The 456,000-nt window shown below is 40.7% G+C and overlaps 7 protein-coding genes across 13 annotated transcripts; 2 read left to right on the top strand and 5 right to left on the bottom strand.

Moving 5' to 3' along the window:
* Positions 1-16,044: 16,044 nt before the first annotated feature.
* Positions 16,045-61,423, bottom strand: LOC127574856 (gamma-aminobutyric acid receptor subunit rho-2-like). Its single transcript, XM_052024306.1, has 9 exons — positions 61,293-61,423; positions 56,121-56,227; positions 31,825-31,892; positions 28,670-28,893; positions 27,174-27,256; positions 24,755-24,895; positions 22,754-22,906; positions 19,301-19,497; positions 16,045-16,356 (listed from the first exon to the last, which is right to left on the bottom strand). The coding sequence occupies exons 1-9, from the start codon at positions 61,406-61,408 to the stop codon at positions 16,045-16,047; spliced, it is 1,401 nt and encodes a 466-aa protein (XP_051880266.1). The 5' UTR covers positions 61,409-61,423.
* Positions 61,424-67,291: 5,868 nt separating this feature from the next.
* On the bottom strand, positions 67,292-94,748 carry ube2j1 (ubiquitin-conjugating enzyme E2, J1). Its single transcript, XM_052024619.1, has 8 exons — positions 94,611-94,748; positions 84,428-84,501; positions 82,896-83,027; positions 81,661-81,745; positions 81,127-81,232; positions 76,808-76,937; positions 74,497-74,631; positions 67,292-69,320 (listed from the first exon to the last, which is right to left on the bottom strand). Exons 1-8 carry the CDS (start codon positions 94,639-94,641, stop codon positions 69,054-69,056), a joined length of 960 nt encoding a protein of 319 aa, XP_051880579.1. The 5' UTR covers positions 94,642-94,748; the 3' UTR covers positions 67,292-69,053.
* A 2,450-nt stretch (positions 94,749-97,198) lies between these two features.
* LOC127575140 (ras-related GTP-binding protein D-like) lies at positions 97,199-116,489 on the bottom strand. Its single transcript, XM_052024825.1, has 7 exons — positions 116,210-116,489; positions 109,315-109,610; positions 106,806-107,005; positions 104,819-104,933; positions 100,625-100,767; positions 98,578-98,726; positions 97,199-97,740 (listed from the first exon to the last, which is right to left on the bottom strand). The coding sequence occupies exons 1-7, from the start codon at positions 116,337-116,339 to the stop codon at positions 97,589-97,591; spliced, it is 1,185 nt and encodes a 394-aa protein (XP_051880785.1). The 5' UTR covers positions 116,340-116,489; the 3' UTR covers positions 97,199-97,588.
* A 131-nt stretch (positions 116,490-116,620) lies between these two features.
* On the top strand, positions 116,621-259,290 carry ankrd6b (ankyrin repeat domain 6b). 6 transcript variants are annotated; one of them, XM_052025069.1, is made up of 17 exons: positions 116,621-116,730; positions 189,120-189,262; positions 213,212-213,596; positions 223,596-223,694; positions 229,428-229,526; positions 230,264-230,362; positions 232,908-233,006; positions 233,156-233,254; positions 234,183-234,281; positions 238,322-238,399; positions 239,029-239,133; positions 239,983-240,117; positions 243,006-243,194; positions 246,227-246,379; positions 248,166-248,279; positions 250,390-250,717; positions 253,752-259,290. In XM_052025069.1, the coding sequence occupies exons 3-17, from the start codon at positions 213,477-213,479 to the stop codon at positions 254,306-254,308; spliced, it is 2,373 nt and encodes a 790-aa protein (XP_051881029.1). In that variant the 5' UTR covers positions 116,621-116,730; positions 189,120-189,262; positions 213,212-213,476; the 3' UTR covers positions 254,309-259,290. The 6 variants fall into 6 exon arrangements, with proteins under 6 accessions (XP_051881029.1, XP_051881034.1, XP_051881033.1 ...); XM_052025074.1 differs by having other exon boundaries at positions 250,390-250,492; XM_052025071.1 differs by lacking the exon at positions 116,621-116,730 and adding an exon at positions 118,821-118,849.
* Positions 259,291-260,408: 1,118 nt separating this feature from the next.
* On the bottom strand, positions 260,409-267,371 carry lyrm2 (LYR motif containing 2). 2 transcript variants are annotated; one of them, XM_052024930.1, is made up of 4 exons: positions 267,292-267,371; positions 264,874-265,014; positions 264,659-264,762; positions 260,409-262,217 (listed from the first exon to the last, which is right to left on the bottom strand). In XM_052024930.1, the coding sequence occupies exons 1-4, from the start codon at positions 267,334-267,336 to the stop codon at positions 262,202-262,204; spliced, it is 306 nt and encodes a 101-aa protein (XP_051880890.1). In that variant the 5' UTR covers positions 267,337-267,371; the 3' UTR covers positions 260,409-262,201. The 2 variants fall into 2 exon arrangements, with proteins under 2 accessions (XP_051880890.1, XP_051880891.1); XM_052024931.1 differs by lacking the exon at positions 264,659-264,762.
* A 2,412-nt stretch (positions 267,372-269,783) lies between these two features.
* mdn1 (midasin AAA ATPase 1) lies at positions 269,784-418,517 on the bottom strand. Its single transcript, XM_052024495.1, is given in 112 exon segments — positions 269,784-270,333; positions 270,960-271,102; positions 272,613-272,676; positions 273,169-273,283; positions 275,815-275,888; positions 277,467-277,641; positions 280,217-280,332; positions 281,286-281,375; positions 284,120-284,280; positions 284,876-285,043; positions 285,200-285,401; positions 290,416-290,517; positions 293,314-293,463; positions 294,824-295,134; positions 295,812-295,950; positions 296,507-296,650; positions 298,695-298,873; positions 299,631-299,769; positions 300,906-301,043; positions 301,593-301,754; positions 302,789-302,973; positions 303,424-303,555; positions 303,655-303,869; positions 304,379-304,864; positions 305,059-305,174; positions 305,830-305,935; positions 306,385-306,511; positions 309,923-310,069; positions 311,219-311,378; positions 312,914-313,094; positions 315,533-315,606; positions 316,395-316,504; positions 317,322-317,471; positions 318,108-318,232; positions 320,457-320,551; positions 320,670-320,765; positions 321,917-322,152; positions 326,246-326,522; positions 326,763-326,918; positions 328,610-329,324; positions 329,854-329,963; positions 331,394-331,784; positions 332,766-332,977; positions 333,772-333,942; positions 334,528-334,654; positions 336,056-336,281; positions 338,824-339,034; positions 342,955-343,075; positions 343,949-344,103; positions 344,714-344,847; positions 345,536-345,657; positions 346,603-346,735; positions 347,160-347,273; positions 349,799-350,019; positions 350,308-350,510; positions 350,815-350,957; positions 351,191-351,399; positions 352,683-352,799; positions 353,083-353,242; positions 353,784-354,051; positions 356,095-356,358; positions 356,480-356,578; positions 357,504-357,692; positions 357,785-357,892; positions 358,862-359,059; positions 362,829-362,951; positions 364,791-364,835; positions 364,837-365,003; positions 366,636-366,833; positions 367,331-367,567; positions 368,955-368,994; positions 368,996-369,049; positions 369,051-369,087; positions 370,090-370,227; positions 370,345-370,475; positions 374,313-374,417; positions 374,419-374,452; positions 376,749-376,864; positions 377,234-377,421; positions 377,816-377,957; positions 378,223-378,334; positions 378,336-378,367; positions 378,815-379,023; positions 379,210-379,388; positions 379,983-380,134; positions 380,959-381,069; positions 383,220-383,367; positions 384,522-384,635; positions 389,372-389,402; positions 389,405-389,467; positions 390,156-390,198; positions 390,200-390,299; positions 390,489-390,597; positions 391,164-391,373; positions 392,337-392,399; positions 396,039-396,075; positions 396,077-396,103; positions 396,105-396,189; positions 399,842-399,954; positions 401,404-401,499; positions 402,197-402,278; positions 404,017-404,213; positions 407,689-407,803; positions 408,454-408,557; positions 410,219-410,350; positions 410,953-411,162; positions 412,477-412,672; positions 414,915-415,022; positions 415,714-415,938; positions 416,827-416,999; positions 417,001-417,051; positions 418,358-418,517. Coding segments are annotated over 112 exon segments (16,731 nt in total). The 5' UTR covers positions 418,454-418,517; the 3' UTR covers positions 269,784-270,147.
* Positions 418,518-421,762: 3,245 nt separating this feature from the next.
* On the top strand, positions 421,763-447,136 carry casp8ap2 (caspase 8 associated protein 2). The gene is given in 11 exon segments (XM_052024880.1): positions 421,763-421,921; positions 427,191-427,282; positions 430,727-430,816; positions 432,264-432,364; positions 433,331-433,405; positions 434,479-434,530; positions 434,533-434,593; positions 435,796-438,179; positions 439,427-442,088; positions 443,885-443,984; positions 446,088-447,136. Coding segments are annotated over 10 exon segments (5,658 nt in total). The 5' UTR covers positions 421,763-421,921; positions 427,191-427,212; the 3' UTR covers positions 446,151-447,136.
* Positions 447,137-456,000: the final 8,864 nt, after the last annotated feature.

The raw sequence follows: 456,000 nt of genomic DNA on the forward strand, positions 1-456,000 counted from the left end.
ATCATTGTGCATCCCATGTGCCTTAACCTTCTGGATCAGCCAACTATGAAGAATCTTGTCAAATGCTTTGCAAAGATCCATGTAGACAACATCCACTGCCCTACCCTCATCAATCATCAATCACCTCAAAAAAAACTCAATTCGATTCATAAGATTTGACCTCCTCTGCACAAAGCCATGTTGACTATCCCTAATAAGTCCATGCTTTTCCAAATGCAAGTAAGAATCTTCCCTAAGAATCTTCTTCAATAATTTCCCGACCATGATGTAAGGCTCGCCGACCTATAATTTTCTGATTAACCCTACTGCCCTTAAACAAACGAACAACATTGGCTATTCTACTGTCCTCTGGACCTCACCTGTGGCTAAAGAGGATACAAAGATCTCTGTCAAGGCCCCATCAATCTCCTCTCTTGCCTCCCTCAAGAACCTGGGATAGATCCCAAGAAGCCCTGGGACATCCACCATAATATTCTTCAAGAGACCTACCATCTCCTTCTTGATATCAACATGCCCTAGAATATCAGCATACCCTCCCTGATCTCACTTACCTCCATGTCATTCGTCTTCGTGAATATTAATTTAGTATCTCGCCCACTTCCTCGGGCTCCTGCCATAAATTCTCGAGTGGTCCTACTCTTTCCCTAGCTACCTTCTTGTGTTCAACGTATGTATAAGATTCCCTTGGAATTTTCTTTAATCCTACTTGCCAGGGACATTTCATGGCCCCTTATAGCCCTCCTGGTTCCCTGTTTCTCTCCTGTTTCCTTTATATTTCTCAAGGGCCCTGTCTGATTTCAGCTCTCTAAACCTTACATATGCTTCCTTTTCCTGTTTGACTAAATGTACAACATCTCTTGTCATCCAAAGTTCCCAAACCTTCCCATCCTTGCCTTTCTTCCTCACAGGAACATGTTGGTCCTGAATTCTGACCAACTGGCCTTTAAGCAACTCCCACATGTCGGATGTGGACTTACCCAATAACAGCCACTCCTAATCTACTCTCTCCACTTCCAACCTAATACTCTTTATCCTTCGCCCTAACTTAGCATTTTCCTCTGAGGTCCATTCTTAACCTTATCCATAACTATCTGAAAACCTACGGAGTTGTGAGACAATATGCAGTTAATAAGCTGAACAACCTGTTTCTGTGCCATACATAAATGTGCTTTCCAAATGCACGAGTCTACTTTGGACCAGATCTGTGCCATACCTGCAGTAAGAACTTTGACATGCCTAACCAGATTGGACCAAGAAATGGCCTTTGACAGAATATCATACACTTACACAATGGTATTCCATAAATAGATGCAGTTACTGAGAAAGGGCCTGAAAATTATCCTCAAGTTCCATCTCCTATTGTGTTCTACTAAAATCACACACTACTCCATTCAGCAGGGCCCCACCACACAACTATCAGCAACTTCTATCAGCACTCTGATCTAACATTCAAGAGTGCCACAGGATTACCTCTCCCAGCCTCACACCCACATCTCACAACTTTTATATTCTGCCTGCTGTTCCACCATGGCAAGCAGTCCACTCAGATTCACTGCAAGTAACTCACAAACATTCCTCCCTCTCTCACTCTGGGGAAGGCACCTGATAACAAGTGCCAGCTGCAGCAGACAAGTGAGGGACAAGCACAGCATCAACGACTCATCGTCCTGCAGGACAGGGTGTCGTCCATTGTTGGAGTATCTGTCACTGAACCTGCAAAGGCACAGCGTCCATTAGGATGACAGGATGCTCAAACCTCGTCCTACTTTTCCCATGACCCTTCCCCCACATCCCAAATTCCTTCTGATTTATTAGCTGGTCACCTTACAAGCCCACCTGCTCACCCCAACACTGCAGATAAGACTGGAGTCATCGAAGAGAAAACTGGGTTGGGAGGATCATATGTCCAAGGGGATAGTGTACTGAATGGTGTTCCTCGTCCGTATTTATCTTTAGATCTCAGTTGCCTAAGAATGCGTCATCACTGAGAACCACATAGGAGCAGCTTACACATGCATCTTAGTGCATTGAGATGGGGCTGTATTGGAGGCGTTCTTGGTGCTGTCTGTTTGCTTGGCTTTTTTGGGAGAAGTTGGATGAGATATAGAAAGGTCAGAACCCTGGATGTTGTAAGGCCCTGTGAAGGATCTAGAAGTGGCCCAGAAAGCCACTGAGTTGTGTGAAACTACCTTTCTGGGACCATTAAGGTGGGAAATATATATGTCACATCCTCAGATTTATTCCTTTTACTTAAGAACAAGTGCATGCACACGTATGCACACTCACACATGTAGCGCGCACAGACACACACACACACACACACACACACAAACACGCGACACACACACATGCGCACAGTGCGCACAGACACACACACATGTGCGGTGCGCACAGACACACACAGAGCATGCACAGACACAGAAACATACACACTCACACACACCACGCACACACACACACACACACACACACACACACTCACACACACACACACACACACACACACACAGAAGCTGAGGTGCCCTTGTCCACTATCTCCTCATTTCCCCCATTCATCCTCTCCTTGACCTTTCCCACCTTCAGTTCCTCCCACCCGTCCTCCAATCTCTTCCCCAGTGATCCCGGCCCCCAGCCTCCTCCCACTCTCCATCACACTCCTCTCCTAGTAGTAAAGCTAGTGCCATGTGCTCTGTGACTGTTTCTTTGTTTTAAATTTTTCCAATAAAACTTTGAGAAGCATCAAGTTATTTTCAACTCATTCTTGGACTCCCGAAAGAACCTGCGGATTTGAAAATAACCGGATCCGACACGACCCACCCTTCCTGTCAAGCACCTCCAGAGACTGGGTCCTACATTGGTCTCATCAGCCGTTCCAGACCCACAGAACTGGTGTGGAAACAAATCAACCTCAAGCCCGAGGAAATGCATGGGAAGAAGTTAGCCTATGTGTACTTGGGAATTTAAATTTACCAGAAATTTGCTAACTATGGAGATTAAACCACTGCTTATGCCTTTAGATTTTAAGAAAAATTGCTCATTGTGAAAAGTCACTTTTCTCTTGCTCTCTGTAATTTTTCAGCTCCTCAAATTGCTGGACCTGAGGTCACTGTTGCACTGCTTATTTATGTTATTCCGATGGATACTATTCATACATCTGAAGGGAAGGACAGAAGCTGGCCTACATTTAGCTACATTAAACAGTGATAATGAGCTTCTGAGATTAAAAGATTTAGGGCATTTCTGCACATACTGTATCCGCAGGGAACACGAGAAATGGAACTGCCAACACAATGAATTGTTCCTGTTTGTAATTATCGATTCTTAGCATTCTGTGCAAAAGAAAGTCGGGGTCAAAGATGTTTAGTTACTAAATCAGTCCTGTTAATCTGTATTCATAGGTGGAAGAATTTTCACCAGCTGCACAAGATGTCTGCATATCAAGGTGAAACCTCGAGGGCTATTGTGACCTTCCTGTACTGGGTACAAGTCATGTCTCGGAACAAGACCTGCACTCAAAAAGGCTTACTTTTATTTTCTCAACTCCTATAGATGGCAAGGTCACACTGAGATGAAAAAGTAATCAGAGACTGCGATGAATGCATTAGAGAGGATTGCCCTATGTGAGAGAGGATTGTCCAGCATTTTCTGTTTTTATTTCAGATTTCCATCATTTGCAGTTTTTTATTTCTCAAGAATTGTACATTTGGCACAGGTTCTTTCACATAATTAAATGAAGTGTTATGTACTGAGCAGGGAACACTGCTCAACGTGTACATAGGAGACACAGGAGACTGAAGAAGCTGGAATCTGGTGCAAATACAAACAAACTGCTAGAGGAACTCAGTGGGTTGAGCAGCATCTGTGGGGAGAAAAGAATTGTCGACATTTCTGGTTGAGACCCTGCAGGTTTGCTGAATGGGAAAAAGACATGGGATAAGCAATCTATGTTCTGAGGAAAGATCTTCAACCTGAAAGGTTAACTGGTTTCTCTTTCCGCAGATGCTGCCACTTGACTGGGCTGAGTTCTTCCGTCATTTTCTGTTTTTCTTTCAGATTCCAGAATCAGAGGTTGTTTTACTGGGATAACTAATACCTGAGGGAAGTAGCATGGACACCCCAGTAGAACAGGAGCTGCAGAAAGGCCTTTGGGGGAAAACAACTGTTTAGGGCTGCCAGAATCAGTATGAGAAATACTTGACATGTTTTTTAAAATCTAAAGCATATGGAATTGATTGTTTAGTGAACTATTGCAGAAGTTGTTGAATATTTTAGCAGTCTTTGTACTGCCCAGGTTAACGCTGGGTACTGAGGATGAAGAGACGGCCTTGGTATTGGTATTGGTATTGGTTTATTGTTGTCACTTGTACCAAGGTACAGTGAAAAATTTGTCTTGCATACCGAGTGTACAGGTCAATTCATTACACAGTGCAGTTACATTGGGTTAGTACAGAGTGCATTGATGTCGTACAGGTAAAAACAATAACTGTACAGAGTAAAGTGTCACAGCTACAGAGGAAGTGCAGTGCAATAAAGTGCAAGGTCACAACAAGGTAGATCATGAGGTCAGAGCCCATGTCCAGACCGCATAAAACAGAGGACATTTATCGGATGCACTTTATTACATTGCACCTAATCATAGAAGATCGGGAGTATTGCAGTTTTTAAATCACTGTCAACAAAGTATTATGCAGACAGTCTCCCAATTGAATCTGACTAAGTTATGTCCAAAACCTGAACAGAAAACAACAAGAACTATGCTTACAATGAGACCTGTGATTTTGTGATTTTGTCCCTTTGTCCCTAAGCTGCATTCACCTCTTCTAAACAAGGACCGTTGGAGGATGGTTTATTCTTGTTCTATTGTTCTACATTATTGGGTTGTAATCAGCAGAGAAATGTTGTTGTCCGATTGCATCAGGTCGCAGCACCTTAGGGTATGTTTTGGACCTGGAATTACAAGTAAGTGATGGTGTGGGTGGGAAGCTGACAGAAACTCCCAGAGCCCATTATGTATGAGTTTCTGATACAAGGGGGTTTCCAAGAACAGAAATATAAAGAAAAACTAGATTACCAATAGCAAACTAACAATCTAATAACCTGCTAAAATAAGAAAAGGGGAAGCCAGAAAACAAAAAGGTCTAGATAAAAATAAAAATAAGGAGGGAGGACTTTGGTCATATGCACAAAAATATAAGCCAAGCCATGTGTGTTGGAAATAGCCTCCATTCTCTCACCACCTGCTCTTTTCATCGTATCATACCAAATCTCCTCAAACTCCTAATGAATTAGAGCCACTGGTGTGCATTCTTCATGATTGCATCAATGTGTTGAGCCCAGGATAGCTCCTCTGAGATGTTGATGTCCAGGAGCTTGAAGCTGCTCACCCTTTCCACCGCTGACCCCTCAATGAAGACTGGTGTGTGTTCTCCCGACTTCCCCCTCCTGAAGTCTATGATCAGTTCCTTGGCCTTGTTGGCATTGAGTGCGAGGTTGTTGTTGCGACACCTCTCAACCAGCTGATCTATCTCACTCCGGCACACTGTTCTTAATTCCTCATTAAACTAGAATTAGTCCCCTCGCTTGATGGTACTGTTGCTGGACTATGAAAACACAGAATGTGATCAATACAACTCCATTACTATTGATGACCAGAGTGCTTTATGGATTCTCAGATTTAAACTGTGAGATCTGCCTTGAGTCTACCCCAGTTAGAAAAATAGTGCCACACAATACAAATTAAGATGGGATTTTCTCTCTCTAAGAAATGTGTGGTGGCAGTCTTATTATTTGTACCAGTAGATTGGTGAGGACAAGGCCAAGTAGGTTTACCCTTCATGCTGGGATACATGGGATAATTGGTATTAAAGTTGTTGAAAAGCGTTCATGAATAGCCATGAGATGTAGGCTTAATTAGTCTACTTTTTCTGTGTTGATGTGAATGTAATATCAAACAGAACATTGGGAAGGCAACAGGTTGTATTTATTCAATAGTTCCACAGGATTTACCTGAAGACATAGACACTGCCTCAAGTTAAAGCCTCATTAGAGAGACACCACCTCCTCTACATGCTCAAGTCACAAAATATCATCGTGACCTTCAAGCAACGGTACTAAATATGTGAGTGTGAAGGTACTAAACAGAATCAAGTGAATATCTGAGGTGTAAATAATTTCCCTAGTATTCATTTAGTCTGATAAATTTCATACTTCTAGTCTGTATAAGGAAAGTATCACTGGTAAGATTTAGTATCATTGTTTAAATTGGAAAAGAAAAAAAAAATCAGAGATTGCTTGTTGTACAAGTTCAGCCCCCACAGATCCTGTTCCTTTCTGAAACAGCACATCTCTTGGTGGAGTATTCACATGATTACATCCAACATGTGGAATGAAAACCAACATGTTTTATATTCATTCTCAGGCTATGGGTATTCCTGGCAATGTTGGCATTTAAATTGCAGAGAGTTGTGGACACTGCTCGGCACATCACGGAAACCAGACTCCCCTCCATGGACTCTGTCTACACTTCTCGCTACCTTGGTAAAGCAGCCAACATAATCAAAGACCCCATCCACCCCGGACGTTCTCTTACCATCTCCCTCCCATCAGGCTGAAGATTCAAAAGCCTGAAAGCACGTGCCACCAGGCTCAAGGACAGCTTCTATCCCACTTTTATAAGACTATTGAACGGTCCCCTAGTATGATAAATTGGACTCTTGACCTCACAATCTACCTCGTTATGGCCTTGCACCTTATTGTCTGCCTGCACTGCACTTTCTCTGTAGCGGTAACACTTTATTCTGCATTCTGTTTTTGTTTTCACTTGTACTACCTTAATGCACTGATATGATGAAATGATCTGTGTGGATAGCATGCAAAACAAAGTTTTTCACTGTACCTTGGTACATGTGACAGTAATAAACCAATCTACCAATTTATTGCCCATCCATATTTGCTCTGAGAAGATGGCATCGAGGCTTGTGGGATAGGTAGAGCCCTGATGCAGGGTCTCAGCCCAGAATGTCAACCTTGCCTTTGCCTCCTGCTCAACCCACTGAATTCTTCCAGCATTTTATCTCTTGCTCCAGGTTCCAGCATCTGCAGCCTCTTGTGTCTCCACCTTTACAAGGTAGATGCTTTGAGGGTGTTTCCATTGGTGTGGGAATCTAGAAACAGGGGACGTTGTCTCAGCATAAAGAGTTACGCACTTAAGACAGAGATGAGGAAAAAAAAGAAACTGCCTGCCATCCTTTTGTTGCTCTCTGTGTATAGTCTGGCCTGCCGGGCATTTCCCTGTATGCCAGAACCACATCGACAAAAATTGTACAGACAGAGTAGCCTAACCTTGTCCCACCTGCCACATATCTTCACTCTATCCGAGAAATTCCCATGGTTTCACAAACATTTTGCTGCTCCTAGACTAACATTTCCCTCTTTCTCAGGTCTGATGAAGGGTGCCTTGAGTGAAACATTAACTCTCTTTTTCCACAAATGTTGCCTGACCTGTTTGATTTTTCCAGCAATTTCCATGTTCTATTGTTATATTATGTTGGGTCAGTTTCACTTATCCTACCTGCATAAATCTAGCTACTGGGCAGGTCCCACCACCTTACCATTAACAGCTCATTACACAGACCTAGAAGCTCAATGAGTTGACCACTTCTGCCATTAAATCATTTTGATTTGCCCTATCACAGCCACTTCCTTTGTTCTACACATCCACCTTCTCTCTTACTGATTACTAACTTGATGCTGCCTGCCTGAATTTTTCCAGCATTTTCTGTTTTTGCTTCAGATTTCCAGCACCTGCAAAATATTTTTGATCATCATTAATAGTGATGACCCCAAAACTACCAGGTTACTGTTAAAAGCCTTCTAATTTGCTACTTTTCTTCAGGAAAGGATATCTACCATCTTTACTCAGCCTGTCCTTCATGTGACTCCAGATCCACCAATGTGGTGGACTCTCTAATGCCCTCTGAAATTATTTAGCAAAGTCACTCAGTTCAGGGCAATTAAGATGGGCAATTAGTGCTGGCCTTGCAAATGATGCCAAAATCACAATAGATTACAGAACAAAATACCATGGACCACTTGATGACAGAACTGTTGTTTACAAAAAACTGATAATGTCAGAAAAAATGTTTAAACTTAGTAATCTTAATACTATGCCCCACCTTACCCCCATTCTGTGATACAGCTTTGTTAAAATACCATTTTCGTCACCTCTGCTCTCACCCCCACCCCTCCCAGACCAAACAGAGATAGGGTCCCCCTTGTCTTCACATTTCATCCCACCAGCCTACGTATCCAACACGTCATTCTCCGCCATCTCCAACGGGACCCCACCACCAAGCATATCTTCCCCTCCCCACCCCTTTCTGCCTTTTGTAGGGACCGCTCTCTCCGCGACTCCCTAGTTCACCTCCCCCCGCCCCCAACCATCCTGCTCCCCACCCCGGGGACTTTCCACTGCCCCTGCCATAGGTGCAACAACTGCCCCTACACCACCTCCATCACCTCCATCCAGGGACCCAAACAGACCTTTCAGATGAGACAGAGATTTACCTGCACCTCCCCTAATATAATCTACTGTATTCAATGCTCCAAGTGTGGCCTCCTCTAAATTGACGAGATCAAATGCAGACTAGGTGACCGTTTCACAGAACACCTGCACTCTGCCCGTAATGGTGATCTGCATCTCCCCATTGCCGGTCACTTCAACTCCCCTCCCACTCTATCACAGATATGTCAGTCCTCAGCCTCCTCTACTGCCAGAAGAAGTCCAAGCGCAAACTGGAGGAACAGCACCTCATTTTCCATCCTGGAACCTTGCAGCCTAACGGCACAAACATTGAATTCGCCCACTTTAAGTAATCCCCACGACATCCCACCCCTGCCCACACACAGCCCCAACCATGCCTCTTCTTTTCTTCCCTTTCCTAGCCTATCTCTTAGGCAGGCACGGTAGTGGGCAGGCATGGTAGTGTAGCGGTTAGCATAACGCTATTACAGCCCCAGCAACCCGGGTTCAATTCTGGCCACTGTCTTTAAGGAGATTGTATGTTCTCCCCATGTCTGTGCGGGTTTCCTCCGGGTGCTCTGGTTTCCTCTCACATTCCAAAGACGTACGGGTTAGGAAGTTGTGGGCATGCTATGTTGGCACTGGAAGTGTGGCGACACTTGCAGGCTGCCCCCAGAACACTCTGTGCAAAAGATGCATTTCACTGTGTGTTTTGAAATCTTATCTTATCTTTTTTCTACCTCCTTTCTTCCTCCTTACCTTTGACCCATCCCCCAGTGGACCTGCTCTCCCCTTCTCCCCCGCACCTGCCTATCACTATCTCTTACCTGCATCTACCTATCACTACCCTGTGCCCAACCCGCCTCCCCTCTTTGTCCACCTATCACTTCTCTGCTTTTCCCTCCTATATATTGGGCTTCCCCTTTTCCTGCCTTCAGTCCTGAAGAAGGGTCCTGACCCAAAACGTTGACTGCCTGCTTTTCTTCACGGATGCTGCCTGGCCTGCTGAGTTCCTCCAGCATCATTGTGTTTTTCATTAAAATACCAAGACTTGGCCTTATGCTGCACCCAGCAATGCATGCCATGTGTGGTAAGTGCAAACCTACAATATTTAATTTATACCTGACAGGAAGTATGTACACAGGCTTACACTGCTAATATTTAATAAAAGAAGGAAACGTCAGAGTCATATCATCCCATGCCTTCAGTGTAGAGTTCCCAGTTCACTTATACATTATAGTGTCATAGAGTTATACAGCACAGGCCCATCTTGACCATGTGAACCAAGTTGCCTACCTGAGCTAGTCCCATTTGGCCCAAATACCTCTCACCTTTACTATCCATGCCCCTGTCTATACATCTTTTAAACTTTGTAATTGTTCCTGCCTCTACCACTTTCTTTAGCAATTCATTCCATCTACCCACCACCCTCTGAGTGAAAAAGTTGTCCCTCAGGTTCCCTTTAAATCTTTCCCCTATCACCTTAAATCTATGCCCTCTAGTTTTAGACTCCCCTATCCTGGGAAAAAGACTGCTGCCTTACCTCTGCCCCTTAGCCTCCTGTGTTCCAAAGAAAAAATTTCCCAGCCTATCCAATCTCTCCTTATAACTCGTGTCCTCCAGTCCTGGTAATATCCTTGTAAATCTCCCCTGCACCCCTTCCAGTTTAATGACGTCCTTCCTATAGCAAGGTGACCAGAACTGCACAATACTCCAAGTGTGGTCTCACCAACATCTTGTACAGCTGTAACATGACATCCCAACTCTTGTACTCAGTGCCCTGACCAATAAATCAAATGCGCCAAACACCTTCTTCACCACCCTGTTTAGCTGTGTCGCCGCTTTCATGGAACTATATACCTGCATAGTTTTCTCTGTTCTACAACACTCTCCAAGGCACTGCCGTTAACTGTGTAAGTCCTGTTTGTCTTAACTTACTGTGGTAAGATGAAAAACAATCAATGATTTCCCTGTTGCAACAGCTACCAATGGCTGGATGTAACTAAAGGGTTAAAAGAAGCATCTTTCTCTGTTAGGACTATTTGTTTTTCCCAGGAGTTACTGAAACCCTGTGAAATAGCAAGACATCAATGTGGAAGATAACCCCAAGCATTAATCAGGTGCAGTTAAACAGGCAGCTTTGCAAAACAATCAGGGTCTGCTTCAGCTAAGCGAGACAATGGGGAATGTTAATTTGCCCCATCATATAAGAACCCAGGGCTTTATTTTTCATTACAAACCTTTCTTGGCTACACACTCATGGAGCCACCCGCCCTCTAGAAGATCGGAATTTTTATCTGTTCATTAACAGTGGAATTTTTCTGCGCCGATGACTGATGAGACTCTTGAAAACAATAGGAAGGTTTAGCAAAGGTGTGGAATCCTTTGTTATGCTGGGACCAAATGGGGCACAAAGTCCTCCTTGGCTATAAAGATCACGGGTTAGTATGTGGCCAATGCCTGGAGAATGTCAAACCCCTTCACATCTTGCTGAAGTACCCCAGGGCTCCCCTTCAGCGATAGGCTGAGTGGCAGAGAGCACAACGTTGCTGAAGTACTGGTTGCCGATAAGTATTACTGAGAACTGCATGCAAACATGAACTCGATTTTACCAGGGAAGTGTTAAGTGAGAGAGTTTGGGTTTTTGGTCTTGCTTCTTTTAATTTGGGTTAGATTAGATTTGTGGTTAAAGCTGTAGTTTCCTTTGTGTTTAGTTGTTTTTAGTTGTGTTAAATAAAGTTACTCAAACTTTTTGTGAAATTGAGGTGTCTTTCATTACTGAATCTGTTGTTCAAAAGAAACCCAAAAGAAACTGAGTCCTGTTTTAATACACTTACCAAGCTGCAACACTTCACACTTGTCTGAGTTAAATTCCACTTATGGTATTGGTACTGGTATTGGTTTATTATTGTCACTTGTACCGAGGTACAGTGAAAAGCTTGTCTTACAAACCGATCGTACAGGTCAATTCATTACACAGTGCAGTTACACTGAGTTAGTACATTGATGTAGTACAGGTAAAAACAGTAACAGTACAGAGTAAAGTGTCTCAGCTACAGAGAAAGTACAGTGCAATAAGGTGCAAGGTCACAACAAGGTAGAATCGTGAGGTCATAGTCCATCATCATTGTATAAGGGAACCATTCAATAGTCTTATCACAGTGGGGTAGAAGCTGTCCTTAAGCCTGATGATACGTGCCCTCAGGCACCTGTATCTTCTAGCCGATGGAAGAGGGAGAGAAGAGAGAAATGTCCCAGATGGGTGGGGTCTTTGATTATGCTGGCTGCTACACCAAGACAACGAGAGGTAAAGACAGATATTCTGTGTTGCCATTGATTTCCTAATGTCTTTTGCCATTTATGCAAAAAGCCCAACCTCCACAGAGCTCAAGTGGAAGAGTCATGAATAAGGGGACATAACTGCAAAGTAAGGGGTTGGTCATTTAAAACTGAGGTGGGCAGAAATTTCTCAGAGGGTAGTGAATCTCTGGAATTTTCTGCCCCCAAGGGTGGTGGAGGCCAGATATATGTAAGGGGGAGATAGATAAATATTTGAAAGATCAAGGAATTGAGGGTTATGGGGAACTGGTTCAGGAGTTGAGGCCAACATAGATCAGCCATGGTCATATCGAAGGGGAGGGCAGTCCGAGAAGCCTACTCCTGCTACTTGGTTGTGTTCTTGTGTTCTCTGGATTATCTGGGAGCTGTGTGAACAGAGCAAGCAACTGCATGTTTTCTTGTTAGAAGGGTTGAAGAATCATGCAGTATCTGGACCAGGAAATCACAGTCAGTCTGAATACAAAGTCAGGAATGTGAAGTCAGGAATTGAAAGGACAGGTGGGATTAAGAGACAGACAGAAAAATGACAGAAAAAAACGCCAAAACAATTATCACACTTTAAAAAAATCTGGAATAATTACGACCTTAAAGAATAAAAGTTTACATTTTTAAAACTTGTGCATTTACACTCGGGATTTGGCTCTTACACTCTGTATCAGATTAGATCTGGTGTAGGATTTACAGCTCCATTGATTTCAAGGAGATTTTAGGATTCTGGATAAGAAAAGGGGAAGTAAATTTAATGCTTTTAATTATTTATGGCCTTTTTAGCTGATTTTAAAAAAACATGTAAATATTTATTTCATTTTTAATCATTTATAATTGTTTTTAAATGTCAGAGATTGTTACCAACCCTTACGTCTTTGACAGCTGGCAAAGCCAGGAGCCATGTCTCACTGGCTGTCAAAGCTTTCTAGCATTTTTCAGAGGCAGAGCTTCTTCTGTGCTGCTTCAGTGGACCTGCCACAACTCAGGCACAGTACTAGAGTCCAGGACTCTTCAGACCAGCAAGACTGTGTTATACACTCATGACTGTGTGGCCAGATTCTGCTCTAACTCCATCTACAAGTTTGCAGATGATACCACTGTTGTAGGCCGTATCTCAAACAGCGATGAGTCGGAGTACAGGAAGGAGATAGAGAGCTTAGTGGAATGGTGTCATGACAACAACCTTTCCCTCAATGTCAACAAAACAAAAGAGCTGGTCATTGACTTCAGGAAAGGGGGCAGTGCACATGCACCTGTCTACGTCAATGGTGCTGAGGTCGAGAGGGTTGAGAGCTTCAAGTTCTTGGGAGTGAACATCACCAACAGCCTGTCCTGGTCAAATTACGTAGATGCCACAGCCAAGAAAGCTCACCAGTGCCTCTACTTCCTCAGGAGGCTAAAGAAATTCAGTTTGTCCCCTTTGGCACTCACCAACTTTTATCGATGCTCTGTAGAAAGCATCCTATCTCGATGCATCATGGCTTGGTATGGCAACTGCTCTGCCCAGGACCGCAAGAAACTGCAGGGAGTTGTGGACACAGCCCAGCGCATCACGGACACCAGCCTCCCCTCCGTGGACACTGTCTTTACCTCTCACTGTCTTGGTGAAGCAACCAGCATAATCAAAGACCCCACCTACCCAGGTCATTCTCTCTTTTCTCCTCATCCATCAGGTAGAAGATACAGGAGCCTGAGGGCACACACCACCAGACTTATGGACTGCTTCTACCTTACTGTGATAAGACTATCGAACGGCTCCCTTATATGATGAGATGGACTATGACCTCACAATCTCCCTTGTTGTGACCTTGCACCTTATAGCACTACACTTTCTCTGTAGCTGTGACACTTTACTCTGTACTGTTATTGTTTTTACCTGTGCTACATCAATGCACTCTGTACTAACTCAATGTAACTGCACTGTGTAATGAATTGACCTGTACGATCAGTGTGCAAGACAAGTTTTTCACTGTACCTCGGTACAAGTGACAATAGTAAACCAATACCAATACCAATCATTGAGATCAGGCAAGTATTCAGGGATGGTGGGGATAGGGGCAGTGGGGAGAAAGAGGTAGAAAATCTTTAGTGAGCTGATTACTTCAGGTCTGCGATTATTTCCAACCCTTTTACATGCCAAGCATTCAGAATTAAATAGCTCAATGCACAATGTAATCTTATCTTTATTTACCTCACCTGCATTCCACTACTTTTAGCTACAGTTCAACATTCAATTGGCTTTGTTAGTTGCTGCTCTGCATTTGTTCAATTCCAGGTGTACTTTCAGCTTAGATATTGGCTATTTCAAAACTATCAATGGACTATATAAATTACAATTTTCCCCTTTCTACAACTAGTTGCTTACACTTCTCTGCATTAACTCTTGTCTGCTATTGCTCTGTCACCGCCTCAAAATATTCACCAGCTCTTCTCCTTTTCACCTGGCCATTTGTGTTTCACTATCCCTCCATTAAACCATCTTCACCACATGGTCCTAATAGCTGGAGTTTTGTTCTCATATGACGACTACTTCTTTCGCCTATTCTAAAAGGTTTTAAGGATAAAATGTATCCTTTTTGATCTTGTCTTTATTCAGCTCCCTTTCCCTCAAGCCAACAATGAGGCCCTAATAGTACTTAGTTGGCTCCATTAAGCAGACCATGTTGTTCGCAAACCCAATACCAAAACTCTTGAAACAGACATCCTATTCCAAGCTCTATCACAGAAAAAGACTACCAGCTGGACAGAGCAAAAAGATTCAGGGATGTGCCCAAAGCCTCCTTGAAAAGCACAACGTCCGCATTGACTCTTGGGAATCCCTGGCCCACGACCATTCAAAATGAAGGGGCAGCATTCAGGGTGGTTTTGATCATTGGGAACACACTGAAGCCCTCCACAAATGGCAGAAAGAGTGCTCCACGTCACAAACTATGCCCCTCACTCACCTGGCCCTTCTGACATGCCCTGCCCCATCTGTGGAAGTAGCTGAGTTCTACATTGGCCTCATCAGTCACCTCAGAACCCACAGAACTCAAGTGGAAGCAAGTCATCCTCAACTCCATGGGGCTGTCCAAGAAGAAGGATGCCTCTCACAAAATGTCTGACATTGTTTACTTTTTAAAAGATCTTGGGATATTTTTCTTCATTAAAGGACAATCTACATGATTTAGTTATTTTATATATGAGTGTGTTGCAACTGATGAAATAAAATGACTGGAATAGTTCTGCAGATTCAGTGCAAACATCACCATTTTAACTTAGACACAGGAGATTGAAGAAGAAACTCAATTTTATTATTATTATAATACATAAAAGATTTTCTTGCAATTCATCTCCATTTCTCTGATTTGCTCTATTTGTTATATGTATGAAAGGTCTTATACAGTGATAAATATATTTTAATGTAGTTTTACAGGGTCCATTCCTTATAGCTAAACCACTGCATTTTGCCACCTGTGCTATACTGTATAATGGACTGAATTTAATGATAATATAAAAATTTCAAAAATTACTATTTTAATTATTACGTATTTTCATATTGTTCAGTCTTGAAATTACATCACAGGGTTCCAGTGGTTAAAATTCATCTTTCCACTGTGTTTGCATTATCATACATTTTGAACTGCTGAATGCCTCTACCGGAGCAATATTAAATGCACACTAATATCTACTCTGATCCCACAATGGTCCTCACTCCTTCACACTCAGAAGAGCACCTGTTGCTGCAGATGTCCGATATTTTTCCACTTCTTCCAGCAACCATCTTGAGGTCTCCCAACCACACCAAATTAGGGAGTGTTTATGTTGCCTAAACCCACGTGGAACAGGATTACCCAGGTCACTTCACATAGGATCATGACCACCAAGCAGACAGAGGAAACTTTCATCAGGTCATTCTGGGTTAAGTTGATCCCAAGTTCCAGAGCTGAAAGGTCACTGAGCAATCCAATTCCCCTTAACATTAAATTTAAACAGATTTTATTTTGCAGAAAAATAAATATTTATGTTCAGGCTGTTCGACGTCAAGGCAGAGTTTCAAAAGCAAGGTAAGAGCCACAACAAATTCCTTAATAAATGCATTAATATTTCACACATTCATTTTCTTTTCCTTTGCGCATGTGTTCTTCATACTGTACAAATGCTGCATCATACTTGTTTTGGTTTTAAAGGAGGAATAAGCTCATTCAAAGTAGTATCTATAGATATACAGACCAATACACTAAGTTGAAAAATATATAAGATGCTGGAAATACCATTCTGGAATATTTATCAATTGAGTGGGTATTCTTGATGATTCGCTTGCCAACAAATTCCCTAAGACGTCTCTTTTTTTGTAGATTGGATCCTCCATCAATGGACAAGTGAACCACCATCCTGTCCTGCTTGACTCTATTCTGAGTTATTATCGGAGTTCCAGAATATCCAGCCAGACTGTTGACATCAGCATCACTATAGGTACCATCTAACATCATAGCCTTAGCGCTGGTAATTCCACACGTGCAGGGGAACTGGAGAAAGAGAAAAGAAAATTCTCATGTCTAAAAGATAAAACAGGAATTCTGGAATTACATTCATGACATGAACTGTTTCGAACTGATTTGTTTTTCATCTTAATAATCATTATGAGGTGAGATTTTTTTTCTCTCAGAGGATTGTGAGGCTTTGGAACTCTCTTCCTCAAAGGACAGTGGAATTAGAATCTTTGAAATGTTTTAAGGTACAGCAGAGTTAGATATATTCTTGATAAGCAAGGGACTGAAACATTACTGGGGTGACTGGAAATGTAGAGTTGAGATCACATTTACCTCATCCATGATGTTAATGAATGGTGAAGCAGAATTGAGTGGCCAAGTGACCTAATCCTCCTCCTAATTCATATGTTCAAATATCTGAGAGTTGTTCATGAGGTCCAAGATTACATTCCAGAGAAATGTAGATTTTTACAATTTTTGCTCTGATCACAATCCTTTGTTCTGATCACAATCTTTCACACTGCATTCAAATAGAAATTGTACAAGAGGGCTGAAAATATCACCTCTGTTCAAAGGCATAAAGGGAATAAACCAGACAGCCATGGCCCAGTCAGCCAAACACTGAGGTTAACTCCTGAACACCATAATGCAGAATAACTTGGAAAGACATAGATCAAATAAGGACAGTCATCAAGGATTTGTAATAAACAAGATGTGTCTCATAAAGTTATTGTAGCGCTTTGATAAACCTACGGAGAAATGTATTAAATCCATTCATACATCAGCCTTGTGCTCAAGATCCGACAACTGTGAGAGATCTGAAAACACAGGTGGCTGTGCCTTCGGCCACTTCCAGCTAGTCTGCATTACAACAGTGATAAGACTTCACAAGTATTTCATCGGTAATAAAGCACTTTGGGATGTCCAGAAGGTTCTAGAAAGATGCTTTACAAATGCAAATCTTTCCTTTCATTTTAGACTCAAAGCTCTGGAATTTCTACCCTTAAATTTTCCTCCACAACTTATTCTTTGTCATTCCTTTAAACCCAACTTGTAGATTCAAAAGGTCCCTTTGTGCTGCTGTTCATTTAGGCAAGTAGCTCCAATGGAGCTCTTCAATTAAAGGCAGTCATCACTCAACTAACAGCAGGGGCTGGTACAAGAAAGTATCAAAAGACATAACGCACAGTACATATACAGTTCTTCAAGTTACACTCATATTCGTATGTACTGCACTGCTTCCCCTTAAAAAAAGTAATAAACCTATGTAAATCATTGACTATCTAAATAAATTATCTAGCAGTTAGTTATTTACATATGAGAAATTATGCAATTAACTAATTATTTACAGAAGTATGTAAAAACAAAATTCTTAGATTTAACCAAACATAAATTGATTAATTTCTCTAGTCTTCTGGACTACAAATGCCACTCCATAATCTAAACGTAACTTCTCTATTGTAAACATTCCAAGTTACAGATAATTCCCATAAGTCACTTCTCCAAACAGGTTTCATGTATGATATATCTCACATTCTGTCCTAGAATTGTTAACTCAACTAGGCCTAACCATAAATATATTTTCTAAATGTCAGTTGAAATATAGACATAACATTTATTAATTACTACAGTGGCTACAATTGTACATTGCTTTCAGTTTACTACCAATACTCAGTAACTCAACCATCATTTTCTGCTCTGACTCCTTCCTAAGGCTCCCTTCTTCTTGCCTCTTCTCTGCCTTGAATCTTGACTTCCTGCAGACACTGAACCTTTGCTTTCGCCTGCTATTACTACTGATGTTGGACAGCCATCCCCTCTGGCCTTCCCTCTCTGGATTGCTCCCGAAACCCACACTTTGCTCACAATTGTCTTCAGCTTCTTTTAGCAACACTGTATTGAGCCCAGCCTGGGGTAACTTCATGGATTCTGTGCAGTTCTTGAATAGCCTCCAAATCACAATACAACATTCTCTCAAGGCATCCTGCTCAATCTGTTTCAACCCATTCTGTACTTCTATCAACAACGGATGTTCTGTAGATATCAAGACTCAGACAGTCTCGTGCACTGCAATAGCATCATCTGACTGACTTAAATGGAATCAGTTATAAAAATCTATGCTGAGTTCTTTGCCTTCTGCTTTTCCATGGATCCTTCCAATAGCTGTCATCCTGACACTCAGATGAACCAAACCATTGACTAAATAAATTATCGAGCAGTTAGTTATTTACATATGAGAAATTATGCAATTAACTAATTATTTACAGAAGTATGTAAAAACAAAATTCTTAGATTTAACCAAACATAAATTGATTAAATTCTCTAGTCTTCTGGACTACAAATGCCACTCCATAATCTAAATGTAACTTCTCTATTGTAAACATTCCAAGTTACAAAAAATTCCCATAAGTCATTTCTCCAAACAGGCTTCATGTTCTGTCACATGTATCTCACATTCTGTCCTATAATTGTTGACTCAACTAGGCCTACCCATAAATACATTTTCTAAATTGTTCCAATTTCTAAATTAAATCCAGACTGGAATTCAACACAGGCTCAGAAAAGTGACAGGAAAATCTACTCCTCACTGTAACTCCGTATTGTCCTTCAGAATTTTTGCTCTGAACTGTCTATCGGTCATAGATCACCAGACCATGACAATAATAGAAATAAACTTGGATAAAGTGTGGACAAGCTGCGACGGGAGATTTGTAAGTATTGATGTGGATTTTCAATTCAGTTACCCAAAGGATATAGAGCTGGTGATAATTAGTGAAAGTGGCAGTGATGGGTTAGTGGATCCTACTCCAGGACATGATGCAGGCAGTGGAGAACACACTGACATGGGAAATAACAAAAAGATCTTTGAACAGTGAAGGTGAACAATACCAGTTGGCATTGACATTGATAAGATGGGGCAATTGGCCTCCTGTTATGATGCTAATTCCCATGATGGGAAGATTGTGTTGCTTGGTCTCACCTTTTGGTGGAGTTTTCTCTCTTTCCTCTCTTGCACTGTAGTCAGGTAATTCACAGCTGCGTACTCCAGCACTGAGAGAAAGACAAACACAAAACTAATCCACAGGTAGATGTCCACAGCTTTAATATACGACACCCTTGGCATGGAAGCATTTACGCCCGTGATAATGGTAGACATGGTCAGAACTGTTGTTATACCTGGAAATAGAGAAAATATGAAAAATATTGTGTCATTCAGCTTAAAATAATCTTAAAACCATTTTTAGCTTAATTTTTAAAGGGGCTTTTAAAAGAATGTAAGCTACAGACGCTCTGTCCATCAATTACAATCTTCCCTAACAACTCCCACACTTGAGGTGCGAGGATGAATATATTGGGGGTTAGTCCACTCCAGTGTAGATATAAGATAAGATATCTTTATTAGTCACAAATACATCGAAGCACACAGTGAAATGCAACTTTTGCATAGAGTGTTCTGGGGGCAGCCCGCAAGTGTCGCAACGCTTCCGACACCAATGTAGCATGCCCACACCTTCCTAACCTGTACATTTTTGGAATGTGGGAGGAAACCGGAGCACCCGGAGGAAACCCATGTAGACATGGGGAGAACGTACAAACTTCTTACAGTGGCGGGAATTGAACCCAGGTTACTGGCGCTGTAATAGCATTATGCTAACCAGGTAGGGATGCAGTTTCTTGGATTTGACTTTAAACAAAGGCTCTGTTAATGCTCTCAGATGGATGTAAAGGGTTCCACAGCACTATTTTGAAAAGTAGGGCAAACATCCCTAGTGCTTTGGCCAATATTTGTTGCTCAGTCATCATTGATAAAACTGATTACTTGGTCATCATCACATTGTTATTTCAACATAAGAAAATAGGAGAACAGGTAGGCCACAGCCTTTCAAGCCTGCCCCACAATTCAACATCATCATGGCTGAACTAGTCCAGGCCTCACCTCCTGTTTTCCATAACACTGATCTTTCTAAAATGTATCTACTTCCTCATAAATATCCCTAACTATCTAGCCTCCACAACACTCTGGTTGGAAAATTCCAGAGATTCACCACCATCTGTGAGAAGACGCTCCTATACAACTCAGTTTTAAATGACCACTTTCTGATCTTGTAACTATCTCCCCTTGTTTGAGATTCTCCCACCAGTGAAAACAGCTCCCCGTCATGTCCCCTTAGGATCTTATATGGTTCAATGGGATCACCTCTCACTCTCCTAAACTACAAAGAATACCTCATTTCTTTAGCAGTTGGTGATAGGACAACTCTCTCATCCCAGGAATTCTCCTCGTGAATCTCTTTGGAACTGCCTACAATGCCAGTATATCCATTCTTTAATAAGGGGACCAACATTGTGCACAGTACTCAAGATGTGGCCTCACCAATCCCCTGTACAATTGTAACAATACTTCTCTATTTCTAAACCCCAACTCCCTTGCAATAAAGGCCAATGTGCCATTTGCCCTCTGAACCACTTGCTGCACCTGGCTGCTGGTGTTTTGCAATTCATGCACAAGTACACCTAGACCCCTCTGTACTTCACTCGTGTAATCTTTTCCCATGTAGACAATAGTCTACCTTCAGATTTCTCTTACCAAAGTACATAACCTCACACTTTCCTACATTAAACTCCATTTGCCAAGGGTTTGGCCATTCACTCAACCTATCTATATCCAATTGCAGAGTCCCAATTTACTCACAACAACATGACCTCTCATCTACTTTCATGTTATCGGCAAACTTTGGGGGAGCTATGTGCAAACTGGCTGTCACATTTCTTGCATTAACACAGTGACTGCATTTTAAAAACTATTTCATAGCCTGTGAAAGGCTTTGGGATGCCCTGAGGTTATGAAAGCCACCAGGTAAATGTACATCTTTGTATCTTCCTTGTCATTTGTGTCCATCAGCAAAGCCCTATTTCTTTCTAGTGACCAACACATTTCAGTGGTTTCATGTTGTCCCCAGTAATGTCTTTTATCATATGGGGCAGTTATTGAACAATAGGTAAACCAAAAGGTTTTGCTTGGATTGCCTCTCACCAGTCACAGGTCTTGTGTCTGGTCAAGTACCTTCATTTTACCATTTTGGTCTTGACCTGATGACTTGGTTGTGGAGGCAGTTTTGAGCCTTTGAGGTGGTTAAAGCCTTCTTCACCCAGCCATCTTTTTTTTGTGTTTCTTACTAATGTACTTCTACCCTTTTTTAAAACAAGGAAATATATGGATTTGGGAGTAAATTTTTATCAATGTCTTCAATGAAGGAAGTTTTAGGATATCAAGAACCAATTGTCTTTAAAATTTGGTAAGATTTTGACTTTTTAGGGTGGGAGATGTTTTAAAACTTCCACACTGCAACTGAACTATAGGGTTTGTTTCAGCATATTTTCTGCAAAATTTTGTAGTGGCTAAAATTGCTTCTAAGTCAACTGAACCACCTCTCTAAGGAGATGCAGGAGATGGAACACCTGTCCTTTTACCACTTCACTTCCCTTGTACTTCACATACTTCTTCCAATTTAATGAACGGCATACTCATGATGTGGTCTCTTCTATGTTAGAAAAGAACAAACACATACTGGATGGCTGCTTTAGTTCAGCCTGCAAGGACGACTCTGAAAATCCAGTTGTCTGTCACTTCAATTCTCCATCCCAACCTCAAGTTAGCCTCTTACACTGTTTCAATGAAGCCCACATTAGCTTAAGGAACAATAGGACTCAGCAATGAGTTCAACAACATCAGATTTCAAGTAACTGGCCAGTTCTGATTAGAGGTCAACAACTTGTGAGATTAACTCTGTTTTTCTCTCTCCACAGATGCTGCTTGACCTGCTGAGTATTTCTCTCTTTTGTTTCAGATTTCCAGCAATTTTTGTGCTTTGTATCTCAAAGTTACAACAATTTTTTTCTCTTGCCTCTGCCCTCATTCATGCCCTTCAATTTTCATCAACTCCAGACAAATCAACTGTGATGAATAATTCTTCACCAAACTTGGAAATAGTCCTGAGGCAGGGTCTCGACCCGAAACATTGACAATTCCTTTCCTCCCACAGATTCTGCTCGACCCGCTGAGTTCCTCCAGCAGATCGTTTGTCCCTTCACCAAACCTTCTCAGCTGGCACCATCATCAGCTGCATCAGTAGGTTCCCCCTTCATCTTCAGCCCGTCACGGACATTCCCTGGGTTCTCTTCACCTCTCCCCCTTCTCTGCAACTTAAGACATGTTTGTTTCCTAATGTTTCCCAGTTCTGATGTAGGGCCAACTTGAAATATTAACTTTGTTTCTCTCTCCACAGGTGCTGCTCGACCTGCAGAGTAGCTCCAATATTTTCTCTTTTTATTTCATCTCTCCAAGGCTCCTTTTACATTCCCCCCCCCATATTATAATTGAGCCCACAAGTTAATGAGTGATATCTTTATTAAAAATGACATACTTGCTTACCTAACGAAACTCTGGCTGGCACAGCTCGCCGGTCGATCCAGAATGACACCCAGGATAACATGACCATCAGAGTCGCTGGGAAGTAGGTTTGCAGCAAAAAGAAGAATATATGCCTGCGCAAGGTGAAGTTAATATACAGACGATTGTACCAACCTATTTGTGAAAACAGATGTTCATCAGTATGCGATCATACACGCTTAGTTGTATTGTTGGGCTTGAAAAGAATAGTAAGTTTAATACAGAAGCTATGCTGGTCCAATCATATCCTACCATTTTAAACCAATCTACAATGCTACTCCTGTGTCACTATACCATTTAATTCTACTCTAAGCAGTATACCTACAAATAGCAACTGGGCTGGGATAATACATTTTTAAGAAAATTTTGCCATATGGTGGCTGACCTCCTGACAGTTTTATTTTTGGCATTCTAAAGGACATCCAGTTTTGCTCTTAGTGAATGCTCAGTGAAAATAGGATTTGCATTCTCCGCTCACCACCTCATCTCAGTGTAGAACTTTTGACGCGACTGTAACAATTTTTTTTATGATCCTTGTATTTGGAAATGTATTTCGGTGGCAGGAATGGAGTTACTGCATCTGTCCAAAACTACTTCTTAGCTTCCACTTTTGCAAAGATATTCTTACTTTACCATAGAAGTCAGTTTTATTGTGAAGCTGTTTATGGATACCAAAGGCATACTTTTCTTAGCGAGGATTCCTACCAGCACTGATGGTAGGATATTCTGGACTCTTTCTTTTCAAAATGTACATTAATTTTCTGGGACAAGACATATCTTATTGTTTTGTTTTGTTTCTTATGACAAACTGAACCATCAAGGTCAGTCATGGGTATGTGATTTCCCAGATTTTGTTTGGATATTCACCTCCATTTACAAGGCTTCTTAAATTCCAAAACCAAACAAATAAAGCTGATCATTCCAAGTTTTCACCCTTGAATCTGAAATGTGAAGGATTAGATGGAATCATGGAGAGCACAGAAGGAGGCTGTTCAGCCCACGGTATTTGTGCAATCTCTTTGAAAGAGCAATTCAATTATCCTGATATTTTGCCTTGGTAGTCTCCAACCTGACAGACTCAACGTTGATTTCTCTAACTTCTGGTAACCCCTCCCCTCTTCTCCACCCCCCCTCCCTTTTTTTTCTCCTTTGTCTTCCCTCATTCCTGTGGCCCCCTCCCCCTTCTCTTTCCCCTATCCCCGCCCTCATGACCTGCCCATCTATTCCCCACCTTCCCTTTATTCCATGGTCCACTGCCCTCTCCTACCGGATTCCTTCTTCTTCAGCCTTTTGCCTCTTCTACCTATCACCTCTCAGCTTATTACATCTTCCCCCCTCCCCCACCCACCTACCTTCCCCCTCTCACCTGGACTCACCTATCATCTGAACTCACCTATCACCTGCCTGCATGTGCTCCTTCCCCTCCCCAACCTTCCTATTCCGGTTTCTCCCCTCTTCCTTTCCAGTCCTGATGAAGGGCCTCGACCCGAAATGTTGATTGTTTATTTCTCTGTATAGATTCTGCCTGACCTGCTGAATTCCTCCAGCATTTTGTGTGTGGTCATTTGGTTGTTCTCTTGATGGAATATATTTGTATGCTTGTCATGAATTGATCTTTCTAGTTTTCTCATTCTACTTTATCTACTTTTTGCCAATGGGGTCTCACGTTCAGCTGGATTTTTGGCTACATGCTGTGTGAATTGTATTTCTTTTAATGACATGGTCTCCAGCAGAGTAAGGCAGTACAGTATCAAATGCACTACATTGTGACAAGTTAAGACTTAGGTTTTCATCTATGTTTCCCCTTCTAGCGGGTTACAGATCTCAGGAGGTCATCAAGTAGAAGCATGAGTGAAAGTTAGTTAAAACTGGAGAATGAGCATACCAGGACTGGTCAGTTGTTCAGCTATATTTCAATTCCTCTGCAGGAACACCAAATAAACTAGATGAAATTAAGTTTATGTCTCACACAAGACTACACACCTGTACTACTATAGAAAGCTAGTTTGGAGGTAGTGTGAAATTTCTGTATGAGAAATTGAGACAAGGAGACTTTCTCATCTGTTTTCAATGCTTCTTCTCCATTCTTCCAATACAGCATAAGGTCATCTTCAGTGTAAGCATCTACCGGGAGAGAGAAGGCATCACAGCATTTAATTATGATAGATTGAAACTAGAGAGCAGGAACTCAAGATTCTTACAGGTAATGTTCTAACATAACCTTAAGTTATAAAATCCTTCACTATTCTCTGTTCAACATCTAATGCAATACAACAATTGTGCTGAAACATATTCACCGTCCAACAGACTACTTTCATTTCAGGTTCAAAACATCCAATCAAAAAATGGTCTTCCAGTCTGGATAAAGTTTTGTAATTAGTCTTTTCACACAAACTCCTCTGGGTAACAGTGTGCAGCCAGGTTGGCATCAGTGTGTTTATAATGGGGTCAATTTTAACCCACCTCACCTGCTAAGGATGGGATGAGGCAAACTTTAGAATCAATCAATTCTACCTAATGTACTGTTCCCTTCGTAAACACACTGACCCCATTTTAACTGCAGACCTCTTTGTGAGATTGAGGCACATGCTGGAATTGCTTGGATACCATGCACATTTGTATCTTATGAAGTTATTTGGACCTCGAAGCCCAGCAGCCAGTCAACTGGTTAAAAGCTCACAGGTCATTGACTGGATGGGTTGAAAAGGCTGTTCTGTGCAATGAATGAATATAAAGCAATGAATGTTATTGTTTATTGCTAGGTGAATTGGTAGCATAGCGGTTAGCACAATGCTATTACAGCGCCAGCGATCGGGGTTCAATTCCCGTCGCTGTCTGTAAGGAGTTTGTACGTTCTCCCGTGTCTGCGCGGGTTTCCTCCGGGTGCTCCGGTTTCCTCCCGCATTCCAAAGACGTATGGGTAGGTTAATTTGGGTTTAAAATGGGCAGCGCGGACTCGTTGGGCCAGAAGGGCCTGTTACCACGCTGGAAATAAAATTTTTTAAAAAATTTTTAAAAAGTAGGGTGGTTATTCTTCAGTTATACTGTATATGGGATTGGTGAGCCATTAATGTGCTGGAAGCAGCTCAAGGTAGGTGTACTGGACCAATATCTGGAATAAAGAGTGGGGTTTGGTGTCTTATGAGGAAAGGCTGGGGGGTTCTAGATTTGTTTAGATGTGGCTTGATTGAAACGCAAGAACCTGGGAGGCCATGACAGAGTAACGTGGAGAAGAATTCCTCTTGTGGAAGAATATAGAACTAGGGATAATGGTTTAAAAATAAGGACTTGCCAATTTAACACTGGTGTGGCAATTTTCTCTCAAAAGGTTGTGAGTCATTGGATGGTGGAAGCCAAGTCTGAATATTTTTAAGAAAGAGGTAGATAGATACTTGAGAAGTAATGAGGGTGAACCCTACCATTAGGAGACAGGAATGCAAAATTGAGGTTTCCATCGGAGCAGCCATAATCTTATAAAATGGAAGAGCTGGCTTAAGGGCCAGGTAGTAGTTTACTACTGCTCCTAATTCACATATACATATGTGTGTATATATGTAACATAATCACACACAATAGATCTGTGAAAAGTCAGCATGGAAGATGCTTCTTTTAGATGGCCTCACCTAGCCACCGGGGTCTATAGATTAAGAGTTGAAGCAGACAAAGTCTTCCCAACACTGGAAGCCAGCACACAGTTTTGTACTCATTGGGCTCTCAAAGTACAGTCCATAATAAAGGAACTCAGCAAGTTCATCCAGCATCATAGTGTTTTTCATCTAGATTCCAGCATCTGCAGTCCTTTGTTTCTCTAGTCCATAATAAAGCCCAGACACAAAAGAGGAAACTACTTTTAAATATAATGAAATCTGAACACTTCAGCCCTTAGCTTCTTCCTTAAACCACCCCCATACTTCTCCTTTCCCCTTCCTTTGCCTGCAGTCTTGTACCTGGCTCACACTCTTGACAATGAGGAGCGGCTAACTGAGCTACATTGGCAGTTGGAGCTCAAGTTGGATACACTCCAAAACAGTAGGAAACACACTCTGAACAATCAACACAGTAAGTGAGCAGCTTTTGTGTTGATGCAATGAACCAGTGAGATGGTAATGTTATAGGTGTCAATATATTTTCTTGCTGCAAGTAGAAAATCAGATTTCTAATGGAAATCTTGGTTTGAATTATTCCATACAAGATCCATCAGTTTTTATACTTAAAGCTGTAGGTGATTATGATATAGAATGACACCAAGACATTTTCCAGATACGTACTTAAGTTTATCACATATATTTCACCTGCAACCTAGAAAATTTGAATCAGGAAGGTTTTAAGTATTTTCTCAGTGAAGTCCAGATAAGAACAAAATGACAGATTGCTGGACAAATACAAGGTGCACATGACTTACAGCTCTCTATCTCCAGGGAGCAGGTCTGTGTGTCAAGTGGGAAGCGGCTGAAATCCATGTTACACATCGCCGTCACTGTAACCCTACAAATCAGATAGATTGTTTATAATGTTGCTTAATAGCTGCAGCTTGACAATGTTGCTCAGTGAACACAGACACTGTTATGAACATGGTTTTATGATCACCTCACACCTACCCATTGGAATTGATTGGATTGTTTCATAGAATTCTGCTGCCATGATTGCCAACAAATTCCTGGTGATCACCATTCCCCTAAAAGCTAATTAACTGCCTTCTTAAAAAAATGGAAAACAGCCCAAGGTAAAATATCTTGGTTTCCATGGCTGGGTGTCTGGGTAAAGCAAATACAGGAAATCTGGGTGGGTTTCCATCAGTGTGTGTACGTCAGCTTGATCCATCGGGCACCTCAGGATGCCAATTCACGTAAAGGGGTCTCACCAAGAACCAGCCAGACGACTGCTTCTTATCATGAATAAAACACACATATTAACCTAGTCCCCAAATTAAACCAAATGGAATTTGATGACAGATTCCTGAAGGGTTGCTCCATTAGCTCTCCTATTATGTTGGAAATTTCCCACCCAGTGCATTGAGGAATATAAACGCTACACTGCAATAAGTACAAATGACAGAAATCATCACAGACATAATACTTTGCTCTTTCTGGGTTAGAGGCCTTCAACCTGAAACTAACTTTTTCTCTCCTCACAGATTCTGCCTAACCTGCTACCTTGTCATTTCTGTTTTAGTTCCCTTTTCTATGCAGTTTTTTTTTGTTTCTTTTAAGAGATGTCCGTTCATCCAAACAAACAGTTATGATGCCAGTGGAGGAAATTAAAAGCTAAAGAGTCGAGAAGCTGGAGCATCAATTACAAGGTAATTAAAAGCAAATAATAAAGTTCCCCTTTAAATTTATTTCTTTTTTAATTGGTCAGACTGCAGAGAAGCTGCAGGCACTCCACATTCAGGCAGACACAAGTGCTCTGTCACAATTGTTCATCATCACTCTCCCCCAGGTGAACTCACCTGAGTGATGGAGGACCAGACCCTGATGCACCAATGGTGTCAGAGTGGCCAGTGAAACCCCTTCCCAACTGAGGATTATGCAGTAACACAAAAACCAGATCACCAAGTTTCACAAAGAAATCTTCACAAACTGAACAAGGGAAATAAACCAGGAAATGTTTTGTTGGGAATCGTTAAGTGTACGAGGCAATGCCTTTCCTCAGCAGATCTAACTGATGAACAGCTGTGCATTGAAAATCCCCTATGCTCACTGCAAGAGAGCTAAAGGGTTTTGTTTCATCTCAACCCAGGCTGCAGCATAAAGCTGCCTATAATTGAGAATGCATTGCCAATCCCACTCAAAGAAGCTGATAGCATGGGTGGCTTTGGAAACAGAATAGGTCCTGCTGATGCACAGAGGTTGGTGTTGTATGGTGGGAACCCCAGTAAGATTCAGAAGCTCTCCTTACCTTATGCTGTATAGCACATTTCCATCAGGAAAGATGCGCAGCATCACATTATCTGTGGTTGTGTCATGGATGAATGACCGTTTAGAGTGAACAAAGAACACATCAGGGGCCCAGATCCGTTTGACTAGCCTGCCATCGAAGGTCATGCTTCTGTTGGTGGTGCTGCGGAATGAAAGCCGCTCATCTTTCCAGTAATTGCGCAAATACAAGGTCATCGTGAAATCCTGCAGACAGCAATAATATTTATCAGGAACTGACAATAATTAGTTGGTGGTGGGAGGGTAGTGCAGACAATGTTAGGATATATAACTAATGTTGTGGGTATTACAGCAAGGGTAACAATCAGATGGAAGGCACAGCCCTTTGTGCTACAACATTTAGATGAATTTATTGCCACAACCTACAGGCATTTACAAACCAAGATTAGCATCATCACCAGTTCTTGTATTTTTTCCCCTTGGGCTTGCTCAATTTGATATTTGTGCTCTCCTATCACGATGGTTTTAACAGTTCATCTGGATTTCTCACTTTGAAACAAACACTTGACTCTTTTGTCATTAAAAAAATATTTTTGAGAACTACAGTACTCCAGATGTGTTGCATAAGAAATAAAAATGGCAGAAATGAGAAGAGTATGCAACCATTTGATAATGCTCCATTCTGTCCATGTATAATTATTCCATCATACAGCCCTCTCACTCCCCTTAATATTTAAGATCCTTCCCTACTTCTTGTAAAGGAAATCAAAAATAGCTATTACCTTCTCTACAACCCTTGATCCCATGTATCTATATAATTCAGTATTCTAAATTAGTCGCCCTTTGTAATTTCCTTTATAAATCGAGTTCTTGTTCTGCAGACTCTTGTGTCTCTGACCATTTCTGAAAAAATGAAACACTGCATCCAACCTCCTGAAATTCAGTCTTTGAACTAAGTTTTGCTAGGAATGAAAATTAACACCTTTAGATTTTTGAATTAGAATTGGTGCCTTGAGCCCCACAAGGTTGTTCTGTATTTCTTTGGAAATATGAAGTAAAATTATAGGTTGGTTTGTACCTTTCAGACATTAGAACTTAATAGATTTCAAATTTCAGGACTGAAAGATTCTTTCTCTTTTGGCCATATGGTGTGAAATCTTGGGTTGGTGCCAGATGATGCCAGACATTTTGGCAGATTAAGCAGAGAAAGATGCAGTTTGCATCTAGTCTATGTTGTGGTTGGTTTAGGAAAGTTTGATGACATCAATTGGTTCCTCGGCATTAATATTTCATTGAACACTATTAAATGGAAGCCTGATATGCAACTAAAAACAACTACAGTGTCATGACTTTAATCATGATAATGAATATACCCTTCTGTCCACAGAGGAAAACATCTTTGTGTTTCCAAAATTTTCCATTTGATGACTGAAGAACTTTTGCTGGACCTAGATCCTCCTTTTCACTCTTTGGAAGGTAATAGTGATGACATGTGTTATACAGGAGCAGCCTCTTACAAAAAGCTCTCAAAAGAAATAATAGAATACATGCAGGTGCAAGTTTGTTGAGCAGTTTATTTCCCTGAGTAAACCTGTCCTCAATTATGACTAAAGAATTAACTATAAGGGAATTATATTTTAGAAAAGACCACTCAGTACATTTACACTTTTCAGATTGACTCTTCATACTGTATTAAATGGTTGGGAGTTCAAACTCTACTCCAGAACATGGGCCTCTATTCTAGTACCAAGTGCAGTACTGAGGGTATATTTCAGCATAAAAAGTGCTGACCTATACGAAGGTTCTATTGTCTGTTTCAGTGCTTAAGGTACATCTCAAGTGTCCCATAGCTCTTTGAGAACAGCAGGGAGCTTCTCCCCCAGTGTCGAGGCCAATACTCGTCATCCAACCACAGTCATAAAAATATATATTTGATGGCCATTCATCTTCATGTTTTATGGGATTTTCTCATCTGAAGAGAGTAGCCATGCTTTATTCCAAACAACACTCATTGCATCTCATGGCATGTTCTTTCAGATGAAACACTTAGAGATGTTTCTGAGTGGTCTAATAGGGGGTGCTATATTATCATTTTCATTCCCTTTTTAAAATGTGTTTCAAAAATCCAAAATTCTCAAGTTAGGTTCCTGGTTTGTGTGAAATTAGCTGACTTCAACCAGAGAGCTGATGAAAATATCATTGTTAAATTTCACAACTGCTGTCTTTTATTCTAATTATTGAAAAGATAATGCATACAAAATCAGCATTACTATATCAAAATAAAGTGAGGGTTTAAAACAGAAGTTAAAAACTTCAAACCACTGGCTGTTTCGGTGTTTGTAATATAGCGAACCATACTTACCGCAGTCATTACCACAGATTGTTGCTAGTACATAATTGGGAATTTACATCACTTTGGGAATTCATAGTTTACAATCCGCAGGTCCATCAAGTACAAGGACCCACAGAATTGACAGAGCAAAGCCAGCTTCAGTCCTCCCATTTTCTTAGTTACATTACTGTTTTTCCCCTGAATTTGGGCACAGGTTTAAGATGAGAGGGGAGAAATTTAAAGGAGATCTGAAGAGTAAGTGGGTTGTAGTTACCTAGAATGAGCTGCCAGAGGAGACAGATACAGTTACAATGTTTAAAAGGCATTTGGACAGATACTTAGATAGGAAAGGCTTGAGGGATATGGGCCTAATGCAAGCAAATGGGATTAGTGTGGACAGGCAACACAGTCAGCATGGATGAGGTGGGCCGAAAGGGCCCATTTCTGTGTTGCATATTTCTATGATCCAACAATTTGAAGGACCAGAAAAATCAGAGGAAAATTCATCACTCTCTCAAATCTCTGACCAATTGGCAGTGAACTGGCAGCAGTTCGCCACTATGTTCTTCTGGATTCAAGTCATGCATTGTCTTGGCAGGCCGAAGGACATAAACATAGGGAAGATAAGTTAGATGACAGCATCATCAAAAATGCATACACAGATGAAAGTACAGTTCTGCTTGTTGGCTTGACCTAAAGGCTCATGTGGGAGCACAAGCACTGTGCTTAAAGGCATAGGCATGTAAGTGGTAACAATGTGGTCTGTGTCTGATATGTTTATATTCAAATAAAATTTCATTCATTGCTGAATTCATATGGTGTTATAACTCAGTATGTCCTCTTACCATATCCACCTCAGAGATACTGTCCAGGCTTTCCACCATCACATCAACACCAACAGGTATTGCTGGGCCTGAGAGAACAAAACAGTGTCAATATCTGCACATGGACATGGCACGTAATGTAATAAATTAAACCTCTTGTGAAATGAATGTGTTGAACTCATCCACCGCTGCAGATGTGGATAAAAAAAAATCACCCGCTCACTTTCTCCATGCATTGATCGAGTTTATTTACTGTGGTTTATATTAATAAGGCACAGAATCTTCAGTCTATCTGCAGGGCACATGCCCACTCTGTCTATCTACTGCTGATCATGGCACTAACACTAACATTGTAGAAGGATAGTATTTGAAGAAATTGAGATGAAAATCTTTGTTTGTTTCCAACATGCAGAACTCTTATTCCACTATTCACAGAGGCATGATGTGTCAAAACACTTCAGCAACTCCACAGAACAGTTCTTCAATAGGGCACTAAAGAAATTGAAAATATGAGAGTGCAAACACACTGGGGCTGGTTTTAATATTTGTGATGCAGGGAATTGGGAAGTGAGAGTCACGCCCACCTTCTTGTTGTCACTGGGCTTCATATGGAAGCTTGCCAACATTGACAGGCATGGCTGGGAAATCAGGAAACTTCATTGTTAAGCCAGGAAGCAACAGAGTGAGAGGAAGATAAAGCAGGGAGGTGAGAAACCAAATAAACTGGAAACAAGCCAAAATTAATGTGGGTCCGAACGTAGAACTCCTGCTCCTTGTTGTCCCACTGATAGGTTCTCTACACAGCCGATCCAAGAAGGTGATAATTAGAGAAACAGTGTTAAGAAGGTGGTAACTGACCCAAGGTCACCTTGTTGACACCAGATGCAGGGACCTAAAACTTGCCTCAATGTGTGGTAAGGAATAGAACCATTCTGACCAAGATGTTCACAAGATTAATCTTGAGTTTACAATGAACTGCGAGGGTGCCTGTTAGTAAAGATGCCCAGACTAACTAAAGACGACAGTAAACTACTGGGTTTAGCATCACACTTCTAACCCTTCTGATAACTGGGGATTTCAGGAAATATTTCCCAGACCTTTAAAATATGGGAATGCCCACAAGGAGAGAGAGAGAGAAAGAGAGATGAGAGAGAGAGAGAGAGAGAGAGAGAGAGAGAATAGAAACAAGCCCTTCAACCCACCAAGTCCATGTCAACCATTTTCACAAATTTCCAATCCTAACCCACTTAGTTCTTCCCACATTTCCATCACCCCACCTTCAGCACTTAACTACATACCAGAGTGAACTTACAATGGCCAAATAACTCATCAGTCTGCGCATTTTTGGGATGTGGGTGCAATCCGGAGAACCCGGAGGGAACCCGCGTGGTCACAGGAAGAACATGGAAACTCCACACAGCAGCACATTAGGTCAGAATTGAATCCGGGTCTTCTGCACTGTGAGGCAGCAGCTCTACCATCTGTGCCACTGTGCTGTCTATATCCCGTGAGCCAGCATTTTAACAACACTTGGTGCAGAATGAGATGCTGACAATAGGCCTAAGCCCAATAGGAACTGGATCAAGGCAGTTTTTCATTAATTCAAGTTGAGAAGACATAATCGGTCATCCCTGGGCTCCCGGGCAGTATGCCATCTTTTCTAGCTGATCCCTTCAATCTGAATAGTGGAGACGAGGCCGAGCCCATCAGCAAGTTAAATCTCTTTCCACAGTGCAATAATGCAAACGTGGTCACTGCTTGATGCATGATGTGGTTTGCTGTATGTTATGTAATATGTGGGTAATTCACAGGTTGGAGGATAATATAATCTGTTTACTTAAAAAGAGTAAAGCTCACCGGCTATAAAGAAAATGACTGCAGAAGCAATGTTTGTTGGTAAGCAGAGTTTTTGAGAGTAGAGGAAGTAATGGAAAGATTGTTTTCTTTGGAGCAGAGGAGGCTAAAGGGAGACTTAACCGATGCGTATAATATGTGGGGACTAGGAACTTGAAAGGGTATATTCTGTAAGCAAAGGAGGTGAGGGATTGGAAGCTATGGGGCAGGCATAGTCAACTACTTGGAATAATAATCAGAGGGTAATTGAGAAAATATTTTTTTTCATTCAGAGAGTGAAAGGGTATGAAAGGGTGAGAGAGGCAGCAACCCACAGCACACTTAAAAGTAGTTGGATGTATACTTGAAGAGCTGTGATCGCCAGGCTATGGAGCAATACCGGAAGAGAGGATTAGGAGAGCTTTTTTCCAACCAGCACAAACATGATGGGCCAAATGGCCTCCTTTGGGATCATGAATATTCTATCATTCAATGACACACTCAGAGAAGGTAGAGCACTGTCAACATTTCTCTTCTATCTTGCAATTAATAAATTTGTTTAGAAATCACAGTATGGTACATTTATTCAATGTAACACACAAAGGGAAACGTGCCCCTGGACAAAGTGTGGTGCAGGTTAACCGGAATGTTACCAAATCTCCTGGGGTTCCATGAAGGGGGGAGTTCACATTCATGGGGTGTGTACTCCCAGCAGCACAAATGGGCAGTGCGAAGCAAGGATTAATCTGGGAGCACAAATCCACAGTGGGTCTTTTGGGAGCTCTCCCTTAATTAGGAACTTCACTCAGCAGCAACATCTGAAATGCCTTCACTTGCCAGGGGAAGCCATGCCACTTGCTGCAGCCACAGCTCACATTGGGGAATGAACTACAGTGCCTTGGTTATCAAGAAATAACAGTCTTCCTGCAAATAACATTATCAACATCTTGTGGCGGCCCGCACACGCGGGACTCGAACCGCCATCGGGAGCTGCGGGCAGACACGCGGTAGCACGTTTGGAACTACCCTCTCGGGGCGGACCCTCTGGGGACGTCGGATGTCACATCCGCCCCGCGGGTCGCAGGGGCCCATGGGATGGGAGATTTAAGCGCGCGATTTTGAATCAGTAAAGGGCTTTTGAGTTCAGCACTCTCTGTCTGCGTGTGTTCCTTTGGTAGCGCATTGCGTGCAGCTACATTGGTGACCCCGATGTTCCAGACGGCATCTGGAGCCGGCGACTCAGCGACCAGCCATGAGTTCGAGCGACTCGCACAGCGCGGTCTCTCTGAAGCTCCCGACTTTCTGGGCCACTCAACCCCACGTTTGGTTCGAGCAGGCTGAAGCCCAGTTCAATATCAGAGACATTACAGCCGACGCCACACGGTACTACTGCATGGTCAGCACGCTCGACCAGGACACGGCAGGCTGGATCATCGACTTCCTACGCCAGCCACCAACGGAGGACAGGTACACTAAGCTTAAGGCACTCCTGATCTGTACCTATGGACTCTCCTGCCGCGAACGGGCCGTGAGGCTCCTACACATGGACGGTCTGGGCAACCGCATGCCATCCGAGCTCATGAATGATATGCTGGCGCTTATGGACAGCCATAAGCTGTACCTTTTATTTGAACAGTTGTTCCTCGAGCAAATGCCAGAGGATATTCGCCTCCTCCTCGCGAGTGAGGATTTCAGCGACCCACATAGGGTCGTAGCTAAAGCAGACGTCCTTTGGCAGAGTAAGCAACATGGAGCAGCCTCCATTGGCCTAGCCACGAGCGTGCACCCCAAAGCCCAGGCCCCGCAACCAAAGCCGTCGAGACCCATGGGGGAAAAAGACGAAAGTTCAGAACAATGGTGTTTCTATCACCAAAGATGGGGTTCAGGCGCGCGCCGCTGCCATCCACCATGTGCTTTTCCAGGAAACGCTGGGGCCAGCCATCGCTAATGGCTACAACTGCTGGCCACCGAGACAGCCTCCTGTACCTCTGGGACCGACACTCCAGGCGGCGCTTCCTGGTAGACACCAGGGCCGAAGTCAGCATACTTCCCCTCTCAAACATGGACACTCGTAACGCGGTCCCAGGCCCCGAACTCACTGCTGCAAATGGCACCAGTATTCGGACGTATGGCCCATGAACTATCTCACTGCGTTTCAGGTCCAGCCGTTTCACTTGGACTTTCACGTTGGCAGCGGTGTCACAGCCACTACTAGGGGCAGATTTCCTACGAGCCAACTGCCTCCTGGTCGACCTAAAAGGCCGGCGTTTGGTCCACGCCGAGACGTTCCAGACTTTCCAGCTCAGAGAAGCCAAGCTACCGGCCCTCCACCTGGATTCAGTGACCCTCTCGGGTAACGAATTCGCCAGGGTGTTGGCGGAATTCCCCTCCATAGTCACCCCGCAGTTCTCCACGGCCGACCCCAAGCATGGTATGCAGCACCACATCCTCACGCAAAGGCCGCCGCTGCACGCCCGAGCTCGCAGGCTCCCACCCGACAAGCTCCACCTTGCCAAGGAGGAGTTCCGTAAGATGGAAGAGATGGGAATCGTACGTCGCTCAGACAGCCCGTGGGCATCCCCGCTGCACATGGTGCCCAAGTCCGCAGGAGGATGGAGGCCCTGCGGAGACTACAGGAGGCTCAACGACGCCACAACCGCCGACAGATACCTGGTACCCCACATCCAGGACCTCACGGCGAACCTGCACGGAACGACCATCTTCTCGAAAATCGACCTGGTCAGGGGATACCATCAGATCCCAGTGCACCCCAATGACGTGCCCAAGACAGCCCCCATCACCCCGTTCGGCTTGTTCAAATTCCTGAGGGTGCCTTTCAGTCTCAAGAATGCAGCCTAAACTTTCCAAAGGCTCATAGACTCAGTGGGACGCGGCCTGGATTTCGTTTTCATTTACTTGGACGATATCCTGGTGGCCAGCAGTTCGTACCAAGAGCATGTGGCACATTTGCGCCAGCTCTGCCAATGCCTGAGCGACCGCGGACTGGCAATCAATCCGGTGAAGTGCCAGTTTGGGCTGACGGAGATCGACTTCTTGGGCCACAGAGTCAACCGACATGGTGCAGTTCCCCTACTGGACAAGGTCCAGGCCATCTGCCAGTTCCCCAAGCCCAGCATGGTCAAGGGCCTGCAGGAGTTCGTAGGGATGGTCAACACTTATCATCAGTTCGTGAATCATCATCATCGGTATCATCATGAAACCCTTGTTCAGCCTGATGGCCGGCAAAGCCAAAAAGTGGCATGGGACGCGGAGTCCACGGAGGCATTGGAGCAGGCCAAGGAGGTGCTGGCAAAGGCAGCCCTCCTAGTGCACCCGAGAGTCGATGTACCCACAGCACTCACAGTTGATGCTTCCGACACGGCGGTCGGCAGAGTCCTGGAGCAGCTCGTCGAGGGCCAGTGGCGACTACTCGCTTTCCTCAGCCGGCACCTACGGCCACCAGAGGTGAAGTACAGCGCTTTTGACAGAGAGTTGTTAGCGCTCTACCTGGCTGTCTGGCATTTCTGGTATTTCCTCGAGGGAAGGGAGTTCACCGTGTATACGGACCACAAGCCCCTCACCTTCGCACTGGCCAAGGTATTGGACCCATGGTTGGCTCGGCAGCAGAGGCACCTGTCCTTTATTTCAGAATTCACTACGGATGTCCACCACATCGCAGGGAAGAACAACGTCGTCGCCGACACACTGTCTCGCCCCTGCCTCCACTCAGCGGGCATATCGTCCTCAGGAAGAGACTACGCAGCACTGGCGGTAGCACAACAGTCGGACACCGAGATCCCGGCTTACCGCACCGCCATTTTGGGGCTCCAATTGGAGGGCATCCCCATCGGCCTGGCAGCGGATCGACTCCTGTGCGACGTGTCTACCAGCAAACACCGACCTGTGGTACCAGCAGCACGGAGGCACTGGGTGTTCGACACGCTGCACGACCTGGCCCACCCATCCATCTGGGCTTCCATCAAGCTGGTGGCGGACAGATTTGTCTGGCACGGTTTGCGCAAACAGGTCAGACACTGGGCCAGGACCTGCGTACACTGCCAGACCGCCAAAGTCCAGCGACACATGAAGGCTCCCCTCCAGCAGTTCCAGCCAACGCACAGGAGGTTCCAACACATCCACATGGACATCGTCGGCCCCCTGCCAGTCTCCCGGGGCATCAGGTATATCTTTACCATGGTAGACAGGTTCAGCCATACCGCTCGCAGACACGTCCACTGAGTCCTGCGCCAGGACGCTCATTGCAAACTGGATCACCAGGTTCGGCCTCCCAACGGACATCACCTCCGACAGAGGGGCGCAGTTCAAGTCTGGTTTGTGGACAGCACTGGCGCAGCTCCTGGGCACCCAGCTGCATCACACCACAGCGTACCATCCCCAGTCCAACGGTTTGGTCGAGTAATTCCACCGGCATCTCAAGTCGGCCTTGATGGCACGCCTCAGGGGCCCCAACTGGACAGATGAGCTTCCCTGGTTCCTACTGGGCACCCGCACAGCCTCCAAAGAGGACCTGGGCACCTCCTCGGCGGAATTGGTCTATGGCACACCCCTGATGGTCCCGGGTGAGTTCATTCCAGAGGTCCAAGGTTCGAAAGAAACTCCAGCAGCAGTGCTAACGAGGCTGCGGGACAAGGTAAGGACCCTGGCACCAGTCTCGACCTCCGGGCATGGTCCCACGCCATCTTTCACCCCTAAAGACCTCTGAGTCTGTGAGTACATTTTGATTCGCAGGGGCATGCAGAGGTCACCTCTACAGTGGCCGTACGAGGGACCCTTCAAGATGATCCGGCACAATGGATTCACGTGTGTCGTGGAAGTGGGTGGCTGGGAAGAGACTTTTTACAGTGGACCGCCTCAAACCAGCGCACTTGGACATTGAGCAACCAGTGAGGGTACCCACACCGCGCTGGCAAGGCCAGCCACCCAGGCAAGCCACACAGACTGGGGGCTTCACTCCCCCGATGGACGTTTCTTGGGGGGGTGATGTGGCGGCCCGCACACGCAGGACTCGAACCGCCATCGGGAGCCACGGGCAGACACACGGTAGCACGTTTGGAACTACCCGCTCGGGGCGGACCCTCTGGGGACAGTCGGACGTCACATCCGCCCTGCGGGTTGCAGGGGCCAATGGGATGGGAGATTTAAGCGCACGATTTTGAATCAGTAAAGGGTTTTTGAGTTCAGCACTCTCTGCCTCCGTGTGTTCCTTTAGTAGCGCGTTGCGTGCAGCTACAATCTTACATATAAGGGAGATGTAGTCCTCTGCCATATAGTCCATCACCATATAAGGGAGGTCACTGAGTCTTTTCAGGCCACTGAGAACAGTACATCTTTTGCCCAATGTACAGAGTAAAGCAGGATGAGAGAACATGAGGTTTTTGCCTACAAGACAAGCTTTCTGTCATTCATAGATTGCACACACGTCATTTTGCATATTCCTCATCGTCAGCCAGGCACCTTTCTCAGTAGGAAACAGAAAACTGGACACCTGGGACATCTTTGTCAGCACGGACCAGTTGGGCCGAGGGGCCTGTTTCTGTGCTGTATGACTCCATGAATCTATCTCTCTCAACTGGAATCTGAGGTCAGCCACAGAGCTGGCCTACAATGATAGCCTTACTTCCAGAAGAAAATCAATACAGTAGCTGCCTGGATTATTTGGGAGGACCTTTGCATTATAAACTGAGCAGTCATTCAGATCTCTTCTTTGGTGGCCCTATGGGATCAAGGATCTTTCTTCTATTCATTCTATGGGTTCTGAGATGCATCCGCACACTCTGTCAAAGGTGAGCAGATGGTGCTTACTGTGCAGGCAGGTGGGTAGGTTGGGAGGGGATGAGCTCCTTCCATCATTTACACTGGGCTGTTGTGTGCTCCCAACATATCAACATATCTGTCCCAAATGCTTCTTCTCCTCTTTAAGGAATCATGGGTCAGGGATTCTGACAAGCTGGTGAGATTTACGTTCCTGAATTGTTTCCTCTCTCCACCTGGTAAGAACATAAGAAATAGGATCAAGAGTAGGTCACCTGGCCCAATGAGCCTGCTCCGCCATTCATTAAGATCATGGCTGATCTGGCCGTGGACTCAGATCCACCTATCTGCCTTTTCCCCATAACCCTTAATTCCCCTACTATGCAAAATCTATCTAGCTGTGTCTTAAATATATTTAATGAGGGAGCCTCTACTGTCTCCCTGGACAGAGAATTCCACAGATTCACTACTCTTTGGGAAAAGCAGTTTCTCCTCATCTCCATCCTAAATCCATTCTCCTGATTCTTGAGGATATGTCCCCTAGTTCTAGTCTCACCTACCAGTGGAAACAACCTTTCTGCCTCTATCTTATCTATCCCTTTCATAATTTTATATGTTTCTCTAAGATCCCCTCTCAATCTTCTGAATTCCAGCGAGTATAGTCCCAGGTGATTCAATCTCTCCTCATAGGCTAACCCCCTCATCTCCGGAATCAACCTGATGAACCCCCTCTGCACTGCCTGCAAAGCCAGTATATCTTTCCTCAAGTAAGGAGATCAGAACTGCACGCAGTACTCCAGGTGCGGCCTCACTGGTACACTGTGCAGTTGCAACATTACCTCCCTGCTCTTAAATTCAATCCCTCTAGCAATGAAGGCCAACATTCCATTTGCCTTCTTGATAACCTGTTGCAACTGCAAACCAACCTTTTGCGATTCATGCACAAGCGCTCCCAAGTCCCTCTGCACAACAGCATGCTGCAATCTTTCACCATTTAGATAATAATCTGATCTTCTATTTTTCCTTCCAAAGTGGATGACCTCGCATTTACCAACATTGTACTCCATCTGCCAGACCCTTGCCCACTCTCTTACCCTATATCTATATCTGTCTGCAGACTCTCCGCATCCTCTGCACAGTTTGCTTCTCCACTCAACTTAGTGTCATCAGCAAACTTAGTTACGCTACACTTGATCCCCTCTTCCAAATTGTTAATGTATATCATGAACAGTTGCAGGCCCAGCACCGACCCCTGCAGCACCCCGCTCACCACTGATTGCCAACCACAGAAACATCCATATAGCCCAACTCTCTGCCTTCTATTGGTTAACCAAACCTCTATCCATGCAAATATATTACCCCCAACTCCATGCATCCTTATCTTATGGATAAGTCTTTTATGTGGCATCTTCTCGAATACCTTCTGGAAATCCAAGTGTACAACATCCACCTGTTCCCCTCTATCCACTGCGCTCATTATATCCTCAAAGAACTCCGGTATGTTTGTCAAACAGGACCTGCCCTTCCTGAATCCATGCTGTGTCTGCCTGATGGAACCACTTCTATCCAGATGTCTCACTATTTCTTCCTTAAAGATAGCTTCAAGCATTTTCCCGACTACAGGCGTTAAGCTAACTGGCCTATAGTTACCTGCCTTTTGCCTACATCCTTTTTTAAACAGTGGCGTGACATTCGCTGTTTTCCAATCAGCTGGGACCTGCCCAGAGCCCAGATAATTTTGGTAAATTATCACAAACGCCTCTACTATAACTTCCGCCATTTCTTTCAATACTCTGGGATGCATCCCATCAGGACCAGGTTACTTGTCTACCTTTAGACCCACTAATTTGCTCATTACTACCTCTTTAGTGACAGTGATTGTATCGAGGACCTCAACTCCCATCGCATCCATAACATCTCACTTTGGTATGTTATACGTGTCCTCCACCGTGAAGACCAACACAAAATATTTGTTCAAGGCCTCAGCCATTTCCACATTACCCAACATTAATTCTCCCTTCTCATCTTCACTTTAGCCACCCTTTTCCACTTTTATTATCTGGTTTTGCATTTTGTGCTAGTTTACTTTCACAAGATCACAAGACAAAGAAGCAGAAGTAGGCCATTCGGACCATTGAGTCTGCTCCATGAGCTAAACTAATACTATTCCTATCTAGCCCCAATTTCCGGCCTTATCCCATATCCCTTGATACCTTGACTAATTAGATACCTATCAATCTCCTCCTTAAACGCCCCAAATGATTGGGCCTCCACAGCTGTACGTGGCAAAGAATTCCATAATCTCACTACCCTCTGGCTAAAAAAATGTCTCCTCATTTCTGTTTTAAACTGGTACCCTCTAATTCTAAGATTGTGCCCTCTAGTCCTGGACTCACCCACCAGGGAAAACAGCTTAACCACATCTACCTTCCCTTTCCTTATTGCTTGCTTGGTGGTTCTTTGTTGCTTTTTAAAGTTTTTCCAACCTTCCAGTTTCCCACTACTCTTGGTGACCTTGTATGCATGAGCTTTTAGTTTGTTGCCTTCTTTTGTTTCCTTAGGCTCTCCCCACCCTTACTGTCCTTGCTTTTAACTGGAATATACTTTTGTTGAGCACCGCAAAGAATCCCTTTGAAAGTCTTCCACTGTTCCTCAACTGTCCCACCATATAAGTCTGTGTTTCCAGTCTATGCTAGCCAAATCCTCTCTCATTCCGTTGTAGTCTCCTTTGTTTAGGCATAATACACTGGTTTTAGATCGAACTATTGCACCCTCCATTTGTATGAGAAATTCAGTCATACTATGATCACTCTTTCCAAGAGGATCCCTAACTACAAGATTGTTAATTTTACCTGTCTCATTGCACAGGACCACGTCTAAGATAGCATTTTCCCTTGTGTGTTCACTATCATGCTGTTCAAGAAAGCTATCATGGATGCATTCTATGAAGTCCTCCTCAAGACTGCCTCGACCAACTTGATTCACCCAATCTATGTGCAAGTTAAAGTCCCCCATGACAACTGCCATTCTATTCTTACATACATCAAATATTTCTTGGTTTATTGCCTGTGCCACTGTAATGTTATTATTTGGTAGCCTAAAGACAACTCCCACCAGCGATTTTTTTCCCTTTACTTTTCCTAATCTCTATGGACTCAACATTCTGCTCCTTGGATCCTTTATCAGTTCTCACTATCGCCCTGATCTCATCCTTAATTAAGAGCGCTACCCCACCTCCCTTACCTCCCTGCTTATCCTTCTGTATTACTTGATACCCTTGGATATTTAATTCCTACTCATCTCCACCCTGTGTCACAAACCAGCAACAAAAGAAACACACTGAGCATGATTCAGTGTTAAAAACTATTTTATTAATCACTACTTATGATAATACTTAAAATAAAAGTAAAAATGTTAGTATGTTAGAATTCAAAAATGTTAAACCTTGAACGTTAACCCCAAAACTAAACTCTTCGTGTGTGTGTGACAAAGTCCAAAACTCCCAGTTCCTGAATGGTTCTTAAAGTTCAGTTCCGCAAGCCATAAGGTGAAACATGAGCAAGGGCTTCTTCAACAACCACCGTTGTCTGAAGATAAGATGTAGATGTAGAAAAACATAGAGAGAGTACATATGAAATCCAAATGTTCCATGATGGAACCCAAACGACACTTCAGTGTTTACTCGGTAAGGACTTCCTCACCCCGAAAAGCATCCGAACCGTGGTCGTCCACACACAAATACCTGTTTCCTTCTACAGGTCAGCAACAAAGTGAACTCCACCGGATTACTTCCAACTTCCATACATGGATTTCAGTGGCAAACACAGTTATTGTTTCTCATCCATCGATAGAGAAAACAAGCAGGCTGGTGTCTCTCTCCCTTCTCTCTCTCCTCCTTCTTCTTCTTCTGACTTCTTCAACAACGTCATTACGTCCTTTATCTTCTATTGACGTAAGCACGCCCCACACACACATACACACACACTCTCTATCTTAAAGGGACTTTCACTGAGTCCGTAACACCTCCCACCTAAAAAAAATTTTCCCCAAGAAAAATTTAACCGCGCATACAGTTAGTAATGTTAATGATTATCATGCTCCACAACTACAGACTATCAGATTAGTACAGATCCATGTTTCCCATTTAACATCGAGAAAGACAATCAGCAATCACATTATCTTTGCCTTTAATGTGAGTTATCATGAGATCAAACTCTTGCAAAATTAAACTCCAGTTTAACAGCCTTCTGTTCTTGTTTTTGACTCGGCTCAGAAACACCAATGGGTTATGATCTGTATACACAGTCAATGGTTTCTGAGCGGTGCAAACATATACACTGAAATGTTGCAAGGCTAAAACAAGTGACAGTAATTCTTTCTCTATGGTGGAATAATTCTTTTGATGCTCATTAAATTTCTTTGAAAAGTAAGCTACAGGATGGTCAATATCATCAAGGTCACCCTTCTGCAACAACACAGCTCCTGCAGCTTCATCACTGGCATCTACTGCTAATGAAAATGGCCTTTCAAAGTCAGGTGTTTTGAGCACAGGATGGTAGCATAAAATGGCTTTCAGCTTCTCAAATGCTTCTTGACAAGAATCTGTCCAAACAAACTTTACTCCCTTCTTCAGAAGATTAGTTAGGGGAAGAGCAATATCAGCAAAATTTTTACAAAATTTTCGATAATATCCAACCATTCCCAAAAATCTTCTAACAGTCCTCGTACCTGTGGGAATAGGGAACTCAGATATTGCTTGAACTTTTGCCTGAACAGGAGCTTGCTTGCCTTGACCTACAACATAACCAAGATATGTCACAGTGGCATGGCCAAATTCACTTTTAGCCAAGTTAACTGTAAGGTTAGCCTTGGAAAGTCTTTCAAACAACCTTTCTAACGCAGAGATGTGATCCTCCCATGTATCATTCCCAGTCACTAAGTCGTCAATGTAGGCATCTGTATGTTTTAACCCATGAATCACTGAATTAATCATTCTTTGAAATGTTGCCGGAGCATTTTTCATTCCAAATGGCAAAACATTGTATTCATACAATCCAGAAGAGGTTACAAAGGCTGAAATTTCCCTTCCTCTATCTGTTAATGGAACACACCAGTACCCTTTTAATAGGTCAATCTTTGTAAGAAATTTTGCCTTTCCCACTCTGTCTATGCAATCATCCACCCTAGGAATAGGGTAAGCATCTGACTTTGTTACAGCATTCACTTTCCTGTAATCTGTGCAAAATCTAACAGTTCCATCAGGTTTAGGTACAATAACACAGGGCGAACTCCAATTTGAACTAGAATATCTAATAATATCATTTTCCAACATGTATTTTATTTCCTGATCAACAAGTTTACTTTTTCCCACATTCATTCGATATGGGTGTTGTTTGATTGGTTTTGCATCCCCAACATCAACATCATGGGTAATTATCGATGTTCTGTTTGGAACATCTGGGAACAGATTTTTAAATTTTAAAATTAATTCTCTCATCTGTTGTCTTTGTGAAACTTGTAAATGGTCCAACTTCATTTCAAGGTTCTCCAGGATATTTTGGTTTTTTAGTTTTGATGGAACAATATTTGGTCTAAATTGGCCTTCCTCAACATCAACATCAGGCATTCTAGAAACAACCTTTACATCATCCACCAAGGCCACAACTGAATCCCTCTCATAATAAGGTTTTAGCATGTTTACATGACAGAGTTGTGTTTTCTTGCGTCTATCTGGTGTTTTGATTATATATGTTAGATCAGTCACTCGAGATTCAATAGCATAGGGTCCAGAAAAACGAGATTGCAAGGGATTATTTTGGCTAGGGAAAAATACCAACACCTTTTGCCCCACTGCGAATGTCCTAGGCCGAGCACGTCTATCAAAACATGTCTTCATTCTTATCTGGCTTGTTTTCAGATTCTCTCTCGCTAGCTGGCAGACTCTCTCCAACCGAGTTTTAAATTTTTGGACATGGGGAGATCTCCACTTCCTCATTAACACTCCGTTTTTGACATAATATCCAATTGGTACTTTTTCAATCTCCTCACATGAAGGTGCTTTTTCTTTCAATTCTGTCAACTCAGGGTCCTTTGTCTGTTCCACCATAAAATCCTTCCTCGACAAAGACAAATCTTTAAATTCAGGTTCACTATAAGGATGTTGATCCTCCAGTGAAGACAGAAAAGTCTCAGATAAGGCATCATAATTTTCTTCCTGTTTAGGACTGTCACAAGGAACCACATCAGACTGCACCGGACTGTCTGTCTTGGCTAATTCTCTAGCTCTAGCTCGAGTCACTGCACATGATGGGTAAACATCTGGATCATTCTCAGACTCATCAATCCTTGGTTTGGTTGTTAACCGTACCACAGGATCACTTTCTCCATTTGCAACGTCATTTCCCAATAACAAAGAAACTCCTTCCACTGGCAAACTAGGTCTTATCCCTATCTCGACTGGTCCTTCTACGAACTTTGACTTTAAAATCACCCTGTGAAAAGGGAAAAACATGGTCTCACCTGTAACGCCTCGTACTAGATTTACTTCACCAGTGTCACTTTCTTCACCAAAATTTAAAACACTGTCCAGCAAGAGAGATTGACTAGCCCCAGTATCTCTAAGAATTTTCACTGGCACCTGGGGTGACTCATCATTCAGTGAAACAAAACCCTCTGATACATACGAACGGAATTCTTTCTCACCTCCTCCAACTTTTCCGCTTTTCCCTCTTGCAAGGACTGATCTTTAACAGCATCTCCTAAACCTTTTTGATTTTTAATTGCCTGAAAGCAAGCATTGGGCACAGCTTCCTTCCTTTTCTTCAAAAGGGCACAATTAGATATCACGTGGCCGGGTTTCCTACAGTAATAACAAGTACGCTCAACAGGTTTCTCCAGCCCTGGCTTCTTTTCATCTTTTCCTTTTTGATTACCTCCCAATTTAATCTCTGGTTTACCTGGATTGTCTTTGTAACTCTTTTGAAAGGTTTTAGGTTGTCCCCATTTGGATTTATGGGTTAAAGCATAATCATCTGCCAACCTAGCAGTTTCTTGTAAAGTTTCCACTGCCTTTTCATTTAAATATGTTGTTAATTCAGCTGGAACACATCTTTTAAAGTCTTCCACTAGTATCAATTCTGTCAATTTATCATAATCCCCATCTACATTTTTAGCCAGGCACCATCGTTCAAAATATATTCTCTTTCCATTGGCAAATTCCATATAAGTCTGATCTGCAGATTTCCTCAAGTCTCTGAATTTTTGTCTATAAGCCTCAGGGACCAATTCATAGGCCTTCAAAATAGCTTGTTTTACCTTGGTATAATCAGCTGCATCCTCAACAGACAAAGCAGAATAAGCTTTTTGAGCTTTACCTTTAATCACACTCTGTACTATAAGAGCCCATCCTTTCCTTGGCCAGTTTGAACTCACAGCAACCTTTTCAAAATGTTGGAAATACTGATCAACCTGATCTTCCTCAAACGGAGGGACTAATCGAACCTCCCTGCTGGCTGAAAAACCATCTTCAGAATCAGATTCCAAACTCCTACGCTTCATTTGTAACTCATGCTGCCTCTGTTTCTCCTTCTCCTCACTATCCAGCTCCATCCTCTTCAATTCCATCTGCTTCATTGCTAGATCAGCCTCTATCTTCATCTGAGTTAGCTTTTGTTCGGCCTCTATCTTTAACTGGGTCTGTTCTCGTTCAGCCTCTATCTTTGCCAGCTGCACCTGTGCCTCAGAAATTGCTATTTCACTGCCAGGAAACTGTTTTAACACTTCCTTCTCAAACACCTTCTTTTCCACATAATGGCCAGCTATCAGTCTCTGAATATCTGCCTTTCTCATAGACTGCTTTACTTCTGTAAGGTTTAGCCTTGTAGCAATCTTTATCAAATCATCTTTTTTCGCCACCTCCAATCCCTTTTGGGTTGGTGACTCCAAAAATGCCTTAATATCCATTGCTGCTGGTTTCCACACACACAAGCCAATTAAAAAGAATTTATCAGACCTCCCTCAAAAATCTTTGGATTGAATCCCGAACAAATCTCGTCAATCTGGGGAACGATCCCGGACGACACTCGTTAATCTTTGGATTGGATCCCAGACGAATCTCGTTAACCTTGGGAACTATCCCGGACGAGCCCCCAATTTTGTCACAAACCAGCAACAAAAGAAACACACTGAGCATGATTCAGTGTTAAAAACTATTTTATTAATCACTACTTATGATAATACGTAAAATAAAAGTAAAAATGTTAGTATGTTAGAATTCAAAAATGTTAAACCTTGAACGTTAACCCCAAAACTAAACTCTTCGTGTGTGTGTGACAAAGTCCAAAACTCCCAGTTCCTGAATGGTTCTTAAAGTTCAGTTCCGCAAGCCATAAGGTGAAACATGAGCAAGGGCTTCTTCAACAACCACCGTTGTCTGAAGATAAGATGTAGATGTAGAAAAACATAGAGAGAGTACATACGAAATCCAAATGTTCCATGATGGAACCCAAACGACACTTCAGTGTTTACTCGGTAGTGACTTCCTCACCCCGAAAAGTATCCGAACCGTGGTCGTCCACACACAAATACCTGTTTCCTTCTACAGGTCAGCAACAAAGTGAACTCCACCGGATTACTTCCAACTTCCATACATGGATTTCAGTGGCAAACACAGTTATTGTTTCTCATCCATCGATAGAGAAAACAAGCAGGCTGGTGTCTCTCTCCCTTCTCTCTCTCCTCCTTCTTCTTCTTCTGACTTCTTCAACAACGTCATTACGTCCTTTATCTTCTATTGACGTAAGCACGCCCCACACACACATACACACACACTCTCTATCTTAAAGGGACTTTCACTGAGTCCGTAACACCTGCAACCACATTTCTGTAATTGCCACTAAATCATACCCCTTTGTACTGGTTTGTGCCACAAGTTCACTGACCTTGTTTCGAATACTATGGGCATTCAGATAATGTGCCCTTACACTCATTGTCCCTTTAGAATATAGTAGCTTTTGTGTCCTTTGCGTTTGACTTTTCTGTACTCCACTCTTACTTTTCTCTTCTCTAACTTTTGCTCTGGTCTCTGCTTAGCTTCCCTCTGTCTTTCTGCATGGATTCCCATCCCTCTACCATATTGGTCGAAACCCTCCCCAACAGCACTAGCAAACAATCCCCCTAGGATATTGATCCCAGACCTGCCCAGGTGTAGACCATCTGGTTTGTACTGGTCCCACCTCCCCCAGAACCGGTTTCAATACCCCAGGAATCTGAAACCCTCCCTCCTGCACCACTGCTCAAGCCAAATATTCATCCTAACTATGTTGCTATTCCTACTCTGACAAGCACATGGCACAGGTGGCGATCCTGAGATTATTACCTTTGAGGTCCTACTTTTTAATCTATCTCCTAGCTCCCTAAATTCAGCTTGTAGGAACTCATCCTGCTTTTTTCCTATATTGTTGGTACCTACATGCACCACAACAACTGGCTGTTCACCCTCCCCCTCCAGAAAGCCCTACAGCCGCTCCGAGACATCCCTGGCCCTTGCACCTGGGAGGCAACACACCAACTGGCCACAGAAGCTCCTGTCTATCTCCCTTACCATGGAATCCCCTACCACTATAGCTCTGCCACTCTTTCTCCTGCCCTCCTGTGCAGCAGAGCCACTCACGGTGCCATGATCCTGGCTACTGCTGCCTTCCCCTGAAGGCCATCTCCCCCAACAGTATCCAAAGCAGTACATCTGTTTTGGAGGGAGATGGCCGCAGGAGACTCCTGCACTACCTTCTTGCTACTGATCTGCCTGTTGGTCACCCATTCCCTATCTTTCCCTAGGCTCTTATAGTGCGATGTGACCAACTCACTTAACGTGCTATCCACAACATTCTCAGCATCGCAGATGCTCCAAAGTGAATCCATGCGCATAATCTCTTCCCGTTGCAGAGCTCTGAATAGTGCACCTCTTTCAGGAGTCTAGTGTCAGGCATGCAAATGATGTGGCCTGTTCATCAGAGCTGACCAAGTGTAATTAGGGTGTCAATATTGGGTATGTTGGTCTGGGAGAAGACACTGACCTTTGTTTGTTTATCCTGTCAATGGATTTGGTGGATTTTGCAAAAGCAAAGCTGGTGTTACCTTTCCAGCGCTGTTGATCGTCCATGTCTTGGAAGTATAGAGCATAGCAGGGATAATTACTGCTGGGCAGACCATAAATTTTGTGGCAAGTTTCTGAGCTTGATCTTTAAACACTATTTTCCTTAGATGGCCAAAGACTGTGCTGGAGCACTGAAGGCGACAGTGAATTTCATCACTGATATCTGCCTTTATTGAGAGTTGGCTCCCAAGATGTGGGAAGTGGTCCACGCTTTTCAGAATCTTTATAAACCTTTATTGTCAAAAGGGACTGTTGAACATCAGGAACAGGTTGTGAGAGGACCTTTGTTTTGCAGGTGTTAACTATGTTACTAACTGCCTTATATGTCTCAGTGAAAGAGCTTGGTCTCCAAATGTGCATGTATACAAATGTCCTCTGCTTACTGTAACTTGATGACTGAAGTTGGGGTGCTCTTGGTTCTGGTATCGAAGGTGTAGGTTGAACTATTATGCATTTGTCTGGTACATTAACTTCACTCCAGCAGGAAGTTTGTTGAAGATAAGATTCAGCATTGGTAAAAAGAGACTGAAAGAATGTTGGAGCAATGACACTGCCTAGTTTGACACCATTTTTGCACTGACACCATTGGTTAAGATCACGGATTGCATGCTATGATGAAGCAAATGTAAGAAGGAGACTTGTGTCAAGAATGACCTCTCTTGAGCAACCTCCACACCAGGGGTGGGAAAAGAACCAACCCTCTAGCAAGAGGTGATCGGCAAGATGGGAAGATTGGAAGCTAATTCCATTGCAGCCCTCCTCCTGACAAAATGTTTGAAGCACAGACTTGTCATATCTGACCCCTTAATTTTCCAAAGAGACAAGCACAAGGTCTCATGGCAAAAGACCCAAACCAGGCACTGGCACTTGTTAGATTATATTATTGTCCAAGCAGGAAGCTGCAAGGTTGTGCATATCACCCACAGGACAACAGATAATGATGACTGTTGGACTAACCACTTCCTAATCCTTTCTGTTATCCATCAGTCTGGCCCCAAAACAATGGTTGCAACAGAAACATTGCTGAAAAGAAATCAGTCCTGAAGGACTCAGACCACACAAAGACCGATCTTAAATAGTACCTCACAGACAATTTGACCACCCCCAAGCAACAGGAGCCATGAGGTATCTTTAGCATCTGGACTGCCCTGAAATACACCATAATCGGCACTTGTGAAGAGACTCTTGGCTTCTCTATCAGAAAACAACAGGATTGGGTTGAAGAGAATGATCTATTATCATCTGGTGAACATTTTAACTTTGCCAGGAGTAGCAGCAAGATGCCCTCCACAATCTAACTTGACAAAGATTTCAAAGGGAGTTTCAACCAAAACAATTAATGTGAACCAGACTTCCCATGCCCAATGCACCAACATCACCACAACCCTTATCATCATGAGTAAGTAGTTTAATGACAACTCCAGGACAGACTGAGGTCATGAAACAGGCTTTATTAATGTGTTCTTCTTCTGTGAGCTAGGATAATGGAATTACCCTGTTAATACATCTAAAAAATATAAATAATTGAACATAAGGAACTACCATCTGACCTAGGGAGAAAAATATTGAATAACTCATTCACAAGAAACACTTATTAAGAAAAATTAAAATGTTGTGTTGCCATAAAATTGTAAGGAGGGTAAATTTTCTCTCCCATAATGTATCTGTCCTCATTCACTCAAACTTACATTCAAACAGGCCTGCTGACAAATTTTCTTTTGAGTGCTTCCATGTAGACCAGTGAGCTTTATTTTCTATAACCAAACTGATTACATCTTCTCCCAGATATTACATCATTTATCACAAAAACAACTTCACAAATACATGGAGTTTATTTGTTCTGTAAGTCACCATGAAATCACAAAACTCTAAAATAATCATATAATTGTAAAAGTAAAGTTTTGTTTTTGTTACACTTTTTATTTTCAGAATTTGAGCAGTTTGTATTTCCCAAAGGAGGAGGAATTGTTTGTTAGCTGGGTATCACATTTATGTATATACCCTGTCTTTTCAATGTAGGTCGATAGAGAGTTGTTACGTAGACAGCATACACATACATACAGCATAAATTGCTGGTTCCTCTAATCCACATGGTCAACAGTGAGCTAGTTAATCCTCACTTGTACATTCACTGAGCTTCCAGATGGTTAGTCAAGTTCCACAGCCAATGGGGTTTGCACTAAGCAGGAAAGATACAAAATCCAGAAAAGCGATTTGCAGTGTTAATTCCAAATGCATGTGTCTGCGCACTGTGTGGGAGGAGTAGTGAGCTTTGAAGCTACAGTAACCTCAAAGGAAAAGCAATTTGCATTTCAGGATAATGAACTACTGCTCCTACCCTAAAGAAGAATGCTTTGAATAAAAGAGGACACTGTTCTTAAGAGCTAGCATTATAGTCCACAGTTCTATGAAGGGGATGGAAAAGATCTTCAAAAATCTTTTAATTAGAAAGCCATTTCTTATATGTGCTGGTAACAGAGTCAATATATTTCAAAATTCTGTCTTCAAACTTTTGCAATAATAACTTTTGCAACAATGACTTTTTCAGCTTTTTCTGGCTTGTAACCAATTATCCCTCATGTTAAAATCAATACAAACGGCACTTTTCAAAGGCACTCAATATTGTAATGGAGTGCACAATATCCAACATTTAAAAATACTTACAAAATTGGGACTTAGAGTAATTATGATATGGATCAATCCAAATCCGCAGCGGAACAGATTTTGCGAGATACGCCTTGCACCCTATTTTGTACAAGTTACAGCCATAACCAGGTCAAAAATTATGTGGCTTGTTGCACACTTGGAAATCAACTGCAGGTTATTGTGCAGCAGTTTTACACAATTCTATGGCAACCTGTCTTGTGATGCACAGGCACCAAAGAAAAGATACTACTATGTTAAGCTGAAGTATAGACCTTGGGGCAGCAATACATGTGACTATAACACAACCATTTATCAAGTCATACAGCACAGAAGCAGGCCTTTCAGCCCACCATGTCCATGCCGATATCAGGTACTCATCTATATTAATCCCATTTTCTGGCTTTGGACAGCCTTCTATGCCTTGGTGATTCAAGTGCCTGTCGAGATACTTCTTAAATATTATGAAAGTATCTGCCTCCACCACCCTCTCAGGCACTGTGTTCCACACTCAACCATCCTCTGAGTGATAAAATTCTTACTCAGATCCCCTCTAAATACCCTTTGACTTAAACCTATGCCCTTTGATTTGGACACTTCTGCTATGGACAAAAGTTTCTTGCTAGCTAGCCAATACATGACCTTCTTATTTTTGTACACATCAATCAAGTCCCCAAAACTCTCCTTTGTTTCAAGGAAAATAAACCCTGCCTATCCACTCTCTGCTTATAACTGAAATGCTCCATTCCAGGCAAGATCCTGGTGAATCTCCTCTGCACCCTCTTCAGTGCAATCACGTCCTTCCTAAGGTGTGATTGCACTGAAGAGGGCGCAGAGGAGATTCACTGCTGCTGTTATATTCTATGCCCTGGCTAATGAAGGCATGTATCCCATATGCCTTCTTCACCACCACATTTAGCTGTGCTGCTGTCTTCAGGGGTCATTGACTTAGACACAAAGGTCTCGCTGTTCCTCAATACTCCTTAGGGCCCTACCATTCATTATATATGTCCTAGCCATATAGCCCTCCCAAAATGCCTCATCACATTTATCAAGATTAAATTCAATTTGCCATTGTTCTGCCCATCTTATCAAACCATTAATATTGTCCTTGAGCCTATGATGACTCTCCTCACTATCAACTTCACTACCTAATTTTCATGTCATGTGCAAACTTACTAATCATATCTTATATATTCATATCCAAATCATTTATGTACATAATAAACAGCAAGGATCTCTGCGGTACACCACAGGCTATTGACTTCCCATCATAAAGACAACCCTTCACCATCACCCTCTGCCTCCTATTACCAAACCAGTTTTGGATCCAATTTGCCAGCTAGTCCTGGATCCCATGTGTTCTAACCTTTTGGACCAGTCTTCCATGTGGGACCTTGTCAAAGGCTTTACTGAAGCCCATGTGGACTACATCAACTACAGTGTCCTTATCAATACACTTAGTTACCTTTTAAGTCCGTTAGCTCCATTTTGGAGGATGATAAGAACCTTCCTTGCCCATTTCTTTGTGAGACAACCATGAAAACAGTTCTCCACAGTTGTTTTCAGGGAAGTATGATGGTGGAAGATAAAATCAATCAAACTTTGCTAGTCGACTCAAGAGCACCCTGGCAAATATATTCCTGCCATCACTGTTTTTTCATGGAGTGTTGAATTCCCTGGTTCATAATCATTCACACTGATCCATCAGCATCCAGTCTAAGGAAAATTATGGCCATTAGCCATTCATGTTTGACACTGGCATCTGTGTATTAGCACTTGTTATGAAAAGAAAATAGCTGAGATGAGATGAGTTTACTGTGCAAAGGTAAATCTTAGGGATTATCTACCTCTGAGGCTTGTGGATGCTCAGTCCACGTTGAGCATATTCAAAATTGAGTTTATTGTCATATACGCAAGTACAGGTGCAACGAAAAACTTACTTGCAGCAATGAAAATCCTAGCTCAAGATGGAGAGTGATAGATTTTTGAACACAAAGCAAATCTGAAGGGGTGGACTGAGCGCAAGATCGAATATGATCATATTGAATGGTGGAGCAGACTCAGGTACCCAAGTAGTTGACGTATGCTCCAATTTCTTATGTTCTTATGAAACTGGAAGGGTGGGCTACACAATGGTGCTGACTCTTGAAGGTGAGCGATAAGTACTCAGGAGGAGTTAGCAAGTTGTGCTAAATGCATGAAGAACTACCTCCAAACTTCTTTAACTGCAAGGGCTCCATTTTGGAGATGGGATCAACAATGGAACTTGCTTGGGCCACATTTCAGAGCAACACAGAGAAAAACAATGGTCCAGGTGAGGTGGCTATAAAAGTACTGTGAAAGGAACCTGGTGAGACAGTAAAGGTACTGGCATCAAAGACACCTGGGACAAAGCTACACGTTGAATCATTTAGTATCACACATTAGCCTGTTAAAAAAGTGAAGTGCCTATCCCTTATTTGCCGCATCTCATAATCCTGAGGAGTATCAACCATCAGAGATTAATCAGATGGGGTAAACACTAGTGTCACAGTAATAGGCAAAACATCCCACAAGGATGAGAATCCCTGCAGTAACATGTCAACAATTCAACATTACTTCCAGCCTGACCATTTGCATTCTCCAAAACTGTCACTACTTCTGAGGCCCACATTAAACCTCAAGAAAACCAAATACTTTAGAACTTAATTAACTTCCCTCTCTACAATACAGAAAGAAAAAATAAAGAGGCAAAGAGTAAATCAAAATGTTCTTAGAAACAGAATCCTGGATACTGTCTTCTAAAAGAGCACTGGGAACTACTGAGATTTGACCTTCCAAAGTTGTGACATAAACCTTTCTCAGACAATAGTCACACCCTACTCCTGAAATTCCACTAGACCAACTCTGACAGCACTTCCCAAACCTGGGACCTCTACCATCTAGAAGGCCAAATGCAGCAGGGACATGAGAATACCACCAACTACAGGTCCTCCTCAAAGTTGCACATCATCCTGATTTGGAAACACATTCCTTATCCTTCATCATCACTGGGTCTAAATCTTTGAACTCTCTGCCCAAAAGCAATGTTGGAGTCAGGAGAACTGGAGTGGCTCAAGAAAGCAGTTCAGCACCATCATCTTAAGGGCATTTAGGGATGAGCAATAAATTCTGGTTTTGTTGTTGATGTTCAGTTCCCAAAAATGATTAAAAGCTGAAGGAAAATTACATTGCAATCAATTCAACTGGAAATGCCATTGTAAAACTTCAATCCACTGTCTTAGAAAGTGTAATGTTAAGCTACTAGTGACAGAAAAGACACCAGCTGATGTGCTTCCATCATTAAAATCATTCCGTTATGTTTGTTTATTTTATTTTGGTTATTAAGTATCACCAGTAAGGACAGAATTTATTCTGAATTCCTAATTGCCCTTGCATTGAGTGGCTTGCTAGGCCATTTCAAGAGTCAACCATGTTGCTGTTCTGGAGTCAGGTGCAGGTTAGATCAGTTGAGGATTGCAGATTTCTTTCCCTGAAGGACAAAACTACTGGATTGTTTTAACAACAATCCAGTTGTTTTGTAGTAATTGATAATGATGTTTCTTTTTAAATTAAAACCAGATTATTAACTAACATGGTATTCTGATTCCAGTGCTACTGCCACTTCTAGTTGAGTTCCAGAACTAGTGTTCCATTAGTATGATTCCTAAGTAGTTAGAAGTTACTTGAGATGTGGCTGCATAATCTGTTCAAGAATTCAACTTAATTGCCATTCTCCATTTTTACCGTAAGTACCAGAAAACTTACTACACCAAGTGTATTACTAAAATATCAAAACCTTTCTTTGAATTAGGGAACTAAACATCCTTAGCAAAGCTGTCAAAAACACACATATTAGAAGTCTAATTATCGAATAAATAAAACAAGTTCCTACCACCAAATGCGGGTCTCATTGTGAAATCATGATCATCCACTCTGAGAAGGTGTTCTGACTTTGACGGTCGAGTTTTGGTTGAATCTGGAATTCTCTTTAATATGGGACTGCAAGGAGTAAAACATCCAGTTAGTTTTACTGGCAGAAATGTATCATTACCAGTACAACAATGTGACTGATAGCAAGTACTCAATTGGAGCATGACAATCTATTGATAATCAGCTCACAATTTCTTTGAACCCAGAATATCCCTTTGGTCCAATTATTTTCTCTTTCAACCTCAGCTTCATTTCAATCCTGACCAAGAGAACAGATGCTCCTTGCCATTCCAAAGGAGATCAATAAAAAGATCTCTAGTGATGATCCTCTTCTCCAAGACAGCAACACCAGAATCACCAAACCCTTAGCTGTGGCCTGGGATTAGTGGCAAGAGAATTAGCAACCATGAATCAGAGACCTACCAGTCTGTGATGCCTTCGGGCTTCAAGTACCCTGTGTCATGGCACGTCATTATATGGGCTTTTACCTTCCAGTTTTGAACAATGATATGATAATTAATGACAAGGACAGCAACAAAAGGTTATTACTGTTAATTTGGAATGCGATAACAATTGCAACCTTTTGACCAATGCTGTTTATTCTAGTTTGTGTTAAGATTAAAGAACTACGAGTCATTTGAAAGCACAATATAGGTTTGAGTGAAATATTTTTTAACATTGTGGCTGCTGGAATATTTGAATCTTATCAAATGGATGTTTTCAATTTTATTTTAAATCGATTGTTATATGATGTTATATTGTGAGGTCTTATCCTTTTTCTTTGAATGTAGTTACCCTTCATTTCACCTGCACATTGCTCCCAAGCTGTACCAATTAGACAGTACACAAAGCTTCCTTAAAACTCCTACAAAAAATAATATCCTTAAGGTATCCCTGAGACCTCAGAGGATTAATTTCCATGGAATCCCAGTCAACAAACTGCTGGCCAAGGTTCCTGGATGATTCCTGCTGGAAGAACTAGAGAATATTATAACTGGACTTTCTCTCTCCTGACCCAGAAGACAAAACAATGGGCTGCTGGTGAGATAAATTGCAAATATCTTCACAGGGGTTGCCTGCAGTTGTCTATAGCTCAGTAAGCTTTTTTCCCGCACTGAATTTCTAAAGCTTTTAGGTATAATTGTGTTTAAACTCTGGCCTTTTAAAACTGTTGGTTCAACTTACTGTCACTGGTAATCCCTTCTCTTTATTTCCTGCAGGATAGCTTGGTTTTAAAATCTCCTCGTCTGAAGCTATCAGATTTCAATCATTTTAAAGAAGCTAACAGTTTCAGTTTGAGTTTGCAGAAAGCAGTCCATGCCACGTCCACCACTATGGAGAGTTGAAAAAGTAAAAATAATGTTGGAAGGACAGGTAGCATCCTTCCACCTCCCCTGGTCAATTCCTGATGGTTGGTAATGGAGGCCAGCTTGGAGAGTTGTAGGCATTTTAAGGGTGAGTTTCTTTCTACTTTTCAGAAACTCCCTTGGTGATAACATTGATAAAGCTTATTCACTGGAAGTCAACGGAACTGATTCTTGAGGTCAGAGTTTGATGTGCTGCTGGTACCGGGTAGCACATTTAGTACTATTGACCAGGGAGCTTTTCTCATTAGTAAAATGTTCAAGGACCGGGGGAGAACAGATTTAAATTTTTGGGCAGAAGTTACAGGGAGGTGTAAGGAAAATTTTATTTACATGGAGGTTGATCTGCAGGCTGTGACCCAGAACTCATTTCCTGGAGATCTGGTGAAAATAAAGTTAATCGGGATTCTTGAAAGGCAATTGAATGGGCCATTGAGAGAGAGAAATTTGAAGAGGTATGAGTGAAGAGTGGGGGAATGACATTGATGGGTTTGTTCTTCCAGCAGCCAACACAGACTCAATTGAGTGAATGGTCTCATCCTGCGTCATAACAATTCTATCATTCTACTCTGTGATTAATTTCTAGGCAGACTCTTTTGACCTGAGATGTTGAACTGGGATTCTGTCCAAGTGGATGTGATATATCCCATGATACCATTTAAAAAGAAAAGCTGGAAAAAGCACATGGCCAAAGCTTATCCCTCAACCAAAACCTTGGATTAAACAAATTAAATAATCATGAAAATAATTTATTTTGAGCCTTGCTGTGTACAAATTGACAGCTGATTTGATATACATAACAATAGTGGCTGGACTTCGGACATGATTTATCAGCAAATAACCATTTCGGGGTGTCCTGTGGACATATAAATCCATGTTTTATTTTCTTGCTGTCCTGCTTGAGTCAAACTGTGTTAACTGTTTCTAGAAAATTGCTAGCAGTTTGCATAATGCTATTACAACGCCAGCAACCCAGGTTCAATTCCTGCCGCTGTCTGTAAGGAATTTGTACATTCTCCCCGTGACTGCATGGGTTTTCTCCAGGTGCTCTGGTTTCCTCCCACATTCCAAAGACGTATGGGTTAGGAAGTTGTGGGCATGCTGTGTTGGCACCGGAAGTGTGGCAACACTTGTGGGCTGCTCCCAGAACGCTCTATGCAAAGATGCATTTCACTGCGTGTTTCAATGTACATGTAACTAATAAAGATATCTTATCTCTTATCTTATCTTATCATGGTCATGATGATGCTAAATAAAGGACATAAGATACTCATTTGAAGTATTGATGTACTATAGAAAAAAAAATTCAGATGGATCTAGCCAAAAAACAGTTCTTAAAGAGAAGCCTTTGTGATTTCCAAGTTGGCTTGTTTTCTGAACCTGCTGCAGATGGAAATGCAAGTTTAAGAATTTTGTTCTCTCATTACAAAATATTTTTACGTATGTGGTACCTTTCTGAAATAAATCAAAATGAGTTTCACAATTTGTTTATCTGGAAACACTTGTGAAATTGCTTCAGATTTCAATCACATGACAAAGAATACCTTGATACAAGAAATTCTGCAGATGCTGGAATCTGGAGCAATACACAAGAAGTGCTGGAGGAACTCAGCAGGTCAGGCAGCATCCATGGAGGGAAATAAACAGTCGACGTTTCAGGCCAAGACACTTCATCGGGACTGGAAAGGAAGAGGGCAGAAGCCAGAATAAGAAGGTGGGGGAGGGGGAGGAGCACACACAGGCAGGTGATAGGTGAGTCCAGGTGAGAGGGGGAAGATGCAACAAGCTGAGAGGTGATGGGTAGAAGAGGAAAAGGGCTGAAGAAGAAGGAATCCGGTCAGAGAGGGCAGTGGACCATGGAATAAAGGATGGGGGAGGGGAGGAGAGGAGATGGGCAGGTCATCAAGGTGGGGGAAGGGAGCTACAGGGATAAGATAAGACACCCCATCCCTTCTTTTACTTCCCCCCACTCCTTTGTCTTCCCTTATTCCTATGGCTCCCTTCCCCCACCTTGATGACCTGCCCATCTCCTCTCCTCCCCTCCTCCATCCTTTATTCCATGGTCCACTGCCCTCTCCGACCAGATTCCTTCTTCCTCAGCCCTTTGCCTCTTCTACCTATCATCTCAGTTTATTACATCTTCCCCCCTCCCCCACCCACCTACCTTCCCCCTCTCACCTGGACTCACCTATCACCTGAACTCACCTATCACCTGCCTTGCATGTTCTCCTCCCCTTCCCCCCACCTTCTTATTCTGTCTTCTGCCCTCTTCCTTTCCAGTCTTGATGAAGGGTCTCAGCTCGAAACGTTGACTATTTATTTCCCTCCATAGATGCTGCCTGACTTGCTGAGTTCCTCCGGCACATTTTGTGTATTGACAAAGAATGTCTTAGCAGAAACTTTGGAAAAGAATGGTGTGCTTTAGGAATATCAGCAATTCAAATTAATTCCGGTAAAAATGCTTTATTCAAAAAAATTCTTGATAGAAACTTCATACTTCTCTGCACTAGGGATTAATTGATACTGTTCCAGCTTTGCTGGTTTTAAGACTTTGTAAGGTAATTCATGATATTCTCATGTGTTTTTAAGCATGTTGCTACTTCAGGTTATTAGATACTCCAAAATCTTGGTGCAGAAATTGACATTGAATTACGAGCAATAGACTATATCCTCAAAATTGTTCAAAAAGGTCAGAAATTTGACAATAATTAAGAATGAGATTTCCCAACTAGAGTAAAGTTAACCATATCTCTAGCATTTCTTTTCCACAACAATGTACCCCCAATTCTGAAGTCTCTATTCACAAATTAACTAAAGGTTCATTTAGTTGACGATACTTAGGATAAAAAAACAAAATTATTCTTGAATCTCAATTTTCACATACATTGTGTTGACATTACAAGGCATCTTGTCCACTTCAACAGAAGTATTTAGCCAGACCCATCCGACTCTGACACTTCAGTACTTTGACTGAATACCTTCGATCCTTTCTCTGCTATTCCTGGTTATGGTTGCATGCACGTTGATGCATTTTGGCTAGAGAGAAGGCTTCTTCTCGATATAAAACGTCTTTTTCTGTCTGATCCAGCCACAGAAAGAATCGAAAGACATTTCAAACATAATCCTGCTTCAGTGCACTTTCTATCGTCCTAGTTCACAATTATTTTAGTCTATATGCTAAACTGTGAAAAAAAATAGATTAAAAAAGTCAACATCCTTTGTCCTGCTAATTCATTGCACCAACCAGTTCCAATTACGTATCTGCTTCAATCCACTTCTCTCTGGGGGAAAATATTGAGACTGCTTTTTAGTGAATATTTTGAGATGACTTATTGGCAACCACTTAAGGAACCGGAAAACAAGTTTAAAGAATGGACGCAATAATCATTCATGAACTATTATTTTTTCCCTGATGAAATAGGCTTCAAGCAGACTTTTCAGAAGTTGGCATCAACCTTTTCCTCCAAAACGAGCCAATCTCTATACAATTAAATCGACATTTAGATCTTCCCGTCCTGAAGAAACCAAATTAGCAAGACTCACGAGACAGATCCGAGGTGCTTCATAGAGATCCTTCCTACAGCGTTAAAGTTCGTATTTAAAACAATCGAAATGTTTCCAAATTTCAATCCCCAGCAGCGAAGAACTAATTCAATACGTTTCCTCCAATTCCAAAGGAACGGATTTAACTAAATCATAATGTTACTTTGACAGCACTAATTGTCTGGTGTTGTCACACGGGTGTTACCAACCCCTTCAAGACTCCTTACCTGCCCTGTTTCGGGTGTTCAACCTGAGCTGTCCATCTTTTCTTCCTGTGTTTTCTGCTTTCAGCAGCTATTGTCAGGCAGCAGATTATTAAAATTGTTTTAAAAAAATAAGGCATGCTTTGCAAAATGGAAACAGTCCCAGCAATAGTCCTGTGCAACCCTGCAGTGCGATTCACTTCTGGTTTAAACATTGAATCGGTTTTTTTACTCTAGCACCACACGCCGGTTGATGCCGCGGCTGTGGCTTCCCCAAGGTGTAGGTCAATGTTTGGAGTGATCCCGGGCTGTCACGCTTCCGACTTACTTGTGCTCCAACCGGCAGCAGCAACTTCAGTGTCTGCACGGCTTTGTGATTGACAACTAATCCTTCTCCATACAGCCTGCAATCCCAGCCAGGCGCGTCACCGGGAGAGCAGACACCTTCGCTGGAGGTCAAATCCCGAAACAAATGACAGAAACCCCTTCCTCACCACGCTTCCAACATGAGATTAGGAACAAATGTTCGTCCTATTATATTGCACAATCCTGTGAGGGAAAACTTTGAACATCTTATGAAAAACAAACCGCGAATATTTACGGAAATGCAGTCCGTTTCAGCTTTATGTATAAATGCTAAATAAAAACAGTAATTTATGCTCGAAGAATGTTTGAGTTTTGTATTTTCGGTGCCATATTAAACCCAATTTGAGTCTGCTGTTTGGGATTTGTACTTAGTTTATCATTGAAAATATCTTTCAGGATGTAAGATATAGATGAGCACAGGCGGTTAAGGCTCGCATTATTTTTCCTGGATGGTATTTTATCTGCATCTGGTCCCGATTGGAAAATTTACCGTGAGAGAGATTGAAATTGGATTTAATGTGGAATTCCACTTGATCCTTAACTGACAGGCTTCACCGAGTAAAGGTGGGTGTTACTAACCATAAAGAAGGGAGATTTTCCGAACGTAGAGTCATGGAGTAATACGGCACGGAAACGGGTCCTCTGGTCCAACTCCTCCATGCCGACCAAGTTGTCCATCTAAGCTTGTCCCATTTGGCCCTCATCCTTCTAAACCTTTCCTATCATGTACCTGTCCAGATGAATTTTAAATGTTGTTATTGTTGATCATTCTTGACGTCCTGGAGGGATGGTCAACTGAGTCAGTGTGGGTGGAAGTCAGAAACAGGAAGGGAGTGATAACTCTATTGGGAGTGTTCTATATACCCCCCCCCCCCCCAAAGCAGCAGAGATACTGAGGAACAGATTGGGAGGCAGATTTTGAAAAGGTGCAAAAATAACAGGGCTGTTGTCATGGGTGATTTCAACTCCCCTAATATTGATTGGCACCTCCTTAGTGTAAAGGGGATATATGGGGCAGCGTTTGTTAGGTGTGTTCAGGAGGGATTCCTGACACAGTATGTGGACAGGCCAACTGCAGGAGAGGCCATTCTGGACCTGGTACTAGGCAATGAGCTTTATCAGGTTTCAGATCTCTTGGTGGGAGAGCATTTTGGAGACAGTGACCATAACTCCTTGACTTTTACCATAGCCTTGGAGAGGGATAGGAGCAGACGATATGGGAATTTAATTGGGGGAAGGGGAATTATGATGCTATTAGGCACGAACTTGGGAGCACAAATTGGGAACAGATATTCTTGGGGAAGTGCACAGCGGAAATGTGGAGGTTGTTTGGGAAGTACTTGCATGGGCTTCTGAATAGGTTTGTCCCATTGAAGCAGGGTAAGGATGGTAGAGTGAGGGAATTGTGGTTGACAAGAGACATAGAATATCTTGTCAAGAGGAAGAAAGAAGCTTACCTAAGGTTTGAAAAACATGGATCAGACAGGGCTCTGGAGAGTTATAAGGTAGCCAGGAGGGAGCTTAAGAATGATCTCAGAAGAGCTAGAAGGGGCCATGAGAAAGCCTTGTCGAATAGGATTAAGGAAAACCCCAAGGTGTTCTACACGTATGTGAAGAATAGGAGGATGAATAGAGTGAGGGTAGGACCGATCAGGGATAAAAGAGGAAACGTGCCTGGAGTCGGAAGAGGTCCTTAATAAATAATTTGCTTCAGTATTCACCAGTGAAAGAGACCTCGATGTTTGTGAGGATGGTGCACAACATACTGATAGGCTGGGGCATGTCAACGTGAGGAAAGAGGATGTGCTGGAACTTTTGAAAAACATTAGGACAGATAAGTCACCGGAGCCAGATGGGATATATCCAAGGTTATTAAGGGAAGCAAGGGAAGAGATTGCTGAGACTTTGGCAATGATCTTTGCATCCTCACTGGCCACAGGAGTAGTGCCAGATGATTGGAGGGTGGCAAATATTGTTCCTTTGTTTAAGAAAGGGAGTAGGGATAATCCTGGGAATTAGAGGCCAGTGAGTTTTACTTCAGTGGTGGGCAAATTACTGGAGAAAATTCTTAGAGACAGGATTCATGGGCATTTGGAGAAGCATTGGCTGATTAGGGACAGTCAGCATGGCTTTGCGAGGGGCAGGTCGTGCCTCACAAGCCTGATTGAATTCTTTGAGGATGTGACAAAGCACATTGATGAAGGTAGAGCAGTGGATGTGGTGTACATGGATTTCAGTAAGGCGTTTGATAAGGTTCCTCATGGAAGGCTCGTTCAGAAAGTTAGGAGGCATGGGATCCCGGGAAACTTGGCTGTGTGGATTCAGAATTGGCTCGCGCATAGAAGCATGGTGGTACATGGAGCGTATTCTGTCTGGAGATCGGTGACCAGTGGTGTTCCGCAGGGACCTGTTCTGGGACCCCTGCTCTTTGTGATTTTTATAAATGACTTGGATGAGGATGTGGAAGGGTGGGTTAGTAAGTTTGCAGATGACACAAAGGTTGGTGGTCTTGTGGATAGTGTAGAAGATTACTGTAGGTTATAACAGGACATTGATAGGATGCAGAGCTGGGCTGAGGAGTGGCAGATGGAGTTCAACCCAGAAAAGTGTGAAGTGATGCACTTTGGAAGATCAAATTTGAAGGCAGAATACAAGGTTAATGGCAGGACTCTTAGCAGTGTGGAGGAACAGGGGGATCTTGGGGTCCACGTCCATAGATCCCTCGAGGTTGCCGCTCAGGTCGATAGGTTTGTTAAGAAGGCGAATGGTGTGTTGGCCTTCTTTAATCAGGGTATTGAGTTCAAGAACCACAAGGTAATGTTGCAGCTCTATAGAACTCTGGTTACATCACACTTGGAGTATTGTGTTCAGTTCTGGTTGCCTCATTATAGGAATGTGGAAGCTTTAGAGAGGGTGCAGAGATTTACCAGGATGCTGCCTGGATTGGAGAGCATGTTTTATAAGGATAAGTTGAGTGAGCTAGGGCTTTTCTCTTTGGAGAGGAGGAGGAGGATGAGAGGTGACTTGATAGAGGTGTACAAGATGATAAGAGGCATAGATCGAGTGGACAGTCAGAGACCTTTTTCCCCAAGGCGAAAATGGATAACACGAAGGGGCATAATTTTAAGGTGATTGGAGGAAGGTATAAGGGGGATGTCAGAGGTAAGTTTTTTTTTTACACAGAGAGTGGTGGGTGCATGGAACGCACTGCCAGCAGAGGTGGTGGAGGTAGACACATTAAGGACATTTAAGAGACTCTTAGATAGCCACAAAATGGAGGGCTATGTTGGAGGGAAGGGTTAGATAGATCTTCGAGCAGGATAAAATGTCAGCACAATATCGTGGGCTGAAGGACCTGTACTGTACTGTAAAGTTCTATGTCTTATGTAATAATAAGAAATAATAATAATAAATCTTTGATCATATTAAGGATTTCTCATTCATTTATAAACATTGCATTTGTGGCTCCAGAAATATTCTTATAGATATAGCAGTTACTCTGGTGATAAACTGCCCCATCACTGAAGACATCACTGAAGACTCACTCAAGGCATTTCCAACCCTTGGAATAAAACATTTGTTGTCCTTAAACATAAGAAAAATGTAATTTTGGATCAGTGCTAACAACGTGAGTAAAATCCAACAAATCTGGTATTTCATAACATTATTTACTTCAATCCTATATGATGTACTATGCACATTGAACAAGCTTGGTTTTCATTACCAATCAAAAACGAAAGCACAAATCCAGATGCTGCAGACTCCAGTCATCATTGCAGGACTCAAACAGCTCTGAATGACTCCTGCCCTCTGAACCTTCATTCAACTCAACACAATGAGGAAGTGGTGGTGGTGGTGGGTACAATTATAATCTTTGAAAGACTTTTGGCCAGATCCAAGGATAGAAAAGGTTTAGACGGATATGGGCCAAACCCAGTAAATGGGACTAGCTCAGATAGACATTTTGGTCAGCATGGGTGATTTGGCCTGAAGAGCTTGTTTCCATGCTCTATAACTCTTTGACAACCCATTTATTGTCTAAATGCAGATTAAGTTAATTGTTTATAGTCTGATGTAGAAAGTAATCCAGGGTGACTCAGAGTCTTAATCAAGAGTCAAAAAGAATGCTAGGAGGAATGTGTATAAAAGCCTGAGCAAAGACAAGTTTTAACAAAGGACGCTGAACTTTGGAGGTTGATGGCACAGCTTCTGTTGAAGTATTTGGACATGAACATACACAAGAATTTTTCACTAAATTGTTAAATCCATTTGTAGTGTGGGAGTGTGGGCTTTGTATGCAAAATCAGCTTTTGTTGCCATCCCTACTTGTACTCAATGATTTTTTTACCTGGGCTATAACAAAAGACATTAAGAATCAACCTCAGTACTGCATGAACAGAATGAGCAGGACTTAGTACAAATGGAATGAGACAAGCAGGATTTTGGATGAAGTGAAAAATACAGAAAATGCAGTAAACATGGAATTTTATTCCAGATTCCCAGCATCTGCAGTATTTAATTTTCAGTGAGCTCACTTTGGGGACAGAGATCAGTGGAAGAGTAGAATCTGAAAAGGTGATAAAGTGATATGATGGAAGACTATTTTGGCGATGACCACATAGTGGCGGATACAAAAGTAAGCTGGTCTGGTTCAATCGAAGAATCTGGTCAGATAGAATGAAAGAAAGAATTTGTGGAAGCTGCAGAAAGCTGGTCTTCAAGAGCTTGCACAGGTGTTCAGCATTACCAATGGCTATGCCTATAATGGGATGGTGCTAGAAATGTGACAATGTTTCCCACTGTCACATTATTGACATTCCAGCAGATGACTTTTGAACTTCCTCTTAGATCTGGTCTAATGATGCTCCAATACCATCATGATTTCAAAGAGTAATCAAGAAATCAGCTTTAAAATTTGAATAACAACTGTAGCTTTCATTGACAGAAAGCATCAGAAGATTATGAAAAATATCTTCCACAAGTGGCTACTACATAAAATGATTTTCTTCTTTTAAAAACCTACAACATCCACTACATTCTATTACGCACATGAACTGTTAACTATAATTTAAAAGTAAATACAGTTTTATTACTAAAACATAAAACTTTATCCTTTGGAAAGTAGATAAACAGACCCCTATGAATAAAATGACATGTCAATACAAAAGTAAAAACATACATACTGGAAAAGTAATAAAATGCCAGGAACATACTGGCATATTAACCAGATTGACTATAATGGGACTGTCACTTAAATGCAACTGTTTATTTCTATCATGTTATCTTTTAGTTATGCAAATAAAATGAGCTAATGCAACACAAATATAAAAGGGAATTAAATCTGAAGAAGGGAGGAATGATTGATCTATGCAGAATCAGGTCACTTAGTCCACTGTCTGATTATTCCTACGTTACAGTAAAGTAGTACACAAAGTACTTTAATATTATGTACAAAATAGCTTTCAGTGGTTACATAAATACTCTTCCCTTTAATCTATTAAAGATATTTGGTAGTGCCACTAAAATGCAGTTTATGCATTTCTAGCTGCGACTGTTTTCATTTAGATAAGACATGACTGTAAGCAGTTTTAACATTCAATGTGCTAATTACTAGATCAATGACAGGAAATAAAATAAAGGAGAAAAAGCACAAACAATAAATGTGGAATTATATTTATTCAATACTATGATTAGCTGTTGTAGCAGCACTGTTTTAGTGACCTTCTGATTTGTGCTTGCAGCAGAAGTGTTACCAATGAACTTTGATACAAAACTCTCCAAAGAAACTTCTGGAATGGATGACAGGCAAAGCTACCAAACAGGCATGCTCATTTTTTATTCCAAACCCAAAAAGAGTTTTTTTTAAAAAAAGCTTTTTCTCAAACATCTACCTTGAGCCTGGTAACAATGATGCATATGAAAAATAGAAGTAACCACATTGTTCCCTTAACTGTAAAGTGCTGTGATGATGGTTGTATAAAGTATTCAGGTCCCACAAAAACCAATTCTGTAGTAGGAAATACAGTGTTAAACATTTACATCTGTACGAGATTGCTTTAAAATAGACAACTTAACATCAGCAAAAATCATTGTTCAAAAGATTTCCAGCAATTGAGAAACAAGCTCCCTCTGTTGACTTGTAAACAATATTTACTAAAAATGGCAAATCATAAATTAAAAACCTGCATAGCATTGCATTCAAGAAAATTGTATTTTAACTTTCAACACAAAGTTCAATATACACATATTACAATTTCCAACTCTGACATGCCACTGCATTCATACCTCAAGGAAAGAAATCATCATAACTGAGAAAAGGTATCCTTTTTAATCACTTGCTGGAAAATGCAATATTTTTTGTTTACTTTGGCTGAATCGGGATAGGGGAAGAGGTTTCCACAAATAACTTATCCAAGCACTATTCCCAAATCCTATATCTCTTATGCCTATTGGTAGTTACAAATATTTTTATGTGCTGTCAAGGTAACATAATTACTGTTAGCATTCCTTCATGTTTCTCCACATTAAAATAGGCTACTTAAATAAAAGGTATGCCAGACCTGCTTCCTGGACAAGGGCCAAATTATTTTCCTTTTCACTACCTATTCTGTGGGATCTTATATCATTAGAAATCTTTTAAAATCCATACTATCTGCTGCTCCTAAAAAATAATTTCTGTTAAATGTATCTACCAGATCACAAATTGAGGAGGAGAAGATATACATTTGATGCCCATTGATTTTAGATTCACTTTTGTAGGTTTTATATCATGTTTCTGATGGATCCTTGCAAGGAGATATATTAGATAGCTTGTTTTTCTGTTAACCCGTGTCATGAAACTAGTATTACACTTCAGCCAGTAACTACTTCACTGAGCAATGTTAAGAATTCAATAGGGATTTTAAATTTGCTAAGTACTAAACCTCCCGATAAGGTGCTTAAATTCACTTAGGAACTGGAAATTCACACTCTAACTGACAGGGTTACAATATTAGATGACAGAAAGAAACAGGTTTCACTTCAAAAAGGGAAAATTGCATATAACTTGACTTGTACCAGGGTTAACAGCCAAAGAACTTTCCAGTTAAAAAGTTCAGCAACACATTCAGAACAATACATTTTTGAACAGCATAGCCTCAATGAAAACAACTTAATTCTACTAAAACTAAAATGATTTGAACAAGATATGATCAAAAATATTCTTGAATGAGTTTCCCTGCAGTGTAAAATTTTGGAAAATGCCTTTTTATTATCTCCAAGGATAATTATGCACAACTTTTGCATACTGTAACTTCTAATATCCTCTTTGCATAGGTCATACAATGCCCTGCAAATATTATTTAATATGGTGACTGAGCATGCTGGAATACACAAGATTAGTAGTAAACCCAGTCTATGGCTATACAAAACAACTGATCATTACAATTCATAGTCAAATCTGTATTCATTAGCCATGTAAATCCTTCGGAAAATAAGGGCAGCCAGTGCTAATGTCAAAACAACAATTAGGATAGTGGATCCTATTTGATTCGCATTAGCTGGCTGCCGGACTTGAGAGTATGATGAAGTTGGACGTCTTGCCTGCTGTTGCTGCTGAGCACGCCGCTGTCGAGGGCTGAGGGATGTCGTATTAGGCACGCTTTGTGTATTTTCCTGATTCTCAACCCGAGTGTCATCTCCAATAATCTGAATAAAAGAAAAACAAAATCTTGAAGGTTTTGTGGCCTCCATCAAAAAGAATCAGGTCATTTTGGAAAATGGAAATCACTATTAAAAAAAGGCAAGCCAACACCTTTTTTTTGGAAACAGATTCTTTCTCCTCTTCTTCAAAATTTAAAAGCTCTACAGAGGACACATCATTGCCAAATTCCAACCACTGTGGTAAGTTGCATCTCAGTTTCTCAAAGGTGACAGCAAGGAAGATGGTCATTTAGCTAATCAAGTTCATGCTAGCTCTGGGCAAGAACCTTCTAGCTGTTCCTATTTCTCTACCTTCTCCCTATACTCCTACAAATTTCTTCAAATACTTATCCAACTCCCTTTAGAATGCCATGGTTATACCTGCCTCCACCACTATTCCTGGCAGTATATTTGAAAGCCAAATTACTAAGTAGAAATGTTTTACCCCATGATATTTGTCATTGGTTTTGCCATGCCATTGGTAAATGGCATGTTGGCTATTGTTATTATTAGAGGATTTGAAAACAGGAATAAAGACATCACTGTAATTATTTGGAGCCTTGGCTAGATCACACCTGGAGTACTATCCATGGTTTCTGGTCTTACACAAAAGGATATATTTGTAATAGAGGGAGTGCAATGAAGAATCACCTGACTAGTTCCTGGCACAAGTCTGTTGTATGAGAGATCAAGTACATTAGGCCTGTATTCTTCAGGATTTAAAAGAATGAGAAGAGAACATACAAAATTCTTGCAGCAGTCACCAGATAAATGCAGCGAATTCACTGGCTCAGGACTCTAGAACCAGGGTCACTATTTCAGAATAAGGATTATGCAATTTAAGACCAAGAGGAGGATAAATTTCTTCAGAAGAGGATGGCAAATCTTTGGAATTCTCTATATTTGGAAGGTCATGGAGGCTTAGTCATTGAGTTCATTGAATCATAGACTCAGAGCTATATAGCACAGAAACAGGTCCTTGGGCCCAACTCGTCCGTGTTGACCAAGTTGCCTAACTGAGCAAGTCCCATATACAGTGGCATGCAAACGTTTGGGCACCCCGGTCAAAATTTCTGTTAATGTGAATAGCTGAGTAAAATATGACCTGATTTCCAAAAGGCATAAAGTTAAAGATGACACATTTCTTTAATATTTTAAGATTACTTTTTTTATTTCCATCTTTTACAGTTTCAAAATAATAAAAAAGGAAAAGTGCCCGAAGCAGAAGTTTGGGCACCCTGCATGGTCAGTACTTAGTAACACCCCCTTTGGCAAGTATCACAGCTTGTAGATGCTTTCTGTAGTCAGCTAACAGTCTTCCAATTCTTGTTTGGGGGAATTTTCACCCATCCTTCCTTGCAAGAGGCTTCCAGTTCTGTGAAATTCTTGGGCTGCCTTGCATGCACTGCTCTTTTGAGGTCTAGCCACAGATTTTCGATGATGTTTAGGTCAGTGGACTGTGAGGGCCATGGCAAAACCTTCAGCTTGTGCCTCTTGAGGTAGTACATTGAGAATTTTGAGGTGTGTTTAGGATTGCTATCCTGTTGTAGAAGCCATCCTCCAAACAAGAATTGAAAGACTCTTAGCTGGCTACAGAAAGCGTTTACAAGCTGTGAAACTTGCCAAAGGGGGTGCTACTAAGTACTGACCATGCAGGATGCCTAAACTTTTGCTTCGGGCCCTTTTCCTTTTTTGTTATTTTGAAACTGTAAAAGATGGAAATAAAAAAGTAAAATATTAAAGAAATGCGTCATCTTTAACTTTATGTCTTTTGGAAATCAGGTCATCTTTCACTCACTTAGCTATTCACAGTAACAGAAATTTTGACCAGGGTGCCCAAACTTTTGCATGCCACTGTATCTGCATTTGGCCCATATCCCTCTACACCGTTCCTATCATGGAACTGTCAAATGTCTTAAATGTCGTAATTGTATCCGCCTCCACCACTTCCTCTGGCAGCTCATTCCATATACGGACCACCCTCTGTGCGGAAAAAGTTGCTCCTCGGGTCCATTTTAAACCTTTCCCCTCTCACTTTAAACCTACGCCCTCTAGTTTTAGACTCCCCTACCCTGGGAAAAAGACTGTGACTTTAATAGACTGTGAATTTAAGAGAATAATGGGATAAAGGGAACAACGCAAGAAAATGGAGCAGAGGTAAAAGATCAGTTGTAATCTGGATGAGTGGCACCGCAGGATCAAAGAGCTGGACGGCCCACTTTTGCTCTTAATTCTTATATTTAGATTCATAGAATTATACAGCATGGAAACAGGTCCTTTGGCTCAACTCATCCATGCCTAACAAGCTGCGATGTATGCTAATCCCATTTGTTTGCTTTTGGCCCATATCCCTCTAAAACTTTCCTATCTATGTACCTGTCCAAATGTCTTCTAAACACTGTAATTGTACCTGCCCCTACCATCTCCTTTGGCAGCTCATTCCACACACCCACTCTGAAGAAAAACTTATCCCTCCAACCCCCTTTAAAATCATTCCCCTCTGACAAACTTATGCCCTCCAGTTTTAGACTCCCCTGGGAAAAAGACTGTGACTATCTACCCTATCTATCCCCCTCACAAGGTCATCCCTCAGCATTTTTCGCTCCAGGGAAAACAGTTCTCTGCTTTCACCTCTCCCCCCACCCCACCCCTCCACAAGAAGTGCAATGCTTAGAAATGTATATAGTGCCTCATTTGTGCTAGAACAAGGTGTCTTTATAATGTTCATTGTGACTTCCTTGCTCTTACTTTGTCTCCATTTATAAAGCCTGGCATTCTATACACTCTTTCTTAAAAAAAACCCTACCGCTTTGCACATATACCCTCAGATCTTTGCTCTTGTACCCCTTTTAGAATGGTGTCTGCTAGTTTACATTGTTTCTCTCCAGTTTTCCTGCTGAAATGCAACACCTTACAGCCTTCTGTAATACAATTTATCTGCAATAAGTCTACCCATTCTACCATCTGTCTGCATCGCCTTGAAATCTGTTACTGTCTTCTTCATGGTTTGTTATGCTTCCAGGTTTTTCTGTGGTCTGGCCATTTACAAATTGTCCCCTGCATATCAAAATTTAAATCATTAGAAGACATTAAAGATAGAGAATAAGTACAAAATACTGTGGAAGACCACTATACACTGCCCTCCACCCTGAAAAATAACCATTTGCTGCTACTCAGTTTCTTGTCTTCAACTGGCTTTTTAAAAATTCTATAGACATTTTATTAAGCACCACTTGAATGTCCATACAGATCGCATCAATAGGATTTTGCTCATCCACCCAGTCACCATAAAAATATCTGACAAATTAAACATAATTTTCCTTTAACAAATCTATGTGAGCTTTCCCTAATCAATCCACACTTAGGTGACTGTTACCTCTATCCATAATTATTCTTTATTAAAAAAAAAGGTATCCCACAACTGAGGTTAATCTGACTGGCCTTCAGCAAAGTAAGATGCACGCCACCTAGACCAGGTCATTCATTCACAGCTAGCCTTTCTACTGTTTCCTCTCTCTACTTTTTAGCTCATTCAGTAATCACAACTACATCTGCCTTTCCTGACTCCAGTAACACTCTCTTGCTCTTCATCCCGAATAGAAATTCTTGTTAGTCCCTGATTGCCAACCCCAACTCCTCCCTTACTCTCGCTTCACATGCCTATCTTCCAGCATCACATTACTCCATCTCACATTAAAGGCGGCAAACTGACTGCTAAACAATATATAGCTAATCATCATGATGGACAGAATGAATCCATCAGGAACAACTTAATTGAGTCTCACAAACAAAAAGTGGTGGGAGGAAGAATATAATGCATTTCACGGACACTGACGATTAGTATCATTATTAAAATGCATCTTTTAGGAATAAGATATCCTTCATAAACTTTAATTACAACTACTATTGACTGCAGCACCCCCAACAATATCATGAAATTATTTTTTGTTGATGTAGGTGACCCAATTTTAAATGCAAAATAGATCAAACTAATTAATCAGATGTTAAGTAAAATATGCAGACAGAATTTCCCGATTTAAGTTGTTGATTCATTTTAGCTTTTCTATCTTTTTCACTGAACACGAGCAGATGGATCAACGTCATTAGATTTGCTTTTACTAAAACAATCTCCAGTCTTCGTCATTCCTGAACAACAGCTTATCCTGGATTTTGACTACAATTTATCTGCAAATTCAAGCTGAAGCTCCCTTCCACCCCCCCCAGACCATCTTGGCTGCATTCCAGGCTACAGCATTTCATAACAGATGAGTGTTACATAAATGCTCAATCCACATGAAATAATTACAGCAGAGCATCATAATAACTAGGAAATTTGTTGGAGATTCTCAAACTAATTTGAATGAGTTTCATCTGTTAAATCCCAAAAAGCATTCAAGTTCTTTCAGGGATTTAAATTGATCAAATCGGAACAATAAACAAGGAAAATTCAATGGGATCTTTGATGGTGGTTAAGATCCAGGATTTCATTTAAATTACAGTTGATATGACTGTCAGTTTTGCTAACTGAACTGCAAACAAGCCTTGTGGCAATTTCAAATTAATGGATGTATTAAGGATTGCTTCCAGACCAAATAGTTCAAAAGTTCAAAGAGTCAAACTGTCATGAAGGTTTTATTGAACAGGTCTGCTGTTGAATTTAAAGGTGATAGCTGAAAATTGCTTAATAAAGATAACTTTGTAACAGCAGAAATCAGCATCGGTTTGTACAGAGCAAAATTTTCAGATTCTGATAAATAACACTGGCACCATAAAGACAGTCAATGCAGCAAAAACGTGATTCTGAGTAGCATTAGAACAAAAGTACCACATAAAACAAAACAAGGGCACAGGGACAATCCTTATCTTGACAATCCTTACCTTGACAATAATATTAAGGGGAATATTCATGTAAATGATCAAAAGATGAACACTGCAGCTGGTGAGAACATCGTCAAATTTACAGATAATAACACTGGCTTTGTTTAAATTATGAAACCCCTTGAAATATTCATTGACCAAGGGCCAGATCAGGATTGAGTTAATAAAAAAAATTCTGTTTGCCCTTTCCCACAGATTACTTAAATAGAAACATGTCATAAGAATTGTTGGACTCCATAAGTACATACCTGCAGTAAACCTGTGTAGTACAGGCTAAAGATATAGAACAAATTGGTTTACATACCTCTGTTGTAACTTCTGATTCCAGACTGGTGCCAGTGGATAGAGGTTGCTGCGAAACTTGACTATCTTGGTTTTCATTTATTATTGGTGCAGGAGCAGATTCAGCTGCAGCATTGGTGGGGATATTTGTCTCTGCCTGTTGAAAGGTAAATAGCACATTTACAAACTTTACACAATTAGCTTAGCTTGGCTGATAGTCTTGTATTCAAATATGATTTAGGGATTGCTGTTTCATTTGCATTAGAGGACTTCCACTTACAATCTGGGCCAAGATTTTAGCGCTGGCACCTCATATGTACATACAAGTTGGGAGGAGGAATAGGTCACTCAAGCGTGCTCTGCCATAAGATCATGCTAATCTCACTATAACTTCAACTGTTCCCTTACCCTCGGGAACACTTCATTTCCTTGTTTAAACAAGAATCTACTTCTACCTAAAAAAAAGTATTCAGAGAGTCTGGAATTCTCTTCCTTAAAAGGTGGTGGAAGCAAAGACTCATGCGCCCTGGCTTTACTTTCCACTATTTGCCCCGTCAACAATTTTGCAGTGGTAGCTTGGCTCTCATTACTGGTATTATACCTCAGTCTCACTCTTCTATGCTGAGATTTACCTTGCTTTGAGCATCTCTCCTTGTTCTACCTCATTTTAAGTTCTCTACAGATCATTTTAGCACTATAAAAGGTTTCCCACCAAGATACCTCCACTGATTGCCTCTGCACCAATTAATTTTTCAGAAGATCTCAATTCATTGTTTTTTTTCCTCTCTCTCAAAGTAGGATAGCAAGTTGTGTACTCAGTTTCCTTCCATACATGATCCCCCATATTCAAGGTCAGCTCTTTGACCTTGCCACCTCACGTGGGACTGCTACCACCATTGACTGGACCTTCCCGTACCGTGCATCTCTTCCCCCTCAAAATGTGACCCCCCCCCCCCATTCCCAATGCAACTTCCTTCTGTATCCACCCCAGAAAATCCTCTGCCCCATTCATTTGCATGATCAAAATATCACTGCCTTGTGTTTGGCTCTCCACTTCCATAAGTATTTCTACAGCTAATGATCTGCCAAACTACACCCGTGATACCCTCCAGAACACTCCCTCATTCTAACTGCTCCCCCTCCCATGACCTTCACTGCCATGGCCTATAGGAACCAACACGAACAGATGATGGAAAATAGCTTACAGATTTACTGCAAGATCTGACACTTGCATAAATTGCTGATTTCTTGCCAAACTACTCACTATATCAAGAATATCCTAGAATACAAAGGCAGCCCCTGCCATGTGCTTCACTTCAACCTGAAGCATTGCTTCCAATACGTCAGAACACCTTATGGATTTTCATCATCAAGATTTGGACCAGGAGTTGTTTCTACCACTTTCCTCATTTCATTTGGTCCACTATGCTAAACATCCTCCAAAACACCCAACAGACAGCCTTGAACTCACATTTTACTTTAAGTCTCCTTTGGCTCTCCTCATGCCCTTATCCACAAGGCCCACCATCGGTTCCCTTGACCATATTCACCCAAAATAGCACGATTACCTTTTGCAATGAAGGATAAATCCTTGATTTTCTCCCTTTTCTTATATCCCAACCGTTGGCAACGTTACCCAAATTAAACAGTCAATTTCAGTAGGTATGCTGATACACTGTTTTACCTGGCATCTCTGAACTTCTCCATTCTTAGTCATCAGATATTCGGTACAGAATATGTAGAAATTTCACATATAAATAATAGGAAGCCCAAAGCCATGACCTTCAGATGCAACATTGAACTACCAATTTCAACTTTCGCCTTGGTACTTTACAGGACTAATAAAAACCCGCTTTCATTGTTAGTGTGATATTTAAACCAGTTGTGAATCACTAACCCTGCAGCCTCACCAAAACCATTTATTTCCATCTCCAATTCCAACTGCTGCTGAAATCTTCAACTATACTTTTGCTTAGCTTTAGTGCCTTTCCAACTTTGTGTTCTTGAACATTTCCAATTTTAATAGCCCCACCACTGGCTACAGAACCTTAAGCTAGCAAGGCCTTAAGCTCTGGAACTATCTCCTAAATTTCTCCTAACCTCAATGGTCCATTGAGGCACTACTTAGAAGCTGCCTCCAACTTGTGTAGCTCTGGTTCCTGCAAAGTTGTTTGTCTTAATGCATTAAAGTGCTGGCACACAATATACAGCATCACAGTGCAGATGTTAATCAAACTGACTTTTCTGACTTAATTTTGCTCGATTTGCTTGCAGGATGCATGCATTGCGGGTAACTACAACATTCATTGTCCAATTTATAAAATGCAACATACCTTGAAATTAATTTGTTTTGCTAATTCTTTGGCCTCCACATCAGCTAGACTTGGAACGCTACTTTCTGTGCAAGCAAGCAGGGCTGTCCTCATGTGAGAACCACAGATTTCACAGTTGAAGTCCTGTGACCTAAAATCATATTAAGTATTGCCTTTTAGCAGTATTTTTATTTTAGGAAAACTTATGACTCCTTGCAATCTGTTCATTACAACAGTAGTGACAATTAATCTAAATATTCTTAAACAAGTGGTCCCTTAGTAGACTTCTTCTATCAAAGCAGCACCTTAGGTTAGGCAAAGGTTATAGAACTTAAAACATCCTGGTTGTTCACGCATTTTTGAGCGCAATTTGGTACAGTGTTATCACAATATTAAATGCAGTGAGCACTACAATGAGAAATCTAGTTGCATTTCATAACCCACGCGCACCACCACCAAATGACCTAGCAAAATTTTAATAGTGAAAAATTTTACTGGACTGGCATTTAATGTTCCAGGGTACAGGTACTTTAGGCAGGATAGAGGCAGAGGAAAGAGAGGAGGGAGAGTTGCATTTCTGACTAAGCGGAATGTCACAGCAGTAGTCAGAGATGAAATTACTGAAGGATCATCCAGTGAGAATTTATGGGTGGTACAGAGAAATAAGTTGGGAATGATCATCTTGTTGGGATTGTACTATAGGCCTCCAAATAGTCAATGGAAATTAGAAGAACAAGTATGCAGGGATTTTGTGGAGAGTCGTAAGAATAAAAGAATAAGAATAAAAGAATAAACATAGACTGGGACTGCCATACTGTTAAGGGCTTAGATAGGATAGAATTTGTTAAGTGCGTTCAGGAAAGTTTCCTTGAGCAATATATATATATCTATATCTATAGAGTGTCCTACTAGGGAGAGGGCAAAGCACAATCTACCCTTGGGTAACAGGGCAGGGCAAGTGGCTGAGGTGAAAGTGGAGGTGCACTTCAGGACCAGTGACCATAGTTCAATTAGTTTTAAACTAGCGATGGAAAGGGACAGAACTGATCCACAGGTTCAAGTTGTAAATTGGGGAAGGCAAATTTTGACGGCACGAGACAGGAGCTTGCAAAGGTTGATTGGAGTAGATTGTTTGCAGGCAAAGGGACGACAGGCAAGTGGGAGGCTTTTAAAGGTGAGATAGTGAGAGCTCAAAGTCTGCATGTTCCTGTTAGTGAAGGGCAAGGCTGATAGGAGTAGGGAACCCTGATGATGAGGGATATTGAGGCCCTGGCTAGGAATAGGGAGGCGGCATGGGTCAGGTACAGGCAGCTGGGATCATGTGAATCCTTGGAGGAGTACAAAGGATGCAGGAGTGTACTCAAGAAGGAAATCAGGAGAGCAAAAAGAAGGTACAAGATAGCTTTGGCAGAGAAGATCAAGGAAAATCCCAAGAAATGTTATGTATATTAAGTGACAGAGAGAGAATAGGGCCCCTCAAAGACCAAAAATGGCACCCTTGTGTGGAGATGCAGGAGATGGGCAAGGTCCTTAATGACTATTTCTCTGTTTTAACCATGGAGAAAGACATGAAGACTTCAGAATTAGGAAAAGTAAGTGGGGAGGTCTTGGGGATTGTCCGCATTATAGTAGAGGAAATGCTGGATGACTTAAAAGGTACAAAGGTAGACAAATCTCCAGGGCTTAACTACGTATATCCAAGAACACGAGAGGCGAGAGAAGAAACTGCAGGAGCTTTGGCTGAAATACTTGCATCATCATTAGCCACAGGTGAGGGGCCAGTAGACTGGAGGGCAGCGAATGTTGTGCCTTTATTTAAGAAGGGTGGCAAAGAAAAACCTGGGAACTATAGACCAGCAAGACTAACATCTGTGGTAGGTATGTTACTAAAGAGGATTCTGAGGGAGAAGATATGCATGCATCTGGAAAGACGGGTTGATTAGGGGTAGACAGCATGACTGTGTGTGGAAGATCAAGTCTCACAAACTTGATTGAGTTTTTTTTGATGATGTGATCAGGAAAGTCGATGAAGGCAGCACGGCAGAAGTGGTTTAAATGGACTTCAGTAGGCCTTTCATAAGGTTCCACATGGTAGGCTGCTCTGGAAGTTTAGATAGCATGGAATCGAGGGAGAGCTGGCTAATTGGATTTACAAATGGCTTGATGGTAGAAAGTGGAGGGTGATGGTGGAAGATTGTTTCTCAGAGTGGAGGCCAGGGACTAGTGGTGTGCCTCAGGGGTTGGTGCTGGGCCCATTGTTGTTTGTCATTTATATCAATGACTTGGATAAGGATGTACATGGTTAATAAGTTTGCAGATGACACTAAAATAGGTGGTATAGTCCACAATGAAGGTCATCATCAAAAATTACAGAGGGATCTTGATCAGCTGAGTAAGTGGGCTGAGGAATGGCAAATGGAATTTAATTCAGTTAAGTGCGAGGTATTGCATTTTGGAAAGTCAAAACCAGGGAGGATTTTCACAGTGAATGGTAGGGCCCTGGGGAGTGTTGCAGAACAGAGGGATCTTCAAGTACAAAGTCCTGAAAGTGGAGTCACAGTTAGACAGGATTGTGAGGAAGGCTTTTGGCATGCTGGCCTTCATCAGTCAGGGCATTGAGTATGGAAGTAGGGAGGTCATGGTGCAGTTGTACAAGACACTGGTGAGGCCACACTTGGGAGTATTGTGTTCAGTTTTGGTCACCCTGCTGTAGGAAAGATGTTATTAAACTGGAAAGAGTGCAGAAAAGATTTACAAGGATATTGCAAGGACTTAAGGGACTGAGCTATTGGGAAAGGTTGGACAGTCTAGGACTTTATTCCTTGGAGTGTAGGAGACTGGGAGGTGGATTTACAAGGATATTGCAAGGACTTAAGGGACTGAGCTATTGGGAAAGGTTGGACAGTCTAGGACTTTATTCCTTGGAGTGTAGGAGACTGAGAGGTGTATAAAATCATGAGGGTCGTAGATAGGGTGAATGAAGTCAGTCTTTTTCACAGGGTTGGGGAATCAAGAACTAGAGGGCATGGGTTTAAGGTGAGAGGGGAAAGATTTAACAGGAACTTGAGAGGCAGCTTTTTTTTTTAAAAACACAAAGGGTGGTATGTATGTGGAATGAGCTGCCAGAGGAACTGGTTGAGGCAGGTACAATAACAACTTTTAAAAGACAGTTGGACAGGTACACGGATTGGAAAGGATTAGAAGGTTTTGGGCCAAACGCTGGCAAATGGGACTAGCTTGGATGGGGCATCTTGGTCAGCATGGACCAGTTGGGCTGAAGGGCTTGTTTCCGTGCTGTATAACACTATGAACTCTATATTAGAACATTTTGCACTTGGGAAAATGAAAGCAGATTGCATCTATATTGCACCAATAATATAACAAAGAGCAAAAGCCTTTCAGAGATGCAACCAAAATTAAAATGAGGAAAGCTTTAAATCTGCAAAACATTAGAAGACTATGATTCAATACAAATCAGCAAGGATGTGGAGGTGGTTGTCAAGACTTTACAATAAGCACAGCAGAATTTATATGGGTTGGAGTTTACGCAAGGCAGAGAATGCAAGGCTGCTAAGAGTGCTTTGGAATAGAAGACCTAAAGCAAAACAATGCAGATGTTGGATATCTGAAATTTAACAACACAGAAAATGCAGGAAATGCCAAAGAGCTGAGTACTTCCCACATTTTATGTTTTAATCAGAAAAGTTGAGTTTGGAAACAGCAAAGCTGAGGAGAAAGAAGCTATAAAGGACAATTCTTTACAGAGGAGGTCTGACTGCTGCAAACTCTGTCCAGGAGATTGCATACAGTCTAATAGTCTAGGAAAGTGGTCTTGTTAAGCCACTTCATAATTTCAACATTAAATGCAGCAGGCCACAATGAATGCAAATACATGATATCCTGGCATACGTAACTACTAGCACCCAAGTAGATTTAAATTGTAAATTGATAATGTAGCCAATTCCTTATTTTCATCATTAAGATTGAAGATAACAAGAACAAATTAATGCACTGGTGTTTGAAACCATCATCCACAGTTCTGGGATATTACTTCTTCAATTTATTCAATATTCCAGTGCTATGCTACAGTTCTTCAATTTGCCTTAGTTACCTTGAAATGCAATTTAAAATAATTTGATAGAGGACTCTCAAATCCAGTACATTTTGCATATAATGGAGTTTTTTAGTATAAAAGTTAAAGGTTTTAAAAACAAATGTACATTTTCTTCCTAGAACATTTTTGATTTTGGTCAGGGGATAGATTGGGGTGACTACAACAATTTGCCTCAAATTACAAGAAATTCTCTTAGAAGTTGAATGTACATAAAACAAAATCTTACTTTTTGGCTAGAGCTTTTCTCTCGTCAGGAGTGTAATCCAGAGAACCAATAGCTCCTTCCCCTTTTGTTGGCATGAAACCAATAATAGCCAACAATGCTGTCCGTACTAGGAAAAAATATGACACGTTTAAAGCAGTTATTTTAATTAAATTTTTTAAAAAGTAAATAGTTTCCTTTTCCTTCAAAGTCTAAATCATAAACGATATGGCTACAAGTTAAGCAATTAAGTGGTTGAAAGGTCCATTAAGATACAGACAAACTCAAGTTTAGATTGGCCTCATTTCTTGTAGCCAACAATTCAGAGTCTTGAAAGGAGAAACAGCCTGGTATCTCAAATATCCCAATGCTGCATGACTGAAATAGGAAACTTCGGATAAAAAAACGTATGTAATTCTGTATACAAAGCTTTAATTATATTGTGCCAGAATTAAAGCTGTACTACAATTCAATAAAACACAATACTAGTGACCTATGGTACAAGCGCTTTGGAAGTGATGATTCACATTTATGACCTGGATTTGAGGTGATACTCACTACTCCAGGACGGTTGCCAAGTTTCAGGATGATGTCCAGAAATGCTCAGACAAATCTTCTTTCCTACTTCAAACCTTCCATTAGGCTGAAAAAAAAGGACCTGGTCAAGTAGCAGTACCAAATAATTAATACACCATGATGGCTATTTGTGAAATTTCTGATCATTTCCTGTTGTTCTTAACACTTCCAAAACAATCAAGGCAAAATATCAGAATACTTTGAATTGCCTTTAGAAAACTCTACTGAATAAATTGTTCATTCCCATTTTCCAGAAAGCCCAGTCAACCCCAACTCTGAGAAGGGAAATAAAGAGAATTTTGTCACATTTATTAACATAGCTTTGATTAGGAACCAATTTTAGGCTTGGTTAGTGCTCTGATATTGTCAGAAAATATATGGAAGTGCTACAAAAGACAGATTTCCTTGACTCTTAAATAACAGGGCAAAAAGGTAAAAACCAAAATGCAAGTGTGTTAACAAGCATGAGTGTTGATCAACTGTTGCTTGTCTGCCAATAAACCCTCAAGTTAAATGTAAAACATGGTTATATAACCAGCAGCACAGGGGTTTACAAGTTTACATAGATTACAATTGCAGACTAAACCATGACACACAATGCAAATGAATGCCTGCTGACTAAATTCAATACTAGCTCTGTGATACACTAGGTCATGAACTATATTGATTAGCTTAGAATACGTGCAAACATAATATACTATAAATTCAACATCTTCCAATGAAAACCGAATGTTTTTACTATTCAACAATTTTGTAACTCATCATTTTTCATCTATTTTGCAAGTAGAAAAAAATTCAACCTTTTCTATCTGCATTCTCCCAAAATGGTTATATTTTGATAAAAAAACAATTAGTTTGGTTCAGTTGGCATCTCAACATCCACATCAGTGGCACAGGGAATCAAGCCTAATGTAGGAGCTTGTGTATACAATCCAGTTCAACATTTCACCATAATATCAATGTTTCTATAGGGTGGCATACTTTGGATGAGGCATTAAAGAAAGAATCAGCCTGTCTGTCTAGGTGCATGCAAAGGATCCCATTATATTACTTAGTGGAAAGGGAGTTTACTAAATGTACCAATCAACATCGACCCTACAACCAACTGGAATCAAAACTGCTACACCTGATTAAAACTAGGCAATAGTCCAAGGGTTCACTTGCTTTAAATACAAGTATACTAACTGGACTTTTTAAGAAACTTAAAATGACCTTACTGTTAGAAGAATAATGCTGGGTGGTTTCATGGGATATTCTGGTGGAAGCACAATTCGGCCATGGTATACACCACCATCAAAGTCAGAATCTGGAGGACCTCTGACAGTGAAATGCCATTCAAATAGATTATCCTAAAAATGAAAAAGAAAACAATGAGTTTACAAATGGCAACTGGAGCATTTTTTATTTGTTAAGTCACAAGAGGCAAAAGGCAAGTCACAAAAGGTATAAATATGCTTGGCATTTATCTATAGCATGTAAGCATTCGTCCATCTGGAGAGATGAGCAACATCCACCCCAACTTATACAAACCATTATGCTGGACTTTTTGAAGATACCAAGCTCTCCACAGAGCTTAGTGTCCCAGTAGACTTCCCAGACCTTGCTTTGCAAAAGGCCTCTGCTACAGTTGATCCAGGCAGCACCAACTTAAGTTACCGAAAATTTATTAGCTCCAAAGGACCTAAGCTTCTGACTCTCTCTCTCTGGTCCCTGTGCACTCAATGTCCTTTCCCAGCCTCTGGGTTAGAAAGAGTGATCCTTTGTCTGGACTAACTCCAGATATCCAGTTCTCCCAACACGTTTTACCACCAAAATCCAGTTCATCACCAAAGACCAGAGCCAGAGGCCAGAAATTAGGAGCAGAATCCTTGGCTGCTTATTCCTCTTTTTAACTCAAGAACTGAGGCCACTGATGTCCCCGTGGCAGTACATCGTTTCTTCCAGTGTGCTCCCAGGCACAATGTACTCCTAATGATGTGTAACCAGTGGACTAGGATAGCTCACCAGTCTCTGGAAGAACCAGCTATATCTATGGCTCGTACTTTTTGCCAGTGGCAAAGGACAGCTTCTGACAGCAGCTTCTGTGGTTCACTTCACAAGCTTGTCAGCAGAGACTTCCACTAATTTAATAGTGTTTCCAGCATGATGTCCTCTAACCAAGCTTAGTTAACAGTGTTTGGATTGATTCCTGTAATCCATAACAGCTCTGAAAACTCAGGCTCGACATTCACTTTTAACAAATTCCACCACAATATACTGTTACGATTAAAATAAAACCTAAATTGCACCTTAAGTGAAATTACAAATCATAATACACTGAGTTGTGACTACAGATAAAGCAACCTTGTTGAACAACTACCTCATGGAACCACTGAGGAAAAAAAAATACAGGTATGCTGCAACTGAAACAAAAAAAGACTTGCTTATGATCCAGATTAAAAATAAACCTCCAGGAAAGACAATACCTGTAATTCAGCCATTCATTACAGTTTGCTCAAACCAACCAACGAAAATTTAAAAAGTTTTAAAATTACAAAATAAAAATCCAGATGTACTTTCATGGCAAGTGGAGAAAAAGGAGTAAGGATAGACATTTAAAAGCCTCTTAACCTTAAGCAGCACCCAGAAAATGAAAAGGTTCACTTATTGGATCACTCGGGAATGGTATGTTAGGAGAGAAAATCCAATTTCCCAATATCATGGGCAAAATCACACTTCAAATCATTCTTTTGAGTTTTAAAAGTCTCACCTCCAAAGGCTGGGCATGGTACTGTTCTGTGGGGTCTTTTAGTTCTTGTGCTTCTTTCATTAAACGTTTGACAGCTTTGAAATAAAAAAAATGATAATTCAGCATCAAATAAGAAATCTAAATAATGGTTGCAAATAAGCAACTGTGAGTTTGTTTAGTTCACTAAAATACTCAATCATATTTTGAAGACTATGTTCTGCATCATTTTTAAAATGGCATGATTTGGATCTGGAGCAAATGGATATGTTTATAACTTAATCACTTTACTCGAATGCAGTAAACAATTAAAGCAATTAAAATGATGTGATTACAAAGGACGAGCTGGATAGCACACTGCCATTTTCATCTCTAAACTTAGGTTGAAACCCAACAAGAGAATTTCAGGAGTCAACCAATTTCATCAATATAAGCAAAATGATTTGAGCTCCTACCATGGCAGCTGATGTGGATAAATTGACACCCTGAAAATATTCTCAAAGAACTAGAGGTCTTCTTTTTTGCTTGTTTGGCCTGTAACTTTCACCTAATCCACTGCTGAAACCTTTGTTCACGTACTTTTCACCTCCTGATTATCCTGTTGCCATCCTGGGCGTCTTCCCACCTAACCCATTCTTGCGCTCATCCAAAGTACTGCAGCCTGCATCTTATCTCACACGAGGTCCCAGCATACATCCAAGCTGGTCTATACTGGATCCCAGTCAGAAAACATCTGTTTCAAAATTCTTATTGTTCTTTCAAATTCCCTGCCCAACTATGACTCCCTCCAGCCCCACAAGCTCCAAATTATCTGTACTGCTCTACCTCTGGTATTCTGTTTATCCCCAATTTTATTTCATCTCACATCTAAACCTCTCCAGCTCTCTTTCTTCTATTAATCTTTATACCCTACCTCTTCAATTAAAATTTTAGTCATATTTTTATAAACTCCTTTTGTGGCTTGGCATCAGAATTACTTTGATTAAGCACCTTAGGATACCTTGCTAGCTTAAAGGAATGCAAGCCGCTGCTTCCACTGCAGGTATCAATCAACAATGTTTGCATTCACGTAATATATCTACAAAGCCTCCAGCTTAACCATCAGGTGGTTGCTCAGCCTTCCTAGCTTCACATACCACAAGTGGACAGCCTAAGAGTTGAAAAACACGATGATGCTGGAGGAACTCAGCAGGCCAGGCAGCATCCGTGGATAAAAGCAGGTGGTCAATGTTTTGGGTCAGGACCCTTCTTCAGGACTGAAGATAGGAAAAGGGGAAGCCCAATGTATAGGAGGGAAAAGCAGAGCAGTGATAGGTGGACAAAAGATGGGAAGCAGGATGGGCACAGGTCAGTGATAGGTAGATGCAGGTAGGAGATAGTGATAGGCAAGTGCGGGGGAGGAGGGGAGAGCAGATCCACTGGGGGATGGGTCAAACATAAGGAGGGAGAGGGTTAAAAAGTAGAAAAAAGAGGCTAGGAAAGGGAAAAAGAGAAGAAGCATGCTGGGGGTGATTGTGGGGAAGGGTTGTGGGGATTACCTAAAGTGGGAGAATTCAATATTCATGCCATTAAGCTAGAGGTGTCAGAGGTAGTCCAAGTGAATTGGAGAGCTGGGTGAAAATTAGTGGCGAAATTCATGAAACTGTCGAGTTCTGCATGGGTACAAGAGGTGGCATGAATGCAGTCGTCAATATAGTAGAGAAACAGCCGAGGAATGGGGCCGGAGTAGGCTTGGAACAGAGACCATTCAACGTAGCCAACAAAGTGGCAGGCATAGTTAGGGCCCACGCCCTTGGTCTGTAGAAAGTGAGACGAATCGAAAGTGAAATTGTTAAGGGTGAGGACATGTTCAGCCAGGCAGAGGAGACTGTTAGTGGAAGGGAACTGGTTCCTTCCCTGATCAAGAAAGAAGCAGAGGTTGGTGAGGCCATCATGATGGGGAATGGAGGTATATAGAGACTGGACATCCATGGTAAAGATGAGGTTGTGCAGGCCGGAAAACTTAAAGCTATGGAAAAGTTGGAGAGCGTGTGATGTGTCATGGACGTAGGTGGGAAGGGAATGGACCAGAGGGGACCGGATAGTGTCCAGGTATGAGGATAAGAGGTGTTGGAGATAGTCCCAAGTGAATTGGTCGTAGATAGTCCAAGTGAATTGTCTAATCCTAAGAGTTCAAGGTCCACGTCCATGACTTATGGCCAGCATGGATGTGAACTTCTCAAGCAAATTAATCTGACGTATCTTAAACACCTGCAACTCAAGGAACTATGTGGTACAGTCATAGCAATTGCAACAAGGAGAAAAATTACTTGGACATTTTGACCTCCATTAGGTAGTGCTTTAGATTTAGATTTGATCAGAAAGACACAAAAACACAGGTACAAGTCACACAAGTACGGAAATCTCAAAGGTGGAGGAGCTTCAGCATGTGCAGGCACAAAGGAACTTGCTGCCTGTCTGGATGAAACCAAAGACTTTAAGAAAGATGATTACAGTGTTGAAAAGTAAAGATAAAAACTAGAATGCAAAAGGAATCACATTTATTCATTTTATATCCCATGCCTTCTAAGACAGGTTGAAATCTGTGATAACCCAAAAGTGCTTGGTGCAAATTACAAACTGGCCAAGTATGCATTTCCGAGAAACTTCCTAACAGAAGCTTAAAAAGGCATCTCCTCCAGCAAGCTGCCCAGGAAGGGACATGCTACTGCGTCAGGCATCCATTGCACTGCTTTCAGAACTGTTGCCCAACAGCATTGTGGGAACAGCACCATCAGACAGACTGCAATAGCTTGAGAAAGCAGCCCACTATCACCTTCTCAATGACAATTAGGCATGGTCAATAAACAATGGCAACAGTCAAATACCTGGAATCAATTTTAAAAATCCAGAACTTAGTTGTTTCTGCATGTTACCAAGTTTGAAGCAATCAACCACAACAAAAAGGAGCAATCACAGTATATAAAAACAGGCAAGGAGAAGTGTGAAGTTAAAAAACAAACTGCTGGAGGAACTCAGTGAGTCATGCCTCTGAAACAAATATGACTACATTGTAGCTCTAAATACCATCTTCGCACCATATCAAATGCAACCATATACATTTTCATACAAATACAAGCCTGGATACAATAAATTAATGCAAGAGAAAAAACAGAAAATTTTGATTAAATTATATTTAATTAGAAAAAAATACAAAAAAATACTGGCAGTCCAAAATAAACAGAAAAATGCTGGAAATACTCAGCAGGTGAGGCAGCATCTTGAGGGAGAGTTAATATTTCAGATTGATGACCTTTCATTGGAACTAGGAAAGGTAAGAAAAATAAACATTTTATGTTGCAGTGGGGAGGTAGAGAGAACAAAGGGTCTTCATCCTATCACAACATTCCAAGAGAAGCTGGATGACACAGTCTTATTGATGCAGACTGAGAGAGGGATCTGTTCAGTGTCACTAATTTGTCTGGAGGAGGTGTAAATAGAGGAAGATAAATAAAAACTTGAGAGCAAAAAACATTACTGAAACTATGAGATGTGGAACACAGCAGGCTGATGGAAATCTAAAAAGAGAAGGCTGCAAATGCCCTGCAGGTCAAGCGGTATCTTTGGAGAGAGAATATTGAATCAATACAACAGGTTGAAGACCATCACACTGCAAGTGTGACCCACAGAGGCAAGTGGGTTGAGAACTGCCAAATTAGGCATTTGTGTCAGTCTAAATATTTTAAAATCACAAACTATAGCTCCACAAGTACTTTAATCTAATTTTCCATTGTTCCAAATCCATTGAAACAAAAACTTTTAAAATTATAATTAGAAGTATGGCGCAAAGTGAACTTATTTAGCTTTGAATGTATTATTTGCCAAGTATTTGTGCAGTACCAAATTTCTATACTTGAAGTAGCCAAATGTTTTCCTACATTATCTTTTATGTATGTCTTGAAAATTTTATTTGGTGACACAGCATATCATAGCATTATTACTGAAGGTTTATCAACTGCACGCTACAATTAAAAGCTTAGAAACAAAATTTTAGCCAGCACAAGTTTCCCTACTTTTTTTGATACAATTAACTTTAGATTAGTAAATTAATAAACAGATTACCAGTCATGCTTAATTGCTTTAATTTTTTAAAGCATGGTCACATTTTCCAGCATAATATGATAATTTAAAATAAAATTAATGATTTTCATCTTAATCAAATATCTGCACTAAATCCAAATCAGTCCTGAGAGGATTTGACCAACATTGTAAAATTAGAACAAAAATTTCCATCTACAATTTATGATCATAGAATGTTTTGCCAGATAATTTGTTTTAGCATTAACTACAAATTTCTTGTAACATATTTTCTATTATATTTTTATTAATTATATTTCATAAACTCCTGTGGGTACAGATCTGTTTTAAGCAAAACAGCAGAAAATAGGTACTTATGGAATAGCCTCATGGAAGGCTCATTCAGAAGGTCAGGAGATATGGGATCCAGGGAAACTTGGCTGTGTGGATTCACAATTGGCTCGATCATAGAAGACAGAGGGTGGTGGTAGATGGACCGTATTCTGCCTGGAGGTTGGTGACCAGTGGTCTTCTGCAGGGATCTGTTCTGGGACCCCCGCTCTTAGTGATTTTTATAAATGACTTGGATGAGGATGTGGAAGTGTGGGTTAGTAAGTTTGTTGATAATACAAAGATCGGTGGTGTTGTGGATAGTGTAGAAGGTTGCTGTAGATTACAACAGGATATTGATAGAATGCAGACCTGGGCTGAGAAGTGGTAGATGGAGTTCAACCCGGATAAGTGTGAAGTGTATCACTTCAGGAGATCGAATTTGAAGGCAGAGTACAAGGTTAATGGCAGGACGTTTAGCGGTGTGGAGGAACAGATGGATCTTGGGGGTCCACATCCATAGATCCCTCAAGGTTGCCGCGCAGGTCAATAGGGTTGTTAAGAAGGCGTATAGTGCATTAGCCTTCATTAGTCGGGGTATTGAGTTCAAGAGCCACAAGGTAATGTTACAGCTCTACAGAACTCTGGTTAGACCACACCTGGAGTATTGTGTTCAGTTCTGGTCACCTCATTATAGGAAGGATGTGGAAGCTTTAGAGAGAGTGCAGAGGAGATTTACTAGGATGCTGACTGGATTGGAGAGCATGTCTTATGAGGATAGGTTGAGTAAGCTAGGGCTTTTCTCTTTGGAGAGGAGGAGGATGAGAGGTGACTTGAGAGGTGTACACAATGATAAGAGGCATAGATCGAGTGGACAGTCAGAGACTTTTTCCCAGGGTAACAATGGCTAACATGAGGGGGCATAATTTTAAGGTGATTGGAGGAAGATATAAGGGGGAAGTCAGGGGTTATTTTTATTTAAAAAAACACAGAGTGGTGGGTGCGTAGAACACACTGCTGGCAGAGGTTGTGGGGGCAGCTACGTTAGGGACATTTAAGAGACTCTTAGACACATGAACGATTAGAGAAATGGAGGGCTATGTGGGAGGGAAGGGTTAGATAGATCTTAGAGCAGGATAAAATGTCGGCACAACAAGGTGGGCTGAACGGCCTGTACTGTAATGTTCTATGTTCTTAACAAGTTGCACAGTATGAATCCACGAGTGTGGATCATCTAATGTTCCTCATCTGTGGAGTACACCTGCAGAAGAGTTTGTTTTAAAAAACTGAGAAATCATTACCCCCAACCACTGCAAAACACCATCAAAGCAATTTGAATGTTGACCAGCAAACAATGAGCTGGAGGAGCTCAGTGGGTCACGCAGCATCTGTGGGAGGAAAGAAATTGTCGATGTTTCGGGTTGAAACCCTGCATCAGGAATGTTGACCAATATGGGTAAAGGAGTAAACAGACATCACAAACAAGCTGCTCAGTGCACTGTAAATTGTTTTCAAGAAAATATTCAAGAAATAAACCAGTGCTGAGAAGCCACATGATTAGTGAGCTACAAAGAAACACTTCAACACAGTTTGAGAGAAACATTCTCCTAGATCTTCCACAGAAATTCCAACAGTTATGCAAAACCACTGGCCAGACATTTACATTTGTATGCGTGGAAGTTTGGGACATCTGGGTAAAACTGAAAGTGTAACTTCCTCAAAGTTGATTACCAGGAAATACCAATTGCCTTCTACCGAGAGTGGATGGTGAATTTCCAGACACAAACTTCAACAGTTATCCTTAACAGCTGCTGAAATTCCACCAGATATGATAAGATCTTTATTAGTCACATGTACATCAAGACACACAGTGAAATGCAATTTTTTTGCGTAGTGTTCTGGGGGGCAGCCAGCAAGTGTCACCACGCTTCCGGTGCCAACATAGCATGCCCACAACTTCCTAACCCGTACATCTTTGGAAGGTGGGAAGAAACCGGAGCACCTGGAGGAAACCCATGCAGACACGCATAGATCGGCATCCTTGTCGGCACAGGTGAGGTGGGTCGAAAAGGCTCGATTCTGTGCCTTACCATTCTATGATGATGGTACAGGTTTAAGGCATTCATAGGAATGAAGAATGTAAAGGAGAAGGGAATGTACAATTTCTATTTGCAACTTTTAAAAACAAAACTTAGCAATTTAAATGCACATATTTGAGTGTTTAAGTGTATCATTTTAATGTTTAATAGTTTTTGGCTGCTCGCGACTGAGGCATTCACAGACATTTCTCTCTAAAGTTTCTGAAAGCTGGGATAGCTGGGGGCGTGGAATAACTGGTAGTTGAGGCAATTTTGAGTGTAGTGAGGACTTACCACATACAAATGGCAAAGCTGTGCTCTGTTCAAGAGTTAACCAAACAACTAAGAATTAGCTGCAGATAAGAACTGCCTTAAGGAGCTGGTGAAAGGCAAACCTGGTCAGCTTGCTGCTCAATACCAGATCTGAGTCTGTTGTTTGTCAGTTTTCAAAAAAAAAGGTGGAGTGTCTAATTTGTGAGACTGGAACATTTACAATTCTAAAGTGCTATTAATACAAGAGAAAAAAGTTATAGTTATGAAAGAGAATTTTAAGAATAATGTAAAAGATTCTTCATTTAAAAAGATGTGAACATAATCAGCCCAGAAAAATGTTTTCAATGGAACAGCAGAGCTTCATAATGGATATTGAGGAAATACAGATTCTCTTGAAGTGGATGCACAGAAATTGCCTTTCTTTGTATCCATCTTGCAATCAAATGTAGTTGTGTAACTCTAAAGCAAAATCATCCATTACTATTTTTAAGATGTTCAACACCAATGAAACTAGGGGGAAAAAAAAACTTTACAAAAAAAGCTATTACTTAGATAAAAATAGCCTTGGTTCGATATAGATTTTATTATGCTGCCTAGCTCCAGGTGTAGATGACCACAGACTTCTCAAACTCATCATGTTCTCAAACCAGTCACAACACCTGGGACTCTTTTGGATCTAGTACACATCACCATTATTAAAGCTCACATTAGCCTTAAATTGGTGGCAGATGCAGAGAATTGTTGAGTATGTGGGCAATTTTAATATCCTGAACTATGGCACTGAATCAAATAACAAAAATCATTTAGTACTATTTATCGATTTATCTTAAAATAAGCACTTCAACTATCCCATCAGCAGCCCTTGCAATGATTAGACAATTATTTGAGCTGCAGTCAAATAGGTAAGGTTTCTTCTTTAAAACTCTGCTAAAACATTCCAGATTATCATAATTAGTAAAGGAGTGCCAAATTACAAGAAGGACACAGACAAAAATTCTATGATGTTTGGATGATGCATTCTAATGATTCCCAGGGTTTTTTGTTTCTTAGCAATGATATGTGTTGCGAATCCATTCCCAAATTCACACTTGCTTTAATTCAAGTTCCAATTGAGAAGTGGACCACAAAATCAGACAAAAGAAATGCAACAAGATAAAAACATACATTGCTAAAAAGCAATAATTCTTTTGTCAGATTTGTAGATTATAAATCTCATTATACGTTATTGTTCAAAAGCAATATATTGCAAATGCTGGAAATAGTAGAAATGCTGATTTCTGATAAAAGGTCATCAACTCAAAATGTTAAATACCTTTTACAGAAGTGCCCTAATCTGCTGAGTATTTCCAGCAACTGTTTTTTATGATAAATGCTCAACTTATTTAATAAACCAACACAGTGGCAATTTGAATGTTTCTCCAATTTGTGCAACATCTTACAGACTTGGGAAGTAATTTCTAATTGGATATAGATATGTCCATAACCCTCAGGCTTCACATTATTTATTAATTTAATTTCATTAAGTGAGCAGTAATCAACTGAAAAGAAAGAAATGACCATGATGCATTGGATGCAATGCACAGATCTCTAAAGTCTCCAATATAATGCAAGCTGCCAACGTATTTCCCTTTAATATTTATATTATCAAATTTATTCTAAATAGGCAAATTTACAATCATGAATGACTCGCAGCTAGGATTTCATCAGCATCTGTAACAATTAGAAGTTGAAACAAAAAATAAAACCTCTGCATAAATACAGCAAAGTTTATTTTAAACAATGTTTTTATATAATTTATCCTTTCAAGCTGCATTGTTAGTTTAGTAACTTGAAGGAACTACTGATTATTAGTAGTCTCACCATGAAACCTCATGACTGATAATATGAATTTCAGACAGCCATTTGGCAAGGTTCAAGAGGGAAATGTGAAAATAGCAGGAAGGGTATGTTGTGCTGAGCACACTGTGATTCTGCAATGGGATAGAGATACATTGAGTGATTGGGTGAAAATCTAGCAAGTGGAGTTTAATGTGAGGAAGTGAGAGGTCATGCACTTTGGTGAGAGGAAGCAAAAGGTGTATTATTATATGGAGAATGCAAATGAGTGAAGCTCAGAGGGATCTAATTATTCTGGTGCTTGACTCAAAAAAAAATTAGTAGACAGGCTAAGAAGCTAAATGACATTTTAGTCTTTATCAAGAAGTGGTTGGAATTTAAGAATAGGGAGCTTTTGTTGATGAAGTCCTGATGAAGGGTCTCGACCTGAAACATTGACTACTTATTTCCCTCCACAGATGCTGCCTGACCTGCTCAGTTCCTCCAGCATTTTATGTGTATTTCTCCAGATTCCAGCATCTACAGAATTTCTTGTGTCTCTGTCAAGGTTTTGTTACTATTGTACACAGTCAGCAGGCCACTGTCCAAAGAAGATTCACCAGCTTAATGCTTGAGGTGAGAGGATCATCCTATCAAGCGTCACTATACTGTTTGGCTCAGTATTCCTGGGGCTTTAGAAGAATGAGGGATGACCTTATTCAATCATATAGGATCATAAGGGGACTTGACAGACTAGATGTTGAGATATTTTCACAAGTGAGAGAATTAAGAACAAGGGGAGATAACTACAACATAAGGGTTAAGTCACTTAAACTGAGATGCATAGAAATTTCTTTTCTCAGAAGGTAGTGAATCTTTGGAGCTCTCTGTCCCCTGTAGGTGGTGGATATACTTAAGACGGCGATAGGTAAATATTTGAAAGATCGAGAAATTAAGGTTTCTGGGGAACTGGCACAGAAGAGGACTTGGGACCAGCACAGATCAGCCATGATCATATTGAACAGCAGAGCAGGGCAAGGTGGCTGCTCCTGCTCCTTTTATCTTGTGCTCTTGGAAGACAAATATTGATAAGATTTTTCAAATTGTAACACAAACTAAACTAACGGATGAATTGAATACACCATGGACGGAAGGAAGAGGGTGTGGGAGGACTTTGCAATTCTACGGACGTAGAAAAAGGTGATTTTCCGATCAAGGATATAGGACCAGAATTTCACCTTGCGGACTGTGAACTATTTACTCCAACCAGTGATTGGGAGATGGCAAGTGGCTGCAAGGAATCAAAAAGATTTGGCCTCATTGGTGTTTAACTGAAAGAACCCGGAGCTCATCCAACTAATCTGTCAACATCGAAGGACTCGAACGGCTCTAGCGACAGCGTTGAGGTTCAGCCCGAGGCCGTGTGTGGAAGTGGACCGCCGGTGACACAGAGGAGGGCCAGCGGCCTCTCCCCGAGCCGGCCTGGGGAAGGAGTGGCTGGACGTCCACCCCTGCCGGTCGGAGGCAGCCCGGCCTGTCCACTGAGTCAAGGACAGGCAGGCACTCGGTGGCCGAGTAGCCTCCGCCCGGAATGGGCCCTCTCGGGAACACGGTAACCAAACGCTGGGCGACTTCACCGCGTCGGCGTCACTCACCCGGGTTCCTCAGGTTGTACTGAACCTCCATGTTGATGCTGCTGATGTCGGCAGCTCGGCCGCCGGCTCTCGCGAGACGGTGCCGCGCTACAGTCTAGCCCCGCCCACGGTCAGGCGCGGCCGCCCGCGCAGCCCAATCCGCTGCGCCGCTCCGGATGACGTAACATTAGAAGCCCCTCCCCCCCCGGCCCCGCATATCCCCGCGCAGAGACAAAGCGGCCGCCGGAACGCGCAACGGCGTCTGGTGAAGAGACCCGAGCCTCCGGGAGGGGCGGGGCTTGGCCTATTGTGACGTGGCCTAGGATGAGGCCGAGGCCACGCCCCCTTCCTCCAGCTTCAATGAAGGGCGAGCAGAAAGAGAAGCTGACACGTACGGGCTGTCAGCTGGGTGTGGGGTTTCGATGCAGCTGAGCGTATCGTTGCGGTCTACGACCTCATCAGCTGGCACCTTATAAACCCAATATTAATGGCTGTCAGTCATAATGAGTGACTCTTGCAGCCGTGCTGGTATGACTTTTTAGACGTAATACTTCCTCTCCCCCCCCCCCCGCAAAAAATTTGCAACATATTACTGTACTTCGTTTTACCACACAAGCTTTTCAGATGACGAGGCATTAGAAATGTAACTTAAAAGGAGATTTAGATTGGACATGCCCAAAAGCCCTTTTGGAACCATCCTACCCAAAAGATGGTTGGTCACTGTAGAATTAGATTTGGTTTTCCTAAGCTGGCAAGGGATAACAAGTGCGATAGGTTTCATGAATATGTTTTTAAAAACTTAATTTTTTGTCGTTTTATGCTATTCCTTAAATGCTATAGGCTTAACCTAACGTGCTTTACCCAAGGATAATCTTTTGGTTTATCATCTTTTGCGAGCCTGTTTATGAGAAGGTATTTGTTTTACTTTATCGAAGGGGGAAGGAGGTAAAATTAACAAAAGTATGACCAATCAGCTTCTATGATTTTATTTATTTTACGTTTTATGTACTTGCCTTGCAATAATGGCTTCAAGCAAATTTTGCATTTCCACCTTGAAAGAATTAAACTCTGTGGCATCTTTCCTGGAAGTGTCGATCTGGTACATGGAATTTATATGGTAAGTGTTCCATGGCTGTATATTTAGAATGTTTTCAACTTATCAAAATTTGCAAACCACCTTTCTCGTAATGATGTCAATAAATTTAAACCATTAGTATTCTAGCACATTCTGTCATGACATTTTATCTACATATATTTATCAAAAACAATATAAAACATTATTTTGGTTACCGGTGTTCTAGATGTCAGCCTCAATGAAATATAATCCTACACTTTCAAATATCTCATGTCCAATCTAACAGTGACAACCTAGATAGTCAGGAAAGCAACTGCCACCATTTAAATTGAACCAATTTTCTCTGCTCTATTTTCAGTTCAAAGACTTGCATGGTAAAAACCAGTGCTTGTGGAGTGTGGGAGTTGAAAAAAGTGCAAGAATCACTTGAGCACAACTGATACATGTATGTGAGAAATTAGGAATATAAATGAAAGTCAGCAGGAAAAAAAGGAACATAGAGATAAGAGATGGTCAATTAGCACTTCGAACCTGTTCTGCCACTCAATGACATCTTGGCTGCCCTGTGATCTTATTCCATACCTCTATCTTTGGTTCATATCCCTAAATAGCTTTAATTAATGTAAATATCACAAATTCAGATTTAAAATGAATACTTCGTAGTTTGTGGGAGATAATTCCAAATTTCTATCAATAAGTTCTCTATAAATGACAAAATGAAGCAAGGAAGAGAAGAATAATGCAATGAAGAATTTCAGGAGAGAAACATTAGGTCATGGCAGAATGTAAACTAGTAAAGGGCAGGAGCAAACTTGAAAGCCTGAAAAGCAACTTTAGGACTGAGACACAACAAGAACCAAGTGTGAAGCAGAGATCAGCACTGATGTAGATAGCAAATAAAATTGGAGAGAGATAAAAGGGGAGTGAAACCAAAATGGTAGAGGAAGAAACGTGATGGGAAGTAGACTTCAGAATGCAGGGAAACAAAGAATAAAGTATCAAAAAATAAAACAAGTCTTTTGTTTTACATTTTTCCACCAACAAAATTCTTAGCTAGAGGAATGGGGAGGCTGAGACTTTTGAAGACTACTGAATCAATCTGAATTGTACGACTTCTTTGGCAAGTGTGAAGCTGGGCACGAGCATGTATATAGGAAAGGAATATGGAAGAGAGATCTTGCAAATGTGATTCTAATCGTTCTATGTATAGGACATGCATGTTGGCAGACCAGTTTCCTTATTGTTTTATGAGTTGTTGCATCAATGCAAAATACTATGCAAAATATTTTTCTTCTGTCCTGATGTGATAATGCAATCAACACTATTCTGTTATGCTTATATAAACTAATGTTGATTGGTTGAGATGTCGTATCTTCTAGGATGGTGCCCTATAATGGGTGACAACAGAATTAAATTTTAGGAGAGTTCATTAAAAAAATGTTTTTATTGCGAGAGCCCATATAAGTTTGATGTACCAGAGAGTTACTTTAGGAAAGAAACAGAAAAGTGGAAAGGAAAACAAAGAACAGTGAACCTTAGAGCAGAAATCTAAGAGTAGGAAATCAAACTTCATATTATGTGAAACTATCAACCCAAAGTTTGTTAACAAGGAAAGCTGAGTATATTAAACTGGATTTAATTCTTTTTCCAATAAGTTGCTACAATTTCGGCAGTTCAGCAAAAAAAAATAGCCATTTCATTTGTTCGCTGTTAGAAATGTATTTGTAATATACATGGTTAAATATGATAAATACTGATTTTAGCATGTGCTAAAGAAAAATATACCTTTTACAAAGTGCTTGCATTCTCTATTGGAGTTAATATCCTGAGCATTATCTTCATTCATGTCAGTGCATTGGCATCACAGTTTAGATACTTAGAATCACTGAACGTGCTACTAGAAATGTTGTGTACATGGCAGTCGTTATGACAAAAGCCTGGGTGTGCCATTGGGGGTTACCAATTTGTTTCTCTGCAGTCCTCTATGCTGCTTGCGACACCTCAGCATGGTCGTGCGTACTTCAAAAATCTCATGAATAGCTTTGCGGAAACAATGAAAGTTGTAGTCAATCAAACCTGCAGTGTAGAAAAAAAAGGTAATCTAGTAAATGCCAAAAAGGTAATATTCACAAACATTCAAACTGTTTGACAGCAGGATTACATCAGCTGCACAAGTACTTCTGGGTTCAGAAATGTTAACTCTGTTTCTATCTCCATTGATGATGCCTGATGAACCAGAGTATTTCCAGCACTCTGTTCTTACTAACGTATTTCTGGGATGAGGGCTCATTCAGACTGCGCCAAATGATGTCATTTATGATTGGAATTCGCCCACCACATTAAAGCTGGCTTCATAGAAGAAGTTGATATTTGAACATCTGCCCAAGGCACGTGCAGATCTAGTGAGTTGGGAATCAATTAAGTCCAGGCAGCTCATTGCTCTCAAAAGATTCTGGGTCTGCTTATCCCTCCACAGAAGCTGCCTGACCTGCCAAATATTAACAGCATTTCGTGTTTATAGTTCTGACTTCCAGCATCCACAGTATTTTCCTTTAGCTACAGAATCAGCATCTGTCTTTTTAAAAAAAAGTATTATTTTTAATGGTTATCTTAAACCAAAGGATTGCATTACCACGGTACTACAGGAATGTCATATGCAAATGAAGAGCCCATGCTGATCCTGAATTTGCCATTAGGAAGACTGAGCTAACATTTCTTCTGATTTGTAATGAAAAGGAATTCAGAGATTAAGTTACTTAGGAATGTCCTATATTATGGGACCAGTGGTCAAGAAACACCTGTCTACATGGTGTTCATGGACAGGAATTCTGTTACATAAATTTTTCACAAGTAATTTGCCAGGTAAGCATATGTTGGTGAGTCATTTTTATGATGAAAATGGGCAATAGTTACCTTTGCGTTCAAAACTTTCTTCCCTAAGAAAACAAACCAGACCAAGGAATTTTGTCACTTCTTTGAGATACAAAACAGTCGTGTTGTTCAGCTTTATGATTGCCACGGATTCTTTGTCATATGTACTTCCTCCACCGAATTCTCGAAGCCTGGAAAAGTAGAGCGTAAAGAATGATCCCCTTGGGATTACTAGCAGTATGGTGCTACCTTGCATAAATGGCCACTCCTTAATTGTATTCAGATTTCTGGTATTGACAAGAGCTTTTGATTGGAAAACTGGGGGTGAAGTGGGAGTGTTCTAAACACAGTCGAGTTAAAAATAAATCTGTTGGTCCTCAAGCCAACGTATCTTTACTTAAAATTTTCATCAGTAGGAATTTCCACAGAAGGGGGAGATAGGAAGAGGACCTCCTATCAAAGAAGCATTATGGCACAGGACGGAAATTGGCACGGTGAGTATATGAGAATGGAGTGCAGATAGGTTTAAAAAAAGATCTTCTCTAAGCATGTGAACAGAAAGCAAGAAGTAAGAGAGAGGATGGACCAATTTGGGACTCAGAAGGGAGGTCCAAGATGAGTCTGCACAATGCAGGAAAAAACGTAATTGCACAGACAAATTGCATGTTGATCAATTTTTGGGAGAATTAGCACCTGTCATTAATATTAAATAATCCCTTTGGTGTGGGATTTTCTGGTATCCTGGTGCTGTTTATGTGATTTCCATTTCACCCAAATGAAATTAACAGTAGTGCATTGCCCAAAAATCACCTCCAGTGAAACGTTCACACATTGTCCAAACAACAATTGCTGCTGTCCACTCACAGAAGAACCAGGATTTATTTGTGCTGAAGGCTCTATGGTAACATTATTCAAAGGGCCAGACGTTTTTCTCCTGTGGTCATAGGCAGACTGTTGCACAGTTCTCTGCAAAACAAATATCAAGTAAACTGACCCACAGTGGGATCCCACTATGCTCCTCTCAAAATTTTGCAGCTAAATCTGTCAGAAGAAATCCTGCAAATAAAGAAGCTCCATGTTCACCAGATGAAAATGAGTTACTACAGGAATTAGACATCCAACAAGAGCATAATTGTCAGCAGAGACATCGCGGGCTGAAGGGCCTGTTCCTGTGCTGTACTGATCTATGTTAAAAGCAGTAGCACCCAAAGCCTTATCCTCAAAGGCTTCACTATGAATATTTATTGCTACCTTTCCACAAGGTGGTCCTCAATCACACCTGTCACCTCAGAAGATTTCAAGTACAAGCTCACACAGGTGCCTGTACTGCTTCCAAATTCAAAGTCATCTCATTTTTAGAAACCTAGCCTGAAGATCCTTCTAGGCTGTCTCTCCTGATTTATGCCATACATAAAACTATGCTACTCGCTGCTACATTACAAAAGTGAAAAACAAAATCACTTATCATGGTGGAGAACCTTAATTTTTTGGTTAATGTAACTTTAGCATCAGAACTGGTAGAGGTCTTTGGATGCAGTGCAAAGCTCCCAAAATTCCATGCATTCAAATATGGTATTTGTGTCCTTATAAGCATCTTCCTGCCATAATAGCCCTCATAACCTAGATGCCTCCTTCCTGGATGCATTGTTCCTCAGAGGCCTGTGCAGGTTCCTCTTTTGCTGTGGGATGCCTCTCCCAACCCTGTCCCGTCATTTAGCCCTTGTCCACGCTCCCAGTAGCTGGAAGGACGATACTTGTCTAATGATGCACCCCACTTGAAGCTGCCTCCTGAGGTTAGAGCTTTGGGGTATATGCTAGTTATATATCTACAGATGTTTTGCTTAAGTGCTCAGAGTGATGATAAAGTTGGCACGTATCCATCAAAAAAAATAAACTATTTTCCATAGCCTAAATGTTATTGTTTTGCTTTTTAATCTTTTAAATGTACCATTGTATAAAATACCCAAGTTACACATCAGTGGCATCCAGGTATGCCTGTTTAGCTTGCTGAAGGTAGCCTCAGAGATTAGGAAACAATGTTACAGCTTTTTTTGCATTCCTTTTGCAACAAGTTCAACCAAGTACTAACCCATATATGCAGGAAATGTCAATAACAACATCTATCATGTCACAGCAGAGTTCATAAGTTTGCATGTCTACTGGCATACTGTCTGTTGCAATGTAGATTTTGCTGACTACATCAAAAAGGAAGGCCTTTTCAATTCCTGAATTCTGAAATAAACAAAACACAATTAAATGTAAAAACAGATAAGGCAAATATATGATGGTGTTTTATAAATGGTGCACAACCAAGTACTTTTGAAATCAAAAATGTGCATAATCAGTGCATCTAAGAGTGCACAATATGAGCATAAAACTGAAAATGACTCAAGCAAATTAATAATACATTTTGAGTCTTCTATTACTTTTGGTGTCATTATAGTAGTGTCCAGCATGGTTAAATTACTGGATTAGTATTCTGAAGACCTGCACTATTGATCTGGAGACACAAGTTCAAATGCCACTATGGCACCTTTGGATCTTTAAATTAGGCTGACTAAATAAATTAATACTGGAAAGAAAAGGTAGTAGCAGTTAATTTCTTTTGTTAAAACATACAGGTTGTGCATTTCCTTTTAGCAAAGAATGCCTGCCATTCTTACCCAGTTTGGGCTGCATATGAAGATCCATGGTAAGATGGTTGACTCTTAACTTCCCAATGCAATGGCCTGGCAAACCACTCAGTTCCAGAACAATTATGAGCAGTATTAAAGGCTGATCTTACCAGTGATGCCCGTGTCTCAAGAATAAATAAAAAAACACAGAAATTTCTAATATTCCTTCAATCATGGGGCTAACCATAACTTTCAATGTTTGTGTCAAAAGTAAACCCCAAAGATTTTGGCATAATCCAGCAATACCAAAAAGAATCAAGGAGGGCATTTTGCTGTATAGATGAGAGATAGATGAGATATCTTTATTAGTCACATGTACATCGAAACACACAGTGAAATACATCTTTTGCATTGAGTATTCTGGGGGCAGCCCACAAGTGTTGCCACACTTCTGGCACCAGCATAGCATGCCCACAACTTCTGAAGCCAAATCCTTTACACTTATTGACAACATTTATATTGCTTCAGAGTAGACCCATTAAATTCAATAACCTCCTAAATGATGCTGATTGAATTTACTTTCATAGTATTTTCTGCTTCTGTTTCAGAGTTTGCAGTTTTTATATTTATTGGTACAAAGGCACGCTTTAACATTTTTAACTGGAAGTATACCAGTTTTACTGCAACAATTAAGAGAATTTTGCAAGTGGTTCAGTTAGTAGGTATAATTCTGTTGATGACAATAATTTTATCTTCTTTGTAATCAGCCAAGATTGACACTACATACCGCTAACCTGTGAGCCCTGATAGAAAACAAGCACATGATCAAGACAGCAGGTTATAGCTTGCCAAATTCATTAAAAAGCAAGAAACTGCTGATGCTGAGTTCTGAAGAAAGGTCATTGACTCAAAACATTAATTCTGTTTCTCTTGCTGCTGGTGCTACCTGAACTGCTAGATTTTTCTAGCACTTTCTGTCCTTATGCTGAGATTTATTGTTTTACATATGCAAACTTGGATGAGGCACCAGAAAACACAAAAGAGAACCACTATCTTCAAATTAGAAGGACAATAGGGAGGTAATTACATGAAAAACTCCTGGCACTTCATCATAAATCAAAGTTTCTGCACACACATTGTGCTCTAAAATCCACAATTATGTGAGTGCACAGTATAATCTTTCTGTATTTAGGGCAATTATTGACTATCCTGAATTGCCCGTTAACTAAATGGTTTGCTGGTTCATTTAAGGGGACAATTAAGAATTAACAACGTTTGTTTGGGTTTTTCAATGTTAACTAGGTTCTAGTATCACAAAAACCTTAGTGAATTAAATGTTTGTATCAATAAGCTAATAGTTTCATGGTATTAGCTAGTAGTTTCATGATAATAGTTTCATGGTATTCTGATAATAGCATTTTACTTTTTAATTAAGCAAACTTAAATTTCCCAGCTGCTATGATGGGATTTGAATTGATTTCTATGGATTATCAGTCAAAGCCTTGAGTTTGCTAGTGCTGTAACATCACCAATATGCTATCAAACCTTTTTAACTAAAAACAAATTTGTCATGTTAGGGCACTATCACACTATATCAGTTCTAATAGGATAAACTGAGACTATAAACTCATTTTATGATTTGTGCTGTCCTTAATTATCCAGTTTTCCTTTCATATACAGTGAGCCCTAGGACCTGGACATATTATTCATTCTCACTCAATGCAATACAGAGTATTTATGATGAAGTGAAAAGGCTTGAATTAATAGGCTTTATAATATGGGTGAGACAGAACTAATATGTTCATTCCAACAATGAAAACATGAGGTGACCATAGTTTAAATTGATGAAGATCCCTGCAAATTTTTTAAAGATGTTAAGTAACAAATAAAAACCCTGAACTTGATCGATTTAGATCATTTACTATATGCTCTTATTATACAGGGCTCATGAAAAGGACAGATTAGACTAACCTCCCAGACATCATGCCCAGAAAATCAGCCAGGTATTATCTGTCTTGTAAGGAAGGCAAATTTCATTTTATAAATGGATAATTATTTCAGTAAAATAATCAAACTCAGCAGCAGAATCATGTCCCAACTTTGAAACCAAACATTCAAAAAGAATGCTTATTTGCATCAAATCAGCTTATGACAGATCTTTTTACAGTACACCATTGCTTTCAATGGTGCAACAAGGTGGATGGGGTGGAGTTGCTTTGTGCGTTATGGATATCCTCAGTCCTCATATCCTCATTAACAACACTTTGTCAAGGAATGATTTGGAGGTAGAGTGGGTAGAACATGTGACTGAACTTGCACTGAATGGTTAATTGCACAGCAAGCAAAGTGAATCTACTCTGAAAGCTGAGTCTAGTTTAAGACCATAGGAAACAAACTACAGCAACTTCTCCCAATGAGCGTTAAATTTCTCCAGGATAGATTTGAATGGAGAATAGTTGCATATAAATTATGTGCATTAAATCAATCGCATTCACTGTATGGTTATATTCCAGGTTGGTAATTTCCTAAGCAGTCATCTTTGGACTGGCTGGGTAAAGTGTAATCATCACATAGCTTCCTGTTGCCTGGCACTTTAATTCTCCATCCCACACCCATGTTGATCTATTGGACTGTGGCCTCCTGCACTGTTATATTGAGGCCCCGCACAAGCTTGAGGAACTGCATTTGATCTTTGTTAAGGCACATTGCAGCCCTCTGGACTCAATATTGAATTCTGCAATTCAGGTAATTAGATTCTTCTGTTTGTATCAGCTGTCCATCTGTGATATTGTCTTAGCTTGTCTTTTTTTCTCTGAAAGTGGAGGACATGCCCAGCCTGACCTGCTAAGCATGCCTTCGTGCTCTGCATTTCACAACACCTAGTCTATATTATTTTTTTCTGTTTGCACTTTACAACTACTCCCATTCACTCATTGACCAGATAACCTTGTCACAACTTATCCCCATGGTCAGGCCAGTTTTACTCTAACAGAGACATCCACCCTCCCTTGCTACCTAGGGGCAGGCACGGTAATGTAGCGGTTAGTGTAACGCTATTACAGCGCCAGCAACCTGGGTTCAATTCCAGCCACTGTCTGTAAGGAGTTTGTACGTTCTCCCCATGTCTGTGTGGGTTTCCTCTGGGTGCTCCGGTTTCCTCCCACACTCCAAAAGACATATGGGTTAGGAAGTTGTGGGCATGCTATGTTGGCACCGGAAGTGTGGCAACACTTGCGAGCTGCCCCCAGAACAGTCTACGCAAAAGATGCATTTCACTGTGTGTTTTAATGTACATGTGACTCATAAAGATATCTTACCTTATCTTATCTTACTTAATGAGCTTCTTTCTCTCCTTCCCAATTCTGACAATGGGTCTTCAATATGAACATTAATTCTGTTTCTCTTCCCACAGGTGCAACCCCACCTGCTGTGTAGTTCCAGCATTTTCTGTTTTTACTTTAGATTTTCAGCATCTGCAGTTTTTTTTTGATTTTCATATCATCAGCACATGTAGCCACTCTCAAAGTGTGGGAAGTTTTCGACAAGATAATTGCAGGTTGTACTATTAACTTAAACGTAAAAGAATGTTCTAAAATAAATTACCTTAAAAATATACCAAAGTGCCCTTACTGGCATAATAGCCACAATAGTTGAGAAATAGAACTTACTGAGATAAAGATGTTTAATAGATTCTCTAAAGTTGGAAGCTGAGGAATCAGTTTCTGCACCACTTTGCTAAATGCTTCAAATATTGAATGGTCATAAATACTTGTCAAATAGAAGCTGTGGGGGGAAAAAACTATTTTTAATGACCAGATATCTTTAATCTCTGTAAAAAAAAATATAAATTACAGAGTGCAGAGAGAAAAAAAAATCAACACTATTATGAACAGAAGGAACCCAATGAGAATCTTACAGTTTATCACAGGAATACCAAGATAATTCCTTCCACTGCACTTAAACTCTTAAGACATTCTTCACAGTCCATTGTCAATCAGCAACAGTATCATCATTGTAATCTTCTTAACTCCAGAAACCATAACAGGATCAAAGCAAATGGTTTCTTACACAAGGCTGTTTGAGATATACTCCAAAGATTTCTATATTTCCCTCACTTCATTACCTGGTTGTAATGTTAGATCTGGCAATTGAGGATTATGGAGAACATGTTAGTATCCTAATCTTAATTTACAAATTCTTTCTCTATATTTTCCATTTAAGGTAGACAGGATAGAGTAGATGTACTGTGCAGCATCAGGTGGAAATTTCAATGGTCTCATTTCCCTTTTCCTATCTTTTAAAATTTTATTGAAATACATCTTCCAGTTTTATTTTGGTTCTTGCTTCACATCATAAATGATGATTTAGAATCAGAATTATTATCAGGTTTATTATCACTGACATATGTGGTGAATTTGTTGTTTTGTGGCAGCAGTACAGTGCAAGACATAAAAATTACTATCAGTTACAAAAATAAACAAATAGTGCAAAAGAGGAATAATGAGGTAGTGTTCATGGACCATTCAGAAATATGATGGCGGAGGGGAAGAAGCTGTTCCTAAGATGTTGAGTGTGAGTCTTCAGATTCCTGTACCACTTCCTCGATGGTAGTAACATGAAGAGGGCATGCATTTATGTGCATGCAGGCCTTAATTATCTATATGTGGTTTTGTTGCACCTGTTGCAAGGTGGAATTCTCATTTAACCCTGGCTCTAGTGGATCTTACAGGTTCAGGGTCACAGGAATATTTGGTGAGTTGGTATTCCCACTATGAATAGATCATATGCTTCTGCTGGGAGAGGGATGGAAAACAGCTGTGTTGTCTCCTGGCCTGATCTGCTACTGCAAACCAAAGGTTAAAATTTTTAAGTCCTGTCGACCCCTTAAAGAGCTCCTCTTATATACAATGAACTGGTTTACCTTATAATGTTAGCAGTGTTATCCTTCTATTTGGGACTTTTATTTACAGGAGCAAGAATGGCATTTAATGTATTTTAAGCCTCTGATATTTCAACATGACACAAATGTCAGTAAATTCCAAGCCTTCACTCAGAACCAGGAAGCCCTCTTCTCAAATCAAGAAACAATAGGTTCTCATTGCCTGCCTAACATGATTCAACTATGGTGAGGCCTAAGCTCCAAATCTATGCAGTAAACCTCTGCCTTCTCTGATGAACCAGAAGTGTGCATGCTGTTTTGGTGAGATAGAGAGAAGTTCCAGTTACTTTTAATTCCAAGGACTTCATTCCGTTCATTCCCAAATGGATCTCTCCTCCTGTCATGGCTAATGAATTTTGTTGAGATCAGAATAATTGTTTCCTGGGTTTTGCTAACAAATGCAGTACAAAAGCAATAAGTTCCTCTTATTAGAGCACTACAATAGCTATAAAAAGTGTTTGACATCTAAAATACTTATCCTTCTATTTTACACATACCTGAATAAACACCCACATTTAATCACTGAATGTTTGGCAATGGGAAACTGATTGACAACACCAGTTTCAGGGTTTGAAATGGTGCAATACATATGTGATACAGTACCAGATTAATCAGCATCGTTGCCTGAGATGTATCTCACATTACCAAAGCTTCATTGCAGGAATATAGGCATTCAGTTTTGTTTACTAGGAATTATATTTTCAACAGAGTCTCACCTGAGATGAATTTTTTCCAAACCAGCATCTGCAAGGTCATCGTTTGCTCGTTGATGGATATCCCTTTGTGTTTCTATCTTGTGGTCATCAGATAAACCATCTACTTTATGAATGAAAACTTCAAAATTGATCTCTTTGTTTACTTTGTATGCCCTGGACACAGTGAGATGCAATCTTGCCAAGGCCTCCATATAATCATCCTAAATTTCATCAAAGAAAATGTTTTATTTCACAATATGTACTTAAGCATAAAACAATTACTATTGTGAGCCAATTTTCTCTTCACCTGGATATTTGTATATCCTTTTCCATTTTTCTCTTGTTTGTAAATTGTATTGATTGACCACAGAGCAGAAAATCAGTCTGGGAATAAGGGATGCTGGTGAAGGGGGGAGTAACAATTGAAACAATGCAATTACCAAAGGTCTACTTGGGTTAAATTGGACATTAATTTCATCTGTTACCTGTGGCCAAGTGCTTCTCTATCCCAGTTGCCTCAGTTATTAGTGTTAATGAACAAAAATGTTCAAACATTTTAGTTCCTCCAAAGAAAGTTTACCTATTGTTCTTAATAACAATGTAATTATTTTCTATTCCAATTTCCAGCTATCCCTCTTCTCTACATCTTTGATTCCTTGAGGAGACAGATTATCCCGAGAGTATATCAAAGTGGCTAATAGTGTGGTTCTGTCTGACACTACAAATATATACCCGGGGTAACACACCTTAAGTCCAGAATATTGATTTTGCTGGAGAGATGAGATATTTATTGGAAAGTTTGCAATTTATTTGATTGTTGGTGCTAATTACATGGTTTATCTCAGATGTATGTAAAGTGATGGCTGAAGAATTCTCATGGTGGTTATATCGCAAATATTTTCACTTTGGTGATAATAATGATTTGGGCACTGGACACAGAAAATATTTTCAGTGAAGGAAGGTTTTATGGAATGTAAAATTAGTCAGTAACCTATTAGAAAGGTATAAAACATAACATCTTAAGCAATTAGCAACAAGATTAATAGACATTCAAAGGAAAAAAAAATGGTGACTACAAGTGGTAAACAGTATGAACACATTTGTCAATTGATCACAGATAATCAAAAGGATACAGATATGAGGTATACTCTCTCATTTTTCCATAGAAAGCCCCTCATCACAGCTCAAAATTGCCTTTCAAGATTCTAATCTGATTTAGAAACTGGTAACTATGACTACTGAAGGCACCTACTGAAATTCTCCATAGTAGTTAAGATGTTGGACAAAATGCATCACTGCCCAGAAATTAGATGAGATAGTATGATGTACTTGCACATTTTGTAATCCAATTTCAATGAAAATTAAAGCCCCAATGAGTATTTGGAAAATACCATATAGAACACAGACTATTCTGGATCTTCCATGTGCATGACCTATAATGCATAGTTTACTGGACATGTGCTGTGGCGTGCAACTGACACCCCTCCCAGGAGTTTCAATGGCCCAGACAGTCCACAAGCCATTCGTGCAAAAGCAAGTTTCCAACATGCCTGTGAAGTTGCTTCCGAGTAACTTAAAGGGAAACTCACTGAACAGATCCCAGGCCAGGACTGGGAAATTGACTCAGGTATGTAATTTACTTACCCTCAAAACATCCCTCACATTTCCCCCACCAATAGTAGAAACAACCACCTCACCAGCTCTAAGTTTTTGACTCTCCCTCAATCCCTTCCACCCATTAATTTCTTGAATTGACATTCTCCAAAACACACTGATCTCCCATGGTATGGTACGGTAGCATAGCGGTTAGCGTAATGCTATTACGGCGCCAGAGACCTGGGTTCAATTCCGGCCACTGTCTGTAAGGAGTTTGTATGTTCTCCCCGTATCTACATGGGTTTCCTCCGGGTGCTCCGGTTTCCTCCCTGCTATGTTGGCGCCGGAAGCGTGGCGACACTGGCAGGCTGCCCCCAGGACACTACGCAAAAAGATACATTTCACTGTGTGTTTCAATGTACATGTGACTAATAAAGGTATCTTATCTTAAACCATCAGATTCCAAACCATCAATCCCAATATCTCAAAGCAGTTCTGGCCACTGATGTTCCACCCTCCCAAACACCAATTGCAGCACTTTGACAAGTGATCACAGGACTCCCTACCCTTGTCTACCAAACGACCTGACTAAACCCACCACTGACTGACAATCATCCCTCTCCTGCAACCCCAGCAGCTGATCTTCATCCCGCCATATCCTCAACCCATCCCTTCCCCATGACCTCCCCAATTCCAGGCATCCCTGGCAGAACCACAAAGGAAAGGTCTTAGCTCATTTGAATTTCCCAGCATCTGACACACAGAGGTTTGCAGCACCATTGCACTGCAACTATTAAATGTGCCTTTTTGACCCTGACAAAAAGGGTCACAAATGTTTAAGTGTCACAAATTTGTGCCTCTCAGCACAAATGTTTAAATTAGCACAAAATCATATATCATATAATATTTAAATATGAAGTTCAGGTTACTTTACCTGCGAGTCAATCACAAATATCAAAGCTCCTGTCCCTCGGAAGATCATCTCATAATCAAACGTTGGGTCGAAAAAGTCAATCTGCCCAGGGAAATCCCAGATTTGAAAATTGACAAAAGAGCTATTGGAGATATCGTCACGGCAGATTTTGTTGGTACTTTCTAAAAAGAGCGTCTCATTAGGTGACATTTTGTGAAAGACCACTTTCTGAATGGAAGATTTGCCACTTCTTCTCAATCCCATTAGCAGGATCCTGGGTTTGACCTCTGTGCAGCAGTCATCACTGAAGTGCATAACTGAAAACAGAAAGGCAAAGTATCATTTCATCCATGGAGGCAGGGGAGACTAAGCAACCAAAAGCACTTTTATCCCTGTGTTCCTTGTACTCACACTTTCTCCTGGACTTACGCTAACTTCTACAGGGGATCTGAAACTTTGTGAACGTGAAAAGCAGGCAAAAGAACCTTTACAAAGGCACTCACCATGTTTAGTGTGTATCTCACGGTTAAGTGCTGCAGTTTGATGCATTTCCATTCATAGGAATATGTATTTTCTCACAAAATTTCTGTCCTACGAAGATTCTGGAAGAACACAGCAAACTGAATTGCAACCTCCTCTCTGTTATTATCTCTGAGCACCAAAAACTTAGTGTGTGCTAATAGCCTCAGTTATTCTCAAAGCAAAAACATGGTCATGTGAAGATATTGAATATGTTGGGCTCTACTGTGGTCCCCATGTTAAAGTACTCTGCTCATACTGATTATTTAAACTCAACTATTTAGTATGACCACTTGGGAGAGGTTTCAGAAAGTATTCATTAGTTGTGTAATCACACAGCAGGTTATTTCAGCATCTTTTCAAGATGAAGGGTGAAAAACTCTGGAATATTAATAAACTTTCCTTCTAATATGTCAGTCTTTTATAATGTAAAACAATACATTGGTGTTTTTTGTTAAGAATCTTTTTCGTGAAATATTACCAATGGATCAAAAATGTGTTTAGCAATTAGAACTACTTAGAACCTTTTAGTCCTTTGCAAAAGACCAAAAAGGCAGAGTGAATATACTCAAAGCTTCCAATCAATAACTGGGTTTGCTTCTAATAACTACACATCTCGAGAGCTGAAATGATAATGACAATAGGCTTGTCTTGAAAGTTTTGTTTTTTCTAAGAGTTACAATGGAACTTCAGTTGGAACTAGAGAAATTTTCATTAGAAATGGAAGATTTGTGAGGAGTTTCTGTTCTGGCATAATTGATGTTGATAATGATTCTAGAATTAGCAGAAGGGATTTTGTTTTACAAATCCCAGTTCAGTAGAATTAGTTACAATCTTTTATCCCAGCAGCATCATCACTTACTTTTCTATTTGACACTGCTGAAGGCTGTGATTTCTACAACTTCACTCAGGCACCCCTTTATCTTCTGCAAGGCTGGACAATTTTACCAAGAACTGAAACTGTTTAAATATTTCAAAGGTTTCTTGGCTAGCCTACAACCTCCATAAACTTGTAATCATCCAAGATTTTGCTACCTTAATCCTAAACTGGACCACACCCCTTCACTCATTGTTTTGTTGCATATTCACCTGGTAGTCCCAATCTAAAATAATTTTTTTTGTTTAAAATCCCTCCACTGCTTCAGCTTTCTACATCACTGGAACCTCCTCTAGCCCCACAACCCTCCCCTACCCATCAAGATACCTGTGCTCATCCAACTTCTGGCTCTGTGTGTGCCTACATTTAATTACTCCATTAACAACCATGCTTTCAGCTAACTAGACCCTAAGCTGTGGAATTCCCTCCCTAAAACTTCCCCAGCTTGCCTTTCCATCAGTTAATGCTTCTGTCTCACAAACTTCAAACTTTCCTTCCAGCTGTTGGGATTCTTTCTCCCAAATGCATATTTAACCTCGGGCTAAACTTGGCCAAACATTCCAAAGGTCAGTGTGGACATTCCAGTACATGAGTGTGGCATTGAGTGAGGGTAATCATGGCCAAATCCATCCTTAGCCCATGTTCACAGACATATTTCATTTGTTCAAGAGCAATAACTTGTATGAATTCCCATTACCTGCCTTGGAAACATGGAGTCAATGGTAGAGCCCACCAAATGCTGCAGTCAAGGTTAACTGAGCCTGCACAGACCAGGGACCTGGTTTGTCCTGATATTCTGTTGGTAAATGCACTGTGGTTTAGTTGTATAGATCAGGAATGGTTGAGGTTTGATTCATGATCGGTGCTCAGCTAGCTGATCTCAGTTGGAGTGGAGATGGAGCTCTGTAGTTGACCCCAATGTCTCTGAGCTAGGGAGGGAAAGATTAGCTGGGGTGTCTGCTCTTGACTGCCATCTTATGACCAAGTGCTCGTGTGAAATTAACATGTGTAAAACATCTGGCTCTCTGTCAGACTTTGATTTCACTCCTGTGAAGTGTTTGGGCCTTTTCATTATGTTAAAGGTGCCACATACACTCATATTAGTTGCTCTGCTCACATGAAATTAATGCAGATGTACTTTGCAAAATGCCAGGAGCTGGTTGATATTTCTCTTCTCAGGAGCATGTATTCTCTGTTGATTTGTAATGTCCAACAAGGCCCATCTGTAGAGTGTGTAGACAAATATACACAAGACACAAGCAGCACAAACAAGGAGTTTCTTCTTTATTCAGTGGCCCCTTTCTGGAACTTTCTGTGAAACATTGTTATAATCCAGAGAGCAGTTAGTCACATGAAGCAATCCTGAAGGAAGTAACAGCCTTAAAGCAACAATTATCATTCACAACTAATCCAAGATGTTCCACAGCTTAACAACATTGCGGCTGATTCTAGTGCAGCTATCACTAAGCAGCGATCAGCTTGCTAAGGAGCAACCCTCATTCAAACTCAGCGGTTCCTGATCTCTTCAACTGAGCCACAGTGCTCTTACTCAAAAAAATGTGGCATGAAGAGAGATAAGTGCTGGGCCCTCAACTATTTACAGTCTATATTAATGACTTGGATGAGGTGACCCATAGCAAATTAATGTTGCAGTAGAAAGGGACCTGGAGTTCCTAGTATGTGAAATACAAAAAGTTAGCATGCAACAATATCACATAATTAGGGAGCTAATGGAATGGTGGCCTTTACTGAAAGGGGTACAGAATATAAGTGTTGATGCAGCTTCACACAGCACTAACGAGATCACATCCAAAGTACGATGTACAATTTTTGTCTCTGCATTTAAGGAAGGATCCTTTTTTTGTTAGGCGGTCCCTTGGAATTAAGGACGACTCGCTTCCACTTTGGCTTGTTGGTTCTCAGATGACCGATGCAACCAATGCTGAAAATGCCAACTCATTCAGGGATAGGGCAGAAAAGGGCTGTGAGCTGTTCCTGAGGTGTGCACTCCTTCTACTGCTTACATAGGGCCTCTGTGTATTCTTGATGCATGGCTTTGATGTTCTCAATAGCATCCTGCCAGCTCCTTCTGTACGTCAAGTGGTCATGGCCCAAGGATTAAGAAAAATTGGTGGGGATGTTGCAATTTTTCTGAGGAGGCTTTGTGCACATCCTTGAATCTTTTCTTCTGTCCAGATGGCAACCTGTTCCCACGACAAAGTTTGGAATGCTGTATCTATTATGGGAGTCTGATGTTGGGCATATGAATGAGCCCAAAGGGGCTACCTGAGTATAACTAGGAATATTTGTCTGGAAGAGGACACTGATGTTGGTTCACTTATTCATCCAGTTTAATTTGGAAGACTTTGCAGAGAGAGGATTGATGGTATCTTTCCAGTGCCTTGAGGTACCTGCTGTAGGTAGTCTAGGCCTACAGAAGGACAGGGATTACTGCTGCCTAATACAACATGAGACTTCTGTCAAATTTGAACTCTTGGTCTTCAAGCATCCTTTTTCTTGATCAACCAAAAGACACGCTGGCATGTTGAAGACAATAGTGAATTTCATCTTGACTGAGAGATGGCTCTTGAGATATGGGAAATGCTTCATGTTTTACAGGGTCTCACTATGAACCTTTATTGTCAAGAGACAGCATTGAACAGCAAGAGGCAGATTGGTGGAAGACTTGTTTTGTGGATGTTGAGTGTATGGCCCATCCCCTAGTATGCTTCGGTAGTTTGGAGCTCAACCTGTGGCAAACACAAGTGTCTTCTTCATACTGCACCTCAGCTGCTGGGGTTTAGGTGACCTTGGCTCTAACTAGGATGGACCCTTTCCCATTAGTTCTGCAGATTAGCTAATTCCACAGGAGGTTTGTTGAAGGGAAGATATAGCATTGCAATGAGTAAGATTGAAAAAAAGTATGATGCAGCTTTTTGGACATCGGTCTTCCTTATATGCCATTAAGAAGCAAATGTAAGACAGGGACACATTTCTGTGGGCTGCCAAACTTGAGGAGTGTTCCTTTGTCCCTCCCACTTGATGGAGCCAAATGCTTTATTGAGGTTGAAGAAGGCAATGTATAGTGACTGGTGCTGCTCCCTGCATTTTTATTGGAGCTGTCATGAAGTGAAGATCATATCAATGGTGCCTCTAAATAGATGGAATCGAAACTGCAAGTTAAGGAGAATCTCTTCAGTCATTGAGAGGAGGCTGTTCAGAAAGACCCTGTTATGACTTTCCCCATGGCAGACATTAGAGAGATCCCTCTGTAGTTACCACAATTGGACTTCCTTGATGATGGTCACGATTACGGCATCTCTGCATTCCCTAGTATATCTTCCTCTTCTTAGATGTGGCTGATGAGATTGTGGATTCATGACTGAAGTTTCTCACCACTCAGTTTTAGGATTTCAGCAGGGAAACCATCTGCTCCTGCTTTAGTTGGGGTATATCATCAGTCAGGAGTGGTGGTAAGTGGGACTAAATAGACTGAACATAAGAAATAGGAGCAGGAGTAGGCCATCTGGCCCGTCTAATAAGATCATGGCTGATCTGGCTGTGGAGTCAGCTGCCTTTTCCCCATAACCTTTAATTCCCCTACTATGCAAAAATATATCTAACTGTGTCTTAAATATCTTTAATGAGGTAGCCTCTACTCCTTCCCTGGGAAAGAATTCCACAGATTCAATACTCTCTGGGAAAAGTAGGTCCTCATCATCTCCATCCTAAATCTACTCCCCCAAATCTTGAGGCTATGTCCCCTAGTTCTAGTACTGCTGTGGGATGGGAAGTACAGAGAAAGTACATCAAGTACGGAGTTGCAACTGAGGAGGTTTTCAAAGTGCTCCTTCCTGTGGGCAGTGACTGCCTCTCTGTCCTTGACATGTTCACCTCTTCTTTTGGCTCTCAGTGGAGCAGGGGCTTGGGTGTTGTGCAATTGGTGTGCCATAGCTACCCCATGTTAAAAGAAACCAATCACAGGCAAATTCCACCCCACAATATAAAGTTCATGACCTGGAACATCAGGATTGTCATGAACAGTTCCAGTGACAGTGATAGACCTGACGGCTGCCCTTCCATCATTGCTCAGGAATGCAGATACTTTGACAATGAATCACTGCCCTCAGTGAGACACAACAGGCAGGAGATGGCCTGCTTAAAGAGTACAGTGATGGGTACTCCTCTTTCTGGAGGGCAACTCAGAATTGTGCACTTTGCCGTCAGGAATAAGCCAATTATTGATCCCTCCTGTGGAATTGGTGAATGCCTGGGACTCACAGAACCAACATGCTATAGTCATCAGTGCATACACCTCAATGCTGGAAACTTTGAACAGGCCAAGAAGGACTCTACTCTGACCTTGAGAAAATTCCAGGCCGCATCCCAGAGAGGGACAAACCGACCCTCTGGATGGCTTCAACACCAGGGAGGAAAAAGGACGCAACCCTCTGAGAAATTGTGATTGGCAAAGTGGGTGTTGGGAAAGCCAATACCATCAGGGTCTTCTCCTGGCAAATGCTCGGAGTGTGGTCGTAACCAACATCTTCTTACAAGACACACTTTCATTAGAGGTGGTGCAGACAAGTTTCACTGGGTTGATTCCTGCAGTGAAGAAGTTGACATATGAAGAAAGAATAAGCTGGCTGGGCCTATACCCAGGAGTCTGGAAAAAAGAGAGGTGATCTTGTTGAAATGTATAACATTTTGAGGGGGATTGACAGGGACAATGAGCGGAAGTTTCCCCTAATGTGGGTATCTGAATTCAGAACAAGGGGTAGCCCATTTAAGACAAAGATGAAGAGGAAATTTTCCTCTCAGAGCAGTGTGAATCTTTGGAATTCTCTACCGCAGTGAGCAGTGGAGACAGGGTCACATTGAAGGCACAGATTGACAAACATTTAAACTGCAGGCGAGTCAAGGGGTATGGGGAGAGCACGGGAATGTGTTTTGAGGCTAAGATTAGACCAGTCACGATCTAATTGAATGGTGGAGCAGACTCAAGGGGTCAGTCGCCCTACTCCTGCTTCTTAGGTTCTTGCGTTTCTTGTTTCAACAGGAGAAACCAAACAGCAAAGAAAAGTCTCCAGACCCTGTGGGCTCATTTAATTTTAGCTACAAACACTACAACCAGATTCCATATCTCCATGGTCGGGAATACATTTTGGTGGGGGCAAGTTTCCATTCCTAGCCTTCTTAAAAGTGAACGGGGGTGTGAATCCATGTCACATTTGGCACTGTCATGATCAGTAAAGTCTGGCCACACATATCCTGGCTCAGGCAGAAACAATGGTCGTTCGGGAGAAAAGGATCCAGTGATGGGAAAGCAGCTTAAAGAGTGAAAATGTTTATACCAGCAGGACGGACACAGAGTAACGATCCGCATGGTGGACATGAACCGTATTAAATGAAATGTACTCATGTGACAATGATGATGAAGCGAGTGAGTGTATTAGATGCGTTTGCTGTCCCAGATGGGTCCCACACAATCGGTCAGCTGGGCGATTGCTTTCTTCGTACCTTCATCGGGCGAGGTTCCGTTCTCCAGAGCTCCCTCCCCGCCGCCGCACTCGGCGTCCCCTCCGTAGGCGAACTCGAGTCCGATGGAGCCACATTCGCTGTCCTCCGCCTCCCCGGCACACTCGTTCATCTTACCCGCAGCCCTGGCAGCGGCGGCTGGATCAGCAGACTGCTTCAGTGTTGTTCACCGTCACCTGATAGTGGGAAACCATGACGAACTTTCAACTCGCCCCCAGAAAACATCCGGTGACAGACGAGGAGACGGAGAGTGAGTTGAGAGCGGACACTGCAGGCGGGGCCTTAGCAGTGCGGCAGCTGAATTGAACACCGTCAGTCGCTCACACTGCTTGTATAACTATTTTGGGATTCATTCGATTTAAAAGACAAATTGCACAACTTCAGAACACCAACTTTTTTTGACAACTTGTTCTTTGAATGTGTGCAATCTGTTTGCATCGTTGATGTTGCTGTTGTCTGAGTTTTTTTGCGGCTGGAACTGAAGATTTGTTTTGCATTTGGAGGTGGGTGACGCTTAAGTATTTCAGAAAATAGAGACAGGCGGAGGCCACTATGTCCTTCAAGCCTGCCCCGCAATTCAATGTGATCATGGCTAACTAGGTTAGCTTGTTATCATATACACCACGGTGCAATGAAATTCCTTGATCGCATGAAACTCACAGAGTAAACAGTAAACATGGTAATAATAAATACGACAATGAGTGCAAAACAACAGAATGGTGCAAAGATTGTAGTGCAAACTGAAGTAGTGCAAAAAGAACTACTAAAGTGACAATAGCGGAATAAGATCTCTTTATTAGTCACATGTACATCGAAACACACAGTGAATGCACCTTTTGCGTCTAGTGTTCTGGGGGCAGCCCGCAAGGTGTCATCACGCTTCCGGCACCACATAGCATGCCCATAACCTCCTAACCTGTAACACCTTTGGAATGTGGGAGGTAACCGGAGCACCCGGAGGAAACCCACGCAGACACGGGGAGAAAGTACAAGCTCCTTACAGACTGCAGCCGGAACTGAACCCGGGTCGCTGGCACTGTAAAGCGTTACACTAACCGCTACACTACCGTGCTTGCCCAAGAGAGGTGGATTGAAGAGTAGGAGAAGGTGGCAGGGGTGTGGAAGAGGTGATTGGTTTAGGAGTCTGCCCCAGGCCTCATCTCCTCAGCTGTGCCAGATCCCCATAGCCTTCAATTCCCTGATCTTTCAAAAATATTATGTACTTCTTTAACTACCTCCAATGATTGACCCTCCACAAACCTCTGGGATGGACAATTCCAGAACTTCACCATCCTATGCTTGCTGTTAAAGGTACTAAATGATAGAGTGTTTCTTCCTGGTGCAACTAAGATTTTTGAGAATTGGCTGTGGCCTTTCCAGCCTTAGAGTTGCCTAATCGCCGGGTGTAACAACCATACTGAGGCTGCCAGGTGGGGAAAAATATTCACACCACAAATTCCTCTTTCATCCATGGGGAGGGATGCTACTCTCAAAATGCTGCAGACCCCATAATGACATTGAGGTGAGAAATTCTAGACTTTTGTCTGGACTATGAAGAAGTGATCATCGAAGATGTTCTTCTCAGAGCAATGAAGGCTGAGAGGAGAATCTTATAGAGATCTGAGTTTAGATCGAGTAAATGGAGAGAAACTATTCCCATTAACAGATGATTCAGGAACAAGAGGACACTGATTTAAAACTTAGGACAAAAAATATAAAGGGGATGTGTAAGAAAATGTTTACATCTCATTAGAATTGTTATAATCTGGCATTCACTTTTCTATAAGGCCGGTGGAAAGTAGAATCAATCAATGCTTTCAATTGCTGAATTGGATATACATTTGAAAGAAAGTAACTATGTTGAGTATAATGCATGTTCATGAGGCTGAGCTCCAAGCCAACATGAATGCTTTTCACCAAAGCATACAAAGTCCCTAACACTCACCATTCATGAGACAACCCTCCTCCATAAACCTACACGCTGCCCTCAACAGATTCATAATGAGATCCTGGAAAACATGGATACAGGAGCCTGAGGGCACATACCACCAGGCTCAAGGACAACTTCTATCCCACTGTGATGAGACTATTGAACGGTTTTCCTATACGTTGAGATGGACTCTAGACCTCACAATCTACCTTGTTGTGACCTTGCACCTTATTGTCTACCTGCAATGCACTTCCTTGTAGCCCTGATACTTTGTACTCTGTTAGTGTTTTTTTAACTGTACTACCTCAATTCACTCTGTACTAACTCAATGTATCTGCACTATGTAATCGATGTGTACGAACGGTATGCAAGACAAGTTTTTCACTGTACCTCGGTACAAGTGACAGTAATACACCAATACCAACTCAGGATCCATTTCTCAGCGAAGGCAGACTCAGTGATGAAATTCATCACTGCCTTCAATACACAAATACAGCCTTTTGCCGATTGAGGAAAAGAAGATTTGAAGATTAAGACCTCAGACCCGGACAAACCACCTGGTCTACTGGGCAGCAGTGATCCTCCCTCCTAAATGCTTTTGGGACTTGGACTACCTACAACAGGTATCTCAAGTCACTGGAAAAATACCACCAATGATGTGTCCATGAAAATCCTTCAGATTGACTAAAAGGGTAAGTAAACCAACATCGGTGTCCTCTCCCAGGCCAAAATCCCCAGCATTAAGGCCATAGTTACAATTAGTCGGCTAAGTTGGGCTGCCCACATTATCTATATGCCCAACACCAGATTCTTGAAACAGACACTCCATTCTGAGTTCTGTCATGAGAAGTGATTACCAGGTGGGCAGAGGAAAAGATTCAAGGATGTGCTGAAAGTCTCCTCATAAAAATTGCGACATCCCCACAGACTCTTCGTAATCCCTGACCTGTGACCACTCAAAGTGGTGAGGGGTAATATTGAGAACATCAAGGTCATACATTAAGAGCACACAGAGGTGATGCATAACTGGCTGAAGCACACTACCTCACAAACTACCCACCGACCCATCACTTGGGTCATCACCCACCCCATCTATGGAAGAGTCTGTTGTTCACATATTGGTCCCATTACCCACCAGTGAACCTACAAAAACAGAGGGGAAGCAAGTCATCCTCAATCCCATGGGATTGCCTAAGAAGAAGAATTTGTCAGGCTATGGAGTAAAAGCATTAGAATGAGAATGATGATGTTTCTCTACTTGAAGCCAGCATACTTACAATGGGCTCAATAGCCTCCTTCTGTGCATTATTGATTCTGGTAAATGGGATGTGAGGATACTGTTGACTAGGAATTATAGTGCACCCCTGAAGTGTTTGCTGGAAATAGTATGAATGTAATGCAAAATTGACCGTTTTAGATTCTGACTACTCGATTAAAATTACTTCCAATCAAGGCATGAAGGCAAGGCAAGACATTTCCTTTTGTACTCCCTCGATGTACAATGATCTGTCAGGATGGCATGCAAGCAAAAGCCTTTCACTGTATCTTGGTACACGTGACAATAGTATACCAATTACCAAGCTTTGATCACAAGTTACTGGGCAGCTTATTACTCATTTTTTTGATTGAAAATGTTCCCCTTCATCAACTCCACCATCTCACCCCCACCCTTAGCACTTGTACTCCTGACGTAAAACAGACAAACTCATCAATCGCTTGATTTGGTGGGTGAGTGGTTGTTGGTGTTCAGGGTCCTTGGGTTGTCCTGCTTATTGGACTTTGTGATTGGTATTGGTTTATTATTCTCACTTGTATCAAGGTACAGTGAAAAACTTGTCTTGCATACCATTCATACAGATCAATTCATTACACAGTGCGTTGAGGTAGTACATAGTAAAAACAATAATGGAATACAGAATAAAGTGTCACAGCTACAGAGGAAGTGCAGTGCAAGTAGACAATAAGATGCAAGGTCATAACAAGGTAGATTGTGAGGTCAAGAGTCCACCTCATTGTATAAGGGAACCATTCAATAGTCTTATAACAGTGGGATAGAAGCTGTCCTTGAGCCTGGTGGTATGTGCCCTCAGGCTCCTGTATCTTCTGCCTGATGGGAGAGGGGAGAAGAGAGAATGACCTGGGTGGGTGGGGTCTTTGATTATGCTGGCTGCTTCACCAAGGCAGCGAGAGGTATAGACAGAGTCCGTGGAGTGGTGGCTGGTTTCCGTGATATGCTGGGCTTTGTCCACAACTCTCTGCAGTTTCTTGTGGTCGCAGGCAGAGCAGTTACCATACCAAGCTATGATACATCCGGATAGGATGTTTTCTATGGTGTATCAATAAAAGTTGGTGAGTGTCAAAGGGGACATGCCAAATTTCTTTAGCCTCCTGAGGAAACAGAGGCGCTGGTGAGCTTGTCCATGGCATCTATGTGGTTGGGCCAGGACAGGCTATTGGTGATGTTCACTCCTAGCAACTTGATGCCAGGTCCCATCTTCCTGTGTTTTGGGTCAGGAAGGAGTGCAGATGCAGTACTGTTGTTGGAAAAGGGAGAAGGGATTGGAGATAGTGCTGGTGTTTGGGGAGGAAAAGGGTGGAGAGGGGCCCAGAGACACTGTCGTTTAAGGAAAGGGAGTGGTGTAGAGGGAAGGGATCAAAGACATTTGTGCTTCGGGAGATCAGGCTGGATTTTGGGAGGCTGTTGGGAGAGGGAGGCTGAATGCAGATCAAGCCTGCCTATTCTGTTAGAGGAATCAGGAGAGGGGCATGGATCCAGATCTAGAGTGGGGGTAGTGACAGCAAAGTTAAGGGGTAGGATTGGAAATTACAGGGTCAGAAATTACCACAGCTCAAGGGTTCAGGGATGGGCTGGAGAAACTGGAATGGTGGTGTTTTTTTGCGAGTGTTGTTTCAGTGCCAGGGTTAGGTGGCCTGGGGAATTTGGTGAATGTTGTACTTTAATTGCAGCACACCACATTCTCCTGGGAGTGCCAAGTGACAGGCAGCCCTGGACAATGTGGTCCAAGTTTCCCCTCAGTGCTCCAAAGGTAGCATTGTTTAATGGCATCTTGTCTCAGAATCAGGTTTATTATCACTGTCTTAGATGACGTGAAATTTGCTGTTTTGCGGCAGTACAGTACAAAGACCTAAAATTAGTATAAATTACAAAATAAATAAATAGTGCAAAAGGGGAATAACGAAGTTGTGTTCATGGGTTATGGACTGTTCAGAAATCTGATGGTGGAGGGGAAGAAGCTGTTCCTGAATCATTGAGTGTGGGTCTTTAGGCTCCTGTACCTCCTCCCCAATGGTAGTAACAAGAAGGGGGCATGTCCCGCATGGGGAGGGTCCTTAGTGTCGGATGTCGCCTTCTTGAGACACCACCTCTTGAAGATGTCCTCGATGGTGGGGAGGGTTGTGCCCGTGATGGAGCTGACTGAGTCTACAACCCTCTGCAGCCTCTTGCGTACTAGGCTGTGATGCAGCCAGTCAGAATGCTCTCCACCATAGATCTATAGAAATTTGCAAGACTCTTTGGTGACATATCAAATCTCCTCAAACTCCTAATGAACTAGAGCTGCTGGCGTGCCTTCTTCATGATTGCATCAATGTGTTGGGCCCAGGACAGACCTGAGATGTTGATACCCAGAAACTTAAAGCTGCTCACCCTTTCCACCACTGACTCCTCAATGAGAACTGGTGTGTGTTCAATGAAAAACACTATGATGCTGGAGGAACTCAGCAGGGCAGGCAGCATCCGTGGAGAAAAGCAGGCGGTCAACTTTTCGGGTCAGGACCCTTCTTCAGGACTGAAGATAGGGAAAGGGGAAGCCGAAAATATGGGAGGGAAAAGCAGAGCCGTGATACCTATCCACCTATTTTGTCCACCTATCACTGCTCTGTTTTTCCCTCTAATATATTGGGCTTCCCCTTTTCCTATCTTCAGTCCTGGTCCTGACCTGAAACTTTGACTGCCTGCTTTTCTCCATGGATGCTGCCTGGCCTGCTGAGTTCCTCCAACATCACAGTGTTTTTCATCTAGATTCCAGTATCTGCGGTCCTTTGTTTCACTGGTGCGTGTTCTCCCGACTTCCCCTTCCTGATACTATCCCTAATACTGAAATCATATTGGGGTTACAAAGGTGACATGCACTCTGAAATATCAGGTCAAACTTCACGAGTGGCATGATTTGATCTAAGTGTGATTTACTCTGACTTCTAATCAATCTTCGATCACAGAGGGCTGAAGAGAAACAGCACTATGCAAAAGAATTTCTAGGCACATGTATGATGGTATTTTCATCATGATCTCATAGCTCATGAATGTTTTGGAAGTTATGAAGACTATATATGGCCTACACACCCAAGGACTCATCCCACTGAGAACCAGAAATGGAGAAGAGCTTATTAATGATAGAGAGGCAGTGTACACTGGAAAGAATACTTGAAAGGACCCTTCAACTGAAACTCTATCTTTACTGTCAATAAACTGGTTTTCATCCCAAAGCAAACTATCTGCAACAACTTTGATGCTATTCTGGTCCAGTAGGAGTTTAAAATTTATTTAGAATTGGGCAAAATCCCTGCTGACGTATTAAAACATAGTATTTCTCGGTGGAAGTTATGACTCCATCTCCCTCATCTGGGATGTGAAAAATATGCTGGGAAATCCCAGAGACACTTTAGTTGTGACCATCTTTAAGAAAGGGTACATTTGATCACAGCATATATAGAGGGGACTCTGCATGATTCAGCCTTGCAGAGAGAAGGAAAGTATATTATTTCTTCCAAGATGAAGGCAAATGTACAGCACAATCTCAGTCAATGCTCTCATTTTTCAGGATTACATTCCATCTGCTTTTGCTCTGCCCATTTTACTAATACCATACCATCAATTTTCATGTCAGCTGTGAACTTCTAATCAGTCCTCCTATATTCACATCCATATTGTTCATATAAATAACAAACACAAGCACCAATCCCTGTGGTACTCCAATGGTTACAGGCTTCCAACTGCAAATAAAAATCCTCATCAATCACCCTCTGCCTCCCATCACTGAGCCAATTTCAGATCCAGTTTGCCAAATAGCCCTAGATTCCATGGACTCTTACCTTTTGGACCTGTTTCCCCAGTGGGACCTCTTCAAAGATCTGACTGAGGCAATGTAGAACTACACCAACAGCTCTACCTGCATTTACACACATAGTCAACTCCTTGAATAATTCAGTCAAATTAGTCAGACATGACCTCTCCTTAACAAAGCTATGCTGATTATTTGTAATCAATCCTGCCTCTCCAAGTGCAGATTTATCTTCAGTTTTTTTCCAATAATTACAACTGTGTAGACCAACCAATCTATAATTCCTTTTTCGGTCTCCTTCAGTCATATGAAAATTTCTTTCAGCTTGTGTACCCCATGAGTTACCCTGAAACAGTGACACTGTCTTGCAGTGTCTGCCTGTGTCCCCCAGGGGTTCTGGATAAGTGGCACTGTGTTGCAGTGTATGCCTCTGTCCCCCAGGGGTTGATCTGGGACAGTGCACCAAGTTGCAGTGTATGCTTTTGTTCCCCCAAAGTTTGCTCTGGGTCAATGGCACTATGTTGCAGTGTAAGCCTCTGTCCCTCAGGGGTTACTCTGGGACAGTGCACTGTGTTGCAGTGTTTGCCTTTGTTCCTCCAGTGGATACTCTGGGACAGTGCATGGTGTTGCGGTGTATGCCTTTGTTCCTCCAGTGGTTACTCTGGGACAGAGTACTGTGTTGCAGTGTATGCCTTTGTTCCTCCAGTGGTTACTCTGGGACAATGCACTGTATTGCAGTGCATGCCTTTGTTCCCCCCAGTGACTGCTCTGGGACAGTGGCACTGTGCTGCAGTATCCGCCAGCAGCCCCCAGGCGTCGCTCTGGGGCAGTGGCGCTGTGCTGCAGTGTCAGCCAGCGTTCCCCAGGGGTCGCGTCGGGCAGGCACCGCGGGGGGTTGAAGTGATCATTGTGCAAGCTGAGGGGTTTAATCTGCGTAGTTGCAACTGAGACAGTGAGAGTAGAAAACTGGACCTTCTTTCAGACCTGTGGACATTCGTTGGCCGTGCAAAAAAAAGAACACCGTCCATTTGAAAGGTAAATTGTCCCTTTGCTTATTTTGCCAGAACCTTTGTATCTCAGCGGGTTGGGTGAAGTCGTTGTTTTCCAGGTGTGTTAGTGTTTGTGCTTCACATCGGCTGATTGGCCCTTACTGCTGTTTTTTTTGTTGTTGTCGAGAGCTTCTGTTCCGTGAAGGTTTGTGCGCTGAGGGACGGGGGGGGGGGGGAAGAGTGGGGGAACCGAGACCGGTCTCGGTGACACTTTCGTCGAGAGATCCTTAACGATTCAGGTTAAAGAAAGCGACTGGACTGAGCCCGGGTGGACTGCGCAGCAGGTAGAGAGCTCCGGGGTTCGCTCGTCCTCTGGGGGTTTGCGCCACTGATCTCTTGGACACGACCCAGATGGTGAGTGGTAATTGGCAGGGTGCAGACGGTGAGCTGCCCTGTCATTAGAGGGCCTCTGCTCTCTGGTACAGTGTTCCAAGATTTCGGATTTTTTGCTCTTGATTTATGCCAGCCTCGAAATTCATTAGTTTTGCAATATTCCTTAGGTGGTGGTGTTTTGGTTTATCTGAAGCAATCAACAAACAAAAACATTTGCTTTCTTGCAACAGTGTTGGCAACTTTGTTTTTTGTCTGACTTTAACATCAAAATAACATTGTTAAATAAAGGTAAAATGAAAATAATGTTTTGTTTTGACCTTAATATAATTATCGGTATGAATTGAAATGTAACAGTATAAACATGGTTACTTGACCTCATTTATCCAAAGAGAGTCATAGAGCAAAACGGCACAGATACAGGCCCTTCAACCCAACCAGTCCAGGCTAACCATGTTGTCCACCCAGCTAGTCCCAATTTCCTGCATTTGGCCCATATCCCCCCCGAGCCCCACCCGTCCATGTACCTATCCAAATGCCTCTTAAATGATACTATTGTACCTGCCCCAACTACTTCTTCTGGCAGCTCGTTCCATATACTCACCTCCCTCTGCGTGAAAAAGTTGCTCCTCAGGTCCCTTTTAAATCTTTCCCCTCTCACCCTAAATCTTTGTCCCCTAGTTTTGGACTCTCCTACCCTGGGGAAAAGACTGTTACCATCCACTTTATCTATGCCTCTCATAATCTTAAACACTTCTATAAACCCCTCATTCTCCTACGTTCCAAGGAATAAAGACCTAACCTCTCCCAATAACTCAGGCCCTCTAGTCCTGGCCACATCCAGGAACCTGAGGGCACATACCACCAGGCTTAAGGACAGTTTCTATCCCACTGTGATAAGACTATTGAACGGTTCCCTTATACGATGAGATGGACTTTGACCTCACGATCTACCTTGTTGTGACCTTGCACCTTGTTGCACTGCACTTCTCTGTAGCTGTGACACTTTACTCTGTACTGTTATTGTTTTTACCTGTACTACCTCAATGCACTCTGTACTAACTCAATGTAATTGCACTGTGTAATGAACTGACCTGTATGAATAGTATGCAAGACAAGCTTTTCACTGTACCTCAGTACAAGTGACAATAATAAACCAATACCAATCCTCGTAAATCTTTTCTGCACTCTTTCCAGTTTAGCCACATCTTTCCTATAACAGTGACTAAAACCGTACACCATACTCCAAATGCAGCCTCACCAGTGACTTGTACAAGATATATTTTCAATGATTATTAAGTGATATTTCTAAGTGTTAGGCTATCAAGAGTAATTTGGAATTGTTTGGCAGTACAAATTGGGTTCGAACTATACCTTAATATTTAATTAAAGCTTCTAGAGAGTAATCAGTTTATTTATATACACCAATACCATATTCCTGTTCACAGCAGACCCACATCTAGATTTTGGCATCACTCTTTTGTGTGGGTTAAATACAGTGAATTGTTTTGGGGGTTGGTATAAGTGGTGCTGAGTCAAGTTATGTAAGTTTTATTAATTATAATGTATATAGGGATGGACTTGAACCATCAGGACCTTGGACCTATATGGAGCATTTTAATATGGAATTTAATTCTGTGTTAAAGGAGAGATTGGGAAGTGTGTTATTTAAATGATTGCTTAAAGGACGTGAGAGGAAGGCAGGAGAATTTATGGAAGGAATCCTAGGAACTTGGAATAGCCTCTGGTGAGTTAGTGCAGATAAGCTAGAATTGTTTAGAGGTGGCTGGAAGCTGGGAAAAGTCTATGATGCAGCCTTGTGTCAAGTAATATTATTCAATGTGTATATTTCAGCAACAAAGTTGTCAGGATGTCTGCTGATTTTTAGCTGAAGTTGTGCTAGGTGATCTGGAGAAGCCCTGTGGAAATAATTTCTGTACATCAGATCATCTTTTGGTTTGCAGGAAGTAGGAAGGTGTGTGAAACTTCTTGTCTGTGATTGGCATGAGAACAGTGTTCTGGAATATCTAAATTGAATATTTTGTGAGGGGGGGAAGGGGTGTGTCTTGGATTTCTTTTATTTTATTAAATCTGTTCTAGGCTAGCTCTGGAAGGCCCTGAGGGTGGCCTTCTGTCTAAATAATGCAGCCCTTGTCGTGGCCTTGTGTGAAGTAATGAGGTAGATGGATAATCCCAGATTCCAGCTCAGAATCAGTGATGTAATTTGAAGTCAGGTGGGTGTGGGAATATGTAGAAAATCATGATGGTGGCATTCTCATAACTGCTGTGGTTAATCTACAGTGAAAGGAAGACCTGAGAACCTATTGAAAATCATGGCATAGTAAAAGAGGGAAAATTTGATACGTTAAGCACCCATGATGTTTTAATTTTTTATTTCAAAAATAGTTTGTTTATAAAATGTGTGTGTGTGTGTATATGTGTGTGTATATATATGTATGTGTGTGTGTATACACGCGCGCGCGCACACAGTACAAAGTGCATGGCTTTCTTCACATTCTGTCATTCAGTCTATGCATTTAATGCTATCGGTTCTACACATTTCGATTGTTAGCACTTTCTGTGTATAGAGCACCATTGCCACTTGTGGCCTCCTGGGATGTTACAAACTTCAAGTGTTTAAGAGGTTTGTACGCTGGGTTAAGTCCCTCAATGTATAATGGCAGAAGGCCCTTAGGGTGCAGTCCTTGATGTTTTGATTAGGCTTGTATGACAAGGGAAAGCCATTGGACAGAGAAAGCATGTAAAGAATTTACAGTAATATTTGTATTTCTCCAAAGCACATTTTATTGCAGATGGTTTTCACCTGGGAAAATTCTTAAGCACTTTATTACTGTTAAATTCTTTTCCATTACATAGTGTATTTTGACGTGAAAATTCCTTTTGGCTGTAACTTTGGTCCTGTGACAATGTTCATTATTACGATGTTTATTGTAGTACAGACGACAGTACATTTTCTGCAGTTTGGGTAAAGGAAATTCGTGCTTAGGGAATTGACAAATTACTACCAGAAAATCTGAGAAATGGAATAAAAATCTGCTCTTGCAGAACTTGTGTGTCAATTTTATTTTATTTTCAGCTCGCATTTTTTGATGAATGTGCAGATGATGTGGCTTTGTGTCACAGAAAATTACAATACAAATGGTCTTCCAGGAATGCAACCCCCTTGTAATGTGGGAGTCACCTGTACTGTTTTTTAACATACAGGTAGTCTAGTCAGCTGTGCATTTATGGCCTTTGTATGTCTCTGGATGTTCTACACTAGCTAAGAAAAATAAGATTTCATAAAGAATGAGGTGATTAAGGCTTAGTTACATTCTGCAATGCTCTTTTTTTAAAATCTTTAAACCATCAATTTGGGACTCTTATTTTCCTCTCTACCTTAACTCTTCATTTTGCATCTGTGAATGGGGAAAGGTTGAGAAGCACTGATGGGATACAAATTTGGGACAATACAGTAGAATGTTGATATAGTGGATAAAGAATTTTTTGTCTCAATTTGATTCATTCTGGCTGCAGAGATTTTGGAGGGTTCCATTGGATCAGGATCTTGCCTACTGAAAGTGAAGAAAAGTGACCTAGGCCAAAATATCTATCCATCTCTGCCCTGTTCTTGCATGCCACTTAATGATCAGGGAGAAAGGTCTAGAAGCCAGATTTCTTGCTAAGATTTTTGTTGCTGAAGTGAAGGATATTTGGGCAAGCTCTATCCTGGAGCATTTCAAAATCCCACTGATCTCCACAGCTCTATATCATGCCCTTGAAATCTTTATCCAATTTATCCTTAAAAGATAGAGTAACTTAAGGCTTAATTCCTCTTGCAAATCCTTCCATATTTTAGTATAAAGACAATTTTGATAATCTTCCTTTTTTTTGTTTAGTAAAGGATTACATGGTATGAAACCAGGAGGTCTGAGAAGGATTGCAGATGTAGGCAGTTTAAAAAAAGATGTTGCACTAATTTAGAGCCAGATTCTCTTCTGAAATTAGAGAGTGTATTGAAAGCTTGGTCTCTCCCTCTGGCTATATGTTACCTGATGTGGGAGTGGTTGATGCTGTCAGTGGTTACCTGAAACTTGAAGGTCTCTATTCTCAGCATTGACAACCTTTATCCTGTTGAGCTCAAAAAAAACTATTGGTTAACTGCAACAAATTATTTAATTCAAGAAACTGGATCAAAAGTTGTATTACTTTCATAATATTCTAGCAATATATAAATATTGTATTTTCAGTGGTGCAGCTCCTGCCCTATCTCCAACCTCTCCCTCTCCTCCAAATTTCATGAACATGTTGTGGCCTCATGATCATCTTTCCCGGAGCTCTTTGCTTGCTCGACACCACAGCAGTATGAAAGCAGCTCTGGCAAAGTTCATGAATGACGATCTGATTGTAACTGGCCTGCACCCTTTGTTGTGGATGACTGTATCTACCACCTCAGGTGGCTCTCCAGCTGTGTCTAGCTAAAGGGGACTGCACTCACCTGGTTCTATTCTTGACTCTCCCTAGTCATAACGAGAGAATTGCCAGTAAAGGCTTCTCTTTTGCCTCTCCATCATTACCTGTGGAGTCTGTTGAATTTATCCTGTTTGTCATCCTGCTCATCAATGTCATCTGAAAACATGGAATCAGTTTTTCAAAATAACTTGATAACACTTAGCTTTACCTCACCATCACCTTTGACGACTCCACTGACTCTAAACCATCAGCAAGTTTGAGATCCTGCCCCAGATGAACAAAATGTTCTTTTAACTAATAACTGGAAAGATTAAAACCATCGTTGTCATTCCCTGTCCCAAATTCTGTTCTCCTGCTTGTGACACCATCTTCATTAAGGCAGCTGTCTGAATCAAACAGTTTGCAAGCTTGGCATTGTATTGACTCTTGAGCTGACTTTTTGACCACCGAAGTGTTTCCACTTCCAAGCATACCAGCCTACCTTGTCTTCCCTCCACCTGTTTCATGAATTGGTACAGGAGGAGGCTATTTCACCCATCATAATGGTTCTTTTTGGGGCAATCCAGTCAGTCCCTTTTTCCCTGTGGTCATGTAAAATTATTTTCCCCCTAATTGCCAATGAAATTCCTTTTTGACTGTGCTTCCTGCACCTTTACAGGGTAGGTGTTCCAGATCACCACTGTCCTCCCCATCCATTGCATGATTATTGATTTTTAAATCTGTCGTCCTGATCCTTGGAACAGCTTATCGTTGACGCTTTCTAAACCTGTGGTTATCTTCTACACCCCTGCCCACTCTTATTTTACATGGGTTCTTGCTGCCAGATGAGATGTTCACTGCATTGGATTGCATTCAATCCAAGGTTTTCGAACTGAAAGAATAGTGGGCTGTCCCGTCGCATCTGCTGTGTTCTTAACATAAAATGTTCAACAAGCAGGGCTGGTTCACTTTTGGGATTTTTTATTTCTAGCAAGGTTTGTGTTAAAGTTTAGGATTGTGATACCAATACTTAACCTTCATTGAAATCCATATGAGATGGGGCCTGGCTTTCCAGTTCCAGTTTTGCCTGCTTTCTCTGTTCATGTTAACTGGAGGAAAGTCAAGATTCTGATGATTCAGAACAATTGAAAGATCCGGCTATGAAGTATCTTGTGCATCAAGGCAGCAGTTGTCCTTTTCTGGGGTTGACCAGTAAATCTGGCCTTGCCAGCGATGTCCTCGTTCCATGTGCAATGGTTGCACAGCACTAGTTTGCGATGGAATTTTTGAGCAAAGTTTACTTCAGCAGGTTGAGTATGAAAAAACAAGTTGGAATTAAAAAAAGACTAATTGGCTGACATATAGTAATGGGATCTATTTTCCTTTTCTGTCATCTATCTTCTACCTCTATGGCCAGTTTCTTTATCTCCTGTGTGAGGAGAGGATCGATATTTCCTTGCTGTATATTCTGTTATTTTTCCACAAACTATTGCAGGTGTCCAGGCAGCATAAGTTAAGGTTAGCTTCAGGTGGCACCTTGGTAACACCATGAAAAGGGAGAACTGACTGATGAATATTGAGGATTGAGCTACCCCTTATCTACCAACCTGCTTGTTTCCTCGTAGACTGTGATGTTTACCCTCTGCTGGTGCAGGGTGCTGGTAATGCTGAAGCTTCCGATCTGGCTCCTGCCAGGTAGAATTGTATCAGTCAGGAGTGCATTGTTCCACCTGCTGATATGTTCTTTGTACTGTTTCTTTAAAATATGAAACATTCATTTGGGTCCTGTTAACACAACTAATTTGTTTCTGTTCAAACAGCTGAACTTTTATTTTTAGCTTGGGGTAACATGCATCACTGCATAATATCAGTATTGTATTTCATGTTATTCTTTTCAGACATCAGCTTTTTGTTTCAATTTCTATTACATTTGAGTAAACAAAGAAGGGCAGCCAGTTAGTTATTTGCAGGAAAAGCAATTATGGATGAATTATTTTCCCCTTACATGATTATAGTATTGTCGGCAGAAAAGACAGATGACTCATTCGTAGATTGTTCACCACCGATACGATATGGATCATTATGCTTCAAATAGAACATCCTGTATTAATTCAAAATGGTGGCTACCTTCTGTTCCATATTAAATGATCTTTTCTCTCTAAAATAAATATCCAGCCATTATCTGGGCATAGCCAGGGACCCAAGTTCAATCCTGACCTCGAGTGCTATCTATGTTGAGTTTGCACATTCTCTCTGTGACCACATGGGTTTCTCCCAGGTGCTCCAGTTTTCTCCCACATCCCAAGGACATGCAGGTTGGTACAGTAATTGGCCACTGTAAATTGGCCATAGTGTATAGGTGAGTGGTAAAATTTGGATGAAGCTGATGATTGGGTAGAGCTATGTTAGACTATTGTTTATTGACTACAGCACCACCTTCAATACTATAATCCCAAGCAAACTCATCACCAAACTCTGTGACCTGGGACTCAACACCTCCCTCTGCAACTAGATCCTTGACTTTCTGACCAGTAGACCGCAATCAGTGAGGATAGTCAGCAACACCTCCAGCACGATTATTCTCAACACTGGTGCTCCATAAGGCTGTGTCCTCTACTCCCTATACACTCGTGACTGCGTGGCCAGATTCTGCTCTAACTCCATCTACAAGTTTGCAGATGATACCACTGTAGTAGGCTGTATCTCAAATATTGATGAGTCAGAGTACAGGAAGGACATAGAGAGCTTAGTGGAATGGTGTCATGACATCAACCTTTCCCTCAATGTCAGCAAAACAAAAGACCTGGTCATTGACTTCAGGAAAGGGGGCTGTGTACGTGCACCTTTCTACATCAATGGTGCCAAGGTTGAGAGAGTTGAGGGCTTCAAGTTCCTCGGAGTGAATGTCGCCAATAGCCTGTCCTGGTCCAACCACGTAGATGCAACGGCCAAGAAAGCTTACCGGCACCTCTACTTCCTCAGGAGGCTAAAGAAATTTGGAACTCCCTAACTTTTGCCGATGCACCATAAAAAGCATCCTATCTGGATGCATCACAGCTCGGTACGGCAACTGCTCTACCTGGGACTGCAAGAATCTGCAGAGAGTTGTGGACACAGCCCAGCACATCACGGAACCCAGCCTCCCCTCTGTGGACTCTGTCTATACCTCTCACTGCCTTGGTGAAGCAGCCAGCATAATCAAAGACCTCACCCACCTGGGTCATTCTCTCTTCTCTCTTCTTCCATCAGGTAGAAGATACAGGAGCCTGAGGGCACACACCACCAGGCTCAAGGACAGCTTCTATCCCATGGTGATAAGAATATTGAACAGTTCCCTTATATGATAAGATGGACTCTTGATCTCACAATCTACCTTGTTTGACCTTGCACCTTTACTGTCTACCTGCAATGCACTTTCTGTCGCTGTACTCTTTATGCTGGACACTTTACTCTGTATTCCGTTATTGTTTTTACCCTGTACTCCCTCAATGCACTGTGTAATGAATTGATCTGAATGCACGGTATGCAAGACAAGTTTTTCACTGTACCTTAGTACAAGTGACAGTAATATGCCAATACCAAAATGTAGGGAGAATTAAAATGGGATTAATCTATAACTTTAATTTGCCACTTTAATTCTCGGTCCCACTCCCCTTCTGACTTGTCTGTCTGTGGCCGCCTCCATTGCTTCAGAGAGACCCAATTTAAATGAGAAAACGACATACTCTGTGTCCTGATGAAGGGTCTTAACCCAAAATGTTGACTGTTATTTCCCTCCATAGATGCTGCCTGACCTGCTGAGTTCCTCCAGCACTTTGTGTGTGTGTTGCTCCATCTTATCTTCTGTCCAGACATTTTGCAGCCAACTGGATTGAACGTTGAATTTTCCAATTTAGGGTAAACTGTTCTCTCATCATTGTCATGCTTATGACCCTTTCTCACCTCAGGTTCTTTAAAGTACGTTGCTAATAGTAATTTGTCATGCTCCTTAACACCTGATCTGCCTTAATCAATCTCCATTTAGTCTTTTGTTGTACACTTTGCTCCTCCCTCAAAGCTCTACATTGAAAATGGTAAACTCTCTAATCTGTCCCCAGTTCTGAGAAAGGGTCATTGACCTGAAACATTAACTGGTTTCTCTTTCCATGGATGCTGCTTGACAGGCTGAGTTTTTACGGTATATTTTGTTTTTCAAATTCCAACATCAGTTTTATTTGTTTTCGATTGGGATTAATGCAGACTTGGTGTAAATTGGTATTGGTTTATTATTGTCACTTGTACCGAGGTACAGTGAAAAGCTTGTCTTACAAACCGATCATACAGGTCAATTCATTACACAGTGCAGTTACAGTGAGTTAGTACAGAGTGCATTGATGTAGTACAGGTAAAAACAGTAACAGTACTGAGTAAAGTGTCACAGCTACGGAGAAAGTGCAGTGCAATAAGGTGCAAGGTCACAACAAGGTAGATCGTGAGGTTATAGTCCTTCTCATTGTATAAGGGAACCGTTCGATAGTCTTATCACAGTGGGGTAGAAGCGGTCCTTAAGTCTGGTGGTACGTGCCCTCAGGCACCTGTATCTTCTACCCGATGGAAGAGAAGAGAAAATGTCCCAGGTGGGTGGGGTCTTTGATTATGCTGGCTGCTACACCAAGACAACGAGAGGTAAAGACAGAGTCCAAGGAGGGGAGGCTGGTGTCCGTGATGCACTGGGCTGTATCCACAACTCTGCAGCTTCTCTCGGTCCTGGGCAGAGCAGTTGCCGTACCAAGCCGTGATACATCCAGATAGGATGCTTTCTATGGTGCATCGGTAAAAGTTGGTGAGAATCAAAGGGGACAAACCAAATTTCTTTAGCCTCTTGAGGAAGTAGAGGCGCTAGTGAGCTTTCTTGGCCATGGCATCTACGTGATTTGACCAGGACAGGCTGTTGGTGATGTTCACACCCAGGAACTTGAAGCTCTCAACCTCAGCACCATTAATGTAGACAGGTGCATATACATCGCCCCCTTTCCTGAAGTCAGTGACCAGCTCTTTTGTTTTGTTGACATTGAGGGAAAGGTTGTTGTCATGACACCATTCCACTAAGCTCTCTATCTCCTTCCTGTACTCTGTGACTCTTTGCTGTTTGAGATATGGCCTACAACGGTGGTATCATCTGCAAACTTGTAGATGGAGTTAGAGCAGAATCTGGCCACACAGTCATGAGTGTATAGGGAGTAGAGTAGAGGGCTGAGGACGCAGCCTTGTGGGGCACCAGTATTGAGAATAATCGTGCGGGAGGTATTGCTGCCTATCCTCACTGATTGCGGTCTGTTTGTTAGAAAGTCAAGGATCCAGTTACAGAGGGAGGTGTTGAATCCTAGGTCTCGGAGTTTGGTAACAAACTTGCTTGGAATTATTGAGTAAATGAGTAGTGATGGTCAGCACAGACTCTGGGCTGAATGGCCTGTTTCTTTGCTTTACCTCTCTGACTTTGACTTTATGACAATGTATAGCTGCTGCGCTGTGATGGCAGAAGTGTCCATATACTTGGGATCCTTGCACTTAAACCCATAGAACACCACAGCACAGAAAACAGGACATTCGGCCCTTCTAGTCTGTGCCGAAACTTTATTCTGCTAGTCCCATTGACCTGCACCCAGTCCATAACCCTCCAGGCCTCTCCCATCCATGTCTCTATTCAATTTATTCTTAAAACTTAAGAGGGAGCCTGCATTTACCAAGTCAGATGGCAGCTCGTTCCACACTCCCACCACTCTGAGTGAAGAAGTTCCCCCTAAACCTTTCCCCTTTCACCCTAAAGCCATGCTCCCTCATACTTATCTCTCCTAATCTAGGTGGAAAGAGCCTACTCGCATTTACTCTGTCTATACCCCTCATAATTTTGTAAACCTCTATCAAATCTCCCCTCATTCTTCTATGCTCCATGGAATAAAGTCCTAACCTGTTCGATCTTTCCCTGTAACTCAACTCCTGAAGACCCGGCAACATTCTAGTAAATCTTCTCTGCACTCTTTCAATCTTACTGATATCCTTCCTATAGTTAGGTGACCAGAACTGCATACAATACTCCAAATTTGTCCTCACCAATGTCTTATACAACTTCACTATAACATCCCAACTCCTATACTCAATACTTTGATTTATGAATGCCAGGATGCCAAAAGCTTTCTTTATAACCCTATCTACCTGTGACTTGTATAGCATCCTTTTTCATTTCAAAATATCCCATAAGGGCTTGAAGTGTAATCACTTTTGTTGTGTAGTGTATAACTCTGTAACCATCCTGTTTGGAGAGGCAACCATGCAAGATGCAAGAATAATGTGAGGGAAGAATGTAGTTTGTCTGATTGATGACCGTCTGATCTTAGATCACCTGTTCATTTTATCACTGTTGCATAGCAGAAGTTGAGTCTAGTGGAGGGGAGCAATAGAAATGGTCCTTCCCTCCAGTGTGTTGCCACTACCATGCTAAGTAACTAAGTGGCAGCTTAGGCCTGGATATCATTGGACAGTATTCCACAACGATCTGCAACCATATTGTCCAGCATATCCCTCTGGATAGCCCATAGTGGCAGGTGGAGGAGTAGACTGATGGGAACAAACAGGGGTGGCCAGAGTGGGTGGGAGCAGCTTCTTCTAGGGAGTAAATGCTTGGCCAGCAGCTGAAGGGAGGAGATTGTGTGGGGTGGTGCTGGTGGAACAGGAGAGTGAAAGAGGAGTTGGAGTAAGAGAGGGGGAAGAGAGAGTAGAGGTGTTGGAGTGAGAAGCAGCAGGGCAGGTAAGAGATGGAGAATTGAATGAGGGAAGGAGGGTGTTATGACTGAGGAAGAGGATAAGGGCAAGAGTGTATCTGCATGTGGTTAGAGTGTGAGTAAGTATTTGTGTGTTTCCACATATCTGTGCAAGGCCTTGCAGCAGAGGCTGGTGTCCAATCACTTTGGATCTTCTTGCCATTGAACTTTGACCTTTTGCTGCCAAGACTGTGGTAGCTGGTGTGTGTCAATCAAGCTGCATTGAAAGAAGTCAAGTGCAGGTAACTTCTACACCTCAATATAAAGTTTGGGAACTGGAATGTTCTCGCATTCAACCTAATAGTGACAGAGCAGAATATTGCTCCAATATCATATCCCAGGAACTCGAGATGCTTTGCCATCAATATCGCCACTCTCCCTGAGACAATGGGTAGAAGAGGGCCAGCTCAACGAACAATGCCATGTATATACCAGCTTCTGAAAGGGCAAACCAGACGAGGAATGCAATCTTCGTGAGGTTGACTTTGCTCTCAAGAATGAGCAAATTTGATTTCTTAATGATTACCCTGTGGAATAAATGAATTTCTTGTGACCCTTCAGCTCACTCAATCATGGAACCAGCTCACTATGATCATCAGTGCATACACCACAAACTTGAAAGCAGTGGAAGAGGTCAAAGAGGAATCCTCTTCTAACCCTGAGCAACCTCTGGCCTGAGTTCCAACAGGAGATGAGCTGATTCTCCTTGGCAATTTCAGTGACCTATTTGTAAAGGATATTAATCTCTGGAAAGGTGTGATTGTCCAGGAAGGAAAGCTTATTCCAATATTGCCGGCATCCTGACAAAATGCTCAATGTGCAAATGTAAAACCTCATGGCAATGCTCACGATCTGGTCATTGGCACTACTGACTGTGTCATCATTGCAGTAAAGAGACAACAAGGGTGTCCACACTATGACGAGTAGTTGACAGCCAGACCAACTACTGTCTAATCTAGTCTTTAATCTTCATCAGTCTGACTCCGAAACGGTGATGGTGACAAAAAGGTTGCTGGAAGCAAATCTATATTGGAGGACTTAAAGAATCTGCTTAGAAGGCTTTTCTCAATTAACATCTCACGGTCAACATGAAGCTGATGATTTGGGAATGATCAGGAGATCCAGGAGTTAATAAATTGTAAATTCAGGATTGGAAACTGTCATATCTCAAGCCTAAACAAGTACATATTGCAGGCATATGAAGTCCGAAGTCCAAAGTCCATCAAAAAATACTCAGGACCTAAAGAACTGATGATAGGTGGAAAGAGAACTGGAGATCCAGCAGCTGGCCAACACCTCAACATGTGTGAATTCTTCAGTTTGTCAAGACCACATCGGGCCCAAACACCCATGGACCAACGTCCAGGAACAGAGGAGAGTTTATCAAAGACAACAATGCTGTTGGCACTCACTGCAAGAAATATCCGCAAGGTCTCAACTGAGACTCTGATGTGATTATCCTTGACTCCTTCCAACAGCACACTTTTCGCCACAATCTCTACCCTGCCCAGGCAAGAGCTGGAAAAGGCCATCCAACAGCTGAGAAACAGCAAGGCCTTTGAAACAGTTAAAATCCTCGCAGATTAGGGGATTGCAGAAATACCATAATCGTGACTTTCTTCAATAAATGAGACAAGCCCAATTGCAGAGGAATCTCTCTGCTGTCTGTCTCAGGAAAGGTCAAACTGCCTCCACCCAGTGACCAAAGAACTCCTTCCAGAGTCTCAGTGCTGATCTGTGCCACATGGACGTCACCTTCATTGTGTGACAATCCAAGAAAATGTGGAGAGTGGCGGCATCCACTACATGGCCCTTTTGACCTTGGGAAAAGTTTTTGACTCTGTCAACTGAGAGGGATTTTAGAGGGCTCTCCTCAAATTTTTGCCTTCATCTGCTATAGGGGGCATGCAAGCTGTGAAACTAATCACTGGTGCACTTTGGACTCAATCCCAGTCCAGACTGGGATCAGGCAAGGCTATGTCATTGCACCAACTTCTTCTCAATCTTTCTCACTGTCATCTTTCTCAAAAACCAAGATATCAAACTCCTTGTCTACTGATTGGCAGTGACCCCTGTCCACCTATGTATGCTGGGGACGTGGACCAACAATGCACACCTCGTAGCACTGCAAAATCCTCCATATCCATTGGCAGGATAGGTGAACTGATGTTAGTATCCTTTCCCAGGCCAACACCCCAGCATTGTATTTCTGATTGCTCACAACCAGCTCTTAACTTTCCAATATTATTCATGCCTGGGTATGGCAGGACTGGAGAGCTTTGACTTAATCTATTGGTTGGAACTGCTAGGAGAAAACTTCATGTACGTTCCCATCCTCAACAACTACACGAAAGATGTAGCAGAAGCATTTGTAATCATCTTTAGCCAGAAGTGTTTACTGGATTATCCTTTTTCTTGTCGAGATCCTCACCATCACAGAGCCTGCATTCAGCTAGTTTGATTCGCTCCATGTGGTATCAAGAAATGGATGAGTGTGATGGATACAGCAAAGGCTACGAGACCTGACAGCATCTTAACTGTATTCTAGAGATGTACATTCCAGGACATTGCACCTCTAGCCATGTTGACAGAGCATAGCTACAACACCGGTATCCACTCAACTAAGTGGAAAATTCCCTAGTTTGTCCCTCACAGAAAAAGCCAGAGAAATCCAGTTTTTCCAGTTGTTACCTTTCGGTCTGTTTTTAATTATCAGCTAAATGATGGAAGCTGCTGTTGACAAAACTGTCGAAGGCCATTATTTCACCAAAGTTCAGTTTTTGCCAGGACCATCTGCAGACCTCATTATAGCTGTGGGCCGAGTACGAACAAAAGAAATGGATTCCAGATGAAAGGTGTGAATGACAGACCTTAACACCGTGACAGCTCTTAACACCAAGACAGCATTTGACTGAGTGTGGCTTCAAAGAGTCCTGTTAAAAGTGAAGTTAGTGGGAATCAAGGGGTAACATACCATTAGCTCATTAATTGGAGTTGTGTTTTGCATAAGGAAGCTGATTGTCGACGTTGGAGATCGTTCATCGCGACTTCAAGATATCATTTCAGGCGTTCCTTGTGGCCATATCCTAGACCCTAACATCTTTAGCTACTTCATCAATGACCTTCCTTCCACCTCAAGGTCTGAAGTGGCATTATTCATTAATGATTGCACAGCATTCAAATTCATTTGCAACTCTGCAGACAACTAAACAATAACTAGTTTATTTCAGGCTGGGAATAAGTGGCAAGTGTCATTCACATCACACAAGGGCCAGGCAATGGCTAACTCCGACAAAATGGAGAGGAACCACCACCTCTTCATATACTGTCATATTTATTGTTGAATAACTACCTCTTGGGAGTGGTCTCTTGATCTGAATCTGAACTGGACCAGCCATTTTTTAAACTGTGGCTGTGAGATTAGGTCAGAGGTTTAGTTTACTGAGATGATTGATTCACCTCTGCTCTGGAGTTGTTTTTATCAAATACATGGCATGGTCAAAACTATGATATACTCACTACTTCCATGGATAATTGCAGCTCCAATAACAATTGAGCTTGATGCTATCTGAACAAAGCAGCCAACTTGAAGGTTAGCCCATGCACCACCATTGCATTCATTCTCATTCTCTCCTCTCTCGCCCCATGCAACATTATTTCCCAAACAAATAACCACTGCCACAGGAGGGTGAGGATAGAAGAGGAATGGGGACACCACCACTTTCAAGTTCTTTGCTTAGATCTGGGGTTAAAGTACTAGTCAAATCCTTCCCAGGGCCAAAATCCTAACGCAACTGTGGGAGTATTTTCACCATATAAACTGCAGTGATTCATAAAGAATGTCAGACTGTGGACCCTGGGGTTCACTCGGATGACTGAGAGAAATGTGAGGCAGAGTAGGGAGATGTTTTACAGTGTCAGGACCCCTCATGTTGTCCTAACCACTCCTCGCTCCACTTCATTCCATCCCTGATGGCCTGAACTCTTAAGATCGATGCTTTATTCTGGGGGCACCAGATCTTATCTTAGACGCACATAGCTATATGGTTATATCTTGGGTTAAGGCACTTGTCAGATCACAATTGAAGTAATGTCCAGTTTTGTTCACCACTCCACAAAATGAATCATAAAAAATGGAGGAAAGAACAACAAAGAAGATGAGGTATGTGAAAAGAATAAGAACTGCTTTTATTTTCTGGGGAAGAAAGATGGAGTTCGTTGATGTACAGAAAATTTTACATGTCACAACTCCAAGTGAGATGGAGAACAAATGGGAATGTGTGTGAATTTTATAATAATTACAAATTTTTAAAAGAAATAAGATTAATTTTTTTGTACATTGCTTTGAATTTTTTTTGGACCTACAATCACCTGAGAGTTTCTCCTGATAGACAAGAAGACAAAATCTGTTGACTGTTGTACATCTTATTTGAAGCCTTCAGTCTTGCTGCAAAGAGTAACATGAAGTTTATTTTAGCCAATTCCACTGCTTTTCTTCATGGATAGTACACGGGTCATTGGTATATGCTCCTGATGACCATAGTGCCTTCATTCACCTATTGAATATTGTGTTAAGGAATGGGATACAAGAGTAGAAAAGTAAAGTATTGCAGATGCTGAAGATCAAAAACAAATGTTGCAAATATTTTTCAGGTCAAGTCACATCTGTGGAAAGTGAAATAGAGGAGAGGAAAATACTTTTAGATTTGTGTGTTTATCAGCTGCCAGCTATACTACCTCTTCACACTCCATTCTAACAACTTCACTGAAACACATACATTTACTATTCACAACCAAGGACAAATTTCTCACCATGGTTTCCATTCTGACAAAATTGTCACCCAGTTGTCTGAGAGGAATTACATCTGGTCCATTACATTGCTGGGTTTTGCCAGTAGTACGGTCTCAACTGGACAAGCTATAGAAACACACCCGTGTTCTGTACTGATGGGTTGTGTAACTTTGCAAGTAAAGCCCGTGGTACTACTATTTGCACTTGGAGTCATGGGGTGGAAATTCATCCCTTGGTTCTTCTGTTAAATGGGCAGGGTGATGGTGAATGAGCACTGTATTCTGATCCTGAAATTAATTTCCATTGACTTCAACTTGGCCTGAGTAGCATCTATTTGGATCCACTTAAGAGTTTGTTCAGTAAGTAAGTATATGTGGATAGTGCAAATCCAAAGCAAGAACAGGAAAAAAGTTGAAAATGTTCTTTGTTCTTCACTGGAAATGTTAACTTGTCTTGCAGTCCATTTAAAGCTTTTTTTAAAATTTCTTGGAAACCTTCCACAAAAAACAGTTATTAACTGGATAAGCAGGATCCCACAACAATAGAAAGGTTGTCAACTTACTGCCTGAAGCAACACTCATCTCTCTGTAAACCACAGAAACATTTGGTATCAGAATGTAATAATGATCTTTGCTACCACAAAGAAACTATAATCACATCTGATGACACTAAATATCATTTCCAAATACACTAGTTTCCTTTTGAATGATAAGAAATGACTAGTGCTCATGCATGCTGATGACATCACTTCCTTTGTTTTGACATGGAAATCTTTAGTGACATCTCTTGGTTGTGGCCTCTTGAGGTGGGGGAATAGCCTCATACTCGGCCCCATGCGAGCAAAAGACACAATGGGGAAATGTCACCAGGATTTCCATGTCAGCTATCTGGGAGGAAGCCTGAGTATAAAATATTGGCAAAATATTTTTTAAAATGTAGGGACTAGCTTCTGCCTTCATTTAACTGTTGATCCAATATACCTCTGGCTTGTTGGTTTGTATTTTGTGCAAACAAGTATATAACCACCAAATTCACTCCCCTATCCCAGCAGTTGCAGAATCCTGGAATCTCACTCGACTACAGGCCTTCCATCACCAATCATCCAGCTTCACTAGAAAATCTTGATGTAGCCTGGGTCACTGAAAGGGGTGGCCTGTCCACTGACGTGAAGGATGGAGGTTCCACCTCCCGGGGTGTGTGGATGGGCTGGCCTTGACAAGCAGATGGATGGAAGGGCCAGTTCAACATTCCACTCTGCTAATCTGTCCATCTTCCAACTACACATGAATTTTAGTCTTGACAGTTAGTCCAATTAGTTAGATGATCTGGTCTCTAATGTCTCATCTGTGCTTCCCCTAATGACTGTAGGGGTGGCATGTTGATAACTATCGGAGTGGGGAAAGTTTTCATTGAAGACTGATTTTGCAGGGTCCTTGTGATTAGCATCTCTCTTTCAGGGAGTGTCTTTGTAGTGTGTGCTAACAATGCCTGCTCAGCTATGAGATAAGGCTGTGGATGGTGAGCAAGAACATTGGCCCACGGTGTACATGGCAATCATCGAGCACCCATCTGTGTAACTCAAGTGCTCTTCTAAATCGTACTTACATGTACCTGCCTTCACCATCTTCTCATGCACTGCATTCCAGATTTCAGCTTTCCTCTGGGTGGAAAAAGTTCTGCCTTGGGTCTCTTCTAAATTTCCTAAACTCATCTTAAACCAGTGCCCTTTGGTCTTGGATACCTTTGGTAAGGGGAAAGGGTATTCGCTATCTACCCTTTACATGCCTCTCATAATTTTGTATCCCTCATTTAGACACCCTTCAGCTTTTCTTCAACCTTGGAAACAAACCAGCCTTTCCAGAGTCTCTTCCCAGCTGAAATGTTCCATTCCAGGCAACATCTTGGTAAATCTCTGTACCTCTCCAGTACAATCACGTATTTCTTATAATGTGGTAACTGCTCACATTATTCCAGCAATGCCATAACTAATGTTTTATAAAATTGAACCATAATCTCCTTGTTATTCAATGGCCTAGTAATGAAGGTTTTTAAGCTCATTATCTACCTGTGCTGCTGCCTTCACAGATCCTTGGACTTGGTGTACCAAGGTACTTGCTTCTCAGTACTTCCAAGGATCCAGTAACTTCTTGCATATATCCTAGCCTTATTAGTTCTCCGAAAATGCTTCACTTTGCATTTTTCAGGATTAAATTCCATCTGCCATTGTCCTGCTTTATGGTATAGCTCACTTTATGTCCGTGTGGATGGCAAGGGGCATTGTGCAAATACGCCCCTCATTAGATGATAGCTTTCAGATTTTTGCTTTGGGATTATCATTTCAAATTATGCTTAGGAAGAGTAAGCAACTATATCTAATCTCCCATAAGAAAAACAGTAAATGCTGGAAATACACATCAGGTCAGGCAGCATCTGTGGAAACGGCTTTACTGTTTCAGGGCAAGACCTTTTCATCAGATTAGTATTGGTTTACTATTGTCACTTGTACTGAGGTACAGTGAAAAGCTTGTCTTACAAACCAATCGAACAGGTCAATTCATTACACAATGCAGATACATTGAGTTAGTACAGAGTGCATTGATGTAGTACAGGCAAAAACAATAACAGTAGAGTAAAATGTCACAGTTACAGAGAAAGTACAGTCCAATGAGGTGCAAGGTCACAACAAGATAGATCGTGAGGTCATAGTCCTTCTCATTGTATAAGGGAACCGTTCAATAGTCTTATCACAGTGGGGTAGAAGCTGTCCTTAAGTCTGGTGGTTTGTGCCCTCAGGCTCCTGTATCTTCTACCCGATGGAAGAGGAGAGAAGAGAGAATGTCCCGTGTGGGTAGGGTCTTTGATTATGCTGGCTGCTTCACCAAGACAACGAGAGGTAAAGGCAGAATCCAAGGAGGGGAGGCTGGTGTCCATGATGCACTGGGCTATATCCACAACTCTCTGCAGTTTCTTGCAGTCCTGGGCAAAGCAGTTGCTGTACCAAGCCATGATACATCCAGATAGGATGCTTTCTGTGGTGCATCAGTAAAAGTTGGTGAGAGTCAAAGGGGACAAACCAAATTTCTTTAGCCTCTTGAGGAAGTAGAGGCGCTGGTGAGCTTTCTTGGCCGTGGCATCTATGTGATTTGACCAGGACAGGCTGTTGGTGATGTTCACTCTCAGGAACTTGAAGCTCTCAACCCTCTCAACCTCGGCACCATTGATGTAGACAGGTGCATGTAGACCGCCCCCTTTCCTGAAGTCAGTGACCAGCTCTTTTGTTTTGTTGACATTGAGGGAAAGGTTGATGTCATGACACCATTCCACTAAGCTCTCTATCTCCTTCCTGTGCTCCGACTCATCGCTGTTTGAGATACGGCCTACAATGGTAGTATCATCTGCAAACTCGTAGATGGAGATAGAGCAGTATCTGGCCACACAGTCATGAGTGTATAGGAAGTAGAGTAGAGGGCTGAGGACGCAGCCTTGTGGGGCACCAGTGATGAGAATAATCGTGCAGGAGGTATTGCTGCCTATCCTCACTGATTGCGGTCTGTTTGTTAGAAAGTCAAGGATCCAGTTACAGAGGGAGGTGTTGAGTCCTAGGTCTCGGAGTTTGGTGACAAGCTTGCTTGGGATTATTGTATTGAAGGCAGAGCTGTAGTCATTAAACAATAGACTAATGTAGGTGTCTTTACTGTCCAGATGCTCCAGAGCTGAGTGTAGGGCCAGGGAGATGACATCCACTGTAGACCTGTTTCGGCGATAGGTGAATTGCAATGGGTCCAGGTTGTCTGGTAGGCTGGAGTTGATGCGTGCCATGACCAACCTCTCAAAGCACTTCATGATGGTGGATGTTGGAGCCATTGGTCGGTAGTCATTGAGGCATGTTACCTTGCTTTTCTTCGGTACCGGGATGATCGTGGTCTTCTTAAAACAGGTGGGAACCTGAGATTGAAGCAGGGAAAGGTTGAATATGTCTGCAAATACCTCTGCCAGCTGATCTGCACAAGATCTGAGAACACGGCCAGGGACACCATCTGGGCCAGGTGCTTTCCTTGTGTTCACTCTCCGGAAGACTGATCGTACATCCTCCACTTTGATCACAAGTTCAGCTACATTGGAGGCTGTCAGGGTGGATGGTGACAATCCACTTCCCTTCTGTTCAAAACGTGCATAGAATGCATTACGTTCATCAGGAAGGGATGCGCTGTTGTTAACTATGCAGCCCGTCTTCGTCTTGTAGCCTGTTATGGCATGTAAGCCCTGCCATAACTGACGGCTGGTCAGGGACTCTATTTTGAGTCGGTACTGCCTCTTGGCATCCTTGATAGCTTTCTGAAGTTCATACCTCAATTTCTTGTACAGATCAGGATCACCAGATTTGTGTGCAGCAGTCCTCTCCTTCACTAGGGAGTGGATCTCCCGGTTCATCCATGGTTTCCTGTTTGGGAACACCCGGATTGTCCTCTTTGGTACACAGTCCTCCACACACTTGCTGATAAAGTCTGTGATGGTGGTGGCATACTCATCAAGGCTGGCAGCTGAGTCTTTGAACACAGACCAGTCCGCTGTCTCAAAGCAGTCACGTAGGAGCTCATCTGCTTCCTCAGACCAGCACTGCACGACTCTCCGTACCGGATCCTCCTGTTTCAGTTTCTGTTTGTATGAAGGGAGAAGTAGATCTGGGAATAGTTATAGAAAATAACCTTTAAGCTGTAACTGGAGTTTTCTTTTGTGTCTTGGATAAAAAACATTTTCGTTTCCTATTTTAAAATGCATAATCCTTAATTTATTAGTCACCCTACCAAGGAGACTCTGGTCACAGAATGCCAGTGTCCTGGTTTAATTACTTCTGTCACATTCCAGTTGAAATTTTGGTACAAGTATACTGGGCCATAGAATTTTCAACAGGACCACCACAGAAAAATATAGTAAAGAGGTGTTGTTAGGTTAACAATCACTCCAAGGTATTGTAAATGGATTGGTCAAGGTAAAAGTGGTTTTATAGAAATTTTAAAGGTGATGGAGGGGATATTCATTATTCTGATCTTGGCTGCTATTTTCAGAATGCAACACCATTGCTGTGGCAGCAGACGCAACAAGATAAATGACACCTGCCGGAAAGTTTCCATTCATTCAAATGCTTCCTTCCTCTTATTGATATTATTTTCTACCAATAAGAAAGCACGGCTCCATTCCAAAAAGTTCGGCTGAGATTGATAGTTGCTGCATGTCAAATCTTGGCAAAAAAAAATCCACGTTCTAAGCTCCATTTTAAACCTCTGTCCATGAAAATCACTTTTTCCTATTTTACGTGCAGATGAAACAACAATAGGATCCTCAGGAGATTGTACCCAATGATCTCACAACAACTGAACTTTTTTTTATACTGGAATGTGTGCTTGGGAGTGAGGGGGCAGTGAGGTTGGAGTGGTGGAACTTTGGGGAGAGTGGTGGAAATGTGCAAAGAAAATTTTTGTAGAACTTTTAATTTAAAAACCATTCTCTGCAGGTTTACAACTTGTCATAAAATGTGAAACAACTTGCATACCATGCACTGTCTTATTGTTTAGTTTGGGGCATTGGGCATTGTTGACAAGCCAGCAGTTATTTCCCCCTAAACAGCTGGCAGTGAGCCACTGTTATCCTCTGGTATTACTACAGTGCTGTTGGCTAGGGAGTCCCAGGCTTTAGATGTCATATCAAAGAAGGAATGATAATGTATTTCCAAGTCAGGAAAGTGTGCGACTTGGAAGGGAATCTGCAGGTGGGTTTCACGTGCATCCGCTGCCCTTATTCAGCTTGGTGCTGGAGGTCACTCATTATTGATGCCACCTTGGGAAGTAACTGAAGGGCTTTTTGTATTTATGCCATCAGCAGCAGAAAGATTCTATATGTGTGCAGTCTGTAACCTCATTGGTGGCCATATTCCTCAGCCCACATTACACTTGAGGCAGTGGACCAAATGTAGTTCAGATGCATAACTCTGAAGACTTAAGAGTTCTGTTGAACGTGAGTAGTATAATAAATGTGAGAGTCTTTAATCCACACACAGGCTGGACAAATCTAGTTAGTACTGACAGTGTGGAAGATGAATCCTTGGAATGTATTTATGATGGATGTCTGGATCTGTATGACTGGGGAATAGGCTTTTTTTTTAACATCTAGATGGAATACAACTAAGAAAAATGTGACTATATTTATCCACCGATAGGGGGAAAAAAAACAAATCATGAGAGACTGGGAAATGTTGATGTTCAAAAGGACCTGTATGTTCTTGTATATAAGTCACTAAAAGCTAACATGCCACTGCAGCAGGCAGTTAGGAAGATGAATGGTATTTGGCCTTCGTAGCAAGAGGATTTGAGTGCAAAAGTGAAGATGTCTTACAATTATAAAGGGCCTTGGTGAGACCACACCTGGACTATTGTGTTTGATTTCTCGGCCTGAAAAAGGATAAACTTGTTCTAAAGGGAGTGCAATGAAGATTTACCAGGTCAATTCCTGACATATTAGGAATGATAAAGCAGGCTAGGCCTCTGATCTCTAGGTGTAGAAGAATGAGAATTGAAACATACAAAATCCATAGAGAGTTTAACAAGATGTATATCCCTTTGCAGACAATTTAGGACTGGAATGAGGAGAAATTTCTTCACTCAATAGGTGAATAAATTTGTGTCTCAATATCACTTTGATAAAGCTCCACAGTAATAGTTTTTTCCCCATTTGTTACGCTGCCTGATAGACTTGTACTTTAACATAACTTTAAATGTCTTACCACTTTTATATAATGTGTGACATTGAAGCATAGAACACTTCTATGAATCTGGCAAAAAAATTAAGAATAACCAATCAATCTGTATGTTTGATAGTGTATTTAACAGGAGGGATGCTGTCCACACCACTAGGAAAACACTCTGCTCTCTTAAATTAAGTTCCATGGGACCTTCAGTGCTTATTGGAATGAGTAGATGGGATTTTCTGAAATTCTGTCCTGAAGTTTTCTGGAGGCTTGGTTGCATTCAAAACTGAAGTAGATAGATTTCTGGTTTGGAGAAATCCAGAGAAATGGGGATAGGACAGGAAAATGGCATTGATGTAGTAGTTCAGCCATGATCCTCTTGAATGGTGGAATAGGCTCAAGTGGCCCAATGGCCTGTTCCTGCTCCTATTTCATATAATTTTATATCTGGCACAAACCAGCCAGATTGTAGTTGTTGGCTTACTATTCCTTCCTCAGAGCAGGAATTTTGTGAACCAAATGGGTTATTACAGAATATTGGAGTTAACTGGATGGCACGGTAGTATAGCGGTTAGCAATTGGGGTTCAATTCCCGCCGCTGTCTGTAAGGAGCTCGTACGTTCTCCCCGTGATTGCATGGGTTTCCTCCCACATTCCAAAGATGTATGAGTTAGTAGGTTAACATGGGTGTAATTGGGCGGTGCAGACTTGTTGGGCTGGAAGGGCCTGTTACCGTGATGTATAAATAAAGTTTAAATTGTTAACATTATAGTTGCTGTCCTAGAAATTCTTTTATTCTGGGCAGAGTGCCTGAAATAGGTGATACACACTGAGCCAGTGCATGATTTGTGTGAAGGACCACTGTTTCTAAATGCTTTTGAACACAAGGATAAAGAACTCCCTTCTCTGCTTGTTCAGTCACTGCAGAGATGGAATCCCAGTAGCAGAGGCCTGGACATTGGGAGGGTGAAGATGGGTCAGAGGGAGAGGTTGCAGTTCATGACTGCATATGGGGAGGGGATGGTGTTGTCTTTGCAATCAGGACTTGGTGGTTCAGGCTGAGCAATTGGTTTATCCAATTAAGATTACACCACATAGCAAATATAACCATGGCACCACACTGTAACACTTCTGAGCCCCTATCTATTTACTCTAAATTTACTTAATTGAGTTTATAGTCTATAGCTGCTGACGCTGGATTTAACCTTGTGCCTCAATATCATTAGGCTAGGCCTTCATGATAATAATTTTCTCCACCTGCAATCTAACATTACTCTAAATATTTTACCATTTATATATAATGTGTGACATTGAAGCATAGCAAATTTCTGTGAATCTGGCAAAAAACTAAAGAGTGACCAATTAGTCTGTACTATCTGTAGTGTTGTCGCAGGAAGAATGTTGTCCATACCACTGGGAAAGCATGTCACTCTCATAGTTTTAGTTCCATGAGAACTTCAGTGTTTATCAGAACGAGCAAATGGGATTTTGCTTTAACATTTCGTCTACAAAAAAGCACCTAATCTCACCCTTGTTAATTGGAGTTATGAAGGGTGAAATGAACAGGGTAGAAATTTCCATCTTCAGTGCGTGCTGAGATAGCTGGGCAAAACTGAGCAACATCTTCAATGTATCCAGGCTAGAAAGAAGTAAACTGGCCAGAACTTTAACTGCTGTTTGCCATGCAACTTTTCCAAATGGAAATATAAATGCATGTGAAGCAAATGAAGACCTATTCAACTCTGCAGTGATGGTTTCTGATGTTGATAAGTCCATTGACACTTGCTTCCATATTTAATACATGAAGAGCAGTCACTCAGGCAGGAGTTAGGAAGGTGATGAGTCTAGGAAGCCATATTACTTGAAAGGAAAGCAGAGAAGAAGAAAACTCCCAAGTTAAAGAGCTGAAAGGAAAACAAACTAGATATTTTTATGTAAGGTAGAAAAGTTGATTGAAAGAAATATTGTGACTTTACTGTGAAATGTATGGTTAAAGGACTGGACTCGGACTAAATGAAAATGGTTACCAATTAATGAAGAGCAATGAGAGCTAGTTATTGTAAAAGTGTTTTATTCAAATATTTACAATTGAATTATAACTTGAATGATTTATGCAATTTACTTTGGGTTTAATGAAAAACATAATTCATTGTTTTCTTGCTTTAATGCTGGTGCAATTAAAGGTTTGAAGAATCTGAGCTGTTGTAGCCATTCAGTCATGAATTGTGCTGTTTTTAACCAAAACAAACCTGCATTTTGATAAACGGTTAATGAGGGGTGGGTTAGAAGGTCAGTGCAGTCTGCGAAAAGCATTTCCATACTCGGTACAATGGAAATTTATTACAAGATGTGTTCAAGCTGACAGACAGCTTAATGATGGCTGCCTTGATCTTGTAACTCAAAAATCAGCATATAGCTGAGAAACTAGATGCCTGTGACCAAGATTGTTGCTTCTAGGTTTTCTTTTATATCTTAGTAAAAATGCTTTCTTTTATATCTTAGTAAAAATCTTAAAGACCAACTTTTCAGATGTATTCTTTAATAAACCACACGGGTTGGTCCAGAAAGTTGGGGCACAAGGATCCAAAGTGTTTTAGCAAGCTGGATCCAAAATTGGCCTGGTGATAGGAGGCAGAGGGTAGTGGTGGAGAGTTGTTTTTCTGACTGGAAGTCGATAACCAGTGATTACTGCAGGGATCAGTGCTGGGACCTTTGCTGTTTGTTGTATATCTAAATGAGTTGGATGGGAATGTCTGTGGTCTGGTAAATAAGTTTGCTGATGACACAAAGATTGGTGGAGTTGTAGAAAGCGAGGATGATTGCCTAGGGATACAAAGGGACATTGATCAGCTGGAAATTTGGGCAAAGCACTGGCCAAAAGAATTTATTCCAGACAAGTGAGGTAATGGATTTTGGGGTGTTTGATACTGGCCAGACAAATAGAGTGAATGGCAGGGACCTAAGAAGTCCCTGGCGGCACGGTAGCGTAGCGGTTAGCGCAACGCTATTACAGAGCCAGCGATCGGGGTTTGATTCCCGTCGCTGTCTGTAAGGAGTTTGTACGTTCTTCCGTGTCTGCGTGGGTTTCCTCCGGGTGCTCCAGTTTCCTCCCACATTGCAAAAACGTATGGGTAGGTTAATTTGGGTTTAAAGTGGGTGGCGCGGACTCGTTGGGCCGGAAGGGCCTGTTACCATGCTGTAAATAAAATTTAAATTGAAAAAAAATTAAAGTGTTAATGTACAGAGGGACGTTGTGGTGGAAGTTCATTGTTTCCTGAAAATGGTGATACAAATGGATAAGGTAGTGAAGATGATGTTTAGCTTGCTTGCAGGGGTATTAAGTAAAAGAGTTAGGACATCATGTTGCAGCTGTACAACAGATTAATTAGGCCAGACTTGGAATATTGTGTGTGTTCTGGTCGCCACACTATAGAAAGGATGTGGTAGCATGAGAAAGTGTGCAGAATAGATTCACCAGGATATTGCTTGGAATGGAGGGCTTTAGTTATAAAGGGAGACTGGATAGGCTGGGATTGTTCTCATTGGAGTGCAGGAGGTCAGGGGTGGTGACCTTATGGAAGTTTATAGAATTATGAGGGGCATATGTAGGTTAGATGGTCTTTTTCTCCAAGGGGAGGGGAGTCTAAAAATAGAGGTCATAGGTTTAAGGTGAGATGGGAAATATTTAAAGGAGATCTGAGGGGCGAGTTTTTCACACAGAGGATGTTGAGTATATGGAACAAGTTGCCAGAAGAGATGGTGGAGGCAGGTACAATCACAGCATTTAAAAAGTATTTGGACAGATACAGTGGCATGCAAAAGTTTGGGCACCCCTGGTCAAAATTTCTGTTACTGTGAATATCTAAGCGAGTAAAAGATGACCTGATTTCCAAAAGGCATAAAGTTAAAGATGACACATTTCTTTAATATTTTAAGCAAGATTACTTTTTTATTTCCATCTTTTACAGTTTCAAAATAACAAAAAAGGAAAAGGGCCCGAAGCAGAAGTTTGGGCACCCTGCATGGTCAGTACTTAATAACACCCCCTTTGGCAAGTATCACAGCTTGTAAATGCTTTCTGTAGCCAGCTAAGAGTCTTTCAATTCTTGTTTGGGGGATTTTTACCCATTCTTCCTTGCAAAAGGCTTCTAGTTCTGTGAGATTCTTGGGCCGTCTTGCATGCGCTGCTCTTTTGAGGTCTATCGACAGATTTTCGATGATGTTTAGGTCAGGGGACTGAGAGGGCCATGGCAACACCTTCAGCTTATGCCTCTTGAGGTAGTTCATTGTGGATTTTGAGGTGTGTTTAGAATAGTTATCCTTTTGTAGAAGCCATCCTCTTTCCTGCGTCCTCACCACAAAATTCAGCGTCAGAAGTTTGCAAAGGAACATCTAAACAAGCTGCAACAAGTCTTGTGGACTGATGAAGTTAAAATAGAACTTTTTGGCTGTGATGAGCAAAGGTATGTTTGGAGGAAAAAGGGTGCAGAATTTCATGAAAAGAACACCTCTCCAACTGTTAAGCACAGGGTTGGATCGATCATGCTTTGGCCTTGTGTTGCAGCCAGTGGCACGGGGAACGTTTCACTTGTAGAGGGAAGAATACCAGCAAATTCTGGAAGCAAACATCACACAGTCTGTAAAAAAAAAAGCTGAAGATGAAAAGAGGATGGCTTCTACAACAAGATAACTATCCTAACCACACCTCAAAATCCACAATGGACTACCTCAAGGGGCACAAGCTGAAGGTTTTGCCATGGCCCTCACAGTCCCCTGACCTAAACGTCAACGAAAATCTGTGGATAGACCTCAAAAGAGCAGTGCATGCAAGACGGCCCAAGAATCTCACAGAACTAGAAGCCTTTTGCAAGGAAGAATGGGTGAAAATCCCCCAAACAAGAATTGAAAGACTCTTAGCTGGCTACAGAAAGCATTTACCAGCTGTGATACTTGCCAAAGGGGGTGTTACTAAGTACTGACCATGCAGGGTGCCCAAACTTTTGCTTCGGGCCCTTTTCCTTTTTTGTTATTTTGAAACTGTAAAAGATGGAAATAAAAAAAGTAATCTTGCTTAAAATATGAAAGAAATGTGTCATCTTTAACTTTGGAAATCAGGTCATCTTTTACTTGCTTAGCTATTCACAGTAACAGAAATTTTGACCAGGGGTGCCCAAACTTTTGCATGTCACTGTACATGGATAGAAAAGCAATAGAGGGATATGGACCAAATGCAGGTGAATGGGATTAGCATAGATAGGCATCTCGGTCAGTATGGATGTGTTGGACTGAAGGGCCTGTTTCTGTCCTGTACAGCTCCATGATTCCATGACTCTCATCTGAAACCTAATGGCCTCAGATTTAAAGGTGAAGAGGTTACAAAAGGAGTACAATGAGATGGAAAATGCCATGATACAAATTGCAGCTTTGTCCAGTTGTATTTCAGGGGGGAAAAATTGATAAGATATCTTTATTAGTCACATGTACATCGAAACACACAATGAAATGCATCTTTTTTGCGTAAGTGTTGTGGGGGCAGCCTGCAAGTGTCGCCACACTTCCAGCGCCAACATAGCATGCCCACAACTTCCTAACCTGTACGTCTTTGGAATGTGGGAGGAAACCTGAGCACCCGGAGGAAACCCACGCAGACATGGGGAGAATGTACAAATTTCTTACAGACAGCAGCCAGAATTGAACCCGGGTCATTGGCACAGTAAAGCATTACACTAACTGCTACGCTACCATGCTGCTGTACCATGATATCGTGAAGGGTACAGATTTTCATTTTTCTATTTTCTGACAATGATATTCCAAGTTCAGTTACGATTACCTTTCTGTCTTGTTTTCCATATCCCTAGAGTTACCTTTCTGTCTCCTCTTAATGTTGCAGTTGCACAAAGCCATCCCAAAACCATGGGTGGGTAGATAACATGGAAATGCTGAAATGGAAATTTTTAAGAAGTTAGGTTATTGTTCAATATTAATCTTGGACAATATCAGGAAGTCTCAAACTTGGTAAAGCAGCTGAGAATGTGGTATTCACCCCTTTTATGAATTATGGCACAAAAGCAAAGCTCCATTTGTTTTTCTGCAGTGTTTTGTGTTCCAAGATATAATTGATTACCTGACCACTTAATATCAAGATTTTTTTTGCAACTATTAACAAATTGTTTTATATCAGGTATCATACGTTTATAAAGAAGTCCAAAGTAAATGCTAAGTATTTGTGTGCATTGTATTACAGTATTGCACAGTTATAATTCATGAGGCAGCTTGCTGATAAATAATCCATTCTAGATACTTCGTTCATTGACTAATTGCGGTTTGTGTTAGTCACTCCTCCAGTACGTGTAGATACTGTTGTGTGAATGTGTCTGTTTTATGTTAATGATTTGTGGTTGGCTCTGGCATTCTGTCATTTGGTATAGGTAATACTTTACTCTTCTCATTATGCAAATCAGTAGAAGAGAATATTAAGCCAGAAAATACCAAGGCAATCTACAATTAGGCCTAATTATTTTATTTGCTCTCCAACAGCTCTTAGAATTTCAAATTTTGAAGTTTGGTTTTGTGGGTAGAATGGGGGACTGAGATCGTGCTGGGCAGTGGAGGAATGTATTTTGCATTCACATTCTTCTCTGTGCTGTATGTAGTGAAATTGTGAATGTGTTGCTTGAGGAAATCTTTGTTTTCCTATAGCGAAGTTCTCAGTTGCTGGCTTGTCAAAGATAGGAAGGCATTCCTTCCTAAATGGATTAGTGTGGTACTGAGCCAGGTAAAACAAGATCCTGAGTGGCTCATGAAGTGAGGCATATTATAATATAGCATTAAATTCCTCAAGTTAAGGAAAGAAAACATTAATCAAAGATCCTTTTGCTTATTGCTGAGTGGTGGCCCTGCTGAAACATGTGGTCTGTGTAATATCCAGGATATTTTGGTCTTTCAATAAACCTTTTGAAAGGATTTTTGAAACATTTTTTATTGAATGGCAGAGTAAAATGGAAACTTATTTTTTAATAAAACCATCCTGTTCTGAACAAGAAGATTATTGTGATTTCTGAAGCTACATTTTATGCCTTGCTGCATATTTTTTTTGATGTTCTTCACTAATCCCGCTTTTACTGAAAGAGAAATTTGTTTGAGAGTCTGGTTCTTGTTAACAAATCCACTATTTTTTAAAATAGGTTTTGACCTTGGCAGGGATCATAAGATTAAAATAACACATTCCTGTTTATAAAAAACAGACAACTTGGCCCCAACAGTTAAAGGCCAAGACATTTATGGATGCAAAGGGAGAATGGTGATCCTAACAGTGTCAGGGTGCAGTAATATTCAGGATCTTGACCTGAAGTATTAATTCTGTTTTTTTTTGCACAGATGCTGCTTGACCTGCTGTGTGTTTCCAACACTTCCTGTTTTATTTGAGCCTTGACTTTTTTGGATGAATGATGATTTAAACTTGGTAGATAAAAGTAACCGGCCAGGGAATGTGTATAAATGTGGAGAGATGGTGGGTTAGAAAGAAACTCTGAATTAGTTTCAGATCCCAGGCAAAGGTGAAAGAAAGCAATGTCCAAGAATGTCAGTAAGGGCTAATGTGGCCAGAAGATCATCCATTCTGAATACTTTAACAACTTAAATGGACTCATTTAATATTGTTTGAATATCTTTTTTAGCCATAGTTATTGAAAATTTAAAGATGTGAAATTTGTGGGTTTCAGTATTTAAAAACACTGTTCCCTTGACTAAATCAGTATGAGATGATGTTATTCCTTGTTATGACTTGATGAGAGTTTCATGGATTACAGATGTTGTATTGTGTAAGGCAGATGACACAGCTGCTTAAATGTCATGATGATACACACAGCACTGATTTATTATGCACCTCAGTCCAGATGCTCACAGTGCCACTTGACAGAAATCTTTAGAATTGCAATTTGTCATGTTTAGGCAGGAGAAAACAGTCCAACGATACTTCAGATACAATTAAGCAAGGCCATTTCTAAGTGTGCCTTAACATCATTATAAACAACTAGCTGCACTGCATGTTAATGGGAATCATACCTTTAAGTATTCAATGTGCTCCTTTGCAGTTTCTCCAATAAAGCAAAAGTTTAAAAGCCAAAGTAGTAAACATAAAACATAATTGTTCTAACAGTGGTCTTCGGTCTGAAGCATTTACTCTGTTTCTCTTCCTCCAGAGGCTGCCTGACCTACTAAGTGTTTCCAGTATTTTTTAGTTTCCTGCATTTGTTTTGTTTTTATTTTCGTAATTGCTAAACATTTTCCATGGGGCCAACCATCCTTCTCACTCCTCTGTTATACTGCTAATGAGATTGCCCTGTAGCATGAAGCAACTTGCCTCTTCTGGGCGTACGCTGAAATACTTGTGCAGTTGTGAAATTTGGGTGACATTAGTGAACTTAAAATCACGTGATTAGGGCACTAAAACACTGAGTCTCTGCGTAAAGTGCAGAGGGCTAGTTTTTCTGACCTGACATAATTTGAAATGTTTACAGGTGTCTGTAATATGATTGAGTTGTAAAAGTCTGAGCGCATGATGGTTGGATGCCAGTGAATTTCTGCTGTAGACCACTTTATAGCCTGCCATTGTACCCATTGGTCAAAGGAGAGGACTGCGGAGCCTTAAGTATTTTTCTGATTGGAACTGCAATTATTGAGAATAGCTATTGAGCAGTCAGTGGGAGTGGATGGACAGCATGCATACTGGGGACAGGATTTGGATTCATTGTATCTTCAAGTATTTCTGCCCATGTTTATAAATTATGGGTTGGGGGAACCAGCTATAGGTCATCCCTGGGTTAAGAATGCAGAACTTATGGACACCCCCTACGTATGAGTGACCTTCCATAATATTAAATTAAAAAATTCAATGTAAGTATGTACATACATTCATTCTATAAATGGCTGAACTTGTTTCCTCTCTCCACATTTTGTAATTGTTCTTTCTTATCAGTCTGATGTGCTTTTGATACCACTCCTTGCAATACTGTGGAGGTGTGGTTACCATGTCAAGTTACTTTTAATTTTGTGTATTTTCCAACTTGTGGACAAACTCAACTGATGAATACCTGTAACAACGGAACCTGTTTGTTACCCAGGAACAACCTGTACTTCCTGCTATTGGAATGTTTTCCATTTTGATGTCCTTTGACCGAGACTCCTTGATGTCAAAAGCAGTCCATCTCACTTCACCTCTGGAATTCAGCTCTACGATCCATGTTTGGTTTAGGCTCTGATGATATCTAGAGCCAAGTGGTCTTGATGAAAACCTAAGCTAGGCATTGGAGAGAGGAATGCCACTTGATAGCACTGTCAGCGGTGGCTTCCATCACTTTGGTGATTTGAGTGTAGACTGGTTGGTTTGGATTTTCCTTGCTTTTTGTGAACATGATGTATGTGGGCAATTTTTCACATTGTTGGGTAGATTCCAGAGTTCTGGAAGAGCTTGGCTAGATGTGTTGCCAGTTCTGGAGTACAGATCTTTAGTACTGCATCTGGGATGTTTTCTGCTTCTAGAGTCTTTTGCTATATCCAGTGCTCTCATTAAATGGACTGTAAGAGTTGATGTTTCTTAATGTCACATGGAGTGAATCTGATTGGCTGGAGACTGGCTTCTGTGATGGTGTGGATCTCGGGGGAAATCTGAGATGGATCATCTATTTGGCATTTATGGTTGAACGTGGTTACAAAGGCTTCAGCCATTTCTTTATCATTCATATGCTCATATTGAGGATAGGGATTTTCTTGGAGCTTCCTCCTCCTGTTAGCTGCTTCATAGTGCATTCACAACTAGGTGTGGCAGGACTGCAGAACTGTGATCTAATCCATTGGCTGTGAAAATACGTTGCCACTAAATATTTAAACTAAAAAGACATTTCTCATTCCATGGCCTCTTCTATTATTTCTGACATAGTGCAGTTTCAATTCTGATATCTGATATTTAGTAAACCAATTTAAATTCAATACAGAGCTCAAAAATATCTTGTCAGAACTCTGTATATTCTTTTGTCTCTGTTAATACATTTTCTCCTATCTAAACACAGAATGCCAAGATCATCAACTTGAAATGTCTGTTTTTCTCTCTGTAGATGCTGCCTTAAGTACTTGCAACATTTTCTGGTTTTATTTCAGATTTGCAGTTCTGCAGTGTTCTTTTTGCTTTACAGTTACAGAAAAATTGTGTATCAGTTCAGAAATATTTAACCTATCAGCAATACACATCAACAATAAATTATTCTCAGTGGAAAGCATTATCCAGATGCTTAATCACAAGAACAGATAGAAGTTGCGCATGCAAGACTAATGAGCACTCGTAGGCCATAAATTAATATGTGTCTATGAACAGTCTGCAGAATTACCAGCTGGGGAGGAGAAACACCAATTATTGACATTTGGTGAATATGAAACTAAAATGGTATTCAGAACAATTAATTTCCTGTAGGAGTTGATGGTCATCACTGTAGAATTTGTTTATATACACACTAGTAATGTCTCTTGTTCTTGACATTACATCTGAACAATTTGATAAAATACTCAACAGATACTTAAAGCAGTCCAAAGTAGAGGCTCCGGTATATGGATTCAATGACTAAACTTAATTTGACTGAACTGAAATGCTTGATATCCACAAGTGGTCTGAAGACGAATCATGAACTTGAAACCATTCACCAGGACTGATAAAGGGTTGATGAAAAGTTGCATTAAGAATATTAACATGCATTTCTGTTTCAGGTGGTGACTCACCAAATGTACCATCAAAATTCTTCTTGTTCAGATTTACAAAAACAGATATTCTGTTCTTTTGTTTAATTTTATAATTACCCATTTGAAGTAAAAGCATTTTATTATTTGCAGTGTGTAACTTTTATTTCATAACTTATAAGAGATTTTTATTAGTTACATGTACATTGAAACACACAGTGAAATGCATCTTTTGCATCGAGTGCTCTGGGGGCAGCCCACAAGTGTCGCCACGCTTCTGGCGCCAACATAGCACGCCCACAACTTCCTAACCTGTACGTCTTTGGAATGTGGGAGGAAACCGGAGCACCTGGAGGAAACCCATGCAGTCACAGGGAGAACATACAAACTCCTCACAGACGGTGGCCGGATTTGAACCCAGGTCGCTGGTGCTGTAAAGTGTTATGCTAACCACTACACTACGGTGTCTTAAAATCTCACATTTCTAAATTTTTAAATTTTATTTACAGCGTGGTAACAGGCCCTTTTGGCCCAACGAGTCCGCGCCGCCCATTTTGTTTTTAAACCCCCAAATTAACCTACCCGTGCGTCTTTCGAATGTGGGAGGAAACCGGAGCACCCAGAGGAAACCCACGCAGACACGGGAGAATGTACAAACTCCTTACAGACAGCGAAGGGAATCAAACCCCGATCGCTGGTTCTGTAGTAGCATCACGCTAACCGCTACGCTACCGTGCCACCCTTAGTTGCAGTTTGAATTTTCTGGATAAGCATTAAAAGAATATTTCACAAAAGTTAAACCAATCTTTTTCTTGTCCCCTTAACAGATTGCATTTTAATTTTCTGATTTTTGTATATCTGTAGGGGATTCTGTGCTGAAAGTTCAAGATTTATTTTCTGGAAGGGAGATGTGGTGTGTTTTCTATCACCTTGCTCCAAAATTTGAAAACATATTAAAGCCAATAATCTATAACATAAAAGAAAAAGCATGCCTCTATGGTGCTTCCAAGAGAAATATGAGCAACCATATATCTGAATTAGAAGTTAACAACACAGCAGTGAATTAGTGTCTCTTCCACTTGTGAGTAACCCCTGGACAGGATCACTGTACTGCATCATATTTCGTTCTGGCTTTTGACCATTTTTTTTCAATTGAAATTTGAACAAAGCTCCTATAGCAAAATGCCTACTTTTTATTCTCTGGAACTAAATTCCTCTTTGCCTCTAAGGGGAAGAAATTGAAACCTATTGTTAATTTTCAGGTAGAGAACGGGTTTAAAAAAAAAAGGCCAATTTCTGGGCGCATCATCCCAAACAACAATTAGTGCTCGTTACTGGAACCCAAATATTGCTCAAGTCAGCTTTGTGTCCACATCCCCGCTGCATGTTTTCCAAATTAGTACCATTCATCCTAACCTTGGAAATGTTAGTTTAACTTCATATTCAGTCCTCTGTTTCTGGTGCTAAGATGCTGGTGATTTGGCAGTTGAATTGCAATTCATTCCCCAGTACAGCTATCTTTTGTTATAAAGTTGTTGCCAATTGAGTACACATCTGATAATTCTCTTCTATACTATTCTTCCTCTGATAACTTGAGGTGTCAAATATTTCTCAATCTGTTTATGTTCATAGCACTCCTGTGAAAATTCGAGGCTTCAGGTCTTGTCTTCCACATTCCTCCTGTTTTGAAACATGATACAAAATACTTTCCTTCTCATTAAGGCATGGTCAGTGACATTTTTCACGTGTTCTTGGTTACCCTGAGAAGATGATGATGGGCTGTTTCTTGAACTGTGGCCAATAGTATGATGCAGGCAAATGGGATTACTGCCAATGGGCAAAAAGGTCAACATGGATGTGGTGGACGGAGGGCTTGTTTCTGTGCTATACAACTTAATGACTCCATCTGCCTTACTTCCTGTAGCTCCGAGTATTGATGTTCCAATATGCAGATCACCCATCCTTTAAATGTAACAGAATGTGCATAACAAGCGGCTAATTTTATTAGGTTTGCAGGAGATATAGTGCCTTATTGACTGGAAATGAAATCAGCAGCTTGTGAAATCAGACTCGGCATCACTCAGATTGGGGTACAGTTTGTAGAGATGAGAAAAGCCAATGATTTTGAAGCTGTGATGCTTGCAAATCTGATTGAAGGCTCTGCTTTTGATGTTAGTAGGACCATCACATGGTCCTGCAGCACTTCTGTCACTTTTAGAGGCAACTCGGTCTCTGAAGTCTGTATCAAGCTTCTTCCAAACTCCCCTTGATGATTACTGATAAATCTGCATTGGAAGTCTGCAGTTCCACCAAGCAAGATAAAGAGCATGGGAACTTGTTGGGAATGTTAACACATTCTTCTTGGGCTGTGTGAAGAGGATGCACCGGGTCAAAACACCACAGAACTTCCAGCTGCCTCTAGCTTGCAAAGGTGTAGGGCTAATAATATGGGAGTGAGTGAATGTACAGGCAACATACAGCTCTCGCAAAGCCCCAGTTTAACTTCCAGCACAGCTCACTTGGCAGGCCCCCAGGTAGGTGACGTTATCTAGGTGCCTGAAGCTCAAATCCTCGAAGATTTTTAATCCTAACCCCCTTCTTAATAGGCCTATTGCTTTTTCTCTAAGATTTAGGTAGGAGCAGCTTGTAGATAGTGGTCTGGGAACAGAATTTTGGATGGGATGAGACTGCCATCAGATTTAGGAGTGGTGTCCGGTTGTCATGTCAGAGGTCCTGCATCAGGTGGGAAGCCATCCAGGCCATGAGGGAAGAGGAAAGCCTGAGGCAAAAGAAGCCCCAAGTTTCCTGCTGCTACTTCTGACCCAGAGGCCAAGAAAATAAACTTCCTTTCTTGGTTTCTTCCAGCACCAGATTGATTCTTCTTGTAGATTCAAGGTAAGAAATGCAGCTACATCCCATAGCCCAGTCTGTGTATTTTAGGCAGCTTCCTATGTTGCATCCTGATTTTTGCTTTAGGTATCCATTTCTTAGTTTCTACACGGTGAACCAGGCTAGGATCAAGCCTATGCTCCCATACTGTAAAAGGTTTGGATGGGATAGAGTTTGTCAAATGTATTCAGGAAAGTTTCCTCAATCAACATGTAGAGGTCCCAACTAGATACCGGATCTCCTCTTGGGGAACGAGACAGGACAGGTGACAGAAGGATGTGTAGGGGAATAGTGATAAGACTATTGAGCGGTTCCCTTATACGATGAGATGGACTCTTGACCTCACAATCTACCTTGTTGTGACCTTGCATCTTATTGTCTACCTGCAATGCACTTCCCTGTAGCTGTGACACTTTACTCTGTTACTGTTTTTTACCTGTACTACCTCAATGCACTGTGTACTAACTCAATGTATCTGCACTGTGTAATGAATTGATCTGTATGAATAGTATGCAAGACAAGTTTTTCACTGTACCTCGGTACAAGTGACAATAATATACCAATACTTTGGATCTAGTGACCATAATTCCATTAGTTTCAAGATAATTATGGAGAAGGATAGGACTGGTCCTCGGGTTGAGATTTTAAATTGGAGTAAAGTCAATTTTGATGGCATCAGGATAAGATTGGGATAGGCTGTTTTCTGGCAAAGAGATGCTTGGTAAGTGGGAGGCTTTCAAAAGGGAAATACTGAGTACAGAATCTGTATGTTCCTGTTGGCATAGAAGGCAAAGCTAACAGGTTTAGGGAACCTTGGTTATTGAGGCCCTAGTAAAGAAAAAGGAGGTGCATTAGGCAGATAAGATCAAGTGAGGTGCTTGAGGAGTATAAGAAATGCAAGAGAACACTTAAGAGAGAAATCAGGAGGGCAAAAAGAGGACATGAGGTTGCTCTGGCAGACAGGGTGAAAGAGAATCCCAAGGGTTTCTATAGCTATATGAAAAGCAAAAGGGTAGCAGAGGACAAAATTGGTCCTCTTGAAGATCAGCGTGGTCATCTCTGCATGGAGCCAAAAGAGATGGGGGAGACCTTAAATTAAATCTGTGTATTCATATTTACTCTGGAGACAGGCACACAGACTATAGAACTGGGGCAAAAGACAAGTGAGGTAATGGACCATATCTGGATCACGGAAGAGGAGGTGCTGGCTCTCTGGAGGTGAATGAAGGTGGATAAATCCCCAGGGCCATACAAAGTGTCCCCTCAGAACTTGTGGCAGGCTAGTGCAGAAATTGCAGGGGCCCTGGCAGAGACATTTAAAATGTCCTTAGCCATGGGTGAGGTGTCAGAGGACTGGAAGATAGCTAATGTTGTTCCATCCTTCAAGGAAGGCTCTAAGAATACGCCAGGAAATTATAGGCTGGTGAGCCTGATGTCAGTCGTAGGTAAATTATTGGAAGATATTCCAAGGGACAGGACATATAAGTATTTGGATAGACAGGGCTTGATTAGAGATAGTCAACGTGGCTTTGTGCATGATAGGTCATGTCTAACCAACCTTGTAGGGTTCTTCCAGGAGCTTACCAAGAATGTCTATGAGGGAAGGGTGGTGGACATTGTCTGTGTCGACTTTAGCAAGACCTTTGACAAAGTCCCGCATGGGAGGCAGCTCCAGAAGGTTAAGTCACTTGGCATTCAGGATGAAGTAGCCAATTGAATTAAACATTGGCTTAGCGGGAGAAGCCAGAGAGTGGTAGTAGATGGTTGTCTCTCTGACTGAAAGCCTGTGACTATTGGTGTGCTGCAGTGATCAGTGCTAGGTCTGTTGTTGTTTATCATCTATATAAATAGTTTAGATGATAACGTGGTAAACTGGATCAGCAACTTTGCAGATGACACCAAGATTGGGGGTGTAGTGGACAGCGAGGAAGCCTATCAAGGCTTGCAGCATGTTCTTGACCAGCTAGGAAAATGGGCTGAAAAATGGCAGATGGAATTTAATACAGACAAGTGTGAGGTGTTGCACTTTGGGAGGACAAACCAGGGTAAGACTTGCACAGTGAATGGGAGGGCACTGAGGTGTGTGGTAGAACAGAGGGGCCTGGAAATACAGATCCCTAATTCTTTGAAAGTGGCATCACAGGTAGATAGGGTCATAAAGAGAGCTTTTGGCACTTTGGCCTTCATAAATCTGGGCACTGCTACAGGAGTTGAGAAGTTATGTTGAAGTTGTGCAAGATGTTGGTGAGGCTGAATCCTAGAGTATTGTGTGCAGTTCTGGTCACCTACCTGCAGGAAAGATATCAATAACCTTGAAAGAGTGCAGTGAAAATTTACACTGTTGCCGGGACTTGAGGTCCTGAGTTATCAGGAAAGGTTGGATAGGTTAGGACTTTATTCCCTGGAGCACAGGAGAATGAGGGGAGATCTTACAGAGGTATACAAAATTATGAGGGGTATAGATTGTGTGAATGCATGCAGGCTTTTTCCCCTCAAGTTGGGTGAGAGTAGAACTCGAGGTTCAATTATAATATTTGAGAGGTTTGAATAGGTACATGGATGGGAGGGGTTTGGAGGGATATGGTCTGGGTGCAGGTAGACCTTTAAAAAGTGCACCAAGACATGTTCTTCCGTACACTGGATGGAATTATATTAACAATGCACATTAGTGCGGGCAGTTGACAAGCATTGGTGATGAAATCTAAATTTCTGTTTTAAATCTCTGAGAAAAGCCTGCCGTTAGTATTGTCAGTCAAAAGGGCAGGTAAATATAAGCTATGGATTTTCTCCAGTCACACTATATCACACTGGTTTGGCAGGAGGTAAAGGAGCCATCTCATTCTTTCTTGCCTCCCCACCCCAATGGCACTCTATTTTGTTTGATGACCTAGGTGAGAGTCAGTTGATGTCCTGATGGTTGCACCATGAGATGTAGAGCAACAAATGTTAGTGTTGCTGCCTAATCTGTGCTGATCTGAGTGAAATGACAGCACAATTTCTGTTTCCCTGTGTCAGGGGAAAGATTGAAGCAATGCCTCATTAGGTATGTTATCACCATGTGAGAATGGGATTGGATTTGGTTCTTGGCTGAATATCTTGCCAGTACTTACTATCCAGGTTCGAGTTTAAGGGTCTGCACCATGTGGGTGAAATGCAGGAGAATATTTTGGTCTTCCAGATTTTTTACTAAAAATAAAAAGAGAATCGCAAAAGGAGGCAAGCTGCCAGTGATTGCATTAAGTGTGATTGTCACTGGGTGTATATGGTACTGACACATGAGAAATGCATAATGAATTCTGTGATACTAAATTGGTTGCTACGTTTTGGTTAAATTGGTTGCTACGTTTTGGGCCTGGCAGCTTCACACAAATTGCTACAGTGATTAATCAGCTTATTCACCTCTGTTTAGACAACCTGAAGTTGTGCCTCAGATCAATGAATTGAGATTATTTTTGTTTTTATAGTTTTAATGTTTATTCTAGCATTTTTTTTTGCTATTTTAAAAGGTTGGATGTTGTGTGATGTTTTCTTTGGGAGGATTCCAGAATCGGAGGGCATGGTTTCAGAAAAAGGGGTCAGCTATTTAAGATTGATGAGGAATTTGTTCTCTGAGAACTCTGAATGTTTGGAATTCTGTACCCCAGAAAGTGCTGGAGGCTGAGTCACTGATGTATGTTCAAAGCTGAGAGAGGCAGATTTTTGGACTCTCAAGTAATCAAGAGATACGGGGAACAGGCAGGAAAGTGTAGTTAAACCATGACCAGATAAGCTATGACTTTATTGAATGTCAGAACAGGCTTATGGACTTGTTGATGCCTTGTCGAGCTCCTGCTCCTTTTGTTCTTATGAATTGAAATATACATTGGTAGTGCAGTTATTAAATGTTTGCCTAATTCTGGCTGCACTTTGAGCAAGATGAGGCATTTTCCCTCAAACAAGAAACAAAAAGGAAAGAAAAATTTGCATTGATATAGCACCTCCAATCCTCTGGATGACCTTGAGTGCTTCGCAGCCCTTGAGATCTTAAGTGTATTCGCTATAGTCATGTAGGCATCAATAACACCCTTTGTGCAATAATGTTGCTCAACCAACGGCTAGTGTAGTTGTATCTGGCATCACAGTAAATATAGAATGGTGTTATATGAATATAGAAGCGCTTTAAACATTTCAAAGTTTTTATAAAATGGATGAAAGAATCTGTCATTATTAATTCTGTAAGCAGAAATAATTATCTTTTATCAGTTTGAAGATAAATTCCATCAATTTTCTTTTTTCACTTATGTGACCAGATAGAATTTACAAGTAGATTGGAGAGTTCTAATGAAGAAGAATTTGTTCTTCCTGAACTGGCTATTTGGATAATGAGATCTCTTCATGGAGATTCTAGTGTTGCAAAGCTGACTTTTTTGGACAGTCTGACATTTGATATCTTTTTAAAAGTTATTGTTCAGTCATTGAGCTCGGGTGTTAGTATCACTGGTTTTGGAGTGAAACTACAACAACCAGCCCTTCTTCCTCCAAATGATTCAAGATCTGGAAATGGTGAACTATGAACAGGGTTGCTGAAAGTGATGTGAAGTAGATCAGATAGCAAAAAGCTCTTTCAGCAGCTTCCACTTCCTGATGACTTTTGCAATGTGAAATAACTATAACTAGAGTAACTATCCTCACCCTGTGATGCACTCTTGACAGACCTGACAGTCAGAGATTTGGAAATAGTTCACATTGATGTAAATAAAAGGAATAAAAATTAATTTATAAAGCTAAGTAGTAATAGAATATGGGCAGGCACGGTATTGTAGCACCATTACAGCACCAGCAACCTGGGTTCAATTCTGGCTGCTGTCCGTAAGGAGTTTGTACGTTCTCCCTGTGTCTGTGTGGGTTTCCTTCGGGTGCTCCGGTTTCCTCCCACATTCCAAAGATGTACGGGTTAGGAAGTTGTGGGCATGCTATGTTGGTGCCGGAAGCGTGGCGACACTTGCGGGCTGCCCCCAGAACACTCTATGCAAAAGATGCATTTCTCTGTATGTTTCGATGTATATGTGACTAATAAAGATATCTTATCTAATAATGTTACTTTAAAACACACTAAAGCATTAGAATTAATTAAAAATTCAAATAAAATAAGTAAATAACTTGCCTTTTCAAATTATAACTGCACTGTGTAATGAATTGACCTGTACGATCAGTATGCAAGACAAGTTTTTCACTGTACCTTGGTACAAGTGACAATAATAAACCAATACCAATACCAGTCAAGGTCGGTGACTGCTTTCAAGTGAATGGGGTTGTGTCACATATACCTGATGTAATGCAGTGGAGTGCTTCCAGCCCCTCGCCTCGGGATACTTCTACTCCAACTATGGGCTCAGTGGTGAATCCAGTGGAAAGGAAGAGTCTGCTGCTCTGCCACCTGATCTTCGGCTTGTTTCTGACTTGCACATTGCAATGCACAGGCATGCAAGGAAGAAAATAGGTGACTGGAGAAGAGGACCAGCGTCTCTATGGAAGCTCCATGAGAAGATGTGTGTGATATGGGGCCCACATTTCTACTCTTTGTCTTTCCATCAGAACTGGGAAAAGTTAGGGATAAAAAGGTTTTAAAATGCAGGGAACTTGGGGTGGTCAAGAGAAAAGTGAAAGCTTGTGACAGGGTGGAAAGCAGAACAGATTACATCTGTGATAATGCAAGACAGTAATGGAGCAAGTAACAAACAAAAAATTAGCTTTGAGGAGGTGTAAATAGGAGAAGCTGAATCTTATCTATAATTCCAAAGGAAAATTACTGAGGATTAATGAACTCTCAACTTATGAGTATTTCCAGCATTTTCAGTTTTTAATTTCATTTTTCCAGCACCTGCAATATTTTAAAACTTTATTTATACAGCACGGTAGCAGGCCCTTCCGACCCAATGAGCCTGCGCCGCCCAATTACACCCGTGTTAACCTATTAACCCGTATGTCTTTGGAATTTGGGAGGAAACTGGAACATCCGGAGGAAATCCACACGGTCACGGGAAGAAGATACAAACTCTTTACAGACAACAGCGGACGACACCAAGATAGGTGGAGGAGTAGGGAGTATTGAGGAGACAGGAAGGTTGCAGAGAGACCTAGATAGTTTAGGAGAGTGGGCAAGGAAATGGCAGATGAGATTCAATGTTGAGAAATGTGCCGTTGTACACTTTGGAAACACAAATAAACAGGCAGATTATTATCTAGAAGGGGAGAAAATTCAAAGTACAGAAGTACAAAGGGACTTGGGGGTACTCGTGCAGGATACCCTAAAGGTTAACCACCAGGTCGGATCGGCAGTAAGGAAAGCGAATGCTATGTTGGCATTCATTTCGAGAAGTATATTGTATAAAAGTAGGGAGGTGTTGATGAGGCTCTACGGGGCACTAGTGAGGCCTCATTTGGAATACTGTGTGCAGTTTTGGGCCCCATATCTTAGGAAGGATGTGCTGATGTTGGAGAGGTTTCAGAGGAGATTTATGAGGATGATTCCCGGAATGAAAGGGCTTACATATGAGCGTTTGTCGGCTCTTGGACTGTACTCACTGGAGTACAGAAGAATGAGAGGGGACCTCATAGAAACATTTAGAATGTTGAAAGGAATGGACAGAGTAGATGTGGCCAAACTGTTTCCCTTGGTGGGTGAGTCCAGGACCAGAGGGCACAATCTTAGAATTAGAGGGTGCAGGTTTAAAACAGAGATGAGAGGAAATTTCTTTAGCCAGAGGGTAGTGAAGTTATGGAATTCTTTGCCACGTACAGCAGTGGAGGCCCGATCATTGGAGGCATTTAAGGAGGAGATAGATAGTTATCTAATTAGTCAAGGTATCAAGGGATATGGGGATAAGGCTGGAAATTGGGGCTAGAAAGGAATAGTGTTTTTTTTCTTTTTTTTCCTTTAGCTCATGGAGCAGACTTTTTTCCCCATTTCTCATTTCTTTTTTCTTTTTCCCTTTCTTTTTTCTTTCTCTTTTTCCCTTTCTTTTCCTTGGAGCAGACTCAAAGGGCCAAATGGCCTACTTCTGTTCCCTTGTCTTGTGATCTTGTGAATTGAACCCCGATAACAGCTACGCTACTGTGCTGCCATTTTGCTTTGTGTCATCCAGCATCTTGGCTACCAAGTGATTGATGAGGTCTTTAAATTGTGGTGGGGGTGGTTCATTCCTGTTCTGTGTTAAGCCATGTGAGGTCGAGAGGGTGTTGGTTGAAGTTTTGAGCTCTAGAATGACAACGCATCAAATCAGAGTTTTCTTCTTCTTGGGTACTCTTTCGGGATCTATTCCAATTCCGTAATGGCTGACAAGGCCAGTGTGGGACCAGTAGACCTGCCACTGATGGGGTGGGCAGGTAGGTGGTTTGTAAGATGATGCATTCCTTCCGCCACTTGCCCAGTCTGTGGTGCTCCTGACATGTGGACTCGGTTCTCACTGCCATCCTGAAAGCTGCTTCTCCCCTATTGTGTGACCATGGGCCAGGGAACTGTTAATATGTTTGGTAAAGCTGCACCCCATGCTTACTGGCTGTCAAAGTCTCTGACATTCCTAAACACTGAAGAATATTCAAAATTATTTAAAAAAATCAGATTAAAAATATGAAAAAAATCCAAAAAGATAAGAAATTGATTAAAATGATTAAATGCATTAAACTTAATTGAATTGAAAAAATGTAAATTAGCTGTAATTAAATGTAAATTTATCTCTTGTAATCTGTGGGGTATCCAGCTCCAGAATACAGTCAAAATGACAGCAGACAGACAGATTGAGATTTCCATGTTCATGCAAGTGGCCTTCAGAAGTGATTCATCGGCCAATCTAGTCCTCCCCACAAAAAAGAGTTGTTCAGCACCAGGATAGCATAATGTTTATGTGTGCTGTATGTTACGATTCCAATTTAATGAAAGATTATGAATTAAAAAGCAGGGTCTTACTGTAAGTTCCATGAAGTCTGTGACTTTCTTTCCACATCCTCTATATGCCTGTCCTGCCTTGTTTATGCTTGTGAATGTGCTATGGCATGCAACAGCATGCAGAGCAAGGCATCAGAGTATACAAGAGACTTCAGTGTTGCAGACAGTGAAGCCCAGTACTGGGAATGTGGCTTAGGTAATTTCTCGAGGGCATGGTAGTGTAGCGGATAGCGTAATGTTTTTCAGCACCAGTGACCCGGGTTCAATTCTGGCCGCAGTCTGTAAGGAGTTTGTATGTGCTCCCCGTGTCTGTGTGGGTTTCCTCCGGGTGCTCCAGTTTCCTCCCACATTCCAAAGACATACAGGTTAGGAAGATGTGGGCATGCCATGTTGGTGCCAGAAGCGTGGCGACACTTGCAGGCTGCCCTCAGAACACTCTATGCAAAGATGCATTTCACTTTGTGTTTGATGTACATGTGATGAATAAACATACCTTATCTTTAACATGTTTAGCCTGCCACTACTATTTACCCCTTGCAATTTCTCTCCTTAGCCCTCCCATCCCGTCCTTCTAATCACTAGCCTGACATTTGCCAAACACACTAACCCCTCCCCCACACCTGAATTTGATTCTCCTTCCAGGGAACAATTTTCTTATTTTCCCCTCCTTTTACGCCTCGCCCGCGCACCCTCTCTCGCGTGCTCCCACCCTCTCTCGCATGCTCCCGCTCCCCCTCGCTCTCTCTTGCCCCACTATATGTACAAAAGACTCAGTATAAAGTGGGCAAGGCTTGATCCAGGGCACATAACATCTTGGGCTTCCTATGCTCATGAAATATGCAGCAGCTTGCCCTTGGTGCCAAAGAACTTCTCACCAGTATACTTCCCTGAACCTCAAGATTCTGGTGTAACTTAAAATTTCATAGGGGTTGTGCCAATAGTTAATTACTTTGGTATCATTCATCTTCTGTATAAGTGGTGTCCATTACATCTGAGTTAAAACTACAGTAGATATTCTAAATTTACACAAACTCTGAGGTGCTAGAAATAGCAACCAAAATCAATGCTCAGCAAGTCATAGCATCCTTGGAACCCGCCGGAGAAAAATGACAAATAGCTTGAAAACTAAAATGGCTTTAGTATCAGAAATGTGATGCGCTCAAGGTAAAAAAAAAACTCAGTGAGAGAAATTAAAGTAATTAAAGGTACGTATATCATCATGGCTGCAGGCTGTATTAGTTCCGACAAGAGGGGACAAGCCCTCGCTTCAAGCACCTAGCCAGCCCCTTTTAACATTGTTTTCCAACTTGGATTCAAACTTTTTTGGATTAACTGATGAGAAGCTGAAAGATCGCAAGTGAGCGCTCGCTAGAATTTCAAATAAACATCACAGTGTGTACACACTTGAGTGAGTAACAGATGCTAGAAGGTAGTCTTAAGTAGACTTCGTTGGTTAAAGCTGTTTTTGCAGCCTTCATTCTTCATTGTATTGGGCTCTGATGAAGCTGCAATTGATATGTAAATTGATGTGACAGTTATCCCAGTGGGAGTTCCTGGTAGCAATCCATTGTGGCTGTCGGGTATGAATGAGACATTTTAGGTTGAGGTCTTTGATTGTATGGGTCCCTTCCTTGCAGTCGCTGTAGAAAAAGCCTGGATGTGCGGATGTGAATGGTTGTTTGCTATGCTGGAGAAGCTGTTACTGTAAGTACTAGCTGTACTTTACCCTTTCCAGTCATGTTAAATTGATGGTTGCCAGTATGTTCAGAGCATAGAACAATGACAAAACGGGAAAAGATTTCCTTCACAGTTCCTCCTCCTCTGGTGAACAATACTTGACCTCGTGCTTAGGTAGGTGTTACTTCAGACTGTACATACATCTTAAGTGTTAACAAATTAAAAATAAATTAGCTGCATTTCAGAGGCTTATTGTCAAAACAAACCATGCACTCAAAACACACACACACACACACACACACACACACGCACACTCATTTTAGTTATAAGGCATTAGAGCATTTTTCTAGGATCTATTGATTGATAGAAGTAGATTCTAGAAGGAGAATTCCATTAATTATGTTTAATAATTTTTCCTGTGTCAAATCTAAGAATTGGAGGTATGTGCCAGGTGGCAGGGAGCAATTTCAGCACAAAGACCAGTAAAGAGCAGTGAACAATGCAGTACTATGCGTTCAAACTGCTGCCAGAACTCATTTCAGTTAGGTGCTGAAAATCTCCTGCTGTGCATGTTGACCTACAATGTTAAATTGTGTATTTTATTCCAATTCTGTAATGCTAAATGCCAAAATTAACCATTGGATGTTGAAATCTCTTGGGATGCTTAATATTACAGGGAAAATCACCATACTTGTTGTTGGGACCTTTTTATATTTGCTTCAGTTTACTCAGCTTCATTTTGAAAATCTGTGGGACTGAACCTTTTGTGAGCAAGATCTTCTGCTTTATTGAGGGAGGGGAGGACAAGCAACTAAAAACAGACCACCTCGTTCCAGGCAGCCAGTGTGGAAGGGAGAGCTATGAACCTAGTTAATGCATAATAAGATAACGCAGAAGGCAGCTTGTGCGTTGGAGCTATACGGAGCACTGGTGAATTTATTGCTAATCCAATGGCAAGTCAGCTGCATCGAACTAAATAAATCTGTTTTGTTCTGGCTGAAAGCCACCATGTTCTCAGATAAATGATGACCAGGGGAAAGTCGCATGTTTACAAAACTGAAGGGCTTTACTTTTGTGAGGAGTTATTTCAATGGACTATTTACTATTGTGAGGACTTTATTTCAATGAAAAGTGTTGCAGTAGTCCTAAACATTTGACTGAATAAATATGCCATATGATGTAGCACTGAGCGTTTGACCTAAAAAGAATGCCTGTTTAGTTGCTGGGTTTGGCTGAGTTATTGCCAAGGATGGTGGCACTCCAGTTTTTGGGCATGTTGTAGTAACATATGGAGTGGTGCATTATTGGAGATGTCATCTTTCAGGTGATATGTTAGACCCAGGCCTCTTCCCTCTGTTCAAATGTATGTAAAAGATCAAGTGGCATTTGAAGGTGGCTAGGAGGCTTTCCCAGTGTCCTCATCAATATTCTTTCCTTAGTCTTCATCAGGCAAATTTGTCGGTCTTTCTGTCGTTTGTTGTGTGCCTGTGGTTTGTAAAATAATTTGAAACCTAATTGAATCCACCCAATTCAACCTTTGAAAATCAAAAAAAACTGCAGACACTGGAAATCTGAATTATAATCAGAAAATACCAGAAACATTAAGCAAGTCTGGCCTCGTGTAGAAAGAGGAACGGAACATTGATGTCCCATTCTTTGGCTAGTTATAGCCAATCCAGTATATATACAGCCAATTCGGACTGTACTTTTCATTGTGCAGGTACTTGGATCCCTTGATTATAATCATTCTTTCTGTATAACAGTGAGTGTGGCTGAGGATCCCTATAGGTGCATGGGCCTCTTGAGAATGAAACATTGACCTTCGTGTGTTAATTCATCCCAGTGTTAGAGCAGATCATGAACCTCATCATCCGTTTGAGACACAGGACTGCAGATGCTATAATCTGGAGCAATAAACAATCTACTGGATGAACTCAGCAGGTCGAGCAGCAGTCATAGGAAGAAAGGAATTGTCAACATTTTGGGTCAAAACCCTGCATCAGGACTGAGTTCCTCCAACAGGTTATTGTTCCAGATTCCAGCATCTGCAGTCTCTTGTGTCTCCATTGTACTACTCCGCTGTGAAGTCTCTTCAAGGTATGCTGACTTTGAAGAATTTTTCTTCCTCTCCCAGACTTGATGCAGGGTTTCGACCCGAGACGTCAACTATTCCTTTCCTACACATGCTGCTTGACCCACTGATTTCCTCCAGCAGATTGTTTGTTGCTCCCATTATCCAGTTGATTTGTTCACCAAATGTCTGGCCTGGGTTTCCTCTTGCTTTGCTTTGAGATTTTTTCCTGTCACAATAAACATGGGAGCTTTGTGAATATAGCAGTGTGCACGCAAAATGTGAGTTGGTGATAGATAGCACAGTTCCACTGCAAGCGCATGAGAGTTAGGGAACGATGCATGGAATCAAGGTAGCAGATTGAGTTGTTGCAGGTTTATGTTGGCATCTTGCCCCAATAAAATTGTGCAGAACTATTGAGAACATCACATGTATTTGGGATAAATAACCCCTGGTCCTTTCAGCACATTTTGGCTGTGGCACTAGCATAGAATGTAGAACATTACAGCACAGTACAGGCCCTTCAGCCTATGATATTGTGCCGACATTTTATCCTGATTTAAGAGCTATCTAACCCTTCCCTCTTGCATAGTCTTCCATTTTTCTATCATTCATGTGGCTATCTAAGAGTCTCTTAAATGTCCCTAATGTGTCTGCCTCCACCACCTCTGCCGGCAGTGCATTCCACGCACCCACCACTCTCTGTATAAAAAAAACTTACCACTGACATCCCCCTTATACCTTCCTCCAATCACCTTAAAATTATGCCCCTTTGTTAGCCGTTTTCACCCCGATCTATGCCTCTTATCATCTTGTACACCTCTATTAAGCGGTACGGTAGTGTAGCGGTTAACAAAACACTATTACAGCGCCAGTGACCCGGGTTCAATTCCTGCTTCTGTCTGTAAGGAGTTTGTATGTTCTCCCCGTGTGTCTGCGTGGGTTTCCTCCGGGTGCTCTGGTTTTCTCCCACGTTCCAAAGATGTACAGGTTAGGAGCTGTGGGCATGCTCTGTTGGCGCCAGAAGAGTGGTGACACTTGCGGGCTGTCCCCAGCCCATTCTCAGTAATGCAAAAAAAATGCATTTCACTGTGTGTTTCGATGTACATGTGACTAATAAATAAATAACTTTTATTATCTTATCAAGTCACCTCTCATCCTCCTTTGCTCCAAAGAGAAAAGCCCTAGCTCGCTCAACCTATCCTCATAAGACAGCAATACATGCAGCAAAGCAATGGCCAGGATAGCAACTGAGAAGATTCTGGCTAGAGGGGTTCCCATTTCCATCCTCTCCTCCCCAGGTCAGCCCACCAGTGCTTTCTGTGGTAAGCAGGTAGCCCATTTCTGTTGGAGTGATGCAAGTGTCCATTAAAGATACACAAGTTGGGTAATTACCACTTGATGCTTCAGAGACCAAGAGGATCAACGATCGAGTTCACTGACGGGCACAGTCTCACATTATTGCTGGATCACTGTCCCTCAGATTTTCGGGTCACATCTTCTGATTGTGATTGTAGAAATGTGACTGCCTGGAATGCAGTCTTTGTATGCATTAATGCAGTAGTGATTGCTTGATGGGACAGAGTCTTTGGGGAAAATATTAGGCCAGATGGCTCACTTTTGTTCATCATTGAGTGAACTGCATTGAACCAAGGCTGTTTTTTCCCTTTTGGCATGATATGAGAACAGCAGGAAAAAAGTCCCTGTGCTAAAACTGCATTGAAAACTAATCTGGATTTCTTCATTTCACTCTTTTTCTCTTCCCTTCAAATTAATCTGGATTTCTTCATTTCACTCTTTCTCTTCCCTTCTGTCTCTCTTCCTCCTCAGCCTTTTCCCCTCACTTAATCAATTCTTTCTTTTCACATTTTTTTTCTTTCACTATTTTTTTGGGTTGTGGGAAGCAGCAGCATTGGTTCCTTTCTGTGATTGAGTTGGAGGCAAAAGATCCCTAGAAGCAGCAGGAGAAGGGCACTGCTTAGAGGTTGCCACTACATTTGAGGCATGTTGGAATACTCATAATTTTGCCCTTCATGGAACTGAGAATCTTTTAATTGGAAACTGTCATGGGTATTAGGTAAGCTGGTTCTCAGTTAAAGTCTTTGTGAAACTGAGCCAGTCAGATGCTGAAAGATGGGACTGCTCTCCTACTACTCCCATATCCAGTACAAAGCCACACGTCAGTGAGCTGTGCAGTGTCCATGCAAAATATTCCCCCTCTGATAACCCTGTGGTTTGTCAGGTGGTTGTTCAGGCAAATGTGGGGCTCACAGATTATAACAAAGATGAGGCAGGAGGTGTTAGATGGGAGTGGTAGGTGGTTGGGCGGTGATACACTCTTTCTGCCTTTTTTACTGGGTTTCTATGTGCTCCTGATGAAGCAGTTGATCGCGACTTGGTTCTTCAGTTGTGCAGTGTGCTTCCTTGTGAATACCTACTGGGTTAATGTTCCAATTCCACTGCCAACAGCACAACATTGGAATACTGTAGGTTCTTAACGCTCTTTACAAGTGAATGCGGAGTGGCACAGTGTTGCCCCGTGGGTCCTGTAGCCCGAGTTCAGTCCTTGCCTCTAGTGCTCTGTGTGTGTGTGTGTGTGTGTGTGTGTGTGTGTGTGTGTGTGTGTGTGTGGAGTTTACATGTTTTCCCTGTGATTGCAGGGGTGTCTCTCTCCTCTTACCCCCCCCCCCCCCCCCCCCCCCCCCCCCCCCCCCCGAGGTGCTCTGGTTTTCTCCCACATCCCAAAGATGTGCGGGTTGGTGGGTTTATTGCCTATCCTAAATTACCCCTAGTGTGTAGGTGAGTGGTAGAATCTTGCGACATGTGTGGAGAATAAAATGGGATTAGTGTAAATGGGTGCTTGATGGGCTGAAGGACCTGTTTCAATGCTGTATGACTGTACGACTAATCACTGGTGATACTGAGTAAATGGGATTTTAAAAGTCATTTTGTCACCCAACTGGTAAATCCACTATCCCTGTCTGTGAATGGAACAAAAATGAAGCTTTGACCCAACTTAAACAGTTCCATTTCTATACCAAATGCTATAGATTGTTGGGAGAACTTTGATCAGTTCTGTAGCAGTTGAATTATTTTGCTGTAGTAATTAATAAATGGTAAGTAGTAGTGATGAAATAAAAATCATGTTTATAAACTAATCGTCATTAATCCAAACCAACCTGCTCCTAGAGGGGGAAAAGATTTTGAGGATGTGGATCAGGAGTTCTGCCGGATCAGAGCAGCGGGAATTTAATTGCCACCTTTTAACCTGTCCTTTGTCTAATGTGTAAATAGTGATGGAATTACTGTGGGTAACCTTGAGTGAGAGCAGTTATATAAAGTTGACACTATCAGATAAGCTATTCTTTACAAATCTCTAAAGAATTTAATTTTCAAGTCATTGTCTGTGCCTTCAGAATCTTCTGTGTGGGAAATTGAATTTACAGCACAAAATCTGGGAGATAATATATTGGCACAATATTTTTATATTGTTTGTAGTGTACATCAGTGTCTTTGTCTTAAGCAGTACTTTGGGATTTAGGATATCTTATTCCCACTCCATTTCTGTGGGTTCTGAGGTGGCTGATGAGGCGATTGTGGACCCCACAGACTCTGCCACAGGTGGAACAGGAGGTGGTTGATGGAGTTGGTGGGTGGGTACTTTTGGAAGTGGTGCGCTGCTGTCTTTTCCACTGGGCTTTTAGGTACTCCTGGGGTATAAGTGTAAGGGTACCTTTAAAAACTGTGTGTACCATGTATTTGAGGCAAAAAACAAACTGCTGGAGGAGCCCAGCAGGTCGGGCAACATCTGTGGAAGCAGAAGAATGGTCAATGTTTCGGGTTAAGACCCTGCATGAGGACTGAGAGGGGAGATCGTATAAAGAGTTGAGTGGGGTAGGGCATGAGTCAGGGGTTGGCAGGCAATTGATGAAATCAAGTGAGGAGGGGGGTGATAGGCAGATGGGAGCCAGGTGGAGGGGAAAGGGTGGAGTTGGAGACAGTGGGTTGATGTGGAGACACAAAAGCTGTAGATGTTGGAATCTGATAAGTAAGGAAAGATAAGGGAGGGATAATGGGGAGGGGATAGGAGACCCAATAACTAAGGTGTGTGGATTATAGCAGATGGAACCAGGTGGGGGAGGGGAACAAAACTGGGTGATGGGGGGACTAGAGGGGGTGTTTGGAAAAGGGAGAACCTGGGTGGATCAGAGAGAGAGAGAGAGAGAAGCACAGGGGATGTGGGTTACCTGGTATTGGAAAATTCAATGTTTGTACTGTTGGATTGTAGACCACCCAAGCAGAATGAGGTACTGCTCTTTTAGTTTTTGTCTGGCCTCACCCTGGCAGTGGAGAAGGCTGAGGACAGACTGGTCAGTGTAGGAATGGAAAGGGGAGTAGAAATGGCCATTGTGCAGAGAGTGCAACTCTTCTGCAAAATAGTCACCTGGTCTGCACTTGGTCTCGCCAACATAGAGGAGGCCACGTCAAGCGTAACGAATGCAGTAGACAAGGTTGGAGGAGGTGCGTGTGAATCTTTGCCTGACCTGGAAGGGCTGTTCAGGTCCCTGGATGGTGGTGAGGGGGAAAGGAGGTGAAAGGACAAGTGTTGCACCTCGTACGGTTGCAGGGGAAAGTGTCAGGGGACGGGGAGGGGTGAACCAGAGAGTCACAGAGAGTGGTCCCTGCGGAAAGCAGAAAGACGTGGGGAGGGGAAGATGTGGCTAGTGGTGAAATCCCATTGCAGCCAGCTGAAATGACAAAGGATGATGTGCTGGATGCCGAGGCTGGTAGAGTGAAAGCTGAGGACCAAGGGAACTCTGTTTTGTCTTGGCGGGGGGAGGGGGAGGGGAGAGCATGGTTGGTGACAGAAGTCCAGGAAATGAGGAAATGCAAGTGAGGGCTCTATTGACCACAGGAGAGGGGAAGTCGTGTTTCCTGAGAAAGGAGGACATCTCAGAGGTTGGATGTCCTGGAATGGAAAGCCTCATCCTGCATCTCAGAGATGCAGAAACTGAGAGAAAGGGATGGCATCCTTCCAAGAGATTGGGTGGTTCCATGCATGTGACTTTGATGTACCGTGTTACCGGCAATGCTCATGGTTGACAAAGCTTACTTCCTTCATTAAAGGATGTTCTGTTGATAGCTTAAATTCTGTCATTTGTTAAGGCAAGTTGTAACACATAAGAGCACCTAGACATTACAGTATTTATGATAACAAATGTTCAAATTATACTAAACCCAGCTAGAGGCAAAATAATTCCTATCTGGATACTTGCGTCAATCTAACTGATGGCCACAATGTCTCTGGATGATGCCAAGTTTTCTGGTTGTTTTAGACTAACTTCCAAACCATAGCTTGTTTACTAATTTGACAGCTTGTTATAGCCAGAACAAAATACAACATATTTAAGAGATGATACACATTCCCTATTATCTATGGGTTTCAAGAAATACTGAGTTCATGAAAAAATATTTGGACTATTCAAAGTTCCACAAGTTACTTCAATCACACTGATCCTATGCAAAATGACAGATGCAATTCGTTGTGAATTTTATTTTCTGTGGAAATGAACAGGTTTGCAAGGCTCTCTTGTAATGACTTCCTTTTAATTACATTGTAAATAAGTTTGACAATGCTGTCAAAAATAAAGAAATGCACAGGTTTGATTAATTATTAAGCCAAATGTTGCAATATACCTCAGCACTCTGTATGTAGTGGCTCAGATTTTTTTTTTGAAGAAATATCAGCAGTTACCCCCAAATGCTGAGGTTCCAAATTCACTGAAGTGTTTGCAGTATATTACAAACTGCTCTTCAAAGTTGTACATGGTGTCTATTGTGAAATTCTGGAGATTCCCTCAACTCGAACAACCTGTAGCTGCGTAGTCCTGCTACAGGAAATTCTTTTCCAGAGATTTCAATAGTGGAGAATGATCGTTAGAGTCATAGAAACTAAGGGGAGTGTTAGTATTTTTAACGTTTAATTAATGAGTTTATTTAAATGCTTTCATGTTTTAAATGCTGTTTAACTTGTGGGATGCCTTGCTGTTGCACAGGGTCTCGCTGCTGAGGACTGAGCTACAACTCTCAGCCGGTTTCTAGTGCGGGATTCGAGCAAAGCAATTACCAAGTTGTCTCGTGAGTCAGCAGTAAGCCCCACTACGTTCACAGTCACATAATGGTTATAGCATGGATGGAGTGCATTCAGCCCATCAGTTTATACCAGCTTAATGTAATCCTGGTCACATCAATCTCCAGCACTCTACCCATAGCCCTGCAAATTCTTTCCTTTCAGATACTAATCCGAGTTCACTTTGAACACCACAATCGCTACCCTGGCGAAAGTTACTACTGCTACCCCTCTGAATATCAGCACAAAGCTTAGCCATTCAACCTCTGAGCTCATTAAGTCAGGAGAACACACACCAGTCCTCATTGAGGGGTCAGCGATGGAAAGTGTGAGTAGCTTTAAGTTCCTGGGCATCAGCATCGCAGAGCATCTACCCTAGGCCCAACACATTGATGCAATCACGAAGAAGGCATGCCAGTGGCTCTACTTTGTTAGGAGTTTGAGGAGATTTGATATGTCACCAAAGATTCTTACAAATTTCTATAGGTGTACAGGTGTACATTCTAACTGGTTGCATCACAGCCTGTTACGGAGGCTCCAATGTGCAAGATCGCAAGTGGCTGCAGAGGGTTGTAGACTCAGCCAGCTTCATCACGGGCACGACCCTCCCCACTGTTGAGGATATCTTCAAGAGGTGGTGCCTCAAGAAAGTGGCATCCATCTTTAAGGATTCTCACTATCCAGAACATGCTCTCTTCTCGTTACTACCATTGGGGAAGGAGGTACAGGAGCCTGAAGGCCAACACTCAATGATTCAGGAACAGCTTCTTCCCCTCTGCCATCAGATTTCTGAACAGTCAATGAACCCATGAACACTACCTCATTATTCCTTTTTTTGCACTAATTTAGTTTTGTAATTTTTAGATTTTTATGTCTTTGTACTGCTGCTGCAAAACAACAAATTTCATGTCATATATAATAGTCGTTGATAATAAATCTGATTCTGGCATTCAATTTGATCCTGGTACATTGTATATTTGATCCTGTTTAATTTTTGTTTACTCCAAGCCCCTTAGTATCCAACAAAGACTTTGCTTATCCGTATGGATGTGGTACCATGAAGGGACTGGTCTATAATCCACAAATTAGTGACTCCCATGGGGGAAAGCTGAGGCAGGACACAGATATCCTGGCGGAAGCAAACAAAAAACGTTTATTGGGCCTGCACTGAGCAGAAATATCCATCTGAGATGTAGCGTTGCAGCTAAAGGAAACTGACCAGTGATCAGGGAATGCCATTCACAATCCAGAGAATGTTAGTTGTGGGACATGGTGTCAGGATTGCCTGTTTGTGCAGGATCCTGCATCCTTGTTGCTAAGAATTGTGTAATCTTTTGATGAAAACCTGTTAAGAAATTTTTTATTTCCTGTACATGACCAGTAGCCAGTTTCTCTCACTGTAAATCAAGTGAATGCAGAATTTGTTTCCATGTAAAATGGGTCAGCTTGTCTTTTACCTTTTTGTTGTTTCTCAGAAGCAAATGGTGGTTAAGGATAACCACAAGTAATGTTTTTGGAGAATTGCCTGAAGAATTATAAGGCAGTGACATAATTTTGGTTATTACTGCACTGTGGTTTCCTCTGTGCAGAAAGTATTGAGTCTCCAGAAGTGGTTGTTGATGCAGGAGTTTGGGTCCTGTGCCAGGAATGTAGAATGAAGCTTATCCTTCACTTCAGGCTACGAATTTGTATCAAAAAAGGTGACATTCCAGTTTCAGAAAGTGTATTTAAGCCACTTTCTCTTTGGAAAGTGATGTCAATAATTTGGTTGCATAAGAGTTTGGAATGCAGTTTAACAAGATCGCCAAATTTTAACATTTTCTTGATGTTGTCATAGTGTGATGAATGGCAGTTTGTCATGACCTTCATGAAGCGAATACTGCTCGCCTGAACTGCTTGGGAGGAAGTTTTGTTCTCAGAAAATTAGAATGTAACAGGAGAGTATTTCTCATCTTTTAAGAGTAATTGAGTTTGTCTTGGAATGCACTTTAGAGAGAGATATAGTATTGAGGGTTTAGAGGAACAAGGGCCCATTGTTTCAATTATGGAGCATATTTGGGTATTCTCCCCACTTGAAGTTCAAAGATAAGATCAGATATCTTTACTAGTCACATGTACCTCGAAACACACAGTGAAATACATCTTTTGCGTCAAGTGTTCTGGGGGCAGCCCACAAGTGTCGCCACGCTTCCAGCACCAACATAGCATGCCCATAACTTCCTAACCTGTACATCTTTGGAATGTGGGAGGAAACCGGAGCACCCGGAGGAAACCCATGCAGACACAGGGAGAACGTACAAACTCCTTACAGACAGTGGCCGGAATTGAACCTGGGTCGCTGGCGCTGTAATAGCGTTACGCTAACTGCTACACTACCGTGCTGGTTATTCATGTCATGATTTTTCTTCCTGGTTGACTGTGCAGTACCCATGTGTGCACAGAGGCACAAAGCTGTGTTCAGTGCCTTCCAGTGGAACGTGACATATACATGGATGTCACTCCCATGAATTTTCTTCATGCACAGATTGCTCATGCAGAAGCAAGTGTTCACAACACTTGAAGCCTGCTTCTTCATAACATGAAGGGTGTTTGCCAGATTATGGGATCCAGCACTGGGAGCCAGCTGCATATAGATTCACTTTAGATGAAAGAAATTGAGCCTCATGGTGACCCTCCCATTGAACACTCAACTTTCCCAGCTGCACACCTCCTGCAATAGAGATACTCGCTCGACCTTGGCTCATGTGTTCCCCATCCCCCTTATGACTGACACCCACCTCTTTGCCTTCCTTCCACCATACCTTCCCATGACTGTGAACTAATCGTTCTGTAAAGGCCTTTGAATGTGTTAATTGTGTAGGACTGATTTTTATCATGTCTTGAGATGTATCCCAGACTGCTATGGGAAGTTTGCTGGGATCCTGACAGAGATTTTTAAATCTTCATTGGCCACAGGTGAGGTGCCAGATGACTGGAGGACAGCAAATGTGTTACCTTATTCAGGAAGGGCATTAGAGATGGGTAATTACAGACCAGTGAGTAAATTGGTTTATTATTGTCACATGTACCGAGGTACAGTGGAAAAGCTTGTATTGCATACCATCTGTATGCAAACCATCTATAGATCATTTCATTACAACAGTGCATTGAGGTAGAAGGTAAAATAATAACAGAATGCAGAATAAAGTGTTACATATATAGAGAAAGTTACAGTGCAGGTAGACAATAAGGTGCAAAGCCATAATGAGGTAGGTTATGAGGTCAAGAGTCCATCTTATCATACCAGGGGACCGTTCGGTAGTCGTATAACAGTGGGATGGAAGCTGGCCTTGAGCCTGGTGGTACGTGCTCTCAGGCTTTTGTACCTTCTGCCCAATGGGAGGGGGAGAAGAGAGAATGTCCAGGGTTGGTGGGGCCTTTGATTATGCTGGCTGCTTTACTGAGGCAGTGAGATATGTAGACAGAGTCCATGGAAGGGAGGCTGGATTTCCGTGATGTGCTGGGCTGTGTCCACAACTTCCTGCAGTTTCTTTTAGTCTTGGGCAAAGCAGCTGCCATACCAAGCCGTGATGCGTCCAGATAGGATGCTTTCTCTGGTGCATTGATAAAAATTGGTGAGTGTCAAAGGGGACATGTCAGATCTCTTTAGCCTTCTGAGGAAGTTGTGGCGCTGGTGAGCTTTCTTGACCATGGCATCTATGTGTTTGGATCAGGACAGGCTATTGATGATGTTCACTCCTAGGAACTTGAAGCTCTCAACCCTCTCGACCTCAGCACCGTTGTTGCAGACAGATGTATTGCACTGCCCCCCTTTCTGAAGTCAATGACCAGCTCTTTTGCTTTGCTGACATAGAAGGAAATGTTGTTGTCATGACACCATGTCACTGGGCTCTATCTCCTTCCTGTACTCTGACTCATCGTTATTTGAGATATGGCCCACTACATCATCTCTAAACTTGGAGTTAGAGCAGAATCTGGCCACAGTCATGAGTGTATAGGGAGTAGGGTGCGGGGTTGAGGACGCAGCTTTGTGCTGCACCAGTGTTGAGAATAATTGTGGCAGAGGTGTTGCTACCTATCCTTGCCAATTGCAGTCTGTTGGTCAGGAAGTCAAGGATCTAGTTGCAAAGGGAGCTGTTGAGTCCCAGGTCTAGGAGTTTGGAGGTGAGTTTACTTGGAATTACAGTATTGAAGGTGGAGCTGTAGTCAGTAAACAATGTCTAGCGTAGGTGTCTTTATTGTCCAGGTGCTCCAAAGATGAATGTAGGGCCAGGGAGATGGTGTCCACTGTAGACCTGTTTCAGCGGTAGGAAAATTGCAGTGGGTCGGGTTTGTCTGGGAGGCTGGAGTTGATGTGTGCCTTGACCAGCCTCTTGAAGCACTTTATGATGATGGATATTAGAGCCACTGGGCAGTAGTCATTAAGGCACGTTACCTTGTTTTTCTTAGGTACCAGGATGGTAGTAGTCTTAAAGCAGGTGGGAACTTCAGATTGAAGCAGGGAGAGCTTAAAAATGTCTGCAAATATCCCCACCAGCTGATCTGCACAGGATCTAGGAACACAGCCAGGGACACGATCCAGGCCAGATGCTTTCTGCGGGTTCACTCTCCAGAAGACTGATTTGACGTCTCCGATAGTGACTGTGAGTTCAGCTGCATTGGAGGCTGTCAGGGTGGGTGGTGACATATCAATTCCCTTCTGTTCAAAACAGGCATAGAATGCGTTAAGAAGGGATGCGCTGTTGTCAGCGATGCTGCCCGACTGCGTTTTGTAGCCCGTTATAGCATATAAGCCCTGCCACAACTGACGGCTGGTCTGGGTAGGGGAATTATGGGGAAAAAAGTTCTGAGGAACAATTGAAAAAGCAAAGGTTGATCAGGGATAGTCAGCAAGGACTTGAGGTGAGATTCTGTTGGGTATTGGTTTATTATTGTCACATGTACTGTGATACAGTAAAAAGCTTTTGTTTGCCTACCCGCCAGACAGATCGTTCCATACATAAGTACATTGAGATAGTAACAAGGAAAACAGAATGCAAACTATAGTGTTACAGATACAGAGAAAGTGCAGTGCAGGTAGACAAATAAAGTGCAAGGGCCACAACAAGATAGAAATGGAGATCAAGATTTCATCATTTATTATAGGATAGGTCTGTTCAATAGCCTGATAGCAGCAGGACAGAAGTTGTACTTAAGCCTGGTGGTACATGCCCTCAAGCTTTTGTATCTTCTGCCTGACAGGAAAGAGGAGAAGAGAGAATGGCCGTGGTGGGGAGGGGTCCTTGATTATGTTGGCTGCTATCCCGAGGTAGCAGGAAGTGAAGTCAGAGTGAATGGAAGGAAGGCTGGTTTGTGTGATGGACTGGGCTATGTTCACAACTCTCTGCATCCGGATAGGATGCTTTCTATGGTGCATCCGTAAAAAAAAAAGGTGAGAGTCATCAGGGACATGCTGAATTTCCTTAGCTGTCTGAGGAAGTAGAGGTGTTGGTGTGTTGTTATGGCCGTAGTGTCTACGTGGCTGGTCTGCAACAAATTGTTGGTGGTATTTACACCTAATCTGATTAATTTGAGATTTTTGAAGAAGTGATGTATATTGATGAGGGATATGCAGTTAATGTAGTGTACTTGGATTTCAGTAAGGCCTATGACAAGGTCCCATTTGGGGAAACTGGTCTAAAAGGTTAGAGCCAATGGGATCCAAAGCAAGTTGGCAATTTGTATTCAAAGTTGGCTTGGCAATAGGAGGTGGAATGTGATGGTGGAGGGTTCTCTTTGACATTGGAAGCCTGTGGCGTACCGTGGGGATCAGAGGTGGGACTTTTATTGTTTGTTATATATACCAAAGATTTGAATAGGAATGCAGGAAGTCTGATTGATAAGTTTGCGACTGACATGAAAATTGGTGATCTTGGGTTACAGAACGATACTGATCAGCTGGTACGTTGGGTGGACCAGTGGCAGATGGAATCAATCCTGATAAGTGTGAAGTGATGCATTTTGGGAGGTCTGATGAGGGCAGGGCATCAATTGTGGATGGTATTGAAGAACAGAATCCTTGTTGCTCAAGTCCATAGATCCCTAAAAGTGGTAGCACAGGTAGATAAGGTGGTGAAGAAGGCATGTGGGATGCTGGCCTTCATTAGCTGGGGCATAAATGGACTATATGAGCATGAAGATCTTGGTAAAACTTTTAAACTCAACATTTAAAAAAAATGTTCTGAACAAGCACTCTCAACACCAAAGCACACTACCAAGTGCTGGTAAATAGGATTAGTGCAGATGGGTACTTGATGATTGGCACGGACATGGTGGGCTGAAGGGCCTGTTTCTGTGCTGTTTGAGTCTATGACTCAGTTTATATCAGTAAACAATCCATGCCTCTGCAAAAGTTGCCACATGGCCACCTTGGTTAAATTATTTGTTCACCAAACCTTGTGAATTACTTTTTCATTTCACATTCTTGATCGCTTCTTTCCTCCCACTCTGTTTATAGTTTAGTTTTCCTCCCTTTCTGAGATTCTAGAATTGTACAGGATCCTTTAGTTAAAATGTCAGGAGAGGAGTTCTAATCATTAGTCTTTTTTTTGAGGATTCTGCCTGTTATTTTTTTCTCTGGATCTGTAACTTTGATATTCCTTTTGACTGATCTAAATTGTGCCTTTTGATGACTGATTGTTGTATGATCTCAGAGCCCATGGTGATTGTGCGCCCTGTGGCTTGGGCAGGGAGTATTTTGATATGAGAAATACTTGCATATTTTAAATAAAATGTAATGCAGATAAGGATTACTAATAAGGACCAGCCACATCTTCAGCATGTCCCAAGAAGCTCCAAAACTAGTGAAGTGCAAAATTACTAACTGGTAGAGTTCAGTGGCTTCCATTTAAAGTGTTTCTATAAAAATGTTTGACTCTAAATTCTTGCCATGCATTTACTGTATCCTTGCAGTTGTATTAAACATTAACAAGCCAATTACGGGGCAGATTAGCAACCCTGAGGCCGTTAAATCAAAATAACTCTCATTAGCATTGGAGAATCCAGTGCTCTCATGAAATTTGCCTGTTTCCATGGTTTCAGTCTGTCTTGTTGGTGGGAGAATTAAATCGAGCAGCTTTGTGACCTTTAAACTTATCAGACTTGAGGTTCTGAAAGAGGCTCTTCATTTGTGACCCAGAAGTATTTTTTGAAATCACTATTTTAATTTTGAGAAAAGGGCTGTCACTTTTCATACAGCAATGTCCCACCAACTTCAATGAAATACACAAGCAGGTTTCTGTTTTCAGTGAATCAGAGAATTTTTAAAAAAAGTATGGTACTGGGGAAGCCAGAGGGAGAAAGGAATTCCAATGACAATGCTTGTCAGGATCTTCCAATGTGCATTACAACCATTACAGCACTTTTAAAGTGTAATTACTCGTAATGGAGTTTCTGCAGGGCAAACTCCCACAAATAACAATGTTATGATGATCAGCCAACCTGTTTCGGTGATGTTGACTAAAGGCTAAATATAGGTCAGGTTATTGGGAATACAGTAAAACTCTGATAACTGGACGCCCTTAGCTGATCCTGGACTGTTAGATTTTTACGGACTATTGGGTGTTACTCCTATTAATACAACAAAGCACTTTTAGTTTATTATTGTCACGTACTGAAGTACAGTGAAAGACTTGTTTTGCATGCACCATTTTTCATAGTAGTGTAATAAATTTTCCAGTGAATCGGGTGAGTTTGAAGGGAGCATGGGTGACAAAACCTGGTGAGTTTAAAGGGGGTGTGGGAATGGGGCCCTGGTGAGTTTAAAAAGAGCTTGGGAATCATGGCACTAGTGAGATTAAAAGGAGTGTTGACACAAGATCCTGATGAGTTTATAAGGAATTTGGGGATGGGGCCTGAGTGAATTTACAAGGAGATTGGGAACAGAGCCTGGGTGAGTCTTAAGGGAGTTCAAGAAATGGGGAATCAGTGAGATTAAAACAAGTGTGAGAAGGGGGCCCTGGTAAGTTAATAACACACTTGTAAATGGGACACCAGTGAGTTTACAGAGAGCATGTGAGTGGGAGCACGGGAAGAGAAATCCAGTGAGTCAGATGCTGAACCAATGGAATTTCTGAACAATAGGACAGCAGATTATTGGAATTTTACTGTATTCTTCTGCTCATCTTCAAGTAGTGACATGGCATGTCCAGTATCTAGTAAGGAGAGCACACAGTGCCCAGTGTAGCATCATATCTGATGACTTACAGTAGTACAGCATGTCCTCAATACTGCATCAAATAAACAGCCAAAATTATAGCCAAATCCCTGATGATGTGCTGCAAAGTGCAACTTTCTGATTTGAAGAATGGTTCACACAGAATCAGTTTGAAAGACTTTTACAGAGCAGCTGGGCTCTCTTGAGATCAGTGTCTGAACTTACAACATAAATGTGTGAACTTCTAAGACATACTTGCATAGCAGCAGTTTTGGGCATTTTCTTAAAATGTATCATTTAAACAGTGTTTTAAGCCATTCTCTCAGTTTTTCAGGCCATGAAGTGGGACTGCCGCAGTGGAACACACTGAAAATACCAGCTCTGATTGCTATAGATCCTTCATGTTCATAGAAATTGCCAGATGGAAGGAATTAATTGGACTGGTTCCAGCTTGTGTGGTTGAGATATTCAGCTGAAAGAAAAGAATGCCAATTAGTAGAAGTAGTTTCGGGATGTTAGGACACTTTTAAGATGAAAAACGCAGATTCTTCTTTTTTGAAAATTTCAGCAGGGCTGTTTGTGGGGATTATATTTACTATTCACAAAAATTTAAATGGTGTATTAAAACAGTTAAAAGCTATAATGATCTCCAAAGAAACCTAGAAGGTAGAACTAGTGGATATAAATGAAAATTGGTAAAGAGGATTTAAAACCATCATCAGGAAGAATATTTTTAACTATAGGGCAGTAAGAATATGAGTGTTGTAGGATACTATGAGGCAGGATGGTGGAGGCAAAAGAATTGCTGTCATACAATAAACCTTCACACTAAAAGTTTGGTTATCCGGCACTTTACTAACCAGCTCGGTCCAGTAACTGGCACTTTAGAGTGAGCACCTGGGCTGGTGATGGGATTGTGCTGGGGGAGTGCCCAGATGTGGGGAGAGAGAGCACTGAAGAAGTGCCCGGGTTACATCTGGTTAAGTGGTATGTTTGTTTAACTAGCACCTGTGCAATCTGGTATATGCCAAATAACTGAGCTTTTACTGTAAATGGTTTTAGATGAGAATTGAAAACCCTTCCCTATAAGTATTCAATGGGCAGTATTCAAAGCCTAGGAAGCACTTCTGGGAATGGTGTTATAATGGAGATTTGTAATTTGATGCAATCAGCAATATAACAGAAGACATGATCCATGATCACAATGAATCGGAGAACATTAACATGCAGGTACAGCAAGAAATTAGGAAGACAAATGGTATTTTCGTCAATTTTGTAGTGGGGTTGAATTGAGGGTACAGAGTGTTACAATTATATAAAGATGTAGTGGACCACATTGGGAGTACTGTGACTGTTCTGGTTTACTTATTAAAGTAATACTTGTCTTAAAGAGTTATATCATTGGATTGACACCTGGAATGAGGGTCGCTGCACTGAGGCTAATTGAAACAAGTGGGCCCGTAACCTCTGGAGTTTACAAGCATGGGAGGTGACCTCATTGAAACATGAAATTGCTTGAGAGAGTCAATGCTGAAGGGTTTCCTCCACCCTCCCCCCCCCCCTCCCCCCCCCCCCCCCATAGTGCATAGTGTCTAGAACGTGAGGTCATGGATTAGAGAGCTTTCTTCACACCAAGAGTTGTAAATCTTTGGATTTCCCTACCCTAGATATGTAGTTGCTGAGCCATTGACTATTTTCATGGCTGAGATCAGTAGATTTTTGAACTCTGAGAAAATCAAGAGAGAATCATGCAGAAAAGTGGAGTTGAATTACATTCAGCCATGATCTTGTTACATTGCAGATCTACATAACCTGCTGCTGTACCTATTTCTTATGTATTTAAAGCACAGTAAGCATGCAAAAAAAAATCAGAAGCACATTTCCATGAAGATATAGCTCTTCTAACACAAAGTTTTTTTGGAACTAGTACAGTTTTTTGGATGATAAATCTGATTTTTAAAAGGAACTTGTCTCTAAAACAAGCATAGCTTAAACCAAAATAATCTCCTGCATGAATAATAATTAGTCAAGCTGCATTGTGCTGGTTGATGTCTTGATGAGGTAATTCTATCAAGTAATATGAACATTTACATTTCTTTTTTGCTTCAGGGAATTTTCTGAATGAAAATGTGCTAGACCGACACAAGTAGTAAACATCAGTGACGTTATTGGTCTTCAAGAGGCACCATTCTATAAACAAAGAGCCACCTCATTCCGATTTGTGGTGAAGATTATGAAAATATGCTTCCAAGGTAAACAGCGTGGCCATTTGGTGTGTTTCCAAACTAATGCACATCCTGAATCCTATGTCTTATAGCTTTGTGATGTTAACATTGTCACTTGGCGTGCATCTCAAGGCAGTGCTAACTTACAGGACTTTGCTAATAGGATAGATAGAAGTAAATTGATAAGTTGGTTTATTGTTGTCACATTTACCGAGGTACAGTGAAAAACTTTGTTCTGCATGCCATCCATGCAGATCATTTCATCACATCAGTACATCGAGGTAGTACGAGGGAAAAGTAATAACAGAATGCAGAATATGCGAGAGAATAGGTTACAGGGAAATAAGTGGGGAAAAGGGGCTTCTGAGAATATTCTGAGACCTAGTGTAGATTTGACAGGCCAAGTGGCTGCCTCCTATTTCATGAGGGAATACGAAGATGGTGAATACCCTGTTAACAGGTCCATTCTTTACTGTCAAAGCTGACATTTAGGTGATGGTGCAGAGCCACAGGAATGTGATGATGCTCTTTTCCAAGAAAAGTCAACATGGTGATCTCATTCTCTGCATTTGTAACTCATTTGACTGCCTGCATTATTGAAGAGCAGAGCAGCAATAGAGAATATAGTCATACTCAGTTATTGCATTGAAAGGAAAAGTATGCAGCACTTTTTCTGATTGCAGAAGTCCTAGTAAATGCGTTACAATGAGCATAAATGGCTTGGATGAAGGCACTGAAGGTATGGTTGCTGAATTTGCCAATGACACAAAATTGGATAGGGAAGTAAGTTGTGAAGCGGGCATAAAGAGGCTACAAAGGGATATAGGTAAATTAAATGAGTTGGCAATAATCTGGCATACAGATTGCAATGTGGGGAAATGTGAAATTGGCTTTTTAACATCTGAGTGTTCTACTCCACAATTTGCTAAAGTCTAGTTTACAGGTACAGCAAATAATTTGGAATGTTATTGTTTATTGCATGGGGAATTGAATACAAAAGTAGGGAGATTATGCTTCAGTTAAACAGGCATTGGTAAGATTACCTCTTCAAAACAATGTGCAGAATTGGTCTCGCTTAAGGAAGGATGTTGATACATTGGAAGCAGTTTAGAGAAGGTTTGGTAAACTTGACCAGCAGTTTCTGAACTTTCATTTTGAAAATGTACCTTAAATACAATCAGTGAACTCCTCTTTCTCTACATTTGATATACCATCAGTTTTATGCATTCTGTTACAATGTGTCAACACCACTCACATTTCTCCTTAAACAATGCATCCATGAAGTGTTTGGAGTCTGTTATACATGTAGCCAGCCCCTTTGTGTCCAATAGTGGCAGGATCTTAGACTTGTCCTTTCCCGCAGAGCCTTTGCAGTGGCTGCACCGAGCTTCATTTTGTCCCTTGGTGCATACTCCTGCTCCTTGAAATGCGCAGTAATCCACAAGTGAATGCTGCTATCTCTTTACACTGGAAGACCAACAAGTTTTGGGCAGACCAAAGTGCATCTTTCACTGGATTGATAATCTTCCAGTAGGAGTTGATGTTCATCTCGGTATATATCCCTGGGAATAGCTCATGGATTAGAGTCCTCTATTATGCAGCTGCTTGGGGCGAACCTTGGTATGAACCATTGCACCATTTTCCCAATCTTCTTGGTAAACACACAGCCCATGAGGGATGGTCAATCATCTCATTGAAAATACAGCCATCTTGAAGGCTGTGTGTGGAAGGAATGAGACTCCAACTGGGCAGGAAGGATCTGATGGGAAGGGTCCTCTCACTGCCAGCCAAGTGAGATCTTGGTGCTCGAAGGTGACTTCAGGCAATGAGTGTTCTGCCAATTGACTATGATGATCTGCTTGGGAAACCCCTGCAGAGGATCTGCAGTGTCCTTCCCCTGCAGGATGTTCTGCGCTGATCACTGCCTGATCGACTTGTGGCCAAAGGTATTTTTCTGCAGAGACTTTATTTTACGAAGGGTGAACAGTGTGGCATAGTCCAACTGAATGGAATATCGTGCAGCATCGAGTCCAGGCCAATCCTTTGCAACACTGGGGTGGGCAGAACCTCAATACGTAATAACACTTGGTTTCTGCGTACTCCAGCTCAATGCACAGTTTGATGCAGGCACACAGGATGAGAACTATATTGGGGATATTTTTCCCCACTTTCCCTGGAAGAAAAATCGCATGCTTTACAAATTTGGGTATCATCATTGCACGGGCAATGCTAGCCTTCTCCATACCATTCCAGTTTTTAGTTTGTGTGCTGGTGATTTTGATCAGCATCAGCTATCTGCAGCAAGGGCTCTGTCTAATTCCATCATCATTTCCCCATTCAACTGCCAATACATATCTTTATATAGCCCAATAAGCAATGAGAATTGACGTCTAGTAACAGTATGCACAAAGAATCAAACCTGGGATCTTACTGAACTGTATATTTCTGTAAAGCAGTGCACTTCTCTATTGTGTTATCAAATAGGTGTTTAAAGACATTCTGTTCTACTGTTCGGGATTTTCATTCACTGGAAGTGGTGGACAGAAAATTGATTAAAACGCTGAAACAAGAGTACAGGGAAAATGTGTTATTTATGTATGTAGGATCTATACTTCATGGAATGTTAATGCTTTCTCATGAAATAAGGTTGCAATAAGGTAATGGTAGAAGACTACGATGATGTAATGTTCAGAGATTGTGATCAAATGGAAAGCTTTAATATTTCGGTGGTGTTCCAACCATTGCACATTCCCCAAACACCTCCATCATGAATACAGTCACAGCATGCTTTCTTAAATATGCAATGTTTTACTGAGATTGGGAGGAGAGCAAATGTTTACTATTGATGGATTTCAGTTTGCCTGTGGCACATGTTACTTCTGAGTGGTTTTCTGATTAGACTGGACCTCACACAGTCATGAAAACAGCAAGAAGCCTGCAGGTGCTGATGCTTCAGTTCTTTTTCTCACAACCATCAGTGTTATGCCCAGTAGGATACCAGCGCCTATAGTGTGAGAGTTTTAACAAGGCTATAAAGGACATTAGGACTTTACGTTTCCTAGGCTATTTTACCTTTCCTTTCTTCACAAAAAATTATGAAAGGGTTGTAGGACATGACTGGGCTAGAAATGATATGCTGAATAGAAATACAAGCGAAAAGATCACCATGGGGGGCACATGCTAGTTTGATTGCAAAGGGGGAGGGGTATTGATTTTCATATGTGATTAGATTTAAAGAGAGCTGTGCACATAAGAGGCATTAAACCTGCACTTCAGTACAATGATGTATAACAACCATGTATAATTTCAGGAGCAGCCTGGGAAGCTCAACATTGTGTATTTTCAGCCATAGCAGATACTCTTAAAATGGTGGTCAGAGTTAGGGGTACCTAATGCTAAGAATAGCAGGGATCAGGCACCGACAGGTCAGATGGACAAATGGTGTGAGGACCAAAGTGGGAGAGGAGGCAGCTGCTTCCTCTGCCATATTGAAAACCAGGCTCGCCAACATGATGAGGGATCCTGGCACATTGTTGCTTTGGAGGAGAATCCATTGTTGTCTTCCGTGCTGGACACCCCAACAATGGTTCAGGTTCACTCAATATTGCCTTGCTGCCTTAAAGCTAATCTACCTGCTTGCAACCTGAGCTGTTCTCCAGGTGCATATTCATTTTCGGTGTGGCAGTGACATCAAATCTGTGTTGCACCACTACATGACTGACAGATTCTGTGCATGGGTAGTGCATGTTTCTGTTTCCCATTATGTGCTTTGGGTGTTAAGGAGCAGCGATCACATTTGGTGATCGATATACATGAACTCCATTATCTCAAATTCAGTCATGTAGCACGTAGAAATGTTTGCGGCTATCTTTCAGATTACATCTGGCAAAGTAAGTTTTAATCTACCCACTAAGAACTTCAATGTTGTAATTGAAAATCAAAACTGCAAATGCTGGAAAGCTGAAAATAAAACAGAAAATGCTAGACACATTCAGTGGGTCAGTCAGCATCTGTAGAAGGAGATTTTTTGTGTCAGTCCCTGAGGTGTTTACTTTTTTTGGCTTAACTATGTTGTCCCCCCACCCCCCCCCCCCCTCCTGCCCACTCATTACCATCATTGACAGAGCCTTCGACCATATCTGTTTCCTGCATCTCTCCTCCCAAACCCCCACTGCTCACAGCTAGTGCAAGTATAGTGTTCCCTTAGTTCTTGCATTTCACTCCACCATCCTCTGTATTTAACAGATCATCCTTCGCAATTTTCGCCACCTTCAACGAGACTCCTCTACCAGACCTACCTTAACCCCTACCTTTCAGCAGTCTAATTCCTTGGTCCATCTCTTCCATCTCCATCAACCACTCCCTGTCATGTAAATAGAAATTTGAAATAAAAACTTAATGTTGGAAACATTCAGCAGGTCTTGTAGCAACAATGGAAAGAGAAACAGTTAAGCATTTCAGGCTGAAGACCGTTCATCAGAATCCATCCCCCACTCCCTTTCTCCTGGCATTTTCCTGTGCATTGTTAGGAGACGCAATGCCTACTCTTTAACCTCTTCCTTTTCCACCATCCAGTGACACAAACAGTCCTTCCTGGTGAAGGAGCCACTCGCTGGCACTTCTTTCAATCTAGCGCATTACATTTGGTGTTCGTAATGTAGTTTCCTCTTCGTCAGAGAAACAAAGCACAGATTGATTGACTACTTTGCAGAGCACCTGCATTCAGCTCACAAATGTGACACTGAGCCTCCTGTTGCCAGTCAGTTCAATTCCCCATCCATTTACCACTCTATCCATCTGTCTGTGGCCTTCCATATTTCTCCAACGAAGCCTAATGTAGGCTTGAACATCTTCTCTTCTAACTGGGCAGAATCAGGTTTATTATCACTGACATATGTCATGAAATTTGTTGTTTTGCAGCAGCAGTACAGTGCAAGACATAAACATTACTATATGTTACAAAATTAAATAGTGCAAAAGAGGAATAACAAGGTAGTGTTCATGGACCGTTCAGAAATCTGATGGCAGAGGGGAAGAAGCTGTTCCTACAACATTGAGTGTAGGTCTTCAGGCTCCTGTACCACCTCCCTGATGGTAGTGATGCGAAGAGGGCACGTCCCGGGTGGTAAGGATCCTTAGTGATGGATGCTGCCTTCTTGAAGGCACCGCCTCTTGAAGTTGTCCTTGATGGCAGGGATGGTTATGCCCGTGATGGAGCATAATGAGCCGTGATGGATTCTAATGAAGTAGAGCCACTGGTGTGCCGCCTTCATGATTGCATCAATGTGTTGGGCCCAAGATAGATTCTCTGAGATGTTGATGCCCAGGAACTTGAAGCTGCTTGAAGCTTGCAGCCTTTGGGATTCAATATCAAATTCAGTAATTTCAGCTAATTCTCTTCTTATTTTAGTAATGGAATTGGCCAGTTGTACTGAAAGATTATCTGTAATATTGACTCAGTTTTCCCCTTTCCACAGACCCAGCCAGATCTGCTGGTTACTTCCAGTATACTCCTTTCCATTTCACGTTTCAGCAATAGCACTGAGCTACATTTCACAGTTCTAACATGTCCCTCTGTTTGGTTCCTTTCTCTATAACTGTCCAAATTAATCTGTTGAACAGATGACTCCATAAACATTGAGATCACCTGTGCAACTTGGCCTCATCTTATTAAAGCTATTCATTTTCGTCCTGTCCATCTCTTCTTCCACCCTCTCTGCCTCTTAAAACTAATTAGGTTTCTCTCTTTCCAAGTTCTGAGGAAAGGTCTTCAACCTGAAACATTAACTCTGTTTCTCTTTCCACAAATGCAACCTGACTTGCTGAATGTTTCCAGTATTTTCTGTTTTTGCTTGCCATAATGGTATAGATCATGACATTAGCGGCATGAACTGGAGTGTTTAAAACTCAGCTGTTGATTTCATAAGTATCCTAAACCAGCTCTCAGTGATGCTGAATGTAGGAAACCATGGAATATGTGGTGGGAAAATTTTACATATTTAATGCATTGCACAAATGAGACTTCCCCAGTAGAGATCATTTATACTGCAGGTAAAATAATGATATGCTTGATTAGGGAGATAATGTATTGTGTGATGAGTTTCCATGTGTCAAGTGACCTTTCCTCATTTGTGCCTTGAGTGTTTAATATCAAACTTAGTCATTTATATTAAAAACTTGTTATAATCGTCCAACACATGAATGCAAAATAAAATTGTTGACACAATTGATTAAATATAAATTATTATTGTTACATGTAAGAAGTACAATTTTTCTCAGTGGAAGGATTTCACATTTTTCACATGACATATTTTGATTGTGAAACAAAGTAATGCTTTGGGTCAAGTTGCCTGTGTCTCTGAATCAGGGTGCTGGAGTTTTGGACTTCATTTGCTCCCTACATCACTCTTTCCCCATGTCCCCATCTTATCAGAACATCTGTCTGAGTTAATTTTAATAGCATATTTGGCATCTAAATCTTATTTTGTATTTTTAGACTGTAACTGGTGTACAAATGATGGCATGCCCCTTACAGTTTACGTAGTAAATTTCAACATGTTATTTCATGATCCTGATATAAAAATTTGAAAATTAATCACCAGCAAGTCCCCAGAATGTACAAAGTGTTACAGATTCATTGTCACTGGCACGTATGATTTTTTTGTAAACCGAGATGCAAAACAATCCATAGCAACTTGATAATGACCAGGAGTTGTCCTGGTGTCCTGGCCAATATTTATCCTTCAACCAAAATCTCTTTAAAAAAAACCAAATTATCTGACTATTATCACATTGCTGTTTGTGGACCCTCATTGTGCACACATTCTCTTTACCTTTTCCTGCATTACTACACTGAGAATGTGTTTCACTGGTTGTGAAAAAAAAAGTTGGGATGTGCTGAGATCATGAAAGACACAATATAAATGCAAATCTTTCTAATTCAAAACATAGTTTGATTTTTAAAAAAAGTCAAATTGTTTCTTTCAAGCTCATGAAAGAACTTTGAGAACCCTTTATTCAAGGAAGTTGGCCTGTGTGTAGTCTTTGTGTTTGAACATTTTTTTTACTCAGAAGGTTAATGGCACTCGTAAGAGCAATGATCCAGGACTGAGTTTCAGGTTTGCAAGCCATAAATTAGTAGCAGCACGCTCCCTTTCAAAATTATCTCTCGGCTTTAAACCACTGTCAAGTTTGAGCTGATTTGGGCAATTTTCCTGTAAATTGTTGGGAATAGTATTGGACCAGACACTAAAAGGAACAGCAGATGATTGAGGGTGCAGAGTAACCATGTTTACACTTGAAAATTGGCTTTCAGTCAGGTGTTTTTTAAAAAAAACCTACCCATTTTATAGAGGTGTGCCAAAATCATGATGCATTTAGATAGGGAAAACAGAGAATCTTTTCCCATTCATGGAGGGTCAAGGAACAGAAGAGACTGGTTTGAAGTGATTGACAGCAGTTTGGAATGCACTGTCTGAAAGTGTGGTAACTGAATGTCAATATGTGGCTTTGGAAATGTAATTCTTTAAGTGTTTCATGATGAAATAATTTGCAGGATCATGGGGAAAGAATGGAGATATGGGCCTAACTGGATGAGTTTACAAAGAGCTGACAGTCTTGATATGGACTGGGTGGTTTCTTTATGCGCTGTAATGATTTTAAATATGATGATGCTGATATAGTCTATCACTTGATTTTCCTTTATTTTGAATATGGTTTCTTCATCTCATTTATTGTCTTCAAAGAAAACTAGTCAAAGAGTGTCATATGATTGTGCAATTGAAAATGGCATTAACAAATGTGTTGGTGCCTAAGAAGATGGATGTAAGCAATGAACAATGGCAGAAGAGTTGGGTGGGGTAGTTGGAGGTGGAAAAATCATGTAAACAACCTTCTGGAGACTTTAGATGGAGATGGTCTCTGTAACCCTCAATCACAATTTCTTTCTTCCCTTCCTCCAACACTTAATAATTTCATCTTGAAAGTCATAACTCACCTCATGAAACCCATTACCAATTCCTCAGTTGTCTCTTGATTAGCCCCATATCTAATCTTTCCTTTCCAGTAGTCCATAAACTCACTGTTCTCCAGACCCATGATCTTCTCTCAGATAATTTCAGACATTAGCCTGTTGACTGTCTTGTGTACATCATGAAAACTACATAATTCTATCACCAGTGATGGCCACTGTGAGGTACCGCTCACCCTTTTTTCCTTCAGTCATCTCTCTCTGATGAATATGGTAACACGGTGGCCTGGGCTCTTGATGCGGAGATGCAAGTTCGAATCCCATCATGGTAAATAGGCAATTTAAATTCAAGTAATTTAATAAATTTGGAATTAGAAAACTAGTATCAGGATTGGTGACTATGACACTACTGGACTATTGTAAAAATTAATCTGGATTACTGTAGTACTTCAGGGAAGGAAATCTGCCATCCCTATTTGTGACTCCAGACCCACCAAAGTAATTAATTCTTATCTTCCCTCTGAAAGCCACCTAGTTCAGTGGGGGCAAATGGGAATTGACAGTTAATACTGGTCTTGCCACCAATGTCTACATCCAGTGAACAAATTTATTAAAAATAAAATTACATGCTCCACTGTTACTATATCTGATTTCCCCCTTCATGAGACCGTCCAATAATTCCAATCTTGTCTAACCACAGCCTTCACATTTCCAACCAGGGGTTTACATTGCATGTTCTCTAGACAACCACAAGGTTCCACGCTTGGCACTACTTTGTGAATGTTTACATTTGCTGCTGCACTTTGCTGACATTTGACTCTGAGCTCCCATTACCATTTCTTCGATTTCGTAATCACTTCTCTGTTGTCAGGCTGCCAAAATTACTTCCTTTCTTTGAACATTAGTAGAAGCTGAATAAGCTTCAGCCTGCCCAAAAATTCCAAAGCCTTACCCTTAGGGTCATTATCATTCGTAACTGTTTATCCTGACTGAATCTGACTGTGCAATCTGTGTATTCTGCTGGATTCCCAGATGAACTGCAAACATACAGTAGTACTCAGAACACCCATTCCTTCATCTGGAATGCTTGCTTTTCACCACTGTCACTGCTTGTGTAAACACCCAAATCTATCCTCTCCAAAGTAAGCCTGCTGGTTCCTGATCTCTGCACTGCACAACCAGTGACTTGACCAAAACTTCAGTCCCCTGCCTGTTTGTTCTGTCCTCACTAACCCCAGATGCCTCTACCCATGTTTGAAGTCATTTCCCTCCTTGTTCTTTTAGTGCATTGTGGTGCTGCAAATCTTCAGTACTGGTCAACAGTGCTGCTTAAGTGACAGTCAGGCTTCAGGTAATTATTTATAGTTAGGTTCAAATTAGAATAGCAACGCTGACTGTCCATTTCCCTCCACAGATGCCACCTGACTCACTGAGTTCCTCCAGCATCTTGTTTGTTGCTCAGGATTCCGGCACCTGTAGTCTCTTGCATCTCTATGTAGAAATCTGAAATAAAAACCAAAAATGCTGGAAATGCTTGGCAGATCAGGTATCATCTCCACCATCACAAACCAATCCTACCTCAGCAATGGAACACTATGGACCACGCCCACAGACTTGTCTCTGTGTATTTTTTTGCACTAATGTCATGTTTTGCGCAGTCCTTTCCTTTACTGTCTTGTCTAAAAGTAAAGTTGAAAGTCGAGTTTATTGTCATATGCACAAGTACATGTGTGCACAAGTGCAGTGGAAAGCTTACTTGCAGCAGCGTCACAGGCACATAGTATAACACAAGCAGCATTCACAAGGAAAAACAAACATTATACACAACTTTACCAAAAAAACAGGATGAGAACAAAAAAAATGTCTATTTCAGAGGTCATAGTGTTGCTAACTGTAGTGATTTCAGGTTTATGTTATATTTTATGTTGCCTGAATCTATATGAATGTGATGCTGCTCCAAACAAGTTTTTTCATTATACCTGTACCTCACCATATTTATGCATTGACAATAAAATTGACTTGAACCAATCTTTAGCTAATTCATTTCACTCCCTGTGATTTCAAGAAATGACTGAGAGTACTGGCTACAGCAAGGACTGGGGCTGGTAAATGCAAGTAACATTGATATCACAAATGTGCCAAGCAATGACCATATCCAACAAGAGAGAGTCTAACCACCTTGGTATTCAATGGTATTGCCATCACTGAAGATAAGATATCTTTATTAGTCACATGTACATCAAAACACAGAGTGAAATGAATCTTTTGCGTAGGGTGTTCTGGGGGCAGCCCGCAAGTGTCGCCATGCTTCCATGCCAACATAGCATGCCCACAACTTCCTAACCTGTACGTCTTTGGAACATGGAAACCACCATCTTCAGTATTCTGGGGGAGGGTAGAGGGTGGGGGTTGTCATCATTGACTAGGAACACAATTGGACCAGCCACTTAAGTTGAACAAGAGTGTTCTGCGAAGTGGTCACCCAATCTGTGTTTGGTTTCTCCAGTGTAGAGGATGCCATATTTTGAGTGCTGAATTCAATTTATTGGTTGAAGCACTCTGGCATTCTGTGATCTGATATGTTTTGAATCTAGTACAGATTGGTACTAATTATCTAAAGCTAACTAAGATCTAAAATTAACTAAGATCTATACTGATCTGTAGCTGATTAATCCACCTGTATAGCTGTGTGATCTCAGCCGACAGTGTTTCTGACTTGGGTTACAGACAGTTCTCAGAACCCTCCACCTTCTGTTTCCCACATCTGTCCCACCATGCTGAAAAAGAACGGTTCTCCTGCTCAGAGGAAGATGATCAGGGGACAGGTTTTGTAGTCTGGCATTTTCTGTGTCTGGCACTGGTCAGGTCCCAAGGGTACTGGATTAGAGAGCTTCAACCTGTAGTAGAATGAGAAAAGGACAAGGGAATCGCTGTTTCACCCATAAGAACTGATTACACCTCTGGGCAGTAGGAAGGGAAGAAGTAAAAGGGCAAGTGTTGCATCACCTGCATTCGCACTGGGAAACTGCTATAAGTTGGAGAATCATAGAGTCGTATATAGAACAGAAACAGGCCCTTCAGACCACCAGGTCCACACCAATCATCAACCATCCATTTATACAAATCCTGCATTAATTCCATTTTGTTATTCTGCCTACATTTTCAACTCTCGCCAGATTCTACCACTTACCTCTACACCAGGGGCAATTTACAGTGGCTAATTAACCCATCAGCCCACACATCATTGGGATATTGGAGAAATTGGAGCACCCAGAGGAAACCCAGGCAGTCACAGGGAGAATGTACAAACTCCACGCACACAGCACTACTAGCTGTGCTGCCCGGAATGATGGGTGAAGATGCAAGAGTGAACCAGGGAGTCGTAGGGGAAACAGCCACTTCAGAATTCTGAAAAGAGAGAAATAGAAAACCCTGTCAACTATGCAGGAGGGGAAGCCACGTTTAAGGGAAAGAAAGAAGACATCTCTGAAGGGTTGGTCTGGAAACAGTTATGGCAGAGATAAAGAAAATAAGAGAATAGTTCGTTCTTCCATCTTTATCAACCACTCCCCTCCCCTCCCCTCCTCTCGACATTTTCCCATGCAGCCACCAGAGGTGCAACAGCTGCCTTTTTACCTCCTTTTCCCACCATCCAGGGTTCCAAACAGTCCTTCCAGATGAAGCAGTGATTCATTTGCTCTTCTGACTTAGTATGTTACATTCAATGCTCATTGTGTGATCTCTACATTGAGAAACCAAACACAAATTGGTGACTCCTTTGCAGCAAACCTCTGTTCAGTCTGTAAAAGTGACACAGAACTTCCATTTGCATGACACTTTAATTCTCCATCCCACTCCATCTTTGTCTTCCTGTGCTTTTCCATGAGGCTGAATGGCAGGGTGCAGAGGAGATTTACCAGGCTGTTATTGGCATATCACAGTTATAACAAGTGACCAGGTAGGCTGGTTTGGTTTTGTCAGCTGCGGAGGAGACTGAGGGGTGACCTGATATAGGTATGTAAAATTATGAGAGGGATAGATAGGGTAGATGGTACAAGTCTCTCTCCCATGGTGGGGGTCTTTAAAACAAGAGGGCATAGGTTTAAGGTGAGAAGCTAAGGTTCAGAAAGGATCTGAGGGGCAATTTTTCCTCTCAGAGAGTGATTCAAGTCTGGAATACCATGTCTGAAGAGGTGGTGGAGGCAGATACTCTCACAACGTTTGAGAAGCATCTAGACAAGTATTTTGAACCACCGAGGAATAGAAGCCTACAGACCTAATAGTGGTAAGTGGAATTCGTGTAGATAGGTACAATGGGTGGTGTGGGCATGGTGTGTTGAGGGCCTGTTCCTGTGTTGTATGTCTATGACTCTATGCTAGCTCTGGGAACAGCACCTCATCTCCTGTATATTGATGTTGCATCTCTGGGTTCAATATTGAATTCAACCATTTCAAATAACCAGCTTTTCTGTTGGTGTCAGAATTCTGATCTAAGGTGAACTTTGTGAATAGCTCCTTGTGGGGGGTGGAATCCTCCCTTGAGCAATCGGGAGAGGATCTGGGGCTATCAGTTATCAGCATCTACCCAAACTAATAGTTCCTGGATCCTCTCCCGATTGCTCAAGGGAGGATTTTTTTTTCTCTGGAGCTATTCCTAAAACTCACGTTCATGTTTTTGCCCTTGCGGGAGATGGTGGTTAAAGTAGTGGGTAAATAGTGAACATGATGACACCTAAAAATACAAAATTCTGGAAATATGCGGCTAATCAGGCAACATCTGTGGAGAGAGAGAGAAACAGAATTAATATTCCAAGCCAATCATCTCATGAATGATCAGATGAAGGGCCATCTGTCTGAAGTATTATTTCTGTTTCTCTCCACAGATGCTGCCTGACCTGCTGAGTATTCCTGGCATTTCCTATTTTTATTTCAGATTTTCATCATTGTATTTTACCTGAATGCAGCAGATGTGATGGGTCAGATTTTTTTTTACATTCTTCCTTCTCTTCTATTTGTTATGCAACCTCCTCTCATTTTTATTCATATCTCCACTCTTCATGGATCGTCATTGATAGTACAACCTATTCTAATGCCCATCCTGAACCATTGCCTTGTTATTTCTCATTCCATCTCCCCTCCGTGCCTCTAATTTCCTTAGAAGCCTTATTTCATCTGTGTGGTGCCCGTTTCTACTCTGTGCATCATGTAGGTGAGCAGATCTCTATTAAAAGTTGAGATAAAATTTCAAAAGGAAGCTTCCATAGAACTAATTTATAAAGCTATAAAACCAATAAATTTTATCTGTAGATTTTCTGAGTACACTGCTTTGTTGTGTTTGCATGGTGGTATCTTTTGCTCCTATTTCCCCATTTTAAATATTGTCCATCAGTAATATTTTTTGAGTTCTGATGTTGAGTCCGCACCTCAATCAGTATTGTTTCTGTTACCTCTATGACATTGAGTGTTTTCTTGATTTTGTTTCAGACTTCCAATATCTGCAATCTTTCAAACATCTTTAGATATACAGTTTGACTTTATTATGCCTAAACAAAATACTTGAGTTCATCAGTAGTCCATTGTTTACTCTTTGTATCCAAGATAATGCTTATATTTTATGAGTTTATTTGGCAAGTCCTTCCAGCAATAAATAAAAGAACTTTAACAACGCACTTGTATTGTGATAACATCTAGTTATGAAATGGATGCATTTTCTGGTGGGTGATGTGATCAAACTAATTTGAGAGCATTAGGAAAACCTAGCTTTCTGCCCCCAGCACCCCCATCATTGCCTGCAAATGTAATTGATTTAGTCCTGGCTTTTGAATGAGTTAAATGTGTTGTGCCAGAGCTAAAGATTGATTGTGCCAGCAGTGAAGTGCGGCCCCACAGTCAGGGTAATAAATAGCTCGCATAAATCTCTGTGGTTTCAGCGTATGTGAAAGAGATGGTGGAAGCACTGATCACAATCTTTCAAACATCTTTAGATATACAAATAGTGCCAGAGGACTGGAGAGTTGCCAAAGTAGCACATCTGCTCAAAATTAGATAAAGGTATAAACCAGCTTAACACTGCTGGTGAGTAAGCTTCTAGAACCACAGCAAAGGATGGTGTTAATTCAAAACAAAAACATGGATTAATTAAGGAAAGCTAGCAGGAATTTGAAAAAGCAACTTGAATGACAAATTTAATGGTCTCCTTGGAGAAAGTAACAAGGAGAATTTTGTGTACATAAGTTTGTAAAGGGATTTTGATAAATACTGCTGTATCTACTTTTCATCCTGCCACCATTTCTAAAGCAGTCCTGTGGGAGGCTGAAGACCCATGATCTGTCACTAGAAATGAATTAGTTTAGCTTTATGGATTTGAAATGGGAGAGCCCAAACAACCCTGTTCTTCATAGCTGTTCAGTTTATGGACATTCTCTATATATTATCAAGTGCTGTAGACAGTGGGCTTGTGGTATCCCTTCAGTGTAACTGTCCCTGTATCTCATGGATCCACAGACATGCATTATTCAAACATCGCTGAAAGCTGTTTTTGTTGAGCTCTGCTGCCTTATTGTTTCAACCCTTGCATTCTGGTTGCGATATACCCTTTGTTATAATGTGAATCGGGTCAGATGAGTTGAAACAACCTCACTGGAACTCACTGGATGCCTCCAAGGTCTCTCTGAATTTTGCCAAGTAAAACCGACATCAGACATTTGAATTCTGGATTTCATTGTGAAAACAAGTGCAGTCATCAGTGAAATGAGGCAGAAAGATGTGTCCTTCACTTCTTCCTTTCAGACTTGTGCTCTGCATTTGGGAGTCTTTGACTATCCCAGCCTTCAGCAGGCTGCTAAGACATATGTCATAGAAGACAGAGGGTAGTGGTGGTAGGGTGTTTTTCTGACTGGAGGTCTGTCTCTAGTGATATTCTGCAAGGATCAGTCCTGGAGTATATAAATGATTTGGTTGAAAATGTAGGTGGTCTGATTAGGAGGTTTGGAGACATGAAAATTGGAGTTCTGGATAGTGAGGAAGGTTGTCAAAGAATACAGCAAAGGATAAAACTTTCGTTAGGCCACATTTGGAGTATTGTGTGCAGTTCTGGTTGCCACACTATAGGAAAGATGTGGAGGCTTTAGATATGGTGCAGAAAAGGTTCACCAGAATGTTGCCTGGATTGGAATGTATTAACTACAAGATGAGGTTGGGCAAATTTGGATTATTTTCTCTGGAGCTTTGGAGGCTGAAGGGTAACCTGGTAGACGAGTATAAAATTATGGGAGGCATATACAGGGTAGATGGTCAGAGTCTTTTTTCCCAGGGTGGAAAGGTCAAATACTAGAGGCCATAGGTTTAAGGTGATAGAGGGGGATAGTTTAAGAGAGATGTGTGAGGCAATTTTTTTTTGTGTGATAGGTACCTGGAATATGGTGCCTGGCGAGGCAGTAGAAGCAGATATGATGGCAATGTTTAAGAAGCATTTAGACAGACACAAACAGGCAAGGAATAGAGGGTCACGTGCAGGCAAATGAGGTTAGTTCAATTGGTATCATGGCTGACGCAGACGTGGTTGGCTGACGTGCCGGTCCCTGGATGGTGGTGAGGGAGGAGGTGTAGGGATAAATATGGAGACAGAAGAGAGACTGCAGGTGCTGGAAATCTGGAGCAACACACAAAATGCTGGAGGAACTCAGCAGGTCAGGCAGCATCTATGGAGGCAAATAGACAGTTGACATTTCAGGCCAACATCCTCCTCCAGGACTGGAAAGAGGGCAGCAGCCAGAATGAAAGAGGTGGGGGAGGGAGGGGGAGGAGCACGAGCTGGCAGGTGATAGGTAAATACAGGTGAGGGGAGAAGGTAGGTAGGTGGGGGCAGGAGGAATTGGGAATGATGTGAGAATGACCCAAAGCCTGCGTCCACTGCCACCCATCCCTTGCTGGCATGAATGAATTTTGAGTGATGTCAAAATACATTGAATGCCAATGGACACTACTGCACATCTCCAGGTGCATCTGCATGAAGGGCCAATAACCAAATTGTTATTGAGGAAACCTTCAAGTATTTTTATTAAAAATCTCTTTGCATAATGCACAGAAGTGTGAAACATGAATTTTGTTCTTTGCTATATTTTTTTCTTAACAATTGAGACTGATAAATGTAGCACATAGCAGATGCTAAAAATCTGAAATACAAAGAATTCCAGAAATAACCAATAGATTCGGCAGCATCTGTGGAGAGGAAAACTGAGTGAATATTACATGTTAAGCACTGCCATCCAGGTTGCCCATCAATGAAATAGAACAATCATATGACTGAGAAATGCAAAGCTGTTTCATCCAGTGACTTCCTTTTTGTTTAAAGGTATGCAGAGAATTCAAATGTTCATTCAGAGTTAGAGCAGTGCCACAGAAATTACTTAATTTGGACATTGTCATGTTAAGAACATAGAACATTACAGCACAGTACAGGCCCTTCGGCCCACAATGTTGTGCCGACATTTTATCCTGCTCTAAGATCTATCTAACCCTTCCCTCCCACATAGCCCTCCATTTCTCTATCATTCATGTTATTTGTGAGAGCTTGCTATCTGCTGTCATGTTTCCTACATTACAACAACAACTATACTTCATTGGGTGTAGAGCATGTTGGGACAACCTGAGCCTTTGAAAAGTTTAGTGTTAATGCTGTATTTTTTTTTCTTTGTTTTTGTATATTTGCACTCCTTTATTAGAATATTAAATAAACTCTTTGAAGAGAAACACACACGCAAGATGCTGGAGGAACTCAGCAGGTCAGGCAGCGTTAATGGAGGGAAATAAACAGTCGACGTTTCAGGTCGAGACCCTTCATCACGACTGGGAAGGAAGAGGGCAGAAGCCAGAATAAGGTGGTTGGGGGAGGGGGAGGAGCACAGGCTGGCAGGTGATAGGTGAGTCCAGGTGAGAGGGGGAAAGTAGGAGGGTGGGGAGAGGGGGGAGATGTAAGAAGCTGATGGATAGAAGAGGCAAAGGGCTGAAGAAGAAGGAACCCGGTCGGAGAGGGCAGTAGACCATGGAATAAAGGGGAGGTGGGGAATAGATGGGCAGGTCATGAGCACGGGGGAAGGGGAAAGAGAAGGAGTCAGGGGGCCATAGGAATGAGGGAAGATGAGGTGGGGGGGAAGAGGGGAGGAGTTACCAGAAGTACTGCCTCACCTGGAAGGACTGTTTAGGGCCCTGAATGGTGGTGTGGGAGGAGGTATAGGGACAGGTGCAGCACTTTGTGCGGTTGCAGGGATAAATGCCGGGGGGGGGGGGGTCATCAGTGGGGAGGGATGAGTGGACAAGGGAGTCGCGGAGAAGGCGATCCACAGTGCTTCACCTGTGAATCTGAGGGTGTCATTTATTGCATCCGGTGCTCCTGGTGCGGCCTCCTCTACATCGGTGAGACCCGACGCAGATTGGGTGACCGCTTGGTCGAGCACCTTCGCTCCGTCCACTGCAAAAGCAAGGATCTTCTGGTGGCCAGCCACTTCAATTCCACATCCTGCTCCCATATTGACATGTCTATCCATGGCCTCCTCTACTGGCACATTGAGGCCAGACGCAGGTTGGAAACACCTCGTATTCCTCCTTGGTAGTCTCCAACTTGATGGCCTCAACATCTATTTCTCTAACCTGGTAACCCCCCCCCCCGTTTGTTTTCCCTCATTCCTATGGCCCCCTGACCCCTTCTCTTTTCCCTTCCCTTGTGCTCATGACCTGCCCATCTATTCCCCACCTCCTTCCCTTTATTCCATGGTCTACTGCCCTCTCCTACCGGATTCCTCCTCCTTCAGCCCTTTGCATCTTCTACCTATCACCTCTCAGCTTCCTATATCTCCCCTCTCCCCCACCCACCTAGCTTCCCCCTCTCACCTGGACTCACCTATCAACTGCCAGCCTGTGCTTCTCCCCATCCCCTGACCTTATTCTGGTTTCTGTCCTCTTCCTTTCCGGTCCTGATGAAGGGTCTCGACCCGAATTATTGACTGTTTATTTCCCTGCATAAATGCTGCTTGACCTGCTGAGTTCCTCCAGCATCTTGTGTGTGTTGCTCCAGATTCCAGCATCTGCAGAATCTCTTGTGTCTTGGAAGAGAAAAATGGGCATCCATTGGAATTTAGCCTATGTCTTAAGAACTGTTTAGTTTTATTCTTTTGCTGGTAATTTTAGAAAACAAAAAAATCTCCAGATGTGATAAATTAAGGAAAGATGTTACACAATGTAAGATATTTCAACTTGGAAATTGAGCCAGAGATTATTGTTGTGAAAAGGTCATAATTTTGTATCAAACTATTTACTATAGGGTCTTAATAATGGTAGGTTGATATCGCAGTTGGACTAGCGGAGGAAAATTTGATTTAAGTGCCTTCAGCATTATAGAGTAGTACTATAATGTTAAATCTAAGCATCAGGCTTTTATGCATCAGTGAGCCACACAGTCCAAAATCTTCGAAGGCTCCAAATAATGTAAAGTTTTGTGAATAAATTGGCAACTTAAGTATTGTTATAAATTAATAATTTTGAAGTGAAAAGCTTAGGGAAAGCGATCGTGCAGGACTGGGTGAATTTAATCAATCAAAATAATACTAGTATTTGAGGTATATTTTCATCTAGAGAAGTCCATTTAATACAAATGGCAACTTTTTTTTAACCAAAATTAATGGTTGATAATATATTCCAATGTATTTTATGATGTTTTGTAAGATATGCAACAAAATGACTGCATTCCTGCTGAACTTTGTCAGTGTATTTGTATTTCTGCAATTGTTCCATCACTTATTCTTATCCCCAGTAAGTCATTTACTCATTCATTATGATCATTCAACCTAGTGTGCCCCTACCTCCACTCAAAGAGCGTTTAATCTGTGCACAGTTGGATTAGGTACCTCAAACTAAATACACCTCAGCCTCATCAATCACGATCAGATTTTGCCCCTCTGCCCATTTATTCTGAGAACAACCAAGAACCCTGCTGCTTTTCTCCATTCCCAGCTATCTCCTTAAACAGCCTGGTCCTCATCTGGGGACACCACTGGTTTCTTTATCACTGAGATTGAATTCATATGGCCAACTGCTTTTCCTTTCTTTTGCACACCAAACCAAAACTCCTTCCAAGAACAGAAAACAAATAGAACTGCAGATGCTGGATATAGTCTTTTGTTTTTCTCTTCACCCCTTCCCCCACCTCTGCTTTGAAGGTTGATACCCCTCCACTCTTTTCTCCCAGTTCTGAGGAATAGTCCCTGACCTGAAACATTAACTGGTTTCTCTTTCCACAGATGCCCCTTGACTGGCTGACACCTTCCAGCATTTTCTGCCTTTGTTTCTTCTTCCAAAAATGTGTCATTTTTAAAGTGGTTTTGTTGCCTGTAGTTTTGACTATTCCAGTACCATCTTAACTGTTCCAAAGCTGTCCTGCTCGTACAACTAACCCAAGGAAAATCTGTCAACAGGTTTGGAATATTATTCAACTCTTGATTCCTACTGGAAACATACATTCACTGGACCCTTTCTGGGAAAAGAATAATCCTTCCTGGTTGGATGACAATTCATTTAGCTTTCAAGGTTTGACAATAAGAGATCTGCTTCCCATGAGGTAATGATTAACATCCAATGATTCCACCACAAAGTTAACTCACACTTATTAGTGGGATTACATCTGATGATTAAGGACATTACTATATGCTGTCACTTTGAGTGAGTAATGTCTGCGGTTTGTAATGCTTTCATTGACTAACCACGATCTGTCAATAAATTAAATCACTTTTCCTCCTGAAATACGTGAACCATTTCTGCGGTTTGGGCGCACCAATATTTTTGTACTGTCGTTGGCTACCTTTCAGGTTCTACTCAACGGCATGATGCACAAGGTGTTTGTCAATGGCAATGAATGAAATGGTTATCTGAATCAATCTTCGAAAATCACATCAAAATGTCCTTGGTCAGTGACTAATACGTTGTATTGCATTATATCTTGTGAAAATTGTCACTTATTCTCATCTCTCCTGAGAAAAGACCATGATATTTATGACCTAAGTAAGCCAATGTTTGGACTTTTATCAGCTTTACTGAAGATACCTGTCCTCAGCATGGCTTCATGAAGGGGAAGTCATGTCTGACAAATGTATTAGAGTTCTTTGAGAAACTATCAACCAGAGTGGATAGAAAGGAACCAGAGGGTGAATTCCATTTGGATTTTCAAAGGTATTTGACAAGGTGCCACACAAAAGATCACTTTGCAAGGTGTTACGGACTCAGTGAAAGTCCCTTTAAGATAGAGAGTGTGTGTGTATGTGTGTGTGGGGTGTGCTTACGTCAATAGAAGATAAAGGACGTAATGACGTTGTTGAAGAAGTCAGAAGAAGAAGAAGAAGAGAGAGAGAGAAGGGAGAGAGACACCAGCCTGCTTGTTTTCTCTATCGATGGATGAGAAACAATAACTGTGTTTGCCACTGAAATCCATGTATGGAAGTTGGAAGTAATCCGGTGGAGTTCACTTTGTTGCTGACCTGTAGAAGGAAACAGGTATTTGTGTGTGGACGACCACGGTTCGGATGCTTTTCGGGATGAGGAAGTCACTACCGAGTAAACACTGAAGTGTCGTTTGGGTTCCATCGTGGAACATTTGGATTTCGTATGTACTCTCTCTATGTTTTTCTACATCTACATCTTATCTTCAGACAACGGTGGTTGTTGAAGAAGCCCTTGCTCATGTTTCACCTTATGGCTTGCGGAACTGAACTTTAAGAACCATTCCGGAACTGGGAGTTTTGGACTTTGCCACACACACACACGACGAGTTTAGTTTTGGGGTTAACGTTCGAGGTTTAACATTCTTGAATTCTAACATACTAACATTTTTTTTTTACTTTTATTTTACGTATTATCATAAGTAGTGATTAATAAAATAGTTTTTAACACTGAATCATGCTCAGTGTGTTTCTTTTGTTGCTGGTTTGTGACAAAGGTAAGAGATGGTATTGGAGGTCATTTATCACCGTGGATAGGGAAGCAGCTATCTAGCAAGAAACAGTGAGTAGGGATAATTTTCAGGTTTGCAACCTGTAACGGGTAGGGTGCCATGGGGATTAGTGTGGGACTGCAGTTGTTTACAATTTTAATTAGTGATTTAAGGAAGGATAGTGGAGGAAGGGAAGCTGTGAGGAGAATATAGACAGTTTATAGAGTGATACTGATAGATTAAGTGAATGGGCAAAAAGTTGGCAAATGGAATTTAACTTGGGGAAAATGTGAAGTGGTTCATGTTAGAAGGAAGAATAATAAACAGATTATTTAAATGAAGGAAGACTGCAACACAAAGGGGTTTGGTGGCCCTTGTACATGAAACACAGAAAGTGAGCAGATACAGGAAAGACTGATGGAATGCTGGCTTTTATTGCAAGGGGGTTGGAGTATACAAGTATTCCTACAACTGTACAAGGCATAAATGAGACCACTTTTACTGTGTACAAATTTGGCCCCATGGGAGACGTTTCTGCTCATGGGAGGTTCTTGGACCAGAGGGCACCCACGGGAGAGTCTAGGACTGCCGGCATCTATTTATGACTGAGAAGGGGAAGAGTCTTTGGAATTCCTTCCCCCAGAAAGCCGTGGAGTCTGGCTCCTTGAAAGTATTCAAAACTGATTTAAAAAAAAAATAATTTTATTCAGTAAGACAATTGAGGATTACAAGGATAGGGCATGAAAGTTGGATCAGCTATGATCTTACTGAATGGAGGACTCCTGTTCTGATTTCTTATCATCTAATGGTTGTTTTGACAAGCAGTTATGAAGCAACCACTGACTTTTGGATCTAGTGTGGCACATACGTCAGACCAGGTTATTAAAGTCATTTTCTAGAAAGCATTGTGAAACACATTTTTACAAATCAGTGGTTACTTGTTCATTATTATTGAAACATTTTAGATTTTATTTAATTAACTAAGTTTAAACTCCCCAGCTGTTATATTTCCATTAGTTCCTGTTTCCATATTATTAGCCTGGTAACATAGACTCCATGCCACCACATCCCCGCTGGTACTACTGGTTGTAACATCTTTGTTTCCTTATAAACAACATGAATTCAGCAAAGATCAAAATATAGAAGTTTCTGGCCCATGTATAATTCTAAATGGTTTGAAATAAAATTCTGCCATTTTGTATCAAATCGCCTTGGGATGACTGGCTGGTCTGTTACAACTAGTGAAACTAAAACAAAATGGATTGAGATATTCCCTAATGTAATTAGTCCTGTTGGACACAATATTCCTGTAATTAATGGTTTGATTTTCTTTTCAAACTGGGTGTGGTTAGCTGAAGAGCTTAGTGTATCATGCGGAATACCATAATGATTGAAAAATGTACGTAAAGTGGCAAGTTAATTCAAAGAATATAGTTGAAATAGTGCCAAACAGATTTTAAAGTACTTCAGATTGAATGGGAAAGGGCAAACAAGAGCAATTAGAAATTCAACAGTGTATGTTGAAGTTCTCGAAAAGAATGTATTGAAGTAGCAATGGCACTTTGATTTCTGGCACAGTGAAAAGAGCAGGGTGGGGGAAGACTGTGCAGACTTGCAGATTGGAAATGAGTGATCAACATCGTAATATTAATAATAAAACAGAGCTGAGGAGGAGACTTCCGGCATCTGCAGTCTCTTGTGTCTCCTGAGGAGGAGAATGTCCTGTCAGTTGATGTGTTTTCTTATTTAACAAAGTGCCGATTACTAGGCCTCAGTAGCTCTGTTGAATGAATCAGTTTTAAACTAAAGGTAGATGTCACATTTCTGGGTTGTCGTCTTTCTGAAAGAAAATTGCTGACACGAATGTTTAATTGGGTTTATGCGTGTTGATGTTAGCTAAAGGTTGGATGTTGGCTGGCCAAACCCATGTTATGTGGTTATGGGTGTGATATACTGTATATAAAGCAAGGTTCTTGTACTCTGATCACAAAATTCAAGCAAAATTAAGAAATCTGATGGAATCCATGTTCATGGCAATGTACCTGTCAATTACTGACAACCAGGAAACCACACTGAGTGTTTACCATGACATTTAGTTACATAGAAAGTACAATGGGCACAAACTCCATGTAACTTGAATTGTGGCTGGACTTGATATCATATCATTTTATACTGAAGACTGTGCAATACCTTGAGGAACTACCTTTATTTCTTGCTCAGAAACTGAAGGGGGATAGACAGGTATTGAAACTCTCTGCTACTAACTCTTTGGTTGAATTGCTTTTAAATCGTTTCTGTGGTTGACACAGTGATCTGAAAGTACGCTTTTGCTAGTTCACAGAGAGTTACAGTTTTCTCATTTTCCCCAAAAGGTTTAGGCTTCCATCCCTTTTCTTCCCCTTGCTCCTCGCTTTTCCCTCTTTACCCCACCAGAAACTCCTGCTCTGCAGGACTGGAACAATACCCAGATCTTCAAGTAGGCCGTGAAACAGTGCTCTAATTTTCAAATGTTGACATGAAATTCAAAATAACGCAAATACAGGCATGGGTATACAAAGAGTGATCAACACGTTGAATGGTCTTCTGCACAGATGGGGGAGACAAAATCCCTGGAGTCCTTTATGGGAGAGTTCCAATTTATAACATTAGAAAGGGTAGTGGAGGAGGCAATGGAACAATGAATGGAACATTTCTCTTGTACATCGGTGGATTAGCTAAATGATTGTCACATTTGATTTTAATGCATGTTATAAATTTTTTGGCTGTCACAAGATAGGATATCTTCTTAAATGTAGTTCAGTCTACTAAGGAATTTAATATTTAAGTCTCCAATAACTTGCTTTACAAAGTACAGTTGCCCCTGTAAATAAATGAGGTATCACAGTGCACTATTATTATGTCACATGGAATAAACATGCTCTAGTTAGTGTGTTCATATCATGGAGTTGACAAATAGCCCTCGTACTGTTCAGTGGATATTGTCTCTCCACTCTCAGATGATTCATGAACTCTTCCATATTCCATTTCGCAGGTTGAAAAGGTGATGATGCTGATGCAGAACCGATGCTGATGCAGAACCAATGCCGTGACATATGGAAGGAGTTAAATTGAATGTTTTTGAAGACACCCTGTTTGTCCATGTTACAAAACCACCAGCATCAAAAGACAGCCAATTCGAAGGTTTCATTATATCCTGAAAATCTCAAGAGTTCAGTGTGCCAGAATCACGGCTCTGCATTTCCCTTCACTGACAGAACCTGTGCATTGGTTGCCCTGAGCACCTTCTTTACTAATTCATGAGCCAGAGGGATGCAGTTGCTCAGCTTTCAGAACGGCTTCTCGTAGCTGCGCACAAAGGACAAACCGAGAATGTTGTGCAGCTCATCAACAAGGGGGCCAAGATAGCTGTCACCAAGGTAACAACATCAAATGTTTGTGTGTCTGCCTGTGTTTCTGTTTCTTCATTCACTAACCTCGATGTTGTAAATCCAATTACCTATTCATTCCTTCTACTCTAAGTAGCATTAAGTTGACCCCTGACACTGTGCTTGACTTTGAACAGATTATTCTCAGAATAGTATGAACGTTCAGGATTTGAAATTGCACTTCACTTGCTAAAGTTAAAACTTGAAACTTTCATCACTTATTTTTGATTCACTTTGGGGGTACTTTTTGGTTTTTTATGGATGTTCAACAGAATTGGATGTCTCTGGTTATTGACAAACTGAGATGCATAACTTTGTCTCTAAAAAGTGCAACGATATTATTGTTAGTAATAACAACATGTGCACATTCAGGGTGATATTAACTTATCGTAATTTACCACCAGAACATCACTTGTTGCACCCTGCCTGGTACACCTCACAAACAAATGGGTCATATGGTCAGAGGTCCATATGCACATATTTAAAGCCATGTACGGTATTTTTTTAAAGCAAAAGTTAATACTGAATGGTTGATATTTACTGGTGGCTCAGAGTTTAATTTATTTTTTTTTATTTTGTATTCATCGATTTTTCCAAATAGGCCTACAGGGTTTATTTTAATGGTTGAAATAAGAAGACTTAATTCCTAGCTAGTAGCTTTGTAACCTATTAACCTGAAATTTAGACCCAGTTAATTACTTGAGAATACTTTTGTGTTCTACTGGTGGATGCACAATCTAGGCCTGTGTGTGCGCCGGAGAATTAATCTGACTGCTACTAAAATGAGAGAAAATAGAATTCACATTTAAATTGTTGTAGCAACAAGCATGTTTTAGGCTTTAGGTTATCTGCAGTAGAAGACCCATTCTTATTTATGGAATTAAATGTTTCTACCTCCTGTTATGTGTATAGTGGCACATGAGACAAACATTAAATCGAAATTCCTTTCCATTTGTCAATTCAACGTCTGGGTTGTTTCTATGTACACTTTATGTGAACAAACTGTTAGCCTGACTCTCATTCCCTTTCAGGAGGACTAACTAGGTACGATGATGTGGCCACCACTTTGCTGCAATTAGTTTCAAGTTTCAACCCAGCCAGAGACAGAAAATGCCTGCAATGGCTTCACTGCCCACTCCTACGCTATTATTTCTGGTGTCCCATAAGGATCTATCTCTGTCTCTTGCCCCTCTCCTCACCCCCACTCCCACCCATTTCACATCTACATGGTGTTCCTTAGCGACAGCATCAGAAAATACATCCAGCCCCACCTCTCTCTACCTCTGTCTAAATTGTCACACTGCTTACCCAGCATCTGTTACTGGATGAGGAGATACTTCCTCCAATCATTTGGAAGTCCAATGCCATTGTCTTAAATTCCAGCCAAAAACTCCATTCCTTTGCCACTGATTTCAACTCTTGCCCTGGCAACTGTCTGAGGTTGATCTACACAGCTTGCCAGCTATGATCATAAGTGGCTGGGGGTTGAGTTTCCAACCACTGTCATTAAATCCTTTGCAACATACACACACACACACACACACACACACACACACACACACACACACACACACACACACACACACACACACACACACACACACACACACACACACACACAGCACTGGAGGAACTCAGCAGGTCAGGCGCATATATGGAGTCCTGATGAAGGGTCTCGACCCAAAACGTCGACTTTTAATTTCCCTGCCTGACCTGCTGAGTTCATGTGTTGCTCCAGATTCCAGCATTTGCAGAATCACGTCTCCATTAAACCCTTTGCGTTTCCATTATGACCACTCCCAGTTCTGCTGTTCCTTTGGGTCATTTGCTGGTAAAACCCTCATCCTTGCCTTTGCTGTCTTCAGTCTTGATTATTTCAATGCATTCCTGACCAGCTTCTCTCTCTCTCTAACTTCTAGAGCTTGAGATTGTGCAAACTCTGCTACTCAGTGATTATCTTTTACTAGGTTTCATTCACCCAACCTCCCTGACTCCCAGTTAAGCAATGTTTTGATTTTAAAATTCTTGCCTATAATTTCAAATCCATGCAAGACCTCTCCACTCCCTGTCTCTGTAATCACATTCAGTCCCATAACCCTCTAAGATATCCTCCAGTTCTGGCCTGTTGAATCAGAAATTGCTTCCTACTGGGACTCTAGTCTTTAGCTGCCAAAGGCTCTGAGCTCTGGCATTCTCACCCAAAATATCCAAGGCTCTCTATTTTTCTTTACTCTTTTAAGACACTCCACAAAATCTTTCAACCCTGAAAAGATGTCAGGGTTAATGTGCAGCCCAGAGTTAAACTCTGCATAGTAGTATTCCTTTGAGGTACCATATCATTTTACTAAATTAATGCTACTATACTACTGCAACAAGATGTTGTTGTTTGGTACCCGACAGCATCACAGCCCAGTTTCTGGAGAGTAGAATTCTAGTCACTATTCACCAAAGTATGAACAATGTATGGTCATTTTCATAAAAATAAAATAAAACATAAAGAGACTAAATGCAACATTACATTAGTTAAAAGAGTCATTGAATCATTAAAGGGAGAAAAGTCTTGGTGCAGTTGCAGCTTTGAAACTCCATTTCAGTGTAGGCGGCATTTTCCCTTGTAACTGCGATGAATACCAGGGCTCAATCTAAAACAGCGGAAGCCTTGAATGCTTCGTAAAAGATCTGAATTCATTTAAGACTTTTTTGTGTTGCTTGGACACCAGAGATTCTTTTAATCAAATACCTGAATCAGAACAGTGGCTTGTGTCCAAGTACTCATGAAAGAGTTTCTGTTCTCTGGTGTTGTCACAACCTTTTTCCATATGCTCCAGAGCAGGGTTCTCATTTGGTGTTTCAAGATACATTGACGTGGTTCCCTGGATAGCAATTCATTATGTGAGTCTGAACCCACCAATTGTTTTGGCTCTTTCTTTTCTATAATACTTGTGTGTTCTCAGAGATGATGGAAGAATGTTTTAAGACCAAAGAAACAATGCACATTCTATTTGCTGTGCGTGACTAATGAAATATAACTGCTAAACAGAACATGAACAATAAATTTTGAGTTAACTACTACTTATACATATCAGTGTAACAAGATATATATGCAGTTGTCATCCAAAACTCTGTGCTGACCTTAACTGTCACCAAGCCCTGTTCATCCATCATTCCTATGCTTGCTGACTATCTTGGTGCCTGGTTAATACCAGATTCTTACAATTGTTTTCAACTTCCTCTGTGGTCTTGCCCTTCCTTATCTCTGTAATCTTCTTCAACTCTATAAACTATTGAGAATTTTTGAAGTTTCTGTACAGGATGTGAACCTTCCTGGCAAAGCTGGTGTTAAATGCCCATACCTAATTTCTCTTGAAAGGTGGTGGTGAATCACCACTTTGAAGTGCTGCAGACCTTGTACTGAAGGCAGGTCTATTGTGCTGTTGGGTAGTTAAATCCAGGATTAAGATCCAGCAAAGGATAGGATGGCTGTGCATTTTCAAGTCAGAATAATGTGGGGCTTCAAAGGGAAGCTGCATGTGGCCTGCTTCCCGTATCCTTCTAGGTGACAGAGAATGAGAGTTTGGAAGCTGATGCTGAAGAGATATCTCTGCTCCTCTAAGAGATATCTGTACTACAATTCTAGTATCTTGGACATCTCCAAAGTTAATCAATCCACCATTGTCAGCTTTGTCATCAGCTGCCAAGGCCTTAAACTCTCTCCTCTGAAGGAATACACTTTAAAATCTATTACTTTGATCAAGGTCATGTCTCCTAATATCTCCCAATATGGTGTGGTGTTAATTTTTATTTGGTAATACTCTGGAGTAGTGCTTTGGGATGTTTTTTCCAATTTTCTGAGTCTCTATAAATGGTTGTTCTTCAGAGCTTAAAATAAAGCTGTGGGGGTGAACTTCTGTAACAATATAAAACACTGAAAATTTAGAGATGGGAAATAGTTGTATTTACAATATTTCCTTCAACTTTTTAATTACATTTATTTTAACATGCAAAGTAACACTTAAGGTATTAAATTGACTCTTGCTAACTCTTGTTGTGTGGTTTAGTTCCTACCCACTGTGGTCTGGGTCCAGGTTAATTGGAACTCAGTGCTGGTTTTGAAAACTATATTAGTGAAACTCTGTGACCTTTCTCTCAGGATGCATCCAGGGGTTAATCTTCAACTCCTAGAGATCAGAACATTCCTGGAGAATTGACAGTTCTTGCCAGAGTATATTAAATGTGAAGTCATTTAGTGAATAAAATCAGCAAAGGACCTAATCATGCTGCTTACAAGTTTGTTCCTGATGGAAGCATAAACAAAACAAAAAACAGTGAAAAATTACCTGTGGGAGGACTTGCTGTGACATACACTCTACTATTAGTAGTGGTGTCTATTTACTTCCTCTCTCTGCTGTTCAGGTTTCATGCTGCTCTTTTTGCACTGACTACCTCTTACTCACTTCCCTCTCATGCGCTATGGGACATTTATTTCCCTGTGCATCAGTGTCATCTAGTCTCAAAGTAAAGATTATATGAACAAAGTCATTGACCTGAAATGTTAAATCTATTTCTTTCATTGAAGCTGCTTCAGTTGCTGAATACTTCCAGCAACTTCTGGTTTATGTTAAGCTAAATTTGTATTCCCTAGAACATAAAAGGTTAAGTGAAGGGGTTTGTAAGGTTTTGGGGAAAGAAAAGATAGACCTTTTCCAATGGTGGGGAATTTATGATGAGGGGAAATGACAAAATGACTATTTGGCAGGGAAGTTAGGAAACACTTCTTCGCACAGAGTGATAGAAGTGTGAAACTTTCTCCCAGAGAATTTGTTACCTCAGTTGACAACTTTAAAACTGAGAGAAATTGATTTTTGCTAGATAAGATACAAAGTGTTGTGGATCCTAACTAGATGTTTGAATTAAAGATTAACAGAGTTGAAGATGAATGCTTTGTGCTTGCTTCTCTGTTGGTGGACAGCTGGGAACTTGAAAAGTTTCAAATGGGCTATTTGAAGTTGTGGTTTATTCGACTTATTGCCCCAAAAGTTGCAATAAAAAAAAATTCATTGGACTGCAAAATTGGGATGCTTTTGTTCATTATGGTTGTGTTTATACAAGTGTATTTACGATGCAAGGATATTGTCTCACTAATAAGTGTAATAAATTTGAAAAATACAGAACTGTTTACACACGGATTGCAAAGGTTCCTTCCAGGACTAATGCTTTCAGAGAGTACTCTTTGTGGGTTTCTTGATTATGATTCCATTTGTTAAATTTCAATGCAAGGGCTGCTGGGTACCTGTTTTCTTTTATATTTCAATGTTCAGTTGAACTGAAGTGATGGGATATGACAAGTCAGCGTTTCTGAGTCCTGCAGCCTTTGGAACCCCTTCAGATGCACGATGTGGGTTGACGGTCACTTGGCAACTTATCTCACCTTGCTGGCAGCAATGGAGCCATGGCATGCCCTCATCGTGTAATTTTCTACTGACTATCAAATGTTATTTGATAGCTTGGTATTTAAATTGGGAAGTAAAATATTTGAAGAAAGAAACTGCAAAATGATGTATAATTTACACAGTAAAATTCCAAACAATCTATAGAATGGAGGGATTCAGAGTACAGACATAAATCTTCTGAAGGTGGCTACAAGTAAAACATACCATAAGAGAGTTCTGGAAGCATTGAATAGAACAAGGAAGCTTGCTGGTTATCTACAAAGTACCAATTGTGCACAAGATGGCAGAAAAAACAGGAGAGTTACAGAAGGTGGATTGTGAAGATTTGCTAAAATTGCAACAGGAATAACACGTGCATTAAATTAGCACTGTCTAATCCAACAGGATAACTTATGTACATAAGGATGATTAAATAATTATGATTGTGCAATTACTCTTATCCACCCTGGGTTCTACTAATTGATTTAATTGCTTTTCTACATTTATGTCAAATAATCGTTTAGTGGCATCCTTCACTACAACTACAGATGTATGAAAAGAGTTCAAAATAGTTATTAACTGTCTTTGTTATCCCTTCACGATTACACTCCATCCACTTAATCCCTGAAGAGTCTTTTCTTCAGTTTAACTTTTACTTTTTGTGTAGGGCCATACAATTGAATTTCACATTCCTAACTTGATCTTTCCATATTCCCTTTCATTTTTACTGTTGCTATTGCCACAAGACATTCCACAGTGGAATGGGTGCTGAGCCAGAGAAGGAGATATTGGAAGAAATGATCAAGTGCTTGGTCATTGAGCTTGGATGTACCTGATCCTTCAATGTTAGAATCAGGGCACTTTGTGTGGCATTGTGGAATTATCTTCACAACATGCATTGAAACAATTCAAGAACACCAATTACCTTCACCTTCGAAAAGCAAACTAAGAATGCGCAAAATTGCTGTAGTTCTCAATGGCAGCTCTATCCGCAGAATGTGTTGTTCATCAAATACTTATGGGCAAAATCAGTGTGCCTTCTATGGTTCTGGGTAGCTGTTCATGCCACATAACATGGGAACTATGACATAAGAGTTTAATGGAGCTCTGACCACAACAGGAGGCACAGTGGTTTATCTAGGCAAATTTCTGTGTAGCTGAAACAGATTGTGGAAATGCACAGCAGGTTGGTCAGCCTGTGTAAAGAGAAGGGTGTAGTTTGACATCTTCACATGTGGAAAACAAACAACGTTTCAGTAGATCTGGGAGAAACGGATCAGCAAAGGAAAAGAGGTAAAGCTAGAAAATAATACACACTGGAATCAGAAGGCAGCAAAAGGAGGAAATTGATAGGAATCAAGGCTACTTCCAGAGGCAATCACAAAGTGAGGGTGAGTGCTTCTGTTTGTCAGTATCCAATGACAACACTGTTATATAAATGCCATTGTTCACAGCCACACGGTATTCGCTGAAGTTTATTATCTCAGGCATTGTACTTCCCATGTTCCGCTTTCCACAAAGTGATGACCCCATGAGTATTGGTAATGTTTGGCAAATACGAAATAAATAGATGGCAAATACTTTTCAGTAAAGAGTGCTCCTATTTTAAAATTATGCACCACATTTAGTGAGCTGAAAGTAGGGATTGTGTTCAATATCATACTGGAAAGTAATTGCATGTATTGTAAGCCCTGCTTTAAAGTCAGTAATGGGGGCTTTTTCATAGCTTTGTTGTTCCAGGAATAAATGGTTTGGCATTCGCTGTGGGTGGGAAATTCCTCATCTGCCAAAACTGTTGAAAGATCATCATTCATATCTGCAGCCTTTGGCACTGATTCTGCTCCCAAAGCAACAGCATTGGTTAGGAGCTGGGGCATATATAATTTCTTGAAGAGGCAAATAAACTGCAACTGATTTGACATTTTCAAAGAGGAAATACATGTACATATTTGCATGCAGTGAAAACACTTGCCCTTAGTGTTCTCCTTCTGAGATTCATACAGCGCTGTTGGAGGAATGACAACTGCTTTACTAACATAACAACTTGTACGTAGAAGGCACCTTGTAATGAAATATCCCAACATTTCATTGAGGCAAAAATTAACCATACAGACATTCTTCTATTTTTTTAAAAAAAAAGTTGTATTCCTGAAAAATGTTTCATTAAGGGAAAACTTGTAAGTTATAAAGGCATTTCCTATTAGTTTTAATGTGAAACCCCTGGTTGCTTTCTAGAGTTCAATATTCAATAAAGAAAATACAAACACTTAAAATTCACCATGAGCATCTAAAATGATAAACTACTTTTTTTTAAAACCTAAAATACCATAAAAGCTCAATGGCATTTTTGCAAAAAATCCTAAATCAAGCAATTTTCCATCAAGGAATGCCTGTGTTACCAAACAGTAAAGGGAGAAGGGGTAAAGGTGGTGACTGTAGGCACAGTTGACAGGGTTGGTTTTGAGGATGCATTTGAAGGAAGGTCACAGGGTGTAGTGGTCTAGGAGGAGTGTGCCAGTGTTTGGCACTGAGATGGATAAAGTCTCTGCCACTGAAGGTAGGAGCAGAGAGGAGAGGTATAGAGGAGGCCTGAGCTGGAAAAGTAGAGGGCTAATGCAGGTTGTAAAGGTAGAAGGGAACAGGGTCATAGAGGGGTTTGTAAATAAAATCAAGAAACAGTATTCTAAGGAGTAGCATGAAAGTAAAGCCAAGCAGTTATGGCTATAGGGAAAGATTGGACTTTCTTCTCTCAAAAAGGGAAGGTTGAGGAATGAACAAATAAAGCTTTATAGGGTTTTAAAAGTATTCGATAGGGTGGGACCTATCAAGGAGCCGTGGATGGCCAACATGCAAAATAAGGGCCCCATATTGGTCAGTGATAAATCAAAAGGACAATTCAGGAGAAATGTCTTTACTCCAGAGGTGGTTAGAATGTGGAGCTCACTACCATAAGGAGTATTGAGGGCAGTATCACAGAAATATTTAAAGGGAGGCTTATTAAACACCTCAATGAGAGGGTGTGTAGTGGATGGATCTATTGGTGGGTTTATATGCAGAAGAGTAAAAGGAGAATAATATAGACCATAAACGGCAAAGATCTAAGGTGCCATTGGTCTGATTCTCGCCAGTATTTACTGAGTAATAATCAGGAATCCTTAGTAATGCTTTGTGAAAATGGGGTGCTAGTAAATACTTATGAGAAAAGAGATTTTGTTAAAATTTTTCATGGGTCCCAATGTGTAAATGCCAGAATTTGAGACCTGTGGAATACAATATTGGTAGGAGGAGAAGCCATTACAAAAGAATTGTTGTCTTTGTTGCCATAAAGCAAAATAGATTCAAACCAGGACACTGGTATAGAAGTTTGACTGAAGTGATCTACAGTGTCATTCACAGATTTCAGGAATACAAAGAGGATTGATGGAACACCCTAAAAAAAAAACCATGCTGTGATCTGGGTAACAGGGATTCAAAGTTCGAAAGAGGTGAGAAATTTGAAAATTTAGGGAAGGAAGGGGATAGTGTACACAGAACAGAATTGAAAGTGTACTTCTGGGGTTATTGAAAGTTGATGAGAGGTGGCAGGAGAGCCTGAGGGTGGGGTATTTCAAGAGGGATGGGCAATATTTCAATGGAAAAAGTTGTAGGGGCATTTGAAGGAGATGTGGGTGAGGAATTGAGACAATATGATGGAGGAAAATGGTTTAGGAGGAGGAGGCTGGAGTTAAGTACAGAATTGATCTGTACGAACGGTATGCAAGACAAGATTTTCACTGTACCTTGGTACAAGTGACAATAATAAACCAGTACCATTACCAAGACAGCTGATGGAATGGCTTGGATTCTTGTTGTGTTGTTGAGAGCATGAAGTACAAACACACACACACATCATTGGTTAGGTCACTTCTGAGACCCTTTATAGAGAGGAAGTTGAAGAGGAAAAATTTCAGAAGAGATGATACTGTGGATAAATGGTGTTAATTAGGGATAGAGACTATAATAATTGGTTTGTAGGTAGAATAGAAAAGGTTGAGAGCGATCAGTTGGATACATTCAAAATTAGGTTGGAATTTATTGAGGTGATGTGGAAAAATTGTCTTCACAGATTGTTGAATTGTTTGCCAAAGGACATACATTTAAGATCATCAGCATGGAATTCTCTATCAGAAACAAGGTTGGAAACAGAATCTAGAAAGTCTTACAGCAGATATTTGAAAATAAACATTTGAAATGAGACATTACCACGGCAATTCTATGAGATGGTGTGGAGGAATGGGGCAGAGTGAAGAGCTCTTTCAGATATCTGGAACAGGCACAGAATGTGCTGCATGCCTCCATTCTGCCTTCTACTATGCTGTAATCCTTAGAATTAGGTTCTTAAAGTGCATGTAATGAAACAAAGGAACAGCATGCAGATGGAAAAAAGGAAAAATACATCTGTGATGATTGTACAAGGAATGGTTGTATTTGAATGTTGATGGAGGGTCTTCAGATCATCTGATCAAAGGAAGTTTCATGTTGTTAGACATTTCTCATTGTTCCCTGCATGATTTGTTCCCAGCATGGACGTACTGCTTTGCATTTGGCTGCCTATAAGGGCCACATTGATGTTGTACGAATTCTACTGAAAGCAAGTTGTGATCTGGACATCCAGGATGATGTAAGTGACTCGACTCTCCTCATCAGACTTTCTTGTTTCTCATCTTCAATTTCACACACGCCTCATGGCCAAGATTGTTTTGGACAGTGATTGATGGAATCTCGGGAAATAAGTGTTGCATCATAAAATGTCAAAGCTAGAATAATTTATATTGTAAGATTTTCCTATGCATGATTTTTAATACACCTGCTTTACCTATGAACTTTAATAATTGATTAGAAGTTGTGATACTCCAGTCATGTGTCAGCGATATGGGGTGGGGTAAATGTCTTTCTTGAAAGACAGCAGTGAAGAAATTGGGGGTTTACAGTAAAATGGCACTCTTCAATTACAGTGAACCTCTATAAATCCAGTACCCTTCAGATTTTGGTGCCGGACTAGAAGAATTTCCAGACAATCAGATGTTTTCCTATTAATACTCCAACATGCTTTTAGTTCAGTTTTTTTTAAACATGTTCCAAATTAGGAAAATATATTTTTAGTGAACCCACTAAGTTTACAGGGAGCTCAGGAAACAAGGCCCTGGTAAATTTAAAGGGAGCAAAGGAAACAGCCATGTAAGTTTCAAGGGAGCACGGCCATCAGAACCGGATGAGTTTAAAGGGAGCACCTCTTGGTGGGTTGAATGGGGAGTGCGGGAATGAGGGCTCCGGCAAGTGGATGGGGAGCATGGGAATTTGGGCCCGGGTAAGTGGATGGGAAGCATGGCAATCATCACCTAGTGAGCCAGATGCCAAACCGTTGGGATTTCTGAATAGTCGGACAGTAGATTACAGGAGTTTTACTATATTGGATTTGATTTCAGAATTTGACATTGTTTAATTCCTGAGGCTGAGTAGCAGGCTTATTTGAAATAATAAACGGCCTGTAATTTGCAGATTATGCATCTTCATAATATCTGAGTTCCAGTGTCCAAAGGCTTTCACAGTGGTTCAGGTTTGAGATTTCAACTATCAAAATGAAGGAAAGTGCTCATCGACTTTATTCATAAATAATCTTAAATAAATAATTATCTAATTTTAAAAGAAAATCCACTTTTTCTGGATTCCTCCACCAGAGAGATTATTCTTGTGCCTTTTCCAACGTCGCACTAGGTTTTAAATATGTTTATGTTTAAAAAAAATACCATCTCAAAATCTGTGTTTTAATAAGACATTTGTGTTTAATGTCAAGCTGATCATTGTATTGCTATGAAGATTAATAATTAAGACATTACACCAGATTATGATGGGTATATGTTTATCTCTTTGATAAAATATATTTTTAAAACCAGTTTGAATTATGGTTGCTATAGCAATGTTGGAAATTGCACACAGCAAAATTCCATAAATTGTAATGTGATAGTAACCAGTGATGAATAATAGCCTATAGTCTAGGGGTAACTACTCTGTCCTCCTTTAGAATAATGACACACAGCCCACTGCATGTTTAACAACATAAAGCTTCACATTCTTTGTAATCCTTGGTTGCATTATATGCTTCCCAGTCTACAATTTTCCTTTCATTTCTATAAGGCACTTCATTCCGCTTAGTTCTGACTTTTACCTCGCTTACTGACCTTGCTTGCTTAACTATGTCTGTGGAGCTTTTAACTTTTAACCTCTTAGCATGCTTCACAAAATCAATTTGTTCAGAATTACAGAATATTGCATGGACCATTCTGCTGCAGTAACATTCTACAAATAGCTTTTTAATAAGAATTGGGATTAGAATTGTGGCTTGGTCATAGGGATAAACTACTATTCTTGTATCACCATCTGAACAGGCAGTTAAGCTTTAATTAAGGTGTCACCTGGGGTATTGGTTCACCATAAATGCAACTGCCTTAGAGTTTCAGCACTGAGAACCTAGAGTGGAGCTGCAACTTCGACGAGTAGGAATTTTGAAAACTGGGAAACTGAGAGGAAAAAAATGAATGAAATAAGAGAGTATTCAATATCTGGAGAATTCTGAGTTTGTAAATCCTTGCTCTAGACCTATTGAGCCTCCTTCCATTTCCTTTGTATCAGGATCTGAAGATGTTTGCAAAGGTATTGTTTGCATTTAACTTCTTTGCAATGTTCTGTTGAAGTGTTACAAGGCACCTAATGTTCCAGCAACATTAAAGGTCATCAACTGAATTCCTGCAGTTTTGAAGTGTTTCCTTTTGATTAATTGAGAGATAACAAAATTTAGCTGAAGTGTGACCTCTAGTGGCCTAAAATGGGATTGCTGTGAATTTTGAACCAATTGGGACCAACTCTGTGGATAAGTGAATAAAAGAATCATGTAGATAATAGTTGTCCTCTGTTAACCAATCATGTAAAGCCTTATTTAAACTTCAATCCTTTTTCTAATTGGCCAGTAATGATGCACACAGTATGGTAGTTACATTATTGTCAAGGGTATTTTCTGTCTGTAGTACCTCATAGTCAAGGATGACTTGGTTCCATTCCAGTTTTGAGGTGTCTGATGAAGCCATGTGCCACATGTGAGCAGAAGCTGCTTGATAGGTTGAGTTGGTAGTATGGGAAATGGTGCACTTCTTCTGCTGTTTTCTCAGATGCTCTGGATGAAGAAACTCGAGGTTCTTAGAGACACTTCTCCATTTTGAGCATCATTGGCCAGTGTTTCCCGAGATGGTGAAGATGATCTATTTTCAAAGAAGCTTTGAGAACATTGCAATGAGGAAGGTTAGAGCGGGGTGCCCATTTTGAGAGCCCAGTGGTGGCCAAGCAAATTGTCTGTTTTCCACACTCTCATCATAGACCTTGTGCAGCAAGAGCAGATTGGTAGTGTAGTGGATCTTTGCTTTGCACGTGTTCACTATAAGGCTTGGTCTTTTATACAGCCTCATCTCTCAAATTCAGGAAGAGGATGATCTTGGATGTCTGAATCATGACCATCTTCAAGAAAGAAGGCAAATATGAATGCTGTAGCTATACAGGAGTCTCTCTGCTGTCTGCCACAGGGAATTGTCATTGATGGGGGCCGTCCTCAACCTCCTCCCAGTAGCCAGAATTACAGTATGAATTCTGTCCATCTAGAGGCACTATAGTCTTCACTGCATGACAAGTCCAAGAATAAGGCGGCAGCAGCAGCAGCATCGACCCTGAGAAAATCCTTCTCAGATTTGGCCGCCCTCAGTAATTTGTCTCCGTTCTACACCTGCCATGTGATGGTTTACAAGTTTTGGTTCCAACTAGTGGGTGCATCGCAGACCAAATCCCAGTGCAAAATGGAGTCAAGCAAGCCTGTGGCATCGCTCCAATTTTTGTCCCAATCTCTCTTGCTGCAGTGCTGCACCTCACTTCCAACAAGCTTCCTGCTGGAGTTGAGCTAATCTATGGGATAAGTACAAGAAAGGTGTTGCTGGTATCATGTTACCCTTTTCATGATCCTCCTTTAAATTTAGGATAAAAACAGATTTTACAGAAAACTCTCAGACTCCCAATTTCACTTTTAAGATCCACCTGAAATGTTACACAAGGTGTGAGCTATGAGATGTCAGAACCAGAAAACTGAGGGAGGGTAATTCAGGAGTCTGAAGAATGTTTTAAGGATTTGAAGAAAAGGAGGATTTTGATTTTAATGAATTAGTAGACAAGGAGACAGTTTCGGGCACTCAAGGATGGGAATACTCACCAATGAGTTCCTAATGTTGGACAGAATTTCAACGGGCAGCTGGATTTTAATGATTGAGTAAAGGACACAAGGACTTTGATAAGTGAGTCATTTTTGCAATTATAAATGATGGAGTTCGCCATCTGATAATAAGTGCACAGCTTGTTTCAGACAGGTTGATTTTAACTTGAGGCATGAAGTTTGGGGCTTCCAAATGCTTGTATCAAACATCCCAATCAAACTTGAATAAGAAATAAAATACAGGACAAATAATTGAGATGAGCTTGGTTGGGAGGGAATAGGGATTGAGGAGTTAGTTTATTTCAGACAAGTGAAGTTTTCCTCTGTGCCTCTAGCAGTTCTACATATGCAGAGTTTACATGAAACATGCCTTATGACACAGTGTTGTAAAACAATGAAGCAGGGCAATATCTGCTGTTTCTTATTCTTAAGTAGTACAGTGAAGGGGAAGATGCCAGCACCAAGGTTACAGTCTGAGATTTGCTGCGCTACCATTAGCTTAGCAAAAGCCAAAATTCGAAGTCCAACTTGTTAAAATGCTAAAATTGGATGATGTATTTAGCAATGAAGACTAAATTTGCCAACTTAAGTCATCACGTTTTAAGTAAAATGTTAAATTAACCTCTTGAGCATTGAAGCATGCATTCTCATTCTAAAACATTTTTAGAATGTTTCCACATTTCTCTCAACCCACTCCATCTTTTCCCCTCTGCACTATTTGCAGCTTTCACTTTCAGTGATTTGTTATGCAAAAAATTTTAAAACTCTGCACATGCGATGCTAAGTTATCAGTAGACATCTGTTAACTGTCCTTTTGTAGCAAAATCTGGGCTATTATTTCTTAAATTCAACATAAGTTGCACCATTCCATATATTTGACAGCTGACTTTACTTGAATTAATCAGTGCTACAATACCATAATATACGTAAGTGTGTAAGTGATTATGTCACTGTATTTTACAGGTAGATTATTTACCAGGGTTCTTATGAAAATCTTTACACTTAGATTTATTTTTTGAAATACTGTGATCAGCGCTACTAGTGAGCAATTAAAAGCAGAACACACAATAACAGATGCTTCTATATGTAGCTCTTCTGTTGATGAGGTACAGCCAATTTCCTCCATGAATAGGGAGTCAATTATGTTGATGTAAACCTGGGAAGCTGACACACTTTCTCAACACAAACCATAAGTAGAATAGTAAATACAGACAACTGTCAGAATGAAATTCTCTCACTTAAACTGAACGTAGCAAGTTTTCAGATCTCATCGCTGCATGAAAATCTTTGGAAGGATTCCTCACTGGAAATCACTGCCCGTCACAGTGATATTGAATATCACTTCAATAAATTTCCAATATTTGTCATTTGTTGAGTCTCAAGGGGTTGAAATTATAGAACTACAAACGTTCTGTGGAATGGTTCTCCACAATTTCACTTTTATCATTTTCTCTTCTCCTGACCACTTGATGCAGATTGTTGCCTTAGCTCTTGTGATCAATAAGGAAATCTATTTGACAGGTTTTAATTCAAACTGACAGGGTATTTATGTAAATGTTAGCATTTTACAACAAACTATTTCAGAAGCATTTTGAGTGACACGATGGTATACATTATTTTACTGGATGGCAACAATGAAAGGTCAAAGCATTAAATAGAAGTCAGGCTATTGAAGCACTTTGGTGGGTTTTAATCCACTGCTATTTCAGCTGCAAGTTTTGCAGCAGAGATAAGGAATTGTCCCTGAATCTACCTAAATCCTGGGATCTGATGATGTAACTCTGATCTCAGCATTGTACTGGTATATGGTGCGCTAGTGCCAGGCAACTCCAGAAGAGGCCCAGGATAATATAATTCTAACAAGGGTTTCCCACAAGTCTGGAGGAGTAAGCAAGTTGCTAGTAATTTGTGTAAGTGTGCAAAAGATTCCAGATGATCATGTTAAATGGGAAAATAGAGTAGTGTATATTTTTATTGAGTTGTCTTTTAGGCAGCTTAAACACAAGATTAGAATATATCCAATTGTCGGATACATATGCAAACTCTGATCTTGTTCTCTTTATTGTGATAATTTATTCCTTGTTTTTCATCTTTGATTCTCTATGACAGAGTGATCAAACAGCCCTACATCGGGCAGCTGTTGTGGGTAACACTGAGGTTATCTCGGCACTCATTCTTGAGGGGTGTTCTCTAGACCGGCAGGACAAGGTAAGGAATACTTCATAAAATATCTGGTGCTTTACCACTCTTAAAAAATTGAGTCCAAAACACATAATTCACCAGCAGTTGACACTAAATGGAGTCTCACCCAGTGAGGACATCAGTTTAATAGTTATTATGAGAAATGGCTATGTCATATAGTGCATAAGTGCATGTCATTGTTGACAGGAACTGAGAAAGTTTCACTTTACACCAAATAAATGGGCCTGAGTTGGGAATATTTAATTTCTTTAAATATAAAGGAAAATTCTTGATTCAGAACTACTGGACAAAGATCATCTCCAATAAGAGAGATGACAACCTCCTTCGATCATTCAGTGGAATTACCATCACCAGGTCTCCTACTATCAAGAGCGTAAGGATCCACATTGACCAGAACTTAAGTTGAACTGGTCACATAAATATCACGCCTACATCATCACCAGGTCAAAATCCTGGGACTCTTCTGACATTGTGGGTGCATCTTCACCACACAGACTGACATTCAGTCTGAAATACTCGCCGTCTTGCTCTCAGGGCAATAAATGCCTGCCTTATCAGTGATGCCCACAGCCAGATGTAAAAATTAAAACAACAAAAGATATCAGATATTCTACATGTATCTTTATTAAGATAACTATGAGGATAGCTTTAGCTGTAAAAAGTATTTGCCATCGGTCTGCAGCATGTTGCTCTGCCCCTCTGAAACTTCAGCTAAAGCCGTTTCTGTCAATCTTGTGTCTCAGGATGGTAACACTGCTCTACATGAAGCCAGCTGGCATGGATTCAGTCAGTCTGTCAAACTCTTGGTCAAAGCAGGAGGAAACGTCCATGCAAAGAATCAGGTTAGGAGGAAGAATTGCATTTTTGGATGACTTTTATTTTTCTAAATTAAGAATTCCAATAGATTGTGTAATGGATTGGTTGTGACCAGTGGTGTAATACAAGTATTAGTATAAGAGAAAATCAGGAGAGATGTGTAATGGGCAACTGATCAGATAACAACTGTTTACTCCATTTCCCAAAGTCCAGCTCTATCCATGATGTTTTACAGGGAGTGATTTATAAAAAATCATCCTTTAACAGTTAAACTGTAGTGACTTCTGATTCTTGCGACCAAAAAATTCCCAGTAAAAGAAGTTTAAAGTTTTAGTTGTATCTTCAAAGTGGGTCTTATTTACAGACATGTATAGTTCTGCACATTTGCACAAAAAACCCAGTTCGAAGGAAAATTTTAACAGTACAGGTTCATGTTCCAGAAAGTGACCTTGCTTTTAGAATTCTGATGTCTTATCCTAGATACTAATGAATACAGCATTACTAATCATTGAACCTATTTATGAGAAAGAGGGTCATTTTTGAAAGAACAATTTCAGTAGTCCAGCAATTTCCCCATAGTCCACCAAGTATTTATATATTTGTGGAATTTGCTTTCTCCATATTTTAGCTGGTATATTTTGAATAATAGTTTGCTGCATAAAATTTCTCCATCACCATTGTTTTTATGCTGGTTATCTTAAATCTGTACCCTTTGGTTAATGATTCTTGCACGTCCAGGATCAATTTCTTCTTATCTCGTCTGTATAAACCCTTCATGATTTTGAACAACTCAATCAAAACACCTGATAATTCCTTGTCTTTAAGAACAACTATCGCATCTTCCCTTGTCTCTCTGCATAATTGCTGTTTTAGTAAATCTGCTCTATACATTCAGTAAAATTTTAGTAACGCTAAAATTGGCCAACCACTATTTGGCTTGGAGCTTAATCAGTGTTCCATAAAAGGTTTGCATAACTTGTTTTTGCTATCTACCACACTAATAATATTATGCTACTGAGATCCTGTGTAAAATCCTTCGTTACAGCTCTTTATTGAATAAGTGAAAAATAAAAGTGGCTGCTCCTCATGACCAGCGTGTGGTTTATTTCACCTTGATAGCTCCATGGTTTCCATCATTTCTACTCGATTCTCAGACCTACTTAAGAATACTGATATGATAGGCTCTATTTTAAGCCACAATGCACTTTGTACTACCTCAATGCAGTGTGTAATGAATTGATCTGTATGAACGGTATGCAAGACAAGTTTTTCACTGTACCTCGGTACAAGTGACAATAATAAACCAATACCAATGATCCTACCTATCAAATTAACTGCCTTCTCAACTTGTTCTGCCTATTCCCTATTCAGAGATTTGAAGACAAACAACAAAGTCGTTCAGTTCCTGCTTTCCTTATAAAATTGTAACATTCAGTTTATAATAAGTGTGCAGTAATCTGTTACACTGCTAGACCAGAGAACTGATTAATTCTCAGCCAAGCAATCATTGAGTGGCACTTCAGAGAGATCAAGCCTGCTCCAGTGCACTTCCCAACAACCAGCAGGCAGGCAATAGGTGTTAATGGGTTATGGAAGCCACAGGAAATAAAACAAGATACCACGTCTTTTTTCTACAGTCCTGTGTATTTTTCTTTCCAGTTCTGTTTTTAAGGAATGCAATCTTCTTGCTTTCTAAAAGCAGCATCTTACATTTCTGAGGCTAGAAACAAACTGCTGTAGGAACTCAAATGGTTGAGCAGCATCTGTGGAGGCAACGGGACTGTTGGTATTTTGTGTCTAGACCCTGCATCAGGGGTGAGAGTGTAGAGGGGAGATGGCCAGTATAGAGGGGTGAGAGGTGGGACCAGGTGAGGAGGGGGATGATGGACACATGGAGTCAGAGGGGGGAGAGGGAGGGGTGGAGACAGCAGACGGTGGGTGATGGGGACGGATAAGGAAAGAGGAAAAAAGGTGCCAATGGAGTCGGGAGGGTGGAGGTAAAGGCAGGGGCTGGAAGGTGATGTGGAAACAATAGGCTGCAGACACTGGAATCTGATAAGCAAGGAAGGTGATGAGTGGAACCAGACCGGGGAGGGTTGAGGGATAGGTGGAACCAAGTGGGGGAGGGATAGGACAACCAGAAGTTCCATTGTGTGGCTGATGGGCAGATGGAACTGGGTGGGGGAGAATGAAACTGGTTGGTTTTGGGGGTGGGGGGGGGGGCAGTGGTGGATGCCAGGAGGAGGGAGAGAGGAGCACAGGGAGTGTGGGTTAACTGAACTTGTCTATACCATTGGGTAGTAGACTACCCGGGTGGAATATGAAGTGTTTTTCTTCTGGTTAGCATTTCAAATTTTAGATTAATTGCAATTGAAGAGGTTATTTTCTTTTTCATTTCCTACACATGGCCTTAGCAGGTTTAGCCTCTGCTAAGAATCTCACAATGACTGCTTGGTTACAATTAATAAATCAGTATATAGGAAAGCAGAACTAAATGCTTTTAAAATTAAACTTGTGCTTAGCATAAAGTTGTACTGCTTGGTAACTTTTCAATCTTGTGTCTCCCTTAAGGCAGGCAACACAGCTCTCCACTTGGCCTGTCAGAATGGTCACTCCCAGAGTTCTCGTGTGTTGTTACTGGGAGGATCCAGACCTGACATTAAGAACAGTGTAAGTGGGGGGTTTACTCATCTGGATTTATTCATGTTCAGAGTTATTTATTTATTTATTTTTAAAGAAAAGGTGCCTTGCTAGTGTTCAATACTTAATGTTGGTTTGTATTCAGTCTGGCTTGGAGTTGAAGTGTTTCTGTTTTGCAGATGGGTGACACATGTTTACACATTGCAACTCGTTATAATCATGTGACTATTATTAGAATCCTCCTGAGTGCTTTCTGTTCTGTCAGTGAGAAGAACCAGGTCAGTGTGCAAGAGCATGATCCCTTATACTCTATTTTGTCATTTATGAGTCTGAAATATTAATAGGATGATGGGCTCTGAATAATAAAGTGATACATTTGGTAAATGAGGATGATAGCTCGTTATAGGTGTGGACAAAAAACAGTGCACATACAATAATATGTTTAATTGTAATGAAACACTTAAAAATTTAATATAAAATGTGTCAAACAAATTGCTATATTCCATGTGTGTTGCATACAAAATATTCATGGATTTAAATATCAAATCAGTCAATAAGTATAATATTTGTTTGAAAAAGCAATTAAGTTTCAATCTCAATTAATCAGAATTTTTGTCCAAAATGCAAAATAATAAATTCAGATACAGCAGGTGCATTGCATGTCTGCATTCCTCTCAGTTGTTCCAGCACAGTAACCTTGATTTGCTGATTTCTTTTAATTTACTTAGGGAAACAAAAATCTTAAACACTTCAATATTGGCATAGAAATGATGCAAACCAGAAAGTCTAAGTTCATGTATTCCAAATGGAAACAAGATGGGGAAATACGTCACACATTTGAAAAACTGATAAAAATTTCACCTCAAAGCTACAAATGCTTTACCTTGTACCATTGTGCTGTCCTACATTGAATATGTCAGGTGCTTTGTAGTTCAGCCTTCCAGTCTGTTTAAAGGAGAAAATTCAGGCATATCATTTCCAGTCACCAGGATTAATCCAATCACCGATTTTGAAGATGCACACTCTTTGCGAATACCCCACCTCATATCTGAGAGTACTGGATAATGAAGTCTTCCTTGGACACATCTCTGTGTAGTACATTAAATAAATTAAACTTTTGATGCTACTGTTTTGAATTCTGCTTTCTTGTAACTCATAACTGTGATAAAACTCCACGAGCGTGTCTAAGTGGATCTCTGATTGTAGGCTGGAGATACACCACTCCACATTGCTGCTGCCCTCAACCACAAGAAAATAGCCAGACTCCTGCTGGAGGCGGGAGCGGATGGAAGCATTGTTAATAACGTAAGTAGTTTTTGTGTATTTGTAGTGCTGTATGGAGGTTGGCGTTAAGGAGACTAGTTTTGGCTTGTTTTCCTATAGAATTTAGCCAATGTTTGCGGTATTTAAAATCCAGCTCTAAAGCACTGCTCTTTTCGAAGCAGCTAAGTGGATGCATTAAGAGTTGAGCTTCAGATTCCGTTTGCGAATATTCCCAAATATTTTGAAACTCCTTCCTCCTCCGGCTCTGTGTCACATATCGGATGTCCCAAATTACCTCTGTGAGAAGTGCAACACCAATCTCCACCACGTCCATTTGCTTCCCCGTTAATTCTAGCACTTTTTCAGTCCTCTAATTACTGCCTTTGCCCCTTCCCCCACCCTCACCTCATTTACTTGTTTGAATCATGTCGTCTTCCCCTGCTCAAGTGCTTTACTTTCTTCCCTCGTATTCCGCCTGGTCGGTCTCCAACCTGGCGGCATGAACATCAAATTCTCAAACTTCTGGTAACTGCTCCCCCTCTGTCCCTTTTCCCCTATTTTTCCTTTTTTTCTTCTTTTTTTTTCTCTCTCCTCCTGATCCACCTGGCCCACATCACCCTACGTCTTTTCCTTTCCCCACCCTCTCCCTCTCCCTCTCCATTTGCCCATTACCCACACATTCCCTTTATTCCACGGTGCACCGTCCTCTCCTATCAGATTCCATCATCTTCAGCCCTTTGCCACTCCCACCTATCACCTCCCAGCTTCTGACATAACTCCTGCCCTCATCTGCTTATCACCACCCCTCACCAGGATCCACCTATCACCTGCCAGCTCTTGCTCCATCCCTTCCCTCCGCCTTTTTAAACTGGCTACCTCCCCCTTTCTTTCCAGTCCAAATGTAGGATCTCAACCTGAGAAGTCAGCTGCCCATTTCCCTCCATAGATGCTGCCTGACCTGCTGAGTTCCTCCAGCTTCTCTGTGTGTTGCTTCAGATTCCAAAATCTGAAGTCCCTTGTGTCCCTATTTTGCTGCACTTTCTTCTTATTTTCCTATCTCACGCTTGTATTTTCCATAGAGAGGGTGCAGAGGAGATTTACAAGGATGCTGCCTGGAATGCGGAGTATGCCTTATGAAAACAGGTTGAGGGAACTCGGCCTTTTCTCCTTGGAGCGACGGAGGATGAGGGGGGACCTGACTGAGGTGTATAAGATGATGAGAGATATTGATAGGGTAGATAGTCAGAGGCTTTTCCCCAGGGCTGAATTGGTGGCCACAAGAGGACATAGGTTTAAGGTGTTGGAGAGTAGATATAGAGGAGATGTCAGCGGTAAGTTTTTTACTCAGAGAGTGGTGAGGGCGTGGAATGGGCTGCTGGAAACGGTGGTGGAGGCTGATACGATAGGGTCTTTCAAGAGACTGTTAGATAGGTACATGGAGCTGAGTAAAATATAGGTAAGCCTGGTAACTTCTAGGGTAGGGACATGTTTGGCACAGCTTTGTGGGCCAAAGGGCCTGAATTGTGCTGTAACTGTTGTATGTTCTATGAGAATTTCTTGTGAGCCTATATGTGAGCACCAATCCAAAATGGGCTATTCTTGTGCTGATGTTTCTACATAGGGACCACCACACTGCATTGCCATCAATAACCCTATTGTACTGATGTCTTGGTTATGACTGACATTTGATTTACATATTGAAGCCTTCTGGCTTGGCTTCCCACTGATAACTGTATGACACTGTGGTCACACTTTGGGTCTTTTCGTAGAATATAAGATTTGGGATGTTATGTTGGAACTTTATGAAACCCTTGGAGTACTATGTACAGTTCTGGTCACCACACTATAGGAAGGATGTGATGGTGCTCGAGTGAGTGCAGAGGAGGTTCACCAGGATGTTGCCTGGATTTGGGGACTCTTAGTTACGGGGAGAGATTGGATACTTTGGGCTTGTTTTCCCTGGAGCAAGAGAGGCTGAGGGGTGACCTGAGACAAGTATAGAGGATTATGAGAGGCATAGGGTAGATAGTCTTTTTCCCATGGTAGGGGTATCAAAAACAAGAGGGCAAGGGGGATTTGAGGGGTAAGTTTTTTTACACAGAGAGTGGTTGATAACTGGAACTCATTTCCGGAGGAGGTAGTGGAGTCATATACAATTACTATGTTTAAGAAACATCTAGACAGATACTTAAATAGGCAAGGCATAGAAGGATATGAACCAATGCTGGCAAATGGTACTAGTATAGATAGGCAAAAGGGTTGGCATGGATGTGGCGGGCCGCAGGGCCCATTTCTGTGCTGTACGAATCTGTGACTCTATGACCTGTTTCTCTGAAACTTTCTCCTCCTTACTCTACCTCACTCTGTTCCATCCACCTTTGCTCTCTTTCAAGATCACCATAGGTTTATCACCCTGAGCTCCATTTAATCTTTTGCTGAGATATCCTCTTTCATTTCCTTTCTCATCCTCTACATTGGAAGGCCCCTGATTCTCAATACTTTAAATCTTTTGCTACTTCTCTCTGCTTCCATTGACCCCCTGCCCTCCATGTCTCACCGTCACCTGTGGCACTTCTGCTCCTATTTTTCTTCACAAACAAGGCCCATCTCTGGTTCATTGTTTATAACCCCAACTACATGGATTCATCTACCCTGCAGCAAAACATTTCTCCCCCACATTACTTACAAAAGCACCTCTTCCACTGCTATCTTCTTCCTCTGTCCTCCCCTGAAGTGCGAGGAGCTCGGGGAATTTTTTGTCGGTAACGTGGAGATTATCCATTCTGCTGCCTTTGCTGCTTCCCCCTCTTCTTGCTCACCGGCCTGAACAAATTCCTCTATTTTCAGTTTCCTCCTCCACTTCCATGCCCCTTCTGAGCTCAGCTTTTCTTCAGAGGTGCCAACTCCTTTGATTCATTCTCCGTTAAACTTCTGGCCACTCGCATTCCCTGACTGGCCTGTGCCAGATGACCCTGTTCTGATAAAGGCTCTTTGACCAGACACACTAATTCTATTTCCAGAGATGCCGTCGCACCTGCTGGGGGTTTCCACCATTTTCTGTTGTTATTTCAGAATTCCAGCATCTGCAGCTTTTTTGATTTTCATTCACTGACTTTACTCATATTTCTTTCTTGGCTTCAAAATCTATTCTGCATTTTATTTGCCTACCTGCACTGCACTTCCTCTGTAACACTATATTCTGCATTCTTTCTGTTGTACGACTTTCAATACACTTGCGTATGGAATGATCTGTCAGGATGGAATGCAAACAAAAGGTTTTCACTGTATCACCTGTGACAATAATAAACCAATTACCAACTGTTCCACAAGAACCAACCGTAGGCATCACCATTCTTGCAAATTACTGCCCTATCTCCAAGATCATTTTCTTGTCTGCCTCCTTGATCATTAAGATCAACTACTTGCAACTCTGTAGCCTCCCTGAGCCCATCTGCTGCATGAACATACACCCTGACCTTGCCATCTCTGGGCATGACTATTCCAATGTCCCTGATCCTCTGTAAACTAATCCATCCAAGCTCCAATAACTGAATTTCTATCTTTGCTATACATGTTTGTTTTTTAATTAAAATGTAACTCTGTACAATTAGGATCTTGACAATATTCAATCTTCAATGTTAATAGTATGCAATCATTCAAAATGTTTTCAATGAAACATTCACCTGTTTGAATAAAACATGCAAAGGGGCAAATAGTCAGTTTAGAGCTAAGTTTTATTTCAAAATAATTTGTTTGCGACTCGTGTGTGTTACTGATTTGAGGTGACCGTATTACATATACAGAAGCATTCTGCATGATGCAAGGAGGGATTGAGCAGCTCATTAGATCATCAGCACATTTCTATCATTTTGAATATTCACATTTATTTTATGACAGATATTGAATTTTCAATTTAAGCAGATCAGTTGATGGCATTTCAAACACATTTTTCATAAAATATAACAGCTCATTGTAATCCAGTTATTTCTTATTGTTTTACTAAAATGTTGCATTGGAAAATCCAACACTAATCATTCTGAGGACTCCAATATCAGGAAACAACTCTTGAATTCTTTCTGCAGGCAGGTCTGACCCCCCTGGAAGCAGCTAGAGAGAGCAACAGTCCTGAAGTGGCCCTTCTTCTCACCAAGGCACCACAGGTAAGGGCTTATTGTTGCACCTTCCAGGTCATAGAGTCATATCGTACAGCATGGAAACAGGCCCTTCAGCCCAGTTTGTCCATGCTGACCGATGTGCCCATCGAAGCTCGTCCCATTTGGCTCATATCCCTCTAAACTTTTCCCATCCGTGTACCTGTCCAAATGTGGTTGCATTTGAGAAGATTTTGCCACGGTTAAATGGGGGAAGTGGAAAAATTACCATTTTGCATTGTTATCTTTCGTAGCTCAGAGGCAGTTGTGCAGAACTTTCCACTTGAACAGTTTAAGAGGATGGATTCTATTTCAAATGGATTTATCAGATGTAAGCATTAGGATGTTTGTGAAATATCTTAGTATATACATGCATGTTCTATATATGCTTTTAGTTAGCATGTATACTTGAACATTGCTCTGTTCAGTGGGTGGCGTTTTGACATTGATTTGATGACATTAGTTGTGGTATTCCACTTTCTGGGGGTGGGCTGTGAGAAAGCTGCCATCCTCTAATCCAGAGGACAGTTGATGTTTCCTGTTCGAGATGTTGCTCCAGCCATTAGCAAGATGACGGTGCTTAACTGGAATAAGTCACAACTGTTACAGCTCTGGATAACTTGCTTTAATTTTACTAGGTTCTCAGTTTCTGTCGTGGGAGAAGCCTGAGGAAGAAGAGGGAGAAGCTAAAGGAAGAACGTCGAGCCCAATCTGTGCCTCGCGATGAATTGATCCAGAGTAAGGTAAATAAATAGTAAACCATTTAAAATATCTCTACCAAATAGGACTTCTGGTATGGTTAACTGCAAAATATAATGATGAAAATATTTCTGTACCTGATCTGCGCTGAGTAAGCTGAGCTTATTGACCTAGAGATACAAGGGACTGCAGATGCTGGAATCTGCAGCATCAAACAAGATACTGGAGGAACTCAGAGGGTCAGGCAGCATCTGTGGATGGAAATGGACAGTCGACGTTTCGGGTCGAGATCCTTCATCTAGATTGAGAGGTAGAGGGGCAATAGCCAGTATAAAGAACTGAAGGGAAGGGGTGGAGAAAGAGCTATCAAGCGATAGGTGGATACAGGTGAGGAGGGGTGATAGGCAGATAGAGGAGGAAAGAGTGGGGATAATAACAGGTTGGAAGGTGAAAGTTGGAGGTGACAAAGGGCTCCACATAATGGATTCTAGTAGGAAAGGAAGGTGGAACATGGAATCAAATAAGGGAGGCGGGCTGGGCAGATGGGAACAGTGGGGGGAGGGGACCCAGAGGAAGGAGTGTGTGGGTGATGGGCAAATCGAGTGGGTGAAGGAGTGGAAAGAAACGGTGATGAGGGGTTGGGTAGATCAGGAGGATCTGCCCACTTCCTCTCTTTTGCAGACTTCTGTTCTTACCCCATCTTCCCTCAGACAGAACAGGGATAGAGTTCCCCTGGTCCTCACCTTTGACCCCACCTCCTCTTCCCAAAAAATTAAGTTGCTATTAAATATTTTCTGTCCATGATTTTTCCATTAAACCTGTCATCAGACACTAAAATGCAGAGTTGGAAATGGTACTGACTTGATTGGTCATTCTCTTCTGGAATGTAACAGGGAAGTGTCTCAGTTGATGACGTCCATAGCAGTGACCAAGGACATCAGAAGAAAAGAAATGGAGATGATTTCATCAGAATGACTACACCAGAACAGAAGAGAAAGCGGGACAAAAAGAAGAAGCAGAAGGAAAAGGTAATTGTGGACTATTTTTGAATAAGAGTCATTAAGAATAATCTAAACCATGGATGTCCTGCAAATGGGGCAGGCACGGTAGTGTCGTGGTTAGCGTTACACTATTTTAGCGCCAGCGACCTGGGTTCAATTCCGGCCACTGTCTGTAAGGTGTTTGTACATTATCCCCACGTCTGCGCGGGTTTCCTCCGGGTGCTCCGGTTTCCTCCCACATTCTGAAGACGTACGGGTTAGGAAGTTGTGGGGCGTGCTATGTTGGCGCCGGAAGTGTGGCGACACTTCTGGGCTGCACCCAGAACATTCAACGCAAAGATGCATTTCACTTGTGTGTTTCGATATACATGTGACTAATAAAGAAATCTTATTTGCTTTAAACTAATTCACCATAGGATGACCAAGAAATTGAGAGAGAAAGGGGACATAGAGGTACACTAGTACCTCACTTAGCACTCTGGTTGCCTTCCCAGGAATGAGAGTACTAATGGAATCGGTGCTGAAGGAAGTGATTATTGCATTATATATGGAGAGATGTAGGACAGTGCTCCTGTGCCAGAACCTGGTACAAACCCCTATCCTCCCCATTGCTGGGGATCACCATTCAGTTTGTTACCTTAGAGAGATCTCTGGGCTGAGCAGAGAGCAGTGAGAGAAGGAGACAGCAGCTGGCCAGGGTGCAGCCCTGAGCCCCGCATCTCAGTGCTGAGTGGCCGCAAAACTCAACCCACCCTGCCCTGAACGAGCCATCACGGGCAGCCTTTCCACTCCCAGCCATGGGGCGATTCATTGCTTGATTCACACCCAGGTTCATACAGCAGTGGGGAGGGCAGTGGTTCATGGCACAATAGCACAGTCGGTTATGAGTCTCCATATGGTATACTATAATGACTCCTTTCAGTATTTATGGAATGCATCCTGAGTGCTGAGGCAATTCATTGGTGGGGAGACACCGGGAGAGGCGAGGATTGGCACCAGGTTCCTGGCATAATTGTGGGATTCTCACAGGTTCCCATCACAGTGGTGACAGCCCGATCCTACATCTTTTTCAAAGTAGAGGGAGGTACATAGGACTGGAGAACCAAGCACATGAATCAGCGCGCTGTGGGACAGCTCTAAGCGGGGCACCAGAATGTGGAAGTAAGCTACAAAAAAACATAAAAACGGGTGGTAGGAGCTTCTATAAAAAGGAAAAGACCAGCAGGAGCAAATGTGTTGGTATTGGTTTATTATTGTCAGTTGTACTGAGGTACAGTGAAAAACTTATCTTGCATATCATTCGTACAGATCAATTCATTACACTGTACCTTGAGGTAGTACAGAGTGCACTGAGGTAATATAGGGTAAAAACAATAACAGAACAGAGTAAAGTGTCACAGCTGTAGATGAGGTGCAGTGCAGGTAGACAGTAAGATGCAAGGTCATAACAAGGTAGATTGTGAGGTCAAGAGTCCATGTCATCGTATAAGGGAACTGTTCAGTAGTCTTATCACAGTGGGATAGAAGCTGTCCTTGAGCCTGGTGGTATGTGCTTTACAAACAGAGATGGGGAACTTGTATTGGAGAAAAAGAAAATGGCATGGGAATTAAACAAAAACTTTGTGGTGACGATCTTCGGGGAAGAAGACACAAAAAAACCTCTCAGAAATAATAAAGAAACAAGTAACCAGTATAAATGAGGAAATAAAAGAAATGGGTATGAGCAAAGAAAGATATTAAGAGAATGTGAATTGTGATGGGAATGCAAAGAGGCTTCAAGGGGATATAGACAAGCTGAGTAAGTGGGCAAGAAGATGGTAAATGTGGAAAAATGTGAGGTTATCCACTTCAATACAAAAGAAAATCAGAGAGACAGTACTTTTCAAATGGTCAGGAAATGTTGAGGTGCACAGGAACCAGGATGCCCTCATGCACAAGTAAGTGTAGAAACCAAAATAAAAAACTGCAAAGTAACTACAGAAAAGTGGTGTGGACACTGCCTGCCTCTCAATGCCCAGCAAAACTTTACAAATTCTTGTACTATTCTTGCTTCTAACAACAATCCAATTCACCTGGGGCATTTGGCAAAGAGCTATGCGCTATTTGAGTGAGCAAAGAACTTCTCCCCTTGCTCTAGCCGATATTTATCCTTAACCACATTTGCTGAAGCAGATTATCGTATCATTCTTTGATATTTGTGAAACCTTGCTGGATAGACATAAAAGTGGTTATTGGCAATGAAGTGCCTGGGCTCGTACTGAGAGGTCACGCAGACTCCAGATTATATGCATGTTTATTTAAATTTGAAACAAATAAGTAAGAGCATGGGATTCAACTCAAGTCACTTGACCCAGCTTTCCAATGATAGCCATGGGAGCTCAGAAGTATTTTCCCACCACTCACCTGCCCATTGCAACAGGTATTGAGTCTCTGTGCATGAACTTCTGCTTTTTGACATCATGGCTAAAAGTTTAGATAAGATATCTTTATTAGTCACATGTACATCGAAACACACAGTGAAATACAACTTTTATGTAGAGTGTTCTGGGGGCAGCCTGCAAGTGTCGCCACGCTTCCACCGCCAACATAGCATGCCCACAACTACCTAACCTGTATGTCTTTGGAATGTGGGAGGAAACCCACATAGACACAAGGAGAAAATACAAACTCCTTACAGACTGCGGCCAGAATTGAACCTGGGTCGCTGGCGCTGTAAGTGTTACGCTAACCGCTACACTACCATGCCTGACCCTTTTGTTTATTTGTACCTTTTGTTCTTTTAGAATTTATGCAGTGAAACAATATTGTAGCTTATGTTCTAGGATGAATGTGCTGTACAAGTTAAAGATGTTTCATAGATTCTAGGCTTTGGTTTGAACATGATGCTCTTTATTAAACTTATTACTGGTGTGCAGGGTTCTGCTCTTTCTGACCCTCCTCCATTGATAGACCAGCCACCTCAGCAAGACAACAGACACATCAGGAGAAGGAGAAATAAACACTGCTGCTGTTCCCCAACTCCACAGCAAGGTCTTCTCCCTCATAATTTCCGTGCCTACCAGCTCTACACATTGTACAGAAACAAAGATGGCAAAATCATGCAGGTAAATGTACAATTCTTTTCTGTTTGATTGCCATTGTTTCCTTTAGAATGACATGAAAAACTTCACTTTATGGTGAGTCTGTCAATCCAGTCAATATCTGCTGAGGTGTGGAGAAGGGAGCTGCCCCTCTGACTGATTTTAATGGGCAAGTTGATGTGACGTGTTTCGTGGTTTGTGATTCACGTGGGGGATCACTGCAAAGGTATTTATTCCCAGTGTCAGACGATCCCACAGTTCCTTCTGTCAGGGTAGTTTACGCCCATGGCCTAGTTGTTGGTTGCTGTTTCTCAGAATGCCTGCAGGATTATAAACATTTTTGTAGTCGTTTTTTCCAAATCTGTATGAAGGAGGAGGTTGTTTTCTTTGTAAGAGTTTGCACAAAGATATTGTATTCCATATTTTTACAATAACAAAGTGGCATTTCCATATTTCGTACTTCCTTTCGATTTAGGAGGAGGCCATTCAGCCCATTGAGTTGAGGTCTGTTTTCAGAGCAATCCCATCAATCCCGTTCCCCACTTATTTCCTTATTCCCATTAACCCCCAAATCATTGTCCTACCAACCACCCACACTTGGGGGAATTAACCTGTTGTACAGCATAGAAGTGGGTCCTTTGGCCCGCTTTGCATCTGCATTAATTCCATATCTCTCTATTCCCTGCTCATTCAAGTACCTCTCCCCATGTATCTTAAATGTGGTTACTGCTCCTGCCTCCACCACCATCTCTTGCAGCTCATTCCAGATCCTAACAACTCTTTATGTGAAAAATTTACCCCTCAGATCCCCTGTAAACCTCCTCCCTCTTACCTAGAACCCATGCCCTCTAGTTTCAGACATCCCTACCATGAAACAGACTCTATCTACCCTACTGATGTCTCTTGTCATGTCACCTCTCGGCCGCCTTCACTTCAGGGAAGATAAACCCAGCCTATCCCATCTCTAATTACTCAAGCAACACATCTTTGGGTCGTGGGAGCAAACTGGAGCATCCACATGGTGCCAGGGAGAACACGCAAATGTCACACACACAGTACCATCATGATCAACCCCAAATCACTGGAGCTGAGGCAGCAGCACCACCACTGCTGTGCCACAGTGCCTCATAGTTATACTAAGCACGGTAGTGTAGTGGTTAGCGTAACGCTTTACACTGCCAGCGACCCGGGTTCAATTCCCGCCGCTGTCTGTAAGGAGTTTGTACGTTCTCCCCGTGTCTGCGTGGGTTTCCTCTGGGTGCTCTGGTTTCCTCCCACATTCCAAAGATGTACGGGTTAGGAAGTTGTGGGCATGCTATGTTGGCACTGGAAGCGTGGCGACACTACGCAAAAAATGCATTTCACTGTGTGTTTTGATGTACATGTGACTAATGAAGATCTTATAAAAAAGGAATGGTGACCATATCATAATAATGTAATTGAAAGAATATCACAAATTCAAAGACCCAAGCTTCAGCAGCTTGTTTCAAATCATCAGAATTACATTGTGCCCTTAAAATAATTCCTCGCAATCAGTTATAGTCTTCTATATAATCTATAGTTTTTATTCCACGATGACCTAACATTGTTTAATTTCTTTTGTCCACAAAACAAAACCATCTCTGGGCTTCCAAGAAGTGCATTTCTCTCTTTGGTGTCCCGTCGTTACAAATTTGGGCACAAGTCGCACTGACTGCACTCTAAATAAACCAGCAGTCAGTGAGGACTGTCCTCAGCTTCCTCCACTGCCGGGAGAATTCCAGGCGCAAATTGGAGGAACAGCTGCAAGAGCCTTCTTGGAACTTTTGCAGCCTAACGGCATGAGTATTGAATTCTCCCACTTTAGGTAATCTCCACCCCCCCTTCCCCACAACCACCCTGCCCACACCCCCACCATGCTGCTTCTCTTCTTCCCTTTCCTAATCTTTTCTACCTTTTTTCCTCTTCTGTCCTTACCTTTGACCCATCCCCCGGTAGATCTGCTCTCCCCTTCTCCCCCACACCTGCCTATCACTGTCTCTTACCTGCATCTACCTATCACCACCTTGTGTCCACCTATCACTGCTCTGCTTTTCTCTCCTATATACTGGGCTTCCCCTTTTCCTATCTTCAGTCCTGAAGAAATGGTCCTGACCCGAAACGTTGACCGCCTGCTTTTCTCCACAGATGCTGCCTGGTCTGCTGAGTTCCTCCAGCACCATCGTGTTTTGTACTATAAGATTATAGTAGTAATTTTTAAATTTGCATTCATTAAGGCCTGGTTTAACTGGTTATTAAAAAGTTTTTGATAATACATTCTGGGCTCTTGCACATCCCTGAATTTAATCTCTGCCACCCCAAACATCTCTTTCCTCTTTGAAGCTCCTTAAAATCTTTTTCTTAGGGTTCAGGATGACTTACTTTCACTCCAGTTGTGGGATAATTGGTGAGGGTGATGTGAAATCTGCAGGCTCTGGCACAGGTGGGCCAGGAGATGCTTGACTGGGGGAGGGTGGGTGGGTAGTTTGAGAGGTGATGTGTTCCCTCCACTGTTTACACTGGACTCCCCTGTCCTCCCAACCAATGAACTTGAGATTTTCAGTGCCAACCTGAATGCTCCTCCATTTTGAGCAGTCATGGGCCAGTGATTCCTACATTTTCAAGGAGGCTTTAAGAACATCCTTGAATTGCTGCTTCTGTCCTTCTGGTAAAGTCTTACAGTGACGGAGTTCCAAGTATTGTATCTGTTTCTGTAATCTGGTATCAGTTTTGCAAATAATGTGGCCTCAGTGAATTAAGGACCCCAGTGCTGAGTTGTTGGTCTGGGAGAGAACACTGATTATCAGTTTGCTTATCCTTCCTGTGGATTGAAGGATCTGACAGGAATAGTGTTGGTGGTACCTCTCCAGTGCTGTGAGGTACCTGCTTAAAATCTACCTCCTTGCCCAAACCTTTGGCCTTGTCCTAGTATTTTGCTGCTTTGTGTCCTTATTTCTTTGAAAACACTCCATGAACTGCATCGTCATCTTTTTGCTGCAATAAAGATGCCATATAAACATGTTGCTGTTATTGTTCAGGCCCCCATAAATGGTTGTCGTTGTGAGCCTCTGATCAATAAATTAGAAAATCGTCTTGAAGCTACAAAAGAAGAAATAAAAGCAGAGCTTGAAATTGTGCAGGGAAAATTAAATACAAAACTTGGAGAACTGGAAGGAAGGAATAAGCATGAGGTAAGAGTGTTTTCCATCCAGATTGTTCAGAATTTTTTACGCCTGTTAACTCAAAGTCTTTCCGTTACTTTTCTAATTTTATAATTTAAGTACTAATGTCTGATCCTATCTGAAGTAAAATCAAGCCCTTGCGAATCTATGATTCATCACGTGTAGTTTGGCTCCAGCTTCAGAATTAACACCCACTGCTAGGAATTGAAGCAAAGGTGGAACTCAGATTTATGAGAATTTAGAGAATGCACTGTTGCTACTCGGTGTTTTATTTATAAAAAATGGAAAAGATTGAGATCCACTGATGGATCCCACTCAGTTCAAATTGGTTTGTACAATTTTTATTCTAATTTGCCTGTTCAACATTCATTTCCTGTGATTGTTCAATGATTAATTGAAGCCAGTGCAAATCATCTGGTGACAAGCAGCAGCTAAATCCGACTTCAATCCTGTTCTAATTAACAGCAGCTCTCAATTAGCAGGAAGTATTTTCACATACACACTTACACCACCCAATTCTACCTCACCACTTATGTCTTTGTTTCTGTGGCTGTAATTGTGTAAGGAGTAAACTGAATCTCTCCAATCTGGCTTCTGCTTAAAACCTTGTGATCCAACCCCATCTGAGGTTAACCCTTGGATCTCAATCTTAATACTGTCCTACATCCAGTCCATTACTGGGACTGCCCTCTACCATTCTACCAAGTACAGTTCCTTGGGCCTTGTTCATGGTGGAATACCTGGCCTGATGCCTCGCCCAATAACTGGCTCAAGATCCTCCCAGCTCCTCTGACTCATTAAAGCAACATTCGTCCTTTCACACCTATTAAAATTTCAAGGCTGATGTCCTTTGATGTGCAGCAAGGGCTGTTGATGTTTCTTCTTAAATTTCTTTTTCAAGTCCTACTTGTGAAGAAAAGGGACAGATATCACCCTGAATATTTGGAGCAGTCCCTTGTCAGGTGTAAAAATATCCCTTGCTTGCCTTGCACATGTAAATAGCAGCATTTAAAGTACTCTGCAATGCAAAAACAGCATGCATTTAGGTAGTGTATTCAACATGACAAAATTTGGATGGATTGCCATTTTACAATAGTCTCAATCAGAACAAGAGGCTGGGGCAATATGCAGTGTTCAAAGCTTGCACAGTAGAATTTCACTCCTGTTTTATGCTGTTTATTGTTATTGCCTGTGCCTAGTACACTCTGAGCACATGCCTATCATATGCATGGAGAAACAGGACTGAATATCCAGAAGAGACTCAGCAGCTTACAAAGTATCTGAAAGAGTTTTTTCAAAAGCATTTTTAAATTCAGTCATATAGCTCATGAAAATCTGTGTTGTGAGAGAGAATTTCTGGGTCATTGGCCTTACTTTTAATATGATGGAACGATATCAGGATGAATAACCACTTTATTTTCCCACCCTGCAATGAGGAAAATGCCTCTTTCATTCCTTGATGCAGGAGCCCTGATTGAGAATACAGGTTTAGTTTAATGCTTGATAAATGTATATGAATCTGATATTTCTCTCCAGCAGCAATCTGTGTATGCTATCAATGTCTCAATAAATGTTGTGTCTTCTAATCGCACCTTATTGGCAATTATATATTTGTTACATTACTAGCATATCAATACAGTTAATATTGAGTATTCAGTTCACCTGCTGGATAACTACAACTGATACAAAAGAAGATTTATCCAGGATTCTTGAAATCAAAATAGAGTAAGATTTAGCATTGTATAAATTTGATAAGCACAGAAGCTTTATTCCATGTTTTGCATTTCAACCTCAGATCAGAGTCTTAGAAAAGTTAACATCTGAACGGATATCAGCAGAGCGGACAGAATGCCTGCACCGTATTGACCAGCGTGCAGTACTGGAGCGACTCGAGGGAGACAGACGCCAGGTAGAACCACATCTCCTGATCATCAGTAATATCACATCCTAAAATTGAGAAACAGGGTTATTTGGGGTTCCTTATGTACTTGCATCTAACTTGTGGCACATGGTGGTATCTGTATGTCTGTACCATTTACAGTCAAGGCTAAGATTTCCTACATTGGGACTTCTTATTGTTTACCGCTGCACAGGAGGTGACATTTCCTTAGAAGCAGCAAAATCTGCATTCATCACTCTGGATAAAGAGACTTGGACCAATCAGTGCATTTTATTGATGATTTCATGCCTGACCTGCAGGTGTTGGTCACGTGGAAAAGACATTGGTGCTGGCTTCTTGAGATTTTGCTAAAATCCCTCTGGGTCTACAGATCTGATACCATGAGCTCTGTCTTCCCACAGCTCAGTGGGCACTCAGATTCTTCTGTCAGCATAAGTGTCATTGTTCAAATCTGCCTTCATAATGGCATCCCAAAGACAGTTCATAACCTATCTGCTCAGCCACTTCAGGTGCCTGCTCATTGGAGATGAGAAGCAGGAGGACCAGGCTCCCCATGAACCTATCACGGCAGTGCAGCTTGCTGAAGAGACCACCTCTTTCCCTGGAAGTTCAAGGACTACTGGGTTTCCCGGTCCTTAAGCTGGAGCAAATGAGGCCGAGAGTTGACCTTATGGAGCTTTATAAAATCGTGAGGAGCATAGATAGTGGATAATCTTTTTCCCAGGGAAGGGGAGTCTAAAACCAGAGGGCATAGATTTAATATGAGCGAAGAATGATTAAAAGGGGATCTGAGGGGTGTTTTTCCACACAGAGGGTGGTGGAACAAGCTGCCAGAAATGGGCACAATTACAATGTTTAAAAGCCATTTGGACGCTTACGTGGATAGGAAAAGTTTAGAGGGATATGGGGCAAACACCAGAAAATGGGACAAGCTTAAATAGGCTTCTTCCTTGGCATTGATGAGTTGGGCTGAAGGGCCTGTTTCCATACTGTATGACTATTAATAAAGCAGATTCCACATCAGCGTAAGCAGGTGCAATAGGAAATGGACAGTAAAATTAACTTCTGATGCCAGGATTTAAATGATTTTTTAAGAATGTTTGAAGATCAAATTGGTGAGTTCATGTGTTCTTCTTTACTGAACTTGCCTCCTTCAATGGATCCTCAGAGGGAGCAGGTTGGTTTGTAAACTCTGATGGAAGCATTTCCTGGTTGGATATCCCTCTCTCATTTTATTTTCCTCCTGTTCCTGTGCCGTTTTCGGTGATATGGATCCTTAACCATTCATTGTATCATTTTTAATTCCGTTGTCAACACCTTTCAGTTATAATTTTTGAGTAAACTGCCCCAACTTGCTTTTCCACATTACTGGTAAATATCTGATTTTTTTTTCCAGGATCTTGTATCCCTCCTAATTTGTAAACATTAGTCTAGTTTTATCTTGTCATTATCTATGAACACCATTCTGTTTAATATCTAAATGCTTTTTAGAGACATACAGCCTCCTCATTAGAAATGCTGGCACAAATCTTTATTTTTAGCTCGTGTACACATTGATACTTGTCTACAATTTATTGCCCAGGATTTTCCTGAATAATGTCACTGATTCAGTATGAAACTGCTGGTATTTCCCCCTCTGAAATTACCACGCATAAAAGAATATTCTGAACTTGCTGACACGTGATCATGGGGGTTTTACAGGTTACAGTATATTCTGTCACAAGACTCTTCATGCAATACAGCACCAAATTCCTGAAGCTCTGGGAAATCTGCTGAATATCAGGGAATTTTTAAAAATATTTTGACACTTAAATGGAGTACAGCTTACACTAGCTCATTTTGCAGTATTTCTATGGGGGGCTTGTTCTGGTCTTTCCAAGTGATTGGATTTATGTCCTCTGCACTTTGCAGAGACTTGCTGATGGAAGTTGTCAATGAGACATCCTCACACTGCAAGTTTAACAGGTAGGTGAACAGTGAACACAGGTTGTCATGAAATTCTGGGCCAATCCAAATATACGTAATGCAATTTTCCTTCTCAAGTTGAACAAATGATACTTGCATTTAGTTTAACCATTAAGTACCAATATTTTATCTGCTTAATTATACCTCACTGTAGGCATTAATGGTTGATGATATGAAATCGTGGTGTTCGTCCAAGCTCCAAAATCTTGAGCTCAAGTTGTCAGGAGAACTGATGTCTAAATCTGCAGCGCCTGACGGTGAGAACCTGCCAGAGACTTGTAGTACTGATACCATCCAAACCAACAGGGATCATAGGAGTTTCCAGATGTACCCTGTCATACATCAGCCTGGAGAACAATCACAACAGTCCTACATTAGTCTGCACAGTAGCTTGTCCGAAGAATCGGGAGGTGTGAAAGTCCAATCCTCTGATGAGGCATCAGGCAGACAGTACCTTGTCATTCAACATGATATTCCATCAGGTACAAATTTACAGCCCCAAACTGTGTACACAGACAGTAGTTGAAAAGAAGCCTTAATCTGCTAGGTCCCAATGAAATAAATCCCATGCTTTTAAAAGAAGCAAAGAAAAATGTGTTTTACTACAATTTGTCAATCCTCTCTGGTTATCAGAGTGGTACTGGAGGACTGCTAACATTGTTTGAATAGGTAGGAGGGGATAAACTAATTACAAGCCAGTGGGTTTAATTGGTGCTGGATAAATTATTGGAATCCATTCTAAGAGACAGTAACAACCTTCATTCAGAAGGACAGATTAATTAAGGATAGGCAGCATGGGTTTGTTAAGGGAAAGTAATGACTAACTTGACTGAATTCTTTGAGAGGTAACACGGAGGGACTGAGGGCACAGTGTTTGATGTAGTCTACAGAGATTTTAGCAAGGATTTTGTAAAAAGGTTCCATATGGTAGATGATCAAACAGTAAAAGCCCATGGCTCCTAAGGTGAGTGGCTCAGTGTCAGGCAGCAAAAGGTAATTTTTGACAAGTGTTTTAGTGATTGGAAGCCTATTACTAGTGGGGGTGCACAGGCTCAGCACTCTTCCCTTGTTCTTGTACTATGTCTTTATAATTCATGCTTAAAATGTCATAGAGCTATACAGCATGGAAACAGGCCCTTTGGCCCAAGTTGCCTAACTGAGCTAGTTCCAGTTACCTGTGTTTGGCCCATATCCCTCTAATCCTTTCCCATCCATGTAACTGTCCAAATGCCTTTTAAATGTTGTAATTTTACTTACTTCTACCACTTCCTCTGACAACTCGTTCCATATACACACTACTCCCTGTGTGGAAAAAGTTACCCCTCAGGTCCCTTTTAAATCTTTTCCCTCTCACTCTAAACTTATGCCCTCTACCCAAGGGAAAAAACTTTGGCCATTCACCTTATCTATATCCCTCATGATTTTATAAACGTCTAAGGTAACCCCTCAGCCTCCTACGCTCCAGGGGAAAACATCCTAGCCTCTCCAGTCCTAGTAACATCCTCATAAATCTTTTTGTACCCTCTCCAGTTTAATGATATCCTTCCTATCACAGGGCAACTAGAAACTTACACATTACTCCAAATGCAGCCTTACCAACATCTTGTACAGCTGTAACAATGATGTCCCAACTCCTGTACTCAGTATCTGACCTATGGAGGCAAGCATGCCAAATACCTTCTTCACCGACCTGTCTACCTGTGTTGCCACTTTCAAGGAAGTATGTACCTACATCCCTAGGTCTCTGTTCTACAATACTCCCCAGGGTCCTACTGTGCAAGTCCTGCCCTTACCAAAATGTAACACCTTGCATTTACCTGAATTAAACTCCATCTGCTAGTCCTTGGCCCATTTGATCAAGATCCTGTTATAACCTTGGCTAATCACCACCTCTGTCCACTGTACCACCCATTTTAATGTCACCTGCAAACATTGCCACCTACATTCTCATCCAAATTGTTAAAAGGGGAAGCAAGATAAAGGCCTGTAAATGGGAAAAAAAATTAGCCATGTGATTAACAGGATGAGGAAAGCTTAAGACTGCTTTAAAATGTAAATTGTCTAGCTGATTAGGGGAAAAAAAACAAGCAAATGAAATTTAATCCAGAAAAATACAAGGTAAATGCTTTTGGGGAGGTGCAACAAGGGAATACACAATAATGGGAGGAGATTGAGTGATGTGCAAGATCGAAGGCATCTTAAGAGTGCACATCCACAGATTCTTAAATGTAGCAGGATTGGTCAGTAAGTTAATTAAAGAGGCACATGGGATCTGAAATTGTATCGAGGAACTCCCCGACATACATGTGGGTTACAATCTTGAAAGCCATAAATTAGAACATGTTTGGGAGCAAGGGAGAATGATTGCTGTCCTCACAGGATAGTGTGGAAAGAGATTACTGTACTTGGATAAGAGGGCAGGAAGTTAAAGGCAGGAATCACCATCTGTGACCACTTTCAGTAAGTGGGTAAATGACTGGCAGCTATTTGAAAAAGTTAACTCAGTTAAAAATCCATTGTTTAGAGCTTCACTTTACAGATGTTCATTTTAAATTATTTCATCTTCAGTTGCTGCAGCAAATATTTAGTATTTAAACTGTTTTCAATTCTTCCTTCAAATAATGTAAGGGTTTAACTATAATTGTTATTCTGAATGTCTTATCATGGTTAATTATGGCAACCACTCATAAATCAGACATTTCTGTGTTGGGGAATGAGTGTATAATGTTAGTTAGACAACAGCTTGAGTACTGTATGCAGTTCTGGTCAGAAGACAGGAAATATGTGATTGTACCAGAGAGGGTGCAGAGGAGATTTAAGTACATCTGAGCAGCATCCCTAAAGCTACAATGTGGTTGAAAGTTTAGATCCCTTCTTGATTCTTTATGACTTCCATGAGGGGAGGTCTCGGACCCTCCTAATGGGTCACAGTTGCAACAGGTTTCTTAAGTATCCTTGACCATAAAAATTTATCTGGCATAATTTCTGCAGGACTCCATAATCTGCCACATTATCAGTTGGAAAAAGTGATTCCTAATGGAGCCAATCTCTGCCTTTTTGCTGTCATGAGGTCAGATTTCTAGCCTGTGAAAGACCAACTGTTCTACCTTTAAGGATTCCAGTGTAATTCATGCTTAATTTTTTTTATATATAATCATCATCTGCATTGGATTCAAAGGAATGACTTTTTTTTAAAAAAAGGGCAATATTGAAGATCAATTTGTTTTGAGGGGTGCTTACCTGCTTCAACAGTAATTGAATTTTAACCTACAACTGTCCAGAATTTAGGGAGATCAGGCGACAGCAATATGTTTAAAAAAAAGTTTTCAAACCAAGATTAAAAGAATATTTCACCACAACAATCTTCAGTGAATATGAATTTAGTTCCACACATCAATGAAAATAGTTTATAACACTAATATTTTATGAATTACTGTGGAACTACAGAAATACCCATGTCTTTGTCCATATCTGAAAACAACTGTTTGAACTTTGTTTATAACTTTGTTTCTACAGGAACAACGCAACAGGTTATGACTGTTTCCAATTCTTCCCCAAATGTGCCTCAGGCAACTTCTCCAGTGGTTAGACCAAAGGAAAGAGCCTCTTCCCTTGCTGCTAAAATACACCATGAGTTTCCACCTTTGGAGAAGCCTGTGCCCAAATCTGGGCATGTAAAGTTTCAGACTTCTCAAGAAAATACAGTTTTAACTGACCAAGCAATAAGTGGCCAACCTCTTGGAGGATGGAATCAAAATAAAAGCACTCAGACTAAAAAATCTCTGAGTGCAAGGCACAGGCAAAGACAGAGCAGCACACAAGCTTCTGCTGCCCACCGTGTGGGCCAGCCCACCACACAAATCAAGGACAGCTCACCGGTACTTGAAATCACGCAGTATTTTTTTGAGGCAGTTTCCACACAGATGGAAAAGTGGTACGAAAGGAAGATTGAGGAGGCAAGATATCAAGCTGATCAGAAAGCGAGTCAGGATAAAGTTGCTTTGCTTGAACAAATTAAAAGTTTGGAAGAAGAACTGCAGAAACTGAGGACTAAAATGCAAAAGGATAGCTAGCAGTTGCCAGTAAAAGACACATCTTTCTATCAAGGAAGAATATCACCAACAGTGAAGATCTCATCAACATTCCTCCTCTCTAATACAATTATGTGGATTTTCACTGAGTTCAAGGCTTGCATTAAAATAATGCATGTTTTCTTTAGGTTTGTTAGACTGTCATATCACAGATTAAACATTCCACTACCCTATTTCAGGACCTCCCTGTAATATAGTGAAATAGGTTGGGTTCTCATTGTGTTAAAATGATGCACAAACTCAAGTTATTGATGAAAGACTTAAGGCTTTGAATAGGGCACATTAGTAAATTGTTACTGTTGGCAAGTGTAGAAGTATGGTTAATTTAAGCATAAACCTGTACTATCATATTCCAATACTGCGCATCATGCTCCTTAGCACTAGTGCCACAGTAGAATTATAATAATCCAGCATCCTTGGGATTTTGATGGTGCCAGACTATTGGATGTTACTTTTATCAATACCCAAACACTCCAGCTTTGGATAACTCACTCTTTCTGTTTTTGAGAACTGGCTATTTTTGTCTGCCATTCTTTTCCTTTTTTTTTCTATCATCAAACTATCCAACATTACACAGACAAAGCTCCTTAACCTTATTTTAATTGTCCCATTATTTCACCCTATCAGAGAAATTCCCTTTGTTCTCCATCCCACCTTCTCTGCTGCCAAGACTAACTTGTTTCTCCTTCTAGAGGTGCTGTCTGATCTCATGAGTTTTTCCAGCATTTCACTTTCTTTTCATGTTACACAGTAATATAATGGGTGCGACTTAAGGAAATATATAAACACTCCAGCCTCTTGGCTTTGGCTACACCCTGCTCTACTCTAGAGGAATAAGTTTGCCAGATGCCAAACCATCAGGATTTTCAAATTAAAGTGGATACTGGATTATTGGAGTATTACTGGTTTTAGTCACAATGAACGAATAAAGTACATGAAAACTACTGTAATCTGAAATGCGTCAAATTGAAGGTGGTAGAATAAAAAAAACATATCTTTTAGATGTTGGCAAATCTATCACACACAAATCCAGTACAATGAATTTTCACATCCAATGTTATAAGAGTATAGCTGCCCAGAATGACTATATTATCACTAACAACACATTTTGATAAGCATAATAACCAGAATGGTAAACTCCCAAGAAGAAAAAAAGATTATTTTAATACTTGGGGGAGGGTGGAGTCAAAGAGAAGGAATAAGTCAAATGACTTTCATATTATATCTGTGAGCAATGTATATTATGTATAATAGAGAACCCAGGATTACCAGATAGCTGCTGAATGCAGTTGTGAGAATTTAAAGAAGAACATAATGTAACTTTTTGAAGTGTGATCTAAAAGTAGATTTATATTAATTTATCTCTTTTCTAAAAGACACAATAGTTCTAAAATCTTTCAAACCTATTATGTTTTACTGCTGGAGATGGGGCCAGTGAGTTTCCAGCATTGGAAATGTCAAGTAAATAAGAAGGTACCAGAGGAAGTTTGTGAGCATGGCCACAACTCTCCCAGTGCTACAGCATAAGGGCTTGGCTGGATTTTGCTTCATGGGCTTTGTTCTTGATGTAGGAAACTTGGTGCTGATAGTGGATCTGGAGAGTGGTAAGTTCGGGAAGTTTACAACCCAAAGACTGTCAGTCACAGAATCAGGAATGTCTTCCCACAGGGTCGGCCTCAACCTGAGTACGTGAACAGAACTGGAATACTCTGGGAGCAGAAACCAAGCAGAGTGGGTAAACTAACTGAGGCAACTGTGCAGCTAGTGTGACAAAATTTTTTAGCATATAAACAAAGTTAGAACCACTTAATAGCCAACAAGGTATGCAGGATTCTGAGCACCACACTCAATGCCATGCCACTATCATATCTAGTTATGGACAATTACACAGCTAATGGAAAGAAGTGGCTCCAAACCTAACACCCTTCCTCAAAGATGGCGGGTCCCAACACAGGCTGTAGCATTCACAACCATGGTCAGGCAAAAGTGCTGAATGGATGACTCAGCTAGGCTTATTCCAAGATCCCCACCAATACAAAAGTCAGTCAGCATCTATTCAATAGTGTGGGGGACATTACCCAGGTAAACGCTCGTCACAAAAGGCATTTCAAATCCTATCTGGCTAATTACTGCCCAGTCTAAATCATCACTAAAATGATGGAAGCCATCATCAACAATGCTATCCAGAGGCACTTACCAACAGCCAGGTTGGGTTTCACCAGACCACTCGATTCCACACCTCATCAGAGCTTTGGTGCAAATATGGACCAAAGAGGTGAATTCCAGAATGGGGGTGAGAGTGACTGCCCTTCACAAGAAGACAGCATTTGAGCGAGTTTGGAATCAAGCCACCTGGAAAAACTAAAATTAATAGGCATCAAAGTAAAAACCTTGCACAAAGAGAGATGGTCGTTGAAGTCAATCACCCCTGCTCCAGGAGTTCCTCAGGGCAGTGTCCAATGACCAACCATCTTCAACTACTTCATCCTTCCATCATAGCATCAGTAGTGGGCATGCTTGACTACATAATACCATTCCACAACTTCTCAGCAAATGAAGCAGTCCACGCCTTCATGCAGCAAGACCTAAACAAAATTCAAACACTGTCTGATAAGTGGCGAGTAGCATTCATGCCAGGCAATGGCCATATCCAAGAGAGAGTCCAAACTCCTACCCTGGATATTTAGTGGCATTGCCATTGCTGATTCCCCTGTCATCAATGTCCTGGGGTAGGGAGAAGTCACCTTTGACCACAAAGTTAACTGAACCGGCCACATGGTTACAGAAACAGGTCAGAGGAATGGGCTTGATGTCATTGCTTGATATCAAGCCCATTCCATTTTCTACAAGGTAGAGTGTGATGGAATACTCTCCACTTGCCTGGACAGGTGCCATTCCAACAACTTCGAAGAAGATAGATGCTGTTCATGACAAAACAGCCTGCTTGATAAGCATCCTGTGAACCACCTAAACATTCATTCCTTCTACTATCGCCTGCAGTGTGCACTAAATGTTACTCACCTAGTTTACTCCAATAGCATCTCCCAAAGCTGTAATCTTAACCATCAAGGACGTAGGGCAACAAGTCCATGGAACACCTTGACCTGCAGGTTCACATCCAAGTTGTACAGCATCTTGACTTGAAGTATATCACTGGTTCTTCATAGTGGTGGGTCTAAATCCTGGAACTCCCTACCAACAACATAGTGGAAGTATCTTCACCAGAAGGACTGTGGCAGTTCAAAAAGGCAGCTCACCACCATCTTATAAAGGGTGATTACCAATGGGCAATAAATACTGGCTTTGCTAGTCAAGTGCAGATGCTGAAAATGAATAAAAATGAGAAAATGTGCAGGACAGATTATTCTGCCAGTTATTATTCAATAGGTACATTTAAGTGTAAGCAATACAAATGATAGTTTATGTAGCAATTAAGATTAAAGCAATTCTGCAAATTGGTAATGTCTTGACGATCCTTTGCCTAAGATCAGCATCACTGGTAAAAACAACCTGCTTAGTAACTGGTACAGTTCATTATAATTACTACTTTGAACGTTTTGCTTTTTTTCAGATCACAAGATCTATTTACAAGTTACAGAACAACTGTCATGTTATAAAATGATGGACAATTTGTAATCTTGTCATTGATTACTGGAGCTATGTAAATTATACCCTTAAACTGCTTTGGTTTAGTTTTTTTTACATTGTAAGTCAAATGTACCAGCAGTTTATTAAGAATCTAGAATCCAATCATTCCAAAACCTGTTACCTCTGTGGATTTGGTTATTGGACATTCACAACTTTCCACAGAAAGCAGAAAAAAGATAGAAGTGTTATTTAGAAAATGTAATTGATAAGTTTTGTAAATCTATGCCACTGTGCTGACTTTGGAAGTTTTATCTATTTTGTACATTTTTTAAAAAAATATTAAAAGTAGATACAATTGTGATACAGTGTACATAATGTGCCTTTACCATGCCATGGATGTAGGACCTAATAAATTAAGTATTGATAGGACTGCAAGAAGCGATTTATAGAGTAGTGCCTTCTTGTCTGCTGCTTTAGTGCAAGGATGTTATTTGTCACATCACACTTGAAAGGGCAAAACAAATACTTAACTCACTACTTCAAACATATACAAAACATCTATAATATTTAAAAGGTAGAAGTATATCATTGAAACTTTTCAGAAAGGGACCTGAACAGATTATCCATGTTCCATTTAAAAACTTTAAATCCTCACTCCCCTCCAGCTCACGGTGTCAGAACCAGAAAAAAAAGATGCAAATTCTGCAAAGCTGTGCTGATTTGCTAACACAACTCCCCGGATTTGTGCAAGTGACACTGGAGGCTCCCTGCAATTGCTTCACCCAGCTTGCTCCAGAAACCAGACATTTGAATCTGCCATTGTACCTTTCAACCTCTATTGGTAATTGTTAAAAAGGTAGATATTAGAAAATACAACTCCACAAGTCTCCTGCTCACCATCAAAATGCAGGACAATAATTCAACCTCACCCACTGCTGAATAAGCAGATGTTGAGTACAGCCAACGAAGTACATCCAATAGAGTGATATACATCTGATTGTACATTTTAAATGTGCCAGAAAAGCTTTTCTTGACATGATTTGACACACTCCTGCTCCTGTTTCTTATGTAAAGATCACAGAGTTTGTCCCATAAGCAATATAAACAACCTATTTATAAGTTGCTGATGAAATTTGCTGGAATAAATCTGTGCATCTTCAAAACAAAATTTTCTTAAAACTAAGAGAATTGCTTGGCTGTATTCACATGAAATTGGTCTAAATTAATCTCTCTCAAAACCCTGGAATCTACTATCTTCTTTAAAGTAACCTTTAGTCTAATCTTGTTCGCTTCGAGACATTTTAGAAGTGTATTTTAGTAATTTTCAAAAAAAATCCCAATGATTGACATATTGTACAGAATGCACAAACTAGCTTGGCTATGACTGCTGAACTGTTGCAAAATGTGACAAATAAAATTAATGTGTTTGTTAACATTCTCATTTTAATGTACTAAATCAAGAATGGTCCATAACAACTACTTCCTTTTATATGGACCTTTTGCTACTTCATGGTATCTTACGATCCTTCATAGAAGTATTTCCGTCAAAATCTTAGTCCAAGCTGCCCGAGGAGATGATCAGACAGTTGAGCAAAATTCTTGATCAAAGGATTTTCAAATATCTCGATGGAAAAAGGGAGTGCAGAGGTTGATGGAGGAAATCCAGAAGTTATATATTGAAGGCACATCTGCCACGCTAGCGTGATGAAAATTGAGGATGTGCAAGTACTAGAGTGCAGAGAATCCACTTCCACCAGCTCTTTCCTCAGCACACATCTCTGGCTCCAGCTCCCTTCACATGGATTCCACTACAATTCCGTCCTTCACAATTCAGACCCACCCAGGTCCACAGGTACGTTCAAACTATCCAATGTCTCTCGAGGCAATGTTCTCTTCGCATCCTCAGATCCACAGGGCAAAAAGAAGAAAATGTAACTTTCAGAAGTACGCTCTGTAAGTGAATTTGTATTAATTTACCTTTGGAATTGGAAAGAATGCCAAGCGAATAAGAATGTACCAGAGGAAGTTTGTGAGCGACACTGTTCTTGATGTAGGAAACCTGGTGTTGATAGTGAGCAACGAGCACAAAACGCTGGAGGAACTCAGGTCAGGCAGCACCTATGGAGGGAAATCAACAGTCGATTTTTCAGGCAGAGACCCTTCATCAGCACTGGAAAGGAAGAGGACAGAAGCCAGAATATAGGTGGAGGGGTAGGAGCGTGAGCTAGCAGGTGATAGGTGAGTCCAGGTGAGGAGCAGAAGGTGGGGAGGGGGGATGAACGGGAATGATGTGAGAAGCTGGGAGGTGATAGGTGGAAGAGGCAAAGGGCTGAAGGAGGAGGAATCTGATAGGAGAGGATAGTAGGCCATGGAATAAAGGGGCAGTGGGCAGGTGGTGAGGGCGGGGGAGGGGAAAGAGAAGGGGTTAAGGGGCCACAGGAATGAGGGAAAGCAAAAGGGGGGGGGGGGGGGGTAAAGGTAAACAGAGGGGAGTGGTTACCGGAAGTTAGAGAAATCGATGTTGATGCCAGCAGGTTGGAGATTACCAAGACGGAATATGAGGTGTTGCTCCTCCAACCTGTGTCTGGCCACAATGTGGCAGTAGAGGAGGCCGTGGACAGACATGCCAGTGTGGGAATGAGACATCGACTGTTCATTTCCCTCCATAGATGCTGCCTGACCTGCTGAGTTCCTCCAGCTTTTTGTGTTCGTTGCTCCAGATTTCCAGCATCTGCAGTCTCTCGTGTCGCCATCGGGTGCTGATAGTGGACCTGGGGAATGGTAAGCTGGGGAAGTTTACAGCCCAAAGACTGTCAGTGACAGAATCAGGAAGGAGGACCCACAGGGTTGGCCTCAACTTGAGTGTGTGAATGGAACTGGAATACTCTGGGACCAGAAACCAAGCAGAATGGGTAAACTAACTGAGGCAACTGTGCAGCTAGTGTGGCAAACTTCACTAAAAACTCTGATACTCCCCTTCTGATAACCAGTCTCTGTGATTTCATAATGTACCTAGGAAGCCTCCAACCAACCTCAGCCCATGGATATCAAATCAGTAGAAACCAACATACCACTTTTCAACACACATTTGATTATCTGAAAGAGTGATCTCTGGAATTCAGGAAATAACAGACAGTAAGGAAGCTACTCCTCAAAGCCAAAATAACCCAAGCACCTCCAATGTAAACCTGAACCATCCCTGAAACAAGTTAAGGCAGGAGCCACAAACTAGAGTGTGATAACAATCCCCCTCTAAGTTGCATAAGTGGTGAAGACCAAACTTTACTAGACCACCATGACATTTGCAAGGGCCTTAACATCTGTGAACCAGCCAAACCTCAAGGCTGAAATCTGAAGGAAGACCGGACTTCATTGCATGCATAAAGACCTGATTGCCATTATACACAAATGTACATCTGTGTAATGACTTCACAAAATATACATAACTACATTTTTTCATTTCTAAAAAACCATACCTCCCTTATAGCTGGAGACATAGGAGACTTCAGATGCTGGGACTATATAATTAAGCACATGCTACAAAATGCACAAGAGCCATGGCTGGGAAGATCAAATAACGTATCTATTTAAAAACACCAACATTCTGTACAATAATATTTTCATGTGCAGTTATCATGTTCAAGAGGCAATGAAAACAGAAACCATACGAGGACTGCACTGAAACAACCTCTTTAGAATCAATGCAAGTTACACAAAAGGTATGCCTGAAACACACTGCTCTATGTTGCAGCTCGTAAATATTATCTAGTATGACAGAATCATGTACCAGATTTGTGCAATCATTTACTAGTATTAATTTCCCCTTCAGGTCAAAGACTTCTGTTAATATATAACCCTCTGAGTAATTTAGTGAACATTTCCACCTGATAATCATCTGTATTTAACTGTGATCAAAAGCATGTTTAACAACACCCATTTCCAAAACAAGCAGTGTGAAACTTCCAAAAGTTAGTCTGATGTATTTCTTCATATATTTGTCTCAAAGTCTTGCAAACTACAGATATTTTCCTGAGTACATAAAATTCCACACCCAGCAAACTGATACCAAGCCATTCCAAATGGTTGTTTCACTGAAGATTAAAGTTACCACTGTCAGTTTGTTAAAAAATTTCATTAGGGCCAGAAGTGCGTATCCCATACAGGCCTGAACAGAACCATGAGTAATGTAAAATTTCAGCTTAAGCCATTTCAAAAGTTCTTCCTTTCATTTCGCTAATTGAAGCATTTTCTCTAGCTCTTGCAGTTGTAGATTTCCATGGGTAACCATCATTCGTATTGTATCCTTAATGATTAAAAACAAACAAGATTTAGTACATAAAATGGCAATGAACAAAGAACACTACAGCACAATACAGGCCCTTCGGCCAACAATGTCGTGCCGACATTTTATCCTGCTCTAAGATCTATCTAACCCTTCCCTCCCACATAGCCCCCTATTTTTCTATCATTCATGTGTCTATCTAAGAGTCTCTTAAATGTCCCTAATGAATCTGCCCCCACAACCTCTGCCAGCAGTGTGTTCCACGCACCCACCACTGTCTGTGTAAAAAAACTTACGCCCGACATCCCCCTTATTCCTTCCTCCAATCACCTTGATTAAAGAAATTTCATCCTTCACAGATATCATTTATGCAGGTTTAAAAAAAATCACCCATTCAGGAAAAACTCACATCTGCAGTACACAGTGGCACAAAATGCCTCACAGCTCCAGTGACCAGGGTTCCATCCTGATCTCTGGTGCTGTCTGTGCAGAATTTTCACATTCTCTCTGCATCCATGTGGGTTTCCTACAGGTGCTCCGGTTTCTTCCTACATCCCAAAGATGTGCAAGTTGGTAGGTTGACAGGTCACTGTAACTTGTTCCTATTGTGTAGATGAGTGATAAAATCTGGGGAGGGAGTTTATAGGAATATGAGAACAGGTTACCGGGAAAATTAGTGGGGGAGCAAGATTGACCCTACGAGCCAGCATAGATGTATGGAAATATGGAAATTGTGTTTAGCGGAAGGAATAACACCACGGAACCAATGAATTGTTTTTGAAGTGTTGGCACTGTTTAGCAGACAAATAAGGCAGCCAAATAATGCTTAAAAATTCCCCATAAAAGTATGTTTTGGTGTTGTTGAGGGATAAATATTGATCTGAGCATTCTTTAACATCTGCTTGACAGGAACCATGGCTTAATATTCCAGCTAAAGGATGGCAGCTCTACCAATACAGTACACCCTCAGTACCGCACTTAAGTGTCAGCCTACCTTATTTGCCTAAATAGCAGCTGAACCCAAAACTCTCAGAATCACAGGCAAGAGTTCTATCATGCTGCCAAGCCAACAAACCAAGCAAACAGATTCTTCTGAAGAATCAAAAGGGTGATTTTAATTTTCAGCAGTAAGGTGCAGATTATGACCATTTGGGGATCTGGGTTTTGTTTGAAGAATGAGAAGTTCCAGATGTTTGTAGGGAGGATTAAGACGGGAGTAAACAATGAAAAGCTTGGAAGGATAATACAGATCAACTACAAAATGCATTTAACTAAATATACATCTCCACCAAACCATGGCAGATGAAATTTAATAGGATAGAGGCATTTAAGTTGATTACTTGGACCCAGGTCAGACATAGCATGAGGTCCATGAAAGGTTACTGGGTCTTGCTGGAGGATTGTCCAGCATCTTGTTGCCAGATTACCTCAAGATTGAAAAACAATGTTTTTATTTCTCTTTTGTATTCTTTAACTTTAAAAATTCTGCCTTCTAAATACATTTATAAAACTGAACTGATAAAATAAAAGATTTACTATTGAATTCCTTGCTCTCCCTAAAACACAACAACACAAACAACTAAAATGTTACATTCCAACACTATCAAACCCTAGTTTACAGATATTTTATTGTTCTGTGCCCTGTGACCTCCAGCTCACAAGAAATCATCTAATAAATGCAGTGTCTCACAAAACACATTAACAAAAGAGATAACTTTGAAGTTTGCAAAGCAACATAAAAGAAACACCAGGCTCTTAACTGTTATTTTAGTACCAAATGTCAATGTATAGTAAAGTATGTAACATTAGCACTGATACGAAGTGTGAAAGGTACATGATTTTATGACAAGATACTTCACCGGTACTCAAAAACCAGTGGCCATTTTGTATCCTCAATGACACAATGTTTGATCTATAAAGGGGTTACGCAGGGGCTGGCAGGGGTTAGGGGAAACCCGGTGAGGAGGGGGATGATGAACAGATGGGGCCAGGTGAGGGAGGGGGAGAGGTGGAGTTGGGAGAGAGCAGGTGGGTGATAGGTAGAGACAGATAAGGAAAGAGGAAAAGAGGGGGCAGATGGAGCCAAGTTTTGGGAGTACTGGAGGGTGGAGCTTGAGACAGAGGCTGGAAGGTGATAAATGGGGACGTAAGAGGGGGCAGAAGCTGGAATCCGATAAGTAAGGAAGGTGACATGGAACCAGACAAGGAAGGGACGATGGGCAGATGGATGCAGTTAGGGGAGGGGATAGGAGACCCGGTCGGTACACTGTGGGCGATGGGCAGATGGAACCGGGTGAGGGAGGGGAGTGAAACAAGGTGGGGGGAGTTGTGGTTTGGGAGAACCTGGGTGCATCAGAGAGAAAAGCTGTAGACTACCTGGGCAGAATATGAGGTGTTGTTCTCCCTCTGCACTCTCAGTTCTGATACAGGGTCTTGACCCAAAATATCAAATATTTCTTTACCTCCACAGATGCTGCCTAACCTGCCGAGTTCCTCCAGCAGCTTGCTTTTTGCTCCAGATTACAGCAACTGCAGTCTCTTGTGTCTTCAATGTTTGATGTATATTCTTATTTAATAAATGTCTGTGTTATTCTGATCAATAATTGTATTTTAGACACAAAAAAATAAGGATACATATCGAAGCAGTAAATAAAGTTTTTCTGCAGGAGAGACTTACTTGATCTGTCGCATTTTTGTTCTGTTTGAATTCTTGTCTGGCCCAATTTTTAAGGTACTGCTTATCTCCTTCATTTGGAATCTGGTTAATAGCCTTTAAAATCTTCCTGTACAAATTCAGGATGTTTTTACGATGCATGAACTTGAAAACAAATAATTTGCATAATCAGACACCATAATCTGCAATGTAGAACCAAAAAAATGGCAAGCATGTATTTCATCTTTGTTGCTAAGTTAGGACTGTTCCCTCCTTGATTCTTTGGTTCACTCTTCCATCTCCAACCACATCTACGATTCCCATAAAACCTCTGGCGCTGCAACATCTGTCCTTTTAGCTCTTACCTTCCACCAGGCAGACACCTACACATTCGTTTCAGGCAAAGCAGCAAATCATTGCTACCCCTTCCACTTAACATGTGTCAATGTGTACTAAGAACATGGTGACCTCTACAATGTCAAAATGAATTGCAGATTAGGGGACAGCTTTACAGAATGCCTCTCACAAGGATAACCTTTAATTACTTGTCACTTAAATTCTCCAATCCACTTTGACCTCTCACACCGTTCCAATGAACCCGAATGTAAGCTCAGTAGAACAGCATCTCATCTTCCTATTAAGCACATTACAACCTTCAGGACATAACACAAAATCTAAAAACTTTAGATAATCAGCTTCACAGTTTACAAAATTGGCTAGTTTTATAAACTATCTTCAACATGCAATGTTAACTCTGTTTCTCTCTCTACATTTTCTGCCTAACCAGCTGAGTAGTTTCATTTATTGTTTCCATTTCAGCAGTATCTCCAGGTTGTATCTCAGCTCCAGCACTTTTCTCTCCTTGCTCATCTCCTATTTACATTTCTTCCAGACAGATTATTTGTGACCAACAAGCTTCTGCCACCCTCTCCTTGCCAATACTACCATTATTTGTGTTATTCAGTCTTTGTTTCCACCCTATCACTGACATCCTCTTTGTCTTCATCTCTCCTCCTTTCTCTACAAATAAAATTCCTAACTTTTCTCAATTCTAGTGAAAGGCTATCAACCTAAAATGTTAACTATTTCTCTTCGCACAATTGCAGTCCGATCTGCTGCGTATTTCCACCATTCTGCTCTTATTTAGGATTTCCATCATCTATCACTTCTTCAATCTACACCGAGGGCACATTATTAATTACATGCAGAGTAAAAACTTCCTTTACTCTAACTCCAACAAAACACAAAATCAGAGAAAGACACTGCGATCACTTTGAAATCAATTCCCCTATTCGGAAGCATTACATAGGCATCCCTCCCATCCACTGACACAACTTCCATATTTATGAATGTTTGAAAGATTATGATAAAAGGTTTTGTTGTTATTTCTCTGCATTTTCAGTGGCATATCATTGAGGCCAGTGTTCTTCATCTTTTTTATCCAATAGTACAATTTTATAACTTTAATTATTTCAATTCTCACTCATGTATCCTTTAATTTCCACTATCACATTTCTATGATAACTGCAGTTAAATATTTATTTAATCCATCTCCCATCAGTATGGTTTAGTGGCTAGTTGGTACTGGATTCAGATTGCTCCCATGTTCTTTAGAAAGAAGGTATTTGATTCCATTAATCAGCATGATAATTAGATCTAGATATTCTTTTCATTTTTTTTAAAATGCAGATGTTGAAAACCTTAAATAAGAAAAAAGGAAATGCTGGAAACATTCAGCAGGTCAGGCAATGACTGTGGAAAGGGAAGTTAAGGCTTCAGGTCAAAGATACTCCATGAGAACGAGAAAAAAAGGGAAAGCAAGTATAAGTTGTTCAAGGCAAAATAAATAAACAGTAATTCCATCAGAGAGAGGTGTGGAGTTTCTAAAATACCAACACTGAAGTAGCTCCGCTCCTCTCTCTGACAAGATTTCCATCTTTTACCTTATTCAATTTATAATTAATTTGATTTCTTTCCATCCCAGTTTCTTGCTTTACTTGCCTAAAATTAGGTCACTTTAGCAATTGTAATACACCAGCACTCTACGTGGGTCTAATTTTAGGACTAGCATACTTTTGTTAACCAAGCATTTCTTTGTTACTCCAGACTCCTAAAGTCAAGAGAGCAGGACAAGAGATTTAGCCAAAGACCGTAAAAAATGGTTGATGCAAGTAGTTTCAGCCCAATTTGATTCGGTTTCGCCATCCTGATAAATCACACGGTGCAATAACAGAATTGCTGACTGATCAAAGCAATCAGTCTCCAGCAATTAATTCACCACAGACTCAGGCGACAAAAGACTATGCGTTGGGGGTTAAGAGACACGAAAAAGGAGAGACGTTGTCCTGAGGTAACGTTGCACAAGGATTCCCGTCACCTCAAACCGATGAGACCATTCACCCACCCACAACGTGCTGAGGAAAAGAGTGGAGCTTCGCTCACCTCTTTAAAGCCCAACACACCGGCCGGTAACCGACCCGCCGCCATCCTGTTGCGCACAACGTCGCACGTTGATGCCGTCACCCCGCCAGCGGCGGCGCTCACTAAATGCAGCATCTGCATTTGCAACACATCCCGTCCACTTCACTCAGGGTCTCACCTTCCGCAGGGGATGTTGCAGCCCGGGGCTGCTGAACATCTAACCTTTTCAGATAAGCAGCCGATCCAGTTCTCGTTGCAAGGTCTTCCACCTGTAACTTAAAATAAAATGCAGGAAACACTCAGCAAGTCAATAGACTTCACCTTTCAGCAGAACTTTTCTCGTCCTGTGTATATCTATATCTCAATGAATCTCAGTTATTGCTCATTGTAAAAGAATTGTATTAAACTCAAAAACGTTTACTTTCAGTTTATTTCTGCTGTTTTCAAATAAATGATGAAAGCTGCTGTTTTAGAGGATGCAAGCGGTTGAAAGGAGCTGAATTAACCTCAATAGACATAACCATCAACTTCAAGGGTTTCATTCAGTTGTGCGTACATTAGTTCTTATGACATGAACCCAAGCCACAACATCAAACCATTTAAACAAAAACAAAAACTATTTTCACAAACCAAAACACAAATAGCCCAGCACATCACAGAAACCAGCCTCCCCTCCATGGACTCTGTCTATGCCTCTTGCTGCCTTGGTGAAGCAGCCAGCATAATCAAAGACCCCACCCACCCTGGACATTCTCTCTTCTATCAGGCAGAAGGTACAGGAGCCTGAGGGCACAAACCACCAGGCTCAAGGAGAGCTTCTATCCCACTGTGATAAGACTATTGAACGGTTCCCTTATACGATGACATGGACTCTTGACCTCACAATCTACCTTGATGTGACCTTGCACCTTATTGTCTACCTGCAATGCACTTCCCTGTAGCTGTGACACTTTACTTGTACTACCTCAATGTATGTGGACTGTATAATGAATTGAGCTGTACGAAAGGTATGCAAGACAAGTTTTTCACTGTACCTTGGTACAAGTGACAATAATAAACCAATACAGAGAGAGAGAGAGAGAGAGAGAGAGAGAGAGAGAGAGAGAGAGGGAGAGGGTTAGTTTTATGTTGCAGAGAAGGCAAGGGAGGAATGGATAAGACAAAAGCAGTACCAGTGATAGTCTTGCTCTGCAGATAAATTATAGGGGTCATCCAGTCAAGGCAGGCAGAGAGGGAAAATGAACTAAAGCTACGAAATGAGTGCAGAGAGTGAGAATGCAAAGGAATGTTGAAGTTGTGAAATGCAGAGCTTAAACAGCAGTTCAGGCTCTGCTAATGGAGGGAGAATAACTGAGCTAATATTTATGACCTGGTCAGTTCAGGTGACTCTGCAGCAGAAGTTGTAATGGAGCCCCAAAGGCTGCAACTGGCATTTTTTTCTCCGCATGGATGATGGTAAAGCAGAGAATTTCAAACATTTTCTTATGTTTGAGATTTGCAGAACATACTGTGTTCTGCATTTTTTCTATCCCTATCCTTCATTAATCTTCCTCCTTTGCTCCCTCTTCCCTACCCCCTCCACTTACTGCAAATGAAATTTGTTAAGCAAATTATCTACTTTCTAAAAGTCCACATCATGGAGTATTCAAAGGTTACTATGCCAAAACTATGCTGTCAAGAGGCTGGACAGGACCAACGTTGATGTTTTCCCTAGATCAATCAGATTAGTTAAGAAATTGCTTCATCCAGATCTTTGAATCAAGAGGGCTGTAGAGTCGAGTCACTGAGTATTTCAAGACAGATGATTGGGAAATTTTCAGATATTAACAGAATGCAAGCTTAGTACAGGAAAGTGTTGCTGAGGTAAAGGATCTGCAATAATCTTTCTGAATTGTAATGCAAGTGCAGGGGGCAAAAAGCTTACTGCTACTAAGATCATACTTTTTGTTTAAAAAAGGGAAAAATGGGGGTGTAAGGATTGATATTTAGTCATGAAATATGGAGGTAGATGGAGTAGAAGGGGACCTTATGGTGGTGCTGGTAGGGAAAGAAGGGCAAGCATGTGTGTGAAGTGGAACAGAAAATGTCAAAGGACCTGTTGATCACAAAGATGAATTGATGAAAATAAAAATACAGATTTTCAGTACAGGCAGCATTTCATCTGTATAATATCCAAAACAAACTCCACAGAAGACTTGACAATAATGGTTGGAACTAGTCTTATACCAAATTTAAAAAGGTAAAGAAAGATCAGCCCTGACCCTATTAAATGACCAGGCTTGGGTGCAGAAGGCCCTCCTCCTAATTCCAGTTTCATCACATCAATCTGTGCTCAGGGAAGAAAGCAGAGTGACGACCAACCCACAATCACACCCAAGTCAAATCTTCTGGAGGTGGCTATAACTATTGAAGGAATGTCATTGAAAGATAACTGCACAAGATTTGAAGCACCTTCACAACATCAAATGGGTGATGTGCTATATCATTAACATCAAACATCCAAGTAGTTTTCAGATGTTGCATAACTTTATTGACATATAAAAGGATTCAAAGAGTACAATCTTAATAAAGAAAGCCATCTCCAAATGACACACTGAAGCTCATGTTTGTCGAGGTCACTTTTGCAACAAATATCCACACTACAAAAAAAAAGTGATATTCCAACACATTCAGTACAATAAACTGTGCCTTTGGCACAAACACCACAATGTGGTAAAGATCTCAATGTGAATATAGAAAATTCACATTATAATCTCAGGCATTCTCAAAGACAGGACACATTGTAAGAGGATCTACAGTAACAGTACAATTTTACAGAATGTGCATAATTTGAAACATCAGTAGATAAGAGGTGACAACTTTCTGCAATACATTGCATTAATAATCAGCTGCTGTCACCAGTTCAAACCATTGCCTGAGAGCATCACTGAGTGTCTCTGGGAGCGCATTCACATCTCGCAAAATTACATAGAACGGGAACGGAAATTCTTCCATATACGATTTAATTTCCGGCATTTCTCCTGGTGTCTTAAAGATAGGGACTTTGATGTCCAGGATGGAATCCTACAAGTGGAAACAAATGATTACAAAGTTGCAGGAGATGTGCAAGGTTTAATTTTCTCCAGTGTTCCATTCAAGATAACTACATAGAGTGAGCCAGGACAGAAATTTACTTCAATGTTCAGAACTCTCCACTACCAACACACATTGGCTGCACTATGTACCATCTACAAAATGCACTGCATTTACTTGTCCAGGCCACTCCAACACCTTCCAAACGTCCACCACCTACCAGTTGCTCTCCAAGTCACACACATCCGAAGTTGGAAATATTACCTGCCCTTCATTATTGCTGGCTTGACATCCTGGAGGAGTAAGTTCATCACAAAGACTGCAGAGGTTCAAGGCACCTTCTGAAAGGTCAAGTAAATGCTGGCCTGGCCACCAACTTCTAGATTCCCAAAATGAATATTTGAAAGAAAATTCTTTCCCCCAAGTAACAAGTTAATATTTTCACTTATTCAGCTTTTTAATCTGCAACCTTGGCTTTTGATTACATATCCCACCAACATGAAATCAGAATCTGAAGGAACAGCATGAAACCATTCTACCTCATGCCCCTGTGCTGGTGCATGCTCTCCTTAACTAGAAATGTCTACCCGTGCTATATTTCGATAATTATTTCTTACCTTAGAATCAGGATTGTCCAGTACAACAAAGATAACAAAGATATTGTTATGTCGAGCAGCCTCAACAGCTGTTGTAACTCGTTCTTTCCCCTCTAAAAACAGACCTCTTCCATCGGACACAATCAACAGTAATTGTGCAGTTTCTAGAAGAAGAAAAAAGCATGTGTTATTAAGTTGCTATAACTCGTTTTCCTTTTAAAGAAATTATACCAAGTAGGAAAAAAAAGCACTTTGCATTAAATGACATTTTCCTCCATCACAGCAGTCATTTAGATTTGTAACAGTTTAAAGTCAAAAATGCAATTTCAGGACACCACTGGTAGAGTCCCTTTCACACCAAAAGAATTCCTTCATGTCCTCTTGGAATCTGCTGAATTATCTGTCTCAAATTATAAACTTGCATGACCTGCAATCAGAGGGTGGTAAATAGAATATTATTGTCACATGTACTGAGATAGTGAAAAACAGTTTTGCATGCCATCCAGACAGACCATTCCAAACATGATTACATCAAGATAGTACAAAGGAAAAAGCAATTACTGAATGTAGAATATAGTGTTATAGTCATAAAGAAAGGGCAGTAGAGGTGGACAAAAAAGGTGCAAGAGTTATGACGAGGTAGATTGAGAGATCAACAGCAGGATAGAAGCTGTCCTGCTTCTGGACTGGGATAGGAAATCAAATTTTTACAGACGTAATTTTCAGCTTTCACTATTTTTGAGTGTTCTCTTAAAGATAGTTGTACAGGGGCCAATGTTCCAGCTATTTTGAAACAAAATATTTAAGAACCGAACTTGGACCTCTCCATTCTAATGATATCACCAGTATAGAAGGACATGTTAGGAATTATTTGGGACATCTTTCAGGAATTATGGAATAGGATGAGGAACCAGTCTTCAAAACTAAAAACAAACAAACAATCAGGTGCAGGACTGACGTCCAATTCTGTACCATTGTAACTAAGCAGGGGAAGACAATAAATGAATGTTCACACTAATTGGCCCTCATTGAAACCCTCATGATGAGATCAGGGAAGGCATTAAGTGGCCATCTCCTGTATTAACACATCATTAAATTCATATCTCTGCCACTTAATACAGTTCAGGGCACGAGTATTTTGTCACTTAATAATCTGGCTGTTTGTATATCCAGGCAGCCATCCCTCAACACTGTAACAAGAATATTTTGGGTGTGTGGTGTTTTGGGTACCTCTCAGACCAGCCACTGGTATTTGAATATTCAAAGGGATTCTGCCAGTTGGGATGTGCTCACATTGTAGATATATAATTCTACAAAAGATACCTGTCCACACTCAAATGTTAAAGAGGGAAATTATAGCCATTGAAACTGTAGTTGATAGTTTATTGTTAAGAAGTATAAAATATCATTGTACTGTTGAGTGTCAGGCGAGAAGAAATGGATTCTCCAGAAGACCTGCTTGCGTTGAGAAAAGACGTTTTCACAGTCACAACAGGACACAAAAATTTCTCATTGCTTCTTTCAGAAACATGTGACACTGAAGATCCTTTGCATTTGTGAACTCAACTTCATTTGTTCAGCGCTATCCACATCACTGAACTATAAATCTACATATTTCAAATGCCCAACTATACAAAATACTGCACTATAAATGAACGAATGTTTGAAGCTGACCTGGATTTCCTTGTTGGGAATGGTGCTGTGCGGCCACAAACATGTTGGCTGCAGATTCCAGAAACTGCAAGTTGAAAACTAGTATTAGAGACATCAGTTCATCTGTTACTAAAATAAATGACCTTTGATGTAATTGCAATCATATTTTAATCTTGTGTTTTTGAAGTCAGTTTTCATAATTCATTTCTGAATTTATTAAAAAACTATAAATTTAAATTATAACCATGCTCCTTAAAATGGTTTCATTAGACATACACAGCATGGTAGCTCAATTTACAATATTACCTAATTTTACATTAGGTACACCATCTATCATGTTGAAATAAATCAATTGACAGTAAGCATCATAGATCTAATCTATTCCACTATCTAGCTAAAAACAGATTAGTTGCAAAAGGAGACAAGCTATTCATGTAATAGTGTTGATATTACATATAGGTAGAAGCTTGCAGAGATAACAATGTTACACTTATACACAATAAACTGTTAGACTGCAATGTATCCCCTGCATGAAGTTTTACACACACTCAATTACTGATAGTCAGCTCCCACCAACCTGTGCTATTTTGGTTTTCTTCTGTTGGAATTGACATAGTCTCAGTATTCTTGCTCCTGATTGATCACTGAACTGCTCATGGAATGGGTGCAGCAACTGAACACTCTCTCCAAAGCTGAAACATAACAGAAGTCAGCTGGATAATAGGTCTGTTATCAAGGTTTCTGTACTCATTGGTATATTGTTGTCACTCGTACTGAGGTACATTGAAAAACTTGTCTGGCATACCGTTTGTACAGATCAATTCATTACACAGTGCACTGAGGTAGTACATAGTAAAAACAATAACAGAATACAGAGTAAAGTGTCACAACTACAGGGAAGTGAGACAATAAAAGGTGCAATGTCATAACAAAGTAGATTGTGAGGTCAAGAGTCCACGTCATCGTATAAGGGAACCATTCAATAGTCTTATCACAGTGGGATAGAAGCTGTCCTTGAGCCTGGTGGTATGTGCCCTCAGCCTGCTGTATCTTCTGCCTGATGGGAGAGGAGAGAGAATGACCCGGGTGGGTGGGGTCTTTAATTATGCTGGCTGCTTCACCAAGGCAGCGAGAGGTATAGGCAAGCGTCCATGGAGGGGAGGCTGGTTAAAAGGTCAAAAATTAATCCTGAAAATGCCCAACAGTTGCCATACCAAGCCATGATGCATCCAAATAGAATGCTTTCTATGGTACATCGATAAAAGTTGGTGGGTGTCAAAGGGGACAGGTTAAATTTATAGAGCCTCCTGAGGAAGTAGAGGCGCTGGTGAGCTTTCTTGGTCGTGGCGTCTACGTGGTTGGACCAGGACAGGCTATTGGCGATGTTCATCCCTAGGAACTTGAAGCTCTCAACCTCAGCACCATTGACGTAAAAAGGTGCATGTACACCGCCCCCTTTCCTGAAGTCAATGACCAGGTCTTTTTCTTTGCTGACATTGATGGAAAGGCTGTTGTCATGACACCTATCACTAAGCTATCTCCTTCCTGTACTCCGACTCATCGTTATTTGAGATACAGCCTACTACAGTGGTATCATTTGCAAACTTGTAGATGGAGTTAGAGCAGAACCTGACCATGCAGTCATGAGTATATAGGGAGTAGAGGGCTGAGGACACAGCCTTGTGGGGCACCAGTGTTGAGAATAATCGTGCTGAAGGTGTTGCTGCCTATCCTCACTGATTGCGGTCTGTTGGTCAGAAAGTCAAGGATCCAGTTGCAGATGGAGGTGTTGAGTCCCAGGTCTCAGAGTTTGGTGATGAGTTTGCTTGAAATTATAGTAATTGAAGGCAGAGCTTTAGTCAATAAACAATAGTCTAATGTAGGTGTCTTTACTGTCCAGATACTCCAGAGATGACTGTAGGGCCAGGAAGATGACATCCACTGTAGACCTGTTTTGGCAATAGGCGAACCTTGGGATCAAGTGACAGTGTGCAATCTCCACTATCTTGTGTTTATAAACCCAATCTACACCCTTCGCCATGCTTAGCTTCTGTTAATTGTGTCCATCTGCATGCCAATTGCCTTAAAATTAAGTGCTCTTCTTCCAAATACAAGGGAGCTGAAACATCTTAAATGCATATTAAAAAGTTTAATTTACTGACTGACTACTATAGTCCATTGTTTCTGTTTCAGTTATTTTAATATCAGGTATCTCACAGGTAATGGACTAGATACCTTTTATTTTTACAACAGATGCATTTCCATTTCCAGAAGCATTAATCAAACTGTTTCAGGCTACGATTAAATATTAAGCATTATTTACCATGCTAAGAAACAAAGCAAGGTTTACACCTCTCCCTGATTATGGTGGCTTGTGAGTAAACTTACTCTGTCTTATGAGGATAGGTTGAGCGAGCTAGAGCTTTTCTCTTTGGAACAAAGGAGGATGAAAGGTGACTTGACAGAGGTGTACAAGATAAGAGGCAGAGATCAAGTGGACAGTCAGATACTTTTTCCCAGGGCAAAAATGGCTAACACAAGGGGGCATAATTTTAAGGTGATTGGAGGAAGGTATAGTGGGGATGTCAGAAGCAAGTTTTTGTTTACACACAGAGTGGTGGGTGCATGGAACACACTGCCGGCAGAGGTGGTGGAAGCAGATACATTAGGGACATTGAAGTAACTCTTAGATAGCCACATGAACGATAGAAAAATGGAGGGCTGTGGGGGAGGGAAGGGTTAGATAGATCTTAGAGCAGGATAAAATGTCAACGTAACGCCATGGGCGGAAGGCCCTGCATGGTGCTGTAATGTTCTATGTTCTTAAGTCTGATTATGAGAACAAGTTCAAATAGAAACTCAACTCAAAACCAAATTCAGAAAACTAGCATGGCTGTGCTGGGAATTCTCATTGTTTTAGCAACTGTGCCCAAAGCAAAACCCAGATTAATTTCCAACGGTTACTGCAATTATCAGTTCTTTTAGAATTTAAACAAAAATGCTCAAAGAGAATATAGAACATTTCTCAGAAAAAAAGGTTTATGATTATCATTTTAACATTTGAATACTGCATCAATATAGGCAGGTTTAATGACATTATCCATAGAAGTCATAGAGCAAGAATACTGGAGCTGTTTCCTGACAAATGTTGAACATAGTGTTGGTAAATGTTAGTTCTTACTGCAGATGCTGCTACAATACAGATTCTAATGCTGACACTCACCTGCACACAGCAACCTGCCCAACCTCTAGAAGTGAAAGAGCATTTCCAATTACAGCCAAAGCTTCAAAGGCTAGCTGCAAAACAAGTAATACACCTGCATTAGGGTCTTCAGGAGTTGATCAGATTCATTTAACACTTCACATGTTTAAGAAAAGCAATCCAGCAAATACATTGTTTTCAGGTTCTCCCCTCCAGAGGCACTGAACATCTATAACTCAGCAAGAGATAACTGCTGTGTGGATTTGCACAGCGAAAGAACAGAGACCTAGGGGTACAGGTACACATTTTCCCAGAAAGTGGAGGCACAGATAGACAAGGTGGCAAAGGCAGCATTTGGCAAACTGGCCTTCAGTCAGGGCACTGAGTACAGGAGTTGGGATATCATGTTACAACTGTACAAGTTTTTGGCAAGAACATACTTGAAGTATTGTGTAAAGGTCAGGTTGTCTTGCTACAGGAAGGATGCCATTAAGCTGGAAAGGGTGCAGAAAAGATTCAGGAGGATGTTACCTGGACAGGAGGGCTCAAGTTATAAAAGGAGAGGCTGGATAGGCTGGGACACTTTTCCCTGGAGCGTAGGAGGCAGAGGGTGACTTCATGAGTAGCATAGATAAGATAGATAATCACTGTCTTTATCCCAGGGTAGGGGAGTCTAAAACTAGAGAACATAGATTTAAGGTGAGATTTAAAAGGAATCTGAGGGGCAACATCTTCCCCCATGCAGAGGGTGGTGGATATATGGAACGAGTTGCCAGAGGAGGCTGTAGAGGCAGGTACAATTACAATGTTTAAAAGACATTTGGCCAAGTACAGGGACAGAAAAAGGTTCAGAGGGATATGGGCCAAACACAGGCAATTGGGACTAGCTCAAATAGGCTTCCTGGTCGGCATAAACGAGTTGGCTGAAGGGTCTGTTTCTGTGCTGTATGACCATGAAGCATACCAGCTCAATTAGATCTTAATAAATTATCCAGATACCGATTCACTTTCCTGTCACTGAATAGCCATTAGATAAAAAAATGCTATCGATTTTTCACCTTTTTGGGCTGAAACAAACAGTACCACACTTGCTAGAGATGCAATGACCCAATATGGGACTGTATTTATCTAGATTATTAATCGAGTTATTAAGGGCAGAGTGTTTGTCAACCAAATATGAACAATGACCCAGAACTTTCCAACAGTAACAGTCACCCGTGGTCACCATCGACTTGCCTTTGCAGTTATTCAAAATAATGATTCCCAATCCCTCTTTTGAAGGGCCTGCAGTGATAAATTTGCCCTGCAGAAAGGATGAAAGTGTTCTGGGTTCCACACCACACTTGGTAAATATATATTGGGAGAAGTGGGAGTGTACAGTGGTTCTGTCACCTTTGAGAATGGAGAAGAATGAATTAAATAACAAGGAGACACGAGACTGCAGCAGATGCTGGAAGTTATAGTGCACTACAGCACAGAATCATGCCCTTCAGCCCATCTAGTCCATGTTGAACTGATCTGCCTAGTTCCATCAACCTGCGCCCAAACCATATCCCTCCAAACCCCTCCCATCCATGTACCTATCCAAACTCTCTTAAATGTTACAGTAACTTCAGGCCTTTACCGATGACTGCAGTTGTGCAAATTGGAATACAACTTTTTAAAAGCCAAACCTGTTTAGAATGGTTGTCAACCATACTAGAGGAGTCATCAATAGCCAAACAAATCTGGTACTGCCGCTTGCTCGGTTTTGTCCTGCGAAGCCAGATCTTATCTTTACGGAACTGACTGGCTATGTAAGGAATCACCTTGCGCATGTTTAATCGCTTTCCAGTTCGGTAATCCCCTCTGGACACAAACAGGTGGAAGAAAAGTAGGTCATCACTTACACAAGATTTTCTTCCAAGAAACTTTAAATGAACAAATTTAGAACACCACAACATATCAAAAAAGGTCAAAAATTAATCCTGAAGATGCCTAGCAGGTTAGGCAGCATTTGTGATGAGAAAGAGAACAAACATTTCAGGTTGATGACCTTGCATCAGAGCTGCTGGGATAAAAAAAGGACACCTACCTGAAATGTTAGCCGTTTCTCACCCCACAAACGCTGTCTATTTATTTTCAGGATGCAGACATTGCTAGCGAGGTCGTAATTGCACATTCGTAATTGTCCTCGAGGAGATGGCGATAGCAAATACTGCCCTGAACTGCTGAAGCTTTTCTGCTGAAGGTACTCTCACAATGTTGTGTAGAGACTTCCAGGATTTAAATCCAGTGATGAAGGACCAGCCATGTATATTTCCAAGTTAAAATGGTGCAAGATCTGGTAGGGGTCCTGTAGATTGCAGTGCTTGTGAGCCTGCTGCTCTGGACCTCATTTGTGTTGGGGGATATGGGTGTGGCAAGTACTGTCAGCGCAGATTGGGCGAGTAGTGGCAATGCATTTTTTAGATGGTGTGCATTGCAGCCATTGTGTACCAGTGGTGGAGGGAATAAATGATTTGGGTAGATGGCATGCTAATCAAGCTGGCTTCTTGATCCTAAATGTAATCAAGTATTGAGTGTCATTGGAGTTGCACTTCAGACAAGCAGAGTGCACTCTGTCACAATCCTGACATGTCTTATAAATAGTGGAGAAGCTTTGGAGGAGCGTCAGATCACAAGTCACTTGATGCAGAGTACCCAGCCTATTACCTGCACTTGCAGTCATAGTATTTCATGGCTGGTTTAGTTGAATTTCTGGTCAATAATATCCCTCAGAATGTTGATGATGGGGACTCCGTAACAGAAATACCATTTAATATTAAGTGCGAGTGTTTAGACCCCCTCTAATTGGAGAGGGTCATTGCCTGGCACTTATTTGGCTCAAACATTACTTTCCCTAATAGCCCTTGCCTGAATGTTGCTTAAGTCTTGCTGTCTGTAGGAGTGGACTGCTTCATTCGCCAAGGAGCCAATGAAATTAAAGACTGTGCAATGAATGATCGTTCCCCCTTCTGACCTTATGATGGAAGGAATGTCATTAGTGAAGCAGCTAAAAATGGTTGAGCCAGGGACATTACCCTGACAAAGCCCTGCAGTGATGATCTGAGATTTTCACACCTGTCTTGGCAACCACAACCAGCCTCCCTTGTTCAAGATATGACTCCAACCACTGGAGTGTTTATCCCTTCAATTTTATCTGGTCACCTTAATGCCACACTCTACCATGACATTATGGTAGCATTTGACAAAGTCACTTTCACCAGTCCTCTGGAATTCAGCTCTCTGGTCCATGTTTGGATTAAGACTAAGACTGATGTGGTTGGTAACAAAATGGTCTGTGTGAAATCGAAACTGGTTATTAGCGCCAGCAATAAAACTTTCACAAGTGATGGCAAGTAGACTGATTGGGTAGTAATTAGTTGGACTGTATTTGTCCAATATTTTGTAGACAGGACATACTTTGGCAATTTTCCACACTTTTGAGAAGATACATGTATTGTACTGCAATAGTTTGGCTAAAGGCACAGCTAGTTCTGAAGCATGGGCCTTCAGCACTACAGCCAGGTTATCGTTAGGTCTTGCTGCCCTCAACCGTTGTTTGATATCACATGAAATTAATCAAATTGACTGAATGCCAATTTCGGTCATGGAAGACATCCCAGCAGTATTCTGCCGAGTATTTCCAGCATTTTCTGCTGATTTCCAATTTCCAGAATATGCAGTACTTTATTTTTTGAAGTTCTAAAGGTCGAATTCACTTTATATTCCTGTATCCTTCTAGGTTAAAAGGACTTGATTTTTAATTAATAGTGATGGTCTTGTCTATAAATGCCATATCCACATTCCAATCCAATACATACTGTTAATAGATCTCTAACCTCTATTAACCAAAGTTAGCAGCAAAGTTAACAAGGGTTAGCAGCAAAAAAAAAGGCAACCCTGATCCAAAAATCAGAGAGGATCAAAGATTTAGAAACAGTTCGCCAGTTCAGGTGCTTCATTTGGTTATTGTGAAGGGTTGTAAACTGAAATAATGTCAAGTATTATTTAAATGAAATGCCCACCAGTAGCAATGGTGTCAGTAGCAAATAAGTAGTGCACTTTTTTTTCCATTCTGGGAATATCATAAAAATAAATTACATGGCTAAATTTTTTTTTAAAGTACCCAGATCACTGTGCAAGACAGGTATATGGAAGAAAGAACGGAAATAATATAACAGCAATATCCAATTATTGCTAAGGTGCTTGCTTTGTCATTTATTATAAAAATAAATTGTATTACCCTGAAGGACAATCAACAAATTACAGTTTTGTAGCAAAATGGACCATCTGTAATCTTCAAATGCTATTTATTTCAATTCTGGAGGACCCAATGTTCCTAATACGTACAACTTACCATGGTCTATAATTACAGAGAACCAGTAGCAAGAACACTGACCTGAGTTTAGCTGCCTGAGTGGGCTCTAGTATAAGGCGAAGCTGTTCACACAGCTGCTGTGACAGAGGAGCTGTCAATGTCTGATACTGCTGCCACATCACAGCTGCAGCTTTCTCCTAGTAAGGGCAGAACAAAACAAGGGAAATTAAGTTCACAGGTAAACCAAGTAGTAGCTCAGGATTTGCCCCATTACAGCCCCACCAAAAGGGAACTTTACCTGGATGAAAACAATGAAATAAACATTTTCTGCTGCCGGTATCCTGCATCATTGGATTCAGAATCTCCTTTGAAATCACCTCCAGATGTATCATCTGTTAATTAGCCTTTACCACCCTTCTCCAGCCAGTGCCACCACCCGTCATTTAACCTTTCCTACCCTTCCCCTTTTTCTCCACCAGTCTTCCCATTCCTTGTAACTTAAAACTTACTTCTAATGGGAAGTCTAATGAAACAACCTGAAATATTAACTGCTATTTTTGCCATAACTACTGCAAGGCCTACTGACCATTTCCAGCATTATGTTTTTACATCTAAATCACAATTTCCATTGAACTAATTGAGCAGCAGCTTGAGATGTACCCTTCACTCCTGCTGCTCTAAGTACAGCTAATTTTGGAAAGAGCATTCAAGCAGCTCATCCAATGTCCATTCACAGGTGTGTACAGGTCCAGATGTGCTTTCTGACCATGGCAATCACCATGAGCCAAAATATATATGCATTTCTAGCAGCTTCACTTGAAAGCGATCAGATGCAAATCAGCCTTATTTTACAGTCCTTAACCAGAAATAGATAACCTGGCAGAAAGTGATTCATATTTATTCATCTTTTATTATTCCAATTATTTCTATGCAGTTTTATCAGCGAGTTTTTCAATATCTCAATATCAAATATCTGATTACAAATGGAAATTCAAGAAGTTTACCAAAGTAGTGGTGGCATTAAGTAAAACTGCCTGTACTCAAGGATTGGGATATAATTTTTTTTCTTTTTGAACAGCCCTGTCTTGCTTAATCTGGTTGTACATCCACAACTAAAATTAAATACAAGTCATTAAAACTGATTGCTTACTTGTTCTGGATCACCAGCCTTTTCATTCTGCCAAGCATTCAGCTGCTCTTCTAGCTGTTTACGCAGCTCTTCTGGGTCAAGGGCAATGCTCTGGAAAGCAAATATTTCACTTAAACCCCAAGTAATAAAATAAAGGCACACCAGCTGAGCCAAATAAATGAACAATTTTTTTCCCCCACTATTTTTTCCTCAATTACAACTGAGAAAATATGGTGAGAAAAATATTGACAATGTATTTGTCAGTACAGTCAAACAGATTTTAAAACTCACTTATACTAGGATAATGAACTATTAATAAACAATCATGAGATAATTAATGATTTGGCAAACTCCTTTTAAGTCAACCACTTTCAGAGAACAAATAATGGAAACACTCAGGTCAGGCAGAAGAGACAGAGTTAACATTTCAGGTCAAAAACCCTGGATTTTCATTTACTGTTGGATTCACTGCCTCTTTTCCAGAAATGCTAACCTTGTAGCTCTCTGGCAAGATTTCCATCCATCTCTTCTGTCTTGTTCAACCTCGGGTGGTTTCCATTTCCCTTCTCATCCTTGATAAAACTTGGACCAAAATTTGCTTCTGTAGCCGCATTTCTTTTGTGAGCAAAACTCCTCAGCTCCAACTCATCCCACATAGATATCAACTCAAATTCTACCCATCCCAAAGACTCATCCAGGATCACATTTTCCAAAGTACCCAACATTTCAAGGCACTGTTCTCATCACATTCAGAGATCCATGCTTTATGCCACATACATGGAAGCTCCTGATATCCATTTCAAAATTGACTCATTCTACAAAGCTACTGTGGTTCGCAGCTCCACTTTATTCTCCATGACTTTTTTTGAACAGTTCAAAGGAGGGTTTTTAGACCTGAAAGGTTAATTGTTTCTTTTTCCATAGATGTAGCCTCACCTGTTGAGTATTTTGTAAAGGGTATAGACAGCAGGGAGGGAGAAATTTCCACTGAAGAGATCAAGAATTAAGGGACTTAGAACAAAGACAACTGGCAGAAAAATGTAACATGGAAAAAAAAATTGTTTTTAAAAACAGTGGATGGCCAGGGTCCCTAGAATACACTGCCAGAGGCAGTAATGGCGGCACCTTCAACTGCAACATTAAAAAGGAACTGGATAAGTATCAGGAAAAAAAGGATTTGGGGAGGCGGCAGGGAGTGGGAGTAGCTGGATTGCTCTCCGAGCTGGTTTGGACTTAAATGGGCCAAATATTTTGTTTGGCAATTTTGCAAATAAGAGGAACTGAACGGATACGAGACAAACTCTGTCTTCCATCTCTGTGCACACAGCATTTCTCAGAGGGGCAGCTTGAAACAAGAGTTGGAATTTAAACAAAAACTGATTACACACTCAATTTTCTGAAGCTCAGGGTGATGGAAGTAATGTACCAGCGTGGAACAAGATCAGCTGACTAACAGGATACAGTGTAGGCATATAATTGGTGTTTCCTGGTTGGCTACCAATGAGTGGTAAGCTATAGAGATCAGAGCAGAGGTCTCAACTTCTGCAATTTATTTTAATAACTTGGATGAAGGAATCAAAGGTACGATAGCTAGAACTGTTGATGACAAAGTTGGAAAGTACTCGGTGAAGTCGGACAAATAGGCTGAACGAGTGGGGGAAAAGATCTCGCAAATGGAGTGTGTGGGGAATGTGGGAAATTGCCCATATTGACAGGAAAAATAAACAAGTAACACATTAAAACCAGGAAATTATAGGCCAGTGAGCCTTTTAATCGGTAGCAAGGAAATTATCGCAGAGGAGTTTAGGGATAGAATTTACTCGCATCTAGAAAAGCAAGGACTTATTAGGGATAATCAGCATGGCTTTGTGCGGGGAAGGTCATGCCTTACAAACTTAATTGAGCTTTTTTTGAGTGAAGATGATTGATGAGGTTAGGGTAGCGGATGCTCACTACATGGACTTTACTAAAGCACCTGACAAGGTCCCTCATGGTAGGCTGATCCAGAAGATTAAAACAGATGGGATCCATGGAGACTTGGTTGATTAGATTCAAAAGTTGGCCATAGAAGAGGTGTTATTCGACTGGAGGTCTGTGATGAATGGTGTTTCGTAGGGAACAGTGTTGGGACCTCTGCTGTTTGTGATGTATACAAATGATTTGGACAAAAATGTGGGTGGGCTGATTAGTAAGTTTGCAGATGACACAAAAATTGGCAGAGTTTTGTATAGCAAGGAAAGTTGTCAAAGGATACAGCAGGATATAGATTAATTGAAGATAGAGGCTGAGAAATGGCAGACAGATTTAATCCAGACAAGTGTGAGGTATTGCACTTTGGGAGGTCAAATGCAAGAGGAAAGTATACAGGAAATGGCAGGGCCCTTAGGAGCACTGACATACAGAGGCATTTTGAGGTACGAGCCCATAGCTCTCCAGAAGTGGCAACACAAGAAGATAGGATGGACATCCCCACTGGCAACCTGGGCCTCTATGGCAGGTTAGGGCGGAGGTTACAAATCAGATCTTTCATGATCTTATATAATAACAAATCAGGTTAAATGAATGTCTAAGTGACCTATTCAAGGTTCTTATTCATATGTCCGTAAATGTTCAGCTCAAGTTGGGAACCAGTGGTTAAAAACTCCACATCATTAAAATTCAAAGATTCACCCATAACCTGTCAAAGCTATATTTTTTCGAATTACTGTTTGCAAATCATAACGTAGGAATTGACCCATTTCATGCCTCCTCCTTGTTAAGAAACGTGTAACAAAACTCCAACAACAATCATTCATCAAGACAGGTCTCTTGAAATTAGCTTTAAACCGAATCGCACCACCCTTGATGTTTCCTACTTGTTCCATGTCCTCAGTTAACAGTTCATGCAGGGTGTGGATTGTGGACTCTCTGCTCCTTTCAGGTGATGACTCTTTCTCAGAGTCTGATGAGTCATCTTTTGTAACATCCATATCTTCTGGTTTGGGAAGGTGCAGCTCTGTTTCGAGGTTGTCATATCCTACAATAATCACAAAGGATTAATATAAAAATGCTTTCAAATTAAACACAGGAGTTATCCTGGATCATAGAATACCTTTCATCACAATGTAAAATCCTTTGCAGCCAGGTAATGCATTTCTAGAGTTCAGTCACTGCGTACTGCAGTAAATGTGGCAGCCATTTTGCACACAGCAAGGTCCCACAGAAATGAGATAATGCCAAAAAACACATTGTTTTAATTTGCCTAAAACTTATTAAACTTGCTAACAGTAATAATAAAATGAAAGTGAAGGACCAATAGGCCAAAGTGCAATCACATACAACTTGGGTTAAAACAAAAGTAAAATCTTGAAGTGACAATAATAAACATGGGGTAGTCAAATTATCAACTACTGCTCCAAAATCACCCATTTTTACTATCAACTGTGTACAGTAAAAATTAATTGGCAAGTTATTTCAATGCAGGAACTGCACAGTGATTTTAACCAGATTAATGTCCAGCATCTTATATACAAGATTATTTGGAAAAGGCAGACGGTTAATTAGTTATCTTAATTTTCAGCATTTTTATATTAGAGTAATGCGTGATGTACAGTGATTGTGTGTTTAATTACCCGATGCTGTTGAAGTTGAAGATTTTTCTTTCTCTGGCTTCAGTTCCTGTACATCCACACACTCCAGTTCCTCTTCCTGCGTAGTTTCCATTTCAATAGGTTCAGAATCTTCATTTTGCTCTTCCTGGCCTGCACCACCTACTTTTTGTTGTTCTGTTGTGGCCACATCTAAAATGAGCAATTTTATATAATTAGAATAAAATTTTACTCCATCTGCACCCCACCCTCACCAAAGTACTTTTCTCCAGTAGAAAGCAAATATCTAGCATATGGATTCAAGTCATTCTCTCCTGTTTTCTCAAATATGAACAACTTTGATCTTACCGTAGGTTTGAGTATCATAGGAATCACATCCTTCTTTCACATGTTCATATATGTCAGCCTCTTTGACTCTGTGTTCTGACTGAGTGGTGTCTCGCTGGTGTGCACTGTCAGCTTCCACTGTCTTCAGCCGCTTACTCACACGTTCATTGCGATCACCCATTGTTCTCTCATCATCTGCATGACCAGGCTTTCTCTTGTAACTCTTCAGATTTGAAAAAGATTTGCAAGAAACTCAAGTTAGGTTTTTGCAGAAATATTCTACTTGCTATTGCGGAGGAGGGTAGCATAATGGAGACACAAGAGACTGTAGAAGCTGGAATCTGGAACAACACACAAGATTCTAGAAGAACTCCGTAGATCAGGCAACATCTATAGGAGGGAACTCCAGACGGCCCCAAACAGCCCTTTGAAGTGAAGCCGACATTCACATGCAAATCCTCTAGCCTTGTTTATTGCATCCGGTGCTCCTGATGTGGCTTCCTCTACATCAGTGAGACCACTTCGCTGAGCGCCTGCACTTTGTCTGCCATGGCTGTCCGGAACTCCTGGTTGCTATCCATTTTAATTCTCTCCCCACCTCCATACCACCATGTTTGGACTCTGCCTCTTCCACTGTCAGCGCGATGCTATACGAGGAACAGCACCTCATATTCCGCCAAGGTAGTCTACAACCCGACAGCATAAACACTGAATTCTCCAACTTCTGGTAAACTGCTCCCCTCTGTCCCTTTTCTCTTTCCTCCTGATCTACCCCAGTTCTTCCTTCACTCACCCCAGCCCCATAACCTTGTTTCTTTCCCCTCCTCCACCCACTTTATCTGCCCATCACCCACACTTTCTTCCTACAGGTTCCCCTCCTCTGTTGCCATCTGCCCTCCCCACCTCCCTCTTGATTGCACACTCCACCTTCCTCCAGATTCAATCATCTTCAGCCTGTTGTTGCCTCACAGTCTTTGTCGCTATTTCCACTCTCCCCTCCTCCATCTGCCTATCACCCCTCCTCACAGGGATTCATCTATCGCTTGTCAGCTCTTGCTCCACCTCTTCCCTTCACCACCTTATACTGGCTATCTCCTCCGTCTTTAAGTCCTAATGAAGGGTCTTGGCCTGAAACATCGACTGTCTATTTCCCTCCACCACAGATGCTGCCTGATCCACTGAGTTCCTCCAGAATCTTGTGTTGCTGCAGAAGGTTAGTTTAACACTTGTGATGAATTAAAATCTTCTGGGATTTGAATTGGCATAGCAAGTCAAGCAGCATAGTAAACACAATAACCTTGTCCATTTGTAAACAGTGTAATATATCCCATCTTAAAAATTAACAATGAGTCCTTTAGGATCTCCTTGGAAACCAGTATAATTTTGAGGTTGTGAAATCACAATGCTTTTCTCCATAATCTTGTGTAGTTTAAGAAATGCAACACATTTAGTGTATCAGCTTACTAAAGTAGGGTATTTCATGGCATGCCCAGATTTTGAGCTCAAAAACTTTTACAAGTTGATAACTGCAGCATCTGGTACCTCAGCTAACCTCTAGACTAAGGTTGTTCGGTCTGATTATAGGATTGAGAAATAACAGGAATGACAAAGATGAGAACAAATTCAATGTCAAGATATATAGAAATAGGAAAGATACATGAGCTGAAGACAAAGGAAAATAGTCAAGTTTAACTTTAAAATCTCTTATGCAACTTCACACATTGTTCATTTTCTGGGCCAGTGAACTTGATTGACGGTCATTATCCATACGTTGTTACAAGGGCATGTGATACAAGTTTATGGACTATCTTCAAGCAGGGTTAATTGGGTAATAAATGCACAAATCCAGCAAATGCACCAATCACACAAGGGAGGTTTTAAAAAAAAGTTGTTTTCAATAAGCTAACTTTGGGAAAGGTACAAAATTATTAGTAATGCAGTGATATGAAAATCATGGGGCAACTATTCCTTGCCAGATTACTGAATGGTTTGCACAGAGCAACAATGTGGATAATTAAGTTGCTTTATTTTTAAAAAAGCAAGTTTCCAGCCAATGAAGCTCTGATCTACTTTAATAAAACCTGTCCCTGCTGTTAGACCAAGATTACCTTCTATACTTGAAAAGCGTCATGATACAGAGAACCTCACCAGAAATGACTATGATATTGTGGCTCTTGCAGAGACTTGGCTGTCACCAGGGCAAGAATGGATATTGAATATTCCTGGATTTCAGTGTTTTAGAGGGGATTGGGGTGGGGGAGTGGAGGTGGAGGTGGAGGTGGAGGAGGAGGAGTGGCGATACTGGTCAGGGATACTATTACAGCTGCAGAAAGGGTGGATAATGTAGAAGGATCCTCTCTAGAGTCAGTATGGGTGGAAGTTAGGAACAAGAAAGGAGCAGTTACTCTACTGGGAGTATTCTATAGGCCTCCCCGGTAGCAGCAGGAATACTGAGGAGCAGATTGAGAGACAGATTTTGGAAAGGTGCAAGAATAACAGGGTTGTTATCGTGGGAGACTTCAACTTCACAAATACTGATTGGCACCTGCTTAGTGCCAGAGGTTTGGACAGGGTGGAGTTTGTTAAGTGTGTCCAGGACAGATTCCTGTCACAGTATGTTGACAGACCAACTAGAGGGAATGCCATATTAGATCTAGTATTAGGTAATGAACAAGGTCAGGTGACAGATCTCTCAGTGGATGAGCATTTGGGGGACAGTGACCACCACTCCATAACCTTTAGCATTGTCATAGACGAGGACAGGAGCAAAGACGACAGGAAGATATTTAATTGGGGAAAGGCAAATTATGAAGCTATAAGGCTAGAACTTGAGAGCGTAAACTGGGATGACATTTTTGAAGGGAAATGTACTATGGAGATGTAGTCGTCGTTCAGGGATCTCTTGCAGGATGTAGGGATAAATTTGTCCCAGTGAGGCAGAGAAAGAATGGCAGGGTGAAAGAACCATGGGTGACAAGAGAGGTGGAACAACTATTTAAGAAGGCAGCGGCAGCATACACAAGGTGTAAGCAGTAAGGATCAGATAGGGCTCGTGAGGAATATAGGGTAGCAAGGAAGGAACTTAAGGGGCTGAGGAGAGCAAGAAGGGGATATGAAAAGGCTTTGGCGAGTAGGGTTAAGGAGAATCCCAAGGCTTTTTGCATGTACGTGAAGAGCAGAAGGATGACGAGAGTAAAGGTAGGACCGATTAGAGACAAAGGTGGGAAGCTGTGCCTGGAAGCTGTGAAAGTGGGTGAGGTTCTCAATGAATACTTCTCTTCAGTATTCACCAAAGAGAGGGGCCTCGATGCTGAGGACAGTGTTGGTACGATTAATGTTCTAGAGCATGTAGATATCAAGAGAGGATGTGTTGGAGCTGTCAGAAAGTATTAGGACAGATAAGTGCCCGGGGCCTGATGGAATATTCCCCAGGCTGCTCCGCAAGGCGAGGAAGGAGATTGCTGAACCGTTAGCTAGGATCTTTGAGTCCTAGTTGTCCACGGGAATGGTACCGGAGGATTGGAGGGTGACAGATGTTGTCCCCTTATTCAAAAAAAGGTAGTAGGGATAGTCCAGGGAATTACAGACCAGTGAGCCTTACGTCTGTGGTGGGTAAGCTGTTGGAAAGGATTCTAAGGGGTAGGATCTATGAGCATTTAGAGAATCATAGACTGATTAGGGACAGCCAGCATGGCTTTGTGAAGGGAAGATCATGTCTCACAGGCCTGATAGGGTTCTTTGAGGTGGTGACCAGGAAGATTGATGAGGGTTGTGCAGTAGATGTGGTCTACATGGATTTTAGGAAGGCATTTGACAAGGTTCCACATGGTAGGCTTCTTCAGAAGGTCAGAAGACATGGGATCCAGGGAAGCTTGCCCGTGTGGATTCAGAATTGGCTTGCCTGTAGAAAGCAGAGGGTCGTGGTGGAGGGAGTGCATTCGGATTGGAGGGCTGTGACTAGCAGTGACCCACAAGGATCGGTTCTGGGACCTCTACTTTGTGATATTTATTAATGACTTGGATGAGGGGTTAGAAGGGTGGGTTAGCAAGTTTGCAGATGACACAAAGGTCAATGGTGTTATGGATAGTGTGGAGAACTGTTGAAGCTTGCAGAGGGACATTGATAGGATGCAGAGCTGGGCTGAGAAGTGGCAGATAGAGTTCAATCCGGAGAAGTGTGAGGTGGTACACTTTAGAAGGTCAAACTCCAAGGCGGAGTACAAGGTTAATGGCAGGATTCTGAAGAGTGTGGAGGAGCAGAGGGATCTGGGGGTTCACATCCACAGATCACTGAAAGTTGCCACACAGGTGGATAGGGTAGTTAAGAAAGCTTATGGGATGTTAGCTTTCGTAAGTCGTGGGATCGAGTTTAAGAGCTGCGAGGTAATGATGCAGCGCTACAGAACTCTGGTTAGACCACACTTAAGAGTACTGTGTCCAGTTCTAGTCACCTCATTATAGGAAGGATGTGGAAGCGTTGGAAAGGGTGCAGGGGAGATTTACCAGGATGGTGCCTGGATCGGAGAGTATGGATTATGAGGAGAGACTAAGGGAGCTAGGGTTTACTCATTGGAGAGGAGGATGATGAGGGGAGACATGATAGAGGTATACAAAATACTAAGAGGAATAGATAGAGTAGACAGCCAGCGCTTCTTTCCCAGGGCACCAATGCTCAATACAAGAGGGCATAGCTTTAAAGTAATGGGTGGGAAGTTCAAGGGAGATATCAGAGGGAGGTTCTTCACCCAGAGAGTGGTTGGTGCATGGAATGTGCTGCCTGGGGTAGTGGTGGAAGCAGATACATTGGTCAAGTTCAAGAGATTGTTAGATAAGCACATGGAGGAATTTAAAACAGGGGGACATGTGGGAGGAAGGGGTTAGATAGTCTTAGGCGTGGTTTAAAGGTCGGCACAATATTGTGGGCCGAAGGGCCTGTATTGTGCTGTGTAGTTCTATGGTTAAAATTCTTACTTTTTGTTATAGCACTGCCGAAGTGAAATACTCACTTTGCAGAAACCCAAATTGACTTTTTAGATTTGACCAATAACTTCTAATCTGCAAATTAAACTCTCTCTACTGCTGAACAACAGACAACTTTTGCATCATTAGAAATGGAAGATAAATTTCAAGCTCTTGTACAAAATGCATAAATGAAAATTGTGAAATGATAAACTTCAGTTATTTGACAAACAACTCAAAAGATAAATGCCAATGAATGGAGCAGTTTTGTTTTTAACCTGTGTTTTGTCCCGAGATTGCCTTTGAGATGCGACCCTTGCTGTCAGTTTTGATTCATGGCCTTCTGACTGGTTAGCATCAGCGGCTCCACATCCTTGCTCCTGCAATATTCAACATAAAATAAGCTCTGTTTGACATCACTGCAACACAAAAAACAGTATAGGGCAAATATTTTATTCTGTGGATGATAGTTTATGATTTAAATCAAGTTCCTGCAAATGATTCTCTCTCTCCTTTAGTTCCCAATTTCTTGCTGGTCAGAATATTTTTGAAATAGATTCTGCAGTAAAGAGGGAACAATATTAAGTCCAAACAGTTATGGATAACCACTTATTCAAGTTACCTTAAAAAAAATAGAAGTAGGCCATTCAACCCTTTCCACCTACTCCACCATTGAGATGCTGGCAGATGTTTTTCCCTCAGTGTCACTGTTCTGCGCTAACCCCCATATCTCTTGATCACATTAACTCTTGAAAAACTCCATTAGCTGTGTCTTTCATATACTTAGCAATTGAGTCTCCACAGTCCTCTTGGCATGAATTCCAAATCTCACCGCCCGATTGATCTACTCCCCTCAGTCTTGGATGGCCGACCTAAGAAAATGCACGTCTTGCCTCTCAACACTACCACCGTGACAGACATCACCCATTTCCACCATCTGCAGCTTTCAAGCATTATGTTCCAACATGATCACCTCTCATTTTTCTAAACTTAGAGCTTAGTCCCAGTCTGCTTATTCTCTCCTCGTATGAAAAATTCCAACCCCACTGCTCCCCCCCCATTCCAGGAATCTATCCAGTGAAGCTTTGTTGCACTCCCTCTATCGCAAAGATATATTCTCAGGTAGGGTAGTGTAGCAGTTAGCGTAACGCTATTATAGCACCAGCGACCCAGGTTCAATTCCAGCTGCTGTCTGTAAGGAGTTTGTACGTTCTCCCCATGTCTGCATGGGTTTCCTCCAGGTGCTCCAGTTTCCTCCCACATTCCAAAGATGTACAGGTTAGGAGCTGTGGGCATGCTACATTGGCGCCAGAAGAGTGGACACTTGCAGGCTGCCCCCCAGCACATTCTCACTAATGCAAAAAGACATTTCACTGTGTGTTTTGATGTACATAAATAAATCTCAGACCTATACACAATATTTCAGATGCCATCTCACCAGGGACCTACACATGACATTTTAATTCTGTAAGCAAAACCTCTTGCAAAAAGTTTAAAAAAACGCCATCATTAGCCTTCCTACACCATTGCTGGACTTGCACATTAACTTTCAATGATTTGTGAACAAGAATGCCCGGGTTCCTCTGAACATCAAAGCCTTGCATTCTTTCACCCATTTAAAAACAAACATTCCACCTTCATTTTTTCCCTACTAAAGTGGACCACCTCATTTGTTTCCCTCCCCCCCCACCCCCCCACACTATATTCTACCTGCCATGTCCTCACCAGTTCACTTCTAGATCCCCTTGGTCAATCATCTTTCTCAATCTACACTACCACCTGCCTTCACATAGAACATAACAGCACAGTACAGGCCCTTCAGCCCATGATGTTGTGCCCACATTTTATCCTGCTCTAAGATCTATCTAACCCTTCCCTCCCACATAGCCACATGAATGATAGAGAAATGGAGGGCTATCTAAGAGTCTCTTAAATGTCCCTAATGTATCTGCCCCCACAATCTCTGCTGGCAGTGCGTTTCACGCACCCACCACTGTGTAAAAAAAAAACTTCCCTGACATCCACCCTCCCCCCAATCACCTTAAAATTATGCCCCCTTTTGTTAGCCATTTTTGCCTGAGGAAAAGTCTGACTGTCCACTCGATCTATGCCTCTTATCATCTTGTACACCTCTATCAAGTTGCCTCTCATCCTCCTCCTCTCCAAAAAGAAAAGCTCCAGCTCACTTAACTTATCCCCATAAGGCATGCTCTCCAATCCAGGCAGCATCCTGCTAAATCTCCTTTGCACCCTATCTAAAGCTTCCACATCCTTCCTCTGAACACAATACTCCTAGTGTGGTCTGACCAGAGTTCTATAGAGCTGCAACATTACCTCACAGCTCTTGAACTCAGTACCCCGACTAATGAAGGCCAATACACCATATGCCGCCTTCTTAACAACCCTATCAACATGTGCGGCAACCTTGAGGGATCTATGGACGTGGACCCCAAGATCCCTCTGTTCCTCCACACTGCTAAAAGTCCTGCCATTAACCTTGTATTCTGCCTTCAAATTCGATCTTCCAAAGTGTATCACTTCACATTTTTCCGGGTTGAACTCCAACTGCATATCAGCAGCAAACTTGGCCATATTGCACTTGGTCCCCTCAGTCAAATTACAGATATAGAATTGAGTAGCTGGGGCCCCAGCACCAACCTCTGCAGTTTTCTACTAGTCACAGCCTCCTAATACAAAAGTGATCTGTTCATTCTTACCATTTTCTGTCCATCCACCAATACCACCCACCTCGGGTGCTCTAATTGTTTAGTATCTCATATCACCTTACCACAGGCATTCCAAAACTCCACAGGTCCCCTCTAAATCTCTCCCCTCTCACTCTAGATCTATGCCCCCTCGATTTGGACTCCCCTACCCTGGGGAAATGACTGTTACTATCTGTGGATCTCATAATTTTAAATATTTCTACAAGGTCGCACCTCATTCTCCTACATTCCAAATGATGGCCATCTTTAGGAAAAATCAGTTTTACCAAAACAGAGACTGATACAGTCTGACAACCCAGAGAAGTTTCCAAGTTGTGTTCTCCAGTTACATCCTTATCATCTGATGATCCCATTATTTCAAAAGCTAAAGACATAAAACAGCAATACAAGATTGTGCATGTCTAACTTGCACTAGCACATGGCTGTACAAATCTCCTTGTACTAATGTACCTCCTTAGCCTGGTCTTTCTCAGTTGCAGATCCTGCCAGCTCCACAGCTGTATCACTCTGAAGGTTCTCCTCTCCAGTTTTCCCTGCAGCTTCATGCTCCATTCGTTGTTTGGACTCAGGAACATCCTGGTCTTCTGTGTTGTCATCCGCCTAAAAAAAAATCAGAAATAAAATGAGCCCAATCACCCACGATAAAAATGTTTTTTTTTAAACTGAAGTTTCCATTTCAATGAGGTGAGAACAACAAACAACTTTATATTTGAAAACTGGTCTGGGACAAAATGCATAAGTGCAGATTACCCTAGGCCTGAATTAACATCAACGTAGTTTAAAACATGTCAACTCAAGCCTTCAACTCAAATTAGACTACCAGATAAAACAGACTTGCCTATCACAGTGCAACTGTACAAGAACAGAGCTTCATCACTGCATTGTGAATGAGAAAGCAACATGGGCTTCTTGCATGCCAATCAAAAGCAGGTTATGAGCAGCTAAGCAGTCCCGCAACTCACAGATCCATTCAAGACTGACTGCCAGCCAGGCAGACGAGTTCCATGAATACTTTGCCCTCAAACAAGAATAAAGTGTCTAGCACACACAAGTACAAAATTTGGCATGAGTATTTTATACAAATATCCTCACCTAAAGTAGCAAATGAACAAAGATAATTTAATTGCATGGCACCTTTCCTTCAATAAAACACATTAAGACACTTCACAAAACTGAAGTGCAGGAACTGTGAACAGCCTTGGGCCTTCTGCAAAATCCTCAGATTATGTTAATTGTTGGATCCACAAAACACAGGCAGTTGTTCCAATTAGTGAATACATGGAGTTCAGAGATTATCGGTTACCTCTCAAGTGTCACGAAATAACGTCTTTCTATGCAACGACTGGTCAATGAAGTAGCATGTTAAATAGCAGTGACTAACAGATTAGCTAGTTTACAGAGATCAAGAGATTTAGGTAAATTTGAACAATTACATGCCTAAATGCTTATCAGCCATTTTAGATATCAATGCCACCAATTTATAAGTTTTCCTGAGGATGCAATGACTGGAAGAAACATAGCTGAAACCTAAAGATTTAAACATCAGTAAATCAAAGGATGAATAATTTAGTAAATTAATAAATATTCAAATTAGACTACCAGGTAAATTACATTTGCTTCCAAATCTTCTTCATCCATCACGAGAACAGAAAGCAAAACTGAATTTTGCAATTCCAAATAGTAAATCAGCAAATCATGAATCAGGTACCATTAAAAGGTCCAGATACCAAGCATGTCCCCATGGTGAAAAGGGTAGGGTAGTGATGTGGCAGATTTAGAACAACATTTAACTTGGCAACTTCGATCTACTTTCCACCATTTGGTTACAGAAAACAGGCTGAGACCTGGAAGATCATCAGCTCCTTAATACAATTAAACGTGTTGCATAAATACAAATCACTGCTGATTTTCTCCACAGAGAAAAAGTAAACACCAAACCAAAAAGCAAGAAATCACGTACTTTTGACTGTGGCCCCTCATCAGGAACTCCTGCATCCTCCCTGCCAGATTCCTTTTGTTCATCCTGCTTAGCTAGTCGTTCCTCCTCTAAGTTTTCAGGTGTTTCTTCTTCAGAGTGTTCTTGATCTTGACATTCACTTTTTTCCTCCTCATTATCCTCTGTTTGTGTTTTCTCCTCAGTTTCATCCCCTGTTTGAGAATGATCTTCACCTTGCTCTTGTTCAGTGCTCTCCTCCATTGCCTTGTCTTCCTCATCTGCAGGGATCTCGTTGAAATCCATTATTTTTTCTTCTATATCATATGGATTGCCCCCTTGATAAAACAAAAACATTCAAAACCTACTGCAGCTGTTCTGTCATAGAGATGCAAAATTTTCAAGACTTTAAAGTGGAAGCAGTAGACAAAAGCAATGGAATAAATAATGGGACCAAATGAAGTCAAATAGTTTTCCTAATAACAGCAAAAGCTATATACCAGTTTCAAAGCCAAACTTCATTTAAATCTTTCATCTGCAGTTTTTCATTCATAATCCCATCCATAACCCTACATCTGTTTTTGCCCACTTCACCCAAACTGTTTGCCAGCCAATATGAGGAAGCTGGCAGATATTTTCCATCCAATTTGGGAAGAAAACAGCCAACATTCTTGCTTCTGATCATTATCCAGTGGCCAAATGTTGGAAGACAAGGTTGCAAGAGCTCTTGGACAATGAAGATTGGACTCATTCACAGAATAAATGCCTCTTATGTCAAATAGTGGCAGGAGCCTCCAGACATGGAATCAAAGCCAAAGCAAGGATCAGCATACCTAATTTTAAAAAAAACAAGACATTCTGCTCTGTATGACTTTGCTTTAAATTCTCTACTGCATTCTTTCAGTTTTCAAAACTGAAATAATATTCATAGAGCCTGAATATTGCAAAACCTAGACCTCTAGGGTGTTTTTTATTTATTAAAGGCAGCCCCACAACTAAATGGTATCCTCATTACCTTCTTCCTCTTGTTCGTCGTCACTTTTTTCTCCATCTTGGTTTTCTAGATTGAGATCATCAGGTAGATCCAAAGCCTCTACTTCTGGTTGCTTCTCTTTGCCCTGATAAGGGTCTATTTCATTTTCATCATACTCGCGCTAATGTAACAAAACATATGCAAACCAAGACAGATTTTCATTTAAAATATGTAAATGCCACTAATAAACCATCTGCCCATGAATAACTTAATTTGAAGTGTGACCAGATTATTATCTCATTTTCCCCCTACACAGCAAAATCTAAATTACATTAACAGTCAAATCTGCACATTAGCCAAATCTTAGAAGTGCGGCAGCAATCATTTTAATAGGTTATATTTCAGCTCTCATGAGATGCCAAATTTAAATTTATGCTTTGCAGAAGTGGTATTTCCACTTCTGGATGCCCATTATTCATTGCTTTTTGTTAACTCTTTTTTTTAAAATATAAATTTGTTCTGTTACTCATTAAATCTCAGAGCTTTCAAAATGCCAGTTAAGAGAGGAAGTACTTTATTTGTATTCTGACTTTGCACTGTTCTTTTCTGTTAGCACAATCACACAGATGAGAACTGGAGTTGGCAACATGGGAATTTAGGATGTTAGCACAGGACTAAGTACTTAGTACCTAATGTGACTGCGAAATGCAAGCACTTCTCGGGAAAAATGTTATTACCTCATCAAACTGTTCATGGATTTTCTCTTTGCTTTCTTCTCTCCTCTCTTTCTCCTTCTCCTCCTCCTGCTGTCTTTTTGTGTCACTGTCATTTTGGTTTGCTGCTTCCATATTGTCATCTTTAGCAACAAGTTCTGACTGCTCCTACAATAATTAAAGAATTAATAACCAAAATTAAAAACTTAGAACATCCAGAAATAGATAATCAATAGTGAAAGAGTCCTTCATTTGGTGGTAGGGATGTTGACAAATTCAGAAAATCATGTGCCAAGATGTGGCAAATCTTATCATATTTATAAATTCACAAAAGAGGCTCAAATTGAATAAGTTACTAAATAATGATAGAAGAATTAAGAGATCAGTGCACATGAAATGTAAATATTGAGGAAGCCTCTATTCTCTATATCAACACATATCTACAAGTCTAATGAATTGAGAACATTTCTCTGTGCAAATTTTTCCTTCTATCTGCCCACCAAACCAACTTTTGATGGATTCAAGACAGCCTCTAGCTTTGTTTACTTCTTTCTTCACTTTTACTAGTTTAACTTTAAACTCATCACAAAACTCCAAGACCCAGGACTCAACACCTCCCTTTACAACAAGATCCTTGATTTCCTGACCAACAGACTGCAATCAGTGAGAACAGACAGCAACAGCTCTGACACAATTATTCTCGACATTGGTGCCCCACATGGCTGTGTCCTCAGCCCTCAACTCTACTCCCTGTATACTCATGACTGTGCGGCCAGATTCTGCTCTAACTCCACCTAGGAGTTTGCAGATGATACCACCATAGTGGGCTGTATCTCAAATAACGATGAGAGAGAGTACAGGAAGGAGATGGAGAGCTTAATGACATGTCATGACAACAACCTTTCCCTCAATGTCAGCAAAGCAAAAGAGCTGGTTATTGACTTCAGGAAGGGGGGCGGTGCACATGCTCCTGTCTACATCAGTGGTGCTGAGGTCGAGAAGGTTGAGAGCTTCAAACTCCTAGGAGTGACATCACCAATAGCCTGTCCTGGTCCAACCACATAGATGCCACAGCTAAGAAAGCTCACCAATGCCTCTACTTCCTCAGGAGGCTAAAGAAATTTGGCATGTCCCCTTTGACACTCATCAACTTTTATCGATGTTCCATAGAAAGCACCCTATCTGGATGCATCACAGCTTGGTATGGCAACAGCTCAGCCCAGGATCACAAGAAACTGCAGAGAGTTGTGAACACAGCTCAGCACATCATGGAAACCAGCCTCCCCTTCATGAATTCCATCTATACTTCTGTGCCTCATTAAATCAACCAGCATAACCAAAGACCCCACCCACCCCAAACATTCTCTTTTCCCCTCTCCCATCAGGCAGAAGATACAAAAGCCTGAAAGCACGTACCACCAGGCTCAAGGACAGCTTCTATCCCACTGTTATAAGACTATTGAACGGTTCCCTAGTATAATAAGATGGACCCTTGACCTCACAATCTACTTTGTTATGGCCTTGCACCTTATTGTCTAACTGCACTTTCTCTGTTGCTGTGACACTTTACTCTGCATTCTGTATTGTTTTACCTTGTACTACCTCAATGCACTGTGTAATGAAATTGATCTGTATGAACAGTATGTAAGACACTTTTTGTTTTAAAAACTGTGTCTTGGTACAAGTGACAATAATAAACCAATTCCAATTCTAACTGGCTTTCTGACCCATTACCTGATCTGTTCGAATTCCCAGTAAATTGCTGATCACCCAGTTTCTTTCCTGGCAAATTGGGATCTTATCTGTATGCTACTCCCCTTGCAGTACATGTAACTGGAACTTAATAAAAGAATTTTCAATTGCTTTAGTGATGAAATGAGGAACATTTAAACTTAAAAAAAATTACTTAACTAAAACAGTCCATGACAAATATAAACCAGGAACACTGGGCTTGGAGACAAGGTCAGGGAATCTAAAAGTTAGTGTTCATGTCTATCTATCCATAGCACAGATTCTCAAATTCTGCGCATCAAAACTTTGCTGCTTCTGTTAATTTATGTATTAAATATGCAATGCACCTCACGGATACAAAATGGAACGATTCTTTATTTCGAACCTCAGTTTTCAAAATAATGAATTCCAATGCAAAGAAATATTAACATTGAAGTTAGAAATGGATTTCATTCAGCTTTACAGATGCTTCACATCTTACCATATCCATCCCTGGTCCACTTTCCTCAGCCTTATCACCAGCATCATCGCTGTCATCGTCATCATCATCTCCCCAAAGTCTTTCATCCAGTTTGTCAGCTTCAGCATCTCCCAAGTCACCCATCTGTTTATCCAGTTCTTCATCTTCACTATCTGATTCTTCATCATTATCCTGCTCTCCTGTTGAAAAACAAAATCAGCCACTTAGGTACCAGTTGCACAGCAGGTCACTGCTTCTCATTTAGGAACAGTACTAAACCATATCGTATCTGCATCAATTTGATGGCAGATTAAGTAGTCCATTTAAAACAAAGCACCTCAAGTAGGAAGAGTAATTGCCTTCAGTGTATTTCATGATCCAAAAAAAAACTGCAAGTGGAACATTCACTTAGAAACAGGAACTTGAGATTTTCAAACTATAACTTAAAGAAACTCACTCCTGTCAAGTTGGAGTCTATCTACAATTAGCTGTGAAATGTTGCTAGGTCCTAATGCTACAATTCTGTAATCAATTTCAATAGAACCAAACAGAAAACCTGGATGTTAGAAAATATTCAATGTAGCAACTTAATAGGTTAAGATGTCATAATTTAGAAATCCAAGTGTTTAGAGAATAGCATAGCTACTGTGAACTTGACCATGCTGCTAAACGAAATCTAATTTATTCAGTATTCACACAAAAAACTGTCAAACCTCCCGCAAGAGTCGTAAAATATTGCAAGGTTAAAATACAACTTGGATCCCAGCATTCATGCTTCTTAGGCTCTATTCCAAGTAACTTTCAAAAATCTACAACTTTTGAACTCAAATCTATATTTTTAGTGATGCGATGCATAGAAGACACCATTTGTAATCAAGTGTCCTTTCACCAAGGTTTCCATTCTATTTGGTATTTTTGATGAGTTCAAATTTCCCGAGATATGACACAACAACCAACCTCGTTCTTTGGGCTCTCCATCATGCAGCTTTCCCTCAAAATCCTCAGACATTTCTATGGCATCTTCTTCATCTTTAACATCTGGCATATTTTCTGGATCCTCTTTCTTTCCTTGGTCTTTGCAGAAGGTATCTTCTACCTTAACAGAGGAAGGACACAAACGTTGCAATGAAGATGAAAACTCAGTTACCCAACTCAACAAAATTCTGCTCAAATATTATTTCAGCAATGAAGGGAAAGTCTGATTCAAATTAACAATAGGTGCTTGAATGGTAGAGAAAGGAGGCAGCAGGGGACTGAGAAAGGAAGAGAGAAGAAAAATGAGTGGTTTTAGAAGTAGGTTGATCTGCAGAGACAGTTTTCCTTTAAGGAGCAGATTTTTCTTTTCATCTGAATTCAAAATAGACTTACAATTAAAATAGAACATCAATTAAGTTTGAGCAATTGAAACAGACTCCAAATTTTTACTGATACCTCAAGACCACAGAGCTGGAACTAGGAGGATAGTAATAGGTGAATGATTTTTGTCCTGTTGCAACGGCTTCAATTCTTAATCCCTTGTGACAACCTATTGGACTTCCATTTGTAATGCACCCAATGCAAATATGCATATTAAAATTACTTCAACCTCTGAATAACTTAAGTTAACCTAAAACCAATATACTGCATTTTGAGCATCCTTTTTATACCAAACAGTTTAACTTAGTTGAATTGCAGATTATGTAGTGTAATTCTCATATCAAGCTTCTCACTAAAACAATGGACTCTGGTTGTGATGCACATTCATACCAAGTGCTGACCAAAAGCTATTTTTCCACAAAATTTAAAAGCTTAGGAATGTGGGCCGACAATACTACACAGGCTTTGCAAGAGGCCACCAGAAGTAATTAAAAGTGTAAAATCTAGCTGACTTCCTCCTCCGTAGGCTACTGAAGTACTATTTCCATCACAGTCAAGATAAAATTGAGAATAAAGGGCAGCATGTTATGGTTGGCTTATGCATGAAGTCATATTACACCATCTTAGCAGATCTCCCAATGACCTCTTCAAACAATACACAATGCACTGTGCAAAGATTTTAGATTACACGTAGGCAAAACCTTTTTTAGCAAAGGACAAACTTTCATTTTTATATAATATATACACACACACACACACACACACACACAGAGAAATAGCTAATGCAAGGATCCAACGTGCAGACCACATTTGTAGAATGAGTTGATCTATTTGAATGTTACATCATGTAGTACAGAAAAGATTTTGTAAACATACCTGGTCTTCTTTTTCTATCTTGTTGCTAACATCTTTCATCCCTTCACCTTCTCCAATCCCACCACCCTCATTATCATGGAACTGGGTTGAACCTTCTCCTGTTGCATCCTCCATCAACTCTTTGGGAAGGCAGAATCCCTGGCAATAAGAGATGTCTCATATCATTAACACTGTCACTTACACAATTTGTTATAATAAAATCCACATTTTAGTCTTGTTCTCCTTCCCCATCCACACTGGAAATTCACCTGCTCCATTAAATGTATTACAATGAAACTTGGTTAAAAAAAAATTCAAATATATACAAATCCCCCAATACAATGTCGTTAATTTATAAGAAAAACAATTTTTTTTAATATTCTGATTTCATTTTCAAGACCCAAAAATATGGAACAATTTAGTCAAAACTATCTTCAATATGTTCAATTTCCATAAGCATTTGTTTCCCCCCAATAACCAATACAAGGGTTGGGGGGGGGGCAGGGAATATAGATATAAGGAATAACTTTTATTGTACATAGAAAGAGCATAGCAGATATTTGGGAGGCAGATGGCAGGCTAGAGAAAAATACACAAAATATAATTATGTAGTATCTTTAAAAAAAGGCAGAAAAATTACTTTAAACAATTTAGAAATATGGATCCATTTTAGTGAAAAGCACAGGAAAGATAACTGCTTTACCATACCTGCATAGCAAGGTCTGTAAATAAATGAGCCAAAATGGACAGCAACTTTCCAGTGCTCCTATGAGTTGTGATGGAAACCACCAGGTAGTACAGGATTAGTTCAGAGTAGGAAATCAACATGGGAAGAAGTCGCACAATGCTGCGGCAGTTTTGATTAAACAACTAAGGAAGAAATTTTTAAAAGATACTTAGATGCAATTCTCCACACTTTTGGCTTTTTCTAATACAATACTACTAAATGAACCAAATAAAGATAATGTTTGTTACAGGAAATTAAAAAAGTTACAAGTCTACTTCATTATAATTTTTTTAATGATTTGACAAAGACAAAAGCAAGATTTTGAGACACCAGCTCAACATGTTGGAGGCAAATTTTCAGGGACTTATCACTGGTTCTAATAACTTGTCACAGATACTGTAGAGAAATGGGCTACAGCAGTCTTCAGCATAGAGTTATTGTTACAGTGATGCCAACTTGAGTTACGATCTCTACAAGGAACATTTTCCAATCACCTGTTTACTCCATGGGCTAAAAAGTGTTCCCAACTAAAGAAATATATGACAAATTGTGTTGTTAAATTCTAATTACTAACATCATTTAAAAAGGTGCAGTGATTTAGGCTCCAGTGTTCATTTTATCTACAGAGATTAAGAACCAGGTTTTAAAACTGCAATAATGTGGAAGGGAGGCAGATTGCAGATAGTGAAAAACCTTTCCCCTTTAGTGGAGGTCTCCATAACCATAGGCTTAAGCCAAGACATAAGATATTTGGAGGGACTTGAGGAAGATTTCCTTCCTACCACCCCGCTCCCCTCCCTCCCCCCCCCCCCCCCCCCCCGCAAACAAAGTATGGCAGAAATCTTCCTCTTGAGGCTGGGAGGAGGCTAGTACTCTTAAGATGAGCACCTAAAACTCCATTAGAAGTCTATACCCAAATGCTGGTAAACTCGATTTGTATACTTAGTTACTTGTTGCCTGGTATGGACACATGGGCTGAAAGGAACCATTTCTGTCCTTCGTGATTGTACAACCACTCATCTTATCTTTAAGAATAATAAACTAAAGCAAATGATTTTACTGATTACACACAACTAAGACTTTTCTAATAAAAATAATCTAAGATCTTGGTTACCTCAGCTTGCATTTGGTACCATCAGCTTTCTAACCAAGAGGCAAATTTTAACACGTAACCAACCTGGTACTCTTCTATTGTACACTCCTGACGATAATCTACAAGCCTTTTCAGAACGTCAGAAACCCCAGCAGTAACTTTCTTCAGGTTTAAGGAAGTTATGTCATTTGCCATTTGATGTTCCAAAAATTCACTTAAATATCCAGGCCAAACAGAGTGTACTTTTGTCTGATCTTCATTTTCATTTCCTACAGTCCATGAAAACATCATTAATATGCAATGACTAGTAACCAATTGCAATGTATTTTCAGTGATTAAGTCACAAACTTTATTTTACAACATGGATGTAACTACATGAATTACGTGGAATAATTTAGCCATTTGTTAAGATATAGCCAACACAAAACAAACTGAACCCGACTGGTCTGTACTGTTAGAAATTATTCCCAACTCTGACGGCTTTTAGAAGCTATTCATCTGAAATGCCCATCTGGAAATGGCATATTCCCTTTTGAGCATTCCATAATACAACAGGCATCAGAACAGTGAGAAACTCTGTATTCAATAGGCTTTAGGTGGTGGCAGTTAAAGTAACAACTCAAATTACACTACAGCTGTCCAACAGTATTCTCTCATCTTTCACTCATACAACATTCATGATTTTAAAAGTAGCAAATGCTAAAAACTAAAATGCCTACCAATAACTTGCTCTTGTTCCTGTTCAGTTTCTTCCTTCTGCCCTTTGACTACGGTCTGCACAGCACAGAGCACTGTGTTAATAACCGGCTCCACTAGTAGGGAGAAATCCATCGCTGAATCAATGCTGGAATCTTGAATTTAAAAAAACATGCAAATATCAAGAAGTCATAATGTGCATCATTGTAGATTTAACTTACAGAAAACAGATAATGTGTATGTATCATTCTTACCATCGAAAGTCAGATTTAGGAGTTCTTTCTCCCATTTCGTAAATTCAGTCACTGCAGAACTAGCTTCCTCCTTAATATATTCCAGACTCCTGAATAATGCTGGACAGCAAGTGTTCTGGGAGCCAGCAACAGCAAAAATACCCTGTATATCTTGCAGCTGAATTATGGTTCTACGCAAGCAACCAATCCCCGATGAACAAGTCTCAAAACACGTCCTGCCAAATCAAAAAAGGAATCACAAGAGTTTCCACTAAAAAGCAAATGGTTCAATCAAACCAGAACTCCAACATTTTTTTCTCCCCAGTATCCACATTGCAAGTGATAAGCTTCCTCAAATCTTCAGTAATTTCACTTCATGAGTGATAAAGACCAAGTCCAACCACATTCTGGATTCAATATTCAAACCCTGCAGAGGAAAAAATACCTTGCTCCTAATCCTCTTAACTCTGGATGAAAGGTGGATTTACTAAAGCCACTTGAGGTACTTCCTCCAATAACAATCTTGATGCCACAAGCTGCAGGCGAGTCCCTTCAGTCTTCCTGATTTGCTCTAGGTAGTGGCATTCAGTCCCTAACTGGCACCTCTGCCAGATGGATTGGTTTTGCTCTAGAAATACCATGTCCAGAAATAAAGAGCATGGACCCACATCTCCATGACTGTACGTCAAGTACCCAAAATACCGTGCCACCATTATTGATTTTATTTTGAAATGATGGGACTTACCATGAATAAAGCAAAGTTTTGCTTGTTTGATGGTTCATTGCATCCATTTCTGTCTTCGCTACCTTGACATCTTTCAACACGTTTGCAATCTGATGGGTCATTTGTTTCCATGTGGCATCTCCTTGCCGCATTTTACAAGCATCAGGTAAGTGATCGGCAACCAAGGGAGAAGAGACTGTTAGGTGCAATTGGACAAAGTTCTCAGGTAGAGATGCTGCAGCCACACTAGTACTTTCCGGGTCTCCTTTGCAGCTATCCATTTGTCGAGTACTGAAGGGTCTGTCCTGATGTGCTTCGGCTGGCTGGTCTTTTGGACAACACTGCAGAAACCACAAAGTTTGCTCCAAAGTTATCACGAGCTTCATGAAGAGAGTGCGAAGTTGATCCATCCAAAGCTTGACACCATTCTGAGGTGGAAGAGCCACATCATGATCCTTGAATCCTGCCAAGCTTGTCTGAATTTCCTGTATGCTTTTAATCAGATGTCTAGTTAAAAGATTAAAAAAAGAATTCAGCACAAGATTTAGATGTACACTTTGATTTTAAAATAATCAAATACAAAATTTAACAATATATTTGCCCCACGATTATATAAAATGCACAAGAGGAAGTTTGTAGTTTAATCAATAAAAATATACCATTTCATATAACATTTTACATGAGGTAGTCACACAACGCACCTCAAGCTGACCCACTGTTCAGTCAGTCCAGTTAGTCTCCGCCTTTGTTTGATCAGAAGTTTCAACAGATGAGCAGTAAATCCTTGACAACGTTCGACTGTACCCAGACTAATTTCCTACAAAACCCAAACAACCCAAAATATAAACCTCAGAGAGAAACAGGACAGTAAAGAACAGCAGAATCCAAATGACTGTAGTAAGGAGCAAGACTAAATCATTAAGCTTATTCCATTATTCAAGGGAACCTTTCCCAACCCCTTCAGTCTTTTTCTAATCTTGTTCTCAATGCAGCTTGGAGTGAAAAACAACCAAGTCTAGCTCTTTACTAAACAAAGTTAACACTTGTATTCACCTGTCAAAGTGCCAGTTTATTTACCCCAAAACTCAAAGTTTTAACACTTTTGCCAAGTTAAATTCTGTTCAGAACTAATTATCTTGAATTCATTATTGCTGGGTTGCTAGCCCGATAGCATTAACAGTAGACTGCTCTATACCTGTATTTGATAGTTTTGGTGCAAGTCCATCTTCATTCACAGGTATTACAGCATAGTAATACTCGTGCTGTTTAACAAATCATGCAATAGTATCACCATTTTTGTATTTTGACTAATACAAAATGATCTACCAAGTTGGTGTCATGACACAATTACAAAGATCTTTGTTCTCATACCATCGCACCACATCCCAACCTCCTCCTCTCCCACAACCCACTGACAACCATGTTGAAATTCTACAAATTCATGCCCACAGAGCCACAAGGGTCATTATCACCTTTGTAGGAGTACGTAACGCTGTCTGGAGTGCAGATCGCCGTGCAAGGGACTGATAGAAATACTTCTGACAACCATCCCACGCAGCAGGAATTTCCTGGAGCAGCCTGCAACATTAACAAACATCAATTCAGGACAAGTCAAACAGAAAACTAAGAAAGAAAAGAGACCTTTTAATGAAAATGAATCCCGTATGTAATGTAGAGTTGTGTTTTTTTTTGGGCAGAGGTAGTAGAAGGGAAGGGTAAGAGAAAAATAGAAAGAATGCATCACAGGACACTTGAAGAACTCTTTTGCTTGATTACAATGAAGTGTTTAAGTGTCACAATAACCCATCCCATATACTCACCCTCCCATCCATTCCCACGGATTAATGAACATACACTCCATGACCACACAGCAGCAGAATGGCCATTAACTACTCATCATGCAGACACAGCCTATATCTAATCAATGTATGACACTGCATCTTGGCAGTTGTCTCCCACCCTGTAATTAAGCATTGTTATTTTGCAGTTTTTAAAATCAACTTTCCCAGAATATATTGGTAGCATACATGTTATCTAACTCATCACTGCTCTCGACCATGTTTATTGCTGTTTTCACATCAAGTGGGCGCAGACAGAGCATGTCCTGAAGATCCTTTGTTCGAGACCAAGCCAATCCTTTTCGATAAGACAGTCCTGTAAAAGAAAGCAGACAACATGCTTATAAAATCTTAACCTCCTCTTTACATCACAGTTTTTAGGGATAAGGAACTTGTGATTTTATGTCTCTGCCATTATTCTTTTATATATCTGTTCTCCACTGTTGGACAGATTCCAATAGTGAGCACACTACACCAAACTGCCAGTGAAGATTTTCATGCCGGTAAGAAACCTGGATATTTTTAAGTACTCTGAGTGTCATTTATACCAATAATTAGGGAACATTTTGAACCAAGCATGGTTCATTATTTAAACCTGGATCTGCAAAATGAAAAAGATTACTTTTGAACATGAAATCATATTAATGACATTTAACAGCTAACTCTGTAAATGAACCTTGCAATATTCATCACCTTTAACCTTCAGCATTAAGGGAAGCCAGATAATATGTTGCCTTACCATGCATCACATTGCAACATTTTTCAAAGAAAGTTTGAGATGTTAACTACCAGCATTTGTCTCTAACATTGCAAAAGTTTGGAACATGCAAGTTTGTGCAAATGTGGGAAGTCCCTCAATTCCCCAGTCAGAATCTCAGCAGTAATCAACAAACACTGTGCTCCAAAGACAGGCTCCTTGGGAATCCAGCAGTAGAGTGTCAACTTCCCACATTTATCTGGGCAGACCTGGTTAGACCAGGTGTATATTCAGCAACTCCATTAATTTCAATTGGGAGGAATGGCTTGAAAAGGAAGGCAAGTAGAGTCAGATTTGTGCAGCATGGAAACAGGCCACTTGGCCCACCACATCCACTCCTACCAGTGGGTACCCATCCATATTAATCCCATCTTCCAGCACTTCACCTGTAGCCTTCCATACTTAGGCCATTCAAATGCTTGCCTGGACATTTCTTAAATGTTGTCAGCAACTCTGCTTCCACAACTCTCTCTGGCAGCACATTCCAAGTACTCACCACTGTCTGGGTTAAAAAGATCTCCCTCAGGTCCCCTCCAAATCTCTTACCCCTTACCTCAAATCTGTCTTCTAGTTTTATCCATCTCTGATAAGGGGAAAAGATTCCTATAGTCTACCTTTTATCTATACCCCTCAATTTTGTTTATCTCAATCCCTTCTCATTTTAACCACCTCTGCTCCAGGAAAAACAGACCTAGCCTCTCCAGTCTCTTCTTGTAACCAAAACACTCCATGCCAAACATCATGATGAATCCCCTCTGTACCTTCTCCAGTGCCATCACATCTTTCCTATAGTGTGGTACCAGAAATGCACACAGTACTCCAGCTGAGGTCTGACCAAGATTTTACAAAGTTGGAGCATAACCTCACTGCTCCTGTATTCCATGTCCTGACTGTCAAGGCTAGGGACTTCCCACATTTGCACAGCCTTGCATGCATGTTCCAAACTTTTGCAATGTTACAGACAAATGCTGTTAGTTAGCAACTTTTTCAAAGAAAGTTTGAGATGTTATGTGATGCATGGTAAGGCAGCATATCATCTGGCATCCCACATGCCTTCTTAACTCCCTGCAATGCCACCTACAAGGATCTTGCACACCAGTGACCCACTTCCTCAAAACTCCCTAGGACCTTACCATTCATGACGCATGTCCGAGCCTCATTAGTACTCGCAAAATGCATCACGTCACATTAAACCCCAGCTACCATTTCTCAGCTCATTTCACCAACACAATGATATCACCCTATAGTCTGACCATCCTCCACACTGTCAACAACTCCAACAATCTTAGTGTCACCCACGAACTTACTGATCATTCCTCCTACACCCACATCCAAATGATTCACATATATTACAAACAACAAAGGTTACGGCACTGATCCCTGTGGAACACTATAGACACAGGATTCTAATCCTATAAACAACCGTCTATCATCACCGTCTCTTATTGCCAACGAATTTTGGATCCAACTTGCCCTGGATCACATGGATCTTTTGGACTGGTCTCCCAGGAGGGACCCTATCGAAGACCTTACTGACATCCATGTAAACCACACTGCCATGTAGAGGTTTTGTTATGTCCTCAAAAAATTCAATCAGATTGGTCAGACGAGATCTGCCCTTGACAAAGCCATGCTGGTTATCTCTGATGAGTTTCTGCTTTTCCAAGTAATCATTAATCCTGTCCCACAGAAATTTTTTCTTATAACTTCAAGTTCTTTGGCATCAACATCTTGGAGGATCTGTCCTGGGCCCAACACATTGATGCAACAAGATTCTGATTCTATTGGTGTTAGGCTGACAGGTCTATAATTGCCAGGCTTTTTGCTGCTGCCTTTTTTGAAAAGGGGAACCCACATTTACTGTCCTCCAGTCATCTGGTATCTCCCCATTTACAACTCTCAGCCAGAGCCTCCAAAAATAGGGGCCAAAACTTGCCTCCCAAAAGTAATTTATATTCTTTGTTTAACTGAGTTATTCATTGTTTAATTTTTTAAATAGACTTCAAATGTTTGTGAATCTCTATCATGAAGTTTTTGCCACAGTAACTGCTCAAACTCAGGACCCCTTGCTGCTACAGGAAATTCTAGACTAATATTCTGCTGTTACTTCCCCTAAAACATCTTGACACTACATCTGCATTTAAGTTATGCTATCCCTTAAAGTCAGAGTGGTATAAATGCTTATGTAATTTATTCAGCTGGCAAGGGAAGTTAACTGGCACTGTTGGGCATGAAGGAATTAAAAGTCTACAAAACAGCTAACTGGAACAAGTCAAGGACAATGGAAGTAGACAAAACAAATTGTCTACTGTTGTCAATTGTTGATGCCATGTGGTGGAAGGAATGGAGGCCACTATTTTGTGAGACTGTTTTTACAACCAATATTTTGTGAACCGTTTTGTGAACTATGGCCCTTGCTCAGGGATGGCTGGATCAGAGCAACTGAAAGTAAACATAAGGCCCCTACTGATAACCTGCTGCAGACTTAAGAGCAGTCCATGCTCAAACTGAAGTGCCTGAGCCTAGTGTCCGACCTGAGCTGGTTTAAAATGGCCTGACTCAAGGAAAAGCAAGGGAATGACAGAGGCAAGTCCTTATTTGGGAGAAGAGCAATGAGGTAATGTTACCTGTAGCCTTGGGCCAGAGGCAATGCAAAGTGGACACAGGCTAGCCAGGTAAGTCAGAACCAATGGAAGGTAAACATAAACAGGGGATAATAATGAAGGATTTTGGGTGAAGAGCAGCAAGAACGCCAGAGACTAACTATCGCAAGAAAGGCCACCATGCCTGGGGCAGGGTGTGTGATACAATAAAGATCGATTTTGAATTAAAATTCGTGTGCTCATTTACCTAATCCAAGTTAGTTCACTGAGGAAAATAAATATTCAGTTTCAGGTTAGAAGAAACCAATGCAAAATGACAGCAAAATACAGGAACCTTTGGTTCCTTGACGTGGTACATTACACTCACCAATCTCAGCAAGATGCTTGAAGAGGTCTGCCAATGCCCTTTGCTTCTGCATCAAGATATGTTTGACTTCCGATCTCTGTTTGTCCTTTTCCGCATTTTGATCAACAGCAAGAGCCTGGAGATCTTGTGCACCAGTAATAATATCTCCTACAAGTATCAGAAGAGTTTGTAATCTTTTTTGGGGAAGTCTTTATTACAGTTAACAAGAATACCTTTGGTGATTGCTCCATTCTCACAACTGAAATATATTTACTACCGACATCTAATGGGACCCAATTTTTTTGACAACAGTCCATGATTATAGCAGCAATATAATGTGGTCTTATAAACTGCCTGCAAACAAAGGGAGTACAACTGTATATGATTAACCTATAAAGTATTAAGATTAAAAACAGGAAATACTGAATCCCCCAACTGCACCAGGGAAGTGAAAGGGTGGATAACTATTCTGGTCCATGAATTATCTTTTCTCCCCAGTTACCCACCTAAAATGAAATGTGAACCTTAAATTTCTCTTCACAAATTTGCCTAACCTGTTGATTGAAGGCAATGTTTTGCATATCTAATTTTATTTCAGATCTCAAGTATCTGCAGCATTTTATTCCTCAGCCCCCACAATAATATCTACATGGGGTGTATGGCATAGAAATGGTCCATTAGGTCCAATCAAATACCATTGTTTATGCCCCCCTCTTGTATTTTCCCATCTAAATTTAACAGCATAATCCTCTATCCCCCTTGATATGCTTGCCTAGCCGCCCCTTAATGCATCTTACTCTTCACCTCCCGTTCACCTCCTGTGATGGCTAGTTCCACATTCTCATAGGTAAAGATGACTTTTCCATAGTGTATATGAACAAGAATTTACAAGCCATAATCATCTTAAGTTAGTCAAGAGATTAATTAGTGAAAGGTGACAATTCAAGGAATTTCTAAAATACCACACAAGGGATCCAGCAGTTCATTATCCTATTAACTGACAATCCATCTCCAATCCTTTTTCACACAAAGTATTTATTCACATCTTTCCACCCCTTGCTGCTCAAGGAATACCCGAGTATCTGCAAGTAATTTTTTCCCCCCCAATAGTCCTTTTTTTAAAAAAAATATATAATCACCGAATTTGTAACTTTTTGTTTCAACTCAGCCTTAATAACCAATAACCTTGGTACAACCCAAGTTTCAATAATGAATATTTAAGCTATTGGGTATTTCATTTGGATCTATATTCAGATCATAGTTGACGAGTGCCTGCTAATGCAAGGGCTGAGAAAGCTTAGCTTCATCTTTTGGTACCTGCAAATTGATCCAGACTTTCTACCAATCTTGGAAGGGAATTTTTCATCACCAGCTTCAAACACATTTTCCTCATTCTTTTACATAGCACTGGCAGACGGGTCTGAAGAGAATTTGCATCTTGACAGTGAATGCTTTTCCCCAAGTCAGGATAAATTGCCTGAAATGTCATTTGATAGTGTTAGAAATCAAGAAAGAATACAACCAAGTTTAAAGTGAGTCAATGGCAAAAACCATTACATCAGTTATAATATCTTGCTTTCTAAGTCCCTATAATGTTCAGCTATAACTGGGCTGACAAATAGACAATGGAGTATTTGAAAATCCAATGAAATAAGTATACTGTCAAAACAATGTTTTTTCTCACCAAAAATAGTTTTCATCAAGTAGTAATTATCATTTTTCCCCCCCAAACGCTTGGAAATAAGATTATTTTAAACACAAGTATCAAAGTTAATACATTTTGATAAAACAACATCCTCTCTTTTGTACTTTGACAAATCCAAACTGCATTATTTCCATTTTCTTTCGGCTGGAACATGGCAGAGACTTCCTTGAAGGGAAATATAAATTGCTTAACTGGAGATAATTTTGCACACAAAAAGATGGAGGGCACAATAAATATGCATTTGGAAGTCACACATTAGTTAAGAATACCACAACAGATATGGGCAGCCATCCATAATTACCATGCAGTGTACTCATTTACTTCAACAGAAGGAAAAACATTAAAACAAGAGGTATTTAGCCAACTGCTTATCAGTTTGTTAACAAAGATATGCTTAATCTCCTTTTAAACACACCGTAGTAGTTAGAAATAAGTAAAAATATAATTAAATTTTCAATAACCCAAAGTTGATAGCATTTTGGCAACCTTTCAAATCAAACTAAGATGGTAGTAGTTGACAACTTCTGAAATCTGGGCAAGATTCAAGTTTAGATTGCCTCTTAAGTTATCGCTCAATGTAACCAGGATATATAGACTGATTATACTTTTGAAAGACATATTTAAATTTGTTATTGCGTCGTTCATATCCTTTTCAGCATTTTATGGCCAATTTAGTACTTCTGGAGGTGTTGCTACTAATGTAAGAGACATGGTAGCTGATCTTCACACAGTAAGCTCCCATAAACTGAATAACCATTTTTTCGTGACACGGGGGTGGGGGTCCTTTTGTAATACTTTTGCAAAATAGTTCCATGGGATCTTTTACATTCACTTGAGACAACAAAAATGACTTAGATGCTCAATGTTTCATCTAGAAAACTCCCAGTACTCCTTCAGAACTGCACTTGATCCAATGTTGGAGTGGGACTCAAATTCAAAATACGTATTACCAGCTGAACTACAGCTGGTACTTGAAAAGACCCAAGGAATAGATGACAGCACTAAGTGAAAACCATCACATGGGTTGAAACCACATTAAGCAAACAAAAAGCACACCGTGTCCCATACAGATTTCAACCTATAAAAGGCTCTCATTAAAATGACAGATTTCAGAACATAACATGCTTAATTTCTAAGTTAGAAAACCAAAAAGATTTGTAAATAATGTTCATAGAATCTTGACAATCACAAATCAGTTTCAACAACTTTTAATTTGCATCAACACCCATTATTATTTTTCACTTCATTGTTGGCCAACTCATAATAAATTCATAATCCACTCACGCTATAGAGCTTCTACTTAATACCTGTGTTGGATCCCATTTTTCTGTGAAAACTTTCTTTAGTGTGCAATTCAACTTCTCTATCTTGGTCCATTTCTGTTGGTCAACACTACCCAAGTTTCCAGATGTTCCCATCTCTGTTAATGCAGGATGGCACGGCTGTTGTAGAGCAGTTTCAAACTTCTTCATCAACTTGAACAGTGTCCTATGAACACACACACACAGACACACACACACACAAAGTCAATGTGGCAGACAAATCTGGAGTAATGTATCAGTTTAGGACACAGAACAACATGCATAATACAATGACCTGGGAAGGGATAGAGTGCAGGTTCACTGAAACAATGGGCTTAAGTAGTTACATGATGAGAACTGACAGCATAAATTTGGCTGTTCTGCTTTTTGTTTAGGCAGTTAAGTGAAATCAGGAATGACTTTCCCGCCTCAGAGCATCCTGGGGATCAAAAACTCATATCCTTAAAGTTAATGATTCAGAGTTAACTGAAGGTTTGAGTAGACTAGTATACGGTGTGAGCAATGGCATCAAGGTTCATGGAACAAACTCAGCAAATAGGGTTGAGCAGCTGAATGGATGAACCCTGTTCCCATGACTGTTTATATGAACATGGTATAATACATTTCTAACTACTGTTAACATTACAACTATTATGCAGATCTTCAAATACATCTCTCCCATGCATGGTCATTTACCTACAATCACAGCCAAGAACACTTAGCAAATCTAAGCAAGGAGTCGAGGCTGTTGGTCAACGCTGATCACAGACTTCAACCACACCCCAAGCAGTTATGCTTTCTGAATAGGCCTAGGGGCTTCAACTGATGGTTTGATATCAGGGAACTCAAACGCTACAGGAGAAAATTATGGAATAGGTATATCCCATTGCTTAGATATGCTGGGCCATTACTTAATGTTATGTTTGTAGTTTACCTGTATCAAAGCAGGAAGTGTCAAAATCTATGATTTACTAGACAAAGAACTTAGAGCACAGAAATCGGCTATTTGGCTCAATCGGTCTAGGTCACTATTTATATCCCACGAGAGCCCACCTATCCATTTTCACCTAACACTATTTAAATTACCTTTCATCTCCAATTTCCCTAGCATATTGCATCCCCCAAGGTATATCTATGGTATTCAGTTCAAATATACCACACAGTAGCAAACTGCAAATTGTAACCAATAAAAGTCAAGAGAGGTCATGGAATTATGGGCAGGGTAGCAAAATGGGTGGAGAATTGGCTGGTTGGCAGGAAGCAAAGGGTGGAAATAAAAGGATCTCGTTCTGGTTGGTTACCGGTTACTAGTGGTGTGCCGCAAGGGTCGGTGTTGGGGCCTCTCCTTTTTACCTTGTACATCAATGATTTGGATGATGGAATAAATGGTTGTGTGGCTAAGTTTGCGGATGACACCAAGATAAGTGGAGGAGTAGGGAGCATAGAGGAAATAGAAAGAATGCAGAGGGACCTAGACAGTTTAGGAAAATGGGCAAGGAAATGGCAGATGAGATTCAATGTTGAGAAATGTGCAGTTGTACACTTTGGAAGTAGAAATAAGCGGGTAGATTATTATCTAGAAGGAGAGAAGATTGATAGTGCGGTAGTACAAAGGGACTTGGGGGTACTCATACAAGATACCTTAAAAGTTAACCACCAGGTTGGATCGGTGGTTAAGAAAGCGAATGCTATGTTGGCATTCATCTCGAGAGGTATAGTGTATAAAAGTAAGGAAGTGTTGATGAGGCTCTACGGGGCGTTAGTGAGGCCTCATTTGGAATACTGTGCGCAGTTTTGGGCCCCGCATCTTAGGAAGGATGTGCTGACGTTGGAGAGGGTTCAGAGGAGATTTACGAGAATGATTCCAGGAATGAAAGGGCTTAAGTATGATGAGCGTTTGTCGGCTCTTGGACTGTACTCGCTGGAGTACAGAAGGATGAGAGGGGACCTCGTAGCGACATTTAAAATGTTGACAGGTAAGGATAGAGTAGATGTGGCTAGGCTGTTTCCCTTGGTGGGCGTGTCCAGGACCAGAGGGCACAATCTTAGAATTAGAGGGTACAGTTTCAAGACAGAGATGAGGAGAAGTTTCTTTACCCAGAGGGTGGTGAAATTGTGGAACTCCTTGCCACGCACAGCAGTGGAGGCCAGATCAGTGGGGGTATTCAAGGAGGAGATAGACAGATATCTAAATAGTCAGGGTATCAAGGGATATGGGGATAAGGCTGGCAAATGGGATTAGAATAGTTTTTTTTTTCTCTCTCTTTTTTTCCCACCCCATTTCTTTTTCCCTTTTCCTTGGAGCAGACTCGATGGGCCGAATGGCCTGCTTCTGCTCCCTTATCTTGTGATCTTGTGAAATTTCTTCACCCATTTTGAAACACAGAAACAGCTTAAGAAATAACAGCAAAAACTATAACTTTGGGTGAAGGACCGCAGCAAATCCATACATATCAATATTACCAAAAACTGGCATGTTTTTTTTTCCTTTTCCAGAAATATATCAGGGTACATTTAAGCATTTGTTTTTGAACAATCAGTTCTTGATATGTTTTCTACATTGTAGAGTGCAAGTCCCAGTTAAGCAACATTTTTCTTTTAAAACCATCCAACAGCCTTAATTACCTGTGCGCTCTCTCCACTGACTGCTTTACAGCCCAGTAACTGACATCATTCCATCGGCTAATCCTAATGTAGTCCTGCAAACAAATATGATCGAATTAGAAGGGGAAATCAAAGGCAAAACAACAAACTGGCACAATACTTCTAAACCCAAAGGTAAAACACTTTACAGTATTACCTAGACAGAGATGGAGATCATATTAGAGTTGATCGCTGACAGTTCTGTATGATACTGGACTCTCCATCTCAAGAAAAAATTTTGCTCTATAGACACTGATGCAGGATACCAATTTTCCTGCAAAACCATAGATCACGTGGGTGGGCTGTAATAACTACAAGCCTGTGAAAAGAGCAGTTGACAATAACACCATCCAAACTGGCTGGAAGGCCTGTGTGGTGACTGGGAGTACAAGACCAGACCTGAAGACTCACCTGCTAAATGCCCCTTCTCTAGGCTCACACCAGACACGAGCCTAGACAGGTCTCTTGCTGGCACGAACTTAAATATCAGAGCTTTTTTTGAAAATATAACAAGCTGGTACAGGCACAATTGACTGCAAGATTCTTTGAATTACAGTCCTTGCCCTGACCCTTCTGTGAGTTGTACCATTGCTAGATGAGTATAGGGCTCCCAAAACTAAAATAAAACTGATTTTCAACCCCAAATTTGAGTAATGCCCAATAAAACTGGGCAATTTATCCAATTGATAAATATACCAAAGCCTGTAAGCAAACAAGCATCAGCAATGAAACTGACAACTACCTCTAGTTACACTCAATTGCCCAAGTCAAACAATTTTTCAGCAACCTATTTTATGGACTTGCTGTCACATTGAAGAACATATTCAACAGGTCCCATTGTTACCTTCAATTCTTTCTCTATAGGACAGCTGCATTCAGTTATTCTAGCGTGAACGGTCTCCGAAAATTGCTTGTAGTAGTTGTACAAATTCCAGAGTACACTGCACAAGGCATCTAAAATGAAATAGGTTTTCTCGTCAAAGATCTTTATTTGTTCATGGTTTAATGAAATAGTTAATAAAAATGTGCATACATATCTTGGCCCAAGGAAAGACGTACAAATCATTCAGACATCAACAGAAATGTAGCATCAAGTGCCTTACTTCTTTCCATTATTTCTAGATGACTATTTCTACATCTTAGTCAAAAGACAGAAAAACATCTCTGAAATCATTTATCCTAAATACGTGCAGAGATGCTTAATTGGCCAATTCCATTTTATGAGATTAAACTATACATCCACATTTCACAGCACTGAACTACGCTTTTAACTCCTTTGCAAGCTACGAGTTTGAATTGCTCCATTAGACCCATCTTAAATAAATGGCAACGTGTAAAATTCCACTCTTATTCCATCTCAGACTTGTATTTCATTCAGACTGCAACAGGCACCTATGATCTTCAAATCCTTCCAGTCTTGTCTGACTTAAATCTGCATGTGATTTCACTCAACTAGTCTGCTGTGTACCCTACCCACTTTCCATCGAACAGTGGAGGAGCATTAAAACGTGAACTCTTCCTAATCTTGACTAGTTCCCCAATCTTTCAAATATCTCAAATAAAAACATCTTATGTCTAGAGTATAACTACAACCTCTTACTTCTGTGTAATGTAATCTTTAACAAAATGGTACTGTTAAATCAGGTTTTCATTGAATCCATTTTCTTCTCATTAGGAAAGTATTTAAACAATGCCATGGAGTTAAGTGGAAAATGAATATCAAGACCAAATTAATTAACACTGAAATAATTTCTGTAATGCAGATAATTACCTTTTCCCTCCTGATCTGGCACCACCAAAACATGACAATGGAATGCCAACAGCATTGATAACCGAAAGTGAAACTCTGCCAAGGTGGCCCCTTCAATGAAAGCTTGCAGAATTCTGATTACTTCTGATAGTGTCATCCCATCTTCCATTTCTGTTCAGAGTGATAAAAGCACAGGTTAAAAGTGAAATGACTGAATGGGAGAAGTGCACTAACAATGTCCTAACTCAGTCAGGTGTACACAAATTATGGAAATGTGCCAGAGCATCAAAACAGAAAGGATGGGGGGGGGGGGGGGGGGGGGGGGGGCGGCTGCAGGGGCGGGCTTCAGGTAATTTCTGAAAGCACCAAAGGGATGTGGCAAAGCAGAAACAATAAGGGAGCCAAATCCACTACCAGGTTGGTTAAAGGAATACCATGATATATTGGTATCACACACACACACACACACACATATATATATGTATAAAAATCATTAAATGTCACTGACTATACAACAATTTCAAACAAATCTTTAGAAGCCTCTAATTTTTTAAAACAAAAATTAAATTAGGATTGATTTTGTTAAATGTGTACATCACTCCCAGTTTAGACACTCAATTAAACCAACATTACAGATCTTAACTACATTTATCCTATTTAATTGTATCTGACATGTGACAACAGTTTCAAATATCATAATGAGATGCTCAAGTACTGTAGGGAGATTGCAAAGTGGCTGTATGTTTAAATCAACTGATTCCTGAATATATTGACTTAATTCAAGAAAATTAATGCAATCTACACTACCTTTTAAATTTTCTGCTGCTTGCTTCTGAAGGTATTTTTCAACCAACTGATATATTGAAAACCAATGCTTGGATGATTTCTCCATTTGTCTTTTCCTCACATTGTCAAGACTACAATACCAGCAGCTGTGGATAGAGATATAAAAGTACAGTTTATAACATGAACATGGAATTAATGCTTAAACTCTTGGTTCAAAAACGTTGTGAGAATTGGCAAAAGCAACTGGAGTTTTCAAAAACAACTTAGTTCCCAATTAACAACTAAAGCCATGCAAGAAGAGTATTTAATCTGGCTAATCTACAAGTGCTGACTCCTGCACTGAGTTCTACAGCATTACTATCAGAAGTTATTACAAAATGCTCACCCAATCACTTTGTTAAAAAAAATGCAAAAGCACAAGGAGAAAGTCTAGCAGAAAACAAACCCAACCATCAAAAAAAATAGTAAAGTCAGTGGTGTTCAATTAAAGCGCACCTGAAATTTAGAAAAGGTGCCAAAAGACCATCCCATAGACACAATGGCAGATGAGTGAATGGCTCATAAAGTACAGTTGTAAAGATAAAATCGTCAGCACTTATTACGTCTGCATTAGACAATAACTTCTGCCATCAGTGATTTTGTTTTCCAAACAAAATTAACATAGAAACAGGGATCCAATGTGAACATTTCCCATCTTAAGAATCACCAGTTTTAAACACTGTTAAATGGCAGTGTGACTGAATTATAAATAGCACACTAAAAGTTAAGGTTGAAACATCTACATGGCCCTGGAAAACAATACTTATGCACATGGATTGCAACTATTGCAAAACATTTGAGGTTTTGTTTTAGGAAAATGATATTTTAGTTTCCATCTTAACTTCATATGACATTCCATTTCACTTATTGTAAAATTAAAAGAAAATATTTTTCCAACTGTGCATTCTTCAGTCTCATTGATTGTTCACACAGCACGATTACATTACTAGTGCCAGTTTCCTGAGAGGAATTGCAGGTGTGTAATTGTGCTGAAGTAGCAAAATAATCCCACTGGACAGATCCCTTTATGACCTGTGTTACCACTGGCTCTTTGCCACTCAAGTAAAATGCAGCCTTTTTTTTAAATTAACTCATCACACAGGGCATCATTGGAAAAGCTAGCACTTAAGTTACTCCTAATTGCTCTGGAGAAGGTCAACTCAATGTCACCTTTCTGAACTCCTGCAGTTCACATGAAGATACTTCCGTGCTGTTATGTCTGCACTTCGAAGAACCTGACTAGCAAGAATGAAGGGATATAGTTCCAGAGATAAGCTTAATGTGTATTGGCAGAAACCGTTGACGATGGTGTTCCCATTTCTTTCTGGCCTTTATCACCACAGTCAACGTTTGGGAAATACTGTTGAAGAAGCCTTGCTGCATAACTGGCAACCATAGCAATGATGGAGAGAAATGAAGAGTTAAATCAGGGTATGGAGTACCAGAAGGGAATAATCTATCTTGCCCTGGATGGTGTCAAGCTTTCACTCATACTAGGTAAATAAGTCTTCCATCATCCTTATTACATGCCTTTTAGATGATGGAAAGGTTTTAGGGAGTCAAAGAATCATTCACAGGTTATCCAATCTTAGATCTGCTCTTAAAAGCCATGGTATTAGGTAGCTCATACAGTAAAATTTCTTGTCAATAGTGACCTCCAGGGCGTTAATTCAGCTCTGATAATTCCATTCTTCTCAAGTTTAGAAATGTTGGAAGAGGGTCATGAGAAAACATTGAAATATACAAATTTCACAAGATCAATTCTCGCTTTCTAAACTTGAGAAGTAGACCGCAGTCTGCTTATTCTCTTCGTATTACAGACCACCATCCCAACAATCAGTCTGGTGAGGCTTCACTGCACTCCATTTACAAGCGTCTCATTACCTATGTAGCTTCATTAATCCAACAGAATTTCTATGTCATCCCTTATGCACAAGAACTAAAAACATTTTCATATCTACATCTATTCTCACTGGTTGGCATTAGTGACAAATATTGGTAAATTGGTTTATTATTGTTATGTGTACCGAGGTTCAATGAAAAACTTTGTTTTGCATTTCTTCACATCAGTGCATTGAGATTGTACAAGGGAAAAAACAATAACAGAATGCAGCTTCCTAGTCCACCACCTCTACAAATCCAGAATCATTAAATTCTCATAGTCTTATTTCAGTTTAAAAGCCAACAAGGGGGATTAGTTCAAGTATTTTTAGACTGATGCAGCTTCTATACAAAACTATTTCACACTCCTTTAATTCATGGCTGTCACTGCAGTAAACATGCATTAAATTAATCTGGTTGTCACCATTTGTTTGAGTACTTGACTCTTACTTTAGCTCTAGTTTCCTCCACTGGATAATTAGATGGGTGATAGCATCAAGATGTTCTCGTAAGGAGACAGAGCGACTAGCATTCTGTTCCCAATCCTGCAAAACAGAGCAAGTTGAAAATTGTTTAGAGAGTAGACATCATTGGAACACATTTTGTTGGATTGAAATGAGAGGCTATTGTGAATTTGGAGTTGACGAGGAAGGAATGGCTCACCTGGGCTTTGCTCAAGAGGATCTCTATACCACTTAAGAATTTTGCCAAAGGACTGGAAATGGGAAAGCCTTGAATTCTGTCCATTACAACCAACAACTATAAAGCAAAAAAAAAGTGCTTTGAGTTTCCTTGCCAAAGCTTCACAGCTCACATAATCAAGGCATAATTTTAACATCCAGAACATGTCTGCTGCCATGGCAAACCGAAACTTAAAGATCTAAATTATCTGTCATTAGGGACAACCAAACAAATCGCTAGATTTAAAACTGCAAAAGTAGCAGTTACTGTTGTAAATGCAAACCAGACCTAGGTTTGCTCAAGCAAGTTGAGACTCCAGAAAATTCTCATGAATTTGACATTGTAACAACTGACTCATTTGTCATGCAACTCTCATAGAGTCTATTAAGAAGTCTATTTATCCTTTCCATTGTGTAGTAGAAAATTTCAGAAACCAAAGCCCAAGTTGCAGATGCAGGTTTCTTAATATAGTAGGCAATATAAACTTATGCAAATTTACTGTTACTATCTGAGACTGCACCAAGAACCTTCCTTAACTTAAGGATAGTGGTTTCAGGAGAATGCTGCGCTTCCATACCTGAAAATACTCACTTTACTTAATAGGCACACAAATGGCAGAACTAAAGCTTTATTCTGCACCTACCCTTTTACCCAATCCTGAAAACATGCTTAAACTATTTTGCTTCCAATATTGCCCCTCATCTAAGGACCAGAGCTCTTACAGTGAAAGTGAATAGATCGGATAAAGTAATTTGCTTTCGATTTCAGAGTATGTGCTACTTGCAATGGAAGCATTCCAGTACAAGAGGTGGAACAATTAAAAGGGAAAACTTCTGAAATTATAAAAGTATGAAAACAAGTTGAACACAAACATTTAAAAGAAAGGTACCAGGCCCAGTTGGGCAAGGTAGGTGTGGGGGGAGGAAGAAAAGCCCCCTGATCATAACCTTCTAAACATCACAGAATATAGAAGATTAAAGCTATGGAAGTCATTGTGCAAAATAGAAAATACCAAATTGCACTCCTGTCATTTGCTTAGTTTGTTGTTTTTAAACAAATGAAAGTTTTAATCCCTTCAGACAACAGTGTCTGATCCAAGATTTACTGGCTGAAGAAACATGGGTCTGAGATCTCAGAGGCAAAATGCATCAAACCCACATTCAGTGTGGCCTTGATGTTTAAAAACAAACTAGACAATGTAAAGGATGCAGTGACCAGATTTTCCTTACCTGCAACAGCGCTGGATGGTCAGGCCAATCTATTAGTAATTCTTTCACCCTTTGGGTTAAGTTTCTCAGAACAGGCTGACATTTCTTGACCTCCTGAACATTTGGATGGTGATAGAAGTCATACGTTTCCTCCTGGGGCAGGATGAGCTCAGAGGTTCCTTCTCCAGAAACAGCACTTTGGATGAGGGAACTCATTAGCAACTGACTGCCATGAAGCTGGCCACACAAGGAAGCATCTAACCCAAATAAAGATTACACATTTTCAATTTCTTATCTGTAAAAAAATATTACAACTATCATATTCAGATCATGCTCCCAATTTGCACACGGTAGGCCAAATTTGATTTTTATTTACAATTTATTTGAAGGAAATAACTTGGCATGAAATTCTACAAATCTTGTGCTCATTGGTCTGTGTTTTTCTCCACCAATATGGCATGTCTCACGTGCACCTCCCAAAAATTTGTAACAGAAGTCTTCAATTGTTCATACACCATCTCAAATAGCAAAAAATAAATTCAATTAATACACATTGGAATCAGTGGCATTTTTGTTTGTTCTCTACCTTGAGAGCCTCTTCTATAGATTTATCACTAGGTGAAACATTGCTACTGGGAGTTTTGTTTCAGCCACCAACTGTCCTGCCAGCTCAGCTATTCTAACCAATAAAATTGGCTACTGTCTACCGTCTTCTAATACTTTGAATGATTAAAACAATTAAATTCACCAAATTTTCCAACAGGAACTTGTCCAATTTATACTACTGACTCATTACCAAATTTTTCAACCTCCTCGATTCTGATTGCTCTGTATCCTCAAAAGTATTTTCATTATACAAAAGATATCTGGGGTATACTCAGTATGCTCTGACAATGTATTAGCACAATACTAACCATTTAATATATAACACTGGATAAAATCAGAGCACCTGTTGCTATCAAATATTGCCATGGTAAATTCATCTTCAAATTTCACATAGTCATTGCTTAAATGGATAGCAAATAATGCACACGAAAAGACAACATTTTCATGCACATCATTTTCTTGCCAATTAAACAAAAATACTTCCCGCATTTTTGGTCTTCACTTTAATTGCCATCTGCATTTTCCATCTACAGCCCAACTACATTCAAACCCATAAACAACTGAACTCTTAGCTTTGGAGCCCATCACCTTTATTTGCTTTGCATCATCTGCAAATTTAGCTATTGTTTGTAACTTCTGGTGCCAATATAATTTTTGGGTGTTAACCAGGAAATTGAGAGCTTCTGCTCATCTTGGAGTACAGGTACTCTCTTCTCCACAAAAGTATAAACACTTAAAAATAGATGCAACCATAATTAAGTTTTAAGATAGTTATGGATAAAAATAGGTCTGATCCTTGGATGAAAATGCTGAACTGGGGGAAGGTTAATTACAACAGTAGTAGGCAGGAAGTAGTGAAAGTAGATTTGGGGCAGCAGCTTGAGGGCAAACCCACATCTGATATGTGGGAGTCTTAAAAGCCCAGTTAACTAGAGTTCAGGACAAAAGATAAGGATGGCAAGGCTTGGGAACCTTGGATAACAAAAAATATTATAAGTACAGTCAAAAAGAAAAAGGAAACATACGTAACATTTAGGAAGATGAAATCAGACAAGGCCCCTGAGGAATACAAAGAAAGCATAAAAGAACTTAGACTAGAAGGGCTAAAGTGGGCCGTGAAATACCCTTGGGATTCTTCCCGATCTAACTTTCCAAGGCATTTTATATGTATATTAGAAGCAAAAAGGGGAGCAAGGGTAAGTCCACTTGAAGACCAAGGAGGTAAGTTGTGCACGGAGCAAGAAGTGGGTGAGGTATTTACCAATGAGAATGGCATTGATGATTGATTGATTTGGGAGAGGCATATTGATATTCTACAGCACATTAATATTATGAAGGAAGAGATGTTAGGTGTCTTGAAAAACATTAAGGTGAAGTAGTTCCAGGATACCAAGGGAAGCAAGGGAGGAGATTTCTGGGGTCTTAAGAAAGATCTTTGTATCCTTTTGAGGTGCAAGACAGGAGGAAACCCAATGCTGTTCTTTTGTTATAAAAAGGGCAACAGGGACAAACCAGGTATAGACCAGTGAGCCTTACATCAGTGGTAGGAGAATTATTGGAGAATTCTTAGAGACAGGATTTACTCACATTTGAAAACACAAACTTAAGAGGATAGTCAGCATAGCTTTGTGCAGAAGGCAGTGTCTCACAAATTTGATCTATTTTCTTAGGAATCGGATGAAGATGATTGATGAGGGTAGGGCAGCCGATGTCGTCTACTTGGACTTTAGTAAAGCAATTGACAAGGTCCCTTATGGTAGACTGGTCCAGAGGATTAAATCACATGGAATCCATGACGACTTGACGCACTGGATCCAAAATTGGCAGGGTCATAGAAGGCAGAGGGTAGAGGGAGAGGAGTGTTTCTCTGGCTTAATGTTGCAACCAGTAGTATTCCAGAAGGATCAGTGCTGGGACCTGCTATTTGTAATGCACATTAATGATCCGGATGAAAATGTAGGTGGTCTGATCAGTAAATTTTCATGACATGAAAGTTGGTGGAGTTGTAGATAGTCAAGGTGGTTGTCAAAGTATACAGCAGAATATGGATCAGTTGGAAATTTGGGCAGAGAAATGGCAGACAGAACTGAGTCTGGAGTGTGTGAAGTGATGCATTTTGGGAAATCAAATACGAGAGGAAAGTGTACAGTAAATGGCAGGACCCTTGGGAGCATTGACCCATCCTTCTGTACATCTTGGGTACAAGGCCATAGCTCCCCCAAAGTGGCAAAACAAGTGGCGAGGGGGTGTAAAGGCAACATATGCCATACTTCACTTTATGGGTTGGGGCCTTGAGTATAGAAGTTGGGAAGTCATGTTGCAGCTATATAAAACTTTGGTTAGGCCAGCTTTGGAGTATCATGTACAGTTCTGATCACCACACTTTTGGAAGGATGTGGAGGTTTTGGAGGGTGCAGAAAAAGGTTCACCAGGATGTTGCCTAGATTCAAAAGTCTTAGCTGTAAGAAGAGGCTGGACAAATTTGGATTGTCCACTCTGGACCATCAGACATTGAGGGGCAACCTGATAAAAAAAAATATAAAATTACAAGAGGCATAGAAAGGATAGGTCTTCCTCCCCCTTCCCCAAGGTGGAAATGCCAAATACTAGAGGGCATAACTTTAAAAGGTGAGGGGGGAAAGATTGAAGGGGATTTGACAGACAAGTGTAGGTGCCAGAGGAGATGGTAGCAGATACAATAGCAACATGGTGTATTGTCCTTCATCAACCGGGGAATTGAATTTAGCAGCCGTAAGGTATTGTTGCAGCTATATAGGTCCCTGGTCAGAACCCACTTGGAGTACTGTGCTCAGTTCTGGTCACCTCACTACAGGAAAGATGTGGAAGTCATAGAGAGGGTGCAGAGGAAATCTACAAGGATGCTGCCTGGGATGCGGAGCATGCCTTATGAAAGCAAGTTGAGGGAACTCTGCCTTTTCTCCTTGGAGAGACGGAGGATGAGGAGGAACCAGATAGAGGTGTATAAAATGATGAGAGGTATTGACAGGGTAGATAGTCAGAGGCTTTTCCCCAGGGCTGAATTGATGGCCACAAGAGGACATAGGTTTAAGGTGCTGGGGAGTAGATATAGAGGAGATGTCAGGGGTAAGTTTTTTTTACTCAGAGTGGTGAGTGCGTGGAATGGGCTGCCGGAAATTGTGGTGGAGGCTGATACGTTAGGGTCTTTCAAGAGACTGTTAGATCGGTATATGGAGCTGAGTAAAATAGAGGGCTGTGGGTAAGCCTAGTAATTTCTAGGGTAGGGACATGTTCGGCACAGCTTTGTGGGCCGAAGGGCCTGAATTGTGCTGTAATTGTTCTTTGTTCTATGTTCTAACATTTACAAGGTATTTAGACAGACACAGGAACAAGTAAGGAATAGAGGGATACAGACCATGTACAGCCAGTTGGGATCAGTTTAATTTTGCATCATGGTTGGTGCAGACATGGTGAGCCGAAAGGTGAGTCCCACTGCTGTAATGTTCTATGTTCTAAACGTCAGTAACTCTGGACACAAAGCTGCCATTTTCAGTTCTGTTCCCAAGTGCAGTCATTGAGTCAAGAGCTGAGAATGACATCACTGAGAAAAGCAGACAGTATCAAATTTGAGTTGTACCATATACTCGATGTTACAAACAAAAAACTGGATCATACATAATTTTCCCAATAAACTGATTTGGAAGTCTATACAGTAAATGAAAACATGGTGCATAATACAATCATGAAATAATTGAGCATACTCACCAATGAGAGAATAGAACTGTGTAATTAACACAGCAGCTGTATGATAAGAGGACACAAAAGCACCAAGGTAATTGCTACTCTGATGTGCTGGTGCACCCTGGTGGTACCACATAGACTGTGCAAATCCCAAATATATTTGCTGGTGAATTTTTATGAACATTTCAATGGAACCTGGCGATATGGGTGCATTATGTCCTACTTTAGCCTCTGTGGTCTTAACTTCAGTGTCCATCTCTTGTTGTTCAAGACTGGGCTGGGATGTGACATCAGTGAAATCCTAAAAAGGAATAAATACTGCTTTAAATATCAAGGTATTTTAGTTTGCATGTACTTAGTGTACAGAAACTCCAAAGATTCTCGATACGATTTGGAAACAACCATAAGGACTGCACAGTTCAACTCTATTCAATTTTAAATTGCTAGTAAATTAGATACTGAAATATAAATTGTAGACCCTCCTGTGTTTTGCATTAATAAGTGAGACTAGTAGTATCTTCATTGAAATATTTCATCCTACCTTGCTATATTGTGGGAAATTCTGCCTGAATTCCCGTTCTTCCTCCTCCAATGGTGAAAGGCCATGCTGCTTACTCTTGTACTTGTAAAGGCTGGCTTCCTGCTCCTCTTTCAATCGCCTACATTCTTCTTGCTCATCCCAGGCATTTACCATTGCCTTTTATACAAGACAAAATGAATAAGGTTACTAGTAGTTAATATAATTTTCTTTATACCTGCTTTCTACAAAGAATACACTGCTCCAATTTTCAGTGAGTCAGCTGGAGCACATTTTAGGTATCCTTACTATTGTGTTACAGGTCTACACTTCAACAATATTTAATATGCCAGCAATATCATTTCCTGTATTGATTAATCTCCAGGTTGTAGCTCACATATTTTACCCCACTTTATGACAAATGGAGAAATGCATGTTTCTATCATCCTAATTTGGTTCATCTGAATCCAGATTAATTTCAAAAGATAGATTTATAACCAATAGAATGTAGCATCATGTACCAGCTCAGCTGTATTCAGAAGTGAAAGGACATTGTTCAAATCATTGCATCATCCAGTCTCATGGGACTATAGCACAAATCCAACATACAAGCTGAACTGTACAAAGACTCAACTACAGTGCTGTTTTGGATAAAAATTAGGTTTAAAGCCACATTTTTCCTTCTCTGGTGCTTTATTAATCTTACATTTTCAAAGCTATTTTAATATTAAATGGATTACAAGGTGACAAGCCAACTCCTGCACTACCTTAGTAACATTTAGTTTCAGTATCCTGCGTTTAGAATCCTAAGACAGCTCTCGAAAAACACCTGTATTTACGGTGAATAGATCTAGCACAATTATCCATTATATTCATTTCCTTTTCAGGTGTTTCATTTCAGTTCCGATAACAATGGCTTATGCCATCTTTCTCAGTGCTCATTCTTCATGTAATCGCGAGAACCATTGACAGGTTACCTGCTACTGCAGCACTGACGACTCACTCTCATCCTGACCAGCCTAGAATACCCTGCATTTAGACATTGGCAGGAAGTAACCACAGCAATTTCAGGCCTATTCCTCCACTCAGCAGTTTTTCCTAAATGAATGAATGGTCTCAGGATGTGGAGAAGGTACCACATATTGTCCACCCTTACATGCCTTGAAGGCACTCAGTCAATGACATTCTGCTATCTGCACTTGCAGCAGGCTAATCTAGGTAGGAGATAGCTTCGTTTACTCATTGGGCATTGAAAAACATAACAATAAACTACCATCTTTTACATCTTGTGTTTCACCTGATTTACTGAATTCAACTGAACAATGTGGTGGGGGACTTGGATTTCAATGTTTGGATTGGTAGTCCAATACCATAATGAGCTACCATGCCCATCAAAAATAAGTTTGGAAATACTGATATCAAACTTAGTAGCCTGCAGATATTTGATCTGTATGGATCACTAAGCAAACTATTCTTGACATTAAGAAACTTCCAAAATTCATCAACTTTCTGAAAAATAAGAATGTAAGAGACAAAACATCAAAAGGGAAAACCAATTACACTTTCCACTCCTCACTATCTTATGGCCATGAAGATTGGTAGGAACACATTGGATACAGTAAATTTTGAAGGACACAATGGCTCCAAGTGTAGAGACATGGAGATTTGACAAATGAGTGGCATTCCACAGAATTACTATATACAAGATCATGTCAAAGAGAGTGGCAGAAGAACTGGAAAGATTTTGGCCTATTTGATAAGGTCACACAACACATACAAGCTAACTTTTCTTAAAACTATGTGGGCAACAAGCACTTTGATTTTATGACAAACATATTAACAAATTGCATAAAAGACAACATTCCAATTACTTGAAAGATGTGCCTGAGAAGTTGCAGTGAAGTCTGATCCAGTTCACCCACAGAAAGTACATGGCAATGCAGATATTGTAGAGCATTCATCAGGAGCTGTTCTTGTGTTGGCAGCATTCTCTGCTCCTTAAGCAGATTCTTCCCTTCAGATTTTGCTGACAAGTTTTTACTCAAGAGCTCATCAAGTCCTTGTATTGTTTCTATGCAGGTCTTTGAACACAATGCTTCTGCAAGGCTGTGGTAGGTTGGGAATTCAAGGCTGATAGAAGGGAAGACCAAAAGGCAAGTGACAAGCCGAGTGAGATCAGCCTGGTTGACACACTTATGATTTAAAGCAAGATGAACTTCAGATGTTAAAAGTCTCATGCCATGTTGCATTTGCAAGACTGCAGCATGAAGAGGCTCTACCACATCGGGATATTGCCAGTACTCTTCTGTAATTCGCCTCCTGAAATGGTGCTGGGATTGCTGCCAAGCCGCCTCTTCCTTTAACATGGTCTGGAAACTCTGCCGTGTTTTTGGTCGCTTCACCAGCAGATGTTGCAGCAGTCGCAAGAGGAGGGTTTTGATTCTGGAACCATGTCCAATACTCAACATGTAGTGATGGATATCCTGGTATAGACGTACATACGGAGGCACATTGGGACGGTATGCTTGTTTTCTGGAAAGCACTGCAGCCTGCTCTTTCAGATGTTTGATTCTCTGCTGCAAAAACCTATGACATATAAAATAACTAAGATCAGTGACTTTGGAAAGCAGTAAAGGATTATGGACTTGATAATACTTTATAGAGAGAATCAACATAACTGTAAGCAGTTCATAACCTACCATTACCCCTAACCCAATGCTTCCAAATGCAACAACTGTGTCATGGTAAAAGCCCACTTTCAAACTGACAAACATATCTATAGCAGGGAACAGAGACCATAGGTGATGAGACCACCTGCTCCACAGATGGAAACCAGGACTTGCCAAGCACAGGCAAGTCCTGGCATTAGCTCTGTTGTGAAGATGAATGATCCGGGCCAATTTGTTTTCACCAGTAGCAAAATACACTGGTCGATTTTTTTTTCTGTTTTAAAACTAACCATACTTTTGTACCACACACACACCATTCTGATAACAAACTCATTGCAGTGAGCTTGACGGAAAATTTACAGCCCATGAAACCACAGTAAGGAAGTAATGAATTAAAAGTAAATACTACGTAGGTTGGGAGAAAAACAACATAGTTAATGAGGCACCTAATTCGGGGATGGCAATGCTTATTCTCTCCTTCTCGCGAGTGTTCTTGGCCAGTGAATAACTGTTCTGATAGGCTCCGGCTCTTCCACTCACTCTCCAATTGTTGTAACTAGCAGGGGGAATGAAAAAAAAACTATTAATATACGAGAATCTGTATTTAGAGGTGACCTTTAAATGTCCCAAGACAAAGCAAAAACAGACAGCTACAAATATCCTTTATTAAGCTGTTCAACCACACTCAACAGCAATCAAGGATTTAATGCACCCAATTGCTCTTATCACCACAAATAGCTTCCATATAATGAATTATAAATAGGTATGAATGAGGTAGGTTTTATGTCCACACTGAACCCAGTATCAAGGAGACAATTAATCAATCTTTAACAAAATTGATTGGAGGACTTCACCTCATGTCATTCCATGGAATATTTAATCACTCAAATTACTAGGTGTAAAGAAAGAGCTAAATTTGCCAGAAGTGATATTTGATTTAATTCTTTCAAGGAACGTTCTCCTCTTAACCCAAGTGGCAAACATTGCATGCAGCAACAACTTCCTTAGTCATGTCCACTGGTAAGCGTACACCTCTAGTCACACTTCCTCTTTCCACATTGGGGCGAGGTCCTTGCATGTCCTTCCTACACGTTCAGACAGTACTCTCTACCTGAAGGAGAGTCCACGTCGTCAACTGGATTCCAATACCCTCATTCCACCAAATGATCTTTCCCTTATAATGATGCCCAGTAAGTGTTACCGTCTGTTTGCCACAATCTCCCCCTTGCAAGCCGGAGAATTTGGCATGTGCACCCATATTCTCCCACCCACTGCGAGAACCCCTTCTGTGCTGCCCACTTCAAGATCCAGGTTACATCTGATCATTGGTGATCTTTTCAAAAAAATTAATTTAGTCAGTTAAGATTAAATTGGGAGTTGCACTTATGGAGTTTTCTCCCAAGCAGCTCAAAGTGTCTTGTGATTCAGTTGAGCTAAAATTGCTTTGTTTATTTTTAATCAGAAAGTGAATCATCTGTCAATCCTCAGTTTGATAAGTGAAGGTCATATCTTAGGTATTTGAATGTGGACGTCCTGAAGAGCTATACATATCCTTCCATGTATTCCTTGTATACCTTCTGACCTCTGTGAATCACCAAGTGCCTCATCAAAATCAAGTGTCTGTTAGTAGTCAAGTAAGCTGAGTTTTCAAGAGCAGCTGTCATGGGGAAGTGTTCAAACAAGAATTCATTTTTGAAATTATCATAACTTAAGCCCCCTCCATAAATATGCCGGTGTTAGCTCAGATCAAAATGCAATATAAACTTACAGATACAACAGGGCATAAGATAAAGCATCAACATACAGGGAAAAGAAACACAATTTTATGGAACACAAGTTGCCACAAATGTGCAACATTACAATGCTCAGCATCTCAAACTGTATGACTGTCAATTATTCTGTGAATGGTCGAACTATTTTTGATAAAAATTTATGGCAGTCAGCTGTTCCACTGAATAAATCATGATAAAAATTATGTAGACTGACCTCCTCGTTAATATAATTCAGCTTGTACATCTTTTTAACAGCAGGATCAAACTTGGTCTGAGGTGTCCAAATCAGAATCTGCAGCAACCCCAAGTATACCCATAGACAGCCACTCTGGGCCTGCCTGGAAAGACTTGCAAGGTCCTTTTCTTTACCCAAAAATTCCTGTATGCACGTCACAAAAAGTGAAACAACATCTTCAGGAAGTGCTCCATGCCCCGCCAGACATTTGAGCGAACTCAGAACAGAGTCACAGGCCGTGTCGTTTTTGTCAAAGACAAGTTGGTCGCACATCTTTAAGTATTCCTCCTGAATTTCTCCCGGCAAAAGATCCTTCACTGCCTGGAGCTGTTTATGTAATATGATGCACTGCAATCTGGAATCAGTAAACCTGCAAACAAAACACCAAATTCCTCAAGTGTTTCAAGAACTTGCAAACGTTATATAAAATGATACAAGTTGGCCCTTAACCTTCAATAACTGCGTTAATTCAAATATAGCATCACAAAATTACTTCAGGACATGTGTCCATCATTAACGGTGATGTTTAACTTTCTATTGAAAAAGAACTTTGTAAAAAAAAAGTCAGCATCAGTAACACAGTAAAATTCCCAAATACCCAGTATATTCCAACCAGCAATAAATGAGCTTCCTTTCATTTAAAATGCTAAATTACAAAAATCTGACTACAGGTGAAAAAACCTATTCTGTTAGACCTTACACGCACTGCACAGAACTATTTAGGATAATTACCTGAAATGAAAACCATTCTAACATTAATAAATAAATTCACAAATGGAAGTGAGGACTGATGAAATGGATTTAAGAATACAGTGGAGCAGCAATTAACTAGATCAGTTTCTCATTTCATCCATTTTCTGATGAAATTCTGTATAGGACCATATAAAATTGATAACTCTCAGTTATCAAGACCTCCCCGCTTCAACTAATGTCAGATTGCAAATTCAAAACCAGACAGGGCAACAATGACTGGACCAGGCTAAACTTCATGTGACGATGTAGTCCAGGTAATAAACAATGTTTGAAATGTCTTCTCATTTTCTCATGGTTTTCCTGCATATTTCATGACTAAAGCTAAAGTTAGGAATGTAGTATTTCACTTGTATGAGAACTTCAACTTTCACTCCTTCATGGTAGGGAAATCTCCCTTTCTACCGTGTTTCCACTAACAATGCAATATAGATTTGGGGTTCATCTGAAAGGAACAATCACATGTCCTTTTCAAGCACTGTGGTAAAGATTTCCTTTCACTTGCTTCCAGTACATTCTCCTAAAATCCCTTTGAAGATATCCCAGCACCTTAATAACTTTTCCAATGTAATGAAGAGGAGTCAGATGTAACTATTCATACCCGAATTCTGCAAAGGAATTAACAGCCATGTTTGTCCATAATATGGAGCTGACTTCTTGTAACTGCCTAGTCCGTTCCTGCCATTCTCCCAGAGTGACATGGGAAGCCGTTGCCCCACCAATTCCTTCAACAGCCTCGCGATTATCTTGACCACCAATCAGAACCTCAAAGAAGCATTTTGACTGGACAGCTCGACACAAAACAGCAGGCCCCTGTCCAAGGAAAGTGAAGAGATAAAAAGTACTTTTAAGTGTTGAGGCTGCAAGGATGCCCATGAACTTCCAAATAGCCTGTCACTTCAATTCTCCATCCACTCTCATCCAGACCTCCTAGTCTGTGACATCTGCATTATTCTAAAGCTCAAAGCAAGTTTTAATAATAGCATTTCATCTTAATTTGGCATGTTGCTGCCTTTGGACTACATATAGAATTCAACAACTTCAGATATCCAACCCTTTCCTCTGTGTTAGAACTGTTAAGTGTTAAGTAGGCTCAGTGGTCAGAAAGGGGTTAATAACTAAGTCTGTAAACAGTCGCACATTAAAATTTCAATTGTAGAAAAGCTGTAGGTCGTAATGTTGCAGAGGTTAAACTGAATAGTCTTTGTTCCAGAGATCACATGGGGGGCAAAAAATGGATTAAACAAATGTTGAAGCTGTCTAAGTGTGGGGTCATGAAAGGAGATAGAAGTAGTTACAGTGGAGAAATGGTACAGATTCGAAAGTCATGACAATTGGACATTAAATCAAAGGACAATGCAGAGACAGTCAGGGTGGGGTGGTGGTGAGAAACAACTGATGTCATCCACAAACAAATATACCTTGGATACAAAATGGCAAGTCTCTAAGCTCTAGAGCTCAAGTTGAACATCACTGCTGCTCTTAAAATCACCGAGTACTTTCAGATGGAATAAGCATTATTTGTACAAACACTGTTTTACCATATATCAAAAGATACCCAAGTGGCAGCCTCCATACAAGGTTATTTACAAAGAAAGAAAACAAACCTTTAAGGATTTGTCTGAGAAAGTTTCCTGCACCCAATCATTTTCTACAGACTTTGGAGATTTCCATGTCAGCCAATACTCAGGATCTGTTGACACTGAACTAGTCCAACATGCTCCAAAGACAGCTGATATCAGTTCTGAGCATAGCAAATTTAATTCTTCACCAGGAACCTGAAACATGAAGTTAATTTAAGAATATATGAACAAACAGCCACAAGTAAATATTCACTTTTTGTAGCCATTTCCTTTTTCCAAAAGGGATGTATACATCTTTTTAGAGAAGAATTTTCCTCAAGTGAGGAGATTGCTGAGTGGGCTGAATGATAAATACCATCCTTTTAGAAGCTTCAACAACCAGAAGTTTTGGGAATTAATTTTGTGTTCATGCATGCATACTAAAAATAATTTAGAAATAATTAAAAATAATTAAATTTTTTAACTAGTTTGAAAGTTTCCGGATATCCGTCACATTTGACTGAAAGGTGAGGGTGCAGGTTTGCCTGGTGTCAAAGTATATTTCAGCTGTGGGGACTGTTTAGGCTTACCCAGCTGACTGTTTTAGATTGCACATGGCCCTGCTGCCTTACTGGGCTTTACAGAATGGGCCCTGCATGCTTATCCAGCAAGTTCAGCTTCCAAATGCAAATTGGTAAACATACCATTCCATTCAGTGGCTAGGCAGTTGAAGCATTTTTTTTGGGTCAACAAAACACCATATCCCAGCATTTTGAAGTGGAATTTGAACTTTCTACTCACTTCTGTCTGTATCAAATACCAAAATTCTCGAAGACCTTGAGCACTGGCTGGAGTTGATCTTGTGCAGAATGTTACTAATTGACATAGTTCTGCATAAACCTTTGACCTATCTGGTTTAACTCTGCTTCTGTAGAAGATAATGTGAAAAACAAAGACCAAATTATTCAATTACAATCTACTGCTTAAAATGTGCAGTGCTCTTAAAATTTGTTGCATGTACTGAGGTTTTCTTTAGTTTTCAATAATAGAATGATGGATATTGCTTCATATGCGCTTCCACATATAAAAAGGCAACAACCAATGTGTTCAGCCAATGAATAACCTACATGGCTGAAGCTATATTGGGTACATAGATCCACACATTTACTTTGGCACTACAGAAAACCCAAAGCATCCTCCACAATCCCATGTTAACTGAGCTGTGGTCTGCAACTTTGAGAGCTTGAAAGCATACCATCCAACTGTTTTAATCATTTTAAAATTAAATTCAAAGATTGTATTTTTCCCAAACTTCCAGATTTGCTTTCAGTACTAAAAAGTTTAACCTAAACATTCCACTGTATGACACAGTTGCAGCAAGAAAATTTATAATCATACATTTTAAAATACCATTTATCGAAAGAAACCCTGGGCCATAAAAATCAAACCAGAATGAATGATCAAGGGCATATTCAAGGATAAGAGTGACAGGGCCAAGTCTCTGCCAATACAACATTCAATCTTTACTTCAAATTCTTCAGCTCAGCTGACTTAGTATGACTTAAATGACAGGTGACTTAAGCGTTTGTGCTTTCCTGGCCAGGGGCAGGTGGAGAATTACAACACCCATCTTGCAAAAGCCAGAAGTAAACAAATGTAGGAAGTTCGTTATTATTATTATTAAAATCTCAGTGGAAAGATGTTCTACATTGTTATCCCTCTTTTGAAAATTTTCTTTGCGATGCAACTTAAAAATTATATGCAACAACAACCTACAAAAAAAAGTCTAATTTTACCCCAAAAAGGGTTCTTTTCCCCCCACCTTACACAAAGCTATATTTCACATTGAGTAAAAACCTCTGCTGGATATTAAAGAAAATTTGTTGTATAATCGATGGGTGCCTTGCCACCAACAATTTAAAACTTGGGTCTGCAAGATTGGGATACCCCACTGCACGTAATTGGACTGCAGGGGGCGGGGGGGGTGTCAATGTTTTATCACAATAAAGCAAGCTATGGGAGCTGTACGTGGGGTTTAAGAGGGTGACAACTTTAAAAATCAGAGGTTGGCCTTTCACAGGTGAAGGAAACACTTTCACTAACACTTGTGCAAACACCAAATCAAGTCAATTGTATATTTCAACTATTGTTAAGGAGTTAGGTAACAGATTACATGTGATCTCATGCAATGTAGGAACAGATTTGATGGGCTAAATGGCTATTCATATGCCTATACTTCTGTTTGCCACCTTCCTGCTATTAACTGCCTTTTGGTTTGTGACAGTTGTAAGAAGTATGTTTAGCAGCTAATAACTTATTTTTGGCTTACCCAGATATTAAGGATAGATCCAAGAGGTCTGCCAGCACTTTAAACTTGCAAAGTAATGCCAAATATTCCACTGCAGGCCACAGCTGAATATTACTCTGTAACTGATTCAAACAATCCTCATCCAGTTGAGATGGTGTAGGCTCAATACTTTTGGAGTCAGAAGAATTTAGAAGGCCCCGAGATTTCATCATTGAAGTTAGAGAGTTTACCGCACACTGTATTTCATCTGTAGCAGTAGAGATTTATACCACAGAAGTTTAATATCAACTACTTAGGAATCAATAATTTGAAATAAACATTTGCAGTATTTTCTCAGCCAGTAGTGATCTCAGCTGTAACAAACTCAATCCCTCATCAACCAAGATTTGGTTTCAGAACTGCTACATATTAGCATTAATCATCAAGGACCTCAAAAACATACATTTCTGACCTCTCCTTTTCAGTTGCCCATTTACAATTCTGCATTACCCTCACCCTTCTGTGAAGTGCTGTCTCTATCAGGTCTTAGCTGCACTTCATATAGTAAATATTACTTATGAAGGAGCCAGCTTGGACCAAGTTTGGTCACTCAATGGAAATCCATTGACAAAAGAGAACTCCAGAAACAAACCGTAGGACATCTTTAATCATGACCCAACTGATAACAAAAAGAAAAAAAAATGTGGAAAAAGAAGTTAACATTTCAGATCTGGGATCCTTTATTTTCTGCTTTTATTTCTGATTTCCAATATTTGGAGATTTTTTGATTTCTGTTTTTAACAGCAAAAGAAATTACAAGGATTGGTCTGGAAATGTTGTTAAGAGTAGAAATAATATTTAAGCTTCAAGAACCTAAGTAAAACCTCAAATCATTAAAGATGCAGCTTAAATACAGTTTTGAATTTGATTCAAAGATTAAATCAAACAGAAAATCCACAAATAGCACGTCGTGCAAGATACTTTTTGAAAGAGCTAAACAGCGAATAGGAAATAGTAGTCAAGTCTAAGTTGGGTTATTTGAAAGAACTTTTGGAAGGCAGAATGACAAGTAGAGTGGATGCTTCCAATGAGAATTCATAAGTTCCATAATAAGTGGAAGGTCTGAAGCAGTTTAAAGGAGGTACTTGCATTGAAAGAGCAGAAATGGATATAATTTACATTCAAGGCTTAAGTTTATAAAAGTGGGGCAGAGAAAGCATGAATTAGGAATAAGAGGCTGAAATGAATGAACAACTGATGCAAGCATGTTTTGTTCCAGTAATGTTCAGCCATGGAGGATGGGTTTAAGTATGGGACTTGACTCTTATTCACAAACTTTCACTACCCATTACTTTGGAAGACAAACAAAGGTGACAAACTCAAAAATCAAATCAAAAACTTGCCAATCTCAGTCAGCAGTTCTACAAGTACAAAAGTTCTCCATTGAACTCAAACTCAATGTAGGGAGATTGCAGTCAAAATTAGATATGGTATTCACTAAAGTTCTGCATGCCAAACAAGCAGCTAGACCTTGTACGTCCTTCATAAAACTAAATCCTTCATAAAACTAAATCTTATGTCTGGGTTTAACCAGATATGTATTACCTTGCTTAATAAAAGTCTCATTTCAAAAGGCACAGCTCATCAGTGAAGCCATTTGAAGTAGCAGATATAGATTGTGCTCATATTACTCAAAACTGAATACAAAAACAGAAAGCCAATAGCATTCAGCATTTAGGGAAGAGAGTTGTAATAATTGTAAATCTATTCATTTAAATTTCTTCATCAATTTGTTAAGTTCTTGCCAAATTGAACAAGGGAAAGTGTCTCAGGAAAGATCAGATAATGAGGTTGGAATAGACCAAATAGCTGCCACCGGCTGCAGGCTTCAAATATACAATGATCCTGTTGGATTCAACTATTTTGATTAGTTTTTGTTTTAAAAAAACATGTATAGTGGTTAATACACCTTAAGTGGCTGCACAGGAATGGCCACTTCCAAGCTTACTGGTTCGTCCATCAGGTGAATGTGTTTTCTCATTGGTTGGTTTGGCCACAGGTATCTAATAGGTTTCCTGATTGGACTATTGTTAGCTAAGGAGTACCTCTTATCTCAGGTATAAAAGGTGTCATTTTTTGTTAATCACTCTCTTGCTCTCTCCCCACTCCACCGCACCACCCCCCCCCCCCCCCACCCCAGCCCTCATCTTTAGTTCCTTTGTCTCAGCTCATCTCCCAGTAGTAAGGTAGTGCCATGCGCTCTGTGACTGTTTCTTTGTTTTAAATTCTTTCTAATAAAACTTGGTGAAGCACCAAGTTGTTCTCAACTCATTCTTGGACTCCTGAAAGAACCTGCAGATTTGAAAATAACCAGATCCAACGATCCCAAATGTGGATAGGGAAGTTTCACATGTACAAACTGAATAGTCTTTGATTAAGGTATCTTTATAAGATATCCTTATTAGTCACATTTATAATCGAAACACAGTGAAATACATCTTTTTGCATAGTGTTCTGAGGGCAGCCCACAAGTGCCGCCACGCTTCCAGTGCCAACATAGCATGCCTACAACTTCCTAACCTGTACATCTTTGGAATGTGGGAGGAAATCGGAGCACCCAGAGGAAACCCACACAGACATGGGGAGAACGTACAAACTCCTTACAGACAGTGGCCGGATTTGAACCCGGGTCGTTGGCGCTGTAAAGCCTTACACTAACCGGTAATTCTATTTTGTAACCAAATCAATGAATGGAACATAACAATAAGATGGTCAATTAGATTATGTTTCTAAACAAAAATGAAACATACCAGTGTCAGATCCTGCAAGGTAATTTGCTCGAAGTACAAGACCCCAAGCCAACAGCAAGTCCTTCTTAATATTCCAGTCAGTGGCAACTGTTTTTATTCTACAAAGTTGCTCTTTCCAGGCCACGTCTGTCATTTTTGGTCTCAGACTGAGCACATCCAAGGCCGAACTTATTGTCTTGAGATTAGATGTACATTCCACAACAGATTCAACCTAAGGAGGAAATATCCATTTTCAAGAGCATCAAATGAGTGCCAGAGTCTGGTATTATATACTACTATTATTGCTTTAAGTAGTAAAGTACAATAAGTAATCATTGTGATTAAACCAATGTTTTACATAATCAACTCCCCTTCAAGTTAATTTTGATAAATGTATCCTTCCACATCAACTAAGAGTCTGTCCAAAACAACCAACCTGCAAGCACGGCATCAAATCTGCAAGGAGGTAGTGCTGGGTCTCAAAGAACATTAAGGTGGATAAGTCCCCAGGGCCAAATGGGATATACCCCAGGTTATTGAGAGATGCAAGAGATGAGATTTCTGGGGCCATGGCCAAGATCTTTGTATCCTCTCTTACCACAGGCAAAGTCCCAGAGGACTGGCAAGTAGCTAATATCATTCCATTATTCAACTGAAATAGGGATAATCCTGGAAACTACAGACTGGCAAGTCTCACGTAAGCAGTAGGGAAGCCACTGGAGAAGGTTCTTAGGGATAGGATTTATGAGCATTTGGAAAACCATGGCCTAATTAGGAAAAGTCAACATGGCTTTGTGCGGGGCAAGTAATGTCTTACTAATTTGACTGAGTTGAGGAGACGACAAAGGTGATTGATGAAGGTGGAGCTGTGGACGTTGTCTACACGGATTTTACCAAGGCGTTTGACAAGGTCCCTTGTGGGAGGCTCATCCAGAAAATTAAGATGCACGGAATGCACAGGTGAATTGGCCTTTTGGATTCAGAATTGGCTTGCCCATTGAAGACAGAGGGTAGTAGTGGATGGGACTTAGTAGTGGATAGTTCTGGCTGGAAGTCTGTGACTAGTGGTGTTCCACAGGGATCCGCACTGGGACCTCTGCTGTTTGTGATATATATAGATGACCTGGATGAAAATGTAGATGGGTGGTACAAAGATTGGTGGTGGATAGTGTAGAAGATTGCCAAAGGATACAGCGGGATATAGATCAGTTGCAGATATGGGCAAAGAAATGGCAGATGGAGTTTAATCCTGCCAGATGTGAGATGCTGCACTTTGGAAGGTCACAGGTAAAAGGTACAGTACACTGTTAATGGCAAGATCCTTAACAGTGTTGATGTACAGAGGGATCTTGGGGTCCAAGTCCATAGCTCCCTGAAAGGCTGCACAAATTGATAGGTGGTAAAGAAGGTGTATGGCATGCTCGCCTTTATTAGTCGAGGCATTGAATTCAAGAGATAGGAAGTTATGTTGCAGCTTTATAAAACTCTAGTTAGGCCGCACCTAGAGTATTGCATTCAATTCTGGTCACCCCATTATCGGAAGGGAGGCTTTGGAGAGGCTGCAGAAGAGGTTTACCAGGATACTGCCTGGATTAGAGGGCATGTATTACAGGAGAGGTTGGACAAACTTGAGTTGTTTTCTCTGGAGTGGTGGAGGCTTAGGGGAGACCTGACAGAGATTTACAAGAGGCATAGGTAGAGTAGACAGTCAGTCAGTATCTTTCTCCCAGAGTCGAAATGTCTAATACTAGAGGGCATGCATTTAAAAGGTGAGAGGGGTTAGGGTTTAAAAGGGAACAAGTTACAAATGTTTTTTTGTTTATACAGAGACTGGTGGGTACCTGGAATGTGTTGCCAAGGGTAGTGGTGGATGCAAGATGGAGGCATCCAAAATGCTCTTAAATAGGCATATGAATGTGCAGAGAATGGAGGGATTATGGACAATGTGTAGGCACAAAGGATTAGTTTAGTTAGACATTTAATTACCAGTTTAATTAGTTCAACACAACATCATAGGCTGAAGGGCCTGTTCCTGTGCTGTACTGTTCTAAATGAACAAATTGCTTGTATTTCCTTTTTCTGCATGAAGAGAAATTTGTATGTCATCTGCAGTTCCAATTTGTAAAAGACAATTTAATGGCATTATGCCTACGTATTACTGCCACATGGAAACATTTGAGACTACAACATTATTTCCATTTACTCCAAAATGAGCTGCAGCTTCCCATTTTCAAAGATCACCACTTCCTTATGATAACCACTCATTTCAAATGAACTTGCAGCACTCTGAAGAAGCCAGCCATGTTTAGTTTTCAGCCAAACAACACAACAGGTAGAAATGGAGCAGTAATAACAAGCTACTTCTGCAAAGTTTCTCCAAGTTTCTTTTATTATTCAAATCATTTGCTTCTATCCCTTCATAATTCAAAGGATGAATGTCATGCATCCAAGTTTGCTGATAAGAAAGCTAGATGGAAAAGCAATAGGCCAAAAAGAAAATGCCAAGTCAAACAAGTGAGATGACTGCATTTGCAATATAATGTGGAAAAATTAGCATTTATTCATTTTGTAATAAAAATATAGAATTAAATGGGAAGAAATGTTGGTGCACTAAGAGGCAAGAATGCACTTGGATAGGAGTCACAGTTAATGTGCAGGTACGGCAAGCAAAAAGGAATGCAACTGGTACCTTGTACTCCAACTACTCTGCAAGAAGGGCCAGGTGCAAGGCATTGAACAGGGCTCGAGTGAGATTACACCTGTGTGTGCAGTTTCCATCTCAATATCCATGGAAGGAGATGCTTGCCTATGAGGTGCTATAGCCTTGAAAGGAGAGATTGAGTGGGACTGGCCTACATTCAATAGCATTAACAAGAATTAAACCTGATGTTAAGGGATTTAGAGACAAATGAGATACTGAGATTCCAGAAGCTGGAAAGTCTAAAGAGTAAGGGATCTGCTATCTAAGTTTGAGTGAAAGTTTTCTATCTCTAAAGACTGTGGACACTTAATTGTTTAAGCCCAAAAATCAATAGATTTGGAGACAAGCATCAAGGTAAGTGGGTGATATCAACTTGGAGTAAAGGATTAGCCATGAACATGTTGAATAATGGAACAGGCTTGAGGAGCTTTTGACAAACTCCTGCCTTTTATGATTGCATTCTTAATATGTTCCTTGATATGTTTTTTTTTTACTTTTAGGAAAAAATAATCCTTAAACTAAAGTTTAAAAGGGGGAAAAGGTTAGATGGAAATGCCTTCTGCTGGTTGGCGATTCTTGGACTAGAGCAGGCAGTATAGAAAATGACAGCTAACATTAGGAAGAACTTTTACGGAGGGGCTGATAAAATTTAACAACTTTCCCCACAGATGCTACATCAATGTTTAATTTTACTTCTGATGGATAAATTTTGGGTAAGCAAAGAAATAAAGGGATTTGATGAAAAAGGCAGGCAATCAAGTTAACCCTTGCCAACCATGATTTTATTTAATGGAAGAAATGGCACAAGGGTCTCAATAGCACTTTGTTAGGAACAGAAGGCTAATTTCTCTGTATTTCATTGACAATTATAATGTATTAATATATATTAATTGTCTATGTAACTAATTAATTGTGTTAATACACTTTAAATTCAAGTCTCTTCAATTGGTAATTTCATTTAACTTCTTTTATAAGACATTTTTAAGATGGTCTTGAAAGAACTTAGACTGATGGGCCAAATGGGAGAGGTATCTCCTATTTACCCAGTTGATTATCTCTCTTCCATTTCACTGTGATTAGAAAACAGTTTCATTCACATAGACCATGCATGACTATTTTTCAGATGCTAATGAAATTTGAGTGCATCAGGAATGTTACAACATTGAAGGATGCTATTTGGCCCATTAGGTCTGTACTAGCTCTGTGCAACAGCAATCCAACTAGTCCTGCACTCCTCAACCTTTTTTTTAAATTGTTTTCTCCTTTTCATGACTTTTCTTTGCTTTTTATTTCAGAAGCTCATATGACAGGCAACCTTTTTCAGAATTGCTGGTAGTGCAGGAAAATATATATTTTTAAAAATGTACTCTAGCTTCTAGTTGAACCACTATGCTGCCACATCCCACAGATACTCCATGAACAAAAACAACCTGATATTAGATTCCACTGACCTTGAACGGAGGGGGGAAACCCAGCGATTTCTGCATTTTCTTTACACCGTATGTTATTCCACTTGGACTAGCCAGATGACTTTGAAGGTTAACTGAAATTGTGTGAATTTCTTGAGAAATTCTAATTTAAAAACAAACAGCACCATAAATAAACTTCTTAAAACATTTGGTCACACAAGAACATTTTAAAGAATTAATTTGGATAAAAGAATAATATTTTTCAGTTCGTCAAAAAATAAACATGTCTACAAATAATCATTCTGGAGCTGTGGAGGGAAACCAGGAAAATGATAATTCTGGTGAAGAAACCCATTCTTCATGCACTTCTCCTAAATGCACAGAAAAATAGGTCTCCTCACCAGCAGATTTGTTGGACCTTTGATAGCAGTCTCACCCAAGAAGGTACAAATCCCAAATCAAACTAGGGCACTCCTAAATGACTCTCTGCAAACCAATCCCTGGATATGCCAGAATCTTCTGAAACATCTTCCTTTGGACATTGGATGTAGTACGCTTCCAAATTCTATAGACACTACTGTCATATTTCCCATGGGTCTAATTGCTCCTCAATTATACAGTTTTCTTTGCCAGACCACAGACAGGCAAGTGATATCAATGCAAGCAAACTTTTTTAAAATTATTCTTTACATTACATTTGCTCCACATAAATTTGTTAGTGACTCTAATTACAATCAAATTTTAGTTAGCAAGCATGTAAAAATTAATAATTTGTTGTTTGAGCAATTAAATGGAATCAACCAAATAAAGACCTTAAACCTTGAATGAGGAAAGCACTTAAATATGGAATTCTTAACGGATAAGGTAAGATCTTTTAGTCACATGTACATCGAAACAAACACATAGTGAAATGCATTTTTTGTATAGTGTTCTGGGGGGCAGCCCGCAAGTGTCGCCACGCTTCCGGCGCCAACATAGCATGCCTTCCTAACCTGTACATCCAAGGATCAAAATGGTAAATACTACTTATCCGTACTGAGAAATGCAAGACAATTGTTGGAGGTGATCCTTCACGAGATGTTTCATGACCCAATGCCAATGGAGTGACAGCAGTGCTATGCCTTCAGAATCCGAAGTGACTCTATCTGAAACCACCCAGAACCGATCTCTCCACAGAGTGTTGCATAGAACCTAAAAGATATCAGAAAGTTGTTAATGTCACAGAGAAATGCAATTTCTTAGTCTCATCTCCAAAACAGCATCCTCAATGAAATTAAGTGGTCTGCAACTACTCAACCATTCCAACAGAATCACTTTCAATATTTTTTAAACAGCAGTTACAAAAATGTGATCCAAATTTGTAGCACAAATTAACTGTTCTCATTGTAATTACATGATTACCAGGCACCTCCAAGATCCTAAGTTCTTACTGCAGATAAAAAGTACACAAACTAACCTGAAGTACACGTAACCTGAAGTACACGTTTTGCCATTTAATTATAAAACCAAAATATTATGAGGTAATGTACGACTTAAAGCTGTACTACTTCTGCATGTTGTAATATAATAACTGCTTTAACACACAGCTCAAATGCTACACATCACCGTTACAGTTTGACTTATTTGTGTAGTCATAACCAAGTTTAATTATGAAAATTAACTGCAAGCCAGTTATCTTTGCACTCTTCCTCTCCAAGATTTACTGTTTGTTGATTCTTTTGCACATGATATACTTCTAAACAAATTCAATTACAAATAAACATGCACAACATGCAAGTCCAAAGTGTCAATCCACACATACTTCATCGAAGACATCATCTTCTAGGTGATAAAACTGAGATTTTATGCACTGTAGCACACAGGCATCCCAAACTTCAAAGAAAACAGCAAGATGAGCCAAGGCTGGGTGAGGCAGATTTTCGAAATTTAGCATCCCTTAAAAAAAAGCATTAAAATTTTAGGCTTGTGCATTTAATTCTCCATCAGTAGCCATTTCTAGACAATTTGAATAGAAATACTATACACAGTATTCAACTGTATTAAATAGAAGTATTGTAAATATTATCAGGAAAAGTTTTTCTTCATTTCCACACCCAGTTGTTTCATAGCATATAGGAAGTTCACTACACTTATCTGAAAGACCAGGACTATTGATCTGGAAAGATGTTAGGATCCTAACAAAAAGCTAGGAAATTCAAATTCAAGCAATTAAAAAAACTCAATAACATGACCAACATTCAGGGAAGGAAATCTCGCATCCTTACCCATTCTAGCTTAACTCACTCACTCCAAACTAACCAACACAGCTGATTCTTAACAGCCCTCTTAAATGACCTAGTAAATGACCAAGCTAGCTAGTTCAGAGGAATTTGGGGATAAGCAATAATTGGTGGCTTTGCAATAATTGATGAATGAATAAAACAAAAAAAAAAGCAGCACTGCAATCTTAGAGATTCTCCAAAGTTTCAAACTGAGATTAGACAGATGCCAATTCCAATTTCCACCCATCAGATCCAATAAATGTTCAGAAATGACTAAAGATTTTTTTTCATGCATCACTTACACTGCAGATGACAAAGCGCAAGGTTCTATCTTCCGACTTGATATATTTTAAAGTTATTACCTTTATGAAATGCTATAGAGATCCTTAAAGCACTGCGTCTTCCTGATTTTTTTGCAGCTTCAGATGCCAGTGTTGTCTTCTCTATATATCCCCTTTCCTCTCTGTTCATTAGAAATGTCATCCTATAAAATTGAACCAAAATTTAAACAATGAAAAGATCATATTATCATAGCCATAGGAGGATTGTCACTTTACACTGCTTCACAAACATATTTAAATCTCTGCTCCATGCAAATTGGTGGAGCAGCATTCAGCTACTGCAGAACATTCCATCATACTCCTGACTTGCACCTTCTTGTGGTGGTAAAGAGCTTGTGTGGAGAGCCAAAATGTCAGTCATTCCCTGCAGAATTCCCAGTCTGTCTTGCACCATGTAAAAATATCAGCTGTGCAATACAATTCCTGAGCAACTGTGACTTCCAGACATTCATGTGGGGCTTGGAGGATTATGTGAAATTTATCAGCATCTATGAAGGAGCCATTGTTATCTTCTCTTCGTGAAGACGGTCATTACCTGAAATTTGTATGGCACAAACTCATCACCTATCAACCCAAATGCACGGATCTTTTGCAGATGGGTGCAGTCACTTCATTATTTTAAGAAAAGCAGATGGAGCAGGACAAATGCAAATCAGCAAAACACCCCATTTCTCACCTTGCAATGAAAGAAACAGGTCAATAGATCTGCACCTAGGATGCTGCCTTCAGGAACTCTGGGACTGATAGCATTGTGGCTCAAATAACTGACCTCCAGCAATTTTCTTGTGCTAGGAATGGTCCCAGCCAGTACAGATTTTACTTGTTAATCCCGTAACTTTTATAAAGGCTCCTTGATGTCCCACTCTGAAATCAGGTTGTCATTGGCAATGGCAGTCATTCTCATCTCACTGCTAGAATTCAGCACTTGCACCTATATATTTATATTAAAACTTCAAGTTGTAATGAAGATCTGGAACAAAGTAGTCCTAGAAGAACTCAAAATTGACAAGCGGATTCCATTGCAAGGAAGGAAAATGACATTAGCTTCAATGAAATCAAAACGTCTGAATGAAAGAAATTCCAGTTACCTGTTAGCAACGGAGCTAAGCTGTGCTTGAAGCTCTTTCAAACGATGCTCCCCATTTTCAAAAGCCATAGAATGAAACAAAATAACCAACTGCTGCTGATTCCATCGTGGGTCCAAAGGAACTGAGGCAACCTCTGGTGGGGAGCAGTGGAGGAAATGCAATCACAGATTAGATTGGTTCTACAATAGGCCACATTATTCCACCTTTTCCAAAGCTTATGGAGAAAACAGTCTGCATTAACCAATGTGCTTACAGTCTTGGCATTCCTTCCCACACACTTCTGTTGCTTGATCCCCATCAAAATTTAAATTTCTGAATTTCCACCCAATGCTCCTTCTGCCAAATTGTGTGTAGGACCCCAAATTCATAAACTTGCTACTTTTCAGTACAAAAAAAAATTACAATTAATATGCAAGTGCTTTAATGAAAGAATCTAATTTCATGTTGTTCATTTCCATTCTCCAACTTGATTACTCCCTATTCTCCAAAAATGTTAATTTATCAAACAATATAATGAACAGATATCAAAAGATCCCCGTTAATCTGGAATACATTACCATTTGCATTAAGCTGCAGTTGCTGAATAACTTCTTTCATTCCTGTAGGAAGTGCACTGGAATAAACTGCAGTGAGACCTTTAGACCCTGCTTCCAGTTGTGTAAACACCAGGTCTGTGGGTTTAATTTACATAAAAGCCATAGAAATTAATCAAAATGGTTACAACTAAGAATATTCTATATGGAAACAACTCTCCACTTATAGAACTGCAATTTTAAAAAAAAACAAGTTTTTCAGTGTATTCCCTTTGTAACTCATAACCTGTTTTGCAAATGTGTTTGAAGTCCAAAAATCAGAGTTCAAATAGTGCTTCTCTACTTAGAAAACACAGACATAGAAAACATAGAAAACCTACAGCACAATTCAGGCCCTTCAGCCCACAAAGCTGTGCCGAACATGTCCCTGTCTTAGAGACCCATAGCCCTCTATGTTTCTCAGCTCCATGTACCTATCCAAAAGTCTCTTAAAAGACCTTATCATATCCGCCTCCACCACCATTGCTGGTAGCCCATTCCATGCACTCACCACTCTGAGTAAAAAACTTACCCCTGACATCTCCCCTATACCTACTCCCCAGCACCTTAAATCCATATCCTCTTGTAGCAACCATTTCAGCCCTGGGGAAAAGTCTGACTATCTACCCGATCAATGCCTCTCATCATCTTATACACCTCGATCAGGTCCCCCCTCATCCTCCGTCACTCCAAGGAGAAAAGGCCGAGTTCCCTCAACCTGCTTTCATAAGGCATGCTCCGCAATCCAGGCAGCATCCTTGTAAATCTCCTCTGCACCCTATGGCTTCCACATCCTTCCTGTAGTGAGGTGACCAGAACTGAGCACAGTGTTCCAAGTGGGGTCTGACCAGGGTCCCATATAGCTGCAGCATTACCTCTCGGCTCCTAAATTCAATTCCACAGTTGACGAAGGACAATACACCATATGCCTTCTTAACCAGAGTCAACCCGTGCAGCTGCTTTGGGCGTCCTATGGACTGACCCAAAGATCCCTCTGATCCTCCACACTGCCTAGAAGTCCTACCATTAATACTATACTCTGCTATCATATTTGGCCTACCAAAATGAACCACTTCACACTTATCTGGGTTGAACTCCATCTGCCACTTCTCAGCCCAACTTTGCATCCTATCTATGTTCCACTGTAACCTCTGACAGCCCTCCACACTATCCACAACACCTCCAACCTTTGTGTCATCTGCAAACTTACTAACCCATCCCTCCACTTCCTCATCCAGGTCGTTTATAAAAAAATCACGAAGAGTAAGGGCCCCAGAACAGATCCCTCAGGTACACCACTGGTCGCTGACCTCCACTCTGAGTACGACCCTTCAACAACCACTCTTTGCCTTCTGTGGGCCAGCCAGTTCTGGATCCACAATGTAATGTCCCCTTGGATCCCATGCCTCCTTACTTCCTCAATAAACCTTACACGGGGTACCTTACCAAATGCCTTACTGAAATCCATATACACTACATCTACTGCTCTCCCTTCATTGATGTGTTTGGTCACATCCTCAAAAAATTCAATCAGGCTTGTAAGGCAGGACCTGCCCTTGACAAAGCTACGCTGACTATTCCTAATCATATTATACCTCTCTAAATGTTCATAAATCCTGCCTCTCAGGATCTTCATCAGCTTACCAACCACTGAAGTAAGACTCACTGGTCTATAATTTCCTGGGCTATCTCTACTCCCCTTCTTGAATAAGGGAACAACATCTGCAACCCTCCAATTCTCTGAAACCTCTCCTGTCTCCATTGATGATGCAAAGATCGCCAGAGGCTCCGCAAGCTCCTCCCTCGCCTCCCATAGCAGCCTAGGGTACATCTCATCTGGTCCCAGTGACTTATCCAACTTGATGCTTTCCAAATGCTCCAGCACCTCCTATTTCTTAAAACCTACATGCTCAAGATTTTCAGTCTGCTGCGTCATCACTACAATCACTAAGATCCTTTACCAAAGTGAATACTGAAGTATTCATTAAGTATCTCTGCTATTTCCTCCAGATCCATATACACTTTCCCACTGTTACACTTGATAGGTCCTATTCTTTCACATCTTATCCTCTTACTCTTCACATACTTGTAGAATGACTTGGGGTTTTCCTTAATCCTGCCCGCCAAGGCCTTCTCATGTCCTCTTCTGGCTCTAATTTCCTTAAGCTCCTTCCTGTTAGCCTTATACTCTTCCAGATCTCTAACATTACCTAGCTCTCTGAACCTTTGTAAGCTTTTCTTTTCATTTTGACTAGATTATAGCCTTTGTCCACCACGGTTCTTGTATCCTATCGTAACTCCACACAAATATCCCCTGAATATTTGCCACATTTCTTCCATACTTTTCCCTGAGAACATTTGTAAGTGTAAGTATTACCAATATAATGATGAAGAAACTTCAGTTAATCTATATAAAATTTAGATCGTAAACACAAATTTTAAGACTAGCTTACAAATTTAAATTCAACTTTGTGCAAGGTATCAACAGGCAATTTAATCTTCAGAATGTGGTATGGCTATTGGCAACTCCCATCATGCAAGAGAACTCACTAAATGGATTTCACTAAGCAGTAGGAATTGTATGACCAAATTTATATGGTTGAACACCAATAATGGTACTCTACCTGGCAACTGTTTGTGGGATTTTGCTATGTGGCACAACCATCTAGCTCTTAACAGCCAATCTTGATTAGATGCTTTCTCCGTTACCAGTCTGACAGCAGTAGGAACCAAATCAACCTCATCGGCTACTTGAGCTGCTGTCCTGTTGCCATGGAATGAAAGACGATCCATATTACAAGACTGCAAAACTATCTCCAGGTCAGTCAGAGTCAATGGTTGAAACCTCAGTTGGAGAAAGAACAGAAAAAAGATATATTACAAAAACAGCAATGGAGATTGTGATCTAATTTTGCTGGATTTTCTATAAATCCATATTGTTTCATAAGTCTTAATAACTGGAATAAAAGCAATCTTAGCAATTCAAAGTTTTCGCTTAGAACAATGTTTTATCGTATGTGTGAACATGATAGAGGTGTACCCTGACTTAAGTAAAATTCAAGCTGAAGAACTTTACCAGCATACTTTAGCCTTTCCCAAAATGACTACATACAAACAGTGGGTTCCCACCTACCTGTTATTGTTGAGGCCCAGTTGGTTCAAACAATAAGCAAGGACCTGCCCATCCCGATGGACCATGGACAGCATTGAATCCTCTACTGTTAGCATTGCTGATGGAATAGAATCTGGCCACAGCCCTAAGATAGTCAAGGAATGAGCCCGGAATTCAGGTGATGCCAATGTGAGCCCATGTTTCTCCACTAGTTCTTGTACTTGCTGCAACACAAACAGATTTTGTTTTGCTAATGATCCATTCTTTGTTTAAATGCTTTTATCTTAAACTCATGAATGTGGTTGCAACAAAAGATAGCAGAATTATTCAGATAGCTTTAAACTGATAAAACTTGCATTTAGCAGTAAAACTAAAGCTGGATGATTGGCCATATAAACATCAATAACATTAGGTACAACTCAAAATGTTGTATATGTAACAAAAACATTGTTTTAGACTCTAAAAAGCTAGTCATTCTTTAATCTGAATTTACAGAAATTCTGAACTACAAAAGTCTTTAACCCTTACCTTCTGGTGAGCTTGAGAAGTTTGTGAAGAAACAAACACTTCTGAGCAAGCTCGAAGGAATGCCTCTGGTAAACCAAGACCATGCTTCAGCTGCTGAACAATAAGAACAGCTGCCCGAAGGAGTGAAGTGATGGAGGTACTACCTTTGTGTTTAAAAATAAGTAACAAATTAAAAATATTTAAACCCACACTTGTCTGAAAAATTATTTTACAAGATTTAATTTGCTAATAAATCAAAACCAATGGTATCAAAGTAAATGCCCAAGCAAGCACAAAGCCTCAAATTAAATGCAAGAATACCATTAAATGATATGTCAGCTAGAACCAGTTTACTAAAAGCCACTAATTTGATTCATTTTAAAGTTAATGGTCTTACCTATTGCAATTTCTTTTATTTCCGAATACAATGCCATCAGCTCAGTACATGGATTGTCTCCCATAAGACCAAGCCCATGTAGCAGCATTTTCATATCATATTCATCCAAAGGATCTGCACTGTGTTCACCTGCGATATAAATTTCAATCCCACGATTCCTCATGGCTCGTGAGATTTCCCCGTGCACTGGGTCCATGGTCATAAAGAGCCTATTTCAAATTTTAAAAATGTCATTTAAAATTAAAGCTATAGTTTTAGGCACTGATAGTTCAAGGACAATTTCATTTTATTATAATTCATCCTAACTAATGGAAAACCACCTTAAAAAGACCAAGCCCAGAGAAATTGATGGATCCATGAGAAAGAAAAACCAGAGGTCAACAGAAACATTAAATCAAAAACTAAAGCATACAAAGTGGTAGGGACTAACTACAGACCGGAGGATTGAGAATGTTACTGGAATTAGCAGCGAGACACTAAAAAGTTAGCAAGGAGGAAGAAAATTGACTGAGAGAAAACTAACAAATAATATCAAAACAAGGGTTTCTTTTGATGAATAAAGAGGGTAGCTGGACCTTTAGTAGGCAACACTGGCAAATTAATAACAGGAAAGAAAATAGAAGTTAAAAAAAATTACTTTGTTGGATAAATAAATGTCTTTGTTGGAAGACACTGCAAATATCCCAAAGATATCAAATGGGCTAATTTCAAACAGCATGGATGAACTTAAAACAATTACCATCAGATGGGACAAGGTATAGGCAAAGCTAATGGGCCTAAAGGTAGACAAGTCGCTAGGACCTCATGGCCTGCATACAGAGATTTTTAAAGGAATCAGCTGCTGAGATAGCAGAAACATTGGTTAAAGTTTTTAAAACTTGAGTTAGAGGGTACCAGTGGATTAGAAAACCACAAATGTCACTTCCTTGTTTAAGAATGGAGAAGGATGAAAAGCAGCGGGCAACTGTAGGTCTGTTAGTTTAACATTTGTCGTTGGCAAGGTGCTGGAATCTATAATCAAGAAATAGCTAGTCATTCAGAGAAGCTTAATGTAATCAAATCAGGTCAACATGGATTTATGAAAGAAATTATGTTTGACAAATTTACTCAAGTTCTTCGAGGATGTAACAAATTGAATTAATAGAGGGGAACCTTTGGATTTCCAGAAGACATTGACAAGATGCCACATAAAAGGCTGGTACACAAGAGCTTACATTATTGGGGAAGTATGTTAGCACAGACTAATGATTGGTTATCACATAGAAGACCGTTAAAATAAGTGTTTTTGTTTTCAGATTGAACAAGTGTAGAAAGTGAGATAAAAACTACTAACTCTACATATAAACATTAAAATCCCTATAGGTATAATTCAGATAGGGACAGATAAAGTACCATTAAGTTAGTGAGCTCTTTGTCAAAAGATGCAGAAAATCTAGCTATATAAAAATTAGTTCATTTTAATAGCCAAGAATTACCACCAAAATTATCATACCTGAAATTTGGATGTGGGACAATAGTTGGGCTGGTGCCATCAATCACTCCTCTTTCACTAATGGTCAAGACTCCTCCAGGTTCCAAAAGAGCATTCAGACGATCAAGCACAGAAGGGCTGGTTTAAAAAGAAATGTAGCACACAACCAGCAGCATATAAATAATTTTAAATTAGTAGTCACTTGTATGCAACATCCAGTAAATCCCATTCCAATTACATTTACAGAACAAGCAATTTCCAACAACTTCCATACTGATCACAAATACCAATCACAAGAGGATATATGATTAAAATCTGCCAGCATTTTATTAAAGTACTGACTTTACATTAAACAGCAGCAGAATTCATTTGAAACCCAGTTTGATCAAAATGTTAGAGCCAGCAAAAGTATTGGTCTCACCTGCAGAAGTTAACATTGTCCAGCAGCAGCCAATCACCAGATTTCAAAGCCTGTACAAGCATCCCATCAACCCATTCAAAAGTGCCACGCTTTTTACCATCCAAAAACTGACTGCGTAGTTGGTTGAATTGTTGGAATTCTGCAATCAGTTCTTCAAATTCTAAAAAAAAGACAAGAAACAAAAAAAAATTTCTGAGAAAGGTAGTCTGCCTCAAAAGGCCACTGAAAAATATGTGGAAACAAAACCATTAATTTGTTCAACTCAACCAGAAACCAACTTTCCCAAAGCCAATTAAGGCTGATGATTACAACTAAAGCTCTCATCTATCAGTATCTAATAATGTTTGCTAAAATATAGCATGTTTTAGCAGGTCCATCATTAAGTACCCACAAAATATACGATACATTTTTCCAAGGATGAATGGGAAAATATGTAGTAGGTACACAATGTAATAATTCATCCTTCAGAGTTCCATGGATACAGAGGTGGAGGTGGTATAGCAATCCATGGTATCCCTCAAACTGAGCAGCAATAACTGCATTTCAGCCTTTAAAATAAAGCAGTATTTTCAGTAGTTCTACTTCATCCTCTAAATGCACAGGAATCCTTTTTCCAAAAAATTTAAGTTGCAAACAAATTTTTCTGTAAAATTTTAAATCATGCCACCAAATCTATAAATAAATCACACAGAAATACATACCTGATGATGAGAGTGTATTCAGTTTGTTGTTGAACTGGTGAAGAACAGCAAGCAAATTCTCCAGTCTGTTCACTGCATCAGAGGAAATGCCAGAACTACGATCCTTGTCTGGAGACTGAGAATAGCTGTTCAGGAATGAATGCCAGAGTTTGAGAAGATTACCACCATCATGGAAAGAGTCCAGGGAAAGAAGAACATTCTTGGTGACAGCAAGAACAACATCCTTCACCTTCCTAATTAAACTTTGCCAGGGACGCAAAATATCAACCTGTAAGCATAAAGACAACTTCAAAGTTTCCAACTCCTTTATCATGACAAGTGAAACATTAGTTTTTTTATCACTATGACATTTTGATTCACACCCATCTTGAATGTTAAATCTGAATACAAACACAAGTAATGGATTAAACAAAAGCAGCTGCCAAGATTTAAATTCATAAAAGTTAGAAGGAAAGGTGGACAAATCCCTAGGGCCTGAGATGCATCCCACGTAAGAAATTGTCAAGGCTCTGACAGAAATTTTCAAATCTTCTCTGACCACAGAAGAGGGGCCAGAAGACTCAGACAGAAAATGTGGCATCTTTATTCTACAGGAAAACAGAGATATGTCAGGTTAATATGGGCCTGAGAGCATATCAGTGATAGGGAGATTGTTGGAAAAAATTCTGGGATTTGCACTTGGAGGCAAGGTTTAATCAAGCATAGTCAAGAGGCATGTTAAGCAGAAATTCTCTCCAATTAAATCTGAATGCATTCTGCAGAGAGGTGACTGAGTGTGTTAATGAGGATAGTGTATTTCAAGTAGCTCACATGGATTTCAGTAAAGACCAAAAGCCAGGAGCCTATCAGATCAAGGGTAATTTGGCCTGAAATTGGATCGCTAACAATGAGGTAGAAGTGATGATCAAGGATTGTTTTTGCAATCGAAAGCCTGTGGTTGACGGTGTACCACAAAGACTGGTGCTAGGATCTTTACTATTTGTTAAAAACATTAACAACTGGGATGCGGATGAAGGAGGTATGATCAGCAAGTTTGCAGATGACAGAAAGAAGGTGGCACTGTAAATAATAGGAGTAGTGTTCAGTTACAAATCAATACTGATGTGTCTACAAGACATTCAGGGGAATGGCAGATGGAATTTAACCCTGAAAAATGGGAGGCAATGCATTTCGGGATGATTAATTAATGCAGGTATATACACAAGGAATGAAAGGACCCTAGAACATACCAAGGAACATGGGGACCTTGGCATTCATATCCAAGGATCCCCAAAAGCAGCAGCACAGGGTAGTTAAGGTGGCTCAGGAATACTTGCCTTCATCAAATCAAGGCACAAAATAAGAGCAAGAAAATAAAAGCACGACGATAAAAATCATTCAAGCTTCAGCTGAAGAACCACAGGCGTAATGGAGAACACACGATTGTACCGGAGAGGCCGCAGAGTGTTACCAGGACGTTGCCTGAGATGGAGTGTTTCACCATGCAGGACTGAATAGGCTGAGTTTGTTTTCTGTATAGCAGGCTAGGCCAAGGGAGGACCTGCTTAGGGTATGCAAAATTCTAAGGGGCATAAACTAGGAAGACCATGAGAATTCTTTTCCATCAGCAAAGGTGTCCATGACCAGAAGGTATATCTTTAAGCCATCAGGTAAGAGATTTGGAGAGTATCAGAGGAAGAATTTTCTTTTCCCCACCCACAGGGTGATTGAAATTTGAAAAGCACTGCCTGAGGTGGTGGTGGTGGAGCCAGATACTTTCACAACATTAAGTACTTAGATGGATCATGACGAGTGTTGGAAAATGGGATTAGTATAGATAGGTTCTTGATGGCCAGCATAGACACAGTAGGCTGATGGCTCTGCTTCCATGTTGTATGACTATAACTCTATGAAAAGCAGCGTGAAATAAAACAAAAATTAATCCACGATAAGTTTAATCAACAATAGTCCTGTGAAGCCGTGCAAGTTATAAATAGAGCTATGCTGTATCCAAAACAAGAAGATCATATCACTAAACGTTTCAAATCATTCTTATCTCCTGGTGAGAAATAACCTGAGAGTTTCTGCAGGCAAAATTCCCAGTATGAAGGCTGGAGAACTGCAGCAAGTTAGTTTGCTACCAATGAGAAATTCAAAGTCAAAATGCAGGGAAACAATGCTAGCAACAACCTCAATGTTTGGGACTTTGGCATCGTAAGTGCTAACCAGTGAGTTCCAAGCTTCCCATTAGTTTCAAGGGAATACACTGACAGTTCCATAAAAGCTAAACAAATTTGGCAAAATTCATAAGCTTAATTTCAAGATATCTCACCTGCTCAAATCCACCAAGTAGTTCTGTAGTGTCCATAGCACTGTTCATTGCCATAACCTTTAAATTTTGGCCTGTCAGAAGAGCCAAGAGCTGGATTAGGCTGGTTTTCCCACTGGCAGCCGGCCCCACCAAAATTACCATCCAGTTCATCTGAGCGCACTTCATAACCGACTCCAGTGGTTGAAGTGAATGATGAAGAATGGACAGTTGTTTGCTCGACATAGGAACAGTGAATGCACTACGTGAAAGGATAGAATAACCAACCTGAAACAGGAGAACAGCAATGATTCATTACAAGTTGTCAACAAGTTTTCTTTTTAAAAAATGCATGCTTTTTTCTTTACTTGATCAAACTGAAGTTCATGTAACCAAGTCACACACGCACCTGAACCTGCTGTGGTGTGATATGGAACTTTCTGGACCCAGTGTAGGGATACAATTGAATGCCATCATTTGAGAATATTCCTTCAAATACAGCAAACATCTTGGAAGAAATAAAATGTACAATTAGTGTAGAATATGAGCCCATTTAGTTCACCAAATTACTTTGTCTCATTAAGGTGCATCTGCCTTGTAACCTTAGCAGTACTATTCATGTAATTTATGAAACTGTACTATCTTCTGCCAGAACTTAATCTTAAAACTGGGGAAGAGACAATTACCTGTCCTTCCCTGAAATTAGACAAAATTCAAAAAGGTAAACTGTGTAAGCCTTTGATCTGACCAAACAATTACCACTTGTGTGGCAGTATGAGGAAAAGGATAGACTCTGGCAGAGAAAGGTTGGTAAGAATAATAAGTGAGGAACATCAACCATGGTTAGAGCTGTTCAACCTGCAAGCTTCAAATTAACAGCAGCTGCAGCTCAGTGCACAAGTGACAGAGGAACCAGACAAGACACATTAATTCAATCCATGCTGGGGTATAAACACTGCTTGGTCTAAGTGCCAGAACACGTGTATTGGTCAGAGGAGTATTCAGCCTGCAGCTCCACCCAGGATACATCAACTTTTTGGTGTAATGTCTTTTAAGCTATCACCAAAGACATGCCTTATCCAACTTGAATTTGATGTGCAATTGCAATTATCATTGTGTATCAAAAATGAAACTTTTGCACTGGATATTAAGGATTAAATGCAGTAAAAAAACATAACATACTTCAACACATTCAACTTCCACACACAGAAGAAATTAAATGTAAATTTGATTGGAAGTGTTAAAATTAACAAGAGAAATAAAAAATGTCGCGCTCTGATTCTCAAGTTCAAATCTGTAAAGTGATTGAACATTGGCAAAGAAAGGGAAGTCACAACTTAAACCCCCAGCTACAAAGTTCACATCATTCCATTGGCAGGATTTACTGCAAGAATTAACTGAAAATGGTAACAGCAAATAGTTGTCATTCTTACATTCCTCCTGTCTGCTTCAGTTCTCATTCGGTCTGCATATACCAAAGCAACATGTTGGCCTGGATCATAGCACCCTGGCATTTGGTCTACCAACATTAATTGACACCACCGGAAGAGATCACGTAGGTTAAACTCCCATGGTCCTCCTTTTTGTCCCCATTTCCTTTCTACCATTATTTCTTGGTTCACCTTTAACAAAAAGCAATTCAATTAATAATGAATATTCATGTTAAGAACTTCTCATTCAAACATGATTTCTTAAAGTAGAAGGAATACTTTACCTTATAGCTAAAATGAACCATTTTACTGATGATATTTTTATCAATAGCAGGAAAGATTGTGTCAGCAATATATTCCATGTCTGTGACTGAAAGTTGATCCACATAAACCTGCAGTACAAAACCAACATTAACCTCAAAGTACTTTGGGCACTGCACACAAAACACCAATTAACCTTTTGACAAGCAACAGCAGAAATTGGTTCAGGTATGTTTTCCATTTTGTACAACTGAATTAGTTAAATGCAGTTTTGCAATGACTCAGTGAAAACTAAATACAATTTTGTAAATATTACAAAATATTGTACAAAAAGACTGCCCTGATCCTCAACTCCAAGCACCATATGCCATTGCAGTATTTAAATACAACAACCAAACTAGATACAGTGTGAAGTGTAGCACGTTAAGCACAAATTGAGGAACTCCCTTTGCTCAGACACACATTAAAGATCAAGCAAGCTTCATATCTTGGCCAATCTTCAGTTTTAAAGAAAGATTTAAAACAACTAAACAGATCATAAGATCATTTGTAATTGCATATTCTCTGTAAAACTTGGCAAAACAAAACTGGTTCCTACATTTTCCCTCATAACCAGAGTTGTTATACTTTCAACATCCTTCCTGGATTATGCAGGTTTATGGGATGTTCTTTGGCTGTGGAAGTCACATGTATAAATGCATGATCTCACAATATTTTTGGCTTATTTATGATTCTGGTGACTCAGGTTTGCAGAAACCACTAGATTGACAGAAACTGCGGGAGGCAAGTCACTCAAATCTTTCAAACTGCATGTCAAGTAACATTGCTTCAAATAGTCTCGATTATTCCAAATTTTTGGAGAGTAAATTTTTAAATTAGATGTTCAGAAGTGCAGACAGAAAATATGAAGTATAATTCCTGAAAAATTCCACAACTCAAAACATCCAAAATAAAGCTTTGGACAAGTCACTTAACTGATATGCAGACAACAGATCGGTATCCAAATATAATCAAAGGCAGGCCTACTCCTGTATTTGGAGAATGGCTGGAGACCCATGTTTCTGGCAAAACTATAAACTGCATTCATTCTCTTGCCTCACCTGTGTAAATCTGTTGAGAAATGACTTGGGGAGGCCTTTTCTTCCACCTCCTTGTCTGTAAGGATTCTGACAGGCAAAGATCTTGGTCTTCTTATGCTGCACACTGAAGCGAAGTCCCAGCTCAGGGATAAAAACCTCAGCACGATGGTCAAAACAAGCATTCAGTCCCTCCAGTACAGACTGAGAAGCCAAGTTTAACTGAGAGATAAATAATTAATTCCAGTTAGTTCATTCCTTTTTGAAGTTACAGGAGGTGGAAAAGTTATTATGAAACATTTTCCCAAGCGCATATCCTAGACATGAAATAGTCATACAATACAAACGTTCCATTGTCATCATTCTCTGTGCTCGATGAATCATTAAATTCATTGACAAATTTAACACTGGGGCAAATTTTTAATTCCCAAACATTCCAGAAGTGATAAGCTTAGACATTATTTCACAGTTCCCAGCCCTTCCACATCCAGTTATGAGAGAACCCCAAATTGTAACCTTTCCCCACAAAACCTTTACAATGACTGCACCAAGCTTCAGGTGTGCCTCAGCATGTAGTCCTGCACCCTGTAATGTGCCAGTTGACAGATCCTCACACTGAAAGATCAATAAGTTTCAGGCAGACCAAGGTATTTCACTGAATTAATCTTCCAGCAGGTCAATGTTTGCATCTCTGGGAATAGCCCATAGAGCATAGTGCCATGTAATGCAACTGCTGGGGATGAATCCCAGAGACCACTGCGTTGCCTTCCAGGCTACCGTACACTTCCAAAGATGGACAATAGTCTCAGCTAAGAGGGCTGCCTGTGGTGGTACTAAGATTCTGTGAATGAAATCAGTGCTTTTTTGAAAATTCTCATGATGGGGCATTCTGCCAAATGATTTTGACAATCTGATCCAGGGAACACCAGACAGAATTCAGTCTCCTTTCTCTGCAAAGCCTGAAGGACATTAAGTGCAAACCACTGCCTCGATGGGCAGAAGCTAACATCTTCTGAGCAAAATTTTCTACTAAGGCCAAATGGTGCAGCACGATCCGGCCTATCCCTCACACCACCAGGGCCAGATAGAGCATGTAGTGATACCTGGTGTTTGTTACATAGGATCTAGATGCAACCACACAAAAGGTGGCCATCAGGATGAGGGCCACACTGAGTACACCTTCTCTGCAGATCTGAATATCGCAGCCTTGTGGAGATTATCCTTTTTTGGATCTCCAGATGAAACAGATGACAGCTTGGGCAACTGCTATAGCTCAGAAATAGGATATAGGCCACACATTCAGCAACACCAAGAGCACATTGCACCTGATGACCACAATTGGGGGAGAATGCCACTCCCAAGTTCTCCTTCACCTTGATTATGTGCTCGACCCTGGCTGCTCTGAGGCATTTTCACAGCAATTTCAGTAATAAAATCTGACAGCTAGGGGAACAAAAGGTTGGTCAGACCAGCTTCTGTTACAATTGATTTTGACCCTGTTACGGACTCAGTGAAAGTCCCTTTAAGATAGAGAGTGGGTGTGTATGTGTGTGGGGCGTGCTTACGTCAATAGAAGATAAAAGACGTAATGACGTTGTTGAAGAAGTTAGGAGCGCGAGAGAGAGACCAGCCTGCTAGTTTTCTCTATCGATGGATGAGAAACAATAACTGTGTCTGCCACTGAAATCCATGTATGGAAGTTGGAAGTAATCCGGTGGAGTTCACTTTGTTGCTGACCTGTAGAAGGAAACAGGTATTTGTGTGTGTGGACGACCACGATTCGGATGCTTTTCGGGGTGAGGAAGTCACTACTGAGTAAACACTGGAGTGTCGTTTGGGTTCCATCGTGGAACATTTGGATTTCGTACGTACTCTCTCTGTTTTTCTACATCTACGTCTTATCTTCTGACAACGGTGGTTGTTGAAGAAGCCCTTGCTCATGTTTCACCTTATGGCTTGCGGAACTGAACTTTAAGAACCATTCCGGAACTTGGAGTTTGGGACTTTGTCTCACACACACGAAGAGTTTAGTTTTGGGGTTAACATTCGAGGTTTAACATTTTTGAATTCTAACATACTAACATTTTTACTTTTATTTTACGTATTATCATAAGTAGTGATTAATAAAATAGTTTTTAAACACTGAATCATGCTCAGTGTGTTTCTTTTGTTGCTGGTTCGTGACAATCCCAGTGTCAATTTCAAACTGGTCACAGATGCACATCAATATCCAACTAACGGTGTATTCGAACAGATGGAAAAATGGTCATCCACATACAGGAAGCCTCTACTCCCTGGGATAATCACCCACTGCCCACGGCATTCCTGATAGATTCGGCAGAAGGCTCAAAACAACACACAAACAAGACAAACAGGTAGAGCTTTGGCCAACTCCAGATTTGATCAGAAAACTTCCATTTCCTACTCATTAATTAGGATGGTGTTACTGATCCCTGTTTAGAGCAGTTGTATCTACTTACAACTTCCCATCTAAAGCCCCATTTCAGAGACCATTACCGGGCAAGTGTCCACCTCCCTACCACAAAAATAGGAAATTACATTCCCAAGGAGCACAAAACTATCAACGAACATCCCTACTGGGTATATCACAGATGTGGCCTGGGTGATTCATCTGCTCCAGAGCAGATTTTACTCAGCTGAAGATGGCCTTAGACAAAATTTTCTAATCCACATTTAACAGTGAGTCACGTCAACAATTTCTAACGTCTTTCAACTCCCCCGGCTATTGTAGATGTGCGTAATAGTGGCCCTTAACTCCTTATAAAACATTGGTCAGGCCACAGCTAGAGTAGCATACAATTCTGGACACAAGTCTATAGGAAGGATGCAACCACACTGGAAATTCACCAGAATCTTGCGTGGTTGCATGGGATCAGTATCTCAGCAATGAGACTTGATAGGCTAGGTTTTGTTTTCCATGGAGAAGAAAAGGCTTAGAGGGGATCCAAATGAGGTGCACAAAATTCTGATGGACACAGTGAGAAAGCTTTCTCCTTTCCATCTATCTACCCAAAGCATCTAAGACCAGATTGCAAAGCTTTAAGGGGATGGAAATTTGGAGGGGATTTATGAACATTTTTCACCCAGAGGGTGGTTGAAATCTGGAATACACCATCTGAGCGTGTGATGGAGACTATTACTCTCACAACAATTAAGGCAAGCACTTGAAATGCCATAGCATAGAAGTTTGTCAGCTGAGTGCTGGCGAAAACAGGATTAATATAGCCATGGTCCTTGATGTCCGGCACAAACAAGATGAGCCAAAGGGTCTGCTTTCATGCTCTATGACAAGAACTTAATATGAGCACTAAACTGAGTGACTTCCATAAGCAAATTCACATTTCAAAGTCTAATCCCAGAGCGATTAGAGCACAAACACTTTAAATTCAGGCTTATTACAAGATACAAAGTGACAGAAATATAGCCATCTCTTCCATAGAAACAACCAAAAAGCACACTGTTTGGGCAAGGGGAAAAGAAATGAAAGGTTTCAACAACTGTCCTTCAGGAGGTCCAGAAAACTAGACTGCAAAAGTTGAGCTGTCAATGTCAGTATGTAGAGCAAGCAGGATTCAACCTCTACAGTCCCTTACTCATTGAATTTCTCATGAAAATCAGCCACATTACAGGCCCATTTGTCTGGTCATCCAGAAGCACTGAAGAGCAATTGGCAGGGGTGGTATGGCTGAGGGGCCAGAAATCTGGGAGCATGAAAAAAAGTGTTCAATAGTTACTCAATGCACCAGCTTCCCTTTCTGCTTTCACTAATGGATATGCAGCACCCCGATCATTTTAGTAGTATCAATACTTAGCTGCTGCCAGTACTTGTTCCATACCCATAGACAATGGGTACCTCATATAGAAAGCAGAAATTAAGAATGTCAGTATTGCAGTGAAATTTCATGTGCAAATATGGTCATTCTACAAGTTATAGAAAGGCGATTATCAAAACAATTTGAACAGTACCCACCTCATCTAAAACAATCCAATGTCCAGCCTTCAAGGCTCCAAGCAGAGGACCATCTCGCCAAGCAAACTCTCCACCTTTACCACCCTCAACAGGGAGGTCTGTCCCAAATAAATCAGTTACATCCTACAGGAACAGAAGTCATGCTCAATATTCAACAACAGGTCAAAGTTACAATTAAGCAACTAAATAATAGAAATGCTGCCTCTAAACAAATGTTTCCCATTTGTAATTTTCCACACATCAAGCCTCTGGATCCAAAAAGTAATCTACTTACTTATCTCATTAATATTGGTTAGCAAATTGACTGTCATGCCTCTACATATAACACTGACAATATTTAAAAATTCATTAAGTATGAATCACTTTGAATGACCCCAAGATTTTCAACCTTCTGTGGCATATACTTTAAAGTTCTGCTGCTCAGTGGAGGCTGCAATGACCCCAAATATATCTCAACTGTGCTTCACATCTTCATTTAACAATAGACTTTGGGAAAAGGAAAAGATTGCCAGCTGGAGGTAGTTCAGTTGCTTTCACAATAAACTTCTGACAAGTAGTGGAGGACTACACATGTGAATGGGGAGCTCCAATTATTAGCAGTGGAAAAAATTGTTTGAGAAACTAAAAGGGACTGAAAAGGCAATAGATCAAGGATCTGATGATCTGTTTCCAAGGGTTTTGAAAGCAGTTGAAGCACTGGCTGTGATCTTCCAAAATTTCAGTTTCTAGAACTGCTCCCAGATTTGAAAGGTAATCCTGGCATTAAACTAAAGGAGTGATGGGGAGGGGAGGGGGATGCAGGGTGCTATATCAGTTAGCATGACATCAGTGGTAGAGAAGTTACTAAAATATATTATCACCAAATGATAATAGGACACACTTGGAAAATAATAAAATGGGACTGGACAAAGTCAACATGGATTCAGAGGGGAATGTTTGAGAGGTCCACTGGTAGCTTTCTGAGGTGGGGGAACCGTGGGTAGAAAAAGCTTTAATTAGCAGAATAGACAAGGGCTAACCTGTAGACATGGTGCACCTGAACTTTAAAGAGTCCCTATAAATGTTACACAAGACATTATTAAACAAGATTGCACAGTATTAGGGTCAATATACTGGTGTGAACTGAAAATTGGTTAATACACAATACAGTAGGAATAACTGAACCATTTCCAGGTAGAGCAGTGACAGGGATTGGTGTGCACAATCTATCAAAATGGATGAGAGGATCAGTGCAGTATATGCAAGCTTGCTGATACCAAGCTGATGGCAGCAAGGGCCGAGAGCAGGACGTACAGTAAAACTCCAAAACTCTTCTCACCATTCCAAAATTCCCATGGTTCAGCAGCTGACTCACTGGACACTGATGCCCACCCTCCCTTTAAACTCATCTGGGTCTGTTTCCCACAACCCTTTGAAACTTATGGCCTCAAAAGGAAGATTTATTAATTTTGTGTAACATATTAAAAATAGGAAAATACAAGTGTTGGATTATTGTGTTGAAAAAACAAAATCCAATAGTCCAGAAAATCTGCTAGTCCAGCACCAAAGTCCTGAGCATGTAGGATTAACAGAAATTTTACTGTAGAAAGGCTTCAGGGAGGGTTCGACAGGTTAACAGACAGGGCAAGTATATGGCAGACAATGCAGAAAAATAATTGGAGCAAAGCATTTTTCCTCATGTTTTCAAAGTCTCTTGCAATAAAGGCCTGCTTTACTTGCATATTATTCAATGAATCTTGTACAATGTCACCTAGGTGCCTCTGGACACACCTTTTAATCTTTCATTATTTTAAAAACTATATTCAGCACTTTTCCCTTTCAAAGGATATGGATCTGTGCAATAAAGTAGCCCTGAGGCGAAAGGTCAATCATGATCTTGCTGAATGGTAAAGCACAAGGAGCTGAATGGCCTACCTCTAATTCTACAGGTCCCAAGACTCAAATCATTATATACTAACTTACTGTTTGCTCAGAAAGGTTAATTCGGACAAGTGTGTTTCCAGAAGCCCTTTGCCAGAGCTGCTACCAGGCTCGTCTTGCCAACCCCCGGTGATCCCTCCAGAAGAATTGGCCTGTTTAACTTCAGAGCTCGCAGCACTCTCTGAGCATTCATTGCAGTTGTGCCAGCATTCAGTGCATAGTCTTCAAGTGCAAGCTTCTCTCCACCTGCCCCTTCTGAAAACATTGATATACATTCATTGTTAATAAACACTCAAGCTATTATCTAATTCATTTACTCATTAGTAAGTGTTTAGGGCAAACAAAACAGCTAATTAACTAAACACAATTTTAGTAGAAAACCTTCTCATTAATAACACAAGCATAAGGTAGGTAGGATTTATCTATATCTTTATCAATATTGAGGGCTTTCCAAAAACCAGATCATACCACTGCTATACTAAAATGAATTTCAAATGGGAAAGATATAAAATGAAAATCGTATCAACTGCACCAGGCAGACACAACAAATGCAAACAACAATCTTGGGTTGAAAAAAACTGTTAGAAAAGGTCTTCCAAAGTATCTTTGGACACTGATCTGAATGACCTAGTAATATTTATAGCTGTTTCATGCTAGGTGCCTATAATTTGCCAATTTGCTTATCATTATCATCAAAGCAATCAGTCAGCCTGTTTAAAAAAAAGAGTCCAAGTAGAGGACAACACAGAATGCTTGAGTACTTGGGAACCATTATGTTCCTAGAACGTCATGCAGGATTCTAACAAAGTCAAACAAGGGATTAGGCACACTTGAGAATGGCAAATCGTGCAAGAAGCACAATCAAAATTGGAACTGGTTTGATCTTTTTCCACTTCTGGTGTTTAAAAACACTGCTTCAGGATCTTGGAACAAAAAGCTATCGATTGGCATCAAACAATACACATGCCATGTAATTGGCAGAACATATTAATCTTTAGTCAACTCAAATAAGAGAACAATTCTAAAGAGTACAAGAAATACATACACAATTTGCTGAAACTGGAAATGGTTGAGAAAATGGTTAAAAAGGCACAAGGGATCCTGGGGTTTCATAAAAGAGTAAGCATGGAGTCTAATGAACCACTTTGCAAGACTGTTTTTGGACACAAATCATGTATTGCAACCAGCTCTTGGGCGCAATCTTTGGCCAGGGACGAGGGACTTGTGTTATGTTATGTGGACAGACAGGAGAAATTAGGATTGTTCTTCTTGGAACAGAAGAGGTTGCAAAGTGACCTGATCAAGATATTTAAAATTAAGAAAAGGACAGTAGATACAATTTTTCCCCCACTGAAACAGAGTTTAAGAACTAGGGAACACAGAATGAAGGTGATTGATAAAACAGGAACAGGAGGGAAAGATTTACTTTTTTTTTTGGAAGCAATTCTCAGAAAAATAACAGTTTTTCCCCCCCACTTGAACTAACTAGTCTTTCCAACTTAGTAAAACAACATAACTTGGATTTAATGTAGTTGGGCAGGCACGGCAGTGTCGCGGTTAGCATAATGTTATTACAGCGCCAGTGACCCAGGTTCAATTTTGGCCACTGCCTGTAAGGAGTTTGTACATTCTCCCCGTGTCCGCTGTGCTCTGGTTTCCTCCCACATTCCAAAGACGTACGGGTTAGGAAGTTGTGGACATGCTATGTTGGTGCCAGAAGCGTAGTGACACTTGCGGACTGCCCCCAGAACACTCTACGCAAAAGATGCATATCACTGTGTGTTTTGATGTACATGTGACTAGTAAAGGTACCTTATCTTAATTGAAACAAATGAGGGGTAAAGGCAGGTAATGATCCTGGTAATTGCTCTCTCATCACATGCTCACCTATGGGAATGTAGAAAGGATGAATTCCAAAGTAGTGTTTAGTCCACAAAACTTTTCTTTTTCTTTTCTCATCATAACTGTTTAGCATACTCCACATATGTTTTCTCAACTGTGTGATCACAGATAGCTTTTTAAAAAGAAATTCCAAGCATGCTTTGCGAGCAACCAAAGTAGCTTCAGGAGAACAAACTGTAGATCCTGGAAAAAAATGAAGTCAAAAGGATTACATTCGAGAACAATCCACCCTCAGGAAAAGATCTGTGTGTTGACCTAATTGTAAGTCTCTTGGATTAAAATTTTCATTAAAAAATTTATAGTACAGTAATCCATTACATACTCAATTCTTCTCTTCTCCTTAGCAGAACTTTCAACAAAAAAAGTGTGCCAAATAGCCCAATCCTATGCTGTGGTTGGGTGCATTTAAAGCCTTCCTTAATTGAAAATGTGGCTGCATTTATAGAAGTATGGTGTTTTGAGCATTAAACATTTCTATTTGGAAAAAGGCACGTGCAAATGGACACTTAATTAGGAAAAATGTTTAAAAACACACTGGGATCATTAAGTATTTAAGCATGAACAGCCCCAAATTTGTTTATGGAATTTTAGATAACACTTCAAACTCAAATTTGCAGTAGAGGATCTATTATATTCATTCCCCCACCACCATGCCTCCCATTTCTTGGACAAACACACACCTGATCCAATACCATCAATACAAATGAGACAGGCAGCATGTATGAATGCTGTGACAGGATCAAGATGAAATCCAGTCCTTTCCTCCAACTCCACATCTGAAGTCACTCTCTTAGTTGTAATGTTCATGAAGTTCACCCAAGACAGAATATCACGAATACTCAATACACATCGACGCCCAAACTCCTGATTTTTTAGCCAATCAATGAAATCCAAAATGAGCTCCGCAATATCTTTGCCTAAAATGCAGAGAAAATTCAGTTAATTGTCTTTCAGAACAGTGTTAGCAGAATAATCCAAGTTTAAAATTCTAATTCTTATTTCCTTACTTATTCTATCCCCCAAACACATTTACCAGGACTGGAATAGCTGGACTGCTAGTAGCCTAGCAACATTATTGCCCTTAAACCATATGCAAGAAGATGCTAGAGTAAAGACCGGCTCAGCTTTAAACTTGCAAAACTTTCAGTGGCTTCTCCCTCCTTCCACCTAAAATTTATAATTTTGTTCTATGCGGTCAAGACAATCCAGGCTAAAGAAATTCCTAATATCTCAGTAACAGAATGCAATCCTTCCATCCTAACTTTCTGATGCAGTGATGAGAAATCCTCAAAGTTACCGAGGTTTTGATTTTGAGGAACCCATTAGTTTGGTTCGCCTTGCTTTGTTCTGCTGTTAGACAGAATTGTTATATCACTTCAATGTGTTTGAAAACCAACAAATGTTTGATGTTACAAGCATTTGGTTTTCAAACACATTGAAGTGACATAACAAATTCTGTCTAACAGCAGAACAAAGCAAGGCGAACTGCACTAATGGGTTCCTTGCAATCAAAACCTCAGTAACTTTGAGGATTTCTCATCGTAGGGGAAAATCTTAAAAAAACTAACCAATTTTTACAGAGATAAGCACAGAATGACTTGGAACCATTGGAAAGGACTTCGCACTGTTCAGATTTTATTCATGCATGCTTCAGGACTATACAAAGGGAACTTTTATACTATAAATCCATACATTTCCTTCAACTGGAGGCGGCTATTAAAACCCAGAGTCTACGCTGGCTCACAGAACAATCCCATTCCCCACTCAGTTTCCCTGCAACATATTCTCCCTACATTCTCATCAACTCACCCAAGATTCTCCACTCACACTTGAGGCAATTTACAGTGGACAATTAACCTATGAACCCGCACATCTTTGTGATGTCGGAGGAAACCAGAGCACCTAGAGGAAACCCACACAGTTACGGGGGAGAAAGTGCAAACTCCATATAGACAGCACTGGAAGTCAGAATCGAATCAGGATCAATGGAGCTGCAAGTCAGGAGTTAGAGTTCTTAGCTGGGCAACCTGGAGTTCTTAGCTGGGTATCGTGGTCATGGTCTTTCTCTACACATGGATAAGTCTGAGATTAAGCATGATAAATACAAGTTTGAAATAAATCAGTAAAGTCATTTGCTAAAACTTGTTCTACCGTTGAAAGGAAATTATGTATCCCAAGAGCCCTAACGAATGGCAAAGCAAATGTTTCCGACCGTCTTCCCAACAATATACATGGACTCATCAAGAAAGATCTCCACACTGCTTCTCAAAAATCTAACAAATACAAGGCAGCAGCATATCCCACCTTTATTATCTTCTCCATCTAAAGTCAGTCTGGGGCACAGGATTATGTTGAATAATCTCCATCATATCATCACGGCTATTGCACGGTGGGCACCAGGATCTCAGTAAATCCTGTTCTCAGGGCTGGTGAAAAGCTAATGTTTAGTGTAAACAAAGCAGAGGGGGGAAAGAGTTAAGCTGTGGTATCTTAAGTTTCCATTAGAATACAGAGCATATCCTGGCCTCAATACCATAAAAAGAAACAATAGAAAATGCAAAAAATTACTCATAACAGCATCAAAGAAATTACAACTCACTGAAAAGACTGCTGAACACATGCTAGAGATGTCCTTTCTGGAAAAAGTGCAGACCTGATGGAGTTCTTATAGATCTAGAATCCCTCTACATGTCCGAGGCCAAGGACCATAAATCAAAGAAGGGGAAATTACTTACCAAAACTTTCTACAACAAGTGACTGTTATAAGTAGCTCAAAAACAAAACTAAAAGTGCATATGAGGGATAACAAAATGAAAAATATGTGCTAACAGGCTGTGATGAAACAGATTGATTGAGAAGGTTTTTGGGAATCAACACCATCCCAGACAAGCTAGGATGGCCATTTTGTTTCTCTATGCAATATATTGATGCAATTGTAAGTAAACAGACCAGCCAGGTGGTTTGTTCTCCAATTATTTATGATAATTATTGTCATTGCACTTTTACTCCACACTTGTCCACAAAGTTCATGAATGCAAGTCCCACTCCAGCCATCTTCAGTACACGCACTTGTTTTATACACAGCAGCACTGAAGGAGGCACAGCATGCTCAGAGGTCCCAAATGCACTCTCAGGTGCATACATTAAAAGAAAGTCACTATTTTGAAGCTCAATTAAATTCAAAACACTCATTAAATTGATTACTTGGTCATTGTCACCAAACTGTGGGCGCTTACTGCAAGGTACACAGACTACCATATTTCCTACGTTACAACAGCGCTATATTTCAAATGTACATTATTGACTATAAAGCAGTTTGAGATGCCAAACCTTCAAAAGTCAATTCAAGCTTTTTTTTAAAAATCAGTACAGATATGGCTGCAAATATTTTTAAGTTCACAAGGCACTGAAATTGGCTGTTCTTCGATTGTACTCTCACCTCTTTCTTCCCAAATCACCACCAGGATTCATGGTTGCAAGAATCCTAAATTTGTTTCCACCAGTTATGAGCTCCACTTGATCATCTTCCCCACTTCCCTTTTCCGCAAGCAAAAGTGTCTGTTCAGCTTCCAGGACGCTGCACAACACATTTACACACAAGTCAGTGAACAACAAAATGGAAAAAATGACACAAACATCCCATTCCTATACTTAGCATCCAATATTAACGCTTAAATTTGAATTAGCGCTTCACCTATTCAGTCTTTCCAAAACAGAGTCATCTGCCAAAGAGATTTCATCCATCAGAAACATGTCATCTTCCTTCATGGCAAGTACAAGAGGACCATCGTGCCACTCAAACAGCCTGCTGGGGTTGTCGCCATCCTAACAGTGAAGAAATACATTTTTCTGAAATAAGGATTAGGTAAGAGTTCACTACCAGCAAGTCTTGTTGATTTACGTAGCCTACGGCAATGAGCTTTCATTAATTTATTAGGATGCAAAAAAAAAAGACAGGTTGGTGATTAATTTAGCATGGCACAACTTCAGAGAGGCATTGTACCAAGCAGGTTTTTCAATATCTAATCAATTTATACCTCATTCCTTCACTACAGCATCATGCATGTAAAAATCAGTTGCTCAATAAAAAATAAAATTAGAAATTCACAGAAGTCTATTAATTTCTTCAGAGACAGTGCCATTGGACAGGCCAGTATTTATTGCCCCTAATTGCTCTTGAACCTAGGCAATTTCAGACAGCAGTTGAGCCAACCACATTGTTGAGAATCTGGAGTCAGAAACTCAAACAAGTGAAGATGTCAGATTTCTGATCCTTGAAGACAAGTAGACTAGATGGGTTTTAATGGCAATCTGATTGTCACTACAGATAAAATTTCAGACTATGTTCTTTTAGTTATCCAATAAATTCCTAAGCTACCCAACAAGATGCAAATCAGATCAATTGTTCAGGTTCCCATATTACCAATCCACTAGTTGCACTACAGTACCTCTTACTTTCATTCCATAAAAGAAACAACTCAAAGTTGCTACAATCAAAACATCTTCCAAGTAGTACAAGCTTTATTGCTTTAAACAGGATACAAAGGTTTCAGTTTCTCCCCCCCCCCCCCCCACCCCCACATTTGAGAGATTAATTCACATTTAGCGTCAAAGATGGCTGCGTAACAGAGCACCTTGGGAAAAACCAAAAGAACTGTTGACCTCCAAATGAGGAAAAATATATTAGCTTTGAAATTGCAATACACAGGCTCAAAAGATTAATTTAGGAGGGGATGTATTCAAGTGAATTCAGAAGATTGTGAAAATTAAGAGATTTACTTGACAAATTCCAAATTAACAAAGGGATTTAAAAAATTGATATACCATTTCTTCTGTGGGGAAAAAAATGGCTCCAGAACAACTTTAAATTTGAGCTAAGCCATTTAGGATAGATTGGAAAACACACTTATACAGAAAGGATCAACCCCTGATGGGAGAAATGAATGATGGAAGATGGTCAAGTGAAAGGTTTGCCTGTGCTCCCACGTTCCTCTAAAAGGGCTCATTTCACAAGTACAGCAATGTACCACTTGTGCATGAATAATCTGGTAGATGCTCAGCAATCCCAATTTATTTCCAATTTGAAGTGATTGCCTCCTTGACACTGTTTGCATTTGTTATGATTAACTTTTATCCTCCCTCCTTTTTACATAATCTATCCTATTAATGACTGGAATAAAAGGAGAAGGCACTCTGAGCACCACACTGTAATGATGAGTACTAAAGCAGAAACAACATTGTACAAAACAAACTTCTTAAGCACTCCTTTGAGAACAAAGATGACTTGCTTCCAACTATTTCCTGGGTCCCAAGGTGGCCAATGAGGCCAAGGAACCACAGACTCTTCCACAAATGAGGTAGGAAGTGCCCAAAGGGATGAGTATTCCACTCCTTCCATAAGTTACACAGGTCTTCCTTATGCTCCTAATACATGGCCTCTAGGTTCTCAACAGCATCCTGAATGCCTCTTCACCACTGAGCAGTCATGGATCAGGAGGCAGTGAACGTGTTACATTTCTTCAAGGAGAACAGACTTGAATCATTTCCTCTGTCAGCCTGGTTATTTCTTCCCATGACAGAGATCAGAAAAGAGTGCCTGTCCCAGGAACCTGGTTTTGAGCACATGTATAGCATGGCCAGCTCAGTGCAGTGACTGAGTGCAACTGGGACCTTAATACTGAAGATGTTGGCATAGGACAGCTCAATGACATTGGTTTGCTCACCCTTCCTGGAATTGGAAGAGTCTGCAGGAATAGCTGATGATTTTTTCCTGCACCTCAAGGTATCTGCTGCCTTGGTTTCAGAATCATGTCAGAGGGTAGATATCACTGCTGCCTGGTAGGCCAAGAGTTTTATGCTAGATCGGCAATCTTGATCTTCCAGGTATCCTCTTCCTCAACTGAGTGTGCTGGCACATGAAGGCAGTGGTCAATTTCATCTTCAATGTCTGCCTTTGCCAAGAGATGGCCCCAAGGTATTGGAAGTGAGAATGGTCCTGTTCGAGACCAGTTGATTATGATGGTCATGCATGCCATTGTAGGGTAGGCATAAAATGGAGACCAATTTTTGTGGCCAGCCAAATTTGGAAGAAGGTATTCCACAGTCCCTCACAAGTGAGAGAGACAAAGGCTTTGTTGAAGTCAAAAAAGGCTGGGTATAGCAATACAAGTGGCAAAAGAGCTTTCGGCCTTAGGGAAATATCCAAAATTTTTTTTACTGTCTTCTCCACTTTTTAAAACTTAATTAGCTCAATACCTCTAGAGTAGATTCCCATATGTACCTCATGAATCCCGTATGAACACCTTGGGGTCTTTCTATACTTAAAGCGGTTGACAGTGTCCAAACTCAAGCAGACTGGGCAGAATTTACTTTTGTCAGGCAGATGCACTTAGCAAACATTTCTAAAATGGATTATTAGAGTACAGGTATCAATGTCGTGCACATGGTTGTACATTTCATGGCAGTGCCAAAAAAAACATGCAGAAAGATGATCTCCACTAAATATTCAGAGCTTTACATTTGTCTGTTCCCTTTCAATACAAGCTCATTTCAAACTTACCAAAGACTTAGACACCCCAAGGAAGTTGGATGTCCCTAGGTGCAGGTGACAGTTTACTGTATGCAACTTCTGATTGAACAAGGCAGCAAACATTTGACAGATTGTAGGCTTACCACACCTATACTAAAGCAAGAATATCCTACATTCCATTATACCAACAGTTGAGAGAAACTAGTTCAAAGCACTACATGAGATTTCAGTTTTAGTCAGATGGCATTCCTGTAAATCACCTTGGCAGATTACTGCCATGATAAAATGCACTAGGGACATATTCGGCACAGCTTTGTGGGCCGAAGGGCCTGAATTGTGCTGTAGGTTTTTTATGTTTCTATGTCTTTGTTTCTAAATAAATGCAGGTTTTTCTAAGCTACAGTGATAAGTGAATGGATGTCAGATGTAGCTGCACAGTAAAAAAAAAGTGTTTAATGATTTGCTATACAAGTTTGTTCACTTGCAGTACGGCTCTGCTTCTACCCTTTCCTTCCATGTGGTTCAAAAAGAGGATTCAGGTTAGGAAACATTGCAGCAAGTTACCAAATATCTTTTATTGAAGAGAAACCGTTGTTGCCTTTTAGTGAGAGTTAGCTAGTTATCCAGACCAGGAATCAATGTCTCAGACAGTGACTTCTGGAAAGTGTAATTTTATCAGGATTCATTTGGCAAACTAGCCCAAATTCAAGGCCTTCAACTTCAGGTCAGCTGTACACCGGCATGGGAATTATCATGGTAGAAGTTCCTGCAATTTGTGCTGCCTATTGCACACTGGAATTAAGATACAAGCTCTGCTTTCAACACAGTTCTCGATAAAGTGGAGGTTGAAGTGCAGTATGCCACAGTGTGTAAAAATAAAATTTTTCAAGCAACTGATTGCATTTCAGATTTGTATAAACATAAAATTGGAATTATAGCAAGGACAATTATCAGTTGTATAAGTCACAAAGTACTGTCCAAATTTTCATGCCGCTAAGCATGCTCAGTGATTTCAACTTCAAAAGATTTCTCCCCACAACTACTTTGCCATTTCAAATCTATCAGACTTGTGAACACTTGATAAGCAGATCAATGGATTGTTGGCTTTGAATTCCAGATCAAACAATACTTACATTTTCACCAAAAGTATGTCTGACAGGCCTTAGACCCCCAAGGAAGTCTGATGTCTCCAGGTGCAGGTGACAGTTTACTGTATGCAGCTTCTGATTGAACAAGGCCAGCAAACATTTCACAGATTGTAGTCTTACCACACCTATACAAGGACAAGAAAAGAACATCCTACCATCAGCTGAGAGAAACTAGTTCAAAAGCACTGTGTGACAAGACTTCAGTTTTAGTCAGATGGCACTCCTGTAAATCACCTTGGCAGATTACTGCCACGGTAAATGCACTAAATAAATGCACATTTTTCTAAGCTACAAGGATAAGTGAATGGATGTCAGATGTAGCTGCACAATGGGAAAAAGATAAATGCTTGTATTAGGGAGGTAAAACTAGGACAAACTACACATTAACTAGCAAGGTTTAAATAGGGTTAAAGGAATTTACAAATTTAGCAAAAAAAAAAGTACAAAAAGGTAACTCTACTTAGTAAATAAACAAGCTCATCAAATTCTTGTATCTGTATTTCATGTGCACAGATACAAACGCAACTGCATTACAGAAATGTTGCCCCGGTTGTACTGTTCTTTGCAAGAGCAATCAGTTCATTCCACTCCCCCATTCTTGACAATTCTTTCCTTTCAGATTCTTATCTGATTATTTTTTTGAATCTACCTCCATCATCAACCCTGACAGCACATTTCAGACCCTAACCACTTGCTGCACAGACAAAAAAATCCTCATGTCACTTAAAAAAAAATCACCTGTATTCCTTCCCCAGCTTTAGACATCAATGGGAAGTTTCAATCCACACTTTCTAAGCCTTTCATTATTTTAATGAAAGGCTTAGAAAGTCTTCCACGATTCCTTGCAAGCTCCTTTGTTCCAAAGTGAACGATCCCAGTTCCTTCAATTTATCCACTTAATTAGATAGTTAAGTAGTTCTAAGAACACGGTTTCAAGGGAAAAAAAAGATATGCTACCATTAGAATTTAGGTAATTTAACTTTTAGATAAAAGTACTTTTGTAACATGCCCATGGATGGAATCAAGGAGTAATCTGCCTAAGCTTTTCAGTTGGACAAATAGTCCACGTTAATGGAAGTAGTTCTGATTGTTACCAGATGATCTAGTTACAAGTGATCAGTGATTTGGACAACAATCCAAACATGGATGAGGAAGGACGGAAGAGCTGCAGGTGAAGTAACACAAGTATATAGTTTTAAACAGATCATGTATTAGAAAGTGGTAAATTCATCAATATGCTGAATGAGCACAAACACTATAAGCTGACCTTTATCTAAAATAACACATTCTTGAAGCAAAATGTGTATAGTCTGTTCAAGTTACTTCAACACCATACAATTTTACTTCATTATCGTATTTATTTTGACTGAAATCACATACAAGGAACAGTAGATCACTTGTCCCTACAGGCCTGCTCTGCATTTAATAAGATCATAGCCGATCTGATTACAAACTCAACTCCACATTTGTCTCTCTGCAGTAATCTGTCACCCTCTTGCTTATCACATGTCTGAATCTACCACAACAATATTAGAAGACTAGTATTCACCACCCAAGATTCATGACTCTCAGGAAAAATTGACCCAGTCTTAAATAGGTGAACCTTTGATTACTGAACTGTGACCTCTAGTTCTAAATTCTCCAACAAAAGGAAGCACCCTCTCCACGTACATCCCATCAAGATCCCTTGGGACTTCAGTACTCTCTCTCTTAAATTCCAACAGCTACAAATCTAGCTTGTCCAACTTATAATAACTCACACATTCCAGGTACTAGTCATGTAAAGCTGCTCTGAACCACTTCCAACACATTATCAATCCTTAAATTAGGAGAACAACTCTGTACACAACACTCCAAATGCAGTCTCATCAATACCCTTTGTAACTACAGCATAGCCTTCTTATTTTTGTATTCATAAAAATCAACACTTTTAGCTTTCCTAATACTTGCCGTACCTGCACACCAGGCTATTGTGAATCATGTCTTAGGACACACAAATTCCATATAATTAAGCTTTCTCTATCCCCCTACCAAAATGGACAAATTCAATTTTCCCACATTCTATCCATCTCCAGATTGTTGTCCGCTCACTTGACCCATCTCTAATCCTTTTGTAAAGAATACATAAGGAGGCTACAACACACTTTCCTATCTACCTTTGTCTCCTCAGCAAATTCAGTATCTTAGTACCTTCAGTATCTATCTTAGTACCTTCAGTGCTTTCATTCAAGTCAATTACATAAATTAAGTGGAGGCCCCAGCACTAATCTTGTGGCACACATCTTGCCAATCAGAAAAAAGGACAAATTTATGGCTACTGTTTCCTGTTAGCCAGCCAATCTTCAATATGAGCCATTTGCTTAGTTGATTAATACAACAGTGAGTATTATAGAAATGCTAAGATTCAAATTGTTTGATTACCCAGTCTCTCCAACAAGGAGCACAGCTTCTCCAAACTGCAAAGCTTGTCCCACCAAGATTGCTAGTTTCCTCATCCCATATGTCCACACAACATGGCGAAAATTGTCAGGCAATGACTGACATCAGACTTGACCAGTGACCTGTGCATTGGAAAATGTGAAACAAGGTTAAAAAATATTCAAAAGCCATCACTTTGCTCAAATCATGTAGAGCTGTAACAACAATAAACAACACATTTTAAGTATAGAAGTGATTAGTGACAGAGCAATTCAACAACGTGCAAGAATTTAGTAAAGTTTAACCGCACAATAGCAAGTTCATAAACTCATTCAAAACTGGGGGACTGGGGGGGGGGGGGGGGGGGGGGGGGGGGGGGGGGGGGGGGGGGGGGGCGGGCAGGAGTGGGATTGTGGAATACCCAAGTGTCACAGTTTTGACTATCATCAAGTTTGCAACAACAAAAGAAATTACTGAACCAATAAAACTCAGCACACATCACACAATTTTCCAGAAAAAGATCTTTTCTGCTAATACTCACTCATTTTTTTCTCAAGATTTTCTTTCGAAAATAGAATTTCTGGAACAAGCCTCTTTTTAAATTGTTTTTCCAGAATTTGTCGAATGACAGCAACTTCTTCCTCCTTTCTCACACGGCCAGCCAAGAGCATAAAAGCTGCATAGGTGGAACAAATGAATACAGTTGTGCTCCATTTCTATGATAGCAACAGATTTAGAAAACATTCTTGCCAGATACAGTTTCCCATTTCTGGAAGCCCTTAGACGGCATCAATAGAAACAGGATGCACTTGAAATTGATCTTTCACACTTTCCTATGCCAATCACACAGAAGATGATAATTTATGTTGGAGTTTAACAGAATGGCTGGAGACATGCAACCTATGATTTTCCTGTAAAGCAGTGAGCGTTCTATCAGAACAGTATATGAAGACAAATAAAGGATCCAAAGAGAGAAAGCCAAGTTCAAATCCCCTTGGAACATGACTATAATACAAATATCTTTTCAAGGAAGTTCAATACACTGAATGACTTAAAAAGAAAAATCTCACCATCAGTAGCTATATGCCGAATCCAGTCATAATTTTGTGCTGTTACATCAGACAACCTGTAGCGCTCAGCCCATCTGAATAGCTCTCGCAAAGTAATGAAGCCATGTTTTCCAGCAAAAACATTTGATCCTCTACGATACGACTGTTTTGAGAAATATCCTTGTTAAAATACTGCAAGTTAGCTTTCACCCAGCCTTTGTCATTTCATTTCAGGTTAAAGTCTCCACCACCCCACATTATTTACATCATTCTTTGAATTTGAAAGTGATTATGGATAAAACAGTTTCGTTAATAGATTTAAACTAATTGCTGAGAATACTTCGGATCATTATTACTACTCAGTGCACCTGTGAACTTGCAAAAAAAATTTTTTACTTTGTTTAAAAAAAGAATTGCTTTCTAAATACCTGCAAATCCAGCATAACTTTAACCAATCTTGCACAGTATGATGGGGGCAAGCTGCACCTCTTGTGAATTATCACTTCTAGTTCAGCACTTGGAAGCTCATCAAATGCAACTCACAAAGCGGTTTCTAAATGCTCTTGACAACACCTGCAAGTGTAATTGAGTGTCAGAAATAGAAAGGCCTTAAAAGAAAAATATTCTTAAAATCCTAATCTGGGAGCCTAGAACGACTCAAAATATCAAGGAAAAATAAACAAATGTCAGAATAATTAACACCCTGCTTCATTCTAGCAAGAATAATTTCCAAATCCGACAAATATCAGCAAAGAATTGTGTCATTTTGTATCTCTCTATTTTTCTGTTACTTAGTTTTATAGGGAAAAGATTCCAGACCATTACTTTGGCTAATTTTTCAATTACAGTGAAATATACTAATGCCCACTAAATTCTGGAATAGGTATAAATGACTATAATTAGTATATACAAATATATATCAAATACAACAAGCATTCATGTCAACTATCCAGGACATTTCCAAGACATTCTGTCCTGCATCTTGAACTGATAAACTGGAAAACCACATCAAAAACAAACCTTTCTACCTCCATATAGTCCAGGAGGGTTTTGGGTAGCAAAAAGCATGAATCTTGGATGTGCTTTTACTACTTCCTGTGTCTCTGTTACAAAGAGCTCACGATTGTCATCAAGTAGTCGATTAAGTGCTTCCAAAACTTCAGTCGGGGCCAAATTCAATTCATCGAGAATTATCCAATGGCCTTTTCGCATGGCATTAATAAGCACACCTAAATAATTAAAGTGTAGAATTAACTGACCACAGAATGTCAGGATATCCAGACTATAAATATCAGTACTGAACTAATGGTTTGCATTATAAATGTTTCTGTGTAAAATCTATGAAATATCATTCAAGGATTGGAAATATTAAAAATAGAACACTATTTACAATCTCAACAAAAAAGTGTACAAACCTTCCTTAAATACTAGTTTTCCCATGTCATCAGATGCATAACAGCCAATATATTCCTGAATGTCTGTGTGTTCATGATTATTGATACGCACACAGTAGTTTCCAGTAGCAGATGCCAACCAGTTAATCAGACTGGTTTTACCAACTGATGTCTCTCCTTGAATAAGCACCGGATGAATTCTTCAAAGAAAACAATGTTGCATTACGAGTGAAATTTTGGTTTAAGACAAAAAACAAAATAATATTGTGGCAATTTAACAGAAGTTACAGTTGGTTCAACATAAGGAATACCCTGTAGGCTCTTTTTCCAAAAATCAAAAAAGGAAAATGTTGAATTTATGCTAGTATCTGAAGTTCTGAAGAGACAGTAAAGGACAAAAGTAAAAGTGACAGAGAGAAAACTAGGGATGACAATATTAACTAGAAACTTTTTGGCATCATAGTTAAGTGAATAATTTGTTTTGTTAACAAGAACATTAAAATCTTAGTTTATTTTACACAGGAAATGATATCCTTTTCACACTTGGCTTTTGTTAACAGTCAATTGGTTGGAATTAGAATACCGAGTTCAAGGCTAGTCAAGGATCCAAGCAAATAATCTTTGAGATCAAATATGGCCATAGTTATGAAGGTAGAGCAAAGAACGTGCCCAACTGTCTGGTCCAATGGTTCAGGGTTCAATCAAGTCTCACAGCACTACCCCTTCAAAAGCATATCTACACAACAAAATTAACTGTGGTCTCATTTAGAAGACTGATAATTAAATATTCTTACCTTGCTGCAACCACTCTCACTAGATCTCTCAAGTTGAGTTTGACAGAGGGTGTAAGAATATACAATTTATCAATGGTAGGTTCTTTATCTCCTATTGCAATCCAATAGCCTTCAATCTGAACAGTTCCTCCTCCTTTTGGTTCTGGGATGGGCTGAAGTGTTAAAGGAAAAAAAGTAGTTGACAGTTTTCTACTTCTGCAAATTAAGTATTTCTGCTCATTCAGAAATTTGGACTTTATCTTAACAACCCAAAAATAATCATGAACTGGAAACTTGATATCAGGTAATAGTGCACAATTTAAAAGTATGTGGGAAAAATGCTTCTCCTATCACTAACAAAACATATTTATAATAACCAGATATATCAAGGCTTCCACGCAAATGCTTGGTTATAGTTATGTTGTTGGACTATTTATCCAGAAGCCTAGATTAATTAACCGGAGATCAAGTGCAAGTCACACTGGAAAAATGGATAAAAAATCTTGCTATTTAACAGTTCAGCATTCAAATCATTGTAAAAACATAACTAGTGCACATATTTCAAAGTAACTATGATATTTTACCAGGCCTGGGCTGTGCAAAGCACATGTTAGTGTTGGCTGGTTTATGTAATTGTCACATGAAGTGGCCAAACAATACCTCCATTATAGAAAGATACCGATTTCAGGGAACAAGAGGCCGTAAGTCCCAATAATATATTCATTATTTATTAAAAATCTTAATTAGAAATACAATTAGAATTAAATTATTTAATTAAATTATAATTAGAAATATTTAAATGCAGTTTTAATCAACTCCTCAGGATATTAATTGCATAGATTCCAGATTGTATTCATCGTGAGCCATTTTTATAAGCATAGGTTTCAATTACAAGATTGTACATTGCAATTCATTACAAGCAAAAAACTAATCAACCCAGATTGCTTCAGAAACCCAATGATTACAGCTCAAAAACAAATACATAGGAGGCAGATACCTGCTGGAGAATAGTTTTGGCATTAGTTCCAATGACATGACGACAGATTAACTTCTCAACAACTGGGTGAGATGTGCGATCCAACTGAGTCAGGAAACTCATACAGAAGCCCTGTTTTTAAAAGAACAAGCAGTTTTAGATATGCAGGAGTTCCTGGTCTTGAAATAATTCTGAATATATAGTTGCTTATGGCAGGTAAGAGAATAAATTCCCTGAGAAACTGTATCCCTTCCCTCACCCAACAAATCTTATTCCAAACTTCCAAATTTGGGAATTGCATGACATCTTCAATTCAAACTTTGTGCTAAAGCTTTTCTGCATCTGGAGAGGGATCAGGGAGTCGTTAAAGCAAGACAAACCATGGATTTTGAAACAAATCATTGTAGAAGCAATGAATTAAACCATCACATGAAATTCCTTTTTCATTTTGTATTCCCTGCCCTCAGAATATATATTCTGTTTCAAGCAAGGTCAATGCAAAGTAGAGAAAATGGTCATCTTCCAACTTGGCACATAACTGCCATTTGAACAGAACAGCAAGTTTAAGCATTTCAGAAACAAGTTCTACTATTCTATTTACATTTCCTCTGGACCCAAATTGTCATTTATCCTATTACAATCCCCTTTCACTTTTTGGCATTTAATTTCTCCCATCTTCCAATCTATCATATACTTTCCTTCATTTTCTTCCAGACTTTCTCTGCATCTTAAAACATATTTCTTTCTAATTCAGGGACACAAACCATGGGTGGAAAAGTTACTAGAGGGGATTCTGGATCTACCTGCATTTTGAAAGGAAAGGCCTGATGAGGGATATCAGCATGGCTTTGTATGGGAAATCATGTTTCACAAACTTGACTGAGTTTCTTTTAAAAAGAGTCAACAAGAGAATTGACAAGGGAAGGGTCATTGGACATTGGCTACATGGACTTTAGCAAGGCCTTTGACAAGATCTTACGTGGTAGTCTGGTCCAAAAGGTTTCAGGGTGTGCTAGCCAACTGGATACAAAGTTAGCTTGATGGTAGAAGTCAGGGCTTGGTAGTGGAGGGTTGTTTTTCCAGACTGGAGGCCTGTGACCAGTGGTGTGCCACAGGAATCTGTGGTGTCCCCTCGTTTGTCATTTATATTAACGATTTGGATTAGAATGTAGGTGGTATTGCAAGTTAGTTGTTTGTAAATGACACCAAAATTGGTGGTATTCTGGACAGTGAAGGTGGTTATCCAAGCTTACAACAGGATTCAGATCAAATGGAAAAGTGGGTCAAGGAATGACAAATGGAATTTAACTTGGACAAGTGCAAAGTGTTGCATTTTGTGATGTTAAACCAGGGCAGGACTTGCACAAAAATGACAAGGCCTGGAGAGTTTTGTAAAACAGAGAGAGCTAGGGGTAAGTACATAGTTCCCTGAAGGTAGCGACACAGGTAAACAGGGTGGTGAAGAAGCCATACGACACGCCTGCCTTCATCAGCCAAGGAACTGAGTACAAGAGTTGCAACAGTGTTACAAGACATTGGGGAGACTGCATTTGGAGTACTGTGTGGCATTCTGGTCACTTAGCTATAGGAAGAATGTCATTTAGCTGGAAAGGGTGCAAAAAATATTCACAAGGATGTTACAGAAACTGGAGGCTCAAGTTATAAAGAGAGACTGGATAGGCTTGAACTTTTTTTATCCCCTCCCCCTCGGAGTGTAGGAGGTTGAGGGGTGATCTTACAGAGGTATATAAAATCATATCAGGCATAGACAAGGTGAATGGTCAGTCCTTTTCTGAGGTAGCAGAGACTAGAGGCATAGGTTTAAGGCACGGTGAAAAATTTAAAGGGGACCTGATGGGCAAGTTCTAAACCGCCCCCCCCACATAGGATGGTGGGTATATGGAATGAGCTGCCAGAGGAAGTGATAGACATAGGTACAGTTACAAAGTTTAAAAAGACATTTTGACAGGTAAATGGATATGAAAGGTTTAGAGGGATATGGGCTAAACACAGGCAAATGGGACTAGCTTAGGTATCTTGGTTGGTATGGACGTTGGGTTGAAGAGCCTATTTTCATGTGAAGTAGGTCTATTAACTGGATTTGTGCCTGACAAATGGCCTGATATGCTGAATATTTCCAACATTCTCTTCTACCAACAGTCACATTGCATTTTTATTAAACACTTGACTAAAAATGAGTAAACTAAAATCACATTCAATAACATTTGCTATAACCAAGGTGTGCAGTCTTTAAATAAACCAGGTTGGTATTCATTATTTACCTCATATAATGAGCGTTGAATGCTGTTGTAAGAGTTCAATGCTGCAAATCTGAGAGCACGGCAGAGAGTCCGAAGGCTATAGTGGGGTCTATGCCCTGTTCCATCCATTAACTTGACATCTGCCTCCTTACGGACAGATAAGTAAAACCTAGAAAAAGGCAAGATACAATGTAGATTATGTTGACCCCTGCAATATAATGTTACATAGTTGATGGACCAAATATTTATACAACACAGGATCTAAAAACAATCCTTTTAAGAAAGACTACCAACTAAACCATTGTTTCTTTTCCAGAAATTATCTCCACACTTTTACCATTCAGATTTCAAATAGCATGTTGTTCTACCCCAAATAACAGAAATGCATGATTCCTCAAACTTGCTGCGGAATTTGATAGGGTGATTAAGGCAGCATGTGGTGTGCTGGTCTTCATTAGTAGGGGGATTGAGTTCAAGAATTTTGAGGTAATATTGCATAGATAGAGTGGACAGCCAGAACCTTTTCCCTAGGGTGGCAATGGCCAATACCAGAGCACATCAGTTTAAGCTGAGTAGAGGAAAGTTTAGGGAAGATGTCAGAGGTAGTTTTTTTAAAAAAAAGCACAGAGTGATGTGTGCCTGGAACACACTGTGGGGGTGATGGTAGAGGCTGATACAATAGGAACATTTAAAAGGCTCTTACATTGGCATATGGATGCAAGAGAAATGGAGGGTATGGGCTGCATAGGGAGGGTTAGATTGATTGTGGAGTGGGTTTGTATATATCGTCACAAATCGTGGGCCGAAGGGCCCGTACTGTGCTGCACTGTTCTATGTTCTAAGAGACAGTGTAGTTCCAAGGTAATGCTATGACAAACTATGACAGTAGCTTTGAAGGACAGAGTAATAAAGAGGAATGTGTAGTTGACTGTATTGTGTAAATTGCATCCAAGATGTCCGACTTGGCATCCCTCCTATACTGATCATTTTGGTTTGTTCAATTACCAAGCTTTTTTTGCCTTGCCTTTAGTTTTCTAATTTAAATCCCTTCTGCCTTTCACCCCACCACAGACTTTCCCTTTTGTCCTCTCTCCATCTTAAAACAGATCCAGTTTTCCTCCAGTTCTGTTGAGAAGTCATCAGCCCTAGAACATTGCCATTTCTCTCTCCACAGTCACGGCCGGACCTTTTCGGTATTCCAGAATTTTCTATTTCAGATTTCCAAACTTTGCAATATTTTGCTTTAGTTTTAAAATTCCATTGACAGCACAGTTCTTTCAGATATTTCAAAACCTGAAAACGAGAATCACCAGTTGTTCTTACTCAATGATCCCTTGAATAGTTTTCTTGCTGACATTTAATCCCCTTAGATAATCAGATACGAGGATTCTGAGATCTCCTTCAGCTTCCAGTTCATCAACATACAGTTCTGTAAACCTGCAAACAAAATCCAGCATAAACACAGGTTGGATATTGATTTTTAAGAATACAAATCAGGGACAAACAAAATAAGGTTGGTAAAGGAACAGAAGCTGACCTGTAGAACATTTCCAAATAAATTACTGCATGGCATTGAAGAATGTTCAATAGACTAGTCATGTTATTAACATTCAATTAGGTTATGGAAAACAGCAAATCAGTTGTTCAAATAGTACACCACACCATTGTTCAGAACAAAACTTAAATAGAGTTGATTCCAAGCAAAAGAGCAAAGTAATTCCTCAAACTTAAAAGTCCAAGACACGTGGTAGGAAATCCTTCAACATATGGAGGAAACCATTTGCTTTTTATTACTAGTTACATGTGTGGGAGTAATATCCAGGAGTGAAAAAGAAGAATGATAATCCAAAATATACAAAGATCCTGTAATTAGAGACCAATTAGCCTCATCTACATGAGCAAAGGTGATTTTGAACAGAATGTTGTCACAGTTTCAGCAAAGGTAATGAATCTTGGTCTGCCTCTTTGGATTCCAAGAATCTTAGACAAATGTAGTTGATTTAACTAATCCAAACTATTTAATCCAATCCTTTCAGTCTTTCTGAAAATAGAAGACTGAATTTTTCCTTTTCAAACGCTAAATGATCAAGAACTTCCAAAAAAAAGATAAATTAATTATGTGGCTAAACACTACCTGGATAATTAGAAGCAAATGGTATTGATGAAATTAAAATCTCTGGAAAACTGAAGTGAAGTGCATGCACTTGCGAGGGTCTTTCATGGATTGCTATTTAAACTAACAAATGGACAACACAGAAGAAGGATTTTCTATACATGGCAGCAAGTTCAAGCAATATACGATCAGTAATATTTGAAAATGCCACGACCAAGTTAACCAATTAAGAAACTAATGCTGTGGAACACAGTGAGCAAATCAAAATAAAAGGCTGCAGGCTACATACACAATGGATTTGTTTTACTGATGAGCTCTTTGTACTTTTAATACAATTTTGAGTGATCCAAGTCCAAGATACACAAGACTCTCAGAATTCATTTTTGTTTTAAAAAATAAAAATACATGGCGATGACCAGTGTTCTGAGCAACAGTCCATCCATACAAGAAGAATTCATGCAGCTATTAAGGACTCAATCAGTAGCTATTTGCTACTAATGAGCAAGGATGTTGATTTCAATAAGACATAGGAGTGGAATTAGGCCATTCAGTCATGGCTGATTTATTTTTCCCTCTCAACCTCATTCTCCTGCCTTCTCCCAGTAACCTTTGACGCCCTTACTAATCAAGAACCCATCAACCTCCACTAAATATACCCAATGTCTCGGCCTCCACAGCCATCTGTGGCAATGAATTCCACAGATTCACCACCCACTGGCTAAAGAAATTCCTCCTCATCTATTCTCAAGGGGCATCCTTCTATTCTGAGGCTGTGCACTCTGGTGCTAGACTTTCCCATTACTGAAAATATTCTCTCCACATTCACTCTATCCAGGCCTTTCAGCATTCAGTAGGTTTCAATGAGATGCCCCCGCCCCATTCTTCTAAACTCCAGCGAGTACAGGCCCAGAGCCATCAATCACTCCTCATATGTTAACCCTTTCACCACCGGGATCATTCTCAAGCCTCTTCTAGACCCTCTCCAACATGAGCACATCTTTCCTTAGATATGGACTGCTCACAATACTCCAAATGTGATCTGACCAATGCCTTATGAAGCCTCAGCATTACATCCTTGCTTTTATATTCTAGTCTTCTTGAAATGAATGCTAACATTGCATTTGCTTTCCTTACTACCAACTCAACCTGCAAGTTAACTTTTAGGGAATCTTGTATAGGACTCCAAAGTCCCCTTGCACCTCCAATTTCTGAATTTGTTCCCCGTTTAGAAAATTGTCCGTGCCTTTATTCCTTCTACCAAAGTGCATGACCGTACACTTCCCTACGCTGTACTCCATCTGCCACTTCTTGGCCCATTCTCCCAACCTGTCCAAGTCCTTCTGCAGACTCCCTGCTTCCTCAACACTACCTGCCCCTCCACCCATCTTTGTATCGTCTGCAAACTTGGCCACAAAGCCATCAATTCTATCATCCAGATGATTAACATATAACACGAAAAGCAGCGGACCCAACACTGACCCGAGGAACACCACTAGTCACCGGAAGCCAACCAGAAAAAGCCCCCACTTATTCCCACTCTTTGCCTTCTGCCAGTCAGCCAATTTTCTATCCATGCTACTACCTTTCCTGTAATACCAAGGACTCCTATCTTATTTAGCATCCTCATGTGCAGCACTTTGTCAAAGGCCTTCTGAAAATCCAAGTAAACGTCCACTGACTCATTGTCTATCCTGCCTGTTACTTCCTCAAAAGAATTCCAACAGATTTGTCAGGCAATATCTCCCTTTAAGGAAACCATGCTGACTTCAGCCTATTTTATCATGAGCTTCCAAGTACCCCAAAACCTCATCCTTAATAATGGACTTGAACATCTTACCAACCACTGAAGTCAGGCTAACTGGCCTATAATTTCCTGTCTTTTGCCTCCCTCCCTTCTTAAAGACTGGAGTGACATTTGTGATTTTCCATTCCATTCCTGACTCTGGTGATTCTTGAAAGATCACTACTAACGCCTCTACAATGTCTTCAGCTACCTTTTACAGAATCCTGGGGTGTAATCCATCCGTTCCAGGTGACTTATCTGCCTTCAGACCTTCCAGTTTCCCAAGCACCTCCTCCTTAGTAACAGTGACTACACTCACTTCTGCCCCCGACTCTCTGAATTTCCGGCATGGTGCTGATGTCTTCCATAGTGAAGACTGAAGCAAATACTTATTCAGTTCCTCCACCACTTCTGTTCCCCATTACTAATTCTCCAGTGTTCCAATGCCTACTCTTGACTCTTTTACTCTTCATATAGCTAAAAAACTTTTGGTATCCTCTTTTATATTATTGTCTAGCTTACATTCGTATATCATCTTTTCTCCCCTTATTGCTTTTTAGTTGCCTTCTTTAGCTTCCCAATCCTCTAGCTTCCTACTAGTTTTTGCAATATTGTATGCCCTTTCTTTTGCTTTTATGCTGTCTTGGACTTCCCTTGTCAGCCACGGTTGCCTCATCCTCCCTTTAGAATGCTGCTTCTTTTTTGGGATGAACTGATCCTGCACCTTCCAAATTACTCCCAGAAACTCCTGCCATTGCTGCTCTACTGTCATCCCTGCTAGGTCCCTTTCCCATCAACTTTGGCCAGCTCCTCTCTCATGCCTCTGTAGTTACCTTTACTCAACTATAATACTGATACATCCGATTTCAGCTTCTCACCCTCGAACTGCAGGGTGAATTCTATCACATTATGATCACTGCCTCCCAAGGGTTCCTTTACCTTAAGCTCCCTAATCAAATCTGGTTCATTGCATAACACCAAATCCAGAATTGCCTTTTCCCTAGTGGGCTCAACCACAAGCTGCTCTAAAAAGCCATCTCATAGGCATTCTACAAATTCCTTCTCTTGGGATCCAGCACCAACCTGAATTTCCCAATCTACCTGCATATTGAAATCCCCCATGACCACCGTAACATTGCCCTTATTACATGCCTTTTCCATCTCCTGTTGTAATTTAGTACCCCACATCCTGGCTACTATTCTGAGGCCTGTATATAATTCCCATCAGGTTCTTTTTATCCTTGCTGTTTCTTAACTCTACCCACAAGGATTCTACATCTTCTGATCCTATATAGCTTCTTTCCTGGGATTTGATTTCATTTTTTTTTAACTAAAAGAGCCACCTCACCCCCCCTCCACCCACCTGCCCGTCTTTTCGATAGGATGTGTATCCTGGAAAGTCTAGCTCCTAGCTGTTATCTTCTTTCAGCCATGACTCGGATGCCCACAACATCATATCTACCAATTTTCTAACTGCATTATGAGCTCATCTACCTTGTTTTGTATACTGACGATGCTCCCTGCCTTGGTCAAGTGCAGTGTCAGAAGAATCTCTACTGATAACAGAATTCCCTACCAGAAACATAATTAATAGCTGTGAGTGGAGGGGGCATCAATCTGGATCACCAACCATCATACCAACAAGCTTAGATAGCATTCAAGAGTATAAATGGAAAATCAGTTTAAAAGTGGATTCAAAGAGGAAATTGTGGTGTTAAATATTCTGAGGAGTCTTAGTAACAGATGGAACTGGAAAGAATGAAGTAGGCTTGAGAGAACAGTTGAACTTGGATAGTGTTTAACTGGTGGCTCCATTCAAGGTTTAAGCTTCACTTTAATCTCTTGGAGATTAAACAAGTTAAAAGGTTTAACTCACACCCAAATATTTTTAAATTAAAAATTCAGTACATTTTGACATTATGATTGCCTTCATGCTGCAATGAGAAGAACTTGCTCAATCCTCAGGATAAAGTTTCAAAAGTACAGAAACAAGGTTGGGTGCTTTCTCTACCCCTATATAGGTGAATAAAGAGCTCCCTTTTGCATGCAAACTCCCTTTCAAAGAACTCATTGCTGCTTCTTGTAAACTGAAGGCCATCATTTCACAATGCTTCAGGTACATTTTACTACGTCAAGTACTTGAGACTCAATACATGTCCATCAAGTGTATTCTGTTCAAACTACAATTTCCTGCCAAGCACCATCCAATTTTTAGGCTCAAATTTGTCCATGATTCTTTATGGAGGTAGGAAGAGAAGAAAGAAATGTATTATTTACCGATTTCGTATGCCTGGTGGCAAGTTTCTCTTCCTACATCTGTTGCTGGATTCATGCATGCAAACAAACGAAACTCTGGGTCTCGGTGTATGGGCTCTGCAACAGGACAGAGATAACAACTATAGCAAAAATATATGGATAACAAACTACTTTGTTTCTTTATTAAGTAACTTTATTAAATACAAATTGCCCCTTAAATGATCCAACAACCATAAAGAAATTCTACCAAGCAAAAATAAAAATTCTGCAACAAACATCTGGAAAAGGAGAAGGCAGCTTTGACACACAAAACTCTACCAATCCAGTTTGGTCTTAAATATGTTTCTTTAAGGTAGATCAGACAGCCCCTCATCAATCACCCCATTGCACACACGTCAGACAAAGAGGCTTGGAAGCAAATTGGCTCCCTGCTTAGATATGTAAGTAATTTCCCCATGCCATATTACAATAAAAAGTCTGATAATCCACTATCCCATTGTTCAGAAATCCCGATGGTTTGGCATTAGCTTACCAGGTGACAATTCCTGCACTCCCTTTATCACACTTGGTTCATGGGAAAATTATTATATACTGTATGTATTATTTACACACACATATGCTGGAGTATTAAGAGGGATAGGATCCAATCGCCCAGAAATTCTGTCATTCCAGCACCAAACTCCCAAGCATGCCAGATTAACAGAGTTTTACTGTATATTGACCATATCTGGAAAAACCAGCCTAGATGTCTATGCTTTATGAGAATCAAGTTATTGAGTTTGATAATATCCAGAAGTTCTTGTACCAGTGTCTCCTCGATCTAACAGCACAAGTGAACCTGTATTCCCCTTCCAATAGTCCACTGAGACATTCCAGTGTCTCTGCTGAAGCCAAGTTGATCTCATCCAACAAAATCCATTCTCCTTTTTCACAGCCTGGGCCAAGGTACCTAGTAAAAAGGGAAAAGAGCAAAGTGTCATAGAAATGTTCAGGTCTAGGGAAAGTTACTACATTGCAGCCAAGTAGGATGGGAATCCAGTAGTGTGATTTATTTCAGAGCCCTTTGATCTGTTACAAGAAAATCAACAAGATACCCAATCACAATTATACCATGCAGTAATATATCAACCACTTACACCTTACCTCCACAAAGGCAAACACCAACGAAGATTCACTCAGCTTCATCTGCTGCTGAGCCTGAGTCAGACGCAGACCAAGTAATTCCCATTTCTCTTTCAAACAGGCACCTAACAAAACACATAAACCACACTTTTAAAAATAAGTTTACCACTTAAATCCTCAAAATAAAATGGTCAAAGAATGATTGAAGTGTAGCCTTTATTGTAGTGACCAATGATGATCAATTTGCACAAGCTCCTATGGAAGACCATTGTAATAATCAATGTTACCATAGATAATTGGGTCAATTAAGTATAAATATTGGCCAGGTCTAAGTCTCACACTCTTAATTGTACTTAGATGCACATACAGTCAACTCTAAACACTATAACTCAAAGCTCGTATCCATCTAAAAAAAACTAGAATGCAGTGCCATGACAGATCAAGAGATATTGAGACAAGTTTACACCGTGCAGTTTTAAAACCAAACAAAAACTAAGGTTGTGACCAGAATGTGAATCACAATGGAACATGATATTTTGGAGAATCCAAATGCTTTTACATCCAGTATCCATTACTACTGCCCTGATTTAAATGTCCATTTGATGGAAGCAGCACCAGAAACTACGTATGCCAAATCGGTTCCTTCACTGCAACACTTTCAATGCAAAAATGCTATGCTTTCATCTCTCACCATTTTCTTTGGATTTCAGCTCCTTACTGACAGCCGTTTTGTAAACATGTAGCATCAGTTGGAGTAAATCTTGCCAGCGTTGTGTTTGCAGCACATTTGAATATGACCCAAGAAAGTGGCAATTCTGCTTCCTGGAGTACGTCTGAACGAAAAGCTCTTCGAAGGCTTCACGCAAAGGCAACATAATAAGTTTACGGTCCATTGGCTTGTTATCTGAAATAAGAACAAATCCCAGACAGAATGTAAATACAACAACTTGAAAACCATCACTTAACTCATAGTATTTAATGCAGCTTGCTACTATAATTACACAATGTCCTTCCTTTTCGTATCATACGTTCTTGGGATAGCTAGAACTGAGCAACACCAAGGAGAACCTGGAGTTTGACAAAGCTACAATCCCAAATCCAGATGATTCCTGGGATCAGTTAGAGAAGTGGCAGGGCATGGCCATTGTTATGACGGCAGTGTGCCAGAGGGCCTTGGGTCTGGCAGCATGCTTTTGTAACTCAACTAGTGCTCTCAAAAATTGACTATTTTATAATCAATTCTGAAATGCACCTCTCTCTTCTCATAACAAAGAATAAACATTTTATATCACTTGCAGCGAAACAAAGAATCAGTTATACAGCATGGAACCAGGCTATTCAGCCCAACTTGTCCACGCCGATTAAGGTGCCTTCCTGAGCTAGTCCCATTTACCTGCGTTTGGCCAACAACCCTCTAGACCTTTCCTATCCATGTACCTCTCCAAATGCACCCACCTCTACCACTTCCTTATTCCATATACCCTAAGTGAAAAACTTGACCCTCAGGTCCCCTTTAAATCTTTCCCCTCTCACCTTACACCCACGCCCTCTAGTTTTAGACTCCTCTATGCTGGGAAAAAGACTGCAACAATCCACCATATCTATGCCCCTCATGAATTTATAAACCTCTAAAAGGTGACTCCTCAGCCTCCTTCACTCAGATATGATGGAAAAATTTCATGAGGCTGTTGGTGACAAAACCACCAATTAGAAGTACAAAATCCAATACAAGAGTTATATATTAGTCATTTCTAATTTGATTTGCCACCACAAGGAGAGGACTGGTAATAACCATGCCAAACAGTTAATAATTCAGTTACTTACTTACCCTCAATCCTTAGAACATCCCCCAAATACAACACTTACCCTCCAAGCAAATCTGCTGTGTCACTCTGTTGGTTCATGTTTACAACCCTCAGTTTGTGGCCTGAAACAATAAATACAGAATACTTGGCAAAGACACTATTCCAAGAAGCTCCATCATTAAACACCAAACAATGTTTAAATTTATTTGCCAAAATGCTGACATGTTGAACTTTGCATAGTTCATTCCCCAGAAATATATGCCAACACAGAATTTGCTACAAAATTAATATTGTAAACTTAGGGCATCATGAATAATGGAACAAGTAGTTTTTGACATTATCCATGAATGGATATTTAATGCGAGAGAACAAGAGACATTCATTCACTGTTTTTTTTTGGGTAGGGGCCAGGAGCTCTATTTTCAATCTCACTAAAGTGATTAAGGACAGGAAAATAAGTAATAAAAAGGTGATAGTTGCAAACTGAATCATAGGGTTTCATTTGAAACTGCCACACTAAATCCAAGAAATAGATAATAAGCATTGGAAAAGCAGGTTTGCATTTCAAAAAAAACAAATGGCCTACAAAAATAACAATCAGTATTCATAGTCATTTCCAAAGAGCAATAACCTTCAGCTTCTGCTATAAACTGTTCTGGATGGGAAGATATTATATTTGGTAGTCTCCTCTCATAAATAGACAGCACACTGCAGCATCTCAATAATCTAACCAAAGAATAGTTACAACCACCCAATAACAGAATTTTGAACTGCACAAGTTCAGCATTCCCCATTTCAACATCCTCCCCTCTCTACTGTCATAGAGTAATACAGCACGGATACAGGCCCTTCAGCCCAACAAATCCATGCCAACCACAAATGCCCAACCAGCTAGTCCCAATTTCCTTGCAATCAGCCATATCCCTTTAAGTCCCACACCTCCATGTACCTATTCAAGTGCTTCTTAAATGATACTATTGTACCTGCTTCAACCACTTCTGGCAGCTCGTTCCATATACTCACTACCTTCTGCGTGAAGTTGCCCCCTCACCCCAAATCTATGTCTCCTAGTTTTGGACTCCCCTACCCTAGGGAAAAACACTTACCATCCACTTTACCTATCTCTTTCTATGATTTTAAACATTTCTACAAGGTTGCCCCTCATTCTCCTACATTACAAGGAATAAAGACGTAGCCTGGCTAATCTCTCCCTATAGCTCAGGCCCTCTAGTCCTGGCAACATCCTCCTGAATTTTTTTCTGCACTTTTTCCAGTTTAACCACATCTTTCCCATACAGGGTAAACCAAAACTGGTGCACAGCACTCCATGTGCAGCCTCACCAACAACTTGTACAAATGCAACATGTCCCAAGTCCTGTACTCAAGTGCCTTGACTGACGAAGGCCAAGCATGTTAAATTCTGTTGCATCACCCTGTCTACCCCGTGACATTGCTTTCGACAAACTATACACTTGTACTACTAGGTCCCTCTGTTCCATGACACTCCCTAGTGCCCTACCATTCACAGTACAAGTCCTACTCTGGTTTGACTTTCCAAAATGTATCACCTCACACTTATCTGTATTGAAATCCATTTGCCACTCCTCCGCCACTTTCCCTAACTAATCAAGATCCCCCTGTAATCTACGATAACCTTCTTCACCATCAACACCACCTCCTAATTTCAGTTCATCCATAAATTTATTGATCAAGCCTTGTGCATTTGCATCCAAATCATTTATATAATGAAGGAATAACAAGGGTCCCAATACTGACCCTTGTAGCACACCACTAGTCACCTGCCTTCATTCAAGAAACAACCTTCAACCACCACCCTCTGCTTCCTACCTCCGAGCCAATTTTGAATCCACCTCATTAGCTCTCCCTGGATTCCATGGGACCTAACCATCCAGACCAGCATACCATGTGGGATCATGTCAAAGGGCTTGCTAAAGCCCAAATAGACAAAATCCACTGCCCTAACCTCATCTACATTTTTTGGTTACCTCTTCAAAAAACTCCAAAAAGGTTTGTCAAGCATGACTTTCCAAGTACAAAGCCGTGCTGACTCCTCCTAATCAGACTGTCTGTCCAAATGCTGGTAGATCCTGTCCCTCAGAATTCCCCCGCCACTGATGTCATGCTGACTAGCTTGTAGTTCCCTAGCTTGTCCTTGATCCCCTTCTTAAACAGAAGAACATTAGCCACCTTCCAGGCTTCGGGAACTTCACCAGCTGCTAACAATGAAGCAAGCATCTCTGCAAGGGCCTTCGCAATTTCTTCTCTATAGCCTCCCATAGAGTCCAAGGATGCACTCGGTCAGGCCCTGGGGATTTATCCATGTTAATATGCTGCAAGGCTGCAAATACCTCCTCCCTGGTAATAAGAATGTCCTGCAAAACATCACTTGTTCCCCTCTTCTCCTGAGCAACCATGCTCTTCTCCTCCATAAACACAGAGGAGAATTATTCATTAAAAATCCCAACCATCTTCTGCAGATCGAGACATAAGCAGCCCTGCTGATCTCTAAGGGAACCTACTCTCTCCCTAACCATCCTTTTACTCTTTATGCAGGTATAGAACCTCTTGGGATTTCCATTAACCCCACCTGCCAGATCCATCTCATACCCTCTTTGCCCTCCTGATTAAGTGTATTCTTGATCTTTTTAGTTATCAAGGGGTTCACTTGTCCCTGACCCCCTAAACCCAATGTATACTTCCTTCTTTTTATTGACCAAAGCCTCAATCTCTCATCAGCCAAGGTTCCCTAAACTTGCCAGGTTTAGCTTTCACCCTAACAGGAACATGCTGCTCCTGGACTCTTGATACCACACTCTTAAAAGCCTTCCACTTGCTATTCATTCCTTTCCCTTCAAACAGGCTTACCCAATTGACCTCTGCTAGATCATGCCTCATTCCCCCAAAAATCAGCCCTGCTCCAGTTTAAGACTCTAACCCACAGACTTGTCCAATCCTTTTCCATCACTCTTAAAGCTAATAGAATTATGGTCACTCGAGCCAAAGTGCTCCCTGACTGCCACTTCACTTACTTGCCTTGCATCATTCCCTTAGAGAAGGTCCGGTGTTGCACCCTCCCAAGTAGGGCCCTCTCTATATATTGACTCAGGAAACTTTCCTGAACACATTTCACAAATTCCACCCCATCCAGGCCCCTAACACTCTGGGTAGTCCAGTCAGTCACTAGGGTGACCCTCCCTTCTAGTTTTTTAAGTTCTACCCAGATGGCCTCACTGGACAATCCCTCAAGAATGTCATCTCCGATTACTGCTGTTATGTCCTCCCTTATCAAAAAGGCAACACCCCCTCCTTGTTTACCTGTACCCTCCGTTACACCTGAAGCATCAACGCTTACTACAGAATAACTCCAGTTTTACCTTCTACCAGTCACCTAATGTTGGCCCTAATATCTACCAGTCACCTAATATCATAGTCATAGGATTACTCATAAAATGGAGCATCAAGACACCAACAATCTCACTTCCCCCATGTCCACGCAAGTGTACTTTGGGAATGTGAAATTTTGCAAATTTCCTTCAATAGCCCAGGACACAAAAAGCCAAGTGTAGAATCTTTAATGCCAACCTTGCTGATAAAGCACAAACTGGAACTCAAACAATTCATGAGCCTTCCAGTGAGTACCTATTACTACAGGGGCTTGACTTCCCAATATATTGGCAGAAAAAAAAATTAAACTTCATTCCTCATGGCAAGAAGTGGATTTAACAAGCTGTTCAACCTACCAGTAATTTTAGCAAGGTACTGGACAGTAGACGTTTTTACCAGTACCCGTCTCACCAACCAATAAAAACAGGCTCCTCTTTGCCAAGACAAACAGCCAGCTGTTCCAAGAGGAGAAGATGAGGGTCTTGTAGCTGAAAGGTCTGGGTTTCCCTTAAAACGCAGCACAAAAATCTCAGTCATGCAAATATAGAATAAAGCCAACTGATTAAAAATACTCTTAGCAATACATCAAGCAACCAGGTTGTTATCAATCTGTAATTTTAAGGCTTTAATATCAAATGGAAAAAAAAGTACACCAAATATTTGAGAATTTATACACATGAAAAAAAGGGAATGGTCATTCAACAAGGTTAAACTATTCAGTATGGTCATCTAAAACAATAATAGAAAATACTGGAAATACGCAGGTCAGGTTACATCTGTGGGAAGTGAGAGTTACTATTTCAGGTTGAAGACCCTTTATCAGAATGGTCATAACTGATGTGATTTAAAACAGATTGTTCACAAGTTCACAGAACTGATAATCAGAGCAATGAAAAAAAAAACAAAATGGCAAGGCAGTTAATTAGTATTTCAAAGACACCATGTAGAAAAAAAAACTGTTGCTACTGCACTGAAACAGATCTGACAAAACCTTAATGGTTTTCTACTTCGTAACTGCTCCTTGGCCTTGTAATTCTCTGGTAGACTTACAGGATATTATAGAAATAAGTGTTGGTGGAGGGAAGAATGATCACTAATAAAATGCTGAAAATACAAAAGTCAGGCAGTATTTTTGAGGGGGGGGAAAAGCATTAATGTTTCAGGTCAATGACTCTTTGGAACCAATTAACCTTCTCTCTCCTGATCAGAGTTGTAGCACTTTGTCTTACTTTAGATTTCCAACATTGCTTTGCATTCAAAATATCCAGAAATCAGGAGCAGCTTTTTTTTCCAGAAAGGATGCTATAGGACCTTATAACATCAATCTAAACAGGCAAATTATCTAATTTTCAGAAAGTATAGAGCAATTTATAATCTATTTAGTGACCAAATTGTTTAATTGCAGCAGGACAGTTGGAATTACTTTAACTGATATTGACCACAACTGAGTAACTTTATTGTAGTGCAATGTTCAAAGGTGCTTCACAAGAGCAAACATCAAACAAGTTCTATAACAGACAGGTTTTAAAGAAAAGGTCATAAAGATGGACACCAGAAGTTCTGAGGAAGGGAACAGCAAAACTCAACATCATGAATGCTAAAAAAGAAAAATGTCATCAATAGTGAAATAAAAAAAAAGGAATACAAAAAATGGTTGAATTAGAGATGATCTTGAAGACTGACCGAAGAGATTACAGAAGTGGGGAGGCGGCAAGGAATTTTAAAATAAAGAGACGTTTGATGTCAATGATAGAACAGGAACCAATGATGGTCAGTGAGCAGGAAGTTATTGGTTATATGGGATGTGGTCCAAGTAAGTATTTGGACAAAGCAGGCATTATGTGAAAGTAAATAATGTTTGACTAATTTATTGGAGCTTTAATGAGGGAATTTGTGGAAATACTATACTATACTGGAAGCACTTGATAAGGTGCAGCATCAAAAGGTTATTGCAGAACATAATGGCTCGTGTTATAGGAAGTGATGTGGATGAAAGATCAGCTAGCTAAAAGGAAACACTAAGCATAAATTGGTCTCTCTTTGGTTGGCATGATGTAACAAATAGAGCACCACACAGATGGGTACTAGGTTCTCAGCTTTTACAACTTATATAAATAATATGGTTAAGGCACCAAGGTTATGGTTGCTGCATTTGCTGATGACACAAAACAAGACTGAATTATCAAGAGAAAAATAAAAGGCTACAAAATGAAAGATTGGTTTAGTGAATTGACAGAGCTGGTAAATGGAGAATAATTTCAGAAAATGGGAAATTGTATTTTTGCAGAGAAAAAAAGTACATTATTCAAAATGGCGAGAGATTGAAGATGCATATGGGTGACCAAGTTAGTAATTCATTGAAGACTAATGTGTAGTTACTGCAAGAATAAGAGGAACACCAAGAATGTTATCGTTTACTGCTTTGGAGATTGAGGTTGAGGAGGCTAGGCTTTTATCTTCTGGAATTTGGAAGAGCGAGGACTTGATTGGAATACAAGTTCCCCAAGGGTTGTTAAACTTTCACACAGTGTGATGTAAGCACAGTCCTTGAATATTTAAGGCATAAGTATGACAACTCTTGATAAGCAACAGGGGTGAAAGGTTACTGCAGGTAGACAGGAATGTTGAGTTGAGGTTATAACCAAATCAGCTGTGATTTATTAAATGGTGGAGAAAGTTCAAGTCATCTATGGCTGCTCTGAATTCATACATTTGTATTGAGTGCACGGCACATTAACCAAGAGAGCACTGAAGCTTTCAATCTATAAATGGCATGAACAAGGGTTTCAGCAGAAGCTGAGTTAGGTTATGCATGAACGATGCCAGAGGTAGAAACAAGTCTGTGATGGAGAATGGTTTAAAAACTTCAGTGTCCAATAGGAAAAGGTTTAAAAAATACAAATGGCCAGGGAGAGGAATGAGCTTGTAGCAGGTAGTAAAGACAATGAACGTCTTCCCAGTCTTCATTATAAATTCTTCCTAGAAGTCCAACAAAGCACGACCTCAAAGTAAAATTTTGCAATGCAAGAAGTGCAGCCTATTCTCTGCTGCCAAGTAGTCATCCTTTGGTCCCATTAATTTCTACTCTTCTGCTGCAGCCTTCTTTTCAGAAGCTATAGCCTAGAAAATACTGTATTTCTTTAAGAACTGGCCCCTCATATCATGAAACAGTCAAACACATCCAGCAAGGACATGGTGATCAAGTTCTCTTTTTAAAGCAGCAAATGCTCAGTTTTCCTCCCACATCCCAAAAGGTGCTGGTAGGATAATTAGTTTCTCTAAAATTATCCTATAGTGTAGGTGAGTAGGCAAAGAACCAAAAAGGATTTGGTGGGCAGACAAAAGAGAACAAGTTGCAGAGACACATGGGAAAGGGGAGATGGAGAGTGATGGGATGACTGATGGGGCACAATGGAATGAATGGTCCTCTCTCTGCCCTAACGAGTAAACAAAGTATAGTGATATCTACTTCCCAGTATTTGTTAGATATCTTTATAGTCAAAACACAAGGAAATGCATCTTTTGTGTAGAGTGTTCTGGGGGCAACCCGCAAGTGTCGCCACGCATCCGGCGCTAACGCAGCATGCCCACGACTTCCTAACCTGTACGTCTTTGGAATGTGGGAGGACACTGGAGCACCCGGAGGAAACCCACACAGACACTGGGAGAACATACAAACTCCTTACAGACAGAATTGAACCCAGGTTGCTGTCACTGTAATAGTGTTACGCTAACCGTTACACTACTGTGCCTTATTCCTCCGATTCCCAATTACCCAAAAAAGTTCCTCACTTTAAAAAACAAATCATAGCATTTACTGAAATTAGTAAAATGAGCAAGTTATCAAGCAGCCAAACTTAAATTTTAATAATTACATTTTAACCCTGCTGGAATCTAGAAGGCAATTGCTAGAATATCAGTACAATAAAATAAAGAAGTTGAAGAGGTTGCTGCAAAACAATGATAAAAACAGAAAATGCTGGGAACACCCTGCAGGTCAGGCAGCATCTGTGGAAAGAGACAAGAGGTAACATTTCTGTCTGAAGACCCTTCGTCAGAACTGGTTCAACCCAGACTTTTATTCACTGGAGTTGCATTTGGTTTACTATCACTTCTGCTGTAATGGCCAAAAGGAATATTTAAGTTTTTCAACACTTACAACTGCAACTGGATGATATCACTTCTTCTTCGAGGAAGAACTGCCCGCCCTACAGTTACTGCAGCCTCATTCAACTCAATGTCAGGTTTATACAACTGACAGAAGTATTCTGCCTGCAAACAAATAAAATTAAATTATTACAAAGACAATAGGTTTAAATGCTGCACTTCAGTAATGACCAAGTACAAAGAGAGAGGATACCAAATCTCTTCGATTTTGTTTTAAAAACATTAAAATGATAATCAACTTGGCAAAAACATGGTTTAGTTAAGATACAACTCTACATGTATTTGAGACAAACTGAATGGGCAGTAATTGCCAGTTTATATTAGCCCAAACTTCCCTCTCAGTTCCAGGGCAGGATTACAAACCTCATAACTGGTATCACAACCACTCAAGAAATTGCTGCCGTATTCGGTAACAGCTGGCCAATTATTTACCTCATTAGCTCGATCAAAAATAATCCTTGGGTACATCCAAACCAATCAAATGCTCAAAAGGTGCCAACTGACACCAATCTCCTGCACAGTAGTGCAGTGGTTAGTGTAACGCTCTTCAAGTGCCAGCAACCCTGGTTCAATTCCCGCTGCTGTCTATAAGTTTGTACATTCTCCCCGTGTCTGCGTAGGTTTCCTCCCACATTCCAAAGACGTACGGGTTAGGAGCTGTGGGCATGCTATGTTGGCGCCGGTACAGTGGCGACACTTGTGAGCTGCCCCCCCCAGCACATTCACAGTAACGCAAAAAGATGCATATCACTGTTTCAATGTACATGTGACTAATAAATATCTATCCATTCCTAAAAGATATCCTTACATCCTTATAGCACTGTGGCACAGCAGGTAGTGCTGCTGCCTCAACTGCAGCAACCTGGTCTCCTGTGCCATGTGTGGAGTTTGTCCGTTATCCTTGACCATGCAGGCTTCCCAGGAGTAGTCCAGTTCCCTCCCACATCTCAAAGACCAGCTGGCAGGTCAACTGGCTGTTATAAATTACCGAGTGTAGGTGTGTGATAAACTTGAACTTATGTACAATGAGAACTGCACAAGTGCCACAATAAATAATCAGTTATAACTACTCCAGCAGGCACTAAACATTTAACCTAAAAATCCGTATTTTATTAAAAATACCAGTTACAGTAATAGCAAGATTCAAAGCAAGCTAGTATGAAATAGGGCCCAAAGCTCCATTTAGAAAATTGTTTCTCATGCAGAACTAAATGTCGTGTTTCAATTAATCAAAATGAAAAACCACTGAAGGAAGCCAAGGCAAAAGATATCATAATATAAACAAAGCTGAAAAGTTTACTGGCTGTTATCTTGACAAAGGAGCCACATTAACTTTACCAAATATGGCCCTATACACAGTAGCATTCCAGAGATCTCCATTTTACTAGCATTACTGGAACCAAAATCAACTCCTGAATCAGGAAGATGAATTTTATCAAAAAACTGATTACAACTTAATTATATACATGAGATAATATATTAATTAAGAGAGCACTACACACATTAATGTACTATGTGAAGGAATAGCAGGAAAGCCAAATAAGAAAATATTACCTTTTCTTTTGAAATATTTAGTTTGCTTCCAATGATCTCAGCCATTTTCTGCCTACTCTTCTGCTTAGATATCATGGCTGTGAAACAATCAAGTGCCTGTAAAATAAAAAGCAACTACCTGAGGACATTCTTCTAACAATTACTAAATACAAAATCAACCAGCCTGACATCTCCATTATCTGCTGATGGGATTACCACGTAATTGCCATTAAACTATCAACAAGTTTCGTATTGGTCACGACTAGCTCATGGACACATCCTCAGACCTAGCTTTCCAGGCTTGGTCTCGTCTTGGGAGGTTGGCTCCCATCTGATCACCAAATCCCCGAATCCCCAAGTGGTCAACTCGGGCCAGTAAGCCCCTGCCTGTACATTCACCAGCTCTCAAAAGTGAGTGTAATGACGAGCAGCATTACAAAATGCTGTCAAAATTGAAACTTGCAACTAAATTTGTTCCACAAGAATTCCCGCTCTGAACCTTCTGCTATGAAGGTGAAGTTAAAAAGGAAAACAAAAGCAAATACCATCAAAAACAAGAGACTGACAAAGACTAGAGAAAATGCAAAAAAAAATTCTACAAGCATGTTAACAGGCAAAGTGTTGCAAGATAGGTGGGGAACAAGAGACCAAAGAAATCAAGAACCAAACAAAATACAGGTCCAGTCATCACTTGGAGAAAAGTGGACATTTGTACATTCTTTCCAGAAGTTCAGTTTCTGGTTTAAAAAGGCAAATGTTTCTGACGAGTTCCTTTTTCACAAATTTGTATCCTGCAAATTCGCCTCCTCCTTACCTCCCGGAAAATGCAGAGGGCAGTAGAAGATGATGTCCCATCAAAATTAGGAATTATTCTCTCACACCATTTCAGTAAATCTCTAGATAAAATTTAAAAAAAGCAATTTCATGCAAATGGTAAAATTCATGGAAATAACATCACAACCATTAAACAATATTGTGCCAGACTCTTATACAAGGCATCCAGACAGGACAAAACAAAAATGAAGTGACATGAAGCTACAAGATACTGAAGGGAAGAATGCAGATATCAATACACAAGTTCATCACTTCAAATTATTTTCAAAGTAAATACAATAATCATTGAATTATAATGCAGTGATATGGTCAGTCTTTCTGTACCCAGTCATCAGGGCTCCAAGCTCTACCAATGACCAAACAATTTACTATCAGATCCAGTTTAAATACCTGCAGTTGGTATTACCATTCAGGTTATCAAAGATTCTGGCAACAGGGAACTTCAAAATGATCAAGACATTTTGCTCACCAGCCTACTCCAACGTTATTAATAAAATCAGTGAAATGAAGACAGACGAATAAAAAAATTAATTCAAAATGTATTGCCTGAGGAATGACGGGTGTACCTTACAATAAGGATTCGAATAACACCTTCCACTGAATAATTTGTAGAACGATTAAGAAAAAGCAAAAGGAACAGGAGTAACTACATAGTTCAAAAGATCCATCATAGTAACAATGGGGCAAACCACTTCCTCTCCTGCCACATCAAATCAAGGGTGCTACATTCCAATGCCACAAATCACCACTCAATTTCTTTTCTGCTGACCCAGAGGAGCCAAAAAGGGAAAAAGGATCTTTTTCAGTCCCTCAAGACAGATGGTGAAATGGTTAGTTAAGACTGACCTTAAGGTAATTTGTAGAAATTATTAATAAGGGTAAAGTCAGACATTAGCATGCACTGAAGACAAACTGACAGAAAAAGACCAAAACTCTTTAGTTAAACCAGGCACCATCATATCTGTAGAATAATTAAACTCTAAATGCCTACCTAAAAGAATACTTCCACATCACTGACTGATAAGCATACATTTTAGGAAAATAAAAACAGCACTTACTTTCTTGTCCAAGAGCAATTCCTTATCAAAAAGTACTTTATAGTTTAGGAAAAAAAACTCCAGGGCAATACCTTTGAAGTATTGATCGGGTAGATAGTCAGAAGCTTTTCCCCAGGGCTGAAATGGTGGCCGCAAGAGGACATAGGTTTAAGGTGCTGGGGAGTAGGTATAGGGGAGATGTCAGGGGTAAGTTTTTTTTTAAACTCAGAGTGGTGAGTGCATGGAATGGCTACCAGCAATGGCGGTGGAGGCGGATACAATAGGGTCTTTTAAGAGACTGTTGGATAGGTACATGGAGCTGAGTAAAATAGAGGGCTAAGGGTAAGCCTAGTCATTTCTAGGGTAGGGACATGTTCGGCACAGCTTTGTAGGCCAAAGGGCCTGAATTGTGCTGTAGTTTTTCTATGTTCTAATTCAAATTCATGGGCTATGATCATATTAATATACAATAGTCACTCATGAGTTGGTTTTAAACAACATTCTTGAATCACCTGCCCAACAATTACAGTGAAATACACAGCCCAACACTGACAAGCTTTGATTTTATGTCAATTGAGCTAAACTTGAGTTTGACATTAGATATCCTTTTGCAAGTAGGAACAGTAAGCATAACCCTTTTAGAGGTGGAAATATTTAAAGTCTCAAAACAACGTTATATTCAGAATTTTGGCACATGGTAATGAAAATATGATCCTGAGGAAAGAGCACCAAGGTTATTCTGTTGTTTTAAATAGGTGCAAACCTTAAAGATAATCCTCTTCCCTCAAGGCACAAGTTTTTTTCTTCAGTTTTTGTTTCACAATCATCAAATTCCATATTTTCATGATCTCCAGCCAACACGATTTGCGATTCTTTATGTTTCTTGCCAGTTAGTTGGCAATATATGTCCAAAAGTCGGTCTATTACAATTTCTAGGCTTGAATACCGGTTTACCAACACCTACAAAACAAGAGAGTCAATATATTTAATGTTTCATTGCCTGATGTCAAGATGTGCAAATTTTAAACTTGGGAGTAAATTTTCAAAAATTCTCCATCATAATTAATAATATTCCTGTTACACTTAGTACTGCAAATAACTGCCAGTCTGTTGCTTTCAAACCTACAGCACAATTGCACTGAAGTTTAGGTATGGTAATAATCCTTGTTAACAGACGCCTTTTCCAATATAACTTAGCCAGAGATTATATATACTGTATTGTATCTACATATATAACCTTTGAAAACTACAGAGTAGGAATTAGAATATCATCCAGCAGAACAATTTCACATTACAACACTTAAGGAACTATTTATACTACATTCCACATCAGCTACAGCCAGTGCTCAAGCAATAGTCATACATTTGATAAAATGACACAGTAGACTTAAGTGGAACATACTAAATTCTAACAGGGACAAAGTGAGAGTACTTATCATTGTCTTGGGGTAAAAAGGCATTGTTCAAACCATTTGCATAGGCAGCATGCTAACAAATCACTAAGCTTGGGATTTGTCAGTTAAGCTAAGACGACTCCAACTCAAAAACACATTAACTGAAGGAGCACACATCAGTGTACTTAATACAATACAAAGGCCCAAATGAAGGAAAGTGAGAGTGTGCATTAAATGGAAAGATACAAGTTAGTGGCAACACGATCTAGCTGGTCAAAATGTTGTTTCCTGAAAGTGAGAGTGCAAAGTAATTAGGCAATAAAAGACACAAATCAATGTGCAGATGGAAATAGGAGGCCAGTGTAATTATTTTGCATGCAGTTTTAGGAAGCCCAATTATAATTGATATACAAATCAAGATAATGCAGCACCCTTTACAAAAATTGTGAACTACTGCAAGGAAGAGAAAGCCCAGAGCAAAACTGCCAATACGATACAAGCTGGATGATTCAGGAAGACAGTTTTCCTTTAGATGGGGAAATCAGTTGAGAGATCATCAATTCAAAAAGGTCACTAAAACAGGAAAAGCTTAGAAAAGTTGTCTATGCACAAAGAGCGAACAACTTCATCATGAGCAAGAACTTCATCTTAAACAAGGATAAACCAACAAAGCAGAGGAACAAAAGGAAGCAGAAAATGAGATTGGCAGCAACTTTACTTCTGGATTGGTCCAGCAAACAACTGACAGACACACCGAGGTGATTGTTTCCTGTACAGTTCATACAGATTAACAATATTTAAAAGGCATTTGGATGGGTACATGGATAGAAAAGATTGAGGGATATGGGCCAAACTCAGGCAAATGGGGCTACCTTAGATCAACATCTTGGTTGGCATGGACCAGCTGAACCGAAGGGCCTGTTTCCACACTGCTTGATGATTAGGAGCATTAGGCCACTCAGCCCTTCAAGCCTGCTGTTTGGCCCATTTAGCATCATGGCTGATCTGACTGCATCCTCAACTCCACATCCCTATCAACTCACAGTAACCTTTTAACCCCTTGCTCATCAGGTATTTACCCATCTTTGACAAAAATATTTGAAGATTCTGATTCCAACGTCCTTTGAGGAAGAGTTCCAAAGACTCAAGACCCTCAAAAAAATTGCACCGTATCTTTAATGGACAAGCCCTTATTTTTAAGCAGCGATTCCGAGATCCAGATTCTCTCACAAAAGAGGAGACATCTGCTCCACATCTACCCTCCCAATAGCCCCCTAGAATCAAGGCACTTCCCACATTCCAGCAGATACAATCCTGGCCTGTGCAATCTTTCCTGATGACAATCCATCCATTCCAGTTATTCATTGGAAAATCTAACTGCATCCAATATTAAAATAAAATCCTTTATTAAAAGACAAATATTGTACAAGGTATTCCTAAAGTCTCACCTCATGTCCTATATTACTGAAGTATAATCTCCCTACTCTTATTATGCAGTAATAAACATAATTAACTTTTCTAATTACTTTCTGTACCTATATACAAGCCTTTAACAAATCATGCACTTTAACACCTTGGCCCCTCTACATAATACCCACTCTCGCTTTCCTTCACATATCGGAAGCATGCTCTTTCTGTTAACTTGTGTTTTTCTTGAAGGGAGTCCTCTTAGTTAAACTGACAAACCTCAGCCTCAACAGTTTGTTATAATGCTGCCTATACAAATGGTTTGAACAATGCCTTTTAACCCCAGGCCATGATGGTTAGGATTCTCACTTTCTTCCTGTTAGAAGTTAGTACGTTTTGCTTAAGTCTCTTCACAACTTACTTTCCTTACCCATCTTCACCTCATCAGCAAGTTTATAAGACATGATAACCATAACTTTAGTTCATACACCCAAGTCAAATAAATTGTAAAAGGTTGAGACCCCAATACCAATCCCTGTGGCATACCACTCAAATAAAGGCCCATTTATATCCACACCAATGTTAACTTTTATTTTTCTGTCATAACCTTTGATGCAGTACATTATCAAATGCTACCCAAAAATCTAGATGTTGTATACCTACTAGTTCTCCTTTATTGACAGCACTGGCTCCTTCTAAGAACTCCAACAAAATTGGTCATATACAATTTACATTTCACAATACCTTGATGACCTTGCCAGAGTATCTTAAGTGCCCCCGCCCTCCATAATGTTGTTTAAAAAATAGCTTCTACCATTAAGGTAAACAGCCTGTCATTTCCCACTTCCCATCTCAATCCTTATTTGAAGGGAGGAGTTACATCTATTTTCCTCAACCTAAATGAAACTTTCCCCAAATCTAGGAGATTTTGGAAAATTAAAATGAGATCTTTATTAGTCACATGTACATCGAAACACACAGTGAAATGCATCTTTTGCGTAGAGTGTTCGGGGGGGGGAGGCGCAGCCCGCAAGTGTCACCACATTTCTGGCGCCAACATAGCATGCCTATAACTTCCTAACCCATACATCTTTGGAATGTGGGAGAAAACCAGAGCACCCAGAGGAAACCCATGCAGACACGGGGAGAACGTACAAACTCCTTACAGACAGTAGCCAGAATTGAACCCAGGTCGCCAGCGCTGTAAACCGCTACGCTACCATGCCTGCCCAATCAACACATCAACTATGTCACTGGTTACTTTAAAGATCCTAGGAAAAAGTCTCAGAACTTGGAGACTTGTCAGCCCAGATCTTCAAACATTTGCTCAGTACCACTGCCCTGCTGATTACAATGTCAGAAATCTGACAGGGACACAAGACATCCCATTTGTATAGCAGGATGCATCGTAGATACACCTGCAGAGTACCCAAGGATCCAATGGTATGGAGACAGTGGCACATTTAAAAAAAAATTGTATTTGACGTGACTTCTTTGACCACTTTGTGCAAACTACTTTAAAGATCTAATATCTGCTCCAGTTATACCAGAATGTTCCTTTTTGAACAAGACAAAAGCTGCCATGGAATCAAATCAGTAAACCAATGAAAATTAACAAAGTACAATAAACTCACCTCTTTAAGTTCTGCTCTGTTCATATTATCCAATTTGATTTTGGTCCATAGTTTGTCCAACAAAGTTGCATGACTGTTTTGTTGTCTATACCAACCCACATTGCTACTGAACAGCCTAAAAGGAGATCAAATGGAAGTCCAGCAATTTGTAGGTAAAAGGAAGACAAATAGTTCAAGTTTCAGCAATTTAATTTGCTCATATATCCTCATGAATAGTACATGATTTTAAATGAACATATCCAAAATCTTTATGAAATAGTTAAAATTCTGCAAAGATATATTAAGAGCATTCACTGCAAATGATTCAACATCTTCGCCCTACCCCAACTCTCAAAAGCCATAAAACACTCTCACCATACTTCTTCATATACCCAAACACTGAAAGAATGCATTTATCAAGTCACCTTTGAAAGTTCTAACTCAAGCCTTCCAAACATTAGTGAGGAAAATGTTAAAATAAATTTAGGGCAACAAAGGTGTTGCTACCTCAGAGTTCCAGCACCCAGTGTTCAATTCTGTCCTCAGGTGCAGAACATATGGTTAGCTGCCACTAATTACATGAGTTAACTTTCAACTTAGTGCCCAGAAATAAAACTGGTATTACAGGCCAGCTAACCAATTTTCATTTTATGGAACATTGAGCTACAATAAAAACACAACAAACTGGAAGTTTTGTTCATTTTAACTGATAGTCATAATCTATTTTGTTGCAATAGAAAGATGATCAAGCTTAAAATACAAATTATACTAGTTTTGATGCCTGACCTTCTTGTTGCAAAAAATTGGAAACCAGGTGCTGCTTTTATACAATCACCATGCCCAGGAATTAAGAGCTCTCCTGTCTCCAGCAAGGGAATCAGCACAGAAATCTGCAGTATAGAAGGAATTGAATGTCGTCAGTAATATACCCAGAGATGAACAGCTAAATAAGTAGACTGATAAATATGTACATAATTTCAATCAACTTTTTCCACATCTATTAATAATGTTTTTATTGATAAACTTGCAGAGTGAAAGTTACAACCATTAGTTGCATCTGTTGGTAAGCTTGAAGGATTGCAGTGACTAAGATCCATAATGCACGTGGCTGTCTTGTTCCTACTTATAAAATGCAAAGCTGTGCACAAGGATAAAAAAAATGGAAAACAAAAACTTTCATGTATATATGCAATATCTTGTACAAGACATCTAAAGCATCTTAAACCATTGAATTTCGTTTTGTTTAGTCACCATCATAATGCAGGAAATACTACAATCAATACACTCAACCCCAAAACAGGTTGTACCCAGATATTTTAGTGATGTCAAATGAAGAATAAATACTGGCCAAGGAATCAGGGTAACTTTCCTTGTTTTCTTTGAAACTGCAATAAGAAACCTTTTATACCCAACTCAGAGAGCATATAGGACTTTAACATCTCTTCCAAAAGATTACAATTTTAATAGTGCAGTATTCACTCATTACTGCATTCTCAATTTAGGATATTTGAGTCTAGATTTTAAAAAAACAGCTCTATAAACTCTAAATGGAACATTATAAATACAAAATTGTTCAGTTTTATAATGACAGGACTCTTGTGGTACAGAAGTTAGCCACTTGGCTCACCTAGTCTATGTCAAGTCAGAGCAGAGCAATCCCATCAGACCCATTTCAGCCTCTTTCCCTAGGGCCCTGCAAATTCTCTCAAGTCCTTTTCAAAACAGAAATCTCTAATCCTATTTTAAGAAGCTCAATTGATTTTATGCTCAAAATGTTAATGTCACCCTAATCCTTGAACCACCTGCTCATGGGAATGGCTTCTATTTACCTGGACACACCTGGAATACTGTGCACAGTTTTGGTCCTTTTTTTTTGAAGAAAGGATATACTAGCATTGGAGGCAATCCAAAAAAACAAGACTAAGCTAGTTCCTGGGACGAGAAGGCTGTCCTACCATGATTATCTATATTAGGTTTATACTCTTTGGAGTTTAGAAGAATGAGCAGTGACCTTATTCAAACACAATATCCTGAAGGGATTTAATAGGGTCAAGTTCAAGACATTTTCACTAGTGGGAGAATCTTGAACAAGGGGATATAGTTACAAGATTAGAGAGCGGTCATTTAAAACTATTGTTCATAGCAACGTGCCACAGCAGGTGATCAAATCTCTGGAATTCTCTAACCGTGTAGGTTATGCAGCAAAGATCATTGGGGGTATGCAAACAGAAAGTAGATAATATTTGAAAGATCAGGGAATTGAGGGCCATGGGGAACTGGCTCAGAAGAGATAAGGCCTGAGGCAATCACCCATGATCGTATTGAATGGCAGAGCAGGCTTGAGACCCAAGGGGGTCAACAGCTGCTTTGATTTTCTTGTATTCTTATGATCTAAATTAGTCCTAATTTTGCACACCTCTGTCAAACCTCTTCTCAACCTTCTGCACAAAGGATAATAACCCTAGTTTATCTAACCTTGAAACTAAAATCCACTCATTTCTGGAACCAAAATGTCATCTTAACAGATGCATAATATTGAGGTAATACATACAACATCTAAAGGTGCATAGTCAATGTCTTCCAGGAGAAGCCAATATCCATTCATCACAGCTTGAGTCAGTGATCCAGGCTGCCAAACAAACTCCCCTGGAACATCTGCACAGCGATACATTCCTAGCAACATCTGGAACAGAAGTAAGTAACAGTTTGAAACAGAAGTGGTTCAATTAGTTACTAAAATAGGCAATGTTTTACATTCTCCAAGAACATTCATTAAATATACTTGGTGTGTTTTTAATTTTACAAGTAGGACATCCTCATTTTTATACACCTTCAAGGAGCCACTTTGGAATAATTGATATACCTTTGATACCCACAGGTCAAAGATATAAGAGGAAGCCAAGATTTGGCTTCCACAGCACAACTTCAAAAAAAAAGCCAAACAAGATAGTAAAACAAATTATCTGCAAATATCCTTGCTGTGCCAAGCTTGATTTGCACAGGGACAGTGAAGATGTGCAAGACAGACTTTTACTTAGGTCAAGTTTACAATTGTTAGCTAATAACCTAGTGATTGTTATAGTGTCTTTGGACTATACTGCAACACAAGATTCAACTCATGATTTACCTACAAAATGGGTTACCCTTCACAACCAAGTAGAAATTGGAAAGCTTAAAAAAAAATGGACAAATTGTGGACTTTCAGGGAGTCAGGCCAAGATCAACAAAAGCTGGAACAAAAATGAAAACCTCAATATTGACTCTGTACAAAAAACAAAATCATACCTTACTGTCAGTCTGATCCCCAAGTTGTACTTTTAAGAAGTCAGGAGCCTTCTGCCGACCTGTGACCGCTGCTAAATATTCTACTAAAGCAGTTTTACCACAGCCAATTGGTCCTTCCAGCAACACAGCATTCTGGGACAGCACTGCCATAGCCAAGTTCTGTAGATAACCGTAGGTTGAAGCCACCAACACAAGAGACTTATTGATGCACTGGAGAGGAGGGAGAAAAAAAAAGAAAGATTTTCCAAAATCAAAAGCAGGCCACGTCATTTAATGTAGTCTGTAAGAAGTTAAGCATAAAATGTCGGCACAACATTGTGGGCCAAAGGGCCTGTACTGTGCTGTAGTGTTCTATAAAAGGATTAGAACGACATCCTGATGCACCGAGGATTAATATTGCCACCTGCAGAAAACCAGGAGGTCAAAAAGCTGCATGAGGCCCAATATTGACAGGGTTAGAGGAGCAGATAGGGAAGCAGATCCTAGAAAGGTGCGAGAATAACAGAGTTGTTGTGATGGGGAATTTTAATTTCCCAAACATCGATTGGCATCTCCAGATAGTGAGGGGTTTAGATGGGGTGGAGTTTGTTAGGCATGTTCAGGAAGGTTTCTTGACACAGTATGTAGATAGACCTACAAGAGGAGAGGCTGTGCTTGATTTGATATTGGGAATGAACCTGGTCAGGTGTCAGATCTCTCAGTGAGTGAACATTTTGGTGTTAGAATAATGATCACTATCTCCTTTACGTTAGCACTGGAGAGGGATAGGAACAGACAGGCTAGAAAGGTGTTTACTTGGAGTAATAGGAATTATGAGGTTCTCAGGCAGGAAATTGGAAGATTAAATTGGGAACAGATGTTCTCTGGGAAAAGTACGGAAGATATGTGGCAAATATTCAGGGGGTATTCGTGTGGAGCTCTGCATAGACATGTTCCGATGACACAGGGGAGTCACGATAGGATACAGGAACCGTGGTGTACGAAGGCTATAATAAATCTAGTCAAAAGAAAAAGAAAAGCAGACAAAAGGTACAGAGAGCTAGGTAATGTTAGAGATCTGGAAGGGTACAAGGCTAAAAGGAAGGAACTTAAGAAAGAGATTAGGAGAGCCACAAGGAGACACGAGAAGGCCTTGGCACAGCAACCTGGGGTACATCCCATCTGGTACTGGCGACTTATCTAACTTCATGCTTTCCAAAAGTTTCAGCACCACTTCTTTTCTAATATCTACATGCTCAAGCTTTCCAGGCTGCTGCAAGTCCCCACTACAATCCCCCAAACAAACAAAAAAAAGCTTAACCTTGGACCTTACTCATCTGTTAGTCAATACCATAAAGAACTACAGATATCTAATTGATCTACAAAGCTGAAGTGTACATTTATAAAGGCTGCAGGGCTGAAAGTCACAAATTAATTTTCTTGACATTTCCTACAATTTTACTCAGCAAAATCCAATGCGACTCCCTCAATAGATTTCTTTTTCTTTTATAAAATTATAACTAAATAACAAATTCAACATTCTACCTGGCCCTTTTGGGCAAGTTGTTGGTTCCGTGGTAACACTACTCCACATACTGCAACAACATTCTCAGACAGATCTCCAGACACTATGTGTCCTTGGGTATATTTTTGTTGTTTCTCTTTCTGCCACAAACCAGTCTTCGCATTTGCCAGAAACACGGCTTTCTCCACATTCAGCAATAGGCTCTCTTCCAATAACCTGTGAAGCAAAAAAAAAATGCAAAAACCAGTTACTTATTTCACATCAGCAGGCTATTAATCAAGAATATGAAGTGAGGGAAAACCAGCAACATAAGCAAAGCCTCCCCACGTTCCACAAAAACATTTACCTTTTCAAAATTCATGTGCAGAACAAAGCAATCCAACTGAAAAGGCAAATTCACACATTTTCACTTCTATTTCTCCATTTTTTAAAGTTTAATTTGATGTTTGTGTTGCTGAAGCACAAATTAAACAGGAAAAACAAGCTACAATCATCCAAAATATGATGAAGGAACTTGCAGCTCAAGTCCAGTTTAGTACAAAAAAAAACGAAGTGGAAATTATCTCCACACAAAGCTTTTTCCACAATTGTCCATTACAATGGACATCTACTGGTTACACTGCACCAAAAATCAAAAGTATATGAAGAAGTTTAATTTTTACAAATCAGCATCATTTCTTTCAGGAATAAAAGAGTAAACTTTTCCAACCTGTTGCACTACCAATTTCAAATGCCTTATTTTTAAACATTCTTCAAAGGCAATGCCCCGTGTACTTAAGTTTTACATCAATATTAAACATCCACCCCCCCCCCCACTCAAACAAGCAGACTGCAAACATCAAGGAATGAGATATCATTATCACTTGAAGAGAATCGCACACTTGTTCAAACAGCAAATACCAATGACTATAATCTTTGCTTTGGAGACAACACACAAATTATTTTATAAAATTTAGCACTGTAGGTAACCACCAACTTTTTTTTTGCAAAACACCAACTCTTTGTTAAATATAGTTGTCCAAATTAAACTGGATAGGATATTGCAAACTCTTCATCCTTAAATCATTCAACTAAATTTACATATCTTACTTCTGTCACCTATAAAGGAGATCAAAATATGCCGATATTGAGAAAAGGTTTCTCTGAAATTTGTGCAAATTCCAGTTATCCTTTAAATAATAACAGGTTACACTCATCTAGATAGGCATCAAGTTTCTAGATGGCATTTCAATGATCCAGTTTGTGTAGGCACAGGTAGTGTTGAGGAAGCAGGGAGCCTGCAGGAGAACTTGGACAGGTTGGGAGAACGGGCAATGAAGTGGCAGATGGAATACAGTGGAGAGAAGTATACAGTAATGCACTTTGGTAGAAGGAATAAAGGCATAGACAATTTTCTAAACAGGGAGCAAATTCAGAGATCGGAGGTGCAAAGGGACTTGGGAGTCCTAGTGCAGGACTCCCAAGTCCTGAAGGTTAACTTGCAGGTTGAGTCGGTAGTAAGGAAGGCAAATGCAATGTTAGCATTCATTTCAAGAAGACTGGAATATAAAAGGATGCCATGCCTAGGCTTTATAAGGCATTGGTCAGACCACATTTGGAGTATTGAGAGCAGTTTTAGGTCCCATATCTAAGGATGGATGTGCTCACGTTGGAGAGGGTCCAGAACAGTTTTATGAGAATGATCCTAGGCATGAAAGGGTTAACACATGAGGAGCGTTTGATGGCTTTGGGCCTGTACTTGCTGGAGTTTAGAAGAATGAAGGGGAGATCTCATTCAAACCTACCGAATATTGCAAGGCCTGGATAGAATGGACGGGGAGAGGATGTTTCCAGTCGTGGGAGAGTCTAGGACCAGAGGGTACAGCCTCAGAATAAAATGGCATCCCATTAGAACTGCGATGGGGAGGAATTTCTTTAGCCAGAGGTTGACAGGTTCTTGATTAGAAAGGGTGTCAAAAGGTTACAAGGAGAAGGCAGGAGAACGGGGTTGAGAAGGAAAAAATACAGCCATGATCGAATGGCAGAGCAGACTAGATGGGCCAAATGGCCCAATTCTGCTCGACTTATGTAGCAATGACCAATAATCTTATAAGTCACAAGCAAAAGATTCACAATTTTACACAAATTAAACACACACGAAATAAACACATTCAAAAATGAATGAAATCTTCCAAGAATTATGTATTCGGGTTCAGTCCCCAATTCAATGAAAGAATGGAGTTTGTGCAAAAATTTAGAAGCCATTCAGCAGTTAAATAAAGCCAATACTAAGTGGTAATGTGAAATAAAAATGGAAATACAAATAAGAAAAATAAATCGGAAGTGCTGAAATACTCTGATGAAAGATCATGGACCTGAAATATTAACTGCTTCTCTCTCTCTAGAGATGCAGCCTGACCTGTGGAATTTTTCCAGCATTCCATCGTCTTTTGATTTAACAGTGAAGTGATCAACTTACTGTAGTCTAAAATTTGTCAGTTCTTCTGTAGTGAGAATTTTCTTGAAGAACTGGTTCTTTTGTTCATCACTCATGTTTGTTACAACTGCAAGACATCTAGCTGTATACCTGAAAGTTACAGAAAATGCACAATGTAAGTCATATTAAGCCAGAGAGATCAGATAGTCTTGGCAAAAGGGAAAATAATTGAGTTAATGTTCCCCACTGTTTCTCTGTAAACCTCCTCTTAAGCTCATTCAAAAACTAGGATGGCAGTCCTTGATGAGACAACCAGGAAGAATTTTAATTTTAGGTTACAATCTATCAAAAAGATAGAGTGGCAATTAGTAAATGATATTGCGATATTATTTGGAGTGTTTTAATAAGTATCAGTATAGTTCTTTTAAGTATTTTTAGATTTAAATGTCAAGGATGAGAAACAAATGCATCACCTCTTATACAATAATGGACTGTGCTTGGAATTAATCACCTATTCAGACATACTCACCCACCATTGTTTTCTAGCCCTGTGCAATCCTTTTAGCATAGAAAAGTATCTGCAACTTTCAATTTTTTTAACACCATACAGATAATGTAATCATATTTTCAAAACATTGGATAAATTGGAGAAAAGTAAAAAAAAAATGCTTCTCTTCTATTACATTACCTGACCTGCTAAATACTTCCAGCAAAACTAGCATTCAGCTTATATTAATGAAAGCTATCAAAATACACGCCAAAGGTATTTTTCCCCAACTTGCTTAGTCAAGGATTTTAAATACGATTATCTGAACCCAAATAAGTGGAACTTTTTACATACCAACGGACCAAAGCATCATGGCTTCCCAGCAATGGAAGGCATACACTCCAATCCCATAATTCACTGAACATGATCCAGTTTTCCTTCAAGAACTTGCACGCTGCACTCATGAGGTCTCGGAGTTTCATACGCTTCCGACCATATCGGACTGTATTTGAATCTGAACTCTCCAGAAACAATCTCTGAAATACCGGTGGAGAATCCTTAAAGTATCTCAGTGCAAACCTTCAGAAGACAAATGGGTTGCAGAAGTTACAAAATCTCTCCATCTTCGTCCAAATATATCCCTATGCCAAAGGGCATGTGCCAGAACAAGGACAACAGATGCCAAGGAACATCATTACCATCAAGCCACATGACACATCATCCAGTTCCACATCTCTGGGTCAAACATCCTGGAATTCACTACCCATGACAGACTGCAGCTCTTCAGGGTAGTGGATCACTTTCAACTTCTCAACAGAGGTGAAGGATAGGCAATAAATGTTGGCAAATGATGACTTTTATCCAAGATAGGACATTTAAAAGCCCAAAATCAATGGATACAAAAACCTCTTGGCACTCTTTCCTTGTTGCTGAGTTTGCTCTGCAACGATCTTGTTCAAATGCACAGGTAGATATTTTTTCTTAATTTAAAATGAAGGAGAATTTGTGGCCAGAGATGAAAATAACTGTTAAGTATTAGGTTGTACATGGTGGAATTATAGCATAAAACTAGAGCTAAGAGAATTCAGTCCTGGCAGAAAGAATTAGCATAAGAAATATATGAATGCCATTATAAATTTGTCCCACTGTCTTGCATCAAAAAGTGCATGTACATGGACATCACCCAAGGATGGTTGGGCTTTAAAGGGCTTGGGCTTTTATGTTAATAGTCTGCCAGGACTCACTCTAGGGCACATAAATGAAAGGTCACCAGGCTGCTGCTAAGGTAAACAAGAGCCCACGTGATCTTCCATTAACATTTTTTTTAAATAGGAAAAGTAAGTTGTCTTAACTGATCTTCGAGTTCTGTAATTTCACTTGCTATGGCACAGCTTTTTGCTCAAAAAGTTAATACATGATCCAGATCTTTACGTGGCAACTATAAAAGTAATAAGAGGATTGACTTACAAAATGACATCAGGGCTGACATCAATAAGCTTGCTCATTGCTACACACAGCCTCTCATGCAGATCATGGTTGAATACAGGCCCTTTGATCACTTTCACGTTGCGTTCGAGGAGATCCAGCAGCAAAGGCCTGAGATGGCGTCCAATCAGCAGTGTGCATTCTTTATCCAGCAGGCAGCTGAGCCAAGATATTGAGGATACTCTGTCGATCCTGCTTGTTCCAAATCTGATTGAGAAACAAATTTTGTTGATACCATTAGGAATGCAAACATATTGTGTGTTGTACAAAACCCAAAAGGATACACAGGAAAGTAATTCATATAGCTAATTGGCTGCCTCAAATAGCAACCTCTGAAGTGAGCACCACATCCTAAATGCTAATCTGTTGTCTTACATCTAACTCCCTTCCTCCTGTCTCATTCTTTCACAATGAGAAACTACTGCCTCAAAGTCTGCAGTGTTTCAACATTTTTAGCATTGAATGTTTAACAAAGACATTTGCATACCCTCAACATTTTTCAAAAGAAGAAAAGCCTACTTATGGCCTTACTATTTTATACAAGGTTCATTATTACAACTTCTAGATTCTTTGCTTCAGAGTTTTGATTTCAATGGCCTCATCAACTCAAATCTCTACTCTTCCATAGAAAGATTACTGTACAATTTTACTCCCAATACTTTCATATTTTGTACAATGCTGCAGAGATCTTTTGAAGTTACAAGACAAAGTGCACTGAACTTCTTCGTCATGTGACAGACTACTAGATTCCACAGATCCCCGTATCATTCTTATAATCTCCCCCCCTCACACAGTAATTTCCAAGGGCAATGGTAGCAACAGAAAATTGAGATCAACCCCCCCTCCCAAAATTCACTCCAGTCCAGACAAACTTCACTTCTCAGTACAGCCAAATAATCAAAAACAAAATCTAAAGCCTGGAGATGCTGGAAACATTTAGCAGATCAGTAGTTAAGTTACATCTTCTCTGCAACCTGAAACTACATTTTAGAAAAAGTCTCTTTCCTTATTCTGACAGTCTTCAGACCAACATATTAACTGCTTCCTTTCTACAGATACCACCTGGCCCTGCAGAATGCTTCCAGCATTTTGTTTTTAATTCACTTGTAACTTCACAACTTACTTTTGTAAACCGAGAGCAGAATACATTACACATACATGTTGATTTCAAACATCGGTAACTCCTGAAATTGAAGCACCATTTCAAAAATAACAACAAATTTATGCTACTCAGAACACTGCCCACTGGTTCCCATCTCTGGGACACTCACTACAGGATTCATGTTGAACATAAGCAAGAGCAAGAAGTCATGTTTTTTAAACGATAAATCCACAGCTTCTATGTATTAGCAGTTTGCAAATGGTTTGTCCAAGTCAGGTGCAACGCATAATCATAACATTGCATCTAAACCAGGCAATCCCCCCACCCCTTGCCCAAGTCCCAACCGCCGCCCCGACACCCCATACCCTCTCCACCCCTGCACGTCCCGGCCGCAGCTCGCCAGCAAATCACCTGCTTGGCCAAGTACTTGTTCAGCTCGCTACGGCTCCTCTCACTCAACTTGGCAATGAGAGGGAGGGCCGCCAGCTGAAACGCCAGGTTCCTCATGGTGGCGGCGGGGCAGTGAGGAGACGGCAGGGACCGGGACTGGGGAGTAGGCAGCAGCCGCCAGGCCGCGGCCAGCAACACACCACACGTGGAGCGGGGCGAGAGGAACACTTCCGGGGCATGCACGCCACCAGCTGGACCCTGCCCCGGGGCGGCCTTTTAAACACCTCACCCGCTGCCTGCAGAGGCTGAGCCAGGCCGGCTAAAGCAAGCAAAGGAATAAAAAAAGCAAGCAAAGAAAACAAAAGCGAGCAAAGGAATAAAGTAAATTTGCATTATTTGTAAGATGAGCCACTTTCCATGCAGGTGCCTCTTAAGTTGTCTTATTTTAACCCCCTCTACCATATAGCTGATGCAGCCCTTAACCAAAACCTCGTCCATTTCCCACACCTCTGCTCTCTACCCTTCTACTCCTGATAGAGCAAAGATCGGGTTGTCCTCATCCTCACCATCCACCCTACCTGGGTCTGCATCAGCAGATTATTTTTCACAGTTTGATGGGATACCACAACCACTCATGTCTTCCCCTCTCCTTCCTGCATTCTAGAGGAACCATTCCCTTCATGGCTTCCTGATCAATCTCCACCAAACACTCCTCTTTCCATAGCACCTTCCCGTGCAATCACAGAAGGAGTAAGATCTCACCTTTCGCCTTCTCGCTTACCACCATCCGGGGACCCAAATAGACCTTCCAGGTGAAGCAGTGATTCATTTGTACTTCTTGGAATCTAGTGAAATGCATGATGTGAAATCTCAACAGTGGATAAACCAAATGCAAGGTGGGTGACTACTTTGCAGAACATCTCTGTTCAGTCCACGGTGCTGAACCTGAGCTTCAGTTGCCTGTCACTTTGACTCTCCATCTGACTCCCACCTGGCTGTGGTCTGTTACGCTGTTCCTTGTTGTGACCTCGCACCTTATTGCACTGCACTTTCTCTGTAGCTGTGACACTTTACTTTGTACTGTTACTGTTTTTACCTGTACTGCATCAATGTACTTTGTACCAAATGTAACTGCACTGTGTAATGAATTGACCTGTACGATCAGTTTGTAAGACACGCTTTTCACTGTACCTCGGTACAAGTGACAATAATAATAAACCAATAATTATAAACCAATACCAATGCCACCCAACATAAGCTTGAGGAACAGCTTTTCATCTTCAGCTAGGCAATGTTACAACCTTTGGAGCTCAATATAAAATTCAAGAATTTCAGATAACTCATTTTTCCTGTTTATATTAGAACTGGCCAGTTCTGTCAGTTAGATTATTCATCCCTAACAGGAACTCTGCTTTTCTGCACACACTGCCTGATATCCTGGCATTTCCAGCAATCTCCTTTTGGTTTCATGTTCCAGCAATCGTTCTGAACTGCATTTCACATGTTCCTTTGGTTTTTTTTTGTCTCTTTAGATGCCCCCAAATGACTGTCTCTTAACCAGAGAGCTCTGTAAATATTGTGATCACTTAGGCACCCTAACCTCACCTCTCCCCTATCCTCTCTGCAAGTTAAAACTAACTTGTTTTCTTATTTTCCCAGTTGTAATGGAAGATCTTCAGGCTGAAACCTTAACTCTGTTGCTCCTTCCACAGAAGCTGGTTGACCTCCTATGTATTATTCTATTGAAAACATGGAGAGACTGGACAGTTATTTCAAATGTTTGTATTTTTTTCATTCTCCTTGACTATTAGAAGAGGGCTATAACGTAAGTGAGGTGTAATGTTGTTTTGTGTGACCAACTGTGCTCTATCCTGTTGCAGCTTCATTTAGTGTTTGTGCACACTCAGAGGCCAAGCACCAAACCATCACAAAACCATCATTCCTTCACAACGTGCAAGAGAATGGGCCTCACACTAAACATATGGAAGACAAGTTCCTTCTGCAATTGACCCATCCTGCACAATTCAACCCCATACATCAAGTTTTCATGATAAGACCTTAATCAAGGTGGATCACTTTTCATATCTCAAGAGCCACTTCTCAACAAAGACAGATATCAATAGTGGAATTTACCACCATCTCCAGTGCCAGCACAGCCTTTAGCTGCCTGGAGACAAGAGCATCCAAAGGACCAAGACCTGAAACCAGCATCAAGCTCTTACTTTTAAAAATAGGAGTTCATTTTCTCACAATTAGAATGTGATGTGTACCATGGATTCTGATCATAAGTTTCACTCCCATAAAACTCCAGGCAGTTGGGTTGTGCAAAAAGAATCTTGCTTTATTGTGTTGTTCTGTGAGAAAAATTATTTTGGGGTGTTGCAAGAATTTTTTTCTGCAGTAAGCACATTAATAGGTTCATGACTCCCAGGCCACCTGTAATTTCTTCAAGCTAGAGGTCAGATTCCATGCTGATTCAGAGTGTGAGAGGTTACAACTCTTCCTCTGCTATTGGTGCTGTTCTTCCATTTGAGCTGCATTGCAGTTCCATGTTCCTGATATGGGCAGGGCAGACAGACAGACAGATCGAGGGAACAACCTATAGGGCTACTACTGGACTGGTCTATGATGTCAATTAAAGATAAAGCCTTCATTTGGCCTGTCTGCCCCACTTCTGAGCTTACCACTCCTGCTGGCAACCATGTTCATCCGCATGATTATGGCTTTCTGCAACCACTGAACATGAGAAAGACGAGTTGTCGTCGTCGCATCACTGATTTTGAGAATAAGGTTTTAAGTTTTCATTTTTGGTTTTAATTCTTAATTAAACTTAGTAAAAAACACACAAAGGACTTTACACCAGAGAGATTGGAGTTCATCATTTTGTTTTATCTTACGGCACCCATCCCCTAATTAAACGACATTTTAATTTGACAAATGGCAATACATGAAGCTCAAGTCGATTTGTAATTCATCTCCTACTCTCTCCTCCTTCCCGGCAGGCACGGTAGTGTAGCGGTTAGCGTAACTCTATTACAGCGCCAGCGACCCGGGTTCAATTCTGCTTGTTGTCTGTAAGGAGTTTGTACGTTTTCCCCGTGTCTGCGTGGGTTTCCTCCGGGTGCTCCGGTTTCCTCCCACATTCCAAAGACGTACGGGTTAGGAAGTTGTGGGCATGCTATGTTGGTGCTGGATGCTTGGCAACACTTGCAGGCTGCCCCCAGAACACTCTACGCAAAAAGTGTATTTCACTGTGTGTTTTGATGTACATGTGACTAACATTTGGCGTGTTAGATGGCCTGCTCCTTCCATTCTCCGCTCAGCTGCAGGTGAGGTCGTTGCCTTTAGAGGTCGTTGCTGGCGGAGTCCCCCCAGCTTGGTGCTGAGCCGGTGCCTCTTGGTGCCGGGTCGGTTGGTCGGGGCGCGGGTGTGAGGGCGGAAGGCGCGGGAAGGGCAGCCTCGCTCCTGTTTCCCGGGACGGCGCGGAGCAGCCGGGGCTGAGCGGCAGCCGCGGTGCGGCGGGCGGGCAATGGCGTGTGTGCAGGGCGGCCAGTAGACGGGCGGCGGGCCGGCGGCGCAGCAGAGGCAAGTCCGCAACTTTCATTCCGCGTTGCAACTACCCCGCACTCCTGCCTTTCCCGGGCTGTCTTGAGTTGGTTCGTACCTCTCGGTGTGGATCATTCGGTTTGTCCACACACACACACGCCCTCCACCTTTAGTGCCCACATCACCCTCCCCACATCACCCTCCACCCTTAGTGCCCACATCACCCTCCCCCCTCCACCCTTGGTGCCCACATCACCCCCCTCCACCCTTAGTGCCCACATCACCCTCCCCCATCATCCTCCACCCTTAGTGCCCGCATCACCCCCCTCCACCCTTAGTGCCCACATCATCCCCCCCTCCACCCTTAGTGCCCACATCACCCCCCTCCACCCTCAGTGCCCACATCACCCCCCCACAGCGCCCACATCACCCTTCCCCCCTCATCCCTTAGCACCCACATCACCCTCACCCCGCCCCCCCTGTTGTTGCAATTGTGTTGCTATTCACTTCAGTAAATGCATTTTGTTCACCAGAGGGAGACTCGGGATCATTGACACTATAATCAGGGGATAACTAAGTTATTGTGATGTCTGATTGGGCTGTGACTGTCATTCAAATTCTGCCTTGAAGGAAGGACAACTTTGTTGGCCTGCTAAGTTGAAAGGCAACGTTGAAAGCCCAGTCTTTGCATTTTTAGCGCTCATTTTCCGCTATGCACCCCTCGCCCCTTTTTTCTTGAATGCTTCTTGCTTTTCTCTATTTGCAGCCCTCTGATTTAAAGCCAAGTTCCAGAAACCATAGAATGATGTTTGCCAGCTGTGGCTATAGGTGATTTTGTTTTATTTTGCTGGTTTGTGCACCTAGAGATCAAACCTGCGCTCCTCCATGTTTGCCTGGTTCAATACCATGTTCTACACTTCTCCGCTGAACCATCGAGAAAATAATTACAAGACGGTAGTCCAGTTATACAAAATGGCCTACCAAGTCTTTCTCGGGTTTACTAGGGCTGGGCAGTAAATATTGGAGCCTGTGACACCCACAACCTGAATAAAACAAAATGTGCAGCGTATAGAAGAAGGGAGCCAGGGCTTTGTATTGATTGGTGGGGGGAGGGGGGGAACTCAAGAAACATCAAATTAGAAGAATAAAAATCAAAATGCTAAATTTAAGTTCAGTATTACATAATCTGTATCACTCCAAACAGAATATAGAGTTTTGCTAGCTGACAGAGAATCTGGCCATCTCTCAAAATGAGGAGATTACATGGCCAAATTCAAGAAGGAAACATCTCAGCATTTACCCTGTCAACCCCCCCCCCCAAGAATATTGCATGTTTCAATAAGAAAGCCTCTCAGTTTTCTAAACTCCAATGATTATAGTCCCAACCTGTGTCATGTTTCCTCCTAGGACAACATCTCCATATCTAAAATCATCCAAGTTAACCTCGTCTGAATCATCTAAAATGGGAGACCAAGAGTGTTCCTGGTGTACTAGCTGTGGTCTTCCTAGTGCATTTTACAGTTGCAGTAAAACTTTCCTACTTTTATACTCCAACCCCACTGTTATAAGGGCTAATATTCTATTAGCTTGCTGTACTTGTATGCTCGCTTTCTGTGTTTTATGCACAAGGATCCCAAATCCTTCTGCACTGCAGCTTTTTACAGTTTTTCATTTAAATAATCTGTTTTCATCATGCTTCCTTGCAAAGTGAGCAAATTCACATTTTCTAACACTATATTCTATTGGCAACTTTTTCTTTGTCAGCTAACCTATTGGTAAACTGTATCCTTCTAATATTCTGCCTTCTCACCCATTTCTGGTAACAGTCCATTTGCTTGCTTCCTCCAAGTCATTTTGTAAATGGCTGTGTCCAGCTTGTGAGATTCCACTAGTCACAGGTTACCAGCCTGAAAATGACACCCCTTACCTCTAATTGGTGCTTCCTGCACATTAGCCAGTCTATCCATGATGATATGTTGCCTCCAACACTATGGGCTCTTATCTTGTGACTTAATCTTTCATGAGGCACCCTTATCAGATGCCTCCTCAAAATCCAAATACGATAGATCCACTGGTTCCCCTCTGACACTCTGGTGGAGACTTTGTCAAAAAGCTCTAATTCATTTGACACTCTTTCTCCTTCATGAAGCCATGCTGAATCTGCGTGATTAGATTACAATTTTCCAAAGCTATAGAATTTGAAAGAAGCAACAAGACTGCAATTCTCTGTTCAGACGCTACCTAGAATATGAATATACAGGTTGCCCTGAGAATTGTTCTTATGCTACTGCAATGGTACAGAAGTCATAAGCTGGATTTAGCCATGGCTCTGACAGCAGCACTGTTGCCTTTAGGAAGGAAGGCTTTGACTCTTAACTCCTAACCGATGACCTTGAGAACAAAATTCAAGGATGACAGTACTGCAATTCTGAAGATGTGCTGTGTTGTCAGAGGTGCTGTCTATCAGATGAAGTCATGGTTAGCACAGAGTGAAGAGTAGCATAGACAAGGACTAGTTTTAATCCAATTCTTTGCCCCTGCATCGACAATTATCTAAACTTTGCTCAAAACAAATGTAGTGATCTATGTCATTGTTCTTTATCCCATTTGTCAGAATCAGTTTTATTATCACTGACATATGTTGTGAAATTTGTGTTTGCAGCAGCAGTATTTTACAAGACATAAAAATTACTATAAGTTACAAAAATAAATAGTGCCAAAGAGGAATAATGAGATAGTGTTCATGGACCATTCAGAAATCTGATGATGGAGGGGAAGAAGCTGTTCCTGAAACGTTGAATGTGGGTCTTCAGGCTCCTGTACCTCCTCCCCGATGGTAGTAACACAAAGAGGGCATGTCCGGATGATGAGTGTCCTTGACGAAGGATGCGCCTTCTTGAGGCACTGCCTCGTGAAGATGTCCTCTATGGCAGGGAGGGATGGAGCTTGCTGAGTCTACAACCCTCTGGAGCCTCTTTCGATCCTGTACATTCGAGCCTTCACACCAGGTGGCGATGCAACCAGTCAGAGTGCTCTCCACCTACATCTGTAGAAATTTGCAAGAGTCTTTGGTGACATACCGAATCTCCCTCAAATTCCTGATGAAGTAGAGATGCTGGCGTGCCTTCTTTGTGATTGCATCAATACGTTGGGCCCAGGATAGATCCTCTGAGATGGTGACGAACAGGAACTTGAAGCTGCTCACCCTTTCCACCGCTGACCCCTCAATGAACACTGATGTGTGTTCTCCCGACCTCCCCTTCCTGAAGTCCACAATCAACTCCTTGACTTTGCTGATGTTGAGTGCGAGGTTGTTGTTGCAAGACCACTCAACCAGCTGATCTATCTCACTTCTGTACGCCTCCTCGTCGCCATCTGAGATTCTGCCAACAACAGTGGTGTCATCAGCAAATTTATAATGGTGTTTGAGGTGTGCCTGTGTTGATTGTCAGCAAGGAGGAGATGTTACTATTGATCCGCGCTGACTGTGGTCTCCTGATAAGGAAGTCGAGGATCCATTTGCAGAGGGAGGTACAAAGGCTCAGGTTTTGAAGCTTGTTGATTAGTCCTGAGGGGATGAAGGTGTTGAACGCTGAGGTGTAATCAATAAACAGCAGCCTGATGTATGTTTTGCTGCTTCCTAAGTGCTCCAAAGCCAAATGTAAAACCAGTGTAATTGCGTCCGCTGTAGACCTGTTGTGGCGGTAGGCAAATAGCAATGGGTCCAGGTCCTTGCTCAGGCAGGAGTTAATTCTAGCCTTGACCAATCACTCAAAGCACTTCATCACAGCAGATGTGAGTGCTACCAGGCGATAGACATTGAGGCAGCTCACTCTGCTCTTCTTAGGCACTGGTGTGATTGATACCCTTTTGAAGCAAGTGGGAACCTCTGTCTGCAGCAGTGAGAGGTTGAAGATGTCCTTGAACACTCTAGCCAGTTGATTGGCACAGATTTTCAGTACCCTGCCAGGTACACTGTCGGGGCCTGACACCTTGCAAGGGTTCACCCTCTTGAAGGATGTTCTGACGTCAGCTTCCAAGACAGATCACAGTGCCGCCAGCTGCTGTGGGGATTCACACAGGTGTAGTGTCATTCTCCCTCTCAAAGCGTGCATAAATGGCGTTGAGCTCATCAGGGAGTGAAGCATCGCTGCTATTTATGCTGTTAGGTTTCGCCTTATAGGAAGTAATGGCATGCAAACCCTGCCACAGCTGTCATGCATCTGTTTGTGTCTCTAACTCCACAGAGAATTGCCTTTTCACTCTCATGATGGCCTTCTGTAGGTCGTAACTGGACCTCTTGTAGAGTTCAGGATCACCTGTCTTGACCGCCACAAATCTAGCCCTCAGCAGACTGCAAATCTCCTGGTTCATCCAGGGCTTCTGGTTTGGGAAAATGCGGTATGTTCTCAACAGCACACACTCATCTGTGCCATATTCATATCCAAAGATGAAACTCTGAATATCTTCCAGTCCACCAATTCAAAGCAGTCCTGTAAACACTCCTCAGCCTCCTTTGACCATACCTTTGCAGTCCTCACCACTGGTGCTGTGGTCTTCGGTCTCTGCCTATATGTCAGGGGTAGAAGTACAGCCAGGTGATCGGACTTGCCCAAAGTGCAGGCGTGGTATGGTGCAGTAAGCATTCTTGATAGTAGTGTAACAGTGATCGAGTGTGTTGGCTCCTCTTGTTCCACAGATGACGGGTTGGTAGTAGTTTATCAGAGACTTCTTCAAGCTAGTTGAAGACCCCCGCGATAATTGGGAAGGCTTCAGTGTACACTGTCTAATGACTGATGATCACAATTTAACAACAACACGTCAATTTTATTGATCTGCATACTATTGAATGTGATATCAGATTTCTTTTTGATAGCCTAAAGGTTGTTTCGCAAAACTTTCTCGGGAACATTGTCCTTAAGTTGTGTTTCCTTATCCCTCCTCCTCTAATGTTTCACAAATGCAAATTGGCCATGACTTTGAAAGATATTACATTTGAATAGACTTCAGAATTATGTGGTGCATTTCATTAATTGGGAAGAATCAAGGACATTAACATTACAATAGGTTGTAATATGGTCAGCATGCATCCTTCAAAAAAGCCAGTGTTTTTAAGTACTTTTGGCTTTTTCAGCTATAGAACTTCACTCTATCTCTCAACTAAGGGAAGTTTGCAGACTAAAAGTAGGTTTGTATTTGCTAATGTGGATGCGGATGTCAGTGCATGCAATTTATGAAGAAGGCACATTTTCTAATTGGATGCTAACACAGACTCTAAATGTTGATTGTAAACTTTCTGTTCACTCAGATGGAGAATTTCTAAGGACATCATGGACAAAGGTGAAGGGAGCAGCAGTGCATATTATCTTCATGGTGATCAATTTCAAGAGGACAGTTTTGGTACGAAACAGTTCGAATGTTCTTTGTCAGTTTGCCCTGTTTATTCTTTCCCTTCCCCCCTCTCCCTCCCTCTCCCCTCTCCCTCTCTCACGCAGTGAGGATCTTTAGGGGCTCTGCTGATGTGGCAGGGGCTTAGATGAACGTACATTAACATCAGTAACTTGCATATGTTGGCCAGGAAAGCTGACAACTCCAAAATAAAGCCAAATAGAAGTTAATATGGATTGGGGAAATAATTTGGATGGATCAGCAAACTAAAAGAAAGTGGGCCATTTTCTAAGTGTCAATCAGTAACTAATGGACTGCCACAGGGATCAGTTTTGGAGCCTCAACTATTTTCATTAATGACTTGGATGAAGGGACTGATTTGAAGCCAAATTTGCTAATGATGCAAAGGTAGTTGGGTAACAACTTGTGAGGAGGATACCAAGAGCCTGCAAAGAGAGATGGATGGGTAAACCGATTGGGCAAGAAGTTGGCAGATGGAATACAATAGCATGTGGGAAAGTTTTTAGGTTATTCACTTTGGAAGTAAGAATGAAAAGGAAATAATTATTTAAGTGGAGTGAAACTACAAAATGCTGTGGTACAAAGGGACCTAAGGGTAGTAATACATAAAACACTAAAAATTAACATGCAGGAATTGCGAGTGGTTAGGATGCAAATGGAATGTTGGCCATCATTGGAAGGGGTGCGGGGAAAAAAATAGGGAAGTTTTGATGCAACTTTCAAGAATGCTGGGGTGACCATACTTGGAATACTGTTTATGGTTTTGGTCTTTATATGTAAGGAAGGATATACTTCCATTGGAGGCATTGCTGAGAAGGTTCGCTAGATTGATTCCTGGGATGAAGGAGTTGACCTACAAAGAGAGGTTGAACAGGTTGTGGCTTCACTCATTAGAGTATAGAAAAATGAGAGGTGATCTTAGTGAAACATACAGGATTCTGTTGGGGATTGAAAGAGTAAATGCTGAGGTGGGTTATTTAAGATTGGGGGGTATAGTTTTAGAGTAAGTTGTTGCCCATTTAAATGGAGATGAGGAAGAACTTGAGTCATTGACAGCTCATAAGTGGGCCCTTCAGCCCGCCACATCCATGCCGAATGTTGGATGTGCAGCCATTGCTAATCTTCCATCTCTACCAAATTCTTGCTCTCCCCTCCATACCCTTTGATGCCTCCTGCTCTCACTTATTTTCTCAAAAACAAAGAAGTGGTGGAGATTCTCAGTTGGTCAGGCAGCATCTGCAGAGAGAGAAAAACAGAGTTCACAAGATCACAAGACAAGGGAGCAGAAGCAGGCCATTCGGCCCATTGAATCTGCTCCAAGGAAAGGGAAATAGAAATGAGAAATGGGGAATGGGGGAAGAAGAAAAAAAAAACTATTCTAATCCCAATTACCGGCCTTATCCCCATATCCCTTGATATCCTGACTATTTAGATGTCTATCTATCTCCTCCTTGAATGCCCCCACTGATCTGGCTTCCACTGCTGTACGTGGCAAGGAGTTCCACAAATTCACCACCCTCTGGCTAAAGAAATTTTTCCTCATCTCTGTTTTGAAACTGTACCCTCCAATTTTAAGATTGTGCCCTCTGGTCCTGGACTCACCCACCAAGGGAAACAGCCTAGCCACATTTACTCTGTCCTTTCCTATCAATATTTTAAACGTCGCTATGAGGTCCCCTCTCATTCTTCTGTACTCCAGCGAGTACAGTCCAAGAGCCGACAAACGCTCCTCATACTTAAGCCCTTTCATTCCTGGAATCATCCTCGCAAATCTCCTCTGAACCCTCTCCAATGTCAACACATCCTTCCTAAGATTGTGGGCCCAAAACGGTGCACAATATTCCAAATGAGGCCTCACTAGTGCCCCGTAGAGCCTCATTAACACTTCCTTACTTTTATACACTATACCTCTCGAAATTGAATGCCAACATAGCATTCGCTTTCTTTACCACCGATCCGACCTGGTGGTTAACCTTTAAGGTATCTTGCACGAGTACCCCCAAGTCCCTTTGTACTTCCATGCTTTGGATTTTCTCTCCTCCTAGATAATAATCTGCCCGCTTATTTCTGCTTCCAAAGTGTACAACTGCACATTTCCCTACATTGAATCTCATCTGCCATTTCCTTGCCCATTCTCCTAAACTGTCTAGGTCCCTCTGCAACCTTCCTATCTCTTCAATACTCCCTACTCCTCCCCCATCTTGGTGTCATCCGCAAACTTAGCCACGAAACCATTTATTCCATCATCCAAATCGTTAATGTACAAGGTAAAAAGGAGCGGTCCCAACACCGACCCCTGCGGCACACCACTAGTAACCGGTAACCAACCAGAACGAGATCCTTTTATTCCACTCTTTGCTTCCTGTCAACCAGCCAATGCTCCACCCATTCTGTTATCCTACCCGTAATTCCATGACCTCTCATCTTATTAATCAGTCTCTTGTGAAGCACCTTATCAAAGGCCTTTTGAAAGTCTAAATACACAACATCTACCGCCTCTCCCTTATCCACCTTGCCTGTGATTTCTTCAAAAACTCCAATAGGTTGGTCAGGCAGGATCTTCCCTTCACAAAACCATGTTGGCTAGGACCTATCCTGCCCTGCGCCTCTAGGTATTCCGTAACCCCGTCTTTGAGGATAGATTCCAATAACTTTCCCACCACTGACGTCAGACTAATAGGTCTGTAATTTCCTTTATGCTGCCTCCCTCCTTTCTTATACAACGGAACTACATTTGCGACCCTCCAGTCCTCCGGAACCACGCCTGAATCTATCGATTTCTGGAAAATGTTAATCTGAAAGAGTTAATGTTTCAGATTAATGACCTTTCGTCAGAGCTGGAAAATTGCGAAACAGGCACGTTTTAGTTTGCAGGCAGCGGGAGAAGTGGCGAGGACAAGAGGAACATCTGTAATAGAATGGAGACCAAAGTTGTCCAGGTGACGATAGATGAGGGTAGTTGGAGGAAAAAAATAACAAACTAACATGTTGGAGCTGTTGAAAGCAGATCACAGCAGTTGGGCATGCAAATCAGGGTTTACTGAAATCGGGACAGTCCTGTGCTTCACTAGGTCGGGGGTCATCTTTTGTTTTGGCAGAATTTAGGAAGGGCTGTTTTGCGGGTGTGGTGATTGCGATTTGGGTAGGTGGATTCCTGACATATCCCCTGGGAGGACTCAAGTCTGACAATATTGGATAAAATGAGTATCATAAGTCTGAACAGCGACTTGCAAATTTAAAAGACATTTCTTGTGAACAACAGATTGCTCTGTCTTCCCTTTTTTCTCGATGGCTCAAAGTATTTGTTTATTTGCAATTTATTTTATAGCATGGTTCCACGGCTGCACTGGACAATGTGTTCAGTTTTTCTTATGTTTTATTTTGTTGTTAACTACTTTGAAGTAATTGTTGGCTTTCTCTTTATGTACTTTGTAGTTTCACCAGTGAAGACGGATAATGAAAACTCTGTGGACATCTATGATGGCCTGGACACAGACTATCATGGTGGTGGACAGTCTGCTTCATGTATGTAGAAATTCATGATATTCTCAATTTTTCAAAGATATTGTAACATTTACAAATGGTGGGCTTGACCACTGAATGCTCTCCAATCTTGAGGTTCCTCCAATTGCATGTTGAGAGAATGGCTTTTTATTGGTTGAACCTTATTAAGTAAAAGGCCAGGTAAGTCAACACCTTGAATTACTAACACGATTCAGATAATTAGTCACAAATAGCCAAGTGTTTCAAAGCAATGAATGTATATCACTGGGTAATTATTTAGTGGTTAACCTGTAAAATAGATAATACCTTGTTAGAATGCTCATACATTTGTTTATGTTAGAACTTGTTGCGTCTGCAAGTCGTGTAGTTCTGAGGATGTTTCAGTCTGCCAGTTATACGAAAAAATCAATTGCTGTTTTAGCCTAAGATGTAGCAGAAAACAGATTATGATTAAGATCACTCCAGAAAGCACAAGAAAGGGAGAAATCAGCATGCTATTACCTTTCCGGTATGTTTAGGAAGTGGGTACATGTCAAGTTATATTGCAGGGAAGCGCAAGCCTTAAAAATACTTGTGCATTGGTCTTAATGATCCAGTCGTACAGAGGAAATAATGCATTTTAAATTATGGTGTTAAAAAGAATGAAAGTTGTATTAAAATCAAAGCTGGATAGGTGCAGTATATAGGGAATGTAGAAATTCCTGGTCCTTGGCCCAATGAAACTTCATCAGCATTATGATACATTTCCATATCAAAGTCCAACTCTTTTTGCATAGCACATGCAACAAATAAAGAAACCCAACATGTAAATGAAAATTTTCACAAAAGAGCTCATAAACCTGAAAAAGCAACGATGGAAAAAGGAAGCAAGAAGATAATGAAGACTGCATTGATTTCATCTATTTACGCCATCCAGGAGTACAAACACATCAAAGGAGTTGCAGAATAATAAAGTGATTTTAAATGTTTCCAATTCGTGAGTTTTGCAAAATCTTCCACAACATGACAAAAGAAAAAGACCCATCACCACCAAAACAAAGGGTCAAAGGAAACTTTAAAATCTCCAACTTGAGTGAAATACATAGTGATCACTTTGGTAGAAAGGAATGGTGAATTGGGCAGTATCTTGGCGAATGTGGAACATAAACACTAGTATGATTTTGGGTAACTTGTGGAACTAGCTAACTAAATACATCTATTTGTTTCGGATCAATTATTCTACATCTCACATTCAACCAATATGATGCCACTTGGGGGCATATTACATCCACAAATAAGATTACATTTCCTGTGCTGTTTGCCTTGCATGGAAAAATAAGTTTTTATAAAGACATTGGTGGAGAGCAGGGGATTTGTGCTCTACGTTATGTAATGTACCAGGACGAGGAAGTTTTGCTGTTTTTAAAGCAGAATAAACTATTTATAATCCCCTTATCAATGTTTAATAAAAATGACATTTTGTTTTCAGATGATATTTCAGGAAAGAGTAAACCTGCTAAGGATTGTTTCGATTTATATGAGGAAATACTAACGGAAGAAGGAACAGCAAAAGAAATCTCTTTGAAAGAGGTACATGTTTGGTTATGGTACAATTTGATAGGAGGAAGGGCTGCTTGTGCCATTAATGTAGTTAAATGACAGAGAAGCAATAACTAGTTCATCAAACCCGTACTGACGGCAGATTCCACATCCTAGAATCTGTAAACATACAAGCAAGGTGCTCACTGACAACAGGAAGCCTTTCTTTGAACAACTATAGAAAGGCATTGTAAGAGTCAACAGCATAATCAATTTCATGACCTCTTATTCTAGACAGCATTATTTCTGCATCTAGACAGACACTCGGCTGTAGAATTGGCTGTATAATGTACTATTTACTCAGCATGTCCTTTGTAACGATGACTGAAGCAAAGTAGCAGTTTAAAAACTGCTAGAACATCCTGGGATTTAGTTTCAATTTGACGCAAAACTTTTTAAGTTCCCTAAATAGTTCTAATGTCCCTCTGATAAAACTCAAAAATCTTTAAATTCTAACCATAGCTATTCATTTTCTCTTCTCCAATTATATTTGGCTGTTCTAATAGAGAGACAAGAGACTACAGATGCTGGAAATCTGGAGCAACACACAAAGGAGATGGAGAAATGCAGCGGGTCAGGCAGCATCTGTGGAGGAAAATTATCAAGGATCCCAGTGAAGGGCTTTGACCCGAAACTTTGACTGTTCAGTTCCTTCCATAAATGCTGCCTGACCGCAGAGTTCCTCCAGCTTCTTTGTGTGTGGCTGTTCTAATAACAGCTTCTGTTGCATCAGCAATAGTCCATCCCAATTTCCTTCCCTGCAACCTTTAGGAGTTGACTTGTATTCACTTATTGGCACAGGACCTGGAAGCAATTTGAATAACCAACAAAAGGCACGTGGCTATTGACATAAATTGTTAACCGTTTCTCTCTTTCCATAGATGCTGCCTGACTTGCTGAGCATTTGCACCATTGTTTTCATTTGCAGTGTACTATTGTTTTTCTTTATTATGACAGTTTCAGGAGAAGTCGGTAGAGAGAGAAAGGAAAGTTGAAGAGTTGCTGCAAAAACTGCATGAAGTTGAAACCAAGGTAAATGATTCATATTGGTCAGTTCGCATATTCAGACCTGACATCTGATTTATCAGTGTTTTGTCATCAGGGATGAAAAATACACAGGACAAACATCACTTATTTCTGGTCAGATGCATTGATTGGAAAAGTGGAAATCCAGCAGGCTGGGAGAAGCAATATTAAGGCTGTACTAAGGTGCAAATGGGGACTTTGACAAGAAAAGGATGCCTAAGCTAATGGATAATGATTTTATAACCAAGAAGAAAATCTATATTTTAAGGGTAAGGCGGGAGAAGGAATATAAATGGTGACACAATGGCACAGCTAGTAGAGCCACTGCCTCACAGTGCCAGAGACCCTGATTCAACCCTTGGCTGCTGTCTGCGTGAAGTTTGTACGTTCTCCCTGTGACCACATGGGTTTCCTCTGTGTGTTCCCGCTCCTGTTCCCTACCACCTCACAAAGGTGTGGGTTATTAGGATAATTGACCAGTGTAAATTGCCCTTAGTGTGTAGCTGAATGGTAGAATATGGCGCAAGTTGATGAGAATGTGAGGAGAATCTATAAAAGGGTTTAATTAGGATTAATGTAAATATCTGATTGGTGTGAATTTGGTGGGCCAAATGCCTGTTTAAATGTTATATGTCACTACAACTCTAGTGAACAGCAAAGTTTAAGACTTTGATCTGGAAGCTGTGGTACACATTGGGAATGAAAAAGATTTAAAAACTGGAGTTTCAGAGCATCCAATAAAAAAGCCCTGGAGTCAATTTATGATGTAGTTATTTGAAGACACAGGAGGACTCTTTATTTGAGAATTAAGATCCATGTTTTGGTTATCCACATTTGTCATGTGCTGACTCGAAAGCAGAAGATGGGGAACATGGGAAAATGAAATATATTGCATGTCATATTTGTTAAAAGCACCTGGAATTCAGCATCATCAATCAAGAAATTATTTAATCTGTGGTTATGAGGCACCTGGCCAGGGTTTTGTTGCTGTTTGAGTGGGTGCAATACATGTACAGTAAGCAATGAAATCAGGTGATCAACATAATAGACCAGAATCTATCCATTCTGTTTCTATCCAGAATTCCACTCTGTCAGATGAGAACATCCAGCTGAAAAAGAACATATCAGCGCTCATAAAACTGCTCGTCAGGAAATTATCCGTAAGGATGAAGAAATTAATAGGCTAAACAGAAGGTAAAATAGTCCAAGATCAAATTAAAATGAATTGTTTACCTATGTTCTGCAAATCAGCAAAACGTACTTAATATGCTTTAAAGGCATGGCTGCAGAGTTGTGAAATCACCGTTAAGGAATGGGGATAGCCAAAGGAGTGAACAACAGGTAGATCCCAAAGTTAGAATTGGGAGTAGGAGCCCTTTGTGCCTGTTCTGCCATTCATCTACACCATGCTTGATTTTCTACCTTAACACCACTCTCCTGCACTCTCCCCATATCCTTTAATTCCCTTAATGTCCTATAAATCTATTGCTGTCTGTTTTGAATGAACTCAATGACTGAGCCTCTTCCGGGATAGAGAATTGTGAAGATTCGCCACTTCTACATGAATACATTTCTCATCTCTGTCTTAAATGGCCTATTCCTTATTTTAAGACTATGACCCCTTGTTCTGATCCTCAACCAGGTGACATGACCCCTCTGCATCTGGCCAATCACGCTGTAAAAGAATTCTTCTAAGCTCTGGACAGTACTGTCCTAGTCTGCTCAGTCTCCCCTTGTATGGCAAACACATCTTCCCAGGAACCAATCTGGTGAATATTTAGTTTACTCCCTTTCTGGCAAGCATTAAGATCCTATTTGTCTCCTAATTGCTTGCTTCTGTGTTAGCTTTCAGTAACTTGTGTACAGGGACACCCACAGACCTTTAAACATTAAAGTTTCCCAATTTGTCATCATTTTCAAAAATTCTCTGCTTTTTCGTTTTGTGGACTAAAGTGGATGATCTTCCATCTTTCCATGTTGTATTCCATCTATCAGATGCCTTTCAACACCCTTTTGATTATTTTGCTACTTACATACATTAAGGGTTAGTTTACAGTGGCCAATTCTTCTACCAGCAGTCCTTTGAGATATGTTTGGAAACTGGATCACTGAGCAGAAACGCTTGAGATCAGAGAGAATGTGCAAACTTCCTACAAACAGCATCCAAAATCAGGTTCAAGCCCAGGTTGCTGGAGATGTGAAGCCGCAGTGCTAACTAGTAAGCTCTTAAATTATGGAGCTTGGAGTGATTTTTATTGAAACAAAATTTATAAGTCATGTCTTTGCAATCTTGCTTAGAAATATGTTGCTTAGTAAGCCATTATGCATTCTTTGTTTATGTACATCAGTAATGTGCAGCCTAGCAAATAGTTTCTCTTTATTTTCTCTTCAATCAGACAATCAATGAATTGGATTGGAAATCCATGTCTCCGTCGCTACCATAATCACTATACTCATCCCCCAGGATCGTTCAATGTTCCAATCATATCACAGAATGATAATACTTATTCTAGACGCAACCTTCCTTGTCCGTCCAGATCTGCAAATGTTGAACAGTGTCAGCTCACTCCTCACTTAAATGAAGAGGGAAATTGTCCCCAAGATGGACCACTTGGGTGTGGAAATAACATTTTGGAACCAAAGAACCAATGTAATTTACCAAGAAATGCCAAATCTCTTTCTAGCCCTCATTCAATTGTAGACAGAGAGCATTGCAGCAAGTCTTCCTCACGTACAAGTACTGTACCACCTCATAAACCAAATATCATCAAGGATAAAGCAGAACTGTTTCCTTGCAAGGAAAGGAGAGGAATTGAGAAATTAAATGGAGAGGATTCAGTTAGACAAGGAACTGTTGAAAAGTTACACAGTTCTGAGTTATCAGACCCAGGAAATAAAAACAAAGGACTCAGTTTTCCAGAAAAGATTGATAAACTTGGGCGAACTTCTCAGAGTACAAAAACACATTCTGAAATGAGAAGCACAGGTCGGCATGGCCCAGAGAAAAGTTCAGACAAAATCAGGCATCGCCTTGGGCAGGACACACTTACTGTCTCGTCAGGAAACGGTGCAGATTCAAAAGAATCAAAAAGCCACGTTGAAAAGGAGAAAAGACATAAAGAGAAGGAGACAAAAAAAAGTGACCCCAGAAGCAGAGAGCAGACAATGGACAGAAGAAAGGAACAGAGAAGTAATCGGGAAGATGCCCAAGAAAAGCAAAGAGATGACAGGTTAAGAAGTCGACCTTTTCAAAAGGAGAGAGAACCAGAGAGACGGCATTCTGAAAAAAGAAGTGAGTCGTCTAAGTTGACAAGTCCTGCAAGCCCCTGCAAGAGTTCTCGTTGGAGCACTGGTGTGGCAGTGGACCACTCTTCCAGAGAAAGAAGAAATCAAAAGACTGAGAGCAGGAGTTCAGGAAAGGAAAGAAGCACCGAGGTTAGCAGAGACCGAAGAAGTAAACAGTCAAATAGGAAAGTGCCAGACGAAGAGACCGCCAAGGACAGTGTTAGACAGACTGGTAAAAGCGACATCAGAAGCTTAAAAAAAGATGAAAGTAGAAAGGAAAAGGGTAAATCTGAACACAAAGAAAATCGGAAAGACTACAATATTAACAGGCATTCGTTACAGAATGGAAGAGACTGTATTGACAAGGAGCATCGAAGTGAAAAAGACAAAACTAGATTATCTGAGGGAAATGAAAGAATGACAAAAGGACATTGTACAGAAGATGCAGTACATGGCCACGGTTCCAGTAACTTACAGAGCCCGACAGATGAACAAAGCTTAGTAAGAGACACTGATCCCAAGCTGCATTTTATGGAAACATTGCGGCTTACTGTTTCTCCTGTGAAGAGACCATCTGCTGTTTCTTGTGAGGTGGAGGCACCATGCACACAGGTGCTCAGTGAAGGTGAGGTGGTGAAGCATGCTGACTGCTTGGCATCTACATCAGAGAATACTGACTTCAGTAACAAGAGAAGCTCTGAGGAAGCTAGCAAAGATCAAGGAAAGGACACAGACTCTGAATCCACTGAGATGCAGTTGGGAACACCTGAGGTTTCTGTGCCTCCAGGTAATCAGGATTCTATAGTACTCAAAACACCTTCTGCCCTGCTAAAAGGAGATGAAGTGGAGGAAGGCTTTGAAGTTATATTAATGGAAGATTCTGACCCGGTAAAGTTAGCTGAAATTGTTGTGGAGACTGTTGGAACTGTGGAAGTTATCAGCGAAGTGGTTGAAAACTCCACACCACTTGTGGAAATTCTTGCCGATGAGTGCTTGGAATCTGTAGGAAATCCATCGGAGGCTGACAAGAGTGAACTAAACAAAACATCCCAGCAGCTTATGGAAGCTAATCATACCATTGATGGGCAATATGGGGGTTCAGAGTGCCCTGTTGAAACTGACAGCACAGTCAGCAGTGAAAACGTTGTGTCCCTCACTGGTGCTGGCAACCCTGGAGATTCTGGTCAGCCTCTGGATGTTGCTACAGTGGTTATTGCACAATTGCATGAAAATTCAGAGCCAGATTTGACTGGCAGTGAAGTTCAGCAGACAACAGGCAGTGTGGTAGATTCTTCAGCAGTTACCACACCAGTTAAAAAATCTTGTGTACCTGTTGACCTGGAAGACAACTCCATCCAAAGCATTGATTTCACCTATATTGGGTGCATAGGTGCACTCATCAGTCCTTTAACCAGTCCTCTACGTCCTGTCAGATCTTCAGCGTTGGAGAAGTCAGGTACATCTGCAGAGGGAGATGTTGACAACAAAGATAAAAGTGAGTTTTTTTTTCTTGGTACTTGTATTTTAGGGCAGAATTCTTTTATACGCTTGAGAGTTGGTAGTACTGATGTAAAGATCTGTAAACAAAATACAGCAAATCCACATGGGTTTTTAGCAGAACAAATGGCACCTAACGTAAGGTATCATCCTGTTATTACATCTAAAAAGAAACAGGTGAAATTTTTTTCTCTAAATTTTTTAATTTAACTTCTTCGTGTAAAGTGGATTGGGGAATGTGTATCTTCATTTAGTCGGGTACAGTCATATTCTTCGCTTAAAGATGGCTTATTTCACAATGTGACCTATAATTTTAGTGCCTTAAACTTGTTCCTTTTTGTCAACTGTCTGCCGGGTATAAGGGATTTAAGTTATGTGAAGAGAATAAATCTAGACTTCTGAGAGCTAATGAGATAAAGTTGAAAATTCTTAGGTAATGGGCAAAGTGATAATACCATACATAGTGCCCAGGTAAGGACACTGGGGAAACCACATATTTTTATTTCTAACATGTTTCATTCCTTTCCTCTGTCTACCAGTTGCTAAGCATTACCATCACCAATATTCCACACAAACACAGACCAAGGGATTACCTTGAATATTAACACACTTCCAGGAAATCTTATTTCTTTCACATGGACTTTTTCAACTGGCTAAAGGAAAAAAAATTATCATCGCAGAGAAGAGGTTTTATTAGAAAACAAAATTGTCAGTATGTCAACATGCATTTATCTCATTGGGTTCACTCTGGGATTCTTCAAGGAATTGAAAACCCTAATTTGAACAGATAATCTGTAAAGAATGTTAGCTTTCCTTTCTTGCCAGGTATAGAAAGAAAGTTGCACAGTTAATGGCTTTAGAACTCAAATTCCTTTCTTGATTGATAACTGACTGAATCCATTTGTTTTTCGTGATCAAATCAGAGGTGATCACTGTCCAATGTGATATTCATAAGATATTAGTATTGGTTTATTATTGTCATGTACCACGATACAGTGAAAGGCTTTTGTTTCCATGCCATTCAGGCAGATCGTGCCAGATATAAGTACATTAAAGTAGTAAAAGGAATGCAGAATATAGTGTTGCAGCTACAGAGAAAGTGCAGTGCAGGTAAACAAGTAAAGTGAAAGGGGCATAAGCCTTTATTATCTACAATTATGAATGATGATGACAAACAGTATTGTCTAAAAGATTTATGAATTATAAATGCAACTTCAGCTTTTTTAAACTTGTTTGTCCATTTAGGTTCTAAAGTGAAAATCCAAGATAGTTGTTCTCTGAGCAGTTGCACCTTGGATTTAAATAAAGAAAATCAGGAGCCTTTGTGTAAAGCAAAAGTTAAAACCCTGGGGACTTCTGAAGAAATAGAAGAAGGAGAAATCATAAGTGATGTGGATGAGTGTGTGCCTCAAGTGCTGAAACCAGCTAGTAACGTTGAAATGGTGAAAGAGAGCAGCAATGAAGAGAAAGATAATCCTGGTCAAAGCGCAAGTGAAAAGGAAACAAGACTGGCAAATCCTGATGAATCTGCTGTAAAATATTCCTCTGAAGTATTACCCAAAATTAAATCTGTTAAGAAGCAAGGAGAATCAAAAGGTGTGCCATCAAAACAAAATACTGAAGGATTCAAAATATCTTCATTGAGTTCTATGGAAAAAAATCAGATTAAATCCTCAGTTACTGACTTAATGGAAGCCCTAATGGTCGCTCGAAAGAGCATCCGAAAGAAATACATGAAGCTTCATAAACAATTTGAAATCCGCAGGTTTAAACGAATTATTGAAATTGCCATTACGGAATTCATCTCTATAGTTAAAAGGTCCAAATTTCCAAAGTCCAGGCAACAACAAAAAAGTTCTATCTGTGCATTGATTGAGACAGTACTATCACAGGTTAAATGCAATGGGATTGTAAACAGTATTTTCTCACAACAGGCCCCAAACATGAAAGAAAAACTGTGGCTGTTTGTGGAAAAGCAGTTTGATTTTATGTTTGACAAGGCACGTGAGACATTCATCTCTTGTGAGAATATAAGTCTGGAACTGGCCTTGGAAGAGGAAAGAAAAAATGAGAAGGTGATCAAAAGTAAGAAGAGAAATGTAATGGTTAAGCACAAAGCTGATAAACCTTTAAAGCTGAAGAGGTCCCTCTCTTCAGAGCCATCTTTGGCAAATAATGCTTTGGGCAAAAGGAACTTTGAGAAAAAGAAACTAACTACTGATGGGAGCAGACAAAAAGGAACCACATTGAACAAACATACAAAGAATTGCACTGAGCTTTCAGCTGGTGATATCTCCAAAGAAAATTCTAGGCCTTCCACAAAAGTCAAAAACTTGCTGTCTGTGAATCAGATGAATTCAAATGCTTCAAGTGATTCGCTGATAAATTCGAACTCTACTAAAGACTCCCATGAGAAAACTGAACTTGGCATACTGACAGAACAACAGGCCTCTACTCTTACTTTTAACCTGGTAAGCGATGCTCAGATGGGTGAGATATTCAAATGTTTGTTACAGGGATCGGATCTGCTGGAGCAAGGGATTTCGGCTTTGGAATGTAATTCTTGGCCTATCCCAGAAAAGATGCATCCTGATGTCAGCACACATTTGCCTGGTGTTACTTCCACTTCAGAGAAAGCTCGTCTAGTGTCGCAGGGAGATAGTATTTCCTGGCCTCCTGTTACACCAAATAAGCATGCTGTTGGGTTAAGACCACCACTTAATATAGATATTTTGGATGAAAGCTGTATGCTAGAAATTCCTGACAAGGTGGTACAAAACAAAGATGCTCGGGTGATCAGTCCACCTGAGGATTCAAATAATCAGAAGATAATTGAAACAAATTCAGTTCTACAAATGCGTTCCTCCGTATCCTCTATTCTGATGGAGGACCTGGCAGTTTCTCTTACGGTGCCCTCGCCTCTTAAATCAGATGGGGAAATCAGCTTCTTAACCTCTCAGAATGGATTATCCTTGCCTGGTGAAATGAGTGAGGCCATTTTGTCCAGCCATTACAGTGAAAATGCTGTCCTGGATGAGGAGGATGCTTCGGAGCAAGATATCCACTTGGCATTGGATTCGGACAATTCCAGCAGCAGCTCCAGCAGTTCTTCAACATGGAACAAGCAGATGCCAGCCTCAGCTTTTCAGTATCATTGCCATCCACCAATGCAGGCTGTTGTAATGGAAAAGTCAAATGATCACTTCATCGTCAAGATAAGATGCAAGGCATCCAACAGCAATTCTCCACTGCAGAGCTCGCCCTCTGCTGCAGCGGTGAAGGAGAATGAGACATCCAAGTTGGGACTAGGTGGACAAACCGTTGTGGATACCATTGATAAGCAGGCAATATTATCCAGCAACAATGTGCAAGAAGTGCCTGAAAGACAAGATCATGTAATGTCCAAATCATTGCCTAATCGCTCCCGAATTGTGGAGCATCCAGTAGGTAAAAGCAGAAGTACAGAGGAGTCCGGAATGGAGGTCGATATGCAACCACCTCCATCGGAGAAAGATCAGCTATCACTAACCAAAAACTGTACGGATCATGAACCATCACTTGAAGCCCCCAGTGGGAATACAAAACCTGATGCATTATTGACTACAACAGCTTTGAAACCCAGTCCTAGTTCCGGGAGCAGGAAGAGGAAATGTAATGTGAAAGTGGATTCCACTGAGAAAAGAGCACGCAAAGAAGCTGAGCCTTTGAATGCCAGTAAGAAAAATAATAACAAAACCAAGACTAAAAGAAAAACCACTTCCTCAGCAAAGAAAGATAACAAAAAGACAGCAGATACGCCAGAGAAAACGATGAGAAAACCTCGTCGGTCTACAGTATCATCACCAACCAGTCTATCTGCTAAAAATGTTATCAAGAAGAATGGTGAAGTTGTAATTACATGGACTAGGTAAGATTTCAATTTGTCAATTTTGTGGTCTTCAAAAGTTTGCTTCTCAGATATACAAAGTTTGTTGGTGGTTCCTGAGTAAATTTGCAAATGCTTATTGTTTGGATTGCCTAGCTTTTACATGGAATGTTTTAATTTCTTTGGAGAATAGCCACAGTCCATACTGCAGGACAAAGTTGATTTGAAGAGAATGACAGATGTCATGTCATAATCTGCAAGCTCAGCACATCAGTGGCAACTCCTCACATTCCCTTGGCCATGTTCTCACTAAGCTCCTATAAGCAAACTTCCCTTATGGCTCTCTTTTCAACCAATAATGTAAATGATTACTGTCTTCAAGCCAGGCCCCATTACCTTTCAGAACTTAATCTCTTTGAATTCCTGGTTGTTACTTGCATGATTTTCTAAGGATCCATCATTATTCTATCCTCTACATGCTTGGCTTATTCACTGTCAGGATTATGTCACTGGCACTGACAGTGACACCTAGGCTGTCAATATACGGTGTCCAGTGGTGAGTCAAAGGAAAAGGGGAAGCACAAAAGCTTGGTGTTAGCTGGACAGTGTGATGGGAGAAGGTTAGAACTGGATAGGAAGAGCAACAAAACCTGATTTAAATGTTGGGAACGAGTTTCTGCTTTGAGCACAATTGATAAGCCAGGTAAATTTTCTTTAACTTTGAATATGTAAAAATCTGATGATCCAGTGCATATGCACAGCTTTTTATACTATAATTTTAAATTTCAGATCAAGAAGTTTTTCTGATACGCTTCAGAGTGATAACCTAATGTTGCTTCATTAATACAACCAAGAGTAGATTAATAAAACATTTTAATTAAAGATCACAGTCTGCCATTTCTGGATAACCAGGATTAAATAACAGCAAATAACCTTTTTAAAAGAATTCTATACAGAACCATTTTCTAATTATGATGGTGCACAATAGTCTGTTTCTTCTAAGCGAAGAAGTTTTTCGACAGGTTTTTCAATTGAGTTCTTGCACTCAAAATTACTTGATGTAATAGTCTCCCTGAAGGTCTGCAACAGCTCATGATTAGTGGAATGGTATAAATTGGATCTGGGTGCATGACCTATTTTAAGGGTGGGGCCAGCTTTTAGTGTCATGTTTTAAACTAGCACAAAATTGCAGAAACTCAAACTGGGCATAGTTTGCATTCATAAATTCTGCAATCCTGTCCCCTTGTGCTTGAGTACATTTTTTAAAAAATACGTTAATCACTACCCATCACCTGTACTGGGACTGAAAAATGGCTATTACAATGTGGAGTTTCATTCAAACATGTTTGAATTGTTGAAGATTTTAAAAATAATTTTTTTTTCCTTTTCCTTTCTATTTTTTGCCTTTCTCAACTAAATCTCATTCTCCCTTTAAAGTTCTGTGTGCCTGATTTGACATTGTATTCCCCCCATTCTAATTTGCACTTCTTTCTTGGCCATTTACATGGTTGATTTTGCAATCTTTCCTCTTCCCTTGGGTCCCATTTGCCTGGTTTCCCTCATTTTGCTTTTATTAGGTTGTATGTTTACCAATATGCAGCACAATATATTGTAATGATTTAAAAGAGCAAGGCCAAGTAAACCTAAAGACTGACAGCGTTTATTATCCTGTTAGAGTAAGCGCATGCTCCCTGTTGATGCTATCTGACTGGAGTGTTTCCAACACTCTGCTTTTGTACTGCATTGGGACCCATGGATATTTTATTTGACGTTTTGTGTTTCTCTTTGCCTCTAAGTCTGTTTTAAATTATTCTCTGTGATCCTGTTTTATTTTTCAGGGAGGATGATCGTTCAATATTGTTGGATTGCCAACAGAGAGGAGCAAATGAAGAAACTTTTAGTTACATATCTAGAAAACTGCATAGGTCCCCACGCCAGGTAAACACTGGTTCCTGAGAGATGAAGCAGTGATTTATCAGTAGAGGGGCTTGCCATGTTACAGATGACCTGACTTTAGGCAAATTCTCCCATATATTTTTAAACCATTATTCAAGATAATAAAATGTTTTGTGGTATTTATTCATGACTGTATACAGCATAAATTCCATTAGTTTAATTATGGGTAGTGTTAGGATGAATATTAAATGAAATGAAAGAATTATAGCTAGTGTATGTAGAGCTATACAATATGGATAGCTATGGAAAATGGATGTTTCTGACATTAGGTGAAATCTGCTTATGGACATTTCTCAGGAGCAGAACCCTTATGTAACCTGGGGACTGCCTGTAATTGGTCTTGGACTCTCGGATGGAATAATATTTTTAGATTGATATCCACAGTGCAAAAAACCTCAGATCAAAATTATACTTTTAATGAAATAGCATTTGCCTTTGAGTCCTCCCTTCAAAGTCAATTTTCTTCTTGGGCAATCCCTTGCTTCCACTCCATTCTTTGGGTTCTACACTGATGAAACCAGTGTAGACCTGCAGACTCTGCAATAGTTGGGGCAGGTGGCTAGGTCATTTGGGATGTTGATATTATGGAGTCCTCAAAAGCTTCCTAAAGTTAAGCAATGTAAATTTCAATAAACTAGTTTCTGAGGTTAGTGGTGAGACTTAATACAATTTGCCTCTAGTTGATCATAAGATAAATTCAGATGTTAATAGATTCAGATGTACTCATTTTGGTGTTTTGTGTTCAAGAACATTTTCTTTAGATTTTTTTTGAAGTATAACTGAAAGTTAAACCCAACAAAGTGTGATTTAAAAAAATGTTTTAAAATCACCATTTAAAATGTACTTTGCTACAAGTACTAGATTTTCTTTGGTTAAAAAAAAACTCAGACTTGCTGAGTATCCCTAGGATTTTCTGTCTTTATTTCAGTTGATTGAACTTTTGAATTGTCTTTGAATTGGTAGATTCTGGGATGAAACCCTATCCAAGGCTTGAAGCTATAATCTAAAATTACATAGTTCAGTGTTAAGGGAGTTGCATGCAGTCAGCTTTGCCCTGAAAATAAGGCTTGAACCAGTGTTGGATCAGGGAGACCCCATGGGTTTTGAACAAAGAGTGTATTTTGCTTTGTTTGGTAGTCTTCAAACACCGTTATCAAAATATAACTTGTGTGTGTTGTTGAATTGTGTTGAAAGAGTGTTACTATATACAAAATGCTTATTGCATTCCATCATATAGCAATTTTGCCAACCTTAGCTTGGTGGCAGAATTTTTGCCTCCGGTTTCAGGTGCAGCCACTTCAGTTCAAGGTTGATGGAGTGCTGCTCTTTTGCAGATGCTGGACTAGATCATCCTGCATATGGCTTGCAACCTAAAACAATCACCCACAGTACCCCTCCACCTGCACTAACATATTCCAGATATGGCAGGCCAACCAGGCTTACCCTCTACTTTGGAGTGGTCTCAGTAATTCAAGTGGTCATTGAGCATCAGATCCTTATGCCCCACGTTGGAATGCCCTGACACAACTTGCCAGTTTGCTTCTGTTCAAATCGATGTAAAACAGCCACTTGCCTTTGTATACCTTTTTAGCCCACAGAGTCAGCAACCCTATACAGGTTGCTGTTCATATGCCGGCCTGCCCTTGTGTTAATCTGAGTGTCCAGATAAACTTTGCATCCTCCCCTAACCTCAGCACATCACTGCTCTGCTGCTGGGCTCCATGGTGAATCCCGCAGATAAGCGGCATCAGCCAGTTTGAGTTCTGTGCCCAACTAGAATACATGCAGAAGTAGGAGACAGGCTGAGCTGTGCCTACAGATAGTTGGCACTTCCCTACAGAACCACTGGTTAAGGGAAGTTTGATCAAGGCTGCTGTTTACAGTTGGGGTGTTGTTGATTGTAAATAGCAGTTTCTCAGATGAGCATAAACAATGCTATTCACTTTTGTAAGTAAATAGGAGTAGGCCTGATATCCTGTCTACTGTACATCCCTTAAAGATATTCTGACTTGCTGTGAACAGGAGATATTAGAAAACAAATCAAAGTGTGACCAAAGACTTAATTCAATTTTATTTTTGTTCCAGATATCAGAAAGGTTCCATTGTTTGATGAAGTTATTCAAAAGGACAGAAAACATGAATAACTAAATGCTTCTGAGATTTACACTTGCTTTTCTGAAACGATTCGGGGAATTTTGGAGAAGAAACATTTGAGCACAAGGATTGATGACAAATAATTCAAAGGCAGAGTGGTGGTCTGTCCTTTTTTTTTCAGTGATCGTATTTCTTAACAATCAGTCTATTTAGACCACACTTTGAAATGGCATGCACATGTGATGCAAGCACCCCTTTACCAGTTATTATTACCTTATCAACTCATGCCACCTGCCTCCCTCCTCCCCAACTTGAAATGGTTCTACTGGACTGACTATTGAGCGGTTCACAGTGTTCACTGAAACAGGTTTTAAATGCCATGATTTGTTTCATCTCTCTCAGTAGTGTGACGGATGTGAATTGCTTTAACAATGTTGGCCCTTTTGTACATTTGCCTACATTACTGACATAGATGGCCGATCTCAATGCATTCACTGCGGTGTGCTGTCAGATTATTATAGTCTGTAAAGTATAAAATGTGTATTTGTACATAAATCTGTTAATACAGTTTATATTTTTATGTGAATAACTTTGAAAGCAGGTTTGGAACTTTCTGAAATTGCTTGCACTCACAGCTGTTTTTTTATAGAGTTGGTAAACAATGCTGTAAATTTGTTAATATTATAAATACAAGTTTTTGAAATTTACATAAGTTGTCTTAAGTATGTTTCAGACTGTGAAGACTATTATAATTTATTTTTGCTAGGTTTCAATGTGAGAAGTAAAAGCTGCTTAATTTGTGTTTGTTTCTTTTGTATCACATCCAGAATGTTTGTACTGCTTGAAGATGATGCAAGTATTATTGTCATTTTCTTATTGCCTTGCTTGGATTCATTGCTTAAATACATTCTGTACATAATAGCTTTTATTATTTTTATCTTTTTTCTGGGATGAGAAGTACAAATTTGACTCTGTGGTATTTTCTAATTAGAGTGAATCCATTAGATGAGGAATGGAATATTATGCTGTTGGGTACTATGATAAAAGTTACTAGCCAAAATAATTGCCATGTGTTTTGATTGTCATAATTACAAGGATGCTTCAAGTCGAGTGTCTTGATCAGAAATTCAGAATCCTACAAAAGTGATGACTGCAAATTTCAGGAACACAAACACGACTGATAGTGCCTCTTTTTCTTAAAATTCAATTTTTGTTGGTCATAGCAGCCAGTATTTTTTAAGATAAATGATTGTATGACTTTGAAGTGGTCTTGTATAAAATTAGATTTTTGAATAACTATTCTTAATAAGCACTTGACCAGAGGAAAGGCCGCTGGAAGCTCATTCCATTTGACCGTGAAATATGTTGGTAGAGAACGATGGAATGACAGCCGCCGAGTATTGAATTTATAAATTTCAATGAAGCAATCTTGACATGAAATTTGGTGGTGTTGTGGATAGCGAGGGAGGCTGCCTTAAACTACAGCAGGATATAGATCAGATGGAAAGTTGGGTGAAGCATTGACAGATGGAATTTAATCCTACCAAGTGTGAGGTGATGCACTTTGGGAAATCAAATAGGGGTGTAAATGGTGGGGCGCTAAGGAATGTTGACCAACAGAAGGACCTTGGGGTTTATCCATAGTTCCCTTAAAGTAGCACCACGGGTCTATAGGCTGGTGAAGAAGGGAATGATATGTTTGCCTTCAAAGGTTGGGGCATTTAATAAAAAAGTTGGGGCGTTATGCTGCAACTTTACAAAATGCTGATTAATCTGCACTTGGAGTATTGTGTTCAGTTTTGCCATACTAGAGGAAGGATGTGGTTGAACTGAAGAGGAGAATCACTAGGATGTTGCCTGGATTGAAATAATTCATTTATGGGGAGAGATTGTATAGGCTGGGTATTTTTTTCCTAGAGCGAAGGAGGCTGAGGGGTGACCTGACAGGTAGATAAAATTATAGGAGACATGGGGTAGGATAGTTAGAATCTTTTTTCCCTGTGGTAGGAGAATCAAAAACAAGAGGACATTGGCTTAAGGTGAGAGGAAATGGTTTTAAAGGGGATTTGAAGGGATGTAATGCAGGAAAATAGGATTAGTGTAGATGGGAAAAAAATTTCAGCACGGATGTAGGCTGAAGGGTCTGTTTCTGTGCTGTAAAACTTGAAATCTCATCACTACCCCAGTATCATTGAGGCTGTGTGTATTGACCCTTGATACATGAATCAGTTTCTTAATTTATTTTGACCAGTTAAATCTGTGTTCATCTTCTAATTGGTTATTTGTTTTCTGATTTTACCATTTGCCAATTGGAATACACACAGTCATTCCTAATTAAATTTTCTCCCCATTCGAAGCTGTTATTTCATGATGCACACGACCAGGCTCTGATAGAAGAAAGCATTTAACAATAGAGATGGTGCTGAAGTAGAAATTAAGATGCTGCCATTGACAGCTGTGCCTCTGGACTTGTTTTCTACTCTGGATGGCTAATCAGCAGCTGCTACCAGAAGATCATGGGTGTGGATATCAGACTAGCACTGACAAAAAAAAAAGGCTGCCTCCTGCATGCAACTTTAGTTAAGTATGTGTCAAAGTCTTGAAGAGTGCATGCAACTGGGAGCAATGGAAGAAGGAGAATACTTAATGCAACAAATTGTTTAATTGCTTTAAGGTGCCCATTGTCATTAGATTTTTGTCATAAACTGTTACTCACCAAATAGGGATACCATGTTAAGAGTAACTGGCTAGCAGTAAGGGTTAGAGTAAATATCTTGGAAGAAACCAGATACAATTTCTAAACCTGTGAATCCAGCCTGCCAATGGGTAGGAATCAGCTTCCATCTATACCTATCCTAACATTGAAGAAGGACGCAAAAGCTTGCAATGTCGTATGTTATGGGCTATAAGGGCAATGGATATAGGATCTATAAAAACTCATACAGGCCAATTTATGACAGATCTTTATCGGGTTTTCACATTTTTAGGTCAAAAGTTGTGGATTCTTTGTCTTGCTTTTTACCCAAGGTAGTAAATGAAAATCCTTCTAAACTAAAGCAAACTTCTGTAGATCCAACTGGCATCACAATTTATGTCTCTCTATTCAGTATCCTTTCATTCATCCTATAGTCTATACCTGGGCCAAGCTTAATGCTGCACATTCTTTCCATTTGTTGGATTATAATCAAGTCAGCTAGCTATGTTCCCTAGTACAGCTTGTAGTTTGCTGAGGAGCATATAGGAGGCAGAGGATATCATTGGAGTTTTAGGGAGGTGGTCACACCAAAAGTTAAGCCAGATAGATGGGTAACTGCTAGAAGGGGGAGGCAGGTAGTGAAGGAGTCTCCTGTGACTGCCCTCCCCCCCCCTCCCCAAATAAGTATACCGTTTTGAATACTGTTGGAGATAGCATCTCAGAGGAAAATGGCAGCAGCAGCAAGATCAGTAGCACCACGACTGACTCTGTTGAACAGCAGGGTAGGGCAAAGTCTAGGCAAGGAAGACCGATAGAGGTCTCTTTAGTCAGGGGTACAGATAGATCACAAGACAAGGAGTAGCACCGCGACTGACTCTGTTGAACAGCAGGGTAGGGCAAAGTCTAGGCAAGGAAGAGTGATAGAGGTCTCTTTAGTCAGGGGTGCAGATAGATCACAAGACAAGGGAGCAGAAGTAGGCCATTTGGCCCATCGAGTCTGCTCCAAAGAAAAGGCAAAAAAGAAATGAGAAATTGGGGGGGGGGGGGCAAAAAAAAAACACTATTCTAACCCAAATTTCTGGCCTTATCCCCATATCCCTTGATACCCCGACTATTTAGATATCTATCTATCTCCTCCTTAAACGCCTCCAATGATCTGGCCTCCACTGCTGTACGTGGCAAGGAATTCCACAAATTCACCACCCTCTGGCTAAAGAAATTTCTCCTCATCTCTGTTTTAAACCTGTACCCTCTAATTCTAAGATTGTGCCCTCTGGTCTTGGACTCACCCACCAAGGGAAACAGCTTGACCACATCTACTCTGTCCAGTCCTTTCAACATTTTAAATGTCTCTATGAGGTCCCCTCTCATTCCTCTGTACTCCAGAGCCAACAAACGCTCATCATACGTAAGCCCTTTCATTCTGGGAATCATCCTCATAAATCTCCTCTGAACCCTTTCCAATGTCAGCACATCTTTCCTAAGATATGGGGCCCAAAACTGTGCACCGTATTCCAAATGAAGCCTCACTAGTGCCCCATAGAGCCTCATCACTACTTCCTTACTTTTATACACCATACCTCTCGAAATGAATGCCAACATAGCATTCGCTTTCCTTACTGCCGATCCAACCTGGTGGTTAACCTTTAGGGTATCCTGCATGAGTACCCCCAAGTCCCTTTGTACTTCTGTACTTTGAATTTTCTCTCCTAGGTAATAATCGGGGAGAGTTGGGTAAACTATATGTGTAGTGGGTAAATGGATCTATGAGGGGGAGGGGGATGAAGATGAGGATGGGGGGGGGGGGGGGAAGAGGACAAAAATGGGAGGATTGGAGGAAGATCAAAAGGGGGGGGGGGTGAAAAACCGCCAGAGGGGAGGTTTACCTAAAAGTGGAAACGTTCATGCCACTGGCTTGTAGACAACTCAGGTGGAATATGAGGTGATGTTCCTCCAGAGCAACCCTCCCCTCCAGTGGGTTTTAGAACTTAAGAGGCTGGACAGTCAAAAATATTTAACCATGTGAACTCAATGGTTCTTGAACTGCTTGCGAAAGATCATCTTTTTATTTGCACAATGGCCTTGCAAAGAAAAAACTTTTAGAGTCATTGCATGGAAACAAGCCTTTCTTTATTTTTTTGCCCTGTTGGTTGAACAAGCCTCTCTGGGTATGGGAGATAGAACAATTAAGTAAGATTGCACATTTACAGAGATGAAAGAGAGTTCATAAGTGGCCCCACCCAATGGACCGATAAACAAAGTAAGCAGACAGAAAATGAACAAGTGGGAGGAAGACAGCATGAGGTGGCAGCCAACAGATGAGTGTGATGTGGGCAGTGAGGTTAACTTGACTTAAAATTAACATGGATGCACATAACTGAGGTGGACTTCAAATGTTTTGGCCCTGGGCTGTGCACAGCATGGTAAAATGTTTAGGACAGGGTCACCTAGTGGCATCCTATGGGGACCACTATGCTGTGACCAGGGATAAAGGACTGGAAGAGAATTTATTAGTATCCATCTGTTAGGGGAAAGGCTGATAAATTTCGAGTGGTTGATTTTGTACATATGATCTTTCAAAAGGCATATAATGAAGTATAGTACGAAAAACTTGCTCAGTTTGAACCCATAACATTAAAGGGCTGTTGCAACCTCATAACAGAAATGAAAATGTACCAGAAGGTAGAAGGCAGCTGTGAACAGTAATTTTTCAGTCTGGAGGGAAATGTGAAGTGAAGTCACCCAGGGAATCATATTAGGACAATTGCTCTTTTTGATAAATGTTGATGACTTGGACTTGTATATTCAAGATACAATTTCTAACTTTACAAATTAACTAAACTAAAATGTAGGAAATATTGAGCAGGCCAGTAACAGACTTCAGGAGTGTAAATTAGAGCCAGCTGTTGGCATGATTGCTCTCTTGGATGCTGGTGGACTTGCTCTGCATCTGTAGTAATTTATTATGTCAGATTTCCTGCATTTACAGTTTTACTGAAGTTGTGCACCTCTCTCAAATTCTTCTCACCATTATAGTTTAACAACTTTCAAATGTTCTGTTCAACCATTTAACCCATTCTTTGCCCCTGGACTTGCAGACACATAATCCAATTCTAATAGTTCATTGCTAATTAGTAGACACGAGAGACTGCAGATGCTGCATTCTGGAGCAAAAAGCAAACTGCTGGACAAACTCAGTGGGTCCAGGCAGCACCTGTGGAGGCAAAGGGATAGTAGAGAGCCTGCATCAGTAATATAAAGTGTTCAATTTGCAGGCACGGTAGTGTAGCGATTAGTGTTACGGATTACGTTACTATTGGTGAATGGCCCTTTAAGACATAGCACAGTTGTGTGTGTGTGTGTGTGTGTGTGTGTGTGTGTGTGTGTGTGGGGCGTGATTACGACAACAGGAGATAAGGACGTGATGATGATTTTGGAGCAGTCAGAAGGGGGGGGGGGAAGAGACACCTGCCTGCTGGTCTCTGTATCGATGGATGAAAAACAATAACTGTGTCTGTCACTACAATCCACGTATGGATTTTTGGAATAACCCAGTGGAGTCCACTTTGTCATTAACCTGTAGAAAGAAACAGGTATCTGTGTGGATGGCCACGTCTCAGATGCCTTTCGGGGTGGGAACAAAGGAATGGAGATCGTCAGTGATTGAGGTGTTGTTATGAGTTCCATCATAGAACATTTGGATTTCATAATTACTCTCTATTTTCTCTCTACGTTTCCTCTTCAGTCAACGGTGGTTTTGCAGAAGCCTTTGCTCACGTTTCACCTTGTGGTTTGCTGAATTGAACTGTGAGAACTATTCCTGGACTTGGAGTTTGGGAATTTGCCACACACACTCTTCGAGTTTAGTTTTGGGGTTAATGTTTAAGACCTAACATTTTTACTTCTAACATTCCAAAATTTTTACTTTTATTTTTTGTATTATCATAAGTAGTTATTATAAAATAGTTTTTAACACTTATACATGACTCAGTGTGTTTCTTTTGTTGCTGGTACGTGACAATTAGCCTAACGCTTTACAGCACCAGTGACCTAGGTTCAATTCCTGCCACTGTCTGTAAGGAGTTTTACCTTCTCCCCTTGTCTGCATGGGTGCTCCGGTTTCCTCCCACATTCTAAAGATGTACAGGTTAGGTAGTTGTGGGCATGCTATGTCGGCGCCAGAAGCGTGGCGACTCAATGCAAAAGAGGCATTTCACTGTGTGTTTCGATGTACATGTGACTAATAAAGAAATCTTATCTATCAAAAGAAAACATATAAGAAAACATGTCCTTCTCTACAGATGTTTACAGCATTTTGTAATTAATTCAACCTTCCACTTTCAAGAATCGTCTTCTTAGGCTGTCCCTTGGGATTGAGGATGACTTACTTCCACTCCGGTTTTGTGAGCTCTGAGGTGGCTAATTAGGCCAATGTGGAAACCACAGATTTTGCCACGGATGGTAGTGGCTCACAGGAGGACAGGCAGTCTGCTGTTTTTGCAGGGCTCCTGTGTGCTCCCAATTCATGGTTCCAAGGTTTTCAATAATCATCCTTAACGCTGCTTTTTCACTTTGAGCAGTTGTAGGTCACCAGGAGCCAGTGGGGATGTTGCACTTCTCCAAGGAAGCTTTGAGCACATCCTTGAAACTTTGTCTCTATCTACCTCGTAATCTCCTCCCATGCTTGGAATAGAGTGTCTGTTTCGGTTGCCTAGTGTAAGGCCTGCAGAAGATGTGGCCAGGCCAACGTAGACAACTGAGAATAACTAGGGCCTTAATATTGTTGATGTTGGCCTGGGAGAAGATATTCACATTGATTTGTTTATCCTTCCAGTGAATTTGTAGGAATTTGCAGAGACGGTGTTAGTGGTGTATTTCCAGTTTCTTGGGATGCCAGCTAAAGATAGCTCTGATCTCAGAAGCATGTCAGAGGGCAAGAATTACTGCTGCCCAGTACAACATCAGTTTTGTATCAGGTCTGAGGTCTTAATCCTCAAATACCCTTTTCCTCAGGCAACCAAAGGCTGTGATGGTGCATTAAAAGCAGTGGTGAATTTCATTGTTAACGTCTGCCGTGGCTAAGAGGTGGGTTCCTGAAATATGGGAATTAGCACACATTTTCCAGGGTCTTGACATGAACCTTTATTGTTGGAGGGCATTGCGTTGAAGCAGGGCAGGTAGATAGAGGACCTTGGTCTTGCCGATGTTGAGTATAAGACTCATGCTCTCGTATGTTTCGGTGAATGAGTCGATGATGTCTTGAAGTTCAGACTCTGAGTGCCCACAGACTCTGAGTGCCCACAAACTCTGGTGTCATCTACATACTGCAGCTCAATGACAGGGTCAGGTGACCTTGGTTGTGGATGGTCCAGGAGATTCGCAGTCTGCTGAGGGGTAGATCTGTGGCATTCAAAACCAGCGATCCAGAACCCTACAAGAAGTCCAGGTATGACCTATGGAAGGCCATGGTGACAGTGAAAAGGTGATTCTGAGTGAAGTTAGAGACACAATCGGATGCATGACAGCTGTGGCAGGGTTTGCATGCCATTGCTTCCTACAAGGTGAAACCTAACAGCATAAATGGCAGCAATGCTTCACTCCCCAATGAGCTCAATGCCTTTTAAGCATGCTTGGAAAGGGAGAATAACCTTACACCTGTGCAAACCCCCACAGCATCTGGCGACCCTGTGATCTCTGTCTCGAAGGCTGATGTCAGAACATCCTTCAAGAGGGTGAACCCTCACAAGGTGTCAGGCCCTGACAGTGTACCTGGCCGGGTACTGAAAATCTGTGCTAATCAACTGGCTGGAATGTTCAAGGACATCTTCAACCTCTCACTGCTGCAATCGGAGGTTCCCATCTACTTCAATCATACCCGTGCCCAAAAAGAGCAGGGTGAGCTGCCTCAATGACTATCGCCGGGTAGCACTCACATTTACTGTGATGAAATGCTTTGAGAGGTTGGTCATGGCTAGAATTAACTCCTGCCTGAGCAAGGACCTGGACCCACTGCAATTTGCCACAACAGGTCTACAGAGGGCACAATCTCATCGGCTCTTCACTGGGCTTTGGAGCACCTAGACAACAGCAATATATACGTCAGGCTGCTATTTATCAATTACAACTTGGCGTTCAACACCATCACTCCCTCAGTACTAATTATCAAGCTTCAAAAGCTGGGCCTCTGTACCTCCCTCTGCAAATGGATCCTTGACTTCATTATCAAGAGACCACAGTCAGTGTGGATCAGTAACATCTCCTCCTCGCTGACAATCAACACAGGCTCACCTCAAGGATGTGTGCTTAGCCCACTGCTCTACTCTCTCTACACTCATGCCTGTGTGGCTAGGCACAGCTCAAATGTCATCTATAAATTCGCTGACGACACCATTGCTGTTGGCAGAATCTCAGATGGTGACGAGGAGGTGTACAGGAGTGAGATAGATCGACTGGTTGTGTGGTGTTGTGACAACAGCCTCACACTCAACATCAGCAAGACCAAAGAATTGATTGTGGACTTCAGGAAGGGGAAGTCAGGAGAAAACACACCAGTCCTCATTGAGGGGTCAGCGGTGGAAAGGGTGAGTAGCTACAAGTTCATAGACATCACCATCTCAGAGGATCTATCCTGGGCCCAATACATTGATGCAATCACGAAGAAGGTATGCCAGCGGATTCAGGAGATTTGGTATGTCACCAAAGACTCTTGCAAATTTCTATAGATGTACAGTGGGGAGCATTCTGACTGGTTGCATCACCACCTGATATGGAGGCTCCAATGTGCAGGATTGAAAGAAGCTGCAGAAGGTTGTAGACTCAGCCAGCTCCATCACAGGCACAACCCTCCCCACTATCAAGGACATTTTCAAGAGGCGGTGCCTCAAGAGGGCAGCATACACCATTAAGGACCCTCACCATCTGGGAGATGCCCTCTTCTCATTACTACCATCAGGGAGGAGGTACAGGAGCCTGAAGACCCACACTCAATGTTTCAGGAACAGCTTCTTCTCCTTCGCCATCAGATTTCTGAATGGTCCATGAACTCTACCTTGTTATTCCTCTTTTGCACTATTTATTTATTTATTTTTGGTTACATAGTAATTTTTATGTCTTGCACTGTACTGCTACCGCAAAACAACAAATTTCATGACATATGTCAGTGATAATAAACCTGATTCTGATTCTGGAGTGTAGTTGTCATAGTTTGAA

This window comes from Pristis pectinata, chromosome 10 (assembly GCF_009764475.1).
Source record: "Pristis pectinata isolate sPriPec2 chromosome 10, sPriPec2.1.pri, whole genome shotgun sequence".
In the NCBI taxonomy this organism is placed as follows: domain Eukaryota; kingdom Metazoa; phylum Chordata; class Chondrichthyes; order Rhinopristiformes; family Pristidae; genus Pristis; species Pristis pectinata.

What these genes read in the sequence shown, in the direction of transcription:
- LOC127574856 (XM_052024306.1), bottom strand. Translation starts at nt 61,408, where the DNA reads ATGCCTTATTTTTTTAAAACAATTTTAATAATCTGCTGCCTGACAATA. An exon ending in CTCCCTGGAGATAGAGAGCT is followed by an intron (nt 24,896 to 27,173) that starts GTAAGTCATGTG and finishes CTCTCCCGGTAG; the next exon opens with ATGCTTACACTGAAGATGAC. An exon ending in AGAGAAAACTCCACCAAAAG is followed by an intron (nt 16,357 to 19,300) that starts GTGAGACCAAGC and finishes CTCTTTCTCCAG; the next exon opens with TTCCCCTGCACGTGTGGAAT.
- ube2j1 (XM_052024619.1), bottom strand. Translation starts at nt 94,641, where the DNA reads ATGGAGGTTCAGTACAACCTGAGGAACCCGG. An exon ending in GTACAACCTGAGGAACCCGG is followed by an intron (nt 84,502 to 94,610) that starts GTGAGTGACGCC and finishes TTTATTTCAAAG; the next exon opens with CTGTCAAACGTTTAATGAAA. An exon ending in AGAAAAGCTCTAGCCAAAAA is followed by an intron (nt 76,938 to 81,126) that starts GTAAGATTTTGT and finishes ATATGATTTTAG; the next exon opens with GTCACAGGACTTCAACTGTG.
- LOC127575140 (XM_052024825.1), bottom strand. Translation starts at nt 116,339, where the DNA reads ATGAACGAGTGTGCCGGGGAGGCGGAGGACAGCGAATGTGGCTCCATC. An exon ending in TATTTGTGATTGACTCGCAG is followed by an intron (nt 107,006 to 109,314) that starts GTAAAGTAACCT and finishes GATGAAATTTAG; the next exon opens with GATGATTATATGGAGGCCTT. An exon ending in AGAAAGTTTTGAACGCAAAG is followed by an intron (nt 97,741 to 98,577) that starts GTAACTATTGCC and finishes TCTACACTGCAG; the next exon opens with GTTTGATTGACTACAACTTT.
- ankrd6b (XM_052025069.1), top strand. Translation starts at nt 213,477, where the DNA reads ATGAGCCAGAGGGATGCAGTTGCTCAGCTTTCAGAACGGCTTCTCGTA. An exon ending in ACGTCCATGCAAAGAATCAG is followed by an intron (nt 230,363 to 232,907) that starts GTTAGGAGGAAG and finishes GTCTCCCTTAAG; the next exon opens with GCAGGCAACACAGCTCTCCA. An exon ending in AAGATGGCAAAATCATGCAG is followed by an intron (nt 243,195 to 246,226) that starts GTAAATGTACAA and finishes GTTATTGTTCAG; the next exon opens with GCCCCCATAAATGGTTGTCG.
- lyrm2 (XM_052024930.1), bottom strand. Translation starts at nt 267,336, where the DNA reads ATGGCGGCGGGTCGGTTACCGGCCGGTGTGTTGGGCTTTAAAGAG. An exon ending in GTGTGTTGGGCTTTAAAGAG is followed by an intron (nt 265,015 to 267,291) that starts GTGAGCGAAGCT and finishes TTTGTTTTCAAG; the next exon opens with TTCATGCATCGTAAAAACAT. An exon ending in ACAAAAATGCGACAGATCAA is followed by an intron (nt 264,763 to 264,873) that starts GTAAGTCTCTCC and finishes TTATTAAATAAG; the next exon opens with AATATACATCAAACATTGAA.